Here is a 576,716-nt window from a genome sequence, read left to right on the forward strand (position 1 = left end):
AATTGCTGATTTCACCCTATGATGAAAGATATTAACCAGGAATAGTCAAAATAAACTAGGAAATTGATGACACACACGCAAAACTAAGCACATAAATAGATATGGTGCTATATTCTTCAAAACTGGGGGCCAACCTTTCTCTTTTATGAATATGCAGAATATACTCATGTATGCCAACAGTAATTAGTCAAAAATGAATTTAAAGAGGCATATGGCAAAACGAGAGGAAGTTGAGATATCCCAGATTGCTTAGTCACAAGATGTGGTGGCCACTGTATGTATGCCCACCACCACGCCACGCCATCTTCTCATCCATCAGTCCCTAGAGTTTGTGAAAACAGTCACCCTGTGCGTGGCGCAGTGACTGTTTTCACAAACTCTAGGGACTGTTGGATGAGAAGGTACAGAGCAAAAAAGGTATATGGAACTTAGGTCCAGAAACGTACAGTTTCCATGCTAGAGACCATTTATTCAGTCATATGTTGTTACAGAGATTGCGGTCTAACACACGCTGTACCATGCAGCTACAGTTACAATATGTTTTGAAAATGGTTTCCATGTCCCTCAACGCATCCGTGTATGTGCCATAGCATATTCTGTCTCAGATGTTCACATCACCCAGGCTGATCTGAATAGTGTCAAAGGCAGCTTGTATACGCTGCTCCAGTGTCTCCACGTCTGGAATTGGCTCTGCATGCATGATACTTTTGAGATGGCCCCATAACCAGAAATTGCTTGCGTTGGGATCCAGTGAATGAGCAGGCTATGCAACTGGACCCCCTCGTCTGACTCGTTGACCAGGGCAGACATGATTGAGATGCATCCAGACATTAATGGCGAAGTGGGCTGGACCACCATCATGTAGTAGCCACATAATCCTTCGAATCATCAACGGCACTTCTTCTAGCAGGGTAGGCAAAGTCACCCGCAAGAAACACTGATAGTTCCAGCCTGTTAGGCGATGTGGAGGTAAGACTGGTCCCAAAATACGGTTGCCAATTATACTGGCCCACACATTCCATCTGCACTGATGCTGATGATTCGCTGTCACCATATCATGGGGGTTCTGCATACTATCCCACAGATAAATTTAATGAAGGTTGAAGATACCACTCCACATAAAGATGGATGACAGAAATCCCAGAATCGTGGTTGCCTGGTGAAGAAGCCAGTGACAAAACTGCTACTGATATGGAAAGCCTGTTGCTAGTAAGCCCTGCACAGCTGTAAATGATGGATAGTAACAGTAGCTATTGAGAATGTTCCACACAGTTGTCTGTCTTACCTTCTACTGGCAGGTCAACTGCCTGGTATTGACATAGTGCTCTCCTTTCATCATGTTAATCACATTTTCATTCAGGTCTTGTGTTTGAACATTTCGGGTAGGTCTTTCATGATTTTTCTGCTTCCTGAAACTCCATATTTCAAACAGGAAAACACTGTTTCAAACATTGAATGCTGTGGTTGTTGTCGGCAGGTATAGGTCTCCTGATACAACCTTACTTCCTTCCGCTGGTTGCCATTTGCCTGTCCGTAAGTAAACACCATGTCTGCAGACTCTTGCTGTGTACAGTGCTATACCATGTCAACTACAAGGTGAGTCAGCAAGAGAAGTGAATCAGACACAACATTACCAATGACTATGGCAGGGGAGGGCACTAGGGCATGACGTACAAGCGACAGTACCACCATCGAGGAGGAAACCATGCGTGGCTGCATGGTACAGTGTGTATTGGACCACAGCGTCAGTAACGAGATATGATTGAATAAATAGTCTCTAGCATGGAAACCATGCTTTTCCAAACATAAGTTCATTAGACCTTTTTTCTTCCATATCCTCTCATTAATCAATCCCTAGAGTTTGCAAATGGTGGAAAAAAATAATGCTGTATGTATCTATACTGAACTGTAGTGGTTCCACGTTCTAGGAAGTCTGTAAGATGGCGAGAGAGCAGTGTGCTTATCGCATACGCCATCTGCACAATGTCACAAGGTAGAGGATGACATGGTGGCTGATCGACATTCCTTGGACCTTCGCGGCATGAATGAAGAGCTAGGTAAGCTTAGAAATGAGGTTTTTCCCAGAACTGGCAAGGAAGTGATCATATGGGAAACACTACCTCGAAAAAGAGATATGATGATGATGGAGTGTGTTAAGACTTCAGGGAATAATGCTCACAGTTATAGAGGACAAAAACTGGAGAGGGAGAGAGAGTTTAAAATGCATACCACAAATAGAGTATTTTGGATGTAAGTATTGTTCTGAGTGTGGGTTAAAATTAATAACAATTGGTTGTATGTCACACCAAGAATTAGCCTCCATAGTTCTAGTTTATTAGAGGTCAGTTTTAGTTGAGCTGTAGTAGACAAGGAATGATCAGGGGGAGTGGCTAAGACTCGTATAGTGTTTGTTTCATAGCATAAAAATGCAATATTAATAACTAATGCTGGTAATTTACTATAGAATATGAGAGTGGTATATTTATGCCAGTTTTCATAGCAGCTGTAAATGCTTTAAAAGTTAAAACCGTGGTTCTGCTAAGACTAAACATTTTGCCAAAAATAACTAATACAATTAGAATTGATATTCCTGTCTTTGTGTGACAATTTAATGTGCATTAGTATAGACATGCTTGACCTGTTTCATTTTATTACGATAAATGTTGCATTTGGCAACCTCATGGCGAGTCATCGTATTCATCTATTATCTACATCTTTGGAAAATTTAAAGATAGTCCACACACAGAAATGCTTTTAACATCTGGTTACTAAGTTACATGTATCTCTTACAAATGACCAGTTTTTATGTGCTCACCTTTTTTTAATCTCCTTTGGTGTTTTGTCTTTTCAACTAATTTTTGTCCACGAAGTATCTGCCCAAGTAAATCTCATGCATTTATATTTTGTTGTTCATGAAGGGGTGCAGTGCTTGCTGCCACTATCAAGTGGTAATCATTGAATGTAGTGGTCCAAAATTTGAAAGTGTTGCCATGTGTTCCAAAACTATATTCTAGGGTCTCAAATCCATTAGGGTCAGTATTTTTGTTTCTGTCTTGTTTAATAATGTTTCAAATTGTTTTTACCTTACTCTCAGAGTGTTTTAGTTTCTTTGGTTAGTATATAAGTTTTGCCATTATAATGACAAGAGTTGATGATTTTCCAATAGTCATAGTAATGGAGTTTCAAGTCTTGACAGTAGCTCATCCTCTGAATTAGGTAGAGCTCTGTCTTCCTACCACAAGATACGTTAATCCAACAAATTATCCACTCCTTGTTCTTGCTTCTGTTCAGTTTTGCCCTTATTTGTTTTAGGGGAAAATAAGATGCAAAGTGCTGTAGGAATATCTTTAACAAAGGGTTAAACTTCCTGTCAATACTCTCTACTTTATAATTTTCTCTCCAACATTCTTCGGGTGATAAGTCTTCGTTTTTGATTTTATGATACAATACTTTCTTTCTGTGGTCTGTACCTAAATGATCAGTATATTTTATAGTTGTCATTTGTCTACCATTGGCAGATAAACCATTGGCTGGTGGTTTTACAGCTAAATCACTGAAGATTTTTGTGTCTAAAACCAAATGCTAAATAACTGCTACACTTTGTCCATCCATCCTCATATGGAATATTAGTGTGGAAAATGTGCAAAGCTGGATATCGACTACTCTAGGGCCTCTCGGTAATATCGGAGAGAAACTCAGCATTACAATCTCCACACATAATGATTTTCCAGTTAAGTCAGAATAATCGTGTTAAAACTGTTTATAGCTGCTTTTTGAAACTTAAAATGCTTCGTGCTGGTTGAAGTACATGTTAGTACTTCAGTGTGGTGTTTATCCTGATACACTATTAGGCTTTGCATTCTGAAAGCTCTTCACACAACACGAAGTTCTGACATGCACAAGAAGTGTTTTGAAATTCCATCTTTTCTTTTCGGTGTATTGATATGAGAAGTTAGTCTTTTTTGAGGCTTCTGATATTTTGATGTAAGACACTAATACCGTGGCCTTTGTCAAAGCTGCAGTATTTTGTTGTGCTGGTATCTGTATAAATTGTGGTTACATTTATTCTGCAGCTCTGTCTTTTGCATGAGTTTACTTCCAAACAAGGGCTAGATAACACATTGGGAGCTGTGGGATGGGTTGGATACTGCTTTGGTCAGATTGAATGTGTCTGGCAATAAGCTGTACAAATAGCCTGTTCCCAGTAGCGTTCAGGTGCAAAGCACGGTTTGTATGATGCACCAAGGGAGGGGTTGTGCATCACTCTCAACATTATGGGAACATCCTTCTCTCCCTGAGCAATTTTCAAAGCTCTTCTTCCACAGAGCATTTTAAACAGATCATGCTGCTCAAAGAGTGACACAATCTTCTCACTAGTGTCTACATCTACATATATACTCCACTAGCCACCAAGCAGTATGTGGCGGAGGGCACAGTTCGCGCCAAAGTCATAATTCCCCCCCCCCCCCCCCCCTGTTCCACTCGCGAAGGAAAAAAACGACTGTCTGAACTCCTCAGTACGAGCCCTATATTTCCCTTATCTTTGAATGGTGATCATTGCGCGATTTGAAAGTTTGTGGTAATAATATATGCACTACATCCTCGGCGAAGATAGGATTTCAGAATTTAGTGAGCAGTCCCTTCCGTTTAGCGCGTCATCTATCTGCAAGTGTGCCCCACTTCAAACTTTCTATGAGATTTGTAATGCTCTCGCGATGGCTAAATGTACCAGTCACTAATTGTGCCGCTCTTCTTTGGACCTTCTCAATCTCTTGAATCAGACCCAACTGGTAAGGGTCCCATACAGACGAACAATACTCTAAGACTGGACAAACTAACGTATTGTAATCAATTTCCTTTGCTGAAGGACTGCATCGCTTCAAAATTCTACCAATAAACCGCAATCTAAAGTTCACCTTGCCCGTTATTTGTGTAATCTGATAATTCCATTTGAGATCATTTCGAATAGTCACACCCAGATACTTGACAGATGTTACTGCTTCCAAAGACTGGGCATTCTGACTAGTGTGCCTGATGTCATCCTCAGTTGTGTTATTAAATTTACAATCCAAATGTATTGTAAAATGACCTTTTTTACCAAGATGTTTCCCTAAAGAGCCTAATCAGATGTGACATTGCTGAGCCCTACACTTGTCTTAAAAATTTTAGTTATATGATAATCACTCCCCACATAATTGTGTGCCAATTTTGACATTCCTGTCCTGTGAGTAGTACCTAGCAGTAAGATCTCTTGTTAAGAAGATCTGAAGCACACCTTAGTCTTGTGGACTTACATACACATTGAAAATCCAATGCAGTAGCCCATGTGACAGGGAAGGATCATCATGTACTCTCTCAGTTACAGCCCCCCTGATCATGCAGGCATCATATTGCTGATACTTGAGCTGTAAACTTTCCATACAAGCCATGAAGCAAGTGCTCATCTTTCCTTGGACACTGAGACCCAGGGCAGTGACATCTGTGTCAAGTAACCATTGTCATGGCTGGGTAACACAAGTGGAGAGAGCCTCCAACTGGAGTGGCATGAGAGCAATAGGATGTATCAAACTTACGGAAACAAATGACTGTACGAGAAAGAAACTTCTGAATAAACAGAGGCTACTGTATAATAGGTATAAAACTAAGCATAAGGCTATAGACAGAGATGCTGAATGAAACATGTTTGGCTGCCATTAGTGACAACAGCAGCAGAATGGTGCTGGAAGATCTCTCACAAAACCCAATGAAATGATAGCCGTATGGCGTCAAAATTAATGTCCAGTCATTCACAGATGAAACAGGAACTGAAGTTGAGGACAGCAAAGCAAAAACAGAAATGCTTAGCTCTGTTTTCAAATGTTCCTTTACAATGAAAAACCAGAGGTGTTGCTCTAGCCTAATTCTCATACCGCAGGAAAGATAAGTGAAATAGGTATTAGTGGTGGAGGTGTGGAGAAACAGCAGAAATCATTAAAACAGAACAGAGTCCTAATGTAATTCCTAAGAGGTTCTACATTGAATTCGTGGCCAAGTTAGCCCATCTTCTAGCTGCAATCTTTCATAGATCCTATGAACAAAAACTGTGCCCAGCAACTGGAAGAAAGCCTGCAACAAGAGTAGCAGAAGCGATCCACAAAACTACTGTCCAATAATCTTGACATCCATACAACATATTCACAGTTCAAACATAGTGAGATATGCTATCTTGAACAGCATGACGTACTGAGTTAGGTGGCGCAGTGGTTAGCACGCTGGACTCACATTTGGGAGGACGACGGTTCAAACCCATGTACGACCATCCTCATTATGGTTTTCCGTGATTTCCCTAAATCGCTTCAGGCAAATGACCGAATCGTTCCTTTGAAAGGGCATGGCCAACTTCCTCCCCTATCTTCCCCTAAACTGATCGGACAGATGACCTCACTATTTGGTCCCCTCCCCCAAATCAATCAACCAGCCAACTGAATGACCTCCGAAAACATCGATGTGTGAAATCCAACTCTCACATAAAGTACTGGAAGGCATACGTCCTGGCAGTGAGTCAGGTAGGTGTTCCTCGATTTCCGAAAAACATTCAACCCAGTACCACTTCTACTCTTATTATCTGAAGTATGGAATATCGAGCAAAATCTGTGATTTGAATGAATATTTCTTGAGAGGGAGAACACAGCATATGGTCTTGGAAAAAGAGTCATCACCACTTTTAGAAGTAACTTCGGGAGTGCCCCTGTGAAATGTGTTGGAACAGTATTTATTAATAGTAGCCCCAGACTTTTTACAAACGATGCAACCATCTATAATGAAGTAGGCTACTGCCTGAAAGTAGCAGTACAAATATTCAGTCAGATGTTGATAAGATTTCAAAGTGGTGCAAACATTATTGGAAACTTGCTTTAAATGTTCAGAAATATAAATCTGTGCACTTCTGTAATAATTTAAAAAAAAAGTACTATCCTGCGACTACAATATCAGTGATTCACAGTTGGAATTGGTCAATTCAAACAAATTCCTGGGCATAACACTTTCAATGTGTATGAAATGGAACAACCACATAGGTTAAGTTGTAGGCGAAGCTGGTGGCAGACTTCGGTTTATTGGTAGAATTCTCGGGAAATTCAATCTGTCTGCAAAGGAGATTGGTTACAAATTACACTACAGGCCATCAAAATTGCTACTCCACAAAGATGACGTGCTACAGATGCAAAATTTAACCGACAGGAAGAAGATGCTGCGATCAGCAAATGATTAGCTTTTCAGAGCATTCACAGAAGGTTGGCACCGGTGGCGACACCTACAACGTGCTAACATGAGGAAACTTTCCAACCGATTTTTCATACACAAACAGCAGTTGACCAGCGTTGCCTGGTGAAACGTTGTTTTCATGCCTCGTGTAAGGAGGAGAAATGCGTACCATCACGTTTCCGACTTTGATAAAGGTCGGATTGTAGCCTATAGCGATTGCGGTTTATTGTATTGCGACATTGCTGCTTGCATTGTTCGAGATCCAATGACTGTTAGCAGAATATGGAATCGGTGGGTTCAGGATAATATGGAACACTGTGCTGGATCCCAACAGCCTCGTATCACTAGCAGTCGAGATGAGAGGCATCTTATCCGCATGGCTGTAATGGATCGTGCAACCACGTCTCGATCCCTGAATCAACAGATGGGGATGTTTGCAAGACAACAACCATCTGCACGAACAGTTCGACGACGTTTGCAGCAGCATGGACTATCAGCTTGGAGACCACGGCTGCGGTTACCCTTGACGCTGGATCACAGACAGGAGCGCCTGTGATGGTGTACTCAACGACAAACCTGGGTGCACGAATGGCAAAATGTCATTTTTTGGATGAATCCAGGTGGTGTTTACAGCATCATGATGGTTGCATCTGTGTTTGGCGACATCATCGTGAATGCACATTGGAAGCGTGTATTCGTCATCACCATACTGGCATATCACCCGGCGTGATGGTATGGGGTGCCATTGGTTACACATCTCGGTCACCTCTTGTTTGCATTGACGGCACTTTGAACAGTGGACATTGCATTTTAGATGTGTTACGGCCCATGGCTCTACCCTTCATTCGATCCCTGCGAAACCCTACATTTCAGCAGGATAATGCACGACTGCATGTTGCAGGTCCTCTACGGGCCTTTCTGGATACAGAAAATGTTCGACTGCTGCCCTGGCCAGCACATTCTTCAGATCTCTCACCAATTGAAAATGTCTGGTCAATGGTGGCCGAGCAACTGGCTCGTCACAATACGCCAGTCACTATCCTTGATGAACTGTGGTATCGTGTTGAAGCTGCATGGGCAGCTGTACCTGTACACGCCATCCAAGCTCTGTTTGACTCAATGCCCAGGGGTATCAAGGCCATTATTACAGCCAGAGGTGGCTGTTCTGGGTACTGATTTCTCAGGATCTATGCACCCAAATTTCATGAAAATGTAATCACATGTCAGTTCTAGTATAATATATTTGTCCAATGAATACCGGTTTATCATCTGCATTTCTTCTTGGTGAAGCAATTTTATAGGCCAGTAGTGTATTTGTATGACATATCCTAGAATATATCTCAAGTTTGTGGGACAAGTATCACACAGGATAATAGAGGACAGTACTACAATCCCCACTTATCCCTCTCATAGGATCATGGGGACAAGATTAGATTAATTACAGTCCACATAGAGGCATTCAGAAAACAGCCAGCAGCTTAGGACATGACTCCCCTGCTGAATCACTCCATGAAGCTCACAACATAAGAAAAACATAAAATAGAATTAAGCAACAATGAACCCAATATGAACTCAATAGACTGATGCATGCCAGATCCAGAGAATCTTCCTTTCAACATGAATCCACAGTTTTTGTCTTTGCACATTTCATATACATACGTTCTTGACACATCAGTGTAGAAGCCACATCAGAACTATTCAACCATTTGTTCTCAAACTAAGAAGAAGCCAATAAGCTGCTTCTTGTAACATTACATCCACCTGGATGTGGGATGATCTAGCAAACATAGCAAAATTGTGGACTATATACAACAGAAGAGGATGTAAATTGCATCATTACAGAGATTCTCAACAATACTGTTGACTGCAGCAAGAAGATAACATTCTACAAATTGTCAGAACACCAGGTAAATAATCTGAGGTTTTTTACTCCAGTGGGGGTTTACTGTCTTAAGGCGAATTCCAGGATTCAGTAGTAATAGAATAAGACCACCTTAATTTAAAATTAATCAAATCAAATGAGTACCCATATTTGAAAATAAAAAGTGCCACCACAGCATAACAGCAATTGGCGGCAAAGAGCTCCACCCTCCTGCAGTCCACCATTTTCAGAGGAGGATGATTCAAAAAATAAATGCTTATGCTCTGTTTTGCAGTGTGTAGATGTATAAATACCAGTCAATTGTCATTACTGAGTTATCCATTGTTAAGCCTGAGGCTGTTGATAGCTAACTAGAAGACTGCAATACAGGAAACCAGAGACACAGTGCAGGCGGCTGCCATAGGTGGTGGCGTATAAGCTACATGAGGTAAATAGTAACAAAAGATGCTTGCAAACTGCAAACATATGGGCAGTGCTTCCAGGGTAGGAGTGTCAGTTCAGAGAACCAACTGATAACTTCGTACAGTGTCTTAGGCACTGTTGTAAGGTGTCACAGCAGACGTTGGTCACAGATATGATCGTCTTAGCATATACAGCATGCACGATTGCTGCTCCTTAGAACAGCAATATGAGTGGATTCACACAGGTTAGATCTAGACAGGAAATGAGTAAAAGGGCTAGAGCAGTGGTCCACACTCCCAAGAAAGAAGTCTCTAGCCTTAGGGTTGGGCATAGTGACGCAAAACACTATTCCTGCTGGCTGTAGTAGAAGGGTGATGACTTTCATCTGAACGCTATTGCTATGAAATATGGAGTTTGTTAGTGTAAAACCCTCGAACGCCCCTACCTGTTACAGTAGGAGAAGGGGAAGGACCTTAGTGTGGTTGGTCATAGATATCTTGGAGGTGCAGAGTAACATATGAGAGTAGCTGATGCCTGTAAAGTGGCAATGGATTGGTTGAGTGACTACAGACAGGAAGAAACAGTGCACCACCACAGTCCTTGAAAAAACCCAGAACTTTCATATTTAAGATTGTTCTCAGTCAGGATGCCTACTCCATATTGGTCAAAACCCGTCTCAGGTGGGCTCCAATTCACATCTGTTTTCTAACGTGGAATGCAGCTCTCGAACATCTGTACTTTAAAAAGCTGCTACAGACTGCTGCTTCTGTTACTTCTCAACTCCATATATGCAGGTGCAGACTCCTGTTGTGCCAGCAGTCGAATTATTTGCATTTTCTAATACTTAGACATAGCATTCAGTGTAATGGTTAGTCTGAATGCAATAAAAAAGTGTTATTCAGACCCTTGAGAGCCTTGGGTCTCCTAAAAGTAAGTCCCAAAATCCGCACTTTTCGTAGGTGCTGTGTGGCAGTGTTTGGTGCTGATCCAAGAAATCACCTGCCATCACTGGAAGTTTGTCTTTCTCCATCTGCTACCAGTGGCTCATAAATTGCAAACTAGGGATGGGCTATGATCGCGCTCGAGAAATGCGCGACGTGGAGGCAATTTCTCGAGAATGTCTCTGGTACGCTTGAGGAGTTGACAGTGCTACGCTCTCTGAGAAATTGCGAAAACCTTCAGTACACGAAGCACTGAGCCGCAGTGGTCGTACTCGTCGTACGTACGTGCACGGAAAACGTTGAAATTCTATGATTGATATCAACTTTACTAGTGTTATTAATGTGTACTGAAGTATTAGTATATGTCTCATAAGACAAAAATCATAGAATTGTTGTTAAAACAAAGCACAGAATTCGCATGAAACAGAAGCTTTATTCTTACAAAATAAATTACCTTGTACATTCTGCATGTATGCATGCATGCTTAAACGTAAAAGAGAAGTGCTATAGCCTTTTATATACAGAGACTGCGTACATGCGTTTACGTGCTGAAGAAAGAAAGGAAACAAAAGTTGTGCAGCAGAAGACATTTTTACATCCCATTGCTGCACTGCCGTCGATTTTTGTTTAGAAATATGATTTTATTAACCAATTGGCCTTTTAGTCTGATTCTTTGTTTGTTTATAAGAAGTGCTGTTTTCGAAAATATTCTTTCACTGGGAACAGAAGTTGCAGGTATTGCAAGATATTTTTTTGCCACGACAACTAGACCTACGTAACTGTTTTCATTTGTTTTTCCAGTAGTGTAAAGGATTATCCATGCGTTTGTAGGTACGGTTCTTCCAAATATCGTTGTACCTGCAGGTCTATGATATCACAACCGCTTTTCATTAGATTTTTATTGGAAACCTCTCCATCGAAAGAAGCCCATAAGGAACTACTGGCGTTTTGTACGAAATGGTACTCATGGCTAGTGTCGTCAGCAACCGAATGAGTAGATCGTACGGTCTCTACCACGTTTGTGCACTCTGCTATTAGGCTTGCAATGGCATGTGTTGAATGAATGGGATTCGTAAATGGTAACGTTTTGAATATTGGGTCGAGAACTGTGGCAACGGCATGTACTTTGTCTGTTTCTATTAATCCTAGCCGGGCTATTAGTGAGTTGTGCAGATGCTGTAGCTATTGCGCTGTCGTGGTAGCCCACTTCCCATTGCATAGGTTAGGATTAGCTGTCTGATTATCGGAATAGCTTTCGAAAGAGAGGTATAGTTTTTAGTTGAGATTCACTTATTACCACTTCAAATGGCTCCAGTACACACAAACATTCGCTCAAAATTCGCCATTCGTCAGCTGTGAGGTTCTCTACACCTGAATACAAAGATGATAAACAGGCTGCAATACATTCCTTTTTCTCCACTAGACGTTGTAGCATATAAAACGTGCTGTTCCATCGGGTTTCGGTTTCCTCAATCGATTTTTGAACAGGTTTTTTCATTAGATCCTGGATCTCATGGAGTTTTTCATTAGCATTGCAACTTGTTTTAAAATAGCTAACAATTTTTCTGGCCTTTTCCCGCATTATGCAGAGCTCGCTGTTCAAAGAACTTTTCACACCTAAATTGATGGTGTGTGCTAAACAAGGCACATGTTGCTAATCTATGTTGCCACTGTGAATAAATTGTACTGCTGCCGTCATGTTACTGGCGTTGTCAGTTGTGATGCTTACAACTGTGTTTTCAATGTTCCATTTTGAAATCACGTTATCTAACGCCTCACTCATATTTAGCGCTGTATGCTTTTTCGGGAAACGGGATGTCTCGAGAGTTAAAGCTTTCAGGCACCAATTAGTGTTAATGAAATGACTAATTACAGCAATATATGCCTCACTATTGAGTGAGGTCCAAATATCGGTCGTTAAAGAAACTCAAGTAGAGTCTTCCACGGCCAAGTTTACAGTCTCTTTCTGTTTATGGTAATCGTCCTCAATCATGAGGCGCAACTTTTTTCGATTTGGTATCGAATATTGTGGGTCCAACAGTGAAACAAAATGTCGAAAACCAGTGTCCTCGACGATTGAAAGCGGTTGAAAATCGTCTGTTATCATGGCGACTAGTGCTTCATCCAGCTGTTGCCGTTTACTTCCCTCTATGGAGAGAAACGTAAGATTTAGTTCAGTGCTCCAGCAAGGGGATACGTTATGCTCAACAACTAGTCCAATAAAATTACATATCGTATCGTGCAAAAGCTAGAATAGTATAGGTTTGATTTAGGGGTATGTTGTATGTTATTGGAATACGATTAAAAAATCAATGTTTTTTAAGCGTGGCGGACCGCTTCGGACACTATCCGAATTTTTTTGCACGGAATTCACCTTTTGTACCATACGTACCTGGATATTTTGTCTGCCTCGCACTATTGGAAGAACTAGCCTTTGTACCCACGGACGTCGCTGTTTTATTGCTCGATAAATTGTGCAGTTTAAGATGTCTAATCATGCCCATTGTATTTTTTGATACATTACGGAGATTTTTACGAGAAATGTTGCAGGTAACGAATATCCATCCTCTGTAAAGTATTGCCAGCACCATGACGTTCGTTTTCGAGTGTCCATATTGATTTGAATAACAACTTTAGTCGAATGAAACCTGAGACATACTAGTTACGAGCACAGCGAGCGTGTTTGTCTAGCGGCGGCATTCAATTCATAAAACAACAGCGGCGCGGCGTATGTTGTCGCAGCCAACTGGCGCGCAGCGGCACACGCCGCCGAGCCGTGTCTCGTGAGCTTCTCGAGAATTGCTTGAGAACTAGAGGATCGAGGAATTCTCGGTGCGCTCGAGTCGCCGCGCGTCGCCATCCCATCACTATTGCAAACACCTGAAATCATCTTTAAGTCCTCATACACTTCATGTATCCTATGCCAGGACACGAAACGATACCACTCTGCTTAAATTCTTCATTGTGATTAAGGTATCATATTCTGCATAGATCTTACCATTCAAACTGATGACGAATAATGTGTACTACTAGAACAATGAGGAGTGCATAGAGGTCCAAAGGACGATCGGAAAATGGTGTTTGCATTTGAAGAGACCCTTCTACCCAGAAAGGTTAAAGTCATCGTCTACAAATGCAGTGTCAGACCCTATGTATCTGCAATGATACGTCACCAGTGCAAGCATTTCAGAATGTGCACTGCGTAAGTGAACCAACTTGTCGAAATTATACAAGAGTGCAGCATTAAGACAGACCATGTGAACAACCTTCTGAAGTGTGCCTGGAGCTGTGTTGTTTCTGAGGCCATTTTGGCTGATCTGTGACTGTCATGAGGGACGGACATTCCACTCCACCCATCCTTCTCCTGTGTGTGCAACTTATCCCAACCCCCATAACCATGACAACAGGGGAATGGGATTGTGTATGTGTGCATATACACTGAAGAGCCAAAGAAACTGATACACCTGCCTAATATCGTTAGGGTTCCTACGAGCACACAGAAGTGCCGCAATACGACATGGCACGGACTTGACTAATGCTTGAAGTAGTACTGGAGGGAACTGACACCTTGAATATTGCAGACTGTCCATAAATCCGCAAGAGTAGAAGGGGGTGGAGATCTCTGAACAGCGTGTTGCAAGGCATCCCAGATATGCTCGATAATGTTCTTGTTTGGGGAGCTGCGTGGCCAGTGGAAGTGTTTAAACTCAGAAGAGTGTTCCTGGAGCCGCTCTGCAGCAATTCTGGATGAGTAGGGTGTCGCATTGTCGTGCTGGAATTGCCCAAGTCCGTTGGAATGCACGCTGGACAAGAATGGATACAGGTGATCAGACAAGATGCTTACGTATGTGTCACCTCTCAGAGCTGTATATAGGTGATTCAGGGGGGTCCCATATCATTCCAACTGCACATGCTCCACACCATTAAAGAGCCTCCACGAGCTTGAACAGTCCCCTGCTGACATGCAGGGTCCATGGACTTGTGAGGTTGTATCCATACCTGTACATGTCCATCCGCTCGATACAGTTTGAGATTAGACTTGTTCCAACCAGGCAAAATGTTTCCAGTCATCAACAGCCCCATGCCGGTGTTGCTGGGCCCAGGCGAGGTGTAAAGCTGTGTGTTGTGCAATCATCAAGGGTATGCAAGTGAGCCTTCTGCTCTGAAAGCCCATATCGATGATGTTTCATTGACTGGTTCACACGCTGACACTTATTGATGGCCCGGCATTGAAATCTGCAGCAATTTGCAGAGGGGTTGCACTTCTGCCACGCTGAACAATTCTTTTCAGTTGTCGTTGGTCCCGTTTTTGCAGGATCTTTCTCCGGCCACGGCGATGTTGGAGATTTGATGTTTTACTGGATTCCTGATATTCATGGTACACTCATGAAATGGTAGTACGGGAAAGTGCCCATTTCATCGCTACCTGGGAAACGCTGTGTCCTATCGCTTGTGTGCCGACTATAAAACCATGTTCAGACCTACTTAAATCTTGATAACCTGCCACTGTATCAGCAGTAACCGATCTAACAACTGCGCCAAATGCTTGTTGTCTTACATAGGCGTTGTCGACCGCAGCACCGTATTCTGCCTATTTACATACATCTGCGTTGGAGTACGCATGCCTGTACCAGTTTCTTTGGCACTTCGGTGTATAAGATTTATCTGTGGGATTGTGTGGATATATATAAGGCTCATCTGCAGGGAACCAGCTATTCCATCTAAACTACTAGTTTGAGAGCAGTTTCACGTCTGCTTTCTGCTATAACGTACAGGTTGACCTCCAGTGGCTCAAAACATGTGATTGTCACCTTGGCATCTGATAAAAGTTGTAACTGAAATGAGAATCGTCGGCGGAATATGAAGATACCGTTCACTGAGGTGGAATGGGACCAGTTCTTTAGAAATTTGACCTCCAGTGGTTCCAAACATGTGACTGTAGGCCTGGCACTTCATAAGGAATGTGAGGTCATAACTGAAACAAAGAATCGTCTGTGGAATATAAAGGTGCTGTTCAGTGAATTGGAGTGAGACCAGTTGTTTAGCAAATTAGGGTACGTTGCATCTTTGACCATGGAATAAATTCAGTTTCCTCCAATAGTTAATATCTTTTATCACACATTATCTCTCCTTAGTATGTGAGGTGTTAGTACTCTGAAGATAGCACCAAAAACAGGAAGCTGTACACAGTGCATCGATCTGCAGCTTCCTAGTGTTGTGAACTTACGTAGTTTGTGCCTTGCATTATATGTTACTTGAGGCAGATTGAGTCGTTGGCTGCCACAAGTTCAACGATTTTGTGTAGTATGGGACGAAGCATTACGTTCAGGAGGAGGAATCATTAGACCAGCGCTTGAGAGAGAGAGAGAGAGAGAGAGAGAGGAGAGAGAGAGAGTGAGAGTGAGTGAGTGTGAGTGTATGTGTGTGTGTGTGTGTGTGGTATGTATTAGTCTGTTAGCGCTCCTATAGACTCGAATTCCATACTAGCTGAATTTACAGCATGGAAAAAGCGTTTGGTTTAAAGTGTGGCAAGAAAATTAAAAAAAAAAATTCATACTGTTTGCTGTGTGTTTATTTGCATGAAGTATTTTCAGGAGCTGCAAAATAAGAACGGGGGCTGGTTGTAGACACCTGTCAGTCTAGTCCTGTAGACAGTCTCCTCGCTCAGATGAGGATCTTACCTCTTCAGTTCTAACCAACTCTTGCTCACTCACACAGCACTACATGTTTACTTCATAATCACGTGCGGTGTTTTCATGGCAGAGCTTAAAGCCACCAACAGCGTCCTATATTTTATTAATGGGATCTCCCTCGATGGTATTTTAATCTATAGTGGCACAGTGAGCAGCCTCTGCACTGTTGTGTTGTTTTAGTCTTCTATACACTGTTTTCGCTCTTATCTTAGTCGTTCTACCTGCTCAGTTGTCTTTCTGTGGGTCTGAAGTCACATGTGTTTCCTGGGAAATGAACTGACAATCGTTTGGCTGGAGAAATGAGTACTCATCCAGCATTCACTTTGATGAACTCAGGTGCGGATTTGTGGGTGTAAATAAGACCTCTGCTTACTGAGAGTTACAACCACCTTTGATGGGCTACTGTACTTTTACTAAACAGAGAACTGTCAAGGAGACAATGACTTTATGGCACTCCTCCTCCTGTTCCTCCCAGAAATACTCCACTGTCCCACATCGTTTCTACATCAGTCATACCAGATTGACCCACAGTTTTATCTTACATAACGAGCCACTCCACAAGTTGTCTGTGAAACATTATGGAGAGCAGCTCACATCCTGGTGGAATGCAACCTCCGTGTGGCTCTACATGCTAAGCATGATCTGCAGTGTTATTCTATTGACAGATGAAATAAAAACAACTGAACTGTTTCTTCGTTTCCTCAAAGAAAATGGTTTATATTCTAAGATACAGAGATGTTGGTTGGTTGGTTGGTTTGGGGAAGGAGACCAGACAGCGAGGTCATCGGTCTCATCGGATTAGGGAAGGACGGGGAAGGAAGTCGGCCGTGCCCTTTGAAAGGAACCATCCCGGCATTTGCCTGGAGCGATTTAGGGAAATCACGGAAAACCTAAATCAGGATGGCCGGACGCGGGACTGAACTGTCGTCCTCCCGAATGCGAGTTCAGTGTCTAACCACTACGCCAACTCGCTCGGTACAGAGATGTAAATTGCTATTGGGATGGGGGCAGGGTTGTGGGGGTTGGTATGTCTCACACCACTTGCTGGACCTTCGGGTGGGCCTCTGCACTGTATCAACTCTGCCAGTCACTGTAGTCATCCTTCTTGCTGTTTTAGATCTAATTGCTTTTAGGTGTGGTTAGTAGTTTCTTCTGTCACACCCTCTCTTGCTTTTTAGGAATAGCTTTCTGATGAAGGCAATATCTGAAGGATCCTTTATCCTTTCATCTATACCTTCATCATACTCTGCAAGCCACCTGACAATGAATGGCAGAGGGTGCATCTGGTACCACTAACTGATCGCCTCTTCCCTTTTCCACTCGCTTGTGGTGCCGGTGGAGAATGATTGTTAGTAAGCCTCTCTATTAGTTCTAATGTTTCGAATTTTCTTTTTGTGAGTTGTACGTGGGAGGAAGCAATATGTTATCTGACTCTTCCTGGAGAGTGCTTTCTCGAAGTTTTAGTAGTAAACGTCTCTGTGATGCACAACGCCTCTCTTGTAACATCTGCCACTGGAGTTTGTTGACCATCTTTGTAACTCTCTTGCTCCAACTAAACTCTAAACTATTCCATGACTAAACACGCCGCTCTCTCTCTCTCTCTCTCTCTCTCTCTCTCTCTCTCTCTCTCTCTCTCTCTAACTCACACACTCTACCTACCTACTAGTCCTACCTGGTAAAGGTCCCAAATGGATGAACAATACTCAAGAATTGGTCGAACAAGCGCCTTTTATGCCACTACCTTCGTGGATAAGTTATATTTCCTTAGGATTCTTCCTATAAATATCATTTGCTGTGTGTGATGATTCCACTCAAGATCGCTGTGGATAATTAGTCATAGACGTTTTATGGTAGAAGCTGTTTCCATCAGTTTGTCATCAGTAATGCATTTCTGCAGTAGTAGATTTCTTTTTGTATGTATGCGCATTATGTTACATTGATTGACATTCAGGGTCAATTGCCAGAGCCTGCACCATTCACCAGTCCTATGCAGGTCATTCTGAAAATCGATACTCCCTTCTGGCGAGTCTGTTTTCTTGTAGACAACCGCATCTTCTGCAAACAGCTTTAATGAGCTTCTGATGCTTTCTACTAGATCATTTATATACATGGTAAACAGTATACATGGCAAACAGTAATAGTCTTATCACACTCCCTTGGGGAAATTGTATTTGCATCTGTCGATTTTGTTCCTTAAGGAGCGACGTGTTGAATTCTGTCTGCAAGGAAGTCTTGAATCTAGCCACAAGTATTTGGTAAGGTCGTATTTATTTTTACTAAACGGCAGTGCTGGACAGTGTGAAACGCATACTTTAAGTCAAGGAACATGGCATCAAAATGAGCACTATTGTCTAACGCGCTACATATCTTATAGAGGAATGGAGTTAGCTGACTTTCGCAAGATCACTGTCTGCTGAATTTATGTTGATTTTTATAGAGGAGATTTTTGTTGTTCTCCAAAAACGTCATAATTCTTGGACATAAAATATGTTCCATAATTCTAAAATAGAATGACATGAACGAATAGGCCTATAATTATGTGCATCTGTCTTAAACCCTTCTTGAAAACGGGAATGACCTGTGCTTTTTCCCGTCGCTAGGTAGCTTTCGTTGTTCCTGTGATCTGCCTTAAACTGCTGCTAGAAGGGAAGCAAGTTCTTTCACACAATCTTCATAGAATCCTATTGGTTTCTCATCTGGTCGTGATGCCTCCAATAGTAACCGATTGTAATTGCTTTTCTGTTCAGCCATCGGTTGTCTCAATACCCGCCATTTCGGCTTTCAGTGTCCTCTATACTGGCTGACGGCGAAAGAATAGTTGAACAGGCTTTTAAGCTTCCTCTGAGAGAGATGAGTCTACTCCTTTATTTAATGCGTTCGTTCAAAAGATCGGCGGTTGGACGGTGGTCTCAGGAGCAGCCCCAGTCGTACATGAGAGCCTTGGGGGTATACTGACTGTGTCTGCCAACCTACTGGCCTGATTATTTTTCTGAGCTTATTTTACCATTATCACTCCAGCTGATTTCGTTACGTTCTTAGCCTTCTCACTTCCACTTTCCCAGCTGGAAGGCATTAGTTATTCCATTGCTGGCAGGGGAGACATATGTGTTTTTCTTGCCACAGGTGAGTCCTGTGGGAGATCTCGTCTGCTCTCTGACCTGCATTCTGGCCCAACCTATACGCAGGGTTACTCGTAAATACCTCCTGGGTTTCAGAAGATGACTGTGTCAAAACTGCTAGACATACAGAAAAATGAGATTCACCAGTGGATAGAGCATGTCTCCAAGTTTGGATTCGTAGTGAACGCCATGGCATAGTAGCAGTATTGCGCCAGTAAAGAGTATGTGTAATGTGAATTAAAAACTTGCAGAGCTGCCCTATCCACTGATAGATATCTATTTTCTGCATGTATCGTAGTTTTCATTAGAAGGACGAATGGGAGAAGAGCAACATGGCTTCAGAACAGGCAGGTCCATGGTGGATCTAATTTTTGCTGTAAGACAACTGTAGGAACAGCACTATGAATATGGAATAGATCTATTATTGACCTTCCTGGACATTGAAAAAGCGTAGGATAGTGTAAGTAGAAGCAAGGTGTGGAAAGCCCTGGAGACCAGAGAAGCAGCAAAACAGATTATTTGGAGGGTAAGGGAAATGTACCATGGAAGTGAGAGCTGTGTGAAAGTGGGAGGAGAAAGATCAGCTTGGATTGTACAGAAGAATAGCTTGAGGCAGGAAAGTTCACTTTCACCATTACTCTTCACTGTAGTGATGGATGGTATACTATGTACAGTAGCACAAGTAATTAGTGAAAGGAAGATGAAAGCTATGGTGTTTGCAGATGATTTAATGATTTGGAGGAATAAGGAGGAGGAAGTACAAGAGCAGTTGGACGTATGGGAACGAGAAGTACAAGAATATGGGATGAAATTTAGTATAAGTAAGAGTGAGATGATTATCACACCAAGAAAGAAGGAGAGAGGAACAACTGGAATAACAATTGGTGGAGAACGATTGAGGAGAGTGGAGAGTTTCAAGTACCTAGGAAGCCTGATACAGGAAGACGGAAAAAACAACAGAGAAATAAACGAGCGGGGGAGAAAAGTGGAAGCATTTCGGAAGTGTGTCAGAAGCCTGATATGGAGAAAGGATGTAGCCCAAATCAGTAAAAAGGTTATATACCGATCATACTATGTCCCGATCCTGACATATGCATCAGAAACCTGAGTTATGAAAGCAAGAGAGAAAAACAAAGCAAAAGCTAGTGAGATGAAATTCTTGAGAAACAGTATTGGAGTGACAAAGACAGACAGGTTAAGAAATGATAGGATCAGAGAGTTAAGGAAGGTGGAACCTTTACAGGAGGAGATAGAGAAATCAAGACGGAGATGGTATGGACATGTTAAGAGAATGGAAGGGAAGACAGTACCCAGGAGGATACATGAGATGAAACTGGAAGGAAAGAGACCAAGAGGAAAACCGAGAGACAGATGGCTGAAAGGATTAGAGGAGTGCGCCCAGAAGAAAGGAGAAGTCTGGACCAAGGTGAAAATGGAGAGATGGTGGCAAGACAGAAGACGATGCAGAGGCCTATGTTCCATACAGACCTGGCTGGAGGCTGGAAACTGTCCAAGATAATGATGATGGCAGTTTTCATGTGGTCATGTTCTAAAACCATGGAAGTACTTACGAATAATCTTGTAATTTTACCTCCTTTTAAATTATTTCTCATCTCTTGTATCAATATTGTTTTGAGTGTTTCGATTTTATCACTTCTACGTTGATCAAAATTAGATAAAATTTCCAGGTGAGGTCACTAACTCTGTATGGATTATATCTTGAGCGAGGGGCTGATATAACCCTACTGCTTAGTGCCTTAAAAGATCCCACTCCCGTTACTTCCTCCACAACCAATCAAACAGAAGAAGCTCATTCTCAGATGAACTTGCTGCACTCCTTTAGCAAAAGGCAGACAGGTAAACTTTGCACTTCCGTTTAATGTGAATGCTGCCAACAATAACGAAAACTGTAAACGCATGTACCTGAATGTGAATTAAAAGAAATTTATTACAGTTGTGACTTTGGTAGAAGATAGTACTGTTTTTTACATTTGTGAAATCATGTGGAACAAGATGGTTTGCTTTACTCCCTCCAGACTATGTTTGTTCCCCTGAAGTCGTATTTCGAATCTGAAAACAAATGTTCATTGGTTATCAAATAACTCTTTGAAAAACCTTTATGAGAAACTGTACTCGCTACACAACCAAATATCAACTTCTCACATGGCAATTCAAAGAGTAGAGGCTGAAACAATTACAGTTTTTGAAGTAATTTTTGTGTTAAACGATTAAAAAGGTAATTCAGCTTCCAAAGGTGACGATTGTTCCACAATATCAGCTGATAGGTCAGTATTTAGTAAATTGGGAAATGAGGGTTTATCATCAAGATTACAGAATTTGAACAGATTGTCCATACATTTCATCAGATCACTGCTGAATATTTAAATAAGTGGCTTGACCCTATTGACAGTTTGTGGGACTGCAGTTGGTTAACACTTAAGGCAGGAGTGCTCCAATGGAAGGATATACAAAGACTAAGGATTTCATTCGTAAAATGGCTCCTTCAACTACAACAGACGACACTGGTCTGTATAATTAGTAAGTGCATATTAAAAATGTATATCATCGAAAGTATTTAAAAAATTGAAACTGGGATAAAACATTACCTAGCGATTGTTGTATAGAAATTATTTTACATCGTACAAATAATATGGACAATGTGCCTTATACAAATTTTCTTGAAATATTGGAACTTATTCTTTGTTTTACTAACACCACCACTGAATGAGTGTTTTCTCATGTGTATGGTTTGTGGTCAAATGATCCCTTCAGTGCAGAGTTTCAAAGTCATGTTGATTAATTAGGTGAACTTTAGACTCATTCTGTAAATTTTTACATAATGCTGTGTGGTAAAGAGATCTTAATGAAGAAGATCTGTTCATTAGCAAAATATCAATTAGGAATGACTCCTGCACTAATAATTCTACAGGACTGTTTGGCTGGAGTGCTTTCAGAGCTACTGTATATGTTAAGTTACATATTATTTATGTATTTACTTATTATTGGTTTCAAAACCATCGTATTTATGACGAAACAATTTTACACATTCTCTTTTGACCCTTCTTTCATTGGGAAATATAAAACGTCTGCTTTTCTTGTTTCAAAAATATGGTCATCTTAGGTATGGTATAAAAGGGGCATTAACAGCATCAGCTGTTGATTGATCATTGTGAAGGATGTGGACATGTTACACGCTTATGTGAGACACTGTTTTCAGCACAAGTGGATATAAAAGAAGGAAACTGTTTTAAAAGGTTCCTAAGTGACTCAGCATACCGTTTGTGGTCTGCATCGTCTGGATAAAAATATGTTGTTTGATTCAGACGGATTGGAATTGTTATGGCTTACAACTACATTCACTTATGTCTACATTCACTTCTTAAAGAAAATAAGCTTACATATATATTAGACACAACCGCCAAGGAGCAACATCATACTGCAACAAGGCTGTCAACATATCACTGCCATTTCAGCCCAAATGAGTTAGTGTGGTGAGATGTGAAGATGAGCATAAGGAATAAAGACAAGACTTTTGCAATAAAAGAGGTAGAAAGGCTGTTCTGTGATGGTCTTGTACTGTGGATGCAGCCTCATGGAGGGGAAAGGTTTAACACGTCAAAAAACTTACTCAAGCTGCGTAGACCGTGGAAGCTATCATCAGTGGCCATGAACAGCTAATGATTTGCCTTGTTTCTAAAGGTGGCAGGAGTAAAATCAGGGAGCAAGAGGCTATATGTAATTCATATGAAACCAAATGACAGTTGTAAGAGTAGAAGGGCATGAAAGGGAAGCAATGCCTGAGAAGGTAGTCAGACAGGATTGTAGCCGATGATGATGATGATGATGATGATGGTTGGTTTGTGGGGCGCTCAACTCCACAACCATCAGTGCCTTTCCTATCTCTAATGTTATTCAGTCTGTTTATTCAACATGCAGTAAAGGCAACAAAAGAGAAATTTGGAGTGGGAATTAAAATCCATGGAGAAGAAATAAAAACTTTGAGGTTTGCCGATGACATTGCAATTCTGTCAGAGACAGAAAAGGATCTGGAATAGCAGTTGAATGGAATGGACAGTGTCTTGAAAGGAGGATATAAGATGAACATCAACAAAAGCAAAATGAAGATAATGGAATGTAGTCGAATGAAGTCAGGTGATGCTGAGGGAATTAGATTAGGAAATGAGACACTTAACATGAGTTTTACTGTTTAGGGAGCAAAATAACTGATGATGGTCGAAGTAGAAAGGATGTGAAATGGAGACTAGCAATGGCAAGGAAAGTGTTTCTGAAGAAGAAACATTTGTTAACATTGAATATAGATTTAAGTGTCAGGAAGTCGTTTCCGAAAGTATTTGTATGGAGTGTAGTCTTGTATGCAAGTGAAACATGGATGATAAATAGTTTAGACAAGGAGAGAATAGAAGCTTTCGAAACGTGATGCTACAGAAGAATTCTGAAGATGGGTGAGTAGGTCATGTAAGTAATGAAGAGGTACTGAACAGAATTGGGGAGAAGAGGAAATTGTGGCACAACCTGACTAAAAGAAGGGACTGGTAGGTAGGACACGTTCTGGGGCATCAGGGGATCACCAGTTTAGCACTGGAGGGTATTGTGGAGGATAAAAATAGTAGAGATAGACCAACAGATGAATACACTAAGCAGATACAGAAGAATGTAGGTTGCAGTAGTTGCATTGTACTGTATGGAACCAGGGACCTAGAAATGACAGAGGCTTCATCCCCGCTCTAGTCCGCAGTGGTACACAACCCCACAATAGGCTACAGTAATCCACCCACCACACCTCCGCCCCACACCGAACCCAGGATTATTGTGTGGTTTGACCCCCAGTGCCCCCCCTGCCGTGGGACCATCTCATACCAGACGAGTGTAACCCCAGTGTTTGTGTGGTAGAGTAATTATGGTATACATATATATATGTTTGTGTAGAAGTTGCCGACATAATGTAACAGAGGTGGAATAAGGAGAACCACCTCACATTCACTGAGGCAGATGGAAAACCGCCTTAAAAGCCCTCCACAGACTGGCCAGCACACCGGAGCTGGACACTAACACTAATCCGCTGGGTGGATTCGTGATGGGGACCAGCACGCTTTCCCGCCCGGAAAGCAGTGCATTAGACCGCATGGCTAACCAGGTGGGCTGCAGCAGTTACTCAGAGAGGAAGAAGCTTGCACAGGATAGAGTAGCATGTAGAGCTGCATCAAACCAGTCTCTGGACTGTAGACCACAAGAACAACATGAGAACATCTGTCAAATTTTGCAGTAACACTCCTTTGCCTACTACTGTTCTTGCATTGATTCCAACAGTTTTTTCGGCAGGATTTGATGGCTGTCCATGAATACAAACATACTCTTCCCCCTGCTCGTGTAACTCATGAGTTCTCGATAGTACCCCCTGTGGTTGGCTCTTTTAGTGGCACACCTCGATGCAGATGATTGTCACTAGGCAATGAAGTATTGTCAGTGGTATTTTAAAAATATCAGAACTTTATAAAGCATAGCGAAACACAGAACAGTACAACACAACAATCTAAAGTTTACAGGAATCACATTTCATTCGTAAGTGAAGCCGTTCAAGCAATATTTCCTTTTGTGTACATCTATATACAGAAGAAACAGTTACACTGTTTACTTTTATTGTAGTGGCTTTATTTTGGCCATTTGACTTTAGGTGTGCCCTACTTCACTCAGCAGCCTTTCTTCCTCTTCAAGCCTGTGTTTTCCACTGCCTTCCAAATCGCAAACGTTCCGATATCCAAGCCACACTGTATCAAGTCTCGTCCCAGCACAACCATGCTGATTGTTGGAGCAACATCTCAAACATTAAATTCCTCTCCACGATATTTATTCGTTGTTCACATTTCCTTTAAAAAAGATTCTGGCTAGAACAGCCGGAGACAGCAGTCGTTTTTGAGTGAGTTTTGTTCGTATGATTGCATGAATATGTGTGTATGCTTTGCTTCCTTTCTGAAGAAGGCTATGGCTGAAAACTTACGTGAAAACTCTTTTCTTGCCTGCTGCTCGGTTTGTGAGAAGCAATCTGTCCGTTTCACAGTATAGTTATTCTCTTACGAAGTTTGTTGTAAATAATCGACTGCACTTCATCAGGAGCAACAATGCACACGATTACAGTACCAGAAGAAAAAAGTGACATTCATTACACAACATTAAGGTAGTCTGTAGCACAAACAGGGATCTAAAATGCTTCAACTAAAAGTTTTCATTACTTACCCATTGATATAAAATGCCAGACAGACAGCAAAGTAAAATCTGAAACTAAACGGAAATTATCTCTCTTTGACAGCTCCTCCTATTGCACAGAAGACTATTTATTATTGTAATGTGTAAACGGTGACAGGTAGGAATTACTAACATCTGTCTTTAATTAAAAACAAAAACAGATAAATGATATGAATGAAAGCTTTACAAAAAATAATATTAATGCAAAAGGACTCATTCCACATCATTACAGTTTATCGCACAAAGATACATGGGATGGGAAACTAACAAACTGCTGGTATCTCACAAAGTATGGTATAGCCTTATATACTTCAAAAACCTCAAAATGAAATTCAAAAGTAAAATCAACCAGATGATCAAACTAGACATACATTGCAATTGTGATACATGTATTTTTGGTTACTCCTGAAAAAATCGACGGAGTTACTGGCGGAAAAAGAGCAAACGGGTTATTCTTGGAAACAGGCCTACATGTTGCATTACTAGAAAAATGGCTTACATACTTGTTAAAGCAAAACATCCATTTATGGGCTCTACGTGTTCGAGACTATTCCTTTAATTACTTTTATAGCATTGCACAATGTTGGAATATATTTAAAAAATCATATCACGTTTTTACCCTGTGAATTGCTATTATTGGGCATACATGCCATACATGCATCATAGGTAACATTTGAAAGTGAGAAGATATGTAAACCACAGTGAGACCAATGCACTGACAATCGAATAAAACAAGAACACTATTTTGCATGGAAGTATACCTCTAAACAGTAATGTTTCTTTCACATTTCAATAATTGTCACTTTGTTGATATGTACAAGATACGAGAGCATGCCTTGCTTCTATTCTCAGTGCACACTTTCATGGGATAACGAAGAACACATAGTTACGTTTTTTCCAAACGTGAACACTGTATATGTTGTGCATATGAAAATGTAACGAACAAGAAATAGTGTCAGTAAGCTAACAAGCATTGATTCTGGAGTTCCAGCTTCATTTCTATCCATACAAAGACGGTGAAAGTGACATTACATGGATTACGAAAGCTTGCTTTTCCAGTCACTTCCTTTTCTTCTTGGTTATTGGAGATACATCAACAAAAACAGAGTTCCATTAATGTGGGAAAATGTGTTCTATTACTAGCACAAACACGCATTAAAGAACAGATGAACGTTCGAAATTACCTTCTTGACACTATGTTATTCATGTAACCAATGTAATTGTTAGTATTTAAAACTGCATTTGGGCCACGCGACACAAATAACGAACAAGAAGCAGTCGTAAACAGTAGTCTGCCAATCACAAGGGTGGTTTGAAAAGTTTTCAGAACGGAATAGAAAAAAATTACTTACATCACTGAAACTTTTTTTATTTTTCAATGTAGTCTCAGTCTAATGATTTGGTAGGTTTTGGCTCATTACCTCAGTTTTGGCTCATCTCGGAGTTCTCCTCGATTTTGCCAAAAACTTCGCCATTTAGCCAAAACCTACCAAATCATTCTACTATATTTCCAGAAATTTAGGTCTAAATCCCCCATTTGCAGTTAAAAGAATATATTTTGTACAAAGATCCATGTAAGAAAAATTAATTTTATTTTTTTATTTTTTATAAAAGGTGTATGTAAGAAAACGATTAGTGGATGTAAGAAAATAAATGGCACATGTAAGAAAATGAATAAATTAATTAAGAATCAAGACCATGTTAATCCAAAATAGTGTAAATCATTTGAAAATTTTGGTAGGACTAAGGGGAAAAAATTTAACATTGTGAATTCTATATCATGAAGTTCAATATTTTTATTATTGAGTTTCTTCATCCCCTTATATTTCAATTTCATCTGTCTATCTTCAAAACACTGAACATACCAGTCAGTAATTAATTTATAATATCTACCTGGTAAAAAAAAATTTAAAATTATTATTAAGCTCTATACAAGTTTTTTCTCCATATGTAGTATTTACATATTCACATCCAGTAACATCATATAGAATGTTTACCTCTAGCTCACTTAGATTTTTAAGATTTTTAATCTCTTTTGGCGAATTTATATTGTTGAGCTTCTTGATTGGAGTCTCCATTTATATAGAAAAAAATTTTATTTTGATTTTTTTATAATTTGTAATGTCCATAGGGTAGTGTATCTATGTTATTTTTCAAAACATATCTTTTGTCATGAGGGCGCAATGCTTTCTTGCTTACTTCAACTCTGTAAATTTCATATCTGTCACTTGGAATCAGCTTAATACTTCTATACTGTTCTCTACTGTTAAACAAACAATCTTTGTAAACTTCTAAGCTTATTCTGTTTTTAACAACACATTTCTTAATGCTTTTAGATTGTTCTGTATTTTATCACCAACTTTACAAGCATACATTTTTGCTCTTAAACTGCAGAATTCTTCGATTATTTTCGCATTACATTCATCTTTCATTTTTCCTAAAACTTTCTTGTTTACTTGTAGAATTCCATAAATATTACCTGTTGGATAATCACTTGTAATAAAGTAATCAATCGCGGTTTTCTTTCTTCATAAAATTCTTCAGTCTGTACACTGTAGATACAACCATGTGTATCTTGATAACACAACTCCATATTTTCTCAATATTTCGGTTTCATTACTCTATAGTGAGAATCATACATCAGTTCTTTAGATAAATCAAGTATGCTCATTCTGACATAGACAGGCTTATTAAATGTGATTTTCGTCTTTTTCATATGAATGGCCACAAGATGTTCACAAAAAATAGTTCTTCCTTTAAAGTTTGAGTTTGCTTTAAGATCATCACATTTTTCTCCATCTGAAACTAAGATTGTGTCCACTCTGTTTCTTATGTTTTCCACCATCTTATCAAACAGAATTGTTCATTAATTTGTAGAATTTTTTTTCAAAATGATTTTTGGCTTTAGTTCTCATTTGTTTATTGAAGTCTATATATTTCAACCAATTTTATTGCTTAAATTTTAAAACTCTGTATTTTTGTGAGTTTCATTCCAAGAGACAGACACTGTTTGGGGTTTCTACAATAAACTATGTAATTATGCTTGTCAAGCAGAGTAGTCAACAACTTGCTTTCTTTAGTGTTAAGCACAATTTTCTTTTCAGGTGCAAGTGGTAAATCTTGATGTAAATCATGTAATTCTTTTGGATACTCTACTTCAAAAATATATCAGTTTATAGCAGTATCAGACATATCACTTATTCTTTTACAATAGAAAGAATCTGGTTCACGCTATTCAAATCCTCAATATGCTAATTATTGACTCATACTGTGACCATATAAACTGTTAGCATCTAAACAAGCTAAATAATTTGATACCTTAGTAACATCATAATTACTCAGATATTTGTTGTTTGCCTTTACACATCTCTTGCAAGATTGTGATATTCCTCCTCTTAGTCCTTTTTCAACCATCAGAATCATATCATAATCATTTTGAGTCATTTTCAACATCACAAACCAAGACAAACCAGGAGCTGAAAAATACCAAGAAGGATCTTGTATACAGGTTTTTCTAAAATTTTCAAACATATCACCAAATAACAAAACATCAGTTTTCAGATACAAATAATGATGTTCACCAAGATTTTTCATATTGAATTTTTTCCAAACCAATTTTCCCTGTTTGTAATCTCCATCACTAATTTCACAGTCATTCAGTTTATTATAAAATTCTTCTTTTGCTGGTAACTGTGTCTCTTCAAATTTCTTCCAAGAATCCATGTAATCATATGGAGAGACACCTCTTCTCATCACTAAATTGAATAACTCTTCTGAAGAGAAAAATTTCCTAATGTCCTTCATTTGTCGTCTCTTTAAATTTGAGGAAAGTTCGTCAAGTGAAGTAGCCATAAATTTAAATGTATCAATGAATATCATTTTCAAACTTTCTGTCCTTTTACCAAAACTAATATATCTGTCTTTATTCTTGGGTATTAAATCTATCTCTTTCTTATCATAGCCAAGTTCTTTCACAAACAAATGAGAATCATATCCAGATAAATTATGTAAATAAATTGGTAGAAAGCATGAATGTTTCAAGTTTAAATTACATTTATTGCATCATGGATTTATATATTTTCCAGTCAAATGATCGTGATGTTGAACCTTTTTATTTTTCTGTAAGTAATGACATTTACACAGTGTACGAAGTTTAGATTTGTTGTGTCTTGATTGTTCTTCAGGTGTTAATGGTCTTATTTCTTTAATTTCAGAATAAATTCTTCCAATTTCTTCAGCTTCTTGTTTGATAAATTCTATAAATTTTTTATGGCAGTTTGGACCCCTCTAAACAACAGGATCTTCATAATGCCCATTTATATATTAAATGTAGTAACATAATCCACTTTGTTCATATTGTTGATATTTCATTGTATATGAATTTTCTAGATTTGGTTGACAGTTGTCGAGCTTCAATAGTAACCTTACAAAATCAGCATAAATAAGAAATGGAACTTTTTGTGTATGTTGATAGTTTTTAAAATTAATGTATAGCCCTTTTCCTTGGCATTTCTACTTTTAATGGTTTTTTCGTCGAACAACTTGGTGTTCATCATCTAGTTTTTCTGTACTAGTGAAGTGAAACAAACACATATCACAAATAAACTTTACTCCTTCACATTTATTAATTTGACTCGATACAAGCCTAGATAAATTTATGATATGACAATAGTGTGAATTACTTCCTTCCTTGAAATAAACGAGATTTACATGTTTCTGTTTCTTACATTTCGTAATTTTTAATTGATACACTTGATATGACCTCAGATGTTAAGTCCCATAGTGCTCAGAGCCATTTGAACCATTTTTTGAACTACTTAATCTCTAACAGTTTTCTTGTCTCTTGGTTTCTGAAATAAATTATTGTAAAAGGGGAATAGTTTTTCTTCATTAGTTCTAGTTTTTGGTTTTGTAAACACATCAGTAGAAATTGGTAATATTTTTTTCAATGGTTTAGCTTCAGTTATTTGTTTTGGAAACACATCGGTAGAAAATGGAAATATTTCTTTCAATGGTTTATCTGCTTTAGTTTTGAAAATTTCTTCATCATTGTCAGTGTTATGATAAGGTAATTTTTTCCAAAGATTGGTATTAAGGGGGAACCCACTTTCAGTGTGTGATGTCTAGCAATAAGTGCAATTAGGTCAGCTTTCCTTAATTTACTATACCCTCCTAATTTCTTTCTCTTACAGTAATCACGAAGTAATACAACTGTGAAGTTCTCCATTTGGCCTCTCCAATAGTTGTGAAGTTTAGCAACTCCATTTGGCCCTTCTATTTATAGGAAATAAGAAATATTAGCTTTGTAAAAAAAAGGTCAGATTTCCAAAATTGAACGCATCTGCTTTGTTATTTAAGAGATATTTAAAATTAAGTACAACATTATTTTTCTTTCTTATTCTTCATATATTCTAAAGTACACTTCTTACATTTATTACCATGTTTATCTTTATGTGAAGGATTTATGTAAAAACAATTCAAATTTTTAATCTCTCAACAACCTTTACATTTCTTTGTAGATGAGTCAGTGTCCTGCTTCTCAACATTTTGCGTTGACAGTAATATTTTCGAATGTTCTTCACTTCGAATCCACCATAAACGTTCTATGTGATAATATTTAGCAATATTTTTCCACATATACAAGGAATTCGACTGTCATTGTAATTTTTTTCATGATATTTATTTACATGTGGTCTACACATGTTCTGTGACCACCGTTTGTGTATTTCTGTAATGTAAAATTTTCAATTGACTTCTCAGTGTTACAATATTTGAAGAAATTGGATTTAATCAGACACAGTTTCAAAAGGCAGCTTTCAGCTGTCAGTGACTCAATTTAAATAGAAAATAATTTATTAGATTTGTGGGAAAGATATATTTTTCTAATTTTTCCAATGCATCTTTCAAAATAGCTATTAGTTCAGGATCTAAAGCAGATAGTTTATTACAATCAATACCAAATAAAGATAAATCAGTTGTACCAGGTCTAAGTACATTTTTTGTAAATTCACTGTATTCATAGAATGTGTCATACTTAAAAAATGCAATAATCCATTAACATATCTAAATGACGAATTTATTCCGGTAGGTAAGCCAGGAAATTGTCTAGTTATAATTCCTTGTAATTAAATGTAAAATTATATTCATCTAATTCTACATAGAAAAGTTCATTAAAGAATAAAAATGTTCTACCTGAATAAGTGTTAACTACTCCATTTAGCAAAAAGTTTGTGCATAATCCTGTAGTAGATATTGAGTTTGGATATCCCAGAATTAACTTTAATGTGTGTAGATTCATCACATATACCGTATTGTCAACAAATAAAGTAACTGTGCCACTTCATATTTGATATATGCCATTTATTTTATGGAAACTTTGAGGTAAGAATGTTAACCAACTGGTTATCAATTGCAGCTTATTATCACCTATTGAGATCCAATTCTTATGAAAATACTATAAAACCCCATTTACAAAAGTAAGTGATTGAACTTTTTCATTTGACATAACGACTCAATTCATTCATTTGGTATGGAAGGTTGTGTTGAGGATGGCTTAAGTGCTATACTTGGTTGCATTATTATTTTTTACCATAAAAACTTTGAATAGCATCAATATAATCCTGTATTATGTTAGAGTCGACACAGCTGAATAAGTAATAGCGAGTAAAACACGTTTAGTGCCAGTAACTATATTTGTACTTCCAGGTAAAATACATTGAACACAATAACTAAGGAACACTCAGTTACATACATAAAACTCAGAGCATACAACAGCAACCAGAGAGATCTATTATAATCCACATGATGTACTTTGCCATCATTTCACACGAAATATATTGTTCACACAATTCCGACACCCCCCCTTTGAACATATATTTTGTGGTTGTCCTTCACAAGATAAACCAAATAGTCCCACAGTCTTTTGAAATTTTTTTTGCACAAGGGTTTTGTCTGAAAATCAGCCAACATGTCTTCTGCTTCACAGGTATTCCACAGCGATGTTCTATCACTCTATGTGGTCTGGAATAGAATGGTGCCTTAGATCAATATGTTTTGTTCTAGCACTAGTGACATCATTTTTATCTACGTTAATGGCTCCTTTATTGTCACAGATGATCATTTATGTTCCACTATTAAATTGCGTTCTATTTCACATATTAATGTTCTTAGGCACAATGTTTCCTGTCTGGTGTAAGACAGCGCCATATACTCGGCCTCTAAGGTACTCAGTGCAACAGTTTTTTTGCTTTTGGCAGGACCATGAAATGAGGCCTCCCATTAATTTAAACCAGCAGCCATTAGTGGAGTGCCTATCTCCCAGTTCACTCCCCCAGTCTGCATCGCTGTAGCCTTCTAGTTTTGCATTACCTTCTCTATGGTTGTTTGAAGTACCTCTTAGTTATCGGAATATCCTTTTCACAGCTTTTCCTTTGGGTCTCTGCAATATCTGCTCACTGCATTAGTGGCAAAAGCAATATCAGGTCGTTACATTTGAGACAAATATAACAGACTCCCTACTGCTTATAAATATGGAACATTCTTATCACATTCCACATCTGTCTCATTTATATTTAACTTCACTCCTACTTCCATTGGAGTAGTTAGGGTTTACAATCAATCATGCCAAATTTCTTCAAGATTTTTTCTGTATATGATGATTGATTTATTCTCAGTTCTGGTCTCTCTTCATCCTTAGTAATCTGCATACCTAAATAACGTTTAACTTATCCCAAATCATGCACCTTAAACTTGGTCTGCAGCTTTGTCTTAAAAATTCTCATTTGACTTTCGTTTTCAGCCAGGATAAAGAAGTTGTTCAACCATATTGCCCTTATTACTATCCCTTCTCTTTCACTTTTATAGTATATACTGGGAGCTGCCTTAGATTACTTCATATTAATGTTTATTAGAGTTTTTTGTAGACATCGATTCCAGCACTGTCCACTCTGTTTAAGTCCATAAATACTTTTTTGCAAACACCAAACTTTTTCCCTTTTCGATCTGGTTTTCGTAGCTTCTCTTGGTGGAATGACACATATCTCTTCTTCCAGTTTCCCATTTAAATTTGCTGTTTTTACATCCATACCATGAATTGTTAAATTTCGTTTTGTTGCCAAGGGTAAAATATATATCAATGAGGCATACTTGACTACAGGTGAAAAAGTTTCTTTGTAATCTACCCCTTGTTTTTGTGAATATCCTTTTGTTACAAGTCATGCTTTATGGTGATGAATTTTTGGAACTCTTCAAAGTGAATACTGTCATATTTTCCCATTCAACGGTTTCGTTCTGACATACAGATTGCAGTTCTTTCTCCATTGCTTCTTTGCATTCTTGAGAGTTTGGGGCGCTCATTGCTTCTTCTGCTGTTGCTGGCTCATCATTAAAATACTGGGCTTCATACATTTCAAAATCTGGATGTTCTTTCGGTTTTGGTAAGAAGAAAGCCTTACATTGTACTCTTCATTTTGTTCATCCTAAAACTCATTGTCATCATAAATAGTCTCCATTTACCTTTGACTCTCCTCTTCCTGTTCTTCACTTTCTCTTTCTTCACATAAGGTTTCACTCTTGAACTAGGTACAGTTAACTTAGTAGTCTTGCCCTCTTCAGAGTCATTTCTATTTTAAAAGAATACTACATCCCATTTTCTAACAACCGTTTTATTCAATGGATCCATTAATCTGTAGCCCTTTGAATTCTCACAACAGCCTTCAAAAATATACTTTTCAGCTTTCAGGACCCATTTTCCTCTTAGCTGTTTTGGAATGTGTGCCATTGCATCACACCCAAAAGACCTTATATTGCTTAGGTCAGGTTTCCTTCCTACCCATATCTCATATCTCTGTAGGTGATCTATTGTTCAAATGTAAGGCCATTGATACCGCCTTTGCCCAAAATCTTTTCATAATCCAGCATCAGTTATCATGCTTCTTGCTTTTTCGACAATGGTCCTATTAGCCCTCTCAGCAACCCTATTTTGAGATGGGCTGTACCTTATAGTAGTTTGATGCCTGATTCCCATTTTTGAGAGAAGTGTCTTCAATTTCTGGTTAATATATTCTCTCCTGTTATCAGACCTGATAATCTTAATCTTCTTTCCCACTCATCTTTCGACCATATTACAATATTCCTCAAAAATGTCACTCACTTGGTCTTTGGAACTAAGAAAGTAAACATCAGTATATCTTGAATAATCATCAATAAACATAAGAAAATAACGGCTCCCATCTACGGATTCACACTCCATCAGACCACATACAACTGTATGGATTAACTGTAAGACATCTGTAGATTTCTTTTACTGGTCTTAGAAGGTAGTCTCGCTCGTTTTCCTTTTATGCATATCTCACAAGGGTCCTTGGTTACACTATAACTATGTATTCAATTCACCATATCCCTCATTAAAGAGATAGTCTTTCTATTTAGGTGTCCAAGTGTGTGGTGCCATAAAAACCTGCCACTTGATGTACTGAATGTCTAAGATTTCTATATTTACTGTTAATGGTATCCAATTTTAAAATACCCCTTTCCTAACTTACAGTAATTATAACTGCACAATTTTAGTTGATTACTCCTGCACTGTGCATGTCAAAAAGACTGTATTTCACTTCTTGACAATTTTCCCTACAGACAGTAGGTTAGTCGCAACATTTTTTACATAATGAACATCATGTGCCATAACCATATCGGATTCACCATTTTCATTTACATGCAGGTCTAGTTTCCTAGCCAAATGACGCTGAAGCTTGCTGCCATCAACAGTAGATTTTCCCATATGAGTCTTATCTTTAACATCATAAAGAAGAAATTTGTCTTTAACAATATGCACAAATACACCTGAGTCTAAAATCGATTCCACTTGACGATTACCCACATCTCAAAAAGAATAAAAACGTGCGAGTGCCTTACCTTTATTATTGGTCCATCTCTCAGAGGTGTCATCAACATACCTCTTTTGCTGGATGTCTGACCTTGGGTTTACTTTTTCTCTGCACTGTGATGCAATATGCCCCTTCTTCTGACATCTATAGAACCTCACTGATTTCTTCTTTCTGTTTTTTGAATAAAGAGCACATGAAGTTTCTTTCTCCAGTAATGACAGCCTGAAGTACTCTTTACATCCTGTAGGATTTTCACTCTACACTGTCACCCGTGATCGGTATACCTGAGCCTTCCAGCCCCATAATCATAGGCGCATACCTTTCAGGCAGTCCTGCCAACAGTAGTGTCTCTATCCATTTGTCAGTGATTTCAAACCCAATGTTTCTCAGTCGGTTCGACAGGGCTACTATTTTGTTGATGTATTTGTCTATACTTACATAACAATCCTACTACCCTTGTAAGACCTCCATCCTCAAATGCACTTCATAATTCGTCCCAGACTTCTTTTGCTGTTGCAGCTTTTTCAATGTGAACATAATTCACTGGGTCAACTAGTAATATCAACTTTGATTTTGATATACTATCCTTACCTGAATAATTCTGATCTATGGATTTCATTGTCCCATGCACCACATCTCATAGGTCATCTAAAGTCTAATCGTAAATATGCTTCTACTGCAAAATTCCACGTTACATAGATTTCACAACCCATAAGTCTCTCAATCTGCAGAACTTGGGCTGTGCTCATTTTAATGGTAACTTTGAACTTCCTTGACTAAAAGAATAATACCGAAGAATAATACAAAGGAGCTGAGTTTGTCTTGTAAGGAGAACTCATACTTCATGCAAGTGCACTACTTGGAACTTTTCCAATACTTTCTCACAATTATATTGTATATTTACTTATTCCAAATGCATCGCTGGGCCCATAACCTGTTAGAGTCGACACAGTTGAATAAATAATAGTGAGTAAAACACATATAGAGCCAGTAACTATATTTGCACTTCCAGGGAAAATACATTGAACACAACAACCAAGGAACATTCAATTACACACTTAAAACTCGAAGTACACAATAGCACCAGAGAGAGCTATTATGTTCCACATGATGCACTTTGCCACCGTTTCACACGAAATATATTGTTAACACTATTCCAACATATAAATTCTAAATGTGAACCATTATAGTAAGGATACACAATTGATTCATAAACATCTGAATGATATATACCTAATGAGTGACCAATTTCATGAACTAAAACTTCTAATAAATTTGTCAGATGTATTTTGTCAGTTTCTAAGTACCATAACTCATCTTCATCCATATGTATTTCTATTGGATAATTATTCTTATTTGGAAAAATACATGACCTAACACATTTCGTTTTACACCTAGATACTTTGGGCAACGATAACTATATATTTCATTTTTATATAATCGTCTTTTATTTGAAATTACAATATTGGGGTTATTGTTAATGAGGTGAAATTTAATATTGGTATATTTTTGCCATAAATTAAATGCTTTATCTGTTATTTCTAATACTTTCTTAGTTGCTTCTTTATGGAACCATTTTATATTCGTTTTATTCCATTTATACATACTAGTTCTATAACTACCAAACGTATCTTTTACACCAGATCTAGGGTGATTCATAAAATTTAAAGTATCTCACTTAACTCGCCAGTTATTTCAAGATTGTGTGTTAGTTGAAATAACATTAATGATTCCCAAAATACGTCATCACTCACATGAGTAAGTTATGTATCATAATGAATATTTAAGTAACCAATATCATACAATAATTTGTAGCTTCATCCTTTTCAGCAGATGATGATATTACAAACAACAGTAGTAGAAACTTCCTGGCAGATTAAAACTGTGTGCCCGACCGAGACTCTAACTCGGGACCTTTGCCATTCGCGGGCAAGTGCTCTACCAACTGAGCTACCGAAGCACGACTCACGCCCGGTACTCACAGCTTTACTTCTGCCAGTACCTCGTCTCCTACCTTCCAAACTTTACGGAAGCTCTCCTGCGAACCTTGCAGAACTAGCACTCCTGAAAGAAAGGATATTGCGGAGACATGGCAGATTTTCACTCTGCAGCGGAGTGTGCGCTGATATGAAACTTCCTGGCAGATTAAAACTGTGTGCCCGACCGAGACTCGAACTCGGGACCTTTGCCTTTCGCGGGCAAGTGCTCTACCAACTGAGCTACCGAAGCACGACTCACGCCCGGTACTCACTGCTTTACTTCTTCCAGTACCTCGTCTCCTACCTTCCAAACTTTACAGAAGCTCTCCTGCGAACCTTGCAGAACTAGCACTCCTGAAAGAAAGGATATTGCGGAGACATGGCTTAGCCACAGCCTGGGGGATGTTTCCAGAATGAGATTTTCACTCTGCAGCGGAGTGTGCGCTGATATGTAACTTCCTGGCAGATTAAAACTGTGTGCCCGACCGAGACTCGAACTCGGGACCTTTGCCTTTCACGGGCAAGTGCTCTACCAACTGAGCTACCGAAGCACGACTCACGCCCGGTACTCACAGCTTTACTTCTGCCAGTACCTCGTCTCCTACCTTCCAAAGGCAAAGGTCCCGAGTTCGAGTCTCGGTCGGGCACACAGTTTTAATCTGCTAGGAAGTTTCATATCAGCGCACACTCCGCTGCAGAGTGAAAATCTCATTCTGGAATGCTAAAGTTGTTTACAAATTCTACGTCAGTAGAAACCTACTGGTTCCAACGATATCATTATACCAGAGTAGTTTTCGTCTAGAAATGAATTGCGTTGACGTTTGATCGATCAAGAGCGGGAAAGGTAAATCTTTACGAATATATGACGAGAGGGACACGTGCTTGAGAGAGGACTTCTCTATCAATACAAGTGCTTGAGAGACGACTTTAATTTCAATCTGCTGGATAGTTTTGTTTCTCAAATCAAGAAGTGCGTTATCATACAGTAACACATGTGATGTAGTTGTATTGCTCGATTTTCTTACGCTAAGACCGAAAGGTGTCTCAGTTGTTGGCAACAAATTCCAGATGTGTTGCACACAGCCCTTGGGGCAGAATTCGTAGCCCAAAACACACTTTTGGAGCTATCAGATGTAAAATATTATGTTCATACTACTCTTTGCTCGAGTTTATATCTTTTGGAGGGGCTCAGCCTTTCATTTCTTCTTAGGAAGTTAACGATAAAGGCATCATAACACGTCACCAGTAACAGTACTGCATACGAATGCTCAATGAGCGACCTGATGACGTTCAATAATAATCACTCTGTTGATTTTTGTTGTTTGGAATTAGGGCATGCAGTACTCCTACACCAGACTTCTGAACTTTGCCTGTTGAATGCAAATGTCGCGTGATGGTAAAATGGTAATCTATCACATATATCAGTAGTCGAGACTTCCTTAATGTGGAAAATCATTCATGCCAGAACGATCTTTGTTGAAACAAGAATATCTTTTCCTGGCGTATTTTTCCCAAAAGCAGTCGCTCCACACACAATTCAAATCTTTCTAGCTGCCTCTTCTGCATTCACCCCTCTGTTATACCAAACGTAAACGTTGTGTTGCAGATGTTACACCTATTTCCACTTGCGACTCAATTTTACAATGCTTAACTGTAGTTCATGATTTCCAAGTTTGCGAAATCCATTGCTTAGCTGCCAGATGATAACTAGAACTTCAAATTCGAAAATGACAGTTGAGACACACACTGACAGCGTCGCGACGCGTTCACCTGGGGGGCGCCGGATTTCAGGCGGCGGGTGGCGTCTGGCCGGTGGCCGGTAGCCGCTGCAGCGCGAGGAAACGCTCGAGCGTAAGCTGTTATGATCGCGGCGCAGCCACGAGCTATCCTGCGGAATTGTTTCTGGAATACTTGTTATTGCTGGTGGGTAGAATGTTAAGCGAATTATCTTCGATGTTCAGTCAGACTCATAACTTTAGACCGACTGTGGTAAAAAAAAAAAAAAAAAAAAAAAAAATACAATTGGACGCGAACAGGCGACTATAAGTTCAGAACGCACGACGCTTGCCACTAGACCACGGGCTCACGTAGTCCGAAAACGTCTCGGAAGTAGATAACACTTCCTCCTGACACTTCCGCATCTTACAGTGTTGCCAGATTGTGCAGATTGCCGGACTTAGAGTTGTCAGGGGCGGTCATTTTTATTGGCCACCTTAAGCGAATGACTCGGACTTAGTCTCTGTGGCGGCCGGCCGGCGATCAGTTTTATTGTCTAAGACTGTACATGACAAAAACATCCTTGTGGAATGTCAAACTTGCCAAGGGGGGGAGAGGTGTGGCGTCTGATTTTGTTGCATTGGCAGGAAATGCACCTGCGTGCCCAGGTTTGACAGTCCTGCTTAACATTTTTCCAAACAAAATGCTCGATAACAAGGCATGTGGTGGTGCAGGTGCCAGGGTGGGTGAGGTTATGCAAGGCGTCGAAAGCTTGTTGGCGCAACATGGGAGGGAGCAACAGCTGCAGTGCCGGTAAAAGAGTCGCACCACACTTCATCCGAAATGCCGGGGAACTTGGCTTTGGTGAACACAAGCGATGTCTGAGGATCCGTGAGGAGAGCTTGAGATTCCTCGTCAGAGGCCTGGAGAGCAGCTAGGTTGGATAAATCGATGATGCGTGAGACAGTATTGATCCATGAACAGAAATCAGCAGGGATGTTTTCCGTGCCTTTGAGGTAGCGTACGTCCATAGTAAATTGAGAGACCAGGTTAGAAGTGGTGGAAATGCCCAGGGGGTGGATCCTCGATAGGGTTGCAGAAAGCATCTGCCAGTAGTTTGTGGTCAGTAAGGATGAAGAAAGAATTGCCCTCGATGTCAGGTTGAAAGTGTTTGACAGTTTCATAGACCACCAGAAGTTCTCTATCATAAGGGGAATATGTCTTCTGTGCTGTAGACAGTTTTTTAGAGAAGAAATGAAGGGGTGAAACCGTGTCGCCTTTGTGTTGCTGTAATACTGACCTGACCGTGAGGTCTCTGGCATCCGTAGTGATGAACATTTTGGCAGACGGATTGGGGTGGGCGAGTACGACGGCATGAGCTAATGCTGTCTTTAGAGCCGAAGGCCTCTAGCGTAGGTTCAGTCCAACAGACTGGCGTAAGGCCCAAAGTCTGTTTGCCGGACAGCGAGTCCATCAGTGGGGCCTGCACAGCAGTGGCAGAAGGTAGATGTCTACGGTAGTAATTTATAGTACCCAGGAAACATCGGAGTTCTTTGTACGTAGCTAGGGGTGGCAATGACGTGATAGCCTGCAGGCGGGATTTGGGAGGCTGTATTCCGTCTGTGGAGGTGGTGTAACCCAAAAATGTCACAGAAGACTGATGGAAATGGAATTTATCTTTGCTGACCTCGACACCATTGGAGTTTAAGGCCTGGTGGACCTGGGATAAATGATCTTGGTGGTCCTCAGTCGACTTGCTGAAAATGAGGGTGTCATCCAGGCATGCAAAGCAGAACTAGAACTGTCATAAGATTGAGTCAATGAAACATTGCCACATTTGTGCCGCATTCCTTAAGCTGAATGGCATGAAGTTGTATTGGAACAAACCGAGCTGTGCGATGATAGCAGTCTTTGGAATGTCTTCCAGCGCTACAGGAATCTGGTGACAGGCACGTTTACAGTCAATCACACTGAAGATTGTGGTGCTCGATAACATATGGGTGAAATCGTTTATGTTTGGCACTGGGTAATTGTCCATGATGGTATGAGCATTTAAGCATCTGTAATCACCACACATTCGAAAAGAACCATTGTGTTTGGTGACAAGGTAAATCGGTGAAGACCAATTGCTGTCCGATGGCTGCAGAATGCCTGCCTCCAGAAGTTTGTTAATTTGCTGCCAGGCCGCGCGCACAATTTAATGGGGTTGAGGCATCTAATCTTGAGCCTAATAGGAGGGCCGGCAGTGGTAATTATCTTGTGTGTCGTTCCGTCGGTGGCGGAAGAGACAGAACAGCACAAGAGGCTGAGTAACACCCTGACGTCAAGTTTTGGGATGAGTGGGGTTCGATTAGGCGTAGCCATTAGCGCAAGTGGGAAAAGGCAGCATGAAAGTCACATGCCTATTACATGAGCGTGGCATGCACTTGTTTGGAGAGGTCGGCTGTGAGTGCAGCATGGAGCAGATCGGGGCGTGCAGCGACTGTCTGTTGTTAGCTTTGCCTTGAGTAACCGGAGTGGGCAAGAGAGGCATTGGCATCATACGGGGAGCAGCGATGGCCACTGAATCACGTGGCTGGCGCGCAAGAGAGGGGGAATGTTTACCAGCATGTGGGGCGGCTGCCTGCATGGTGGGTGTGTTCACATCGTGCGCGCGACTGTCATTAGAAGCACTGTTTGAAACATACGGCACTGCACGTAGCGGGCGTGTAGCGGGTGCTTCGGCGTATCTTGGAAGTCCTGCTGTCTCATAGTTGGATAGGCTATCCTGTAACCCGGCACTACACTACTGGCGTGGGCATGTTACTAGTAAACATGTCCCGAACAACGGCCAGTTGCAATGTCCCTGATGAGTAACGTAAGCACGACACATCAGGCACGGTCGGTACCATGGGAACAAACGGATGAGTGGCGCCCTCCGTCTTAACTGCAACACTTCACTGTACACCACTCCCGCCATACTATCCCTCCCCCTCCCTGCCCCAGCCGCCTCCTTACCTCCACCCAGTTGCCACTCCCATCATGCACTGGTGCTCCTGCTCACAGTGTGGTTTCAGCTCTCTGAGACTGCAGACGCGTGTGCGAGTTGCGTTTGCATGTGTGTGTGTGTGTGTGTGTGTGTGTGTGTGTGTGTGTGTGTGTCTACTGCTGACAAAGGCCTTAATGGCTGAAAGCTATAATTGTGTTAATCTCTTTGTCCACCAGTTTGATGGAAATTAACATACATACCAATACTTAAATGGAGAATTAAAGTTTATTTTCAAGGAAACCAACCATAAACCTTCAATATAGGAGTGGTCCACTCATAAACATTACAGATTAACCTTCCTAGCAATAACAAGAAACAATTTACAAAGTCATTTTAAAGAAAATAATCACATAATAATCAAACAAAAACAAATAAGTCAAGGTATACCTTTACTGGGACCTCTTAGGGACTAATAGACACTGTAATTTGGATATGCACCAAATGGCAGAAGGCCAGTTAAAATGTACATGTGTAACCCAAAGGCCTGCTCAACATGGAGCAAGCGAGTGTGCAAATACAAGCACACACACACACACACTACCTGCATGTACATACCTTTAGGCTTAGCGCAGCTTTATTTACAGGTCAAATCCAATAACTCACCCCAGGAAGGGCCATGAGGTCTACAACAAACAGAAGTCATGATCAGTAGTTTAAAATACTCAATGATAACAAGTAATGATATCAAGTACCAGATTAACATTGCAAAATATTAGCTTGGCACTTACAGAAACCTCGGATTGGCACACACAGCCCCAAAGGGGTTGCTGAAAGGCATAAAGGACAGATAACGAAAAATCAGCTCTTTTTATTAATGAACCAGGGCAGCGATCGCAAGCACATCTTCAGTTGTCGCTAGTTTGGAAGCACCTAAGCATAATATTTTTGAATTTATTCAAGAAAGGAATTATGAATGAAGTTCAGCATTTTGGTTTAGAGATAACACGTTCCATAATTTGAAGAGAAAAATGTATTAATTACCAATGATATTTTTGCTCTTCTGTATATATTTCCAGGCACTAAATGTTTACCACCTGAAAAATTATCACACAGCATAAGAAATTACATAACATTTCTAATGAAAATGACATACCATGTACAGAACATTGTCTTTATGTCCCCAACTATTGTGTGAATCATCAAGTTCGTTATCAAGAGATGTGTGAAAGCAGTTTTTGACTGCATCTAGTCTCTACTCAATTGATTTTAAAGGAGTAAGGGAAATTTGACTAAAGTTATCAATAATTATTTCCTTGATTACAAATCACTTTACTTCACTTTCAGCTATTTTTATTTTTGCAATTCTAATAAAAATTAATTGTAATAAATGGCAGCTATCGCAAGCACATCTAAATTGAATCATCTACAATGAACCTCTTTGAATTTATCGGAATAACAATACTATTGTTAATTAAAATAAACAGGTGTTTGTGATAATTAATAAAGAGAATCATCCATGGTTCATAGCCAAAGATGTTGCTGGAATTCTGGAATTTATTAATCCTCAAAAAGCAGTTCATGATCATGTTAGAGAAAACCATCGTAAAATTTGTGGAAAACTAGGGGTGAACAACTCATTCATCCCTTCAAACATGTCGCCAGATACTGTTTTTACCAATGAACCAAGTCTCTATTATCTAATTATGAAGTCCAAAATGAAAGAAACTGAAAAATTTCAAGATTGGGTTCTGATGAAGTTCTTCCTTCCAACAGAAAATATGGTCAATATAAACCAGTATCATCAACCGAAGATTTAAAGGAGCAAATTGAAGATTTACAAATAGATAAAGAAATGGCTGTGTGTTTTCTGAGGAAAAGAAGAGAAGACATTCAAAACTTAAGACAACAAATTAGAGAAATACGACCACATGTAGTCCCACCAACTGAAGAAATTAATTTGAGACATATGTCTGTTCTTTTAAAGTTGTTTAATGTTGAGTGTGAATATGATTACTATGTTATTAGAATGCAAAGAAGAAATTTACAAAGGCAGTTATATAGAATTATAGATAGGCATCCAAACTGTGAAGAATTGTTAAGGCTTGAGTACAATCCGAACTCGATAAATCTGTATCAACAAATGAAATAAAATTTTAGGATTGTCTGTCATCTCAACTATCTCTACATCTACATCTACATCTACATTTATACTCCGCAAGTCACCCAACGGTGTGTGGCGGAGGGCACCTTATGTGCCATGGTCATTACCTCCCTTTTCTGTTCCAGTCGCGTATGGTTCGCGGGAAGAACGACTGTCTGGAAGCCTCGAATCTCTCTAATTTTACATTCGTGATCTCCTCGGGAGGTATAAGTAGGGGGAAGCAATACATTCGATACCTCATCCAGAAATGCAACCTCTCGAAACCTGGCGAGCAAGCTACACCGCGATGCAGAGCGCCTCTCATGCAGAATCTGCCACTTGAGTTTGCTAAACATCTCCGTAACGCTATCACGGTTACCAACTAACCCTGTGACGAAACGCAATCTGGTATGGATCCCACACTGATGAGCAATACTGAAGTATAGGTCGAACGAGTGTTTTGTAAGCCACCTCCTTTGTTGATGGACTACATTTTCTAAGGACTCTCCCAATGAATCTCAACCTGGCACCCGCCTTACCAACAATTAATTTTATATGATCATTCCGCTTCAAATCGTTCCCCACGCATACTCCCAGATATTTTACAGAAGTAACTGCTACCAGTGTTTGTTCTGCTATCATATAATCATACAAGAAAGGATCCTTCATTCTATGTATTTGCAATACATTACATTTGTCTATGTTAAGGGTCAGTTGCCACTCCCTGCACCAAGTGCCTATCCGCTGCAGATCTTCCTGCATTTCGCTACAATTTTCTAATGCTGCAATTTCTCTGTATACTACAGTATAATCCGCGAAAAGCCGCATGGAACTTCCGACACTATCTACTAGATCATTTATATATATTGTGAAAAGCAATTGTCCCCTGTGGCACGCCAGAGGTTACTTTAACGTCTGTAGACGTCTCTCCATTGATAACAACATGCTGTGTTCTGTTTGCTAAAAACTCTTCAATCCAGCCACACAGCTGGTCTGATATTCTGTAGGCTCTTACTTTGTTTATCAGGCGACAGTGCGGAACTGTATCGAACGCCTTCCGGAAGTCAAGAAAAATAGCATCTACCTGGGAGCCTGTATCTAATATTTTCTGGGTCTCATGAACAAATAAAGCGAGTTGGGTCTCACACGATCGCTGTTTCCAGAATACATGTTGATTCCTACAGAGTAGATTCTGGGTTTCCAAAAACGACATGATACTCGAGCAAAAAACATGTTCTAAAATTCTACAACAGATCGACGTCAGAGATATAGGTCTATAGTTTTGCGCATCTGCTCGACGACCCTTCTTGAAGACTGGGACCACCTGTGCTCTTTTCCAATCATTTGGAACCTTCCGTTCCTCTAGAGACTTACGGTACACGGCTGTTAGAAGGGGGGCAAGTCCTTTCGCGTACTCTGTGTAGAATCGAATTGGTATCCCGTCAGGTCCAATGGACTTTCCTCTGTTGAGTGATTCCAGTTGCTTTTCTATTCCTTGGACACTTATTTCGATAGTAGCCATTTTTTTCGTTTGTGTGAACATTTAGAGAAGCAACTGCAGTGCTGTCTTCCTCCGTGAAACAGCTTTGGAAAAAGGTGTTTAGTATTTCAGCTTTACGCGTGTCGTCCTCTGTTTCAATGCCATCATCATCCCGGAGTGTATGGATGTGCTGTTTCGAGCCACTCACTGATTTAACGTAACACCAGAACTTCCTAGGATTTTCTGTCAAGTAGGTACATAGAGTTTTACTTTCGAATTCACTGAACGCTTCACGCATAGCTCTCCTTACGCTAACTTTGACATCATTTAGCTTCTGTTTGTCTGAGGGGTTTTGGCGGCGTTTACACTTGGAGTGACACTCTCTTTGCTTTTGCAGTAGTTTCCTAACTTTGTTGTTGAACCACGGTGGGTTTTTCCCGTCCCTCACAGTTTTACTCAGCACGTGCCTGTCTAAAACGCATTTACGATTGCCTAGAACTTTTTCCATAAACACTCAACATTGTCAGTGTCGGAACAGAAATTTTCGTTTTGATCTGTTAGGTAGTCTGAAATCTGTGTTCTATTACTCTTGCTAAACAGATAAACTATACACAGTAAGAATTGATTAACAATATAAAGAATCTTGGCGTAGTTGCCAGTCTGAGACAGAATTAATGTAAGACATTGTCTTTACTTACCCAACTGTTGTGTAAATCATCAAATCCCAACCATTTAACATACAATTTATCTCCCTTCTTGCTCACAACTTTTTCAGCTAGGTATACATCTGAATATTTTGTTTTTCTGTAGCTCTTGCTCATAAAAATTCCCTTCAATATCTTTCAATTTACATGTGATTAGATTAGAATGAATAACAGATTCAATTTTAAAAACTTCTGTAGCCCAGTTAGCAGTGTATTTTTTTCAAAAAGTCCTTTAAGTTTGATAATTCTCACTTTATCTTCTTTCTTACATTTGGGTTTATATTAGGCACAATAACGCTTATCTCATAGTTCTTTTCATTAACCTCTATTGACTTCATTTTTATAGTTACCTTTATTGGCTTCATTTTTATAGTTGAATGTTACGTGTTATTGCATTCATCAAATAATTTTGAAAGTAAGTCAACCCATGCCTTCAAGACTAAATTTCTTCCACATCTTTTCTTTAAGTGACCTGTTAAATCTTTCAACAATAGATTCTTTTAAATCTGTAAATGTTGTATTTCTTCACCAGTTCTTGAAAATCTTTATTATAGAATTCTTTACCATTATCTGTCTGTAAATTTTTTTGGTTGTCTCGACTTGATATTTTTTCAAAAGCTTCAACAACACTCTTACCAGTTTTATCTTCAGTTGGGGTAGCCCAAGCAAATTTAGAAAATACATCAATAACAGTCAAAAAGTATTAATATCCTTTATTTATTTTTGAAATTGCTTTCAAATTACTTGAATCCATCTCTACTAGATCAGCTTGCCAGAAATTTATAATGAGAGAAATTACGTTTCTTCTTAAAAAAAATTTCATATTGGTTTATGTAATTCATTAATGATTTCTTCATGAATATTAGGAAGTAGCGATATGCTACTCGCTTCACCTACAATTTTTTTAACAAACTTACTCTTTTTAGTTTTACATATTGTGCAAAGACCTTCAATCCTCAGTTGTCCATTTTTAGTGGTGAATCTGGGAGGATTATGATTCTCCATTAATTTTTACACTTCAAACAATAGATGTGATTATGATATTCCATTTATCTAGATTAAAAACTTAATAATGTAATTTATTATAGTTCCATTCTGTCATCATCATTATATTCCAAAAGTAATTCACCAAACATGATTAACTCACCTGAAAGAGGTACAGTTTTAACAGATTCATTGAGAGATATAAATATTTTATCTTTCTTTTTCATTTCAAGTGATTGGTTATTGAATTGTGTTGCATATAAAATTTGCAGTTTATCAACATAGAATCTTTTTATCTCTATTTTAAAATCAGTAGGTGACAGGTCATGACTTACATTGACTCTAAATAAAATAATTCTCTTGAGTTTTGCATCATACCCAAATGTGTATTTCAGTGCTTCTGTACCAGTACTGATATCAAATTTCAGTTTATGTTTGTCACACATTCTTTTCTGAAGATCACTTATTTGACTCAGATATGGTATTAAATCTGCCTTTGAAAAATAATCTGTAAGAGATTTTTCTACTTCCTTTTTGTAGAGAAATTTTTTATAGTGTTACAGTTATCTTGATGAATCTGATTAATTTTTTCATTAAGCTGTGCACCAGTGATGTAATTATTGAACTCTGTTAGAGTACTTGTATAGTCAGGTTTTGCAACATACTCTTTTTCCTAAGTATTGTTTGGTGACTGCATTATAACCATTTACCAGATCTTTTATATCTACCAATCTTCTACCTTTAAAATCAGTATATCCTTTAGCTACTTTAACTATGGTGCAAATTTCTTTATGAAACTGTTTGGTTAAACTTTCTATTTTTGGATCAGTTACACTTTTAATTTTTTTCTTATTCTCCATTTTTATTTTTCCATTGCTCTCCTTATTAGTCTTATTTCCAAAAAGTCTACTTATTAAACTCCAAATATCATTAAATTCATAATGCACTATTATTTTTGCTCAATACATGTTATTCCCTGTTGATCAGGCTTCACCCATAGTTCATTGAATACTCAATTCAAAGAACTGTGGATAATGCCTGACCATCAGGGAGTTACATGCATTGAGCAAAAATAATAGGTCATTGAGAATGGTTAGCTTCTAGCCGAAATCTATATTTGCAATAAAATTTAAAAAGGATGACTGATCACTGCAATCTATAATTTACAAGTGAATATTTTATGTTGATCGTTGTATGCTTTTGTAGAACATTTATGTTTAATGTTTACATTTATGTTTAACATTTACGTTTATGTGTAATGGTTAGATTTATGTTTAACATTAAAGTTGTTATGAAATGTTGCATTTTATTTCTGAACTTACCTTCATTTGGTTTTCTAGTCATACCTATTGTAAAAAAATCCAAACTCATCATTCCAACATTTACTAAGCATTTCTTTAAGATCATCAAACTTAAAATTTCTATCATCTTGTCGAAAAATATTTAAAAAATTGAGATTATCTCTTCGTAATTGTTTCGGTATTTTTGTGTAAATTTGAGCTAAATAAAAACAGTCTATGCCTTTATGTCTTCCTCTAGTAAAATATTCTGTAACTATATCTTGATTTTCAAGAATGAAGTCATCAAATACCACTACAGAATTTTCTTGGCATTCATCTAATGGAATAATTTCATCATTATTTTCAATAAAAGTAGCAATCTTCTCTTTATGATTATCTTCAGTTTTTTCGCACCTCTTTATAAAGTCTTGAAATTTTTGTAGATTTAAACTTTTACAATAGACATAAAAATGATTAATTTTATTTCAAGTACCATCCTGGAGCTAGAATATAATTGTTAATCATTAATATAGCTTTTCCACAACCACTTATTCCTGCACATCAAATAGAGTTAGGCAAGTATTTGCCATGTTTATTTTTTGATTTCTTCTCTGGAATTTTTATTTGTGGTTCCCAATCTGTGATTCATTGAAGTAAATTTTTATGAATATAAATGACTTTCCTATTTAAATTGTGTCGTAAGTCATCCATTCTCAAAAAAAGATTGACTGTACCTATTTGAGACAGCTGTAGTATGTTGCACTAGTTGGTTTCTATTCAACTGTTTTAACTCCAAATATTACATCAGAAAATAATAAACTATATTGTCACAGAGAAACAATAGAAATTCCAACTGGTCAGTATAGTTTGAAGAACTTGGAATAGGTCATTCATTCGAAATAGCTTTGTATTCACATTAAAGCAGATGAAATTTTAAACAAAGTTGCTATTGAGAGTGATGTTAAATTGTATATCGATATAAAAGACAGTAATGGAGGTGTGCTTGGTTTTAGTAACCAAATTATTGAGGCTAATGAAAAGACCATTGCTAATTATGTTCATAAAATTATTCCATTTGAATTAATAAATATAAATTTTAATTTGGCTTATGGGTTGTTTGTAAAGCATACTGATCATTTTCATCGAGAAACTAATATTATTGCATCATTCAAATCTAATGCTGAATTTGATGGACCAATAATTCATGAACCACATTATCCTGTAAATATCCCAATTTTTGATCCTACTCAAAATTTATAAATAGCTGTAACTGATGAAAATGATAATCTGATTGACTTCAATGATGCTTACATAAGTTGTTTTAGAAATGTCTTAATGAACTTTTTCCTTAATAAATCAGCGATAGCTAAAGCATGTTTTGTCTGCATCATGAACAAAATCGGGAGTTATTAGTTTTACTCATTTCCTGTGAATGAGATGACTAAAAATAATATAAATATGCCCAACAAGGATACTGAAATCAACGTAAATATTAGTGATGGATGTCTTCATCCTAATCATGCTCAATTATAAATGAATTTCAGTATTATTGGAAGTAATGGCTCAGATTTTCCAATTTATGATGGAAATCAAATAAACAATTAATCGATAATTATGTGGCAAAGCTTTTTGATTTTATAACCATAAAGAAGGGATATAATGTTATGTCTGAAATAGGGCATCCTTTTATTTCCTCATCAGTTTTACTGCATTTGACATCATCTCTTGCTGATAAAGTAGGTATGGAAGGACATATTCTTAATAATGGAAAAATTAAAAATGTTCAAAAGTGTATGAAATCTTATGGGACTTAACTGCTAAGGTCATCAGTCCCTAAGCTTACACACTACTTGATCTAAATTATCCTAAGGACAAACACAAACACCAATGCCCAAGGGAGGACTCGAACCTCCACTGGGACCGGCCGCACACTCCATGACTTCAGCGCCTTAGACTGCTCGGCTAATCCCACGTGGCGGAAAAATAAACAGCAGCATCCATTTGGAATGCTTGGTTGATTTTTTAAAGATTATAAGGAAATTATGTGGGAAGGAGATTAAACAGTAAGATTTACAAGGTCATCAAAATTTTTTTTTGAATATAGAAGTGTTAACTTCATGCATATATACATTTTTGAAACATTTTAAAAAGGACAGAGAAAGTAAGAAGTGAAAATTTTGAATAGCTCAGCCTAGGCAGTCTTTGAGTGCGTCATGTTAAAATCGATTAATATTTGACTGAGCAATTAGCAAAAAATCTATACTGTCGCTGTAGCAAACTCAATGTTATGTAAGGTCCTGCTCCAAGCTAAAACTGAGTCAGACTGGCCACGACAAGAAACTGCAATGGCTGGCGGCGTGCGACCTGCGACTTGTTATCTGATGGCCGCACCTTCTCGCATAGTGACTAGCTCTTACTCTTCAGTGTGAATGTCACACTCGCTCATCGTGGCACTCAGCCAACTTTCGCTGTGGCAGAAACGCGCAACCTCCTTAGACATTCTATTAGCCTAGTACAACAACTCACTTCTAAGCTACTAAAATTGGGGTTCCAAAAGTTTCGAGAGTGTATGATAGACGGCATTCGTGTGAGTTCCATTACAATTAACAGGGGAACATGTTCGGTTTAAAACGCAAATAGTTCTTTTTTAAAGTTAATTTTTACTATTATACTCACATTTGTGTTTTTCACATGGATTCTCTATTTACAAAATAGTAAAGTGAAAAATATTACCTATTTCCACGAAAATTTGTTCATAAAAGTAGAGCTCTTAGAATGTTCTTTGAAACTTGAATACCGACTAGATTGCCAGCGCTCTTGCTTTGCCCGGCAGGGGCAAAACCTGAATTGCTATAGAATTGGTTCAGCTGGCCGGTACTATTGTAATTTGCTATCATCGTCCACTGCTGCAGCCCATGAAGAAGAAGATGCCAAAATCGGCCATCAGCAGCTCCTCCATCCATTCCAGTGGTAGATGACAAGACGCTGCCAGAAGAAGATAATGGATGGGCGACGAGAAGCAGTCAGTCACTGAACAACAGTGACGTTCAGCAAGAAACACAGAGGGTGAAAAATTGAATTAAAGAGAGTTACATCAAGAAAAACTAACCCCCCCCCCCCCAGGTTTCCTTGCAGTGGAGCCAAAGGTTTTGCACTTTTTGACAATAACTATATTTTTGAAAACTGTTCCTTTTCAAAATCTTGTGGCTGCTACTCAATAATTTTCTTTAACCAAATCATTTTATTTATTTTCTTACGTTCACCTTTTATAAAAAAAATTATTAACTTTATTTTCTTATGTGCACCTATCATTTTTTATGTGCACATTTAAAAAAACCTTAAAATGCGTTGTTCTTACATGCACCTTTGTAAAAAGTATATTCTTTTGAAAGAAATTGGGTGAGTTACACCTGAACTATTTGGAAATTTATTAGAATGATTTAGTAAGTTTTGGCTAATTGGCGAGGTTTTTGGCGAAATCAAGAACTCCAAGAAGAGCCAAAACATACCAAAACATTCCACTAGTCTCCTTGTAGATTAATGCACTTTGTCCAACGATGTTCCAGTGCCTTGATCCCATCTTGGAAATGAGTTTCCTCCAGGCCTGCAAAATAGTTGTCAACTGTGGCTATCAGTTCTTCATTTGAAGTGAATCTTCGTCCAGCAAGAAAAAATTTTCAGTTTTGGGAATAGATGGAAGTCTGATGGAGCCATGTCAGGTGAATAAGGCGAGTGTGGCAACAATTCATACCTTAGTTTGTGTAACTTTGCCATGGTAATGCACATGTTTTTGACCCAGCGTTAAGAGTCGTGGCACCCATCTTGCAGATCACTTTCTCATTTCTAATACTTCAGATTAAATGCGATATACCCTTTCAGATGACATCTTGCAAGCTTGAGCAATTTCACACACTTTCAATCGGTGGTCCTCTATGACCATTATGTGCACTTTCGCATTTATTTCTGGAGTAGTGACACATATTGGCCGACCACTATGCGGATCATCATCTAAGCTCTCCCAACCAAATTTATATTCATTTGTCCACTTCATAACAGCTGAATATGAAGGAGCAGAGTCCCCCAGTGTATTCTGGAAGTCGGCATGAATGTCCTTTGCTCTCATATCTTTCTTTAGAAAGTACTTAATCACTGCTCGAATGTCGATTTTTTTCCATCTTCACAGATCACTACGAAGGAACAACAACAGAGCCAAATCATTGCCACAGCTCTCTTCCAAAAGCACTGATGTGGTACGTGTTTACAGGCAACAGTCCAATGAATATCATGTGAACAACTCGTTGCGCTAACGCTGACCTCTTGTGGTGATTCCGAGAACTTTTCAAACCAACTTCGTCGTTTTGGGCTATTTAAGATGACGACATGCTCTGCCCACTCTGACTTAGAAACGTAGTGCAGCGTAAGCCTATAGAGCTATATCCATCCTTTTTTTATCTCCATGGGTAAAAGGTTTTCCTGTCTTAAGCTACACACAATTTGCAAAAACCGAAAATAACTGATTTTTAAGAGCTGCTGTGGAAGATGGCCATGCAGTCAAACATGTCCATTTGCTAAACTCAGAGAGGCTGTGGGTCTGTGGCCGTCCAAACAAATATACTATTAGCTGCCAATGTAGCGAAAGAGGCAGTTCACAACAGAATCGATAAACACATTATTCAGTTGCCCAGGGAGTTAGTTCACGACGAATGCTACATCAAGGTGTTTTACATGAAAGTAGAACCAATCTGACAATTAGACTATTGAGTAGTCAAAAGTAAATTAACTCTGTAACTGACAAACAATGGAATGAAAAACTATTCTAAGAGTAAGCACGCAAGCGTCATAGAATACAGCGCCTCTGGCGGCTGCAAAGAAGCGGTGTCACACAATATTATGTACCAAAACCACACAGCTTGCACTGCACTGTAATATCACTTCTGTCTGCTACATCCACACCCACCAGGAAAGCAGAGCTGCGTCCAAAAACATGTTAGGGAAATGGACTCGTTGACTGGATTGTGTTGTGCAGCCTGAGGGTTTCTTTGCATCGACAGATGGTGGAGCCAGTGGTTACGAAGCAATTGAAACTGGGTCGGGATTGTGCTATGTTCTTCTTGTCGGAATTTCTTCTTGAAAGAAGTATGCAGGTTTCACCTCGTTCAGTGTGACAGTAGTGGTTTTGCCATTAACGATAATGTCAAGTGTGTGGTCTCCTCATCATACCACTTCATGTGGTCCTGAGTAAGGTGGTTGTAACGGAGGTTTGACGCCATCAGAGCATAGGATTATGTTTGTGCGCTTGTGAATGTCTTGGTGTACATATGTAAGACCAGTGTCATGTGTGGACACTTTCCATAGCTGGAAGCAGGAGATGTGTTCTTTCAATTGAAAAATAAAACCACCATACATGAAGTTGGGTAGCTGCAAACATCACAGATCCACTAACTCCCCTGGTAGGCATAACGGTTTGCCATACACAACTCTGGCAACTGAAGCATCCAAATCTGGCTTGTAAGCGTTTCTCAGACCGAGCAAAACCATTGGCAGGACTGTGTTCCAACTTGCACCATGGCACATCAGTGTTGCTTTCAGTGACTGGTGCCATTGCTGGTGGGTTGATAGCTCGTCGTTCTATGATGCATAGTGCCGAAAAGTTTAGTCAGCTGTGCAAACAGGCGTGACTCTGACTGGCGTCCAAGTTCCATGCGAAGGGCAGCCAAAACATGACACCCAAGTAGGAAAAGTGTTAGAAACTAAAGTCTCTGCCAAGATGTGATCTACTGGTGCAGCTGTCAACCAGCAGGTGAAACTGTGTATCTTTTTTAATAAATAACAATGGTCATTTGAGAAGCTAAAGGCCTCAGTACACCAATATGAACATGTTCAAACCTAGAGGTTGTATTTCGAAAGCTGCCCGTTTGTGTATGCACAAGTCTGTTGACTTTGCTGGATTGGCATTTAATATGTGTCTGTGCCCAGTCTCGGCAGTCTTTCTGGACTCTTGGATAAAACAAAACGAATGGATATTAGTCATGTTGTGATACAAATTCCCAGATGGCACAGGTTATAGATATTATAGAAAGTACACGTCCTTAATTCCCTCAGTGGGTAAGGGTGAGCTTTGCCGCTGGACGCATTGCAGTACAACGTAGAGTCAGTGCTGGGAAACTCTACTCTCTGAAGTTTGAACAATGATTAAGAGACTTCAAACACGTCGTGCAGCTCGTGGTCTGATTGTTGTGCTACTGGGAATTCTGTGGACTCCATCAAATGAGTGATGAAGCCAAAGCAGGAGAGGCAGTTGGCCACTTTATTGTCTATTTCGGAACTGTGGTATGTCTGTGCTGAACTGAGAAATGTAGATGAACTGGTTGTGCTGCTGAGGTGAACAATTCCTGTTATTTTGTCAGAAGGCATATGCGAGTGGGTTTCAGTTGATAAAAACAGTAAATTCTCTGATCTTCAGTTGAGATCGAAAATATTTAATGGGTTCATAGATTGCTAAAAGGTCTCTTCCATAGGCACTCCATTTCTGTTGAAATGGAGACAGTTTGTGCAAGAAGAATGCTAGCAGCTGCCATGCTCTGTCACAAAGTTGTTGCAATGTGGCGATGTGCTAATGGTGTGTTCGGTTCTGGGTGTGAGAGCAATACCGCGTATGCTATATTCTCCTTGAGTTCCTCAAAAGTCGAAATCATTTCATCTGTCCATGAAACTAGTGAGTTTCTCTTGGTCTTTGGGCCAGTGAGTGCCACTGTTAAAGGCATTTGCAAATCAGCTACGAGTGGTACATGTTGGTGGTAAGAATTAACGATACTGAGAAAACAGTACAATTCCTTGAATATCTTTGGCCAGTTCATCTTCAGGATGACTTTAACTATGTCTGACAATGGTAACGAACCCGATAACGTGACCACATAGCCCAAAAAATCAACTTGAGCGTGGTTGAAGACACACTTGGTGGGATTTAGAATGACACTGTACCATCCAGTCTTCTGAACGCTTCAGTAAGATGCTGATGATGTTGCTCTGGAGAGGTGGAAAAGACCAGAATGTCATCAAGATAAGCAAAGCAAAAAATTAGCCCTTGCAGCACGGAGTTGATGAGCCTTTGCCACATTTTCATCACGTTTCGTAGGCCAAATGTCATGAAACAGCTATAATAAGAGCCAAAAGGAGTTCTAATGGCTCTCTTTCATATCTCTGCTTCTGTCACCAGAATCTGCATCTATGCCTTTCCACAGTCTGGAACACTGAATACAGTTACGTCATATAATGCCTAATTATAGTCCCGAAGTAATGGTGCGAGGTAAGGATCGGGGACAGTTCTAGCATTACGCATAGTAATCACGACAAGGGCGCCATGTGTCATTCTTTTTTGCTACCAAGTGCAGTAGAGATAATTGGGGGTTACTCGATGGTTGTATCATACCTTCATGAATCCTCCCCTGGGGATCCAGGAGTTGGAATAGGCCTCAGATATTCCTTCCTGTCGTACGAGGCGACTGAAAGGAGTTTCACACGTTTCTGCCCTTATGTGATGCTCACCTGTAGGGTTTGACCCCCATTCTTCAAAGTTTTCCCGAAGAGCGAGCCAACTGTGGAAGGGCACCTTACAAGGTGCATCATGTTCATCGTGCATTGAGATCTTTAGCCTACTTTCTCGTCGTCGCATTGCAGTCCTGCCCATTCTTCATCTCTTGGGTGAGAACACCTTCCTGGGTGCGTTTTCCACGATGCATTATGCAGTGTCGATTTCTGTGTCGGCGATGGTCGTGCACCTGATATCCAGCACAGTAGCCCATCCGTTGTGGTGGGGCCGCCATGTACCCTGTTCGTTGTAGCCCCCTGACCTCACAGGGATCGCTCTGCTAATGCCTGCGCCGTTAACTCCCCATGTATGCCAAGGGGTAAATGCCCATTCCTCTAGGGCATCGGGACTCCTGGCAATGGCCATTATGCCAGGTGGCCCTTGCTGCGAATGGGTGGCACCCTTGGGGAGGGCCCCTGGTCGGAGTGGGTAGCATCAGAGCAGATGACACGCGATGAAGCGTAGTCCATCATCTCTTGTTGGTGGTGAAACACCAGCAGTCTCTAAGCAATCTCAAGCTCAATTCAATGGACAAAAGGATGACCCCAAATCGTTCCCCTCCTGGCCACACCATGGGAGGAACGTCAGGCTAAGGATGCCAGCGGATCTTATTCGCCCTGATACCTTGTATGTTAGAGCTGATGGGGAATCTTCCATGAGGATGAAGTCTCAGTTTTTTGTTGAGCATTTAGAGGACAAGTTCGGTGAGGTGGAGGGCTTGTCCAAAATGAGATCTGAGTCAGTCTTGATAAGAACAGAATCCTCTGCCCCGTCATGGGAGCTACTTGCTTGTGACAACCTGGGCGATATTTGTGTAACCATCAAGCCCCGTAAGAGCTTAAATATGGTCCAGGGTATCATATTTCACAGAGTCCTTCTTTTGCAGTTCGACGATGAGCTGCGCGCCAATTTAGAGTGGCGAGGTGTACATTTCGACTGGTGTGTCCACCGGGGTCCGAAGGATAATTAGGTTGCCACCAGTGCCTTCATCTTGGCCTTTGAGTATGATACATTGCCTGAGAAGATCAAGGTGATGGTCTACCGGTGTGATGTAAAGCCGTATACCCTTCTCCCGATGCGGTGTCTTAAGTGCTGGAAGTTTGGCCATATGTCTTGCCGCTGTACTTCCAGCATCACATGCCGAGACTGCAGACGCCCATCACATTCCAATACTCCATGTGCCCCGCCTCCCAACTGCGGAGAGCACCATTCACTTTGTTCACCTGACTGCAGGATTCTCCAGAAAGAAAGGAAAATCATGGAGTACAAGACCCTGGACAGACTGACCTACACTGAGGCAAAGAGAAAATTTGAACGCCTGTATCTTGTGCATATGACATAGTCTTACGCCGCTGCTACAACAGTTCTGGCACCATCGGCTCCGTCAACCTGGCTCACCTTTCAGACCCAGAAGACTACACCCACCTCCTTGATGGTGGGAGGTATTTCCATCCCTATTGCTCCTGCACCACCTACTTCGGGAGTAACACCCTGCCAGCCATTGGGAACGTCCGTCCCCACTTCTTAGCTGGAGAAGCGTAAGTCTCCTTTGGCTTCTCTCGCTAGGAAGGGGTCCCTTGGGTCACTCCTGTCCCAAGGTTTCTTCTAGTGGGAAAGAAGAGAACTTCCAGTGACTGATGACCCGAAAAGCAGTTGGTCATAGGGTTTCACGCTCATCCTCAGACACAGAGACTGAGCCAGTGAAGTTTTCCCAGCCAGGGAAACCCAAGGAGCAGAGAGAGAAATCCAAAACGAAATCCGCTAAGACCAAGGAAACTGCAGTGGCACCCACACGACCGCTACCTACAAGCTTTGCAGCTGAGGACGGGGTGGAGATTTCGGCGTCCGCTGAGGACCTAGATCTCGCCAGACCCTCAGACACAATGGATAGAGACTGCTCAGGCAATAAATCGGTGGCAGCATGTGACTCTGAGGCGTAAACTGCCTCATTGAATATTCCATGCCTTCCCAGTCTCACGATGTCATCCTCCAGTGGAACTGTGGTGGTTTTTTCCACCACCTGGCTGAGCTATGGCAACTGTTAAGTTTTACACCTACTATCTGCATTGCCCTCCAGGAAACCTGGTTCCCAGCAATGCGGACGCCTGCCCTCTCCGGCTATAAGAGATATTACAGGAACCGTAGCGATTATAATAGAGAGTCAGGTGGAGTTTGCGTTTATGTCCTAAACTCGGTCTGTAGTGAACATGTGCCCTTTCAAACACCTCTTGAAGCTGTGGCTGTCGAATAAGGACGACAAAGAAAATAACAGTCTGCAATGTATGTCTTCCTCCAGATGGTGCAGTACCCCTGAATGTGTTAGCTGCACTGATTGATCAGCTCCCTAAACCGTTCCTACTTCTGGGAGATTTTAATGCCCATAACCCCTTGTGGGGTGGTACCATGCTTACTGGCCGAGGTAGAGATGCCGAAATTTTACTGTCGCAATTCGACCTCTGCCTCTTAAATACTGGGGCCGCCACACATTTTAGTGTAGCTCATGTAGTTACTCGGCCACTGATCTATCAATTTGCAACCCAGAACTTCTCCCATCTATCCACTGGAGAGCACATGACGACCTGTGTGGTAGTGTCCACTTCCCCATCTTCCTGTCACTGCCCCAGCGTCAGGCACATGGACACGTGTCCAGATGGGCTTTGAACAAGGTGGACTGGGGAACTTTCATCTCTGCTGTCACCCCTGAATCTCCCCCACCTGGTAACATCGATGTGATGGTTGAGCAGGTGACCAGCACAATTGTTTCTGCGGCAGAAAACGCGATCCCTCGCTGTTTAGGGTGCCCGAGGCGTAGGCAGACCCTTGGTGGTCGCCAGAAGTCGCTGAAGCAATTACGGAGCGTCGGCGAGCTCTACAGTGGCATAAGCAGCACCCTTCCCTGGAGCACCTCATAACCTTTAAACGGCTCCATGCCCGTGTTTGCTACCTTATCAAACAATGGTAGAAGAAGTGTTGGGAGAGATACGTCTCCACCATTGGGTGCCACACGTCATCTTCCCAAGTCTGGGCAAAGATCAAACGTCTTTTCCGGTACCAGGCCCCAAAAGCTGTCTCCGGTGTAACCATAAATGGCGAGTTATGTACCGACACAAACACGATTGCCGAGCTCTTTGCTGAGTACTTTGCTCAAGCCTCTGTGTCGGAGAATTACCCACCAGCCTTTCGCACACTCAGACGGCGGCTGGAAGGGAATGCCCTCTCATTCACTACACGCTGCAGTGAATCCTATAAGGCCCCATTTACAAAGTGGGAGCTCCTCAGTGCCCTTGCACATTGCTCCGACACAGCTTCTGGGCCTGATCGCATCCACAGCCAGTATTTCACTGGGTATTTCCCGACATGGCGAATATGCGGCTTGTCGATGACGTCACTGGTTTAACAGCTTCAGGTTCTCGCCGTGATGTGGCAGTGCACATGGCTGAATTGATGCAAGATACCAGCAGCGAGTTCGCCGACTTATTGAAGAGATTCCCAGCACTGACATGACGTCTGGGAGCACTGATGGAGAACCCCCATGACATGGTGCATCACATACAGGCTACACAAGGCCCACCAGTGTCCTAATGACCTTGGCGCTTGGCACCAGATCGACTTACCATAGCAAAAGTGGAATGTCATAGCATGATTCATGAAGGTCGGTTGGTTGGTTGGTTGGTTTAAAGGCAGGAGAAGGGAACAAACTACGAGGTCATCGATCTCTTGTTCCTAATAAAAACAATGCCACAAGTGTGAGAATAAAATGGACGAAACATATAATACAAAACGGCAAGAAAGGAAAAGCCACAAGAACGAAGGGAAGGCAACGAACACTAAAAGGAACAAATGAGGACAAGATAACAGAGAGACGCTGGAAACAGAAGAGAGTAAAACATGAAAGCAGATTACAGTGGCTGGCCAACCACGTGAATAAAAAGGGAAAGCCAGCCACTGTGCAACACATTAAAACCTCCACCCTAAAAGCACTAGGGTGGAGGACACGGAGGGACAAAGAACATGCGCTAAAACCTACATAGAAGCATAAAACCCACTCTCACGGATAAAACGTAAAACTGAAGCTGCATTGTCGCCCACCACCGAAGGCAGGGTGTTGGAAAAGGTAAAAGTCTGTCGCAGAGCGGCTAAAAGTGGGCAGTCCAGCAAGAGGTGGATGACTGTCATTTGGGAGCCAAAGCGAAATACGTTAGCCACATATGGCCAATGCAGAGCCGGCAGAGGACAACTGATTCCCTGCGAGAGGCCTGCATGGAAGACTTCCACACGTTCATAGTCTCTTTAATGACATGCAGATTGTTGTGCGTACTGTTATGCCATTCCGTCTCCCAAAACCGGAAAACCCTGCGGTGTAAGACAGAACGCAGGTCAGCTTCGGAGATGCCTATCTCCAGAAGCGGTTTCTGCGTCACCTGTTTGGCCAGCTTGTCGGCAAGTTCGTTGCCGGGATTCCGACGTGTCCTGGGGTCCACACAAACACCAAGGAACGGCGGGACTGTTTTAGGCCATAGATGGCCTCCTGAATGGACGCTACCAGAGGATGGCGAGGGTAGCACTGGTCGATAGCTTGTAGGTTACTCAATGAGTCAGTACACAAGAGAAATGACTCGCCAGGGCATGAGTGGATGTACTGAAGAGCACGAGATATGGCCGCCAGCTCTGCAGTGAAAACACTGCAGCCAACTGGCAAGGAGTGCTGCTCAATGTGTCCTCCATGAACATATGTGACATATGTGACCATCAGCCATTGAGCCGTCGGTGTAAACCACTTCAGAGCCCCGGAACACTTCAAGAATCGAGAGGAAGTTACAGCGGAGAGCGGCGGGGTTAACAGAGTCCTTAGGGCCATGCAAAAGGTCCAGACGAAGCTGCGGCCGAGGCGTACACCATGGAACGGACCGCAAGTAGAGGTGGTAAAGGGAAGGACTTCAGTTCTGAGAGAAGGGATCGCACGTGAACCGCAATCGTTAGCCGCGATCTGGGCCGCCTATGCGGGCGATGGACTGGCGCGGGCGGGAAAAGGAGACGGTAATTCTGAGGCTCAGGCGAACTATGAATGTGTACTGCATAACTGGCGAGCAGTTGCGCACGTCTGAACTGCAATGAGGGACCCCAGCCTCTACCACTATGCTGGTCATCGGACTCGTCCTAAAAGCTCCTGTCGCTAATCAAACCCCACAGTGGTGCACAGGGTCCAGTAAATGCAATGCTGAAGGCGCTGCCGAACCATAAACCACATTCCCATAGTCAATTCGGGATTGGACAAGGGCTCTGTAGAGCTGCAGCAGCATACAGCGATCTGCACCTCAATTGGTGTTGCTCAGGCAACGGAGGACATTGAGATGCTGCCAGCACTTCTGCTTAAGCTGACGAAGATGAGGGAGCCAAGTCAATTGAGCGTCAAAAACCAGTCCTAGGGATTGATGTCTCCACTACAGTGATTGGATCGTCATTAAGGTAAAGTACGGGTTCTGGATGAACGGTACGACGCCGACAGAAGTGCATGACACACAACTTTGCGGATGAAAACTGGAAGGCGTGGGCTAGAGCCCATGACTGAGCCTTGTGGGTGGCTCCCTGGAGGCGCCGCTCAGCAACAACAGTACTGGAGCAGCAGTACGAAATGCAGAAGTCGTCTGCATCCAGAGCAGGTGAGACGGAGGGCCTGACAGCTGCTGCTAGACCGTTAATGGCCACTAAAAATAGAGAGTCATTCAATACAGAGCCCTGCGGGACTCTGTTCTCCTGGATATGGATGAAACTATGGGAGGCACCAACTTGGACACGGAAAGTACGGAGGGACAGGAAGTTTTGGATAAAAATCGGGATTGGTCTCTGGAGATCCCACTCATACAATGTGGCAAGGATATGTCACCAATTCATGTCATATGATTTACGTAAGTCAAAAAAGACGGCAATCAGGTGTTGCCCTCTGGAAAAGGCTCCGTGTGGATGGCAGACTCGATGGACACAAGACTATCAGTGGCAGAGTGACCCTGGCGGAAGTCGCCCTGACATGGAGTCAACAAGCTACGTACCTCCAGGACCCAACCCAGCTGTCGATATACCATACGTTCCAGCAGCTTACAAAGAAAGTTGGTGAGGCTGATGGGCCGATAGCTATCCACATCAAGCGGGTTTTTACCGGGTTTGAGCACTGGAATGATGGTGCTCTCCCGCCATTGCGATGGAAAGACGCCATCGCACCAGATCCGGTTGCAAATGACGAGAAGAAGTTGTTTGCAGTAAGATGAGAGATGTTTAATCATCTGGCTGTGGATGCGATCAGGCCCAGAAGCTGGGTCGGAGCAATGTGCAAGGGCACTGAGGAGCTCCCACTTTGTAAATAGGGCCTTATAGGATTCACTGCAGCGTGTAGTGAATGAGAGGGCATTCCCTTCCAGCCGCCGTCTGAGTGTGCGAAAGGCTGGTGGGTAATTCTCCGACACAGAGGCTTGAGCAAAGTGCTCTGCAAAGAGCTCGGCAATCGTGTTTGCGTCGGTACGTAACACGCCATTTATGGTTACACCGGAGACAGCTTTTGGGGCCTGGTACCCGAAAAGACGTTTGATCTTTGCGCAGACTTGTGAAGGTGACGTGTGGCACCCAATGGTGGAGACGTATCTCTCCTAACACTTCTTCTACCATTGTTTGATAAGGTAGCAAACACAGGCACGGAGCCACTTAAAGGTTATGAGGTGCTCCAGCGAAGGGTGCTGCTTATGCCACTGTAGAGCTCGCCGACGCTCCGTAATTGCTTCAGCGACTTCTGGCGACCACCAAGGGTCTGCCTACGCCTCGGGCACCCTAAACAGCGAGGGATCGCGTTTTCTGCCGCAGAAACAATTGTGCTAGTCACCTGCTCAACCATCACATCGATGTTACCAGGTGGGGGAGATTCAGTGGTGACAGCAGAGGTGGAAGTTCCCCAGTCCGCCTTGTTCAAAGCCCATCTGGACACGTGTCCATGTGCCTGACGCTGGGGCGGTGACAGGAAGATGGGGAAGTGGACACTACCACACAGGTCGTCATGTGCTCTCCAGTGGATAGATGGGAGAAGTCCTGGGTTGCAAATTGATAGATCAGTGGCCGAGTAACTACATGAGCTACACTGAAATGTGTGGCGGCCCCAGTATTTAAGAGGCAGAGGTCGAATTGCGACAGTAAAATTTCGGCATCTCTACCTCGGCCAGTAAGCATGGTACCACCCCACAAGGGGTTATGGGCATTAAAATCTCCCAGAAGTAGGAACGGTTTAGGGAGCTGATCAATCAGTGCAGCTAACACATTCAGGGGTACTGCACCATCTGGAGGAAGACATACATTGCAGACTGTTATTTCCTGTGTCGTCCTTATTTGACAGCCACAGCTTCAAGAGGGGTTTGAAGGGGCACATGTTCACTACAGACTGAGTTTAGGACATAAACGAAAATTCCATCTGACACTCTATTATAGTCGCTACAGTTCCTGTAATATCCCTTATAGCCGCAGAGGGCAGGCGTCCGCATTGCTGGGAACCAGGTTTCCTGGAGGGCAATGCAGATAGTAGGTGTAAAACTTAACAGTTGCCATAGCTCAGCCAGGTGGTGGAAAAAACCACCACAGTTCCACTGGAGGATGACATCGTGAGACTGGGAAGGCATGGAATATTCAATGAGTCAGTTTACGCCTCAGAGTCACATGCTGCCACCGATTTATTGCCTGAGCAGTCTCTATCCATTGTGTCTGAGGGTCTGGCGAGATCTAGGTCCTCAGCGGACGCCGAAATCTCCACCCCATCCTCAGCTGCAACGCTTGTAGGTAGCGGTCGTGTGGGTGCCACTGCAGTTTCCTTGGTCTTAGCGAATTTCGTTTTGGATTTCTCTCTATGCTCCTTGGGTTTCCCTGGCTGGGAAAACTTCACTGGCTCAGTCTCTGTGACTGAGGATGAGCGTGAAACCCTATGACCAGCTTCCTTTGGACTCATCAGTCACTGGAGGGTGTCTTCTTTCCCACTAGAAGCAACCTTGGGAAAGGAGTGACACAAGGGACCCCTTCCTAGCGAGAGAAGCCAAAGGAGACTTACGCTTCTCTGGCTAAGAAGTGGGGACGGACGTTCCCAATGGCTGGCAGGGTGTTACTCCCGAAGTAGGTGGTGCAGGAGCAATAGGGATGGAAATACCTCCCACCATCAAGGAGGTGGGTGTAGTCTTCTGGGTCTGAAAGGTGAGCCAGGTTGACGGAGCCGATGGTGCCAGAACTGTTGTAGCGGCGGCGTAAGACTATGTCATATGCACAAGATACAGGCGTTCAAATTTTCTCTTTGCCTCAGTGTAGGTCAGTCTGTCCAGGGTCTTGTACTCCATGATTTTCCTTTCTTTCTGGAGAATCCTGCAGTCAGGTGAACAAAGTGAATGGTGCTCTCCGCAGTTGGGAGGCGGGGCACATGGAGTATTGGAATGTGATGGGCGTCTGCAGTCTCGGCATGTGATGCTGGAAGTACAGCGGCAAGACATATGGCCAAACTTCCAGCACTTAAGACACCACATCGGGAGAAGGGTATAAGGCTTTACATCACACCGGTAGACCATCACCTTGATCTTCTCGGGCAACGTATCACCCTCAAAGGCCAAGATGAAGGCACCGGTGGCAACCTAATTATCCTTCGGACCCCGGTGGACACACCAGTCGAAATGTACACCTCGCCACTCTAAATTGGCGCGCAGCTCATCGTCGAACTCCAAAAGAAGGACTCTGTGAAATATGATACCCTGGACCATATTTAAGCTCTTATGGGGCTTGATGGTTACACAAACATTGCCCAGCTTGTCACAAGCAAGTAGCTCCCATGACTGGGCAGAGGATTCTGTTCTTATCAAGACTGACTCACATCTCATTTTGGACAAGCCCTCCACCTCACCGAACTTGTCCTCTAAATGCGCAACAAAAAACTGAGACTTCATTCTCGTGGAAGATTCCCCATCAGCTCTAACATACAAGGTACCAGGTCGAATAAGATCCGCTGGCATACTTAGCCTGACGTTCCTCCCATGGTGTGGCCAGGAGGGGAACGGTTTGGGGTCATCCTTTTGTCCATTGTATTGATCTTGAGATTGCTTAGAGACTGCTGGTGTTTCACCACCAACAAGAGATGATGGACTACGCTTCATCGCGTGTCATCTGTTCTGATGCCACCCACTCTGACCAGGGGACCTCCCCAAGGGCGCCACCCACTCGCAGCAAGGGCCACCTGGACCCCCAGGGGAGGATTCATGAAGGTATGATACAACCATCGAGTAACCCCCAATTATCTCTACTGCACTTAGTAGCAAAAAAGAATGACACATGGCGCCCTTGTCGTGATTACTATGCGTAAGGCTAGAACTGTCCCCAATCCTTACCTCGCACCATTACTTCGGGACTATAATTAGGCATTATATGACGTAACTGTATTCAGTGTTCCAGACTGTGGAAAGGCATAGATGCAGATTCTGGTGACAGAAGCAGAGATATGAAAGAGAGCCATTAGAACTCCTTTTGGCTCTTATTATAGCTGTTTCATGACATTTGGCCTACGAAACGTGATAAAAATGTGGCAAAGGCTCATCAACTCCGTGCTGCAAGGGCTAATCTTTTGCTTTGCTTATCTTGATGACATTCTGGTCTTTTCCACCTCTCCAGAGCAACATCATCAGCATCGTACCGAAGCGTTCAGAAGACTGGATGGTACAGTGTCATTCTAAACCCCGCCAAGTGTGTCTTCAACCAGGCTCAAGTTGATTTTTTGGGCTATGTGGTCACGTTATCGGGTTCGTTACGATTGTCAGACATAGTTATAGTCATCCTGAAGATGAACTGGCCAAAGATATTTAAGGAATTGTACTGTTTTCTCTGTGTCGTTAATTCATACCACCAACATGTACCACTCGTAGCTGATTTGCAAATGCCTTTAACAGTGGCACTCACTGGCCCAAAGACCAAGCGAAACTCACTAGTTTCGTGGACAGATGAAACGATTTCGACTTTTGAAGCACCCAAGCAGAATATAGCATACGCGGTATTGCTCTCACACCCAGAACTGAACACAACGTTAGCACTGGTAGTGGATGTGAGTCAAGTGGCAATCACCGCCACATTGCAACAACTTTGTGACAGAGCATGGCAGCTGCTAGCATTCTTCTTGCACAAACTGTCTCCATTTCAACAGAAATGGAGTGCCTATGGAAGAGACCTTTTAGCAATCTATGAACCCATTAAATATTTTCGATTTCAACTGAAGATCAGAGAATTTACTGTTTTTATCAACTGAAACCCACTCGCATATGCCTTCTGACAAAATAACAGGAATTGTTCACCTCAGCAGCACAACCAGTTCATCTACATTTCTCAGTTCAGCACAGACATACCACAGTTCCGAAATAGACAATATAGTGGCCAACTGCCTCTCCTGCTTTGGCTTCATCACTCATTTGATGGAGTCCACAGAATTCCCAGTAGCACAACAATCAGACCACGAGCTGCACGACGTGTTTGAAGTCTCTTAATCATTGTTCAAACTTCAGAGAGTAGAGTTTCCCAGCACTGACTCTACGTTGTACTGCAATGTGTCCAGCGGCAAAGCTCACCCTTACCCACTGAGGGAATTAAGGACGTGTACTTTCTATAATATCTATAACCTGTGCCATCTGGGAATTTGTATCACAACATGACTAATATCCATTCGTTTTGTTTTATCCAAGAGTCCAGAAAGACTGCCGAGACTGGGCACAGACACATATTAAATGCCAATTCAGCAAAGTCAACAGACTTGTGCATACACAAATGGGCAGCTTTCGAAATACAACCTCTAGATTTGAACATGTTCATATTGGTGTAGTGAGCCCTTTAGCTTCTCAAATAACCATTGTTATTTATTAAAAAAGATACACAGTTTCACCTGCTGGTTGACAGCTGCACCAGTAGATCACATCTTGGCAGAGACTTTAGTTTCTAACACTTTTCCTACTTGGGTGTCATGTTTTGGCTGCCCTTTGCATGGAACTTGGACGCCAGTCAGAGTCACGCCTGTTTGCACAGCTGACTAAACTTTTCGGCACTATGCATCATAGAACGACGAGCTATCAACCCACCAGCAGTGGCACCAGTCACTGAAAGCAACACTGATGTGCCATGATGCAAGTTGGAACACAGTCCTGCCAATGGTTTTGCTCGGTCTGAGAAACGCTTACAAGCCAGATTTGGATGCTTCAGTTGCCAGAGTTGTGTATGGCAAACCGTTATGCCTACCAGGGGAGTTAGTGGATCTGTGATGTTTGCAGCTACCCAACTTCATGTATGGTGGTTTTATTTTTCAATTGAAAGAACACATCTCCTGCTTCCAGCTATGGAAAGTGTCCACACATGACACTGGTCTTACATATGTACACCAAGACATTCACAAGCGCACAAACATAATCCTATGCTCTGATGGCGTCAAACCTCCATTACAACCACCTTACTCAGGACCACATGAAGTGGTATGATGAGGAGACCACACACTTGACATTATCGTTAATGGCAAAACCACTACTGTCACACTGAACGAGGTGAAACCTGCATACTTCTTTCAAGAAGAAATTCCGACAAGAAGAACATAGCACAACCCCGACCCAGTTCCAATTGCTTCATAACCACTGGCTCCGCCATCTGTCGATGCAAAGAAACCCTCAGGCTGCATAACACAATCCAGTCAACGAGTCCATTTCCCTAACATGTTTTTGGATGCAGCTCTGCTTTCCTGGTGGGTGTGGATGTAGCAGACAGAAGTGATATTACAGTGCAGTACAAGCTGTGTGGTTTTGGTACATAATATTGTGTGACACCGCTTCTTTGCAGCCGCCAGAGGCGCTGTATTCTATGACGCTTGCGTGCTTACTCTTAGAATAGTTTTTCATACCATTGTTTGTCAGTTACAGAGTTAATTTACTTTTGACTACTCAATAGTCTAATTGTCAGATTGGTTCTACTTTCATGTAAAACACCTTGATGTAGCATACGTCGTGAACTAACTCCCTGGGCAACTGAATAAAGTGTTTATCGATTCTGTTGTGAACTGCCTCTTTCGCTACATTGGCAGCTAATAGTACATTTGTTTGGACGGCCACAGACCCACAGCCTCTCTGAGTTTAGCAAATGGACATGTTTGACTGTATGGCCATCTTCCACAGCAGCTCTTAAAAATCAGTTATTTTCGGTTTTTGCAAATTGTGGGTAGCTTAAGACAGGAAAACCTTTTACCCTTGGAGATAAAAAAAGGATGGATATAGCTCTATAGGCTTACGCTGCACTACGTTTCTAAGTCAGAGTGGGCAGAGCATGTCGTCATCTTAAATAGCCCAAAACGACGAAGTTGGTTTGAAAAGTTCTCGGAATCACCACAAGAGGTCAGCGTTAGCGCAACGAGTTGTTCACATGATATTCATTGGACTGTTGCCTGTAAACACGTACCACATCAGTGCTTTTGGAAGAGAGCTGTGGCAATGATGTGGCTCTGTTGTTGTTCTTTCGTAGTGATCTATGAAGATGGAAAAAAATCGACATTCGAGCAGTGATTAAGTACTTTCTAAAGAAAGATATGAAAGCAAAGGACATTCATGCTAATTTCCAGAATACACTGGGGGACTCTGCTCCTTCATATTCAACTGTTATCAAGTGGACAAATGAATTTAAATTTGGTTGGGAGAGCTTAGATGATGTTCCGCATAGTAGTCGGCCAATATGTGTCACTACTCCAGAAATAAATGCGAAAGTGCATATAATGGTCATAGAGGACCACCGATTGAAAGTGCGTGAAAATGCTCAAGCTTTGCCAGATGTCATCTGAAAGGGTATATCTCATTTAATCTGAAGTATTAGAAATGAAAAAGTGATGTGCAAGATGGGTGCCACGACTCTTAACGCTGGGTCAAAAACATGTGCATCACCATGGCAAAGTTACACAAACTAAGATATGAATTGTTGCCACACTCGCCTTATTCACCTGACATGGCTCCATCAGACTTCCATCTATTCCCAAAACTGAAAGTTTTTTCTTGCTGGACGAAGATTCACTTCAAATGAAGAACTGATAGCCACAGTTGACAACTATTTTGCTGGCCTGGAGGAAACTCATTTCCAAGATGGGATCAAGGCACTGGAACATCGTTGGACAAAGTGCATTAATCTACAAGGAGACTAGTGGAACGTTTTGGTATGATTTGGCTCTTCTTGGAGTTCTTGATTTCGCCAAAAACCTCGCCAATTAGCCAAAACTTACTAAATCATTCTAATAGATTTCCAAATAGTTCAGGTGTAACTCACCCAATTTCTTTCAAAAGAATATACTTTTTACAAAGGTGCATGTAAGAACAACGCATTTTAAGGTTTTTTTAAATGTGCACATAAAAAATGATAGGTGCACATAAGAAAATAAAGTTAATAATTTTTTTAATAAAAGGTGAACGTAAGAAAATAAATAAAATGATTTGGTTAAAGAAAATTATTGAGTAGCAGCCACAAGATTTTGAAAAGGAACAGTTTTTAAAAATATAGTTATTGTCAAAAAGTGCAAAACCTTTGGCTCCACTGCAAGGAAACCTGGGGGGGGGGGTTAGTTTTTCTTGATGGAACTCTCTTTAATTCAATTTTTCACCCTCTGTGTTTCTTGCTGAACGTCACTGTTGTTCAGTGACTGACTGCTTCTCGTCGCCCATCCATTATCTTCTTCTGGCAGCGTCTTGTCATCTACCACTGGAATGGATGGAGGAGCTGCTGATGGCCGATTTTGGCATCTTCTTCTTCATGGGCTGCAGCAGTGGACGATGATAGCAAATTACAATAGTACCGGCCAGCTGAACCAATTCTATAGCAATTCAGGTTTTGCCCCTGCCGTGCAAAGCAAGAGCGCTGGCAATCTAGTCGGTATTCAAGTTTCAAAGAACATTCTAAGAGCTCTACTTTTATGAACAAATTTTCGTGGAAATAGGTAATATTTTTCACTTTACTATTTTGTAAATAGAGAATCCATGTGAAAAACACAAATGTGAGTATAATAGTAAAAATTAACTTTAAAAAAGAACTATTTGCGTTTTAAACCGAACATGTTCCCCTGTTAATTGTAATGGAACTTACACGAATGCCGTCTATCATACACTCTCGAAACTTTTGGAACCCCAATTTTAGTAGCTTAGAAGTGAGTTGTTGTACTAGGCTAATAGAATGTCTAAGGAGGTTGCGCGTTTCTGCCACAGCGAAAGTTGGCTGAGTGCCACGATGAGCGAGTGTGACATTCACACTGAAGAGTAAGAGCTAGTCACTATGCGAGAAGGTGCGGCCATCAGATAACAAGTCGCAGGTCGCACGCCGCCAGCCATTGCAGTTTCTTGTCGTGGCCAGTCTGACTCAGTTTTAGCTTGAAGCAGGACCTTACATAACATTGAGTTTGCTACAGCGACAGTATAGATTTTTTGCTAATTGCTCAGTCAAATATTAACCGATTTTAACATGACGCACTCAAAGACTGCCTCGGCTGAGCTATTCAAAATTTTCACTTTTTACTTTCTCTGTCCTTTTTAAAATGTTTCAAAAATGTATATAAGCATGAAGTTAACACTTCTATATTTTTAAAAAAAATTTCATTCATTAATGAAGATGTAAAAATTAATAATTAAAAATTTTCAGTAAGTAAGATTCTTCAAGATCAGAAAGAATGAAGCAGTACTGGGCGAAAAGAAAGGCACAGAACACACAGAAGTGATTGATTCAACGTACCCCAAAGTTGGGTGAAACGTAGAAGAAGAAGAAGAAGATTCTTCTTTCCATAATAACTACATATGCTAAAGTGTCTGCAGGAATTTTATCATTAAAAGTTGCACACACTTTCATAGTCGTTTTCTGTGATGTTACAACATTCTTTCTTCAAGTCTTAATGACATAAATTGGATAATTCGTTATGAAATTATATGGAGTAATATCCAGATCTCCTTTTAGTTGTGTAACTCGTTTAAAATCGAGAAATGCATCACATGTGTTGAGAAAACTAATTTCACGATTAATATTCCACATCTCTTGTGGGAAAATTTCGTTTTTCCCAATTTTCAAGTATATACTCTGTAGGTTAACATGATCGAATAATGAAGAGTCGACTAACAGATTATATCTACGATTTGTCTGAAATGTAACAAATACGAAACATAGCATATCAAATTCTACTGAGTTACAGTAACTCATGACACCTAGTTCAAAATTATTCTTACCACTCAATCCAGCAGCTTCTACAGTTTGAAGCTCATAAAAAGATATAGGTGCTTTAGGACTTTTCAGAATATCTTCTCATTATTCTAATTCGAAATCTAGCTCATATTTAAAATTAGTACACGAATTTCCATGGATTCTACAACAATTTTTCCTTCTTTTGGAAGAGTGTCTTTCATTTAAATTCCAGTTTCTTTATAATCAGACCATCAAAGAATAGAATCTCTAGCACTTGATGACCATGTAAAACTTACTGTTTAAACTCCTTCCCACATAATTTCCTTATAATCTTTAAAAAATCAATCAAGCATTCCAAATGGATGCTGCTGTTTATTTTTCCGCCACGCGGGATTAGCTGAGCAGTCTAAGGCGTTGAAGTCACGGAGTGTGTGGCTGGTCCCAGTGGAGGTTCGAGTCCTCCCTTGGGCATTGGTGTATGTGTTTGTCCTTAGGATAATTTAGATCAAGTAGTGTGTAAGCTTAGGGACTGATGACCTTAGCAGTTAAGTACCATAAGATTTCATACACTTTGAACATTTTTTATTTTTCCATTATTAAGAATACGTCCTTCCATACCTAGTTTATCAGCAAGAGATGATGTCAAATGCAGTAAAACTGATGAGGAAATAAAAGGATGCCCTATTTCAGACATAACATTATTTCCCTTCTTTATGGTTATAAAATCAAAAAGCTTTGCCACATAATTATCGATTAATATTTTATTGGATTTTCCATCATAAATTGGAAAATCTGAGCCATCAATTCCAATAATACCGAAATTCATTTATAATTGAACATGATTAGGATGAAGACATCCATCACTAATATTTATGTTGATTTCAGTATCCTTGTTGGGAATATTTATATTATTTTTAGTCATCTCATTCACAGGAAATGAGTAAAACTAATAACTCCCGATTTTGTTCATGTTGCAGACAAAACATGCTTTGGCTCTCGCTGATTTATTAAGGAAAAAGTTTATTAAGACATTTCTAAAATAACTTATATAAGCATCATTGAAGTCAATCTGATTATCATTTTCATCAGTTACAGCTATTTATAAATTTTGAGTAGGATCAAAAATTGGGATATTTACAGGATAATGTGGTTCATGAATTATTGGTCCATCAAATTCAGCATTAGATTTGAATGATGCAGTAATATTAGTTTCTCGATGAAAATGATCAGTATGGTTTACAAACAACCCATGAGTCAAATTAAAATTTATATTTATTAATTCAAATGGAATAATTTTATGTACATAATTAGCAATGGTCTTTTCATTAGCCTCAATAATTTGGTTACTAAAACCAAGCACACCTCCATTACTGTTTTTTATATCGATATACAATTTAACATCACTCTCAATAGCAACTTTGTTTAAAATTTCATCTGCTTTAATGTGAATACAAAGCTATTTCGAATGAATGACCTATTCCAAGTTCTTCAAACTATACTGACCAGTTGGAATTTCTATTGTTTCTCTGTGACAATATAGTTTATTATTTTCTGATGTAATATTTGGAGTTAAAACAGTTGAATAGAAACCAACTAGTGCAACATACTATAGCTGTCTCAAATAGGTACAGTCAATCTTTTTTTGAGAATGGATGACTTACCACACAATTGAAATAGGAAAGTCATTTATATTAATAAAAATTTACTTCAATGAATCACAGATTGGGAACCACAAATAAAAATTCCAGAGAAGAAACCAAAAAATAAACATGGCAAATACTTGCCTAACTCTATTTGATGTGCAGGAATAAGTGGTTGTGGAAAAGCTATATTAATGATTAACAATTATATTCTAGCTCCAGGATGGAACTTGAAATAAAATTAATCATTTTTATGTCTATTGTAAAAGTTTAGATCTACACAAATTTCAAGACTTTATAAAGAGGTGTGAAAAAACTGAAGATAATCATAAAGAGAAGATTGCTACTTTTATTGAAAATAATGATGAAATTATTCCATTAGATGAATGCCAAGAAAATTCTGTAGTGGTATTTGATGACTTCATTCTTGAAAATCAAGATATAGTTACAGAATATTTTACTAGAGGAAGACATAAAGGCATAGACTGTTTTTATTTAGCTCAAACGTACTCAAAAATACCGAAACAATTACGAAGAGATAATCTCAATTTTTTAAATATTTTTCGACAAGATGATAGAAATTTTAAGTTTGATGATCTTAAAGAAATGCTTAGTAAATGTTAGAATGACGAGTTTGGATTTTTTACAATAGGTATGACTACAAAACCAAATGAAGGTAAGTTCAGAAATAAAATACAACATTTCATAACAACTTAAATGTTAAACATAAATCTAACCATTACACTTAAACGTAAATATTAAACATAAATGTAAACATTAAACATAAATGTTCAACAAAAACATACAATGATCAACATAAAATATTCACTTGTAAATTATAGATTGCAGTGATCAGTCATCCTTTTTAAATTTTATTGCAAATATAGATTTCTGCTAGAAGCTAACCCTTCTCAATGACCTATTATTTTTGCTTAATGCATGTAACTCCCTGTTGGTCAGGCATTATCCACAGTTCTTTGAATTGAGTATTCAATGAACTATGGGTGAAGCCTGATCAACAGGCAATAACATGCACTGAGCAAAAATAATAGTGCATTATGAATTTAATGATATTTGGAGTTTAATAAGTAGACTTTTTGGAAATAAGGCTAATAAGGAGAGCAATGGAAAAATAAAAATGGAGAATAAGAAGAAATCAAAAGTGTAACTGATCCAAAAGTAGAAAGTTTAACCAAACAGTTTCATAAAGAACTTTGCACCATAGTTAAAGTAGCTAAAGGATATACTGATTTAAAGGTAGAAGATTGGTAGATATAAAAGATCTGGTAAATGGTTATAATGCAGTCACCAAACAATACTTAGGAAAAAGAGTATGTTGCAAAACCTGACTATACAAGTACTCTAACAGAGTTCAATAATTACGTCACTGCTGCACAGCTTAATGAAAAAATTAATCAGATTCATCAAGATAACTGTAACACTATAAAAAATTTCTCTACAAAAAGGAAGTAGAAAAATCTCTTACAGATTATTTTTCAAAGGCAGATTTAATACCATATCTGAGTCAAATAAGTGATCTTCAGAAAAAATGTGTGACAAACATAAACTGAAATTTGATTTCAGTACTGGTACAGAAATATTGAAATACACATTTGGGTATGATGTAAAAATCAAGAGAATTATTTTATTTGGAGTCAATGTAAGTCATGACCTGTCACCTACTGATATTAAAATAGACATAAAAAGATTCTATGTTGATAAATTGCAAATTTTATATGCAACACAATTCAATAACCAATCACTTGAAATGAAAAAGAAAGATAAAATATTTATAACTCTCAATGAATCTGTTAAAACTGTACGTCTTTCAGGTGAGTTAATCATGTTTAGTGAATCACTTTTGGAATATAATGATGATGACAGAATGGAACTATAATAAATTACATTATTAAGTTTTTAATCTAGATAAATGGAATATCATAATCACATCTATTGTTTGAAGTGTAAAAATTAATAGAGACTCATAATCCTCCCAGTTTCACCACTAAAAATGGACAACTCAGGATTGAAGGTCTTTGCACAATATGTAAAACTAAAAATAGTAAGTTTGTTAAAAAAATTGTAGGTGAAGCGAGTAGTATATCGCTACTTCCTAATATTCATGAAGAAACCATTAATGACTTACATAAACCAATATGAAATTTTTTTTAAGAAGAAACGTAATTTCTCTCAGTATTGATTTGTGGCAAGCTGATCTAGTAGAGATGGATTCAAGTAATTTGAAAGCAATTTCAAAAATAAATAAAGGATATTAATACTTTTTGACTGTTATTGATGTCTTTTCTAAATTTGCTTGGGCTACCCCAACTGAAGATATAACTGGTAAGAGTGTTGTTGAAGCTTTTGAAAAAAATATTCAAGTCGAGACAACCAAAAAAAATTTACAGACAGATAATGGTAAAGAATTCTATAATAAATATTTTCAAGAACTGGTGAAGAAATACAACATTTACAGATTTAAAAGAATCTATTGTTGAAAGATTTAACAGGTCACTAAAAGAAAGGATGTGGAAGAAATTTAGTCTTGAAGGAATGGGTTGACTTAGTTTCAAAATTAGTTGATGAATGCAATAACACGTAACATTCAACTGTAAAAATGAAGCCAATAGAGGTAACTATAAAAATGAAGTCAATAGAGGTTAATGAAAAGAACTATAAGATAGGCGTTATTGTGCCTAATATAAACCCAAATGTAAGAAAGAAGATAAAGTGAGAATTATCAAACTTTAAAGACTTTTTGAAAAAAATACACTGCTAACTGGGCTACAGAAATTTTTAAAATTGAATCTGTTATTCATTCTAATCTAATCACATGTAAATTGAAAGATATTGAAGGGAATTTTTATGAGCAAGAGCTACAGAAAACAAAATATTCAGATGTATACCTAGCTGAAAAAGTTGTGAGCAAGAAGGGAGATAAATTGTATGTTAAATGGTTGGGATTTGATAATTTACACAACAGTTGGGTAAGTAAAGACAATGTCTTACATTAATTCTGTCTCAGACTGGCAACTACGCCAAGATTCTTTATATTGTTAATCAATTCTTACTGTGTATAGTTTATCTGTTTAGCAAGAGTAATAGAAGACAGATTTCAGACTACCTAACAGATCAAAACGAAAATTTCTGTTCCGACACTGACAATGTTGAGTGTTTATGGAAAAAGTTCAAGGCAATCGTAAAATGCGTTTTAGATAATTACGTGCCGAGTAAAACTGTGAGGGACGGGAAAAACCCACCGTGGTTCAACAACAAAGTTAGGAAACTACTGCAAAAGCAAAGAGTGTTGCACTCCAAGTGTAAACGCAGCCAAAACCCCTCAGACAAACAGAAGCTAAATGATGTCAAAGTTAACGTAAGGAGAGCTATGCGTGAAGCGTTCAGTGTATTCGAAAGTAAAATTCTATGTACCTACTTGACAGAAAATCCTAGGAAGTTCTGGTGTTACGTTAAATCAGTGAGTGGCTCGAAACAGCACATCCAGACACTCCGGGATGATGATGGCATTGAAACAGAGGATGACACGCGTAAAGCTGAAATACTAAACACCTTTTTCCAAAGCTGTTTCACGGAGGAAGACCGCACTGCAGTTGCTTCTCTAAATGCTCGCACAAACGAAAAAATGGCTGACATCGAAATAAGTGTCCAAGGAATAGAAAAGCAACTGGAATCACTCAACAGAGGAAAGTCCATTGGACCTGACGGGATACCAATTCGATTCTACACAGAGTACGCGAAAGTACTTGCCCCCCTCCTAACAGCCGTGTACCACAAGTCTCTAGAGGAACGGAAGGTTCCAAATGATTGGAAAAGAGCACAGGTAGTCCCAGTCTTCAAGAAGGGTCGTCGAGCAGATGCACAAAACTATAGACCTATATCTCTGACGTCGATCTGTTGTAGAATTTTAGAACATGTTTCCTGCTCGCGTATCATGTCGTTTTTGGAAACCCAGAATCTACTCTGTAGGAATCAACATGGATTCTGGAAACAGCGATTGTGTGAGACCCAACTCGCTTTATTTGTTCATGAGACCCAGAAAATATTAGATACAGGCTCCCAGGTAGATGCTATTTTCCTTGACTTCCGGAAGGCGTTCAATACAGTTCAGCACTGTCGCCTGGTAAACAAAGTAAGAGGCTATGGAATATCAGTCCAGCTGTGTGGCTGGATTGAAGAGTTTTTAGCAAACAGAACACAGCATGTTGTTATAAATGGGGAGACGTCTACAAACGTTAAAGTAACCTCTGGCGTGCCTCAGGGGACCATTGCTGTTCACAATATATATACATGACCTAGTAGATAGTGTCGGAAGTTCCATGCAGCTTTTCGTGCATGATGCTGTAGTATACAGAGAAGTTGCAGCATTAGAAAATTGTAGCGAAATGCAGGAAGATCTGCAGCGGATAGGCACTTGGTGCAGGGAGTGGCATCTGACCCTTAACATAGACAAATGTAATGTATTGCGAATACATAGAAAGAAGGATCCTTTATTGTATGATTATATGATAGCAGAACAAACACTGGTAGCAGTTACTTCTGTAAAATATCTGGGAGTATGCGTGGGGAAAGATTTGAAGTGGAATGATCATATAAAATTAATTGTTGGTAAGGCGGGTGCCAGGTTGAGATTCATTGGGAGAGTCCTTAGAAAATGTAGTCTATCAACAAAGGAGGTGGCTTACAAAACACTCGTTCGACCTATACTTCAGTATTGCTCATCAGTGTGGGATCCATACCAGATTGCGTTTCGTCACAGGGTTAGTTGGTAACTGTGATTGCGTTACAGAGATGTTTAGCAAACTCAAGTGGCAGACTCTGCAAGAGAAGCGCTCTGCATCGCGATGTAGCTTGCTCTCTAGGTTTCGAGAGGGTGCGTTTCTGGATGAGGTATCTAATATATTGCTTCCTCCTACTTATACCTCCCGAGGAGATCACGAATGTAAAATTAGAGAGATTCGAGCGCGTACGGAGGCTTCCAGACAGTCGTTCTTCCCATGAACCATACGCGACTGGAACAGAAAAGGGAGGTAATGACCATGGCGCATAAAGTGCCCTCCGCCACACACCGTTGGGTGAGTTGCGGAGTATAAATGTAGATGTAGATGTAGAGATAGTTGAGATGACAGACAATCCTCAAATTTTATTTCATTCGTTGATACAGATTTATGGAGTTCGGGTTGTTCTCAAGCCTTAACAATTCTTCACAGTTTGGATGCGTATCTATAATTCTATATAACTGCCTTTGTTAATTTCTTCTTTGCATTCTAATAACATAGTAATCATATTCACAATCAACATCAAACAACTTTAAAAGAACAGACATATGTCTCAAATTAATATCTTCAGTTGGTGGGACTACATAGTGTCGTATTTCTCTAATTTGTTGTCTTAAGTTTTGAATGTCTTCTCTTCTTTTCCTCAGAAAGCACACAGCCATTTCTTTATCTATTTGTAAATCTTCAATTTGCTCCTGTAAATCTTCAGTTGATGAATCTGGTTTATACTGACCGTATTTTCTGTTGGAAGGAAGAACTTCATCAGAACCCAATCTTGAAATTTTTCAGTTTCTTTCATTTTGGACTTCATAATTAGATAATAGAGACCTGGTTCATTGATAAAAACGGTATCTGGCTACTTGTTTGAAGGGATGAATGAGTTGTTCACCCCTAGTTTTCCACAAATTTTACGATGGTTTTCTCTAACATGATCATGAACTGCTTTTTGTGGATTAATAAATTCCAGCAACATCTTTGGCTTTGAACCATGGATGATTCTCTTTATTAATTATCACAAACACCTGTTTATTTTAATTAACAATAGTATTGTTATTCCGATAAATTCAAAGAGGTTCATTGTAGATGATTCAATTAGATGTACTTGCAAGAGCTGCCATGTATTACAATTAATTTTTATTAGAATTGCAAAAATAAAAATAGCTGAAAGTGAAGTAAAGTGATTTGTAATCAAAGAAATAATTGTTGATAACTTTAGTCAAATTTTATTTACTTCTTTAAAATCAATTGAGTAGAGACTTGATACAGTCAAAAACTGCTTTACGCATCTCTTGACAACGAACTTGATGATTCACACAATAGTTGGGGGCATAAAGACAATGTTCTGTACATGGTATATCATTTTCGTTAGAAATTTTATGTAATTTCTTATGCTGTGTGTTAATTTTTGAGGTGGTAAACATTTAGTGCCTGGAAATATATACAGAAAAGCAAAAATATCATTGGTAATTAACACATTTTTCTCTTCAAACAATGGAACCTATTATCTCTAAACCATTAAGCTGAACTTCATTCATAATTCCTTTCTTGAATAAATTCAAAAATATTATGCTTAGGTGCTTCCAAACTAGCGACAACTGAAGATGTGCTTGCGATCGCTGCCCTGGTTCATTAATAAAAAGAGCTGATTTTTCGTTATCTGTCAAGGTGACCAGATTGGTCACCCTTAAATTTTCAGGGTTCTCAAATTGACCACCTTTTCAGAAGTGAATTCTTTCATCCCTGGAAAATTATGGACGGTGCTACGAACTATGTGGTTTTCTAAAGCCAATGGATCATCATGTTTAATTTCTGTAAATGGAATTTCACTTTCTCTGAAGAATTTAACATATTTTTTTTTGTTTAACATTTTCAGGGGTGAAATAATTGATGCTGGAGTATCATAAAAATAATAAAAGTAATCAACAACAGTACCAGGTTTATTTTTTGATTTCATTTCTGGAGGTGGCGAATGACTGACACCTTATTTTCGTTGATAAATATAGTTCTTTTTTCATTATACGTTAGACCCCCCATGGGAGGTGGCCCCCAAAATATCTACATATTTTGTCTTATCTTCAGCATCTACATTACGTCTAATTGCTTTATCAGGGACTTTATAATCTAAAATTTTTACATTGTCTTGTTTCAAACCATGGATTGTTCTTTTCATCCCTAGTGATTAATGCTTGCTTATTATTGTATGCAAACTTGTTGTTGAGTAGATATACATGATCTAAGATTTATGCTCTGGAATTTCTACAATATCCTTAGCTTTAAACTACAGATTATTTTATTAAATCTTCATCAACATGCTTTTGAACTGCATAATCTATTTTCATTTTTTACAAATCTAATAAAAAGTATTTCTAATAAATGGCGAGCCTCAGCAATGTGGAAGTCTGTGAAATGAGAGTTAGAGCAAAAGAGAATAGTGAAATTGCTTGGAAATAGTTATCAAAACATAATGAATTATCTGAAGAATTTATTAGAGAATTTCAAGGTAAAGTAAATTGGAAAAGTATATCATGTAGGCAAAAACTGACTGAAGATCTTATGAAAGAATTGCCAAATGAATTAGACTGGGAAGGTATATCACCTAATCAAGAATTAAGAATTTCAAAATAAAGTAGTCTGGAGAAGTATAGCATATAGACAAGAATGGACTGAAGATTTTATGAGAGAATTTCATGATAAATTACATTTGGATGAAGTATCATCTAACCAAGTACTGTCTGAAGAATTTATTAGAGAATTTCAAGATAAAGTAAATTGGGGAGGTATATCATATGCACAAGAATTGACTGATGATGATATCAAATAACTTGAAGATAAACGTATTTGGGAATTAATTTTACAATATCAAGTAATATCAGATTCACTCTTACAAAAGTTATTTAATCCTTATGAACTATTTGAACAACATGACAATATTGAATGTTCTATATGTTTTAGCAATGAAAATCTTAAATTTGTAAAAACAAAGTGTAATCATATTCCTTTATAAAGAATGTATTGATCCATGCTTTAAGGAAAGAGATAATTGTCCATTGTGTAGATGTGCTATTAAAATAAATATTGGGCAGAGCAATACAACTTAAATTGATTATGATTTAGTATCTGCTTACGATGCTTATGGTGATGATGATGATGTATTTTGAGTGTATATAAATGAAAATACTTCTACTACTGTTGTTTGTAATATCATCATCTGCTTGAAAGGATGAAGCTACAAATTATTGTATGATATTGGTTACTTAAATATTCATTATGATACATAACTTACTCAAGTGAGTGAAGACGTATTCTGAGAATCATTAATGTTATTTCAACTAACACACAATCTTGAAATAACTGGCGAGTTAAGTGAGATACTTTAAATTTTATGAATCGCCCTAGATCTGGTGTAAAAGATACTTTTGGTAGTTATAGAACTAGTATGTATAAATGGAATAAAACGAATATAAAATGGTTCCATAAAGAAGCAACTAAGAAAGTATTAGAAATAACAGATAAAGCATTTAATTTATGGCAAAAATATACCAATATTAAATTTCACCTCATTAACAATAATCCCAATATTGTAATTTCAAATAAAAGACGATTATATAAAAATGAAATATATAGTTATCGTTGCCCAAAGGATCTAGGTGTAATACGAAATGTGTTAGGTCATGCATTTTTTCCAAATAAGAATAATTATCCAATAGAAATACATATGGATGAAGATGAGTTATGGTACTCAGAAACTGACAAAATACATCTGACAAATTTATTAGAAGTTTTAGTTCATGAAATTGGTTACTCATTAGGTATATATCATTCAGATGTTAATGAATCAATTGTGTATCTTTACTATAATGGTTCACATTTAGAATTTATATGTTGGAATAGTGTTAACAATAAATTTCGTGTGAAACGGTGGCAAAGTGCATTGAATGTTCCTTGGTTGTTGTGTTCAATGTATTTTCCCTGGAAGTGCAAATATAGTTACTGGCACTATATGTGTTTTACTCACTATTATTTATTCAACTGTGTCGACTCTAACAGGTTATGGGCCCAGCAATGCATTTGGAATAAGTAAATATATAATATAGTAGTGAGAAAGTATTGGAAAAGTTCCAAGTAGTGCACTTGCATGAAGTATGAGTTCTCCTTACAAGACAAACTCAACTCCTTTGTATTATTCTTTGGTATTATTCTTTTCGGCAAGGAAGTTCAAAGTTACCATTAAAATGAGCACAGCCCAAGTTCCGCAGATTGAGAGACTTATGGGTTGTGAAATCTATGTAATGTGAAATTTTGCAGTAGAAGCATATTTATGTTTAGACTTTAGATGACCTATGAGACGTGGTGCATGGGACAATGAAATCCATAGATCAGAATTATTCAGGTAAGGATAGTATATCAAAATCAAAGTTGATATTACTAGTTGACCCAGTGAATTATGTTCACGTTGAAAAAGCTGCAACAGCAAAAGAAGTCTGGGACAAATTATGAAGTGCATTTGAGGATTGAGGTCTTACAAGGGTAGTAGGATTGTTATGTAAGTGTAGACAAATACATCAACAAAATAATAGCCCTGTCGAACCGACTGAGAAACATTGGGTTTGAGATCACTGACGAATGGATAGGGACACTACTGTTGGCAGAACTGCCTGAAAGGTATGCGCCTATGATTATGGGGCTGGAAAGCTCAGGTATACCGATCACAGGTCACAGTGTTAGAGTGAAAATCCTACAGGATGTAAAGAGTACTTCAGGCTGTCATTACTGGAGAAAGAAACTTCATCTGCTCTTTATTCAAAAAACAGAAAGAAGAAATCAGTGAGGTTCTATAGATGTCAGAAGAAAGGGCATATTGCATCACAGTGCAGAGAAAAAATAAAGCCAAGGTCAGACATGCAGCAAAAGAGGTATGTTGATGACACCTCTGAGAGATGGACCAATAATAAAGGTAAGGCACTCTCATGTTTTTATTCTTTTGACATGTGGGTAATCGTCAAGCGGAATCGATTTTAGACTCAGGTGTATTTGTGCATATACAAGGAATTCGACTTGTCTTTAACAAAAGACAAATCTCTTCTTTATGATGTTAATGATAAGACTCATATGGGAAAATCTACTGTTGATGGCAGCAAGCTTCAGCGTCATTTGGCTAGGAAACTATACCTGCATGTAAATGTAAATGGTGAATCCGATATGGTTATGGCACATGATGTTCATTATGTAAAAAATGCTGCGACAAACCTACTGTCTGTAGGGGAAATTGTCAAGAAGTGAAATACAGTCTTTTTGACATGCACAGTGCAGGAGTAATCATCTTAAATTGTGAAGTTATAACTATTGTAAGTTAGGAAAGGGGTATTTTAAAATTGGATACCAGTAACAGTAAATATAGAAATCTTAGACTTTCAGTACATTAAGTGGCAGGTTTTTATGGCACCACACACTTGGACACCTAAATAGAAAGACTATGTCTTTAATGAGGGATATGGTGAAGGGAATACATAGTTATAGTGTAACCAAGGACCCTTGTGAGATATGCATAAAAGGAAAACAAGCGAGACTACCTTCTAAGACCAGTAAAAGCAATCTACAGATGTGTTACAGTTAATCCATACAGTTGTATGTGGTCTGATGGAGTGTGAATCCGTAGATGGGAGCCGTTATTTTCTTATGTTTATTGATGATTATTCAAGATATACTGATGATTACTTTCTTAGTTCCAAAGACCAAGTGAGTGACATTTTTGAGGAATATTGTAATATGGTCGAAAGACGAGTGGGAAAGAAGATTAAGATTATCAGGTCTGATAATGGGAGAGAATATATTAACCCGAAATTGAAGACACTTCTCTCAAAAATGGGAATCAGGCATCAAACTACTATAAGGTACAGCCCATCTCAAAATGGGGTTGCTGAGAGGGCTAATAGGACCATTGTCGAAAAAGCAAGAAGCATGATAACTGATGCTGGATTATGAAAAGATTTTGGGCAAAGGCGGTATCAATGGCCTTGCATTTGAACAATAGATCACCTACAGAGATATGAGATATGGGTAGGAAGGAAACCTGACCTAAGCAGCATAAGGTCTTTTGGGTGTGATCCAATGGCACACATTCCAAAACAGCTAAGAGGAAAATGGGTCCTGAAAGCTGAAAAGTATATTTCTGTAGGCTGTTGTGAGAATTCAAAGGGCTACAGATTAATGGATCCATTGAATAAAACGATTGTTACAAAATGGGATGTAGTATTCTTTGAAAATAGAAATGACTCTGAAGAGGGCAAGACTACTAAGTTAACTGCACCTAGTTCAAGAGTGAAACCTTATGTGAAGAAAGAGAAAGTGAGGAACAGGAAGTGGAGAGTCAAAGGTAAATGGAGACTATTCATGATGACAATGAGTTTTAGGACGAACAAAATGAAGAGTACAATGTAAGGCTTTCTTCTCGCTTACCAAAACCGAAAGAACATCCAGATTTTGAAATGTATGAAGCCCAGTATTTTAATGATGAGCCAGCAACAGCAGAAGAAGCAATGAGCGCCCCAAACTCGCAAGAATGCAAAGAAGCAATGGAGAGAGAACTGCAGTCTGTATGTCAGAACGAAACCGTTGAATGGGAAAATATGACAGTATTCACTTTGAAGAGTTCCAAAAATTCATCACCATAAAGCATGACTTGTAACAAAAGGATATTCACAAAAACAAGGGGTAGATTACAAAGAAACTTTTTCACCTGTAGTCAAGTATGCCTCATTGATATATATTTTACTCTTGGCAACAAAACGAAATTTAACAATTCATGGTATGGATGTAAAAACAGCAAATTTAAATGGGAAACTGGAAGAAGAGATATGTGTCATTCCACCAAGAGAAGCTACGAAAACCAGATCGAAAAGGGAAAAAGTTTGGTGTTTGCAAAAAAGTATTTATGGACTTAAATAGAGTGGACAGTGCTGGAATCGATGTCTACATAAAACTCTAATAAACATTAATATGAAGTAATCTAAGGCAGATCCCAGTATATACTATAAAAGTGAAAGAGAAGGGATAGTAATAAGGGCAATATGGTTGGACAACTTCTTTATCCTGGCTGAAAACGAAAGTCAAATGAGAATTTTTAAGACAAAGCTGCAGACCAAGTTTAAGGTGCATGATTTGGGATAAGTTAAACGTTATTTAGGTATGCAGATTGCTAAGGATGAAGAGAGACCAGAACTAAGAAAAAATCAATCATCATCTACAGAAAAAATCTTGAAGAAATTAGGCATGATTGATTGTAAGCCCTAACTACTCCAATGGAAGTAGGAGTGAAGTTAAATATAAATGAGACAGATGTGGAATGTGATAAGAATGTTCCATATTTATAAGCAGTAGGGAGTCTGTTATATTTGTCTCAAATGTAACGGCCTGATATTGCTTTTGCCACTAATGCAGTGAGCAGATATTGCAGAGACCCAAAGGAAAAGCTGTGAAAAGGATATTCCGATACCTAAGAGGAACTTCAAACAACCATAGAGAAGGTAATGCAAAACTAGAAGGCTACAGCGATGCAGACTGGGGGAGTGAACTGGGAGATAGGCACTCCACTAATGGCTGCTGGTTTAAGCTAATGGGAGGCCTCATTTCATGGTCCTGCCAAAAGCAAAAAAACTGTTGCACTGAGTACCTTAGAGGCCGAGTATGTGGCGCTGTCTTACACCAGACAGGAAACATTGTGCCTAAGAACATTAATATGTGAAATAGAACGCAGTTTAATAGTGGAACATAAATGATCATCTGTGACAATAAAGGAGCCATTAATGTAGATAAAAATGATGTCACTAGTGCTAGAACAAAACATATTGATCTAAGGCACCATTCTATTCCAGACCACATAGAGTGATAGAACATCGCTGTGGAATACCTGTGAAGCAGGAGACATGTTGGCTGATTTTCTGACAAAACCCTTGTGCAAAAAAAGTTTCAAAAGACTGTGGGACTATTTGGTTTATCTTGTGAAGGACAGCCACAAAATATATGTTCAAAGGGGGGTGTTGGAATTGTGTGAACAATATATTTCGTGTGAAATGATGGCAAAGTACATCATGTGGATTATAATAGATCTCTCTGGTTGCTGTTGTATGCTCTGAGTTTTATGTATGTAACTGAGTGTTCCTTAGTTATTGTGTTCAATGTATTTTACCTGGAAGTACAAATATAGTTACTGGCACTAAACGTGTTTTACTCGCTATTACTTATTCAGCTGTGTCGACTCTAACATAATACAGGATTATATTGATGCTATTCAAAGTTTTTATGGTAAAAAATAATAATGCAACCAAGTATAGCACTTAAGCCATCATCAACACAACCTTCCATACCAAATGAATGAATTGAGTCGTTATGTCAAATGAAAAAGTTCAATCACTTACTTTTGTAAATGGGGTTTTATAGTATTTTCATAAGAATTGGATCTCAATAGGCGATAATAAGCCGCAATTGATAACCAGTTGGTTAAGATTCTTACCTCAAAGTTTCCATAAAATAGATGGCATATATCAAATATGAAGTGGCACAGTTACTTTATTTGTTGACAATACGGTATATGTGATGAATCTACACACATTAAAGTTAATTCTGGGATATCCAAACTCAATATCTACTAAGGGTTATGTACAAACTTTTTGCTAAATGGAGTAGTTAACACTTATTCAGGCAGAACATTTTTATTCTTTAATGAACTTTTCTATGTAGAATTACATGAATATAATTTTACATTTAATTACAAGGAATTATAACTAGACAATTTCCTGGCTTACCTACCGGAATAAATTCGTCATTTAGATATGTTAATGGATTATTGTATTTTTTAAGTATGATACATTCTATGAATACAGTGAATTTACAAAAAATGTACTTAGACCTGGTACAACTGAACTATCTTGATTTGGTATTGATTGTAATAAACTATCTGCTTTAGATCCTGAACTAATAGCTATTTTGAAAGATGCATTGGAAAAATTAGAAAAATATATCTTTCCCACAAATCTAATAAATTATTTTCTATTTAAATTGAGTCACTGACAGCTGAAAGCTGCCTTTTGAAACTGTGTCTGATTAAATACAATTTCTTCAAATATCGTAACACTGAGAAGTCAATTGAAAATTTTACATTACAGAAATACACCAACGGTGGTCACAGAACATGTGTAGACCACATATAAATAAATATCATATAAAAAATTACAATGACAGTCGAATTCCTTGTATATGTGGAAAAATATTGCTAAATATTATTACATAGAACGTTTATGGTGGATTCGAAGTGAAGAACATTCGAAAATATTACTGTCAACGCAAAATGTTGAGAAGCAGGACACTGACTCATCTACAAAGAAATGTAAAGGTTGTTGAGAGATTAAAAATTTGAATTGTTTTTACATAAATCCTTCACATAAAGGTAAACATGGTAATAAATGTAAGAAGTGTACTTTAGAATATATGAAGAATAAGAAAGAAAAATAATGTTGTACTTAATTTTAAATATCTCTTAAATAACAAATCAGATGCGTTAAATTTTGGAAATCTGACCTTTTTTTTACAAAGCTAATATTTCTTATTTCCTATAAATAGAAGGGCCAAATGGAGTTGCTAAACTTTACAACTACTGGAGAGGCCAAATGGAGAACTTCACAGTTGTATTACTTCGTGATTACTGTAAGAGAAAGACATTAGGAGGGTATAGTAAATTAAGGAAAGCTGACCTAATTGCACTTATTGCTAGACATCACACACTGAAAGTGGGTTCCCCCTTAATACCAATCTTTGGAAAAAATTACCTTATCATAACACTGACAATGGTGAAGAAATTTTCAAAACTAAAGCAGATAAACCATTGAAAGAAATATTTCCATTTTCTACTGATGTGTTTCCAAAACAGATAATTGAAGCTAAACCATTGAAAAAAATATTTCCGATTTCTACTGATGTGTTTACAAAACCAAAAACTAGAACTAATGAAGAAAAACTATTCCCCTTTTACACTAATTTATTTCAGAAACCAAGAGACAAGAAAACTGTTAGAGATTAAGTGGTTCAAAAAATGGTTCAAATGGCTCTGAGCACTATGGGACTTAACATCTGAGGTCATATCAAGTGTATCAATTAAAAATTACGAAATGTAAGAAACAGAAACATGTAAATCTCGTTTATTTCAAGGAAGGAAGTAATTCACACTATTGTCATATAATAAATTTATCTAGGCTTGTTTCGAGTCAAATTAATAAATGTGAAGGAGTAAAGTTTATTTGTGATATGTGTTTGTTTCACTTCACTAGTACAGAAAAACTAGATAATGAACACCAAGTTGTTCGACTAAAAAACCATTAAAAGTAGAAATGCCAAGGAAAAGGGCTATACATTAATTTTAAAAACTATCAACATACACAAAAAGTTCCATTTCTTATTTATGCTGATTTTGAAAGTTTACTATTGAACCTCGACAACTGTCAACCAAATCTAGAAAATTCATATACATTGAAATATCAACAATATGAACAAAGTGGATTATGTTACTACATTTAATATATAAATGGGCATTATGAATATCCTGTTGTTTAGAGGGGTCCAAACTGCCATAAAAATTTATAGAATTTATCAAACAAGAAGCTGAAGAAATTGGAAGAATTTATTCTGAAATTAAAGAAATAAGACCATTAACTCCTGAATAACAATTAAGACATAACAAATCTAAACTTTGTACACTGTGTAAATGTCATTACTCACACAAAAATAAAAAGGTTCAACATCACGATCATTTGACTGGAAAATATATAAATCCATGATGCAATAAATGTAATTTAAACTTGAACCATTCATGCTTTCTACCAATTTATTTACATAATTTATCTGGATATGATTCTCATTTGTTTGTGAAAGAACTTGGTTATGATAAGAAAGAGATAGATTTAATAACCAAGAATGAAGACAGATATATTAGTTTTGGTAAAAGGACAGAAAGTTTGAAAATGATATTCATTGATACATTTAAATTTATGGCTTCTTCACTTGACAAACTTTCCTCAAATTTGAAGAGACGACAAATGAAGGACATTAGGAAATTTTTCTCTTTAGAAGAGTTATCCAATTTAGTGATGAGAAGAGGTGTCTCTCCATATGATTGCATGGATTCTTGGAAGAAATTTGAAGAGACACAGTTACCTGCAAAAGAAGAATTTTATAATAAACTGAATGACTGTGAAATTAATGATGGAGATTACAAACAGGGAAAATTGGTTTGGAAAAAATTCAATATGAAAAATCTTGGTGAACATCATTATTTGTATCTGAAAACTGATGTTTTGTTATTTGGTGATATGTTTAAAAATTTTAGAAACACTTGTATACAAGATCCTTCTTGGTATTTTACAGCTCCTGGTTTGTCTTGGTTTGTGATGTTGAAAATGACTCAACATGATTATGATATGATTCTAATGGCTGAAAAAGGACTAAGAGGAGGAATATCACAATCTTGCAAGAGATGTGTAAAGGCAAACAACAAATATCTGAGTAATTATGATGTTACTAAGGTATCAAATTATTTAGCTTGTTTAGATGCTAACAGTTTATATGGTCACAGTATGAGTCAATAATTAGCATATTGAGGATTTGAATAGCGTGAACCAGATTCTTTCTATTGTAAAAGAATAAGTGATATGTCAGATACTGCTAAAAATTGATATATTTTTGAAGTAGAATATCCAAAAGAATTACATGATTTACATCAAGATTTACCACTTGCACCTGAAAATAAAATTGTGCTTAACACTAAAGAAAGCAAGTTGTTGACTACTCTGCTTGACAAGCATAATTACATAGTTTATTGTAGAAACCCCAAACAGTGTCTGTCTCTTGGAATGAAACTCACAAAAATTCAGAGTCTTAAAATTTAAGCAATCTAATTGGTTGAAATATATAGACTTCAATAAACAAATGAGAACTAAAGCCAAAAATCATTTTGAAAAAAAATTCTACAAATTAATGAACAATTCTGTTTGATAAGATGGTGGAAAACATAAGAAACAGAGTGGACATAATCTTAGTTTCAGATGGAGAAAAATGTGATGATCTTAAAGCAAACTCGAACTTTAAAGGAAGAACTATTTTTTGTGAACATCTTGTGGCCATTCATATGAAAAAGACGAAAATCACATTTAATAAGCCTGTCTATGTCAGAATGAGCATACTTGATTTATCTAAGGAACTGATGTATGATTCTCACTATAGAGTAATGAAACCGAAATATTGAGAAAATATGGAGTTGTGTTATCAAGATACACATGGTTGTATCTACAATATACAGACTGAAGAATTTTATGAAGAAAGAAAACCGCGATTGATTACTTTATTACAAGTGATTATCCAACAGGTAATATTTATGGAATTCTACAAGTAAACAAGAAAGTTTTAGGAAAAATGAAAGATGAATGTAATGCGAAAATAATCAAAGAATTCTGCAGTCTAAGAGCAAAAATGTATGCTAATAATGGTGGTGATAAAATACAGAAAAATCTAAAAGCGTTAAGAAATGTGTTGTTAAAAACAGAATAAGCTTATAAGTTTACAAACATTGTTTGTTTAACAGTAGAGAACAGTATAGAAGTATTATGCTGATTACAAGTGACAGATATGAAATTTACAGAGTTGAAGTAAGCAAGAAAGCATTGCGCCCTCATGACAAAATATATGTTTTGAAAAATAACATAGATACACTACCATATGAACATTACAAATTATAAAAAAATCAAAATAAAATTTTTTTCTATATAAATGGAGACCCCAATCAAGAAGCTCTACAATATAAGTTCCCCAAAAGAGATTAAAAATCTTAAAAATCTAAGTGAGCTAGAGGTAAACATTCTATATGATTCTACTGGATGTGAATATGTAAATACTACATATGGAGAAAAAACTTGTATAGAGCTTAGTAATAATTTTAAATTTTTTTTTACCAGATAGATATTATAAATTAATTACTGACTGGTATGTTCAGTTTTTTGAAGATAGACAGATGAAATTGAAATATAAGGGGATGAAGAAACTCAATAATAAAAATATTGAACTTCATGATATAGAATTCACAATGTTAAATTTTTTCCCCTTAGTGCTACCAAAATTTTCAAATGATTTACAATATTTTGGTTTAACATGGTCTTGATTCTTAATTAATTTATTCACTTTCTTACATGTGCCATTTATTTTCATACATCCACTAATCGTTTTCTTACATGCACCTTTTATAAAAAACAAAAAAATAAAATTAATTTTTCTTACATGGATCTTAGTACAAAATATGTTCTTTTAAGTGCAAATGGGGTATTTAGACCTAAACTTCTGGAAATGTAGTAGAATGATTTGGTAGGTTTTGGCTAAATGGCGAAATTTTTGGCAGAATCGAGGAGAACTCCGAGATGAGCCAAAACTGAGGTAATGAGCCAAAACCTACCAAATCATTAGACTGAGACTACATTGAAAAATAAAAAAAGTTTCAGTGATGTAAGTAATTTTTTTCTATTCCGTTCCGAGAACTTTTCAAACCACCCTCGTGATTGGCAGACTACTGTTTACGACTGCTTCCTGTTCGTTATTTGTGTCACATGGCCCAAATGCTGTTTTAAATACTAACAATTACATTGATTACATGAATAACATAGTGTCAAGAAGGTAATTTCGAACGTTCATCTGTTCTTAAATGCGTGTTTGTGCTAGTAATACGACACATTTTGCCACATTAATGGAACTCTGTTTTTGTTGATGTATTTCCAATAATCAAGAAGAAAAGGAAGTGACTGGAAATGAAGCTTTCGTAATCCAAGTAATGCCACTTTCACCATCTTTGTATGGATAGAAATGAAGCCGGAACTCCAGAATCAATGTTTGTTTGCTTACTGACACTATTTCTTGTTCGTTACATTTTCATATGCACAACATATACAGTGTTCACGTTTGGAAAAAATGTAACTATGTGTTCTTCGTTAGCCCATGAAAGTGTGCACTGAGAATAGAAGCAAGGCATGCTCTCGTATCTTGTACATGTCAACGAAGTGACAATTATTGAAATGTGAAAGAAGCATTACTGTTTAGAGGTATACTTCCATGCAAAGTAGTGTTCTTGTTTTATTCGATTGTCAGTGCATTGATCTCACTGTGGTTTACATATCTTCTCACTTTCAAATGTTACCTATGATGCATGTATGGCATGTATGCCCAATAATAGCAATTCAAAGGATAAAAACGCGATATGATTTTTAAAATATATTCCAACATTGTGCAATGCTATAAAAGTAATTAAAGGAATAGTCTCGAACACGTAGAGCCCATAAATGGCTGTTTTGCTTTAACAAGTATGTAAGTCATTTTTCTAGTATTGCAACATGTAGGCCTGTTTCCAAGAATAACCCGTTTGTTCTTTTCCCGCCAGTAACTCCGTCGATTTTTTCAGGAGTAACCAAACATACATGTATCACAATTGCAATGTATGTCTAGTTTGATCATCTGGTTGATTTTACTTTTGAATTTCATTTTGAGGTTTTTGAAGTATATAAGGCTATACCATACTTTGTGAGCTACCAGCAGTTTGCTAGTTTGCTATCCCATGTATCTTTGCACGATAAACTGTAATGATGTGGAATGAGTCCTTTTGCATTAATATTATTTTTTGTAAAGCTTTCATCCATATCATTTATCTGTTTTTGTTTTTAATTAAAGACAGATGTTAGTAATTCCTACCTGTCACTGTTTACACATTACAATAATAAATGGTCTTCTGTGGAATAGGAGGAGCTGTCAAAGAGAAATATATTCCGTTTAGTTTCAGATTTTACTTTGCTGTCTGTCTGGCATTTTATATCAATGGGTAAGTGATCAAAACTTTTAGTTGAAGCATTGTAGATCCCTGTTTGCGCTACTGACAACCTTAATGTTGCGTAATGTATGTCAGTTTTTTCTTCTGGTACTGTAATCGTGTGAATTGTTGCTCCTGCTGAAGTGCAGTCGATTATTTACAACAAACTTCATAAGAGAATAACTATACTGTGAAACGGACAGATTGCTTCTCACAAACCGAGCAGCAGGCAAGAAAAGAGTTTTCACGTAAGTTTTCAGACATAGCCTTCTTCAGAAAGGAAGCAAAGCATACACACATATTCATGCAATCATACAAACAAAACTCACTCAAAAACGACTGCTGTCTCCGGCTGTTCTAACCAGAATCTCTTTTAAAGGAAATGTGAACAACGAATAAATATCGTGGCGAGGAATTTAATGTTTGAGATGTTGCTCCAACAATCAGCATGCTTGTGCTGGAACGAGACTTGATACAGTGTGGCTTGGATATCGGAACGTTTGCGATTTGGAAGGCAGTGGAAAACACAGGCTTGAAGAGGAAGAAAGGCTGCTGAGTAAAGTAGGGCACACCTAAAGTCAAATGGCAAAAATAAAGCCACTACAATAAAAGTAAACAGTGTAACTGTTTCTTCTGTATATAGATGTACACAAAAGAAAATACTGCTTGAACGGCTTCACTTACGAATGAAATGTGATTCCTGTAAACTTTATATTGTTGTGTTGTACTGTTCTTTGTTTCGCTATGCTTTATAAAGTTCTGATATTTTTAAAATACCACTGACAATACTTCATTGCCTAGTGACAATCATCTGCATCGAGGTGTGCCACTAAAAGAGCCAACCACAGGGGGTACTATCGAGAACTCATGAGTTACACGAGCAGGGGGAAGAGTATGTTTGTATTCATGGACAGCCATCAAATCCTGCCGAAAAAACTGTTGGAATCAATGCAAGAACAGTAGTAGGCAAAGGAGTGTTACTGCAAAATTTGACAGATTTTCTCATGTTGTTCTTGTGGTCTACAGTCCAGAGACTGGTTTGATGCAGCTCTACATGCTACTCTATCCTGTGCAAGTTTCTTCCTCTCTGAGTAACTGCTGCAGCCCACCTGGTTAGCCATGCGGTCTAATGCACTGCTTTCCGGGCGGGAACACGTGCTGGTCCCCATCACGAATCCACCCAGCGGATTAGTGTTAGTGTCCAGATCCGGTGTGCTGGCCAGTCTGTGGATGGCTTTTAAGGCGGTTTTCCATCTGCCTCAGTGAATGTGAGGTGGTTCTCCTTATTCCACCTCTATTACATTATGTCGGCAACTTCTACACAAACATATATGTGTATACCATAATTACTCTACCACACAAACATTGGGGTTGCACTCGTCTGGTGTGAGATGGTCCCACGCCAGGGGGGGCACTGGGGGCCGAACCACACAATAATCCTGGGCTCGGTGTGGGGCGGAGGTGTGGTGAGTGGACTACTGCAGCCTATTGTGGGGTTGTGTACTATTGCGGACTACAGCGGGGATGAAGCCTCTGTCATTTCTAGGTCCCCGGTTCCATACAATACAATGCAACTACTGCAACCTACATTCTTCTGTATCTGCTTAGTGTATTCATCTGTTGGTATATCTCTACTATTTTTACCCTCCACAATATCTGGAACGTCAAACCGCATTACCGATGCCTTTATCCAGCAGGTGGATGTGCTCATTCTTGAAGACCGACAAGCTACGATGACAGCCATTGCTCCAGAAGTCGGCTTGAAGGTCGGAAGGGCTATGGACAATCAGTGCTCTCTGTTCACTTGTGCTATTTTTCGATGAATTTCTGTATCCCGGACACCTTCCACTGAAAGGAAAGGCACTACATCTTTTGGCTCCTCTTTTGAAGCCTCCATTTCACGGTTTTCACCACTACTGAGAGCAGTGTGTGATGGACGCGAGCACGTGCTATCTGTGTCATCAGGCGGATGTGCTCCCATGTCCCTTTAGTGCAGGGGTTCTCAAACTTTTCCTCTACATAGCACTTTGAAAATCCTGGTACTCTCATGGAAGACCATGTTTATTTTGAAGGTTAGTAAAATTTTAGAAAATAGAGAGCACTTTCCAGAATGAGATTTTCACTCTGCAGCAGAGTGTGCGCTGATATGAAACTTCCTGGCAGATTAAAACTGCGTGCCGGACAGAGGCTCGAACTCGGGATCTCTGCCTTTCGGGGGCAAGTGCTCTACCAACTGAGCTACCCAAGCACGACTGACGCTGGGTCCTCACAGCTTTACTTCTGCCAGTAGGAAGGTAGGAGACGAGGTGCTGGCAGAAGTAAGGCTGTGAGGACGGGGCATGAGTCGTGCTTGGGTAGCTCAGTTGGAAGCCAGCACGGTAAATCAGCGTGTTCAGTCAGTGGATTAACTGCCCTCTGTAATAAAAAAACTGACTTAATGGAAGTTGGTAGAACACTTGCCCGCGAAAGGCAAAGGTCCCGAGTTCGAGTCTCGGTCCGGCATACAGTTTTAATCTGCCAGGAAGTTTCAGAGAGCACTTGATTTTATTCAGTGATTACTTCAATTATTACTTATAATACAGAAATAATAATTTTAAGAAAAATAATTAGTCTAAAGAAAGAGTCGAAAAAACACCATGTTTTTAATAGTTTTTCCACGGAGCATTTATTCAGTTCCCATGGAACATCGGTTTGGGACACCATACTGTAGTGGCGAGTTTGTGTACTCAGCACTCGTTTAGAGATCACACAGTGGCATTACGATCCCTTCAGCAGTTTTCATTTTGCAGCTTGTTTGTCTTTTTGAATGACCTTTATAGTATGTACTCTCCGCGCTAACGACCGCTGGGGGCGTTTTCGTGGTTGTCACGGGTGACACTCCTCCACTGTTACTTACAACGATTTGTTACAGCTCAGGAATTCAGGCTGTGTTTATCTTAATGTAACAACAGATAAGCTACGGTGTTAACGACCAGGGAAACGTCACCAACAATGAAGAGTGAACCTTTGAGAATGCTAGACACTCGTACTGGCGAAACGTTATAATATCGCTAAACAATCATCGCCTGTCAATCCCAGTACGAAAGGCGACATAGAATACGTCAACAATTGGCCCCGAAAGCCTAAAGAATTTAGTGAACAGAGCAAGATTACGAAGAGAAAATTAAGGCGACAAAAATGCAACTGGTGCTGTTAAATTCAGTTTTGTAAGCATTATGGTATATCAGATGCAAAAGTTTAAAAGTGTAAGTCAACGTTGAGCCCACCAAAAAGAATTAACCACTAGAGTAACAATCACGAAATTAATGAGAGGCACAGTACATAATCCCAAAACCTGCTGTAGAGAGTGTAAATATCATCTCCAATTGCTTGCAACAGGGGCATGGTAATGGTACACATAAAAATGAACGTTAGTCTTGCATATGTACAGTTTCATATGACACTGATGTACTCGAAAGTGTTAAAAAAAAGAAGAAATAATTTCAAGTGCGTATGATTCAGAGATTACAGCTTGAGGTATTTATTGCAAACATGTGTAATCTGTGACTTCATTCTGGTTCGTTTAGCTTTTGGCGAACTAGAATGATGGAATGAACTAGAATGATGTTGTTGTGAACTGAGAATTCTTCCCTGCTGTCGGACATGAAATGACGAATAAATGACTAATGAGACAGCCCCACGATACGAGCCGACAATTAATTGATATCAATAATTAAATGAAACCAAACATGAAGGGCACGAAATTAAGGAGTTAGTGTATGAATGTAAAAGACTGCTTATATTATCAAAACATGAAAGAAAAACATTTATGTCAGTACCATTTACAAGGGATGAATCGTCTCACCATTATTCGTGATTATTTATCGTGTGGTGCTGTCGGCGGCAGGCACTGCGTCGGTACGGCGCATTGCCCCAGAACTGTCCAGCTCCACGACGCGTAATCACAAATAACGGTGAGAAGAGTCGACCCCCCTTCCCCCTCCAGCCCCTTAATAACTGAGTCATGTACCTTCATATTTATAACTTTGTTTTGCTTCGTGTAAACAGCACTGAAATACATTTCTTTCATGTTTTGATTGTATAAGCAATCTTTCACATTCATACATGAAACTTTTAATCCGTGCCCTTCGTGTCTGATTTCATTCAATTATTGATATCAATTAATTGCTGGCTCCTAATGTGGGGCCATCTCATTAGTCATCTACTCATCATTTCATGTCCGATAGCAGAGAGTGGAAATTATCAATTCACTACATATTGTGACGCCCAATGTGCGGCTTCTATCTGACTTCATTCTCACGTGTGTGAGAGCTAAATTTTCAGACACGACACAGGAAGAATTCCAATTCTTTTATTCCCATATGTTAACCTCTGCGTGTGTGATGTCAGGTGCACGGATTATGTGTTTGTGTGTTTTGGATGTGTTGCAAACGAAGGTATAAAGTAGATACAGTGACAGCTAGTGTATATACACTCCTGGAAATGGAAAAAAGAACACATTGACACCGGTGTGTCAGACCCACCACACTTGCTCCGGACACTGCGAGAGGGCTGTACAAGCAATGATCACACGCACGGCACAGCGGACACACCAGGAACCGCGGTGTTGGCCGTCGAATGGCGCTAGCTGCGCAGCATTTGTGCACCGCCGCCGTCAGTGTCAGCCAGCTTGCCGTGGCATACGGAGCTCCATCGCAGTCTTTAACACTGGTAGCATGCCGCGACAGCGTGGACGTGAACCGTATGTGCAGTTGACGGACTTTGAGCGAGGGCGTATAGTGGGCATGCGGGAGGCCGGGTGGACGTACCGCCGAATTGCTCAACACGTGGTGCGTGAGGTCTCCACAGTACATCGATGTTGTCGCCAGTGGTCGGCGAAAGGTGCACGTGCCCGTCGACCTGGGACCGGACCGCAGCGACGCACGGATGCACGCCAAGACCGTAGGATCCTACGCAGTGCCGTAGGGGACCGCACCGCCACTTCCCAGCAAATTAGGGACACTGTTGCTCCTGGCGTATCGGCGAGGACCATTCGCAACCGTCTCCATGAAGCTGGGCTACGGTCCCGCACACCGTTAGGCCGTCTTCCGCTCACGCCCCAACATCGTGCAGCCCGCCTCCAGTGGTGTCGCGACAGGCGTGAATGGAGGGACGAATGGAGACGTGTCGTCTTCAGCGATGAGAGTCGCTTCTGCCTTGGTGCCAATGATGGTCGTATGCGTGTTTGGCGCCGTGCAGGTGAGCGCCACAATCAGGACTGCATACGACCGAGGCACACAGGGCCAACACCCGGCATCATGGTGTGGGGAGCGATCTCCTACACTGGCCGTACACCACTGGTGATCGTCGAGGGGACACTGAATAGTGCACGGTACATCCAAACCGTCATCGAACCCATCGTTCTACCATTCCTAGACCGGCAAGGGAACTTGCTGTTCCAACAGGACAATGCACGTCCGCATGTATCCCGTGCCACCCAACGTGCTCTAGAAGGTGTAAGCCAACTACCCTGGCCAGCAAGATCTCCGGATCTGTCCCCCATTGAGCATGTTTGGGACTCGATGAAGCGTCGTCTCACGCGGTCTGCACGTCCAGCACGAATGCTGGTCCAACTGAGGCGCCAGGTGGAAATGGCATGACAAGCCGTTCCACAGGACTACATCCAGCATCTCTACGATCGTCTCCATGGGAGAATAGCAGCCTGCATTGCTGCGAAAGGTGGATATACACTGTACTAGTGCCGACATTGTGCATCCTCTGTTGCCTGTGTCTATGTGCCTGTGGTTCTGTCAGTGTGATCATGTGATGTATCTGACCCCAGGAATGTGTCAATAAAGTTTCCCCTTCCTGGGACAATGAATTCACGGTGTTCTTATTTCAATTTCCAGGAGTGTAGTTTCCGTTCCCACAGCTTCCCCTGTATTTTGTTATACAGTTTTAGAACGTCTGGTTTGTTATTGTGAATATTCTGTTCCATGATTACATTGTTCTGTTTGCGGATACTAACGTTGCTATTCTCTGTCTGTTTGTTCTGTGGAGTGTCGTTATTCTATGCAACTGAGATCTGGGAGTCTGATAAATACTGAAACAGCCAGGCTAGTTGAGGAATGTTCGGGGCCTAGTGAGTAAACCACAAGGCACGTCTGTGAGGGATACGCAAAGTCAGCGTCCACTGGATCAGATTCTCGCGATATTAGAACACCACGTATCACAGTTAACACTAATGAGGGAGACGAATAAAACACGGTTTGACAGACTGGAGACTGAGCTAAAATTTTAGTTAGGCACGAAATGGAGACGGAACGGCTCCAAGATACGGACGGAGGTCACCAACAGCGTGAACGAGGTGAGGAAAGAGTGTGGAACGAAGATTGGCAGCTTAGAAACGCGGGTAAACGTGAATATAACTGGTATCTCTGTGCGCATAGATGAGAAAAGTAATCATCCGAGGAAACAAACACGAGTGTCAGTCCTGGAGCAAGAAGTGTCTGCATGCGACGAGACAGTGTCTGTAGACCAGGTCACGCAGACGAATTTGCAGGCCGCATTCCCGATGCACAGAGTGGATATACCTCTGCCAAAGTTCTGTCGAATGCGCAGTATGCACTCGAGGGCATACTTAAAGAACATAAGACGCGTATCAGCTTGAGAAAGGAGTGGCAGAATGTAATGCTTTACTCGTTCCACAGCAGACGCTCGACCAAGGAGGGGGCTGCGTTTGACGTCACAATTTGCGAGAACACTAGTTACAATAGATACAAGGATTTTTGCACTTCGTTTCTGGCAAGGTACTGGAACCTGGCTGCACAGGCAGGTGCAAAGATCAGCATGTATCTGGGCAGTATGCACCACATTCACGCCAATCCATGGCAACATACGTTGCTCGCTTTGTCGTTCTGGCGGGATACTTCTTCAACAAAATGACAGATGAGGAATGATGCAGCGCGATGCGCTCACATTTTCCTTCTCACGGAGGGTAGAATGGGTACGGTTGAAACAAAGTAAATAGGTTCAAGAACGCTTAGGGAGAGGTTGTAGGGTGTAATGGGACAACGAAGACGGCGACAGGTCTGAACACGAATTTCATTGTTGCCCCGCTGACTGCACATTGTCGTCACATACAGGAGACACTATTGTATTTTAAGAGCAAAAGTAAATATTTGCTTCTTACTTTTTTGCTAATGTCGTGTATTTTATTTGACTCAAAATAATCTGTGTCCGCCTGTGACTTATGTGGAGTTCGGAATTATGAGTAGTGTTATTATTACTACCAATACTATAAACTGTCTTTTACCAAAGGTGGAGTTGGGGACGGTTGAAACAATTTTTTTGGGTACGGTTGAAACAGTCAATATATTATTTTTGTTTTGTTTTGTACATGCCTAGAGTTCGGGCGAGAAAGATATCCAAAAGGCAGATTGATTTGTCGAGTTATAAAGACGCGTATGAGGAGGTAAAAGCTGGACACTCACTACGAAAAACATGCGTGGAATAATTTACTGTTCTCTGTTGAAATATATACGAAAGTGATATGTGACAGGTGAGGACAATGAAGGTATGGGATATAGAGCATACAACAGAGTTTTCTATGAAGAACGAGAGCTAGAATTATCAAAATATTTGATCCGATGTGCAGATATGTATTTTGGACTATCTAAGCAGAGGTGACAAAATGGGGGGACGAACTTGGCATTAAGTATAATTTATCACGACCTCGAACTTGGGACGACAACGAAATGGCTGGTGAGGAATGGTTTCGGATATTTATGAGACCCTGAAGTGTCTGTACGCGCTGCACAAGCTACAAGCCTATCCAGGGTGACTAGGTTTAATAAAACTAACCTCGATGCTTTCTATGACAATTTGGCTATCGTCATGGACCGCCATAACTTTGAACCCCAATACATATATAACACCGATGCAACAGGCATAAAGACCATTCAAAGACCAGATAAAGCTGTAGCTAGACGTGGTACTCGTCAAGTAGGTTCAGTATCTTCAGCTGAAAGGAGTACTTTAGTTACAGTAACTTTTGCAGCAAATGCCGTTGGCAATGTTATTCCTCCATAATTCCACGAGTGCGTTTCCAAATCCATTTTGTTAGGGATGGGCCAGTAGGGTCTGCTAGAACTGCAAATCCCACTGGTTGGATTCAGGATGAATCGTACATGAATTTCCTGGAACACTTCAAGGAGCACGCAAACGTATCCCCGTCTCATAAAGTGTTACTCATACTCGATAATCACTCCTCACATGTTCATATTTACGCACTGGACTTCTTCAAGAACAATGGCATTGTCTTACTGTCCTTCCCTCTTCACTGCTTTCATGAAATCCAGCCACTTGATCAGCCGGCATATGGCCTTTTAAGGAAGGCTGTCAACTAGACCTGTGATGCATGGATGCGAAGCCGTCCAGGAAAAACAATGTCTACGACTTTCGCAAAACGGGAATTTACCCATATAACCGGCAGCTGTTTACTGATCTTGATTTTGCTTCTGCTATTGTAACGGATAGACCTAATCATGAAAATACAGCTGAGATGGCAGTAGCAGGGACAACGGTTCAACAATTGGCTATCAATAACTCACCTGTTCCAACAATCCAGCAACAAAGCGTTGATGAACGCCAAGAAACTTTGAATAGGGCTACACCATCTAGACTTCGCAGCAGCATTATTATCCAGGAAACTTCACTGAAACAGTCTACAAGTGCACAAGCCATTTTTAATGAAGCTATTGTATTTAGAACAGAAGCAGTACACCCATTACGAAAGGTCACCCAAGGAAAAGGGCGAAAAACTAGAAAGTCTGCAATTTACACTAGAGAAAGAAGAGAAAAGAACATGAAGCAAGATTGAAATGGACCAGGGCTAAGTAAGTTAAGAATATATTGAATAGAAGAAAAGGTAAGAAAATATTTCAAAACGAAAAAAATAATAATCAACAGGAAATGTCATCAGAAGACATATCACAATATTCAGAGAGCAGACCCAGAGAAAAATGGATTCAGTGCACCACTTGTAAACAGTCAGCTCACGAAGAATGCACAGAAGGTGGTCTTAGTTATCTTTGAAACAACTGTGTCTCAGATTGATCTATAAGCTATATGTTTAATTGATTGAAGAAATGTTCGCTTTTAGTTTGTCCTGTAGGCAATATTTATTTGATTGAAGAAATGTTTTATTTTATTATTTGAAAATATCTTTTCGAGTATTAATACCATTACGACATTAATTTTGCCATAGAGTGCCATAATTATGCATGTAACTAGAATGAATGGTAAATAAAACATGTTGCAGTACTGTATTTTGTATTATTTGCATGTGTTTCAACTGACCCCAATCACTGTTTCAACCGCCCCTAATACGGGGACGATTGAAACAAAACGGACTTTTTTTTAAATTTTGAATCTTTGTATAAATTGTACCCCAGGAACAAAAGCCATTTCGCAATTGAAATAAGCTCTTTAATTTGACATATCGTTATTGTCGATTGGTTTGTAAACAACAATAACATGAGCGACAAAAGCCACATAGTTTCAACCGTACGCAATCTACACTACAACGTGCACTCATTGGGAGCTGTCAAGAGAACAATTCCTCAATATCTTAAGGTCCTTGGACGGCATTGAAGAGCAGGAGAACCGAAGGACCGCACATGTTAACACAGTGACGACAGAAAATGGAGCGCCACTAGGGTTTGTGCAACGCAATGACAGGCAGAATTGGCACAATAACGGACGAAGGAGAGAAGAGGGGAGTCAGCAAGATGGCGCAGAAGCGAGAAGACATGAGGTCTCTTCCATAATTTTTCTTTGATTTGTCTAAACAGCAATGAAATAAAAATATTTCTTTCATGTTTTAATCAGCGAGCAACCTGTTCGATTCATATATCAACCTCGTATTGTCTACTAGCGTGCGATAATCTCATGAGTCATCTACTTGTCGTTCATTTCCGACAGCAGAGAGTAAAATTATCAGTTCACTACAGTCTATTTCTGTCACTTAAATTTTCAAAACTTGTCGAACTGATATCTTTATCATGTAAGCATTTGCCAGTCACCTGAGTATTCTAAGGGCATGTACCAAATGTGACAGCAGCACAGCTGAGTCAGACTGTAAACCTCAGCTCGTAATTCTCAAAGTATGTTTGTTTCTTAGGTGGTACACTTTTATCAAAATAATTGCTGCCAATTTTTAATAAATAGTGTGGCACAGAAGAGTTTATACGAACTGTGGAAGATAGGAAAAAATAATGTCGAGTCATTGTTAACTTCAGGCTACTCTTTATTACTGAATACAGTTACATTAAGTCACATTGAAATACTCGTTTATGATCTTTGTATACACATACATGTAAGTTGATGTGTTAATGACAACAAACATGAATTGTCTTAGAGAAACACAGAGTATTAATACTGACATATAGGCCTATGTTTTCAAGCAGGATAGGGTTAGAAAACAATTAACCATACATTGTTGATATCGTTAGTATTATTACACTGAACACTGAGAAGAAATAGATTAGTGTATTACCTATTTATTGAAGGATTTCCATTATCTGGACTTCAGTAGATGATGAAGGAAATATACTCACATTAATCGTTTGAAGAACAGCATATTATGTTTTATACTGAATTTCTGTGGATCTAACACTGAAGTTTGTTATACATATTACACAGTTGCATGATCTTTTTGTTTATGTTACAATCACGAGAAATTTGAGTATCGGCTATTAATTAATTGATATAATGAGATAATCAGGTTTTTCTGTTCTACAGCAGAGGGAGACCATTTAATTAATACACCAGATAATTTGATTAGATACAAACATCAATCAAAATTTTTGTTCACAATATTTTCACCATATTGAAATTATGATTCACATATAGATAGTTATTCTGTAATTACCATAAGTTTACTTACATCTAAGTACAATAACTGTGTGGAGTAAATGTGTGAAAGAAATGTTTTTCATTCATTATACAGTCAGACAGCTTTGATACTGATTCAGCCAGTCAGAGTAACTAAGATTTGCAGTTAGTACTAATGAACTTGACATTTCTTCATTTGTAAATAGCTTACCGAAACTACAATCATCCTAAGTCATGAAATTTTTAACAATAAGGTAAGTATGCTGATTTTGGACTAGTATAATTTGAAAAATTCAACGCTGTAAATCATCATATAAAAAATGAACAATTCTATTGAAGTTGTGTGCAGAAACTGATTACATTCAAGATTTAAAATATGGGATTTTACTTTGTTTGTTCCATGCTGAAAGGATGATTAAGTTAGACGTACTTTACCTACACCAGTTCATACAAAACTGCAAGAATTATTAATTTCTATCAGTCTAAAACTGAAACTTAATATGGTATATTATTTTTCGTGATTTTGGTGCATATTATTTTTATTGTGAATTTAAATAATAAACATTTCTACACATTTCATATTACATATAGACATGTAGGCCTATGTTTTCAAGCAGGATAGATTAAGGAAACAATTAATCCTACATTGTTGATATCATTAGTATTATTACACTGAACACTGAGAAGAAATAGATTAGTGGATTTCTATTTATTGAAGGATTTCCATTATCTGGACTTCAGTAGATGATGAAGGAAATATACTCATTTTAATTGTTTGAAGAACAGCATATTATGTTTTATATTGAATTTCTGTGAATCTAACACTGAAGTTTGTTATACATATTACACAGTTGAATGATCTTTTTGTTTATGTTACAATCATGAGAAATTTGAGTATCAGCTATTAATTAATTGATATAATGAGATAATCAGGTTTTTCTGTTCTACAGCAGAGGGAGACCATTTAATGAATACACCAGATGATTTGATTAGATATAAACATCAATCTAAATTTTCGTTCACAATATTCTCACCATACTGAAATTATGATTCACATATAGATAGTTATTCTTTAATTACCATAAGTTTACTTACATCTAAGTACAATAATTGTGTGGAGTAAATGTGTGAAAGAAATGTTTTGTATTCATTATACAATCAGACAGCTTTGATACTGACTCAGACAGTCAGAGTAACTAAGATCTGCAGTTAGTACTAATGAACATGACATTTCTTCATTTGTGAATAGCTTACTGACACTACAATCATCCTAAGTCATGAAATTAGCTACATTTTTAACAATAAGGTAAGTATGCTGATTTTGGACTAGTATAATTTGAAAAATTCAACACTGTAAATCATCATATAAAAAAGGAACAATTCTATTGAAGTTGTGTGCAGAAACTGATTACATCCACGATTTAAAATATGGGATTTTACTTTGTCTGTTCCATGCTGAAAGGACGATTAAGTTAGACATGATTTACCTACACCAGTTCATACAAAACTGCAAGAAGTATTGATTTCTATCAGTCTAAAACTGAAACTTAATATGGTTTACTATTTTTTGTGATTCTGGTCCATTTTATTTTTACTGTGAATTTAAATAATAGACATTTCTACACATTTCATATTACATAGAGACATTAATTTGGTTTCAAAATAACATTATATTTGCCTACATTATGCTATTTGTGATTTTTGCTGATTATGTTGAAATTGTTTTGAATTCATAATCATGGACCAGTATCGCCGACAAGCTTGTATTAGACTGTGATAAGATACTATACAATATATCAAATCTAAGACAGTAACTTATGTTCACATTTTTGCTTTTTCTGTGGCTTATCTGATGTGCTGTAGATCCATTGTTGTAGTTTAAACTGAAGCATATTTTTAGTGGTTCAGCCAATGATAGAGGTCTTGATGTGGGGGAGAGTGTATGGGTATTACAGGTTACTTTTTTGGTAGGCTTGTCTGAGATCAGCATTTTGATCATAATTTAATGTGCACATTTAAACCTTGTGTTCAATTATGTCAGATGCACTTAAGGTTATTCAAATAAAAAAAGTTGTTACTAGACAGAAACTTTTGAAACTTTTCTTTACTTACTGGAGGAAAAGCTAAGGAACCATTGTTATCTCAGCTTGTTTCAACTGAATGTACAATATCTGCAACATAGACTTGTGTCTACAGTTGTAAATACTTAATACATTCAGCATAAATACAACTTTTCCATTTTTCATCAACTGGAAAAAATACTCATTTTTGGCAGTAACTTCGTGTCTTTACCTAAATCAAACTATTTTTTCGTGATGAATTGTCAAAACCAAAATAAAATATCGATCATATTAATCATCAATTAAACAATTTATGTAATACCAGTTAATGTTTTTAATTGTATAGAATGGTGTACTCACAGGGAGAATGAATTTTCATCCCACATGCTGACACTATTGTTGTTAATTGCCAAACAATATCTTCCTTTTTTGTAAGTGCTTAAATACTAGACACTTCAGCAGTCAACAGGTTTTTCCTTTCAGAAATGAATGCAGTTCAGTGATCACAGTTCAGTTTAAACTACAAAAACCAATATATTATTAATGCAACCATACTGCCACTGAAAGAAAGAATGTAATTTATTACTACTGGTAGAACTTATTCATTTATCCATTTTCTGGTATGACCATATTGTGTACTGCGTGCCATTCTTAAAAAGAATTTATGCACTTGTGACTGATCAAATAAATAATGAACTACATAAAAACAAAAACTCCTAGTTTAAGGTGTTTGCTTTAAAAGGCTTCCTTCTTATTCAGTAGCTGACTGTGGCAAGGTATTAGGTTGTACAGGCATGATGCTCTCTGTGATAGGCATCTTTGTAGCTGGAGGAGAGGTATCAATAGGCTTAGCTAGAGGAGCAACAGGGCTACTTGGCTTTTTCTTGGCACGTAGGATTGCACGGAGAATTAATATTGCCAGAAGAACCATCACACCACAGCAAAAAACGCCTAGGCCAATCCAACGGCAGAGCTCTAAACGATAGTTGAACGCACTTGCTGAGGGATCAAGTACTTCCACGTCATTTTGTGCGTCCAGCACAGCCTGGCGGGGCGGAGTAAGATGGCCCACCATCATGGTAATCGTGCCTATTGTCATCATGTTGATACTATCCATCAAGAAAGCTCGGAACCAAAGCTTTTTGAAATCCCACTTATTTTTCGTAGCGTGATGCACCACAATCATCTTCATCCTGTAAAAAATGCACATTCTTTTGTAGTAAGTTGTAGGTCCCATTAATAATTACTATGATCAACTGTTAGTGATAAAACACAATGAAATGAATCAAAAACTTAATGGAATTATGAAAAAAAATATTTCCTAAAATGTATGCACTTTTATTTCCACTAAAAATTTTTAATCTTAAATTTTTGTTTTGTATGTGTTTCTTCTTTTCATCTTTGATAAATTCCACCATCCTTCATAGATACTCTAGTAGGTCTCGTACTAACAATTAGTTGGGTGTTAGGGTACATGCAGGAGTTATTGAAAGTTACCATCAATTTTATCTGATACAGTTCTTTGGTATTTGGCCAGCTGCGTCTATTACAATAAATACCAGGCGCTAAATCCGAGAAAATGTTCCGCTACATGTGTTATGACAGTATTAAGTGGAAATTGGAATAAGAGAAAACAGAGAGAGAGGCAGAGAGAGTGACAGAATGGTCGAACATTTTTAGAGATGGAATGGTGGAACATTTTTTATAAAAATAAACAAAAATTTTGTGGAATCTAAGAGTCCACCACCTGAAAAACAGAATCTCGTTTGTTGCTAGAATTTCATAGTTCATTTGCATCTCTTTCTGTCTAGACACATTTTCATCTGAAAGCCTGTATAGCTTCGCTTACAGCGAGAGCAGGCACTGCCCACAGAGGAAACAGCTACTGCTGAAATTACGTTTTTCAGGGCAGCCACAAGTCGCACACAGTATTTTTCGCCCGGTTTCGCTCAATTTAAGAAGGGTATCGTCAGAAGCCATAAAAGTTACTGTTCAGACTAGTCGGTTGATTACAATGCTGATGTCAGAGGCTAAGTTAGTGTATAACAGTGTTTATAATGTCTATGGTCATTCATTACAAACACTGCTATACAACCAGCTTAGTTCTCTGACATCGGGGATGTAATCAGCCAATTACTTTGTACTGTAAATCTGACAACGGTCTTGTTAAATTGAGCGAAAGCGGTCAATAAAAAATATTGAGTGCGGCTAGTGGCTGTCCTGAAAAACTGAATTCCCCAGTAATAATTAAGATTTCCTTTTCGTTCAATTCTTTTCCCTCCATTACTCAATGAAAAGGAGTTCATCATCTGTACATCTTTTAGATGTGTATTAGTCTGCTGTCACCTTGAGACATCTAAAGAGCAGCTTTGTATTTAGAGAAAAATCGAATGAGGGAGTTGGGTAATATTGTCATGTATGTCTACCTGCATGCAGATTCATCTGAAGTTCGCAAGCCACCTGATATGCACCACTGTCTCTTCCTCTTTTTTCTGTTCCTGCTCCAGTCGCGAATGTGCGCGAATTTCTCTAATTTTGCCTTCATAGTCTTCTCGCAAGGTATAACTAGAAGAATAAAATAGGTACCCTAACTCTTCTAGGAAAGTATGTTCTCGGAATTTTAACAGTAAACCAAATCCTGATTACAATGTCTATCTTGTAGAGTCTCGCACTTAGAGTTGCAGTCAACTCATCGAAGGAAGCACTTGAGAATTCACGACATCCAGAAACAGACGGCCCCATTATGTGAATATCGATAATTTTTTAGAGGTGCACATGGGGCCTGAAGATGGCATATTGAACCGCCGAAACTGGTAGGCAAAATATAATAAAACAGCTTCCCAATTTGCACGGCTGTTTGGAGAATTTCTTTGTTAAATATTTGACCAGCCGCTGTCCCACATCCACAATGGATCAACAGGGACACTTTCTGACGGTTGTTGTAATCAATCTCTGTATAGCCTCTGCCGTTCCTAGGTTTACTTATATACCGAGGCGACGAAAATCTTAGAATAGCGATACTCACATATACAGATGGCGGTAGCATCGTGTGCACAAGGTATAAAGGGGTGGTGCATTGCAGGAAGTGGTATTTGTACTCAAAAATTTTCTGACGTTGTTGTTACTGCACGACAGGAATTAATAGACTTTAAAGGCGGAGTGAGTTTGAGCTAGACGCATGGGAGATTTCATTTCGGAATTCACTATTCCGAGGTCCACCGTATCAAGAGTGTGCCGAGAATACCATATTTCAGGGTCTACCTCCTCACCACTGACAACGCAGTAGTCGACGGCCTTCACTTAATGACCGAGAGCAGCAGCGTTTGCGTAGAGTTGTCAGGGCTAACAGACAAGCAACACTGCATGAAATAACCGCAGAAATTAATGCAGGACTTACGACGAACGTATCCGTTAGGGCTGTGCGGGGAAAATTGGCGATAATGGGCTATTGCAGGAGATGAACGACGCGAGTGCGTTTGCTAACAGCACGACATAGCTGCAGAGCGTTTCCTGAGTCCATGACCATATCAGTTGGACCTTAGACGACTGCAAAACAGTGGCCTGCTCAGATGAGTCTCGATTTCAGCTGGTAAAAGCTAATGGTAGGATTCGAGTGTGGCACGGACCCCATGACGCCATGGCCCTACGTTGTCAAAAGGCACTGTGCAAGCTGGTGGTGGCTTCATAATGGTGTGGGCCGTGTTTACATGGAATGCACTGAGCCCTCTGCTCCAGCTGAACAATCATTGACCGGAAATGGTTATATTTGGTTACTTGGAGACCATTTGCAGCCATACAGATACTTCATGCTGCCAAAGAACGATGCACCCTGTCACCAGGTCACAGTTGCTCACGACTGTTTTGAAGAACATTCTGGACAATTCTAGTGGATGATCGGGCCACCCAGATCGCCCTCCGTCAGTTCCATCGAACACTTATGCACCATAATCGACAGGTCACTTTGTGCACAAAATCCTGCACCGGAAACACTTTCAAAATTACGGACGGTTGTAGAGGTAGCGTGGCTCAAAATTTCTACAGGGAACTTGTTGAGTTCATGGCACGTCAGGTTACTGCATTACGCCGGGTGAAATGGTGTGCGACACGATATTAATAGATATCCCATGACTTTTGTTACTCAGTGTACGTCGTCATTCTTCTTCAAATCGCTCTGTACGCGTGCGTCTTTGATATTTAGTGGACATGAGTGCTTCTAGTGACTGTTCAACACTGCTGTAATCAAAACACAATAGTTCATTTCTCATATTTGTGTGCAATATGTTTCGTTTGATAATGCTGAGGGTCAACTGCCAATCCTTGCATCAAGAATTGATCCTCTGAAATATGCAGTTCTATGTTAAAACTTTGCAGCACAGATACAAACAAACAAATCTGAGCTAAGTTGGGAAATTCTGCAAAAACTAAAACTTGATTTATGGGCGACAGAATAATCCTAGAAATTAATGTAACATAGTAAATGAGATGTACTTTTTAGCGTGATTCCGATGGTGTACTTATTTCTGTTGAGGGATGTATGTATCAAAATTTGTAATCTTAACTGGTGAGATTGGTACTTGTATAACCAGAGGGGGACATCCAAGCCTATATAAGCGAGTGGCCATCTTGGCTATGGGTCAGTAGTTGGTCAGTCGTTCTGGAGGGTGGGTGGCGAGCAAGCCAGGGTGGCTCATGTGGTCGTTTGAGAATTCTTTTTCGCACTGGTTTATTTCGAGAAAGAGTATTGTTTAATAGTATAAGTGCGCAAGCGTATATTTGGTGAACTGGAAGTGCTACGATTATTTGTGTGAGTGCGATTTGCAAGGTATACATCATCGCAAGTGAACTTGTGGCGATCTGTGATTTCACGTCAAAACTGCTGCAGCAAAGAGGACAGTGGGACTTGTGGTTCTGTTCGAATTGAAAGAGTAATTTTCGTTTATAGCAGCCTACATTACTGCTATTGGGGGCTCGGAGTCAAATTATTATTAAAGTAAATCTGTGAACCATCTCACCAGTGCTAATTTCATTGTGTGAAAGAAAAGGACAACGCCAATAAATAGTAATTGAACTGTGTTGTGAAAAACTTATTTTGCTAGAATAATCGCCTAACTTTTGTTCCCTAGCATAAACTGTACTCATGATTATTAATTCAAAACTTTAACTAATGCGCGGGTATGGAACAGTGTACTAATGCACCATGTGTGTAAATCATCCCCTGAGACTTACACGGGAGCCAAAATTTGCAATAACATTTTTTAACCAACATTTATATATGCACATATGTAACTGTCTTGAAGCAAAAGAAGAAAACTTAATTGTAAGTACAAAGTTTTTTGATTTATCAAAAGCATTTGACACTGTGTGCCACAACACTCTGCCGCAGAAATTAAAAACTGTAGGTGTCTCAGTCTCTGCTGTTAAAATTATTAAGTCATACTTATCTAATAGATCTCAAACTGTTTACTTCAATAACCAATATTCTAGTTTCTTTCCCATTATCCATGGTGTTCCTCAAGGGTCAATCTTGGACCCTTTCTTGTTCGTATTATATATGAATGACCTACCTAGCAATGTAATAGATGGCACTACAAACTGTTACTTGTATGCAGATGATATCAGTTTAAGTGTTACAGTGCCTACAAACAATAACATAAGTAACTCTACCTCACTCAAGGTAAATATACTTTCTGACTGGTGCAATGCCAATAGCCTGTCTATGAACATAAGTAAAATACAGGAATTAAACATTTCTTATAACAATAGAATCACCTTAGAGACAGTTCCTGTAAAGTTTCTTGGCATTGTTTTGAAAAATAATTTAGGCTGGCAGGCATATGTGAATTATTTAACACCAAAAATTTCTAAAGGAATATTTATGCTCAGAAAATTACAAGCAACAGTAGGTGAGAAAATTTTGCTTTCTGTCTATTATAGTTACATTCACTCTCATTTGACGTATGGGACAATCTTGTGGGGGAAATAATTGCTACTCAAAATGCTTATTTACAGCCCAGAAAAAAGCTGTCAGACTGATATGTAAAGTACCACCTAGAACTCACTGTAGAGATTATTTATTAAACTCAGTATTATGACCTTGTCATGTATATACATATTTCAGTGTCTCTTGCATATTAAAAATAATTTGTCTAGTTTTGATCTGAATTCTGATATACATAGTTATAAGACACGACCCTGTAATGATGTAAGAAAAGATTAATGCTCATTTACCAAAACTCTAAACAGCTTCAAACACACATTTGTAAAGCTATTTAATAAACTACCAGAGTCAGTTAAGTCTGGAGCTGAAAAAATTTAAGATATTTGTAAGAACTTTATTAATTCAAAATTGTTTTTATACAATGGAAGATTTCTGCGAGCATAATTTCTAACATAGATTAATTATTTGTGTATTTATTGTCATTCATCTACATCTACATTTATACTCCGCAAGCCACCCGACGGTGTGTGGCGGAGGGCACTTTACGTGCCACTGTCATTACCTCCCTTTCCTGTTCCAGTCGCGTATGGTTCGCGGGAAGAACGACTGCCGGAAAGCCTCCATGCGCACTCTAATCTCTCTAATTTTACATTCGTGATCTCCTCTGGAGATATAAGTGGGGGAAGCAATATATTCGATACTTCAACCAGAAACGCACCCTCTCTAAACCTGGCGAGCAAGCTACACCGCGATGCAGAGCGCCTCTCTTGCAGAGTCTGCCATTTGAGTTTGTTAAACATCTCCGTAACGCTATCACGGTTACCAAATAACCCTGTGATGAAACGCGCCGCTCTTCTTTGGATATTCTCTATCTCCTGTTGTTGTTTGTACGTTTATTGACGTTGCTTATATAATCTTTACATCCCTGTAAATGTTTTGTTTTTGGGCAATACAAATCAATCAATCAACCGCACTTCTTTATTTACCGCCCCATCGCAGTTGGGGGCTCGTCCGGGATACTAGTGTGCTAGGCAACTAGGCCCGAAGGCTGGTGGAACGAGGCAAAGCATGAACATTCCCGGAAACGTGTGTTTCGGTTAATCGAGTGCGCATCTACTATCGCCGTTCGACGACGCCATGCAGCGCGGATCGAGCGACCAGCGGACGTGCAGCGAGCGCCAGCAGAGTGCGGGCGCGGCCGATTCTCAACCGTGCGACGGGCTGCCAGTGGCTGAGTGTTCACCGACCAGCGGATCTGCAACAAGCGGCCATAACTACGATGCGCAACGCAGCCTCTTCAGCAGCCCTGAGACCGACGCAGCCCCTCCAGAAAGATAAGTGGCCACAGCAGGCGCAATTTTTGTTTTTGGTTTCCTTGTTTTCAGTTCCTGTGCTAGCCAGGGCAATGGGGCACAAAATTTAAAAAATCACTTAGTGATTGCGGGTCGTCAGGGAGTGGTAGTGAACCACAAAGTCCTCAGAGACAGGTGGAAATCGGTATCTCTGTAATGTCTAAAGAATTAATTGCTCTTCTCCAAAATATGAGTAGCCAAATAGATTCATTTAAAACAGATATGGATAATAAATTAAGTACTTTAGACACTAATTTTTGGAACTAAATTAAATTCCGAATTAAGTTCTCTGAAGACTAATGTGGGCGAAATAAATAGTCAATTGGGGTCAATGAAACAAGAAATTGTGACCGAATTAGGTAATAGATTAGAAAAAATAGACGAGAGCTGGCATTCCAAGGTTGAAGCGGTTGAGGCTGAGCTGAAGGGTGAAATTGTTTTGGGAAGGCAGATGTGTGATGATAGGGAAGAGGCGACTAGACAATCTTTGGATGAAGTGAATGTGAAAATAGTGGCTAGCAATGATGAGATAAAAGCTGTGCTGAAAAATAAATTAGTCAGTACAGCTGGTGATCTCAGAAAGGAAATGGCAACTGTCACCTCAAAAGCAAATGACAAAATTACCCAGATAGAATTGTATAATGTTTCATGTCATGCTGGTTGTCCAGGAACGCAGGCACCTAGTGGAAAGCCATTTTCAGGCGAAAACAAATATCATACTGTGGTTTTTTTGGCCAATTGCCAGAACTATTTTCTGCCTGGGATGTCAGATGAGACAAAAGTAAAATTTGTAAAGAGAATACTGGGAGGTTCAGCTCAGACATGGGCCAACAATTTTAAGGATCAGTTCATTTCATTTGAAATATGTGAACAAATGTTTCTGGACAAATACTGGAGTAAAAATAATCGGTGTAGGTTGCAAAGTGAGTTTTTAAATGGACTTGTGTACAGAGGAGGCAGACAAACTATGAGGGAACTTTGGCGGAAAGAGTTGAATAAATTAGTACATCTGGATCAGCCTTTAGGTGTGTTAACAGAAATATCTACTTTAAGGAGGAGACTACCAGAGGAGTTACAGAGGGAACTCATACATTGCCCCACTGATTCTGTGGAGAAGTTTTAGATTTTGTTGAGAGGATGGAGCAGGCTATGTGCTATAGGTCTGGCTCAAAGGGAAACAATCCAGGGAATAACCATAGGGATCTGAGGGAGAGAAGAAATATGAATTGGGGTAACAATCATCAAAATGGTCGCAGAAATAGGAATTGAGAAAATAATCAGAGCCATCATGGGGACAGAAATATAAATGAATATTGAAGAAGGAATGGGGGAAGATATAATGAAGGGAGCCACAGTCAAAGGGATTTTAGGGGCAGTGATGTGAGAAATGAACCAAGGCCAATGTTGGGAAATGGATGTGGAAGAGGGGGACAGAACAACTGCACACAACAGGGACAGCATCTTTTAAACTAGGAGTTGTCTCACATGAGGTCCATTTTGGGACAAGACAAGTTGCAAACAATAGGGCCAAGAGATGGAATGATAATAATTATAATCAGACTAGGGGTGGTTATTCTAAAGGAGGGTGTGAAAATAATGATAGAAGTAGGAGAGAGGTAAGAATTTGTTGTATGGAGGCTGTTTGAAATGATGGAAATGAATTGAGGAGCTGGTGCATGGAGCATGGCAAAAGGAGAGCTTTTAAGAGGAAGAATGTTAGGGGTTTAAAGGCCCAAATGGTAGAAATCAATGCTGAGAATGTTTTTCGTATAGAGTTCAGCGATGTGAATTCTGAGAAAGATAGTATTGGTTTGGTGAGAATTATTAACAGGTCAGGGACTAAGGCGCTGTCTGAAGGTATAGATGGATGTTGTGATGACCAAAGTGTGTATGAAAGTAATAGTAAGAAATTTGTTGAGTTGTGTGTAATGGAAGCAGATACAGTGGATGATAACGTTCATTCTGAGAGGGCCAAGGTGCCTGAAACTAATGGTTTTGTAGATGATGGTAATGATTTTGGGGCCATAGTACCTATTGCTGATGTAGTGATAAATGAATATGTACCAGAGAGTGTCTCTGGTGAAATTTATGAGGTTAGCTGTGAGCAGCCAGAGATGTTCTAGTGAAAGAGTTTGTAATGTGTAGGATGGTAATGCAAGTGATGTTTTGGTGGGGAAAGCTGTATCTGAATCCATGAAACATGATGAAACAAATTGTGCTAGTGTTAACATGCATGGGGTTAAACAGCAAACTAAGAATGATGAACAGTGGAGAACTAAGGGGGAATCTGAATTGAACTTAAATGATTGGGTAGCAAGGGCAAAATGGTTGCAAAAATATACTCCAGAAAGTTGGACAGTAGGGAAATATAATTTTGTGAACAGTTTAAAGCAGTTAAATGTTGAAGATGAGGCATATTATGATGTACTCAAGAAAATATTTGATGGGGATAAGGAGTCTGATGGTTTAACAGTGGATTTTATAAATGAAATGGTAGGATGTGCTGTGGAGAGTAACTGCAGGGTTACAGATCGTGGAAAATTAGTGTATGATGAGGGAGATGAAGTTGAAAAATTGAATAATTATGTAGTGTATGAGGATGAGCAGTATGGAGGTATGGAAGAGGCTGAATGGAATACTGGTTGGATGGGGAAGAGTGAATGTGATTTTGATGCAAGTGATTGTGTGGATTTTTCTAAGTATATACGGAAGTTGGGACCAAAGGTATCAGAGAAGGAAAAGTTTAGTTTTGCCAGAAAATTAGGATGGTTGGGCTTAGAAAATAAACAACACAAAGATGCTTTTGAAGTAATATTTGAAGGGAATAAGGAAATAGAATCATTCACTGGGGGCCAGGTATGCACTATGTAAAAGTACTGTGCTAATAAAGTGGAGGAGGATTTTTAGCAGAAGCAGAGCTCAAGCAGAAACATTTTAGGATGGTGCAACCAATAGTTAAAGTTAAGATACTTAAAGTCAGTGAAGAAGCCTTGGTGGACACAGGTAGTACAGTCAGTGGGATAGCAGAGGGTTTCTACAATTATATAAGGAATGACAAAATGGTAGAATTCCTGGTCACAGGGGTTAGAATAAAAAATGCTACTGATAATTACAGCAAGACAGTGAGGAAGGAGGCTGTGTTGAATGTAGAGACTGGTGGAGAATTGTTTAGTCACCCATTCCTGGTGATTCAAAATTTAAGTATATATATGGTTCGGGTTACAGATTTTTTAAATAAGAATGGGGCAAATATTAACTGTGGGGACAAGTATTGGAACTGAATGTTGGGGGATGTATAAAGGAGACAAAATTTGTAAATGCAACAGGTGATGATTTACTGGCAAGCTAGCACATGGCCCAGTGCATATTGGATGAAGTAGGGATTGAGGAGGCAATAAAAAGGAAGGTCTATGAGATAGAGGGTATTGGTGACAGTGAGAGGGAAGAACTGTATAATTTACTGGTAGAGAATAAAGACGTGTTCTCAGAGAGACTTGGGCGACTGGTAAATTTTGAATGTAGTCAGGGTGAAGCCTCATGAGCATATTAAGTTTAGGCCATATCCTATTGCCGTAATAGACAAAGATGCTATTAGGTCAGAAGTAAAATGCATGGAGGCTTGGGGGATGATTGAAAAATGCAGGAGTGAGTACTGTAACCCAATGGTGGTGGTCAAAAAGAGAGACAAGTCAGTTCGACTAGTTCTAGATGATAGTCAATTAAATGAAATTATAATACTAGAAACTGACCACCTTGAAAATATGGACAAACTAGTCCAAGGCTACAAAAACGTAAGGATAATGACCAGTATGGACCTGACAGCTGGGCTCTGGCAAGTTGCTTTGGCAGAATAAAGCAGGAAATACAGTGCTTTCCTGTTTGAAGGTAGAGCTTGCTAATATAGGGTAGTCCCATTCGGCCTCTGCATATCAGCTGCTGTCTCTGTTAGAGCACTGAATTATATACTTGGGGATGAGTTGATGACGAAGCTAAGCATCTATGTGGATGACATTCTTGTGGCTTCTACTAATTGGAGGAATTATTATTTGCTATTGAGAGAGGTGTTAACAACTTTGCAAAAAGGGGGGATGAAACAGAAACTAAAGAAGTGTGACTTTGTAAAAGCAAAAATATAATTTTTGGGCCATGTGCTGTCTTCAGAGGGAATAATACCCATTGGAGATAAGATCAGAGCAATAGCTGAGAGTGCCAGACCCAGGAATTGGAAACAGTTAAAGTCATTCCTCGGCATGGCCAGTTTCTATCGGAAGTTTGCAAATGACTTGAGTTTGAGTTCACCAAATCTGTCATGGTTACTGGAAAAGAATGTGGCATGGCTATGGAATGAGGAATGTAATAGGGATTTCAAAAAGATAAAAGGCAGTTTGTGTAACAGCAAGATATTGTATCATCCTGACCTGTCACTTCCATTCTATCTAGCGACAGATACCTCAGACTATGGCATAGGTGTTGAACTGTCCCAATGACAACTAGTAGATGGGAGGCCTGAGCATTGTAGCATAGCTTTTGCTAGCAGAGTGCTATCTAAGCATGAGTGAGGATATGGGATCTCAGAGAAGGAACTGTTAGCAGTGGTATGGGGTTTCCTGAAATTTAGGGTGTACTTAGAAGGACATGAGACCATAGTCATGACTGACCATAAGGCTCTAAGTTATTTGCAGGATTGAAAGCTGTTGAACCATAGGCTGGCACAGTGGGCGCTCATTCTACAGCAATTCCAATATGAGATTGAGTACATTAGAGGAACTGCCAATGTAGTTGCTTACATGCTCTCGCATTTGCCAAATCAAGGTGAGGAAGAAGTTGAGGAAGAGGGGAGCACAGCCAGATTTGTGAGCATGTATGTGAAGGGAGTGGAAGGAGAAAAGCAGATCCGGGGAATATGTAAAGACATGAGGAGGGTGCAGAACACTGACCCAGTTTTGAAACTGGTGAAAACAAACTTTGGTACAAAGGGACATGAAAAACTGGAGAAGTATTATAAAATATACGAAGTGGTACTGTTTAGAAGGAGAGACGTGGAGTAGGAGTGGCGTTTGTGTTGGCCAGAGGAACATGTTCAATCATTAATAAACTATGCACATCTACGGTATGGCCATTAAGGGGCACAAAAGTGTTTGGGGGTACTGCAGGACTGTGTAATCTTTAATAATATGGAACTAAGAGTCAGGAAACAGTTGAGTGCTTGTGACAGGTGTCACATGTCAAACATAGTATCACTGCCAGCCAAGGGGAAATGCAAAACATCCTTCCCATGGGAGTGGGAGAATTACTGGTAATTGATATTTTTGGCCTGTTACCAGGCAGTAGAGGGGGACAAAAGCATGTGATGCTGGCTGTGGATATGTTCTCCAAATATGTAAAACTATATGGTATGAAGAGGACCACCAGCAAAGTAATGATTTGGAAACTGGAAGTAGATTACTTTAAGAACTTGGGGAAGCCAAAGACGGTGTTGACTGATAATGGATCACAATTTACTTCGAAGTTATGGGAGCACTACATGAAACTAGTAGGTGTGAAACATATGAAGACCTCCGTCTTCCAGCCAGCAGGTAACCCGGCTGCACGCTATGTGCATGGCTTGGTCACTTGTGCTGGACCTATTGTAACCATACGCATACATCATAGGCTGAACATATTGCATCATTTGAAGATCTCATGAACAGTGTCAAAAGCAGTGCTACTGGGTTTCCACTGTGTGAGGTGATGTTGAACAACAGGGCAGCAAACTTGGTAGGTGAAATGGTAGACTTTCCTCCAGAATCTCCCATCACCAAGCAGCATCGGCAAAGGCTGGTTATAGAAAGAATTGCCAGAGTGGCTACACAAAGGAAACACAGGCAAGATAGTCGGTACAAGCCAGTTAAGTACAAGGTAAATGACCTTGTGTTGGTGAAGACGAAGGAACGGTCAAGTGAAATTGATGGGGAAGTAAAGAAACTATTTGAATTGTACCATGGGCCAATTTTGGTAGCAAGTTGCCCACACCCAAATGCATATCGGTTGGAGTACCAAAAATCAAAAAAGCCCCTATGGCTTAGAAATGTAATTGAGCTGCAGTTGTATAAACCACCAGTATGAGAAACATATGGGCATTGGCAGCCTAAGATAGAATTATATGTACATATACTTGAAGAGATCTTAGGTACATTAGCAATACGAATTTCTGGAGAAGTAAAAGTTATGTGCTGTGGTGTCTGAATAACGGTTGGGCTTATATATATATATATATATATATATATATATATATATTGTGCATGGGGGTCCAGCACAAGGTTTTATGTTGTTTGAGAAACTTGGGGGCGTAATTGTTAACTTGAACATATTTTGCACTGGGTTCTGTATGTAGACACACCAAACTTCCTTTGGTGCATGGGGGTCAAGTTAGTGGACTGAATATTAGGGTAAGCAACACAGCAAGGGGATTGTAAAATTAAAGTTAGTTCATTTTGCTGCTTGTAATCTCAGTCTGGGCTAGATGATATGAATATAGGATATTTTAACAAAGTGTATAGGTGAATTTTAATAGAGATTTTTAAAAGTAGATGAAGTTTTTTTTTGTTTTTTTTTTTTGAGGAAACATTGCCAAACCCTGGAATTTAATTCATGGTCTGTAATAATCAAGTAAATTTTTTAATTTTTTATTTTCTGCTGTCAAGCCATGACAACAGTCAGATATTATTTAAAGTCTGTTTGATTCCTGCCACATTATCAGTATCATTTTGATTAGGGAGGCTTTATCGCCAAGCAGTACTGCCTCAATGACGTGGGCATTTCTAATCTAGTATTGAACAGATTGTTGGACACAAGTACCCAGCTGTTGTTCTAGCCTGTTTCTTAGTGATGGTTTGCCCTGAAATTCTGTCTTAGCTGTGTCAGCTCTGGATTGCATGAGGATGGGTCTAGGCATGACCACTCTATGGTAAACGGGGAAAACTTTCGTGTATATGAGATTTTCATTGGGGATTTTGTGTGTTCCCTGGTAGTGCTCCATAAACTGGTAAGTGGGAGGACAGGAAATAGCGCCAGAGTAGGGAGCTGTGACACTACATCTAGTCTGGGGGCATCCCTGGAAGACATTTGAGGCAGTTAGAAGTGATAGTGCTTGTGAAACAAATTGATAAATGATATGTGTTCCTAAGTGAATAGATTGATTGGCAACAATGTGGTGTGCATAATATGCTGCCTAAAATATGGAAGTTAAAAAACTGATAAAAGTTATTGTTATTTTATAAATTTGTTTGTGTTTGTTTTGCTTTGCCAGGCCTGTTGTACTATGCAAACACACATAGAAGACACCAATTTAGAATAATGGTTAACGAAAATTATATTTTTTGGATTGGGGTTATTTACAGATATGTTACAAATTTCTTTTTGTTGGGCGCAAAATACATAGCGAATTTTAGTTAGTTTAGGGTGATTCCACCGCCGACCAGATTGCCAAGTAAACTGTTAACATTCTAAGACTAATTTAACATGAATGGTCGGTCACCCTTTCTGTGGATTTTTTTGTTTTTTTTGTTGGTGCTACTTGCTACCTCATATACTGCATGCATGTGCTAGCAAGTGGGGGTATTGCGACGCTATAAACCCCCGTTACTAGGTGAATATTTCTAGTATGCAATGATTGCTTTGTGGAGAGCGAGCGCGCTACATGGCGCGCGATTCGCGAAAGCGCGTGGCGCGCCCGCGCGAGATTTGCAACGGTCGGTGGGATGGTCTCCGCTGCCGGGCGGCCACGTGGCCCGCAGCTTGGGACATTGTTTGGTTTTTCGCGCATTACGCGGAAACTGTGTAACTTACTGTGAAGAGCGATGCTGCAGTGGATTGTGGTCAGCAATATGCACCTTCTGAAATATCGATCTTCATTTCAAATCACGACACGCAAAAGTTATAGCAACCTCAAAATCGGTTAATATCACGAATACTGAAAGATTAATAAAAATAGTAAATGACAACTTACAGGGGTGAGTGAGCACTCATTAAAAACGTTTCGTCATAGCGGATAGAGTGCCATAGTTATATGTTAAGATTCATAAATAATTAAGCCCGTAAAGAACAATAAACAAAGTTTGAGGGCAAATTGTTTATAAAATTCAATAGAAAATTCATGACGTAAAGAATGGCACTGTATAATACTTTGGGTGGCATCACATGTATTTTAGACTAGATCGGTTATACTATACACTTAACATGCAGTAGTTTTCATTGTTTGCATATTATTATTAACATTTATCGTTCATGATTAATTATATATATATATATATATATATATATATATATATATATATATATGAAGATTTTGAGCAGAGCGCTGTAGGTTACGTCTAAAAACGGTGCTATATTCAGTACTATGTTAAAACTTTGCAGCACAGATGTAAGCAAACAAATTTGCGCTAAGTGGCGAAATTTTGCAAAAACTAAAATTGATTTATGGGCGATAGAATAATCCTAGAAATTAATGTAACATAGTAAATGAGATGTACTTTTTAGCACAGTTCCGATGGTGTACTTATTTTTGTCAAGGGATGTATGTATCAGAATTTGTAACCTTAACTGGTGAGATTGGTACTTGCAGAACCAGGGGGTGGACATCCGAGCCTGTATAAGCGAGCGGCCATCTTGGCTACGGATCAGTAGTTGGTCAGTCGTTTTGGAGGATGGGTGGCACGCAAGTCAGGGTGGCCCATGTCGTCGTTTGAGAATTCTGTTTCGCGCCGGTTTATTTCGACAAAGAGTATTGGTTAATAATACAAGTGTGCAAGCATATATTTGGTGAACTGGAAGTGCTACGATTATTCGTGTGAGTACGATTTACAAGGTATACATCGTCGTAAGTGAACTTGTGCCGTTCTGTGATTTCGCGCCAAAACTGCTAGAACAAAGAGGACAGTGGGATTTGTGGTTCTGTTCGAATTGATAGAGTAATTTTCGTTTATAGCAGCCTACATTACTGCTATTGGGGGCTCGGAGTCAAATTATTATTAAAGTAAAACTGTAAACCATCTCACCAGTGCTAATTTCATTGTGTGAAAGAAAAGGACAACGCCAATATATAGTAATTGATCTGTATTGTGAAAAACTGATTTTGCTACAATAATCGCCTAATTTTTGTTCCCTAGCATAAACTGTACTCATGAATATTAATTGAAAACTATAACTAATGCACGGGTGTGGAACAGTGTGCTAATGCACCAACTGTGGAAATCAGCCCCTGAGACTTATGTGAGAGCCAAAATTTGCAATAACATTTTTAACCAACATTTGTATATGCACATTTGTGAGAACTCTTCAACTGCACATCTTTATTTACTGCCCCACCGCAATGTCAATGGGATGTTGAATACAAATCTCCTCCTCTTCCTCACATGCTACGCAAAAGATGGGAAAAAGTAGTGGCCATAATTGGCCAGTACTTTGAATCGTATATATTTTGTAAGATTATCACAATAAAGCCCCGAAGTTCGAGAAAAAGTGGAGGAAGCAGAGTTGTAGACCAAATATTAATCCTCGGTTTTCTGAAAGAGAAGAATCCTAATCCCTCATGTTCCAGTGTAACGATAAGTGACGGCATGAAGATGAAGAACAAAAGAGCAGAGAAGGCTGTGAGACAACGTCAGCCAATAGCATGCTGACTAGGACCGCTCCACGACGGTAGTGGTCCCTAGCCAAAGAGAATATAAGTGCCACTCCTGCCGGCCTCGGCTGGATAGTATTGGACCAGCACTAGCAGACCAGGACAGTAACAGAAGGACACTAACAGAGAGGACTAGAAGAGCAGTGATAATAACGATAGCAGTGACTTATGAGTGAGTGTGAATAACCAGCATGGACATTGTAATTAGTGAAGAACTTTGATTATTTGCATGTCGTCATTTCCTTGCGACCCAAAGTTAAGCATTGTCAATTTACTTCATTGTAATAAAAATTGAACTGTTGTATAGCTGTCTGAGAAGGCAGAATCCTTTCGGCATCCTATAAGAGACGAGTTGGCAGGACACCACACCTCAGATCTACAGATATTTCTGAATTTTGGTGTTTCCAAAATGTGTCAAAACGATGTGTAGTACAGAGTTCTAAAGGCTTGATTTTTTTAATTGTGTCAGTTAGTTTTACCTACATGTTAATCACTGCAGAAAAGTTGGAAGGAACTCAAAATACATTAGTTGTTTATCTAAAACGCCCCAAGAATAAGAATCCCAACAAAATACGTTGTTCAGTACTGTTTGTTTGCATACTTGCAACCTGGTGATAGTGCTGTCAAAGAACAGTGAGCCTGTGGGGACAAAACTACAAGCTCCATTGTGCTGACGTAAAGTCGTGCGTGCACACCCTGTGACACAGAGGTTGTGAGAAGATCGATAGAGGCCAATGACAGACTCACAGCAAATGTGCCACCAATGCCCTATAGCCTGAGAGTATTTAGAGCGCCACCATGAACTGAAGGGTCAGTCTGTCTCACCGAGTATGTTCCAGTCTGTCATCAGTCATAGCCCAGTCGGAGTCACAGTCACAGCCTCTAGCTCAGAATCAGGCAGCATATAGCGATCAGAATAGTTTTTATTTATTTATTTAATCGTATGGCTAGGGGCCCCCGTCAGGTAGACCGTTCGCCTGGTGCCGGTCTTTCAAGTTGACGCCACTTCGTCGACCTGCAGTCTAAAATGGTTCAAATGGCTCTAAGCACTATGGGACTTAACATCTGAGATCATCAGTCCCCTAGAACTTAGAACTACTCAAACCTAACTAACCTAAGGACATCACATACATCCATGCCCGAGGCAGGATTTGAACCTGCGACCATAGCAGCAGCGTTGTTCCAGACTGAAGCGCCTAGAACCGCTCGGTCACAATGGTCGGCGACCTACAGTCTATGAGGATGATAGGATGATGATGAGGACAGCAAAACACCCAGTCCCTGGGCGGAGAAAATTCCCTGACCCAACCGGGAAACGAACCCGGGCCCAGAGGATTGACAACCCGTCATACTGACCATTCAGCTACGAGGGGCGGACTGGATCAGAATACTGAACATAGCGGACTTTATATTTGACCAGCAGTGAGGCTAACATGGACTATTACAGAGAGCTTGTACAACAACGACTATCTTGAGTTAAGTAAATTTCTATTTTTATGAATAAAGAACCCAGTTAATATATGCATGCAATTTGTGTTACAGAAAGAGGATACCAGCCACCAATCAACAGCCTCTCCTTGCTTCTCTTGGTAGAAGCCTACAAGAGACGACATAAAAGATGACGACGAGTGTAATTCAGAAGAAGATTTTGCTTGCTTCTCTTGTGTTTTAGCCTGCAGAGATGCTCATTGCTAATTTCCTGTTGTGTTCTTACGTGTATTCCCGGAGGGGAGCCACAGAACTAAACAACTTTCTCTTTTCAGAGGCTTTGCTTCCTTTTTTGCTGTAACATATTTGCGTAAACCATGGCTACCTCGCCCCCTCCACCCCTTGCCCCGCGCCTCAGCCACTGTAATGGATCTACCACGAGCTTTTCAGTTTCAGAACCAACAAATTGATGCCTTGCTGACGACGGTGCAACAACTTCTGCCTGCACAAGTCGCGTCCTCCACACAACGGATCGACAGACAAGTCCAACAAGTGCCGCCAACCAGCATACCAACGTTCGGGCTATTTAACGACACAGAAGAGGAATGGCTTGAATACTTGACATAGTTGCTAGCTCATTGTGCAGTTCATTGAGTTCAAGGTGCTGTGAAGCTACAATATTTTCTTTCAATTGCGGGGTCCCCAGTGTTCAGGTTAATACAAAAACTATTCCCAACTGCGTCTCCTGACGAACTCAGTTATGACGAAGTAATCGCTCCATTAACCAAGTACTATGACCAGCAAGTCCAAGTAGCTGCAGCTAGATATAAGTTCTTTCGTTTGCAGAAAAAGCCGGATCAGACGTACCGTCAGTGGTACACAGAATAAACGGTCATGGCTAGGAAGTGTAAATTTAAGAGTAGCTGTGGCAACTTTTACCGTGACTTAACGATTAGAGATGTTTATCTTTCAGTGTCCCAGATAGTAGAATACGAGAACAGATCCTAAAGTACTCTGATCCATCACTTCCTCAAGTACTGCAGATCCTAGAGCAATATGATTGGGATGCCATAGCGGCCGATAAGTTTGACCAGGCATCGATTTGTGGGGTTGAGTCGCCCCTTGCTCGTGACCACCCCAAGCAGCCACAGTACCGAGCACATACACAGCCGCGCGGGCAGTCATGTAGACAGGTAAACGGACCTGTGAACTTAGTGCAGTCTTACCCTAGATGTTTTGCTCGCCATAAAAGACCGGATTGCCCATAATGTAATGCAACGTGTTACACGTGTGGAAAAAAAGCCATGTCCAAGCAGTTTGTTTGCAACGGCATAAAAACGCCACTTTTCCGCACTCTCAGAGAAAACAAGATCGTGCACATGCAGTGAACGTTGTGTTTTCTAAGCGCAAAACAGGTTCTGGCAAAAGTAAGATTAAGGTTGTGTCTCCTTCCCGCCCCAGTGCTGTGCAACGACGCTCTTACAAACTATTTGTCTCATCATGAATTGCTGGCCATCGCGTGAACTTTCAGTTAGACACAGGTGCCTCAGCAACTCCGCTTAATCGTGCGACGTACGAATAGTTAGGCTCACCACGCCTTTCTAAGTCTAGCAAGCGCCTACTGCTTACAACGGACAGGAAATTCCAGTGCTTGGACAGTGTAGTTAGCCTGCCACTTGCAAATCTCACACTAGGACAGTGAGTTTTACTGTGTTGAAATGAAGAGACAGTGAGAACATCTTCAGTTTAGATGCCTTTGATTTGTATGGCCTTGGCATCCAAAATAACGTACTTTCCATATCGGCTTCTGATTTAATTTGACTGGTCGGTCACTCTTTCTGTGTTTTTGTTTTTTGTTGGTGCTACTTGCTACCTAATTTACTGCATGCATGTGCTAGCAAGTGGGGGTATTGCGACGCTATAAACCCCCGTTACTAGGTGAATATTTCTAGTATGCAATGATTGCTTTGTGGAGAGCGAGCGCGCTACATGGCGCGCGATTCGCGAAAGCGCGTGGCGCGCCCGCGCGAGATTTGCAACGGTCGGTGGGATGGTCTCCGCTGCCGGGCGGCCACGTGGCCCGCAGCTTGGGGCATTGCTTGGTTTTTCGCGCATTACGCGGAAACTGTGTAACTTACTGTGAAGAGCGATGCTGCAGTGGATTGTGGTCAGCAATATGCACCTACTGAAAGATCGATCTTCATTTCAAATCACGACACGCAAAAGTTATAGCAACCTCAAAATCGGTTAATATCACGAATACTGAAAGATTAATAAAAATAGTAAATGATAACTTACAGGGATGAGTGAGCACTCATTAAAAACGTTTCGTCATAGCGGATAGAGTGCCATAGTTATATGTTAAGATTCATAAATAATTAAGCCCGTAAAGATCAATAAACAAAGTTTGAGGGCAAATTGTTTATAAAATTCAATAGAAAATTCATGACGTAAAGAATGGCACTGTATAATACTTTGGGTGGCATCACATGTATTTTAGACTAGTTCAGTTATACTATACACTTAACATGCAGTAGTTTTCATTGTTTGCATATTATTATTAACATTTATCGCCTATAATTAATTTTATATATATATATATATATATATATATATATATATATATATATATATATATATATATATATATATATACAAAGATTTTGAGCAGTGCATTGTGTAGAGCGCTGTAGATTACGTCTAAAAACGGTGCTATATTCAGTTCTATGATAAAACTTTGCAGCACAGATGTAAACAAACAAATTTGCGCTATGTGGCGAAATTTTGCAGAAACTAAATCTTGATTTATGGGCGATAGAATAATCCTAGAAATTAATGTAACATAGTAAATGAGATGTACTTTTTAGCGCGGTTCCAATTGTGTAATTATTTCTGTCGAGGGATGTATGTATCAAAATTTGTAACCTTAAGTGGTGAGATTGATACTTGCATAACCAGGGGGTGGACATCCGAGCCTGTATAAGCGAGTGGCCATCTTGGCCACAGGTCAGTCGTTTTGGAGGGTGGATGGCGAGCAAGCCCCACTTGAGGGTGGCCCATGTGGTCGTTTGAGAATTCTTTGCACCAACTTTGGAAATTCCAGTGCTTGGACAGTGCAGTTAGCCTGCCACTTGCAACTCTCACACTAGGACAGTGAGTTTTTCTGTGTTGAAATGGAGAGACAGTGAGAACATCTTCAGTTTAGATGCCTTTGATTTGTTTGGCCTTAGCATCCAAAATAACCTACTTTCCATATCGGCTTCTGATCCAAAAGACAGTGTCGCTAGCTTGCTTAACGAGTTTCCTCAACTATTTTCAGAAGGAATGGGAAAGCCAATACCTTTGCAGCGCATGTTACATTGAAAGACAATTCACAGTCTCAGTTTTTCCGGGCCCACTCCGTTCCAATTGCTTTACGAGACAAAGTAGCCAGTGATCTGAACGAATTGCAAGATAATGGTGTAATTCCTCCCATTCAAGCGAGTCAGTGGGCAAGTCCACTAGTTTTGTTGCCTAAGCCTTCTGGTCGCATTCAAATTGTGTTGACTTCAAGTCTAAGTCAACACAGAGACAGTAGTTGATACCTACCCCTTACCTCGCCCTGAGGAACTCATGGACGGCTTGGTGCAGGAAGCAAATTTTTTAAGATACATTTTCGTGATGCATACTCGCAAATTCTATTGGATGAAGAATCACAGAAAGTGTTTGTTGTAAATACACACTTAGGACTGTTCAATTATTTACGTTTGCCCTTCGGCAGTCCTTCGGCACCCGCCATTTTTCGACGTTACTTGGAACAGCTGACTGCAAAAGTGCCATTTTTTTCAAATTACCTTTACGATACTATCGCCTCTGGTTGTACTCCAGAGGAGCACACTGCCAATTTTCGTACTCTTTTTCTCGTTTTGTCAGAAGCAGGACTCAAGTGTCGTCTCGAAAAGTGTGACTTTTCTTCAAAAATGAACTACAGTACTTAGGTCATGTGGTAACAGTCCAGGTGTGCACCCCCCCTAACCCCCCCCCCCCCTCCAATCTCATTTGCTTGCAAATCGTGACATGTCTGTTCCTCGCAATGTGTCTGAACTGCAGTTAGTACTAGACAAGATGACGTACTACATTCGGTGCATACCGATTGCCGCCCAGATCGCGGCTCCATTGCATCGTTGGCGTCGCAAAAATATGCATTTCGTGTGGAGTAAAAACTGCCAAGCCGCCTTTCAGAAACTCAAAAATGCCTTGCTTTGACATGTTTAGTGAATTTTGACCCTGACGATCTGGCTGTTTTGCAAGTCGACGCTTCTTCCTACGGAATCAGCGCTGTGCTGTCACATAGAATTGGTGCACAAGACAGACATATATCTTTTGCCTCAAAGTTGTTTGCTCAAACTCAGTGCAATTATTTTCAAATGAAAAAGAGGCTCTCTCTATTGCGTATGGTGTGACAAAATCCCATCACTATTTGTATGGTCGCAAGTTCTGTTTAGTGACAGATCACAAGCCTTTGTAATCCTTGTTTCATCCGTCAAAGCCGGTTCCTGCAAACACTGTTAAAAATTGCCACGATGGGCTTCGTTGCTTTCGCAGTATCAGTATTAAATTGTGTACAGACCTACGGCAAAGCATGGCAAGGCAGATGCCCTATCTCGCCTTCCGATAGGCCCAATCTCTGATTTTGATGTATCTGCTGCACCTTGTTGCCAAATCGACGCACAGGACTCTGAATCACTGGACCCTTTTGCCTTGCACTACAGAAAAATTGCACAGGTCACGGAAGCATACCCACATCTCAAGATTTTGTTACATTGCATTCGGACTTCTTGGCCTCGTTCATTGAACAATACCCAGAACTCGGTTGTGTGCCGATATTTTGCACGTCGGCATAGCCTTTCAGTTCAGCGGGGTGTGATTCTAGTTCAAAATGACAGTGGACAATCCTGTGTGTTTATTCCCAAAGTGTTGCAAAAGGATTTGTTGCGGTTGTTCCACCAAGGACATTAGGAAACTGTTCACACTAAACAGTTAGCGCGCCGGCACCGTAGCTGCAGGGCATGGACGCCCACATGGAACAGATGACGCCACAGTGTCGCACATGCGCGAAGAACCAATCAGCTCCGCCACAGACATTCGCAGCTTGGCCTAAGACTCAATCGCCATGGCAACGAGCGTACATAGACTTTGCAGGACCATTTTGGAACACTCATTGGCTCACAGTGGTAGACTCTTTTAGCAAGTTTTCGTGCGCAGTGTCTATGAATTCTACCACATGACGTAGCACCATTTTGTCCTGCATATTTTGCATCAAAGATTTACCAGAAGTACTTGTGTTGGGCAATGGACCACAGTTCACTTCACGTGACTTTGAAAAGTTTTGTGAATGCAGTGGCATGCGTCATCTAACAAGTGCTCCATTTTACCCGCAGTCCAACAGAGAAGCAGAATGCTTCGTACACACTTTCAAGCTAGAGATGTCCAAGCTTCGCACCACTCACACACGAGAACAGGCGCTGCAACTCTTTCTCGCCTCCTATCGCTCCCATCCACGAGACCGACCTTCACCGGCGAAACTTTTGCATGGCTGCCGCCATCGGATGCTACAACACTTGCTGCACCCGCCGCAGCATCCAGCGCCGCCAGAGGACCGCAAGTACTGCTTTTCACTACACGATCTTGTTCTTTTCAGGGTTTAATGCAACTGTGGGAGCTGGGAAAGAGGCACGATCCAGGAACACATCGACTCTTCTATGTATTTGATTGCAGGTCCCGACGATTTGCAGCGCCACCACCAGAACCAAATTCGCGCATGTCATTTGCCTTTGCAGCCGCCTGCTGTTGCCACAAGGCAGCCCAGGAGGAGTGGATGGACGATGCTCCCTCGCCCCCACCGACCCCGCTCGCTGACATCATGGACCTGGACCAGCCATCATCGTCGCCGTCGCTGTCATCGCACCAGGACACACCCTCCAGCCTGAGCACGTGCCCTGGCAGCAGTTTTCTGGAGGATGTTCCCGTTGACTCGCAAGCCAGATGGTGGGGTGCAGTCAGGAGTGTGCCGTTCTTCACATCTCTACGTCCAGCATCCTGCCTCCCTCCCCATTGTCGTTGTCGTTCACAACCTCACTATGTGACAACAGTGCAGCATTTCGGGGGGTGGCGGGGTGGAGGAATGTGCTAGTGTAAGCTGGCACCAGCACACCGTGCAGCATAGAGGTTGCGAGAAGATCGACAGAGGCCAATGACACACTCACAGAAAATGTGCCACCAATGCCCTGTCAGCTGCCAGTATTTAGATTGCAGGTATGAACCAGAGGGCCAGTCTGTCACAGTCTACCGTACCGAGTTAGTTCCAGTCTGTCGTCAGTCACATTCCAGTCAGAGTTGCAGTCACAGCCTCATGCTCAGAATCAGGCAGCACATAGCTACCAGAGTAGTGAACATAATGGACTTTGTAATTCACCAGCAGTAAGGCTAATGTGGACTATTGCAGAGAGCTTGTACCACAACGACTATCTTGGGAGAAGTAACTTCCTATTTTTATGAATAAAGAACCCAGTTAATATATCCGTGCAATCTGTGTTATAGAAAGAGGATACCATCCACCAATCATCAGCCTCTCCTTGCTTCCCTTGGTACAAACCTGCAAGAGACAACAAGACGATATAAAATCCATGGAAGTAGTAGAGCTACCTGTGTGCCACCCCACATTCCATTGTTGCCAAATTTATTGGAGATGGCAGCGATGACGTCATCCAAGATAGCGGATTTTGGTGGGAAGTTTGAATTTTGGCGGGAAGATAGGGCTACCTCCACTAACCTAACTCCCTAGAAAAAAATTCGCTGGAAATTCAAATTCCAACACGATAATGTATCACAGCACGAAAATGGTGGGTAAATAGACCAACTGGGCTATGTCCGCTAACCTAACCCCCTAGAAAATGGCGGAACGTTCAATTCCCAGCAGGATAACGGCGGGAAAACCGGACTTGTCTTTATTATTATTTAAACAATATGATGCAGGTGCGTTTGCCACGAGGTCCAGACTCCAACTGGCTTAGTTCATATTCTCGTCAGCAGAGGGTGCCACCCTTACATCAGATCATCATGCAACTACCGTTATTCAAGACGGCTGAACCCAGTCTGTGTTCTCCATTGGGTCTGGACTCCAACTGACTTAGTTCATATCACTGCCACCAGACAGCGCCACCGCGACGTCAGATCATGACGTAAGTACAGTTATTGAAGATGGCTGCACCCGATGTATCCACCACGAGCTCCAGAGCTCAAGTGGCTTAGTTCATATCGTGACCGCCAGAGGACGTTACCGTGACGTCATGTGGTGACACAAGATCGTCTGCTCTCTCTCTCTCTCTCACGCACGCATTATAGCTGGACATGCGCCGCTCCACTGACCTACATGCTCTCCAAATGTGGATGTGACTGGATTCAGTCGAGTGCAGTGCTATATTACACATCCTGATCAAGGCATTTGGGCTAGGTGGTGGCAGCTGTGCTACAATTACAATCAATTTTAGAACACAGAACGAGATGTTATGTCATGACATCCAAGTCGTGGCAGAAAACGAATTGTTTGGCAATGTACAAAAGCGTGTTAGAAAACAGTGTTTGAAACAGGAGCAGAGGGAGCGCCTCATACGATAATTCGCATAGAGTATAGGTGATGAAAGTTTAAAGTTATCTATGTGGTGTTTGTACATTTAATATGCTCGTCTCCACATAGGCAGCTGCGGTTTGATGTGTCGGACTTGGTGAACCATTAGAAATGCTGGGGTGGCTGCACGCTACGCTATTCTGAGGAAGTATTGTGAAATGGTTTTCTTCGCGCTGGAGGCCCACCGTAGCTATACGTCATTGCGCCCACGATGATGCCTAGGTGACATGTAAATAGGATGAGCTTTTATAGTTTGTAATTTTTCTGTGTTTGGGTGGGTATAGAATGACGAAGATAGCATGTTGGGGTTCTGTAGTACTTGTATTTAGTTTAGGTACGCACCACATTGCGCGCATTTGCACTGAATGCTCAAAACTTGGTTCTGTTGCAGCAACTCAGCTCGATCTGTTTCTAAAAGGGTTGCAGAATGTGTTGGATATGTCTTCCTCTGACTTAAATTGGAACTAGCAGTTGTGGAAAGCTGTAGAAATGGCTGCAACTGGAGGATGTATAGGGTGTGATTAAACGGAGGTTGTAGTTTTACTGTAGCAAACAGATTCGAGGAAGGTGATTTGTTTAGAGATACGAGGGGGCGTGAAATGTGATTGACTTGTGGGTATGAACCTATAAAAGTATCTGTCTGAATGGACGTAATTTCTAATATATAGGGTTAAGGCAAGAGATCTGTGAAGTTAGTGCATATTTTTCTTCTTAGGACCTCAATCAGCAAATCATCTACTACTACTGTCTGTCATCGCCTTAACTCAGCGGATATATCGCGGAACGTCTGATATGGCCTCGAGACAGAATGTGTCGCAAAAAGTAATGAATTATGCAGTTGGGTGCAGTGTGAGGGAGCTGCAAATACCGGTCACATACCGCGTTCCTTAGCTGAATGACTTCCAAAATTCATTGAGTATATCGCGAGCTTGCATCGTTGGCTCTTAATACTCACATTTTTACGGTCAACGTCACAGTATTTGTCTAGAAAACACCACTTCATTCAGAGGTAATGTCGTACCTCGATTCGTAAAGCAATTATAGGTTTTAACATGGATACTTGGGTGCACCTGTAGAACGATGAGCGCTTGTGAGAGTAACATTCAGTAGTTGTTGGGATCGGTATTTTTTTCTTTAACATCTGCTCGATTACGTCTATTACTCGCAGGAAGAACTAAGAGACATGCACACCCATCGTTGATTTTCGGTCAGTATTATTTGGTATCGTATGCATTCAGTTATTGATGATGTAATATTATACTTAGTATTAGTGCTGGGTGTGTGATATGTTCGCATTTGAGCATCAGGTTTATAAAGCATATGTGTTTGTGTAAAGGAAATGACTATGTGCTGCTGTAGGGATGGTATGGATTCAACTTGGAGTACTGTGATAGGAAAGGGAAGAGTGAAGAGTATGTCAAGTCATAAGAATGGTAGTGATATTTCTATTTCGCCCATTGTTGAATGCCGGTCAATTGAGAACACTATTGTAACATTTAATTGTAAGAATAATAATAAAGAAATATGAGACCGGTTTTCTGGAATGTGTCATTGTATGCAAAGTCTGTGATGGTATTAATTCACGTTCCCATGATAATGGTAGCAGTCTTCCAAATGCAGAGGCCTGTTGGGGTGTGGGAATGTATCATAGTTAACTTTACCATCTTCTAGACGACCGAATAGCGAACTAACACTTAGTATGTGCTGGGCGGCTTTAGGGATCAGGTGTAGCTTTGAGAAGATGATGCGTTTGCGGTGGAGCATTATTCTCTCCCATGTAAATTGTTTGGTCGACTGCTTCTGCACATTTGGTGCCTTTATTTAGTTGAGGGAATATCGATTGTGGGATTGTGGTGTGTGTTGGACTCATGTTTGCCTGTTCTCTAGACCTGGGAAAGACCTTAGTTGGCTTGTAAATTATAGGGATGATTTGGAATATGTTACATCACCGACAATGATATTCGAGAGTGCAAATATCGTTTTTCGTCTGTTTGTTTCTAGTTATTGAGCTGTCTAGAGTAGGCTCCACCTAGCTAAAGTTTCGGTTCTTTTAGTAGAGGAGTATGGAGATGTCTGTAGAAATGTGAGCAAGAAAGCGGAAAGAGTAACGCGCTTGTGCTAGGGTGAAACGAGCCTCTCTTTGCACATCAGTTCTGAGAGAGTGACTTCGGTTCGCTGATGTAAAGGGGATGATTTGGTATGGTGAGGGATATGAATTGCATGTTTACGAGATCGAGACAGTACTCAGTGATATATTCCCTGGATGGAGATTGGTTTGACGCTCCAATATTCTTGTAAGTATGGTATGTATTTGATGACTTATAGACAAGTTTCGGATGTTTAGTTTTCGGTTCTATATTGTGATCAGTGTAAAATAGTTTATTACCACTAAGTGTAGCGTCTGTAGAAAGAAAGAACAGGTTGGGGGTGTATAGATTGAGGGAACTGTATGTGCAATTTAGTAATCTTTGCAAAATAACGACAGAAAGCCCCAGAAAGAAAAGGTGGATGGTGCTTCGATACCGACCTCGTTAGTAATTCGACTGTTAAAATCGATAAGAGCGAATGAGAATGCTCGATTGATTGTGGTGGTATACAGGAGCAGTGAGAACATTTTCATATGTTTTGAGCAGGAGGGCTATCACGCTATGTCCGGGAGGAAGGCTGGATTCGGCGATATTTTGGTAAACAGGTTCTGTTAGGGTAAGAATTTCCGTGCATACAAACTGAGGCATCAAGAAAGCAAGCGTTAACTATTACTGGGACACTATACAACTCCCGAGAGGTTGACTTGGCTCTAATTTTTTTACAAAGCGATGTGACATAAGAATGAGATTGGGAAAGTTGTTAGATGAGTTTGTAATTATGCGCGTGCACTTGGCGGCGTTGCGTCGGTCACGCTGGGGGGGAGGGGGGTTACATGCGGTTGTGCGGTTGAGCGCGTGTGTCAACACGCTCTGTGCTATTCTGCCTTCAATGGTAAAGACAAGTGGTGCCTGGAGATGCCTTGAATATGAGACCGGCGTGAACGCACTTTGGAATGCTATGACAGTATAACGATGACTATATAGAAACATGCAACTTTCACTGGTGTTCGGTGGCGGCGGCTGGCGGGTGCGATGGAGCGGGCTAGACCCGAGCTGCGGCTGCCTCACTGCGCGGACCAGCTTCGCTCCCGTCATCGTCGGCGTCTAGGTGAACACTTATTTGGATAGGAATTTCATGGGTGTGGAGTATGAATGCGGCTGTCGCCACCTCATGTTTGCAGAAGCCGAGCAGTGAGCTGTGAGCGGTTTGACAGCTGACGGGCGTGTGACTAGCCAATCCTGTGGACAGGGCGTGGAGGAGGATGCTTTCACGCGTTGATTGCATTATTTTGTGAGCGGCCCTGTAGTCTGCACTATGCGTTGTATGGACAGTTTACGAGTACTGAGCGTGTTTGTAGATATGTGTACTGCATTATTTAGGAGCAGTTTGCTATTGTGTACTGAAATTATGAGTTGGTTGCGTGTCTGTGGGCTGTGTGACATGGCCTCAGGCACATCTGGGTGAGTGTTCTGTGATAGTGTGATAGATATACTCTATTGTTAAATAAGTTATTTCTAAATAAATAGAGTGCTGTCAATCCTTACTCTCTCCAGCAGCCCAGAGCAGACTGAGTCCTTTTGCCACCATTTTCTCTAACCATCTTGGTTTACATCATGAAAAGGACGACAGCGTCCTCTGCTGGTGGTACTATTTGACCTCGTAGAGAACACACTGTTTGCCGCCATCATGGATAACTGTACTTGGGTCATCAGTTGGTGTCACTGTGGCGTCCTCTGATGACGAGGAAATGTACTAAGCCAGTTCGGATCAGGAGCTTGTGGTAAACCCACTACATGGCGCCATCTTAGATTACGGTACTTGCGTCACTACAGCGTCCTCTAGTGGCATTGATATGAACTAAGTCAGTTCGGCTATGGACTCAGTGGAGAATGCACTTGGTGGTGGTGCTGCCTCTAATTCTTTAAATAAAGGCTGGTCTATGATTTCGGCACTTGACAATTAGCAAGCAGAGTCTTTTACATGGATTATTATTTTGACAATTTACGAGTTGTTTGGCTATCTGGACGTAAGTGCTGTGCATTGTTTATGGGTGACTCTCATGTCTATAGGTTGTGCAATGTGTTATTTTTGACGGTTTACAATTAGCAAGAGTGTGTGTAGAGCTTTATACATGAGTTATGTAGGAGTAGTTTACAGGTCTGTATGCTGTGGGATACGTCAGAGCGTGTGTTCTGTGATACATATACTCCATCCCTAAATAAATTTCTCCCAAATAAATAAAGTACATTCCTTCCTCTCTCCATCAGCCTAGTGCGGGCTGAGTCCTTTTACCACCCACCCTAGGAAGAGGTGGCGGTCTGGCGACTTAAGTTAGTGGTGATGGTGAGCTTCGTTTGCAGCAATTTTCTTACATTGGTAGCGAAAACGCAAGTGAGCTTTGTTTACTGGCAGATTTCACTCTTGGTTCTGGATCCTAGGAGGAAGTGGCGGTCGGGTGGATGAGGTTTGTTGCAAGGGTTGTAGTGACGGAAACGCGGTGGGACCCGCGGAGCGGCCTGCAAACAACAACACAACGGCAGAGGATGGACACGACCAACGAAGGACCTGATGACACAACAAGAACAGACAACAGAGTCACGAACCAAACAAGACAACCACATCCACTCGTAAAGCAACAAGAAAGTCAATACGTTGCGAGGCGATATATCCTGAGACGCACGCGAGGTTAGACTGGCAGGTGTTTAAGTACTCGATCGGGGACGCCGCTATTGGCTGCTGCGGGCCAGGAGGCGTGCGCCGCCACAGCTTACGGCGCGATGGTACAGAGACCTCTACGTCCACGACGTCTGGTGGAGATTCAAATTCTGCAGCGCGCGGTACCAGAAGGTTAGTACAAGTATCCTTTCTTCCCCCCACCCCCCCCACCCCCCCCACCCCCCCCCCCCCCCCACCACCAATTTTCTTAGGTTGGTAACGAAAGCGCATGTTAACTTTCTTTATTGCCAGAATTCAAACATGGCGACGGTTCCTAGGACGAGGTGGCGGTCTGGTCCTTGAAAAGTAGTTGAAACTAGGTAGATGAAAGCATAGTAAACACCTTTTTTTACCTATATGAAATTGTAAATTGAATTACTCAATATGATTAAAACTGAAATGCAATTAAGTACTTAGGTAATTGATAGGTTAGATGCAGGATGCAGGATATTTACAGAAGACTATGTCTGGTACATGTATGGAGGTGGCAGCTGAGGGTGTGTGACGTAAGCGGTCAGACACCCTCGGGCCGGTGGCAGGATGCATGTCCGGTTATAATGTGCGCACGTGAGAGTGAGCAGACGATCTTGTGTCATCATGCGACGTCACAGTAGCGTCCTCTGGTGGCCACGATATGAACTAAGCCACTTGAGCTCTGGAGCTCGTGGTGGATACATCGGTTGCAGCCATTTTGAATAACGATACTTGTTTGATGGTCTGACATCAGGAGAGCACCCTATGAACTAAGCCAGTTGGAGTCCAGACCCAGTTGAGAACACAACTGCTTGAAATTGGTTAAACAATAAAGACACGTCCGTTTTTCCCGCCATTATCGTAGGCGTGCCGCATTATCATGTTGGAATTTGAACATTGTGCGATTTTTATTGGGGAGGGGGTTAGTCTAGTGGAGGTAGGCCAAGTGTACAATCTTACATCACGTGGTGGATACACTGGGTGGAGCCATCTTGAATAACAGTACATGCGTCATGTTCTGACGTAAAGGTGGCACTCTCTGGTGTCAGCAATATGTAATAGACTCTGGACCTCATGATGGTGGACACTGTGGGTGCAACCATCTTGAATAAGTGAACTTGCATCATGATCTGACGTCGCGGTGGCGCTGTCATGTGGCAGCGATATGAACTAAGTCAGTTGGAGTTACAGGCCCAGTGGAGAACACAGACTGCGTACAGCCATCAGCGTGATGATCTGATGTAAGGGTGGCACCCTCTGCTGACGAGAATATGAACTAAGACAGTTGGAGTCCAGACCTCTTGGCAACACACCTGCATGATATTGTTTAAATAATAGTAAAAATAAGTCTGGCTTTCTCGCCTTTATCGTGCTGGAATGTGAACTTGCCGCCATTTTCTAGGGGATTAGGTTAGTGGACGCAGCCTGATTGACATATTTTCCCGCCATTTTCCCGGTGTGATGCGCTGTTGTGCTGGAATTTGAATTTCCGGCAAATTTTGTTCTGGTGGGTTAGGTTAGTGGGGGTAGCCCAATTGCCCTATCTTCCTGCCAAAATTTAAACTTCCCGCCAAAATCCGCCACCTTGGATGACGTCATACACTGTTGCCAAGTCTACATGCCCCCATCTTTCATGACGTCATCACAGCCATCTTAAATAAATTTGGCAACAATGGAATGTTGGGTGGCACACAGGTAGCTCTACTACTCATAGAGACAGTGATTCAAACAAACCAAAGCCACATATACTTCTGAGTTACTGTGTTAACTTCTAGAAGATTCTTTTCCTTTCTTTATGTGTATTTGCTATTATGGGTTTCTCGCCAACATCATGACTGATAGCATACGTTTCGTGAATGGTATCTGATCAGTTTGCAGCTGAAACCATTTTGAACTTAAAATTCATTTAATAGTTACATATCTATTCCATACTAATATATAAAGACGAGTCATAGTTTAATGTTGTTGCCAGAAATCTCGAAGCGTTCTTGACTGATTTATTTCAGGTTTTTGCACATTACTCTAATAAATGTTTGGATAGACATAAGCTACAAATTTTCTATTACACACACACACACACACACACACACACACACACACATATATATATATATATATATATATATATATATATATATATATATATATTGTTGACGAATTTACTTCAGGTTATTATACAATAGTCTAATAAATGTTTAGGTAGATGTAAGGTTCAAATCTTTTAATATATCCAGTATTAAATAAATATATAAAATCTAATCTCCTAAATGGAGACAAGTTGTAGTTTAATGTCACCAAAAATCTCGAAAAGTTTTTCATCGCTTTATTTTTAAGTTTTACATTATATTCGAATAAACATTCAGATGGACATAGGCAACACTTATATATATATATATATATATATATATATATATATATATATATATATATATATGCTATAAAAAGAGGGAGTTGACAATATATAATGTATACACTATAAAAAAGAGAAACTTTGTAGGCAAAATTTCGAAAAGTTCTTGACTGATTTGCTTCAGATTTTTATGTGATACTCTAACAAACATTCCGATAGACACAGAATTAACGTATTTTAATGTATCATACTTCTAAATAGAGATATGTTGTAGTTTAATGCTGTTACCAAAGAATCTCCAGAAGTTCTTGACCACTTTGCTTCAAGGTTTTGCACATTACACTAAAAAACTTTCAGACAGGCATAGACTACACATGTTTAATGTATTGTAATGTGAATATCTATAAACTTTTTAAAGGGGATATGTTGCTGGCAAAAAGCTGGAAAAGTTCATGACAAATTTACTTCAGATTTTTAAATTTGGCCGCACACAGACTATACCCTTTTCACAATATGTAATATATAAATCATATAAGAGAGCAACGTTGTTAACAAAAATCTCGAAATTTCCTCCACCGAATAACTTTACACTTTTACACAATTCTCTAATAAACGTTTAAATAGACGTAGACTACATATTCTTTTAATATATGTATATACATAATCAAATGGATGCACGACTGCTTGAGGAATACCAGGCGTCACTAGTTGGGAGACATGCAAGTTACCGAGCTGGCATCCAAATGAAAGACTTGCATGAGGCTGTTAAGCCATGCAACATTATTATTATTTTACATTTTTGGGGTGCATGCATGTATCTTGGTCACAAGTGTCAGTTAGGTCATTCACGTCTCCAAGCAGCGGAAGAGAGAACAAGTAGTGAGTAAAAAAGCTGCAGCTCTTGTTCTAGTTTTGCAGCCGTATGACATCGAGATCTTTCCACATTATTTCGGCTAACAATCATGCAGCCATCTTCAGGGGAGGTTTAAAGCGTGAAATTCAGCTGAAGTTGGCTGAATGGTTGTCAACCATGAAAAAATCTGGACAGCACTTGATTCCTAGAGTGAAACCACGTGGCATACTCGGTACACAGCAAAGATTTCAAACATAGCAATTTTTATCAGCTACTGGTCTTTGTTAATATTTAACGTGACACATTAGACGTGGCTGAATGGTTGTCAACCATGAAAAAATCTGGACAGCACTTGATTCCCAGAGTGAAACGACATGGCATACTCGGTACACAGCAAAGATTTCAAACATAGCAATTTTTATCAGCTACTGGTCTTCGTTAATATTTAACGTGACACATTAGACGTCTCAGAAAGTTCTTCTCTCGTTACACCCTCTTCGCGAACGTGATGGATTTATGAATCATCCCATAAAAAGTCAGATTTCCAGGAAATAACTTTTTTCTTATTAAATTGAATTATTACATCGCAAGTGAACATAACAGTTTTAGCAATGAATTGCAGTTACAAAGTACCTTAAAAATTAATTATTATCAAATTTCTGTAAACGACTTGTGCTTGCTCTGGCTAAATTTAATACAATACTACTAGTAGAAAGGAACGCTACTGTTTCCTTGGTTGCATAAAGTATCTGTTGTTTACCTGCAAATTATAGTTTGATATTTACATGATGACGCCCAAAGTAGTGTAACATGTAAGGTTACTTATCATCAGACTAGGTATAAATCAAATTCTGAATAGCAGTAGTTTTGATTTTCAGTAATTAATGTACTTTTGATAAGTTTTTCGGCATCCGATTGAGTTTTCCCAGAGTAGAATTCCGAGTAGTGAGTGCAAGCCCTATATTCAACAGCATGTCAGCAGCTGTCCTACTTCCTCATCAAGTAGAACATTTGTAAACAGATGCATTTTAAATGTCACATCGAAAAAACAGTCGTCTTTAAAACAGCACTGCTGAAGAAAATGCCTTGAATTCTTTAGCGGTGGATATGCTTGAAAATTGCGAGAATGTGACTGTAAACTCACAGAAACGTTGAGGAGGCAAAACCCTTCCTTGCTATAACGCATGAACAAGTTACTTGTTTTAGATTAATTTAATAGGGTTACTGACTTAATTACAGCCTGATTAATTCCGATAAGTTAAATGACTTACTTACAGCCTACTGGCTTTCGTACATGGAACTTCGGCCAACAATTTTTCGGACTGATGATGGCGGACTTGAGTCGAGGCTGCAACAGACGCTAGGATCGTCCAAGAAGAAGCGAGCCGATGGCTGTGAAATGAAAACCACTGAAGGGGTCGTAATGCCAAAAGGCTCCAAAATCGCTACAGCAGGAACATGGGCGCACACCCACAGGATGATAGAGCGAACACGTGTATGCGTCGAGCGTCCACTGTACTCAGCAGTAATGAAAACATGAGCTTCAAAAGAAGAGAAAAGAGGTATAGTGCGTTTTCTTACAGCGGAAGGAGCGCAGGGAACAGAAATTCGTCAAATAATGGTGAAGGTGGACGAAGAATGTGTCAGGGCGTGACACAACTGATTCAAGGAAGGCTGGATGTTGTTCACTAATGATACACGATCTGGAACGTCACACCGCATTACCGAAGCCTTTGTCCAGCAGGTGGTGTGCCCAATCTGGAAGACCAACGAGCTACGGTGGCAGCCATTGTTCCGGAATTCAGTTTGAGCGTCAGAAGAGCTACGGACAATCAGTGCACTCTGTTCACGTGTGCCATTTTTCGATGACTTTCTGTACCCCGGACACCTTCAGGCACTACACCTTTTAGCTCCTTTCCTGAAGCGTCGATTTCTTACTTTTCAGCAGTACTGTGTGCAGTGAGTAGTCGATTTGAGCACGTTCTCGCTCTGTCATCATGTGTGTGTGCAACCAAATCCCCATAGCACAGTGGCTCCCAAACTTTCCATCTGAGAGAAGACTTTGAGAATTCTGGTACTTTGTTGGAACACTTTTTCTATTTTGAAAATTAATAAAACTTTTAAGAAATAGCCGGCCGGAGTGGCTGCGCGGTTAAAGGCGCTTCAGTCTGGAACCGCACGACCGCTACGGTCGCAGGTTCGAATCCTGCCACGGGCATGGATGTGTGTGATGTCCTTAGGTTAGTTAGGTTTAAGTAGTTCTAAGTTCTAGGGGACTTATGACCACAGCAGTTGAGTCCCATAGTGCTCAGAGCCATTTGAACCATTTTTTAAGAAATGAGGGAAAGTTGTTTTATTCAGGGAGTACTTCAATTTGAAATACACTCCTGGAAATTGAAATAAGAACACCGTGAATTCATTGTCCCAGGAAGGGGAAACTTTATTGACACATTCCTGGGGTCAGATACATCACATGATCACACTGACAGAACCACAGGCACATAGACACAGGCAACAGAGCATGCACAATGTCGGCACTAGTACAGTGTATATCCACCTTTCGCAGCAATGCAGGCTGCTATTCTCCCATGGAGACGATCGTAGAGATGCTGGATGTAGTCCTGTGGAACGGCTTGCCATGCCATTTCCACCTGGCGCCTCAGTTGGACCAGCGTTCGTGCTGGACGTGCAGACCGCGTGAGACGACGCTTCATCCAGTCCCAAACATGCTCAATGGGGGACAGATCCGGAGATCTTGCTGGCCAGGGTAGTTGACTTACACCTTCTAGAGCACGTTGGGTGGCACGGGATACATGCGGACGTGCATTGTCCTGTTGGAACAGCAAGTTCCCTTGCCGGTCTAGGAATGGTAGAACGATGGGTTCGATGACGGTTTGGATGTACCGTGCACTATTCAGTGTCCCCTCGACGATCACCAGTGGTGTACGGCCAGTGTAGGAGATCGCTCCCCACACCATGATGCCGGGTGTTGGCCCTGTGTGCCTCGGTCGTATGCAGTCCTGATTGTGAAGCTCACCTGCACGGCGCCAAACACGCATACGACCATCATTGGCACCAAGGCAGAAGCGACTCTCATCGCTGAAGACGACACGTCTCCATTCGTCCCTCCATTCACGCCTGTCGCGACACCACTGGAGGCGGGCTGCACGATGTTGGGGCGTGAGCGGAAGACGGCCTAACGGTGTGCGGGACCGTAGCCCAGCTTCATGGAGACGGTTGCGAGTGGTCCTCGCCGATATCACAGGAGCAACAGTGTCCCTAATTTGCTGGGAAGTGGCGGTGCGGTCCCCTACGGCACTGCATAGGATCCTACGGTCTTGGCGTGCATCCGTGCGTCGCTGCGGTCCGGTCCCAGGTCGACGGGCACGTGCACCTTCCGCCGACCACTGGCGACAACATCGATGTACTGTGGAGACCTCACGCCCCACGTGTTGAGCAATTCGGCGGTACGTCCACCCGGCCTCCCGCATGCCCACTATACGCCCTCGCTCAAAGTCCGTCAACTGCACATACGGTTCACGTCCACGCTGTCGCGGCATGTTACCAGTGTTAAAGACTGCGATGGAGCTCCGTATGCCACGGCAAACTGGCTGACACTGACGGCGGCGGTGCACAAATGCTGCGCAGCTAGAGCCATTCGACGGCCAACACCGCGGTTCCTGGTGTGTCCGCTGTGCCGTGCGTGTGATCATTGCTTGTACAGCCCTCTCGCAGTGTCCGGAGCAAGTATGGTGGGTCTGACACACCGGTGTCAATGTGTTCTTTTTTCCATTTCCAGGAGTGTATATAACTGTATATGACGGGTATCATCAAACTGTCGAAAAATCCGCCATGTTATTAATAGCTTTTTGCGGAGCACTTATTCATTTCCTGTGGAAAACAAGCGTTCCGCAGAGCATCATTTAAAAAGAAACCTGATCCAGTGGCGAGTATGAGGCCTCAGCACTCTTATATGGACCTCACCTTCTTCCGTTGACAATGGCATTAAGGGCCCTTCAGCACTTTCTCATTTTACAACCTCTTTGTCTTTTTGAGTAGCCTAATATTATTTACTCTCCGAGCTGAAGTCCACTGGGGAAGTTTTCTGGTTGCTATCGGTGACACTTCTCCACTGTTACTTGCAACGGTTCGTTGCAGCATTGGAATTCAGGCTCCGTATATCTTGAGGCTTGCTCCTTTCTTCTGTTGCTTTGTTCATCAATTTCAATGCTTTCCTTGGACAAACGGAGGTTTGCTCAGATTCTTCTCCACAATTTGGACCTGAGACCCGCTGTGAAGAAGTGATTGGTTCAAAAGGCTCTGAGCACTATGGGACTTAACATCTATGGTCATCAGTCCCCTAGAACTTAGAACTACTTAAACCTAACTAACCTAAGGACAGCACACAACACCCAGTCATCACGAAGCAGAGAAAGAAGAAGAGCTTTCATGACGCTTTTTAAGGGAAGTCGTTGAAATTCGGGAATTTGATGATAGTTCTAACAGGATAGAAGAGAGCCTTAAGATAAAGAGATCCAGAATTTCTGTGGGTAGGATAGCAATGTGTGTTCTGGCAGAGAATTTTCTGACATGAGCCCGTTCTTATCTGGGGTTACAGTTGAGACAACTATGCATGTTATACTGAATTTAGCTGAAAGTAGCATCAGCAAGGTCATTCCAGGAATCATAACATCCTGCCCTGTGCCGACATCAAAGAGGGGAGAGGCGAAGAGGGCCCTCCTACCCCTTGCAGTTCTGCGAATTTTGTGTGAAGTACCACCATCCCCATGCGCCTCCATTCTGCAGCTAGATACGACAAAGCACCTGAAATGCCGTAAATTTGGCCAACTGACTTCCAAAAATTCGTTTAAGGACTGGCTCACCAGCCACATTGGTATCTTTGATCTAAAGCAATATATCATTCGCGATGGAATATCAAAACGATAGACAGCATATTTCTCTATAAATAATTAAAACCAATATTTTCTTATAAAATACTAACAACTAATTAGTAATTCGAATTTGTTGAAAATGAGTTTTATCTTAAGCACTATCCCACAAACCCCCAAAACCGCAAATCCATATCCTGTTTGCTTCTGTTACCATCAAATGGCTGCACTGTAGATAATGAGTGATTAGCACCACCAGCAGATGACTGCACTGTAAAATCGAGAAAGTTTGATCTACGTACCACAATTTCGCACAGCTGTCAACAGATTGCACAGTTAAAAAATGCAACAAAGCCATAAATTTAATACTTTCTCACATCTAAGATGTTCAAAAAATGTTCAAGTCTGCAAAAGTCATCAGCAGCACGAAAAATGCGATGTTTACATGGCTTGTTGAGGTTAATATGCGAAAACTACTGTTGGACACAAATCAATTCATATAATTCCACGGTATTGCGAAAACGTCTATAATGTAAAAAAAAAGTTCACATTAATTTCGACATATACACGAAACTGCCAAATTAGTGACCAACGTTCCAAAGTCTCAATGGTATACTTCAACACCTAATAACAGATGACATTTGAAAACGTATAGCTAAAAATTCGATGTCATAAAACTATCCCAGACAGGCTTATAGGTGCAGAAAAATAAAGGTTAGCTGAGCAGGCAAACAGACAGACTGAATATAGCCAATAAGGCCTACTTAGAACACACCCTGAAATAAAATGTTTGCGCATTTTTAAATTGTTCTCAAGCACCATTTTTAGCAAGAACAAAGATAAAATATCGTGTTGTTCTCTGTAAACAGTACAAACAGTGTTACAGATGGTCATTTATAGATTCAAATGGTTCAAATGGCTCTGAGCTCTATGGGACTTAATATCTGAGGTCATCAGTCCCCTAGAACTTAGAACTACTTAAACCTAACTAACCTAAGGACATCACACACATCCATGCCCGAGGCAGGATTCGAACCTGCGACCGGAGCGGTCACGCGGTTCCAGACTGAAGCGCCTAGAACCGCACGGCCACACCAGCCGGCGGTCAGTTATTGCTCTTATTACAAATGACACATGCCTACTGAAGGCTTAGTACAATAACAGCACTTTTGCAGTCATATCATTGGTGGTAAAACACAAAAAAATTGTAAATCAATTATTTCTCACATCTAAGATGTAGAAAAAAATCTAAAATGTCTGTAAAATGCATAGGCTGCACAAAAAGCTTGAAGTTTTACATGTTAGTTGAGGTTATCACATGTAAAAACACTGTAAGATTGAAATCAATTAATGTGCTGTCGCATACATCTGCAATGCAAAAGAAAATGTTAATTAATTTCCACAGATACACATATTTGTCAAATTAGTCCCCCAAAATTCTAGTATACGTGCCCTAATGGCAGATTTCAACACGTAATAGCGTTGATATTTTAGAAGATGGGCCTAATAATTTGTTGTCTTAAAGCTATGCTGAGATGGCTTGCTATTGCACAAAAATACTTATTAGCTAAGCAGGCAAACAGATAGATTCAATGTAACTAATTCGGCCCATTCTTGATGTAAGTCACAACATCACCTCAAAATATATATTCCCGCATGTAAAAAAAGTCGTCAAGCACCGTTTTTGGAGGGAGAAAGATAACACATCATGTTATTCACTAGAGAAAATAACCATGTTATTCATTGCCATTGTTATAGCTCACAATATTACAAAAAATATGCGAAAAGAGGCATGTTCAGGTGGCAGCGGTATCTAAATATGTTAAGCGTGTATTCAATCTGTGCAGTTGCATTCTTAAGAACTATGGATCGTGCAAATAAAAACCCATAACCAACTACACCACCACAAACACACACGAAACACAGACTGTAAAAGACCAGTACTGCTTGTAAACAAACAATCAAAGACGGTAACAGCGAGATATGTGACGTTTCCAAAGACAATGTCAGAGTCGATATCTCAGAAAAACTTATCATGTGCTGCGAGATGTCTCCCATTTGCAACCACAAATTAATTATCACCACATCTAAATTGCCTGTTTAACTCATTAAAATATATGATTATTGTAATTGAAGCTAAATCGCTATGATCGTTCAATTTCATACGCCTTGCAGTCACAAAGACCCACCATAAAGCGTCTAACACCCAACGCAAGACGTTGTATGACCACACTCCATTGCTATAAATTCGGAACAAATGCGGCAACATGAATTAAAGTGATGTTATTCTCTGTAACGTATAGATATCGAGACGCAGATGTGGAGTCGTTTTGTTCTAAAAAATTAGTGAATCGTAAACGGAAATGACGTTAGAAGTTGTACCAACCCATGATAATGCCGCAGTTAAAATATACGCTTGATATCAAGTTCTAAACCACATCACTCATCTTAGGACTTCCAATAAACAAATCTCAAACAAAATGGCTCTAAATATTACGAGGTATGGTACCTCAATATTGCAACGTGACGGCATGAAAGTGCCAATTTGCAAAGACGAAAATATCGACCTCATAATACACGGAAAAACAGAGGTGAAATAATGTGATTGTAGTGGCAACAGCAGTGTGGAATTACCAATAACTGCCAAAGTGACATAATTGACTACCATAACAGAATAGTTGGAAAGAAAGATGCAAGTCATTATGTACATCCCAGTCTTGCACAGAGATGGAACTCACAATACATTCAGCAGCGGTCTCCAGCCTGGTAACACCGTGTTCTTTAGCCGAGGAAGTTTTCTGTAGTCACTTTATAAAAATCAGTTAGCATAGAGTGGATTGAAGTACAATGTGAATACTATTACATGGTATTTAATTCACTTAAGGTGTCTTGCACAGGGCCAAAGCAGAAGATCCATCCTGTTTCCATCTATAAGATTCTATTTTACCCTTTATTTAGATTCTGAATGCAGTAAGGTTCTATCACAATACATACGAGCTGTGAGTAAAGTTCTGGCGGTAACAATATAAGAACCTAGAATGAAATTTTTACTCTACAGCGGAGTGTGCGCTGATATGAAACTTCCTGGCAGATTAAAACTGTGTGCCGGACCGAGACTCGAACTCGGGACCTTTGCCTTTCGCGGGCAAGTGCTCTACCAACTGAGCTACCCAAGCACGACTCACGCCCCGTCCTCACAACTTTAATTCCGCCAGTACCTCGTCTCCTACCTTCCAAACTTTACAGAAGCTCTCCTGCGAACCTGCAGAACTAGCACTCCTGCAAGAAAGGATATTGCGGAGATATGGCTTAGCCACAACCTGGGGTTGTTTCTAGGTTTTCAGGTTCGCAGGAGAGCTTCTGTAAAGTTTGGAAAGTAGGAGACGATGTACTGGCAGAATTAAAGCTGTGAGGACGGGGCGTGAGTCGTGCTTGGGTAGCTCAGTTGGTAGAGCACTTGCCCGCGAAAGGCAAAGGTCCCGAGTTCGAGTCTCGGTCAGGCACACAGTTTTAATCTGCCAGGAAGTTTAATATAAAAACCGTTTGCAGAGTTTAAAACTGATGAAATACCGCCTACAATGGTAATTCAGCAGAGTTTCATAGCTGCCTGCTGTCATTTCCCAATAGCGAATCGCTCTCCATACAGTAGAAAACGTAAGTCCATGAGTGGTGTTCCGCACTTTCTATACTGGAGTAATAAGCCCCTAACCACAGTTAGAGTAACACGTTTATGAAAGAAAAGAAAACCAGAAATGTAGGGACTCAGAATCATATAGGATGTTACTACACTTTCAACTATAAGCGGCGTTCAAAAAGAAACGAGTCGGAGTCTAGAATGCGCAAACCGGTGGCAGGAGGGTAAAATCGTCGCGTGTGTAACGAGGTGTGGTTCCTACCAGAGCGTGGAAGTTCACAGCCCGCCGCTAGAAGGCACATGTACACGTCACGTGACTATACAGAGCTAGCAGAAGCACGCATGAACCGTCCAACACTGCCACTCACATTGCAAACAGTGACATGGGGGGGTCAGAATAAAAGCAAAGAGGTGTTGTTCGTTTTGTGATAGCGGAAGCAGTAGGAAGAACAGACATTCATCGACGAATGTCACAAGTGTACGGTGACTGCTGTATGTTCCTTGCTAGGGTCAAAGCGTGGCATAAGCGCTTCAGGGAAGGACAGGTGTCGTTAGCCGATGATGCAGTACCACACTGCATTACCTATGACGTAGTCCAGCTAGTGGATACTATCATTACCCAGGACTGCCGAGCGACAGTGAAAGCCATAGCCGCCATGGTCGGATTGAGCGTCGGAAGTGTTCACACCATCATGAAGGAACGACTGCACATGAGCAGAGTGTGTGCCCAATGGGTGCCCCACAGTCTTCAACCACATCAGGAAGCATGTCGGATGGCCCAGTGTCTTGTTCATCTGCAGCACTATGCTGGGGAAGGGAATACGTTCTTGGTACGAGTGGTGGCTGGAGATGAGTCATGGTGTCCTCAGTACGAACCAGGATCAAAACGACAAAGTCTCCAGTGGAAGCATCAAGGCTCACCACCACCACCAAATTAAACCAAGGCCATCCACACGAGTGCAGGAAAGGTTATACTGACGTTCTTCTTTGACCAAGATGGCCCCCTTCTGATTCACTTCCTGCAGCACGGGACAAAAGTGAATACCCAGCGTTACTCCCAAACCTTGACCACCCTTCGCCAAGTGGCCATATCAAAACGACCAGGCAATCTCACCTGTGGCGTCATTCTGCTCCACGACAATGCAAAGCCTCATACGGCCAACACAGTCTCGGCACTCCTGCCGGAATTCAAACGGGAGGTTCTCGGACACACTCCATACAGTCCGGACCTCTCTCCCTGTGATTGTGTCATTTTTGGTCCCCTTAAAAAGGGAAGCAGTTGTTGGGAAGGGAGTGAGACAGGGTTGTAGCCTCTCCCCGATGTTATTCAATCGGTATATTGAGCAAGCAGTGAAGGAAACAAAAGAAAAATTTGGAGTAGGTATTAAAATCCATGGAGAAGAAATAAAAACATTGAAGTTCGCCGATGACATTGTAATTCTGTCAGAGACAGCAAATTACTTGGAAGAGCAGTTGAAAGGAATGGACAGTGTCTTGAAAGGAGGATATAAGATGAACATCAACAAAAGCAAAACGAGGATAATGGAATGTAGTCTAATTAAGTCGGGTGATGCTCAGGGAATTAGATTAGGAAATGAGACACTTAAAGTAGTAAAGGAATTTTGCTATTTGGGGAGCAAAATAACTGATGATGGTCGAAGTAGAGAGGATATAAAATGTAGACTGGCAATGGCAAGGAAGGCATTTCTGAAGAAGAGAAATTTGTTAGCATCGAGTATAGATTTAAGTGTCAGGAAGTCGTTTCTGAAAGTATTTGTATGGAGTGTAGCCATGTATGGAAGTGAAACATGGACGATAAATAGTTTGGACAAGAAGAGAATAGAAGCTTTTGAGATGTGATGCTACAGAAGAATGCTGAAGATTAGGTGGGTAGATCACACAACTAATAAGGAGGTACTGAATAGGATTGGGGAGAAGAGAAATTTGTGGCAAAACTTGACTAGAAGAAGGGATCGGTTGGTAGGACATGTTCTGAGGCATCAAGGGATCGCCAATTTAGTATTGGAGGGCAGCGTGGAGGGTAAAAATCGTAGAGGGAGACCAAGAGATGAATACACTAAGCAGATTCAGAAGGCTGTAGGTTGCAGTAGTTACTGGGAGATGAAGAAGCTTGCACAGGATAGAGTAGCATGGAGAGCTGCATCAAACCAGTCTCAGGACTGAAGACCACAACAACAACAACAACAACAAAAAGGCTCTGACGGCAAATGATTCACCTTGGACGGCGACGTCCAGCTGCACGTGCGGAACTGGTTAATATCGCAGCCCCGGGAATTTTATGAGACAGTCATTCACTGCCTGGTGTCACACTGGAACAAGTGTCTCAACAGCCAGGGTCAATACTTCTAACATACAGGTACTGGTTTCTCTACATCTAAATCTACATGACTACTCTGCAATTCACATTTAAGTGCTTGGCAGAGAGTTCATCGAACCACAATCATACTATATCTCTACTATTCCACTCCCGAACAGCGCGCGGGAAAAACGAACACCTAAACCTTTCTGTTCGAGCTCTGATTTCTCTTATTTTATTTTGATGATCATTCCCACCTATGTAGGTTGGGCCCAACAAAATATTTTCGCATTCGGAAGAGAAAGTTGGTGACTGAAATTTCGTAAATAGATCTCGCCGCGACGAAAAACGTCTTTGCTTTAATGACTTCCATCCCAATTCGCGTATCATATCGTGGCTCGTTTCTTTTTGGACGCCCCTTATACCTAGTATCAGCTGCTTTTAAAGGTCATACAAGTACACTACTGGCCATTAAAATTGCTACATCACGAAGATGACGTGCTACAGACGCGGAATTTAACCGACAGGAAGAAGATGCTGTGATATGCAAATGATTAGCTTTTCAGAGCATCCACACAAGGTTGGCGCCGGTGGCGACACCTACAACGTGCTGACACGAAGAAAGTTTCCAACTGATTTCTCATACACAAACAACAGTTGACCGGCGATGCCTGGTGAAACGTTGTTGTGATGCCCCGTGTACGGAAAAGAAATGCGTACCAGCACGTTTCCGACTTTGATAAAGGTCGGATTGTAGCCTATCGCGATCGCGGTTTATCGTATCGCGACACTGCTGCTTGCGTTGGTCGAGATCCAATGACTGTTTGCAGAATATGGAATCGGTGGGTTCAGGAGGGTAATATGGAACGCCGTGCTAGATTCCAACGGCTTTGTATCACTAGCAGTCGAGATGACAGGCATCTTATCAGCATGGCTGTAACGGATCGTGCAGCGATGTCTCGATCCCTGAGTCAACAGATGGGGACGTTTGCAAGACAAGAACCATATGCACGAACAGTTCGACGACGTTTGCAGCAGCATGGACTATCAGCTCGGAGACCACGGCTGCGGTTATCCTTGACGCTGCATCACAGACAGGAGCGCCTGCGATGGTGTACTCAACGACGAACCTGGGTGCGCGAATGGCAAAATGTCATTTTTTCGGATGAATCCAGGTTCTGTTTACAGCATCATGATGGTCGCATCCGTGCTTGGCGACATCACGGTGAATGCCCATTGGAAGTGTGTATTCGTCATCGCGATACTGGCGTATCATCCGGCGTGGTGGTATGGGGTGCAATTGGTTACACGTCTCCGTCACCTCTTGTTCGCATTGACGGCACTTTGAACAGTTGACGTTACATTTCAGATGTGTTACGACCCGTGGCTCTACCCTTCATTCGATCCCTCCGAAATCCTACATTTCAGCAGGATAATGCACGACCGCATGTTGCAGGTCCTGTACGGGCCTTTCTGGATACCGAAAATGTTCGACTGCTGCCCTGGCCAGCACATTCTCCAGATCTCTCACCAACTGAAAACGTCTGGTCAATGGTGGCCGAGCAACTGGCTCGTCACAACACGCCAGTCACTACTCTTGATGAACTGTGGTATCGTGTTGAAACTGTATGGGCAGCTGTACCTGTACACGCCATCCAAGTCTGTAGCTCTGTTTGACTCAATGCCCACACGTATCAAGGCCGTTGTTCTGGGTACTGATTTCTAAGGATCTATGCACCCAAACTGGGTGAAAATGTAATCACATGTCAGTTCTAGTATAATATATTTGTCCAATGAATACCCGTTTATCATCTGCATTTCTTCCTGGTGTAGCAATTTTAACGACCAGTAGCGTACATACCCATATTCCACACACATAGATAATCTAAAATTGAAGAATTTTTAAAATTTTAAGTTTTTGCGAGCACAGAGAATAAGAAAGCATAATACATAATCAAACTTTATTAATTCTTACATATACCAATAAGCTATGTTCCTTCCAGCAGTCTTCTCGGCGAGAATGTTCGGGGATTTTAATTTTACCTATTTCTATTTTATAACACTCCTCATCTTTCTCGTTGTACGCTACGAGTTCTTCTGTTGCACATCCTGGTGGAATTTCCGTGTAGAACTTAATGCTTATAATTTTTGCAAACGAGTGGTCATTAATTCTGCTATGCCGTTGGCTTTAAGGTATGAAATCGGTCGTTCGGTTACTGCACGCACAACATCCAGTGCAGCACATTTAGATACAGTATAACCAGTCCCTGTAATCAGGACCAGATGGGAATGGAGCTTAATAAACGGATTTTTCGTGTGTCGTTCGATGTAGTAAATATGCTCCAATCCATTATTTTCGGCCAGGACTGCAATATATGATCTCTTACCAGTGCTTTTAATGTAAAATGTAGATATTTGCTGTTCCCCACCTATTACTAGATTTCGAAGTAAACTGTGTTTAAAGCGATTTGTAAGCCTTTCCTGCACATCTGCAATAGCTGCCTCTTCTTCCTATTGTAGTTTATATTCTTCCTTCATGGCAGTTATCTTCGCTGTATACTCCACTTTCCCTTTTTCAGCGACGATCTCTTCCATTCACAATTTTCTTTTCGGCACACACAACGCAGTAACTACAGGCAAAGGCATAATTTCTACAATAGGGAACAGTTTAAGTCTGTGAAATATATTTATTCACTCTCTTAGTTCTTATGGGACAATTTCGTTGGTGGGTACCAGTCCTAATTTAGCGATATCTATCGGTATTGTGGAGAACAATATCCTCGATTGAAACAAATATATTTTTCCTCCTTTAACATAGCATTTCTTTGTAATACATATGATGTCTGTGCTGAAGTCAACGTTAAGAATCTCCACGTAGTTTATGGGTAGGTAATTAAAACTATATGCAGGCAGAACATAATTTGTAAGCTTTTTTCTCTCTTGATTGTCAGGAAGGGTTGTTTGCACACCAGTTAATTTTTATGTGTTGTTATTACCCCAGTAGACGAACAGCAGAACGTTGTTAAACGCCACACAGCAGCTGTTCAGCAACTTACTCACTAATTGGCACCACATGGCAGCGGCGGCAGTACTTAATCGAGCATGCAGTACATCAGGGAATGTCGTTCAAGCTGGAACCAGCACGAGCGACATCCAGGGATATTGTGTGGGGCAGATCTATCAGTGCAAAGGCTGGGATAATGATTGGGTGGATCCATCTACACAAAGAAAATTCTTGGATAGTTTTCTGTATGGATCCACCCATACATGACCATCCGATGTGTCGTCCAAAACGTGGATCCACCAGTACTACGTCCAGGAATATTGTTCGGGCTAGATCCATCAAGTGGTACATCACAGAATATTGTTCAGGCTAGAGCCAGCACGTGGTACATCCGTGGATACTGTTTGGTGTGGATCCACTTGTGCAAAGTCCGTAGTAATTCTTGGGATGAATCCATCTATGCAGTAAGCAATAATGTTCAGTATGGATCCACGCATGTATGATCTGGGGTAGCACGTGAAAGGTGGATCTACCTGCTTTATGTCTGTGGCTGCAACAGCCTTCGCCACCGCCGCCGCCGCCACTGCCTCTGATGACAGCTCTGGAATCGGGGAACAGAATGTCAAAGCACTCCTACCTCGGTACTCATCGAGAAAACTACGGATTGCATGGGGACTGTGGTATAAACATTAGTTAAAGACAGTTGCAAGCATCTACAGCCTCACAAACTGCAATTTATCTACTACTGTGTTGATCACATGATCTTTAACTTACGGTTATCTTGCAAATCATTGATTAGCTAGTGACCCGTTTAGATTAACATCTAAATGTATAGCTGCTCTCTATGCCATATTAATTGAGAACACTACAAATTACATGGATATTGTGGTATAAACATATGTTACAGACAGATGCCTACATTTGTATCTCGAGCCTTACGAACTGGAATGTGTCTGCTGCTGCGTTGATCATGTGATCATTAACTTGAAATTCCCTACTCGCTTCTGCCCACCTGCGAGTGACATCGGATGCTTTGCTTCTCTGGCCACTTTACGCCCATGTTGCTGCACGATTGGTTATAACGTGTTGCACCAGCATGCCAGGATAGGGCGTTGCGTTAATACCTATAGTTAGCAGAACACACACTCTAAGAGGTGTGCTGATTGCCAGACACCTAACATCTCACACCTGGTGCCCGACATCTGATGGTCGATGACCTACTCCCTGACGCTCGAAGTCTGCCGTCTGATACCTGAAACCCGACCCCCCCCCCAATTCCTGATGCCTGATGCCTAATGCGCAACATCTGACAGCCCTCAAGAAACTGACACACCTGCACACACAACAGTGCAATCGATCTAGGAGTTTACTGCAGGTACAGTTAAACTGAGCAAGAATGAGCGGAGGATTACTTAATCAGAAGTACCACCATCTTTGATCCTTAGAGTGCAAAAGGAGGCTCAATAGTTGCAACTCAGCAGCTTTCTGTGGTAGTGGAAAGTATCAAAATGCCTTCCCCCAACGTGCCAAACATCCCTCAGCTATTAGAGAGCAGATTGTGACCAAATCACGAACGATTTGGTTTGTGTTTATTACTGGAGAACTTGGATAATCTTGCTACTGATATTTGTAGAATAAATTACACAAAAAATGGCACTCTTCTCAGCAGCAAGAATGTAAGTGTGCTTATACCCATTACAGAAGCGTTTTGTAGTAACATTGCAGATACATGTGATCAAGTGGACTGTCAGGAGCACTTATAAAAGGGGCGGTCTATAATGTTAAAGATGGAAATATGTGGATCATTTAACTATTATCTGCATAGTAAATTATCCAAGTTAGTCAAAGTTAATCACTGAAAGACTTCGTATCAAGGCGAAGCTGCCTTTCTTCCTAACACAGGAACAACTGTGCGACAGCAAGATGAATGTTACAAAAAATCGGAAAGAAAGCACTGCAAATCATTTTGAAGAAATACAAATACGCTGTGTCGATAACAGACGAAGTAGTATTAACTGACGTTAAATCGAATGTTCTAATTAAAGAGCTGCCTGGAATATTACAGCAGTTTTGTGTGGATGACTATTATCTTTTGGATTTGGACGTAACTCAAGATTTAGTCGAAATTTTTAATAAAATGGAGATTGCTTTAAAGGAGACTGGCAGGTAAACAGCAATGTGACAGTTGACAATGATAAAACAGTTAGGATTGACAGTTTAATGTGGATGTCCCTCAGTTGTAAAATAAGGATATATAATAAATATATATGTCGAATCACAAGCCCAGGCGTGAACAAATTTATGAGTAACCACCATATAGATTTTATAACACGTTCAGACAAGCGACTACAAGGAACTTTTATGCCCACTCTGGCTAAATAATATGGTTTTACCAAGGCCGGAGATTGAAATATACAACTGCAGAATGGATCGTGGCTGATTCTGTGCAAGACTGTTCAAGTGTTTTAAGCTAAATGGATCGTGTCCTTGATCCTGTGCAAAACTGTTCATAACAGTATTTGCAATGTGCTCCAATGCACTCCATGACAATCACGTGCATGTGGTGTCAGTTACCGAATAACTTGTTGGGTAGCTGCTGTGTGGTGTTTAACAACGTTCTGCAGTTCGTGTACTGGAGTAATAAGGACCCAGGAACATTAATTGATGTGCAAATATCTCTTTCTGACACTCAAGAGAGAGAAAAGTTTGCAGATTATGTTTTGTATGCGTATAGGTTTGATTATCTGTCTGTAAACTATGTGGAGATTGTTAACACTGACTCCAACAAAGACAACATAAGTATTAAAAAGAACAGCTGTATTAAGGTAAGAGAAACGTATTTGTTTCAATCCAGGACATTGTTATCCACCTATCGATAGATATTGCCAAATTAGGACTGGTACCCACAAATAAAGTTATCCCATAAGACCAAAGAAAATCAGGAAATGTATCACACAGACTTAAACCATTCCCTATTATAGAAATTATGCCTTTACATGTAGTTACTGTGGCGTGTGTACTAAAAACAAAACTAGAAATGGAAGAGATCGTCGCAAAAAAAAGAAACTGGAGTATACAGCGAAGATAACTCCCATTAAGAAAGAATATAAATTACAATTGGGAAAGGGAAAGCCACTGCAAATATGCAGGCAACTGCTTTAAATACTGTTTATGCCGAAATCTTGCAATGACTGGAGAATGTTAAATATTTACATTTATTGTTACCAGCACTGGTATGTGATCGTATGTTGGAGTCCTGGCAGAAAATTATGCATGGAGCATGTTTATCACTTTAAAGGACCCACAAAAAATTTGTTTATGAGGCTCTAATTCCACCTGGATCTGTTTACAAGGGATGATTATTTTGTCTGTAAAAATGCTTGACTGGATATTATGCACCTAATAGCAGAACAATCGTTCACAGAGCTTGAAACCAACGGAATACCAATTAATGAACACTCGTTTCCAAAAATTGTAAGTATAAAGTTCCGTATGAAAATTCCACAAGAATGAGCAACAAAGGGCTGGTACTACACACCCAGGAAGATGTGAAGTGTTATAAAAATAGTGTTTTGCAGGAAATAGCAGGTAAAATCAAAATCTTGGAATGCTCTCGCTTAGAAGAACCGCTGGAAAGAACAGAGCTATTTGTCAAAGCCAGAAAAGAGGTAGATAACAGCAAAACCTTAGATATGTATTGGAATTCCTTCTTTGTATCCAATGAAATTACTGGCTGGAGAAGAAATTAGAAGAGTCCAATGTAGATTTAATTCATAAGTTAAAAATTAACCTCGATGTTATCAAACCGACACCAAATAAAAAGAAAGAGCGAGTTGATTTTTGTGTGTGAATGTACATGAAAGAATTAATAAAGTTTGATAATGTATTATCCTTTCTTATTCGCTGCCCTCGCAGAATCCTAAAAAATCTCCCATTTACGATGATTTATGTATTTTGGATGTGGGTAGTTCTATGAGCTTTGAAAAGCAGCTGAAACTTGGTATCTATATGACTTCGAGCCCCTAATTTTCTGGTTTTCTTTTCTTTCGTATTCGTAACACACTAACCGTGTTTAGGGGCTTATTACTCCAGTATAGAAAATGCGGAACACCACACATAGACTGACATTTTCTTCTGTATGGAGAGAGGTTAGCTAGTGGAAAATGACAGAAGGTAGCTATGGAGCGCTCCTGAGTTACCATTGTAAGTGGTATTCCATCAGTTTTAAACTCTGCAGACGGTTGTTATGCTGTTATCGCGATAACTTTACTTGCAGTTCATATGCGTTGGGATAGAACCTTACTGCATTCAGAATCTAAATAAAGGGTACAACACAATCTTACTCTGAGAACAGAACGAATCATTGGCTTTGGCATTGTGCAAGACTACATACAACAGTATTTACGTTGTTCTCCATTCCACTCTACGCCAATCGCTTTCATAGTATGCAGACATGTGTACATAGAAAACTTTTTACATATTCCCAGGTAAAGCACGTTGTGCTTAGCCTTCAGTATGGTTGTGTCATCCTTAATTATAGCAATACTTGGCAACGAATAGCATCGTTTATATTGTTTCTAGAGAATAACACCGTGATATATCACTGTTCCTCCTAAAAGCGATGCTCCAGAACAATTTGAAAATGCGAAAATATTTTATTTGAGGATCTGTTTTGAGCAGGTCACATTAGCTACATTCAGTCTGTCTATTTGCTTTCTTAGCTAACACTTATTTTACTCCAGCTATGAGACTGATGTGGGTATTTTTCCGACATCGAATTTTTATCTATATTCTCAAAAGTCAACTTTTATTAGGCCTTGAAATCTACTATTGGGGTACATACTTTAGTATTTTGGACACTAATTTGGCGATAATGTTTATATATTGGGAAATGAACTAGCACTTTTTCTACATTACAGACATCTTCTGAGATACTGTGATATCACATTAAATTATTTGTGTCGTACAGCAGTTTTTGTGTATTAATCTCAATGAGCTGTTTAAACATCGCAGTTTTAGAGCTGCTGATGAATTTTACAGACTTTTAGAATGTTTTCAACTTCCTGTATGTGGAAACTATTTAATTTACGAAATTTTAGTATATAGATAGAACTTCCTCGATTTTACAGTACAACCATCTGATGGAGACAAAAGTAGCCACGATGTGAAAGTGGACTTGCTTTTATTTGCGTTTTCAAGGTGTGTGCGTTAGTACTGAAGGTAAAATTCGTTTCCAACAAATTTATATTTCTGATTTGTTATTTATATCCTAAAAGCAAATGTTGGTTTGTCCATCCTTTGTCACTGTTAACGATACCAGACACTGCTTTCCTTGCCCTCTACCCTACACTCCAGAAATCCCACCAATCCCTCCAAATGCGCCTCAATCAGTTTACCTCCTGTTGTAACCAATGGATGCTCAAGATGAACCCCTTCAAAACCCTGGTAATAATTATAGGATGAACCACCGGCACCTTCCGACTCCATAACTTCTACCTTACCATTTACAACCATGTTATCCAGTTGACTAACACACTAAAGTATCTTGGACTAACCCCAGATTGCCAGCTAAAGTGGAAACCACACCTACTGACCATCCAACAGAAAGTCCACAAGGGACTAAAACTACTAACAGGCCAGACTTGGGGATTAGACACCACCATTATTCTCTACACCTGCAAAACCAGGATCTGACCCATCCTCCACTATGCAAATGTTGCATGCATCTCCGCTGCACCAAAGTGCTGTAAGTCCCTCCAAATCTTTGAACGCCTTACACTTCATCTTGCTTTCCACAGCCGTTTACCTTCCCTCACCTGGGTCCTCTATCATTTCATCAAATTCCCACTGCTCCTCAGAAACATCAAATACATCCACTTCTGCTGTACTGATTGCAAGCTACATTCTAATCACTCCATTGTCTCCCCTCTGATCATCAACCTCGGTATGCTGCTGTGCCTTTACCTACACATACCTCCATATCTTATCAGAACACAATTTCAGCCGACTCTCTCTCCTAGACAGTGAGATCTGTCTCAATATCTATTCCTCCTACCAAATTTAGCTCTTCCTCCGCTATCTCTCTCCACATCAGAGCTCCTCTCTCCTTTCCCTCTCCATCCCTTTCCTCTGGCAATCACTGCCATACTCACATGCCACACTACTCCTCACCCTCTGTCTTTCCCCCGACTGTATTTTCCACCATCCACATCATCTCCCACTCTCATCTCCATAACTTTCCTATCTAACAGATCGCTATCTTCCTACTCACACTCCTTCGACCCTATGGAACATACACTGTCCTCAGACAGTACTTGTCACCCTAGTGCAGGTTCCCCAGATTCGATGTTTTTATCAGAAGAATTCACCTTCCTGTGATGTATTGTTGAAGTTTATATACGTCCGTTTTTTAACTCTCCATCTTTGATTTTTAATTTAAAATCAGAAAACCACAATTTTTGTTTGTTTTTCTCACTGTAAGTTTTTTTAATTCGCTTGGTTGAAGAGTGGAGAATTGGACCACTAACAGCCCTCCCTCCACCCATATGGGGTGAGGGGATGAAAAACAATAAAGAAAAATTTACCAGTGTAACTGTCCTTGTACAATTTTTTGGAAGTCAGTAAAGCAGACATAGCTGACGAATTGTTTGCAAGTTCAAATACTTTGTCGTATTTGGCTACAGAGTGGGGGCCCATGCAATGGGGATGCATCACGCAACATTTGCAGAAGAGCAGGTGGGGGTGGAAAGTCCCTCCCATCCCCTCCCCTCCTTGATCTTGCCATGTGGCAGGATGTCATGATTCCTGGAATGACCTTGAAGGTAAGGATGAGCGATGCTGCTGTCAGCGAAATAAAACATGCACAGTTGTCTCACCTGTAATGTGACACCAGAGATGAGAAAGCACTGATGCTGACATCAACACATGCTCTGCCAGAAGAAACGCTGACAACCTACTCCCATGCTGCAGTGAAGAACTGTTACAGGTAACAAAAGAGGAGTTGCAACGGTACCGATCTGGGAAAAGCCACAAGCAATGGCGAGTGAACCTTGAAAATGCTGGGGAAACATCTGAAAATTCATTAAATAATCATTGGTCGACAATCCCAGTACGGAATCAACCAGAGAATGCGTCGACAATTGGCTATGAAAGCTTTAACAATTTAGTAAATTGAGCAAGAGTCAGAAGAGGAAATTAAGATGACATAAATGCAGCTATTTTCAGTCACATCAATTCTATGAGCAGTATGGTAAAGCAGATGCAAGTGTTCAAAAGTTAAAATCATTACTGAGACCACTGAAAACGAAAACAAACATTAGATGTACAATAATGAAATTAATGAGAAGCACAGTATGTGATTCGAAAACCTGCTCTAGAGAGTCTAAATATTAACACCAGCTGTGGGCAACAGAGAAGTGGTGATGCTACACATAAAAATAAACAACAGGCTTGTATGGGTAGAGTTCAATGAGTTATTAGTTTGTTGGAAGTTGTAAAAAAAGAAGAAATAATTTCAAGTGCACATGATTCAGAGTTTACAGCTTGAGGTACCTATTGCAAACATTCATGAAAAGTGCCATCTTTGTGTTCATTCTGGTTCGTTTAGCTTTTGGTGAATTGGAATGATGAAATATGTTCACACATCTGCTTCTGTCACTTGAGTTTTCAAAACTTGTAGATCTGAAATTTTAGTGTGTAGCCATTTCTCACTCACCTGTGTATTCTTAAGTAGGTGCACCGAAAATGACAGCAGCAAAACTGAGTCAAACAGTAAACCTAAGCTCATAATTCATAAAGTATATTTATTTCGTAGATGGTATACTTTTATCAAAAGAAATGCTTGCAAATTTTAATAAACAATGTCACACAGAAGTGTTTATGGGAACTACAGAAGATAGAATATAATAATATAGAGGCACTGTTAACTTCAGGTTAATCTTTATTACTGAATACAGTTATATTCAGTCACATCAAAATAGCTCCATTATGATTTTTGTATATACATATATATGTTGATTTATTAACAACAACAAACATGTATTGTCTTAGTGAAACACACAGTATTAGTATCGACATGTAGGCCTATGTTTTCAAGTTGGACAGATTAAGGAAACAATTACTCCCACATTGTTGATATCATTAGTATTATTATATTGAACATTGAGAGAAAATAGATTAGTAGATTACCTATTTATTGAAGATTCTCTATTCTCTGGCCTTCAGTAGAAGATGAAGAAAATATATTCAGTTTATTTATTTGAAGAACAGCGTATTATGTTTTATATTGAATTTCTGTGAAGTTGACATTGAAATTTGTTACACATATTACTCATTTTAATACATATTTTTATTTGTGTTACAATCATGAGAAATTTGAGTATAAGATAATAATTAATTAAAATACCGAGATAGTCAGGCTCTTCTGCACTACAGAAGAGAGAAGATGTGTAATGAATACACCTGATGACTTAGGTTTGACATAATCTTCAGTCTAAATATTTGCCCACAATATTTTCACTATATTGGAGTTATGGTTCACATATTGATAGCTATTCTGTAATTACCACAATTTTACTTACACTGCAGTACAAAAATTGTGTAGAGTAAATGTGTAAAAGAAATATTTTGCATCTGTTGTACTGTCAGACTTCTCTCATACTGACTCACATAATGAGAGTAACTAAAATCATCACTTAGTACTAATGAAGATTTCATCACTTGTAAATAGGGCACCAGCACTACAATTATTCCAAGTAATGAAATATGTTACTTTTTAAAAATAAGAAAAATATGCTGATTCCAATTAGTATTATTTGAAAAATCCAACAGAGTGTATTATCATACAAAAAAGGAAGAATTCTATTGAACTTGTGTGTTGAGGGTGAGTATATTTGGGATTTCAAATAATGGGATTTTGCTTCCTCTGTTCTTTGCTGAAATGATGATCAAATTAGATATGCTGTACCCATACCAATTCATACAAAAATATAAGGATCATTGGTTTCTATCAGTATTAGCAGATTAAAAATAAACTTCATAGGATTATTATTTTTTTGTGATTTCGTTGCATTTTATTTTTGTTGTGAATATAAATAATAGACAGATGTTTCTACACATTTCATATTACATATAGACATTACTTTGATTTCACAGTAACATTATATTTATCTACATTGTACAATTTGTGATTTTTACAGTCTGTTAGTTTGAAATTGTTTTGAATTAATAATCATGGTCCAGATGTTCAGCAAGACTTTTATTAAATTGTGATCAAATACTAAACAGTACTTCAAATCTAAGAGTAGCTTATGTTCACATTTTTTCTTGTTCTGTGACTTATCTGATGTGCTGTAGATCCACTGTTCTAGTTTAAATTAAAGCATATTGTTAGTGGTTCAGCCTTAGTCAGATGTCATGATGTGGAGAAGGCTGTATGGATATTCCAGTAGGCTTCTCAGAGATCAGCTTTTTGTCATAATTTAATATGTATATTTAAACCCTGTGTTCAGTCAGATAGGATACATTTAAAGTTATCCACATGTATACAAGTTGTTGCCAGATAGAAACTTTTGAATCTTTTCTTTACTTACTGTACTGCAAAAAAACTAAGGAACCATTTTTATCTTAGTTTGTCTCAACTTCATGTACGATAGCTACAACATAGACTTGTGTCTAAAGTTGCAAATAGTTAATATACTCAGCATAAAGACAACTTTTCCATTTGGCCCCTGTTAGAAAAATTACCCGTTTTTTGGAAGAAAATTACTATTTTTATTCAAATGAAGCAATTTTTTTCATGATGAATATTGTTGAAACCAAACTAAAATATCGATCACATTAATAATCTGTTAGACAATTTATGTAACATCAGCTAATATTTTTTATTGTAGCGAATTGAGTATTCACAAAGGGGAATGAATTTTCGTTCCACGAGCTGACACTTTTGTTGTTCATTGCAACGCATTGTATTACCTTTTTGTAAGTACTTAAATACTATCCACTTTAGCAGTTAACGCATTTTTTCTCTCAGAATTGAATGCAGTGCCATGACCATGTTTCAGTTTCAAGTATAAAAAAGAGTGGATTATTAATAACTACACTGCCATTGAATGCAAACATATAATTCATTACTATCGTTAAAACTCATTTACTTACCGATTTTCTAGTATTTCCATACTGTGTACACCATGCCATACTTCAAAAGAATTTGTGCACTTGTGTGTCTGACGAAATAAATAATGAACTATGTAAAATATAAACTCTAAGATTAAGGCATCTGCACTACAAGGCTTCCATCTCGCACAGTAGCTGACTGTGGCCAGATACTGGGTTGTACAGGCTTGATTCTCTCTGTGATAGGTATCTTTGTAGCTGAAGGAGAGGCCTCAAAAGGCTCAACAAGAGGAGCAGCGGGGATTGTTGGTTCTCTCTGGGCGTGTTTGATTGTAGACACAAGTAATGTTATCAGAAGGACCATCCCACCGCAGCAAAACACGCCCAGACCAACCAAACGGCAGAGCTCTAGACGGTGGTTGAACGCGATAGCGGTGCGATCAAGTACTTCCAGGTCGTAGCCTGTCTCCAGCACAACCTGACGGGGTGGTGTCAGGTGGCCCACCAGCATGGCAATCATGCCAATTAAGAGTAAGTTGGCGCCTCCCCAAATACCAGCGCGAAACCAAAGACCTTGGGAGCAACAGGATTTCCTTCTCTTAGCGGGATCCACCATATATTCGAAATCATCTTCATCCTGCAAAACAATGCACATTCATTTGTAATAAGTTGTAGGTGACATTATCATGATCAACTGTTAGTGATATACGAGGGTTATTCCAAAAGTAAGGTCCGATTGATTGCCAAATTGAAACCACAGTGAACATCAGAAATGTTTTACTTGTAACAATTAGCTACACCTTTCAGCTACTTCTCTACGTAGTCGCCGTTCTGACTTAGACTTTTGTCATAGCGTTGTACCAACTTTTCAATAGCCTCATCATAGAAGGCAGCCGCCAGTGCTTTCCGCCAATTCTCCACGCTGGCCTACACCTCGTTGTCTGTGTCAAAATGTTTTTTTCAAAGACAGCGGTTCATGTGACCAGAGATGAAACTCAGGGGGAGACAATTGCGGACTGTATTGTGGGTAATCTAACATTTCCATTTGAAAACGATGCAGGAGCATCTTCATTGCCCCTGCAGAATGCGGCTGAGAATTGTCGTGAAGACGAAACAGCACGACAGTTATGTAATGTTGGCTGCATAGCTTCAGGCGAAATTTCTCACCAGGCCCTCGTACTTGGCGGCAGACACTATTTTCTAGACATCTTTACGCACTCACTGCGAGCTCAGAAATGAGAAGAGCGACGTGATGCTAACTGGGGTTATACTAGAGACACTACCCAACACATCTGTGCAAAGCTTTATCGGATTTTCATAGTCGTTTCCATTTCGCGACCGATCGGACCTTACTTTTGGAATAACCCTCGTAATACAGGGCGACTCAAAAGAACGGGAAATTTTGGAATGGAGATTAATGGACGAGCACAATTACTTCGCATATATTTATTTATATCAAAGTATAGTACAGAGTATGCCATTATTGAATGTCACAAGCATTTTTATTTCTTGAATATCATATCTGATAGATGAGGTCCCCCTCGGCGCACACATTCCTGTAGTCTGATAGAAACGTTATACATGAATCAACCTAACATTTCAGTAGGAATCCTGGAGATTTCCTCTCGTATTCTTGATTCAAGATCTTCGGTGGTAGCAGGTGGACTAGGGTAAACCGCGCTCTTAAGCGTGTCCCACAAGAAAAAAAAAAAATTGGACGCTATCAGGTCAGGCGATCTTCGGGGTCATGCAATGTCATACCGAGCCTTCAAGTGACACGGTTACCAATCAACAGTCACACAGCTCCCATCGATGTCCGTGCCGTATGTGCCATTGCTCCGTCATGTTGCAACCACCTGTTGGCAGGAAAATCTGGCATTTCACGCGAATAAAGTTTTCCATCATCGCAACACAATGAATAGACGTTGCAGTGATTATGCACCCACGTCATCATAAAAAAAGTAGTGGTTTGTAATGCCACTCGATGACATCGTGCACCATGCAGTAACCTCGCTGCAGTGCAATGCACGCTCGTGTAGCTGATGTGGATTTTGCTCAGGACAATAACGAAAATTATGCCTATTGACAAAGCCTGAGCTTCGTCTGAGGTCCGTAGGATGGTAATGAAATTGTTGCCGTCATGCACTTTTCCTATCAAGTGTTCAGCATATTTTATAGGCATCAGCAGATTGCTAGGTTGGCACTGCTGAACGATCTGCAGCTTCTGCATTTTCAGTATTCGTTGAACACTCGAACGACGCAACTGTAGAGACTCTGCGTGACGTCGAACAGAGCGCTGTGGGTTTCTTACGAAAGCACTTCGTACAGCCTCGATACTGTCTCCCGTGCGAGAGGTTCTGGCTCTCCGTTCAAAAAGGTTCTTCAATGCATAACCAGCTGCTTCAAAACTGCGGACCCAGGTATTGATTGTATGCATTGAGGGAAACAGCCATGGCATCCGACGATGAAATGACGCCGAAATTCTCGACGTTTGGCCTCCACGTTTCCATTTTTGTCGTAGGCTTTTACCACAAAGGCATGCTGCACACCGTTCCCTTGCTCCATGTTTACTGTTTACTAAATGGCAAGACAGTGCGAGTAGTAGAATGTATATGTCATTCGCAGCCACCTACCTCGCAGCATTGCCACAAAACTTTCCGAAATTTTCTGTTCTTTTGAGTCACCTTCTACGACAAAATCAAGTAACTACTTAATGAAACTATCAAAAATATATTCTAACTATCTTCAATTTATATCCCCACCGCAAATTTTTAAATTTAATTTTTTATGTTCTCCTACGTTTCATTTTTATAAATTCCACCATCCTTCAGAAAAACACCAGTAGCCTGTATTAACAATTTGTTACATGTTAGGATACACACAGGAGTTATTGAAAGTTACCATAATTTTTATTTGAAACAGTTACTTAGTATCTGGTTAACTGCTTTTGTTGCACTAAATACCAAAAGCACAATCTGTGTAGGCATTGTGCTATATGTGCTGTGAAAATCTTATGTGGAAGTTGTAATAAGGGAAATGATAGATAGATAGATAGATAGATAGATAGAGAGAGAGAGAGAGACTTCTGGTTGACATTTGTCGAATATTTAGAATGAACATTTTAAAAAGATAAATACAAGCTTAAGGAAATTAAGGGTCCACTATCTGAAGAACAGACTCTTGTTTGCTGCTATAATTGCGTAATTTATTTCCCTGTCATTCTATCTAGACAGTGTTTTCATCTAAGAGCTTGAATAACTTCTCTGATGACTTTAGCGAGAGCGAGCATTGCCAGCAGGGGGAACAGAAATTGCTGAAATCAATTTTTTCAGGACAGCAGCAAGTGGCACCAAATATTTTTTATCATCCTGTTTCTCACAGTTTAAAAAGAGCGTCTCACAGTTCCAAACAGTCGGCTGATTACATTTCTGATGTCAGAGATTAAGTTGATTCTATAACAGTGTTTGTAGCGTCTGTGGTCATGCGTACAAACACTGTTATACTAACAGCTTCGTCTCTTACATTGGCGATGTAATCAGCCAGCTACTCTGAACTGCAAATTCCACGTTTCTGACGCGCTCCTGTGAAACTGAGTGAAAACGGCCAGTAAAAAATACTGAGTGCGACTTGTGGCTGTCCTGAAACACTTTAAGATTTCTTTACTATCCAATTCCATTCCCTCTGTTTCACAATGCGAAGAAGTCCTAGATAAAAGAGCTCTGTGTATGAGTCTGTTGTCACGCGGCAACGTCTAAAGAACGGCTTTACATTTAGAGAAAAATCAAGTGAGGGAGTTGAGTGGTACTGTCATACATATGTATCTACATGCATCTACATCTAAACTCAACAAGCCACCTCACATGTTCCACTGTCTCTTCCTCTTTTTCCTTCCCAGCCGCAAATTGATTCCATATTTTTAGATTTCCAGAAGGCTTTCGACACCATTCCTCACAAGTGTCTTCCAACCAAACTGCGTGCCTACGGAGTATCGCCTCAGTTGTGCGACTGGATTCGTGATTTCCTGTCAGAAAGGCCACAGTTCGTAGTAATAGACGGAAGTAATATCCGGCGTTCCCCAAGGAAGTGTTACAGGCCCTCTATTGTTCCTGATCTATATTAACGACATAGGAGACAAACTAAGAAGCCGTCTTAGATTGGTTGCAGATGATGCTGTCATTTACCGTCTTGTGAAGTCATCAGATGATCAACACGACTTGCAAAATGATTTAGATAAGATATCTGTATGGTGCGAAAAGTGGCAATTGACCCTGAATAAGGAAAGGTGTGAAGCTATTCACATGAGTACTAAAAGAAATCAGCTAAATTTCGATTACGCGATAAGCCACACAAATCTGAAGGCTGTAAATTCAACTAAATATTTAGGGATTACAATTACAGATAACCTAAATTGGTACGATCGCATAGATAATATTGTGGGTAGAACAAACCAAAGACTGGGATTCATGGACAGAACACTTAGAAGGTGCAACAGGTCTACTGAAGAGACTGCTTACACCACGCTTGTCCGCCCTATTATGGAGTATTGTTGTGCAGTGTGGGATTCGCATCAGGTGGGACTGACGGATGACATCGAAAGAGTACAAAAAAGGGCAGCTCGTTTTGTATTATCGCGAAATAGGGGAGATAGTGTCAGAGACATGATACGTGAATTGGAGTGGCAATCATTAAAACAAAGGCGTTTTCCGTTGCGACGGGATCTTCTTATGAAATTTCAATCACCAGTTTTCTCCTCCGATTGCGAAAACATTCTGTTGGCGTCCACCTACATAGGGAGAAATGATCGGTCCGCCCCCGGTAGCTGAGTGGTCAGCGTGACGGCATGTCAATCCTAAGGGCCCGGGTTCGATTCCCGGCTGGGACGGAGATTTTCTCCGCTCAGGGACTGGGTGTTGTGTTGTCCTAATCATCATCATTTCATCCCCATCGACGCGCAGGTCGCCGAAGTGGCGTCAACTCGAAAGACCTGCACCAGGCGAACGGTCTACCCGACGGGAGGCCCTAGCCACACGACAATTCATTTCATTTCATCATCACGACAAAGTAAGAGAAATCAGGGCTCGCACAGAAAAACTAAGTGCTCGTTTTTCGCGCGTGCCTTCAAGAGTGGAACGGTTGAGAGACAGCTTGAAGGTGGTTCATTGAACCCTCTGCCAGGCACTTTACTGTGAATAGCAGAGTAATCACGTAGATGGAGAACTACTGTTAGTAAGCAACGAAAGCGTTCGGATCCTTCTAATTTTGTCTTCATGGTCTTTTCGCGAGATATATCTAGAAGAATGTGAAAGGTTCCCTAATTCTTCTAGGAACGTACGTTATTGGAATTTTATTCCTAACTACACAGCCTGTCTCTTAGAGTCTTCCGCTGAAACTGCATGACAGCCTCCGAGACGCTTTCTCTCTTTCTAAACGAACCCATGAAAAAACGTACTTCTGTTTTCAGTAAATTCTCTATTTCCTCTGTCGGTCGCAATTGTTAAGGGTCCCAGACTCAGGCGCAATTCTCAGATACTGGTCAAACGAAGTTTTCGTAAGCTCTGACAGTGATGGGAGGGTTGTTCGAATGAGCCTCAATCAGGCCTCTGCCTTTCCTACGATTAGTTTTATGTTACCGTTCCACTTTAAATAGCTCCATACGCGAGCTCTTTGATATTTAATGCGCGCGTTTACTCCTAGTGATCGTTCAGCAATAGTGTAATCAAATCACAATTACTCGTTCTGCCTATTTATGTCAAGTACGTTACATTTGTTTGTGTTGGTGGTCAACTGCCTTGCACAAAGAGTTAATCTGCAGGAGCTCTTCCTGCATTTCAGTACAGTTTTCTAGCGATGATTTCTCTGTATACAAAAGTATCAACTGTAAACAGTTTCATGGAACCTCTGAAGTTGTCGTCTAGGTAATTCGTGTATATTGTGAACGGCACTGGTACTGTAACACTCCACTGGGGCAAGCATGCTTATATTCTTACCGACATATCAGAAAATTTGTCTCCGTTAAATACGACATGTGTTTTGTCTGACAGAGCGCAGCTGTGTCTAATACCTTCCGGAAGTCAAGGACGACGATATCGACTTGGGTGCAGGTATCTTCTAACTTCTGGATTTCGTTGACGCCTCAAAGGGCTGGCAAGTGAAAATATAAAATAGTGAGATTATCGTGCTAAATGCATTTTGAAGTAAGCTGTCAACGGACCAGAGCTCTTTTGTCAAAATTTTCTTCCCTTAGCCATACAATAACGACTTTAAGGTGTGGATGATCTATGCTCCAATCTCTCCCTTCTGTTAAGTCCACAGCTGCGCGGGATTAGTCGAGCGGTCTGGGGCGCTGCAGTCATGGACTCTGCGGCTGGTCGCGGCGGAGGTTCGAGTCTTCCCTCGGGCATGGCTGTGTGTGTTTGTCCTTAGGATAATTTAGGTTAAATAGTGTGTAACCTTAGGGACTGATGACCTTAGCAGTTAAGTCCCATAAGATTTCACACACTTTTTTTTTTTGTTAAGTCCACAGAAAAACCCTCTAATACTAATCCTCGGTTTTCACAAAGAGAAGAACTCTACTGTTCCTCACATCTGTGGCTGTTTCCGATTTTTGATATTTCTGGCATGAATCATAGTAAATGTATAAATGTAAAGAGTCTAAGACTTGGAATTCTTTATTAACCCTAAATATTGTCTACATACACTACTGGCCATTAAAATTGCTACACCAAGAAGAAAAGCAGATGATAAACGGGTATTCATTGGACAAATATATTATACTAGAACTGACATGTGATTACATTTTCACCCAATCTGGGTGCACAGATCCCAGAAATCAGTACCCAGAACAACCACCACTAGACGTAATAACGGCCTTGATGCGCCTGGGCATTGAGTCAAACAGAGCTTGGATGCCGTGTACAGGTACAGCTGCCATGCAGCTTCAACACGATACCACAGTTCATCAAGAGTAGTGACCGGCGTATTGTGACGAGCCAGTTGCTCGTCCACCATTGACCAGACGTTTTCAATTGGTGAGAGATCTGGAGAAAGTGCTGGCCAGGGCAGCAGTCGAACATTTTCGGTATCCAGAAAGGCCCGTACAGGACCTGCAACATGCGGTCGTGCATTATCCTGCTGAAATGTAGGATTTTGCAGGGATCGAATGAAGGGTAGAGCCACGGGTCGTAACACATCTGAAATGCAACGTCCACTGTTGAAAGTGCCGTCAATGCGAACAAGAGGTGACCGAGACGTGTAACCAATGGCACCCCATACCATCACGCCGGGTGATACTCCAGTATGGCGATGACGAATACACACTTCCAATGGGCATTCACCGTGATGTCGCCAAGCACGGATGCGACCATCATGATGCTGTAAACAGAACGTGGATTCATCCGAAAAAATGACGTTTTGCCATTCGTGCTCCCAGGTTCGTCGTTGAGTACACCATCGCAGGCGCTCCTGTCTGTGATGCAGCGTCAAGGGTAACCGCAGCCACGGTCTCCGAGCTGATAGTCCATGCTGCTGCAAACGTCGTCGAACTGTTGGTGCAGATGGTTTTTGTCTTACAAACGTCCCCATCTGTTGACTCAGGGATCGAGACGTGGCTGCAAGACCCGTTACAGCGATGCGGATAAGATGCCTGTCATCTCGACTGCTAGTGATACGAGGCGGTTGGGATCCAGCACGGCGATCCGTATTACCCTCCTGAACCCACCGATTCCATATTCTGCTAGCAGTCATAGGATCTCGACCAACGCGAGCAGCAATGTCGCGATACGATAAACCGCAATCGCGATAGGCTACAATCCGACCTTTATCAAAGTCGGAAACGTGATGGTACGCATTTCTCCTCCTTTCACGAGGCATCATAACAACGTTTCACCAGGCAACGCCGGTCAACTGCTGTTTGTGTATGAGAAATCGGTTGGAAACTTTCCTCATGTCAGCACGTTGTAGGTGTCGCCACCGGCGCCAACCTTGTGTGAATGCCCTGAAAAGCTAATCATTTGCGTATCACAGCATCTTCTTCCTGTCGGCTAAATTTCGCGTCTGTAGCACGTCATCTTCGTGGTGTAGCAATTTTAATGGCCAGTAGTGTATTAATATCTGTGTATAAGCGGCAAAGTAAGTTCAACTAAAAGTAATTGCTTATCTAAAGGTGACAAACGAACAAGGGTCGAAACTAAATATGTAGTTTAAGACAGTTTGTTTGCGTACTTGCAATCTGATGATTACTCCTTTAACGAACAGTGAGTCTGTGACGGCAAAACTACAAGTTACTCGGAGACAGTGATTCAAACAAACCTAAGCTCCATATATTTGTAAATGACTCAACGTAAATTATTAATGAGAATGCTTTACCCTTCATTACGTATACCTGGTATCATGGGACTTTTGTCAACCTGATCACTGATAGTACGTTTTCTGAACAGCCTCTGATCTGTCAATGGTGAAGAGCATTTGAATTTAAAGTTCATTCAGTAATTGCATATACAATGCCTGTAAAAAAGCAAAGTGCCCAGAAGATAAGGTCGGAGGTCAATGCACCTTCATACACGTACACACCATCACCGGGTTAGTAAATGATTAGCTTTTCAATTCTCTGTGGCAGGTTGAACCGTCACCAGATTGTATTAGTGTCATTCGCATTTAGGGTTGTTAGCTGGCCTGGTAGGATAATAAGGGGCGACGACAGCGTCAGATGTTGAGTGATCACTGTGAAGAACACAGACATATAGCGTAGTCATGTGAGACAGCGTTGTGAGGACTTAACCATGTTTGAAAGGGGTCTGACTGTGGGTGTACACTTGGTCAGATCGTACAACATGCAGAACAGAGAGGCACTGGCCCGAAGGTGCCCCGTATGGGAACGAGAGGGCAGACATATCCGTCATCAAGGTTCCGGCCAACCACGTCTGACCACCACAAGGAGGGGTCGCCTTGCAGTGTTGTGCACCAAGAATATAAGTAACCTTTTCATGTCTATGGCTAATATCTGAGAACAAGTAAAGGACTCCTTGCAACATTTCGTGTCATCCCACGCCACTGGTAGGCGATCAGCAGCAGCCGGAAATTACCGTCCCATGCGTAAGCTGCCGTTAACAGCGCGACACGAACGACTGCGTTTGGAGATGCGCTGTGAGTGTGACCAGGAAGCATGAACTGCTGATGAATGGCGTCGCATTGCGTTCAGCGACCAATCGCGGTTCTGCACTATCCCACACGACGATCGTCAGTGAGTATGGCTGCTGTTATCCAGTGTTTAGCAGAGGCACAGCTGCGTTATTCCTGACGTCATGGCGCGGATAGCCGTCGGGTATGACTTCAGGTCAAGGCTGGTAATGACTGAGAGAGCTCTGATGGCAGAACTGTATGTCACAAACATTGTGCGTTCTCATGTCTCACGTCTACCTGCTCTTTTCCTAAAAGACACACCTGTCAGTCTAGCAGAGGCAAATTTTGTGGAACTGTTCCTGCATTCCCTCGAAGTGTGTTTAGTTTGCACCTAAATGTTTTGTTTTCTCATATCTGCGTCTTGAGTATTAACACGTGTGTTTTGAGTCTAGCTCACTGCCGAAGCAGGTTGGGCCACCTGGTGGTCCGTCATCTGTGCTGCTGGTTTCCCAGATTTGAAACTAGCCGGTTGTCAGTCTGCCGCGACGTTTCATAGAACCTCCGGGCAGTCTGCTTTATGCGATCCCTTACCATGGGGATTCCTGATTCTTCATGCAAGGTCGTGGTCGGGTAGTCTCGCGGTAAGTGCAAGGCGAGTCGCAAAGCTCCCCTTGCACCCCTTGGAGCCGACATATGTGGGCATCGGCTACGTTTTCCCACACTGCGGACGAGTATTCTAGCACTGGTCGGATCAGTGTTGGATGCAGCGTAATTCCACGGTGTTGAGAAAGCGTTGATTCCGTATTTAATACGGGTTAAAGAACCTTAAAAGGGGCATACCCCAGGCCACTCGAATGTGTGAGTTCTGGGTCAGACGCCTACCAAGAGTTACTCCTAGATACTTAGCCCTGCGAGACCAGGGGATGGAGCTTCCCATGATTCGCAACGGCTGAAGATCCATGGACACTCTATGTCGCGTTAATACGACAGCCTGGCTTTTCGCGGCACTGAACTTGATGCGTCACTTCCTAGCCCAGCCTCCAAGGATGTCGGATGCCGACTGTAAACGGCAAACGATGTCGATTCTTTGGGGACGCGTAGCGTGCGGAGTCATCAGCATATAACGCCAGGAATACTATGAGTGCGGTACATCGGCTATACAATACAGGAAGTACAGTATCGTGGTGCAATTTTTCAACAGGGACAAAGCTCGATCACAAGTGGCGCGTGTCTCTGCACGCTGTGTGAGCGATGTTGAGGTTCTCCCGCGGCCAGCAAGATCCCCAAATCTGTCCCTGATAGGACGTGTGTGAGGCGAGCTCGGACGTCAGTATCAAGGATATGAAGGTCCAGTTGCAACAGTTCCGGGCCAGATTGGCTCGGAAGGGGGCACAACGGCCGTAAACACCCCTCGCAACTGAATCAGTGTATGCATCCAGGGTGCTTCGCTTTTCTTGCTAGGCGGTGTACGGAACTATCAGAACGGTATCAGCAGTCTCAGTTGTTTCTATATTTACATCTACATACATACTCCGCAAGCCACCGTACGGCGTGTGGCGGAAGGTACCCTGTACATCTATTAGTCATTTCCTAGCAAACAGCTCGACGGGAAACTGTATCTATGCCTCCGTATGAGCTCTAATTTCTCGTAACTTATTTTGGTGTTCCTTAGGCGAAATGTGTGTTGACGGCAGTAGGATCGTTCTGCTGTCAGCTTCAAATGCCGGTTCTCTAAATTCTGTCAACAGTATTCCTCGAAAACAACGTCGCCTTCCCTCCAGTGATTTCCATTTCCGTCCCCAAACTATTTATGTAACACTTGAGTGTTGTTCGAAACCTTCGGTAAAAAATCTGGAGCTCCCTTCTGTATTACTACGATGTCTTCCTCTAAGCCCAAAAACTCGCGCTGTAGGTGCGGTCTCCTTTACAGACGAACCACACTTTCCTAGATTTCTCCCAATAAAACGAAGAAGACCATTCGTCTTCCCTACCTAAGTTATCACATGCTCGTTCCACCTCATATCGCTTTGCAACGTTACGCCCAGATATTTAAACGACTTTACTGTGTGAAGCAGGACACTAGTAATACTGTATCCGAACATTACAGGTTTGATCTTCCTGCTCATCCGCATTAACTTACATTTTTCCACATTTCGAGCTAGCTGGCATTCATCACGCCAACGAGAAATTTTGTCTGAGTTATCTTGAGTCATCCTACAGTCACTCAGTTCCGTCACCTTCCCGCACACCACAGCATCGTCAACAAACAACAGCATGTTGCTGCCCACACTGTCCGCCTGATCATTTATATATGTAGAAAATAACAGTAGTCTTGTCACACTTCCCTTGGGCGCTCCTGACGATACCCTTGCCTCTGATGAACACTCGCAGTGGAGGACAGTATATTGGGTTCTATTGCATAAGAAGTCTTCGAGTCACCCGTATCTGGAAATCCATCCCTTTTGCTGGTACTTTCGTTAACAGCCGGGAGAGGAGTACCGTGTCAAATGTTTTTAGGAAATCTAAGAATATGGAATCTGCCTGTTGCCCTTCATCCATAGTCCACAGCAAATCTATCAGGTGAGAATGTACCGCTACCCCTTCTGTAAAAGCTAAGAAGAAAAAAAAACCGGCTCCCAGTGGAGCTGTTTGGTTTCAAGAAAGTAAACACCAGAGTAGTTAACTTCTGCGACTACTTGAGGAATTGGTAAGGGTCACTGAGCGTTGAGTGTACTTTATAATAATGCTCCTTGGCGTGTCAAGCTCTTTTCACTCTATAAAGCACGGCGAAATTCTGAATGAGCTCCGTGTTCCGGAAGTACCTTCGCTCATCGTGTTCTGTGTTCTAACTAGTGAGTACAACCCGCTTTGTGAGCTAATAGGATGGACAGTTCACTGAGGCTTTTCCAAGAAGGCGTCCCACACTGTTTGATATTCGAAATGCTGCTATGTAGACTGCCTCCTATTAAGTTCATGCTATTTGATGACAACTGAACCATATACTCAGTAGAACCAAGGAAGGAGGAAGCATATGATCTGCAGCGATCCAGAGATAGTGGCCAAACATGGTGTCCTGAAAGGTATGGATCAAGACTATCAGCTTGACAGATATTCAGTCAAATTTCGATAAAATTTCACAGTGGTGCAAAGATTTGCAACTTGCTGATCAGATAAGCAGCATCATGACAGGTACAGGGTTTAGTGACCATGAGGCTATCGTATCTAGATTGAATTCCGTAATATCCAAGCCCACCAAAAAGAAACCGAAAATACATCTATTTAAAAAAGCAGATAAAAATTCTCTTGACACCTTCCTAAGAGACAGTCTCCAGTCCTTCCAATCTGACGATGCAAGCGTAGACCGGATGTGCTTTAAATTCAAAGAAATAGTATCGACAGCAAGTGAGGGATGTATACCAAACAAACTAATAACAGATGACACTGATCCCATATGGTACACAAAACAGATCATGACGCCATTGTAGAAGCAACGAAAAGAGCATGTCATATTTAAAAGAACGCATAGTCCCCAAGATTGGCGAAGTTTTACAGAAAGTGTAAATTTAGCGCAGACTTCAACGCGAGATGCTTTTAATGGTTTCCGCAACGAAACTCTGCCTCGAAATCTGGCAGAAAAACCAAAGAGATTCTGCTCGTATAAAAAGTACACCAGTGGTAAGACGCAATCAATACCTTCACTGCGTCATAACAGTGGTGATGTTATTAAAGACGGCACCTCTATAGCAGAGTTACTAAACACAACTTTCCGAAATTTCTTCACGAAAGAAGAAAAAGTAATATTCCGGAATTATAATCAATAACAACTGCCAACATGAATAACTTAGAAAAAGATATTCTTAGCACAGCAAAGCAACTAAAACACTTAAGAACGGCAAGGCTTCGGGTACAGATTGTATAGTATTCAGTGCCATACTTACCAGTCAAATACAACCGCTCGCTCGTAGATAGGTCCGTACCCAGAGACTGGAAAGTTTAATAAGTCCCACAAGTACTCAAGAAAGGAAATAGGAGTAATGTCCTTTATTACAGACAAATAACACTAACGTCGATTTGCAGTAGGATTTTGGAACGTATGCTGTGCTCGAACTCTATGAATCACCTCGAAGAAAACGACTTATTGACAAACAGCCAGCACGGATTTAGAAAATATCGTTCTTATGAAACACAACTATCTCTATTCTCACGAAGCAATGAGTGCTATCGAGAGGGGGTGTCAAATTGGTTTCATATTTTTATATTTACAGGAGGCTTTTGACACCATTCCTCATAAAAAACTTTGTGTTCTGCCTTACGGGGGATCTTGTCATGGGGGAAGCCTCGTCAGATAGGACCACCGCATGAGCGTCTAGGGAAGTGATTCCACTGGTGGTTTCCCGTTGCCTTCCACTGATGAGGATGAAATGATAATGAGGCCAACACAACATCCAGTCCCTGGGAGGAGAAAATCTCCGACTCAGCCGGAAATCGAACCCGGGCCCCTTGGCGTGACAGACCGCCGCGCTGACCACTTTTTTTAAATCTCATTTTGTTCTATATTGCTCGTTGAATTTGTTCGTGGCGGACGTCCAATGACACCCGTTCAGGTTGTTCGTTGATCTGTTCACTCAGATTTTTTATTACAGAGGGGAGTTAAACCCTCTGACCGAACACGCTGAGCTACGGTCCCGGCCGGTTGTGTGAGTGGATTCGTGGTTTCCGGTCAGAAAGGTCACAGTCCGCAATAACTGACAGAAAGTCATCGAGTAAAACAGAAGCAATATCTGGCATTCCCCAAAGAAGTGTTACAGGCCCTCTGTTGTTCCTGATCTACATACAGGATTTAGGAGACAATCTGAGCAGTCCTCTTAGATTATTTACAGATGATGCTGTTATTTATCGTCACGCAATGTCATCAGATGATCAAAACGAATTGTAAAATGATTTAGACAAGATATCTGTATGGTGCAAAAAGTGGCAATTGACTCTAAATCTTGAAAAGTTTGAAGTCATCCGCATGAACTCTTTGTAAAAAGAATCCGCTAAATTTCAGTTACACGATAAATAACAAAAACCTGGAAGCTCTGAACTGAGTTAATACTTAGGGTTTACAACTACGAATAACTTAAACTGGAACGATCACATAATGTTGTGGGGAAAGCAATACAAAGACTGCAATTTATTGACAGAACACTTAGAAAATGTAACAGGTTTACTAAAGAATCTGCTTACACTACGCTTGTCCGCCCTCTTCTGAAGAACTGTTGTGCGGTGTGGGATCCACATCAAACAGGATTGACGGAGGACATTGAAAAATTTCAAGGATTTTATCATCGCGAAATGGGGGAGAGAGTGCCATGGATGTAATACACGAATTAAAACAAAGATGTTTTTCGCCGCAGCAGGACCTTATCATGAAATCTGAATCACCAACTTTCTCCTCAGAGTGTGAAAATATTTTATTGGCGCCTACCAACATAGGGAGAAATCATAATTAAATCATAATAAAAGAAGAGAAATCAGACCTCTCACGGAAAGATTTAAATGTTTGTTTTTCCAACGCCCGCTGTTCGAGAGTGGAACGGTAGAGAAGTAGTTTAAAGGTGGTTCGATGAAGCTTCTACCATGCACTTAATTGTGAATTGCAGATGTAGAAATCTACAAAAATGTAAAATTGTATGCTCCTCAAGAGGTAGAAGAGTAGTATTATGTGATTACAATATCAAAGAGTTACGCTTAGTATCGGTCAACTCACAAAAGTACATAAATTTTGCAATCTGGGGGAATATGAAACGAAATGATGGCACAGGCTCAATGGTAGGTAAACCGGCAGACAGACTTCTGTTCGTTGGTGCGATACTGGTAAAATACAACGAGTCTACAAATGACACTACGCATTAAGCTTCCTTGCACCCTTCTTAGAAAATTACTTTAGTATGAGAGGCCCATACCAAATGGGACTAATAAGGGCAGCACCAAAGTTCGCAGCACCACAAGATGACCACATAGGGCGATGAGATAACCAATGTCCCGTGCCCAAAGAACATAACAGTTTCTTTTCAGACACACAAAAACATATAAGAAAATTGCAGTTGATGAAAATAATAATCAGCACTTTATAACGAGGTGCATATGTATAACGTTTGTAGACTCCAAAAACGCGTATGAGTTGATTGACACGGCAACTTGGTTCAACACCTGAAAACAGTATGGAGCTAACGCGAATCAGTGGCAATGACAAATACAATACGAGTTTCAGATGTGGTAGTAATGTGTAAAATATGACTTTTAGTAAGTGAAGATCACTTAGCCGCTCTTACTCAACTCCGTCTCTCATCTCCAACTTGATGACCTCTGGGAAGCTGAGGAGCACTGTGAAAGATGGGGTACCCAGTCTCAGTGCGAAACAGGGTCAGGGCAGACAGGAGCAGGAGAAACGGTCCTCCGAAGAATAGGGCGTTGGGGTATGTATCGCCCGATAACTCATACCCTGAAAAAAGTTTTATTACGAAATCTCAAGAAAATACAGACGGACGGACCCTAAGGCAAAGAAATGGCAAAGTAACAAAGAATATGAGAACTGGATCATGGAATGTACAGACATTATGTAGAATTGGAGCCCTTGGAATCCTGATTGGAATAATGAAGGCAAGAAAGGTGGATATCATGTCCCTGAAAGAGACTCGAGGGAATGTACAAGGTACCTTCCAGGATCAGCGGTGTACTGTGTACTACAGCAGTGTACTATGTACTACACAACAGTGAGCACATATTTGATGTGGGATTTAAAGTCAATCAGCGCATTGAGCAACTAGTGATAGGATTCGAAGCTGTAAGTAGAAGGATATGTTATATGCGAATAAAGGCGCAATTCTTCGACTAGAGTCTCCTAAATGCGAATGCTCCTATTGAGGAGAAGACAGCAGAAGAGAAGGATATCTGCTATGATGAAATGGGGCAAGCTCATCGTTTGTGTCTATAACATTGTATAAAAATGGTGACAGGCTATATGAAGGGCTTATTTCAATAGTGGTACAAGTCCATTACCTCCAGTTTTCTGCCTATAATGCTTCTGAAGTTAATGATCCAAACAAACAGAAAGAAAGGTTCATCTCTAGCAAGAAGCCACATGCTTGAATATTTCTGGTATCTCAACAGTAAACTTTTCAGCGCTCATTTAATTTTAGGACTCTGTATCTCAAAAATGAACTTGTACCATAATTGAAATAAGCCCTTAATATGAATACTAAGGTAGAGAGGAGAGTGTCCTATAACCTACCATTGGTGAATACATCCTCCATAAAGACAGTAATAACAATGGACTCCTGCTGAAAAATTTTGCAGAATCACTTAACATGACAATTTCTAGCACGTGGTTCCAGCATAAGAATACACGTAAAATGGCCTGGGTGTCACCAGACAATACTAGGAACCAAATTGATCATACATTAATAGATACCAGCTATGGCTCTGATGTACTAGGCTGCCGTAGTTTCAGAGGTGCTAATATGAACTCTCATCAGAGCAAAAACTACAGGGAGGATTTCAGATGCACATAAAGTTAAAGGATAAAGACAAAATAAGTGCAATATCTCATAACTTAAGATCACAAGGAAGGCTGAACACCCAGCTATTAATTTGGAAAATAAATTGACAGGAATCCTTCGGAACCATAATCATAACATAAACAGGCACTGGAATAAAATCAGAAATGAAATACAGGCTGCTGCAGGGGAACTGACAGGTACGGAACAACAAACCAGATGGAATGAATAGTATGATGAAGAGTATTAGAAGGCAACAAGAACAAAGAATGAAGCATACAAAAAGTTGCAGGCCAGAAGAACAAGAATGCTAGTAGGTAACTACAGAGAAAAAAGGCGTGCAGAAAAACGGATTCTGAAAGCAAAAAGAGAAGCTTTTTCGGAAGGCAGCTGCAGGATACTGAATCACTGAATAACGCTAGTAAAAGCAAGAAATTCTATGGAAAGGTCAGTAACATTAGAAAGGGATTTCAACCAAAAACTACACAATGTAAAGGAAAATACCGTGAACTAACAGCATAACAGGAATGAGTCTTACATCGTTGGGCAAAGAACTTTGGAATTATTATAGTTAGAGAGTGCAGAAGTATGGGAACTAACTGAAACCCAACCTGTGGAAGAAGAGGAAAATGGGATGCAATCGATGCAAGAGATTCGGCTAGTAATAAAGGAACTAGACGACAATTAGTCACCTGGCAATCATAGCCTGCCATCTGAGATTATTGATTGTGCTCGAGTTAGATGCATGTACACCCTAATCTCAGATACATGGCCGCGAAAAGACATCCCAAACGATTGGAATATGGGAGTAATATGTGCAGTACTAAAAAAAGAAGGCCTCCTGGAATGTAAAAAAATAGAGGAATTATGTTACTGAACAACGAATATAAAATATTCTCCCCCCTTATTGATTGGCAACTCCATGGGGTGTCCTGTGCACCACGACCAGATAATGGATATACTTAGGAGAGACAGCACTGGTCGTATTTTTTTGTTTTATTAACCGCAAAATCGATTTTCGGTCACTTAGTGACCATCCTCAGTGCTGTAATATACAATTTAAATTGGTAGGCACTGGTGTCAACAAGCTTAGACCGATCACATAAACTGAGGCCGCTGTTTACATGCATGTAAACAGCGGCCTCAGTTTATGTGATCGGTCTAAGCTTGTTGACACCAGTGCCTACCAATTTAAATTGTATATTACAGCACTGAGGATGGTCACTAAGTGACCGAAAATCGATTTTGCGGTTAATAAAACAAGAAAAAAAAGACCAATGCTGTCTCTCCTTCTAAGTATATAAAAAAATTCTCCCCCCTGCTTTGTAGCCCTGTATAAACTTTAGCAGAAAAAACAATTAGGAGATAACAGGCGGGCTTTAGACCTGGAAAATCAGCTGCTGACCAAACATCCACCCTGAGGCGGTTACTGAAAAAAAAAACATCAAAGGAATAAATACAGAAATATGTCATACATTTGTTGATTTTAAAGCAGCATATGAAACCATAAAACGAAACAAGCTAACTGAAGCCACGATTGAACTTTATACAACAGTTAATACGCCTCGTAAGTTTTACTATGGGAAAACTGGTATGTAAAGAACAGGTACAAGGAAATTTAATACCAAATTCTGAAACTAACTGTAGGCTGAGGCAAGAGGATGCACTCTCTTATATGCTTTTTAACACAGCACTAGAGAAGGTAATGAGGACAGCTGAAATCAACACTACAAGGACAATATACAATAGAATGATGCAGGTTCTGACCGTGCAGATGATGTGGATATTAGTGCAAGAGCAGAAATAGCTGCTAAAGGAACATATTGGGTACCGCAGCAGCAACGACAGAAATGGGACCGGAAGTGAACATCAATAAAACCAAATATAAGAGAATAATACCACCAGAACTAAACACAATGTTAGCAACTGACCAGGTTCAAATAGAATCTGTTTGCGAATTTGTCTACTTGAAAACACTGTTAACATCACAAAACGATATTAGATGCAATTAAAGCGGCGCACCTACCTAACTAATAAATGCTATTATGGGCTGACCCCACAACTTATGTCCAGAAATTTGTCCAGAAGAACAAAGTGTCAACTGTATAAAACTTTAATACTTCCAGTATTAACATATGGCTCGAAAACGTGGACACTGACACAACAGTGTGAAGAGCTAATAGAATGTTTTGAATGTTTTGAATGCAGGGTGTTACGCGAAATCTATGGAGCGAGTAATGAAAGTAGAGCGTGGCTAGGACGATATAATTTTGAATTGCACAAACTATGTAAATATCTTGAAATCGTGAAGTTCATTAAAACAAAACCAGCTGAAATGGATCGGCCACTGTTTTCGAATGGTACTTAAGAAGCCAACAAAAGCAGCGCTGCTCCAAAACTCATCGGGACGAAGAAGCAGTGTAAGAACAAGACTTCGATACTGGAATGACATATAAGAAGATCTAAAAACTATTGGTGTCAGAGGATGGAGATGCAAGACACTGAACAAGAAAGAACAGAATTATGTCCTAGAGTAGATCAAGGCCCACCAAGGGCTGTTAGAGCCAGAAAAAGGAGAACAAAAACAAAATGCAAAATTAAATTTTTAGATGAAAGTTCCAAGGCTTTTGAGATCAAAATTGGTGTGATACAAGGAGATGGATCGTCCCAAATGGTGTTAAATTGTGTACTAGAAAATGTAATCAGGAAATGGAGGAAAAGAACGGAATAAGGAAGTAAGAAAGTCATATCTGGGAGAAAAGATAGGAGAAATGATTGTTTGTCTTTCGCAGATAATCTTGTCGTCACTAGCTGAATCTATAGAAGATGCAACAAAGAAGAAAGATCTCGTACAAGAGACAGCTTTAAAAACAAGACTGAGTAAACCAAACTAATAATAATAATAATAATAACGATAGCTGCGAGAGAGGTCTGAAAGATCAGCCAATATATTAGCGGTCGTGAAGCTCGGAAGACACCCTACAATTTGTCTATTTTCGAGCACTTTTCTGTTGTCGGGAAGACAATAGGAGTTATGAGGAAATGAAGAAATCGCATTTTTTTAAAAAAGCCAAATAGTTGTTAAGAAATCAACGAACTGTTGTTACCGTCCCAATCAAAACTAATGAAAATCCTTGAACATGTTGGTGGTACTGATACAATTGTTTTAATATCGACATTCTGTTTCCACTTTTTTTGGCATTTTCATTCTAGATATGATAGTTATAAGTCACATTTGTAACGTGTCGCGAATTTTATGCCAATGACTTTATTTGCATATTAGGTCTCAGAAGTATGTAAAGTGTGTTGGCGTTGCGAAATATACAATTAGTGGTCATTATGTCAGTCTAAAGTTCGATACACATCATGGTCTACATCTACATCTACATCTACATGGATACTCTGCAAATCACATTTAAGTGCCTGGCAGAGGGTTCATCGAAACACCTTCACGATTCTCTATTATTACAATCTCGTTTAGCGCGCGGAAAGAACGAACACCTCTATCTTTCTGTACGAGCTCTGATTTCCCTTATTTTATCGTGGTGATCGTTCCGCCCTATGTAGGTCGGTGTCAGTAAAATATTTTTGCATTCGGAGGAGAAAGTTGGTGACTTGAATTTCGTGAGAAGATTACGTCGCAACGAAAAACGCCTTTCTTATAATGATTTCCAGCCCAAATGCTGTATCATTTCTGTGACACTCTCACCCATATTTCGAGATAACAGAAAACGTGCTGCCTTTCTTTGAACTTTTTCGATGTACTCCGTCAGTCCTACCTGGTAAGGATCCCACACCGCGCAGCAGTATTCTGAAAGAGGACGGACAAGCATAGTGTAGGCAGTCTCCTTATTGGTCTGTTACATTTTCTAAGTGTCCTGCCAATAAAACGCAGACTTTGGTAAGCCTTCCCCACAACATTTTCTATGTGTTCTTTCCAATTTAAGTTGTTCGTAATTGTAATACCTAGATATTTAGTTGAATTTACGGCTTTTAGATTAGACTGATTTATCGTGTAACCGAAGTTTAACGAGTTCATTTTGGTACTCATGTGGATGACCTCACACTTTTCGTTATTTGGGGTCAACTGCCACTTTTTGCACCATTCAGTTATTTTTTCGAAATCGTTTTGCAGATCTTCTGATGACTTTATTAGTCGATATAGGACAGCGTCATCTGCAAACAACCGAAGACGGCTGCTCAGATTGTCTCCCAAATCGTTTATATATATAAGGAACAGCAAAGGGCCTATAACACTACCTTGGGGAACGCCTGAAATCACTTCTGTTTTACTCGATGACTTTCCGTCAATTACTACGAACTGTGACCTCTCTGACAGGAAATCGCAAATCCCGTCACATAACTGAGACGATATTCCATAAGCAAGCAATTTTACTACGAGCCGCTTGTGTGGTACAGTTACAAAAGCCTTCCGGAAACCCAGGAATACGGAATCGATCTGAAATCCCTTGTCAATAGCACTTGGCGCTTCATGTGTTAAAGAGCTAGTTGTGTTTCACAGCAACGATGTTTTCTAAACCCATGTTGACTGTGTGTCAATAGACCGTTTCCTTCGAGGTAATTCATTTCGTTTGAACACAATATATGTTCTAAAATCCTGCTGCATATCGATGTTAACGATATGGGCCTGTAATTTAGTGGATTACTCCTACTACCTTTCTTGAATATTGGTGTGACCTGTGCAACTTACCAGTCTTTGGGTACGGATCTTTCTTCGAGCGAACGGTTGTATATGATTGTTAAGTATACATCAGCATACTCCGAAAGGAACGTAACTAGTATACAGTCTGGACCAGAAGACATGCTTTTATTAAGTGATTTGAGTTGCTTCACTACTCGGAGAATATTTACTTCTACGTTACTCATGTTGGCATCTGTTCTCGATTCGAATTCTGGAATATTTACTTCATCTTCTTCTGTGAAGGCATTTCGGAAGGCTGTGTTTAGCAAATCTGCTTTGGCAGCGCTGTCTTCTAAAGTATCTCCATTGTTATCGCGCAGAGAAGGCATTGATTGTTTCTTGCCGCTAACATACTTTACGTACGACCAGAATCTCTTTGGACTTTCTGCCAGGTTTCGAGACAAAGTTTCGTTGTGGAAACCGTTATAGGCGTCTCGCATTGAACTCCGCGCTACGTTTCGAGCTTCTGTAAAGGATCGCCAATCTTGGGGATTTTGCGTCTGTTTAAATTTGGCATGTTTGTTTCGTTGTTTCTGCAACAGTGTTCTCACCTGTTTTGTGTACCAAGGAGGATCAGCTCCGTCGTTTGTTAGTTTATTTGGTATAAACCTCTCAATTGCCACATCTGGTCAGCACTTATATTATTAATTTGGAATGGGTGGAGATGGTCTCTTAGGAAGGCGTCAAGTGAATTTCTATCTGATTTTTTAAATAGGTATATTTTTCGCTTATTTTTCGAGGATTTGGGGATCACAATATTCAGTCTCGCTATGACAACCCTATGTTCACTAATCCCTATACCGGTTTTGATGCTGGTTATTAACTCAGGATTATTTGTTGATAAGAGGTCAAGTGTGTTTTCACAACCGTTTACCATTCGCGTGGGCTCATGAACTAACTGCTCGAAATAATTTTCAGAGAATGCGTTTAGCACGATTTCGGATGATATTTTATGCGTACCTCCGGAATTAAACATGTATTTTCGCCAACATATCGAGGGTAAATTAAAGTCACCACCAACTATTATCGTATGAGTCGGGTACGTGTTTGAAATCAAACTCCAGTTTTCTTTGAACCTTTCAGCAACTGCATCATCTGAACTGGGAGGTCGGTAAAAGTATCCAATTATTATTTTATTCCGATTGCCAACAATGACCTCTGCCCATTCTAACTCACAGGAAGTACCTACTTCAATTTCGCGACAAGTTAAACTACTTCTAACAGCAACAAACACGCCACCGCCAACCGTGTTTAGCCTATCTTTTCGGAACACCATTAGGTTCTTCGCAAAATTTTCGGCTGAGCTTATATCCGGCTTTAGGCAGCTTTCAGTGCCTGTAACGATTTGAGCATCAGTGCTTTCTATTAGCGCTTGGAGCTCTGGTACTTTCCCAACACAGCTACGACAATTTACAACTGTTACACCAATGGTTCCTGTATCTATGTTCTTCCTGTGTTCAGCCTGCACCCTTTGTGACTGAAGCCCATCTTGTGTTTTCCCGAGACCCTCTAACCTAAAAAACCGCCCAGTCCACGCCACACAGCCCCTGCTACCCGTGTAGCCGCCTCCTGCGTATAGTGGACACCTGACCTATTCAGCGGAACCCGAAACCCAACCACCCTTTGGCGCAAGTGGAGGAATCTGCAGCCTACACGGTCACAGAACCGTCTGAGCCTCTGATTCAGACCCTCCACTCGGCTCTGTACCAGAGGTCCGCAATCGGTCCTGTCGACTATACTGCAAATGGTCAGCCCTGCTTTCATCTTGCAATCAAGACTGGCAGCCTTTACCACTTCTGTTAGCCGCTCGAAACCAGAGAGAATCTCTTCTGATCCAAAGCGACACACATCACTGGTATCGACGTGAGCAACCACCTGCACTTGGCTGCACCCTGTGCTCTTCGTGGCATCCGGGAGGACCCTTTCCACATCTGGAATGACTCCACCCGGTATGCAAACGGAGTGCAGATTGGTTTTCTTACCCTCCTTGTTATACAAGTCCCTAATGGGCCCCATAACGCGCCTAACGTTGGAGCTCCCAAGTACCAATAGTCCCACCCTCTGCGATTACCTGGATCTTGCAGGCTGAGTTGTTTCCTCTGAAACAGGATAGGCGACAGCATACGGCTCAGTGACAGAGTCAGCCACAGACAGCACCTGGAACCTGTTTGTCAGACAAACTGGGGAGTCCTTACGTGCGGCCGCCTGGGAAGTCTTTCGCCGCCTGCTTGGCCCGGGGCGACCTCTCACTCGACCTCAGGTGAGGGGTCAGCCTCACTGCAAGCAGTGACTGGGTCGGCCACCGGTGAGGACCGATCGGAGGACTCTGACGCGCTGGACGTCCGTTGGATCCCCATGGCCGGCCCACAACAGTGGTGCCCATCCACTGCAGCCTCCAGCTGTGTAACCGAAGCCATCACAGCCTGAAGCTGAGAGCGAAGTGTCACCAACTCGGCTCGCATCCGCAAACAACACTCGCAGTCCCTGTCCATACCAAAGACTGTGGAAAACTAAACTATGCAGATAAACGGACTATCAGCACATGCTGCGCATCTCTAATGTAGACCCTTACGAAAACGCATGAACTGTGTCTAGTAATACGCAGATATTCAAGAACCTAACTACCGAAGCACTAAGGTGCAACTAAATAATTTGCCCCTGATAAGGAACTTGTAATATATCACAAAATCGGTTTACTTTCTGATGCAAACGAAACGTGAGAACTGTGGCTATTAGATTTTAAATTTACTCGCAGAAACACAAGAAACTAAACTACTAAAGCACACAGATGATATAATAAAATTCGCTCCTGGTTAGGAATTCGTGAATGTCACAAAAGCGGTTTACTTATCTGTTGCTGCGACTGCCGCGGTCGGCTACTCACTGCCTGACTTACTAACGCCAACAAGCGGTCACACTGTGCGGTGATGCTGTGAAAGTTGGGATCTGATACGTTTCAGAAAATCTACGCTGCCATGTTGTCTGTCAGACAGCAACTACCATGCAGTTTAAGTACCTATGTGATTCTGTTTCCCATAAGCGTTTTTTTTTAATTTTTTTTACAGGAAAGGTTTCTACTGTTTCACTATGACATACGTAATGGCGAGAGTAAACAAACATTATTGTTTATGTTATTTGTGTGCTGCTTGCAGTAACCTCTAGAAGCAGAAAACATGCCACAAAACTGTACTGGGTTGCTAATTAGAGGATTAGACCAGAAGAAATTACATGAACTGGAAAATAGTTATGTACCTCTAAGTAAGCTTCGTATGATTGTAGTCCTGACGGATCTGAGTCATAGAACTGATGCAGATAGCTTTTGACACCAAAATAAACTGGACATTTTCTCCCTTGAAGTCCCCCACATCCAGAAGATTCATCTTCCACCTGTGCTTCCTTAGCCCTTGAAATCTGAGCTTGTCCATGTGTATCAAATTTCTGTGGCTGTTCTTGGCCATTTAAATGATTAATTCGAGGTTCATCGGTTGTGGAGTATTTATTTTGAGGAGAAGACGTTAACGTAATATTCGCTCCGTTCACATTCTTTAGATGTTTGTTTGTAAGCTTACTGAAGCATTTCGCATCATTGTCGGGAAAAACATTGCGATTCTCCAGTCTCTGAAGTTTCTCATCTCTTACTTTCTCTTTATTAACCAGTTCCTGGTACCCATCTGGTATCTTTGTTCGTAACGTCTTCCGAGTGGGAGAGGACAAATTTATGTCACTCTTCATCGTGTCCGCTTTTGCTATTTTCCTTATAGTTCCTTCTCCTTGCAAGAGTTTTTCGTGGAGCGAGTCGACATGAAATTTGTCTTCCTGTGTTTTTTCAGATTTGTTCTTGGTCTTTCTCTTTTCCTCTGTTTCTTCAAATATTCTGCCTGCAGATTTGTCTCTCTTGTTTCGCACACTGCTGTCGGAGTGTACTCTCTTTTTCTTCTCAGACGGGCATTTTTCGCTCTCGGATCTCCTCAGGCCGCTAGTGACTGTCGGTTTGTGCATATTTTCTGGCTGATTAGCATTTCGTGCCTCAGGTAATCCTTTAATCGTGCTGTTCTTCTCATCCTTTTTCTTCCTCTCCAAGGTCAACAGTTCGCTGGTGTTACACTCCTCTTCGGTTACATCTTCTTTGGCATCGTCTGAATGAGAGGCTCCTGTAACACTTTGTAGTTTATCTGACTGATTCTGTGGATCACTGAAATATGTCTGTATCGCGTTATTTCGCAAAGTGAGTGCTTCTTTTGTAGACAATTCAGTTTCTCCAGCAGAAGCGTTGCCTCCTATCTCGCCACTAACACAGCTAGATGCTGGGCCTTTATCGGAAGATAGTTTTATTTCGGAGAGAGACGTCCCGGCCATGTTTTGTGTCTTCTTGCCATATTCTGGGTGACTCTGCTCATGAAAGCTTGGACTATGCTCCGGAACGCTGTTCACCTTCGGAGTCTCTTTAGTTTCTGTCGTTTTTGCAGTATTTCCATCATCCTTTTGTTGCTGGTTTGTCTCGCTGATATGTTGTGGCTCTCTCTCGAATTGCGGTCTTGCAGTACTTTCTCTAGCAAGTGGTACGTTGCCATTTCCGTTCGTTTGTAGCGTTGGTTGATCATGTCGATGTTCTGCTGTAAACATTGTCTGACGTACTATTGGTTTAGAACTGTGATCCTCTGATTTACCCGCTTCGGAACTCCCTCCAGAATCGGTCGTCTTTGCTTCCTGTTTGCTGTAATCAGAAGCATCTTCTGAGATCTTAGGAGCGCCGACATCTTCGGGTGGCCTACACTTGGTTTTAGGCACGGCTTCCTTAACATGCTCCTCTTGGAGGCTCTCCGATGATTCTCTGTCCTTCTGACGATATGAACTGGTCTTCGACTTTGGCACTCGCTTTGGAGAGGTTTCTCCCTGTCTCGGCGACGTGATCTTTTTCTTCGTGCCGGGAGAGCCCCGGGAAGAAGGGCTCGCAGTTTTCATCTCTGTTGGAGACCTGGCTTTCCGCTGAGGCGACACTTTCAGCTGTTCCTCCGAGCGTCTGGCATCAGGGCCGGCTCCGCTCGTTCTCTTCGAACCAGATGTCTGCTGGAGTCTCTTGGGCGAGCCACCAGGAGATGGCGTGCTTGCTTTGTCGTCGCGTGGCGACCTGGCGCAGCGCCCTTCATCCCTCCCGGTGGCAGCTTCCTGACAAGCCCCGTGCCTCGCATTCGCTTCTGCCCGCCTCTGCGAGAGGGGAGACTTTGGCTCGGCCGTGACCCTCTTCGGCGACGGCTCCTTCCTAGTGGTCAACCTGGGTGAAGTCTCTCTCTTCCTGCACGGCGACTTGGACGCCGCACGCGTGTCGCTCTGCTCCGCGCTCCTCCCCGGCTTCATCACCGTCTTCGCTGGATCCCTCTGTGTCGGCCTGCTCGCTTTGGTCTTCTCCACCTGCTCTCCGCCACGCTCGGCGGACGGCGTCGGCGCTGCCTCTTTCAGCGGCAGGTCCTTGGGCTTCTGGGCGTTCGCCCGCAGCCGAACCGGAGGTGGCGCTCGACCACCGCCCGGTTTCTGTTCCTTCGCGGAGGATTCTTTCTTGACCGCTACAGCGTCTTCCTTGCGGACAGCCGCTCCACCGGCAGATGGCGCCCCTGCCTCCGCGCTCTTCTGCTTTTTGTCGTCGTCTTCCTCTTCTGCACCATCTGTTCTCTCCTTATCGCTGTCCATCGCAGCTACTGAGCGGCGGTCGTCATCTTCTTCAAACAGCCAAATGCGTCGCAACGCATTCAGACATAGCTGCCTTCGCTCGGAGTCTGAAACATAAAATTACCAAAATAATGTTACTGCCAGGATTTTGCTGCTTAATTCCAACCAGTCAGGGAGATATGTATGTTTGGCACAAGATTCGTCACACAGCATTACATTATGTCAGGCCTCGTGGTCTAGGGGCACATTCCTGCTTCGCGCGTCGGGCCAGTAGGTTCCGCTGGTTATGTCTCTATTGCAGTGCTGCGAGAGCTTCCTTTAATGTCGTAAGAGTCCTTGTGCGCTCTGCATCGTTGTTTCTCCCTCTGCGTCTCATGTTTGTGAATCAATTTTGAGGTGGCGTTGCCTTGCGCCGTGATGTGGTCCATGGCACCCAGGAAAATTCCACGTACAAGTACCATCAGTTTTAGTTTTGACAAGTCCGCCAGGTTCATTGGAAATTCATGATTAGCCTGTAGACACGTTCAAGATAACTTCGGAACATGTTCATACGGCTTACTTCTATTCTGAATCGTATGTGTCTGATGTCAAGTTTCTAGATCCACTTCAGGTGGACAGCCATCTTTTGCGCCACAGACAGCAAGTCCCTTTTACTATTACGATGGTTCTAATAGCTTGGCTATTCTGACAAGCGTGGAGATGGAATATACGAATGCTGGGTGTTTTACCATCCGCCCAAAACTGATAACAGTTTCCTCAAGACCATCCTGCTTCCGGTTGGGAACATACGGAATATACAGCCAGGAATGCTGGTCCACTCAACATCGTTTACACGTGTATAGTGGCGTTCGATCCGTGGACATGGTGGTAAAACGCAGTATCCACTCTCATTTGCAAACGTGTGGATACCGACTATGTGGTGTCACTGTCAGACACCACACTTGCTAGGTGGTAGCCTTTAAATCGGCCGCGGTCCGTTAGTATACGTCAGACCCGCGTGTCGCCACTATCAGTGATTGCAGACCGAGCGCCGCCACACGGCAGGTCTAGAGAGACTTCCTAGCAGTCGCCCTAGTTGTACAACCGACTTTGCTAGCGATGGTTCACTGACAAAATACGCTCTCATTTGCCGAGACGATAGTTAGCATAGCCTTCAGCTACGTCATTTGCTACGACCTAGCAAGGCGCCATTACCAGTTACTATTGATACTGAGTCATGTACAGTCAAGAGCGACGCTCATCATTAATGGATTAAAGTTAAGTATTCCGCCAGCTACGTCCGTTTTTCTAAAGTCTAATTTCCTTGTCCTGTTCCAGACCTCACGCCAGCCTGCGTGAGCTAAAACACATGCCTTTTGGCTTCCTCTAATAATACGGTGTTGGCTCTCCTGCCAACCCACAAGATTGGCGACGAGGCAACACCGCATTCGTAACTATACTGCCCTGATTTACTTGTGAAATGGCTTCGCCACCATCTCCAGATGTACTGTTCGAATTTTATCGCTTACAGAATCAGCAGACGCAGGCCTGACTGGATGCCCTTGGACAGCTCGTCCAGGGTCAGCGTGCAATACAAAACGATGTGGCAGCCGCCGCTCCACCGCTAACGCAGCCACAACACGCAGTTGCAACAACTTTTCGTCCTTTTGATGCTGCAATGGAAAGCTGGACGGAGTGGTCATGCCAATTTGGATTCCATCTCGCCGCCTACAGAATTCAAGGTAACGAGCGGCAGCCTTTTTTATTGTCCTCCATCGGGGTGCACACGTACCGTGTGATAGTCAAATTATTTCCCCGACGCGACGTAGCAACTCTGTCCTACGACACAATTTTGTCTGCATTAGATGCATATTTCAAAGAATCAGTCAATGTAGTTGCCAAACGGTATACCTTCTTTCGTACAAAACGTATGGCAGGTCAGACTAATTGGGAGTGGGTTGCAACCTTGCAAGGCCTTACTAGGGATTGTGCTTTTGAGTGTCAATGTGGACTCCCTTATTCAGATACTATGGTGCGTGATGCAACTGCACAGAACGTTTCTGATGTTCGTATACGGGAACAGATTTTGAAACTAGTCAATCCCTCCCTTCAGCAAGTGATGGACATACTGGATCGGCAGGACACACTTGACTTTGTTCAGGAATCATTCGAAACTTCGCCACCTGTGTGTCAGGTTAACCGGCCCGCCGGGCGAGCTGCACGGAACAGTAAACAATCCTCGCGCCGGACTGCACCGCTGCCGCCAGGCTCTCAGCCACGTGTACTGCGCCAGCAAGTAAATGCAGTGCTAAAATTATGCCCGCGGTGTGCTACTAGAGATTCGCGTGAGAATTGCCTGTCACGCCAAGCTATTTGCTTTTACTGTAATAAAAAAGGACATGTTCAAAGTGTTTGCCAGAAAAAGCTCAGATCGGAAGCTCAAAACCATTCCAGGCCCTTTGCTTCGCACCGGAATCGGAATCGAACCAATGATACTCCGGCTTGCGACACTTCGCCCATGGAAATTCATATAGTTCATGCCACTCCACCCAGTGCCACTCTCTCTAACAGTGACTGTGTTCGTCCCACAAATAGTGTGCGTCGACGTTGCCGGTACTCCCATCAAGTTGCAAGTGATTTTGTACCAGTGTCAGTTCACGTTGCACGAGACAGTCGCTCTTGTCGTCAGCAGGACAATAAACTTTTTGTGGACTTGGACATTAACGGCAAAGTGATACCATTCCAGCTTGATACCGGGGCTGCAGTTTCACTGATCAATCAAGACACTTACAAACTGCTGGGCACACCTCCGTTGCGTGCTGCAACTGTTCAGTTAACTACCTATTCAGCTCACAAGATCCCTGTGTTAGGACAGTGCAGCCTTCTTGCAACATACAAGGGACAAACAAAACTTGTGTCATTTTACGTCCTTCATTCTTCTTTTGCAGTGAACTTGTTTGGTTTCGATTTACTTCAGTTGTTTAACTTGTCTGTAGTAAATCAGGTCCTATCAGTGAACCAGACTGTGCCTTCAGACAGTGTTTCTCGTCTATGTGAAGAATTTGCAGACATTTCTGCACCGGGCCTCGGTTGCGCTAAGAACTATAAAGCACATTTGGAACTGAAAGTTAACGCGCAACCAAAGTTTTTCAGAGTGCGCAATGTTCCCCACGCATTGCATGATGAGGTCGCAAACACATTACACGATTTGGAATCACAAGGTGTAATTGAACGTGTGCAGGCTTCTCTCTGGGCATCACCCTTAGTAATTTTGCCAAAACCTTCCGGAAAATTGAGACTTTGTGTGGACTTCAAGGCAACAGTGAATCCACAACTAGTGACTGCAACATTTCCTTTACCCCGCCCGGAAGATCTTTTTGACAAACTGTGCCCGGGTAAATATTTTTCGAAGTTGGACCTAGCAGATGCGTACTTGCAAATACCGGTGGACGAAGAATCCCAGCGCGTTTTGGTGGTTAACACGCATCTTGGTTTGTATCGATTCAAACGACTGCCATTCGGGTGTGCATCCGCCCCTGCATTGTTTCAGCAATATCTACAAACTGTTTGTGCGTCGGTCCCTACTGCAGCAAACTATCTGGACGATATTGTGATCTCTGGAAAGACGGAACATTTAGCCAATCTCAGAACATTATTTCAGGTCTTGCGACAAAATGGTCTTCGCTTGCGGAAGGACAAATGTGTGTTTTTTGCTCGTGAGTTACCCTATTTGGCACATGTACTCAATGCCCAAGGCAATCATCCCAGTCCAGAGCACCTTCGTGTCATACAAGACTTGCCGCACAATTTGCAGCAGCTACAGAGTGTGCTGGGAAAAATAAATTACTATAACAGTTATATCCCACACGCCTCTTCCATTTCAGCTCCGCTTCATCGCTTACGTCGTAAAGGTGTTCCGTTCGTCTGGACGACGGAATGCGAACGCGCCTTTCTCCAGTTGAAGTCGGCATTGCTTTCCAATGCTTGCCTTACGCCATTCGATCCCCGGAAGCCCCTTTTGTTGATGGTGGATGCATCGGATTTCGGCATCGGTGCTGTGCTTGCGCACAAAGATGGTTCGCACAATCGCCCTATTGCCTTTGCGTCCAAATTGCTCTCGTCTGCGCAAAGAAATTATTCACAGATCGAGAAAGAAGCATTGGCTCTCGTATTTGGTGTTACAAAGTTTCATGACTTCTTGTATGGTCGTCACTTTACCATCATCACAGACCACAAACCTTTGACATCGCTTTTTCATCCGACCGAGCCTGTACCTCCCCGTACAGCGCAGAAATTCATTCGCTGGTCTATTTTCCTCTCGCAGTACCGCTACGATATCCACTACGATATCCACTGCTAAGCATGGAAACGCCGATGCGTTGTCCCATTTGCCTGTTGCTGAGGATAGAGCATTCGATTCCTCCGAACTTGCTTGCATGTTCATTGATTCGGAAACCGATGACGTGTTCGAATCGTTTCCGATTGATTTTTGTCGTGTAGCTCCAGCCACAGCTGCCGACCCTGTCCTTGCTACCGTTCTCCATTTTGTCGCTACGCAATGGCCCTTGTCAAAGTCACGGGTCGGGGATCCGTTGGTTCGCCGATTTTTTGCTCACCGGGAGAGACATTTTGTACGACGTGGTGTTTTGCTGTTGCGATCTGATAATGATCAGTCCAGGGTCGTGGTCCCACGTTCGTTACAGTCCTCTGTCTTACGGCTTCTCCACCAAGGACATTGGGGTATAGTGAGAACGAAACAACTTGCTCGTCAGCACTGAACTTGGTTCGGAATCGATACCGCGATTACGAATATGTGCTCTTCTTGCATGGTGTCTGCCGAACAACAATCAGCACCACCGCGGGAATTCTTTGCATGGCCACAAGCCACTTCCCCTTGGCAACGCTTACACATCGATTTTGCTGGTCTATTCTGGAATGCTCGATGGTTGGTTGTGGCAGATTCATTCAGTAATTCTCCTTTTGTTGTCCGGATGTCTTCCATGACGTCATCTGCCACCATCCAAGCGTTATCTGCTATCTTTTGCATTGAAGGTCTTCCACAGACTATTGTTTCCGACAATGGCCCACAATTCGTGTCCGCAGAATTTCAGTCATTCTGCAAGGCCAATGGTATTCAACATCTGACGTCCGCGCCGTTTTCGCCACAGTCAAATGGTGCCGCTGAACGATTGGTCAGGACTTTCGAGTCACAGATGTTGAAGTTGAAAGAGTCGCATTCTCGGGAGGACGCGTTATTGCTCTTTTTGTCCTCGTGTCGCTTTCAGCCCCGAGATGGTCGCTCGCCGGCTGAGTTGCTCCACGGTCACCCTCATCGAACCTTGATGTCTTTGCTACATCCGCCGCATCAGGTTCCTGTGCAGCGGCAGACACCTGCTTTTGCCCCAGGCGATGTTGTCTACTACCGCAGCTATCGAGGTTCACGGCGTAGGTTCGAAGGGCGCATTATTCGCTGCCTCGGCCGCGCTGTGTATCTGGTTTTGGGTGCCTCTGGTGAGGTGCGTCGGCATCTCAATCAGCTGCGCCTCTGTCGTCGCATGGGATCTGCCGCTGGCCGTCTGCTTTCAGCGACGGTGCCGTCCGGTCAGCGCCCTTGGGACCCATCTACTGGCTCGCCTCAGCCCCAGGTGTTACCGACGCTGCCTTTCATTTTGCCCCATGGCGACGCGACGTGCCGCCGCCGCCGCCGCCTGTTCTCCCGCCGGCGACGCCTGCAGTGGACGCGTCGCTGCAACTGCCGGGCGCCTCCCTGGGTCACGCGCCGCCTATCGCTTCCCGTGACCAGTTGTCCTCCGACATGGAACTTTTGCCCGCTCCGGACCATATGTCATCTTTGCCCGTCGGGTGTCCCGGCGCGATGGAGGTCGACCCTTCGGCCCCTCCTGTCTCTCTGCGGGCGCATACACCGCATGTTGGCGTGCACCCTGGAGCAGGTTTTCAGGCGTTTCCTAGCTCCCCGAGGTCCGAATGGCAGGGTGCGGGTGGCACAGCGTCGCCTGTTGTTAGGCTCCCCACCTCGTCGCATACGTCAACATGGGGTCCTCCCCACGGCGGTCGGAAGCCTTATGCCACAACCGTGCGCCGATTTGCAGGGGAGGAATGTGGTGCCACCGCCCGACACCACACTTGCTAGGTGGTAGCCTTTAAATCGGCCGTGGTCCGTTAGTATACGTCGGACCCGCGTGTCGCCACTATTAGTGATTGCAGACCGAGCGCCGCCACACGGCAGGTCTAGAGAGACTTCCTAGCACTCGCCCCAGTTGTACAACCGACTTTGCTAGCGATGGTTCACTGACAAAATACGCTCTCATTTGCCAAGACGATAGTTAGCATAGCCTTCAGCTACGTCATTTGCTACGACCTAGCAAGGCGCCATTACCAGTTACTACTGATACTGAGTCATGTACAGTCAAGAGCGACGCTCATCATTAATGGATTAAAGTTAAGTATTCCGCCAGCTACGTCCGTTTTTCTAAAGTCTAATTTCCTTGTCCTGTTCCAGACCTCACGTCAGCCTGCGTGAGCAAAAACGCGTGCCTTTCGGCTTCCTCTAATAATACGGTGTTGGCTCTCCTGCCAACCCACAACAGAGTACATATAATTTACACAGGACAAATAGGAAACTATTTTATATGTAATGGGTGTCGACACTTCCGTAAAAGTTGCTCGCGTCCTGTTATGGTCTCAGGATGCGCTTATGAATACCGTAAAAGGCTAACTTTAGCGGATCTCGTTCCCCAAGTGACGGCCATTGTGCTAACCAAGTTCCTGAGGGCAACCCGAATCATTGCTTAGTGGAAAACAGTGAGGAGTCAGACGATTTCTCTTCCCCTCTCCCCTCGCCTAGTTCAGACTGGGTGATAACATGTCAGCTGCTGTTCAAGATCCGAAAGCCTCCAGCAACTCCTCCGATACGTCTCCCGTGATCGAGACTGACTCTTCAGGATTACAGGAGGATGGACCTATTCCAGAGCTCCTTACTATATTGACGATCTTGCCGGGCATCCCTGATTCTGTAAGGTATGTCCACCCTTCTTCTGGGCCCCAGAATGGGGAAAGCTTGCCACATGCCGCTGCTGATCAGACCCAGATGGGCACGAGTATGTCAGTGGAACACGTGGTGACGGTGAAAGACATACCATTAGCTTTCATTTCCGCCGATTCTCAGCAGCCACACTGCCCAAAAATGGAGGATTGTGGTGTGCTGACTTCTTCCTCTGCGCCTGATACTGAATCTCCGCATGCGGAAGTCACGTCCCCTCAAAGCCACAATAAACAGCATTTTCAATCTGAGCGTGCGGCGTCGCGAAAAAAGAACTTTAAAGTCACAAGTAGTCATCTGAATTGTTGTGGCACTAACTGGAAGCTGGCCTATACTCTCCTTACTTTGAATGTGGACAGAATTAGTTCCGATATTAGACTTGTGACGCTGCGACAATTGATTTACGATTCAAGAGCACCCGTGACATTTTTGCAACAAGTGTTATTTGATCATTTTTATATCCAAGGTTTCCTCCCTTATTAAATGCGGCTCCCGAACTATCTATCGGTACTGCGTTATTTTACAGAGAGGGAATATCACTGACCGATTGATAACGGGCGAGAGATAAGCTGCACTTTTTTTTGACCTTGTTTTTAATCTTCTTTATGCCCCATCAGGATCAGGCTATTCCACAACGAGCGCGTTTTGAAAAAGAGGATATAGTTTACTGCGTAAAGCTCGGTAGAAACTCCTGTCAGGTGGAGATTTTAACTGTGTTTTGCATCCTGTGGATCGGACGAGCGCGTTTTTAAAAAGAGGATGTAGTTTACTGCGTAAAACTCGGCAGAAACTTCTGTCAGGCGGTGATTTTACCTGTGTTTTCCGTCCTATGGATGGGACTGTGGCTGTCCCAATCTCATCACGTATACACATTTTGCAGGTACTTCGCGCAGCAGACTTTATCGTTTTTGTCTTTCTGATTCTTTATGTGGGCAACTACTAGCGGCAGACGTCATACCCACTTGTTTAACAGATCACTGTGCCGCAGTTGTAAACTTAAATCATGTGCCGCAACTAGTGAAACTGTATCGTCTCCCATGAATGTTGAACAGAGCTCTCTTAATGGACCCTCCCGTCGAGATTATCGTATGAGAGGTTTGAACCCGTTGCTAGCGTTTCCAGAACCGTTACCCTTTTCTTATGGAATGGCGGTTAGGGCGTGACAAATCACTGCTCCGGAAAGCGTGAATTCGTTATGGCGCCGAGAGGGCGGCGGATCTGCGGCAGACCCAGGAATTTTATTATTCTGTCTTACGACAACATTATGAAGGTGCCTGATAAGCTCCCTCACGGATTATAGATGTCCACCATGTTAAGGCGAAGCTTCTTCAGTTAAAGAACAACAATCCGTGTTACTGAAATGATTTCCCCTGATGCATTCACTCCTATCCTGGATTGCATGTGTAAGTAGGCAGTTTAGGTTTTTATGTTGGTAACGCGACGTAGCGCTCTATATGAAAATCACTGACTGTGCTGTGGGAAGTCTGTGGCTGGTTTGCATTGTTGGAATATTTGCTACTGTAGTGCTGGGCAGTTGGAAGTGAACAGCGCGTAGCGTTGCGCAGTTGGAGGTGAGCCGCCAGCAGTGGTGGATGTGGAGAGAGAGACGGCAGAATTTTAAGAGCGGGCGATCTGGACGTGTGTCCGCCAGAAAGAGTAAATTTGTAATACTGTATATCATGAACTGATATATATATATATATATATATATATATATATATATATATATATATATATATATATATAGGGTGGCGCAGATGGATCGGGTGGTTTTAAAATACTTGTCAAACTGTCAATTGTAAAGGTATTGGATTGAAATAAAGTGCAAAACGTGTAGTTACAATGGAAGTTTATTAACAAAAAAATAGTAATGTTAGTTTTTAAAAATTACATCCATCAAATGCCCTCCTTCTCGAGCGACGCATTCTTGGAGTGGGTCCTTAACGTTCCGCATTGCCCGCTCAAGCACATCACCAGGAATTGATGTGATTTCGGTGTGAATTGCTGCCTTCAACTCCTGAATGGTCCGGGGTTTGTTCATGTAGACCCTTGCTTTTAAATAGCCCCATAAGAAAAAGTCACATACCGTGAGGTCCGGCGAGCGAGGGGGCCAATGGACATCTCCATTACGGGAAATCAAACGGCCAGGGAACAGAGCGCGTACAGCTTGCATTGATATCCTAGCGGTATGTGCAGTTGCCCCGTCTTGTTGGAACCACATATTGCCCATGTCGTAATTGTTCTCTTCAAGTTGTGGGAGAAGAAAATCTTCAATCATGTTCACATAACGCTGCGAATTAACAGTAACCGCCTGCTCCCTGTCATTTTCAAAAAAGTAAGGACCAACTATCCCTACCTTAGAAACCCCACACCAAACCGTCACTTTGTCACTATGGAGAGGCCGTTGGTGTAGATCTCTTGGGTTAGTGTCGGCCCAGTAACGGCAATTTTGCTTGTTTACGTATCCGTTAATGTGAAAGTGAGCCTCGTCAGACATCATGATAATCAGGTTTACATCTTCCAATAACTCCAACATCTGTTGGCTAAACTGAAGCCTTTGAAGATGGTCTGTTGGGAGAATCTTCTGTACCAACAGGATTTTATAGGGGTGGAATTTCAGTTCTTCGTTAAGAATCCTTTGAAGGCTCCGACGTGACATTCCAAGAGCTTGAGCACGACGTCTCGTTGATCGACGTGGGCTCGCAGTGACATCGCGTCTCACACGCTCCACGTTCTCAGGCGTTGTTATTGTTGGCGGTCTAGGCGTCCATTTTGGAGCACATGAACCAGTAGTGCGGAAATTATGCACCCAACTCAATATCGTATCTCGCTTAGGAACACTACCGCGAGGTGGGATGTTGAAACGCCGACGAAAGGCACGCGTCACAGCAACAATTGACTCGTTATTGCGTATGAACTCTTCCACTGCGAAAACACGATGCTCAACGGACCACGTAGCCATCGCGACTGACTGCCAGCCTGCAACTGAAACTTCCCGTCCCCCCCACCACAGGACGAAGTCGCCGAACACCTGGCTCCCCCCCTCCAGACGTACAGTCCACTTCAAAACCACCCGATTCATCTGCGCCACCCTGTATATATATATATATATATATATATATATATATATATATATATATATATATATGATGACTTTTGAACATTATTAAGGTAAATACATTGTTTGTTCTCTAAAAAAAATATTGTGTGTCAGCTTATTGTTGATCACAATAAGTAAAGAGAGAAGTGTCTGAGTACGTTAATTTTTGCTCAGCTGTTTGAAAATCAAATAATGTAGAGGTTTTTCAGCACAGTAATTCATTAATTTTTCTGAGGTGACGTTTCACATGGTACTTCATTATTAAATGATGAGTTTCTAAGTGATTTTACTCAAGATCATATATATTGTCTCGGTGGTATTCCTAACGAATTTTATGTACATTTCGGCCTCTTATAGGAGATACCATTACGTCACTGACAAATGAGGTGATACGGGAGGGTTTGATTCCTGCCCCTTCCAAGATTGGTAAATTTGTTCTAATTCCGAAGATAACCGGACTGATGAATTCCGCCCGATCACATTTCTTAATTTTGAGTATAAAAATGTTGCACGGACTGTTAATAGCCGCTTGTCGACAATGATAGAGAAAATTCTTGCAGTTAAGCAAAGCTGTGTGCCTGGGCGCACGATCCTATCTTCTGTAATCAATTGCCGGAACATCGTCTCGGAGCCTTACCTTTTATTGATTTTAATAAGGCATTTGACGGGACAGTCACAGTTTCTTGATGCAGATGTTGGAGGTGACCAGTGTAAATCATATCATATTATTCAGTCTTTTTACTGGTATTCAAGCGCCTCCCCAGATTACAGTCCGACGGGACTTAATTAGAGAAGCCCCCTCTCCATGTTGTTTTTTTGTTCTTGTCTTTAGAACCTCTGTTTCGCCGTAATGCTGTTCAGTTATCTGGGTGGAAGATATTGGGAGAAACCTTCTCGATGCGAGGGTTTGCGGATGATGTTATGGTATTGCTACGTCATATTAACGATATATCGTTACTCAAGGTCAGATTGGAGTCCTTTTGCTCTCTCTCTGGGGACCGCATTAACGAACGGAAATGCACCGTTACCACTGCGTGATTTTCATCAAGCTGTCATTCCATGGGCAACGGCGGTTGATTGCCGCAAGTCTTAGGGGACTACTGTGGATCGTTGCCTGATGAACATGGGTGCACTTAACTGGCGAAAGGTAACGGATCGCATTCAAGGGGCAATTCGTGAACACGAACCCCGTTTCGTTAGTCTTCTTCACAAAGCATCGGTCTAAGATGCGTACGTTTTTAGTAAAGTACATTATGTTACACAAATATTCCCGCTCCCCGTGATGATAGCACGCAAATTGATATAACTATGCGATCGTTTCCTATGGAAAAGTCATATTTTTCGACTCCGGTACGAACTGGAAGCGAGGTCCCGTCCCCTTGGAGGATTGAGATTTTCAGATATCAAAGTAAATGTTTCCATATTGGTTATATGGCGTAACGCCGTAAAATGCACTCGAGCTACTCATTCCATTACATCTCGCTTATTTACATATCATCGACCGGCCACTCTGACTCCTCCTGCAGACGTTGGCCGGATCAACTCTAAACTGCGGCACATACAAGAATTTTATATTATAAAAAGTCTTCAGGGAGTTTTATCAGTGACACACCTTACCACCAGACACCTGCTGAAATTGCCGCGCCATTGATATCCTGAAAAACATTGTGGTTTCACGCTGGTCTTCTTATCCTCCTGATGGAAGTCGCCTCTTCGTGGTAGACAGTCATTCATAATCTGATCCCGACCATCCAATGCCTCCACAGCACTGGTCTTCGTTCGACTGGCCTTTGCGACATATGTCAAGAAGCAGATACATTACCACTAAGGATCGCCTCTTGCGAAAGAAAACACTGTGCGAGAGTTCATGCCGAAGAAGCGCGACTTCTTGTAGTTAGGCTCAGGCGCTGGTCGGACGTCAACCCTGCAAAAGTTCAAAAAACTCTTCTTGTGATGTTTCCAAGCTACAGATAGAAAGTTCGTATACTGAACAAAGACTTTCTTTATTATACATGTATCAGTCATTGAACATCAACTTACTCCATTAACAAATGTGAGATGTTCTGAGGTCGGAAAAAACATCAATTGTGAAGTAACTGAAACGTTTTACATTGAACCTTTAATCTATTACTGATTATTGAGAAGCCCCTAGGCAAAGAACTTCCCCAGGAGGGTTCCATGGCGTGACGCACGACGTTGCAGACTCCGAAGAAGCACTGTATACGACGCAAACACTTCGTACGGATCCTCCGCGTCGCAGCACGACGGTCCGGGAGTCCCTCAAACGTAGAAGTTCCCACCAAACGAAAACAGCATCACGCTAATATATCAACTAACAAACGCCAGTTATATGTTGGCCGAACCTAGTTCAAAACATCCGCACTTGCTCAATCACACAAGACCACTGAGGGTACAAATGGTATTCAAAGGCTCGTATACGTTAAAAAAAATCGTGTAGCCTCGCATGCCTGTATACCACCCCCATGATTGAGTAAGCGTGGGAAACACTAAACTAAATCATCACAGAAACAAAGATTTGTAACACAGCATCTCTAATTTGTCCGTTCTGCGTACATATAGTTCTTTTCAACTAACCGTTGCGTTATTGATGGCGTTTACATCATAACAGTTTTTTACGAACAATATGTTTAAACTTACATGTAGTAATTATCGAGTATCGATCAAACACCAATTTGTATTACATTTTAGGTTCAGCACAGTTCAATGTTTAAATACTGTTACTTTCATTTTCTTGTGATTCTAAATTATTGTGTGTAAATTAGCCTCTTTATTAGCTTTCTTGAAACATTGATTAATATCCTTTAAAGACCTTTGCCACTAATCAGTTCAATACAGTGTACAACATTATCCAGTGGGTCAACTTACACTCTGTTTCTAGTGTCTGATAAATCCCTTTCGTTATGGTATCTGACCATAACTAAATATTTGTAACTGTGTTCCCAGATGTGAAATTCCAGAGAATAGTTTCTTGTCTTTACAGGAGGGAGGGCCTTGTTTTCACCATCAATTGTATTCTAAGAACTGACTTACATTAAACTGATCAGGAGTTTACTGAAGCCTCCACTGCCTCTTTCAGTAACATTATTTGACTGGAAATTATTCTTTCTCACTGATCAGAATAGGCAATCAAGACCAACTAGTCCACTTGTAACTTATTTCCCATAGAAAATTATAGAACCAATTACACACCCAAAACTTATTTCCCCAAAAAATGTAGTAACTTCTTACCCCCTTAAAAAGTATTGCTTGTTACTAAATAATTAAGTAATGGTCAAGGTTATTAACCTGTGTGTCATTATTACAGTTTCGTTTAAAAGTGCGGTGAAATTTTGAAAGATGATTAGTAGTTTGAAGGCAAACGTCTCATTTGCCCTGGATAACTTTTACAGTGCAACATAACTTAGGAACTCGTGGAACTGTAAGTATTAATAAGCTCAATCATTCCACAACACTACATTAACTACAGCACAGAAAATTTTAATTTTGTTGAGTGACTTTGTACTCTTCACATGAAGCAAAAAAGTAATTCTCTTATACAGTAATCATTATACAAGTAGTACTTATTATGTACCAATGCATTTACTTCCACAACCACATTCAATCACTTTAACCTATACCTTCCTGGCGCACAAATTACTATAGAGACAGCCTCTTGCGTCAAGCACTCGTCTCTACAGTTTAGCCTCATCACCTCCTTCCTTGCTGTTACTTATTTCGACTGCCCACCTCCTGCCCCCCTCCCCCCCCCCCCCCTCCCTGTCCGATTAGGCACCTGGGTCCTCAGACTCTAAAACTCATTATACACTATCACCACCATCCATTCACCAACGTTTGCCTGAGCTTATATTAAAGTTAACAGAGTTTTCAATTCATTTTGTACCTCTTCGTTTTTTGTGTTTGCGTATGTATGTATGTGTGTGTGTGCGTGCGTGTGTGTGTGTGTGTGTGTGTGTGTGTGTGTGTTTGCGTGCATCTGTGTGTTTGTGTGAATGAGTATGTGTATATTTGTCAGTGGGCGTGTCTTCCAGTCCCCCCAACCTCAAGGCAGTGGAACAATGTGGTTCATTTTGAATACAGACATTATTTACAAGCATTTAGTTACAATTTGTTATGAAAGGTCACAAGTCTAGAGTGTCATACACACCTTCCACCTTTTTTTGTAGGTGGGTCGGTCAGTATTGATGCTTTGGCGTGTGGCACTCTTGTGATTGTAAATGGTCCTAGATACAATAGATAATACTTACTAATTAACTTCTCACTCTGAGAACTACATTTATGATTTGTCACTGGAACCAGGTCACCTATCTTACAGGATGTCGGAGTTCCACTCTGATTGAGGTTCTATACTATCTAAATGTTCGAGGTACTCTGAAAGACTATCCACTTTTCCCCAGTCTCTGCCCAGGAGTTTATCCCTTACTCGCCAAGGTAGCCAACTTATAATTGCTCCGAGCAAATGTTCTTCTTTAATAGGGTCATCTACATACTGAGCTTTATGTAACTGGTGCTCCAAAAAGCGTCAGTAGCATTTCCAGTTACTATTATTACACACTTTTGACCCTAATATTTCTAAAAGTAATTTCTTCTGAGCTCCATTGCTCCAATATTTCGATTTAAACTCATGTTCAAAGTGCGGTAGGTTCTAAATTAATCTAATCTGAGCATGCCCAAATTCTGTCTTATTATGCTCATTCCACGTTTCAGCTAGTATTCCTTGGAAAGCTTCCACAAAAACCACCAGGTGATATCACCAGGTGTGGTAAAACTTCTGAAACTTATGGTTCAACCCCCTGCACAACACTGCGGAAAAATCATTATCTGTATTAAACTGTGACTTACCTTATTTAAACCAACATTGCGGCTTTTTCTTTCCTCTTGATGTAAAAAACCAGAATTCAATATGCCGTTACTTGCGTTATTTGTATGCGAGTTAGTGTTGTCTCTTTCGAGTTCGTCGAGATCATTTGGATTCCCGTAGGTAGAGCATTAAAAGGTGGATCTGCTGAAGCTTTTATGCTGTCGTTAGGATTAGTATGCGTACTGTTAGTCGCAAGTCCACTTTTACATTCTAACTTCTGTGTTCTGGAAATAATCAACACTATTGTGTTGATCAGCTCTTTGAGGTTTGTGCATGTGAACTTCAGCTAGGTAATGTAGTATTGATATTAGCGACAGTGTAAAGGTCCCCATTAGGAGACTGGGAGCTATTCATAAAAAAAGTTTGACTCTCTGTTAAGCTGTCTGTCAGACAAAAAGAAGAAGTTATAAATCTGTGGTGATTTCATTGTAAACTCTCTTCTGATAGGTGGCGCAGTGGTTAGCACACTGGACTCGCATTCAGGAGCACGACGGTTCAAAACCGCGTCCGGTCATCCTGGTTTAGGCTTTCTGTGATTTCCCTAAATAACTTACAGCTAAGGCCGGAATGGCTCCAATGGGACCGATAACCACGCTGTTTAGTCCCCTCCCCAAAGACCATCTAACCAACCAACCTGTAATGAATGTTGAATACACAGTAAACGATAGTCCAAGCTACAAAATGATATAAACAATATGACGGAGCCATCGGATAGCTGTTAATTACTGGTGATTCGCAGTAACTGCTGATGAAGGTGGCACGCTTGCATAGAGATGAGCACAGCTTCCCGAGGTCCCGACGGGTTTATACTGCCGCTGGTCATGCTGCCAACTGCCGCTGATATATTCGCTGACTTCGGTGGTGGGTGAACGTAATTGTTGACACCGGGTCTTCTTAGTGCCAGTCACTTTTGTTGTGAAGATACTGACGACTCAGCGGTTGCCAATAAAGTAGAGCAGCATCCACTTATCGCAGTCGGGGCACTCAACATAGATTAGTTATTTACGACGCATTAAAGTGACATCTTATTCAATCTAGTTGATTCACGCAGCAACCCCTTACTGACCGGTGTTGTCAAACTCATATCGCTTGTATTTGATGAAAAAATCTTCACGTTTTAGAGTAACACTTTTTAATTCTTATTAAGACACTTCACGGTCGACAGTCTTCTTCTACTGCGATCACACTGAATTGTGTGTGCAACTTTATACGGCTGCGCATCCTGACGGCTGGTAGCGCCGTACTACGAACGCGCCACCAGAAAAAAATTCATCGTATTCAGAGTGAACTTCTGATATCGTTTAAATGCAGCAAATTTCTCATACATAAATAACGGTCGCCGCCCGCAGGGCTGTCGCCAAACGAGTTATTATCTTCTTTTAGTTGTATTTTAAGTTGAGAATCCGCTACTTTCACGACATCGTAATTTGACTCTTGGTAGGACCGTCTGGCTGGGTCGCCATCTACGAAGGCTTATACCGACGAAGTAAAACGTCTTGCAGATAGACCGTGGCGCTGGTCCGACGAGAACTCTGCAAAATGTCAAAAAACTCTTCTTGCGATGTTTACAAAGTACTGACAGAAAGTCTGTATGCTGAACAACGACTTTCTTTATTATGTATATACCAGCTTTTGAACATCAAATTATCTCGTTAACAAAAGCGAGATGTTCTCAAGTCGGAAACAACATCAGTTGTGAACTAACTGAAACGTTTACATTGAATCTTCCATCTGTTCTTTGATTGTTGAGAAGCCACTTACCAAAGAACTTCTCCAGCATCACGCTAATAGATCAACGGGTACGTTGGCCGAACCTAGAGCAAAATATACTTACTTGCTCAATCATATAAGACTGCTCAGGGTACTAGTACTACCCAGAGGCTCGTATATGTTTTTTTTTTTTTTTTTAAAAAAAGAACGTATGTAGCCTCACAATTGGCCCTGGTTTCGCCAACAACTAGCTTTACTTACCCGATCAGCTGAAGCTGCTTTCTAGGCTGATTTCCCTCGCATGAAGGCTAATACGATCGTATGGCTCCCCGGACACTACGACCACTGCATAGTCGATTGTGACAACGATCACGATCGCCGTGTTCTTCGCCAATATATGGTAAACGCGCGTGCTTTATTTGCGAATATGTTGCTCCTTGTCTGTAATTGTCACGGTATCGGATGCTTTTTGTTTTTTCCTCCTTGTTCTGGAGACTTACCTCATTGCGTTCTTCCTAGAGAAAAAAACCAATTTTCTTTTGAGTTCCGGAACTGTGGAATTTACGTCTTACCAAGTATTATTTTCTGGAAAAGCTAGTACCATGTGATGGAGTCGCGAGAAACAACACATGGTTCAGATTCCACGTTAAACTGTCTCCTTTCCGACCTTGGCTAACTGGGGGTAGGTTAGGGGCACGCAAGTCGGCGAAGTGGCGTACAATTGAGACTTGCACCAGATCATTGAGCCATACGAAATTGTTATTATTATTACGGCATCCGCTGTAACAAATTATAGTGTGTCACATAAACACAACAATGTTGACTGGAATATACTTCTTTAAAATTCTAAAGGTGATGAGAACAAAATACAGGCAGTAAAAGGTTGTCTTCAAGTTGTAGAGAAACGAGAGCGCAGTTAGGAGACTCGAAGGGCGTTAAAAAGAAGCTCTGGTTAAGACGGGAGTGAGAAACTAGTGTAAGCTATCCCCGATATTATGCAGTCTGCTTCAAATGGCTCTAAGCACTATGGGACTTAACATATGAGGTCATTAGTCCCCTAGACTTAGAACTAAACCTAACTAACCCAAGGACATCACACACACCAATGCCCGAGGCAGGATTAGAACCTGCGACCGTAGCAGCAGCGCGGTTCCGGACTGAAATGCCTAGAACCGTTCGGTCACAGCGGCCGGCTATGCAGTCTGAACACCGAGCAACCAGTATTAGAAACCAAGACGAAATTTGGAAAGGGAATCAAAGTTTTTTTCAGTTTATTGCATTTCATAGTAGACATTACTTTAAGCCGCACCCTGGTACGAAGTTACATAGGCTTCACAAAGAACTGATTCTACATAAAGCAAATTTTACAATCAGAGTTTACTAAAATGAGTAAACAAGACAAAACTGTAACACAGGATACACAGTGGTAGAAAGCTACAAAAATCCTTCAGGTAACTTAATAAGAAATGGTAAATCGGTGTTGGTACACATATGGAATATTCCCAGTTGGGTCCATATTAATGACTATATAACTAAATTAACAACAAAATTTTCTTTATATGTCCTCTAAGAATTGTTCAAAAGCTATGGATAGAGAATTGAAGATTTGTGCCGGTCTATAAGTACCATCTAGACAGAATAGGACAGTCTACAAGAACCAGATTTGTGTATTATAGCCACACTTATAGATACACCAGTATTCAGACACGTACGTATAGGAGGTAAATAGCGACATAGTTTTAGACGCTGGGCGTTCCGTACATTACTGAGTAGTAAGTGGGAATATAGTAACTAATTGACTTCCTGGTCCTGCCCTGACATTACCAAGTACCAAACATTAGATTAGCAGCTCAGTGAGCATATCTTGATGTTGGCACTGTTGACAACCTCGTACAGTAGTTTATACGTTGCTTTATTGTTGGATGCTAACAAGGGTTGGAAGCTGCATGGGAACTGATGACCAAGAGTCCGAAGATTACTTGCCAGTGAATTTCTGAGATCCGTGTTCCGAAGACATTGTAAGAATATATGGTTTGGATCGTCTTCCTCTGCGCAATCACATAGAGAGGTGGTGCTTAGGTCGAGTCGATAGAGATGTTTGTTAAACTTCCAACCATTACATTTCAGCCGAGCTATAACTGTCGTCAAGCTCCTTGGTGTATGTGCCTTGTCATACCTTGGTACTTCTGGATTTATGGGAGCTATTAGTGTGTAGTACCCGCCTTTGATTTTAGATGTCCTCGACCGCCAGTCCGCTGGACAAACGCTTTCTGGACGTTGGTATTATATCTGCGATAGGGAGTTATCATATTAAATACTCCACGCAGAGATGCCTCTTGCTCATTTCCAAATATCCCAGAGCGGCCTTTTGTCCATACTATCACTACCTTGCGACAGTTCCCCTGCACCCGAAACTAAACGTCGAGAATTGCAGCAACTATTGGTTTGGCACAACTATTATGGTAGTTTCGAATCAGTTGCAGAGCAGACACACTATCAGAGATTATGGTTATTGATTCTGCTGTGGTCATACGTGCGAGTATCATTTCTTCCAAAATGCCAATCATTTCAGCTGTAGTAATAGTGGAATGTGGCTCCAGCTTGTACAGGCCTTGTCGTTTGCTTCGGGATTCCCAATAAGCACAACCAGCGCCTTCACTACACTTGGACCTATCTGTATACACAATGCACGCATCGTGATAGTGAGTCTCGAAATCATTGCCGTTGTGTTAGCTGGGTCCTCGTTTTGAAACGTTAAACAGGTTCTGGCGTAAATTTGCAGAGTCGAGTGTTGTAATTCCGTATAAGAGGACTTTCCCATACCTGGTGCCTTAATGCCTGCAACTCTATGTAGTCAGCCGCGACTAATTGAAGTTGCTTATTTATCTGCTATCTTCCGCCCGCACAGTAGCATGTTAATTCCCGGAGGTTTTCGTCAAGCCGCAAGAGGAATTTCTTACAGAGGAGTATTCGTCGCAGCTTTAACGATGCTTCATTTGCTTCAAAAAGTAATGCGTTGATTGCGATTGACATGAACGGTCCAGTAACTGTGTTCTAGGCTTTGTACTGCAGACTGCCGCTCTTTTTGAGCGTGCTAATCAGAAGCCCACCATACTCCAGTCGTAGCTCTGATGAGATCACATGCTTTTTCATATCTAGTAACGATATGTTGGATATGATGAGTCCATCTTAGTTTATTGTCGATAATCTGCCCAAGATATTATGTTGTTTACGCACCTGGAAAATTATGTTGTCCCAGTTGCATTTTTTGGGAAAGTTGAATGTTGTGGCGAGTAAATATCAGTACAGTAGATTTGCCATTAGAGATTTCGAGGCCACTCTGTGTGCGGCATTCATGCAGATGTATGTGAGCAGTGTGCATTTTCAGATGGTAGGACTGAAGGGTACTGTCTTTGGAGCATACGCATTCGTCGTCAGCGTAATAGATGGATGTATTGGCAAAGAGGTCACGGTGGTCTGCAGTATAGAGACTGAATAATTAGGGAGCCAGCACTGATCCCTGTGGGAGTGTTCTGCTAATATCGTGGGTCCCAGTGTAGCTCCATGTTGAAAATGATTGTTTTCTTGCTGCTGAGAAAGCTGACAATGTTACACACGAGTGGGTTAGGAATCTGAAGCTCCAGTTTTTTCCCTAAGATTGACAAGACGACGTTGTCATATGCTTTCGTCAAGACAATGAACGCAACAATCATATAATTATTCCGAGAAAAATTCAGCAGTATATTAGTAACTAACCATAGAAGGATTTCAGCTCTCCTTTTTTCTTTTCGAAAACCAAATTCTTTATCCCCTAATATTTTCTTGTTTTCATACCACCATTCTAAGAGTTGCTTAATAATCCTTTTCATTAACTTACATGAACACGGTAGTAAGGTGATAGGGCCGATACGGCTCGGGCTTATCACATCTTGTTCCCGATATGTGGATGGAGACAACAGGACATATTTTCAGCGTGTCGACTTTGATCTTATGTGTCGATACGTTACTATAAATTTTGAGCAGCAGTAATTTCCCTTTGTGTGAGATGTGTCCTATTATTGGGTAGACAGTATAATCCGGGCCAGGTGCAGCACCCTTCCCTTGAGAGAGCGCAATCTGGAGTTCTTCCAGCGAAAACAGTAGTGTAAAGATACTGTTCTCCTCTACATATTCCGTCTCGTCTACCTCGTCCATTACTTCAGGTGGGGCTGTCCTACACAAGAATGATTCTAAGTTCGCCGGATGGTGGAAGTGTGGGCATGTCCAGTGTCACATCAGTTTTCGTCTTCCGTATTACACCCAGCCAAGTTAATGGAGTGACTTTGCAGACCGCAGAGCAGAAATTTTTCCACAACTTTTTTTGCCCTTCTTGGCTGCAGCTTCGCGTTCTTAAGGGCAACAAAGTTTGCATCACTAGAGATATTTTTGTATTTGTTAATGTGTCCGTTCGTTCCCTGAGCACTCTGTCTTATTCTGAATCTCAACAAAAGAGTGACGGCGGGTGAGTAGTCCGCTTATGTCCCGTTTGAGGTACTGAACCTTGCTCTACTTCACTGATACGCCACACCAAGCGATTTACATCCAGCCCAGTTCGCCTAGAAACAAAGAATCACACAGACCAAAATATTAGTCAACACCTATAAACGTGACGCCAGTCTCCATCTACATCAAATGGTTCAAATGTCTCTGAGCACTATGGGACTTAACATCTGAGGTCATCAGTCCCCTAGAACTTAGAACTACTTAAACCTAACCAACCTAAGGACATCACACACATCCATGCCCGAGGCAGGATTCGAACCTACGATCGTAACAGTCGCGCGGTTCCGGACTGAAGCGCCTAGAACCGCTCGGCCAATCGGGCGGCTCCATCTACATCTATCCTCCACAAGCAACCTTACGGTGTATGGCTGAGAGACCTAAGATACCGCTTTCAGTTCTCCCTCTTACTGTTCCATTCGCGAATGGAACGTGGAAAGAATGACTGTAGGTAAACCTCCGTATCAGCTCTAATTTATAAAAAAGAAAGGAAGAAACGCTTACAGCCACAGACTGTGCTTTTATTTCAATCCACGATGCATATCCAGCCCTGGGGGCCCATCTTCAAGTGCTAGATCAGTTTACATAACTTTTTTTGATGTAGGTTACTACTGCTTCTGTTCAGAGTGCATAGGTATTTTACAAGGAGGTATATTGTGACTACAATTTTTACATAACTAAGACAAAAGCGAAAAATTAATTATTGTTTCCTGAAGCGGTTACATAGTTTTTAAGCACGGTATGATTACTCAGATTTACGTTATATATATATATATATATATATATATATATATATATATATATATATATATATATATATATATATATATAGGGTGAGTCACCTAACGTTACCGCTGGATATATTTCGTAAACCACATCAAATACTGACGAACCGATTCCACAGACCGAACGTGAGGAGAGGGGCTAGTGTAATTGTTTAATACAAACCACACAAAAATGCACGGAAGTATGTTTTTTAACACAATCCTACGTTTTTTTAAATGGAACCCCGTTAGTTTTGTTAGCACATCTGAACATATAAACAAATACGTAATCAGTGCCGTTTGTTGCATTGTAAAATGTTAATTACATCCGGAAATATTGTAACCTGAAGTTGACGCTTGAGTACCACTCCTCCACTATTCGATCGTGTGTATCGGAGAGCACCGAATTACGTAGGGATCCAAAGGGAACGGTGATGGACCTTACGTACAGAAGAGAGTGGAACAGCACATTACGTCCACATGCTAACACCTTTTTATTGGTCTTTTTCACTGACGCACATTTACGTTACCATGAGGGGTGAGGTACACGTAAACACGTGGTTTCCGTTTTCAATTACGGAGTGGAATAGAGTGTGTCCCCGACATGTCAGGCCAATATATGTTCAATGTGGTGGCCATCATTTGCTGCACACAATTGCAATCTCTGGCGTAATGAATGTCGTACACGCCGCAGTAATGTCGCCGCAGGCTGCCACAATACGTTGTTTCATATCCTCTGGGGTTGTAGGCACATCACGGAACGCATTCTCCTCTAACGTACCCGACAGAAAGAAGTCCTGAGGTGTAAGATCAGGAGAACGGGCTGGCCAATTTATGCGTCCTCCACGTCCTATGAAGCGCCCGTCGAACATCCTGTCAAGGGTCAGCCTAGTGTTAATTGCGGAATGTGCAGGTGCACCATCATGCTGATACCACATACGTCGACGCGTTTCCAGTGGGACATTTTCGAGCAACGTTGGCAGATCATTCTGTAGAAACGCGATGTATGTTGCAGTGCTCTCCGATACACACGATCGAACAGCGGAGGAGTGGTACTCAAGCGTCAACTTTAGGTTACAATATCTCCGGATGTAATTAACATTTTGCAATGCAACAAACGGCACTGATTACGTATTTGTTTATTTGTTCAGATGTGCTAACAAAACTTACGGGGTTCCATTTAAAAAAAAAAGTAGGTTGGTATTAAAAAACATACTTCCGTGCATTTTTGTATGGTTTGTATTAACCAATTACACTAGCCCCTCTCCTCACGTTCGGTCTGTGGACTCGGTTCGTCAGTATTTGATGTGGTTTACGAAATATATCCAGCGGTAACGTTTGGTGACTCACCCTGTATGTACAACACATACCTTTAATTTCACATCGCCGGCCGGAGTGGCCGAGCGGTTAAAAGCGCTACAGTCTGGAACCGCACGACCGCTACGGTCGCAGGTTCGACTCCTGCCTCGGGCATGGATGTGTGTGATGTCCTTAGGTTAGTTAGGTTTAAGTAGTTCTAATTTCTAGGGGACTTATGACCACAGCAGTTGTGTCCCATAGTGCTCAGAGCCATTTGAACCATTTAGTTTCACATCACATTTGTAAATAAAATTCAAGCAAGTCAAAAAATATCCAAATGTAAAGACGCTACTTCTTCACATATTCAGGAGTGTAGTTATTTCTAAGATGATTCAAAGATGTTACATTATTATTTATATACCTAGATGTCATTTGTAAAACAAATTATTTGTGCAGATATCAGATGTGATCTTACATTGTATAATGGCTCCAACCATTACATTTTGTTTTCTATAGGAAAAACAATATTTTGAAACTGCTGAAAAAACTTAGCGAAACTCTGTTTGTTTAACATATTTTCAGACAATTTTTCACTGTGTAACAGTATTTCTAATTGTTCTAACAGATCACTTTTTCTACTGTTATCTTGACTGTTAGGTACAGTTACGTGGCTGTTATCGGAGTGCCATTCCTTGTATACTTCATGCAGCATGAGAATAAACATGATGTATACCAATACAAACGCGATAACTGCTCAGACGCCGTAATGTGAGTATACTGGTATTGTTACGCTCTTGAAAGTAGGTTGTACTTTTGTATTAGATATCATATTACTAAGTTAGAGTAAATGAAACTTTAAGATATTCTAATGTATTAACAGCCATCAACGTTTCTCTTAATCGTATTTTAGCTGTGTAGATTTTATTTAAAAAATCGTGTGCAGTCGCAGTCTCTGTACTGTTGTGCTCTGATCGTCGTGCTGTTGATACACAGGTTGAAAAAGCCTGTTACTGCTTTCTGCTCTGTAGTAAAACTCGCTCGTGAAACAGAGTCAAAAAGTGGCGAGAAACAGATTGTTCTCAAGGTTTTTCACAAGTTTACAGGAAAAAAAATGAGCTTTGAAGTCTTCCGAGAACAGTATTTTCTACAGTTAAAGCGCTTTCTAAGTGGGGTGGATAGTTCAGTAGGTAGCGTTGTAGAATGGAAATCTCGTGTTTATCGCTCGATGGTTCAGACCTTGCGTTGGTCTTTCCTTTTCTCGTTCCATTTGGAAAACTTACATCTTTTAAATGTAAAATTCATCTACTTTATGCTAATTAACACTTATTTAATCATCATTTTTATGAAAAATGAATGCCTTCTTGTTTCTCATTACAAGTTGCACGCAGAATTCCAGTTTTCATTGAAAAAAAAATTCTCAGTTATAGATATTTTATAAAAGATTGTTAATAAAAGTTTTGCAAATTAAGAAAACACAAAAAATTAAATTTTTAGGACAAAAACTAAAATTCAAATACCATTATTTGGATTATGTCTTGTTTCATACCACAGATGTGGTGTCACATCAGCTACAGTGGTGAGCATCGTAGAAACATGGAAAACGACTTTCACAACATCGAGCACACCGTATAAATGTTGCATTTCTATAGCTGCCACTGTACTGTTGTAGTATACACCCAACAGAACTGATCTGGAGCCAAGTAAAGGGATCTGTCGCGGGAAATACGACATTTAAGCTGTCGGACGTACTGGAGCTAATGCACGAAGCTTTGTCACACGTCGCTGCCAAATGCTGGCGGGATACAGAGCGGTACGTCAAAAGAATAAGAGAAAATGTGGTACACGGGTGGCTTCGTGGATTCTGTTTTTGATCGAGTCCTTATCAACGTAGCAGATGACACTTCCAGTACTGAAATGTATTTCTCGGATTCAGATATGGAGTTCATAGATTATCAGAGGAATGACTTAAGTAATGCCTTCAGTGGCTGCAATTGGCGAAATCCCTGCAGTACGTTTTTGCGCCACACATAACTTGTTCAGAAAAATACCCTGTGTTTAAGTTAGGAATTTTCGTCGCTCTTGTTTGTAATTGCCGTACAATACTTTGCTAGCTATGAACAAGAGCATGTTACGCTTATCGTCTGGTTGCCTAAGAAGCATGCGGTATTACTGGAGTTCTGCAGAATATTATTACATTCTCTTAATAAAGTAAATGACATTCGGAGGTGTATAATTTTTCTCTGCTCATCTCTTTTTACGTGTTCACTGCTCGCATCACTGCATGTTAGTTTACCAGCCTGCTGTCCTAGTTAAATGCGCCAGTAAAGCTGTTGTCCCGTGTTATCGTTCAGTAAACCGTATCCTTATTATCGTACCAGACTGTACTCGAGGCAGCTTGGTTTCTACTCCGCGTGAGACGAAATCCATTGAGGTTCCAGCAAAAGCGGAGGACTACATGGTGCGCCCGCTCGGTTAGCCGCGCGGTCTTAACGCGCTGCTTCCCGAGAGAGAAGGCGTGCCGGTCCTCGGCACGAATCTGCCTGGCGGATTAGTGTCGAGGTCTAGTGAGTCAGCCATCCTGAGGATGGTTTTTAAGGCGGTTTTCCATGAGCCTTGGCGAATACGGGCAGGTTCCGCTCTTTCCGCCTCAGTTACATTATGTCGGCATTTTTTAAAAAGAGATGGGGCCCCTCCACGCCCGCACCAACGTGGTGACCAGACCAAAAGTTCTACTGTCACCTCCGTAAACATGTTAGTTATCTAGTAAGTGGATCACAGGATGCTGGGCTGTGATGTTGTCCGTGCGTCTGGGTAAGGCTACGCATTAACACGGTTCATCAGGTGATAGATAGTGGACGAAACGCGAGTGAGAGTAGCGATTTGAAGAGCAGAGGGAAAAAAGTGCCATGGCTCGTGCCGTGGGAAAAAAACCTCTGCGACAGTGGGATGGGTAGTAAGAGCAGTAGTGGCTTACTAGCTGCGATAGCTCATGCAAGGTTGGATTTGTTAGTATAGGTATCATGCATCATTACCGTGACAAGCGATGGCGATGTGTCCCAGTTGCTGCAGCTGCTACATTCCTTGAACAATCAAGATCATTATACAGTAGTGGGAGATCGGCCATAGATCATCTCACTGTGTGGGGGATGTGTGGAGCTTGTTTGCATGCAGTGTACGGTACGGCTTCCCTGTGTGGTGTCAGTTATTCGACAGTGTATTTCAGCTGGATATCCAGCAATGGCGTCTGATTAACAGGGGCTCGCCTGTGCCGTTATGTTTGCGTATGCTTGGCCATAGATGTTATGTCCTTACAAGTATGTCTTTTGGTCTTTTATGTTTCCATCTATGGTTGTGGTCGTAGTTCCCCAGATTCAGAATAAACGGGTTCTGCGAATGTCTGGAGTTTCTGTATAGTCTTGTGGTGAGTTTGTGGATTACCTCCGTGAGAGTCTCAAGTCGGTATTCCCGGTGAAGGTCCGCGATGCGTGTGTATCGTGGAGCATTGCTTATGATTTTGAGTACTTTGTTTTGTATGAGCTGCAGACGGCGCAGGCGTGTAGGCGCAGCCTACCCCCAGACAGGAGCTGCGTACGTCATCAGGGGTCGGATAAGTGTCATGTACATGGACCTCGACACCCTTCTGTTCAGTGTGCTACGCCTGTTGAGCATAGAATAGAGCTGTTTGAGCCTCGCGCTAGCTCGGTTGGTCATGTGTTGTATGTGGTCCCCCCAGAGTAATTTCCGGTCCAGCCAGACACCGAGGTATTTGACTTTCTCGCGGAAACGTATTGCACGTGCATGTAGAGTTATGGGTCTGTAGTAGCGGTGTTTGCGCAGTTGCTTCGGTCTTCTAGTGAACAGAACGGCTTCGCACTTGTCGACGTTTACTCTAACACGCCATTTCTCCAACCGAGGCTCGGCCACTCTTGAGTGCAGTCTGTAGGCGTGACGTAATGTTTGATGGTTTCCAATCTTGCGCAAGGATGGCTGTGTCATCCGCGTAGATTGCCATCATTGTGTTGTGTGTGGTTGGGAGATCGTTTATGTAGAGGTTAAACAGTAGGGGCCCTAGGATGCTTCCCTGGGGTACTCCCGCGTGTATACCGTGTCGTGTTGATTGTTTTCCCTGCACGTCAGTGTTGAAACTCCTGTCTGTGAGGTATGAGTGTATTAGACGCAGCAGCCCGTCGGGGAATCCCGCGTCGCTGAGTTTGCGGATGAGGCCGTTGTGCCATAGACGATCGAAAGCCTTTTCGTGTGTCCAGGAACACTGCCCCTGTAGCTTTGTTTATGTTGAAGCCGTGTGTTATATGTTCAACGACCCGTAGGAGTTGTTGTGTTATGGAGTGGTGATTCCTGAAGCCGAATTGCTCCGGTCTCAGGATGTCATTTGTTATGCAGTGCCTAGTGATGCGTTTGAGAATCACCGTCTCAACAATCTTACTGAGCGAGCTCAGAAGGCTGATGGGTCGGTAATTTTGTGGGAGGCTGTGGCCTTTCCCCGGCTTCCTGAACATCAGGACCTTGGCCGTCTTCCAAAAGGCGGGGAAGTGTTGGTGTTTTAGTATGGCATTCGTTATGTGTGTTAGGTACTCAGTTGCTTTATCCGCGAACTCCTGGAGGACACGGTTTTGAATGCCATCATGACCAGGGGCTTTCCTAGCAGCGGAATGCATTATAGCCCAGGAGACTTCGGCTGTGCTAGCATGTCGAATGTCGTCGCGCGATGGCTGGGCTAGAATGCGTGTAACCTCTTGGTCAGTAGCCAGTGTGAACACTGGATCTGATGGTACCAGGTTCGGTGTGAATGACGCTGCGAGTGTTCGGGCCATTAGTTCTGCTTTCTCTTCCGCTGAGTATGCAGGTCCGTCAGGCCCTTGAAGCGTTGGGGTGTATATTTTCTCCCTGGTGAATTGTCGGGCTAGTTGCCACACGCCAGGTCGTGCGGTGTCCAGCCCTTCAAGTTTTTGGTTCCACTGTTGTGTTCTATGTGTTTGTATTTTATCGTGTATGATGCCCTGTAGTCTGTTAATGTGCCGTTTGAAGTACGGACGCCTGGTGCGCTGCCATTGTCTCCTGAGGCGATTCCTCATTGAGATTAGGTCCAGGATTTCCTGGGGCAGGGCCGCACTGCGTTGTTGTGAGGTGCGATTAGGTATGGTGCCTGCCATTGCGTCCTGGACGGCGTTAGTGAGGGTTTCTACTGCCTCGTCAATTTGTGCTGTTTCGTTAATTTCGTGTATAGGTGGGATGTGGCTATCAAGTGTCTGCTTGAACAATGTCCAATTCGCACGCCCGTAGTCCAACATCTTGCGTTGTTCCGTGTGCTGCAGTGTTTCCTCAATGTATAGTATTACAGGTTGGTGGTTTGAGGGCAGATCGTTTTCAACGGCAACGTTGAGTGTCGCTGTAATGCCCTTGATGAGGGCCATGTCTATCACGTCTGGCCTGTGTCCCCTCTGATAGGGAATGTGCGTCGGTTCAGTCGGCGCTAGTATAATGTAGTTTCTGCCTAGCGAATGTTCGTACAGTTTTTTGCCGTTGGGATTTCGTATGCGTGAATTCCATTCTGGGTGTTTTGCGTTCAGATATCCAGCGACTATTACTCGCGGTGAAATGTTGAGTAATGTGCTGATATCGCGTGTTGAGATGCCTACAGGGCTGTTGTATACCGATATCAGTGTGGTGTAGGCTCCGTTGAACTTGACTCTCACGGCCGTAGCCTCGATTTTTTCCAGTTCAGGGATCTCTATGTTTGTGTGCTCAATGTCTTTGTGTATGACGATTGCAGTTCCACCTGCCACGGCGTCGCCCGGTCGGTCGGTGCGATAGACACAATAACCAGGAAAGTTTAATTGTTTGTACGGTTTAAGTTTAGTCTCGCTCAGTAGCGCGACAAGGATTCCCTTGCGCTCCATGAACGCGGCAAATTGTGCCCTTTTGTTGTGGATCGAGTCTGCATTCCAGAACAGGATCTGTGATAGTGTATGCGGGTCTGCGTTATGGGCTGGGTGTGGCATATTATTCATGTAAGAGTGTGAAAGAGTGTTGTGATGGCAGTGTGTATGACAGCCCAGTATTGCCCGGGTTCGGCGCTCATGAGCTGGGTGAGGAATGTAGTGACGGCCGTCAGCACCTTGGTAAGGATTTGAACGGTCGTGTGTCGGGGGAATAGTGTTTCCAGTATTCCCCCAGATGGTGTGTTGGTGTTGGGTGTGGCAGACTGAGGTGCTGCTGTGGAGTTAGCGGCCGCTTGTGCGGGTATTGGTGTGTTGTTAGGAGCGGCATTTGTGCTTTGTGACAGAGGTTGTGGCGCCTGTGTTACTTCTGTGGTGAGGGGGATGGTAGTGTGAGTTACAGTCTCGGTGTCTTGTTGACTGTTTTCCTGTGTGTTGCTGTTCTGTTGTTGCTGTGTGGCCTGTTGTGGTGATTTCGTGTTCCCCGCCCTATGTTTGCGTGTACGTCTATTCCTCCTCTGGGCTTGGGGTTCGGCGGGTTCTTGTGTGGGTGTGTTTTCCTGTATATGGTGCGTTTCTTCGCAGCACGTGACGGCAATTGCTGTGCAAGCACTGTCTCCACCTACGCGTACACCATAATTACCACGCAAACATTTGGGGGTACACTCGTCTGATACGAGACGTTCCGGGCGGAATGGTGGGGGGGGGGGGGGGAGGGGACCACCGGGGCTGAACCGCACAATAACCCTGGGTTCGGTGTGGGGCGGCGGTGGGGCGGGTGGACTGCTGTGGCCTGTTGTGGGGTTGTGAACCACTGAGGGCTACGGCGGGACGAAGCCTCTCCGTCGTTTCTAGGTTCGCGGTTCAATACACACAATACATGGCGCAATGTTTACGTCGGGTTTATTCCAATGATGAACACAGTAAAGACTCACTGATGCACCACCATAGGCAACTTAATTCACGGCGTGCTCATCGGCAGGTCCAAACACGATAGCTACTTTTTCCTATTCTGTCATGTCCCCACGTCGAGCCACTTACTGCATTGATTCTGTACAACCGACTGGCGCTAGACTTCACTGCCATCGCTTACGTCAACGTTGGAGCATTACGTCACCGCCTGGCGTCAGTGCTACACCAGCTCTATCCCTCGAAAACAACTGCGGCGTGACTAATATTTTAATAGTAAAAAACTGTGAAATACGGACTAAAATGTCTTCTAGACTGCAGACCATATGTAACAACAGCAACTAATAAATAAATAAGAGATTGCAGTCATGATTCCGTCCATTTCTCGAGCTTTCGCTCGTTCCGCGATTTGGTGGCGTCTCGTGGTACTATCTCCAAGACTGGTCTTATAAATTATTCTGACGATACCGGTAGCAATTGCAGTCAGTTTATCACTTTATATTTCGTTTTTTAGGCTTCTAATTTTTTAATAATTTTCTTTCTTATTTCATCTGAATGATGCCATCTTGTTTTCAAACTGTTTTGTAACGTTTTTACATGCTGATATAATGGTATTTATGTAAAAATTTGAATGATATTTTGCAACCTACTTCGTAAATCATTAGTACCCCATAAACAAGTAAAATATTGTACTGGGTTCAGCCATGTAACTTTTATGGACTATATTTTCGCCTTTCCCTGTCAACTTTACTTAAAATCAGCATAACTGTTTATATATGCATACATACCCGTACTGTATGATAACTGTAACTGCAATTACGAGTATACTCAAATACAAGACGAGTCTGTGCAGTGATAAGATTTAAGTTAATTTCTTTCTGAGTTTCACGAAATTATCAAATTTTAAGCAGAACCACAGCTGATTGTTGCGGCTAGTTCATAGTTTCTCGTGCATCTGTTGTATTCGCGCTGCTCTGGTCAAATGTCACGTGGTTGTTCGTACAGGTTCGATACTGTATAGAACGTAACGGTGTATCGGGATAAATCTCGAACCCGTTCGAACATAAGTATCGTTGTCCAGCACTAACTTCACTGAAGAAAATGCAGAATTTGTAATTGCAGAAAGATATTGCGCCTCGTCACATGTTAAGTATGGAGTATTTACATACCATGATTCTCATTTCTCACGGCCAGAGCTGCATACAGTTTTATTTATAGCTTTTATATCTGATTATTTGTAATACAAGTCTTAAATTACCTTGTTGACATGTGTAGCGATGTTAGCTTATTCATTTGCAAATCTTTAGCACTTGGGAAGACTTTCATTTGATTTATCAGAATATGAAAACATTAAAAAAAGGTGAGTAGTTATATTGTTTGGTTTTGTCAAAAGAGACCTAAGTAATGATATCAAAAATGGTTCAAATGGCTCTGGCCACTATGGGACTTAACATCTGAGGTCATCAGTCCCCTAGAACTCAGAACTACTTAAACCTAACTGACCTAAGGACATCGCACATATCCATGCCAGAGGCAGGATTCGAACCTGCGACCGTAGCGGTAGCGCGGTTCCAGACTGAAGTGTCTAGAGCCGCTCGGTCACAGCGACCGGCGTAATGATATCACCAGCATTTGTCACGTTATGACAAAGTTTTGTTAGGTACCCTTTTTTGCGCCTAGAGAACACTTCTGACCATATCCAGGATTCTAGGCGATAAGCAAGACGAATAATAAGTATTGTGTTATCGTGTGGTGCTGTGCGAATCGACCTCAACAATCTATTTTGAATAAGAGCCACATGTCACGCAACTGTATAAAATTCTATATTTTGTGAATGTCATTTCAGGACATTTCGTTGGTCGGTTTGGACTTAAGCGCAATTGGATGCTGCCGACGTACACGTTTTAGTATCGAATAGTTCAAATGGCACTGAGCACTATGGGACTTAACATCTGAGATCGTCAGTCCCCTAGAACTTAGAACTACTTAAACCTAACTAACCTAAGGATATCACACACATCCATGCCCGAGGCAGGATTCGAACCTGCGACCGTAGCAGTCGCGCGGTTCCAGACTGAAGCGCCTAGAACCTCTCGGTCACACCGGCCGGCGTTTTAGTATCGATTCACTCAAGCCGGTGCCGTGATTATGGTTGGCAGATTAAATTGACAAAATTACCGAACATTATGCCTGGCGAAAAGGTATGCTGTGCTGAGTGTGAACACAATAAAACACCTTTAATTTTTGGTGAAAATCGTTTATGTTGTAAACTAAACTGACAACGAATGCGCCACTCTGCATTTACCATAGCGACACTCAATTTGTTTCTAGCCTCAGGCCTTAAATAATTATTGTGACTGAATACTCTTTCCACCCAGTCATTGCTTCATGGAACCGCCTTATACTTTTGACATGTTCTTTGTGTTAGGGTTTCTTCTGCGTTTAAAAAGGTTTTCCACGAAAACGAGTTTATGGACGTAGAAGCGTGCTTCGTAATAGTTCCAAAGTTTCATTTAGTATACGGATCTCTTCGTATAAACTACTTAAATAGGTGAGATCAGTGGAACAGTTCGGCTAAAGTCCGAACGCCTGGCGCCTGACTGGGTATATTCACACTGACCCGGCGTGTGATCGTGGCGTCGCCGTACGGTTAAGGTCTGATTTCTTGCGGATGATATTTTGCAAACACGATCATGCAACTCGTGGACTATTTGAGTCTTCTGATTTTTCATTTTGTAGATTCGACGTGAAAACGTCTGTTCGCTAACCGGTCGAACGAAATACCGTCAGATTTGAATCGTTAATAACTACGAGATTAAGATTGCGTATACAATGGTTGAGCCCACAACGGATAGATCATATCCCTACCTGTTTGGACTGTGACTTCATCGTGCCAGTGTAGGCGCATGCGGGTGATTGTTACGAATAACTTAGTGTAAAGTTATAAACTGGTGTAGCGTGGAAACGCGTTTAACGAATAAGTTGATTCTGAAGTCATTGTGAAGAGCAATGAAAATATTTGCAGGACTATAACGGAAAATCGGTATTAAGGTGAAAGTCACAAAATAATAAAATATTTCATCTCATCTGACTCGTTGTCCGCAGCTCGTGGTCGTGTGGTAGCGTTCTCGCTTCCCACGCCCGAGTTCCCGGGTTCGATTCCCGTCGGGGTCAGGGATTTTCTCTGCCTCGTGATGACTGGGTGTTGTGTGATGTCCTTAGGTTAGTTAGGTTTAAATAGTTCTAAGTTCTAGGGGACTGATGACCATAGATGTTAAGTCCCATAGTACTCAGAGCCATTTTTTTTGACTCGTAAATACGCTTGGAATTATGGAAACGCTAGTCAGAGGAAAGGTCGAGTCGAAAGGAAGCCAAAAGGCTTAAAAAGACCAGTAACGAGTGAAAGTGAGAGCTACGGCAGCGTCGAAAACTAAATGAAAAAACGGCACAAAGCGATTACTTATCTGACATTCATGTTTACTAAGGGAGGATCGAAAAGTTTCCGTTCGAAGGCCGTACAGTCAAGAATCGGTATGCCAATCAGGCAAAATGGCCGTGAGCACTGAGGTACCATCCCACTGAAGCACCAGGTTGAAGATGCTCGTGTCCCACACTAGAGTCTCCCAGTTTAGGTTGGCCTGCCAGATCGACGGGAATCTTGTGTCGAATCCCGACCATCACGGAACTTGGCGCACCATTCCATAACGGCAGTTTTCGACAGACGTGCTGCCCCACACACATTCTTCACTCTCCGATGGATATCTACCGCTGTTTCTCCTTCGGCAGCCAATAACAGCGTGTTGGTCCTTTTGGATGCATTTGGTAATAACATGCCTTCCGCATATACCGCACGCACATCGGAAAAACAGGAATACGGTACTAATCCCCTGCCTACACGTCGCTGGTTACATACTCGCATCGAATTCGCGCGACGTTGCTTGTACGTTGCAGCAACGCGCTCAAACGAAAAATTTGATCGCCCCTTATATTTATTACTTGATTAATTTGTGCAAGAAGTCATTGGAAAACATGTTCAGTTAAATGGAGAGACTAACTTAGCACTTGCCAATTTGAAAAATAGCCTTTTATAAAGTTAACAATGAAAAAACGTGGGGCGTTTCTTAAAAAGGCACTACTTCATTAAAAAAAATCATAAGAAGCGTGAGTGAGGGTTTAGAGAAGTATGCACTATTGCGCCCACATTTTGCTACGTGAGTGGAAAACTAGCTTGATGTAGGTACTAGAGTAGCTTTAATCTAACGATATCACAAATTTAACAAGGAAAGAGAAAGACTGCAAAAAGGAATTTACCTTCTATACAAAACACCAAAATACTCTCGTAGGACTATACACACGAAAAAATGGATTTCATAAGGCCACATAACAACAAAAACAGGTTTTTATTACATGAAATATTCTTTATCTGGCTTGATTAGTAGTTCTGCCTAACAAGCCACCTATCTTCAGAATATAAAACATTCTTGATTAGTGTTTATCACATTACGGCTTCGCACACCGTTAAAACCTTTCTTAAAATGACAACATTCACACGTAACATAAATAAAAAGAGCTTTTCATCGTTCGCAGCCAGAGTAACTAAACGATGATCATAAAACAAAGGCGTTATGCCATTACAGCTTAATAACTGACAATCAGTATTTACATCATTTCGCCACATTACAGGCAACACATGTGTATACTAGGTATATACCGAATGTTGTGTTTATTGAACGTTGTACTGGACATCAGCCGCCACACTATTCACATTTACCACGTCATATGGCCGAGTGGTTCTAGGCCCAACAGTCTGGAACCGCGCGACCGCTACGGTCGCAGTTTCGAATCCTGCCTCGGGGCATGGATGTGTGTGATGTCCTTAGGTTAGTTAGGTTTAAGTAGTTTTAAGTTCTAGGGGACTGATGACCTCAGAAGTTAGGTCCCATAGTGCTCAGAGCCATTTGAACCATTTTTGAACCACGTCATAGCAAAATACATATGATGATATCTGTTACGAATTGATGTAAAAACTGATTGTTAGTTAATAACAAGTTGTAACGGCATAACGCCTTTGTTTTATAACCATCGTTCAATTATACTGGCCACAAACGATGAAAAGCTGTTTCTAATTATGTCACGTATGAATGTTGTCATTTTAAGAAAGATTTTAACTATGTGTGGAGCTGTAATGGCAGCAACACTAATCAAGAATGTTTTATGATCTGAAGGTGGTTCAAAATGGTTCAAATGGCTCTGAGCACTATGGGACTTAACATCTGAGGTCATCAGTCCCCTGGACTTAGAACTACTTAAACGTAACTAACCTAAGGACATCACAGACACCCATGCCCGAGACAGGATTCGAACCTGCGACCGTAGCAGCTGCTCGGTTCCGGTCTTAAGCGCCTAGAACCGCTCGGCTACAACGGCCGGCTTTGAAGGTGGCTAGATTGTTAACCGAAACTTGTACGCAATCCAAATAAAGAAGAGTTCATGTGCGATCATGACTTCATGGGTTTTCAATACCTAACATAAATAAAAATTTTCAGCAGATCGCATGTCTCCTGGTCATTTGCATTAGTATAAATTTTTTTTGTTACAAATTTATTTTACCGAAAAAACTGGTGCTATTGTTTTAGCTTCGAACTGTGCACACGGGGGAATTGAGACACGCACGTGTGCACGTTTTCATCTTACGTTAGAAATTCTAAGAGCGGGCGGTTTCCAGAATTTCGTTGTCCTCGGAGGACGCTTGTATTATTCAGCGAGCAGTGAGCTTTCCTGCTCCAGGGCGGCAGAAATCTGCTGGCGCTCTACTCTCTTTTGAAAGGCCAGCGGTGGCTCGAGATCGATACGTCCTCAGAGAAACAAAGCGACTGGGGGCTGCACACGTCTCTCGGCGGTCGACGCAGACAACGCCAGTGGCGCCGGCGTCAGCTTCTGTAGCATTGGTCGTCCACCTAGCGGCCGTTCCCCCACACCGCCTGTTCAGCGCAGGGAACTCTAGAGAAAACTAAACTACAGGTGTCCAACATTGAAGCAGACTCGAGAAATAACAATGTATTTTCTGAACAGGATTCAGTGACGCCACATTTTGAGGAAAACATTTTGAGAGAACACTTGGGGACGCGGTAACCTTGATGAAATGTTTGGGGAAGAACAATTTGGTACTGACGAAATTGGGGAAGTATTTTATCTGCCTAGCATTACCACTAATGAAATCTCTGATATTTCAGTTGAACAACCTATGCTTAATTTTCTATGTATCGACTAGCACTCTTTCCAAATCAATAGATACACCTTTCAATTTGTGGGAGACGTTACGCTCACCGCAGTGATACCTTTCCGGCGCTGAAGACCTTGCTGTCGTGCGCCCAAAAAAACCCTCTACTACTACTACCCCCACGATACCTTTCCGTGAATTTACTATGGCGTGCCATGCCCAGTTTCGACTTTCGTGGCCGCATCGAATTCTGAGGAGATGCCATATTGGATTTCGCCAATATAGCTGAAGCTTGTATTTGATTGTTTTGTATTATATGTCCTATGAATATAGGCTCTTCACGGTACATGATGACAGCCAAAACAGTTGCAGGATAAAGATTTATTAAAATTCTTTACCACGGTTTCGGTATATATAAATATACCTTCATCAGAAGTAAAATACCCTGAACAGGAAGACACTTTCATTAGCAAAAACTTAGCATCGGAAATGAGAGAGAGAGAGAGAGAGAGAGAGAGAGAGAGAGAGAGAGAGAGAGAGAGACAAATTACCAGAGTACTACAGGCACAAAAACTTTTAGTCACTTACTAAAATTACATCCTGCAATGGAGATTAGTAAAACAATTGTGTCAAAGGCGTCGTCAATAGTTAAAACATCATTTCCATTCATACAATATTATTATGGACAGAGGGTCGATGCGAGCACAGCTTAGCATCAGCACTTCGCCTATGAACTATCGTGACAAGGGTGTGAAAGCCCTAAGGCAGATAGTTTCGCCGAGAGAGGGCACTTGTGGTATATGCCAGACACTCGCGCACATTAAAATCCATGGAGACATACACATGCGCATCAAAATTGTTAAAAGTTGTGCTAATTCAAACCTTCTGTCTTAATAAATAAAACATATCAGAACCATTTAAAAACATCTCCGTAAAATAGAAAATATGAACCCAATTTACCTGTGTCCTAGTGTCAAGCAGATGAAGCTTGCGCTACGGGACACATCTAACGAGAGAGGGCACTAGTGTTATGAGCGAGAATCTCGCGTAACTTAAACGGTAAAGTACATACTAGCGAAAACAACCAAAATGTTAAAGTAAAACGAAACCATCTGTCGTTGTGAATAAAAACATAACAGTCAATTAACCAGACATACACATCGAAATCCACAAACAGCAAACATTAAAAATACGTTTTAACAATTTGGCCGCCCGGTGTGGCCGTGCGGTTAAAGGCGCTTCAGTCTGGAACCGCGTGACCGCTACGGTCGCAGGTTCGAATCCTGCCTCAGGCATGGATGTGTGTGATGTCCTTAGGTTAGTTGGGTTTAATTAGTTCTAAGTTCTAGGAGACTGATGACCTCAGAAGTTAAGTCGCATAGTGCTCAGAGCCATTTGAACCATTTTGAACAATTTTGATGTGTATGTATCCACGGATTTTAATCTGCGCGAGTGTCTGGCACATACCACAAGTGCCCTCTCTCGGCGGAACTATCTGCCCTAGGGCGTTCACACCCTCGTCACGATAGTTCATAGGCGAAGTACTGATGCTAAGCTGTGTTCGCATCGACCCTCTGTCCATAATCGTGTTGTATAAATGGAGGTGATATTTTAACTACTGACGACGCCTTTGGCACAATTGTTTTATTAATCTCCATTGCAGGACGTAATTTTAGTAAGTGACTAAAAGTTTTTGTGCCTGTAATACTCTGGTAATTTTACGGTTACTTAAGCTATAGTGTTTTTTCTTACTCATAAGTCCCTCCAGATCCTTGAGAGTCATGCACTCCGCCTCGCCTTCCGTATACGTCTCCCGTCCCCCACGCGGATCCTCTATGATCTCATTCCTTTACCCCATCTGCTCCTATTCCTCGAACATATCCGCATCCTCTACACCTCCCGCCGTCTTGAACCCCCTCACCCCCTGGTTGCTCCTCTCCTCTCCGATCCCCGCCCCCTGCCCCGTCTTCACCATTGTGTCCCCCCTACCCTCCATCTCTACACCCTACATCTCCTTTCCCACGGTGGCTTCCATCAACTCCCCCTCCTGGATGATGCCCTCTCTCCCTCCATTTATCCCTCCTATCAACTCTGATCCTCACTCCCCCTCCTTTCCTCTGTCCTTTTCCCGGGCTCCCTCTCCCCCCCTTCCATCCTCTTTCTTCCCCACCTCCCCTCTCTTTGCCCCCTTCTCTCCCCCGCGTCCTTTTACATTTCCCTCCTCTGCCTCCTCTCATTCCCTCTCGCGTCTGCCCTTCTCCCCCTTTATTAGTCCTCTCCCTCCTTGGTTTCCCCCCTTTTGTTTTTTCCTCTCCTCCCTCCTTGTTTTTCCCCCTACTCCAGGTAACCCCCCCCCCCCCCCCCCCATCTGCTTTGGATCGGGAGTGCCATCTTTGTGCCGCCTTTTTCGTGCAGTGTTTTACAGTGTGTTTTTCCAGTGCGTGCTCCGTGTTGTGTCTTTTGGGAAGTGTAGCGAACAGGCATCATACTGTCGCTGGGTGTGCTTTTTATTACTTGCGAACAGAAACCAGACTGTCGCCATGTTTTTTAATTGTGTGTCTACTGTGTTACATGTCTGATTCCTGTGCCTTTTATCTACATTGCCAACCCCCTTTTGCTTTCTGTTTTAACTTTCCGCAATTTTACGCCATTTTACACTTTAAACCGCCGTTTTATCGCCTGTTTTTCCTTGTTTCTTTCTTCTTCCTTTATTTAAAAAAAGTCTGTAGGCTGTAGAGCAAAGAAAAAAAAATAATTCTTTCTCATTTCCGATACTAAGTTTTTGCTAACGAACGTGTCTTCCTGTTCACGGCATTTTACTTCTGATTAAGGTATATTTATATATACCGAAACGGTGGTACAGAATTTTAATAAATCTTTATCCTGCAACTGTTTTGGCTGTCATCATTTACCGTGAAGAATTTCAACAGCTGCTGTTTCAGCCATGTTTAAAATTTTGAAATATTGGCTCTTTCAAATACTGAGCATCTCTCGAAAACGCATTGCTATGGATATGATTTCTTACAATTAAACGTAAGGTAATAATGCATCGGCAGTTAAGAGCGTTCAGGAGGTGTAATTAAAAAACACATGCACGGATTTTGTGTCTTCATAGTAGCGTAATGGATAGAGGTTTCGAGTTTCGAAGTGAGATGTACGTGGTGCGCTAAAATCAACAGAACAATGAAAACCGCACCAAGAAACAGATGTGGTGACCCTAGAGCAATAAAAATTTTTGATATGTGCTATAGTTTCTGATATGTGCTATAGTTTTATGGCCTTGAACACAGAATTCTCTCTGTTACAACTGACATCACTGATAACAAATAATATTTAAAAGAGTATGTAGCTTTACGATATTTGGAGAAAAGTTTCCGAAATGGTATTACTTTAGGACATTTTCTTTTGTTTGCTACGGGGAAACTTCGCAAAACTCAGTCTCAGATGGCTGCAGGAAGTGCGAGTGGCCTTAGAACACACAATTTATTTCGATACCACACTGTCCACAACAGCCGGCCGTGGTGGCCGTGCGGTTCTAGGCGCTCCAGTCTGGAGCCGCACTGCTGCTACGGTCGCAGGTTCGAATCCTGCCTCGGGCATGGGTCTGTGTGATGTCCTTAGGTTAGCTAGGTTTAAGTAGTTCTAAGTTCTAGGTGACTGATGACCACAGCAGTTGAGTCCCACAGTGCTCAGAGCCATTTGAACCATTTTTGTCCACAACATGTACATTGCTCAAATACGTTTTGGACCACCTGGGAAATGTGTAGGGCGGGCAAACATTCAACACGAACAGGGAATGAAAGAATAACGCTTCTGAAAAAAAAGACCTTAGCGTGAAATGAAAGGAAAACAATACAGTATATCTCCATCCACATACATACTTCCTACGACACCATACGATGCATGGCGCAGGGAACCTTGTACCACTGCCAGTCATTCGCTTTGCTGTTTGACTCACAAATGTTTATATACCTCCATGCGAAACCTAATTTCTCTTACCTTGGCTTCACGGTCCTTACGCGAAATGTACCAGTAGGATCGCTGTGCAATCAACCGTGAAAAGAACGTCCTCTTCAAAAATTCAAATGACTCCAAGCACTATGGGACTTAACATCTGAGGTCATCAGTCCCCTAGACTTAGAACTACTTAAACCTAACTAATCTAAGGACATCACACACATCCATGCCCGAGGCAGGATTCGAACCTGCGACCGTAGTGGTTGCGCGGTTCCAGACGTAGCGCCTAGAACCGCTCGGCCACACCGGCCGGCTGAACACCCATAGTCGAGGACAACGTATTGGCTTTTGTTTTCAAATTCGGGAATGGCTCGAAGAATGCTTTCTGGAAATCTATGAAAATGGAATCTGCCTATTGCCCTTCAACCACGATTCGCAGGGTATCGTGTGAGAAAAGGGTAAGCTGAATTTCACATAATCGATGTTTTCTAAATCCGTTATAATTTCTGAGAGGAAGTTTTTCTGCCTCAAGGGAATATATTGTATTCGAACTTAGGATACGCTCCGTTCTTTTATCGGTATTATATACAGGATTTACCTGCACTTCTTTCCAGTCGGTTGGGATTTGCGCTGCTCGAGAGATTCAGGGTAAATGTAAGCTGAATAAGGTGCTACTGCCGAAGAGTACTCTCTATAAAACCGAATTCCATCCGATTCCATGCGCACCTGGCGACGTTTTTGCTTTCAACTCTTTGAGTTGCTTCTCAGCGCCAGGGATGCCCATTGCTATGTCCTCCATACGGGAGTCTGTGCGACGGTCAAACGATTGAATGTCTCCTGGATTCTCGTGCACGAATGATTTTTTAAACGCCGAATTTAAAACTTCAGCTTTCCTTTTGGTGTCTTCTATTACCGCACCAGACTGGTCAACGGGTGTCTGGACAGAAGCCTTCGATCCGTGATTCTACGTAGGCCCAGATTTTTATCGGGTTCTTGGCGAGATCTTTCGCTAAGACATCACGGTGGAAGTTGTTGAATGCTTCGATCTTTTTATAGACGCATGAATTTCTACTAACAGAAGTAAGGACAGTCTGTTCAAAAGTGGACCCCTTTACAAATTTATGATATCAACATCTGTGGCTGGGTAACATTGAGTACCACATTGCTCCAACTATTTCTTTGTAACACCCTTGAATCCCCTTGGCATGCTCTTCACAATGTCGTCGACACGCTGCTTTTCAAGTCTGCCCCAATCTTCGACGATGATTCTGGTGTATGAGGAATGTTCCTGTGACGAAGCACTTCTGATTTCAACTGGAGTAAGGAGTTTGCGGAGGGGAACTGGTGCGCTCGCGCATTATCATCTTCAAAGAGGTACCCACCGCCGAAATGTTGACTGTAGGTGTGGTAAGTAAGCTGGAAGATCCTGTCCCGATACTGTCCAAGCCTCTAATTAACCTTGTAATGAACCGGTCTGCGGGAGAGAATTAGTTCGAGCAGACGTTCTCCAGGAGCGGCGGGTGTGTTTTCAGTCCACTATTATCATTTCCTTTTCTCTCACGCTTCGAGTACATTGGGAAGTAAGCATCAACGTCTCTATCGCTTTATTTTGTAATGTTGCTATTAATTTACTGCGCGTTTAAGCCAACAAGACAATCGACAAAAACGGGCCCCTTATAGGATCAATTTGTTGTCCGTCTCTCTGTCTGTCTGCCCGACTGTTAAAAACCCTTTTTCTCAGGAACGGATACTCATACCATGTTGCACTGTATATTTATAACAAAGTCCGGCGGACCCTTGGCGATGTAAAGAACTGACGCGTCTAAGCCAATGAAATCGGAAGATAAAGCCATTTATGCCCCATATTTTGATACTTTCAAACTCACTAATTAAAACCTATAGGATACTTCCCGTTGACCCAGAAACATGAAATTTGGCAAGAAGCAAAGTTTTCACAGAAAAACCAAAGGAATAATCCGAACATTGCTAAATTGTAATTATATCACGCGAAAAAAAATTTTATCCGACTGTTTGTCCATCCATCCGTCTGTTAAGCCTCCTTTTTGCTCAGGAAAGGATATGCGTAAAAAGTTGAAACTGATCTCACATAGTAAGGTCTACGGTCCCTTGGCGATTTAATAAACGTTAGCTTCTAAGTCAATGCAGTGAAAAGATACGGCCATTTGTGTCACGTATTTTGATACTCGCAAATTCACACATCAAAATCTACAAGGTACATCCCATTCACATAGAATCTTGACTTAGCAGTAAGCAACGTTTCACAGCACAAGTAAAAGGAAAAATCAGAAAATTGTTAAATTGCAGCTATAAACTAAAAACTAAACTCCTCCCGAACAGGCCATGAAGGCCCAACGGACCGCCCGGCCGCCGTGTTATCCTCAGACCAAAGGCGTTACTGGAAGCGGATATGGAGGGGCATGTGGTCAGCACACCGCTCTCCCGTCGTATGTCAAGTTTCTGAGTCCGGAGCCGCTACTTCTCAATTAAGTAGCTCCTCAGTTTGCCTCACAAGGGCTGAGTGGACCCCGCTTGCCAACAGCGCTCGGTAGACAAGATGGTCACCCATCCAAGTGCCAGCCCAGCCCGACAGCGGTTATCTTCGGTGAGTTAACGGGAACCGATATTACCACTGGGGCAAGGCTGTTGGCTAAATTGCAATTATATCATACGGAAAAATTTCTTTTGCAATTTGTTATCGATTTCAAACTTTCTCGAAAGTCTTGGAATCTCCGGGACAGAGATCTTGCCAGTATCAATGTCGATAACTGGCAAAAATCGTCGATATTCTCCATTCACGAGATGGATGAAAAGTCTCTATACATGATGAAATCTGTACGGAACCTTCAGAGGGCGAGTGCTTCCTTCTATTTGAGATATTGCATTTGTGGAGAGAGACGCGTTGCTCTAGTGTCATGTGGTAGAGACAAGTCGAACTACTTGTACAGTATGAGATTTTCACTCTGCAGCAGAGTGTGCGCTGATATAAAACTTCCTGGCAGATTAAAACTGTGTGCCCGACAGAGACTCGAACGCGGGACCTTTGCCTTTCGCGGGCAAGTGCTCTACCAACTGAGTACGGGGCGGGAGTCGTGCTTCGGTAGCTCAGTTGGTAGAGCACTTGCCCGCGAAAGGCAAAGGTCCCGAGTTCGAGTCTCGGTCGGGCACACAGTTTTAATCTACTTGTACAGTGTTTACCTTCAGACGATGTTGCTACACAGCAAGGATCTTATATAAAGTCAACGAAACAAGGAACAGAATATTTAAAAATAATAGAAATTTCACACCTGTTAACTTTCGTCTTAGAGGCGACAGCATCCATAGTTAGTAATGATGCTGAGAATTAGTTTTGAAAAAGATCTCTTTCTTCTAGCCATTCCTCTTTCGCATCTTGTAAATGATACTGAAGGTAATGTGTATCTCGTAAAATGTGCTGTACCTATGTAGCTGAACTTAAAGTCTTTAATTACATGCTTTCTCCTGTAGTGAACATTATTCCTACACCATTTAGGAAATTCTCATGAATTAATTATGCTGATTATCGTTTTTGTGTCACGTAACTGTGAGTAGATAATATTTGTTTAGTCTGGTGGAAGGAGAAATCATTCTAATAAGTCCGTAAGCATGACAACAATTTTGTTGAAATAATTTTAACAGTAAGGCACCTTTAAAGAATGTTCATGTGACAAGCAAGCCCAATAGTTTTTACCGTCTACAGTTCTCTCTAGTACCATGGAAACAACGTCCTGATGCCCAGTGTAACTGAATGATAATCAGTTTTGATATTAATCTCTCGCTATTCTACTTTTGTCTTTCTTCGTCCTACTCTCCATTCATATTCTCTATTCATTAGACCAGGGCTTCCCAACCTTTTCAGCTAGCGGACCCCTTCTTCAGTCGCAAAACCATGGCAGACCACTAGTCAGTCAAGAGCACAGTAACTTTGAATTTCAGAGCGAAACCCATGGTAACTGAAAGCTTCTTAATGCAAGTGCCATGTTCCCAATGACCCCCCTCCCCCCCCCCCCCCCCCCCCGAAGGATCAATAGTGTTTGGTTTAGAGATGAATGAAGACAACTTGAAATTAACGCTCCAATTTGAATTCCCACCGTATCCAGACGCTTACTAGTGGATTTACTCCCTTTGTTCAACACACTGTAGCCTGATTAAAATTACTTGGTAATTGACATTTTACACGTTGGAGCTGCCTTCCTCCAAGAGCAATCAACGTCACGTCCAAACTCTTCGCTGTTGACAAGCTGCCGCTTGTGGTCTGTTCACTTCCACTGTTTGGCTGCTGTTGTGTAAGGAGCATGCGTATTTCGTAACAGTCGTGTGTGTGTGTGTGTGTGTGTGTGTGTGTGTGTGTCTGTGGTTTTTCGTGAAGTACGAAGAAAAGTGTTGAAATGTATGTAAAGTCTATGGGACGTAACTGCTGAGGTCATCAGTCCCTAGTCTTACACACTATTAACCTAAGTTTAACTTCCGCTAAGGACAATACACACACACATGCCCGTGGGAGGACTCGAACCTCCGGCGGGAGCGGCCGCGCTATGCACGGCGACATGGCGCCTGAGAATGTGCGGCCATTCCGCGCGGCTGTGAAGGAAAGAGGCAGACCCATGATTCGGGATACAAACACATCGCGAAAGAAAAGAGGCAAAGGAATTGCCTTTAAAGGACTATTGTGACATCTGTTGTGCAATGTGTGGGAATACATTCACCCAGTTTACATGCGTTTGCAAAATCTCAGTTTCGCTTTTGCTTGGTCAGGTAAACACTTCAAAATCGATTCTGGAAATTTGCTTTTATAAAGCCGTTTTCCAGTTCCACAATCGATTTTCGTGCCCATGTAAACAGCTCGGAAAGTCTAGTTATTTTTACGTTTTTGCGTATCTACTGAACGGCAGCTGTCAGTCCATAGCAGGCAGTTAGCAGGTGGCGTTGCAACAGTGTACTGTCAGTTGGTAGTTGGCAACTGGCAGGCGGCGTGGCAACAGTTACGCCTCAGCTGACAACTTCAACTATTACTTGGACCCTAAATCGTGGCAGTCAGCCTCGACTGTAAACAAATTAGGAAAACAAACAAACAGACTCAATTATTTCTATATAAGAAGACAAAGCATTTCAAAGAACGTAAGACATTTTTCTCGAAGGAAACAATTCTGGCAGAGGAGGTTTACCTTTTACAAGGTGGCACGTGAAAAGTCCTCATTTGTTTACGCTCGCAGCCAGTTGCCACAAAATAGTGTCAGAGTAATAGTAGGTAATTGTAATTGAAGTATAGGCAGGCCATATTTTTAACTGAGAGGAAAAGAAATCAGCTGTACAGATCATTTTAATTTTCCTAACAAAAATATCAATGCCAACAGAAGTCAGTTAATAATTATTTTGTAAATGATAGAAGACAGAAACAAAATTCCTACAGAGTTATAGCTCAGGTACGTTCACTGAGCATCTACAAAGAAAAATGCTTTCTTCTTTAGTATAGATGAGTCTGTAGGAATAATAATGGAATCCTAATGTGATGGTTGAGGGTGCTTCTGCTGACACAATTTTGAAAAGTTGGGTTCAATTCTTGACAACTGTAGACTGATGTCTGGTTCGGCATCTAGACAGCTTCAGTACTTAGTTTTGTGGGCAGCATAGATCGAGAATTCAGATTCACACATGTATGTTGTGGCAAACGGAAGACATACACGTTTTGCATTTTCAACAACGCGGTAGTATTTCTTGTTATCCAAACGGATCCAAAATGTAACTGTCAATGTCAAAACTTGATTTCAAAGTAGGGTCTGTGCCAATTTCTATTAACAACTCATATTCATTTGATGACAGAATGTTCGGCTTTTTGGATACAGTGAATGGGTTGACCACCCATTCGTATTTCTGCAGCTTCTCATCTTCAGCTGTTGGGAAATAATGCTTCAACAATGACATCAAGCTTCGGAGATATTCCAGGATTTGATGAAACAAATTATTCCCAAGGGCCAGTGTTTTGTTCTTCAAAAACTCCTTGAGAAGAGGAAAACACTCGACCACCCTCTCCTCGACTCTCTCTGCCCAAAAATTGATTTTCCTCTTGAATACTAGAACTTCGTCTATAGCAGTGACCTTTGTTTTCGAGTGAAATATTCATTTCGTTCATTTTGGAGAAAATATCTGACAAATAGGCAAGTATACACTGCCAATTTTCGTCATTAATAAGGTCTGCTAATTTGGTGTTATGCTCCAAAAGGAAAACTGAGACTTCCAATCTTAATCCGTGCAACCGAGAGAGTGCAATCCCACGTGAGAGCCACCTTACTTCTGTGTGGAGAAGCAGGGAACGATGAAGGCTTCCCATATCTTCACACAGTATTGTGAAAAGTCTTGACTTCAACGGTCTAGATTTTATGTAGTTAATGATTTGAATGGATTCGTCTAAAACTTTCTTGAACGAAAGAGGCATTTGTTTCGTAGCTAAAGCGTATCTGTGGAGAGCACAATGACTACTGCTGCAGTTCTTGGGGGGCCGGCCGGTGTGGCAGAGCGGTTCTAGGCACTACAGTCTGGAACCGCGCGACCGCTATGGTCGCAGGTTCGAATCATGCCTCGGGCATGGATGTGTGTGATGTCCTTAGGTTAGTTACGTGTAAGTAGTTCTAAGTTCTAGGGGACTGATGACCTCAGAAGTTAAGCCCCATAGTGTAACTCTTCAAGCTTTCCCGGCGAGATCTTGACATATGGAATAATAGGGACTACTGCCTTATGTTTGTGTCACTCTGGCACAATATTTCGGCCACGTAGCTCGTTTCCTTCTTCATGTGCTACCTGAGACTGCCGTATTGGAGGATCTTCTCCAGTATTTATGCCCAGAGGGCGCTGGGTGCTCTTTTTGCTGTCCGCGCCCGCCTGGCGCTGCTTCTAGTGTGTAGTCCCTTGCCCAGTGCTCCCTCGGCCGTCTGCGCCCGACTTGGCCGCCATCTGTGGCAGCTCTCTGAGGCCCGGCCTGTGTCCGCGCCTGCCTGGTGCTGCTCCTCCGGCTTTGACGCTCCCCTAGTGCTCCCACGGACGTCCGCGCCCGGCTCGTCCACCATCTGTGGTCGTGGCAGCTGTCTGGGGCCGGACCCGCGTTTGGCGTTCCGTTCGTGGTCCGCGCCCGCTTGGCGCTACCCCTGAGGTGTTAGCACTTCCCTGGTGCTCCGATGCTCGTCCGCGCCCGCCTCGTCCACCATCTGCAGTTGTGGCAGCTGTCTGAGGCCCATCTCGCGTCGGGCGCTGCGTTCGCGGTCCGCGCCTGCCTGGTGCTGCATGTAATGTGTTGTCTCTTCCCCGGTGCTGCCTCAGACGTCCGCGCCCGACTTAGTCTCCATCTGTGGCAGCTTTCTGAGGCCCGTCCTTTGGCGGGCGTTCCATTCGCGGTCCGCGCCCACCTGGCGCTGCGTCTGAGGTGTTGGCACTTCCCTGGTGCTACAACGGTCGTCCGCGCTCGGCTCGTCTATCATCTGCGGTTGTGGCGGCTGTCATTGGCCTGTCCTGCCCCGGGAGTTGCGTTCGCGGTCCGCGCCCGCCTGGCGCTGCTCCTGTGGTGGTACTACTTCTTGAGGAGTTTCTTGATTCCTTTCGTTGGGCCCTGATAAGCTCCAGAGCCGGACTCCACGATGAGCTGAGCTGGTAACCGCTGTCTCGGTTTATTAGGTTGTCTGTGACCTGGATCTCGATGACCTCCTTTATGACACTGTCCCAAAATCTTGGCATCTGTGTCACAATTTTGGTGTTGTTGTAGTCCATTGAGTGACCGCGCTCCAGACAGTGCTTCGCTATGGCAGGTTTGGTTGCCTGTCCGAGTCTGGTGTGCCTATGGTGTTCTTTGCACCTGACGTCCACCGTCCTGGTTGTCTGGACAATGTATGACTTTCCACACTGGCACGGGATGTTGTAAATGCCTGGCTTACGTAGCCCCAGGTCGTCCTTCACGCTCCCTGGCGTTGTCCCAATTTTGGAGGATGGGCAGAAAATACTCTTTATATCATATTTTGAAAGAATTCTGCTGATCTTTGCAGAAATAGGTCCAGCATATGGCAGGTACGCCACCTTGTTCACCTCATCTGGTTCCTCTTCTGTACCTTGTGGTTGGCTAGTAGCACAAAGTGCCCTTTGGATGTCTGTGCATGAGTATCAATTTCTGCTGAACACCAGCTGTAGATGTTCTATCTCTGTGGCCAGACTTTCTGTATCTGACAGAGCCCGAGCCCTGTGAACTAATGTTTTCAAGACTCCATTCCTCTGTGCTGGGTGGTGGTAGCTACTGGCTTGAAGGTATAAGTCAGTGTTGATGGGCTTACAATACTATGCTCCAGAGTGCCATTTGCCTTCCTCTTGGCTAGGACATCCAAGAATGGGAGCTGTACGTCCTTCACTAGCTCCAAAGTAAATTTTGTACTTGGGTGGTGTGAATTTAGATGTTCCAGAAAGTCATCTAGCTTCTCCCTGCCATGGGGCCAAATGACAAAAGTGTCATCTACATACCTAAGAAAGCACTTGGGTTGGTAAGTGGCTGATGCAAGTGCCTCCTCTTCGTACCTTTCCATGAAAAGGATGGCTACCACTGGTGATAAAGGGCTGCCCATTGCCACTCCTTCCATTTGCTCATAAAATTGACCCCTGTAAAGAAAATATGTCGAGGTCAGTACATGCTTGAACAGGTCGAGCAGGGCACCATCAAACTTCTCTCCATCCAATGATATTGAGTGAATCGGTGAGTGGCGCTCGTGTGAAGAGCGACACCACATCGAAACTGACCATGATGTCAGAGTCCACGGTGTGTAGCTGCCTTTGCCGTTGTAGGAAGTCCTCCGAGTTCCGAATGTGGTGTGCACATTTGCCCACATATGGTGCCAATATCTTCTTCAGGTATTGCGCAGTGAGGTATGTCGCTGCACCAGTGTTAGTGACAATTGGTCGAAGCGGGAGCCCCTCCTTGTGGACCTTGGGGAGTCCATAGAGTCTGGATGGTACAGGCGCTTTGGGATGAAGCTTCTTGATGACCTGTTCAGGTAGACTTGTCTCCTTCAGCAACTTCCAGAACTTCTTATCAGTGGGGTCGCCATCTAGTGGTTTGTAAGCAGTGTCTTCTAGGAGTTGTTGCACCTTCCTATCATACTCCAACTTGTCTAAGATGACTGTGGAGTTACTCTTATCAGCTGGCAGAAGTACAACGCTGTCATCCTCCCATAGCCGCCTGAGTGCCACCCTCTCCTCACTCGAGATGTTGGATTTGGGTGGCTTCGTCCTGTTGAGTGCCCTGCATGTCTCCCTGAAGATCTCTTCAGACACGTTGGAAGGTAGCGTGTTGACGACTTCCTCAACCAAACTGATGAAGGAAGCAACAGGTACGCTTCTGGGAGTCACTGCAAAGTTGAGGCCCTTGCTGAGTGCTTTTGAGGTGGCCTCATCGAGCTGCTTGTCGCTCAAGTTCATCACTGTCCATGTCCCCATCCTGTTGTACCTTCTTGTTAAGGCGCTCAAACTTGGCCTGTTGACATGCTGTTGATTTTATGAGCAAACGGAAGGAGTGGCAATGGGCAGCCCTTTATCACCAGTGGTAGCCAACCTTTTCATGGAAAGGTACGAAGAGGAGGCACTTGCATCAGCCACTTACCAACCCAAGTGCTTTCTTAGGTACGTCGATGACACTTTTGTCATTTGGCCCCATGGCAGGGAGAAGCTAGATGACTTTTTTGAACATCTAAATTCACGCCACCCAAGTATAAAATTTAATATGGAGCTAGAGAAGGATGGACAGCTCCCATTCTTCGATGTCCTAGTCAAGAGGAAGGCAGATGGCACTCTGGGGCAAAGTGTGTATTGTGAGCCCACCAACACTGATTTATACCTTCAAGCCAGTAGCTGCCACCTCCCGGCACAGAAGAATGGAGTCTTGAAAACATTAGTTCACAGGGCTCGGGCTCTGTCAGATACGGAAAGTCTGGCCACAGAGATAGAACATCTACAGCTGATGTTCAGCAGAAATGGATACTCATCCACAGACATCCAAAGGGCACCAAGTGACAACTGCCTCTCTGGTGCCTTTACCTTTCCATCCGCCAAACTGATCGTCAGCTAACAGATCCTGAATTTTCTTACCCATTCTTTAGCATATCATTCTTGCCAGTAGCTTGGATATATGAAATGTTAAGCTGATTGTGCTATAATTTTCGTACCTGTCTGCCCTTGCTGTCTTAGGAGTTGATATATTTCCAAACGTCTGAGAGTACGACGTCGATTTCACAGATTCTATACACCACCTTCAATAGTCGTTCGGTTGCAATATCCCCCAATGGTTTTCGAAATTCCAATGGAATGTTGTGTATCCCTTCTGCTTTATTTGATCTCAAGTCTTCCCCAGGTCTTCCAAATCCTCACTTTAACAATGGCTCCCCCATTTCTTCCTTATCGACTCCAGTCTCTTCTTCTATCGAGTCATCAGGTAAGTCCTTTCCCTCATAGACACTTTCAGTGCATTCTTCCCAACTATCCGCTCTTTCCTCTGTGTTTGGCATTGGAATTCCTTCGGCACTCTTAACATTACCTCCCTTGATTTTAATTTCACCGAAAGTTGTTTTGACTTTTCTATATGCTGAGTCAGTCCTTACCACTATAATTTCTTTTTCGATTTATTCACATTTTTTACGCAGTCATTTCGTCTTGAATGCCCTGACGTCCTATTTATTTCATTCCTAAGTGATTTATATTGCTGTATTCCTGTCTTTCCATGGATATTTTTATACTTCCTCCTTTTGTCGATCAATTGAAATATTTCTTGTGTTACCAAAGGTTTCTTTGTAGTTACCTGCCCTTTACCTATGTCCATCTGCCCGACATCTGTGACTGTCCTTTTTAGAGATGTTCATTCAGCTTCAAACACCCCTCGTCATTCTTCAGTACTTCAGCATAAGACTTCCACCCACACTAGTTCTTCTGGATAATTGTCTTATACTGCAGTTTACTCTTCTTCATTTCTAAATTGTGATCTGAGTCTATATCTGCTCCCTGGTGCGTCTTACAATCCAATATCCGATTTCGGAATCTCGGTCTGACCATGGTGTAATCCAGGTGGAATCTTCCAGCGTTTCCATGTATACCTCCTCCTTTTGTGATTCTTGAACAGAGTATTTGTTATTACCATCTGACATTTACTGCAGAACACACTTAGTCCCTCTCCTTTCTCATTGGTACGTCCTAGACCATATTCTCCCATAACCGTTCACTACAACAGTCCTCCAGTCTTAGACACTGATCTCTCTTTAGATATTGAATTACCCTTCACTTAGACGAAGGTGTAAGTAGATGAATGACGAGCACTAAAGTCAGTTAACGAAGGTTTATTCAGCACTTGCACATTCAAGACAGCGGAGCGAACTGCCTCCGGCCAGAACACATACAGTATATATGCAGTTAAAGAACATTCCAGTACAATTATTCTTGCCATTTCTGCATACTTCTAGAATGTACTCGAACCGAAAATAGAAATTAAAACTTTTCAGTTCACGTGAGTTTTGAACTCACAACCCTCTATGCAAATCTCATATTATAAGCACTACACTACGGCAACGGCCCTGCTTGGTTGCTTCTGCGACATTGCTCCCTGCTTAAAAGAACAGCATCTCGTTGTTACATCCTCCTAGTCCGGGAACGAGTCGTAGGTGCTGCATACTCCGACTCCCGATGACTGATGTTCACCCTGGCGGTGATCTTCTTAGAACTTCCCTTGCCGCTACGTTCTTCGTTGACTTTCCGCTTGTTCCCTGTCACTGGAACTTCGAATTTACCCTGAGTTGCAGGATCCTTATAGGGATCCATTTGAAGAACGTGGACGTATCTCTGATCTTTCGTCGTCTTGCGTGGGGTCGAAATCTTCAACTTCATGATTAACATCAGACAGCCGTATTACAACCAGATAGGATCCAAAGTACCGCCTGAGGAGCTTCTCAGAGAGACCAATTCTCCGAACGGGAGTGAAGATCCAGACGAGATCACCAGGTTGGTAGACAATAGCGCAGTGGCTGCGTTATACCTTTGGCGATCGTTTTCTTGAGCCTGCACCGTGTGGAGTCGAGTCGAGCTATCTGCCGAGCTTCCTCAGCTCTGGTTATCACCAAGCCGATGTAGTCCTCGTCCACGTCATCAGGATGTAACGGAAACACAGTGTCCATCGTCGTCGTCGTCTCACTTCCATGCACCAGGAAAAATGGCGTAAATCCTGTGGTGTCTTGTTTGGCGGTGTTGTAGGCAAACGTCACGAAAGGTAGCATCTCATGCCAGTTGCTCTGCTCAACATTGACGAACACTGATAGCATGTCGGCCAAGATCTTATTAAGGCATTCAGTAAGCCCATTAATTCGCAGATGGTAGGCAGTCGTCATGTGATGAGTAATGTTGCACCGACGTTTTATCTCTGTCACAATATTCGATTGAAAAACTTTCCCTCGAACCGTAATTAATTACCTTGTTGCACCGTGTTTTAATACAATGTCTTCTACGATGAACTTGGCTACTTCGAATGCTTCGGCTGTTTTCACGGCTTTTGTAATGGTGTAGCGTGTCAGATAATCAGTGCAAACAATAATCCATCTATTGCCACTAGCAGACGTTGGAAATCGTCCAAGGATATCAATCCCAACACGCTGGAAAGGCGTTTCGGCAGGTGGAATTGGTATGAGTCGGCCAGGTGGTTTCTGAGGAACTGCCTTTCTCCTCCGTCACTCTCGACAGTGCGACACATAGTGACGGACACTCCTAAATAAACCTGGCCAGAAAAATCTCTTGCGGATCCTATCGTATGTCGTAATAAATCCTAAATGCCTGGCCTCAGGTGTATCGTGGAATATCTGTAGAACATCTAAACGAATGTGTTTAGGAGTCACTGGTAGCCACCTCTTTCCAAACTGATCAAAGTTTTTCTTGCAAAGTAATCCTCTGACCGATAATTTGAGATATCTTGGCGTCCTTCTTCTGCTCAGAAGAGAGATCCTGAAGTGCAGCGAGACAGTCACTATCTTCATCAAAGTCTTGATGGTCTTGCACAGGGTTTCTTGAGAGACAGTCGGTATCTTGGTGTTTTCTTCCACTTTTGTGCACTATGGTAATGTCATACTCTCGAAGACGTAGTGCCCACCTGGCGAGTCATCCTGTTGGATCCAACGAAGTGAATGATTTGTCTGTAACAGCTGTGAATGGCCTTCCATACAGATACTGTCGAAATTTGCACATGGCGCAGATCACAGCAAGACATCCTCTTTCTGTGGTTGAATAGTTTCTCACGGCTTTTGTAAGTGTCCTAGAAGCATAGGCTATAACCTTCTCTTTTCCATCCGAAATCTTCGCCAGAACAGGACCTATCCAGTCTGGAACCGCGAGACCGCTACGGTCGCATGTTCGAATCCTGCCTCGGACATGGATGTGTGTGATGTCCTTAAGTTAGTTAGGTTTAAGTAGTTCTGAGTTCTAGGGGACTGATGACCTCAGAAGTTGAGTCCCATAGTGCTCAGAGCCATTTTTGAACAGCACCGATCCCATACTAACTGGCATCTGTGTGTAATTTTGTAGGTGCTCTCTCATCATACAGACCAAGTACAGGGTCAGTCGTCAGAGCTTTTCGTAGCATATCGAAAGAATCTTGTTGAGCACCACCCCAGATAAATATAGCATTGGCTTTTAACAACTCTTGGAGTGGCCTGGCTTTGATACAAAAGTCTTTGATAAAATGACGGTAATAAGAACACAATCTGAGGAAGCTACTCACATCTCTAATACTTTTAGAAATACGGAACTCCGTTATAGCTCTCACCTTTTGTGGGTCTGGCCGCACACCTTCATTTGGTACAAGGTGCCCAAGTATTTTGATTTCTTTTGCTCCAAAGAGACATGTTCTTGGATTAAATTTCGGTGCAGTTTGTTGGAGACAAACGGCCCTCAGTCTTTTTATGTGTTCATCAAATGTCTCTGAGAACACTATAATGTCATCTAAATAACAAAGACACACCGTCCGCTTCAGGTGCCTTAGAAAATTATCCATCATTCGTCCAAAATTTGTTGGTGCATTACACAAACCAAACGGCATTACCTTCAACTCATACAGGCCCTCAGGAGTGATGAATGCAGTTTTCTCACGATCAGCCCAATCTACTTCGATCTGCCAGTATCTCGAGTACATGTCCATGGTTGAGAAAAACTTAGCCCCCTTCAGACAATCTAGTGTATCATCAATTCGTGGAAGAGGGTAAACGTCCTTTTTAGTTATCTTATTAAGCTTCCTGTAATCAACAAAAAACCGCCAACTGCCATCCTTCTAACCTGACGAGAGCCACTGGTGACGACCATGGGCTCTGCGAAGGCTGAATGATGTCATTCTTCGTCATTTTCTCTACCTCGTCGCGAATTATTCGACGTTCCATTGCTGACACACGGTATGCTCTCTGGCTTATTGGTTGATGGTCTCCAGTGCTAATTCGCTGCTTCACCGTCGATTTGTCTAATTTTCTCTTCACCTGTAGATTGAAGCATTCAGAGAACTCTTGAAGAATGGTAATTAGCTTCTTCTCTTGTTTCTTAGTGAGGTCTGATGATAGTCGAACTAGGAGATCTCGTCTCCTCGCGGTAGCGCTAACTTCGCCCACAGACTCGGCATGGGAGGTTTCTATGACGCTTAGCTGTTCTGCAATGAACGGCTCAGCATTTGGTACGGACATGCATCTTGAACTGCAGTTCTCGGCGACAGTTAACTATCCACAATTCACTGAACCCGTTCTTAAACGAGACGACAGAGGCTGGGATAACCAAGTTATTCTTCAGTGGTATGCTTCTCTTACATTCCACTACAGGATCCATAGGTTGATGCATGGCATGACACATGACAGTCACCTTTCTAGCGCTGACTGCAGGAATGATCACTTCATCCAGCACACACAGTCTCCACACACGCTGATGCGTATCTTCCTGTCCACAGTATCTCATCTCGTCTAGCATGATCTTCGAGCGACCATATTCTATAATTGCTTGCGAAGCTTTCGAAAAGTCCCATCCGAGAATGACGTCATGACTACACTCTTGTAAGATGATGAATTCTAGGGGCTGTGTATGGCCACTTATACCCACACGAATGACACATCTTCCTGTAGGTTTTACATATTTCCCATTAGCCACCTTCAGCAGAGATGTTTTGCTGTCGACGAATACGGTTTTCTGCAACTGGCCACGGTACTTCTCCGACATGACTGAATATGATGCTCCAGAGTCCACAAGAGCTTGGGCTGGTCGGCCATCCATGAGGATATCGACGTAGTTTCGTATCATTTTTGTAGTGATCGACAGCGGAGGATTTTTTCCTTTAGCGGCCGCACCTCCAAGGAAGGTTGTACCTTTAGTTTTCCAGGTTTCGGTGGCTAGATGATCGGCTGGAGCTTCTAAACAGTGATGGAGACCTTGATCGGCGTTTTGGGGAGCGTCCTCTCCCGCGGTTAGCTTGCGGCGATGGTGACCCACATCGTCCTGCACCCTCATCTTTCCTCATCTTCGTCGTCCCGGAGTTGGCGTCAGCTAAGATCGGTCTGCTGTTTTCTGGAGCGGGCGTCATCAAATATTCACCGCCTTTCTCGACAATAGCGCACCACATGTCCCGGTCGTCCACAGTAGAAACATACTGGTTGGTTATCCTGGGTCCTCCAGACGTCAGTCTCCCTTGGTGCCCAAACAGGTTCCTCATGCGGCATTGCAGGAACGTAACTTCGCCTTGGTCTCGACTTTTTTGCCGTTTTAAAGAAAAATGAAGGACGTGAGAATGGGTTCAATGTCTGTTCCACTTCTTCCCTTATGACCTCTTGAAGCGTCTCGGTTTTCTGCTCGCCTTGAAATCCAAGTGTCTTCTGAACTTCCTTTCTCACTATCTGACGAAGAATACTTGTGAAATCAGTTTCTTCCTCCATTACAGACATCGCTACGGCGTTTGGAAGCCGTTCAAACTTCTTGCGTGTCACTCTTTTTTGATGCATTGTCTCGATATACTGGCACAATTTTATGAAGTCGTCTGCTGCCGAAACCTCCTTCAGGAGTAGGGCTTGATACATGTCCTCAGCAACACCCTTCATGAGATGTGCAACCTTATCTTCCACTATTTACACATCTCCAAGATGTCTTGAATGTAGGATGCTGTAGTTTCTCCTGGACGCTGTGTCCTGCACTTTAATTTTTCTTCAGCCTTGCACTTCTGTCGTTGTGCGTCACCGAAATACTTGCGCAGTTCCGCCTGGAATACTTCTCAGCTTGTGAACTTCTATTCGTTGTTCTCAATCATTGCTTGGCAGTGCCCTCCAAGTAGAAAAATACATTAGTCAAACACACGGTGTCATTCCATTTGTTAAATTTGGCTATACGCTCATATACCTTCAGACACTTGTCTCGATCTTGGCCATCGTCACCAGAGAACCCGTTAGGATGTCTCATGTGGTGGCACACAGTTGCTGTCATCGTGACGTCCTCTTCTTCTTCTGTCTCCGATAGACTCCGATCTGTTGAATATGGCTCGAGTCGGGTTTCTCGACACGTAAACGGCGGCTCTGTCGTGGCCTGATGGGAGCCACTGTGTCGTCGATAATGTGCGGTATGACCAGTTCCAATACCCAGCGTCTCCACCAGAATAATGTCACTTAGAGGAAGGTGTAAGTAGATGAATGACGAACACTTAACTTCACTTAACGAAGTTTTATTCAGCACTTGCACATACAAGAGCGCGGAGCGAGCTGCCTCTGGCCAGAACACATACGGTATAGATACAGTTACAGAACATTCCAGTACAATTATTCTTGCTATTTGTGGATACTTCTAGAATGTACTCGAACCGAAAATAAAAATCGAAATCTTTCAGTGCAGGTGAGTTTTGAACTCACGACGCGTCATGTAGTAATCTAGTATCATGACCACTACACTGCGGCGGCGGCGGCGTTACTTTGTGTCTTCTGCGACAATATGCACAGGTACTTGCTTCATCTCTTCGTATTCTGCTTTCGACATTGGCATGTATACCTGAAATATCGTTGTTGACCATGGTTTGCTGTCGAATCTGTTGAGAACGACCCTCTTCACTGAACTGTTCACAGCAGCTCACTCTCTGTCCCACTTTCCTATTCATAACGAAGTTACAGTTACCAAGTTGCGATTCCTTTCAAGTAATAGTGTGCGTTGACGTTCTGACCATTTTACGTTTCCAGCGTTTCCTGTAAGATTCAGGAGGTTAGCAGATATGATTTGGCTTTGTACAGTTCCGCTGCTAAGCCAAAAGGTAACTAATTTTGTTTGGAAATAGTACTCACGGAGAAACAAGACTAGTTCTGCACTGTGATTTTTAAAACAGGTTTCTAAGAAAAGTATAAAGAAAAGCTGCCCCACTCATTCTGATACATGGGTGAGTCGTGAGAGTTTCTCTATTGATGAGAGGCGTTATACATCCAACATGACACCGGCTCGAAACATGACCGATCCATCTCCCTGCTGATTCCGTGTGACTGATTGCCTTGAGACGTGCCTTCGCACTTGACCATCTCCACACACTTCTACGACGGTTATCAGGGCCCGACAAACCCTGCTCTCGTTGTGGAAGAGCACCTAACACCGTCAACCAGGGTCCCAGTGCAGATTTTACCTTGCCAACCTTCTTGGAGCACCTTTGTGCTGCAGGGGTTGTAGTAATGTTCATTACGGACGCCTATAGGTCACATTGATGAAATGGATACTTTTGAGCACTCGATACGTTGCCCTCCTAATTGCCTCCAAACAGGCAGCTGGCAGTTCCGGCGCATTCTCCTGGGAGTCTCTATGAACTGTAATTTATACACTGCCAGCCAAAAAGGTGAAGCATCCAGAAGACATGGTCGGACGTCAATGTAACTTCTTACATGTACACATGAGTCTGAAAGTGGGCTCATCTGGGTCTCCATTTGGTTGGCTGGTCAGAGCGTCTAATTTCGAGATTTCTTGGGCATTCGGATGTGACAGTGGCCCGACATTGGAGTGCAGGGAGCGCTAGAATAGACAATCGTCGTCAAGATTCTTGTGGACCAAGTCTGACCACCCACCACAGCGGAGAATCGCCGCATTGCTCACCAAGCACATTCTAAACTCTTCACATCATCGCCTGCCATCAGGGAGCAAATAATGGACTGCCTGCAACATCCTGCGGAGTCTCACAAAATTGGTTGAACACTAGCGACAGCTGGAATAGAGAATTATCGTCTCATACGTAGGCTGCACTTCAACACAAGCAGTATTGTTTGGAGTGATGCCGTGATCAGAAAGCATGGGCTGCTAACAAATGGAGTCTCATTGTGTTCAGCGAAGAATAACGACCATTGTTGGCGAGTACAGCGGCTACCTGGGGATTCTTTCAGTGTTTTGGAGACGCACCTCTGTGTTACTCCAAGAGTTATGGAGAGGGGAGCCGTCGGGTGTAACTTCATGTTTTGGTTGGTAGTGACTGAAGAAACTGTGACGGCGAAATGATACGTCACGGACATCCTGCGTGCTCATGTGTTACGTCTCATGCGACAGTTTTGTGGTGCCATTCTTCAACAGGACAATGCCAGTCCACATATGGCTCATGAGTCTACGAACTGTGTGCATGATGTTTAGGTACTGAAGTGGTAGAAGGTCCCGAGAGTTGTCCCCGACAGAACAAGTGTGGGACCAACTCGGACTTCATCTTCGTTCTAGAACCACCATCCAGGATATCAAGAACCAGTTACAATAGTTGAGGATCAGCTTGCCTCACTGCCTACTTAGCGCATGCATCAAGGCCAGGGCGGGGGGGAGTTACAAGATCATATTGATAAGTAGACTCATATTTGTAAATCTGACTCGATTTTGTAACCCCTGAAACAACATCACATACTCTCTCACCCGGGAAATTTCGTTTCCTCCTTCCCTTGTAGGTGCATAACTTTTTTGTCTGGCAGTGTAAATAACGGTCATCAGGTCGTATTGTCGACCGCGAGCGACCACTACGGAGCAGATATCTTCAGTGGTTCGTGTGCCTCGATAGCCGTCCCATACATATTGCAAAACATGTAACAAAAGTGGAAACCACTTGCACAACAAAAAATAGTTAACAGGGTATATAGTTTCAGTACTCGTGAAGCATGCTTGATGACGACGTAGCATATCCTCTATCAGGTGGTCGTAGAATACTGTCGCCAGTCCTACTTTTTAGAAAGAGCTTTGAGCAGCTGTTGAAGTCACTAGAGGTGACTGACTGGCCGCAGTTCGTCTTCCAACTGCTATATCTCAGACACTCACAATATGTCTGAGAGCTGGAGGCCACGCTCGCCACTCCATTTGGTGCATATCGTCTCCTGTGCGGAAATCGTCCACTAGTGCAGCTCAGTACGTACTACCTTTCGTGAAAAGAAATCTGAACTAAATATACCACTTTCAAATACTCCTTTTTAAAAGAGTGTCTGAGCCTCAGTAGCCATGATTATTTCTTGTTCCTTCCTTCTTCCTGAATTCTCTTCATACGATCGCTGTGTTCTCTCTTGCTTTCGTCCGACCATATGTTTCATGTTCTCTTTTCCTTGTGTTTTTGTTAACTGTATGCTTTTTAATCATATTCCTGAACTACTGGGTGTTGTGTGATGTCCTTAGGTTAGTTAGGTTTAAGTAGTTCTAAGTTCTAAGGGACTGATGACCATAGATGTTAAGTCCCATAGTGCTCAGAGCCATTTGAACCATTTTTTATTCCTGGACTGTTCTCGATTGATTATGTTATCTTGTGTGATTATTGAATCTTTAATTTTATCTTGTTACAATTATCAGTTTTCTCTTGTTTTTGCCAGTGTTTGATGTCTTAACGATTTCGTGTGAGCCTGTTTTTGTTCATCCTTTGGATATGGCCATAAAATTTCACCCTGCTATTTCTAAACGTGTCCGTAACCGTTTCTATGTATTTGTAGATCTCTATCGACGGCTTCTTTATCAGAGTTCCTTCAAGAAAACCTGACCTTAAGATTTTTCTGAGAATTATCATTTCTTGCTTTTTCCTTCTTGTTTTTGTTTGGCCATGAATCATCGCAGCTTCTGCAGCGTATAAGCTACCTATATTGTAATTCCAGAATGAGATTTTCACTCTGCAGCGGAGTGTGCGCTGATATGAAACTTCCTGGCAGATTAAAACTGTGTGCCCGACCGAGACTCGAACTCGGGACCTTTGCCTTTCGCGGGCAAGCGCTCTACCATCTGAGCTACCGAAGCACGACTCACGCCCGGTACTCACAGCTTTACTTCTGCCAGTATCTCGTCTCCTACCTTCCAAACTTTACAGAAGCTCTCCTGCGAACCTTGTAATTTCTCTGCTTTCCATTGCCAGAGATAGATTCTTTATTGTAATGACTCCACGTGAGCTCATATGATTTTCGCAATTTTGAGATTCCTTCTTGACTGGCTATTGTGTTCATTCCTCATGGTTGGATGACCTAAATATTTAAATTGCACAGATTTTGACACTCCCCGTACTGAGTCCGCAGCTCGTGGCCTAGTGGCTAGCGTTGCTACCTGTGGATCACGTGGTCCCGGGTTCGATTCCCGGCCTGGTTGGGGATTTTCTCTGCCCGGGGACTGGGTGTTTGTGTTGTTCTCATAATTTCATCATCATCATTCGTGATAGTGGCTAGATTGGACTGTGTACGGATTGGGAAGATGTTCGGGCAGTGATGACCGTGCAGTTGAAGGCCCCACAAACCAAACATCATCATCATCTCCGTACTGAGTTATGATGGAGAGATTATATGCAGGCTTCCTTAGAGATTTGTAGACCAGTTTTCCATGAGGTTCGTGAAGCTTCTCCAGGAAAAGTTCGGCTTATACTCTATTGTTCGCAAGAATAGCGAGATAGTTTGCGAAAGCCAGACATTTAATGTTGATTATCTGATCATTTTTAATCCCGAGCTGGAGTCCTTTTATTTCTCTTCACAATTTCTGCGCAGAATTATGTTAATTGGCGCAGCGGGGGGAACGGGGCAGTCCAGCTCCTAGGCGAAGACCGGAGTGAGTTTGAAATGTGCTTCTGAAGTACTTCCATGAATTTAACTTTGAAGGTTGTAACCGCTAATGTCTGTTGGATAAATTTTTTGTTTGCCTGATTATTATGAATTCTTCCCGGCAAGAAATAAATAAATAAAAGTAATCTCTATATAGAAGCAAAACGAGGATAATGGAATGTAGTCGAGTTAACTCGGGTGATGCTGAGGGAATTATATTAGGACATGAGACACTTAAAGTAGTAAAGGAGTTTTGCTATTTGGGGAGCGAAATAACTGATGATGGTCGAAGTAGAGAGGATATAAAATGTAGACTGGCAATGGCAAGGAAAGCGTTTTTGAAGAAGAAAAATTTGTTAAGATCGAGTACAGATTTAAGTGTCAGGAAGTCGTTTCTTAAAGTATTTGTCTGGAGTGTAGCCATGTATGGAAGTGAATCTTGGACGATAAATAGTTTAGACAAGAAGAGAATAGAAGCTTTCGAAATGTGGTGCTACAGAAGAATGCTGAAGATTAGATGGGTAGATCTTATAAGTAATGAGGAGATATTGAATAGAATTGGCGAGAAGAGGAGCTTGTGGCACAACTTGACTAGACGAAGGGATCTTTTGGTAGGACATGTTCGGAGACATCGAGGGATCACCAATTTAGTACTGGAGGGCAGCGTGGAGGGTAAAAATCGTAGAGGGAGACCAAGAGATGAAAACACTTAGCAGATGCAGAAGGATGTAAGTTGCAGTAGGTACTGGGAGATGAAGAAGCTTGCACAGGATAGAGTATCATGGAGAGCTGCATCAAATCAGTCTCAGGACTGAAGACCACAACAACAACAACGACGACAACATATAGAAGTTGCCCAGTAGAGATTATTTTTAGTTTCTTATTAATCGCCGGACTAGTATCGGATGCATACCGATCGTCGGTGGCATCTGCATTACAAAAGACAAAATATCTAGCAAATGAGATAGCAATGCCTCGTATCCATTCACCAATATTCGGTGTCAGTACAATTTTTCTCAAAATGACAATTGCCCGATGACAAGGTCACTTAAATTGCTTGCAATAATTAGCATTTATTGCGATCTGAACTGCATTATAAGTAAAAATTTAAGAGACAACAAAATTAACTTCAAGCACAAACCGAAATCATATTTGCTTAACAACTGCTTCTACTCAACAGAATTTTTAAAAATATGTAAGGTATGTGCCTGGATGTGTTTGACTATAGTTACGTGTAATCACTGCGCGAAAAAAAGAATTAGTGATAGAAAAGACTAATGTAAAAGACTATCGTCAAAATGGCCAGCGAGTTGTCATATTTTTCGCTGTTAACGGGCATTATGAGTATAAACTAACGCGTTCGACATTACAGTGAGAGATCGCATTTATAACCCATTGAACAAGCAAACAATTAACCGTCATCCGGAAATAACTCCTGGAAATGCTGGCTGATAACATCCAGAACTACCGATATCTCGACAAGTAACAGCTATTGTCATTTTAGGGTCTTATCCAGTTAGTGTCTTGAAAATGAGACAGGTTCACACTTGGAATGTCGGACTTCTGACAAATTTGTCCAGCTGCATTCTCGCGTGTTATTGGAGCATGCAACATGGTGGGAGAAGCTCATTGGGTCATATGTTGAACATTATGCTCTGCATAATACAAAGGATACGAAGTCCTAATAAAAAAGGCCAAGAAGTTCTCATTATTATATATGCAACTGATATGTTGACAAACTCATTTTTTAAACCACGAGTCTTTAATACTACAAAACATTATTACTTTGTTCCAAAGTCTACATCGTAACCACGTCACCTCTATGTGAGTCTGTTTCTAAACAATCTGACTATAAATTTACAATGATAGGTTCAAGGCTTATATCCAACATCACTTCCCTGTCAAATTCTTCTCTCTGAAGCTCTTCAGCATGTCGCATAGACTGTACCCGAGCTACAGGTGGTATGTTTGTTGCCTCATGCACAAGCGATTCAGTGTATGTTATCTTGAATATTTTGTTTTTCTCCCACATAACCAAAACCTTTTGAACAAATTAATTCCATGGAGCTACACTGACAGTGACACATGGTTAAACGCAAAACTTTGTGACCCCACTCACGTGCAAGCAAGTCAAGTTTGTACGTTCTGTTACGTGACTTGTATAAATTAACGAGATGCAGGAGATCGGCACGAGTCTGGTTTATACTGTGCTTAATATTTTTATTTTTAAGCTAGGGAAAAATATCCGCTTTTCTGGTGTTTTTACTCAGTGTTTTCTCTGTAGCAGTTGAATTATAACTGGTAATGGCCGACTTCGAAGCAAGGTATGACAAGAATTGTGAATCACGTCATGAAACTGATTGTGTTTATTTCCGAATGGTAGCCACTGCTGTTTTTCTTACACGCAAATACAAGATTATTGTCAGAAATAAAACCAGAAGAAGAGTCATCATGCAGAATAAATCCGAGAATCTGTGCCTATGAGAACTTTAAAACCACCAGAACCATCACTCATTTTCCTCAGATCTTCCTGGAATGATTCTAATTGAACCATGTTTCATGAAGGTAATACACTGTTGAACTACCTCCTTGTCTTGTATCGTGCATATTTGTACGGGATGTAGTTCGTTCTGCACAAATATCGCTTCTTTGAACTAACAACTCTCTTCTTAACATATCTGGAACCTACGTCTTTTAAAATTCTTAACATTGATGAAGCGCTTATCATTGAAGCCAATTTTCTCCTGCATAACTGTAACACGTTTTTGTGGTGTCGCGCATTCATCATTCACATGGAGCACTTTGAAACACAAAAGAAATCGACAGTTGACTGTATAATTCAATTGTCGCGAAGTACGGCAACAGTGCAGTATGTAGGAGCGAGATTCTCGCTCTCTAACTGTAATTCTCGGCTAGCCCCTCCGAAACATAATTAATATTATTGGCTACTCGTAGCTAGTGGAAGGGAATGCGCAGAACGGCTGAAAATTGGGCCTCCTTCCTACATGAAGCTTTTTTTTAGCATATACAACCAATAGATTTATGTGAACTACATAAACAAATGCATAAATGCACTTTATTTCGAATTTTACTATAATAATGGAACATTTAGACATACCGTGAAAGAACAACACAAAATATCTTAACTCGTTGATACATGTATCACCTCTACGTTGCATGCAAACTAATGTAAAATATTTAATAGTAATAGCTCATTTTACAAATGTAAATATTTTGTACCAAATGTTTATTTAGAGGTTAACATGTACAGAAAGAAAATAAACAAATGCAGCTAATGAAGAAAGCATAAAAAGTGCTGAAACTTGTCTGGGTGAAAATAAAACTAAAAAATAGGGTTTTGTATAAGGCGGAATTCCTCTTCAGTTTTTATCATATAGGCACAGATGTAAGAACTGCAGCCCTGACAAGATGATTAAGCGTATACTTGCAATAGCTTGATGGGATCTAGATACCATGTGGGAATGAGCCATCGTTCTAAACCGATAGAGATAAATAAAATATTTAAAAAATGCAGCTATGGTGGGTTATTATTACATCAGTATGCGTTTCATGTTATCATCATGCGTAAATAAAATATCAGTAAATCTCTCCATGTCCACGCAGTAAGCCTCTCTGTGTGCCACGTAAACGAACCTGTTTCTACATCTATGATGATTGCCTTTTGAAAATTTTACAAAACCGACGGAAGAAAATGTTTCTTTGACACAAATCGTTTACTGCTTCTCAAAATATTCGCCTTTAAAATTCATTTGCTTCTGAAGTTAGAATCAAGTCTGGAAACATTTTTATATCCCATCTGGCGCTGGTACCTCATAAGTTTTGCTTTAGAAGGATTGAAGTGATGAAAATAGCTGTCCAGGCATTTGTTGATGGACATAATGGAACAAAAAAAGTGGTTAGACGATAAATCAGGTGAATACGAGTAGTGAGACATTAATTCAATGTTTTTCTCCGTCAGATAATGAACTGTTTGGCGTCCCATGAGACAGCTGAGCTGTGAGGATGAAGCGTGAGCTTTCGGTTGTTTTTCGTTGATGAATTGTAGTAAACAACTTGCTGAATACCATTCAGCATTAATTGTTGTTCGACCCTCTCAAACGACATCTCCAGGGTGTGTCGGTTGGCAGGATTCTGCGTATCGACTAGCGTTTGGTATCGATTAGTACCGAGCGTCTGTTTCCTCAGGAAGAGAGCCGCGAGGCGGCATGGCGGTTAGGGAGGGAGCCGCCGAGTGGCAACAGCGGCAAGCGTGTTTGCCGAGCTGTGCTGTGGGGAGTAACGGTGGACTGGGGAAAGGTGTTGACTTCGCTAAGTGAAATCGTGACGTTGTGCTGCCGCAAGTCGATGGGCTTCGCCGTATGTTCTGATGGTACAGAAGCAAAATTGTGTGAAACCATATGTGGATTTTAGGTAAGTAACATGAACGTGAATTCCTACTAACGTGGCCGGCCAGAGTGGCCGAGCGGTTCTAGGCACTACAGTCTGGATCCACGTGACCTGCTACGGTCGCAGGTTTTTATCCTGCTAAGTTCTAGGGGACTGATGACCTCAGAAGATAAGTCCCATAGTGCTCAGACCCGTTTGAACCATTTGAACCTACTAACGTGGATACTTCTGGTTGCGGACTATAGAAAAGTAATATGAAGGTTAACTGGCACTAACGTGGATACTTTTGGTTGCGTATTTTAGAAAAGTAGTATGAAGATGAATTGGCACTAACATGGAGACTATTGGTTATGGCCTGCGGTTGACATGAATTGCGTTGCTGAGCATCCTATTACCTCTTGGTTTTTAGAACACTGCCCGGCGGGGTTGCTGTAATTAGCACGTGTCGCATCAGTTCTTGTGTATGACTCTTCGATCTGCCCTGCTGAAACAGGAAGCTGGAAGGAAGAAGATCTCAATATTACGAGTGAAGGACTATTGGTTCTTGATTAGTTGGATCCATGGCATATTTGGAAATGTTCTCTCAGAGACACGATTATGGAATTCTAATGGACTCAACGTCTCATCAATTAAAAATACATTGAGTAAACACTCTGTTGTATTTGTGTCTTAAGTATTCGTTAACAGAAGTTTCAGTTACGTAAAATAAGGTTATTGTTGGTTATTTTACGACAGAGTTACCTCTGGCAGTTTATTAATTTTAATTCGGCTGGGGAGGGGGCTTCGGAATTTAAGGTCTGGAGAATTTTACATGTTTTTTTTTGTTTTTGATGTACTGGATCATCTGTTCTCAGATATGCTCTTTCCCTTTATGGGCTGCTGGGTACTATAGAGGAACAGATAATCCTAAGAGTTAGCTTTTGATAAGATTTGCATGTTACGATTTCAGTTTGTGGTTTCAATGAACTAAATGTATGTTACTGTGAACTTTCTTCCTTGTTCATTCTAGAGAACCTTAAAATCCCACGGTAGCTTTTGATAATAATTGCGGGTTATGATTTCAATTAGTGGTTTCAATTAATTAAATGTATTTCACTACGAACCTTCTTCCTGGTTCTTTCAAGAGTACCTTACATTTCCGCTGCACAGCTGTAACCAAATACACCAGCAATTATTATCCTGGAAGCGCTAAGTGGACGAACCGCTTTAGTCGGTTTCAGTTCATGGTAGACGATGCACACAGGTGACCGCTGCTCAGTTTCTGGCTTGCGCAAATATATCTAAGTTTCATCTCCTGTTATGATGTAGTATACAGATTTTGCACTTCCTCGGCCAAATTTTCTCAGTATTTCGTTACAGCAATTGACACAATCCTATTTTTGAGCATGGGGAACAGATCATTTTCATACCTAAATTTTCATGCTAAATCGAATGTACTGCAGTCTTCTGCATGCGTAAAGCTACATTAACATGGGCGATAAAAGTTGCATATTGCTGACTATATACCCTGACAATGTTGCGACAACATGAATTGCTGCCACATGCACTACAACAATGACAGCCAGTGTTGCCCAACAATGTTTGTGGCAATAACTTTATAAGCCAGAAGTTTTTACATTGGGCTACGCTATTGCCGCAAAATGGACGAACGCAACCTAGTGGTAATGAGTGTGCCTCTGCTGCTTTTACATCACAGAAGGAATAAAGTTAGAAAGAACAAAAGCCGGCCGGTGTGGCCGTGCGGTTCTAGGCGCTTCAGTCTGGAACCGCGTGACCGCTACGGTCGCAGGTTCGAATCCTGCCTCGGGCATGGATGTGTGTGATGTCCTTAGGTTAGTTAGGTTTAAGCAGTTTTATTCTTTTGAAGTAAATGAATTTATTGAGAAGCTTCTTTGAATATTCCTAGTTCCGTAAATAAATGACTGCAAGGTGAAGCTGAGTGGGCACTTTAGTGTAATGAATACTTTTCCCTTAATGATGAATTACCCCAAAATGTGATGCCATACGAAAGCAGTGAATAAAAGTAAGTATAGTAAGCTATTTTAGTGATACATTTAACTCCAAAATTTGCAGTAACCCTAATAGCATAAGTAGCTGAACTCAGACATTTTACTAGATTATCAGTGTGCTTCTTCCAATTTCATCTCTCATCAATGCACACAACCAAATGTTTGCAATGTTCTGTTTTAGCTACAGACTTCCGTTCAAACTCTGTATTTATTAATGGCGTTATGTCACTTACTGTACAGCACACTATATACTGTGTTTTACTAAAATTTAATCAGAGACCATATGCAGAAAAGCTCTTAATGTTCTGAAAGACTTTATTTTACAATTTTATCAGCTAATTCTTGTTTGTTGGGTGTGATTACTACAGTTGTCGTTGATATGGATAAAGAACAATAAGGGGCCCAGCACTGAACCTCATGGGACCTCATTCTTGATACCTCATCAGTACAAGGAATCTGCTGACTTTTCTGCATTACATCATTTCAATTTTCTGGACTCTTCCAGTTAAACATGAATTAAACCACTTGTGCACTGTCCTAGTTAATACACAATACTCCAGCTTACCTAGAAGAATTCTGTGATTTACGTAATCAAAAGCCTTTGAGAGATCACAAAAATTCCCAGTGGGTGATTTTTGGCTACTCAGAGCATTTAATATTGATCAGTGGAAGGATATATAGCATTTTCTGTGGAAAAGTCATTATGGAAACCAAACTGACATTTTGTGAGTATTTTTATAAACATGTGAAGCTACTCTTGAATACAGTACATTTTCAAGAATTTTTGATAAAGCTGTCAGAAGTGAGATTGGGCAGTGGTTGTTGGCATCAGATCTCCCTTTTCATACAATGGTTTAGTAATAGCGTATTTCAGTCTATCAGGAAAAATGCCCTGTTTCAGTGAGATATTACACATTTAGATGAGAATTCTGCTTATCTATTTCAGGTGTGGTGGAAGAATTTCAGTTTTATCAGATTTCGTAGGTGTTGCCTCTTCCATGTATTGCTTTGTCTTTCCTAATGAACATCTGGAGCCTATTTTCTCCACGACATTTTAAGACAGATTATTAAAAATATTTTCAACTTCTGACTTTTCGTTAGTAAACTTTTCATTCAATTTGAGGTAATACGGTTTTGATGTGTTCTTAGTTGCCTAGTTTCCCTTTCAACAAAATTCCAAATTGTTCTAATTTTATAATCAGAGATACTAACGTCAGACATAATACACATACTTCAGGACTTCATGAAATAAGTTAGATTTTAAGTTAGCACCAGCATCATGTCAGTGATTAGATTTGCGCTTATCTGACAGGTAGAACGGTCTTCAGGGTGCATTAGTATTGTTCGTATTCACTCTTGTTACCAGGGTTCGTAGGGTATATAAGAAGCGTGAACAGTGTCAAATTATGAGTGTTCTCTGAAAACGTCACGGAGATGCCGCATACTCGTATGAGATAACGTTCTCATCACCTAACAAAGTTCGAAAGAGTCCTCATTGTGGGTCTCCATTTGGGCAGCTGGTGGAATCGTGCAGAATCCAGATCTGTGGGCCATTCAGGTGTGACTGTAGCTGGATTTTGGACCGCACGGGAACGAGTCAGAAGGCATATTCGTCATCAAGATTCCAGTCGTCCACGTTCGATCACCACAACGGACGATCGCCATATTAGGCACCAAGCACAATGTAACCCCTTCACACCTACAATTGCCATCAGAGAAAAAGTAATGGACTATGTGCAACATTTTGTGTCATCCTTCACCAACGGTTGGAGACTAGCAGCAGTCAGACTAGGGAATTACCGTCGCATGAATAGACTGCCACTAACACCATAACACAAACGGCTGCATTTGGAGTGGGCCTGCGACTGGAAAGTATGGCTTGGTGATGAATGGCATTGCATTGTATTCAGCAATGAATCGACATTGCGCAGTAACCAGAATGACAATTGTCGGAGGAGACTGTGGTGGCGACCCAGGGAAAAGTTCCATTCTTCTAATATTTTGGAGAGGGACAGATGTTTTACTCTTTGCTCATGGTGTGAGGAGCCATTGGCTATGGCTGGTAATGACTGACGAAACTCTGACAACACAACATTATGTGACGGACGTCCTGTGTTATCTCTCATTCGACAATATCGTGGTACTACTTTTCAACAGGACAACGCTCGTCTAAACGTGGCACATGTGTCTATGAACAGTATGTGATATTGAGCTTTTCCTAGATCTATCCTCAATTAAACATGTTCCAGACCAACTCGTACAGGAACCCTATCCCTCTGCCAGTATCCAAGATATCAAGGACCAGTTACAACAGAAGAAGATAAAATCGCTTTGTGGCACCCTTCCCAACCGAACCAGCAGATGCATCCAGATGTTAGTGAGAGTGTAAAGTCATTCTGGTAAGTGGGCTAGAGGGGGTGCAAGTAGTTTCACATTGCCAAGTCCTTTTTTAATTTGTGTCGATATTGTGATCACTGAAATAATATCACATGCCCTCTCAACCTGTGAAATTACGTTTCGTTTCCAGTTTCCCTCCTGGGTATTACACTCTTTTTTTGTTAGGCAGTGTGTATTAGGAAGCGGACTGTGACACAACGGCAGTTCGTCAGAGGACGGAAAGAGAGAGTAACCTTTCCGCAACGTCGTACTCACAATGCGATCTTATGCGTCAAGGAAGCCGTGAAGATTTTATTCTATTGGCACCACGCGAAACCGTTAATGGACACGGTTCAAAAGTTACTTAAAGGCGAAGTAGTAGTGCCATTGGTTTTGCAAATCCTCGACCGAAAATCCAGGGTTGCTCGTCGTTTTTCTAAATCTATAAAGGCAATTTCCGGGTTGGTTCCTTAGGGAAGGACACAGTCGATTTAGTTCTCCATCTTTATCCAGTTCGCAATTGTGTTCTCTGGTTACAGAGTTGGGCGTCGAAGGGAACGTTAAAGTATTACCTTCCGTCCTTCAGTAACGCTGACCGGTGGCGTCTTAGGCAAAGTTTGAAACTTCCGTTGCTCGGCAGAACGATGTGTCAGAGCGATAGCTGGTTAATGATGGTCATGAACTACTGGGTCATCAGCCAACTAGGACGACTGCACGAGGCAGCGAAGTTTTAATTTTGCTTATATCCAAATTTTCAATCTAGATTACATTTGTTTTTTCTTATTACGCATCTCAGGAGATTGTCAATATCGGATCAGTAACTTAAAGAATCAAAATAATGTATTACGTGGAACAGCATATGGTGGTACCGAATTTGGTATGCGCTTATACCCGAGACTGTCATGTACTATTTGACGTAACACAGTGTTTTGATTATTTAAGTTACTGATTTGTTGATAGCAGCCTGCCAAAACACGTAATTATAAGAAAGGAAATGCGATTTATATTTAAAATTTTGTTTGTTAGTGTATCATGGTCGCAGACCTCTGCAAAGATTTTCTGTCTTCCTTATTCGAGTTTACAAGACCAACTTTATCGGATTAGGAGAAATGTTCGACACGGAAAAAGTGAAAAGAACGTAACATCGTTCATGACTGAATTAGATTAGAACCAGTCCAAACTTAAAACTGAGATCAGTTACATAATAAGGAAAATCGCATATGAGAAAGCATCAAGTTTCTTAAAGTAATTAAGAAATAATGTAATGGGAGAACTGATACATAGAGTTAATACTGCGAAGAGAACACGAATACTTGTCCGTAGCCAGTAATTTAGGTCTACATTTGGCTTGAAGATAGAAAAAATGTTTCAGGTATATCACTAACTACAAAAATGAAACAATTACATGTGAGTGATAGAAGTAAAGACAAACAAATACGGGGTGCCTTTTTCTTATTATCTTGAATTTACGCTACTTGACCATAGAGCCAGGAGTAGTTATAAAAATACAGAGTTAACATAAAACTTTAAGTTAAAGTAATATGACAGAGAAATCTTAGCGATGTGGATTATACAACATACTAAAGAGAGTGCATTACGCACAAGTCTGCTCTTACGTAAGGATTATCTTATTCAAGACAGTTGAAGTCTACATATTCATGCACAAGTTCTTAATTCAAAAAGTATACAAAGGAACAATGATTTGAGTCCTCATTAAGAAATATAATTTGAGCCCCATATACTTGCAGTACCAAGTTATCTGTATATCAGCTTCTTTTAAGTATTCCGCTATGAAATTGTACTTGCTTACATCGAATCTGTATAGTAAGCAGGTGACACTTATAGGCAGAAGAAAATCCTGTGGAACTGGTTCCCTATGCTCTTGTACTATAATACCAGTATTATAATGTGATTCAGATCGGCTACTTCAGTACGATCCGGGTCACTACCTCTAGAAACTAGAATTGTTATTCGATGTAAATTTGCCGGGTGACGTCCGTGTCCCAGTTTCACACAAATTATGGACGTCAGATGACGTTTAGTGTCACATAGCGGAACCGCGGTCGAGGAAAGATGTCCGGTTATATGACCGCAAGGTGTCTGCTATTATGTCATAGTAAGCAGCTTTTTTGCTTGTAGGTTTGAAAACAGTATGAGAGGCTGGTGTTAGACGGAAATGTCCTTCAGTATTGTTCCTCTTTGCTACGTGGTCGACTACTTGGTTGTGGATCCAGAACACAACTGTTAGTCTGCTTGTCGGATTTGGGATTTTGTAATTTCTGCAAAACGCTTTGGGCGCTCCGTGAGTACCAATATGAGCTTAAACGTCCGTATAACATAATGAATAGCCTCCATTACGACCAGTAACTCCGCTTTATAGTTAGAAGTTCCAGATGGGACCGCTATGATTTGATAGCTGCCATTAGAGTGGCTGAAGTTTTAGAGCCATCCGTGTATGTACAAGCGTGCTGTGGTCACTGTCGTTAATAAATGACTCTAGTTCGTAACTTATGTCCTTCTCGTTTCGTAAATCACGTTTCTAGTATAACAGAGGGGCATTATCAAAAATGTCAAACGAATACCGAAAGCGAGGTAATATCGTGTCCCGTAGGGTTATTGGTGAGAGATTTCGCCATTTCTCGAGGCCACCTATTAGGAGAGGAGTTTGGTCTACGCTTTTCCTGTTAGGTGATTGTGTTAGCCCCCAGAATTTAGTCACTGTCTTTATGAAATTATGATCAGATATCGATAAATGACTCTAGAGAAATGTACCTGGCAACACCTGTCTTCGTATCTTTAGTGGCATTTCTAGAAGCCTCCAATAACAGTGCGCTGGTGGAGAGCTGACTTCATGGCTCCAAGTCCTGGGCGGCCCACCCTATTATGGAGAACATCTAGTTCCTGTAAAGTAGGTTTCGGAGTGTTTCCATATTCTAAGACAGAGAGGATCAAGACTTTATGTAGTGTCAAATGTACTCAGTATGACGAATCAAGTTAGTTTGCAGTCAGAGTACACTCCAAGTAATTTAGCACGTGACGGTAATACAGAGTGTCTGAAAATTCACATCCATGCTATTCACTGAACAATGGAGTACTGAATATCAAAAAAAAATTATTAGAACGGTCTATGTCCTTTGTGTCCCTGTGTGTTCCACGTAGGCAGAAATGAAATTAAAAATCAGCGTTAAAGAATCTCGACTTTGTTCATATTAGAAGAATCAGGTTCGTAGAAATAAGCAACTTCGTAAAAAAAAAAAAAATCTCCTTGCAACTATGGCGGCTATACACAGTAAAAGCAGGAACATCATCTTCGTTAGTCCGAGTACTTCAGAGCGTGTGCTGATGAGACTATGGCCCCGTGCTATCGCTTTGCTGTAAATAGCTGATGGGGCATGCACGAGGTCTGCTTCTACCTGACGCCAGCATAATGCACAGCACGTCACCCTGCATGAAACGCTGACGCGACGTGGGAACTGGCGCCATGGCCGGCCGAAGTGGCCGTGCGGTTAAAGGCGCTGCAGTCTGGAACCGCAAGACCGCTACGGTCGCAGGTTCGAATCCTGCCTCGGGCATGGATGTTTGTGATGTCCTTAGGTTAGTTAGGTTTAACTAGTTCTAAGTTCTAGGGGACTAATGACCTCAGCAGTTGAGTCCCATAGTGCTCAGAGCCATTTGAACCATTTTGAACTGGCGCCATGCGACAGAACGTCGCTGGAGCGCAGCGAGCACACGTGGACGACACCACCCTTTAAAACATAATTAACGACACACCCTTAATATCCGGTAGTCTTCTTTTGAATTCAGTAGCTTCAGGGGACTCCTGTCTACGAGGCAGTGCAGAATGAGCTGAAATTTAGTTTCGTGAATGAAATAGCTTCCATCTCCTAACAAACAACCGAGACCACGCGGGCCAACAACATAGTGCCCATGGCAGAAATATCTGAAGTTCCGTGGAGTATGGTTTACTAGCCCATCAGCCCATCAGCTTGTCTTCTCTCCGGAACCGAGTTATCTTCGGATCCGAAGTCGAATCTAAAAAGGGGACGGGATCTTCAGTAGGACCCCACCTACTGTACAGATGGTGACGTGGAAAATCGACTAAATTTCAGGTCAACGAGGTTTCTAGGGCTAGTGCGAAAAGAAAATTGGACGATGAGTGCTCTAGCCTCCGAAATTACTATTACTGAAGCTCTGTTACAATACTTGTTGTCTACTCTACATATTTTTTTTTAAATATTAGCAAATTTCTTTCTATCTTTCTCCTTTCTGCTCTTCTCTCACTCCTTGTTTTCATTATTGTTATCATAAGTTTTTTCTGTAATATTATGTGGAGGATGGTTCTAATAGATAAATTTGTGATAACTTACAACTAGTTTGTAGAAGGAACAAGTGGAAAGACATGCAGGCTGTCGAAACGATCATTCGTCAGCAGGTAACGAGACCAGTAGTATGTATTAAGCCAGGTTTACACGACGACACTAGGTTGCATGCAACTGCGCTACCGGCTACTGCGCATGCGCGCCTCGCGTTTGCGCAACTCGTCGGTGAAACTAAGCGCTTTCGGCGTGTTCCAACTTTGGCGACACTAGTTGCATGAATTTTGAGGTTACGTTTCTTCGTAGAGTGTAGACAAACTGAAATATGCAGTGAGGAACGGAGAATAATGTTTGCTTTTTGGATATCTATGCTTTGCATAGGTGTTTGTGGGATTTCAGTGATGCTGATTACAAAAATAAGCAATATATTGCTGCTCCTGAGACCTTCACGTGCGATCAGAACACAGAAAGTTTAACAATATCTGAGCTGCAGGGCAACATTTACTGAATTAGAAGCACATATTCAACTGAATTAAGAAAAAACAAGCAAATGTAATTCTAGCTGTGGAAATGCTCTCGTCTACAAGACTAAAATCCCATCGTTCGAATTGGCAGACTCTTTTTTTTAAGGGATATTGTTGACAGGAGGGAAGGCTACACAAATAAAAAAGCTGCATTCTTTATTCAATATTCATCTATTTAAAACGTCGCAGCTGTGCCCCCCATCCACACATGGTTGACTTTTTAAATGTTGCATCTTCTGAGTCCTGTCAATTAAACAGTCTTTGGTTCGCCTTCCTAACAACTTTTCCATGTGTTTTTACCAATTGAAGTTGTTCGTAATTGTAATAAAAAGCTCTTTCATGTTAGAGTTCGTTTAGTATTTTTTATCTGTCTTGTTTTTAGTGCCAATGAACAATTCTGCTTCTTTGAATTCACAAACCCTGACATTTAGTAGAGAGTACTCCCATAGTACAACATGCGCAAATTACCTAGACCAATTAATATTATAAAGTACAAGTCTATTGTGTTGAGTTCTGTATGCTGTCTCGCAGTGTAGTTAATAAAATGTTCCGGGCTATTATGCCATGGTTTTCATAATAGCTCGGAGTAATTTTAACTTTTCCGGCCGTGAAAATTTGCATGTTTCTCATTCTACAAACAATGACAAACACCAAACAGCTTAATCTTTACAACTCCGCGAGTAAACTTTACACCATTGTTATTAAACTTGGATTTCAGTTTCAAGTTTTGCTTCGTTTTCGGAAGTGGCGCTTCGTTACCTTCGCAATACAGCGACGAATCCACAAGAAAAAAATGCTTCACGAGTTGTCAAACTCACGGTAGCAACAAGCAATTGCTTTAATCGATTTCTGACTCGCTACCGATTCATGTAAAGTTCAGTGCAACGACAGTGGTGTAACGGTTGGTGAGCGCAAGTTTGCCAACTTAGCTCTCTTCGAGCTAAGAGTTGAATTTTTAATTTCAGTTGCACTTACAAAACTGCTTCTTAATTTACGCCGTCGGAGTGTGAACAGACTACATCGAGTGAAGTGTTGATCATTTTGGTATAATCGCGACTTTTACGTATCCCGACAAGGTTTAATCGGGAGTTGGGTTTTCAGCCTTAAATCGAGGTACCCGTGTGCATGGAAACTACCAAAGCAACCTCCAAATGGCGATGGCAGAATATAAACGTTAAAGGATAAATCAGTCAAGAATCACCTGTCATCAAGAAACAAGCCGACGATGATCTTTATTAACAAGCAGATTACCATTCCACGCAATCAAGAATCCATGTTTAGCAGCTGTCACCGATGCGAACGATATTCGAAAGCTGTTGAGATGCGCGTCGCGTCTGCTCTGTAATCAATAGCTCCTAGCTGACAGAGATTGTGTTTGGCTATGCGACTGCACGGAGTCTGCCAATAGCTGCCGCGTCGTCTGTTTACTTTGGTCTTTGCCGGGGATGGACTCTTCGATCCTGTGGCGCGGCCGCTCGAGAGAAGCGACGGTTTGAGAGGACTGAAAAATGCCAAAATACCGCGTTCTTGTGGTACCAGATACTCTACATCTAGCTTATTTGTAGATATGGTATAACTTTTTTATTTTTAGTAATGTAGAGGTGCACTCAACGCAAAAAATGAACGCTGTAATACTTATTACGGCCCCTCCAAGTGGAGGTTACACAACCTTTTACAGAGTGTATACGCTGATAAAAAAAATCCTGATTTTTTTCCAGATTTCCTGGTTAAAAACCCACTTTTTTAGGTGAAAATACACGATTTTCCGGGTGAAAATACAGTTTCCCGCGTTAAGCGACGATATATTTTTCCTCGGACCTCTAAAACTTATTAATCCTTTGAATGGTAAAATCGCGATTTTTACGTATCCCGATAAGGTTTAATCGCGAGTTGGGTTTTCAGCCTTAAATGTTTTATACGCCGGCGTTGCACTTCCCAGACCTCCAGCAAAAAATATCGCTTTTTGGAAAGATCTTCAATGCAACATGTGCACTGTTATTTTGGTATTACAGAAGTATAAACACGAATTCCACCAAATAAAGCGCAGTAGTTTCAGAAGACAGAACACCAAAATAACTTCAGTGCGATGCCCATGCTACTATACGGAAACAGAGACCGTTGTAGCGCTCCGTGCTGGACCGGCAGTGAATTTAGAATTCGGGAATGTATGGCGCGATAATATGTAGAACATTTCGTGGGTTACCTGGCTGAATTCCTGTTCACTCGAGCACTTATACTTTTCCATAGAAAAGCCATTTACATATGAAATTGCTCAAGAACTCACCTTGCACTTTTTTGAAGATTAATTAAAATTTTTGCCATCGCTATTGCATAATTTGTACACTATGAAAGAACTAAAATAAATATGAAAACTAACCTTGAAGCTGGGTCTTTTTAGCGTCTGGTTAACCTTCAAGATATATCAAACACAAATGTGCCAGTAAAATTTTAAATAATGCCCTAAATAGTTGGTCTTCTGAGTCCGATATTTTTCTAAGCGGCTGGTCTTCAAAGTGTTAAACTTTGAATGAGAATCTAACTCTCTGTGACTTAAAAAAATTCATCTCACATTCTCACACAGAACATAATTCATCTTGCAAAAATGGAAATTTACTGTGAAAGTAACGCTTCTCAGCCGGCTGCGGTGGCCGTGCGGTTCTAGGCGCTTCAGTCCGGAACCGCGTGACTGCTACGGTCGCAGGTTCGAATCCTGCCTCGGGCATCGATGTGTGTGATGTGCTTAGGTTAGTTAGGTTTAAGTAGTTCTAAGATCTAGGGGACTGATGACCTCAGATGTTAAGTCCCATAATGCTCAGCCATTAGAACCATTTTTTTTTGTGCTAGGGGACTGATAACCTCAGATATTAAGGCCCATAGTGCTCAGAGCCATTTGAACCATTTGAACGCTTCTCAAACCACCATTCCCAATATTTTCCCGCAACCTGTTAATGTAAACTGTTGTGACGTCACGCACATCGAAAGCAGTTTGTTGTTAGAAAGTATTATGTAGTTTTCATCGTAAAGCCTTTGACACATTTTGCTGTCGTCAGACGCTCGCACGTGCGCTGTGCTTTGTTGTAAGTAGCGTATTTTCTTTGCAACTAATGTTTCATTTTTCTGTCATTTATGTTTTATCGCTGCAATATTATTCTGCAGTAGAGGTTTAAAGTAAAAGTCTTCATTAGAGTATCAGTTCGTACCAGTCAAAATTACAGAAATTTAACTGAAACTAAATGAAAAATCCCCTGAATTGAAAAAAAATTCCCGCAATTCTAAAAAATTACCGGGTTTTTCTCGGTTGTCCCGGACTGTATAATTAGCGCATCCAGTGACGCCAATTGTATAGGATGATAACGGTAATCGATCGGTACAGATGGGCCTGCCTGGACCTGTGGACGGAGTTTCCGTTCACAATCTTTTATTATTGTCAGTGGGTAAGTTTGCTAAATATCAGAAAAAAATTTTTGAACCAGTCAGAATTAGATAACCGCGCCTTTGGATTTTAGTCAGACATTCGCCGACTCAGTTACCAAACTATAATTTAACTGAAGTAAAAACTAAACTAAATTCCGTCCGAACAGGCCTCGCGAGGCCCAACGGTACTGAACGACCCCCGTATGATCCTCTGCCGATAGGCGCCACTGGATGCGGATAAGGGGAGGCATGTGGTAGGCACACCGCTCTCCCGGCCGATGCCAGTTTTCGTGACCGGAGTCGCTACTTCTCAGTCAAGTAGCTCCTCAATTTGCCTCACAAGGGCTGAGTGCAGCCCGCATGCCAACAACACTCGGCAGACCGGTCGGTCATCCATCCAAGTGCTAGCCAAGACCGACAGCGCTTAACTTCAGTGAACTGACGGGAACCTGTGTTACCACTGCGGCATTTTACTGAAGTGGTGGTTGCAAAATTAAGCAACAAAGTAGTCTAGCAGTGACTTACAAATGGATTAAGGCAACCATTTGTAAGTATATATACATATATATATATATATATATATATATATATATATATATATATATATATATATATATAGGGTGTTACAAAAAGGTACGGCCAAACTTTCAGGAAACATTCCTCACACACAAAGAAAGAAAATATGTTACGTGGACATGTGTCCGGAAACGCTTACTTTCCGTGATAGAGCTCATGTTATTACTTCTTTTTAAATCACATTAATCATGGAATGGAAACACGTAGCAACAGAACGTACCAGCATGACTTCAAACACTTTGTTACAGGAAATGTTCAAAATGTCCTCCGTTAGCGAGGATACCTGCATCCACCCTCCGTCGCATTGAATCCCTGATGCGCTGATGCAGCCCTGGAGAATGGCGTATTGTATCACAGCCGACCACAATACTAGCACGAAGGGTCTCTACATTTGGTACCGGGGTTGCGTAGACAAGAGCTTTCAAATGCCCCCATAAATGAAAGTCAAGAGGGTTGAGGTCAGGAGAGCGTGGAGGCCATGGAATTGGTCCGCCTCTACCAATCCATCGGTCACCGAATCTGTTGTTGAGAAGAGTACGAACACTTCGACTGAAATGTGCAGGAGCTCCATCGTGCATGAACCACATGTTGTGTCGTACTTGTAAAGGCACATGTTCTAGCAGCACAGGTAGAGTATCCCGTATGAAATCATGATAACGTGCTCCATTGAGCGTAGGTGGAAGAACGTGGGGCCCAATCAAGACATCACCAACAATGCCTGCCCAAACGTTCACAGAAAATCTGTGTTGATGACGTGATTGCACAATTGCGTGCGGATTCTCGTAAGCCCACACATGTTGATTTTGAAAATTTACAATTTGATCACGAGGAAGTACAGTACATACTGACGAAACTAAAATGAGCTCTAACATGGAAATTAAGCGTTTCCGGACACATGTCCACATAACATATTTTCTTTTTTTGTGTGTGAGGAATTTTTCCTGAAAGTTTGGCCGTATCTTTTCGTAACACCCTGTATAAGGCTCACCGGCCATTTGACCATCTTCTTCTGTGCGGATTCACAAACAGTGCCCGAGTTCTTACAGGAATCGGCAAAAAGCCGCGAGTAATGAGTATAATGGGCAGGGGCACTATGAATATAGTGCGGGACAATAAGTTGAGAATGTGGGTCTCACGGAAGGGATGCCAGAGATAAGTCCCTGCAGTCGCACTATCCTCTGTGTCCTCGGTGGCTCAGATGGATAGAGCGTCTGCCATATAAGCAGGAGATCCCGGGTTCGAGTCCACGTCGGGGCACACGTTTTCAACTGTCCTCGTTGACTTATATCAACACCTGTATGCAGCTAGGGGTATTCATTTCATTGTAATTTCAAACTGATACAAATACATGAGTGTAACCATTTGTGCGGTTATTAAAAATCTAATGATTACATAGGTCCAATAGTAAGTATGACAAATGGCTCTGAGCACTATGGGACTTAACGTCTGAGGTCATCAGTCCCCTAGAACTTAGAACTACCTAAACCTAACTAACCTAAGGACATCACACACATCCATGCCCTTGGCAGGATTCGAACCTGCGACCGTAGCAGTCGCGCGGTTCCGGACTGAAGCGCCTAGAACTGCTTGGCCACCGCGGCCGGCAGTACGTATGACAGGTTATAGACTTAGGTTCATTGGTAGGATACTGGAAAAGTGTAGACAATCTACAAAGGAGATTCCTTAAAAAGACTCGTGTGGTTCTTCCTAGAACACTGTTCAAATGTGTGGGGCCCGTACGAAATAGAAATGGCAGGGGATATTGAACTAATACGAAGAGGGACAGCACGAATGGTCACAGGTTGTTTGATCCACGGCACAACCTCATTAACTGAGGAATACTGAAATGTGTGTAAGAAAGGAAGACTATCGTCTGACGGCGGAAAACAATGAGCTATACAGGGTCGTTTCGTGATGATGTTACAGACTTTCAGGGATGAGGGGAAGAGTAAATGTGTCAATTTGAGGTAAGGTACCATAGTCCGGGAACGACCGAGCCTGAAGTTGTAAGCGAAAATCATTTTGATACTGTTTTTGCTACTGTTGTAGTGTAGGTAACTTTCAGAGGTGGTAGCATGAATGAAAACTAGAAAAAAATATCTGGTAAACATGGGCTCTAAATACATGCCTTAAGAGCTAGAAGTAGTTCTTCATCTTCGATACCGTGAAACTCATCTCTTCCACAGCAAGCACTTTGCTTCGCATATTTTGAGAGGTGGTAGTATGAACCAAAACAAGGAAAGAATGTACCGTAAACATGGGCTTATAAGTGGATGCCTTAAGAGCTATGAGCACTAGTCCATCTTCGCTGCTGTGAAACCCATGTCTTCTACTGAACAAGTGTTCATAGCTTTTGGGATATGCATTTTAGAGTCCATGTTAACAGGGCAGTTTTTTCTTGTTCTAGTCCATACGACCTACAGTAAAACTATTGAAAGCAAAGAGCTTGTAGTAGAAGACGTCGACTGTCAGAGGTATCAAAACCATTTTCAGTTACAACCTGTAACTGTTCCCAGACCAGGGTCCTTTACCTCAAACTGATACATTTACTCTTCTCCATCATCTCCATCATCTCTAAAAGTTCGTAACCCTGTGATTCCATCGATGGAATATCTGAAGTGTCTGGTGTGCTATACGCTCTTTGTATATATCCCATAGTAGTTTTAATTCATAACATATGCTATGTTGTTACATTTTTTTCATTGACGATATGACGCTCACAGTAAAAAACAGATGTAATGTGGTAGGGGTTATTTGCGATGTTTTGTATACTGTAGCCGGCCGGTGTGGCCGAGCGATTCTAGGCGCTTAAGTCTGGAACCGCGCTACCGCTACGGTCGCAAGTTCGAATCCTGCCTCGGGCATGGATGTGTGTGATGTCCTTAGATTAGTTAGGTTTAAATAGTTCTAAGTTCTAGGTGACTGATGACCTCAGATGTTAAGTCCCATAGTGCTCAGAGCCATTTGAACCATTTTTTGTATATTGTAAACACTATGTCCTGGTATGTTTCGATCTTTGAGATCAACGTCATCTGACGCCAATTTGAAGTAATACGGTTTTGGAATCTGCTGCCGCCAATCTGGCATGCGACATCTCAAAGTAGCTTCTTCCAAAAATAAGCTTACAGCAGCTGCACAAGAGTGTGTACGTTTTCCTTGTATTGATCATTTACATGAACTTTCCTAAGCGTGTTGTAAGTACTTGCACTCAATGTGTAACTTTCGTTCGTGATGTTACACTGGCCTGTAGTATTTATATATAAGCTTTAGCAATTTTGTGTCGATTTTGGCAATAGTTATGTGATGACTACTCGAAACGTGACATAAATAGAGTATTTACTAATTAAGAAGCTTCCAAGGAATTACTTCATGCAAAATCTAAATAGACACATGCATTTTAAATGGTTGACTTCATCATTCAAATGGAACAACAAAAACTGGTATAGTTCTTTTGAAGAAACGAAGATTAGCGTTTAAGTACCGTCGACTAAGAAACCATTAGAGACATAGCGCTAGCTCCCATTGGAATTCCGTGTTCTTCTTAAGCTCCCTTTATTTACATCGGAACGAATGGGAGCCAACCCAAGCGGATGCGCATTCGAAGACAACTCGCCAGCGTTCACTACCATTCGCATGTATATGTGAAGAAACGTTTACACTAGAGGCAACGGAAGAGAAGACGGACGTGTCCGAAAGAACAGATAACACCTTCATATAGATGAGGCTTACCGACCAATGCTCTTCTTCAGTGCAGATGCACTCACACTGCCCGAACTCTTACATGAATCGGTAGATTGACTGCCTCGAGTAATGAGTATAGTGTGCAGGGGCACTACAAATGTAGTGTGTGGACAGTAAGCTGGGAATGTGGGTCTTACGGGGATCGTGCCAGAGATAAGTCTCTGCAGTCGCACTATTCTGTGTGTCCTTGGTGGCTCTGACGGATAGAGAGTGTGCCATGTAAGCAGGAGATCCCGGATTCGAATTCCGCGCGGGGTACACATTTTCAACTGTCCCAGCTGATATTTATCTACGCTTGTAAGTAGCTAAAGGACTGATTTTCATTGTAATTTCAGCTTTAAGTGTTGTCTTTCTCAACCGCTGTTAGAGACTGAAACGATAGAGAAATAATCTGAAGGCGGTCGATGAAGCCTCTGTCAGGCACTTCAGTGAGCATTGCAGAGTGGTTATGACTCGAAGAATTTTTAAACATTGTCCTGGCCAGTGAATATTCATCAAGGACAAGATTTTCGTCAGAGGTACCTCAGGGAAGTGTGGTAGGACCTTTCTTGATCTCTACATCTGTCCTATAGAATGAGCAGCAGTATGTGGTTGTTTGCTAATGACGCTCTAATGTACGAGAAAGCGTCATCGTTCAGTCACTGTGTGAGGGTATGGGATGAATTAGACAGAATTTATATTTGGTGTGATGAACCGGTGGCTTGCTCTAAACTTGGAAAAATTAAAGGCAGATGAATTACTGAGGTAGTTCTAGGGAAGTGTGTAAACGAGACCGCTTATACAACTCTTATGCAACCCATTCTTAAGTACTGCTGTAATATTTGGGATTCTCACCAGGTCAGATTGAAGGAAAACACCGAAGCATTTCAGAGTCGTGGTGCCGCGTTTGTTACCAGTAGCTTCCACCAACACGCGAGTGTTACGGAAATGCTCCGTGAACTGAAATGGGAATGCCCGGAGATAAGTTCTTATCGCAGAACACTGTTGAAAGTTTAGAGAACTGGCATTTGTGGCAGACTGCAGAACGTACAAGGACCGAGGAAACAAGATCATAGACATCAAGGCATGTAGTCATTCATCCCTCGTTGCATCAACGAATGAAACAGGAAAGGGGATAACGGACGATGTTACAATGATACAATGTCATGCGCCTTACGCTGGTTTGCGGACGATGTATGCAGAATGTTACTGTTACGTCAAAAATGCATTCTGTGTACCTTTAGTGGCAAATATTTGTTACATTGATTACTATGTGACAGAAGAGATCTAGGTATTTCTCACTGAATAGCTAACTTAGCAAAGAGCTACCTATACCACCCCACTCTATTTCTTACAGTATGTGCTGTTACGCTGTGTAACATCGTAAGTATTTGAATGACGTCAGTGAAAGTGCTCTTTCCTATGGTTGTCGCTTGCACACACCCTTCGAAGCACAGTTCCGCTAAGAGAAATTTGTCCATCAGGAGAGAACGGTACATTTCCTATTCGCTCTTACCGCGGATCGGTACAACGCTTAACGCTTGGTGTGTAAATCTCTTGTAGCGACGCTGCCGCGCGCTAATTCAAGCTCGCCGGTGTGTGTGTGTGTGTGTGTGTGTGTGTGTGTGTGTGTGTGTGTGTGTGGTGTGTGCGCGTGTGACAGTGCAGTGCTGTGTGGTCGTAATTACTGTACACGACGTCTGTGTAGTTCCGCGCCCAACCTCTAGAGGCGCTGTGTTTTCTAGCTTTTATATACGTTCTGTTTATTATTATTATTATTATTCTTTGTTTTTTGAGTTATTGGAGTTCCGTGCCTCCTGGCTGGTGTGGACGAGTACTGTTTTCTCTCCTAACTACGGAAGTTTTCCGAGGATTAAGAATCCTTCTGTAGAGGCCGGAAGCAAATTTTTTAACTCCGATCAGTCCATGCATGCCGGGCGTCGTCAGATACGCGCTCGCAATAAAGTTACTGTTGCTGAACTGAAGGTCTTTATTCTTCTGAATCACGTTAAGCAAAGGTCGGACAGCCACCAGTTTAGCTGAACCCGACAAGTGGTGACCCCGACGTGATCCAAGCAGAAACCGACGTGATTAAGAAGGAGCAGGCGTGAGCTACGTAAGTAACGAGCACATAATGACCGAACAGCAGGCCGTCTCCCGGATTGCAGTCCGTTTGCCGCCGTTCTGGCCCGACAACACGGTACTCTGGCTCGCTCAGGCAGAGGAAAGCTTTGGCTGCCCTGCAATAACGGCCGAAGCAACTAAATTTGCGCTGATTGTGAGCCAGCTCGACCAACGTTACGCAGCCGAGGTGCAGGACATAATCACAGCACCGCCCGAGACTGGAGCTTATGCCAGGCTAAAATCAGAGTTTATTCGACGGGTGGCCGCGTCACAAGAGGACCGGATACGTCAGGTTCTGACACAGGAAGAAATTGCGACAGGAAGCCTTCTCAATACCCGAGACATCTACGCAGCAAAGTAGACACCGTTACTGTGCCAGACAGTCTGCTCAGAACGCTGTGGAGCTGTAGGTTGCCGCCGCAAATAAAAATGGTTCAAATGGCTCTGAGCACTATGGGACTCAACTGCTGTGGTCATCAGTCCCCTAGAACTTAGAACTACTTAAACCTAACTAACCTAAGGACATCACACACATCCATGAACGAGGCAGGATTCGAACCTGCGACCGTAGCAGTCGCACAGTTCCAGACTGCGCGCCTAGAACCGCGAGACCACCGCGGCCGGCGCAAATAAAACCCATGATCGCCTCACAAACGGACATGTCGCTGGATGACGTGGCGCAGCTAGCAGACCGGATTCAAAACGCGATAACACCGACCCAGGTCAGCGCAGTCGCGGCGTTGGACAACAGTACAAACAGTACAGCGTCTGTAGCACGGGCCGACCATGATTCACTCGCGGCCAAGGTTGAGCTTTTGTGCGCCCAGGTCAGTGCGCTGCTGGCACGTGACGACGACAACAATAGAAGAAGCCGATACAGACGGCGGCGTTCGAGAAGCAGATCTTCCGGCAGTACTACCACTCCGCAAGGCGAGGTACCGTTGTGCTGGTACCACCGACGATTCGGCAATCAGGCAAGGAAGTGCACATCGCCATGCTCGCACCCAAACACCACCGGCGGTCGACAATAGGCGCAACCGACTGCCAGTTATCCTCCGAGCGCCTGTTCGTTACCGATAGGAGTCCCGGCGTAAAGTTTTTTAAATTGACACTGGGCCGGACCTGAGTACCATACCACGAACAGCCATACATCGTTGCCGGTCGCCAACTGCCTTCCGTCTGACGGCTGCCAACAATTCTTCCATCGCAACATATGGCACACAGAGGATGGAGCTTAATCTCGGCCTACGTCGCCCGTACGAGTGGAATTTTACAGTGGCTGACGTCACGGAGGCGGTCGTCGTGGCTGACCTCCTGGCGCACCGCCACCTGCTGCCGGACGTCGCGAACGCACGCTTGGTAGACAGCGTCACTGGCTTAGCAGGCACGGGTTTCCGTCGCAACACCGCAACGCACATTGCCAAGTTGGTCCATGCTACTGAGGGTGAGTACGCTGAATTACTGCTTAACTATCCGAACTTGACCAGGCCGCCCGGCGCTCTCAGGTTCATACCACATGACACGGTGCATCACATTCAAACGACTGATGGTCCCCCCAGTAGCATGCCGACCTAGGTGTCTCGCCCCGGACCGATTGTCGATAGCGAAGGCGGAATTTGACGCCTAGATTCGCGAGGGCATAATGCGGCCATCTAGGAGCCCGTGGTCCTCCGCATTACATTTTGTTCCGAAGAAGGGTGGAGCTTGGCGCCCATGCGGAGACTACCGTGCGCTTAACGCGCGAACAGTGCCGGACAGATATCCCGTTCCGTTACTGAGGGATTATAATCACGCTTTACATGGTGACACGGTGTTCACAGTTCTGGACTGCGCTAAAGCGTGTACACAGATTCCGGTGACCAATGACGACATTCCAAAGACTGCAATAATAACGCCTTTCGGCTTATTTGAAAGCAAATTTATGACTTTCGGTTTACGCAATGCCGCTCAGATCTGGCAAAGATTTATAGATTCGGTTCTCCAGGGGCTGCCGTTTTGTTTCGCCTACCTGGACGATGTGTTAGTGTTCTCTGCTGACTACGAACAACACCGACAACATCTGCGAGAGATTTTCGAGCGATTGGAGCGTTATGGTGTCGTCTTGAACGTGGACAAGTGTGTTTTTGGGCAGTCAGAGGTGACATTTCTTGGCCATAAGATTTCTGCTGAAGGCTCTCTTCCTCTGTCCGAGAAGGTGGACGCTATCTTGCAGCTACCCCGATCAACTACGATCAAAGAATTACGTCGTTTTTTGGGGATGCTCAATTTTTATCGACGACACCTTCCTCACGCTGCGGAGCTGCAGGAACCTTTGACGGCGGCATTACCAGGCCCTAAAGTAAATAGCAAGTCTCTGATACAGTGGACAGAGGACATGTGTTCTGTGTTCGGGGCAACAAAGAAGAGCAAGGCCGACGCGGCGCTTCTCGCACACCCACGGCTCGACGCCCCATTAGCAATTGTCGTAGACGCGAGCCAGACGGCGATCGGAGCCGCGTTACAACAATGGTCGGACAACGCATGGCAGCCACTGGCGTATTATTCCCACAAGCTTTCGCCTGCACAGAGAAAATGGAGCACATATGACAGTGAGCTGCTGGTGGTATACCAAGCAGTGAAATATTTCCGCCCCCAAGTGGAAGCGCGAACTTTCACGATATATACAGACCACAAGCCACTCACGTTCGCCTCCCGTCGGAATAGTGTCAACTGCTCTACCCGTCAATTTCATCACCTTGGCCCAGTTTACTAACGACATTAGACATATTTCTGGGATCGACAACATTGTTGCGGATTGCCTATCACAGATCAGCAGTGTTTCACCATAGACTTTCCTGCACTGGCACAGGCACAGAGAGACGACGAAGAACTCCTTGCCTATGTTAAAGATACGGCTTCCGCGTTGCAACTGAAACTCGTTGATGTTCCGGGGGAAGATACACAGCTATACTGCGACGTTTCTCGAGGCCGACCTCATCCCTTTCTGACGCCGGCCCTTAGAAGACAAGCCTTTGATACAGTACATGGATTGTGCCATCCAGGGGTACGCCCGACATTCCGCCTAGTATCGCAACGTATCGTGTAGCCGGGCATGCAAAAAGACTGCCGCGAGTGGGTCCGATATTGTCTTCAGTGCCAACGCTGCAAGATTAACCGCCATGCACACGCACCGATCGGCGATTTTCCTGATACCACCACCCGCTTTGCCCACGTTCATTTGGATGTAGTCGGACCACTTCCACCTTCGAACGGACAAAGATATCTGTTTACAATGATCGACAGTTTTACACGTTGGCCGGAGGCAGTGCCGGTGGATAATATCTCAGCAGACACGTTAGCTTCCGCTTTTGCAATGACTTGGTTGGCAAGATTTGGGTGCCCACTACATATTACCACTTACCGCGGACGGCAGTTTGAATCAGACCTGTTCTCACAGCTGGCCAAGTTCTGTGGTTAACCCACCATAAGACTACAAGTTATCACCCAGCAAGCAACGGAATGATCGAACGCTGGCACCGTTGTTTGAAGGCCGCGCTGATGTGCCACGAAGAAACCTGGACAACCGCACTACTAGTGGTCTTGTTAGGCTTACGGACGACTTTCAAACCAGACCTGGGGTCGTCAGCGGCAGAACTGGTTTATAGAGAAACACTGCGCCTTCCCGGTGACTTTGTAGACGCTGATGCCATAGAGACAGTTGCTACTGGCCAGCCGGATTTCTTGCGACGCTTGAGGGACCATGTATCAAAGCTTCGCCCTCCGAAAACCACACGTCACGGCAAGCCGCCCACTTTCGTGCACCAGGACCTGGAACAATATCGTCACGTCATGCTCCGCACTGAGGGCGTTAAACCGCCTCTACAAGCTCCTTGTTCTGGTCCATATGAAGTGCTACGGCGCAGTGCCCACACGATGGATATCCTAGTGAACGGCAAAACCACGACTGTTGCATTGAATCGGGTTAAACCTGCGTATGTTTCTCCTGACACCCCACTACCGGCACCTCGTCGTAGGCATCCACCTACCGCTGTTACAGACACTGACGCCACATCTCCGGCGCCGGCTCTTCAACATCCGCCGCCCAACGCAGCACAACATCCGCCTCCTGACGCTGTTCCTCCTCCTCTGACGAGGACGACCCGTTCTGGACGTCGGGTGCACTTTCCGACGCGGTATCTCGACGCCGACGCTCCACTTCCGCCCGGGGGGCTGATGTAGCGACGCTGCCGCGCGCTAATTCAAGCTCGCCGGTGTGTGTGTGTGTGTGTGTGTGTGTGTGTGTGTGTGTGTGTGTGTGTGTGTGGTGCGTGCACGTGTGTCAGTGTAGCACTGTGCGGTCGTAATTACTGTACACGACGTTTGTGTAGTTCCGCGCCCGGCCTCTAGAGGCGCTGTGTTTTCTAGCTTTTATATACGTTCTGTTTATTATTATTATTCCTTGTTTTTAGAGTTATTGGAGTTCCGTGCCTCCTGGCTGGTGTGGACGGGTACTGTTTTCTCTCCTAACTACGGAAGTTTTCCGTGGATTAAGGATCCTTCTGTAGGCGCCGGAAGCAAAGTTTGTAACTCCGATCAGTCCATGCATGCCGGGCGTCGTCAGATACGCGCTCGCAATAAAGTTATTGTTGCTGAACTGAAGGTCTTTATTCTTCTGAATCACGTTAAGCAAAGGTCGGACAGCCACCAGTTTAGCTGAACCCGACACTCTTTTCCGCTAGTCAGAAACAACGACAATGAGAACTCTTCAAGAAAGAGAATAGTACAGATTCTCCTAGTTTCAATTTGTACTGAGTATCCGAGTAGCTCCCATTCACTCACTCATTGGAGCACAACACGACACAGTGATGTAGCCCATATATCCGGACTCTTATTTCACTTTGACCACGTGTGCTCCAGTAGAGTCCGGTGAAACCAACTGAATCATCAGCCGCAGTTTTTTATTCTGGCGCTTAAACTGAAGACAGCTAACAGAGAACCTAATCATTAAATTCCCAATTTAAAAGTGTGGTGTCACCGCCAGACACCACACTTGCTAGGTGGTAGCCTTTAAATCGGCCGCGGTCCGTTAGTATACGTCGGACCCGCGTGTCGCCACTGTCAGGATTGCAGACCGAGCGCCACCACACGGCAGGTCTAGAGAGACTTACTACCACTCGCCACGGTTGTACAGCCGACTTTGCTAGCGAAACTACACTGACCGATACGCTCTCATTTGCCGAGACGATAGTTAGCATAGCCTTCAGCTACGTCATTTGCTACGACCTGGCAAGGCGCCATAGCAGTTGATAATTAATATTATGAAGCATGTACCGTAACGAGAGATGTTCTACAAATGTGGATTAAAGTTAAGTATTACAGCAACTACGTCCATTTTCTAAGTTCTCATTTCCTTTTAACTGTTCCAGACCTCACGCCAATCTGCGTGAGCTTAACGCGTGCCTTTCGGCTTCCTCTCGTTGTGACTTGGCTGTCTTGCTAAGTCACAACAAAAAGCGTATCCACGTTCGAGAATGCCACTTAATAATTTTTGACCGCCTCATACATCCAAACCGAGATATTAAGGAATAGTAACTGCTGGTACTGCGAAGTAATTAAGACTACTGAAAAAGAACAAGGCACTAGGCCGTGACAGAATTCCTATTACATTTTACATGGCATACGCTATGGAATTAGCACCTTTCTTAGCTCACATTTATCCAGAATCTCTTACGAGTTAACGTCACTGGATAACAGTTAGGTTACTTCGGTTTATTAAAACATATAAAGCACTAGGCTATCTTGTCGAAAACTAACATTTTGAGAACCGTAGTTATAGTGTTAAAAGGTTTATAATTTAAACAGCAGCCAGCCTCAAGCATAGTTTAAAACCTGGCAGCTGTCGCCGAGCGGTTCTAGGCGCTTCGGTCCGGAACCGCGCTGCTGATACGGTCGCAGGTTCGAATCCTGCCTCGGGCATGGATGTGTGTGATGTTCTTAGGTTAGTTAGGTTTAAGTAATTCTAAGTCTAGGGGACTGATGACCTCAGATATTAAGTCCCATAGTGCTTAGAGCCATTTGCACCATGGTTTAAAAACCTTTATTTGAATCAAATCATGGTCGGCTACGGATATCTTACAAATCCATCTTCAGACGGTTTTTACAGGTTTGCCTGCTTCCTTGCTGGAGTCTCTTTTTTTATTCGTTATTGGTTTGCTGCACAAGGATAGACAGAAAGCTTTTTGTTCACAATTCGGTAAACATTGCGAGAGATTTAGTTCTTTTGACCTCTATCAAAACATTCACGAAAAGCTTTTAAAGTTAGTGAAACGTGAAGTAAGGTGGAAACGTACGTGCTGTATGATTCAATGGGACGAAATCAACCTGTTGTTCTTTTTTTTAATTTTAAAATTAACACATTTGTGGATGTGCACTGTTTGAGTTGCTATTCAATTCACTGGAAAACTGTTTACACCACACCATTCTCTATTTAACGGCAGCACACACGATAAACATTTACAAAGCGTGGTTCAGCTTCCTATGAATAGCATAAACCATTTTAAAAGATGTTATAGTGGTAAAGATGTTAGGCTACCGATGCTGTGAAAGAGTACGACGTAGTAAAATATTTCTTTGCCAATGCAAAGAAATTAATTTAAAAATCGAAGAGAAAAGAAAAGTTATTTACAATAATTTCCAACATATGTTCTATTGAATGGTTAGGATTACACCTACAAAGATTATATATAAACAAAAGCAAATACTGCGTAGAGTACATACCCTCAATGAGGTTGTTGTCTGCCATAGCGTTACAGCTAAGTTTGAACATTGAAGCTACAGCTGCATTTTAGATTTACATAGTTATATAGATTCTTTATTCATTGTTCGTTGCAATTATAACAAGTAAGTTGTAATGTTTTAGTACATCAGTCTATTAATATAATTTAAATGTGAATTTTATAATAAATATTTAAGTAATTTACTATGCATTCTTAAAAGATTTTCAGATTAATTTCATTCGACTAACAAAGACCTATTTTACTACGCTCAAACACTCTCGCAGCAACGGTAAACCTAACATCGTTACCACTGTAACATCTTAGAAAATATTGTTTATGTTATTTATGAGAAACTGGTCCATGCTTTGTAAATGTTTATCATGTGTGCTGCCACTAAACAGAGAATGATGTGGTGTAAAAAGTTTTCCAGTGACTTGGACAGCGCTCTCATAGCGCACTTCCATACCAGCTTTTCGTGAATGTTTTGATAGAGGTCAAAAGAAATCAATCTCTCCCAAATTTTACCGATTTGTGAACAAAAAACTTTGTCTGTCATCGTACATCAAACCAATATCAAATACAAAACAAGGTTCAGCAAGACAGCAAAGAAACCTGTAACAACCATCTTTCTTATCAGTCGAGAATATCGAGCAATGTTTTTTTTTTTTTTTTTTTTTGCGAAACGCGAAACCAGTCGTGGTCTGGGTCAAATAAAGTTTTTTTAAACACACTTTTGGCTGGCTGCTATTTAAAATATAACCGTTATATAAAGCAATGACGCACAAAATTAAAATCAGTATCGGGACCGTTCGTCCGTTGCAGGACGCTAGAACTCGTTGGATGCACAGTTCTTTCTGTTTACAATATATATTCTGCAAGTAGTAGACACTATTAAATAGGTGGATTCTGTCTTTCTGCATATACGTAAGACATGGAACATTCCTCCATATTCTTGACTGATAACCAAGAATTAATCCTATGAATATCTCCACTCACGTGCAGTGAATTCTGGTTAATGAAATTCACTACGATTACTGGACGGCAAATCCTCATTATGGATCACAGTAACATTGGGTGTCCTCCAAGGAACAGTAATTGACCGCTAATTTGTTACATATATATAAAAGATTTGTCAACGAGGTCCAGATCTGAAAAGACACTGACAGAGACAAAATCCAAGATAAGGTTTGGTGTGAATCTCAGATCCTTTCGAAACCAAAACGGGAGTAAGACAAAAAGATGGTCTGTCTCCACTAGCTTTCAACTGTGTCTTTAAGAAAGTGATACACGAAAGCTGCAAACAGAAATCAAATATCAGAATTGACCAACCGATCACTTTAGGCAGAGACAAGTTATCTGTAGACGGTCTAGCACTGGCACACTATTTAGCAATCTTAACTCGTGACATTTAATCAGCTCAAAAGCTAACTGACTCTTGAGAAAACCTGCAGAAAAAGAGAACACGAAAGCTGCAAACAGAAATCAAATATCAGAATTGACCAACCGATCACTTTAGGCAGAGACAAGTTATCTGTAGACGGTCTAGCACTGGCACACGATTTAGCAATCTTAACTCGTGACATTTAATCGGCTCAAAAGCTAACTGACTCTTGAGAAAACCTGCAGAAAAAGATGGTCTCCAAATATCTTCTGAAAAGATAGAATGTGACCTGCAAGAAACAAGCGTCATCAAAATTCATGGAGGCGAAATGTAACAAAATTAAGAGTATCACAATTTAAAAATCTCACCGAAACCATTCAGGAAAATGAAATCGAAAGAAAATCAAATTAAATTAGATGCCAAAATACAGACCTGCGTACTGACTTATCCAAAGTATTTGCAATAATAAATGTACCTCTAAGCACACAAAACTAAGACTCTAAAACACAGAATGCCTGTATGTACCAGAAACACCATTTTGAGCAAGAAAACAGTCTTTGGGAACATCGGGAAAAAGGAACGCAAAATATTAAGAAAAATGTTAGGCCCAAAATTTGTCGACAAACAATATCGACTCAGTCATATAGGAAGTCAAACAATATTTAAATATCCATACTAACATTAGAAACGCACGTTGAGATTCTGTGGACACATTAAAATAATGAACCCAGACAGACTTAAATAAACAATTAGTGGAATTCTTGGTAAACAAGGGTAAAACTAAAATGGACGCGATGAAATAGATTGGCGAGGTTTAAAATGAAATGAAATTGGTAGTAATTACACCAGTAGATATCCAAGACCAAGGAATTTTCACGCCCGAAATCGGAACTGCTGAGATGGCCAAAACGAAAATCCAGAGGAAAAGAATGGGACAACATGGTGTAAAGAAACAAAGGAGGCCCACAGGAAGATAATGAAATAACTATGGTCCTAAGGAAGGCAAATTCCGACGTCTAAGTACTTTTCGTATCTCTAATGGGCTTATTCGAAAATTATTGATAAATTTATTAAACAGATTTAGAAGTAGTATCAATTAATCACTGACAATGTGTTGTCTACATTAAAATATAATTGCTGGAAAATCGTAAAAAATACAGAACTATTTAAACAGCATTTCCACTTGCTTCAATGAATGGCAGCTCTCTTTAAATGTGGGTAACATCCATACCAAAGAGAAAGGGTCCGTTAGTATCCGATTATGATTAGTGGTGAGCTAGAGCCCATTACACCATTTAAATATTTAAGGGTAATACCATGAAACGATGTGAAATTAATGAAATGAACATTTAAAAGCAGTAACACGAAGGGAGATTGGAAAACAAATTATTTGAGAGGATTCTGCACGAGTGGTGAATCTGTGAAAGAAACCGTTTAAAATAAGGTATATTGCTAAAATATAGCTATATTTTTCACAACATTGGATTTAAACCTGTATTGAAGAATATTATAAATACAAAATATTGTGTTGTAAATATTTTTTATAAAAACCGTGTACGCAGAAGTACTATCGATTTCAGAGGCAGCCGTGAAAGATACGAATCAGAGGCGAGGTTGTTGGTAGCTCATCGCCGAAAAGACTGTTCGAATTCCTCTTGTGCCAACCTCTTCATCTCAGAATAACAGTTGCACCCAACATCCTCAGTTATTTATTGGTGTATTCCAGTTTCTGCCTTTCCGTACATTTTTTACTGTCTACACTGCCTCTGCTGCTATGAAAGTTATTCCCTGATGTACATATCCTGTGCTTCTTGTCAGTATTTTCCATGTGTTTCGCCTGCGACGGGTCGGGGTCGGTCGTCCGAGTTGTTGTTAATGCTGTCGTTCAGTCCACCTACATCGATAGGATTCTTGCCGATGTCCCTTCTCTCTGTGGTATCAGATACGTGCTAGGCAGCGTAAAGCAGCGTTTATGAAACCACTACCTAATACCTACCACACAGACGCCGCGTAACTCTCGTTGAAAGTCAGTTCCTGAAAGTTCATGATGCAAAAATCGAGCGTTCGGGATGCGGAAAAGCGTTTAAAATTAGATTAACTCTGTTTTTTATTTATATTGAAACACATGAAATGGCTATCAGGTCCGTATTTAATATGGTGAAACGGTATCATTGAAAGTTCACTGCCTGTATAACAAATATTCACTTGAAAAAGCAGCCAGAATTTTAGCAAGTCCGATTCGACTAATTTTCACGTTCTACCAGTCACAGACCCACAACTTTGCGCGAGTTAAACATTCGGTCGTTTCAGTGGTCTTCTTCGTAAGAAGTGGTCGCCAAAATATTCTGTACAGCGCACGAAACACTCCATGCGGATTTGTTACTACGACCAGAAAGTTCACACGCTCATATCTCTCAAACTATTTAACTTAGAAAACACTAAACTTTCATTAAAATGTTCGTAACTCCAGTCGCTTCAGTCACGATATGTTCGAACCGAAATTAGCTCACAATTTTCTCATCTTTCAGAGTATTTTTAAGGAGCGATCTGACATCTTGTTATCCGTAGGCCGACTAGCAAGCGACTCTCTCGAGGTACTCTCCTTTCTGCCCACTCCTCTATTCACGCCGCGGGAACAGCTTAATTCTGATTGGCTGTTGATCTAAACGACCTATCAGAATGTTCCTTCCTGACCATTCTCTCAGCAAATCTTGCCTTATCCAATCACTAATCTGATAGTTCTTAATGTCAGCAAAACTTCAATTTCTTGTATTATGTTTAATCAAGATAAGCAAAGTGCGAATTATTCTTCAAATTGATAAATTAATTTATTCCGCCTCTAACTGCCATTCTGGCTGCTTTTATACAAAAGCATGTTTACGCTGACATACATCACCTCAATCATGGATGCAACAACTTTCCCACGGTTCGTTTGTACATGGTTCTACGTAAAACGAAATATTAAATTTTAACGTATGCCCCACATACTCTCTCTTAACTTTTTTCACGCACTCACACGACAATATATAATCAACTAATAATTTTGACCTATTTTTGTATTACATAATGCAGAGTGACGAAAGTTTTAAAAAGAAAATTCTAATTAATTGATTTTTATGCACTGACAATTTGTAATGGCTTCTAATGATAGCGAAAGTCAATCTGTTATTGTTTCTAACTTGGTTTTAAAAAACAAGCGTAGGTTATAGGACTTTTAGGTAATTTTCTTTATCTCTGGAACTATAATAAATAAAAATCTGTAATTTTGACAGCATCGTTCCATTAATAACAAAAGGCTGTGTACCAAATTTGAACAAAATCGAATAATAACTAATATGGACTATTTAGATTTGTAGAGGGTATGAATCTTCGTATCGACTGAATGTTACGCTATGCAGCTCTCACGGCAGGCAGCGTCAGCTGCGCTGTGAGGAGAGCGAAAAAAGAAACATAGCCACCATCCTGCAGCCACCTTACTCGACGGCTGCGTGCCTTGCTGCAACGGATGTTATCTCGTAATAACTTGCTGTGCTACACGCCCTTTGCCGATTCTGCGGAAAACATCCTCATTTGTTATGTTACCAGTCTACCTAAATTTTATCCTGCTTCTATAGCACCGCATCTCAAATGCTTCAACTCTTTTCCCTGCCGATTTTCCCAAAGTCTATGTTCTCTTCCATACAATCCCGTACTTAAGCAAACATTCCCAGAAGTTTCTTCCTCAAATTAAAATCGATGTTGTTGATAATTGTGGACATCTTTTGGCTAGGTGCCCCCCCCCCTTTACCTGTTCTAATCTTCTATTTATGTCCCCTTTGTTTAATTCGTGGTTTTGCTTCCAAGATCGCACAATACCTTCACTTCATCTGTTTCATCGTCTCCAGTTTTGATGGTAAGTTCATCGCTGATCTCATTTCCAACACTGCACATGGCTTTCATATTTCTTTGATTTACTCTCAATCTGCAAAATGTATTCATTAGACTGTTCATCCCACTGAATAGGACCTGCAACTCTTCCTCACTTTCACTGAAGATAGCAATGTTATCAGCGAATCTTATTACTGTCATCCTCTCACTCCGAATTTTAATACCACTCCTGAACTTTTCCTCAATTTCCATCATTACTTCCTCGATTTATAGATTGAACAGTAAGGGGCAGTAAACTACTTCGCCCTCATCTACCCAAATCCGAGTACTTTGTTCTTTGTCTTTCATTCTTATTGTTCCCCTTAGTTCTTGTACATATTGTGAATCCGTCTTCCCCGTAGTCCTTGCATTTTCTCCTGAGAATTTCGAACATCTTACACATTTTACATTATCGAATGTCTTTTCTGCATCAAAAAGTCCTACGAAGGTGTCATGATTTTTCTTAAATCTTTATTCAGTTGTCAAGTGCGGCGACAGAACTGCCTCGCTGGTGCTTTACTTTTCCTAAAGGCGAAGTGGTCGCCGTCTAACATATCCTCAAGAACACAGACCCGACATATTCTTTAAACGACCTTTCTTGAAGCAGGTAAAATTTTAATTAAGCAATAAGGCAGCAAAAATTGTCACTTCAGTTGCGCCATATTAACATAACAAGAAGAGAAATTGTACTGCAGAGGGCCGGCTCACCCTACTCCGCCTACATTATTACGCGATGTATGAGGCGAAGTACAGTTTCTGCGATACTGACAACGGACGTGATAATTTTGCTGCGCTAATTTAGAAAAAAAGCACTGCGTGTGATTAACGTAACTGTCACAGGCGTGAGCATCTGAAGCGACTATTTACATTCAATACAGCTCGGTAGATGTATCGTTTTTCTGTTTTCAACATCACAGGAGCAGTCTTATTACACATAATCATGACACTGAGTAGTTACGAAATCGTATACATTACAGAATTTCGAAAATTTACGTTATTACTCCCGCCCCCTCCTTTTTTCATCCACTGAGCTACGTGACGATGTGGAAAGACGATGATGAACTCGCGGTTCGACAGTCCATCCATCCATATTTAGTGTAAGAATCATTTGGACTTCCTAAATCGCATAAAACAAATCCTGGGGCGCATCGCAAATTTCTCTACTATATGATACAACTTGTTTGAACTTTCTTTCCAATTTTAGTTATTTATAAAGAAAGCTAAGTTACATATGGAGCGAAAGCAGGCAACGACGATTGATGCCCTTCCCAACGAGACATGTCTTCATTAATCACAAGCCAAGCTGAGTATGTCGTTATAATGATGTGAGCAAGTATTCTTAACAATGAACGTAGATCTTGGGATACACTATAATTCAGTTCCTTACCAGAATAGTTATTTCTTATTCACATTCACTGGCTTTGCTAACTCACAATTAAGCTGCCACTTCCCAATCTGACTTGGACCTCTGGTTACGATACAGATCAGCCTATCATCACGTCGTTGGGGAGGATATATTACTATATGTGGTAGACAGAGGTTACTGTTTTATTAAAGCTGTCAATTCAAACTAATGTAAGAGATAGCTGGATAACTAAAGTAAATACGTACGAACTCGAGAAAACTGCAGTTATGTTGGAGATTCTATCACGCTATTTACTTTCATATTGAGAACTCACAAACAAATCTCACAGACAGTACTAAGTAATGAATCCTCGTTATCTTTTATATTCCAGAACTTTCGAAACCGTGTTTGTTTCGTTACAGTGCTGCCTTTTCGCATTCTACGTGCAAACGTTCACACATTTGTAACATGAATATTGGGTATGTACCTACATTGTTTTCTGAATCACGATTTTGCTTCTAATACCAGAGTGACATACTTTTAATCCTAAAGAACGTTACAGTTCCACATTTGTGGGGAATTATCTAATAGCAAATGTTTCACACAAACAAGTGGTATTGGTGCCTTGCAAAACCGGTCAGCGGTGCTATTAATAGATTTTTTTTTCTTTTTTTCGTTATTTTTACAGGAAGTTCGACAGCAATATCCCTTTAAAGGCATCAAATGTAAGACTACGAGCTCTGCATGCAGTAAACAGAAAATCACGCAGTGGCCATTATACATGAACAATACGTGTCTGGTGTTGTTGTCTTTGCCTGTATTGGGTGCAGTACCAGTTAGCAAAGAACTTAAGGCACTTCGATTATTGCTGTTATTATGAACCTTAACAGCTAATGAAAGCTCTTAGCTGCTGATTTCACAACACCTTGGAAGGTAGTTCTGTCTTGGCTTTTAATTTCCTAGTTTCGCACAAGCAGAAGTTTCAAGCTTTCTCTCATGTTGTCAAAGAAACGTATTCGTGGTCTTCAGAGAGTTCTTCGTCCTAGAAGATGTTCTGCACATTCTTCTCGAGCTCTGTGTGTCCGTTCCAAAGAATACTTCTATTTTTAATTTCGGATATGGTTCCTTGTTCTCGACCTACATTATAGATTTCTTGTGGTTTTGTCTTGAATTCTTCACCTGGTTTTGTCGTAGGCCATATCCTACATCTGTAAGTTAGAACAAGCATGGGAAGAGGGTTATGTACACATATCTTTGCTTTTTATAGTGTGCAGCAGTTCAAAATAACACCTATTTGCTTGTTTACTTACTGTGTATTTCTCCTTTGATGTTACTGTCTGTAGGTATCATAGTTCCAAGGTAAGTGAACAGATTCACTTTTTCATTTTGCCCAGTACCAATTTCACCGCTCGATTGATTCCTTATCGGATGCTATACAGTACTTGCTGTTTAGTTAGCCTACACTTTAACTACATATACTGTCTATATCCCTTTACGTCAAGTGGTTGAATCATAACACATGTTACATCCTTGTACAAGAAGAGTCGCAGAAGTGATATACAAAACCGCTGTTCTGTATCACCGATAAATAGAATATATTGAGTTCAATATTGATAGACTCCATAACAATCATTATGGATTCCGAAATCATCGAACATTGGTCCCGTGAAACTGAATTTACGCATTTTCTTATATGACATCCTGGAAACCACACACCAAGGCATTCATATGATGTTCTTTATTTCAAAAACGCATTTGATTCAGTTCCATAATAACGTTTATTATCTGAATTGCGATTACATGGGGTATCAAATGAAATTTGTGATTGGAATGAGGATTTCTCGATAGGGACTTTGCAGCGTAAGATCTTTGATCTACATATATGTATAAATGTAGAAGGACCTTTAGACGAGCCTCAGGGAAGTCTGTTGACTTCCTTATCGTTTATGTTGTATATTAATGACCTAGCAGACCATATTAATAGAAAGCTCGCATTTCTGCAGATGATACAGTTATTTATAAGGAAGAGCTGTCTAGAAACAGCTGCACGAATATCCATACAGATCTTGACAAAATTTCAAAGTGTTGCAAAGATTAGCTAAATCATTTCGTAAAACACAAAAAATTGTATCCTATGACTACATTAACAACGAGTCACATTTGGAATCAGTCTATTATCATATAAGCTCAAAGTTAAAGCAGCTGCTAGACTTCGTCGCATTTGTAGGGTACCTCGCTAACGGAATTTAAAAATGAGTCTGCTTAAAAAACACTCGTGCGCCCCAGCCTAGTACATTGTTCAAATTTGTGGGAACCATACCAAGCAGGACTAGCAGCGGATATTGAACTTACAAAAAGAACAGTATGACTGCTCTCAATGATAGTGTCAAGAGAAAGTGTCTCGGAAATTCTATAAAGCTTGAACTGGCAAATGTTTCGAGAACTAGAATTAATCTAGATTACATTACCATCTCCACCGCATCGCCCACGCATGGTACGCGAAGACAATGATACACTAATTACAGGGCGAACAGCTGCAGCTAAGTATTCATTCTTTCAGCACTCGATACGCAAATTGAACCGGCAGGAACTTCGTTATGTCGTGCAGTGGGAAGTATCCTTCGGTACCTCGAAGGAGTTCGCAGAGTACTGATGTAGATGTGGAAGCTCTTGCTCAGTCTCACTGAATAGATGCCAAGTCTCAGATATAAAGTTGACATTAGTTCGGTGAGACTGAGCAACAGCATCAGATCCGAAGGTGGCAGCCAGTTGAAATATTTTGTCCAGTTACTGTTGACATCCGGACGCAAATCCAAGACGATTGGCATAAATTATTACGCCGGGAATGTCTGCATAGACACAGTTCCTTCGTAATCTCCGTTGCCCGCAGAAACTTCGATATTTTGTTCCAATATAGTGAATAAGCTGCAATTTCATTCGGGCAACCCACCGTTGAAAATGTGGAGACGTCATCATCTTCAGTCGCAAAGCAGGTTTCATTTCTTGATGTCCTTACCGAAACTCACACTTTTCTTGATACTCTCATCATGAACAGCAGCTGTTGTCCTCGCCGTCCTCGCCGTCCTGGAATTTGCAACGCGTGTGTGCACATTCGCTGATATTGCACCGGCACCGATGTCAGAAGCCTGCGCTGAGACCAAGTGCTAGCCTTTGTTCATTGTTCTGCCGTATCGCGGGAGAAGTGACGTCAGTTTCCTTCCTGTGTGCGTCTCGGTGCGACAGCAGCACAAAGGTTTTCACTCCATCACAGCTCTTAGTAATTCCTACATTACTGAGACAGCGCTTTCTTCGTGTAATAGCATACGCCTCAACCAGCTCTGAAACATAGAACACTGTAGAACAAAAAGGAAAACGCTAAGACGCTGAATGACGCCGTCATCATAAATGTAGTCCAAAAACCTTACTGAAAGCCAGTGGCGGCACGACGCTAATATGACTGGGGATTCACGCGGGAATTCAAAAATGTCCATGCGTATGAATATCATTGCAAAGTTTATAAGAAACACATACAATTTTACTAAAAACTACAAATAAGATAGATTGGACTAAAACATCTTCAGCTACTTCTGCTCGTGACGGAGGAACACACCTGTATTCAATTATTGTACTTGAAGTCCATTATTCTGTCTTTCTTCGACGCAAGTAAGTTAGTAACCTTTTCTATGGAGAGCATTGATTAAACAGTCAGTCTAGACTCGATTTTTGTCTTTGTTGATAATTCTCGACCTCATTCAGAGATGAGAAGCGTCGCTCAGGTCCAGCAGTAGCCCACAAGTATCGTACAGACAACTGTCTAAAAGTTTGCATCTTTCTGAAATTATTGTATGTAGGTCGTTCCCCCACTGTGAATTGAAGAAGATCTTTTCTGCCAATCATGATTCGCAATTCTTGCCGTCTATAGATAACTCCTAGTTCAGTTTTTTGGCCGGCCGGAGTGGCCGTGCGGTTCTAGGCGCTACAGTCTGGAGCCGAGCGACCGCTACGGTCGCAGGTTCGAATCTTGCCTCGGGCATGGATGTGTGTGATGTCCTTAGGTTAGTTAGGCTTAAGTAGTTCTAAGTTCTAGGCGACTGATGACCTCAGAAGTTAAGTCGCATAGTGCTCAGAGCCATTTGAACCTTTTTTTCTTCAGTTTTTGGATGTTCATTCTCTAAACAAGGATTTGCTTCTACTGAACAAGGTATACTTTTCCGTACCTTGCATAGATTTTGGCATGGAAAAGGGGTACTGCAGAACTGAAATACGAATAAAATTCTTTTCTTTATTTGATATACACTCTAAGACAAAAAAGAAAAAAAGACCGGCTATAAACGAATTATCCGAATGGGACAGAAATTGGCAGGTGTGATATGCACGTGCAGACAAACAAATGATTACAATTTTAGAAAAATTGGGTGATTTATTCAAGATAGAGAGCTCCACAAATTGAGCAAGTCAATAACGTGTTGGTCCACCTATAGCCTTTATGCAAGCGGTTATTCGTCTTGACCCTGACTGATAAAGTTGCTGGACGCCCCGACAACCAGAAGTGATGGTTTTTGATTAAATCTGCGGAGCAGTATGTGGTGCACGACGTATTTAGAGCGGTCTGTTCGTCTGGGGAAATTGAGAGGAGGAGACTCAAGAACAGGTGGATGCTTGGGAAGAAACCGTGAGAGTGTGTCGAACGAAATTTATTGTAAGCAAATGCGACAGCGTGGCTACATCTAGAAAGAAAGACAAACCAACTAGGAAAGTAATAATTGGCGGCCAATAATTGAAGAAAGTGAAAAGTGTCAAGTACTTGGGAAGTGTGATAGAGGAAAATGGAAGAAATGAGAATGAGATCAGTGCACTTGTCAGACAGGCAGAAGCATTCCTGAGGAGAGTTGAGAGCGTGGTTTGGAACAACACTGCATCTCAGTGTTGACCTATGCCTCTGAAATATGAGTAACGAAGAAAAGAGATGCAAACTGATTACAGGCATGAGAAATGAAGTTCCCCAGAAGTAGGATAGGAGTAACAAAGATTGATAGGATGAGTAATGAAAGGGTGAGGGAAATAGTTAAAGAGGAACACTTGCAGAGCAGGATAGAAACATTGATGGGTACTTAAAAAGAATGGACAGCAAGAGGATTCCCATGCAGATACATAAAGATGCGAAAGAAAGAGGAAGACAAGGGCTGAAAGATGTGGAGGAGTGTGTTGAAGAAAGAGACGAGGATTAGACGAGAGTGAATGATGTTCGGAAAACAGGACTAAGTGTTTAAGACGATGACGATGATGTTCATGGGAGACTGTGGTTTTACGACTTGTCTGACTTGTGAGGAACACGAAAAAATATTAATTTAAGTACCATAACAGTCACTTACTCTAGCGACGTCAACTTGATGTTTACGAGTAATATGGGATGTACAGTATTTATTCGACAATTTATGTGCGCTGCAGCCGTGGTTCACACAAAATATCGCTTGTGGGAAAGCAGGTGTCCTCTCCTATGATTTCTCCAGGCGGTACCTTCTTAATCCTAAATAAATAAATAAGTAAATAAATACGGCCAATGAAATATCAGTCACCTCGTCATTAACGGAAATAAGCGAAATCCAACAACACAGGGAGTTTACAGTATTTCTAGTTCCTTCTATAGTACGAGTGTCCAACCTTTTAGCTTACCTGAGCTACAATGGAAGAAAATGAGTATTTTTGGGCCGCACATGCAATACTTAACACTAATAATAACCGTTGAGAAAAAAAATAGAAAAAATGAAATGCGCCATATGTCAATGAGAGAAGAGTAATACAGTGTGGCGGGAGTTTCAAATTGAAAATATTCAATTTATCATAACTTTAAGTAAACGGGATTTTACGGATTATTTTATTTTATCACGATCGCGTGATAGATGTTCACTTCTTGGGCCGCATTGATATTTACTTTGCATGCAGACCACAGGTTGGATACGACTGATCTATACAGTTCTCCAGTCTTACACAAAGATAATACTCTATCCAGTGTAGTGGCCGGAGGAGGTGGAAGAGGGTATGAAGGGGAGGGTGCAGAGAAGAGGGCTTTGAAGTCTTTGGACACGTACGGAAAGCAAGTGTCTGATCACCAGCTACTTTATCAGCACTATGTTACACTGGCGCATCATTTATTAAATAGTTTCCTAAGTAACAATCAGCCGCCTGTTGACTGCAAAGGTGATTATTAAACTGTATTATTTAATGAAATAAGATAAATCTGCAGTAACAGTAAAGTTGTCTAAAGTTAAAACTATCTGTTGTTGAACAAAAAATAAGAAAAGACAAGCACACAAAATAAATGGAAATTTGAAATGTAAAAAAGAAGCTCATATCGTTTCCTTCGAAAGATTTTCATTAGCTCAGTTATTAGTACAAAATCAAATATTGTCGAATGTTGTGATGAGTGTTCGCGAAACACAATTGAAATCTCCATGCGGTTATGTGTCGATTCTTAATTATAACGATATTACATTCATCGTTGCGATCCTGGGAATTGTTACTGGAACAACTCAAAATGCTCATTTTACGTTCTTCGCAATGTCGCCAACGGGATACATCTCTGAATAAGAAATTTACCGGAAAATTTAGCTACATTTATTACATCACTGTTCATCAAATTCGGTAAGAACAATGGAATAAATAATTATGGATGCACCAGAAACTGTTCATAAATTCAGTGATTGATGTATTCAGTTACCTTAACTGTTACAACTATACTATACTGTAAATCCGTTTTTCCCGTAGTTCTTGCAATTTCTCCTGAGAATTTCGAACATCTTACACATCTTTTCTACATCAAAAAGTCCTTTGAAGATGTCATGATATTTCTTAAATCTTTCTTCAGTTGTCAAGTGCAGCGACAGAAGAACTTCACTGGCGCTTTACTTTTCCTAAAGCGAAACTAATCGTCGTCTAACAGATCCTCAAGAATACAGGCCCAACATATTCTTTAAAAGTAGGTAAAATTTTATTTAAGCTGTAAAGCAGCAAAAATTGTCACTTCAGTTGCGCCGCCATATTAACAAACAAGAAGAGAAGGTGTACTGCAGAGGGCCTGCTCACCCTAAACCGCCTACGTTATTACGCTAACTACAAGGCGAGGTGCAGTATCTGCGATACTAACAACAAACGTGATAATTTTGCTGCGCTAATTTATAAAAAAAGCGCTGAGTGTGATTAACGTAACTGTCATAGGCGTGTCCATCTGAAACAATTGTTTCATTCAATACAACTCGGTAGATGTATCGTTTTTTCTGTTTTCAATGTCACAGGAGCAGTCGTATTACATACAATCATGCCACTGAGTAGTTACGAAATCGTATACATTACAGAATTTCGAAAATTTACGTTATTACTCCCGCCTCCCTCCTATTTTCATCCACTGTGCTACGTCACGATGTGGAAAGACGATGATGTGTCTCAATGTCTGTGCAGGAATGGCAGCCCATTATTCCCCAAGAGCAGAACCAGGAGAAAGTGGTCATAAACATGATTCTGTGGTCTGGAGCGAGGTCCGACTTGTAACTCCATTCCATCCATTAATATTTCATGTGAGAATCGCATGAAGTAAATTCCGAGTTGCATCGGAAAATGAGATGTGTCCACCCTTCGATTTTTGATGAACTGAACTAAAGTGTGGATACTTTCAAAAATGTGTGTAAATGTCTGTGCACGAATGGCAGCCCTATCTTCCCCAAGAACCGAATCCTGGAAATGTGGTCATAAAGATGATAATGTGGTCTGGAGCGAGGTCTAACTCGTATCTCCAGTCCATCCATCCATATTTAGTGTTAGAATCATTTTGGCTTCATAAATCGCATAAAGTAATTTCCGAGGTGGTTCAAATGTTTCAAATGGCTCTGAGCACTATGGGACTCAACTGCTGAGGTCATTAGTCCCCTAGAACTTAGAACTAGTTAAACCTAACTAACCTAAGGACATCACAAACATCCATGCCCGAGGCAGGATTCGAACCTGCGACCGTAGCGGTCTTGCGGTTCCAGACTGCAGCGCCTTTAACCGCACGGCCACTTCGGCCGGCTTTTCCGAGGTGCATCGGAAAATGAGAAGTGTCCACCCTTCGCCTTTTTGGCGACCTGAACTCCGGTTTGGATACTTTCAACAATGTGACTTTGCAGGAATGGCAGCCCATTCTTCCCCAAGAACGCCGGCCGCGGTGGTCTATCGGTTCTAGGCGCTCAGTCCGGAACCGCGCGACTGCTACGGTCGCAGGTTCGAATCCTGCCTCGGGCATGGATGTGTGTGATGTCCTTAGGTTAGTTAGGTTTAAGTAGTTCTAAGTTCTAGGGGAGTAATGACCACAGACGTTTAGTCCCATAGTGCTCAGAGCCATTTGAATCATTTTCCCAAGAACCGAAACCAGAAAAGGTGCTCATAAACAAGATACTGTGGGCAGGAGCAAAGTCAAACTTGTAGCTCCACTGCATCTATCGATATTTAGTGTAAGAATCATTTGGACATCCTAAATCGCATAAGGTAAATTCCGAGGTGGATCGGAAAATGACATGTGTCCACCCTTCGCCTTTTTGACGATCTGAACTCTGGTGTGATTACTTTCAATAATGTGTCTGAATGTCTGTGCAGGAATGTCAGCCCATTCTTCCCAAAGAACCGAAACCAGAAAAGGTGATCATAAACATGATTCTGTGGGCTGGATCGAGGTGACACTTGCAACTCCAGTCCATCCATAAATATTTAGTGTGAGAATCATATGGACTTCCTAAATAGCATACAGCAAATCCTAAGGTGCACCGGAAAATGAGATGTGTCCACGCTTCGAATTTCTGACGACCTGTACTCTGGCGTGGATACTTTCAATAATGTGTGTGAATGTCTGTGCGGGAATGACAGCCCATTTTTCCAGAAGGGTGGAAACCTGACAAGGTGGTCATAAACATGTTTCTGTGGTCTGGAGCGAGATCAAACGTGTAACTCCCGTCCATCTATTCATTGTTAGTGTAAGAATCATTTGGAATCCCTTAATCGCATAAAGTATATCCTGAGGTGCATGGGGAAATGTGATGTGTCCACCCTTCGCCTTTTTGACGACCTGAACTCTGGTGTGGTTAGTTTCAATAGCGTCTCTGATTTACTGTACGGGAATGGCAGCCCATATTTCCCCAAGAGCAGAAACCAGAGAACGTAGTCATAAACATGATGATGTGGTCTGGAACGAGGTCAAACTTGTAACTACAGTCCATCCATCTATATTCAGTGTAAGAATCATTTGGACTTTCTAAATCGCAGAAAGTAAATCCTCAAGTGCATCGGAAAATGAGATTTGTCCACCCTCCGGCTTTTTGACGACCTGAACTCTGGTGTTTAGACTTTCAATAGTGTCTCTGAATAACTGTACAGGAATGGCAGCCCATTCTACCCCAAGAACCGAAATCAGTAAAGGTGGTCATAAATATGATACTGTGGTCTGGAGCGAGGTCGGACTTGTTACTCAATTCCATCCATCCGTATTTAGTGTGACAGGTAACAGTTATTTGCATATCCTAAATCGCACAAAATAAATTACGTGATGCATCGGAAAATGAGATTTGTCCACTCATCGCCTTTTTGACGACGTGAAGTCAGGTGTGGATACTTTTAATAATGTGTGTGAATGTCTGTGCAGGAATGGCAGTTAATTCTCCCCGAAGAGCGGAAACCAGAGGAGGTGGTCATTAACACGTTTCTGTGATCTGGATCGAGGCCTGACTTGTAACTCCCCTCCATCCATCCACAGTTAGTGGACGAATCATTTGGACTTCCTAAAGAGCATAAAGTAAATCCCATAGGCATCGGAAAATGAGATGTGTCCACCCTTTGCCTTTTTGACGACCTGAATTCCGGTGTGAATACTTTCAATAATGTTTCTGTGCAGGAATGGCAGTCCATTCTTCCTCAAGAACCGAAACCAGAAAAGGCGTTCATAAAGATGATACTGTCTGTGGTCTGGAGCGAAGTTAAACCTCAAACTCCATTCCATCCATCCATATTTAGTGTGATAATCAAATGGACTTCCTAAAACACATAAAGTAAATTCCGAAGTGCATCGAAAAGTGAGATGTGTCCACCGTTTGCCTTTTCGAACAACCTGCACTCTGGTGTGGATACTTTCAATAATATGTGTGAATGACTGTGCAGGAATGGCATCCCATTCATCCCCAAGAACGGAAACCAGAGAAGGTGGTCATAACCACAATTCTGTGGTCTGGAGCGAGTTTAAACATACAGGTTGTTACAAAAACATACGGCCAAACTTTCAGGAAACATACTTCACACACAAAGAAAGAAAATGTGTTATGTGGACATGTGTGCGGAAACGCTTACTTTCCATGTTAGAGCTCATTTTATTACTTCTCTTCAAATCACATTAATTATGGAATGGTAATACACAGCAACAGAACGTACCAGCGTGACTTCAAACACTTCGTTACAGGAAATGTTCAAAATGTCCTCTGTTAGCGAGGATACATGCATCCACCCTCCGTCGCATTGAATCCCTGATGCGCTGATGCAGCCATGGAGAATGGCGTATTTGTGTCACAGCCGACCACAATACGAGCACGAAGAGTCTCTACATTTGGTACCGGGGTTGCATAGACAAGAGATTTCAAATGCCCCCATAAATGAAAGTCAAGAGGGTTGAGGTCAGGAGAGCGTGGAGGCCATGGAATTGGTCCGCCTCTACCAATCCATCGGTCACCGAATCTGTTGTTGAGAAGCGAACGACCACTTTGGCTGAAATGTGCAGGAGCTCCATCGTGCATGAACCACATGTTGTGTCGTACTTGTAAAGGCGCATCTTCTAGCAGCACAGGTACAGTATTCCGTATGAAATCATGATAACGTGCTCCATTGAGCGTAGGTGGAAGAACATGGGGCCCAATCAAGACATCACCAACAATGCCTGCCCAAACGTTCACAGAAAATCTGTGTTGATGACGTGATTGCACAACTGCATGCGGATTCTCGTAAGCCCACACATGTTGATTGTGAAAATTTACAATTTGATCACGTTGGAATCGAGGAAGTGCAATACATACTAATGAAACTAAAATGATCTCTAACATGGAAATTAAGCGTTTCCGGACACATGTCCACATACCATCTTTTCTTTATTTGAGTGTGAGGAATGTTTCCTGAAAGTTTGGCCGTACCTTTTTGTAACACCCTGTATAACGCCATTCCATCAAACCATATTTAGAGTTAGAATCATTTGGACTTGCTAAATCGCATAAAGTAACTTCGGAGGTGCATCGGAAAATGAGATGTGTCCATCCGTCACCGTTTTGACGACCTGGACTCTGGTGTGGAAGCTTTCAATAATGTGTGTGAATGACTGTGCAGTAAAGCCCATTTTCCCCCAAGAATGGAAACCAGAACACGTGGTCACAAACATGAACCTGTGGTCTGTAGCGATGTCAAACTTGTAAATCCAGTCCATCCATCTATGTTTAGTGTAACAATCATTTGGACTTCCAAAATGGAAAAAAGTATATCCCAGGATGCATCGCAAAATGAGATGTGTCCATCCTTCGTCTTGTTGACGAACTGAACTCTGATGTAGCTACTTTCAAGAATGTGTCTGAATGTCTGTGCAGGAACGGCAACAAGTGAATCACGAGGTCCATCGGAAAATGAGATGTGTCCACCCTTTGCCTTTATGGCGACCTGAACTCTGGTGTGGTTATTTTCATAAATGTGTCTGAATGTCTGTGCAGGAACAGCAGCCCATTCTTCCTTAACAAGCAAAACCAGAAAAGGTGGTCATTAACATCATGCTGTTGTCTGGAGCGAGGTCAAACTTGTGTCTCCAGTCCATCCATCCATATTTAGTGTGAGAATCATTTGGACTTCCAAAATTGCATAAAGTAATTTCCGAAGTACATCGGAAAATGTGATGTGTCCACCCTTCGCCTTCTTGAGCATCTGCAACTCAGGTGTGGAAGCTTTCAATAATGTGTGTGATTGACTGTGCAGGAATGGAAGCTAATTTTTCCCCAAGAATGGAAACCAGCGAACGTGGTCATACACAGGATTCTGTCGTCTGGAACGACGTCAAACTTGTAATTCGAGTCCATCCATGCACAGTAAGTGTAATAATCATTTGGACTTCCAAAAATGCATAATGTAATTTCCGAAGTGATCGGAAAATCTGATGTGTCCACCCTTCGCCTTTTTGACGAACAGCAACTCTGTTGTGGAATCTTTCAATATGTGTGTGAATGACTGTGCAGCAATGGCAGCCTATTTTTCCGCAAGAATGGAAACCAGCGAAGGTGGTCATAAAAAGGATTCTGTGGTGTGGAGCGAGGTCAGACTTGTAACTACAGTACATCCATCCATATTTAGTGTGAGAATCATTTGGACTTCCAGAATTGCGTACATTAATTTCCGAAGTGCATCGGAAAATGAGATGTGTCCATCCGTCACCGTTTTGACGACCTGGACTCTGGTGTGGAAGCTTTCAATAATGTGTGTGAATGACTGTGCAGGAATGGCAGCCCATTTTCCCCCAAGAATGGAAGCCAGAAAACGTGGTCACAAACATGAACCTGTGGTCTGTAGCGATGTCAAACTTGTAAATCCAGTCCATCCATCCATGTTTAGTGTAACAAACATTTGGACTTCCAAAATGGAAAAAAGTATATCCCAGGATGCATCGCAAAATGAGATGTGTCCATCCTTCGTCTTGTTGACGAACTGAACTCTGATGTAGCTACTTTCAAGAATGTGTCTGAATGTCTGTGCAGGAATGGCAATAAGTGAATCACGAGGTCCATCGGAAAATGAGATGTGTCCACCCTTTGCCTTTATGGCGACCTGAACTCTGGTGTGGTTATTTTCATAAATGTGTCTGAATGTCTGTGCAGGAACAGCAGCCCATTCTTCCTTAACAAGCAAAACCAGAAAAGGTGGTCATTAACATCATGCTGTTGTCTGGAGCGAGGTCAAACTTGTGTCTCCAGTCCATCCATCCATATTGAGTGTGAGAATCATTTGGACTTCCAAAATTGCATATAGTAATTTCCGAAGTACATCGGAAAATGTGATGTGTCCACCCTTCGCCTTCTTGAGCATCTGCAACTCTGGTGGGGAAACGTTCAATAATGTGTGTGAATAACTGTGCAGGAATGGCAGCCAATTTTTCCCCAAGAATGGAAACCAGAAAACGTGGTCACAAACATGAATCTGTGGTCTGTAGCGAGGTCAAACTTGTAACTCCAGTCCACCCATCCATATTTAGTATAACAATCATTTGGACTTCCTAAATGGAAAAAAGTATATCCCAGGGTGGATCGGAAAATGAGATGTGTCCACCCTTTGTCTTTCTGACGAACTGAACTCTGATGTGGCTACTTTCAAGAATGTGTCTGAATGTCTGTTCTTCCCCAAGAACCGAAACCCCAAAATGTGGTCACAAACACGAATCTGCGGTCTGGGGCGTTTTCAAACTTGTAACTCCATTCCATCCATCTATATTTAGTGTGAGAATTATTTGGACTTCCAAAATTGCATATAGTAATTTCAGAAGTGCATCTGAAAATGTGATGTGTTCATCCTTTGCCTTTTTGACGTCCTGGAACTGTGCTGTGGAAACTTTCAATAAAGTGTGTGAATGACTGTGCAGGAATGGAAGCTAATTTTTCCCCAAGAATGGAAACCAGCGAACGTGGTCATACACAGGATTCTGTCGTCTGGAACGACGTCAAACTTGTAATTCGAGTCCATCCATGCACAGTAAGTGTAATAATCATTTGGACTTCCAAAAATGCATAATGTAATTTCCGAAGTGATCGGAAAATCTGATGTGTCCACCCTTCGCCTTTTTGACGAACAGCAACTCTGTTGTGGAATCTTTCAATATGTGTGTGAATGACTGTGCAGCAATGGCAGCCTATTTTTCCGCAAGAATGGAAACCAGCGAAGGTGGTCATAAAAAGGATTCTGTGGTGTGGAGCGAGGTCAGACTTGTAACTACAGTACATCCATCCATATTTAGTGTGAGAATCATTTGGACTTCCAGAATTGCGTACATTAATTTCCTAAGTGCATCGGAAAATGAGATGTGTCCATCCGTCACCGTTTTGACGACCTGGACTCTGGTGTGGAAGCTTTCAATAATGTGTGTGAATGACTGTGCAGGAATGGCAGCCCATTTTCCCCCAAGAATGGAAACCAGAAAACGTGGTCACAAACATGAACCTGTGGTCTGTAGCGATGTCAAACTTGTAAATCCAGTCCATCCATCCATGTTTAGTGTAACAAACATTTGGACTTCCAAAATGGAAAAAAGTATATCCCAGGATGCATCGCAAAATGAGATGTGTCCATCCTTCGTCTTGTTGACGAACTGAACTCTGATGTAGCTACTTTCAAGAATGTGTCTGAATGTCTGTGCAGGAATGGCAACGAGTGAATCACGAGGTCCATCGGAAAATGAGATGTGTCCACCCTTTGCCTTTATGGCGACCTGAACTCTGGTGTGGTTATTTTCATAAATGTGTCTGAATGTCTGTGCAGGAACAGCAGCCCATTCTTCCTTAACAAGCAAAACCAGAAAAGGTGGTCATTAACATCATGCTGTTGTCTGGAGCGAGGTCAAACTTGTGTCTCCAGTCCATCCATCCATATTGAGTGTGAGAATCATTTGGACTTCCAAAATTGCATATAGTAATTTCCGAAGTACATCGGAAAATGTGATGTGTCCACCCTTCGCCTTCTTGAGCATCTGCAACTCTGGTGGGGAAACGTTCAATAATGTGTGTGAATAACTGTGCAGGAATGGCAGCCCATTTTTCCCCAAGAATGGAAACCAGAAAACGTGGTCACAAACATGAATCTGTGGTCTGTAGCGAGGTCAAACTTGTAACTCCAGTCCACCCATCCATATTTAGTATAACAATCATTTGGACTTCCTAAATGGAAAAAAGTATATCGCAGGGTGGATCGGAAAATGAGATGTGTCCACCCTTTGTCTTTCTGACGAACTGAACTCTGATGTGGCTACTTTCAAGAATGTGTCTGAATGTCTGTTCTTCCCCAAGAACCGAAACCCCAAAATGTGGTCACAAACACGAATCTGCGGTCTGGGGCGTTTTCAAACTTGTAACTCCATTCCATCCATCTATATTTAGTGTGAGAATTATTTGGACTTCCAAAATTGCATATAGTAATTTCAGAAGTGCATCTGAAAATGTGATGTGTTCATCCTTTGCCTTTTTGACGTCCTGGAACTGTGCTGTGGAAACTTTCAATAAAGTGTGTGAATGACTGTGCAGCAATGGCAGCCCATTTATCCCCAAGAATGGAAACCAGTGAAGGTGGTCAGAACAAGAATCTGTGGTGTGGAGCGAGGTGTGATTTGTGCCTCCAGTCCATCCATCCATATTTAGTGTGAGATTCATTTGGACTTCCTAAATTCCATACAGTTATTTCCGAAGTGCATCGGAAAATGTGATGTGTCCATCCTCCTCCTTTTTGACGACGTGCAACTCAGGTGTGGAAGCTTTCAATAATGTGTGTGATTGACTGTGCAGGAATGGAAGCTAATTTTTCCCCAAGAATGGAAACCAGCGAACGTGGTCATACACAGGATTCTGTCGTCTGGAACGACGTCAAACTTGTAATTCGAGTCCATCCATGCATAGTAAGTGTAAGAATCATTTGTACTTCCAAAAATGCATAAAGTAATTTCCGAAGTGATCGGAAAATCTGATGTGTCCACCCTTCGCCTTTTTGACGAACAGCAACTCTGTTGTGGAATCTTTCAATATGTGTGTGAATGACTGTGCAGCAATGGCAGCCTATTTTTCCGCAAGAATGGAAACCAGCGAAGGTGGTCATAAAAAGGATTCTGTGGTGTGGAGCGAGGTCAGACTTGTAACTACAGTACATCCATCCATATTTAGTGTGAGAATCATTTGGACTTCCAGAATTGCATACATTAATTTCCGAAGTGCATCGGAAAATGAGATGTGTCCATCCGTCACCGTTTTGACGACCTGGACTCTGGTGTGGAAGCTTTCAATAATGTGTGTGAATGACTGTGCAGGAATGGCAGCCCATTTTCCCCCAAGAATGGAAACCACAAAACGTGGTCACAAACATGAATCTGTGGTGTGTAGCGAGGTCAAACTTGAAACTCCAGTCCATTCATACATATTTAGTGTAACAATCATTGGGACTTCCTAAATGGCAAAACGTATATCTCAGGGTGCATCGCAAAATGAGATGTGTCCATCCTTCATCTTGTTGACGACCTGAACTCTGATGTAGCTACTTTCAAGAATGTGTCTGGATGTCTGTGCAGGAATGGTAGCCCATTCTTCCACAAGAACCGAAACCAGAGAAGGTGGTCATAAACATGATTGTGTGGTCTGCAGCGAGGTAAAATATGTTACTTTAGTCCATCCATACACGTTTAGTGTGAGAATCAAATGGACTTCCTAAATCGAAACAAGTAAATCCTGAGGTGCATCGGAAGATGAGATGTGCCCACATTTCGCCTCTTTGACGACCTGAACTGTGATGTGCATACTTTCGATAATGTGTCTGAATATCTGTGCAAGAATGGCAGCCCATTCTTCCCCAAGAGCGGAGACCAGAGAAGGCGGTCATAAACGTTATTCTGTGGTTTGGAACGACGTCAACCTTGTACCTCCAGTACACCCATCTATAGTTTGTGTAAGAATCATTTGGACTTCCTAAAGTATATGAAGTAAGTCCTAAGGTGCATCGTAAGATGAGATGTGTCCAACTTTAACCTTTCTAAACTCTGGTGTGGATTTTTTCAATAATCTGTCTGAATGTATGTGTAGCAATGTCAGCCCATTTTTCCCCATGAACCGAAACCAGAAAAGGTGGTCTTAAACATGATGATGTAGTCTGGAGCGACGTCAAACTGGTATCTCCATTCCATCAATCCATATTTAATGTGAGAATCGTTTGGACTTCCAAAACTGCATCAGGTAATTTCCGAAGTGCATCGGAAAATGTGATGTGTCCACCCTCCGACTTTTGGACGACGTGCAACTCTGGTGTGGAAGCTTTCAATTATGTGTGTGAATTACTGTGCATGAATGGCAGACCATTTTTCCCCAAGGTTGGATAGCAGCGAAGGTGGTCATACACAGGATTCTGTGGTCTGCAACGAATTCAAACATGTAACTCCAGTCCATCCATTAATATTTCGTGTGAGAATCATTTGGACTTCCTAAATCGCATAAAGTAAATCACGAGGTGCATCGGAAAATGAGATGTGTCCACCATTTGTCTTTTTGACGACCTGAACTCTGGTGTGGATACTTTCAATAATGTGTGTGAATGACTGTGCACCATTGGCAGCCCATTGGTCCCCAAGAATGGAAACCAGTGAAGGTGGTCAGAAACACGAATCGATGGTGTGGAGCGAGGTGAGATTTGTGCCTCCAGTCCATTCTTCCATATGTAGTGTGCGAATCATTTGGACTTCCAAAATTGCATACAGTTATTTCCGAAGTGCATCGGAAAATGTGATGTGTCCATCCTCCGCCTTTTTGACGACCTCAACTCTGGTGTGGAAGCTTTCAATAATGTGTGTGTATGACTGTGCAGGCATGGCAGCCCATTTTTCCCCAAGAATGGAAACCAGAAAATGTGGTCACAGCCATGAATCTGTGGTGTGTAGCGAGGTCAAACTTGAAACTCCAGTCCATTCATACATATTTAGTGTAACAATTATTGGGACTTGCTAAATGGAAAAACGTATATCTCAGGGTGCATCGGAAAATTAAATGTTCCACCCTTCGTCTTTCTGACGAACTGAACGCTGATGTGACTACTTTCAATAGTGTGTCTGAATGTCTGTGCAGGAATGGCAGCCCATTCTTCCCCAAGAGCGGAGACCAGAGAAGGTAGTCATTAACATGATTCTGTGTTCTAGAACGAGGTCAAACTTGTAACTCGAGTCCATCCATCCATAGATAGTGTAAGAAAAATTTGGATTCCCCAAATCGCATAAAGGTATCCTGAGGTGCATCAGAAAATGAGATGTGTCCATCTTTCAACCTTTTGACGACCTGAACTGTGGTGTGGATATTTTCAATAATGTGTCGGAATGTATGTGCAGAATGGCAGCCCATTCCTCCCCAAGAAACGAAACCAGAAATTGTGTCCATATACATGTTCTGTGGTCTGGACCTATGTCCAACTTGTATCTCAATCATCCATCCATGTTTAGTGTAGGAAACACTTGGGATTCCTAAATGACAAATATTAAATCCTGGGGAGCATCGGAAAATGAGATGTGTCCACCCTTCGCCATTCTGACGAACTGAATTATGATGTGGATACTGTCAATAATGTGTCTGAATGTCTGTGTAGGAATGTCAGCCAATCCTACCCCAATAGCCGAAACCAGAGAAGGTGGTCATAAACATAATTGTGTGGCCTGCAGCGAGGTAAAATATGTTACTTTAGTCCATCCGTACACATTTAGAGTGAGAATCAAATGGACTTCCTAAATCGCAACAACTAAATCCTGAGGTGCATCGGAAGATGAGATGTGTCCAACTTTCACCTTTCTTGACGACCTGAACTCTGGTGTGGATTTTTTCAATAATCTGTCTGAATGTATGTGCAGCAATGGCAGCCCATTTTTCCCCATGAACTGAAACCAGAAAAGGTTGTCTTAAACACGATGATGTAGTCTGGAGCGACGTCAAACTGGTATCTCCATTCCATCAATCCATATTTAATGTGAGAATCGTTTGGACTTCCAAAACTGCATCATGTAATTTCTGAAGTGCATCGGAAAATGTGATGTGTCCACCCTCCGACTTTTGGACGACGTGCAACTCTGGTGTGGAAGCTTTCAATAATGTGTGGAATGACTGTGCAGCAATGGCAGCCCATTTGTTCCCAAGAATGGAAACCAGTGAAGGTGGTCAGAAACACGAATCGGTGGTGTGGAGCGAGGTGTGATTTGTGCCTCGAGTCCACCCATCCATATTTAGAGTGAGAATCATTTGGACTTCCAAAATTGCATAAAGTAATTTCCGAAGTGCATCGGAAAATGTGATGTGTCCACCCTTCGGCTTTGTGAACATCTGCAACGCTGGTGTTGAAACTTTTAATAATGTGAATGACTGTGCAGGTTTGGCAGCCCATTTTTCCCCAAGAATGGACACCTGAAAACGTGGTCACAAACATGAATCTGTGGTCTGTAGCGAGGTCAAACTGGTAACTCCAGTCCATCCACCCATATTTAGTGTAGCAATCATTTGAACTTCTTGAATGGCAAAAAATAAATCCCAGGGTGTATCGGAGAATTATTTGTGTCCACGTTTCGTCTTTCTGAAGAACTGAACTCTGATGTGGATGCTTTCAATAATGTGTCTGAATGTCTGTTCAGGAAGGGCAGCCCATTAGTCCCCAAGACCCGAAACAAGAGAAGGTGGTCATAAACATGATTGTGTGGGCTGGATCGAAGTCAGACTTGTAACGCCAGTCCATCTATCCTTATTCAATGTGAGAAACATCTGAGCGTCCTAAATGGCATAAAATAAATCCTGAGGTGCATTGGAAAATGAGATGTGTCCACCCTACATTTTTTTGACGACCTGAACTGTGGTGTGGATACTTTCAATAATGTGTCGGAATGTACATGCGGAATGGCAGCATATTCCTCCCCAAGAAACGAAAACAGAAATGGTGTCCATATACATAATGCTGTGGTCTGGAGCCATGTCCAAGTTGTATCTCACCCATCCATCTATGTTTAGTGTAGGAAACACGTGGGATTCCTAAATGACAAAAATTAAATCCTGGGGAGCGTCGGAAAATGAGATGTGTCCACCCTTCACCATTTTGATGAACTGAATTCTGATGTGGATACTTTCAATAATGTGTCTGAATATCTGTGCAGCAATGCCAGCCCATTTTTCCCCATGAACCGAAACCAGAAAATGTGGTCTTAAACATGATTCTGTGTTCTGGAACTGAGGTCATATTAAAACTTGAGTGCATCCGTCCGTACTTAGTGTAAAAATCATTTGGAATTCCTAAGTCGCATGAAGTCAATCCTGAGGTGCATCAGAAAATGAAGGTCTATCCTTCACCCTTTTGACGACTTGAACTCTATTGTGGATAAATTCAATAATGTGTCTGAATGTCCGCACAGGAAAGGCAGCCCTTTCTTCCCCAAGAACCGAACCTGAAAAAGTGGTCACAAACAGAATTCTGTGGACTGGAGCGAGGTCAAACTTGTAACGCAAGTCCATCCATCCAAATTTTGCGCAAGAATCATTTGGACTTCCTAAATGGCATAAAATATATCCCGGGGTCGTCGAAAAAGGGAGGTGTCCATCCTTCGCCTTTTTGACGACCTGAACTCTGGTGTGGATACTTTCAATAATGTGTCTGATGTCTGCAGGAATGGTTGCCCATTCTTCTGCAAGAGTGAAAACCACAGAAGTTGGTCAGAAACATGATTCAGTGGTGTGGAGCGAGGTCAGACTTGTAATGCCAATCCATCCACCATTTTTAGTGTAAGAATCACTTGGGCTTCCTAAATGGCATAAAGTATATGCTGGGGTGCATCGAAAATGAGATGTGTCCACAATTCGTCTTTCTGACGGATTGAACTCTGATGTGGCTATTTTCAATAATGTTCCTGAATGTCTGTGCAGGAATGGCAGTCAATTCTTCCTCAAGAGAGGAGACCAGAGAAGGTAGTCATAAACATGATTCTGTGGTCTGGAACGAGGGCAAACTTGTAATTCCAATCCATCCATCCATAGTTAGTGTAAGAATCATTTGGACTTCCTAAATCTCATAAAGATAATCTCAGAAAATGAGATGTGTCCATCCTTCACCTTTTTGACGACCTGAAATATGGTGTGGACACCTTCAATAATGTGTCTGAATGTCTGTGCAGGAATGGCAACCCATTCTTCCTTAACAAGCAAAACCAGAAAAGGTGGTCATCCACATGATGCTGTTGTCTGGAGTGAGGTCAAACTTGTATCTCGATTCCATCCATCTTTACTTAGTATGAGAATCATTTGGACTTCCAAAATTGCATAAAGTAATTTCCGAAGTATATCGGAAAATGTGATGTGTCCACCCTTCGCCTTTTTGAAAATCTGGAACAATGGTGTGGAAAGTTTCAATAATGTGTGTGAATGACTGTGCGGGAATGGCAGCCCATTCTTCCCCAAGAGCGGAGACCAGAGAAGGTAGTCATTAACATGATTATGTGGTCTGGAACGAGGTCAAACTTGTAACCCCAGTCCATTCGTCCATATTTAGTGTGAGACCTATTTGGACTAGCTAAATCGCTTCAAGTGAATCACAAGGTCCATCGGTAAATGAGATGTGTCCACCCTTTGCCTTTTTGACGAGCTGAACTCCGGTGTGGATACTTTCAATAATTTGTCTAATTGTCTGTGCACGAATTGCAGCCCACTCTTCCCCATGAACCGAAACTTGTGAAGGTGGTCTTAAACATTATGCTGGGGTCTGGAGCGAGGTCAAACCTGTATCTCCATTCCATCCATCCATATTTAGTGTGAGAATCATTTGGACTTCCAAAATTCCGTAAAGTAAATTCCGAAGTGCATCGGAAAATGTGATGTGTCCACCCTTCGCCTTTTTGAACATCTGCAACTCTGGTGTGGATACTTTCAATAATGTGTGTGAATGACTGTGCAGGAATGGCAGCCCATTTTTCCCCAAGAATGGAAACCAGAAAACGTGGTCACAAACATGAATATGTGGTCTGTAGCGAGGTCAAACTTGTAACTCCAGTCCATCCATCCATATTTAGGGTAACAATCATTTGGAATTCCTAAATGGAAAAATGTATATCGCAGGGTGCATCGAAAAATGAGATGTATCCACCCTTCGTCGTTCTGACGAGCTGAACTCTGATGTGGCTACTTTCAAGAATGTGTCTGAATGTCAGTGGAGGAATGGCAGCCCATTCCTCCCCAAGAGCGGAGACCAGAGAAGGTGGTCATAAACGTTATTCTTTGGTTTGGGACGACGTCAACCTTGCAACTCTAGTACATCCATCCATAGAATGTGTAAGAATCATTTGAACTTCTTAAACTACATGAAGTAAATCCTGAGGTGCATCGTAAGATGAGATGTGTCCAACTTTCCCCTTTTTTGACGACCTGAACTCTGGTGTAGGTTTTTTCAATAATCTGTCTGACTGTAAGTGCAGCAATGGCAGCCCATTTTTCCCCATGAACCGAAACCAGTAAAGGTGGTCTTAAACATGATGTGGTCTGGAGCGATGTCAAACTTGTATCTCCATTCCGTAAATCCATATTTAATGTGAGAATCATTTGGACTTCCAAAACTGCATCAGGTAATTTCTGAAGTGCATCGGAAAATGTGATGTGTCCACCCTCCGACTTTTGGACGACGTGCAACTCTGGTGTGGAAGCCTTCAATTATGTGTGTGAATTACTGTGCTTGAATGGCAGACAATTTTTCCCCAAGATTGGGTAGCAGCGAAGGTGGTCATACATAGGATTCTGTGGTCTGCAACGAAGTCAAACTTGTAACTCCAGTCCATCCATTTATATTCCGTGTGAGAATCATTTGGACTTAGTAAATCGCATCAAGTAAAGCACGAGATGCATCGGAAATTGAGATGTGTCCACCATTTTTCTTTTTGACGACCTGAACTCTGGTGTGGATACTTTCAATAATGTGTCTGAATGTCAGTACAGGATTGGCAGCCCATTCTTCCCCAAGAACCGAAGCCCCAAAATGTGGTCACAAACACGATTCTGTGGTCTGGAGCGTTTTCAAACTTGTAACTCCATTCCATCCATCCATATTTAGTGTAAGAATCATTTGCACTTCCTAAATGGCAAAACGTTTATCTCAGGGTGCATCGGAGAACTAGATTTGTCCACTCTTCGTCTTTCTTATGAACTGTACTCTGATGTGGCTACTTTCAATAATGTGTCTGAATGTCTGTGCAGGAATGTCAGCCCATTCTTCCCTAAGAACCTAAACCAGAGAAGGTGGTCATAAACATGATTCTGTGGTCTTGAACGAGGTCAAACTTATAACTCGAGATCATACACAACAACGCATAACACCTCAACTACATAATGAAACACAACAGATGACCGGATGTAACGAGACATATAAGAAAAAGGTAGTAGTCCTTGACACAAACCTACTTACGGGTGATCACGATAGTGACGATGAGTGTACAGATAGTGTAGCAAAAAGAAAGGTGACGACAGTGCAATAGGTAGTGTAAACATAAGAAAAAGTAAAGGTGAAAGAAGAAGAGCCGCAGGTAGCAGCTCATCAGCCTCACCACCATTGAAGACGGAACAAGACACCACACCGGTGACATCTGCACTTTGAGATAAATATAGCGGAATCATCCCATATGTAGAAAAAGAGCAGAAGGGAAAAGTCGGCCAAACACCATGGCATGCTGACTACAACAATGTAGAACTAAACTTAAGACTAAGTAGGCTAGAATATAAGGATACTTTCATCGCAGCACAAAGACTGCTAACCAGACTACTTCACCCACTAGGCAGCTATGTATGCTTCCCGACCACTGAACAATCTGACAGAATGACTTTAAAGACCGCAAACATACCTACAGACCCAGCAGAGCTAGAAAAATTAGTCATACTAGCGTGTAGTCGGAGGGGGGAAACATATAACCCACACCAAGTGTACAAGGACCAAGTGAGGGCACATGGCAGAACTGACTTTGACTACTCGCAAACAGGACACAAATTCTACCTTCATGTGAAACACCCATGAAAATAATACAACTTAATGCCAATAGAAGCACACTCGTTAGTGCAGAACTGCCGCGAGTAGCTCTGGACTTGCAGGCGGATATTCTCTGCCTGCAAGAACCTTATGTGACAACCCAGGGAAACTTAACTAACCTACCCTGGGACGCTGTCACAATCTCAGACGAAACTACAAGGCTGCCATAGTTGTCCTCAACAAAACTTTAAATATCACTAAGATTACGCAGCTATGTAACAGTCATCTGGCCACGGCAGAAATAACTAAGGGTCGAGACACATGGGTGGTCTCATCACTATACGCACAGTACAGTGACGACATAGAGCCATACCTACATATGATACAAGACATTGCTGAGTACTCTAGAAATAAGAACCTAATTATATGTGCAGATATCAACGCTAAATCCACACTATGGCACTCGGACAGAACGGACGACAGAGGACGGAAAGTCAACGACGTCATACAGGAGACACAACTACATATTATAAATGAAGACGGACCTACACCTACATACAGAGGTGCAGGCGGATCTGCCACCAAAATCGATATTACTCTGGCGAATGACAGAACATTAGGACGACTGCAAAGATGGACCATACACGACTCTCTGACCACAAGTGATCACAACATAATAGAAATAAGTCTCACAACAAACAATTATCGCACCACACACAATACAACACACTTCAACTTTAAAAGAGCGAATTGGGACAGACTACAACAAATTGTTCAAAATGAGAATATATACAACATACAGGGAAGCGTGGACTACAGAGCACACAAACTGACACAAATCATCCAAACAGCACAAGAAACAGCAATACCTACGCACACACACAGCAAACAACGGGAAACACCATGGTCAGACGAATTAACCAGACTCAAACGTGACATGACAAGGAAACGAAACCAATACCAGAGGACATGGATACAAAGAGACAAACTACTAAGACTAGCTGCATATAGGGAAGCCAAAGAGCTCTTCAAAAAGACATTATTTCAGACCAGGAAACAACATTGGGAGAGCTACTTGACCACACACACACAACAGAATATCTGGGGGGAACAATACAAGATCCTGACAGAAAAAATAAAGACCCCATTGGCATTAAGCACGCTACGGCAGGATGACGGCACAATGACAGTGGGATGGAGAAACACAGCACAATATCTGCTGAACAACCTCCTCCCGGAAGATGCCACAGACTCAGACACACAGGAACAGATCACACTCAGACAAGAACTTCATGAACAGTATAACACCGACGCCGTCACCTGTCCCTTTGCGCACGAGGAAGTTGTGGTAGCGATAAGAGAGCTAAAGAATAAAAAAGCACCTGGACCCGACAGGATCCATGCAGAAGTGCTTAAGAGGCTAGCACCACAGATCACCCCATACTTAACAGAACTACTAAACGACACCTTAAGGCTAGGCCGTGTACCGACAGTCTGGAAAACCTCAAATGCAGTCATCATACGAAAATCATCAGACAGAGACCAATCAGATCCGAAATCCTACAGACCAATATGCCTCATAAACACCATGGCAAAAATCCAAGAGAGGCTACTGTGTGACCGCTTGCAGGCTCACAGAACCCTACTTGGAATGAATCCTCACCAGTTTGGATTTCGGAAAGGGAAAAGCATCGATGATGCAATAAACAGAGCTTTAGAAATTACACAAAACACAGATAAAACATACTCTTTGGCAATCATGATAGACATCGCAGGAGCATTTGACAACCTGTGGTGGCCAGCACTGTTTCTGAGGTTACGCCAGATGGAAGTACCCGCAGCCCTATGCAACAGTCTTCTAGACTACTGCAGAGACAGAATAGTGGAATGGCGCGTGGGCAACCGGAAGGTAATAAGGAAAATTACCAAGGGATGTCCGCAGGGATCGATCTGTGGACCCGTCTTCTGGGACATAATTTTTGAACCTCTCCTGCAACTGCTGCAGGAGGATATGAGGACAGACGGTGCTGTCGCCTATGCAGATGACCTATTGGTGGTTATCTCAGCAAATACAAGAGCCCAGCTAGAGGAGAAGGCGAGTGGCACACTGCAAACAATAACACAATGGTACAACACAAACAAGCTCAAGATAGCGGGCAACAAAACAACATACACACTGCTCAAAGGGCAACTCAGACGCAATCCATCTATTAAAATACAGAACAACAACATAAAGAGAATGACGGTAACCCGCTACTTGGGCGTATACATAGATGAGAAGCTGAACTTCCATGAACATATCAGAATAACAACAAACAAGGCAGAAAAATTACTACATAAACTGGCAAGGATTAATTCAGGACAATACAGACTTCCTCTGTCAGTCACACGAACTTACCACTGCGCACTCTTCGAATCAGTGCTAAGCTTTGCGGCCAGTACATGGGCGCACAGACTCAACCTTGCCACAAACAGAACAGCGGTTAGGCGAGGGCAGAGAAGCGTCCTTCTGCGACTATCGGGAGCCTTCGGCACTACATCAGTTGAAGCACTGTGTGTCGTGCTAGGAATCTTCCCGATAGATATCACAATCAAATATCGGGCCGCTCTGTACTGGTTAAAGATGGGTAGACTAGACCAGGTCAACATATTGACTGGTTCCCCGCTGAACAATAAGCGGGACCTCAAAAAATGGAAAATCGACACATGGCAACAGGAATGGGGCACAAGTGATAAGGGACGGAGAGTCTATACATTTTTTCCGAAGATAACGGAAAGATTAAGAATGAAACATGCCGATCCTAGCCGCGGCATGGTGCATTTCCTGACTGGCCACGGACCTTATCCCACGCACTTAAATCGCGTGAGTCTTAGAGACACATCAACGTGTACATGTGGAGGTATGGGAACCCCCGAACACACAATCCTATTCTGCGGGAAATACAGACAGCACAGGAACACACCTGGGATACAACACCTACAGACAGAGGAACACATATACGATGCGATCAGAACACCTGAACTTTGGGACATATTGAACGCACTAACAGACAAAATTTCTGACGAATGCCACAAAGAGTACAGGAACAGAAGACCACACAGACAATAAACCTATATGCAGCACCCAGACAGACACCATAGTGTGGAAGAACTAAACTAAGTCTCAATATAAAACAACTGACATGCAATAGACTTACATAAGTAGACCTAAAACTGACAATAGATTAATGTATAAAATTAGACATAAACAGTGTCGGCGCATCGTCGCAACTGCCATCAGCTACCACGGCACTCTAAACCTGTATACAAGTAACCAGATAGAACATAAATAGAGATATCAAACGCCATAAATAGAATAGAATAGAACTTCCTAGGCTAAGGTTAGGGGACTGAGGATCAGAGGCTTGAAGATAAATCCCAAGGCGCTCATCCTCAGTCCCCTACGGTTGTGGGACTATCATCTCTTCCTTTCCTATCTTCTTTTCTCCTCTTCAGACTAAACTATTCCTTGTATTTCCTTCTTCCAATTCAAAATTAATTTTTGTAAAAATTTCGTTAAATCGGCTTTGGGAAAGCTGCCAAAGTAAAGAAAGAAATAAGAAAAAAAAAGCACAGACCCGCCTCCACGTGCCGGGACACGGGCAACGGTGCGACCGGATGCGGGAACTGGTGTGAGTTTCATCAACTACATCAGTGTCCGCACACCGGTCGTAGCGGCCAAGTGGTCAAAATAGACCCACCTTAAGCACTTAGGTGGTGGGTCGTAAAATCAGGGCGCCAAGTGAAAAAAAAAAAAAAAAAAAAAAAAAGTCCATCCATCCATAGTTAGTGTAAGAATCACTTGGACTCCTTAAATCGCATAAAGATAATCCTGAGGTGCATCAAAAAATGAGATGTGTCCGTCTTCCACCGCTTTGACGACCTGAACTTTGGTGTGGATACTTTCAATAATGTGTCTGAATATCTGTGCAGGAAGGTCAGCCCATTAGTCCCCAAGACTCGAAACAAGAGAAGGTAATCTTAAACATGATTCTGTGGACTGGATCGAAGTCAGACTTGTAACGGCAGTCCATCTATCCTTATTTAGTGTGAGAATCATTAGAGCGTCCTAAATCACATAAAATAAATCCTGAGGTGCATCGGAAAATGAGATGTATCCACCCTACACCTTTTTGACGACCTGAAGTCTGGTGTGGATACTTTCAACAATGTTTCGGAGTATATGTGCAGAATGGCAGCACATTCCTCACCAAGAAACGAAACCAGTAATGGTGTCCATATACACGATGCTGTGGTCTGGAGCGATGTCCAACTTGTATCTCAACCCATCCATCCATATTTAGTGTACGAAACAATTGGGATTCCTAAATGACGAAAATTAAATGCCGGGGTGCATCGGAAAATGAGGTGTGCCCCCACTTCGTCTTTCTGACGAACTAAACTCTGATGTAGATACTTTCAATAATGTGTCTGAATGTCTCTGCAGGAATGGCAGCCCATTCTTTCCCATGAACCGAAACCAGAAAAGGTGGTCTTAAACATGATGCTGTGGTCTGGAGCGAGGTCAAACTTGTATCTCCATTCCATCAATCCATATTTAGTGTGAGAGTCATTTAGACTTCAAAAATTGCATAAAGTAATTCCGAAGCGCATCGGAAAATGTGATGTGTCCATCTTTCGCCTTTTTGACGACCTGCAACTCTCGTGTGGAAGCTTTCAATAATGTGTGTGAATGACTGTGCAGTAATGGCAGCCCATTTTTCCCCAAGAATGGAAACCAGAAAATGTGGTCACAAACATGATTCTGTGTCTGTATTGAGGTCAAACTTCTAACTCCATTCCATCCATCCATAATTAGTGTAACAATCATTTCAACTTCCTAAATGGCAAAAGTAAATCCCAGGGTGCATCGGAAAATTATTTGTGTCCACCGTTCGTCTTTCTGACGAACTGAACTCTGATGTGGCTACTTTCAATAATGTGTCTGAATGTCTGTGCAGAAATTGCAGCCCATTCTTCCCCAAGAGCAGAAACCAGAGAAGGTGGCCACAAACATGATTCTGTGGTCTGGAGCGAGTTCAGACTTGTAACTCCAGTCCATCCATCCACATTCAGTGTAACAATAACTTGAACTTCATAAATGTTCATAAAGTATATCCCGTTATGCATCGGAAATGAGATGTGTCCACACTCCGTCATTCTGACGAACTGAACTCTGATGTGGATACTTTCAATAATGTGTCTGAATGTCTGTGCAGGAACGGCAGCCAATTCTTCCCGAAAAACGGAAACCACAAAAGGTGATCACAATCATGGTGCTGTGGTCTGGAGCGAGGTCAAACTTGTAACTGCAGTCCACCCAGCAATATTTAATGTAAGAATCATTTGGACCGCCTAAAGCACATAGAGTAAGTCCCGGGGTGCATCGGAAAATGAGTTGTGTTCATCTTTCGCCTTTTTGACGACCTGAACTCTGGTCTGGATACTTTCAATAATGTGTATGAATGTCTGTGCAGGAATGGCAGCCCATTCATCCCCATGAACCGAAACCAGAAAAGGTGGCCATATACATGACGCTGTGTTCTGGAGCGAGGTCAAACTTGTAACTACAGGCCATCCATCCATCTTTAGTGCAGGAAACATTTGGAGTTCCTATATGGCAAAAAGCATATCCCGGGGTGCATCAGAAAATGACATGTGTCCACCCTTCGTCTTTCATACGAACTGAGCTCTGATGTGGATACTTTCTGTAATATGTCTGAATGTCTGTGCGGGAATGGTAGCCCATTCTTCCCCAAAATAGACAAAACCAGAGGAGGAGGTCATAAACATGATTCTGTAGTCGGCAGAGGTGTCAAACATGTTACCTCAGTCTATCCATCCACATTTAGTGTGAGAATCATTTGGACTTCCTAAATCGCATAAAGTAAATCCTGAGGTGCATCGGAAAATGATATGTGGCCACCCTTCACCTTTTTGGCGAACTGAACTCCGGTGTAGATACTTTCAGCAATGTGTCTAAATGTCTGTTCAGAATTGGCAGCCCCCTTATTCAACAAGAACCGAAACCAGAAAAGGTAATCATAAACCTGATGCTGTGTACTGAAGCAAGCCAGACTTGTATCTCCATTCCATCCATCCATATGTAGTGTGAGAATCATTTGGACTTCGTAAATCGCATAAAGTAATTTCCGAGGTGCATCGGAAAAGGAGATGTGTCCACCGTTCGCTTTTTTGACGACCTGAACTCTGGTGTAGATTCTTTCAATAACGTGTCTGAATGCCTGTGCAGGAATGGCGCCCCACTCTTCCCCAAGAGCCGAAACCAGAGAAGGTGGTCATAAAAGTGATTCTGTGGTCTGGAGCGAGGTCAAACTTGTAACTCCAGTCCATCCATCCATATTTAGTGTGAGAATCATTTGACCTCCCTAAATCGCATAAATTAATTTTTAAGGTGCATCAGAAAATGAGATGTGTCCACCCTTCGCCTTTTTGACGAACTGCACCCTAGTGTGGATACTTTCAATAATGTGTCTCAATGTCTGTGCAGGGATGGCAGCCCATTCTTCCCCAAGAGCGGAAACCAGAGAAGGTGGTCATAAACATGAATCTGTGGTCTGGAGCGAGGTCAAACTCGTTACTTTAGTCCATCCATCCACATTCAGTGTGAGAATCATTTGGACTTCATAAATCACATAAAGTAAATCGCGAGGTCCATCAGAAAATGAGATGTGTACGCCCTTTGCCTTTTTGACGACCTGAACTCTGTTGTGGATATTTTCAATATTGTGTCTGAAAGTCTGTGCAGGAATAGCAGCCCATTCTTCCCCATGAACCGAAACCAGAGAAGGTGGTCATAAAGATGATTCATGGGTCAGGAGCAGGCTCAAACTTGTAACTCTTTCCAAAGGTCTTACAGAGGTATCGTCCAAAGATCCTGTTGCTGTAGCCGAAGCCGGAACCTCGCATCGATAGTGTAGAAGTCGACGATGTCTCGTTTCATTCCACAACGGCGACCGGGAGGAGCCACTGCATGGACGCCAATATACAGCCAAGCAGAACAACGGCCACGTTCAGTTTGTGTTCGATTATGACGTCAGCATTGCCTTAGGTGGGGCGCTAGCGTATTTCATATCTTATGCTATACTTTACCTGTAACATTATATCTACGTATTTGAAGTGAAGAGTCTTGTAAATTATCAGTGTCCAGTGTTACTTCAATATTCAGGGACAGCTGTAAATAATCAGAACATTCCTATGGAAACTATTAATAAAAATTAAGTAAATCTTCATATCTGTCTTTTAATAATGTGAACTAATATTTTACATGTTCTAGTTTACACTCGTTCTCCTCTCGCAGCAAGTAAAGAACCCACTGTTGTACTGACGACTGTATTTTCGTCAGGTACAGCAGTTTCACTGTGTTCAGGTCGGGACGCTGGGCAGTTGAACCCACGTCAGGAATGTAACTGTCCTCATATAATTGCCTCACTGATCAAGCTTTATGGCAGGGCCGTTGTCCTACTGATACAAACAGCCACCATCTCTTAAGTATTCCTTCACTGTACGCAGCACATACTGCTGTAAAGTGTGTTCACACCCTTCCGCACTTAGCGTTTCCTCAAGCGCAATATGTCGACCACATTTTAACCACGAGAAACACATCCATACCGTAATACCAACACCTCCTTACTTGGCGCCACACATGATGGCAGGTAATGTCATGCATGCAAATCTAAACCCATCGGATTGCTACAGTATATAGCGTGATTCATCACTCCAGTGTACTCGTTTCCAATCGTCTAATATTCAGCTATTTTGCTCTTTACATCACATCGAACTTTGCTTACGGGAGAAACTCCCTATAGCTGCGCCATCAAATTTAGTGGTAAGAGGGCCCAGCAGGCAGACCATCAAATCAAGCACGAAAGTAGGAAGTAGGTGTACCGAACTGTGAAAAAACGAAAAAACAAATTAGAAACAGTGAGCGGTCCAAGCTCAAGAAGTGCAACAGCGAGAGAAGTCGAAAAGTCACGGCATCGTGGTTAATTGTTCACGGTGTTGGGCTGCAAAGCGGCCGATCTTTATTCCAAGCTCCCTCGTGCCAATTTTTTTCCTCACGAAACTATGAACTGCCCGTCTAGTCATTGACGAGTCCGTTCGTTGTATTCAAATTTATGTGGGTGTCGTGGTGTAGCGTAGGTTTGCAACCACGAGGTGTCCGGTAGGGACCTGTAATGGAAGTTGTTTCTGCAACTACTCTCTTAGCAGCCGATTGGAAGTGGGTTTCGAGTGGGAACACAAACGTTTGATGACAAGGCGACAGAGTCAACCGAATCCTCCACCGGAAAACACGTCTGGCATGTCATACACGGTATTAGTGACAGTACGTGTGTCATATGATAGGAATCTCTCACTCTCACTTAACTTGGTGAGTGATGTATACTTCCTTACTCGATTTAGGTGTTCGTATGAATATGAATGTGATCACTCCCAAAGAAATGGTGAAAACATAATAGCCTGTGACATAAGCTGCAACAAATGAACGCAACAGTTTCACAATCACACAGTTTTCCCTGTGCATTATCAAAACATACGTTTTTAACATTTTTGAAATTGCGTTCCGTTTTGGAAGTTTCAATTCTTGAATTCCTTTTTTATAACATAGTTCACACCCGTTTATTTGTTGTTTTCATTTCTGTGAGATGTCTACGTGGTACCTCGCCTGCTCTCACTATTCATTACATTTACTTGCGACAGGAACGTACCCTTACCACATGACTCATGTTCTATAACCAACGTGTAGTATGACAATTACCAAGACTTCAGAAAGAGAACAAACACTGCAATGACCGCACTGACAGTTCATAATTTTGTGAAAAAAAGGGTACGATGGAGTTTTGAACAGGGTTCTTCTGCTTTGCAGTCCAACACCGTGACCACTTACCCACGATGCGTGGCCCTTCTCCTCCGCTGAATGTTACACTAGTTACACTTAAACCGTCCACTGTTTCTATTTTGCTTTTTTTCTCTATTCAGCACACCTTCTTCCTGTTTTCATGCTTGATCTGTGTTCAGCTTCTGACAGGCTATCCACTGGGCCATCTTACCACTAAATCCGAGGAGGCTACAATGGGGAGTTTCCCTTGTTAGCATGAACTACGGAAATGTGAGGCTTACGAAGAGTTGCTCGACTGTTGTACCCCATTCTATTTAACTGCCTACGCACAGTCATTATGCTAGCAACACAGTCATTATGCTACCAGGATTGCTGATAGCAGATTGGAACTCGCAAGAGATTCCTTCCCCTGACTTCATGCGATGTTTACGATCCCCGTCCCTCAGTACATGAGATACGCCTGGTTTTGATTTAGTTAAACTTGCTCCTTTGCGTTTCCGCTTCACAGTCGTAGCACAAAACTAGCTTTAACTTGGCCGCCTTTAGAAGAGATGGGGTAACTTCCAGTAATAGTCCACGTCCGTCATCACCTGCTACGTTTACAACTTCCGGAAGACGAAAACCGTTTTTTTTTTCAATTTTGAATTTCAATTCCCCGCGAAGGGAAGTGCTGGCAGCAGCTTAGTACGCTGCTCCACAGCCTACAGCCTTTTTAAAAACGTAAGAAGAAAAGAAACAAGAAAAACAGGGCGATAAAACGGTGACTTTAATTGTAAAACGGCGGAAAATTGTGGAAAGTTAAAACATAAAGCAAACGGGTTAGCAATGTTAATAAAATACACAGGAATCAGACAAGTAATATAGTAGACACACAATTAAAAAAACATGGCGACAGTCTGGTTTCTGTTCGCAAGAGATAAAAAATCACACCCAGCGACAGTATGATGGCCGTTCGCAACACTTCCCAAAAGACACACAACATGGAACATTCACTGTAAAACACTCGCTGTAAAATACTGCACGAAAATGTCGGCACAAAGATGACACTCCCTAGCCAAGGGCAGACGGGGGGGGGGGGGGGGGGGGGGACTGGGACGAGGGGGAAAACAAGGAGGGAGGAGAGGAAAAAACCAAAGGGGGGGACCAAAGGAGGGAGAGGACTCATAAGGGGAGGGGGGAGGGGCAAGGCAGACGCGAGAGGGAATGGGAAAAGGCAGAGGAGGGAAATGCAAAAGGATTCGGGGAATGAAGGGGGGCAGAGAGAGGGTAGGTGGGGAAAAAAGAGGATGGAAGGAGGGGGAGAGGGAACCCGGGGAAAGGACAGAGGAAAGGAGGGTGACTGAGGATCAGAGTTGATAGGAGGGATAAATGGAGGGAGAGAGGGCATCATCCGGGAGGTGGAGTTGATGGAAGCCACCTTGGGAAAGGAGATGAAGGGTGTAGAGATGGAGAGTAGGGGGGACACAACAGTGAAGATGTGGCAGGGGGCAGGGATGGGAGAGGAGAGGAGCAACCAGGGGATGAGGGGGATCAAGGCGGCGGGAGGTGTAGAGTATGCAGATATGTTCGAGGAATAAGAGCAGATGGGGGAAAGGAATAAGGTCATAGAGGACTCGTATGGGGGACGGGAGGTGTATACGGAAGGTGAGGCGGAGTGCATGATGCTCAAGGATCTGGAGGGACTTATAGAATTTGGGGGGGGGGGGGCGGATTAAGGATTTGTAGGTGTGTAGGTGTGGAGAATGGTAGAGAGGTGCAACCCCCATGTCCGGCCAGAGAGGAGTTTGAGGAGTCGGAGGCGGTTGTGGGCTTGGGATTGGATGGAGCAGAGATGAGGGATCCAGGTGAGGTGACGGTCAATGGTGAGGCCAAGGTAGGTGAGGGTGGGGGTGAGGCGGACAGGGAGAAATCCAGGAGCTGGAAAGAGCGAGTGGTACGACCTACGATGATTGCCTGGGTCTTGGAAGGATTGATTTTCAGGAGCCACTGGCTACACCAAGTGGCAAAAAGGTCAAGGCGATTCTGGAGAAGCCGTTGGGACCGTTGGAGGGTAGGAGCGAGGGCGAGGAATGCGGTGTCATCGGCATGAAAACGAAAACCGAATTGCGGTAACACTTTTACGCTGTCGTGTTAACATGTTAAGGCCCCAGCAGATTTGCTAGAACAGCCAAATATCGGTTTTTCGATCGTCAGCTGTTTTACGCAAACGGCGTCTGGAGATCAGTTATTCCGGTTTCTTATTTATTTAGTCCTCTCATTGGCTGCGTGTGTTCAGTTAAACATCGGAGGTAGTTAACGTAATGCTCAGACTAATATTTCTACTTCTCCTTTACGACACAAGGTGTCACTCCGTCCATGTTAGCCGAAAGTTTTTAAGAACAAGCCGTGACCCATGCGCGTTTCAAAAACAGTTATGCGTTTGCATGTGAGCGAAATTCGATTCTGAAAAAAGAAATCCGGTAGCCAGAAACGCATTTTCCGAATCGATATTGAACTATTTACACGACCAGTCAGAATCGGTACTGGTAATTCGGTTTACAAAGTCCGATTCTCGGAGGCCTATGTAAACGTAGTGTATAAGCTCTCCCGACCAACCGATTTTGCTGTTACGACTTCTCTACTGACGACACAGTGCTCCCTGCCTCCTTTTACACTAGCGGGTCCATCTGTCGCGACGTCTAGTGGTCAGTAAGCATGCTTATGCGTTCCTTGCTGATATCCTGGCTTGGTATATACACACATGTGACTTATTTACTGCAAATTATCAATGTGTCAATTTGTGTTTATAATAACCACACACTAATACACATTTTTGGACATATCACGAGATTATGATTTTGTGAACAAGATACTGGCATCTGCTAAACCATTACTAGGTAAGTTTCTGTGATACGTTTCTTATACTTTACACAAATGTGTAGCCAAGCGGAAAGGATTTCTAATAAGTCTAATTTTGTAGCCTTCTGAATATGACAAATTAATTTGTCGGAAACGTAAATAGTAATAAAAATTATCTGTGCAACTGCGATTGGATTTTATTTTGAAACATATGCTGCAGTTGCTGCATAATATGAATATGAATATGAATAAAATAATAAACCAACAGGAGTATTTGATAATGGAACATATTCCAAAAGAAGCTTGTCGTGAACTTATGCAATTGCACCGTACTCATTTTAGTGTCTTGTACAGGTTATATTCGCATCGTGCATCTAAAGTTTGTCTCTGTCCAGCTGGCAGCGATGTGTCGCAGTACTTACAGTCTCTATGTCCCTGTACTTACTCATGATATGTTAAGTTACAGCGATTGACGCAATACTTTGTGTCATGTTGTTAATTTAAAGTCCATTAAGGTAGTAAAATATTTTATTAACACCAGACAGCCAGTACATCAGATTATCGTCATTCAGGACATTTGTTGTGGATCCCGTCGCAAATTAACTAGTTTTAAAATATTGTACCAAGCGTGAAGAGTTTGACAGAGCACTGAAAGACCTGAGTCGAAACAAGGCCCCTAGAGTAGACAACATTCCATTAGAACTACTGATGGCCTTGGGAGAGCCAGTCTTGACAAAACTCTACCACCTGGTGAGCAAGATGTATGAGACAGGCGAAATACCCTCAGACTTCAAGAAGAATATAATAATTCCAATCCCAAAGAAAGCAGGTGTTGACAGATGTGAAAATTACCGAACTATCAGTTTAATAAGTCACAGCTGCAAAATACTAACGCGAATTCTTTACAGACAAATGGAAAAACTAGTAGAAACCGATCTCGGGGAAGATCAGTTTGGATTCCGTAGAAATATTGGAACACGTGAGGCAATACTGACCTTACGACTTATCTTAGAAGAAAGATTAAGGAAAGGCAAACCTACGTTTCTAGCATTTGTAGACTTAGAGAAAGCTTTTGACAATGTTGACTGGCATACTCTCTTTCAAATTCTGAAGGTGGCAGGGGTAAAATACAGGGAGCGAAAGGCTATTTACAATTTGTACAGAAACCAGATGGCAGTTATTAGAGTCGAGGGGCACGAACGGGAAGCAGTGGTTGGGAAGGGAGTGAGACAGGGTTGTAGCCTCTCCCCGATGTTATTCAATCTGTATATTGAGCAAGCAGTAAAGGAAACAAAAGAAAAGTTCGTATAGGCATTAAAATCCATGGAGAAGAAATAAAAACTTTAAGGTTCGCCGATGACATTGTAATTCTATCAGAGACAGCAAATGACTTGGAAGAACAGTTGAACGGAATGGACAGTGTCTTGAAAGGAGGATATAAGATGAACATCAACAAAAGCAAAACGAGGATGATGGAATGTAGTCGAATTAAATCGGGTGATGCTGAGGGAATTAGATTAGGAAATGAGCCACTTAAAGTAGTAAAGGAGTTTTGCTATTTGGGGAGCAAAATAACTGATGATGGTCGAAGTAGAGAAGATATAAAATGTAGACTGGCAATGGCAAGGAAAGCGTTTCTGAAGAAGAGAAATTTGTTAACATCGAGTATAGATTTAAGTGTCAGGAAGTCGTTTGTGAAAGTATTTGTATGGAGTGTAGCCATGTATGGAAGTGAAACATGGACGATAAATAGTTTGGACAAGAAGAGAATAGAAGCTTTTGAAATGTGGTGCTACAGAAGAATGCTCAAGATTAGATGTGTAGACTACATAACTAATGATGAAGTATTGAATAGAATTGCGGAGAAGAGGAGTATGTGGCACAATTTGACAAAAAGAAGGGACCGGTTGGTAGGACATGTTCTGAGGCATCAAGGGATCACCAATTTAGCATTGGAGGGCAGCGTGGAGGGTAAAAATCGTAGAGGGAGACCAAGAGATGACTACACTAAGCAGATTCAGAAGGATGTAGGTTGCAGTAAGTACTGGGAGATGAAGAAGCTTGCACAGGATAGGGTAGCATGGAGAACTGCATCAAACAGTCTCAGGACTGAAGACCACAACAACAACAACCAAGCGTACGGACGAGAGCTAAGTGTTCGTGGACAGAATGGTTATGATTGGGAATAAAGAAGAGCTTGTACGTGATGGTTTCTGATAGTCTGAAGAAGTGGCTGCGCTGACTGATTTGACTAATGATCAGTTAACACAGAAGCTAAATACAGAAGATAATCTTCCGACCTGCGCTGCAGAACTATAGTTGAGCGATTGGAAGAAATGCAGCCAACCGGGCGACAGGTTTTGTTTTCTGTTTACCTTATGTGCCATGAATCAAATGGTTCAAATGGCTCTGAGCACTATGCGAGTTAACTTCTGAGGTCATCAGTCACCTAGAACTTAGAACTAATTAAACCTAACTAAGTCACCTAGAACTTAGAACTAATTAAACCTAACTAACCTAAGGATATCACACACATCCATGCCCGAGGCAGGATTCGAACCTGCGACCGTAGCGGTCGCTCGGCTCCAGACTGTAGCGCCTAGAACCGCACGGCCACTCCGGCCAGCTGCTGTCAATCATCGACAATGGAGTCAATGCCCACTATAGGTGAATAACCGGGCAATATTTAGATTGTAGGCGAACCCACAACATTTAAATGCCAATAATGTCATGGGTTAAAAGTGCAGTGTTCTAAACTTCATTCTGCATTTGTGTGTTTCGTTTTACCTAGTATGTCGTGAAATCATGCATGTAACGGTCTAGTTACATACAGTTTTTTAATTCCCCCCCCCCCCCACTAAAGTATTAAATTAATATTCATAAAGGCAGATAAACGGCGGGAAACTTTCGACAGGTGGGGAAAGTACATTTAGTTAATAATGTTATGAAAATCAGTTGAATGCGCACTTTAAAGAACATTCGAAGCGGGAAACTGCATCGTGATACGGGGAATTGAGTTTCCGGGAAACTAATGTGTATGTGGCGGAGGAGATGCACTATATAATCCCTCTACCGATTTTGTAAAAATTTGAAGCAATTAAGAGTTGACTGTAAAGTAGTCAGACATCGCGTTGTATTATTCCTGGATTAACGCGTTTATAGAACTGCGTCAGGCCGGGGTGTTGCAGTTATTATTCATGTTTTTAAAAGCTATTACAAAAGCTTAATATTGAGAGGCGCAGAGCCTCTAATTATATTGGGAGGATGCATTATGTTATTAAGTCAATGAAAAATAGTTTACTTTACAAAATGGAGTGACAGGAGAGTGTATTTGATTTATTTCCAAATAATTTTGCTCAGTCTGCAGTTTTTTAATCGTGCGCCCAGCTACCAGCATTTATTCCGCGGATTAGCGTGTTTTGTTCAACTGTTTAGTTAGTATCGCTGGTACAGATGGAACACTTTTAGTGCAGTCAGACGCTAAATCTAGGGATCCAGTAACGGTTTTTATGCTGCACTTGCGACCAATTGTACATGGGAACTACAAAAAGAAGCACTAAAACCCGCCATGAGGAACATAAGACCATTGTCGCCTGCGCAAGGCGGATTAATCAGCAGTAGCAGATCATGCAGTAGGGCTGGAAAACCAGCAAATTCGTTTCTCTGGTAGTGCAGTTTTAGCAAGATCTAATAATTACTAACAGGTGCGGCTCGAGGTTTCCATAGTAGGGAAAGCTACGACATTTGTTAATCGGAACTAATCTAGACCTCAGACTACGTTCAGATTAGTCTGTCACCACAAACAAGGTTTCAAGTGGGAGGAGAACAGTATCACCTTCTGCCCAGACGTTTACATAATAAGCTACTAAATAACATCAAAAATTAACTCCAAGATAAAATCCATAAGTAGCTTGTACCCCAACGTCACATTTGCCGACAGTTTACCACAACAGATCGTACTACAAGACGTATCTTGGAGAGATATTTGATGTAGTGAATGTTAGCTTCGCTGCATGTTTGCTGTTCATGGTCTTTCCATTTCTAAACTTCAGATGTTCAATGTTTTGTGCGCTCAAACCGTGGCGTTTGAGTTCACGTGACGAAACAGTGATATACTTATGACGTCACGGATCCTGTGCTGCGATTGGCTGACATGAGAAAACCTAACAACCGCCATGGTAATTTACACGCCGCATTTACAGAAATATGCATTTTAAGTGATGTAGTGCACACAACTACTTAGCTGTTAAATTTCATGTATAATCTTTTTGTTCTTGCCTCATGTTTACGTCACATATGGGAGCACCAAGTTCCTTCACTTTCATCCTAACTACATGTTTCAAAACTCTGTCTGATAAATTTCTCACCGACTTCATAGTGTGTTGTGGTTGAACGCATGGTATGCTGCCATTATTCGCAAGAAAGTAAAGCTCACTAAACGCATGCATAATAAACGCGCAAAATAAATTTGCTAATAACGCACGTTACCTGCAGTCTGCAAGCAAGGAAACTTAAAAAGAACGAGACACATTTCGCGCACAGGATAATTTCGCGCACTTTTTCCTCCAATCGTTCATTAGACTCTCGCTAGGTGGTGATACCCTACTCTATTGCACTCTGGCGATATATTTGCAAACTTATTCGAACGGTGGATAGAATAGCCAATCATAAAAACTGTCTAAAACTCTATCAGAACAATAATATTATACGTCGATTAAAGACATATCAAAGCATAATAGAGATATAAGGGGAAAGGGATTCGATAGCGAAGTTTCAGCAACTCTTGTTCGTTCCCTTGTGATGTAAATAGTGATACCTGAAAACTGTGTGCAAATTGGTAGGACACCCTTAGGATAAAACACTAGAGCCTTCGGGACGCCAATAAGAGCTGTACTGCAAGGAAGACACGCACCCAAACATCTGCTGCTCGAGTTAAACGACATGTCAAGGCGAAACCTTAAGACAAGCTACCAGCAGTTCAAAAAACATCGCTTGACATTACATATCAACAGTCCCGTAAACTTTGAACGGCGTTATTTAAATTCGTGTGGGAAATATGCCAAATGCGTTCTGATAATTTATATTCTGTAATATTTTACTTAGAAATTTACTTCAATATATAATTTGGGGCGGCTCCGCCTCAAACTTTAATTACGAACTGCGCCTGATTACTACGCTAGAATGTGCAGAGAGGCCATAGAAATTCAAAACTAAAAACAATTGGAACAGAAAAGAAGAAAGACTTAGTGCTAAACAAAACAAACAGCGCCAACCCTTCCCCACTACAGAATCGATAGCAAATATTGTTCCGACTCCTCGTTCTTATCACTAGATAACTAAACTCTCGTAAAATTTATGACTGCAATAGGGTATAAAGTAGGACATCCTGTACTTAATTTTTCATGAAGACGTTCCCTGTAGCGTTCAAAATCGTCAGACGGGTTTCCCGTAGTAAGTCTGGCAACAGCTGGACAAAACCTCATAGCATTACTCCTCTTCCTAACTCGCTTTCTTTTGAAGTTCCCTGGCTATTTTTCCAATTCGTCCAGAATTGGATTAGTAAAGACAGCCATTTAAAAATTGTTTACGAGTGCACTTATGAATAGCTTAGACGGTTCAAATGGCTCTGAGAACTATGGAGCTTAACATCTTAGGTCATCAGTCCCCTAGAACGTAGAACTACTTAAAGCTAACCAACCTAAGGACATCACACATATCCATGCGCGAGGCAGGATTCGAACCTGCGACCGCAGCAGTTGCGCTGTTCCGGACTGAAGCGCCTAGAACCGCTCGGCCACGCGGCCGGATAGCTTAGACGTCTGACAAAGAACGTATGCACAGACGTAATATGAAAGAAACTTTTGCTACAACATTAGCTGTCGAAGTGAAAGCTTCACATTTGCAATACAAAGCAAAGTTCCTGAATCATACCGCAAATGTTTTTTCGAAACAAGCGATCCAAGCAATCGTATTACGTTGGAATGGACTTATCTTGTGATGTGGTCAGACGTAAAGTAAGCCGTTAATTGTTGAAGTCACGCATGAAATCGTAATTGCGACCAAGTTTCGGCACCAGAATATTACGGACAGACAACATCGTGATTCCAGTACAACAGTGATTTATTTCACACGAAGGAATGTACATCATGGAATACACAACAGATCAAGTCATGGATAATCAACATGCCAGAGAGTCTATAATTACAAATATCAACCCGCAATTTCCTTGCGGCGAGATCTATTTACGAAATTTCAGTCACAAACTTTCTCTTCCGAATGCGAAAATATTTTGTTGACACTCACCTACGTAGGGAGAAATGATCATCACAATAAAAAAAGAGAAATCAGAGCTCGAACGGAAACGATTAGGTGTTCCTTTTTCCCACGCGCCATTCGAGTGTGGAATGGTAGAGAAGTAGTATGAAAATAGTTTATGAACACTCTGCCACGCACATAGGTGTGAATTGCAGAGTAACCATGCAAATGTAGATGTAGATCTCATAATGGTAATGAACTAATGCATAACTTATAAATTATGACTTCCTTAGAATAAAATGTGGAGTAGTAAACTGTACGGTGTTTAGTATCAATGTAATATTACCCCCCACCTTAAGTGTTCTAGGATTACGGGTCGCACACGCGAGCGATAACGTAGATCGCATGTGCGTAAGCAAATCGCTGATCGCATGGAAATCTCTGGAAAACTGATGAATCGCATGTGATGTGTGGTAATATGGACGCCTGGCTGTGACTCCTATTTACACATTGACCAATAAAAATCCCTATGCCAAGAAGTAGTTGTGCGTCATAAACGAAAGTTGGTAGGCGTGTTTATACATCTGAAAGATAACTATTCTAATTTTGCGTCAGTTGCGTAAGAGTGGTGCTAGTATCGCCGCTATGAGGATGCGAATAAAGTTTGCTTTAAGTACACTCTGTAGCGGTCGTGAGTGTTAGTTGCGTTACGGATTGCATGTAGTGAGTTGATATTAGTCAAGAATGCCTTTAAGGCGACAAAGACGCCATTATCAACACCTCACTGAGTTTGAACGATGTCGTGTAATAGGGCTACGAGAAGTTGGATGTTTCTTCTGTATACTGCAGAACTGCTTAGTAGGAATGTAGGCATTGTACATGAGTGCTCGCAGCGGTGGTCACGGGGATGTAGGGTCGCAAGAAGACCGCGTTCCGGCCTTCACCTGGCAATGTAGAGAGGGAAGACCATCGTCTTCGGCGTATGGCTTTGGCGCATCGTACGGTACCTGCAGCACTAATTTGAGTTGAACAGAAAAGGGGGGGTAATGACAGTGGCACGTAAAGTGCCCTCCGCCACACACCGTTGGGTGGCTTGCGGAGTGTAAATGTAGATGTAGATGTAGAGTTGACACCACAGTGACACGACGAGCGGTTACAAATCGGTTACTTCCAGAACAGCTCCGAGCCAGACGCCACTTATCGCAAAACTAACGCCATTTGCTACTTCACCTGTGTCAAGTGAGAGCTCATTGTGCGGCAGGGTGGAGGTCTGTTTTATTTTGTGATGAAAGCTGGTTCTGCCTCGGTGCCAGTGATGGCCGTGTGGTGGTCAGAAAGGGGCCAGTTGAGGGCCTGCAACCATCCTCTGTGCGTGCTAGACACACTGGGCCTACACCTGGAGTTATCGTCTGGAGTGCGATATCGTATGACAGCGGAAGCACACTTGTGGTTATTTCACGCCTCCTGACTGCAAATCTGTACGTCGCTCTGATGATTCAACTCGTTGAGCTGCCATTCATGAACAGCATTCAAGGGGATATTTTCCAACAGGATAACGCTCGCCCACATGCCGCTGTTGTAACTCAACGTGCTCTACAGACTATGGACGTGTCGCCTTGACCTGCTCGATCACCAGATCTGTGTCCAGTCGCGCACATATGGGACATTATCGAACGACAACTCTAGTCTCATCCACAACCTGCATTAACCATACCTGTATTGACCGACCAAGTGCAGAAGGCATGGAACTCCATGCCACAAACTTATATCTGGCACCTGTACAACACAATGCAAGCACGTTTGCATGCTTCTATTCAACATTCTGGCGGTTAAACCGGTTGTTAATGCACCAGGATTTTACATTTGCGATGGCCTATCTTACGCTTACATTAACCTGTGAACTTGCAATGTTAATCACTTAAATATGTTTCCTACACAAATGTATTCCCGAAATTTCATTATTCTACATTAACTGTCTTTTGGTGTTGTGATTTTTTTTCCATCGCTACAGTTATTTAGCGTGATTGCGTAGTTACGTTTCGTTTCGCTTTATCCATGTTGAGTAAGGATATTTATGTTAGAATTTCTAGGTATTCAGGGAACACGAGCCACTCTTAGAAGCTCGAGGCCACAGCTGCCATTTAGAAGTAATACAAAACAAAACCCTTCGATTTTGAAGTGACTAGCGTTTTGAAGCATGTGATGTAGCAGTAGAATTGATGGAAAGTTCGTGATAATAGTTACGATACACTGTACACCCTCGGATGATTTTGAGTTATTTATAAAATTATTACCAGTACATGCGTTATTAAAGTTTCTAGCTTCCATACAGAGTCCTACCGCAATAATAGATGGACTTAGAAATTTAAATGCTCAGGGGAAACATATTGTAGAGCTATATTCAAATCCCTTGCCATTTCATATGATATAAACCTCCCTCATACAATTCATAACACAAGTTTTTGTAATCAGCAGTGCTGCTATTGACCACATATCTATAAACACTTTGAGTTTGCTAAACACATTGCGCAAGTACTTGCAGTTAAACTATAAGAGTAATAAATGAAAAGAGAGTTGTGTTAGAACATTGGAAAGATGTACACAATCCCCTTGGCGTAATTGAAAAATATAATATAGTCTGCAAAATAACAGAGTTCTCAAGAAAAGCGTGTCAAAACAAGTTTAATAAATTACAATTCCCGTTTTGTTATTTTAATTTAATTTATTTTTCGCAGGAATTCATGGGGATGTGGGGATCAACTGTCAGTCATGCTGAACATGGCAGTTCATTTCCCATAGCACAACATTTCGAGACGGGAGCGTTCATAATACTAGTTGCAATTGCTTGACAAATACCTCGTGTGTAGCGTGGTCGAGGAGAGCGACCGACTGCAGGGATCGCTTACGACGGATCGCAGCGACCTCTTCGCAGATCGCACGTGAGTGAGCACATCGCAGCGATCGGTGGCTAATCGCTGGTCGCATGGAAATCGCTGGCAAAACGATGGATCGCATTTCATTCGTGTTTGCAATACGGCTGATGGCTGGCCAGCAGCGGACTGTGACAATTTCTCTATTAGTTACTAAGCGTGTCTGTGCAGGTTTGTTACGCCTCGTTTTGCCCACGTTGAGTAAGAACTTTACCTGTGATCAGTTTTGCAAAACTAATTACAGATCCCAGAACTCAAACTAATACACAATACAGAAAAATCTGTCTCTGAAAGACATAAGGTGACCCTGATTGAATTTAAAAAAAATCAAAGTATTTAGTCCTTACCTCTATTCTTCGCAAATCTGGATGACGCGTTGCAGTACTGCTCTGCCTTGCGCGCCGCTATGCTAAAGCTGCAAATTACTATATCTACACAGACACCCCCGTGTTAGTTGCAAATCGAAATATTTTCGGAACACACTTAGTTACTTTTCTACTTTTGAAACAAATCATGATCAATTAAAAATTGTAAGAGAAAGGTAAGTGAAAAATGGCGCTACAATAATAAGAGTGACTTCAAAAGCCGCGCGGGATTATCCGAGCGGTCAAAGGCGCTGCAGTCATGGACTGCGCGGCTGATCCCGGCGGAGGTTCGAGTCCTCCCTTGGGCATGGGTGTGTGTGTTTTAGGTTAAGTAGTGTGTAAGCTTAGGGACTGATGACCTTAGCAGTTAAGTCCCATAAGATTTCACACACATTTGAACATTTTTTTGTGTCTTCAAAAAAATTTACCGTACAATTTCTCTTCACGTAAATAAAAGATTCCATTATACATCCTTCTTCTCAGATCAGTTGCCATTACATAATCATCTTAATTATACACATCGATAAATTGAGGCTTCACATTTGAAACATAGCATTACAACCGCTTCCTCATTTTAACACAGCTAACCACTATCTGCCACTGTGCTTCGCGCACACCAAAGATAATAACCTAACTTCTGCGATACAGCTTTACAACATCGCTGCTCGCTCACAATCTATTCAGATACCAAAATACATGACACCTATCAAAATTAGCAACTGTGCATGACTTCTCGGAAGAGGTCGGACTAAATGTTGATGTAAGCTGTGAACCTCTCATGGAAGCGTTTTTGAGCTTGTTCCCACACAAAATGATGGAAGATTGATAACTGCATGTTTGAGTGGTTCCAAAGCAAAACCACCTTCACAAAGCAATCTGTTGTTTACTTTTTGACAATTTATTGTTGTACTGATTGCTTACGTTGGCAATACCGTTTCACTGCGTGAAAATTTTATATTTTTTTCGTATTGTTGGGACTCTAAAGGGTTAAAAGAGGTCGCTGTCCTTTCGCTGATAATTGTTTGTTTGTAACTTTTAATACTGGACGGTCGTGATAACTGAAGGATACAGTAGCTAAAATTCAGCTACCATAAATAATTTTAGGCGTCATTTGGGAGAGCGTCAGTGTTGCATCACGTCTGTGGAAGACGACCGGTAGTCTGCTGCGCTGATCGCAGCCGTCTGTCTGGCGAACGCAGAATGGGGCGAAACGGACTGGTGCACCATCGACCGGTCTGTATGTGCTATCGGCAAATCCCCCCGCTGCTACCGCCACCAACACCAGCACCATCACACCAGCCAGAGCTTTGAAGCGGTCCCTCACTACTGCGGCAGCTGGTGGATTCGCACCCCCCCCCCCCCCCCCCCCCTCCCACTGCTGCGTGGCTCCGCCTTTCGCTCAGAACTGACAGCAAGGTTCAGTTCCCGATTAGGCACGTAGCAACATTTAGAAAATGCTACGTGCCCTGCACATTACGGCGCCCCGCGCCTTGGTGTAAAAAATTTGTTAACTTAGGTACGAAAGTTCGCGTCATGCATGAAGGCGGCCCAATTTTCAGCCGTTCTGCGCATCCCCCTCCATTAGCCACTGGCAGCCAATAATATTCATTCTCTTTCCGAGCGGCCAGCAGAGAGTTGCAGCTAGAGAGCGAGAATCTCACTCCTACGAGTACATGTTCCACTGTTGCCGTACTTCGCGACAATCGAATTATTCATTCAACTGTCAACTTTTTTTATTTCCTTTTTTTCCCTTGCAGCAGTATAGCTGTGAATGTGTGTCTGTAAATGTGTAAGTGCGATTAAAAAAAGCTAGGCGACGACAATAAACGTGAAGTGCTTCACAAGCAGGCAAGAGGGATTATTTGCTTTAAAAAACGTGAATTTGAAAGCAGGTCTCCCTCTGTTGACATCTGAAAAGACAAGAACCGACTCCAGAACCATGTGGTGTAAACGAAAGTGTCAGAGCTTTAGGAACTGTAGAAAAAGTTGGTTTCGTGTCGCCTGGAAAGCATAGAAATCGCAGGGAACCTGTAGCATAAATGGATAGTTATAACACCGATGTTTTAAAGTGTTCCATATGAATCATGAATGCCTGACATCACAAAAACGAGTTACAGTTATGCAGGCTTCAATGGCAAGCGCTTCGCCAATGTAAAGAATTTTAAGACGTTGGTTCCAGATATATTAAGAAGAGAGTTTTTAGTTCAAAGAAGTGGCATAGTTGCAGCACGTACTGTATCCCATATAAAGATTCACGATTCAAGAGAAGGAGGTAGTTCAACAGCGTATTACCTTGATGAAACATGGGTCAGTCAGAATCATTCCAGGAAGATCTGCTGGAAAATGAGTGATGGTACTGGCGGTTTTAAAGTACGCATAGGAATAGGTTCTTGGATAATTATTCTGTATGCTGACTCTTCTGGTTTTGTTTCTGAGCATAAACTTGTATTTACGTGTAAGAAAAAAGCAGTGACTACCATTCGGAAATGAACGCTGCCAGTTTTGTGACGTGATTCACAATTCCTGTCATACCTTGCTTCGAAGTCGGTCACTGCCAGTTATAATTCAACTGTTACAGACAAAACACCAAGTGCAAACACCAGAAGAGCGGATATTTTTCCCAGGATTAAAAATAAAAACATTAAGCACAATACACAGACTCGTGCCGATCTCCTGCAGGTCGTTAATTTATACGAGTCACGTGCCAGGACGTAAAAACTTGACTTCCTTGCACGTGAATGGGGTCACACAGTTTTGCGTTGAACCATGTGTCAGTGTAGCCCCATGGAATTAATTTGTTCAAAGGGTTAAGGCTATGTGGGAGAACAAAACAACATTCAAGATAACACACTAAATCGCTTGTGCGTAAGGCAACAGACAACATTCCACCTGTAGTGTGGGCACAGTCTGTGCGGCATGCTGATAAGATGCAGAAAAAAAACTTGACAAAGAACCTATCATCGTAAATTTACAATTAGATTGTTCGGAAGCAGACTCAAATAGAAGTGGCGATGGTATTACAATGCAGACTTTGGAACAAAGTACTAATATTTCTTAGTTTTAAAGACTCGTGGCTTAAAAAATGTTTGTGATCATATCAGTTGCATACGTAATAATGAGAACTTCCTAGCCTTTTTGATTAGGACTTCGTATCTTTTTAATAATGCAGACTATAATGTTCAACGTATTGCCCAAGAAATTATGCTTCTCTCACCATGTTGTATGCTCTAATAACACGCGAGAATGCGGCTGGATAGATTCATCAGAAGTGCGATATTTTCACATATAAACCTCTGTAATATTCAAGGCACGAACTGGATGAGGCCCTAAAATGATAGTAACTGTTACTTGTCGTGATATCGGTGGTTTTAGATGTTATCGGTCAACATTCCCTAGAGTTATTCGCAGATGGTGGTTAACTGTTTGCTTGTTCAATGGATTATAAATGCAGTCTGTCACTGTAATGTCGAACGCCTTAGTTTACACTCATAATGCCCATTAACAGCGAAAAATATGACAACTTCCTTACCAATTTTACGGTAGTCTCGTACATTAGTTTTGTCTACCACTAATTCATTTTTATACCCAGTGATTACACTTAACTCGAGTCAAACAGGGGCGACCGGAGTGGCCGAGCGGTTCTAGGCTCTTCAGTCTGGAGCCGCGCGACCGCTACGATCGCAGGTTCGAATCCTGCCTCGGGCATGGATGTGTGTGATGTCCTTAGGTTAGTTAGGTTTAAGTAGTTCTAAGTTCTAGGGGACTGATGACCACAGATGTTAAGTCCCATAGCGCTCAGAGCCATTTTGAACCCTGGAAGATATGATCTCCGAACGTGTCTCCAATGGAGCACGTGTGGGATGTTATGGGACGAGAAGTGACTCGTGCGACACGTCAACCAACTCCTCTTACCGAACTACGTGAACGGGTCGAGCAGGGGTGGAATAACTTATCCCAGGACAGTATTCGCCATCTGTACGATCGGCTGGATGACAGTCAGCGTCTATATTGCCGCCTTTGGACGCTACATCCTTAATATGGGTGTTTCAGCATGGGTCCATACCTCGTGCCTCAGAACCGATTGTGCTACTGATCAGTTAATGTAAACTATGGTGTCACCGCCAGACACCACACTTGCTAGGTGGTAGCCTTTAAATCGGCCGCGGTCCGTTAGTATACGTCGGACCCGCGTGTCGCCACTATCAGTGATTGCAGACCGAGCGCCGCCACACGGCAGATCTAGTCTAGAGAGGCTCCCTAGCACTCGCCCAGTTGTACAGCCGACTTTGCTAGCGATGGTTCACTGTCTACATACGCTCTCATTTGCCGAGACGCCGGTTTAGCATAGCCTTCAGCTACGTCATTTGCTACGACCTAGCAAGACGCCATATTCAGTTACTACTGATATTAATATTGTGACTCACGTACCATCAAGAGCGACGTTCATCATTAATGGATTAAAGTATCAAACTCATTACGTCCGCTTTCTGAATTCTAATTCCTTGTCATGTTCCAGACCTCACGTCAGTATAGTTCTTCCCTTCTCACGCCAGCCTGCGTGAGCTAAAACGAGTGCATTTCGGCCTCCTCTAGTAACACGGTGTTGGCTCTTCTGCCAACACAACATAAACATTTCATGTAATCCAAACGCTCTGTTGCACCAAGAAATCTTGAGCGATCTGGAAACCTCTAAAAGGGGTACTAATTTTTTTCCTGGCAGTGTAGGTATCAATTATCAACGTTTGACCTGATAGTGAAATGTTATCGTTGTAGTTCATTTATTTCCGAATACAGTAGTAATGACTACCGCTTGAAACGAAACCCTAGAACGCATGCATGCGATTGGTGCTTCGCTACAGTCGCCTGATAATAACTTAACACGAAAAAAATGGTTCAAATGACTCTGAGCTCTATGGGACTTAACATCTGTGGTCATCAGTCCCCTAGAACTTAGAACTACTTAAACTTAACTAACGTAAGAACATCACACACATCCATGCCCGAGGCAGGATTCGAACCTGCGACCGTAGCGGTCACGCAGTTCCATACTGAAGCGCCTAGAACCGCACGGCCACGCCGGCCGGCCAACTTAACACGAGATACACCCTTTGTATATCGTTATGAGGATACGTCAAGCAATGCGGTTCTCATTTTCAGCTACTGGACAAATAAGCCAAAGTGATGACCAGACTAGAAGATAGAATATTTCGCTTGGTTGCGTATCATTATCATAAATGTACGACGCAATACAAAGCTCAGATGGCGAAGATTGTATGAATTGTAAAGTTGAAGGTATGTAACTTTTCTCTCTCTGTGGATCTGCCAATTGTTTTTCGTTACATCTTTTGGAAAATTATTACCTCGTCAGTTGGGTTTTGTCCTTGCAGATTCGAAGATGGTAACAAAGTCTTACCGAAACCGCTCTTCTGAATTAATGCTTTATAGTGATGCTGCTGTTTGCAGTTTTTCAGGACTTCGTTATTCTACAGGTCTCCCCCATTCTGGAAATGTTAGGAATATATAATGAAGTAAGTAAATGGACATCGTCTTTTATTACAGAAGATTCTTGTCAGCATTTTATTCTCAATTTTGTCTGGTAGATTTTATTAACGGGTTGAAATGATGATCCAAGTGCTAAAAACATACAAAAGCAAGAATCACTAGCAAAATACCAAAATATAAATGAAACAGTGTTACAGTGACGTTTGGTCAGAGGATTACGAATTGAAATTGCATTTTCTCTAGCCAAAGTATTACGACAACTGTCGTATATTTATCGACCTTTTAATTAATTAACAGTAACAAATAAACCGTCTTATAAATAAAACTAACTATTAAAATAGAGGTTCTTTTGTAGCAACCTCACCCGTTGGTTATTAATATTCACTATCAATAAATTCTGACGTTGTTCGTCTTTGGTTGTGTGGAGGGCTTGGTGTTTACAGTGTGTGTAACATTCCTGTAAGCAACCTGAAGAAATTCCAGAGAGCTTGGTGTGAGACCAAGGAGCGCACTTCTTACTCCAACCCTCCCCCCCCCCCCCCCCTCCTTCCCGTGAAGGTATTTACAATTGCGAAAACCTGCGAGATCTCTGAAAGCCCACAAGCTAGTGTGAACACCACAGTGGTGCACTTGGAATGTTCTCACGGGAGGTGACATGCCTTTGCCTTTCTTCGACGATTGAAGTGATTTCTCCTAACCAATTTATAGAGAGCTTCTCTTTAATGTTAACTCCTAAATGTGGTGCAACTTCTAATTCTTTAGATTAACAAGTCATTGCCAGAGGTAAAAGTAACAAGAAACTGAAAATATTTCATTACCATCAGGGAACAGAACCCTCTCCTTCGAAGGTTCTCACTGAGCCACACTTTGTATCTGAAACAAAATGTGAAGTCTATGACTTGCTTAACATGTACTGCAGTAAATCTGGGACCCACCTTTCTTTTTACGCACAAGTAAGATTACCGTGGTTTTTTTCTCTATTTATCTACAGCTACATCTATATATATGTCTACATCATACTCTGAAAGCAACCTAATGGTGTGTGGCAAAGGGTACTTTCGGTACTACTGTTCCATTCCAGAATATTAAGAGGGTTGGAACTTAAATAGTGGCTACTATTTATTCACAACCTAGGTTTACATTTGAGCAGTTTAATGAATGTCCCCCATACGACGAGAGTTTTTACTCCTTGTCTTTGTGCTTGCCAAACCCTATTTCGCCAGGAAGGTCGCCAGATTCCTCCCCAAATGAGAACGTTTGAAACATCATGAGCAGGACCCTCTCATCAACTCGATATTTTGACGATGACGTGTTATTGAATTGCCCAGTTTGTGAAGCTCTTTCTCTTGAATAGAGCATCATTTTTTAAAACTGTAATCATTTGTTTGTAAATGAACATCGCATCTGCCGTCTTGCGACCCATTCGGATACTTTCTTCGTGGTGCATAGTTTTTTTTTCCTAGAGTGTATTTACGCCTAGTAGATGTGCGTGTATTTTTCATTTAGAGTAATGGGGGAGTGGGGGGGGGGAGGAGGAGGAGGGAGGCTTGTAACTTATTTAAATTTTTAAATTAAGAGATGGAGAAACTATCACAGTCAAAATATGTGAGGTTAGTCCGCCTGTAAGAATCAGTATGTGTCGCCACGAACTAATTTGCGGAGTTACTGGACATGCAGTAGAGTGCCTCACACAGATAACGCTCATTAACAACGCACACACATATAAAACATAGCAGTAACGAAAAACATCTTTCACAAGGAAATGAGAAAGTAGTGCGACTAACAGAGGGAATTCTACTACTGGTGATAATCGGATGAAGAAAAAAGCTGCTCCGACTGTGAATAAATCTTCTCACATGAGTAGCATGGGAAATTGAAAGGACTTACAGAGAATACTAATCAGTCTAAAACAAGAAGCTTTGCTATTGGGCCTATTATCCGCGTAACTTTGTTCTCGAAGCTAGTAACTAAGTTGTTTATAAAGTGATTATCGAGATCCGAAACTTTGCTGTAACGCTATATTGTGATTGCATCCCTGCATAGACTTCGTCAGTTGAATTATCCTGCACGGAACAGGGTAATAAAAGCCAATATCCTACCTTTCGGTTACGCTGTAGCACATTATGCCTCTATTGTGCTGATCTGCACTGTTTTTGGAATAATTTTGCAATCAAACCTAAAACACGGTATTTTTAAAACTGACATTACTTTTTATTACTAGCAGTTTTCAGTTCACATTACAGTTTAGTTTATTTGTTTAGCCATCTGGGGAAATACTGATCACTGTTACATTTAAATTTATGAAACCAATCTGTAATTGCTCACAAATTGTTTGAAATTCTGGCTTCTTGATCTTAGTCGTGATGCTCTTGAATCTGACAGATCTTTGATTTCAGTTCATTGGCATAACCACCTGGGGTACTACGTTGTTTGAAATCCTGATGTTTGTCTGATTTGTGTATTTGCACTGCAAAGTCGAGCAGCAAGACAAGAATGACTGCAAGAATTTCTATATGAATGCTGGAAACGTTTGCATAAACATTTTCGTCAATCATAGTTCAAAACTGTGATGTACTATCGAACTTGAGATATTTTCAGGAGTCATACAAGCTTCCAGTGTGATTTGTATCTCGATTATTACTGATGCGTCAGTGGAAAAATTCCCAGTAGTTTCTGCACTGTTTTCAATTTCAGTCCCATATTACAAGATTGTAAACATTTAACCCCTATAGCACTGTAAGAGTTAAAACTTTGTCACGAACAAAAAATTACGATTTTCGCTAAGAAATTACCACCTGTCTATTACTGCAACAAAACATGAAACAATCGATTAACTACCCTCTCTATAGCAGTAAAGGATGAGCAATATGACAGAAATTCTGTAAACAAACTGTAAAATGGTATGTGTATCATTAAACGCTATAGTAGCGCCTAATAATATTCTCATTCAGTTTAACGCTTCAGATTTAAACGGTCGTTAGGATTCATGAGTGGCATAATAACCTCTTATAAGGGAAATGGCAGCCAGGTATAAAGGGATTGTTCACTCTTACGAATATATTTGGTGACGTCTGATACTTCAAAAAGACAAAAGAAAACGGCTATACAATCTACAAAAATATTTAGAAGTAAAATTAAAAAGCAAAATACGTAAAATCTAAATTTCGTATGACCAGCAAAGATTTCTAGTACTTTCGATAGTGCTCTCTTATTCATCAACAATTTAATCGAAGAAATCAGCAACACACAATCGAAGAAACGTGAAAATATTACCGTTGACGATTGGCGGGTTATTATTATGCTGCAAGCCACGTAATTCTTCGTAGAGAAATAGAGGCAATGAGTGAATTTTTCTGTAAACTTCTGAAATCACGAATTGACTTAGATTGAAAGATCTTCCCTCATCACGGGAAGTCAAACTCTGATCTTCCTACTGATATGAAATCGAGATATCATTTGGAGAAACTATGTCAGAATGCTACATACGTCTTCAAAAATTTAAAGAAAATTAATATCTTCTTCATTTACGTGACCATAGTGTCCGTAGTTGCTTTATAATTCATGAGGGTATTTTTGTTCTGTCGCTCCAACTACAAAAATGCGTGACTTTTTTCACCAGACACATTTCGCTTTATTGAAGTAAAGCATCATCAGTGGCCTACAATTAAGTTATTTACATTTTTATTTGCTTTTAGAACGAAAAGCAGTTTCTGTGGCAAAATTATTGGAGAGAATTTGACAAAGAGTGCAACACAAGGACGTCTTGAGAGTTACTAGTCGACAGTGCAACGTGAGCATCTCTTAAGAACTGTTAGTCAGAAAAGGTAACAGTATCAGCCTTTTGCACAAACCCGAGAGGGATTCACAGATTCTGTGCATCTAAAGGTACAACATGCCCAATCAGGTGAAGAATGAATTTCAGTTACCTAAAATTTTTAACCATAATTGGTAAAGTATGGATGATGGCAAACAATCGAAATTCAGAAGAGTGTACACCCGAAACTTTGCTTTCTCTATGTACAAAACGAAATTTGTAGTAGATATCACGGTAGGGTGCCATATTTAGATGTAAAAAGAAAAATACTGTCACTAAAGGGGACTATAAACTCTTATTAATGTTGTTGCGGTCTTCAGTCCGTAGAAGTAGCGCCAAGTCTTTTAATTTAAAATCAACTTTTTTTAAAATGAGTTATTTTTATTTGTAAAATTTTCGTTGCCTTGAACTATTGCGTTTGTATAAAAAAATAGGAAAAGTCGTCAGTGCTGTTTTAATAACAATACCAACAGAAACGAGCAACAAACACAAGGCATGAGAATTTGTAATGCATTGATGACACTATAATGTATGTGTTAAGACGTGCTGTCGCCTATTGGTTGGTATGCGCATACGTGCGGCGTCCAAGTTATGCCCCTACATGTTGTGTTATCAGTGGTCTTAGCTGAACATGGGACCACTGTGAATGCTGCACCCTACATTAAAACTCTGGTTAAGTTGCGTCGTGCCCTTCGTGACAAGCGCCACAATATTAATACTGAGTGTGTCAGGCTTCCTCATGAGAATGCTCGACCCCATGCTGCTGCTATTGTTCGTGAGAAAATAGCCATACCTGGATGGGAGGTACTCCAGCATCCACCATACAGTCCGAACCTTGCATTGTTGGACTTTCATCTGTTTGGACCCACGAAAAAATTCCTGGCCAGCCAACGCTTTGCGAAAGATGCGGAAGTGAAATCAGCAATCCGCAGATGGCTGTACTTCAAGCAAACGGTCTTGTACGAACAGGGCATATTGAAACTGTTACCACGATTGGAGAAATTGTAAGTAGGCTGTTTAGGTTGTTATGTTCGTAACGCCAGGCAGCGCTCTGTATGAAAATCACTGACTGTGCTTGTTGCAGTCTGTGGCTGGTTGGACTCATTGTTAGAATATTCGCTTGTGTGGTGTTGGGCAGTTGGATGTGAACAGCACGTAGCGCTGGGCAGTTGGAGGTGAGCCGCCAGCAGTGGTGGACGTGGAGAGAGAGATGTCAGAGTTTGGAGAGGTTGCTATAAGCGGACGATCTGGACGTGTGTCCGCCAGGAAAAGGAAATTTGTAAAGATAGATATCATGAATTGATATATATATATATATATATATATATATATATATATATATATATATGATCACTTTTGAACACTATTAAGGTAAATACATTGTTTGTTCTCGATCAAAATCTTTCATTTGCTAACTATGCCTATTTGTAGTTAGCGCCTTAAGTAGTTAGAATCTTTTATTTAGCTCGCAGTAATGGCGTTCGCTCGCTGTATTGCAGTAGTTCGAGTAACGAAAATTTTTGTGACGTAAAGTGATTCATGAAAGGTATAGGTTAATGTTAGGGCCATTCTTTTTTAGGGATTATTGAAAGTCAGACTGCGTTGCGCTAAAAAATATTGTGTGTCAGTTTTAGTGATGATCAGAATAAATAAAGAGAGAACTGTCTGAGTACGTTCAGTTTTATCCATCTGTCTTTGTATCAAATAACGTATAAATTTACCAGCACAGTCATTCATAATTTTTCTAAGGGGACGTCACAAAAAATTCAAGTGGCTCTGAGCACTATGGGACTTAACTTCTGAGGTCATCAGTCCCCTAGAACTTGGAATTACTTAAACCTAACTAACCTAAGGACATCACACACATCCATACCCGAGGCAGGATTCGAACCTGCGACCGTAGCGGTCGCGCAGTTCCAGACTGTAGCGGCTAGAACCGCTCGGCCACTCCGGCCGGCCGTTACAAAATGTGTTGAGAATGTTGGTGTCTATGTAGAAAAGTAGGTGAAAGATGTATGTTCGTTCGTGATTTTTTTCTTACCTATTAAACGTTTTGGTAATAAAATTATCGTTGTCCCTTTCCTATCTTTCGTCGTATAAGATTATCTCTCTTAATAAGTAGTTTATGACAGCAGTTTAAATTTTGTAATTCGTTCATTAATTACGCGAAATATTGAAAATCAAATACATTTTTCCTCTGGAAGGCGAGAGATAGGCAACTGGCAAATGGTGTTGGCTTCCGGAATAGCCGTTTAGTAATACAAATTCCTATAGAAATATAACAATTTCTCACGCAAGATACGAATCCAGAAGTCGGTTACTTCTCTGCAGTCTAGGCTGAACAGAGTCTGCAGTACCTCGCTAGCGAAACGAGAGCTCCACTCAAACGAACTCCCGCTGGCAACATTTTCTCTATGGAGAATGTTCGTGCTGTCAAGAGCACGTAATTCATCAACAAACCCGGGCAGTGGTTCGTCGAATCGGTTCTCCTCGCAGTTTGCACGACCGGTAGACGAAAAAAAGATGATTACTGTCCATGCCACCACTCCTCGTGCAGATATGCGAAAACAGTTCGGGGAGCAGAGAGCCGAGAATCGAGAGGCGGATGAACTCGATGGGGCAGAAACGATGTGCTCCCTTCATTCCAGCTGCCCAGCCGAGCGTAGAGATGCGCGGCATTCCCTCGCTACTTGTCACATTTATTGACGCGCACCGCAGTTGCAGCTTTTCCGTACGCTGATCGCCGTCCGTTGATCGACCAGTAGCCTTGTTGAAAGCCAGCGCAGATTCAAACTCAGCTTACAGGTAAAAATTGCTGCGCAGGTAGAATAATTGTTTGTAATCCTTTGTGTGATTTCGTATCTCTGTAGTCTTACCTTGGTGGTTTATTTTCGAGTCGTAAGTAGAAATATGTGCTCTCGAAATATGGGGGTAAGTCAATTATTATCCGCAAGGTAGTTAAAAATATTTTATTGTAATCAAATAGGAAACTTACAAGAACATCATTTTTTTTTCAAAAAGAGATGGAATCCTAAGGCAGACTTACTGTTGGAGCTAGACAATTTTCTCGTCTTATTTTTTTCCGCATCCCTTGACAAGCTGACTGTCATTTATTTTTCGACATAGTCTCCTTGAGTTTCAACAAACTTGGTCCAGCGTTGTACAAGCTTCCTGATGCCCTCACAAAAGAAGGTCCTCGGTCGAACTGCGAGCGAGAAATCCATCGCTTCTTTCACTGCTCAGTCCGAGGGAATCAATACTTCAAATTTGAGTTTCTGGAGCAGTATGCGGACGGGCATTATCGTGCAACAGCACAACATCTTTTGACAGCAATCCTCGGCGTTTGCTTCGAATTGCAGGCTTTAGCCTGTCAGTAAGCGTCTCACTGTTACGTACACTGTTTATTGTTGTGCCTCTTTCCCCATAATGTTCCAGTACTGGACCTTGTGTGTCGCAAAAAACCGTAAACATCAGTTTTCCTGCGGACGGGTGGGTCTTGAACTTTTTATTGCACGGCGAATTTGGATGTTTCCATTCCATACTCTGTCGTTCACTCTCCGGCTCATGATGGTGTATCCATGTTTCGTCACCATTACTGATCCTGTCTAAGAAGTTGTTTCCCTTCTAAGGATCCAAATGTGTTTTGCAGATGTCCAAGCGCGTTTGTTTGTGCAACTGTGTGAGTTGTTTTGGGACCCAGCTTGCCCAAACTTTATGAAACCCAAGTCTGTTGTGGATGATTTCGTAGGCAGAACCGTGACTAATTTGCAGACGATGTGCCACTTCGTCAATAGTTAATCGTCTGTCTAAGAGAATCATTTCACGTGAACGCTCAATGATTTCTTCATTTGTGGCGGTAAACGGTCGTCCGGCTCCTTCATCGCGTGTAACACTTGTGTGACCATTTCGGAATTTTCCAATCCATTCGTAGACACTCCTCTGAGGCAAAACACTATTCCCGTACTGTGCCGAAAGTCTTCAATGAATTTCGGCCCCTTATACGCCTTCCGACCACAGAGCACGGATCACTGAACGCTGCTCTTCTTTGGCGCAAGTAGACAGCGGAGCAGCCATGATTAACAGCACGGCAGCGATAACGAAACTAACCTAGCAGCTTGAAAACTGCAAAGGTATAACAACAAATAAACAAAGCAGTACTACCAAAATAATCAAAAATCTAACTAAATTGCGGATAATAATTGACTTACCCTCGTATTAATAACAAACTACACCGTGATGCACACACATCCGTCGTAGCGTCCATCACTGCAGTTTTATGACAATTACCGTGACGCTTTCGCGCTTACTAAATAAATCTGTGGCGAAACGCGATGATGGTTCAAATGGCTGTGAGCACTATGGGACTTAACTTCTCAGGTCATCAGTCCCCTAGAACTTAGAACTACTTAAACCGAACTAACCTACGGACACCACACACATCCATTCCCGAGCAGGATTCGAACCTGCGACCGTAGCGGTCGCGCGGTTCCAAACTATAGCGCCTAGAACCGCTTGGCCACTCCGGCCGGCCAAACGCGATGGTACTCTACCTGATTAAAAGTGTACGGACAGCCCTACGTAAAGCAGTATTGACCACGATACGTCACGGGAGACTAACCTACCGGTGTTGTATTGTGTTGTGAGTAGAGAAACAGAAATAACAGAACGAGTCGGTCAGAAGTGGTCAATGGCTTCGAACACGGACCAGTCATTGGATGTCACTTAAATTGCAAGTCCATTAGGGAGATTTCAAGCCTTCTAAAGCTGCCCAAATCGGCTGTTGGTGATGCGATTGGAAAGTCGACACGCGAAGGAGTAACGAAGACCAAGCAAGGCTCACGTACTGATGGACGGGGCCGTCGACCGTTGGGGAGGATGGCTGCAAAGAATCACATGAAATCAGCTGAAGGAACCACTCGTGAGTTCCGAAGTGCTAACAGCAGTCTATCTAGCTCAGTGACTGTGCATAAGAGTGGGGGTAAAATGGTCTAGTAGCTCCTCATGAGCCACACTTTTCCTGTAGTCAGTGTTAAGCAACACCTGAAGAGGTGTAAAGAGCGACGCTATTGGTTCGCGGATGACTGGAAACGAGTGATCTGGAGTGAGGAGACACGCTATATCACGTGTCAGTCAGAGAGAAGGGCCAGGTTTGGTGAATGCCTTGAGAAAGTCACCGGTCATCGTGTGTAGTGGCAACAGTGAAGTGTGCAGAAGTTTGTGTTATGGCATGGGAGTGTTTTTCGTGTTTACGGTGTGGTTACTGTATTACACTTACGACAATGGCGAATTCGGAAGGATATGAACACACTTTACAGAACTGTATACAGTGTACAGTAGAGGAACGGTTCGAATACGATGATGGTTTGTACCAGTTTGGCATTGTGGCTTGTCATAAATTAGCATCGACGAGGCAACAGTCTGTGGACAATAACGTTCTCGAAATGGACTGGCGTGCCCAGATTCCTGGCCTGGATCCAACTATACACCTTTGGAATACGTCATGAAGCCGACTTCGCTCCAGACAGTATAACGTCCCCTTAGAAAAATTATGAATGACTGTGCTGATAAACTTCTATGTTATTTGATTTTCAAACAGCTGATTGGTTGGTTGGTTTGTAGGTGTTAAAGGGACCAGACTGCGTCGGTCATCGGTCCCTTTTTCCAAAAAACTAAAATCACCCACAGAGAATAAAAAACGAACAACAGAAAAGACGGCAGACGACACAGGACAAGAGAGACTCAGACAGACAAAACAAATTAAAATCAGACAGAGTGTGACAATGGTTGCCCAGAGAAAAAAAGGAAAAGCCAACCACCGAGAAACATATTAAAATCTCAGTCTAAAACCGTAGGCCAAAGGCCAGAATCAACATAAAAGAACATAACAAGCACTCAGATTAAATGATAAAAAACCCCTGCCCGAATAAAACGCAAAACTAAGCCTACCATGGCAGTGTCTTCAGTTAAAAGGGCAGGGAGCGTATCAGGCAGCGCAAATGTCTGCCTGACCACAGTTAAAAGGGTGCAGGCCAACAAAATGTGGGCCACTGACAAAGCTGCCCCGCAGCAACATTGAAGAGGGTCCTTCCGACGCAGTAAATAACTGACGCAGTGAATAACTGTGTGTCAGCCGGGAGTGGCCAATGCGGAGCCAACAAAGGACAACTGAGTCTCTGCGATTGGCTTGCATGGATGACCGCCACACAGTCGTCGTCTCCTTGATAGCATGGAGTTTATTGGGTGCGGTCAGATTGCATCATTCAGCGTCCCATGGCGCAAAAACTTTGCGGCGTAAGAAAGCTCGCAAATCAGTCTCCGGGAGGCCAACGTCCAGAGATGGTTTACTGGTGGCCTCTTTCGCCAGGCGGTCAACATTTTCATTGCCGGGTATCCCAACATGGCCTGGGGTCCACACAAAGACCACAGAGCGGCTGCAACGGGCAAGAGTATTCAGGAACTCCTGGAGAGCTATCACCAGACGAGAACGAGAGAAACACTGATCGAGAGCTCATAAACCACTCAGGGAATCGCTACAGATAACTAAGGACTCACCTGAGCAAGAGCGGATATACTCTAGGGCACGAAAGATGGCGACCAGCTCAGCAGTGAAAACGCTGCAGCCAGCCGGCAAGGAACGTTGTTCGTAGTGGTCCCCTAGCATTAGAGCATAACCAACACGACCAGCAACCATCGACCCGTCAGTGTAAACAACGCCAGACCCCTGATACGTGGCTAGGATGGAATAAAAGCGGCGGCGGAAGGCCTCTGGAGGGACTGAGTCCTTCGGGCCCTGTGCCAATTCGAGCCAAAGGCAAGGGCGGGGCACACACTACAGGGGTGTATGCAGAGGAGCCCGGAAAGGAGTTGGATAAGGGGAAACCCCAAGCCAGCAGAGGAGCTCTCTGACGTAGACCGCAATCGTACAACCCGACTGGGGCCGACGATCTGGGAGACGGATGACCAACAGCAGGAACAGAAGACGATAATTGGGATGCCCGGGCAAGCTACGAACATCCATAGCATAAGCGGCCAGTAAACGTTGGCGCCATAACCGCAGTGGAGGGACACCTGCCTCCACAAGTATGCTGTCCACAGGGCTGGTCTGGGAAGCAAAAGTGGCAAGACGGGTCCCGCTGTGAAGGACTGGGTCCAGCACCCGCAATGCAGAAGGGGATGCTGAACCATAAGCCAGGCTCCCATAATCCAGACGGGACTGGATTAGCGCTTGGTAGAGGCGTAAGAGGGTAGAGCGGTCGGCGCCCCAGCTAGTGTGGCTCAAGCATCGCAGAGCATTAAGATGCCGGCAACACATCTGCTTAAGCTGCCGAATATATGGGAGCCAAGTCAACTGGGCATCAAAAACGACACCCAAAGAGCGATGTGTGTCCACACAGCAAGAAGTTCACCGGCAAGATAAAGCTGTGGCTCAGGGTGAACTGTTCGTCGCCGGCAGAAATGCATAACGCAGGTCTCGGCAGCCGAAAACTGGAAGCCATGCGCTACAGCCCAAGACTGCGTCTTGCGGATAGCGCCCTGCAGCTGACGTTCAGCAGCTGCAATGCCAACGGAGCTGTAGTAGAGGCAGAAGTCGTCAGCATACAAGGATGCTGAGACATACGTTCCCACCGCCGCAGCGAGCCCGTTAATTGCAATTAAAAACAGGCAGACACTTAAAACAGACGCCTGTGGTACCCCGTTCTCCTGAACTCGCGAGGAACTATGGGAGGCCGCGACTTGCACGCGGAAGGTACGATGCGACAGAAAATTGCGTATGAAAATCGGCCTTGGACCCCAAAGACCCCAACATGAAGTGTAGAGGGGATGTGATCGCGCCACGTCGTATCGTATGCCTTCTGCATGTCAAAAAAGACAGTGATGAGGTGCTGACGGCGGGCAAAGGCCGTACGGATGGCAGACTCCAGGCTCACCAGATTGTCGGCGGCAGAGCGGCCTTCAAAGAGCCCATCCTGAGACGGAGCCAGGAGGCCCCGAGACTCGAGTACCCTACTGAATTGCTGGCAACTTGCAAAGAACGTTGGTGAGGCTAATGGGGTGGTAGCTGTCCACCTCCAAAGGGTTCTTGCGAGGTTTCAAAACGGGGGTGACAATGCTTTCCCGCCATTGCAACAGAAACTCACCCTCGACCCAGAGACGGTTGTAAAGGTCGAGGAGGCGTCGCTGGCAGTCCACTGAAAGGTGTTTCAGCATCTGACAGTGGATGCTATCCGGCCCAGGAGCGGTATCAGGGCAAGCGGCTAGGGCACTGTGAAATTCCCCCTCGCTGAATGGAACATTGTAGGATTCAGGATGGTGGGTGCGAAATGAAAGGCTCCAACGTTCCATCCGCTCTTTAATGGAGCGGAAGGCCAGTGGGTAATTCACAGATGTGGAACTGAGAGCAAAATGCTCTGCCAAGCGGTTGGCAATTACGTCGGAGTCACTACAAACTGCTCCATTCAGTGAGAGTACAGGGACACTGACAGGGGTCCGTTAGCCGTAGAGGCATCAAATTTTGGCCCAGACCTCTGATGGAGAGACATGGAGGCCAATGGTGGAAACAAAGTTCCCAGCACTCCTGCTTGCGTTGGCAGATAAGGCGGCGGGCCCGCACACACAGCCGTTTGAAGGCGATGAGGTGTTCTATGGTAGGATGTCGCTTGTGACGTTGGAGCGCTCGCCGGCGATCTTTAATCGCCTCTGCGATCTTGGGCGACCAGCATGGCACAGTCCTCCGCCGAGGAGACCCAGAAGAACGGGGAATGGCAGATTCTGCGGCAGTAACGATGGCGGTGGTGACTGAGTGAACCACCGCATTAGTGGCTTCATGAGAGACAGCTTAAAGAGCAGCAGTGGAGGAGAACAAGTCCCAGTCAGCCCTATTCATAGCCCACCTGCAAGGGTGCCCAGAAGACAGACGCTGTGGCAGTGACAGAAAGATCAGAAAGTGGTCACTACCACACAGGTCATCATGCACACTCCATTGAACATACGGTAAGAGGTTAGGGCTGCAGATCGAAAGGTTGGTGTTGGAGTACGTGCCATGTGCCACACTGAAATGTCTGAAGGCACCATCGTTTAAAAGGGAGAGGTGGAGCTGTGCCACCTCGACCTGTTGCCACTGACCCACCCCACAGAGGGTTATGGGCGTTGAAGTCGCCCGGTAACGGGAAAGGTGGCGGCAATTGGGCTATCAGCGCCGTCAGGACATGCTGTGCGACATCATCATCCAGTGGAAGGTAGAGACTGCAGACAGTAACAGCCTGTGGCATCCACACCCAAACAGCGACAGCCTCTAAAGGTGTTTGTAGAGGGACAGACTCGCTGTGAAGAGAGTGAAGGACATAGATGCAGATGGCACCAGACACCCTTTCATAAGCTGCCCGGTTCTTATAATAACCCCAATAGCCATGGAGGGCGAGGGTTTGCATTACCAGAAACCAAGTTTCTTGGAGAGCAATGCAGAAGAAAGGTTGAAGGCTGATAAGTTCTCGAAGCTCGGCTATATGGTGGAAGAAACCGCTGCAGTTCCACTGGAGGATGATACTGTCCATGGCTGAGAAAGGCGGGAAGGGACTTGGGAGGCAGATTACGCCTCCTGGTCCCCTGCTGCCACCGATTGACTATCTGTGCAACAGCTATCCATCGCTTCTGAGGGACTGGCGAGATCCAGGTACTCAGCAGACGCCAGAATCTCCTCATCTTCAGACGCAGAGTTGGAAGGATGCGGTGGGACGGGTGCCACCGCAATGTCAGGATTCTGTGCTTTTGGTGGTTCTGGTTGGGAGGGCCTCACTGGGCCAGTCTCAAGGACTGGCGACGACCGTGACGCCCTACGACCAGCGACCGGTGGTTGGTTTAGAAACTTGCTGGTGTCTGCTTTGGCACAGGGAAAAACCTGGGATGCGAGGGCCCCAAGGGACCCCTTCCTGGCGAGAGAAGCTGAAGAAGATTCACGCTTCTCTGGCTGGGAAGGGGGAAGTAATGTCCCTGATGGTTGGGGTGGTGTTACTCCTGAAGCCCCCCCTGCGGGTCCGGGGATTAGAATAGGCCCGCGGTATTCCTGCCTGTCGTAAGAGGCGACTAAAAGGAGTCCCTCCCCCCCACGGGGGTAGTTAGCGCCTGCGTCCGGAGACGGACGGTTCCACGACCTATCATCGTGGTCCTTTTGGTTTTTTCACTTCTCGTTTCTTCCTTCCTTTTGTTGGTTCCTTTCTTTGCTCTTCTCCACCTCACTGTCTTCCTTACTCTTTCCCTTGCCTTCTCCTTGCCTTCTCATTGCCTTTTTCTCCTTGCCTTCTCATTGCCTTCTTCTCCTTGCCTTCTCATTGCCTTCTTCCCCTTGCTTTCTCATTGCCTTCTTCTCCTTGCCTTCTCTGGTCTCCGCCTCGGCGTTTGAGACAGTCTGTCCTCTTTCTCCCTCTCTCTCTTCTATTTCCTCTTCTTCCTTCCTCCCTGTGCGTGCCTGAAGGCCGACCCACGCGTTCGCACGCGTAGCCGGTGACGGGGTAACGTGTAAGTCCCCGCCCTGGGTAGACATGTAAGGCACGCGCGTACCCCCTGGTAAAGGCCAGGCCCGGGGAGGGGTGATTGCCTGAGCTGATACCTTCTGACCATGCCGATTGGTCCCTCCGTCTGTTTCTCGGGAGGTGTGACCTGAGGTGTAAACATTCACCTAAGGCGGGAGTGCCCTCTGAGAGGGTCCCCACAAGGAAGGAGCGCGCCATCAGAGACGCTGGCAATCATGGGGGATTCCTCCGCAATGGATTCTACTCCATCTCTTTCGACTTCGACCCAAAAACGGAAACGTGACCAGCCAACAGTGACAAAAGTACTACCGCCTGCCCCACAGTTCCTCGTAGTTTCTCGATCTGAGGATGGAAAGGATTTTTCCTCTGTCAACCCTTTCGTTATTCAGAAGGGCGTAGATGCCATAGCCGGATCTGTCAAATCCTGTACCAGGTTGCGTAACGGCACCTTATTACTAGAAACTGAGAGTGCCTTTCAGGCACAAAAACTGCTTCGGGCCACCCTCCTGTACACGTTCCCTGTCCGGGTGGAGGCCCACCGAACTTTGAATTCGTCTCGTGGTGTGGTCTATACTGGCTCCCTCGACGGATTGACTGACGAGGAGCTTCAATCATTCCTCGCTGAGCAGGGCGTGACGGCTGTCCATAGGGTCATGAAAAAGGTCAACAATGACCTTGTACCGACCCGGACAATTTTCTTGACCTTCGATAGTGTTAAGCTGCCATCGCGCATCAAGGCGGGCTACGAGGTTATTTCTGTTCGCCCCTATATCCCGACACCTACGCGCTGCTACCAGTGTCAGCGTTTCAATCACACTCGACAGTCTTGTTCCAATGCGGCTAAATGTGTCACCTGTGGCAGGGATGCCCATGAGGGTGACTGTCCACCTCCGTCTCCTCGTTGTGTGAACTGTCAGGGTGACCATGCCGCATCCTCCCGCGACTGTCCTGTCTATAAGGAAGAACGCTGTATCCAGGAAATTCGGGTCAAAGAGAAAGTGTCCACCTCGGCTGCTCGCAAGCTATTGGCTAGTAGGAAGCCCACGCTGCTCCCAGCGGGGAAATACAGTACTGTCCTCGCCTCTCCTCGGACTACCCGGGAGGTAGCAACCCAGACATGCGATCTGACCTTCAGCACCACGGTCGTCCGTTCGGCCAGTGCTAAGATCGCTCGGTCGACGTCTCCTCTTCCTCCCATCACCCCACAGACACGAGCACCTTCCTCAGCTTCTGCTAAGACGAAGACACCGAAGTCAGATGCACGGGCCTTCAAGAAGGAACCATCCCGTGTAGACTTCCTCCGTACCTCGACCTCCCAGCCTTCGACCGGTACTTCCACTACACGTCCTTCCAAAAAGGCGCATAGGAAGCACAGTTCTCCTTCCCCGCCACGGCGCATTTCTTCTCTTGCGCCACCCAGCGGCTGCCGCCCCAGGCCGTCATCCGTTTCGCCTGGCCGCACCGCTGGTCGCCGTACATCTGGCCGTTCACTGGCGGAGGAAGCTCCCCCTCCCGGCCATCCTCCCGAGATGGCCGATGACCCTATAGACCCAATGGACGATGACTGTCCGCCTACTGATAGCGGCGGCAGTGCTCGCTCGAAGCCAGGCCCTAAGCGGCCTTCGAGGTGACCACTTCTCTCATCTTTCTTTTCTTACGATGGCACTTATTCACTGGAATATTCGCAGCATTCGCTCCAACCGAGAGGACTTGAAGTTGCTGCTCCGCTTGCACCGTCCGCTTGTCGTAGCCCTCCAGGAAACGAAGCTACGCCCATGCGATCAAATTGCCTTGGCACACTACACCTCTGTGCGTTTTGACCTACCCCCTGTGGTAGGTATCCCAGCTCATGGAGGGGTTATGTTGCTGGTCCGGGATGATATTTACTACGATCCCATCACGTTGCACACCGGCCTGCAGGCAGTTGCCATCCGCATTACTCTCCCCACTTTTACGTTTTCCTTTTGTACCGTTTACACTCCATCGTCATCTGCCGTTACCAGGGCAGACGTGATGCAACTTATTGCTCAGCTACCTGCACCATTTTTGTTAACTGGAGACTTCAATGCCCACCATCCCCTTTGGGGCTCTCCAGCATCCTGCCCGAGGGGCTCCTTGTTAGCAGACCTTTTCAACCAGCTCGATCTTGTCTGCCTCAATACTGGCGCCCCTACTTTTCTTTCGGACACATCTCACACCTATTCCCATTTAGACCTCTCTATATGTACTCCCCAACTTGCACGCCGGTTTGAGTGGTATGCACTTTCTGATACATATTCGAGCGACCACTTCCCGTGTGCTATCCATCTCCTGCAGCATACCCCCTCTCCGTGCTTCTCTAATTGGACCATCTCCAAGGCAGACTGGGGGCTCTTCTCTTCCAGGGCGACCTTTCAGGATCAAACCTTTACAAGCTGCGATCGTCAGGTCGCACACCTCACGGAAGTCATTCTCGCTGCTGCTGAATATTCCATCCGTCACCCTCCTTCTTCTCCACGACGCGTACCGGTCCCCTGGTGGACCGCAGCATGTAGAGACGCTTTACGTGCTCGTCGACGTGCTTTACGCACCTTTAAACGCCACCCTACAGTGGCGAATTGTATCAATTATAAACGATTACGTGCTCAGTGTCGTCGTATTATCAAAGAAAGCAAGAAAGCCAGCTGGGCTGCTTTCACAAGCACCTTCAACAGTTTTACTCCTTCTTCTGTTGTCTGGGGTAGCCTGCGCCGGCTATCTGGCACTAAGGTCCACTCACCAGTTTCTGGCTTGAAGGTCGCGAATGACGTCCTTGTGGCCCCTGAGGCTGTCTCCAATGCCTTCGGCCGCTTTTTCGCAGAGGTTTCGAGCTCCGCTCATTACCACCCTGCCTTCCTCCCCCGCAAACAGGCAGAGGAGGCTAGGCCACCTAACTTCCGCTCCTCGAATTGTGAAAGTTATAATGCCCCATTCACCATGCGGGAACTCGAAAACGCACTTGGCCGATCACGGTCCTCTGCTCCAGGGCCAGATTCTATTCATATTCAGATGCTGAAGAACCTTTCTCCTGCGGGTAAAGGTTTTCTTCTTCGTACATACAATCGCATCTGGATTGAGGGACATGTTCCCGCATGCTGGCGCGAGTCTATTGTTGTCCCGATTCCTAAGCCGGGGAAGGACAAGCACTTGCCTTCCAGTTATCGACCTATCTCGCTTACCAGCTGTGTCTGTAAAGTGATGGAGCGAATGGTTAACTCTCGATTGGTTTGGCTGCTCGAGTCTCGACGCCTACTTACCAATGTACAATGTGGATTTCGTAGGCGCCGCTCTGCTGTTGACCATCTGGTTACCTTGTCGACCTTCATTATGAATAACTTCTTGCGGAAGCGCCCGACCGCGGCTGTGTTCTTTGATTTGGAGAAGGCTTACGACACCTGTTGGAAGGCGGGCATTCTCCGCACCATGCATACATGGGGCCTTCGCGGTCGCCTCCCTCTTTTTATTCGTTCCTTTTTAATGGATCGACAGTTCAGGGTACGTGTGGGTTCTGTCCTGTCCGACACCTTTCGCCAGGAGAATGGGGTGCCACAGGGCTCAGTTTTGAGCGTCGCTCTCTTCGCCATCGCGATCAATCCAATAATGGATTGCCTCCCAGCTGATGTATCAGGCTCCCTTTTCGTGGACGATTTTACCATCTATTGCAGCGCGCAGTGTACACGTGTCCTGGAGCACTGTCTTCAGCGTTCACTTGACCGTCTTTACTCCTGGAGTGTCGCCAATGGCTTCCGTTTTTCTGCCGAGAAGACGGTCTGTATTAACTTCTGGCGATACAAAGAGTTTCTCCCACCGTCCTTAAGACTCGGTCCCGTTGCTCTCCCAATTGTGGAGACAACCAAATTTTTAGGCCTTACATTTGACAGGAAACTTAGCTGGTCTCCACATGTGTCATATTTGGCCGCCCGTTGTACCCGTTCTTTAAATGTCCTCCGTGTTCTCAGTGGTCTGTCGTGGGGAGCGGATCGAACCGTCCTACTTCGTCTATATCGGTCGATCGTCCGCTCCAAGCTGGATTATGGGAGCTTCGTATACTCCTCTGCACGGCCATCCATCTTACGCCGCCTCAACTCCATACAACATCGGGGTTTACGACTTGCGATCGGAGCATTTTATACCAGTCCCGTAGAGAGTCTTCATGCTGACGCTGGCGAATTGCCACTCACCTACCGGCGCGATATACTGCTTTGTCGGTATGCCTGTCGGCTACTGTCAATGCCCGACCATCCGTCTTATCGTTCCTTTTTTGACGACTCTCTTGACCGTCAATACGGGTTGTATGTCTCTGCCCTGCTACCCCCTGGAGTTCGCTTTCGTCGCCTCCTTCAACACCTTACTTTTTCCCTCCCTGCAACCTTTCGAGTGGGCGAGAGCCGCACGCCACCTTGGCTCCAGGCTCAGGTCCGCGTTCACCTTGACCTCAGCTCGCTCCCAAAAGAGGTCACCCCCGGTTCGGTCTACCACTCCCGTTTTTTGGAACTTCGTTCGAAGTTCATCGACATGACTTTCATTTATACAGATGGCTCTAAGACCAATGACGGGGTCGGGTGTTCCTTTATTGTCGAGGCACAAAGTTTCAAATACCGGCTCCATGGCCATTGTTCGGTCTTCACAGCTGAGCTCTTTGCCCTCTACCAGGCTGTTCTTTACATCTGCCGCCACCGACATTCTGCTTATGTCATCTGCTCAGATTCCCTGAGCGCCATCCAGAGCCTCAGTGATCCGTACCCGGTTCACCCTTTCGTACACCGGATCCAACGCTCTCTTCAGCAGCTGGTGGACGTCGGTTCTCCAGTTAGCTTTATGTGGGTTCCGGGCCATGTCGGTATCCCTGGGAACGAAGCTGCAGATGCCGCGGCCAAGGCTGCGGTCCTCCAGCCTCGAACAGCTTCTTGTTGCGTCCCTTCGTCCGATTTTAGCAGGGTGATTTGTCGGCGCATCTTATCTCTGTGGCATGCCGATTGGGCTGCACTTACCGACAACAAGCTTCGGGCCTTAAAACCTCTTCCCGTGGCTTGGACGTCCTCCTCACGCCCTTCTCGGCGGGAGGAGGTCGTTTTAGCCCGGTTAAGAATTGGACACTGCCGGTTCAGCCATCGCCATCTGCTGACGGCTGCGCCGGCGCTGTTCTGCCCATGTGGGCACTTGCTGACGGTTAGACACATTTTAATGTCCTGTCCAGATCTTAACACACTGCGCCTCGATCTTAACCTGCCAAATACTTTCGATGCCATTTTAGCGGATGACCCACGAGCAGCTGCTCGTGTTCTTCGTTTTATCAATTTGACACACCTCGCTAAGGACATTTGATGATGCTGTTTTTTAATCCTATGCCTGTCAGTCTGTCTTTTATCGTGTTTTCCCTTTTAGTTGTTGTGGTCAACTTGTGCCTCGCGGTGCATTCTTAGAGTAGTCAGGGCGCTAATGACCATTGAAGTTGTGCGCCCTAAAACCACAAAAAAAAAAAAAAAAAAAAAAACTCCTGAAGTAGATGGAGCAGGAGCAACAGGGAGTGGAGTGCCCCCCACAACCAAGGGGGCCAGTGAATTCTGACATAGCTGTGAGCCAACTGTATGGGACGACATGGTAGAGGATCAAACTGGTGTTGCAGCAGTGGCATAGGTTGATGGCATTGGCACAGGATGTAGCCGCTCATATTTCCGCCTTGCCTCGGTGTAGGTCAGGTGGGCCAGGGTCATATATTCCATGATCTTCCTTTCTTTCTGGAATATCCTACAGTCCAACGAGCAGGGGGAATGGTGTTCTCCACAGTTAACACAGATAGGAGGCGGGGCACATGGAGTATTGGGATGCGAAGGACGTCTACAATCGCGACACGTGATGCTGGAAGTACAGCAGGATGACATGTGCCCCAACTTCCAGCATTTAAAACACCACATCGGAGGAGGAATATATGGCTTCACATCACAATGGTAAACCATCACCTTAACCTCTTTGGGTAAGACATCACCCTCGAAGGCCAAGATGAAGTCACCAGTGGCTACCTGATGATCCCTTGGACCCTGATGGACACGCTGGACGAAGTGAACACCTCGTCGTTCTAGGTTGGCGCGAAGTTCATCGTCGGACTGGAGAAGAAGATCTCTGTGGAAGATAATACTCTGGACCATGTTTAGACTCTTATGAGGCGTGCTGTGAACTGAAACATCCCCCAACTTGTCACAAGCGAGAAACCTCCGTGACTGGGCAGAGGATGCTGTTTTGATGAGAACTGAACCAGAGCGCATTTGGACAAGCCCTCCACCTCCCAGAACTTGTCCTCTAAATGCTCCACAAAAAACTGGGGCTTGCTCGACATAAATGAGTCACCATCAACTCGTGTACAGACGAGGTACCGGGGTGAATAATCTCCACTGCCTTCTTTAGCCATACGTTCCTCCCATGGAGTGGCCAGGGAGGGAAATGATCTCGGATCATATTTCTTCCCATTGAGGTTAGACCTCGATCGCTTAGAGACTGCTGGTGGAGGCCCACCAGCGAGAGATGGTGTACCACGCTTCATTGCGGGTCATCCACCCTGATGCCACCCACTCCAACCAGGGGCTCTCCCCACGGGCGCCACCCAGCCACAGCAAAGACCACCTGGCAGGATGGCCTTTGCTGGGAGGTCTGATGCCCCAGAGGGATAGGCATCTACTCCTCGGTATATGTGGGGAGGTAGCAGCTCAGGCATCAGCAGTGCGATCCCTGTGTAGTCAGGGGGCTACCACCAAGAGGATACATGACGACTCCACCACAACGGACTGGCTACCGTGCTGGTTGTCGGGTGTCGAATATCCATGTATATAGGGAGCAAAGATGGAAGTGCACAATGGAGGGAATGTATGCTACCCGGAATACACTGCAGCCGATGTAACCGGAAGCTCAGTGTAAGTCCAGATCGATGACAATAACGAATACGCCAGATGTTAGGACAAGATGGATATAGAATGCACCATGTAAAGCGTCCTTCCCCAAATGGTACGTACTAACCCCTTAGCGGACCATCACATTAAAGGCCGAAACAGTTGAGACTCCTTTTAGTCGCCTCGTACGACAGGCAGGAATACCGCGGGCCTATTCTTACCCCCGAACCCGCAGGGGGGCAAACAGCTGAGCAAAACTCAACGTACTCAAAATATTTTCTCTTTACTTATTCTGATCATCACTAAACTGACACACAATGTTTTTAGCGCAACGCAATCTGACTTTCAGTAATCCCTACAAAAGAATGGCCCTGACTAACAATAACTTATACCTTTCATGAATCACTTACGTCACAAAAATCTTCGTTACTCGAACTACTGCAATACAGCGAGCGCCAATACTGCCAGCTAAATAAAAGATTCTAACTACTGTGGCACTAACTACTGATAGTCATAGTTAGCAAATGAAAGATTTTGATAGAGAACAAACAATTTATTTAGCTTAATAATGTTCAAAAGTCATCATATATCTATCAATTCATGACAACCATCTTAACAAATTTCCTTTTTCTAGCGGACACACGTCCAAAACGTCCGCCTATACCAACCTCTCAAAACTGTGGCATCTCTCTCACCAAATCCACCACTGCCGGCGGCTCACCTCCAACTGCACAACGCTGGGTGCTGTTCACATCCAACCGCCCAACACTACACAAGCGAATACTCCAACAATGAGTCCAACCAGCCAAAGACTGCACACAGCACAGTCAGTGATTTTCATACAGAGCGCTACTTGGCGTTACCAACATAAAAACCTAAACAGACTACTTACAACAGCAGCGTCCAACATGACTACTATCTCTGGTTTCGGTTCTTGAGGAAGAATGCGCTGCCGTCTCCCGCAGATATTCGTACACCTCAAGGAAAGTGTTCCGGCAGAGTTCAAATCATCATAAGGGCGAACGGTGGACACACCGCATTTCAACGTCCATATATAGACGTCCGGTTTCTTTTGGATCTTCTCTTTTCGACTATCAATCCTGTGTGGTACTCTGATGCGTGATATTAAGGTATATGAAGGTTTTGTAAGCCACCTATATCGTACGTAGGCTCCATTTCCGTAGGATTCTTTCATTGAAACTCAGCATGACATCTGCCTTCCCTCCAATTGGTTTTGCGATGTCGTTCTATTTTAAATAGCTCCTAAGCGTACTGACGGATATTTGATGAATGCAGCTGATTCCAGTAACTTTTCTGCAATTTTATAAAATCATTGGCTTCCTGGTTATTTATGTGTAATACGTTGCAATTTTATATGCAGAACAACAAGCTGCCAAGCCCTGCACAAGCTGTCGATCCTATGTAGATTTTTGTCCCAATGTGAATGTCTTATACGTTAGCTCTTAATATTTTTTCATACTGCTCTCAGTATTGCGTAACTAGTTTGGTTGAAACTTTTTCCTTATGTAATTGCCACGCGCCTGTCGTACATCCTTGCCACCGTTGTTACAGTGACTCCACCAATCGTTTGCGTGAAGCCATCTCAAGATAAGATTCCAGGTATCTACAGCGTATTCATAGGTGAAGATTCTCTTGTGATGTGTTCTTGAGGAGCATCAGTTTCATTTGGATTGTTGTTGTCATACGGAGGGAACAGATCGATTCAGAGGCATACTTTTAGGGTTGTAATCAAAGCAGTGTTTATGACTTTGTTATGGAGGTGCTGAGGTAACTTATATCGCAATTGTCCGAGAAAAGAGTACATTCTGCTTGAAATCATCGAGTTGGAAAAGCAGTACTCGACATAGATCGTTAAACAAATTTGCTGTCGTCAAGTATATGTATTTCTTTTAAAGCACCATACGAACGAAATGAGAAAGATCCGCATGCTTACGGAGGTAAAGTTAATTTTCCCTCTCTCCTTTAGCGAACCGCGCTGGGATTACGACAAGCAATGCAGTTCACAAAGGCTTCCTGGGTACACAGGCATATGCGAGGAGGACTAGATTAACCCTCTATTACGAACTGCCACTGCTAATCTACGGCGACCAGACTAAAGCGCCGTAGAAAAATAGCGTTTCTAGTTGAAGGACTTCCAATTTCCCTCCTGAGTAACTCTGAAAGAGGGACAGTACACAAAAAGACAGTGGCGCTGCAGGCGTCTACCAGTATTTCGTTCAACAACCCAAGCTAATAAAAGCCATGTCGTCAGTGTTGCGGTACAGAGGGCTCTATAGGAAAAGTAATTAAAATCTCGTTGCTGAAGCAAGAGCGGCGCTGCGTTAGTTGGTGTCGCAAGAGCTTCGCAACCGTTCGGCAGAACATCTGTTCCGCGTTTTAAGGCACTGATATTGTTGGACGGAGTGAGATACCCGCAAGACGTTAATTATCGAAGCGAAATTAAAATCTGTAATGGAAATGGGTCCAGACACTGTTAAATTTGCTCAATTTTCAAAATTTCGAAATAGTAGCCGCCATTAGTGAGACAGAATGTTGATACGGATTCGTCGTATCGAAGACACATTATTAGCAGAAAATAGTTATTTAGAAAAACAGTGAACGGATATCCTGTCGATGAAGCTCGATTGTGCCCAGGTTGCACAAGGTGTTTCAGGACGAACTGTAAATATTCTAATAGGTGGTAGACTAATTCGAATAAAACAAGCCGGCCAGAGTGGACGAGCGGTTCCAGGCGCTACAGTCTGGAACCACGCGACCGCTACGGTCGCAGGTTCGAATCCTGCGTCGGGCATGGATGTATGTGATGTCCTTAGGTTAGTTAGGTTTAAGTAGTTCTAAGTTCTAGGGGACTGATGACCTCAGCAGTTAAGTCCCATAGTGCTCAGAGCCATTTTTTTGAATAAAACAAGCCACATAGCGTGTGTCTAGATTTTATTAATTACAGGACGTATTGCAATTATTTAAAAGGTGGTAGTACAGACTAATTCGAATAAAACATTCTGTATAACACGTGTCTAATTTTTATTATTTACCAAGATACTGCTGTTAGGATGTTACCCAAACAGCTACTTAACAGAACGAATCAAGCGTGGCAAATGATTGAAATTGGAAGTTGGTTTTCACAAATTCCACTTCTGACTTCAATGCTCTTTCGAATTCTCTTAACAATAGGACGTGTAACTCTTCCGAGGTCATTTCTTTTATGAGGGTAGCACTACTGATAATATGAAAGGTAATTTCGTCCCTTGTCTTTACTTTTTCTTTGTAGACTTCGCGCTTAAACAATCCCCATAGCAAAAATCTAAGGTCTGGAGATGCTGGTAACCAAGAGATGTGATCATTTCTGCAGGGGAATGTTATGTTTAGGTCATGTGTCACCTGATGACTAGAATGTGCGGGGGTCTCTTCATGCTGCAAGAACATAGCCGCTGATTGTCTATCGTACCACATCACAACACACATTTGCAGATGAGCGTTCTTTCAAAACGTTTGTTCACTAAGGCGCGTGGATTTTCGTCGGATCGACCATGTGAGTTAAAAGTGTTACTGGTACCGTCACGAACGTTGTGTGCTGATGTCGTGGTGTACGGCAAGCTGTTGAAGTCGAGTGACTGTAGGACTTGACTTGGACTAAATTTTTAGTTGGTGTGATGAATGGCAGCTAAGTCTAAATGTGGGAAAATGTAAGTTAATGCGGATGAGTGCAAAAAACAAACACAGCATCCCGACACTTCGCCAGAAGGTGATAGGTACGAAACTCATTGAAAGGTTGCGACAAAACGACGCCACGATTCGGCTGATAACCCGAGTAGAATTCATCAAAAAACAAACCCGTAATGTTCAGATAGAGCATTAGTAGTACACTGCTGGACACAATCACGTCGTTTAAATGTCTGGGCGTAACGTTGCAAAGCGATATGAAATGGAACAAGGGTGTGAGGACTGTGGTAGGGAAGGCGAATGGTCGACTTCGGTTTATTGGGAGAATTTTAGGAAAGAGTGGTTCATCTTTAAATGCGGCCGCATAAGGGTCGCTGGTGCGACCTATAGTTGGATACTCCTCGAGCGTTTGGGATCCGTACCAGATCAGATCGAAAGAAGACGTCGAAGCAATTCAGAGGCGGGCTGCCAGATTTGTTACTGCTAGTTTCGAACAACACCTTAGTGTTACGGAGATGCTTTGGCAACTGAAACGGAAATCCCTGGAGGGAAGTCGACGTTCTTTTCGAAGAACGCTATGGAGAAAGTTCAGAGCTGACTGCCGAATGATTTCACTATCGCCTACATACACTGCACTTAAGGACCACGAAGATATGATACGAAAATTTAGGCCTCATCCGGAGGGATATAGACAGCCGTTTTTCCCGCGCTCTCTTTGCGAGTAGAACAGGGAAGGAAAAGACTGTTAATGGTACAGGGTCCCCTCCGCCACACACCATGCGATGGCTTGCGGAGAATCTACGTAGAAGTAGATGTAGAATGAAAATAGCATCTGTGAACAGTATTAATAGAATACTGAGCGATTCTCAGTTAGCCATAGACGAAATTCCAAAGATGCCGTGCGTATGTTATGTCCGCCATATTTTTGTATTTGGGACCAATACGTGCTTATTGATGTGATACGTTTGTAACCTTTTCTGAATAAAAATGTTTACTTGAATGTTTTGAACAAAACCTGGAATGGTTCCGTATCTTTAAACTTCGTGTATCCTTGTTGTCTTCCTGTACAACGCCATTGGTGTAATTACGGCAACGCTATCTGATTAAATGAGTCGCCAAAATTATGTGAAATTGTAATACTATTCTTGAACAGACCTTTTCCAAAATAATCAGAAAACCTAAAAGTTTGTACTAATGAAACTGTCCTATGAAATTCTATATTGTGCCCTACGTGACTTGCAGTTTCAACAGTCAAGAGTAACAGAATGAAAGCGTTACATTAAATTATAAAACGAGTTTTGAAGAAATAAATATCCCAAAATGTTTCTAAGAAAAAGCCGTGTGACTTTACGTAAAGAAACTAAGGAAAACTCTGATTATTAAATAAAACACACGCAGATGTAACACGGTTCTGTAATAATGGAATTGTCTGCTAAGAAGTGACATCTTAACACACTTTACCTAATCTGAACCTGATAATAATTTTGAAAAGCAAATCCTAGCTGTGAACGACCTTATTATATTCTGACTTTTGCGTTAAACTGGCTCTTACTGTAATTTTCGTGACTTACCTGAGTACAGCGCTGCAGCAAACCAGCTAAATAAGAAAGCAAACATTGCGAAGTGCAATGTGAGGACGTGTGATTATTCTAAGTAGATTAAGCTTTGACTGTAGCCACTGTGTTTTGCAGTGTGCAATGCTGGGACATACGTAACCAGAACACGAACTTTGGCGAGGAGACTGTGGCACAATTTAGACTTATTCTCTGCCTACAACAATCATCTTTACAAAAACATGACTCTGCCCTGAAATTAATTGTTAAAATGGTAAATGATTGATAAATATGTAATTTCTCAAGTGGAAGTCACGCGAACTGATAACTTTACTTATCCACCTCTGAGCAATGAAACTAACCCAAACCGATAAAGAAGAATTCCACTAAAATTTCCCGTTTTCCAGACACATCATAAATTACGTGCAAGCAAGCAGTTATGCAACAACAGTACCTGGAAATTCCATTTCCAAAATTCAGCATCCTCTGTATCTTTATCTCTGCGCTCTGCGAGGATTTCCAGATCGCTCATTAGCATGACCATCACCCTACTCGCTAACTATAAAAAAGTACGATTAAAATTACTTGATAGCTGTCACTTTACGCGTTGGAGCTGGTTTCATCCAATCAGAGCTCTCAACTTTACGCCCGAAGCGTACGCCGTTGGCATACTACCACAACAATTGCTCAGGTCACTTTCAGTTCCTTGTTCGGCTTCTTTCTTGATGAGTCTGGATCTCGAATCCTAGCTCTGTACCTCTCATATTTCAACACAGACGATAGTCACACACACACACACACACACACACACACACAATGATACTAACGAAATACATGCGTTTTATACACAGCACCAAGCTGATCCTTTCGCAAAAGGCGCGATTCAGTGTCACATGTACAGAAATTGGCTTACATTAGATAAGCTTTGCACGACATAGCGTGAAGGCGAATTTTTGAAGGCTCCAGTCATCGTTGCGATTGGGTCACCAGAGTTTTAAACAGAAGGCCGTAAAGCAGTGTACTATAATAGCGCAGTGATTATCCTAGGTTCGAATCTCGTCGACTGCGATGAATTTTTTTTATTTTTAAATCTAATCAGGGGAGTATTATTTTTTCAACTGTCTGAAATGCAGTTTTTTTATTTCTCATACTTTTCGTCACCGTATGGACTTTTTTATTTGACCCGCCAGGTTAGCGGAGAGCACTAATACACTGCTTCCTGGACTCGGGTAGGCGCGCCGGTCCCGGATCGAATCCGCCCGGCGGCTTAACGACGGAGGCCGATGTGCCGGCCAGACTGGATGTGGTTTTCAGGCGGTTTTCCACATCCCACTAAGTGAATACCAGGCTGGTCCCCACGTTCCGCCTCAGTTCCACGGCTCGCAGACATCTGAACACATTCGCATTATTCCATGGATTACACTAGTCGCAGACAGTTGGGGTACACTCATTCTGTCTCGGGGGGGCATGGGGTGGCGGCAGGAAGGGCATCCAGCCACCCCTTAAATTAACCTTGCCAATTCCGATTAACCATGCCGACTCTGCGTCACTGCGGGACAAAGGCACAAGCAAAAGAAAGGAAAGAAGAAAGAAATTGACTTTCTTATTTGCTCTTGTTTTTCTTCGTATCGTTCTTTTTTCTGTAGGAATCTGCCTATGCCGCCTATAATTGGCAACTAAGTGTCGAACAGGACTGCTCATCGGCTGCTAACACAGCAACTCACTAACCAGCGTGAGGATAGTTTCTGATAACCAATGACAGAGAGAAATTACGCTTTGCTTTTGCGAGCTGAAAATGAAAATTTTCTGTTTTGAGTTTGCTCATAGAGGTTGGCTTTAAACGCCGTGAACAAATCGACCGTGATTTTAGTCTTGCCACAGATTGTTCACCGCCGTTTTCTCGGATGCACTGCACATCTCGGGGCTGTGGTTATGTTACGACATGAATTGAAATGTTGGGCTACAAAACACGTCGTCGCTGCAATTCAGTCACTTAAAAGCAGCTGCCGACACAGCATCTCGCATTTTGGTCGTAACTCGCGACGGCCTCTTTCAATATTGCTCCGCGTTAGAAGTTAATAGCATTTGTGAAGTGACTCGCTGTGTTTTTGCGTGTAGCCTGTAACGGAGCGGTAGACGGCACCCATGCGGTAACACTTTAGCTGCAGGTGACAGACATCAACAATCGAGTAATACTGATAGGACTATAGCTTCTCTTAGAATCCTACAGCAACCAAAAAATACATTTCTTGAACTAAGAACTTCTGTGGCGTATCATATCGACTATCTAAAACCTTTGTTCGAAAAATATTCAGTACACAGACATGAAATATGACACCCTGAATGAAAATACAGCTTATATCACTTTCCTTGAGTACCAAAAGTAAGCTAGGAACCTTACACCGGTCCAAGGCGCTGCACTGATGGACTGAGCGGCTGGTCCCGGCGGAGGTTCGAGTCCTCCCTCGGGCATGGGTGTGTGTGTTTGTCCTTAGGATAATTTAGGTTAAGTAGTGTGTAAGCTTAGGAACTGATGACCTTAGCAGTTAAGTCCCGTAAGATTTCACACACATTTGAACATTTTTGAACCTTACACCAGTGGTTCCCAGCCTGGTGGTGATTACCCCCTGAGGTGTAAATTGAAATTTTTTGCGGAGTAGAAACTAAACGTTTCGATTCTGTTTCAGTCACGAAAGTAAATTATTTTCAAAAGTTCATTACTATAATCACAATTCTGTAAGATCAAATGTCGATTATATGGGTCATCAATAATTACTTTCTCTCAGTAAGTAGCATTAATGAGGTGGGAGTTACAGGTTCCTCACTTAGTCTATCCACTACACACATATGTTGTGCTTTGTCCGTACATTACTCATGATAAAACTGAGACATATACGTTGCGAATGCTAAGTACCCCAACGAAATGTCTTCTGCAAGTTGTAAATATTACCTACAGTAGTCCAGAAATTGCTTTCTCTCTTCGAGACAGATAAATGAATTAACTGACAGCATGACACAGCAGTAAGTAACATAAGGGCTACTACAGTGCTGCACACAGTATTATTGTTATTATTATTACTATTACTATTTCTATTACTATTACTATTAGTGGTTGTGGTCAGACACACAGCATTAACAGCCTGAAGTCTTCCGACTCATTCCAGTTCAGAAGTAAGGAGTGCAGCAATCAAGTGATTTACGAACAGTATTTATAGTGCACACATTTTAACCTGGTTGACTTTAAATGGTGTTTCAGCGTGCAGGTCAAGCAAGTGCCGCAATGGAGAGGAGTAATGCTGGGGAAGAAAGTCTTGTTACAAGTGTCTACCCTCGTTGTGGATAGTTAATTCTCTTACATGAGAAGAAGTTGTGGGTAGCACTTGCAATACACTACGAATTCCTTTGTCATTCGTATACACACACACACACACACACACACACACACACACACACACACACACACAAACTTTCATTTATCTTTCATCATTTTAAAAATACAAATGTTACAAGAAAAATCTTTCAGTCTACAGTTTAGTTAGGTGCTGAAGTAGGTGATAAGGAGGGGGAGAGGAGGGGAAACAGACGACCGGGGGTGGGGAGGGGTGGCACTAGCTAATGTCTGATTGGACTCAGGGGTACTGGTCTAAGACAGGTTGGGAACCATTGCCTTACACAGTCTACCAACTGCACGTCTTCCACTTCATCATCACTGATCATTTGCACGTCCAGATGAAATATGACTGCGAGGCACTGCACCAGTCTCAAGCAGTTTAGTGCGGACCTGAATGAACAGTCCTGAATCTGGTACTCTGCGGTTAGGAAATCGTCTATCATATTCTGTACTTGCAGCGGCAGCGTTTCATTACGAAATTCGTGCACCAGTGCCACTTGGCAGACTCAACATTCGCAAATAAGGCAGCATGTTTAAACGGTACAGTGTAATTGACCAACAAATCAAAGTCTCAACTGCAATTCAAAAATTCGGTTATATAACCTGAGCACAACTTCCTAACTTGCACTTCAAAACAAAAATTGCAATCGATAAATAAACGGATGGGATCTGGAGCACCAACACGTGAAATTAAAACTTATCTTTGTAACCAGCTCTATCTCTGTAACAAATAAAAATTGTGCCCTAATTATATGGAATGTTTTATGCAAATTAGTATACACTACCACCCTCTGAAATACAGAGCATATAAATGGAAGAAGCGTCACGCAACTTCAGACGCCGACTTCGCAGAAGCAGTGGGGGATGTGCAATAAAATTTAACAATATCAATGTGATCGATACGTTGTGGAACCAAAGCACCTTGTAATTCTGGGAAGCAAAGGAATTCCAGATGGAGCAAAACATTGTCGAAACGCCGCAGGGAATTCTAAGGAGCAAGCGGTGCTTCAATATATCTGTTGCGGTACGCTAGCACTGCTAAAGCTGCACAGGCAAGGAAACCCATAGAAACAAATGCTCCATTTCAGACGTCTATCGCCACATACAAAATTCTGTCACAGCTCAACAGTAACCGGCATTGCTGATAATAAAAAATATGCCTTTGGATCGAAACATTATACATTACTTTTAAATCAAAGGGCAACGCGAAGGAGTCAGAACGCTGCTGGATAAGGATTTTCAAAATAACGTTTTACGTAAATGTAAATGTTTTTGATAATACAAAGCCCTTTAGGAAGCTATAACCTGCTACTACTAGACAGCTATACAGTTCTTGTCAGGCATGCTCGTTCATGTTAATGAAATGCAATAGATCCTAGACAGACTCGCATTTATATTCATAGTAATGAGTAATAAACAATTCTATAGAAAGTGGCATGGTAACTCAAATTACTGGGAACTGTGTGTCATGTCGTGCACAATTGTTTTTCGATCTTAAACTGGGGCGGATGGTAAATACGAAGCAGTCTCTAACATTCTGACAAGCGAATGCAAAAATGCTTTGATCAGATTCACGAACGAATACAGACGTGTATAGGTCCAAATAGACTCACTACTGAAGACGAACCAACAGCCCATCAGTTACCACTGAACTGATGAATTTTGATGAAACGTGTCTCAGGGTAAGGACGCAGTACGAGGCCGAACAAGACCGCCGCACCACAATATGCAAACTAATTCTTTAACAATGTGAACACGATATTCCTTATTCCTCAGCTATTGCATAAACGAAAACATTTATAATGAATTTATCCATTACGAACTAAATTGGCTCTGTACTAATACTTCCCTCACTGTTAGGGAGTGCTTTTTATAGACTGACATTTACATTTTTCTGAAGGTTAACATTAACATTAAACGCTGTTACTCATCTATAGCTGCAAATCTGTTTTCTTCTTATTTATGCTAATATATAATTGTAAATCTGTTTTCTTTTTAATTATGCTACCTTAATTACATATAAGATTTTCTTAAAAATTATCAGGTGACAAGTTTTCAACAACAGGAGGCAATTTCCTTTACCTTTCGAAAGTCTGTTTTCTGGATAACAAACATTTAATTATGGTCCTTCTCTGTCGGTGTTGTTTACATGATCACCGTCTTCAGTGATTAAGCGTCAAACTGTTTTCACTATAGATAGTTTTCGAACTGTGTGTAAAGTTGGGTGATAATCAACACGAGTATTTTCCAGTGCGCTGTAAACTACTCGCTAACATGATGTGAACCTTATAGTTTCTTATAATACAGAGCAAAAATGTTATTTATAATGAATTCTAATAAAGTCATCCACACAATACTTATAGTGCAATGTTTGGAACGAAGGCAACTGCATGAATTACAGAAAACTGCAATAACGACCTTTCGCCTATAATTAGCAAGCAACCATTTACGTAGCTGTGAAGACGCAGTAATATGAGTAAGGGAAATTTTTCTCTTTTAAGAAGCGTTTTCAAATTTACTCTTAGAAGTGGTATTACGTTGATGCCGAAATATAACAAAAATAGCGATGTCCAATACAGATAAATTAAAGGTCGAAATTCGACAGCTAATTAAATCATATTTTTCCATAGCAGAGACTAAAGTAAGCGAACTAGAAAACTGTATTCTTATTTCAAGAAGTTCCTAAGCTTTTGTGCATGTGTTTTATGTTTCTGAAGGCACTTAGCACACGAACAATAATTACATGAGTTACACTGAGGCAATTTCGGATAGCCCAATTGATGTACCACTGATTTACCCAAAAGAGTAGTAATTGGAACTTTGATGTACCGTAAAAGCTACTGGTGTACTCCGAACATCAGTAAATTTCAACCGTATTAACTTTGTTTCCAGAATCGATCTGTTTATGTCGAAGACCTCGCGACGAGAAAGACCATCGGGGTCTTTTGGGGAACACGCCCCCCACCGTTCAGTAATAGATCTAGCCTAGCGCCGTTTGAGGCGAGATGCCACAAGGGGAACCGGGTCTGCGGCTTCATGAACGCAAGAAGGATGGAGCATTCACGCAGCGCAATCTCAGACAGTATTAGAAACACAACAGAAGAAACTGGAAAATGTTCACAAGCGCGTATTTCCATTTCCGAAGGTATTTTAATACAGTCCGTTTTAGGGTTCAACCTCTACCGTATAGATTATAAATTCGCAGAGCAAAAATGAGCATGTCAACCTTACAAAATTCCGCATTGTTGCGAGCAAACGCTTCTGCTGCTAGTTGTTATATAACTAATGATTTATTGCACCAAGGAAAACTTCTTAGGGCGTTGATTCTCATATTCAGTTTCACGAGGATTTGCATTTGATCGATAATATGTGTCTTCTCCTGAGAAATATTATCCTTTTTTCTTCGTCTCGGTGTGATTAAAAGTCGGGAAACAGCCTAAGTACAGTGTGATGTTTAAAGCTTTCCCGGAGTAGCGGTTGTTCCATAAAAACACGGGAGAACTGCCGAATATCAGTAACGTCCTGCTACGATATTTCGGCGCAGAGTCTTCTGTCCATCTTCAGGTGAGTACTACTGTAGTAGTACTGGCGAGTACTCGGTGAGCTCTGCTATTTAAAGCCATACTGAAGTGACACTGCGCCTGCACTGCTCAGCGAGCGCGTTCATAACAATGAATTTTACAATCAATCTGACGGTGTCGCCATGGGGAGTCCTTTGTCTCCCCTGGTGGCCAATCTTTTTATGGAAGATTTTGAGAAGAGAGCACTTGACTCTGCCACTTTTGAACCGACAGTATTTTGGCGATACGTTGACGATACTTTTATAGTGTGGCCTCATGGTCTGGACCGTCTCCAAGAATTTTTACGTCACATAAACTCCATACATGAAAACATAAAGTTCACTATGGAGATAGAGAAAGACGGTTGTCTACCATTTTCAGGCGTCTTGGTGCGACGGAAGAGTGATGGCACACTTGGTCACTCGGTGTACAGAAAGCCCACTCATACAGACCTGTATCTACAAGCCACTAGTTGCCACCATCCAGCACAAACAATGGTCGTTCTCAAAAACTTGATCCACCGTGCCCATAGCATCTCTGACGCCGACAGTCTTCAAGCGGAACTGGAACACCTGCAAAAAGTATTTCTGAAGAATGACTTTACAACTAGGTAAATGAACAGAGTGATGCTGACCTACAAACGACGGAACAAGGAAGAGGAAGAGGCCTTCAGGTCGACTGCTTATCTACTATTTATTGGGAATATTTCTTCACAGATAGGCAGAATATTGAGAAAGTATCAAGTGGGAGTCATCTTTCGCCCTCCTTCCAAAATTTCATCACTGGTGGGATCCGTTAAAGACGACCTGGACCTGCGTAAATCAGATGTTTACAAAATTCCGTGTGAATGCGGCAAATCATATATAGGGCAAACAACACGAACTGTGCAGGAACGCATTGTGGAACACCAACGGCATACTCGCCTTCTCCAACCCACGAAGTCCGCAGTCGCCGAACATTGTATATCCACAGACCATTCCACGAATTACAACGACACAAAAATTTTGGCCCATACATCAAACTTTTGGAGCTCGATTATCAATGAATCTGTGGAAATAAGATTGCCTGACAACGAGACTCTCATCAATCGAGATAGCGGTTATCAGCTAAACTCTGCTTGGAATCCTGTTACAGAGAAACTTCGTAGTCGACGTAGTTATTTGCATAAAGATGAAAATCGACCTGATATCGATACACCAAGCTTTCACCGTGGAGGGCGCGAGGCGCAGCGCACGAAGTAGTTATGAACGCGCACGCTGAGCAAAGCATGCACAATGTCACCTCAGTATGGCTTTAAATAGCAGAGCTCTGCGCGAACTCGCCCGCGCCGATCATCGCCATTGGTTTTTTGTGTGTGCCGCCGTTTTTGTGCTTCAGTGTCTTTCGCCGCCCACGCTCCTTCGTTCACGTGTGTCGTCTCAATCATCAGTTTTCATGTACAGTGCTGACAGTTTTTTGTTTTTCTATGCGTGTGAACGGCTTCGTGCTTTATAATTACTGTGTCTACTGTTCTTTTGTCCACCGTTATGTTATGTTACTGTGTCTTCATTGTTTCTCTTTGTACTGCCTGTGGCTGAAGAGCGGCATAATGTTGCCGCTGCCAGCCCACCTTCCAGTACTACTACAGTGGTACTCACCTGAAGATGGCCAGAAGACTCTGCTCCGAAATATCGAAGCAGGACGTTACTGATATCCGACAGTTCTCCCGTGTTTTTATGGAACAGCCTAAGTACAGTGTTTAAAAGTTATGTAAGTTTGTATTAGCATTTGTAACTCTATTTAGTAACAGCACTGAAGGAACTTGCTTCTCGAACACCAGACTATTACAGAAAAGTGGATACTACATAAAATACCGTAATACACAGAGATCACGTTCGTGTAATTTGTGTCACTCGAACCTATGTCGAAGTTGATCATCCAATGTACTTATATTTAAGATGGAATGATGCAGTCGTTATTTTTACAATATCACCTGCGAAGCGCTGAAAAACTAGTGAACTGCAGTTTACGACTTTTGTTGAGTACACGGATACATTCACGTACTTTGTCCTGGTGGTAGAACTGGAATCGAGTACTCTCAGTGTAGTGAGTGCTTTTAAAAGATACTTGAACGAGAACTAGCGGCTCCAAAGTTCGGGAAGCTGACGTTAGCGGAGAGACATTATTGTCATCGGAACAAAGCAATAATTCGCTTGAACAAGCTAGGGAAACGAATCCATCGTTATTCCTTCACTGCATCTTCACGTGGTGCACTTGGAACGATTGAGTGAAATTAAGAGAAAAACAAATCAAAATGATTGCTCCATGAGATAATCTTCGTTGGTGGATAAACGGCATTATATAGGTGCTTTCCACCAAACTGGATTCGTACCAGCTACCCTCGAAGAAAACGCCGCCGCTACATCCCGACTTACAAAATTACGCAACGCAGGCAGGTCTTAGAGCCACTGGTTGCAAATACCAGTTTCATTCTACCAAACATTTGAAATTTCATTGAGCGCAGGCAATCATTTTCAGTTTCCTTTTAATAACACATTAATGTAATAAATGAAAAGTCAGGGTATTTTCATTAGTTTGGAAACATATAGGACGACCCGTCCTTTCAGAAAATCCTCCCGAATTAGAATGTGCCCAAGATTTTTTTTTTTGGTCATCAGTCTACTGACTGGTTTGATGCGGCCCGCCACGAATTCCTTTCCTGTGCTAACCTCTTCATCTTAGAGTAGCACTTGCAACCTACGTCCTCAATTATTTGCTTGACGTATTCCAATCTCTGTCTTCCTTTACAGTTCTTGCCCTCTACAGCTCCCTCTGGTACCATGGAAGTCATTCCCTCATGTCTTAGCAGATGTCCTATCATCCTGTCCCTTTTCCTTATCAGAGTTTTCCACATATTCCTTTCCTCTCCGATTCTGCGTAGAACCTCCTCATTCCTTACCTTATCAGTCCACCTAATTTTCAACATTCGTCTATAGCACCACATCTCAATTGCTTCGATTCTCTTCTGTTCCGATTTTCCCACAGTCCATGTTTCACTACCATACAATGCTGTACTCCAGACGTACATCCTCAGAAATTTCTTCCTCAAATTAAGGCCGGTATTTGATATTAGTAGACTTCTCATGGCCAGAAATGCCTTTTTTGCCATAGCGACTCTGCTTTTGATGTCCTCCTTGCTCCGTCCGTCATTGGTTATTTTACTGCCTAGGTAGCAGAATTCTTTAACTTCATTGACTTCGTGACCATCAATCCTGGTGTTAAGTTTCTCGCTGTTCTCATTTCTACTACTTCTAATTACCTTCGTCTTTTTCCGATTTCCTCTCAAACCATACTGTGTACTCATTAGACTGTTCATTCCGTTCAGCAGATAATTTAATTCTTCTTCACTTTCACTCAGGATAGCAATGTCATCAGCGAATCGTATCATTGATATCCTTTCACCTTGTATTTTAATTCCACTCCTGAACCTTTCTTTTATTTCCATCATTGCTTCCTCGATGTACAGATTGAAGAGTAGGGGCGAAAGGCTACAGCCTTGTCTTACACCCTTCTTAATACGAGCACTTCGTTCTTGATCGTCCACTCTTATTATTCCCTCTTGGTTGTTGCACATATTGTACACGACCCGTCTCTCCCTATAGCTTACAACACTAACTAATAAAAGCATCTCGCACTGAGGCTCGCATTAAGTTTCGAGCATCTGTGAACCGCCGCCACTCTTTGATATTTTACATCCCTTTTCATCTGGCACACCTTTTTCGTTACTTCTACGTCCAAATACTGAAAAGAATTTTTCGAAAATATGAGTCAAAGCGTTTACTAGCTTATAGCTCTGCGAGTGGAAGAAAAACGCCATAATATCTTATGAAAGGTGTTATTACCACGAAAATCGGGAAGAGGTTTATGAGCTGAGAAGTGGATTCTATACTTCGCAACACATCTAAACCTTACGCGGTTCAAGAGCACTACGAGATTTCCAGAGACGTCGAAAGGCTTTACGTCGGAGTAGCTCCCTGTCCCTCTTAAGACTCTTACGAACCCAGAGCTCCGTTCAACTGGGGTAAATCGGATCACCACCGGTAGGCTTACGTTCTGTTGACCCAAAAATATGGAACGGTCTTCTGAGATAAAAGTATCTTTGCAGAAACAGAAGTGCATCTTCACACAGCCAAGATCGCTCTTGCACGGACTCTATTGTGACGACAGGTTTCAGAAAACTACGTTTCCATCTTCAGATCTTCTGCACTACATTTCACTGAATCTTGGCCCAATACGTCTTATATCGTATCATATCACAGAACGATATTTCATGGACATAAAAACAACAGTATACCAGAAAGTCAAGCATAAAATAACTATTCTGCTAATGTACAAACATGAGCTTGTATAATCAATGTAATGTGTACGTTGTTTATGTAATAGTTATTTTATACTTTACTTGCTGATATACTGTTGTTCTCATGTTTATGTAATATCGTTCTGTGATATGCTACGATATAAGATGTGTTTGGTCAAGATTCAGTGAAATGTAGCGCAAAAGACGTGATGATGGCAACGTAGTTTGCTGAAACAGGTTTTCACAATGAAGGCTATACAAGAAAGATGATGGCTGTTTCTGCATTAATCTAGATCGCCTCTTAGCTCGACAATGTCAAGCATGTATGAAAAGTATCTTTCTTTTAGGTGCATAGTATCTAGAAATTGATTCTTCGGCTCTTTCTCAACACTCGGTTATTTTTCATTAAAATCCTTCTGGATGCACTGCGCTATTTTGTCGATTTCACATCTAAAAAAGTGCCTGTTTCGAGCTGAAGTTGTTTTGAAGCCAAGACGAGAAATTATCTTCGCTAAAGATACTCTCTTAAATGTATTTGGATGGAGGAAGGAAGAAGTTGACGGGTATGGTGAAGGAGATACAGACGAAACCTGGGGAAGGGGAGGAGGGGGTGGGGAGCGGCGAGGGAATAGAACTAATGATCACCCAAGCTACCGAAAAACTGCTCTGTATTTCGATATGCAAAAGTACCATATCGTTTATAAGAGAACTCTTAACGAAACGAACCGGGAGTATCTCCATTTACATGACTGCTCCACATGTTACTCTTAATTGCTTGGCAGAGTGTTCATCGACTCACCTTCCGACTGTCTCAATCGTTCCACTGTCTATAGCTCGCGGGAAACAGGAACACTTAAATGTTTCCATATCAACTCTGATTTCTCTCATTTTATCACAACAATCATTCTCCCTATGCAGACGAGCGTCAACAAAATATTTTCGCATTTGGAAGAAAGATATAGTGATTGAAATGTAGCGAAAAGATCTCGCCGCCAGGGAAAATACCTTTCTGTTAGCGATTGCCACCCCAACTCGCATATTATCTACGTCTATGTGCATACTTTAGAAGCCACTGCATAGTGCGCGGGTCGGAGGGCATCCTATACTACTACTGTTTTAGTCATTTCCTTTCCTATTCCACTCGCAAATAGAGCGAGGGAAAAACGACTGACCATATGCCTCCGTAAAAGCCCTAACCGCTCTAACTTCGCCGCGCTGGGTAGCCGCCTGGTGTAGGACGCCTTGCCATGGTTAGCGCTGCTCCTACATCTACATTAATACTCCGCAAGCCACCTAACGGTGTGTGGTGGAGGGCACTTTACATGCCACTGCCATTACCTCCCTTTCCTGTTCCAGTCGCGTATGGTTCGCGGGAAGAACGACTGCCGGAAAGCCTCCGTGCGCGCTCGAATCTCTCTAATTTTACATTCGTGATCTCCGCGGGAGGTATAAGTACGGGGAAGCAATATATTTGTCACTTCATCCAGAAACACAACCTCTCGAAACGTGGACAGCAAGCTACACCGCGATGCAGAACGCCTCTCTTGCAGAGTCTGCTACTTGAGTTTGCTAAACATCTCCGTAACGCTATCACGCTTACCAAATAACCCTGTGACGAAACACGCCGCTCTTCTTTGGATATCTCTATCTCCTCCGTCAACCAGACCTGGTACGGATCCCACACTGATGAGCAATACTCAAGTATAGGTCGAACGAGGGTTTTGTAAGCCACCTCCTTTGTTGATGGATTACATTTTCTAAGGACTCTCCCAACGAATCTCAACCTGGCACCTGCCTTCCCAACAATTAATTTTATATGATCATTCCACTTCAAATCGTTCTACACGCATACTCCCAGATATTTTACAGAAGTAACTGCTCTCAGTGTTTGTTCTGCTATCATATAATCATACAATAAAGGATCCTTCTTTCCATGTATTCGCAATACATTACATTTGTCTATGTTAAGGGTCAGTTGCCACTCCCTGCACCAAGTGCCTATCCGCTGCAGATCTTCCTGCATTTCGCTGCAATTTTCTAATGCTGCAACTTCTCTGTATAGTACAGCATCATCCGCAAAAAGCCGCATGGCACTTCCGATACTATCTACTAGGTCATTTATATATATTGTGAAAAGCAATGGTCCCATAACACTCCCCTGTGGCACGCCAGAGGTTACTTTAACGTCTGTAGACGTCTCTCCATTGAGAACAACAAGTTAGTTTAAGTTAGATTAAGTAGTGTGTAAGCCTAGGGACCGATGACCTCAGCAGTTTGGTCCCATAGAAAATTACCACCACCACCTCTCTAATCTTACCTTCAAGGTCGAAATGTACGGTGGCGGCAACAGAGTTGTTCTGCAATGAGCCTCAAATACCGGCTCTCTAGATCCACAGCACAGTTGATGCCGTGTTCCTTGTTTTCAGTAAGGCGTCTGACACCATCCCGCATTGCCGTTTAATGAAAAAAATACTAGCTTACGGAGTATCGGAGCAGACTTCCGATTGGATTCGACTTTGTTGCAGATAGAACACAACACGTCGCTCTTAACGGAACAAAATCGACAGATGTAAAGATAATACCCGGATTACCTCAGGGAAGTCTGATAGGGCCGTTGCTATTTATAATATGTATAAATGATCTAGTAGAAAGCGTCGGACGCTCTATAAGGCTATTCGCAGTTGTCTATACCAAAGTAGCAACGCCAGAAGAATTTGCAGGTCGACCTGCAGAGAACTGATGATTGGTGCAGGCTCTGGCAGTTGACCCTGAACGTAAATAAAGGTAACATACTGGGCATACATAGGAAAAGAAATCCACTACTGTACAGCTACACTATTGATTACAAACAGCTGGAGACAGCGTCTGCCGTAAAACATCTAGACGTGACTATCCAGAGCGGTCTTAAGTGAAATGACCACATAAGAGGCAGTGGGAAAGGAAGATATGAGACTCAAATTCATAGGAAGAATCTTAAGGAAATGTAACTCAGCCACGAAGGAGGTGGTTTATAAAGCGCTTGTTCGCCCAATTCTTGAGTATTGTTCATCTTTCTGGGATCCCTATCACCCAGAACTGATAGAGGAGATAGAGAAGATCCACCGAAGAGCGGCGCGTTTCGTCACGGGATCGTTTAGCTGGCGAGAGAGCGTTACGGAAATGCGAAACAAACCTCACTGGCGGACGTTAGAAGAGAGGCGTTGTGCATCACGGAGAGATTGACTATTGAAATTTCGGGACAGCACTTTTCAGGAGAAGTCAGACAACATATTACTTCCCCCCCACATACATCTCGCGTATTGACCACGAGGAGAAAATTCGAGAAATTGGAGCCAATACAGAGGCTCACCTATAATCATTCTTTCACGCACTATTCGCGAACGGACCAGGGTTGGAGGGATCAGATAGTGGTACCGAAAGTACCCTCTGTCCACATCATTAGGTGGCTTGCGGAGTATGTTGTAGATATAGATGTACATATTCGAACTGAGAATATGTTCAAGGATTCTGCAGCAAATCACTGTTAAAGATATTGGTTTGTGATTTTGCAGTTCCGTTCTTTTACCCTTCTTACATACAGGAGTCACCTGCAATTTTTTCAGTTGGTTGGGACGTTGCGCTGAGCGAAAGATTCGCGATAAATGCAAGCTAAGCAAGAAGCTAATTCTGTAGAGTACTGTTTGCAAAACCGAACTGGGATACAATCAAGACGTGATGACTTATTTGATTTCAATTCTTTCAGTCGTTTCTGTCTGTGAGCGATGCCTATTACTACGTTCTCCTACGGGCGTTTGTGCGATGGTCAAACGACGGTATTTTCGTACGACCCTCCTGCGGGATCGATTTCTTAAATGTGAAATTCAAAACTGCGGCTTTACTTTTGCTATGTTCTACTGCCACTCCAGACTGGTCAACCAGTGACTATTTAGCGATGTACAACACGAGCTGCCCTTATATGAACTTTTTCGATATCCTCTGTCAGTCCTATCTATTAAGTATTCCATACCGTACAACACTACTTCAGAAGAATTAAAAGTGCATCTACCGTCAAATGACAGAATGGCTGAACACTTGTGTGTGTATAGTGTATACAGCCACTTACAAGTGAACGCGGCCAACACCTGGAAGAAGAGCTCAGAAGCTTACGCTGCAGAATAGCAGAGAATGAATTCCGGCTCTAGGGAAGGGCTGTACGGGAAGCTGCCGTGACAAGATGTCCCAAGCGGCCACGAGACCTCATTTTCTGGAGGATCAACAGGAGATCTGTTGCGGACCTGTTGCTTGATCCTCTCGCTTATCGTAACAGGAAGAATTCACAAGAATAAAGCACAGGTGGAAGAGCAGGTGAGAATTACGTACATGATTCCGGAGAAAATATTATCACACGCTATGAAGAAGCGAAGATACTTTTCTACGAGGTTAAGGTTTAAGATCTCTGATCTGAACACAAGAGGTATAACCATAGGTGCATAAATAATGTACTTGTTCTCCAGCAGTCGACAGAAACGTGGAGAGAATACCTTCTAGAAACTAAAATTGTATTTGAAGCAGTGGAAAAAGTTCTAGATTTTATGTTCAGTGCCACGCTATAAATAATAAATGCAAGTGGGATACTAATGATCTTAACTCGATTATAAAACGCTAATACTGTGAGACTAGATTAAATATACAAAACGAAACGACTTACATTAAAACAAACAGAACATTAACCAAGCACCGTCGGAGGTTCGAGTCCTCCTTTGGGCAACGGTGTGTGTGTTGTCCTTAGCGTAAATTAGTTTATGTTAGATTAATTAGTGCGTAAGCTTAGGGACCGATGACCTCAGCAGTTTGATCCCATAAGACATTAACACAAATTTCCAATTTTCCATTAAACAAGGGTACAGTTTATGATGGACACACTTTAATTTATATGTCAGGAATGAAAAAGACAAATATCTTTGGGTGTGAGGATTATTAAGAACTGTTTCATGAACGTTCTACAACTTGGCTACAACTTATTCCTCCTAGAACAATAGTTGTTCGATGTGAGCAGCCGCGAATTCCTCTGTCAGCACTCAAAGATGCAGTCTATCACGAAGTCCCAACTACGCCATACGATATCTGCGTCGAATCACCAGTCCACTGTAATTACATCTGTTCATCGTTCTATCGAACGATTGCAAATGTTCCCTTCAGGCCATGGTCAACAATTTGGACACATAATCAAATAAAGGATAATGTTAATATTTTGGAAGACAAAATTTATGTTATGTGATTTGGGTGGTTACCAAATCATTGTTAGTAAACCGTTTATTTCCTCTACGTGTGTACGAAATTGCATTGTAATGTCAAATAAGTGGACAGCGTGTATTGCACGTAGCTGGTAACACTGACGTTACGCACTTACGTTCAGCGTGAAACGACGTTTCCTTAAAAAGAATATTTATTTTGCGGTGTACAGGTGATCACCAAAGTACTTTTAATAACATGTTTAGTTCAACCAATATATTCCATATGATATAATTTAGAACAGTGTAGTAGAGACAGTTGTCCGACAGCATGTATTTAACATCTAATCAGCGCACAAGAAAAGATAGGTCAAATATTTCTTCTAATATTTACATATGTAATACCTTAGTTGGTTTTAGCAGCGTATAAGATCTCTTTATTTTTGAAGTAGAACAGTTGATTTCTCTGCTTCAGCTTACGTAAATGTGGGTGGATACAGAAACGTGAAATAATTTTTCATATAGAACATTCGTAGGTGAACCTCCATCTAGGTCGTAAGTTGGTTCAAGGGGAAATAAAGCTTTATTCTCGTAGCGCAGGCCTACCTTACAGTATATAACTACACACAGCCAGGTCCGAGACGCCTGCTTGGCAGTATCTGCACCGCAAAGGCCGTTTCCGGCCACTGTGCTATCACATTCTAGGATATTGCTCGAATTTTTTACGAGATGTTTCAACGTCAACATTGACAAACTACATATCACTGTAATTGCCTTCTACTGCTACTGAAAACGGTTAATAAGTATACGGTTCTATTTTTAAAAAGTACTTACGTAATTATCTCAGTTAATATCAGAGCTGAAAACATTAACCAAACAAAAACATACGCAACCCTCGACGCTCTAACATCTGCCGAAAACCGCGTTTCGATATGTTAACCGTTCACGAAATAAAATGGGTGTTAGGGCGTCTTAAGTGATTCCTCCTTTATATTACGTGTAAATTCAAGGTGGAGATGGGGAGAAAGGAAAGGGAAGGGAAGGGAAGGGAAGGGATTACTGATAGCAGGTGCATCGGGCACTGCGGAATCAGTGGCTACGAGTGAAAATGTGTACTGGGCCAGGATTCAAAAAATGGTTCAAATGGCTCTGAGCTCTACGGGACTTAACTTCTGAGGTCATCAGTCCCCTAGAACTTATAACTACTTAAACCTAACTAACCTAAGGACATCACACACATCCATGCCCCAGGCAGAATTCGAACCTGCGACCGTAGCGGTCGCGCGGTTCCAGACTGTAGCGCCTAGAACCGCTCGGCCACCCTGGCCAGCGGACCAGGATTCAAACCCGGGATAGCCTGCTTACTAGGCAGATGCGTTAACCACTGAGCCATCCGGGACACAGCGTTCCGCAACCGCGCGGACTACCTCGGCATGCCTCACGGCCGACCCCCATTCCCACCGAGCGCCATCTGTCCGCAGCCCCTATCCATTTCCTTCATGTTCGCTACTCTGAGACTCCCGCAAGAGGTAGGTCGTGATTATGCAACCGCACTGTGTAGGTGGATCCAGAGCCCATCTACGCGAATCAATTATATGAATGTGTAGTGTGTGTTCTTTCGGACATGTCCGAAAGAACAGACACTATGCATTCATATTATCACCCTGTATAAGTTTAATCTCTGTATGCAAAAGTAAATGTCCGGACTGACTGATTGATACATCACTGCCTACCCCAAAACGATAAGGAGAGAAACTCGAAATTTGGAGAGAATATTGATCTTATGCTGCAGGCATCGCTTACGAAGGGAGTTTTGAAAGTCCACCCCATGGGGTGGGCGAAATAGGCAATGAAAAGTTTTTTGAAAATATGTCGCTATTAAGGCAATTTCGAAGTTGGAACTATGAAAATCAGGATTTGGTTTCTAAGTAAGAAATAAGAAAAATACATGTTTCAGTATTTTTTGGAAATTCAACCCCCAGGGATGAAATAGTGGGTGAAAGTTTTCCTTAATAAATCATTATTAAAGAATTGGCTACGCGGGATTAACCGAGCGGTCTGCGGTGCTGCAGTCATGGACTGTGTGGCTGGTCCCGGCGGAGGTTCGAGTCCTCCCTCGGGCATGGGTGTGTGTGTTTGTGCTTACGACTGCGTAGGTAGTGTGTAAGCTTAGGGACTGATGACCTTGGCAGTTAAGTCTCATAAGATTCCACACACATTTTTTTAAAAGAATTACTATAACATTTTTAAAGCTACATCTGTGAAAAGTGGTCTTTGATCTCTTGGTTGGAAGTAAACAAAAAATTTTTGTTTCGGTGTTCTTGGGAAATAAACCACTAAGGGGGTGAAATAGAGCAGAAAGTTTATATGGAAATATTTCATTTTAAAATCATTTTTGAAGGTAAATCCGTGGAAATTTGTGTTTGGTTACTAGGTTAAAAATAAAAAAAATAGGTGTTTCATTGTTTTTGGAAATTCAGCCCCTGGGGGGGGGGGGGGGGGTGATATAAGAAATGAAAAGTTCTATGAAAATATTTCATTACGATAGCATTTTAAAATCTAAATCTATGAAAATTTGTATTTCGATTCTCGCTTAGAAATTAAAAAAAAAAAACTGTGGTTCAATATTTTTGGAACTTGTACCTCTAAGGGTGTGAAATGGGGGATACAAATTTTTCTGAAAATATTTCGTTGTTTTAAGACATTTTTAACGCTAAATCTGTGATTTGGTATCTGATTTATCGTTTCGATAGAAAGAAATATGTGTTTGGAGATAAAGGTTTCTGTGGAAATATCACAAGAACTCAAAAGGCAAGTGAAACAAAAACCTCTGATTTAAATTACATTTTGCTCAGAACTACATTCGGAAAAGACCATGCCACTATGGCCTTAATTTGGGTGAAATCTATAGAAGCTGTTGTAGTTCGTGAACTAAATCAAAGAAAGATATTTAACAATCACCTCGACAAATCTTCTTTGTCAGAAATTGCATAAAAAAGCTGTTCTTTTAATACATTAATTTTGTTTGTGAAATTATTTTTGTTCCAATTACGACGCAAGCGCCAGCGAAGCAGCAGGTGCTAAGCTAGCTGTTTAATAAATGAATGATGATTCTGAATGATCGGAGTGACTAATTATCACTGCCTGTCGTCATGCTTTCTGCAAAGGCAACTCGTTCGACGCAGGCATGAATCCGCACGTCACTGCTGCCTGGTTCAACAGCAGCGTTATGCTCGACATTTCTTACGGAATGCCTCGTTTGCTTTACGAGCCTCTGCGGTCGTTAGGTCCCGACGTCAAAAGCGGTTTCCAAGGAATGGCGGAGTCGTTACCTCTTCACAATGTTGTGCCCGTTGCATCGCTGCTTCCCTTTGCACGAGCGCGATTTGTCGGGGCAAGCGTATAACGTATTCTCGGAACCGCGATGGCGGGGGAAGATAAGGCGAACCGTCACAATGTTTGCGGAAAGCTTCAGGTACCGCACTGCCTGAAAGCGACCGAAATACATCGCTGCAGGCTGCCACACGAAGGGCAGAGTTTCTGAAAGCATCCGTCGCGTCGTTCTCCATCGTCACTTCACAGAACGAGCGTTGATATTTGGTTGTGAGACGTACATATCAAAAGTCAAAATAGGCACGCTCAAATCTTGATATCTTTCGCTCCATGAGAAAAGGAAAGGGATTTAGTGGAGACAAATATACCTAGTTTATTAACATTCTGCTGTATTACGTTTCGCGATAAATTTGTCAACTTAATAAGGGCCACCGTGACTTACAAATGTTGTGTCAACATTTTTAATCTGAAGATGCATAACAAAAAAAGTGAGAAAGGATATCTGACAACACATTCTCGCACTGTAAAATGTCCGAACATGAAGAGAGCACGTCCTGCAGAGATCAGGAGGTGAAGTGCTTGCTACTTCATTGCCTGCATTTGCCGAGATATTGTCATAGGGTCGCGTACTTTGTGAATGAGTTTTCTAGTGGACCAAACACTCTTCCAAAACTTGACAACATTAAATCGTGACGAAGATTCTGGAAAATGGCGATGCATTAAAAAAGAAAAGCTGGTATTTAGTTTTACGAAAGTTCATGAGCTGGGTGACTGTAGTACCTTGTGGCCGAATATTTGAGTTACACACTTCCAGTAATGACTGACAGTTGAAACGTTTTGTTTATGTTCATCACAGCGCTGAACGTATAATCTGCAACACCGTGAAGGTATTAATTACTATTACGAAAACTGACACCGCACATTAGTAACGAAGCTTCAAGTCAATATTTAAAATATAACACAATACAATAAAATTACTGCCACGTAATGTGTATTTTATGAAGCTATAACGAATTTTAATACGAGCTTCGGCGAATCATTCACTAAATGAGAGCGGCTGTTTATACATATTAACAGATGGACGTACGCGATCGTCAATAAGCACTAATTTTAACAGCTTTGTTCATCTACGGTACGCAGCAAGTGTAACGTTCTTAACGATAAGTCGTTTGCTTGCTTAGACTGTTCTTTCACTTTCAATTAAACGCTTTGTTTCGTCAATGAAATCCTCTCGTGTTATCAGCCGAGTCTTGTCCTCGTGTAGGCACAAAGTTTAGAACAGTTTCCTACCCTTCATCTTCAGGCGAAGATGACGAGTACGAAACTCGTCCTAATGTTGCGATAATACGACACCACTGCGGAGCTGATAAACGGAAAAGATTTCATACTACTTTACAATAAAAATTGTTATGCTTATAGCTTATTTTGGGAAAGCAACATACGATGGGGTCCCTAACATGAATGTCGCACAGCGGTTATAGGTGCGACCACAACAATTACAGATATGCAGTCAGTATAAATATGGAAAAAGTGAAATTGTTATGCGAGGTTTTGGCACCGTACCAGCTATACAAAGCATGCTGTAAGCATAAGAATTGCTGATCTGATGTAGCACAAGCATGCGAAATTAGCTAACTGAGTTTGAAAGTGAAAGAACGATCGCCGGCCACGGTGGCCGAGCGGTTCTAGGCGCTACAGTCCGGAACCGCGCGACTGCTACGGTGGCAGGTTCAAATCCTGCCTCGGGCATGGATATGTGTGATGTCCTTAGGTTAGTTAGGTTTAAGTAGTTCTAAGTTCTAGGGGATTGATGACCTCAGATGTTAAGTCCCATAGTGCTCAGAACCATTTTTGAAAGAACGATCTAAACATGAATATGACTTCCTTCAAGGGAAGAATTTCAATTCAAGGCTGAGACATTTGTAGAACATGTGTCCGTAACATGTGAGTATTTATTCCCTCCCGCCGGAGGTTCGAGTGCTCCCTCGGGCATGGGTGTGTGTGTTGTTCTTAGCATAAGTTAGTTTAAGCTAGTTTAAGTAGTGTGTAAGTCTAGGGACCGTTGACCTCAGCAGTCTGATCCCTTAGCAATTCACACACATTTGAACGTTTTGAACATTTGAATATTTATTCGAAAGGAAGCAGAGGGCTGATTACTGATCTTTATACGTCAATATACGTTCGAGAATTCATTTTGTTTAGATCGATGGCTTCGTGCGTCTTAGACAACGATTCGAAAGGTCCGGAGATCAGTACTCGCATTTTATTGTCACTTAGCGTGTCGTTGACGACTGGCTCTGATTTGACAACGTGAAAAAATTACAAGTTGCGTCGTGGTTCACACTAAACTGTAGGTCTACGCACGACTAGCTGGGTAAGTCAGTTCAAAGATCGCGGAAAGAAATGGACGCCTCCAACAGGATTATGCTTAGGAACGAACAGTGAGACTTACCTTTTTAACATGTATTTCAATCCTCGGTGGGATGAAATCAATTGTCCTCGAGTGAGAAACATACAAATACACAGACTGAAAATCGCACCAGGAAATAGAATAATTGGACTGGAAAAATAAAAATATCTTCATTACACATGTACCGAGAACTTCCCACCTTCCAAGGCACTCGCGGTGGCATTTTCCATGCATGATGTTGGGCACAGAAGGCAATGATGAATGTGGCTTGTGGTTTTCTCTTATGCACAGTCAGTCTGTCTTATCAACGCTGAACCTCCACTCCCTCATACTTTTCGTGACTTTTATCGTTCTGGATGTTAATTCAATTTGCATCTTTCATTCTGTCCAGAGGATAGCTACTCGGTTGCTACGGTCCATCTGCAAAGATGAGTTCTGTTAAGATTTACGCCTCTCCTAATGATCAACTGCTTTTCTGCGTACTGACAGTGGCGCTATTGCAGCTCGTCTGCTGGACAGGTGCGAGGCAACCTGTAATCGGCCAAAATGTCTACAGAGCCCTGTGTACATTTGTCTGGTACACGACTGTTTGTACCAAATTGGAAAGGTGTTTTCCGTGGAAGAGAGACACATAGTGCCATCGTAGATGCACGGATTGTTGGGGGTGTGAGCCCAGTTTTGACTTTGCTAGCTTACACATCTAACTGTTTCATGTGGAGATTTCCATTCTGGTGTTCTTACAATGGCTTTTGAATGTAAGAAATCTGTCAACCGTTACTCAGAGGTATTTTGCAGCGTGACGATGCTATAATCGGGTTCTTGACCAAACAATGTATAGCTCACGATGAGCTACCCTTTTTCCTAATGGAATGTACAGAATTTTTTCTTAGAAGGGTCTGGTCAATCATGATTATAGTATCCTGGTAGAATTCTGAGAGTAGTTACCAGAAAAGCTGTTGCTCTGTGCAGCATGGGATAGGTCATCGGCGAACAGGAAGCGTCTTGTATTTGGAGCCAACGGTTGTTCTTGAGTGTAGACCAGTAATCACCCCCACCCCTACTATTTAAAGATTCGAACTCCCAAGTATAAAACATCTTCAGACACTGGACAAGGGTAGTATGGAGAACTGGCTCTCCGTCTTAAGAAACGGTAGAGCTTCACATGTTTCATTGTTTATAACTTCGTATTTCCTGAACTATGTGTCGTACAATGATAAAATTTTGTAGTCTTTTAGTGGTATGTGTTGCGCATAGGGCTAGTAGTAGAGAAGTAATAAATTGAAACATCATGCCTAATCCTGAAGTTTTACGGCATGAACAGTGAAAACGTAATAATCGATAAATTTTTTGCTTTTCACCATTTTGTGTGTGTGTGTGTGTGTGTGTGTGTGTGGAGGGGGGGGGGGGAGGGACCCGTGGGTGGGGGGGGGGTTCAGCAAGAGGTAGTTTGAAATTATGTAATTATGTATAAAGTTTGTCGGGAATCGGTGAGTGCTTTCATTTTCAAATGCAGGATGAATGTACGTAGTCATTTCTTTCGCGCTCCGTGACTTATGCTGTCTCAAGAAATAAACACAGTGCATAACTGTAATACTTGCCCTACGGTGTTAAACCTTTGACATTAGGTTATGCCTCTTAATGAGTAGATTACGACAGCATTTAAAAATTTTAAATTCAGTTCAATAATTATATGAAACACTGAAATTCAATTTTAGTTGCCCCTTCAAGCCATTAGAAACTAGTGAGCAAACTTCTATAGCACCGCGTCATAATTCTTCGATTCCGTCTTTTCCGGCGTTCCCATAGTCCACGGTTCACTATCGTACAATGCTGTGTTCTCAGTGTACATTCTCAGAAATTTCTTCCTCAGATTAAGGCCGATGTTTGATACTAGCACGTGCTAGTCTGCTTTTTATATCCTCTTCGATGAATTCCGTAACTCCATCTACTTCGTGGTCCCCGGTTCTGATGTCGAGTTCATTGCTAATCCCATTTCTGTTACTCCACATTACTCTCCTCTTTCTTCTGATTGCTCTCAATCCATATTCTGTACTCATTAGACTGTTCATTAAATTAAACGGGTAATTCTCCTTCACTTTCACCGGGAACTGCAATGTCATCAGTGAGTTTTATTCTTGATGTTCTTTGACCCTGAGTTTTGATCCTGCTCTTGAACCTTTCTTCTGTTTCTGTAAGTGCTTCGATACGTAGACTGAACAGTGCTACATTTCTAATTGCGCGTAATTTGGAGGAAATACGCGTTACTGTTTGGTAACGCGACTGATGAACGATCACTGGAAACAGTCATATCCATTAAAAACCTTTAAATATGCGTCAGGACCTTGTAGATTTCTGACGATTCCATTATTCGGCCGAACTGATTTAGCGGAATCACGGAAATACGTAAATCTGGATGGCTGGATGGGAAGCGACACAGTTCAGTGTTATATGAACATGTTATCTGTTCTTTCGGACGTGTCGCAAAGGACAGATACCATCTTCATATAGTTAAAGGTAACCGGCCATTGACGTTCTTCTTCCGTGCTGGATGCACACACATTGCCCGAACTCTTACGGGACTCGGTAAGATTGTCTGCCGCGAGTAATGAGTGTAATGGGCAGGGGCACTACGAATGTAGTGTGTGGACATTAAGTTGGGAATGTGGGTCTCACGGCGAGCGTGCAAGGGATAAATCTCTGCAGTCGCACTATCCTTTGTGCCCTCGGTGGCTCAGATGGATAGAGCGTCTGCTATGTAAGAAGGAGATCCCGGGTTCGAATCCTGGTCGGTGCACACATTTTCAAGTGTCCCCGTTGATGTATATCAACGCCTGTCGACAGCTTAGGGTCTTGATTTAATTATCATTCGGATTAGTGTTTGTGATATACTGAATCTGCAGCATTTTATAACGTAATAATGCATATTAATCACGGGGCAGTAACAAAAGTAAAATAGGCCTTGTGGCCACCATAACAAACGTGCGATGTTCATCGGGAGCCAGAGCTAAAAATGCCCTCTACCTCATCTCTGTACACGTCAATCCAGCGGATTCGAACCTCTTGTGTGTATGTGCCTGGTCGCCCAGACAGCACGCTGGACGTGCGAGAGTTGTAGTAACAGATCGAGGTCGTTCTCTCTGGGTGAAACTGCCGTTCAGAAGCACCTGCTCCCAGGACACAAACCAGCGTTATCGCAGTGCTGGCGTACGGTCACAATAGCGAGCCGCGTTCAAAGGAGAACGCCAAAGTAAACAGTAGACAGAGGGGAGATAGGTTCTGCACAACAGCAGACAGGCTCAGCTGTTGTGCAGTTACCAAGAAAACTGTGGGAAGGCGAGCTGACAGAACGCTACGCTAAAGGACTGCAACAGTTGGGCACTCCACGAATGACAAGAGTTCCTCGAGACATATTAGCGGTGCACTTGCCAAAGAACGAAGGAAAAGCAGAAGTGTGCGAGCAAAGAGGAAAGAAGACAGCACTCGTTACCGGTGGAGAAATCGGCCATTTCCAGAAGTGACAAATGTGTTCCAGGTACAACAATGTAATTAGTTGAGGCTCCCAGGTCTATTACGAGCCAGAAGTTACACACGGACTTCAAATTCGACATATACATTTCATTCAAATATATCGTCAACGATCCAGCATATTAGGACATGTTTTATAAGACAGATCTGAAGATGGTCATTGCTGACCGAAACCGGTAGTACGTTGACCTGCAAGTTTGTGACCACAGACGTGAAATATAAGAAATTTATTATTGATCAAGGAATAGTATGAACTTGATGGTCTTAACAGTGTGGTGTGCCGACCAGTGTCTGGATGGTTTTGAGGCGGTTTTCCATCTGCCTCGGCGAATGCGGGCTGGTTTCCCTTATTCCGCCTCAGTCACGCTATGTCGGTGATTGTTGCGCAAACACTGTCTCCACGTACGGGTCCACCATAGTTACTCTACCACGCAAACATTGGGGTTACACTCATCTGGGGTGAGACGGTCCCTGGGGGGTCCACCGGGGGCCGAACCGCACAGTAACTCTGGGTCCGGCGTGGGGTAGCTGTGGGGTGAGTGGACTGTTGTAGCCTGTTGTGAGGTTGTGAACCACTGAGGGCTACGGCAGGGACGAAGCCTCTCCGTCGTTTCTAAGTCCCCAGTTCCATCCAATACAATACAATATAATGAACTTGATGGTTCAGAGCGGTGTTACGAAGCTGACGGTTAAAGTTGTACAATACGAAGGAGGCATGGAATATTTATTTTACACAACGAATAAAATTATCTTCTCACAAATAAAAACCATTCAGATGCCATTTCTAGAAGGGAGACGCGCTGCGTAATCTTCCCTCATACTAGTACGCGGAGAGCGGAAAAGAGATGGCATCACTGCTCGGAACTGCTGATGAGTTGCATATCCGTGCTAGTAGTACGCTTCATGCCAGTTTGACGTTTGTTGTACGCCACTTTAATTTTGTTGCAATTTTAATTGCCAGTTTTGGTTTACGAATCCTACTGAGGAATCCGCAATACTCGTTTTATACGATGAAGGAGACGTGAACTGTCTATATTTTTATGAACCAGATACGGAACACAACAAACATATATATCCGAGTAGCGTCTGTGACAGAGGTTGTCCTTCGAACATCGACGGTAGCCTAGGTGTCAACCCGAAAGATTGGAGTTGTATTAAATGTGAAGTTCAGCCACTTAACTGTGTGCCATCTGCCTATCTGGAGGTACTATGTACAAGACAAGTAGATATTTTCTGTGGTAACTATATGCCTTTTTATTTACCATACAGTTGCTTTATTCGATGTTTTTTGTTTGTGTCCTGTTTGAATGATTTCTTGCTATCTTCCTTTTTTTGTGAACGGCAGTTACTGAAAAGAATAGCAGAATGATCATTAAGAATAATAATAATCAGATGTGATGGACGGCCGTATGATGATAGACAAATGCCAATAAAGGAAAAAAAATTCATCTGTTGTGCCTCTCCAATCGTAGTTGCCAACCATGGCCTGCTGTTATGACATAATGATAATGATGATAGTAATAATAATAATAATAATAAAATAGATGTTCAGTGACAGATATGACCATCTGCAGCTATTCCGCAGGGAATTAAAAGCATAACAAATGCGATATACGGCTATTCTGAAGTCGATTGTGAACACTAATTTTCCATTTTTTTAAAAATTTAGCACAGCTTGTTGTTTCTGCATTAAGTACGCTGCATTCTAACCGGAATTAATGACGTACTCAGTATTCTTACAAGTTAATAGCGAATTAGACGAATCGACTATGTAATTTAGAACAGAAACAAGTGTAACAGCATTCAAGATTGTTCAGAGCGGCGAATCGAACAGTGATCGCTATTTTCAAAATCAAGAAAATGACAAAAAAAAACTCACTGTATAACACAGACACAAGAAGACCTCACACTTCCCCAACAGAATCGAAATATACGACTAGACGGACAGTGACGATGGTCACTGGGGCGTTTTGTCTCTTTCACATCAATGTATTTTTCAGGGGAAAACCTTCCAGGTCGCCCAGTAATGTTCTCGAACTTTTACAAATATTCTAAAATGTTAATGAATGTTCTCGAAACAGCTCGTATCGCATTGGTCCACACTCTGGCAAAATTGCCTTAACCGATGAATTATACAAAGTAATAAATACAAAGGAATAATTCACCAAAAAATGTTTATTCGCTTATAGAGAGAAATTACATAGCAAAGAATGGTTGTGTGAGCGAACAGATTAAGAACAAAAAGCTCAGCAAATACAGAATATGAGAACAGGGGAAGAAAAAATAATTAATTCCATTGGTACAGCAGTGAACCGCGACGAAAGCGTAAACGTCCCAGCAGAATTCCTAAATTCGCATAATGTTCCCGATATGTCCTCGCAACAAGCTTCTGAATAACATCATAGAGGGGGAAATAATAACCAGAAAAGGAAAAGACAGGTCAGTATTCATACCATAAACTACTCTTTTCAACTATATTACTTACCCTCTAACTGCAAGAGGCACCAATTTCAGGTAAGATTAGTGTAGAGTATAACAATCTCTAAAGCGCAATGGAAAACATTCCATTGTTTCAGAATGAATTTAAAAGCATCATGTTACCCGCACGGACAACTAAATGTAGCCTGCATAGGTGTTACACTACAAAGCAAACACCAAATGTAATTCATAAGAATATACTTTGAACGGATTAAATGCTATACAAATGACGCTACTGATTGCATTTCTTTCCAATTCAGAAGCCAAATGGAAGAAAGGATCGAGGGAAGCGGGTCCTTTTCAGTTAGTTATACAAAATGTCTCCAAATAGCGTACATTATAATGACAGCAGTTTGAAGACTTGTTATGTACCTTTCCAAACAATAATTTCTGATAATTGGCTATTTTGCATGCAGTAGGGTCCATAGCCACCAAATATTTCCTGAATGATGACATTCTGCCGAAGTGGCTATCACTGGCTGAAATAAAATATTCCTTTATCTTGTATCTTATTCGGATTCAGAATACAGAGATATTTCGATGTTATCATTCACAAAATTTTATACTATGTCTTGTACTTCACGGACAAGAAATAGGTTTATGTAAAGTACAAAAATTACTTTGCAGTACTGAAAACCGTAATTACTATATGAACAGCAAACAAATTCATACTGTAATACTAAAATGAAATCCTTCAGCATTGATAGACCGTTCCTTCTTCAGCTACGTTTTAATTCTTTGACATAGCTGATTCGCACCGCGCCACTACATTTTCCTCCGAAATGCGCCGTTGTTGATCAGAACACACACTCGTTTCTTGCATTTCACTTTTCATTTAGGCTAAAAAGACGCTGAACGTTTATTCTTCACGTCACTGCTCACTTCCCTATTTTATCCATGTGTACCCAGCAGAAAGATATCAACACCTTCTCGTACACGTAGGCGCGATTGCGAGTCAGGACTTGTAGAGATAAGGAATCTCCTGCTAAAGACACGATAACGTGTGGCGGGAATATAAGATAACGAGTAGTAAATCATAGTGCCGGTTATACAAACTGCACAGGCTACAAAACTGCGTCGTAATAGCGACCGTAGACGTTGCTTGTAGCTGCTTCGCCTCTGCACTTCATGACCAGTATTTAAAATTTCAGTACTTAATAATGGAGTCTCTTGAAATGTTTTAATTAAATAAAGTTAGACACGATGAAATCCATAGAAGATCACATTTACTGTGACTGCATTTAGATGAAGTCAAACGGATAACAAAGCTGACTATTCCAAAGGATATGCTTCTCATTGGACAGCTCTGAATAATCGCAGTTTAATTTTTCTAGAATTATAATTTAAAAAATGCCTCTTCAGAGTTGAACACATCTGTACGAGAAATTTGTTAATTATAGCTGAACGCACACTGTTTGCATTGAATTGTGTCGCGAAGTGCAATATTTTAGTCCTTTCAATTTTGGATGAAGTTTTAACACGAACTTAGCTTATAATGCTAGAAAAGATGCAATTGAAGTAGAATTGATACTTAGCTTATAATGCGAGAAAAGATGCATTTGAAATAGAATTGATACTCGATGAAAATGTAATTGCGCATAAACTGAGACTCTTATTAATAAATACAGAAAAATACATACGGATTTACTGCATTGGAATTACTGTTAATAGAAAACTCTATGAGAATATATAAGATATACATTTTACTTCAGGATAGATATTCACAGAAATACGCAACTATCATACTATATATGAGTAATCAGTGATATGCACCATATATTGTAGATGTATATAGCTGAATTTGTTGTAGGTTTTAACCAAAAGTTTTGCTGGTTTTAGAGGATGTAACACTGTGAGAAGTGTCAGTTTTGTTTCCTCAGTACATGTATAAAGGCGATCCTCTGGATTCCAAAGTTTACATTGCTTTCAAGTAGACATTCCACGTTGGCTGAAGTGGTTGTGAGGAGGCGTGGAGGCCAGATTTCGAAATGCTAATGCTGTAACTTGGAATAGATTAGGGAAGGTAAAATCCGGCTACGCATGTACGTGCGCTAGTATCGCAGAAGGTGGGATGTCGCCTTTAGGGAACATTCTCCGTATTGGTTTATACATTTCGTAGCTTGAACTCTTGACTGTTACGATACTGTTGTTTCAAATACCCAGAAATTGTATGAACTCACGGAAGAAACTCATCACTCTTTCGACATTTTCCTTTCAAAACTGTCTTAAGTTCTGGCTAAAGAGTTAATTTCATGACTGTAAGAAGTTTTGTCTAAGGAATTAATTTTGAGAACTTTGTGCTACGTATTCACATTACAGTTACAATGATCACTGATGCGGTGTCGTTCACACTTTTCTAATCTGGCCAGTTAATATACAGCTAAAGCAAGACGGTTTGTAAATTATCCGTTATTAAGCCCCTGCATTCCATTTGTTACTTAAAAGTTTAAAAAAACAACAATTCGGCCTCACACTGCAGCTCGCGAAATCCGATAATTAACTTGCGATCTGCTGGCACTTGGCACACTTACATTGCACTCTGCAAATTGTATTTAAGTAAAGGCAAAAGCTGTGTGGTTTCTTTCAGCGTATTCCTAAGAAATACTATTGCATTGCAACTGCCTGATTATCCGTTGTGAGGAAGTCAAGCCAAAAGGCTTATTAGGATCGGGATTAAACATTGTTTTATGCACGTAGTAGCGAACATTGATTGTCTATTCAGATTGCATTCAGTGAAACAGTGGCTAGTTTTATGTACATTTTGATATTTTTTAGTTTAGTGGTTGTGTAAGTGTTTTGTATTGAAGATTCAAATACTGAGATAATGTATTAAGTTTTTACAGCAACATAGTGGTCACATGTAATAGATCAGATGCGCATTGTTCATATGGTACAAAATTATTCACGTAGATACTTTAAACGTTAAAGCTTCACATGCAGTACAATTAATGGTTACTTACCGCTACTAATGAGCAAACTGTTACATTTAGCCAGTCACACAGGTTAAAGAGTTAAAGCATAAAAGTTACACTAAGTTTCACTGGAATAGATCTTAAGAAAAGATTAATACAATTTGGAGAGTTACACTAGCAACTATTTCCAGAGCTGGAAAGTTACACTGAATGAGTGAGGTATAAAAGTTACGTACTGAACGTTTTGGCGACATCCAAAGGTGGTACTTCTGCACTTTGGTTGCAGTGTTTCAATCACATAAGGTAATCTTCTGGCTCAGTGTGATTTATCATAATAGCAAGTAAAGTAATTCACATAGCAGCTTTTGGTGTCGATATGACATTTCATAGAAATAAAAATTTGTGGGCACCACCTAAAGAAAAAGAGAACCTACAAGGAAGACATCAGGCTACTGTCTACCTCTATCATTGCCAAATCCAGAATAACGTGCAGACCCCACGAAGATACTGGATAAAGACCAGGAAAAAGGAGGAGAAATTGCACCCACGTATCAAAATTTTTGAGCAGAGTCTAGTGTGATTTCATGTATCGCTTGTGTAAATAGAGACAGTGTTGATATGGTATTTACGTCTAACTGCGAGAGGCCAGAGTTCAGAGAAATGTCGCCAAGTTACTCAAACACCGTTTTCCCTTGCTGTGATGGGCAACCGCGCTTCGTAACCTCTGCAACTGTTACAAACTTACCACGTTTTCGACAGAGACGTGATAAAATCCCATCCACAAGTACGCGTGGCACGGTCTTCATCGCACAACCTCGGAATCGGTGTTCACAAAGTCGACTGTTTGAAGTCCAGTCACAGTTCGTTTTCAGTCTTACCAACCATTGTGGACAAACAGGGAGTATCATGACGGATACAGGGATTAGCGACCACAAGGCAATTGCTGCTAGGCTGAATGCCATATCAACTACAACTATCAAAAAGAAACGCAAAGTACATCTATTTAAAAAAGCTGATAAAACTGCTCGTAACGACTTTTTAAGAGAAAGTCTCCATTCCTTCCGATCTGATCATGTAAGCGTAGCAAAGATGTGGAATGATTTCAAAAGATAGTATCGAACGCAATTGAGAGATTATGCCACATAAATAAATAAGTGATGGTACTGATCCCCCATGGTACACAAAACGGGTCAGATCGCTGTTGCAGAAGCAACGAAAAAAGCATGCCAAATTTAAAAGAACGCAAAATCCCCAAGATTGGTAAAGTTTTGCAGAAGTTCGAAATATAGCGCGTACTTCAGTGCGAGATGCTTTCAATAGTTTCCACAACGAAACTCTATTCGAAATCTGGCAGAAAACCCAAAGAGATTCTTGTCCAATATAAAGCACACCAGTGGCAAGACGCAATCAATACCTTCACTGCGCGATAACAACGGTCAAGTCACTACAAATGACAGTGCCACTAAAGCAGAGTTATCAAACACGGTTTTTCGAAACTCCTTCATCAAAGGAGACGATGTAAATATTCCTGAATTCCAATCAAGAACAACTGCCAAGATGAGAAACATAGAAGTAGATATCCTTGGTGTAGCAAAGCAGCTTAAATCACTTAATAACGGTCGCAGGTTGGAATCCTGCCTCGGACATGGATGTGTGTGATGTCCTTAGGTTGGTTAGGTTTAAGTAGTTATAAGTTATAGGAGACTGATGCCCTCAGATGTTAAGTCCCTTAGTGCTCAGAGCCATTTTTTTCACTTAATAAATGCAAGGCCTCCGGTCCAGATTGTATACCGGTCAGGTTCCTTTCAGAGTATGCTGATACAATAGTTCCATATTTTGTAATTATGAACAACCGCTCACTTATAGAAAGATCCGTACCTAAAGACTGGAAAATTGCTGAAGTCACACAAGTACCCAAAAAGGAAAGTAGGAGTAATCCGTCGAATTACAGGCCCGTATCGCTAACTTGGATATGCAGTAGGATTTGGAACATTACGAATTACCTAGAAGAAAACGATTTTCTGACACATGGTGCGCACGGATTCAGAAAATATCGTTCTTGTGAAACACAACTAGCACTCATGAAGTAATGAGTGCTATCGACAGGGGACGTCAGATTGATTCCATATTTTTAGATTTCCAGAAGGCTTTCGACACCTTTCCTCACAAGCGTCTTCTAACCAAACTGCATGTCTATGGAACATCGCCTCAGCTGTGGGCCTGGATTCTTGATTTTCTGTCAGAAAGCCCACAGTTCGCAGTAATAGACGAAAGTCATTGAGTAAAACAGAAGTAATATACGGCGTTTCCAGGGAAGTGTTATAGGCCCGCTATTGTTCTTGATCTATATTAACGACGTAGGAGACAATCTGAGTAGCCCACTTACACTACTGACCACGAAGAATCTACAACGGCCAAAGGAATAAGTGGTAGTTCGGAATACATCAACGTCTTAAAATACACTATTGGCCATTAAAATTGCTACACCACGAAGATGACGTGCTACAGACGTGAAATTTAACCGACAGGAAGGAGATGCTGTGATATGCAAATGATTAGCTTTTCAGAGCGTTCACACAAGGTTGGCGCCGGTGGCGACACTTACAGCGTTCTGACATGAGGAAAGTTTCTAACCGATTTCTCATACATAAACAGCAGTTAACCGGCGTTGCCTGGTGAAACGTTGTTGTGATGCCTCGTGTAAGGAGGAGAAATGCGTACCATCACGTTTCCGACTTCGATAAAGGTCGGATTGTAGCCTATCGCAATTGCGGTTGAAAGGTCTCTGTTGCCAGAATGAGATTTTCACTCTGCAGCGGAGTGTTCGCTGATATGAAACTTCCTGGCAGATTAAAACTGTGTGCCCGACCGAGACTCGAACTCGGGACCTTTGCCTTTCGCGGGCAAGTGCTCTACCAACTTGCCCGCGAAAGGCAAAGGTCCCGAGTTCGAGTCTCGGACGGGCACACAGTTTTAATCTGCCAGGAAGTTTCAGGTCTCTGTTGGATTCCTTTCTTGTTAATTTCTTAAATCTGTTGTCATTTACGGCATAAATTTCTCTTCTAAATTTACTGTGGTGTTTCTGACTATCTGGGAGGAGACTGAGCAGTGGAACGTGTTACTTTTACACATAAACAAGAACGACTGTCACACTACTACACTTTAAAACACAGTTTATATGTAATTATGTAATTCATGTCACACAGTCTCATACGGAACCTACTTCCGCTTTCTTTTATATACTGTATATGATAAGATACCGTCATCCCCCTTCCCTTCTGTGTGAGAGGATGAATGAGCAAATGTATTTCTAGTTGCATGCTTGATGGTAGCAGACAAGCCTGTCTGCTAGAGAACAGTAGGACCAACGTCGGAACAGGTAGCTACGCTTTCTAGAAGCAAAGAGGTTTCTATTCTTAGTATGGTCCTGTCCGTCCCTTGTCATGTTGGTATAGGGAACTGCCTCTCTGGTCACTCCCGTTTGTATTTGTGAAGCACGCTCGGTAGAAGCCCAGGTCAGTCTGTCCGTGGCGAGCGTCTGAAGTGGCAAGATCTCCGGCTAAGAGCGTGTCTGCTAAGTCCGTAGGACAATGGATTTCTTAAGTTCAGCCTAACTGAAAATTTAATCACCTTTATTTCAGGTTTGGATCTAAAATATCTAATGTTATCTTAAATTTCAACGCAGTGTATTTCGAGTGTGAAGTTCAGAATATCTTCCAGTAGTTACTTTGTCACTACTTTGTGAGTAAAGTGGAACCACGTGTTGATCAGTAACTGTAACTAAGATCATCAATCTTAAATGCGAATGTGCGTGAGATTATAACGTCTCGTCTTGACAATATTTTTCAATATAGCAACTTTTCTTTATGTTCAACCCACGTGGGGTGTCCTTTGTGAGACCAGTACCAAGTGCTTATACAATTGTTTGACCCATCAGGTTAATAGTAAGACGATAGTAACCAGTTCGAGGTTTTTCTTTTGTAAATTGCTTTTCGATCTAAATTATTTTAATTATCAAAATTATTGTGGAGTTACACTCTTTGTGTAAACCAAGTTGAACACGTGAAGCATGTGGTGTAATCATCAAAGTCGCCCTCAGCTATTCGTTTCGGGAAGATTTCACAGAGAGTTAGTATGAATTTAGTATACCAGTGTGTGGTAATTACATGACGGACACGATTGCGCTACGAACGTAACATCTTTGGGTAAAATTGAATCAGTTGGTTGTGGTTAATTTCCTCTTGCATACTACGGTCGCAGGTTCGAATGCTGCCTCGGGTATGGATGTGTGTGATGTCCTTAGGTTAGTTAGGTTTAAGTAGTTCTAAGTTCTAGGGGACTGATGACCTCCACTGTTAAGTCCCATAGTGCTCAGAGCCTCTTGCATATGTTTCAACGTTCTTCGTGTGTTATTTTATGAGTGCAGTGTTGTATGCAGTCTCCCAAACTTGGCTCCATATTTGATGTGTTCTGTAAGATTACAAACTCACATTTTCACAGTCCAAAATAAGGCACCAGCTTAGTTATGACTCAAGTTTAATATGCTGAAATTTCAATGATCAATGTTAAAATAAATTTCCAAATATAAACTGATTTATTTCTTTTTATTTAAATTATATATATATATATATATATATATATAACGGGTTGTCGTATAACTATTAAAAGATTATAATTAATGTTAGTCTGGTTGGGAATTTGGTAAGCTAGACTGGATACCTGGTGAAACAGTTGCTCAGTAATGCAAGGTTAACTTCCCCAGACAGCTCACAGCATTTAACCCACTTTATGGTCTTGAACATCAGCACCGCTTTCAGAACAAATTAAAGCAACAACATTACACGGTTTATCGTATCGGGATATTGCTGCTCGTGTTGGTCGAGATCGAATGACTGTTAGCAGAATATGGAATCGGTGGGTTTAGGAGGATAATACGGAACGCCGTTCTGGATCCCAACGGCCTCATATCACTAGCAGTTGAGATGACAGGCATCTTATCCGCATGGCTGTAATGGATCGTGCAGCCATGTCTCCATCCCTGAGTCAAGAGATGGGGACGTTTGCAAGACAACAACCATCTGTACGCACAGTTCGACGACGTTTGCAGCAGCATGGAGTATCAGCTCGGAGATCATGGCTGCGGTTACCCTTGACGCTGCATCACAAACAGGAATGCCTGCGATGGTGTACTCAACGACAAACCTGGGTGTACGAATGGCAAAACGTCAATTTTCGGATGAATCCAGGTTCTGTTTACAGCATCATGATGGTCGCATCCGTGTTTGGCGACATCGCAGCGAACGCACATTGGAAGCGTGTATTCGTCATCGCCATACTGGCTTATCACCTGGCGTGATGGTATGGGGTGCCATTGGTTACACGTCTCGGTCACCTCTTGTTCACATTGACGGCACTTTGAACAGTGGACGTTACATTTCAGATGTGTTACGACCCGTGGCTGTACCCTTCATTCGAAACCCTGCGAAACCCTACATTTCAGTAGGATAATTGCAGGTCCTGTACGAGCCTTTCTGAATACAGAACATGTTCGACTGCTGCCCTGGCCAGCACATTCTCCAGATCTCTCACCACTTGAAAACGTCTGGTCAATGGTGGCCTAGCAACTGGCTCGTCACAATACGCCAGTCACTACTCTTGATGAACTGTGGTATCCTGTGTAAGCTGCATGTGCAGCTGAACCTGTACACGCCATCCAAGCTCTGTTTGACTCAATGCCCAGGCGTATCAAGGTCGTTATTACGGCCAGAGGTGGTTGCTCTGGGTACTAATTTCTCAGGATCTATGCACCCAAATTGCGTGAAAATACAATCACATGTCAGTGCTAGTATAGTATATTTGTCCAATGAATACCTGTTTGTCATCTGCATTTCTTCTTGGTGCAGCAATTTTAATGGCCAGTAGTGTAGAGTGTTTTCAGATGATGCTGTCATTTGCCGCCTTGTCATCAATGACCAAAACGAATTGCAAAATGATTTAGGTAAGATATCTGTATGGTGCGAAAAGTGGCATTTGACCCTGAATAAAGAAAAGTGTGAAGTTGTTCACATGGACACTAAAAGAAATCCGCTTAGGGATTACAATTACAAATAACCTAAACTGAAACAATCAGATAGTTAATGTTGTGGGTAGAGAAAACCAAAGACTGCAGTTCACTGGCAGAACACTGAGAAGGTGCAACAGGTCTGCTTATACCACACTTGTCTGCCCTATCCTGGAGTGTTGCTGTGCGGTGTGGGATCCGCATCAGTTGTGACTGACGGATGACATCGAAAAAGTACAAAGAAAGGCAGCTCGTTTTGTATTATCGCGAAATAGTGGGGATAGCGTCACAGACATGATACGTGGAGTGGCAATCATGAAATCAAAGACGTTTTTCGTTGCGACGGGATCGTCTTACGAAATTTCGACCACCAGTTTTCTCCTCCAATTGCGAAAAAATTCTGTTGGCTCGCACCTACATTGGGAGAAAAGATCATTACGATAAAATAAGAGAAATCACGCCTTGCACAGAAAAATTTAAGTGCTCGTTTTTCCCGCGCGCCGTTCGAGAGTGGAACGGTAGAGAGACAGCCGGCTTTTGTGGCCGAACGGTTCTAGGCGCTTAAGTCTGGAACCGCGGGACCGCTACGGTCGCAGGTTCGGATCCTGCCTCGGGCATGGATGTGTGTGATGTCCTTAGGTTAGTTAGGTTTAAGTAGTTCTAAGTTCTAGGGGACTGATGACCTCAGATAGTGCCCATAGTGCTCAGAGCCATTTGAACCATTTTTGGTAGAGAGACAGCATGAAGGTGGTTCATTGAACCCTCTGCCCGGCACTTCATTGTGAATAGCAGAGTAATGGCGTGGATGTACATGTAGATGTGGTCGAATGATGTATTCTGAGGTGGCGTCTGTTGACATCTGTGCCATGCTTTACTGTATATGGTTTGAATTCACAGACGCTGTGGTGGCTCTCCAGAAGAATAAATCCACTCTACTTACACAAAGACGATACATTTTTCAGTGAGATACTCAGATCAAAGCTATAAGTAGGAAACTAAAAGATTACTGCTCCCATCTAATCAACAATTGCGGTTGAAAGACACTGTTGTTGGAGCATATATGCCAGGAGGCATAGTCCAGCGTCTACTGCGTCACGGAGAGAATGTATCATTGTGGGAGGTGAAAAACTTTTCCTCAGTGCACTAGTCCGTCTCTCATAGCCTCGTTTCCGACGTTCAGTTAAACCGTAAACAAATGAAGAAGTGAACAAACTGAAAAAGCCAGCGATGACTAATAAAACTGTTCTAAAGGAATTTGCGATTGATGATGGAACATTGTACGTTTTCTGGATGACAATGTTTTTCTAGATAGTCAGGACCATGGTGAACATATCGCCTAACATATATTTTTGCATAAGGAAACAGGGAAAAGACAGTGGCTACCTAAGGAACGTAGCAAGCCTGAAACTTAGCGTACTGTCAGTAACGAGATTTTGTAGGATCTGAGCTGTAGGACAATAACAGTCTAGTAAAGATTAGTCAAGAAAACTGTCGCTTACTTTAAGGAGGAACCACACGGGGAGTCGCCCTGTGTTATTCAGGCAAATCGTTACTTTCGAATACCAGTGAAAGGCGTTAAACTAAAATACTTCTCTCGCTGATTACGGAAAGATTTACGTACGTGGCCGGCTATTCGCAATAGGTCAGGACATGAATAGAAACTAAGATTGTTTGTAGTCAGGTAATGGCATCATGGGAGGCAATACCATAAAACAGCGTAACACTATATTGATAATAAGGGAAACAATTAACATCTTATGTATCCTTCGTTGTTCTTGTCGTCTTCAGTCCAGAGATTGGTTTGATGCAGCGCTCCATGCTACTCACCCTCCACGCTGCCCTCCAGTACTAAATTGGTGACCCCTTGATGCCTCAGAACGTGTCCTACCAACCGATTCCTTCTTCTAGTCAAGTTGTGCCACAAATTTCTCTTCTCCCCAATTCTATTCAGTACCTCCTCATTAGTCACGTGATCTACCCATCTAATCTTCAGTATTCTTCTGTAGCACCACATTTCGAAAGCTTCTTCTTGTCTAAACTATTTATCGTTCATGTTTCACTTCCATACATGGTTACATTCCATACAAACTGTATCCTTCATTCTCCCTTAAATGAATGTTGAATTTCCTCCTACAATGCCTCGTTGTGTTTGTGTATTATGGTATGTAGTGGGCTATTCATAACAGTCGGAATATATCTTGTGGACACGGAACAAGGAAACATCGAGTTAAAATGTTGGTGCTTTTGTTAACATTCATTTTTTGATTGGTTTAAAACGAGGCATTTAGAGCGAAACTTTACTCTGTTGCAGACAGTGTGTCGTAAGGGAATATTAAACTTTTCTTTCAATAATGCTACTGTTTCAGGCATACAGTATGTACCCAATCTCGCCGTGAGTATATATAAAATTTCTAATAACAACAAAAGGACTTTTACCGGAAATGGCTACTTGCACGAGACAGCATCCTTGCAATAACATTCCCGAAAGCGCACAACTTTGAACGTCATTGTATGTCTTTTTTTTTTTTTTTCGAAAACACTTTCTTTGTTCCGAATCGCCCAAAGTACCGGAGATAAAGAGCACAAAGAGATATTTCAGGAACTACGAGATTAACTTACAGTCGGAGAAGTTTACCGCCGTGAATATTCACGGCTACTTTTCAGATGAGATTTTTCTTTTAGTTATACACGATTGATGAGACTCCGTGGATAAAATCAATCGTTTCTTTTTATTTTTCGACAAACGTGCTCTTAAACAGAATAGCCAAAAGACCTGAGGATGAAAATGATAGAAAACGTTGTGGTTTAGCTGAGTATTTTGAGATAAAGAACCAATGGTCGAAAATTGCTATTTTAGAAGGTAAGTATCTTGAATGAGCAATAGATGTCAACCACGTTTGTAAACTGTTTATCTCTCGTAATAGACAGCTGTCTGCAGCATCGACGTTGGTGGCTCAGATATGAAATACAATATAAGGTCGTGTGTAATGTGTTAAAGAAGTGTGCGGTAACATGAACCTCGACTTCGCCTACATACGATGTCAAACAAAAATTCTACCAAAATAGTGTCAAAATAATTTCACATGTTGTTATATTGTTTATCATGTTATCTTAATGTTCGTATTGCGCCTGTGTTTAAGAAGGAAGATGGGAATCTTTGCATTATCTTACATCACTTTGTTACTGTAAACTATGCATAAAAATTGTCAAAAATGGTGTTATTGGAACAGCTTACATTTCGATAGTATCATCTACAATCCTTGTAAACAGAATACGGAAAAAATACTCCAACTGGTTTACGGCATAAGTCCTCATCTTTATGTTTTATAATATTCTATATTAGCATTACTGTTTTCATAGTTTTGACACTTGTATCGAGAAGTTCTCTCTTGACTACTGTGTTTAAGAAGTGTGCGGGAGGATGAACTCGGACTGAACCTGTATTTATGTTAGATACGATGTCAGACTAAAGTGTAACGAAAATAGTATCACGTGTAGTTACGTTGTTAATCATTTTATCTTCATGTTTCTTGTAGCTGTGTGCGTGTAAGAAGCAAACTGGGAATGTGTAAATTATGTTATTTCATTATACTGTGGCATACTACGTATAACAGCTGTTACAAAAATGGTATTACTGGAACAGCTTATGTTTCTATTGATGAATACAGAACAAAGTGAGAAAAAAATCCTTGTTTCCTTGCCTGCGTAACATTCATGTTAATATCTTACGTTAGATAACATAGACCACATATAGAGCGTATCTGTCCACATGGGTTTATTTTTGACTTGTTTACCACGAGGCATAGCTGCGCACAGTTCAGTGCTCCCAGACACTAGTAAACGGCGTGGCTGTGTGCTAATGGATAATTAAAGTTTGTTAGTTCTAAATTGTAGGTATACTCTTTCTTTCTGATATCCCTTATTCTTTTCTTTTTTAACTTTAAGGGATCCTATACGTTCCATGGACGGTTTACTGGGTTCAGGCGGCTAAAAACATGAGCTAACTCCTTCCATCCCAACATTCGTACCAATAGGATTACCAATAAAAATAGTAATACAGTAGGATTGTTCAAGTTCTCATTAGCATCATTGATTCAAGATCCAGATTGAGTATTTTGTTCCACGGCTCTAGGACTAATAGGACAGAAGAAAATTAATTCTGACGTTAAAAATTGGTCCTATTCACTTATTTTTTTCGGAACCTTTTGTACTGAACCGAGTGACATTCGTACAGCTCTCAAGACTGGTAATGTGGCAAAATACTTGTTGCATGACGGTTTCAGCTACTGCATACTTACCTTTTCTTCTGTACTTACAAGGTATTTTTAATTTACTTTATTGTATAGCATCCCAACCAATGACTACCCACGAAATAATACTATTGCAATCCAAAACATCTGTAGTTAACGAGTTAAACGTTGTAAATGCTCTTTTGGATCTGTTTTTAGCCTGATTTTATTCTGGCGAATATAACCAATAGTTACTTTTTTATACTTTGTGCTGTAATTATGTTTTTTATTGCATGTATGTGATTACTTGTGAATGACTACATAGCCTAAAAGTTGTAGCACACAAAATGAAAATAAAATGGAAATGAAAAACAGCCTATGCAGGAAACTTATTTCTTTCAGGTCAAATGTTCAGGTTAATAAATACTAAAGGAAAAACGAGTGAAAGCGGAAATAAGTTTCATCAAACGTCATGCAATGGCTGACTTAATATCATCTACCATCAAATCATAGCGTCATTCCTAAGGTTTTCCCATAATAATAAAATTCTTATCGACGATTATGCAAATTTGATTAAATAATAGTAAATTTCTAATCCATCTGATCCGGAAAGGACTGAAAATCCATAATGATTTCCATAATGAAGAAGGAGAAGTGAATGTACTATTTTCGTGTATCTGGTGCAATACACAATCTTCAAGCATTCAACGAGCGTTGAGGACTAAAACAGATGCTCTGCCTGTTTCGCCAATTAGTTACGTAATCTTATATTAACAAAGATGCGAACAAAAGAACAGACTGATACTGCTTTTATTTCGTTTCAGTTACACCCTTACTTTATTCTTAACAGAGTAGAGTGCAACTGCATTCGAAGGCAGACAGGACAAGAGCTGTTTTTTGTGCTTCCGCCCCACACGCTGCAGTTTACACAGATTATCCAGTGAAAAATGGAGCCGAAAAAGTTAAATGGAATAAGTTTTATTCTTATTTATTTTCTCTTTGTGCTTAATACTGTGGAAAGCGACGCGCAGAATTTATGGACTAAGTTCTCGCTAAGTATAAATTCTATCGGGTCTCAGAGGAGCGGAAAGAGTAGAATAAAATACACTGCTGATCCTCTTAAACGGCCCGAATTAGCTTTTCTTTTTTCTATGGAAGTAAATAAAAACACCCGCAGGTATTGCGGAGCTGATGCGGGTTTTAATTTTCACTGATATTTATGGATTGTGCCGGAGTGGGATAAAACTAGATAGAAAATTTCATTAAATTTATATGTTCTCTCTTGTCGCTTCACTTAACATGTAAAATACGCTGAAAATTCTTTGCCTGATGTTCACAGCGATTTTCGTTCCATATTCATTTACCCTTTACAAATTCTTCGTAGTTCGTATATGTCGCGCTCTTTACAATACCAGCGACTTTCAAAATCATTTACAGGTTCTTCGACTGTCGTATATGCAGCATAAAGGTGACAATAAGCCGCGAAGAGAACATACAGGGGAGTTTCGTACCCCAATAGTACCTATAAAAAAATGATAGCGTCTGCTGTTTTCATCATAGAACACGTATAACAATAATGAACCTGCTTTCCTAAAACTTACCGGAAGATATTACAATACCGTTGTAGCAGGAGCACTCTCTTTCTAATTGACTATTGTAACACCAGGTGTTTTCTGTCCTTGCACTCTGTTTCCGCTTACATTTACCTTGATGCGTTCCATGGGATAACAGGATTCAAAGCGTTGTTGGAACACATATTAGAAAGTGTAAAATTTTTTAACTGGTCTGTCTATGAACTTCTTCCCAACGTCCGTTTCATAAGTTCCCTTTAAACATTGCTGCTGAGAAATTTTCACAGGTAGTCATAAGACAGTCTAAATGCACATTCTGCAAGCGGTGACGTCACGTATCATTTGCGTTGTCGGAGTAAGTTTGTTGTTTTAAATGTTTTTGTGATTGTTGTCGATTGAAAATAAAAGTACAGTAGGCAGAAGTTCCGTCGTTGGTTGTGATTTATGCGCTGCAGAATAGTACCACCCTTTTACTAAATATTAATGGTTTCTAAGTTACTAATCCTTTGAAAAAATTAATCAAGAAAATAATAAAATTTATACATACAGGAAAATGACAACATTCGAGCAAATAATCCCTTCCACTCCTGACAGATGGCGTTATTTGTTAAAGTCACAAAATGGCCCCTACTTTCGTATATCTCGAACTCTGCTATGAGCTGAAATTTACGAACATTCGAATAAAATTTATGCTGTGTCTTCATGCCCTAAAAGTGAGTGTATTTAAAGGAATGTTGCTGTCTTTACGTAATTGTGTCATTACAAGATATCATGCGAGCGCCCCGTTATTGATCAGTAGGAATGGTTTGTTTTTTCTGCACTGGGAATAAGCTCGCATAAGGACGAAATTTTGATCACAATATCCCGCAGGCATGGGAATACCGTGGTATTAGTTTCATAGAATCCAGCCATTGTGTTCATGGTATAACACTTTCCATTTCTGTCATTGTAAACATAGACTGGATGAGTGAAGAGACACTTTAAAACCTTCTTCATGAACAGCACTTGGTCAGGGGGAGGGGGCGAGGGGGGGAGTTGAATGTAAGCATACGGCGAATTGGTTACTATTAAGGGTGTCTTATGCCTTTATTTCATTATACGCTGCGGAGACGTTTGATACATTAGCCGGAACATCAAACCAGTGACTAGGGTTCGCTAAAACCTATCCTTCTATTTCCAGCAGAATTCCAGTTCTGAAAATTTCAACTACCACTGCGCTTCGAAGGGCGTAAAGCCGCCGGCACACGGGCCGTGCTGTCGAACGTTAACGTTCAGCGTGCCAAGTTGAACGTGCTGCTGGAAGCTCGGGAACGATGCGACTCGTGCACACGGTACGTGGGCCCCGACGTCGTATACGCGATCGCAACGCACGCCAGCGGCAGTTGAGGGACGTTTCTAGTTCGTAATTCACACTGTTTACTCAACGGGCCAGCGTAAAAACCTACGTTTCTAGCATTTGTAGACTTAGAGAAAACTTTTGACAATGTTGACTGGAATACTCTCTTTCAAATTCTGAAGGTGGCAGGGGTAAAATACAGGTAGCGAAAGGCTATTTACAATTTGTACAGAAACCAGATGGCAGTAATAAGAGTCGAGGGGCATGAAAGGGGAAGCAGTGATTGGTAAGGGAGTAAGTCAGGGTTGTAGCCTCTCCCCGATTCTATTCAATCTTTATATTGAGCAAGCAGTGAAGGAAACAAAAGAAAAATTCGGAGAAGGTATTAAAATCCATGGAGAAGAAATAAAAACTTTGAGGTTCGCCGATGACATCGTAATTCTGTCAGAGACAGCAAAGGACTTGGAAGAGCAGTTGAACGGAATGGATAGTGTCTTGAAAGAAGGATATAAGATGAACATCAACAAAAGCAAAACGGGGATAATGGAATGTAGTCGAATTAAGTAGGGAGGTGCTGAGGGTATTAGATTACGAAATGAGACACTTAAAGTAGTAAAGGAGTTTTGCTATTTGGGGAGCAAAATAACTGATGATGGTCGAAGTAGAGAGGATATAAAATGTAGACTGGCAATGGCAAGGAAAGCGTTTCTGAAGAAGAGAAATTTGTTAACATCGAGTATAGATTTAAGTGTCAGGAAGTCATTTCTGAAAGTATTTGTATGGAGTGTAGCCATGTATGGAAATGAAACATGGACGATAAATAGTTTGGAGGTATTGGAGGTATTGAATAGGATTGGGGAGAAGAGAAGTTTGTGGCACAACTTGACCAGAAGAAGGGATCGGTTGGTAGGACATGTTCTGAGGCATCAAGGGATCACCAATTTAGTATTGGAGGGCAGCGTGGAGGCTAAAAATCGTAGAGGGAGACCAAGAGATGACTACACTGAGCAGAATCAGAAGGATGTAGGTTGCAGTAGGTACTGGGAGATGAAGAAGCTTGCACAGGATAGGGTAGCATGGAGAGCTGCATCAAACCAGTCTCAGGACTGAAGACCACAACAACAATGTGTATCCACAGGACATTTGGCCTGTAATGGAAAAAACGTCACAAGGATCTTGCGCAGGTCGCACCAGTGTTTAAGAAGGATAGTAGGAGTAAACCATCGAACTACAGACCTATATCATTGACGTCGGTCTGCAGTAGGGTTTTGGAGCATATACTGTATTTAAACGCTATGAATCACCTCGAAAGGAACGATCTATTGATACGTAATCAGCACGGTGTCAGAAAACATCGTTCTTGTGCAACGCAGCTCGCTCTTTATTCGCACGAAGTAATGGCCGCTGTCGACAGGGGATCTCAAGTTGATTCCGTATTTCTGGATTTCCGGAAGGCTTTTGACACCGTTCCTCACAAGCGACTTCTAATCGAGCTGCGGGCCTATGGGGTATCGTCTCAGTTGTGCGACTGGATTCGTGATTTCCTGTCAGGAAGGTCGCAATTCGTAGTAATAGACGGCAAATCATCGAGTAAAACTGAAGTGATATCAGGTGTTCCCCAGGGAAGCGTCCTGGGACCTCTGCTGTTCCTGATCTATATAAATGACCTGGGTGACAATCTGAGCAGTTCTCTTAGGTTGTTCGCAGATGATGCTGTAATTTACCGTCTAGTAAGGTCATCCGAAGACCAGTATCAGTTGCATAGCGATTTAGAAAAGATTTCTGTATGGTGTGGTAGGTGGCAGTTGACGCTAAACAACGAAAAGTGTGAGGTGATCCACACGAGTTCCAAAAGAAATCCGTTGGAATTCGATTACTCGATAAATAGTACAATTCTCAAGGCTGTCAATTCAACTAAGTACCTGGGTGTTAAAATTACGAACAACTTCAGTTGGAAAGACCACATAGATAATATTGTGGGGAAGGCGAGCCAAAGGTTGCGTTTCATTGGCAGGACACTTAGAAGATGCAACAAGTCCACTAAAGAGACAGCTTACACTACACTCGTTCATCCTCTGTTAGAATATTGCTGTGCGATGTGGGATCCTTACCAGATGGGATTGACGGAGGACATCGAAAGGGTGCAAAAAAGGGCAGCTCGTTTTGTATTATCACGTAACAGGGGAGAGAGTGTGGCAGATATGATACGCGAGTTGGAATGGAAGTCATTAAAGCAAAGACGTTTTTCGTCGCGACGAGATCTATTTACGAAATTTCAGTCACCAACTTTCTCTTCCGAACGCGAAAATATTTTGTTGAGCCCAACCTACATAGGTGGGAATGATCACCAAAATAAAATATGAGAAATCAGAGCTCGAACAGAAAGGTTTAAGGTGTTCGTTTTTCCCACGCGCTGTTCCGGAGTGGAATGGTAGAGAGATAGTATGATTGTGGTTCGATGAACCCTCTGCCAAGCACTTAAATGTGAATTGCAGAGTAATCATGTAGATGTAGATCAATAAGGACACAGGCTTATAAAACTTCCATTACAAACAGTGCAGTACAAATTTGGAATACTTCTCCGCAAAAGAATAACAAATAATGTTTATTATTTCATCGTTCCCACATTTTAGTAAAACCCCAAGGTCAATCTTACTTGATCACTGTCCCTACCCAGTAGCAGAATCTTTGCAACATATGAATTACGAAGCGTAAAAGGAGCAAAATATCTTTATACAAGTAGCGCAAGCTGTCTAGTAGATTAAGCCAATCGAACAGTCACCCCTCAAAAAAAGGTGAACTTATGTTTACATAACATCAAATATTATAGTGTATACTTATATTAAACTAATAATAAAGTATCAGAACCTAATAAAATCGCGAATGTTATGGAAAAAAATCTGGAAGTGTCTAGCCCCGACAGTCATTTCATTACAAGTCGGTGATTCTGCTCATTACGCTTTTTTTCTTTGTGATCTCATTTTGTTCGTCTTCGTTCGTTGCATCTGCTCGGGGCGGATGTCACAAGACATCCGTTTCAATTCGTCGTTGATCCATTAATTCAGTTTTTTATTATAGAGGGCAGCTGACCCTCTGACGAACACGCTGAGTTACCGTGCGGGCTATTTTGGCTAAACCAACAACAAATCCTTGGCTCCAATGATAGTATCTTATTCCACGCTGGAAACCTTAGTCGCAGATAATTACTGATTGAAATTTAATTATAAGAAATTGTACGAAGAACAATGCATTTTGGGTGGGTCTTCAGTGTGCCGGTGCCTTCAAATAGCCTACTCTCATAATACGCAAATTACAATAACTCTTTTGCCACGAATATGATGTTTCTCATTATTTTATTGGAACGGATCATACAGTTAACAACGGGTTTTCCAGTGATTCTCAATTTGCTGGTGCTCAGAAACGGCATATATACATATAGGCTTGAAATGAATGCCAATATGATGCCTCTCAACTCCGTACTGAAGGGAGACGGCGTGCGTGTGACGTAGGTGGCGTTGTGCCATTTCATTGGTCAACGCTCAGACGCACGCTCAGAATATCTGACATGCCACATATTGCTCTGCACGTTCGGAAAGACTCCCGAGCGTGCTATTCCACGCTATGACGTCAGAAACTCGGCACGCTCAACGCTCAACTTTCCGATGCACGGCCCGTGTGCCGACGGCTTAACTTTACGTCGATCGCCACCACTAACGATATCCGCTACCGAGGTGGGTGCGCCAAGTGGCACATGAGCGGCAAAACACCGAACGGAGTCTAGTATTATAGGGAGCCTTAAGTTACCACTACGGAGAAGATCATATTGGCAATTCGCTTGGCAGTGGCTGGTCGTTATTGCCGTAGCTGACTCATAACATGACGTTTTAATAGGTCGTAAACAGGAAGATGTGCGCCGGGCAGAACAAGTGAGCATCACTGCGTGCCCTAAAGGCGACGGCTATGATCGCCGCCGGTGGACGCTTCGTCGCAGACACAGACTTCGACTGCTTGGAATTTAGGCCGACGTCTGGGGCTCACTGCAAAGGCATAAATCCCTCTTTACGAGCGCCGCGGAAGGCATGGCACAGATGCAGCGGCACACAGTCGAGACGTAAAGGGTTGGCTGTAGCTTTAGTCGCAGCACAGGAAGCGCTCCAGGCAGAGTAAGTTTCAATACGTGCGATATTACGGATTCGCTGTCCCCTGATGGGAAGCAGCGTTTGCTATAAAAGGCTATTCTTGACTCATAGAATAAAAATATCTGTGGAATAACCATTCAGTGCACAGAACAAATATTCTGTTGTCAACACTATTGCTACCCTGGTCATATGGCCTCACGACGGTGTAGGTTTGTCCATAAGCTTAGGCGATAAAAGTCATAGGCAACGATATGCACATATATACGTACAGGAGGTATAAAAGGGCAGCGCATTGGTAGAGCTGGTGATTCGAGCGAAAAAGTTTCCGACATGATGATGGTCACACGACGGGAATTACCAGACTTTGAAAGCGGAATAGTAGTTGGAACTAGATGCATAGGACTTTCCATTTCAGAAATCGTTAGTGAATTCAATATTCCGAGATCCACAGTGTCAAGCGTATGTCGAGAATACCAAATGTCAGGCATTACCTCTCACGACGGACAATACAGTTCGAGACAGAGAGCAGCGGCTTTTGTGTAGAGTTATCAGTGCTAATATACAAGCTACAGTGCGTGCAATAACCGCAGAAATTAGTGTGGGGCGTACGACGAAAGTATCCGTTAGGACAATGTGGCGACAGTTGGCGTTGTTGTTGTTGTTGTTGTTGTGGTCTTCAGTACAGAGACTGGTTTGGTGCAGCTCTCCATGCTACTCTATCCTGTGCAAGCTTCTTCATCTCCCAGTACCTACTGCAATCTACATCCTTCTGAATCTGCTAAGTGTATTCATCTCTTGGTCTCCCTCTACGATTTTTACCGTCCACGCTGCCCTCCAATGCTAAATTCGTGATCCCTTGCCTCAGAACATGCCCTACCAACCGATCCCTTCTTCTAGTCAAGTTGTGCCGCAAATTTCTCTCTTCTCCAATTCTCTTCAATACCTCCTCATTTGTTATGTGATCTACCCATCTAATCTTCAGCATTCTTCTGTAGCACCACATTTCGAAAGCTTCCATTCTCTTCTTGTGTAAACTATTTATCGTCCACGTTTCACTTCCATACATGGCTACACTCCATACAAATACTTTCAGAAACGACTTCCTGACACTTAAATCTATACTCGATGTTAACAAATTTCTCTTCTTCAGAAACGCTTTCCTTGCCATTGCCAGTCTATATTTTATATCCTTTATACTTCGACCATCATCAGTTATTTTGCTCCCCAAATAGCAAAACTCGTTTACTACTTTAAGCGTCTCATTTCCTAGTCTCATTCCCGCAGCATCACCCGATTTAATTCGACTACATTCCATCATCCTCGTTTTGCTTTTGTTGATGTTCACCTTATATCTTCCTTTCAAGACACTGTCCATTCCGTTCAGCTGCTCTTCCAGGTCCTTCGATGTCTCTGACAGAATTACAACGTCATCGGCGAACCTCAAAGTTTTTATTTCTTCTCCATGGATTTTAATTGCAACTTCGAATTTTTCTTTTGTTTCCTTTACTGCTTGCTCAATATACAGATTGAATAACATCGGGGAGAGGCTACAACCCTGTCTCACTCCCTTCCCAACCACTGCTTCCCTTTCATGCTCCTGGACTCTGATAACTGCCATCTAGTTTCTGTACAATTTGTAAATAGCCTTTCGCTCCCTGTATTTTACCCCTGCCACCTTCAGAATTTGAAAGAGAGTATTCCAGTCAACATTGTTAAAAGCTTTCTCTAAGTCTACATATGCTAGAAACATAGGTTTGCCTTTCCGTAATCTATTTTCTAAGATAAGCCGTAGGGTCAGTATTGGGCTATTTCAGCAGACGACGGACACGAGTGCTTTTGCTAAAAACGTGACATCGCCTGTAGCGCCTCTCCTGGGCTCATGACCATATTGATTAGACCCTAGACGAAGAAAACCGGGGCGTGGTCAGATGAGTACTGATTTCACTTGGTAAGAGCTGATGGTAGGGTTCTAGTGTGTCGCAGCTATGAACCCAAGTTGCCAACAAAGCACTGCGCAAGCTGTTGGTGGCTCCGTAGTGGTGTAGGCTGTGTTTACGTGGAATGGACTGGGTCCTCTGGATGTTTGGCTACTTGGAGCCCATTTGCAGCCATTCATGGGATTCATGTCCCCAAACAACCACGGAATTTTTATGGATGACAGTGCGCCATGTCCGTGGGTCAGAATTGTTCATGATTGGTTTGAAGAACATTCTGGACAACTCGAGCGAATGGTTTGACGACCCAGACTGCTCGACATGGATCCTGTGGAACATTTACGGGACGTATTCGGGAGGTCGGTTAGTGCACAAAATCCTGCACCGGCGACACTTTCGCAATTATGGACGGATTTAGAGGAAATATGGCTCAATGTTTCTGCAGGGGAATTCCAACGACTTGTTGAGTCCATCCACGTCGAGTTGCTGCACTACGCCGAGCTAAAGGAAGTCCCATACGAAATGACGAGGTGTCCCATGACTGTTGTCATGGTATAGAGTCTGAATGTCAGTACATAGCTAGTACGTACAGACACTCTTCGATCGTGGTGTGGATTTGCTGTATACGTTCGTAGACGTCATATAACGTGAAGAGTGTGAAGGCGAGTTATTCGAGCTATATGAGCAACACCAGGTTAAGTCGAGATTGGTTTGCCAGAATGGAATGCTGGTTAGAGAGCAACTACTCAGTTGAAAATCTGTTAGGTAACGTCGCACTCGTAAAGGTTTGCGTTTTCCAAGATGGACCTTACTATAATAGCGGCCGGTCGCCCCTGTATTGTGTCTTCACGCTCAGTTGTCACGACGTCCGTCTAACTAATTCCTACGTTTAAGAAGGACCAACATACCTGTGTGGGCCTTCCATCCAGGGCTTGAGTTCCGCCTGCCGTTTCATCTCCACCGGCGTTCCAACGTCTACTACTGTAGACAATCATTCATTACGCCGTTCTGTTAATAAAGACACTCTGCCACCTTTCATGCACTGTTGTTGTTGTTTGTCTTCAGTCCTGAGACTGGTTTGATGCAGCTCTCCATACTACTCTACCCTGTGCAAGCTTCTTCATCTCCCAGAACTTACTGCAACCTACATCCTTCTGAATCTGCTTAGTGTATTCATCTCTCGGTCTCCCTCTACGATTTTTACCCTCCACGCTGCCCTCCAATGCTAAATTTGTGATCCCTTGATGCCTCAGAACATGTCCTACCAACCGGTCCCTTCTTCTTGTCAGGTTGTGACACAAACTCCTCTTCTCCCCAATTCTATTCAATACCTCCTCATTAGTTATGTGATCTACCCATCATGCAATAAGCGTTAACAATTATTTACAAGGCGTACGTGACAATGTCAGTCTCCTTTATGTATTCACATACACGATGTACAGCCTATCAAATGATAGCTGATTGTGTTTGTAGATCACGGCAAAGTATGTGGATGGGTGCTTGTAAGTTGGGAAATTATAGCCACCTTACAATTTGAGTCGTGGAACAAACTGGATTCTTATCTTTGAAGAGAAAAATGAAGTTGCATTTCCATTTTCTTTGCGACAAATGTTACAGTTCAAATGTATCTCCTTTGGTTTCTGGGAGAGCCACCGCCGTTTTTATGTTTTACACAAAACTTTTATAGTATTTCTGAGTCCTTTCTAGTAGAATTTTCTTTGGTGGATATTGCCAAACGACTTGTCAGTGTCTTTGAAACAGTCCCGAAAAATACCGAATTTGTACCACATTAGCGATTATACCACCTGCTTGTACATTACTTTTTCCCTACTTTTTCACAAAGAAACACAAATGCAGAGCCCTGTATTGTCATCTGCTGAGGCATAGGCCAACGTAACAGCATTATGGAAAATGGCCACTATGACACACATAAAGGAAATACATGGCATCTCACGTACTGATGTTTTATGCTTGTTAATCCAAAGGTGAAGATAATAAGCTGAAGCTAAAATCCACTAAAGCAGCAGACTTTAGAGTAAAATGATTACACTGTATGCGTGTTGACCTTGTTATGTTTGTCTCATTTCTGTTTCCCATTATTTTATTCATTTTCAATCTGTTGATTTCTTATTGGCGTATTTGCAAAGTGAAATCTACAGCTTTCGCCTGAGAATGTCGATGTTGTAATGAAAATAAACAATTCGGGTGTTCTGTGCCAAATTTTTGCGGAAAATATATTTAAGATACGTGCTGAAGTTTTATCCAATACACTGTTTCATATCTTCTGGATCACGACCTTGCATCCCGGAAGGTTTACCAGAAGATATGTCATCCGGTCGTGAAAGCTTTCATACTATGAACACTGTTTCATATTTTGCAATTTTCATTTTATTTCACAAATATTCATTTCACACTGCTGTCAGCACATATTTAATTTCTTATTTCCTTGCAACTTCCTGTAATCTAAAGATTTGTTGCTGAATACACACAGGCAACCATAGTTTTTCATTTCTATTGTGCAAACATCCTTTGAGACAAACGTAAACATTGCAGTAAGTTTTTGCTTTAGAATTAAACACAATGGTTTTTCTCACTGGGTATTCGGAACCCACAAAAGAAACTGATGTTTTTCAAATAGTGGACTTCAACAACCCATTCCATGTGTGAACAGCAAGACGGAATTCACCATTAGAAATAACTGCTGCAGGGAGAGAAAGACAATCCTACCTACTCTGCATTGGTACAATAAATGATTTAAAGCATATATTCAAAATGCAACCAAAATAGCAGAATACATCAAATTACTGATACGACCAACACAAACATAGTGCGTGCGTGAATTCAAAATAAGTGCTGTTCATTCCATATGTACAAATAATAGTAATTCCCCATTATTAGGAATAAACAAGTGGTACAACTGGAGCAGTTACGAGTAATATTAAAGTTTCGAACTCAGCAGAATGTATAAAGAAGCAGCGTTATTCCCAGATCAGGTGACAGTCCCAGTTTAATGTGAACAGCATGCAAAAAACGTAATGCTCCCTCCGGAAATATTTCTACTCTATGTCTTGACTCAGAGATGTTATGGTCACGGGGGACGTTCACATGGAGGTAAAAAAAAAAAGGGAGTTGTCATTATGTCGCAAACTTGAATCCGATGTTCGCCATCTTAAGTAGCCCAAAACATTAGGTTCACCGCATTCATACCTCCATGGTTCACCACGTTGATAATTCCTTGTGACGTCTCTTAGACGTGCCCGTGCCCAGTTTCGACCATAATGGGTGCTTTGATTATGTGGAGACGTAGTTGTTTCGTCAAAAATGTCAGACTGTGTTGTTTACGGCTGTACTAATCAATCCGATCATAATCTAAAGTTTAGAGGAATCACATTTCATTCGCACTGATTACTCTTAGATTACTCTTAGCGTAAATGTTGGGAAGCATACAATCGAAATGAGAGAAGCACGAAATTTATCAGAACTGGTTTGCTATTGATTCACATTTGATGAGTGTGCATTGGCTTTCTTTCACTGGTCTGTTTGTGGGCAGACCACTGCGGTGGCCTGTATTTTGTTCGAGGGATCGTAAAACGCACACGCCGCAGCCTCGATGATCGATCCGCGTCTACTCGCTTGCTGTTCACATGTCCCTCGTGCGGCAGCTGTTTAGTGATAGCGTACTGCCCACACATTGCGGTTTGTCGAGCAAACATAAGCCAGTCATATTTATGTGATTCTCTACCATTCGCTGATTGCAGAGTAAAGACCCTTTTGACAATATTTCCGAGGAGATTTAAAAAAATGAAACGGTATTTCAAATTTCATCACTAAGCACATAAATTCTAAAATGCTTTAGTCTTGCTTCAAAATTACTGTATTGCTAGATTAAAATCTAATTTAACGTTTGTAATAGATAATTTTCCTGTACTTCAATATTCATGGGGCCTGCAAGCTGAAGTTAGTTACACATGATTCTAATTTTTGAAAAAAGTTATAAGATTTCTACATCTGTCATTACCTGTGGGAGTAACTGAATGATGTTTTCACGCATAAGCTTTGTATTAGTTTCAATTAATTTAAATGAAATGATAAGTTATAAAGCTGTTGTGGTGTATTCAGCTTACGTCTTTAAATATTCACTGGCTGTGTCAATTGTCAAAGACGTTTAGTAAGTTCATTATATACTCAGTATTTATTAAAATGTTTTTACAAATATCTAGAACTTAAGGAAGCGGTTTGGTAGAATCATCAGTTAGCAAGATTCACTACCATAAACAAATCATTTCTAATGCTGCTATGAACTGCATAAAACCACTCTTCATAAAATAGTATTGACCGTCAAAATAATAATCCTTGCATGCTTATTTATGAATTCGAGACCATTACTATAACATTAAATTCCCCATAGACGTGAAAATGGCATTGACTACCGAACAATTCATCAGTTATTATACGAGCGACAAAAACTGTTGAATGAAAATGTTTCGTACTGACAGTGGTGTTGGCTCCTTTGTTGACTAATATCAAGTTTTACAAAAAGAATATTAGTAACATAGTTTTCGCGTAGCACTTCTCCATTACTGTACTATGTGATTTATAAACTGTCCTATAAAGAAGCGCATTTTTCAGCACAAAGTTCGCCATGAATGAATTCAATGTTTATTGAAGTATTGTGGGTGCTCACTTACGCGTCAGCGATATGTAACATTATGGCCGAAAGCTTTAAAAGGCGGTGCCGGCAAATTCCTCCCGCAGCCTGCGAGGCACGAACCGAATTTTGTTACGCCGTTCGGTGTAGGACTTATAGAATCGCTGCATTCGAGTTTCACTAAAAGGAGTCGTGCTTTTATTGTCACGATCGTTTCCACACCTCCATCTCACTCTTATCGCCTGTCGATTTACAGTCCATATCAATAATACGCTAAATCGATCGAATTCTTGTTGGACGCTGGTGGTTTGAACAAAGCTTAGCAGACATACAACGGAAACTTTCTTATGCGGTGCACTATGTGGAAAGCAGCAGCGTCCTGATGCTTTCCCGTGACGTCACTCTGACGTGATCATGCCTAGTTTTGACCATTGGGAATAACTATCGACTTTTGTGGTCGTATCCCAAATAACATCTGATGCTTTGATAGTGTGGATACGTAGTTGTTTCATAAAAAATGACGTTTCACTTTGTTGATATGCGTAGATACGATAGCATGACTTGCTTCTTTCCTCATTGCACACGTTTGTGGGCTAACAAAAAACTCGTAGATACGTTTTTGCAAACGTGGACATTAAAAATTTTGTGCCTATCAGCTGAAAGATGAAACTGTAACGAACAAGGAGTACCTGTAAGCAAACAAGCACTGGTTTCGGAGTTCCAGCTTTATTTGTTATCAATACAAATACAGTAAAAATGGAATTGCATGGATTACGAAAGCATCATTTTCACATCACAACCTTCTCTCCTCGGTTATCCTAAATAACAACAAATAAAAGTCGCAGTAACGGAGCTAAATGTACCCTATTATTAGAGCAAACATGCACTCAAGAACAGAACAATGTTCGAAATTGCCTTCCTGACACTATGTTATTCATGTAGGTACTGTAATCGTTAATATTTAAAGTGCTGTTGCTTGCACACAACAGAAATAATGAATGAGAATCATTCGTAAACAGTAGTCTGGCATGTTTCGGGCTATTTAAGGTGGCGACAGGACCCACCCATTCTGGGTTCAGAACAACGTACTGCATAAGTCAAACGTGCCAAGATTACAGTGCCGTCTGAGATAGTGGTTGTTGTGGTAGACAGACATATCTTTGTGCTCTACGCTAGATGATATATTATTGCTCTCATGAAGATTTAATCGTTGTTTATTTAAACTAGGTGGCTGTATAAAAATTTAACTTACTAATTACAAATACGACGAATCATGAAGTAAACAAAACTCTGTAGCCCTAAAGTTTTATCACTAGCATAGAGCAGAGCATGACCGGATGTTTCCTACCAGCAAGAAAGCGACGACAACGAGGCAAGAGGTAAAATATTTAATTTATTTCCATGGAAGTCCGATAGCTTTCATGCAGAATAGGAATCAAGAGCCCCTAACAACAACGAGAACGGAAACTTCTGGTAATATTATTTGAGAAATAATAACTCCAACATAAAGTTATAATAATTTAAGTTTCGTTGAGAAAAAAATAAGCAGTTAAATATCACTTTAAATGCGAACATTTTGACAGTGCCACAAGTTCCTCCAAAAAATCGTAAAACAACACAAACACAAATGTCCTAGTAACAAATGTAAAGCCACCTGATGATGGAGGTTTAAACCTTTGAAACGCTTCGTGGGAATAAATAAACAGTGACTCGTAACGGTAAACTTGTTGTTTCATTTAAAGTTAAACATCAGACCAGTCCAACGTAACACTGGGAAGTTTTTAAACTTAACACGAGCTGCAGTTTCTGCCACCATGTATATTTCAGACGAATTACCTCACGACAACGGTTCAGACGTGAAAGATGGTATCTGCTACGGACGTGCTGAAACCATATTTCGTCCGAGTTACTGAGGGGTACGTCAAATCGTAAAGTACGCCGTTAGGACACTATGACGGTCTAAAGCGAATGCCAGAATTATAAGCTTCAGGCTGGAACAAGTGCATAAACTCAATGGAGAGGTTGACATATATACGTGGCCCGCATAGCTTCGAACGTATTGATCTTTACGTTAGAACTGCCTCACAGGAATCAACCAGGGTCGTTTTTGCTTTTTACTTTAGGTGTAAGCAGCCGCTGTCTGCAGTATCTGTGATATGACTGTAATACAATACGGAATAATTAATATTACTTTCTGAACAGGAAATAAATAAATAAATAAATATATATATATATATATATATATATATATATATATATATATATATATATATATATATACAGGGTGTTTCAAAAATGACCGGTATATTTGAAACGGCAATAAAAACTAAACGAGCAGCGATAGAAATACACCGTTTGTTGCAATATGCTTGGGACAACAGTACATTTTCAGGCAGACAAACTTTCGAAATTACAGTAGTTACAATTTTCAACAACAGATGGCGCTGCGGTCTGGGAAACTCTATAGTACGATATTTTCCACATATCCACCATGCGTAGCAATAATATGGCGTAGTCTCTGAATGAAATTACCCGAAACCTTTGACAACGTGTCTGGCGGAATGGCTTCACATGCAGATGAGATGTACTGCTTCAGCTGTTCAATTGTTTCTGGATTCTGGCGGTACACCTGGTCTTTCAAGTGTCCCCACAGAAAGAAGTCACAGGGGTTCATGTCGGGCGAATAGGGAGGCCAATCCACGCCGCCTCCTGTATGTTTCGGATAGCCCAAAGCAATCACACGATCATCGAAATATTCATTCAGGAAATTAAAGACGTCGGCCGTGCGATGTGGCTGGGCACCATCTTGCATAAACCACGAGGTGTTCGCTGTGTCGTCTAAGGCAGTTTGTACCGCCACAAATTCACGAAGAATGTCCAGATAGCGTGATGCAGTAATCGTTTCGGATCTGAAAAATGGGCCAATGATTCCTTTGGAAGAAATGGCGACCCAGACCAGTACTTTTTGAGGATGCAGGGACGATGGGATTGCAACATGGGGCTTTTCGGTTCCCCATATGCGCCAGTTCTGTTTATTGACGAAGCCGTCCAGGTAAAAATAAGCTTCGTCAGTAAACCAAATGCTGCCCACATGCATATCGCCGTCATCAATCCTGTGCACTATATCGTTAGCGAATGTCTCTCGTGCAGCAATGGTAGCGGCGCTGAGGGGTTGCCGCGTTTGAATTTTGTATGGATAGAGGTGTAAACTCTGGCGCATGAGACGATACGTGGACGTTGGCGTCATTTGGACCGCAGCTGCAACACGGCGAACGGAAACCCGAGGTCGCTGTTGGATCACCTGCTGCACTAGCTGCGCGTTGCCCTCTGTGGTTGCCTTACGCGGTCGCCCTACCTTTCCAGCACGTTCATCCGTCACGTTCCCAGTCCGTTGAAATTTTTCAAACAGATCCTTTATTGTATCGCTTTTCGGTCCTTTGGTTACATTAAACCTCCGTTGAAAACTTCGTCTTGTTGCAACAACACTGTGTTCTAGGCGGTGGAATTCCAACACCAGAAAAATCCTCTGTTCTAAGGAATAAACCATGTTGTCTACAGCATACTTGCACGTTGTGAACAGCACACGCTTACAGCAGAAAGACGACGTACAGAATGGCGCACCCACAGACTGCGTTGTCTTCTATATCTTTCACATCACTTGCTGCGCCATCTGTTGTTGAAAATTGTAACTACTGTAATTTCGAAAGCTTGTCCGCCTGAAAATGTACTGTTGTCCCAAGCATATTGCAACAAACGGTGTATTTCTATCGCTGCTCGTTTAGTTTTTATTGCCGTTTCAAATATACCAGTCATTTTTGAAACACCCTGTATATATATATATATATATATATATATATATATATATATATATATATATATATATATATATATATACTCAACTAACTCTGCCACCTCAAATATCTCTGGAGCAACAACAGATATTCAAAAACGGTTTTCATCAGCATGAACGTACGGCAGGGGCATACGAAACCAAATACTATGCGAAATTTTAAAACGTAAACAAATATTATTTTCAACTCAAACTTGTGTATTTTTAAATAGACACTCCGTGTTATTTTGTAGGCAATCAATAGCATAAAAAATCACAAAAATAATAGCATTGATTGCATCACAAAATGTCAATTATAGCCCGAGAAATTGCGAAGCGAAGTTGATGCTTGAAATAAATGAAGCGCACAGCTAGCGCACGTCCTGAGACTCAAGCGTGCACCTCACGCTGCCTGTGTCAGGGGCTCACACAATGGGAAGGTATACACAATCCACAAAAATAAACAAGTTACACGTCCAACGCAAAGTTACGTTTTTCAAATTGTAAATGTATGTTTATTCTAGCGAAATGACAACTAGAACTACAATTAGAGATAACACACTTGAATTCACTTTGCTAAACACATTTACTAGTGCCCTGTCGCCATCAGAAACTGTATGGTTGTGCATTACATCCAGCATAGAAAATACACCCACATCTTGACTAATGAAACTGTGTGCCGTCAACGTTTGTTCGAAGTGCCCCCCCCCCCCCCCCCGTTTGCCTCGATACACGTTTTCAGACGGGTAACGACAGAGTGTTGCACAGATTGTGGAGTTTCTACAGATATTGCCGCACACGCCGCAATTATACGATGTTACATATCCTCTACTGTCGTTGGGGGTTCTTGATGCACTCTGCCTCTCACTGCGCCGCAGAGAAAGAAATCCAGTGGCGTCAAGTCGGGGACCGTGCTGGCCATCGCACAGTACCTCCTCGCCCCATCCACCATTTGTAAGTGTCGGATCTAGAACGTCTCTGGTAAATTTTGAATTGTGTGCGGGACATCCATCATGTTGGAATCACATTGATAGACGAGTTTCCAATCTTAGATCCTCCATGAGGAGCGCTAGTGTGTGTTGAAGAAATGATGCATATCACTATCCATTCAACGTTCCACGGTAAAAATAGGTACCTACAGTACAGTTAGCAATGATACCGCACCAAACATTGACACTCCACTCTCGTTGATGAGCGTCTTGGCTAATCCAGAGGGGATTTTGCACGGACCAGTAGTCCATGTTCCGCAGATTCACAATACCATGATTTGTAAATGAAGCCTCGTCCGAAAACAACGTATTGCTTAGGAATACTGGATTACCTTGAAACTGCTGAAGTGCAAAACGACAGAATTCAATGTTGGATTCAAAGTCATTCCCCTACAGTTCTTGGTGCAGTGAGATATGGTACGGATGAAACCGATGCCTATGCGAGATTCTGCACATGCTTCTGTGGCTTATTCCTACACCTCGTGCAATTTCTCGTACACCCACCCGAGGGTTGTGCGCTACAGCAGCCAGAACAGTAGTTTTGTTTCCATTGCCAGTCGCTGGCGTTGTACTTCGACGTTTTGTGGGAGCCCAGCTTCCTGTTTCCGTGAGTGTCTTGCAGATGTTGCCAATGGTTCGACGTGACGGTAACGGCCGATTTGGGTAGCGTTCAGCATACAGTGTCACAGATGCGGTTGCATTTCTGTGACATTAGCAATATATCAAAATAATATCTAGTTTTTCCTCATTACTGAAGGCTGGTATATCGACTAGATGACGGCAAATGTAACTAGCCACAAGAAAACAGGTCTTAATGTGGCAACGTACGTGAGTTACGTTACAGTATGAGAGCAGTTCAGCAGACCAGATTAGGAGACGCTTGTACACTGAAGGTAGAGCGTGCCGTGGTGATACCGGTATGTTTACGGCAGGATACAGGCGCCAGTGCAGGCAACCCCTGCTCTGAGCAAAGTACTACATGCGATGCCTTATGTGAGAAACTGTGACGCCGTTGCTGTCCTTTACAAGTCACATATTTCAGAACTTTTGAGGTTTAGAAATCTGAAACCAAGTGTGTTATCACTAATTGTACCACTAGTTGTCATTTCGCAACAATAAATATTATTCGCAGGACATCCATCATTCTGATACCGCATTATTTGACACGTTATAAGAGGTGGACCAGTACTGCTCAAGAAGGGGCTAAATTATCCCCCTTTAGGAGTGCCATCAATGAAATATGGGCCAATGATGGGTTGTCATACGTACCACACCATACATTAACACTTCACTGTCGCAGTATGTCAATCACGTCACGATTACCGGCAGTGTGAGGTTCACGCTTGAGTCTCAGGACGTGCGCTTCATTTATTTCAAGCGTCAACTTCGCTTCGCAATTTCTTGGGATGTAATTGACGTATTATGATGCAACCAACGCCATTATTTTTGTGATTTTTCATGCTATTGATTACCTACGAAATAATACGGGGTGTCAATTTAAAAACACACAAGTTTGTGTTGAAAATTGCATTTGTTTACATTTTAAAATTTCGCATAGTAGTTGGTTTTCTGAACCCCTGCCGTACGTTCATGCTGGTCAAAACCGTTTCTGAATATCTATTGTTGTTCCAGAGTTATTTGAGATGAGGTGGTGGAGGTAGGTGAGACCCCTGTATATCATATTAATAGAGTAATCTATTCCTAATACAAACCCTAGTCATATTCTTTGTAAATAAACAAATGTAAATGTCGTGAGACCATGGCATCCCGTCTGGTAGGCCGTTCACCGGGTGCAAGTCTTTCGATTTGACGCCACTTCGGCGACTTGCCCGTCGATAGGATGAAATGATGATGATTAGGACAACACAAAACCCAGTCCCTGAGCGGAGAAAATCTCCGACCCAGCCGGGAACCGAACCCGGGCCCTTAGGATAGACATTCTGTCGCACTGACCACTCGGCTACCGAAGGGGCGGATATGTTCTTTGTAATATTGGTGCATTTATTGTGCATCTCTTGTCCAACACAGAGTCCAAAGTGGCTGGAAAAAAGCGCATTTGACTCCAGTACATAAGAAGGGTAGAAGAAAGGACCAGCAAAAATTACAGACCAATATCCCTAGCTTCGGTTAGCTGCAGAATCCTTCAACGTATTCTCAGTTCGAACGTAATACTTTCTTAAGACTGGGAAGCTAATGCTCACGAATCAGCATAGTTTTAGAAAGCATCGCTCTTGCGAAACTCAGCTTGCCCTTTTCTCACATGATATACTGTGAACAACGTATGAAGGGCAACTGGCAGAGTACACATTTCTAGAGTTCCGGAAAGCATTTGTCACGGTGACCCATTATTGGCTATTAACGAAGGTACGAGCTTATGAAATAATTCGCAGATATGTGAGTGGCACGTAGACTATCTAAATAGTAGAACCCAGTATGTTGTCCTCGATGGCAGGTGTTCATCAGAGAGAAGGGTATCGTGAGGAGTGCCCCAGGGAACTGAGATAGGACCGTTGTTGCTCTCTATATACATAAATGATTTGGCGGACAGGGTGGTCAGCAATCTGGAGTCGTTTGATGATGATGCCATAGTGTACGGTGAGGTGTCGAAGTTGAGTGACTGCAGGAAGATACAAGACAACTTAAACAAAATTTCCGGTCGATGTGATGAACAGCAGCTACTTCTAAATGTAGAAAAATGTAAGTTAGTGCGGATGAGTAGGAAGAACAAACGTGTAATGTTCGGACAAAGTATTACTAGTGTCCTGCTTGACACAGGGTAGTCGTTTAAATATTTGGGCGAAACTTTGCAAAGCGAGAGGAAATTAAACGGACATGTGAGGACGGTGGGAGGGAAGGCAAATGGTCGACTTCGGTTTTTTCGAAGAATTTTAGGAAAGAGTGGTTCGCCTGTAAAGGAGACCGCATACAGGACGCTGGTGTGACCTATTCTTGAGTATTGCTCGAGTGTTTGTGATCCGTACCAGCTGGGATTGAAGGAAGACATCGAAGCAATTCAGAGACGGGCTGCTAGATTTGTTACCGGTAGGTTCGAACAACACGTAAGTGTTACGGAGATGCTTCGGGAACTCAAATGCGAACACTTGGACGGAGGGCTACATTCTTTTCGAGAGACACTATTGAACCGACACGTGAAGCTGACTGTCAAACGATTTCACTGCCGCCAACATACATTGCGGATAAGGGCAACGAAGATAAGAGACGAGAAATTTGGGCTCGTAGGGAGGCACATAGAGAGTCGTTTTTCCCTAGCTCTATTTGCGGGTGGAACAGGAAAGGAAATGATTAGTAGTGACACAGGATACTCTCCGCCACGCACCATATATTGGCTGGCGGAGTATCTATGTGGATGTAGATGTAAATGTATGGGTATTAAGCGGTGGTCTGTGGCACGTTTCTGTGCCTAGCGTTTCATATCTAACAACGGGAGAGATCCTCAGAGACTACAAAGACGTGATTAGTTAAACTTCAAATGTAAAACTGTTTAGCAAGCTGAAACTATGGAACTGTTTATTGATACCGCGCAATGATGGTGTTGTAATGTCATCCGACCGCTGACTAAATTCGAGGACTCGCGCCACCGTTTGCGCCCTCGTCCGAATTCCATTCTCCAAGACTAAAGTTTTGTCAAGGCCCAATTATTACTGTCCTAGGAGCAATTCCAACGAAAACGAAAAACAACTTTAACAGCAAAGAGGACTGAAACTAGACAAGTGTGGTCCTAGTGCTGAACAAAGCAAAGAGCGTCAACATCTTCCGCTGAACAAACTCCACAGCACACATCGGCGCTACACAGCGATCTTAGGCAGCGATTGGAAGACGCCACAACTCGACCGTTGGGTGTTTGCCTAACAGTAGTTCAGCGGTTTCGGCATGCTAAATAAGTTTTCTATTGAAAATGGACTACATCTTGATAGTTTCTGAGGATGTCTCCCACAGTGGGAGGTGAAACGTTCGGCACTTAGACCCTGGCCCATAAAACCAATACCACCGAAGATATAAATCTCGGAATTGAAAGTCTGCGTGGTATGAACAAACCAAAGTTTTTCATAAGTTGTCAAAATAGTCAGTGACTGGGACAATCGCTGAAATAGATTAAAATCGCAGTTTTATGTGGAAACGATAGCTCAGTGAGGTTTGAAATTTAAACGAAAATAACAGATTCGTTTATGTATCCTCGTCACATATTCATCCGCGAACGGAATGCAGAGCTTCCATGCCTTCGCTACCGTCAGCAGTATTACTCGGTGTATGCAGCACAAGCAGGAAATTTACAGAAATAGCCGTGCCTGTCTCTTGGTGGTGTGCATATCTCGTGGAAGCTAAGCTATGTGCACTAGTGTGACTGCTCATAATGAATGTTTGAAGGGGTGTTGAAGAAGTCAGTCACGATGTATAGGGTGGGCTAAAAGTCACGAAGGGGTTTTGACTGTGAATAACTTTTTTATTTGTTCTGTTCTCCTTTCAGTTATTTCAGATTCTGGCAGAGGAAGGACGGGAGAGTGGCCGTCTTTGGTCTTTTAATTATGTGAAATATCAGTGGAAATTAATGATAAAATAAAAAAAAGTCATTCACACTTGTAACTTCATCGTGACTTTTGGCCCAGCCTGTGCATACTAGCACATAAGTTGCTGAATAAATGTTCATTTATAGTAATTCACGAGGTAGAGATGTTAAAGGCCAATGTGTGAGGAATAGCTGCATATGGTATCCGAAAAATACTTGAGATGGAAAGATGTTAAAGAACGTTGTGCAGCATGAAAAGGACAGTCATGGACATCACAAGTGCTCAAACAAGCTGTCGCCAGTTCTATTCATGCAACGCACTCTCGGAAAAATGAGCGTCACGTAGTTTTGAAGGCGTGTTGAAGAAATATATATACTAACAAGTAAGTTGCTACAAAAGTGTTAGTTCATATTAATGCAGGAGTTAAACAAGTTAAATGGCGCTCAATGAGACGTCTAACTTAGTTTCGCACTAGTGAACTACACAGGAATGCATTTCTGTGCATCCGTTTGTGTGCCTGCTACACTCTACAGGCTATTTGCACCTTCAGCAATATGAACTAACTTTATCTTCAACTCTAACACTTCCGTCTGAACAGCAGATCAGAATTATTTCTTCTCAGCAAAGCAAAATACTTTCTAACTAACACAGTCATCTTCTCGAAAGCTTCCCGTCCCACTCACCACCTCTCGCTCATGTCTACAGAGTCCTCGAGAAGAGGGTGTTTCGGTAGCTTTTTGAAGATGTGCTGCAATATCACAGTAGGCTTTCTCTTCTTTTAAGTCTACTATCACTCTCATTGTAGACATCTCTGTCATTAGCCCTTCTCTTTCTCGTGATATTGAATAAGGCTTATGTCTGAATGTCTGCTATTACTATTATCATTTCCACTGGTAACTATAATTATTCACACAGTAGTACCTCAAATGTATCCATAACTGCGCCACAAGCAGGCACTGCAGCGATGATTACTGTGGAATGGTAATGACTATGCCTGTACAGCAACAATAAACCTAGCCTTTGTCATGTACCTAGGAAATGTATGTGAGCAGATACAGATCGTAAAATACGACGCAATTTGTCGGCTATTTCTCGGAAGGCAGACAAAAAAATCTACTGCACTGTTTAACAGCTAGCAAAGTTTCTTTTACGATCGCGGGAAACAGCAGGACCTGTGATAGTCGTGTCTGTTATTGAACCAGCGCCATAATGGGATGTATGACCTAGTTTCCTCTGGGACCCCTCTCCACTTCTTCTGCACGGTTTCCTTTACGAGTGTTTTTCCAGCTCCACCCCCCGCCCCCTCCGATCCCACCATTCCCCCCCCCCCCCCCCCCCCCCGGCACATCCCGTCTTGCCCCGTCTAGAGCATGAAATAACCACTAAAAGCAGTGTAACAGTGCAGAGAGTACTACGTAAACGGGCACTCATAATTAAAATGGAAAAAAGTACGCACTAAGTAAATAATGCGGTGCCAGCACGGTGAGTATTGCACGGCAACTACAAACAGTAAACCCCTCAAACACATAGGCCAATAGCGTTCTCCTATCGATTCCTGCTGTTGTGTGCATCTCACGATGAGCGCTAAACAGTTTGCATTTAATTTTAGTGTTGGAGCATTACGGCATTTATTCTGTTGCGTTAGTCGTTTTCTGTGATTTCCACGGATAGGATCCCCAAAGGTGTGAAAAAAAGCCAAGGATGTTCGTTTTACTGGAGTGAAACACAATGAAATGACTTCAGTTATGAAATAATATCGTATTACAATATGAGACTTCTGACTGGTTTCACGTTCGTTCAGTTACGTGTAAAACAGGTGACAGCCTCCGGTACATTGGTGTGACGCTGGGAAAATGAAATCAATCTGCAAAGGAAGTTTCTTACAGTACATTCGTGCGGCCAATCCTACTTCATTTATCAAGTGCGTGGAATTCAAACAAATAGGACTAACAGGGGATATTGAATGGCAGCTTAATAGGCCACAGGTTTTTTAAAAGAAGTACGTGTTTCTTGCACTGGATACGCAGATGTACACAGTACATCAAGAAACATTGTCCAAAATCGAATCATAACCTCAACCATTATCACACAAAACAAACTTGCATCATTGTACCGATTTTCCTACATATTCACAATCTATTTACCAAATAAGTTCACTCTGTAAGACACTAACTTCGAATAATTAAATCAACAATAACCCACCTTGGTTCATTATGGCAAATAAATGCACGAACAAGAACAAGAAGCAACACAACGAACGTAAACAATGCACTTGTATTTCTTTTCCTTGGAGCCAAAACCTCAAAGTCGAAGTAGTACACGTATTTGGACGTCAGAGTGCAGCTCTGAGCGGAGTGTCACGTATATTACTTTCCCCCACAACAGACTTAATATTCTAGAACATATATGTGTACTTACCTCATTTTCTTAAAAAATGTCACTTATATCACTTTGCTTCTGACCCCCTCAACTGTGGTACATGTTTAATGTATTAAACCCTAACACAAGATTATAGCTCTTATGTGCAAATTGTGACAGCATTTTAAAAGTTTCTATTCGGTCAGTAACTACATGAAATACTGAAAACCAAATTTTTGTTACATATGGAAGTGGCTAGGTAGACAACCTCCAACTGGCAATGTGCACCACGAACCATGAACCAAGTTTACCGTTTAGTAATATAAATATGATCAGAGATCTAAATGTTCATTTGCCACTCACTTGGCAAATCGCAGTATTCTCTAATCCGCAAATAACAAGTTGACCTACAAAAAATATTACGTGACTCTGGACGGGAGATGACTTTATAAACTCATCCTTTGTTCAGAGTCAAGTAATACTTTTTGTAGGTCAATATTTTTTTGTCTATTAGCTGTACTTAAAAATCACGATAGATTTCGTTATTTTTGCAGATTGTAAAGAGAGATGGCTCTAGACAAGAAGTACCACACCGCACAAAGAGAATAATAGATCATAAACAAATGTAGAATGCATTGCTATCACGAAATAACGTTGAGTAGGTAATGTCATCAATATAATGTCTTTATTCGCCCTATTTCTCGCTTATCATTGTACCAGGAGCGAATACTACCTTATCTAATTACTATGTGTGCTTTTAGCATGGAGTAAATCTTTAATGATAATATATATTGAACCGCTTTTATGTGGTCCTAATTGAAAGCTGTGTTTAGAACTTTGAGCAAACATCTACATCCGTTTGATCGGGCATTAATGAACAGTAATCGCCATGTAACCAAATTGCGATTTCTGTACTTTAATTTTGTATAATTATCTTTATATAATTATCTGTCCGTGTTTGTCAGCCTGCTATTACAGTTTAACCACCGCCACCGAAAGCCGTTATTAAATGTTTCAACGGCTTTTGATGAATATGGGAACGACGTCAGTAATTTGCGAAAACGGTTGCTTCTGATTTTTATCGTTGTTGGTTAATGGAGATGAATGTCGTTTTGCGGCAGTAGCCTTTTTATGGTGAGCGTATATTATCGAGAGTTACTTGCTTTGTCATTCCCTTACATTGATACAACCGGGAAATGCGTCTTACACTATAGATTTCGTTCAACTTTGTATAATTATATTTTACAGCGGTTTGGCAGAATAATGAAACTGAAATATGGAAAGTAGTTCTTTGAGACTAAATTTTTCTCTCATGTTATAAACGACTGAGGATTCCCGACAGTATAAATAAGACTATTATCTGTAATATTTTACACTGAAGCGCCAAAGAAACTGGTACGGACATGGCAGAACACGGCGCTGCGGTCGGCAACGCCTATGTAGGACAACAAGTGTCTGGCTCAGTTGTTAGAGCGGTTACTGCTGCTGCAATGGCAGGTTATCTAGACTTAAGTGAATTTGAACGTGGTGCTATAGTGGGCGCACAAGCGATGGGACGCAGCATCTCCGAGGTAGCAATGAAGTGGGGATTTTCCCATACGACCAAATCACGAATGTACCGTAAATATCAGGAATCCGGTAAAACATAATATCTCCGACACTGTTGCGGCCGGAAAAAGATCCTGCGAGAATGGGACCGACGACGACTGAAGAGACTCGTTCAACTTGACAGAATTGCAACCCTTCCTCAAATTCCTGCAGATTTCAGTGCTGGGCCGTCAGAAAGTGTCAGCGTGCGAACCATTTAACGGAACATCATAGATATGGCTTTTCGGAGCCGAAGGGCCATTCGTGTAGTCTTGGTGACTGCACGATACAAAGCCTTACACCTCGCTTGGGCCCGTCAACAGTGATATTGTACTGTTGATGACTGGAAACATGTTGCGTGGTCGGACGAGTCTCTTATCAGATTGTATCAATCGGATGGACGTGTACGGGTACAGAAGCAACCTCGTGAATCTATGGACCCTACATGTCAGCAGGGAACTGTTCAAGCTGGTGGAGGCTCTATAATGGTGTGGGGCGTGTGCAGTTGGAGTGATATGGGGCCCCTGATACGTCTAGATATGACTCTGACAGGTTACACGAACGTAAGCATCCTGTCTGATCACCTGCATCCATTCATGTCCATTGTGCATTCCGGCGGACTTGGGCAGTTCCAACAGGACAATGCGACACCCGACACGCCCAGAATTGGTGCAGATTGGCGCAGGTACACTCTTCTGAGTTTCAACACATCCGCTGGCCATCAAACCCTGCAGACATGAACATTATTGAGCACTGCCTTGCAACGTGTTATTGAGAAGAGATTTCTAGCCCCTCATACTTTCACGGATTTATGGACAGCCCTGCAGGATCCATGGTGTCGATTCCATCCAGCACTGCTTCAGACATTAGTCGAGTCCATGGCACGTCCTGTTGCGGCACTTCTGCGTGCTCGTGGGGGCGCTACAAGATATTAGGAACGTTTACCAGTTTGATTGGCTTTTCAGTGTATGAGTATGTTTTAGCCTATATTTCGTAATGAGTATGTCTCCTTCTTATGTTTAATATGTTTTTAGGGTCCCGTAGCTCCGTCGGTGGAAATGGAGCTCTTGCAGGTTACGTCTGTTAATACCCCTTTTTCTCAGGGACGGATGGAGGAATAAAGTTGAAATTTATTTCAAATAGTACGATCTACGGTTTCTCGGCGATGTTAACTATGTAAGCTCCTAAGTCAATTCAGTGAAGAGATACGGTCATTTAAATCGCATATTTTGATACTCGCGAACTCACCCATCAAATCCTGTACAGTATGATACTTCCCGATAATCTAGTATCATGAAATTTGGCAGGAAGCAAATTTCACGGTACAAATGAAGGAAAAGTCCGGTAATAGTTTATTTGTAATTATATCACATAAAAATTATTTTTTTGACATTGGTTATCCGTCCAACTTTCCGTTTTTTAAGACCCCTTTTTCTCAAGAACGAGTAAAGGTATCAAGGTGAAACATATGTTAAATAGTAAGGTCTACGATCTCTTGGCGGTGTAAAAAAAAGGTAGGCTTCTGAATCAATGCAGTCTAAAGATACAGCCATATATGTCACATGTTTTGATGCTCACAAACTCATCAAAACTTGTAGATGAACTATCTATATAGATAATCAAGTTTATACAGAACCATCACACCGCGAGCTCTACTCGCAGTTGTCCTACTTTTTATACGACGAAAGCAATGAGATAGTTCTCTGCAATACAGTCAAAATTTTAAAAAAAATCTCAAGGAAATAACGCGTGTGGCTAAGCCATGTCTCCGGAATATCCTTTCTTTCAGGAGTGGTAGTTCTGCAAGGTTCGCAGAAGAGGTTCTGTAAAGTTTGGAAGGTAGGAGTCGAGGTACTGGCGGAAGTAAAGCTCTGAGGACAGGACGTGAGTCGTGCTTGACTAGCTTAGTTGGTAAATTACTTGCCCGCGAAAGGCAAAGGTCCCGAGTTCGAGTCTCGGTCCGGCACACCGTTTTAATCTGCCAGGAAGTTTCATATCAGCGCACACTCCGCTGCAGTGTGGATATTCTCATTCTGGATCCAAGATCTGTTTACAGCATCATGATGGTCGCATCCGTGTTTGGCGACATCGCGGTGAACGCAGATTGGAAGCGTGTAATCGTCATCGCCATACTGGCGTTATCACCCAACGTGATGGTATGGGGTGCCATTGGTTACACGTCTCGGTCACCTCTTGTTCGCATTGACGGCACTTTGAACAGTGGACGTTACATTTCAGATGTGTTACGACCCGTGGCTCTACCCTTCATTCGATCCCTGCGAAACCCTACATTTAAGCAGGATAATGCACGACCACATGTTGCAGGCCCTGTACGGGCCTTTCTGGATACAGAAAATGTTCGACTGCTGCCCTGGCTAGCACATTCTCGAGATCTCTCACCAACTGAAAACGTTTGGTCAATGGTGGCCGACCAACTGGCTCGTCGCAATATGCCAGTCACTAATCTTGATGAACTGTCGTATCGTGTTGAAGCTACATGGGCATCTGTACCTGTACACGCCAACCAAGCTCTGTTTGACCCAATGCCCAGGCGTATCATGGCCGTTATTAAGGCCCGTGTATTTAAAGCAACCCTGATTTGCATCCTCATCGATCCAGGCAAATGGCGGGATGGTTCCTGTAAGAAGCGCGCGAACGATTTCCTTTCCCGGCCTTTTACAGTCCGAGCTTGTACTCCTTCTCTAATAACCTGACTAATAACCTAACTGATGTGGGACGTCGATTTCTGCCCAGTATTCACCTAGTCGGGTGCGGGAAACCGCCTAAAAACCACATCCAGACTGGGCAGCACACTGGTCCTCGTCGTTAATCCATCTGGCGGATTCGATTCGTTGCCTGTGCGCCTCCTCAGATCCCGGAAGCGGTGTGCTAACGCGCAGCTATACGGGCGGTCATTCTGCATTTAATAGTAATTATAAAAGAAAACTAATACTAATTTATACAATTATGAACTATATCTTCCTGTTGCTGCTTACTTATTCCAACTGAAATAATAGACTGACGAACTATGGTTGAGAAATATTAATTACTGGTTTACACACCCGGGAATTCATTTTGCCAATTTTCTACTAGAAAAGAAAGCAAAAAATTTAAACTTCTTGACAAAATGAAAAAAAAATCATTTCCGTGTATTCATGAAAACGCCTCTGGAATTATGAAACGGTCGTGAAGAGATCCCGGATAGTTTTTGTCCACTGGGCACAGCTGCTTCGCGTGTCTACGACGCGATTTTGTAAACGTATCTGTGGCAACGTCTCTTCGTAGCTCTACAGATGGTTATTGTTTTCGCCTACAACGTTTGCGCTTCTCAGTCGAAAGCTGTCAAAAGCGCCGCCAGGTATCAGGGATTTCCTTAAAGTTAACTCCACTGTAGGAGTGTCTTAGCAGTAAAGAATAAACGTATTAGAACTTCAAGCATGATGATGCATTTTTCACGCATCTCAATGTTCATGACAGCGTATCTCCTGAACTATGAGTCGTACACAGATATATTTGTATAGGTACATTCAGCGGCATATATGGATACTGTCTGAGGAATATGTTGCGAATAGAATTAGTAGCATAGGAGTAATAAATGTGAGCGTCACGCATGAAACTGCAGTTTTTTACGCATCTCAGTATTTCTAACGTCGTATCTCCTGAACGGTGTATTGTACCATGATATATTTTTGTAGGTGATTTAAGCGGCATACGCGGATACTGTCTGGACCATTTTTTACTCCCACAGCGATTGTTGCCTGACAGTACAGATATGTGCAACAAGCTTGATTAAAATGAGTCCAGTGGTTTACGAGGAGATGTGTAACAGACCCACCGCGCGCTCATACATTTTTATAGTATGTATGGATTACACTGAAGCGCCGAAGAAATTGGTATAGGGATGCGTATTCCAATACAGAGAGTGTAAGGAGGCAGAATACGGCGATGCGGTCGGCAACGCCTTTATAAGGCAACAAGTGTCTGGCCCAGTTGTTAGATCGATTACTGCTTCTACAGTGGCAGGTAATCGCCTGGGCCCGTCGACAGCATCATTAGACTGTTGGTGACTGGAAACATGTTGCCTGGTCGGGCGAGTCTCGTCTCAAGATGTATCGACGTATGTGGGTATGGAGGCAACCTCATGAGTCCATGGACCCTGCATGTCAGCAGGGGACTTTTCAGGCTGATGGAGGCTCTGTAATGGTGTGGGGCGTGTGCAGTTGGAGTGATACGGGACCCCTGACACGTCTAGACACCACTATGACGGGTGACACGCACGTAAGAATCCTGCCTGATCATCTGCATCCATTCATATCCATTGTGCATTCCGACGGACATGGTCAATTCCAGCGGGACAGCCGGCCGGAGTGGCCGTGCGGTTTTAGGCGCTACAGTCTGGGACCGAGCGACCGCTACGGTCGCAGGTTCGAATCCTACCTCGGGCATGGATGTGTGTGATGTCCTTAGGTTAGTTAGGTTTAATTACTTCTAAGTTCTAGGTGACTGATGACCTCAGAAGTTAAGTCGCATAGTGCTCAGAGCCATTTGAACCAAGCCCAGCGGGACAATGTGACACCCCACACACCTAGAATTGCTACAGAGTGGCTCCAGGACCGCTCTTCTGAGTTTAAACACTTCCGCTGGCCACCACACTCCCCAGATATGAACATTATTGAGCATATCTGGGATGCCCTGCAACATGCTGTTCAGAAGAGATCTCCACCCCTCGTACTCTTAAGGATTTATGGACAGGCCTGCGGGATTCATGCTGTCAGTTCCCTCCAGCAGTACTTCAGACATTATTCGAGTCCATGCCACGTCGTGCTGCGGCACTTCTGCGTGCTCGCGGGCGTTCTACACGATGTTATGCAGATGTACCAATTTCTTTGGCTCTTCACTGTATACAACCAAGTGGCTCTGAGCACTATGCGACTTAACTTCTGAGGTCATCAGTCGCCTAGAACTTAGGACTAATTAAACCTAACTAACCTAAGGGCATCACACACATCCATGTCCGAGGCAGGATTCGAACCTGCGACCGTAGCGGTCGCTCGGCTCCAGACTGCAGCGCCTAGAACCGCACGGCCACTCCGGCCGGCCTACAACCAAGTGACTGACACGAATACATTAATTACTGACGAACTGAACTAATATTCTTTCTGTATACGTTCGTATCATTCGCTTAATTCATCAGTAAACATGTATCGCGAACAACAATTCTGAAAATGTATCAAATATGACCAAACGAATATGGTATCGATCTCTGCATATTAACTTTGTCCATTACTAAATGCCTCACAAGTTGGAGTTTATCACATGTCGATATTGAAGCTATATTAAACGGGCGAAATAAGGGTGAAGGGCGCAGCAGGGCTCGGAGTCGCTGCCCAATCCGTCCCCCTCCCCCCTCCTCCCCCCCCCCCCCCACCATTGCCCAGCCGTGGACCAATTTCGCTGCGAGTGGCACACGCGCCCGCCTACCGATCTGCCAGCGGAGTGCCGGGAGTGTGTGTAATACGTTTTAAGCCCGGAAATGGGCGGCGCCGGGTCGATGCGGGAGTGGACTCGTTTATCACTGTGCACACAGCGGGGCGCTCGGACCGGCGCCGTCCCGCGCGTCGAGCGCCGGATTAGTCGCGCCGGGAACCTGTTTTGCCTCGCGGAGCGCACCTCGCCGCTCCGTTATCCGGCGGCCTGCATTTCCAGCTAATCAGCCAATTGCCTCTGTGAAGGCCCGTAATCGGCACTGGTTGCTGCACCCCCGTGTACGAGGCTACTGGTTGCTTACAATATACACTGACTGGCAAAACAAGTGACGCACGCAGAAGGCACGGTCAGATGTCAGTATAACTTCGTATATGCACAGACCACCGGCAAGTATGCAAAATGTCCAGACACTCTGTGACCAAAATGGTACTGAAACAGAGGATGACAGACTAAAGGCAGAAATACTAAATGTCTTTTTCCAAAGCTGTTTCACAGAGGAATACTGCACTGTAATTCTTTCTCTAGATTGTCACAGAATGGTAGCTATCGAAATAGATGACAGAGGGATAGAAAAACAATTAAAATCGCTCAAAAGAGGAAAGGCCGCTGGACCTGATGGGATACCAGATCGATTTTTCACAGAGTACGCGAAGGAACTTGCCCCCCTTCTTGCAGCGGTGTACCGTAGGTCTCTAGAAGAGCGTAGCGTTCCGAAGATTGGAAAAGGGCACAGGTTATCCCCGTTTTCAAGAAGGGACGTCGAACAGATGTGTAGATGATATCTCTAACGTCTATCAGTTGTAGAATTTTGGAACACGTATTATGTTCGAGTATAATGACTTTTCTGGAGACTAGAAATCTACTCTGTAGGATACAGTTACACACAGTCGTTTAATGAACAAGGTAAGAGAATATGGACTATCAGACCAATTGTGTGATTGGGTTGAAGAGTTCCTAGACAACAGAACGCAACATGGCATTCTCAATGGAGAGAAGTCTCCCGAAGTAAGAGTGATTTCAGGTGTGCCACTGGGGAGTGTCGTAGGACCGTTGTTATTCACAATTCGGAAGTTCACTGAGGCTTCTTGCGGATGATGCTGTAGTATATCGAGGGGTTGTAACAATGGAAAATTGGACTGAAATGTTGGAGGATCTGCAACGAATTGACGCATGGTGCAGGGAATGGCAATTGAATCTCTATGAAGACAAGTGTAATGTGCTGCGAATACATAGAAAGAAAGATCCTATATCATTTAGCTACAATATAGCAGGTCAGCAACTGGAAGCAGTTGATTCCATAAATTACCTGGGAGTAGGCATTAGGAGTGATTTAAAATGGAATGACCATATAAAATTAATCGTCGGTAAAGCAGATGCCAGACTGAGATTCATTGGAAGAATCCTAAGGAAATGCAATCCGAAAACAAAGGAAGTAGGTTACAGTACACTTATTCGCCCACTGCTTGAATAGTGCTCACCGGTGTGGGATCCGTACCAGATTGGGTTGATAGAAGAGATAGAGAAGATCCAACGGAGAGCAGCGCGCTTCGTTACAGGATCATTTAGTAATCGCGAAAGCGTTTCGGAGATGATAGATAAACTCCAGTGGAAGGCACTGCAAGAGAGACGGTCAGTAGCTCTGTACGGGCTTTTGTTGAAGTTTCGAGAACAGACCTTCAACGAGGAGTCAAGCAGTACGTTCCTCCCTCCTACGTATATCTCGCGAAGAGACCATGAGGATAAAATCAGAGAGATTAGAGCCCACACAGAGGCATACCGACAATCTTTCCTTCCACGAGCAATACGAGACTGGAATAGAAGGGAGAACCGATATGGGTACTCAAGGTACCCTCCGCCACACACCGTCAGGTGGCTTACGGAGTTTGGATGTAGATGTAGAGTAGATGTAGAATGATAAGGGGACCTGGATGTCGTGAGGGCTAAAAATGGAAAGGTTTTTATTTAACAAAATCCTGTGATTCTTTCTTACTAAAAAAATATGCTTTATGGATAGTACCTTGTAATTATGGTCTTTCAATACTTTTCTAAAGCAAGTGCGGCGCTTGAAAGCCTAGATGACAGACTACTGCCAAACGCAAGACCTTGCCTACAATGACTCGTTATTTAATTCTGGAGCCGCTGTTTCAATAGCCACACGTTTGTCCCATCTCATTGAAGAATAAATCAACTGTACTGTGAGCAGGTCTTTATTGCAGTCGGTCTTTCTGTCGATACGAGTAGATTACTTGAGATTACTTAAATTGCTCGCGTGCATTCGCGTTGCAAACTTGTTGTGACTGCGTGTGTCAGTCACTTTACATTGTAAAATGCCAAAGACGAAGAAGTTTAATTAGGGTCGTACTTTAAGTTAATCAACGTTCGTGTGTTGTTGGAAATCGTAAAAAAATGAAGAAAATGTTACGCCGTAGCGAAATGAGGTTCGGCATAAAACTTCCACAGACAGTGCAAGTTGAAACAACGTACCGGAAATGAACCAGATGTTGGCGTTGTAAATAGTGAACATAACGATTACGTTTTAATTAGTTAGTGCAAGCTTTTAGAATTGCTTTTGCCTGGTGCTAAATGTAAATATTGTAAGAGTGAAAAATCGCTTACATGAGGACATAATTAAGAGCAAAATTGTAGTGCAGTGTAGTGTGTAAAGTAACGAAATGTACAATGGCATCGCCTGTAACATGCACAAAATACAGTGAATATCCACTTTGCTTGTTCCGTGAGGTTGCATTGTGAAGAGAAGAAAAGAGACCCAGACATTCTGTGTCATGATGGATCTCCCACTGCCACATGTCAAATTTGAGAAGTATTAGAAACGATTGCATAAAACCCTAACACAAGTCAGTGTAGCATCGATGCAGAGAGCAGCAAACGAAACTGTAGCTCAAAGTATTGTCAATGTATTGATACTACTGCTGCTTCGACAATTCCTGGCAAAAGACAGGCCATACATCGCTGAATGGAGTTGTCACAGTTACCTCTGTTGATACAGGCAAGGTGCTGGACTATGAATGTTTGACAAAACACAGAAAAGGTTGTGCTAATAAGATAAATGAATACAAATTCGATAATAACTTTGAAGGTTTCCGTGGTGGTATGGACGGCAAGGGGGTCGTCTCTATTTGCAGTAGGTCAGCTGCTAGACGTAGTGTGCGATACACTCACATACTTGTTAAAGTTCTGGTCAACTACTTCCTAGCACCGCAAGGGAGAGTGGTGGTGCATCAAGCTTACTGTAAACCGTTCACATATGTGCCTGACATAAGTGAAGAAGTGATGGACTCCCTGCAATATTCTGTGTCATCCCGCATCACTGATCGCAGACTAGCAGAGCCGGTCTAGACAATTACCGTCCCATGGATAGGCTGCCGCTGACACCACAACACAAACGGCTGCCTTTGGAGGGGTTACGTAACTAGGAAGCATGGAATGTTGACGAATGGCGTCGCAATGTGCTCAGTGTTGAAATGAGGTCCTGCGCTATCCTGGATGACCATCGTCGGCAAATATGATGACGATCTGGGGAGAGGTCCCATACTTCCAGTGTTTTAGAGTGCCACAGTGGTGTTACTCCTACCGTCGTGGTGTGGGGAGCCATCGAGTGTGAGTTCAGGCCACGACTGGTAGTGACTGAGGGAACGCTGACGGCATAACGGGTACGGCATCCCCATGTGTTAACTGTCATGCAACAATGACGTGGTGTCATCTTAAGCAAGACAATGCTCTTCCACACATGGTACGTGTCTCTATGGACTGTCTGCACCGTGTTGAAGTACTTTCGCGGCCATCAAGATCCAAAGATTTGTCCCCAAAGCAATACGTTTGGGACCAGCTGGGACATCAACTCCGCTCCACTTGCAGTATCCAGGATATCAAGGACCAGTTGCAAACTGTGGGCCAGCTTATCTCAGGAGAGGATTCTACGGTTTTGTGACACCTCGCCCAGTCGAATCATTGCGTGCTTCTCAGAAAGTGGGGGTGCAACGTCATACTGATACGTACACTTTCATGGCGCGACGTTTCATTTCGTTTCCTCCTCTCTTTCTGTGTGCTACACATTTTTTATCATGCATTGTACATAATAATCTCGTATTTTTGTAGATGAGGCAGTTGTCTATACTGCAGTAGTATGTGCAAAACCTACACCTACACCTCTAGGCCAGTGGTCGAGAAACCGCGGTACGCGAACCACATGCGGCTCTTCGGCCCCTTGAGTGTGGCTCTTCCACGAAACACCACATGCGGTTTAAAACCCTTGATCATCACCAATACGAAGATTTTTAGTTGGAATGGAGAGCGAGTACGCAGATTTTCCGCTGCATAACAAGATACGTTGGCTGTCAAGAGTAAGAGTTATGTAACATTCCGCTATCTTATATACCATTTATCGCCGAGAAGGGATTCATTACTGAGAAGTAATGAACGATCCCTGGATCTAATTATTTTATTTCAGGGTAGGCTTTATGCCTAATCTACGTCAGCTTAAATCGTTAACTAGTGGGGAAAGGAAACAGTTCTTTTTCAATGTTATGAGCAGTTATTTCACTCGAAAACAAACTGTCAGTTTTGTTGTAGATTTTGAAAGAGAAACTTTAATTCACTTTCGTAGCCTACTGAAACGTCCAGAAAAAATAATTCTATTACTGACATTTGCTACTTCGAAAGAACACATTTAAACGTGAGGGAAGCTTTTCGCAACACTTTTCAGTGATTCAGAATTATCAAAAACAACAACTGCTACTCTTAACGTTACTGCAACAGAATTAAATCTTTTGTCCCTTTAATATTGACATTGGCAACTCTGAAAAGTAACTGCTGTATTTTTTTTAAAGAAAAAATAATTGTAGAGCTCTAAATCTGAACGTGTTTTTGCTTACACAGAAATATTGGAGACAAACAAATATGAACTTACTTGTTAGTTCACACGCGGTTTGCTTTGAAAGACCAAGAAAAGGAAGATACACTCCTGGAAATTGAAATAAGAACACCGTGAATTCATTGTCCCAGGAAGGGGAAACTTTATTGACACATTCCTGGGGTCAGATACATCACATGATCACACTGAGAGAACCACAGGCACATAGACACAGGCAACAGAGCATGCACAATGTCGGCACTAGTACAGTGTATATCCACCTTTCGCAGCAATGCAGGCCGCTATTCTCCTATGGAGACGATCGTAGAGATGCTGGATGTAGTCCTGTGGAACGGCTTGCCATGCCATTTCCACCTGGCGCCTCAGTTGGACCAGCGTTCGTGCTGGACGTGCAGACCGCGTGAGACGACGCTTCATCCAGTCCCAAAACATGCTCAATGGGGGACAGATCCGGAGATCTTGCTGGCCAGGGTAGTTGACTTACACCTTCTAGAGCACGTTGGGTGGCACGGGATACATGCGGACGTGCATTGTCCTGTTGGAACAGCAAGTTCCCTTGCCGGTCTAGGAATGGTAGAACGATGGGTTCGATGACGGTTTGGATGTACCGTGCACTATTCAGTGTCCCCTCGACGATCACCAGTGGTGTACGGCCAGTGTAGGAGATCGCTCCCCACACCATGATGCCGGGTGTTGTCCCTGTGTGCCTCGGTCGTATGCAGTCCTGATTGTGGCGCTCACCTGCACGGCGCCAAACACGCATACGACCATCATTGGCACCAAGGCAGAAGCGACTCTCATCGCTGAAGACGACACGTCTCCATTCGTCCCTCCATTCACGCCTGTCGCGACACCACTGGAGGCGGGCTGCACGATGTTGGGGCGTGAGCGGAAGACGGCCTAACGGTGTGCGGGACCGTAGCCCAGCTTCATGGAGACGGTTGCGAATGGTCCTCGCCGATACCCTAGGAGCAACAGTGTCCCTAATTTGCTGGGAAGTGGCGGTGCGGTCCCCTACGGCACTGCGTAGGATCCTACGGTCTTGGCGTGCATCCGTTCGTCGCTGCGGTCCGGTCCCAGGTCGACGGGCACGTGCACCTTCCGCCGACCACTGGCGACAACATCGATGTACTGTGGAGACCTCACGCCCCACGTGTTGAGCAATTCGGCGGTACGTCCACCCGGCCTCCCGCATGCCCACTATACGCCCTCGCTCAAAGTCCGTCAACTGCACATACGGTTCACGTCCACGCTGTCGCGGCATGCTACCAGTGTTAAAGACTGCGATGGAGCTCCGTATGCCACGGCAAACTGGCTGACACTGGCGGCGGCGGTGCACAAATGCTGCGCAGCTAGCGCCATTCGACGGCCAACACCGCGGTTCCTGGTGTGTCCGCTGTGCCGTGCGTGTGATCATTGCTTGTACAGCCCTCTCGCAGTGTCCGGAGCAAGTATGGTGGGTCTGACACACCGGTGTCAATGTGTTCTTTTTTCCATTTCCAGGAGTGTATATTATTTTAGCACCTAGTATAGTATTCCTGAGTTACACAATCACCTGAAAAAGTAGCTTTTGCCGTTCATTCCTTAATCGCGTTCGCAATATGACACTAATAGGAACGGTAAGACTAGTATCCCCCCGAGCGAGTACAAGTACCGCAGCAGGACGTGACATGGATTAAAATAATGTCTGAAGTAGCGCTGGAGGGAACTGACGCTATGAATCCTGCAGGGCTCTTCTGAACAGCAAGTTGCAAGACATCCCAGATATACTCAATAATATTCATGTCTCAGGAGTTTGGTGGCCAACGGATGTGTTGAAACTCAGAAGTGTTCCCAGAGCCAGTCTGTAGCAATTCTGGACATATGGGGTTCGCATTGTCCTGTTGGAATTGCCCGAGTCCTTCGGAATGTACAATGGACATGGATGGATGCAGGTGATCAGACATGATGCTTACGTACGTGTCAACTGTCACAGTGGTATCAGACATATCAGGTTCCCATATCACTCCAACTGCACACGTCTCACACCATTACATAGTTTCCACTAGCTTGAACAGTCCCCTGCTGACATGCAAGATCCACGCATTGTCTCCATAGCGGTGCACGTCCATCAGCTCGATACAATTTGAAACGAGATTCGTCCGACCTGGCAACATGTTTCCAGTCATCAGCAGTCCAGCGTCGGTGTTGACGGACCAAGGCGAGATATCACGCAGTCATCAATGCTACATGAGTGGGTCTTCTGCTTCGAAAGTCCATATCGATATGATGTTTTGTTGAATGGATTGCACGGTGACATTTGTTGATGGCCCAGCACTGAAATCTGCAGAAATTTGGGGAAGGGTTGCGCTTCTGTCACGTTGAACGATTCTCTTCAATCGATGGTGGTCCCGTTCTTGCAGGATCTTTTTCCAGTCGCAGCGATGTTGGAGGTTTGATGTTTTATCTGATTACTGATATTCACGTTGCACACGTGAAACGGTCGTACGGGAAAGTCCCCACTTCATCGCTACCTCGGAGATGCTGTGTCCCACCGCTCGTGCGCCGACTATAACACCACGTTCCAACTCACTTAAATCTTGATGACCTGCCATTGTAGCAGCAGTGACCAATCTAACAACTGCGCCAGACACTTATGTTATATACGTGTTGCCGACCGCAGCGCCGTATTCTGCCTGTTTACATATCTGTGTATTCGAAGACGCATGCCTGTACCATTTTTTTTGGCGTTTCAGTGTATTTACGTCCAGTTTACAGCTAGATGCGTTAACGTTTATCCTATAACTTGTCATAATTCCTTCTTTCAGATTTATATTGATGTCAAGAGCAATTTTAAAGACGCTGATATACCGATGCAATTAGGTCTCCGATTCGAAATCTGATTTTCATTAACGTATTTTTTTATCATTCAATTAATATGTTAGTGTTTTATTTGACTCTACGTCCCATAGAGCTAGAGCCATTGTGTCTGTCAGAGATGGCAGACCTGTGTACTAAGTTGCACACCATATATACACCCAAGTCATCTACAGATTTAATCATGTGTTTCAATAAAATCGTTCTACATATTAGGCCGCGTCGTTAGGAAACACTAAAGGAACTAAAATGTCGACGTTTCGACCATCTTTGCAGCGGTTCTCTTCAGAGTGATTACTCCTGTACTCTTCACACCAAAACCCAACAATTAGTCGCCCTGACTAGGACCACTGTAAAGACGATCGATACAAAGTAATTTTAGTTCTTCATTATGAAGCAGCCCTATAGCCAAAATGATTTTCATCAAAATGAGACTGGCTGTGGAAGCCGTGGAAGCCTAGGCACAACAAAAGGACTCTCACAATTACAGCTTTCGACCACTACGGCTTTCGTCAACAATAGACACACATACACACTCCCTAACGACCGTAGTCTCAGGCAACTGTGGTTTCGGTTGCCTGTGGCTGCAGTCGTGTGTGTGAGTTGCGTTTGGGTGAGTGTGTGTGCGTGTGTGTACGTGTGTCTATTGTTCACGAAAGCTGTACCGCCCGAAAGCTGTAATTGTGAGAGTCCTTTTGTTGTGCCTATCGGCGACTCAGCATCTCCGCTATATGGTGAGTAGCAACTTTCCTTCTCATAATATCGTTATATATCTTAGTCACGTGTTCGTCCTACTATTCCGTAAACACACAGTCGCAGCCAAAGCTGTAGAAAGAGTCTTGGTAGGTGGAATTATGTTACGTGGCAGTTCAGTGCACTGAGGGTGATTGAAATTACGAATAAGACGAATACATATTGCTGCAAAATAAACTGTCGGTTAACACAGGAGATGATACAGTGTATGATCCTGTCACTAGAAATGAATGCCACATGCCACTAATGTCTTCATTCTATGTAAGTTGTTTATTCATATATTCCGACGTGTTAATAAACTGTCAAAAGCTTGGAATATTCCAACAGCGGCGCTGTCTCGTAAGCTCGAAAATGAAATTTCCTATGAGAGGAGAAGAGACATGTTCACGACACATGACAGAATTGTTCATGGAAACAGTTTTAAAAGAGCGCTTTTGCACGTAGCCTCGGAGTCTGGAATTCTAGTTCATCTGCGCTGTCACAGCTGGTTTTCATGTTGTGTGAAATGTGGTAATGCCTGGGAAGATCACTGTGTGGCGAAACCGGAAATTCGCATGAAAAGCTCTGGAGTTCCCAGTTGTCTCTCCTGGCCGCACACGAATTTGGCTTACACACACACACTTAGTATCTATCATTAAATATGCTGATCCGTTTTATCCGCTGGAACATACAATATCTGACGAAAAACGTCCGAACAGCTATTAGTGGTCATTAACATGGGGTGCGTCTGCCCTTTTCCTTTATGACGGCTTCAGCTCTGGTGGGGACACTTTCAGTGAGTTTTTCAAGTGTCTGTGGAGGAATGGTGGCCCATTCTTCTTCAAGAGCCGAAACCAGAGGTGGTTACGTTGGACGCTGGAGTCTGAAAAGACGTCAAAGTTCTAACTCGGTTTCAATACCACTAAGGGTATCTTCTCCAGAAGGATTACTGAACTCGGTCACTGGGTGCTCTTATAACAAGCTGTAATAATTTTTACTGTTTTTCATGGAGGACTTTATCCATAATTTCTGCTGTTTGACTTGAGCGTCTTAGCTCATAATGTATGCTTATAATTTTAACGTAATCTAAGTTATGTGACTTTATTCCCTCTGAAGAAGATATACTTAGCGGTATTTAACACTGGTCAAGGTTTATTACAATAAACTTTATGCAACCGTTTGGCTGTATACATCACATATTGAAAGTTTATTTATGGTTGCTACTGTCAGACAAGTTTAAAATTATCATCCTATAGGCGTTTCTTTGGGTTCAGGCCAGGAATCTGAGCAGGCCAGTCCATTTCAGGAGTGTTACTGACCGTAAACTGCTGCCTCGCAGGTGCTGGTTTATGAAAGGGTGCATTGTCATGCTAGTACAAACAGTTATCGTCTTCGAACTGTTCCTCTACTGTATGCAGCATACAGTGTTAAAAATGTGTTCATATCGCCGGCCGGTGTGGCCGCGCGGCTCTAGGCGCTTCAGTCTGAAACTGCGTGACCGCTACAGTCGCAGGTTCGAATCCTGCCAGGGGCATGGATGTGTGTGATGTCCTTAGGTTAGTTACGTTTAAGTAGTTCTAAGTTCTAGGGGACTGATGACCTCAGATGTTTTGTCCCATAGTGCTCAGAGCCATTTGAACCATTTTGTGTTCATATCCTTCCGCGTTTTCTTAAGTGCAATACAAAGATAGCACCCGAACCACGGACGACACTCCCAAATTGTAACACCACCTCCTCTGTAAATCATTGTTGGCACCACACAATGATGACAGGTAACATTTTCCAGGTATTCTCCAATGCCAAACCGTTCCATCGGATTGCCACAGAATATAGTGTGATTCATCAATCCAAATCACTCATTTCCAGTCCATTACTTTCCAATGGCGTCGCTCTTTACCCCACCTCAAGCAACAGTTAACATTGACTGCCCAAGTGTGTTGCTTATGAGGAGCTGCTCGACCATTGTATCCAATTCATTTTAACTCCCTCGACCAATGTACCCCATTATTTTTAACTCCCTCGACCATTGTACCCAGTTCGTCTTAACTCGCTCGACCATTGTACCCCATTATTTTTAACTCCCTCGACCATTGTACCCAATTCTTTTTAACGGTACCCTGAGAAATCAGCGATGCTTTAGAAAACGGACGCCTTATTGCATTTACAGAGATATCTGTTACTACGCTGACTAGTAGTTTTTGGGATAGTATTATAAACGAAGCGATCGAGTTAAAAATTTCTGACAACACCCACAATAAAGACGGCGGCCTGCAGCTAAGAGCAGTTTGGAACTCGACGGTCAGAAAGTTGAAGAGGGCGCGGCAAGCGCGCAATGAAAACATTACCATATATGGCACTGGGCGAGCACCAGTGACGTCACTGAAGACAGCGAGGCTATATAAGGACGGCAGCAGCAACCATTCGACAGTCACCACTTGACAATGGCTACGGAGAACTCGGCCGAAAGTTGTGGATTTTAAACCCTGGACGCTGCTAGAAGCCCGAGAAAATTTTATCAGTTGCTCTACATTGTTCCTACTTCACTATGTCCCTCACCCTTTCCTTCCTCATCCTATCTCTCCTTCTTGCTCCTATCCTGCTTCTGAAGAACATCATTTCGTATGCCTGTAATCTGATCATATCTTTTCTTTATTGCCTGAGTTTCAGATGCACAGGTCTAACTGAGATGATATTACTACTTTTTTTTTTTTTTTTTTTTTTTTTTTTTTTTTTTTTTGTGGAACGTCTTTGTTCCAAACCAGGTTCCTAACACTTAGCAGGAATGCTTCTGCCTATCTGCCACTGTCACTGATCTCTTTCTCATTACTTCGAAGTTCCTCTATCAGATTTCCTAAGTACTTGACACTTTCCACTTTCGTCAAATGTTCACCACCCCCCCCCCCCCCCCCATTCCTTATTCCGCTAGTTGGTCTATCTTTCCAGCTGTCTATCTCTCCAGCTGTTCCTGAATCGCCTCTTCCTTGATTCTCTAGGTCATCAATTCATCCGTGAACACCATTGCTTTCATCTTGCCTTCCCCAGCTTTTTCTGCCGCCATAGTCATTATCTCATCGAAGACCACAATGAATAGATGGGGTGACAATTAACAGCCCTGTTTCACTCCACTTGCTGGCTGGAACCAATCCGTCCTTTCATTTCCCACTATCATACAACACAGGCTTCCACAGAACATCTCCTCCACTCTGCTTGTTGTCTCTTTCCCCACTCCCGTCTCTTGTAGTGCTTTCCAGAAATGGCTCTGAGCACTATGGGACTCAACTGCTGAGGTCATTAGTCCCCTAGAACTTAGAACTAGTTAAACCTAACTAACCTAAGGACATCACAAACATCCATGCCCGAGGCAGGATTCGAACCTGCGACCGTAGCGGTCTTGCGGTTCCAGACTGCAGCGCCTTTAACCGCACGGCCACTTCGGCCGGCGCTTTCCAGAACTTTCTTGTACAGATGCTATCGAATTTCTTTACTAAGTAGAGAAAGGCTATAAAAAACATCTTCCCCGAATTCATAATAGTTCTCCTGGAGCTGCGGCATTGAAAATATGAGGACAACGGTCGACCTCCCAGGTCTGAAGTCATGCTATTTGTCTCACAATTTGATCTCGACTCTTGTTAGATTCCTGTTTTCCAGCGTGTTTTCATATACCTCGGAACTGTGGGGTATCAGTGTGGCTCCCTGTGTTTTCAACAATTCTTCCTATTCCCTACGAGCTGGAATGGCAGAAGGAAATCAACTGTGTCCTTTCCAAAGAAACCGTTCAGGCATTTGCTTTGAGCTATTTAGCAAGCAGAGACATTAGACCTTTAATGAAATTGCATTCTAAAACGATCCCGTCTGGAATGAAGCGTACGCAGTACATGAACGTCAGAAGACGTAGTTTGGATGTGAGATCAGTCTTAACTGACAGCGACAAGCAAGAATAAAATGACGATTCACCAAGTGGATAATCGGAACTGACACAAAAGAAAAAGGATTAGGTAATACTCTCAGCTTTATGTGACTCTCATGCACTGCCATACTTCTGTAGAGCTTTCGCTTCGCTTTTACGAGGATGCTTCAAAATGGAAATTGCACATTATGGCACCCCAAGAAACTTTTATTGAATATTGAAATGCAGTTCAAAGTGATACAGATACAAGACACCATTTTTCAATATAGTCACTAAGTCTCTGCAAACAGCAGTCTGAGCACTCTACCAAAAGCTCAGTTCCTCGACGATAAAAATGCGGTCGTTGATCACGGTTCGAGAAGCGGTGTGTGAACGTACTCATTGGCGGAAAGTAAGCGATGGATGAGAGAGAGAGAGAGAGAGAGAGAGAGAGAGAGGGATATAAGAGAGTGAGAGAGAGAGAGAGAGAGAGAGATGGCACCTTTCGAGTTCATGTTCGTAGGCTTCACCTCATGGATTAGCCGTTCGGTGACTATGATGGTATCGCAGAAGAAAACACAAGTCATATTCAAACTGCGGAGTATGTAGGAGAATTCTTCTTCAGAAACTGTTGAGGAATTACGTTTAGCAAGCATTCTCGATCAATACCCTCTTCCACATTAACAACACTCGAGATTATGGCTTGATTGCAGAGTATATGTGGCGTAGATAACTCAACACTTGCTCTATTTCACATTTGCGTAATAAATTCAAGTCGACCTTTCTCCAAAGCCAAATGATAAATAAAGATGAAAAGTGACGTGAAAGTTTTCTGGGTTCAAAATGGTTCAAATGGCTCTGAGCACTATGGGACTTAACTTCTGAGGTCATCAGTCCCCTAGAACTTAGAACTACTTAAACCTAACTAACCTAAGGACATCACACACATCCATGCCCGAGGCAGGATTCGAACCTGCGACCGTAGCGGTCGCGCGGTTCCAGAGTGTAGCGCCTAGAACCGCTCGGCCACCCCGGCCGGCTTTCTGGGTATATTACCGCCTCATATAGTCAAGAAAACTATTACTAATGATACCAACGTATCGGGTACGGCTACAGTGGCCTTCTGTGTGTGAACCATTACTAAGGATGGTAGAAGACAGGAGAGCATGGAGAGTACCGTGTGAAATATTGCCGTTTGACAGAACGTTATTGATACCAGAAGCATGCCTACTAACATTTTTCTTTGTTCTTGCTTTTAGCAATTTCTCGCCGTCAGCAGTCCTTGCTCTCATAGAATTTTTTTTTTCTACTTGAGATTCGTTGGGTTCAAATAGCTCTTTTTTCAAGTTCTGCCTTTTATTCTCCTGTGTCTTCAGTTTTCTACATTGCGTTTCCATCTGCTATTGTCTTAAAGTTGACTGGCGTATCAGTCAGAATGACAGTGCAAAATAACGCGTAGACGTGCGCCAATAGAACTATGTAAACGTCCCCCATTGCAGTGTTTTGAATTAGCCTCGAATCTACAATAGTAACTTTCAGATTATGGAAATGTACCTTGTAAAGCAGAATAATCTCCTGTAAACGAACATATATTTAGCTCTTCTCAGTTACAAAAAGTATTCTCCCGAGAGCATCGATATTTGAGTAACGATATTCACTCAGCTTTCACAAAAACACAAATATGTTTGCGATATTACAGTGCCTGTGTAGAAGAAGAACGATGTCATGATCCGTCGAACATGCGTGCACGTTCGAAAGAGCAGGAACTGCGGCGACTATAGCCATTATGAAATACATGAAATGTATTCGCAGTTGCGAATACGAACAATCATCAGCTGTATAAGGGAGGGACGACAGTAAAAATTTGTGCCGTTTTACGCGAGCGGTCGCCTTAACCGCTTTGGCTATCCGTGCACGACTCACTAGGTTCAAACTTTCGTTCGTCTTCGTTCCTGCGTAACAACCTGTACTCGTACACACATTTTGTAAGTCCCGTAAAGGGAGGGCATTTTGACTGAAAGTCGCTGCCTGGTATCTGCTGATAAATGCTATACACAGTGGTCCATTGATAATGACCGGGTCAAATATCTCACGAAATAAGCATCAAACGAAAAAACTACAAAGAACGAAACTCGTCTGGCTTGAAGGGGGAAACCAGATAGCGCTATGGTTGGCCCGCTAGATGGCGCTGACATGGGTCAAATGGATATCAACTGCGTTTTTTTTAAAAATACGAACCCCCATTTTTTATTACATATTCCTGTAGTACGTAAAGAAATATGAATGTTTTAGTTGGACCACTTCTTTCGCTTTGTGATAGATGGCGCTGTAATAGTCACAGACGTATAAGTACCTGGTATCACGTAACATTCCGCCAGTGCGGACGATATTTGCTTAGTGATACATTACCCCTGTTAAAATTGACCTTTTACCAATTGCGGAAAAGGTCGATATCGTGTTGATGTATGGCTATTGTGAACAAAATGCCCAACGGGCGTGTGCTGTGTATGTTGCTCGGCATCCTGGACGACATCATCCAAGTGTCCGGACCGTTCGCCGGATAGTTACGTTATTTAAGGAAACAGGAAGTGTTCAGCCATATGTGAAACGTCAGCCACGACCTGCAACAGATGATGATGCCCAAGTAGGTGTTTAAGCTGCTGTCGCGGCTAATCCGCACATCAGTAGCAGACAAATTGCACGAGAATCTGGAATCTCAAAAATGTCGGTGTTGAGAACGCTACATCAATATCGATTGCACCCTTACCATATTTCTATGCACCAGGAATTGCATGGCGACGACTTTGAACGTCGTGTACGGTTCTGCCACTGGGCACAAGAGAAATTACGGGACGATGACAGATTTTTTGCACTCGTTCTATTTAGCGACGAAGCGTCATTGACCAACAGCGGTAATGTAAACCGGCATAATATGCACTATTGGGCAACGGAAAATCGACGATGGCTGCGACAAGTGGAACATCATGTATGGTGTTAATGTATGGTGCGACATTATGGGAGGAATGATAATTGGGCCCCATTTTATCGATGGCAATCTAAGTGGTGCAATGTATGCTGATTTCCTACTAATGTTCTACCGATGTTACTACAAGATGTTTCACTGCATGACAGAATGTTGACATACTTCCAACATGATGGATGTCCGGCACATAACTCGAGTGCGGTTGAAGCGGTATTGAATAGCGTATTTCATGACAGGTGGATTGGTCGTCGAAGCACCATACCATGTCCCGCACGTTCACCGGATCTGACGTCCACGGATTTCTTTCTGTGGGGAAAGTTGAAGGATATTTGCTATCGTGATCCACCTACAACGCCTGACAACATGCGTCAACGTGTTGTCAATGTATGTGCGAAAATTACGGAAGGCGAACTAGTCGCTGTTGGCAGGAATGTCGTTACACGTATACCAAATGCATTGAGGTTGACGGGCATCATTTTGAGCATTTATTGTATTAATGTGGTATTTACAGGTAATCACGCTGTAGCAGCATGCGTTCTCAGAAATGTTAAGTTCAGAAAGGTACATGTATCACAGTGGAACAACCGAAATATGTTCAAACGTACCTACGTTCTATATTTTAATTTAGAAAGTCTACCTGTTACCAACCGCTCGTCTAAAATTGTGATCCATATGTCCGTGACTATTACAGCGCGATCTATCACAAAGCGAAAAAAGTGGTCCAACTAAAACATTCATATCTGTTTATGTACTACACGAATATGTAATCAAAAATGGGGGTTTCTATTTTAAAAAAACGCAGTTGATATCCGTTTGACCTATGGCACCTCTTTCTAGCGGGCCAAACATAGCGCCATCTGGTTTCCCCCTTCAAGCTAGAGAAGTTTCGTTCTTTGGAGTTTTTTCGTTTGACGCTTATTTCGTGAGATATTTGGCCCGGTCACGATCAATGGACCACCCTGTGTAGCAGCCTGTATTGTTACGTAGAACTAGACAATGTTCTTTTGAACATGCATGCAGTACAGGAATTACGTAATATGTGTACGAGTACAGTTTGTTACTCAGGAACGACGACATATGGAGTCGTGCTCGAATAGCGAAAGTGATTAAGGCGGCCGCGCGCATAAAGCAAGAAACCAGAGTTCGAATCCCGGTCCGGCACAAATTTTCTTTGTCGCCGTTAACGCATACAGCTGATGGTTGTTTGTACGCTGAATCTGAGACGTTGACTTAGCTGACGCCGTGAAGTTTGTTTAGTCCTCAGTAGATGGCAGTACTAGTCTTCCAGTGTCGGTAGCACTCTAGCAGGAATGTTTCCCGAGAGGGCTACTCTGCGTAAACGAGCCCCATGAGCAAACGAGACCCGGTCTGCCCTAGAGATACGCCAGCGATGTTGTGAGAGTCGGCGTATAAATAAGCTCGCTGGCTCGTCGGCGTTCAGGCGAGCTGACGCATGCGCAGCGACGGCAGGGCAGAGAACCCGGAAGAGGCGGGAAGGCGGAGCCCGTTGTTATGCTTGTGCTGGGGGCGGCACCAGCTGCTGCAAAACAAACTGGGCCTCCGGCCCGCCGGGACCCACCCCACCCCACACCACCGGCGCACAAACAACCCCTGCTGCTCGTGTTGTTGTTCTGCTGGCTGTCGGGAGGAAAGTCGTTTATCCTAGGTGCCACACACTGCCATCAGAAAAAAACAACATTTTTTAAAGGGTCTTTCGACTTGTTTTATGCTGACCTCCATCTTTTCCTATCTCGTGATAATTTTATTCATAGATCTTAAGATGGACAATCCAATCTACATCATCCACACCAGCTGTGATTTGGGTTGCTTATCTTAAGGTGCATAACATATTTTCGGGGCCAGTTTTATTTTCCTCACCACGTATGTTCACCTGATTTTTTTAACATTCTTCAAGAACAACAAACATCAAATGCTTTAAGTTATTTTTTTTTTTTTTTTGGGTAGCCATTGGTCCACGTTTCACTTTTTAACGAGCTTATTTGACATCTATTATTGTATAGTACATCTACTACTACTAATCGTTTACAGTTCTGTAAGATATTAAAAAGTGTTATGTATTTTTTAACGTTGCGTATCTTGGATTATAACGACTTTGTGTGTACAGATGCAATGTAATGTATAAAGTAAAATCAATAAAGTTATTTATTAGGTAATGTTATTACAATATAGGTATGTCAAAAAAATGTTCAAATGTGTGTGAAATCTTATGGGACTTAACTCCTAAGGTCATCAGTCCCCAAGCTTGCACACTACTTAACCTAAATTATCCTAAGGACAAACACACACACCAATACCCGAGGGAGGACGCGAACCTCCGCCGAGATCAGCCGCACAGTCCATGACTGCAGCGTCTCAGACCGCTCGGCTAATCCCGCGCGGCTCTAAGTATGTTACTTCGTTGTAATTTTAGAAGTATCAGACCGTTAGGAATATTAATAGCTGTGAATAGTGTTACGAAAAACCAGGTCAGGAGCGATGGTCAGCGATGTGGAGTGGCAACTATCATTCCGCTTACAAGCGGCTGCCAAAAGCGGATTTCGTAAACCGATTTCCCAGTACTGCTTTTGGTTGGTCATGTAAACACTCCAAAATCGATTCTGGAAATCCGCTTCTTGCTGCCAGTTTTCCACTTCTACAATTGATTTTCGCTACCAAGTAAACGCACAAGCGCTTTTGAAACGTGCTTGGGGCTTCAGGTTAGACTTGTTTTAAAAAGTTCCGGCTAATATAGATGCAGTGACTTTAAGCATTGTAAAGGAGAAACAGAAATATTACACAGCGAGTGAAGGTGTCTACTTTTAATATTTAATTGATGAGAAATAGCGATTGTGCTGACTAAATGAGAAAGTATAACATCTGGCTTCCAGACGCCATATTTGGTTGGGCTAGTAAATTCGCTTCAGGCCTTAACATGTAAACACGACATCGAAAACCGGTTTCCGAAATTCGGTCTTTGTGTTCCGGAAAATGTGACGCATGTAAACGTATTGTATGACTGGAGATGAATACCACGAGTAGAGCCGGCCGCGGTGGTCTCGCGGTTCTAGGCGCTCAGTCCGGAATCGCGCGACTGCTACGGTCGCAGGTTCGAATCCTGCCTCGGGGTTGGATGTGTGTGATGTCCTTCGGTTAGTTAGGTTTAAGTAGTTCTAAGTTCTAGGGGACTGATGACCTAAGATGTTAAGTCCCATAGTGCTCAGAGCCATTTTTGAACCACGAGTAGAACGGAGTGTTGTCGTTAGCACCAATAAACTGTGTATTGTGTGGTCAGGTGTGCTCAGGGCCGTATCGGAATTTATGCGAGGACTAGGCTTCTGCACAGTTTAATTTTGGTGATGTGCAAATAAACAGGCGGGTTGCACATCAGGATTGATATTCGATATGTTCTCAGTATTAAATTAACCATAATAATTCTGTCACATTCCGTTTACAGAAACAGGAGAAGTTTATTATGGTATATTTTGACGGATCGGCAACGGAACGTCGGCACCGGAGATTCTACAGCAAACGTCTCAGATAGGAAGCTACGTCGTGCACATCTCTGCAATCATACTGTCGACTGTCAACTGACATTTCATAGTTGCAGAGCGACAATACGAGCTCCCATCGACAAATATTACTTAAGTGCGTCACGTACATTCAAGTCAGTTTTCGATTTACCTTCCAACAGTTCTCTTCCAGTAACGCCACAAATTAAAACTATGTTCTACGTTGTAAAAGGCTATTTCGAGCGCCAGAAAAAAAAATGGTTCTAATGGTTCTGAGCACTGTGGGACTTAACTTCTGAGGTCATCAGTCCCCTAGAACGTAGAACTACTTAAACCTAACTAAGCTAAGAACATCACACACAGCCATACCAGAGGCAGGATTCGAGCCTGCAACCGTATCGGTCGCGCGGTTCCAGACTGTAGCGCCCAGAGCCGCTCGGCCACCCCGGCCGGCGGCCCCGTGCCAGAGATTTACGTACTTGCCTCATAACAAAGTGCGTCAACGGTTTATGCTGAGAACACTAGTCTCCTATTACTTTGTTAATTAGTGGAAATTCCAAAGCCATAGTTCAAGTAAAGGTATTTTGAAGACGCTAGGGATAAAGATTGAACGATTTTGATTTACTGAAGCCGTGAGCTCATGTTATTAATGCGGGGTCCTACCCACTCGTCTCTTGTAGGGTGCCTAAAGGATACTGCTTTCTCGGGTAGCTATACAACAATTGAAGCAAATCACATTAATGATTTTTATTACAATAAAGTAGTCTGAGAATACTTTGGTTTACAATGTCGTGTCGCGAGCTATTGGCGACATGTAAATAATCAATAACTTTCTCTATATACACTCTTGGAAATTGAAATAAGAACACCGTGAATTCATTGTCCCAGGAAGGGGAAACTTTATTGACACATTCCTGGGGTCAGATACATCACATGATCAGACTGACAGAACCACAGGCACATAGACACAGGCAACAGAGCATGCACAATGTCGGCACTAGTACAGTGTATATCCACCTTTCGCAGCAATGCAGGCTGCTATTCTCCCATGGAGACGATCGTAGAGATGCTGGATGTAGTCCTGTGGAACGGCTTGCCATGCCATTTCCACCTGGCGCCTCAGTTGGACCAGCGTTCGTGCTGGACGTGCAGACCGCGTGAGACGACGCTTCATCCAGTCCCAAACATGCTCAATGGGGGACAGATCCGGAGATCTTGCTGGCCAGGGTAGTTGACTTACACCTTCTAGAGCACGTTGGGTGGCACGGGATACATGCGGACGTGCATTGTCTTGTTGGAACAGCAAGTTCCCTTGCCGGTCTAGGAATGGTAGAACGATGGGTTCGATGACGGTTTGGATGTACCGTGCACAATTCAGTGTCCCCTCGACGATCACCAGTGGTGTACGGCCAGTGTAGGAGATCGCTCCCCACACCATGATGCCGGGTGTTGGCCCTGTGTGCCTCGGTCGTATGCAGTCCTGATTGTGGCGCTCACCTGCACGGCGCCAAACACGCATACGATCATCATCGGCACCAAGGCAGAAGCGACTCACATCGCTGAAGACGACACGTCTCCATTCGTCCCTCCATTCACGCCTGTCGCGACACCACTGGAGGCGGGCTGCGCGATGTTGGGGCGTGAGCGGAAGACGGCCTAACGGTGTGCGGGACCGTAGCCCAGCTTCATGGAGACAGTTGCAAATGGTCCTCGCCGATACCCCAGGAGCAACGGTGTCCCTAATTTGCTGGGAAGTGGCGGTGCGGTCCCCTACGGCACTGCGTAGGATCCTACGGTCTTGGCGTGCATCCGTGCGTCGCTGCTGTCCGGTCTCAGGTCGACGGGCACGTGCACCTTCCGCCGACCACTGGCGACAACATCGATGTACTGTGGAGACCTCACGCCCCACGTGTTGAGCAATTCGGCGGTACGTCCACCCGGCCTCCCGCATGCCCACTATACGCTCTCGCTCAAAGTCCGTCAACTGCACATACGGTTCACGTCCACGCTGTCGCGGCATGCTACCAGTGTTAAAGACTGCGATGGAGCTCCGTATGCCACGGCAAACTGGCTGACACTGACGGCGGCGGTGCACAAATGCTGCGCAGCTAGCGCCATTCGACGGCCAACACCGCGGTTCCTGGTGTGTCCGCTGTGCCGTGCGTGTGATCATTGCTTGTACAGCCCTCTCGCAGTGTCCGGAGCAAGTATGGTGGGTCTGACACACCGGTGTCAATGTGTTCTTTTTTCCATTTCCAGGAGTGTAGAATGTCCACGCAAGTAATGGATAGGGATAACGTGTTAACAGCTGTTCTAGTGCGAGTCTATTAGTGTCCGTCTTCTACGGCCCGGCCGAAGTTGGCATGGGCGGCGCTTACATTCTCTCCTGATAGAGGCCACTCCTATCGTGGTGCGCTCCTAGTCAGCGCACTATTGGGTGACGTCGTCTCACAGCCTTCTCTTCTATTGCGTTCTTCATCTTCGTCTCGTCATTTCAATGAAATCACTACGCTTAGCTGCATACAGACGTTGATATACGTCAACGGGGACAGTCGAATATGTGTGCTCCGACCGCGTCTCGAACCCGGGATCTCCTGCTTACATGGCACACGCTCTATCCATCTGAGCCACCGAGGACGCAGTTGATGGTGCGACTGCAGGGACTTACCTCTGGCACGCTTCCCGTGATACCCACGTTCCCAACTTATTGTCCCGCACTATGTTCATAGTTCTACTGCCCGTTATACTCATTACTCGCGGCTTTTTGCCGATTCCCGAGAGTTCGGGCACTGTTTGTGCATCCGCACAGAATAAGATGGTCAAATAGCCGGTGAGCCTTATATATATGATATATGCTCTTTCGTACCGTCATTTTCGTTACGCCGGAACAATTAAACCTGGTGCTCGTGAAGCAATAGAGGCACTTATAATCAGTTACGACGTGAAGTCGAAACTGCTTGCAGCTGCTAAATTTCAAGCCAGGTCATCACTCATTCTTTAGTGTTGACATTAATTTTATTCCAGTCAAGTGTTATGTACTTGTTCATTGATTGCACTGCTTAATAATTTAAGTTTCCCACAAAGACGTTCTGAATGCTAACAGATCCAAGTTGCTAACAGTAATAAGCAAATATGCGTCAAATTTGCAAGCTTGGTGAAAGAATGTTGTGCACTGCCTGCCCACATATCCACCTTCATTAGCAAACAGTAACCCAAGTTACTTATTGTTATAGCAGCACTCGCTAAATAATATTTGTATATATTTTATCTGTTAATGTGTCTTACTCGTATGTATTTCTTTTGCATTTGATTGAAGTGTGCTTGTATTCCGTATCTGCGATCTCAATCAGTCGTTCTTAGATATAAACACTGTCTACCAGATTATATCAGAGACATATTAGTTATGATAGAAACAGTCTGCTGAGTGGTTGGATTAAATTGACATGTGAGTGGCGATTTAATCACAACAGACTGCTGTTTACCGAATGGGTCAGATCGTTTACGTATGCAGAAAACAAAAACGGTCCTATCTCACTTCCGTGGGGCACTCCTGATGATACCTTCGTCTGTGACTAACGCTAGCCGTCCAGGGATCGTACTTCGAGTTCTATTAGTTAACAAGTCTTCGAGCCGCTCACATTCTTGGAAACCTCTTCTGTATGCTGGGACCATCGTTAATAGTCTGCTGTGTGGCACTTCCCCAACTGCTTTCTGAAATGTATGAATGTGGAATCTGCATGTTGCCCTCCATTCGTGGATCGCAGCACATTGTATGAGAAAAGGGCAAGCCGAGTTCCGCACGAACGATGCTTTCTAAATCTTTACCTCTTTGTGGACAGCTTTTCCGTCTCAAGAAACTGTTATGTATTCGAACTTAGATTATGCACAAAATTTCTGAAGCAGACCGATGTTACAGACGTGTTAAAATTGAACAGCTACAGCCGGAACTTTAATAGTGGCAACGTTTTATTTACAGTTCGTACAAAATACATACTTGATTCAGAGTAGTTACCGGCATTGTGTATAACTCGTTGCCAGCGATGTGGAAGTCGTAGGATACTCTTAGCAGTGCCAGTTGTGTTGACAGTTCGAGCGGCGCGGTCTATTGCCCGATGAATTTGTAGCACTTCTGAAGCGAATGCCGTGAAATGTTTCCTTCAGTATAGAAATCGAGTTGAACTCACGAGGGCTTAAGTCAGGGGAGTTCACGCTGTAAAACTGAAATGAGATTCCACCCGGACTTGCCGAATTATTTGTTTTTAACTTCAAATGGGTCAAATGGCTTCTGAGCACTATGGGACTTAACTTCTGAGGTCATCAGTCCCCTAGAACGTAGAACTACTGAAACCTAACTAACCTAAGGACATCACACACATCATTGCCCGAGGCAGGATTCGAACCTGCTACCGTAGCGGTCGCGCGGATCCTGACTGTAGCGCCTAGAACCGCTCGGCCACTCCGGCCGGCTGTTTTTAACACTAACAGTTGCCTTCCAACGCTAGGTATCCCTCTTCCTACGTCCTCCACATGGGAGTGTGTGCGACTGTCAAACGGTGGAACGTCAGTAAGATCCTCCTGCGCGAATTATTTTTTTAAGCAAAATTTAATACTCCAGCTTTTCTTTAACTATCTTCTATTACCACACCAAACTGGCCAACGACTGGCTGGATCGAAATCCGCGACGCGCTTTGTGGTCGTACGTACGACCAGAATTTTCTCGGCTCGTGTGCATTCATCGGTACTACACCAACATGGGACCCGTCTTCAAAAAATACAACTATACGAATCACACGGCTCCATTTCCGTTGGCTGAGCAAGAGAGTAAAATAATATGTGTTCCCTGGCCACGACAAGCCCTCAGTTTAATACTTCACCACAGTCGATGTATTCTGCACAGAAAAACTGTCCAGTGCCCATCACGTTTTTCCAGCAACTTTCAATGTACTGGAACCCTCTTTTTACGAAAAATCACATAAATCATTCCATTCGATGTCATTCAGTATTTGTATTTATTGATCCCTACGAGAATTCATATATTTTTCGACGTACTTCATACGTTTTTCGACGTCATAATTGCCTCATATGGTGCATGAGAACAGAAGATCCACGTCACAGTACCAATTTATGAATATCTTTGGAAGCAACCAAACTTCATAGTGATGACTCCACCATCGCTTCCCGCGTCAAGTCTGTAATTCTGCGGTGGTGGTAAGTGGCTAGGTAGGGGGTGGTAAGGGGGGGGGGAGGGGGAGGGCGAAGTGTCGTCGGATAGGGAGGAGGGAAATAACGACACTGCGATCCAACAGACAAATGTCACCTCACTAAGTTTGGTATACTTTAAGATCAACTAAGCAAAATTCACGATTTGAAAAGCTAAGAGCAGTTTTGTTTGGGGAGGACTATATTGGCCCAGCGTGTCAATATCAGTATAAAGCAAACAATATTTACTATTAACAATAGTAAAGATATTCTACAAAATCGTTACTTTACACGTAAACAATTTATCCCAAATGTGCCAGTTAAGTAATAAACTTCTAAATTACGTTAATATCTTCAACGTAAAGAAAGTAGTCGACTCAAGCTGATGTTTGTAGGTGGAAGGTTCCAATTCGTCTGGCATCAAATACTGTCGTCGACGATAAATTACGCCATCGATTTGCTAATTTACATATATCTTTCGTTGATCATACCAGAACATCCGAACTGTTTGTAAAGAAGTTGCAATCCAGCATACATACGTTCATTCCTCGTTCACCAAGACAGAATCTAATACAGAGCCACCAACTGAATTTCGTTATGAAGCATACGGACATTGCAGTAGAACCGATTTTAGCAGCAGATATGATGTCTGCCCAGTGATCGTATCTTTTTAGCCAATATAGTAGTGGAATTACAGCGAATATCAGTAAGTAAGATTGACAGTTAGACTATTACTTAACATTTAAAAGAAGTTATTACAAACTTCAGCTTCGGAGCAAGTGGAGAATCACTTTCGAGGCAAGCCATCTGGAGTTAACACTCTGTTTACGGAGAACATCAAATGTCACAAAAGATGTGATGGTGTAGCTGTAAATTTTGTGTATTGAAACTTAAACTGTAGTGCTTCTAAAAAATGTCGTATTTTGTACATTCTGAAAATAAGCTATCGTCAGTTTCAAGATATCATTGTGACTGAGCTCCATAACTTCCTTCGATACGAGCGAAATGTATGATTATGCTAAGTATTTGGTTCGTGGAGGTCTGACGTTAATTCCTCCGGTGAATCAGACAATAATTAAAAAATACTCAAAATAAAAGCCACAAAAAACCTAACCAGAGAATCTAGTGTTATAGGAAGCGCACATAAAACAAGAATTGATAAAATTTTAATAAATAATGGAGAACAACGTAAGTCTCTGGTATGATTATTATTTGTAAACTATGTATCTACGTACTAGTAAATGTAGAGGTTTTCATATAATCAAAAGACAGTGTTTTACATATTTTACTTTACGCAGAGATTGGCTTAATACTACAAGAAAATCTGCTCTTCACTACTTGAAAAATGTATGAAACAATGTTAACTTGAGATTTACTGTAATAGATTTTCGCAGCAAACAACTCGTCCACACCAAAAACGCAGTCTTTAGCATGATTTCGGGGTAGTTAATATCCTTCATTTATTCTAGATAACGAAAACCTACATTTTAATAAATATCAAGGTACAGAATCAGTTGATTAGGAAATAGCACAAACCATTGAGAAAAATTTCATTTAACAGTAACTGATGTTGAGTTTGTTTGGTGGAGACGAAAATAGCTTCAGGCAACACAAGTTAAGAAACAAATTTTGTGAGAACTATCAGAAGTTACTCAAGAACAATTTACGGTACGAATCAGCGTAGAAAGAACCTAGGAGTAAGATTAAGTCAATGGAGAATAATTTAGTTGTTACAAAGGAATGTGTTAACAAATTTAGAGAATTGAAAATAAAAAAAAACGTTGCAAATTAGTATTAACTTATGCCGCCAGCACAAGAGATATACACTAACCTTAGGCTAGCTGGTCACACCATTTAGGAAGTGTGAATTTTTAGATTACATTCAGCTTATTGCCAATACACGGTCAAACATCCGATACATGAATAAGTCAAGAACTATAAATTGACAATAAGACCTTAGAAATTTCACAGCTCCATCTGTTAACGATGTAGAGAGGGCGATATTGCCAAAGTCGGAAAGCGCATATAGCGTAGTCAATCTGTAGAAACGACGGGAAGCCTGGCAATGCGGTGGCCAGTGTGCTGTGTGAAAAATTGGGAAATGTCTCTGAGGGCGAGAGACAGAGTTGCTGACAGAGTTGATCGAGGGACAGAAATTCCCCGGAGACATCAAGGAAACATTGGGCCGTGGCCGAGGGAGCTGTCCTCGTGCTATCGTCGCTTAGTTGTAGCCCATAACTCACGCGGGCAATAAATTTGCCGTTGCCAGTCTGACACGTGTACGGCATACACTTCTTTTTGTTTTAGACACAATAAAGTATGCGATAACAGTAATAACCATTTCAGCTATACATTGACCATCTTCAGGTTCTACAGTAGGAAAAGAAGTCAGGTTGTACATTAAATCTGTAAAATATGTTCCTAGCCCTACTTATAAATAGTAAAAAGTAAAAATGTTAACGTATGAAATTCATACCTATACCTCATAGTTTTCGGCACTTGTTGTCGTCATACATCTAGTGGATTCTGTTCCGACAGGCTGGCACTTTTATCTGATTTTTTAAAATAATTTCAAATACCTTATTACATTTATTTACTGCTACAACTAAGTTCTGAAAATTAGTCATTCATAGTACATCAGTGAAGAGCGCCTATCGTAAAAGAAATAAAAACAAATGCGTAAGCGTTTTGTTTTCAATAAAAAGGAAGCAGGAACGACGTACTTATTAATACAAACTGCCGACGACCGTGGAAATGTGAAGAAAATTATCTGGGGTTGGGGGGAGGGGAAAGAATCTAAAATTGCCATTTTTTAATACAAATGAGTTGGTCAATTTCGAGCCGTGTCATGCCGCAACAACCAAATTTTACAGGTTTTGAAGATAACCCTACAGTGTGATATGGATTCTTTCTTTCCCTTTATGTTGTGCTTTATTTTTCCTTCGTTTACGCTTTGTTCGCTTGACACATTGGAATATTTATTTTAGAATGAGTTTTGTCACCACATTTCTTTGTGCACCATTGTTTCTGTTTACATCTTGGAGCTTCTATTGATGGAACTGTTCTTTTCATTTATCCTGATGCTGATTGTTTGCACGTTTACTAGTTATTCAATTTATTTTCCATGAACCTAATAATGTGAAGGAAGCTGTGGTTTTTTATTAAATTGTAAATCGATGTACTGGGAATATTTGAAAGTGCCATGTCAAGCGAGATATTTAGAGCTGTAGAAACATATCGAGGGGTCGACAGAGAAATACACCAACAAAGTGTCTGAAGCGAAAACAAAGTGATTGTCTTGGCGTGTAAGTCGTGTACTGCGTTATTGGCTGATGTTAAGTAACTGTTTGATGGATGATACGCTTTGTGATATAGGTGTGTACCGTGGATAATGAACTTCTGCTCTACACATAATGTTAAACATACGAGGTGTGGCTAGAAGAAAACCGGACTAGTACTGGTGAAACAATGAAACGAATGCAATAAGGCAAGTCGCGTGGCCTGTCACGTGACTCTCGCTCCGCGTACTGCTCGAGTTTTATCTGCCTCCTGCACTCAGTCTGCCCGTGGCGTCTGTTTTAAGTAGTTGACGTTTTGTCTGTGCGTCGGAAAATGTTGAGTGTACAGAAAGAACAGCGTGTTAACATCAAATTTTGTTTCAAACTAGGAAAATCTGCAAGTGAAACGTTTGTAATGTTACAACAAGTGTACGGCGATGATTGTTTATCGCGAACACAAGTGTTTGAGTGGTTTAAACGATTTAAAGATGGCCGCGAAGACACCAGTGATGACACTCGCACTGGCAGACCATTGTCAGCAAAAACTGATGCAAACATTGAAAAAATCGGTAAACTTGTTCGACAAAATCGCCGTTTAACAGTCAGAGCAGTGTCTGAGTTAAAAGGAGTTGACAAGGAAAGTGTTAGGCAGATTCTTCATGAAAGTTTCAACATGAACAAAGTGTGTTCAAAAATGGTTCCAAAGTGTCTCACAATTGAACAGAAGGAACGCCGAAGAATGATTTGTTCTGACATCCTGGAAAACATTGAAAGTGATCCCACCTTCTTATAAAATGTTATTACTTGCGATGAATCGTGGTTTTTTACTTACGATCCCGAAACTAAACGCCAATCGATGCATTGGAAAACACCTGGTTCTCCACGACAAAAAAAGCACGAATGTCAAAATCGAAATTCAAGGCAATGATGATTGTTTTTTTTGACATCAAAGGGATTGTGCACATTGATTGGGTACCAGAGGGACAAACAGTGAATCAGCATTACTACATTAGCGTCCTGGCTACCCTACGTGAGCGAGTACGGAGAAAACGGAACGATTTGTGGAGAAAAAAGTCATGGATCCTTCACCAAGACAATGCCCCAGCTCACAGTGCGTTGTCAGTGCAGACGTTTTTGGCAAAACACAACATTCCCATCTTAGATCATCCACCCTACTCACCTGATTTGGCCCCCTGTGACTTTTTTATTTTCCCTAAAGTCAAGTCAGCTTTGAAAGGAACTAGATTTGAGACTGTTGAAGCAGTAAAAGAAAAAGCGACGGAAGTAATGTATGGACTTACCGAAAATGATCTGCAGCATTGCTATGAATAGTGGAAAATTCGTATGGAGCGGTGTAGAGACCGAGGAGGAGAGTACATTGAAGGAGATAACATGAAATTGTAAATAATTGTAAATAAATGTTTTTTCCAGCATCAGTCCGGTTTTTTTCTAGCCGCACCTCGTATGACATACAGATTGCGGAGCCCAGTGTATGTTGTACGTGTACGTTTTTGATTGTAGGTAGCGCGGACAGTCTAGTGCAGTGGTTCCCAACCTGTGAGCAATTACCCCCTGAAGGGTAAAACGAAATTTTCTACTGGGTAAAAGCAAAACGATTCTATTCCGTTTCAGTAATGAAACTAAATTATTTTCAAGATATCATTACTACTATCCCAATTTTGTAAGACTCTAATATTGACTATATAAGTTATCAGTAATTACTTTTTCTCAGTGAGTAGCATTAATGCAGTGGAGGCTACAGGTTCCTCACATAGTCCGCCCTACACACGTATGCTGTGCTTTGTGCCGTGCATCTGTGAAGACAAAAGTCGGACATCTTAAATAGAAATTGTATAGATTACCTACAGTAGTCCAGAAATTGCTTCATTACTCGCTTCGAAGAAGATAAATAAATTAATTGACAGCACCAACAGCAGTAACTACATAACGGCTACTATAGTACTGTACACAGTTTTATCACGAGGGTGGTTTGAAAAGTTCTCGGAATCACCACGAGACGTCAGCACTAGCGCAACGAGTTGTTCACGTGATATTCCCTGGACTTGCCTGTAAACACGTGCCACGTCACTGCTCTTGGAAGAGAGCTGTGGCTGCGGCGCGCTCTGTTGTTGTTCCCGCGTAGTGATTTGCGAAATCGGAAAAAATCAAGATTCGACCAGTAATTAAGTACTTTGGAAGCAAAGGACATTCATGCCGATTTCCAGAATACACTAAGGCACTCTGCTCCTTCATATTCAACTGTTGCCAAGTGGACAAATGAATTTAAATTTGGTCGGGAGAGCCCAGATGATGTTCCGGGTAGTGGTGAGCCAAGATGTGTCACCACTCCAGAAATCATTGCAAAAGTGCACAAAATGGTCATGGCGGATCGCCGATTGAAATTGAGTGAAACTGCTCACGTTTGCCAGATGTCATCTGAAAGGGTATATCACATTTTAACTGAAGAATTAGAAATGAAAAAATTATCTGCAAGATAGGTGCCGCGACCCCACTGGATCAAATACGCATGAGAATGGACATATCGGGACAATGTTTGGTCTGTTTTAGGAGAAACGAACAAGATTTTTTGCTCGCGTTTGTGACCACAGATGAAACTTGGGTGCACTACTATACCCCATAGATAAAACAACAGTCAAAGCAGCGGAAACAAGATGACTCTCCGCCACCAAAGAAAGCAAAGACAATTCCTTCGCCGGGAAAGGTCATGGCATCAGTGTTCTGGGATGCGAAGGGGATTCTGTAGGTAGATTATCTCCCAACTGGGCTAACAATTACTAGAGAATACTATGATAACGTCCTCGACGAATTGCAACAGAAGATTCGCTATAAAAGGCCAGGCTTAGCAAGGAAGAAAGTCATCGTCCATCAACACAATGCGCACCCGCTCACATGTGCCGTCGCCATGGCAAAATTACACGATCTAAGGTATGAATTGTCGCCACACCCGCCTTATTCACCTAATATGGCTCCGTCAGACTTCCATCTTTCCCCAAAACTGAAAATTTTTCGTGATGGACGAAGACTCCCTTCAAACAAAGAATTGATAGCCGGTGTTGACAACTATTTTGCAGGCCTGGAGGAAACTCATTTTCGAGATGGAATCCTGGCACTGGAACATCGTTGGACCAAATGCATTGATCTACAAGGAGACTACATTGAAAAATAAAAAAAGTTTCAGTGATGTAAGTACTTTTTTTTTATTCCGTTCCGAGTATTTTTCAAACCACTCTCGTATTATTATTATTATTATTATTATTATTAGCGTGGTTAGACAAGAAGCATCAACATCCTGAAGTCGTCTAGTTTCTGGCAGTTCAGAAGTAAGGTTCAAAATGGCTCTGAGCACTATGGGACTCAACTGCTGTGGTCATCAGTCCCCTAGAACTTAGAACTACTTAAACCTAACTAACCTAAGGACATCACACACATCCATGCCCGAGGCAGGATTTGAACCTGCGACCGTAGCAGTCGCACGGTTCCGGACTGCGCGCCTAGAACCGCGAGACCACCGCGGCCGGCCAGTAGTAAGGAGTGCAGCACTGAAGTGATTTACGTACAGTGAGTATAATGGACACATCTGAACTTGTTTGATTTTGAGTGGGGTTGCTGTGTGCAGGTCAAGCAAGTGCCACAGTGGCGAGGAGTAATGCATGGAAAGCGTGTTTTGTAACCAGTGTGTACACTTACTGTGGACAGTTAGATTTCTTTTCTGAAGCACTTGCGATGCACCACGAATTTCTTCGTCATTCATTGCAACACACACACACACACACACACACACACACACACGCAAACTAAATATCATTCATTTTTCATCATTAAAAAAGAATAGTTCCAAGGAAAGTTTTCCACTCTACAGTTTAGTTATGTGCTAAAGTTGGTGATAATATGGGGGAAGGGGGGAGGGCGAGGGTCCTAGCTGGTGTCTGATTGCATTCACTGGTAGTGATCTAAGAAAGGTTGGGTGCCACTTGGCTGGTGCAGACCGCGGACTGTCATATTAAACTGGAAGTTCATTAGTGAATTTCCCCGTCGTGAACTGACATTCAACTCATTAATCTTGTTGTGTGTGTGTGTGTGTGTGTGTGTGTGTGTGTGTAGGGAGGGGGGTGGGGGTGCCGATCGCTGCGCATTTGATGCTAGTGTGAGGTGACTATTGTGCACAGTACGCAGTATTTGGCGAGTAGCACGACTGTTAAATCAACTTAGAAACTTATTAATGTATTTTCGTATTGTGGACTGATGTACTGTGAAATCTTCCCCGAACGAACGGAAAATAAAAGGCTAACGAATATGATGACTCCCGGATAAGCCACGTGTAAATTGAATAAATGTGTCTTACCTACGTTACTGCATGTAGATATATAAACTGGAAGGATTCTACAAATACGGCGCTTTCCTGTTGCATCCACCACGGACGGCTACGATCAAGAGGGTCAGCAAGACGACGATCAGTACTGGATTGCTCGCTCAAGAATTATGGACATACAACGCAGACGTCGACGACTCGATGACAGCAGCAGCTAAGTGGAGACTGTCTTTGAAAAATGGTAAAAAGCTGAACTCTCGCGGAATATTATTATAAATAATGTTGCAAAGAATTTAGAATGTTCGTTTCACACTGTCATGGATTTTCGTGTAACTGGAAATATCACTTCGATAAGCAGTCTTCAGTAACTTTCAGAATTATAATTAAAATTTGTTTCGTTCATTAAACCACTTTTTATTATAGACGTTATGATGTTGCAAACCCTTTAATTTGCGACACTGCCCTCACATTTCAAATAGTTGCTATTATTCTCAATAAAATTCTTCTGGATACGGGCTGCATAGTCAGTATTTAAAATTCTCCGACGTTTCAGTTACTGTTGCAAATATTGCCTCCTTCAGAGTTGACAGTGACAACGGCCGCGGAAACAGACGCATATAGCTGCTATTTCGTCAGTAACACTAACATTATTTAGTCTTCATTTTTCATTTGCTTTTATTCGCTAGTGCATATTTATCTGTGTTGTTTGCGAGTGTTATTGTCGGCATTTGATTGTTGCCTTGTTTTAAAGCAAATTATCATATTAATTATCGTCGTATGCTGAGCAAATAGGTGTGTTGTGCAATTTCCGCCAGTACGTTAGCACACAGCAGCCAACCACGAATAGCCACCGTGTTTAGTGAAGTACTTTGGTAGGAGGGGAAATTTTTTATTTTGGTAGATGTGTGAATATCCGGAATGTTATAGTTTTCTGAGCCTTGCTTCCGTGTGTGGGCGTTATGTTCAGTTAATACAGGAAAATTCTTGGTTTTGTTACTAACTTCAGTACGCGAGATATTAGGTGGTACGTATCAGGTACCCCTCCACTTTTATTAGAGGTCACTATTAACAAAATGTTCCGGACTGCTATGTCGTGGTCAGATGGATTTCACATTAGAACCCTACGAGTCTTCCACATCTGCGGGGGACATTTTCAAGGGGAAACGTAGCTTCTTTGAGGGTCCGATTCACATCCTGGCTCGCTACTGAAAGCAGCAAAATTTCGTTTTTGCGAGTTTCCGCGCAGTGGAGTGACGTCACATGCTTTGAATGCTCAGCGCAAATGGTCGCTGTTGGTTGCCACAGTTGCTAAGTCCGCCTCCGTAACGCAGCTGTAGCGTTACCGCCTACCACGCAAGTGGGTCCGGGTTTGATTCCCTTCAGGGGGTGGGTGTTGTGTGCCCTTCATCATCATTGACACGCAAGTCGCCGAAGTGGCGTCAACGAAGAAGACTTGCACTACGGCGGCCGAACCCCGAAGGGGAAATCCCGGCCAATAAATGCCATTACTGCTGCTGCCACCTGACGTGGAAGACTCGTACACATCTTGGTCAGCACTGAGTTCCAAATCTTATTTAGTTTCGATCCCTCCTCCTTCCTATTGAAATTTCTGTGGTGTTTTATAATGTGTATGGCCTCTCTGTATAGCCTTTCATGATATCCGCATGTGGCTGCCAGCATTTGAATCCTATCAAAATTAAAGTGGTGGTCTGCTGGCAGCAAAGCACATTCCGCAACATCTGATCTGTCAGCCTCTCACCTTCCACAGTTTGCCTTGTGCCGTTCTAGTCGTTTTCTGAACGTTCTTTATATAGTAAATCACGTAAACCTCCCCACAACTACACGGAATTCTATGAATTCCTGCTTTTTTCAGCGGTTTGCCACCATCCTTTACCAATTTTAGATAATTCTGTACCTTCTGGACGGGTTTGTAAATTACCAGAATGTTCCGCTTTGTCTAGATTTTTGCTATGCAGTCCTTAACTGAAGTGAGGAAGACTTCCACAGGCGTTTGTGCACTGCTATGATTTTTGCTCGCCGGCCTTGACGCTCTTTTCACATCAGCGGACGAATAACCAGTCTTGAGCAAAGCATTGGTAAGGTGTTTCAATTCCCCGTCAAGCATCTCGGATTTTCAAATGTTCTCCGCTGTATCCACCAATGTTTTTACGGTGCTTCGCTGTTATGGGTGGTGGTTCGAATCCGATGTAGGTAATGGCCTGTGCTCGCAGGTTTTCGGTAACCTGTGTCACCAAATCTACCTCCTGCTCCTTGGTAAACTGAATCTTCTTCCTCTCTGCCATGCCTCCACAAAAAAAACTTATCATATACGTAGCAGAAACAAATTTTCCTGTTTTTTTTTTTTTTCAGTTTCCAGTGACTGCTCCTCGAAGTTATTAGATGAACATTGTCATTTCTAGTTAGATTAATATTTGAGCGGGTTCTACTTCGTCACAAGCTGACAGAAAGAACTAACTTTGTCCAAGAGAATTGATGGTGTACGAGAACCCCGCAACTAATAAAAACTCCTTCCGCCAGATTCTATAGTGAGGAGAGACAAGGAATTCACTCACCCGCCCCCTCCCCTCCCCTCACCCTTAAGCACACCCAACCCGAAGGCTGAGGTCTCTTCACTTGCAGTTGTGAGGTAGGGAGAAATTTAGCTAATAGGTCATATGCTCAGAATAGACAACGGGGCCCGGACCATTGATGCGAATACCTCGCAACCAGATGTGGAAAAGCGACCAGTCGTGGATAATATGCAGGAGGAAATGAGAATACACCCATGAAATTTTGGAGAATGATTTGTTCAAAGATATTTTCTTTTTGTTGTAAGTGACCTGTGATCTCCGGCGACTCGTTGCAGAGTAATATTGTAATTATCAATTTTTCAGTTAGTTACCTAAGTTACCTTCGTTTTTGTGAAAATACTTTCGCAACAGTGAGAACGTTAATAACGTGCGATCACCAAAAGGTACAACACAAAATACTGAGTAAACCAACAGTCCTAAGACAAAACACGTACGGTACGCTTTTATCACTATGGTGTTGTTGCTGTTGCTGTGTGAGCAAGCTCATCATAGCGTTATTTCGAAGCTCTTACGTTGTTGCATTTAGTGAACCTGAACATGATGTGCATTCGGCCATCACTACATCAATAAGCCTATCCACAAAGCTGTGAATCACTGTTAACGTACAACAAACGCTGCTGGGAAAAGAAATCCTAGACAGCGTCGAGAGGTACTGAATGCAAGTCTGAGGGTGTAGAATAAAACGGGCATTAGTGTCGCCAACAGCATATACCGCGAGAAAATAGAACGAACAGGTTTGTTTCCAAGCAAGACACACAGCGCCTACTGTCGACATTTGCACGGTTGCGTCGAAATTTTAAGTTCAGTACAGGTACAAATATAAATGGAGATAAAGAATCAAGCGAAATGAAAATACTGTATAATGAGCCACTGGAGACTACCAGTCCCTTGTAGCATAATGAAGATATCCCCGAACAACCTCCGAAATTCTGTCGGGGGATTTAATCTATTGTCAAAAAGTCTGTCATTCCTACTTTCCTTTTATTAAAAATGAAGAAGCACTTTTTACATATCGTTTTATTACTTCTATTACTTGCGCTCTTCACTGATACGCAACGAACATTTAATTGTTCACACTTGCAGCAAATAAACATAGTAAATTATTTGAATATGAGGCACAAAAGCTAGGCTAGTAGTATGAAAGCTAATGAGTTTTTCAAATCTGTTTCCGTGTAACTGTTTTATGCCTCTTTGTATAATCAGGTTCTGCTTTGTCGCATAGAGAACGGGCACGTCTGTGGCAAAGAGTATGGAAAGGGAGATACCATTTGATTATGCTTATAAAATTCCACCCTTTTGTTCTTAGGTTTGGTATGACAACGCAAGTCGCGACGGATTTATTCGCCAGATAACGACTATGGCGTATAGGCGTGAATCTTACGTGTTTTGATTTTTCTGTATGTACTTACAAGTAGAACTGACAAAAAGAAAATTACTGTTATTAAGATTCTAATGTAGACTTTTTCTTCTTTTGTTTTCGTAGAATCTGAAACGGTCAATATATGGTAGAAAACGGTTGCGACTGGTAACGCGTTATGTGACTGTATCTAAAATAAAAACAAGTGTGTGATATGTCAAGCATTCCTGCCTGTAGACAGAGTGCCGTTTCTTTCTCGAAAAGTGTGTCAAGTGTAATGCTCTATCATGACATCTTCCTGAGGTTGGGTTGGTGGTTCTTAGTTCTAATGACTCTAAAACAAATTATATTATAAAGACATTACTTACTGGAGGTACAGGGGGCTGTTTATTGCCCCGATGTGGATCAGTACGCAATCACGCCAATGACCACCATAACGTTTAGCAGAGACTATTGTGCCTACGTCGTCCTAGGACCGCTGTTAACATCAGCTGCTTTGGTTTAGCACGTTCGTATTCCACGCCGCTAAACTTAAACCATATTTACACATACACTCCGCAAACTATTTTACGCTGCAAATATTATTCGCACAATAACACTCGCATATAGCTTTAGCGACAGATGCCTATCTGTACGTTTCCTTAGGCAGCCTGACAGGTCTGATGTTATTTCTCTGTTCTGTATTTGAGATGTTTGGTTGTTGACGTTGAATTGCTACGGAGGTCATTCTCAAATAGCTACCTCCATTCGTTAGACCGTAGTCAACTGCTATGGGCTATGGTCAGGTTGACTCTCTACTATACATAGAGCAACATTCTAGAATAGGTCGACCTAGGAAGACATTTCCGTAATAGATGCACTTGACTTTCTCAGGATTTCTTCTATTACTCTATCTTTCATGCACGTTCCGTATTACTTTCCTCACATAATCGTACAGTTTAATGTCGCTTTGTAATATTTCTTCAGTGTATTTAAAGAATGTGGAAGTATATTACTGATATAATCGGAGATATCAGTTGTTTTTTATGATCTTTATACAGCTTTATCCCCAAGCAGTAAAATGCAGTGTAACATTCAATTCATCAAATGGAAGTCCAACAATATACATTTGAGGAACTTTCGATGACATTACGGCCACTTAACTTTTTGAGGTGCTATAAACTTTTATGCGATTTGTAACAGAGTACACTGTAGGATCTTTATTTTGAAATCGCATATCAGTTCGGCGTATCACAGTGCTCAAAAGATTCACTGTGTGTGGGCAAGTACATATGATAGAGTACTCTATATCCATTTAGCAATGCTGTGGGCAGGAGTTGTAATGTTATTGACATGAGAAGCACATTTGTAACATCAGTGATATCATTTTCAGGTGTGGGCGTCGTATAACGTACTTCGCAACAATGTATTTTCACTGAACACAACTGTAATTCAACATGACGTGTATGTAGCATTTGACAATTCATGCTGTTGTACGTCCCACCATTTACATACCCCTTATTTCAAAGGTATAGCGTTCTCGCCACAGTAGATGTTAAAAAAATTGCTGTCCCATGTACTTCTGTCATACGCATTATCTTACGAGTTGTGTGTGATGGGGTGATTGCGAAATGCCGTACAACACACAGGTGACTCTGGTCCGTTTAGCCAACGAATCTTGTGGTACGATTGTCGATGAGAGATACAGGGCGGTCTGAGAGATTCCCCCAATCGTTTTGTTTTTCTTGGCGGTTGTCAACCGACCTTGTATTCCTGCAGAATGCAGCACCAACAGTGCACAAATGGGAGCGGTGATGATCATTTCCGATGAACCGTTTATCCTCACACTACCATCAAATGTTGTTGGACAAATTGTGCACCATACTAATGCTTTTACACCACACTGAGGTACTTGATGTAACTGGCGATGATTTTCAGAACGTCAATTAGATTGTTCCACGAATTTGTGTTCAACAACCACAATGTTCATAATAACTTTTTCTTAATCAATTTGGTATTGTTGTTTTATTACAACCTTGCTTTTAATACTTACCGAGTTATTTGCTTACTTTATTAGCAACTGGCGAACCTGGTAGTGCTTTGCAATAGCTAAATATGTATAGTAACTGGATATACCTCTTAATCTCCTCCTGCTCGTAGCATTGTCCTTCTCTCTCTCTCTCCTGCCACCCCTCCCTGTCAGTCATCTCGTCCACCCTGTCTCTCTGCATCTCCCCCTTCCACCCTGGTATGTCCATCTTCTCCACCCCTCCCCCAAACTCTGTCAATCTCATCTTCTCCTCATTACACCTCTCTCTGGCGGGGAACGTTGTTTATTTTTACTGGCAATGAAACCTTGATCTCGAAATTAAGCCACTTAACATGAATGGGTAATATGGTTGGTATCGTTGGTATAGAAGAGGATATGAGAGAGATCTCTCTAGCTGCTGCATCTGCGAGTATGAGACCTTCAATGAGAGCATTCCGCATAGTTCTTATCTGCGAATAGGTAGAATTACAAAGTTTTGGAAGTTTTGGAGGATTCAGATTCCGCTGCAGTATTCTAATCATAAGTCGGTAAATCATAAATAAGCCTTTCTCACTTCTGTTAAAACAGATTGCGAGGAAGGGAAAAACAGCACTTTCTTATGTGTACAACATTTGTTTAAAATTATGTATTACGAAAATAATATACACTGGAAAACAATTTATCTAATAGTGCAAATGCAATGCTAGTGTAGCTATAACCGACTGCGAGAAAGAAAACGGAACCACACATTTTCACAGCACGGAACAACACAGCATTTTATTTCTGGCAGTCGGTTTTAGCAAGTAATCTGTGCACTGATGTTTAAAAAAATATTGTCCATGGCCATCCGAATGTTTATTGAAGTAAATCGGTCAGAACTATTCAATATTTTTGTTACCAACGTTTACGCTTTATATATAATATACGAGGGTTATTCCAAAAGTAAGGTCCGATTGATTGCCAAATTGAAACCACAGTGAACATCAGAAATGTTTTACTTGTAACAATTAGCTACACCTTTCAGCTACTTCTCTACGTAGTCGCCGTTCTGACTTAGACTTTTGTCATAGCGTTGTACCAACTTTTCAATAGCCTCATCGTAGAAGGCAGCCGCCAGTGCTTTCCGCCAATTCTCCACGCTGGCCTACACCTCGTTGTCTGTGTCAAAATGTTGTCTTCAAAGACAGCGGTTCATGTGACCAGAGATGAAACTCAGGGGGAGACAATTGCGGACTGTATTGTGGGTAATCTAACATTTCCATTTGAAAACGATGCAGGAGCATCTTCATTGCCCCTGCAGAATGCGGCTGAGAATTGTCGTGAAGACGAAACAGCACGACAGTTATGTAATGTTGGCTGCATAGCTTCAGGCGAAATTTCTCACCAGGCCCTCGTACTTGGCGGCAGACACTATTTTCTAGACATCTTTACGCACTCACTGCGAGCTCAGAAATGAGAAGAGCGACGTGATGCTAACTGGGGTTATACTAGAGACACTACCCAACACATCTGTGCAAAGCTTTATCGGATTTTCATAGTCGTTTCCATTTCGCGACCGATCGGACCTTACTTTTGGAATAACCCTCGTACATTCGAAAAATATATAGACTATTGCCTCTCTATATTTATTAGAACGTCGTGTAAAAATTGGGAGTAAATCGGTCAAGAACTTTTCGAGATTTTTGCTAACAACGTTTCTTCTTGTATCTCATTTATATATATGTTGGAAAAATATACAGCCTTTGTCCATCCAAATTTTTATTAGAGCATCGTGTAAAAGTTGGAAGTAAACCAGTCAAGAACTTTTCGAGACTTTTGGACGCAGTGTTTGAAATTTGTCTCAACTGTGCTTACGACCTTCCTCTGCAATGTGGAAAAATAGTGACCCGTCAATATCGGTCTTGATGACGCTTCAAACAGCATGGTGTCAACACAAAGAGAAAAAAAGCAGAGCTCAGAAGTTCTTGTGACGTGTAATCTGGTTTAGTGATGTCACACTGACATCAAATTTCACCACAATTCTGCCCAGTGCCACTGTGGGCGTGTCAAACGATAGGGAGGTAGTCATAGTCAGTCTTTTCACTTTTCACGCATTCTTTTGACGCCTCTGCGATGAAGATCAGAATGCGACGCCCAGTGTTGAAGTCACGTGGTTTTCCTATGGGTTACAGCGGAAAACATTTCAGGCATACCGCTGCTCATAATCGAAACGAAGAAGGGGGTGTCATAAAGAGGTCAATGAAACCACTTCTTTCCTTGGGACGTTGATTCCCACACATTCTGTCGTCGAGAACGACAGCTTGCAGTGCAGTGAGCAACACAAAGACGATTTTGACAAAATTTGGCACTGTTAACACCTTATGGTCGGTTCGACCCATGCGCCAGACACCACAGGCTAGCAGTTCCATTGGACGTGGTATCACCCATTTGGAGTGCACTGCAACGGCACTTTTTGCTCTGGTGTGTGGTGTGGAACCACTAGGAACCGTTCAAAACCCTTCGACTAAATTTGAACGTGAACTGAATCAGCAGAGGGTCCTTAGGCTTTCTCAGTGTATCTCTTTCATGCCCTCCTGTGGTGTGATCACAGAGCGGTGGAAAACTGACACATTTATGAATAAAATGGAAAAGGGTCGCTCTAAGAAACCCAAGTTCTGTAACATTCTAGGCAGCATCCACGCACATTTAATGAGAATTTTAAAAATGTTCCTTTATAGACAAAACTTGCAAAGTAGCCCGAGTCACCTGCTGGTAGGCAACCACATGACTCACCTCTGACGCCAGTGATCTGCCTGCAAGCGTACAGCAATATTTCGCAGGTTTTTTCTGCAAAGGCGCATTCTGAAAATATTCAATAAATTAGGATGGGTGCCATCGAAGATTTTGCCAAACTGAGGGTTCTCAGGGAGACGCTTTGCCATTCTATTTACACATGTGTCAATGACAGACCTCTCCATGATCACGTCATGGGAGGGCAAGAAAGAGAAACACTGAAAAAGCATAAGGACCCTTTGCTGCTTCAGATCAATTCCAAATTTGCTCGATTGCTTTTGAACGTTCCCTAGTGGTTCCACCCTGTACACCAGAGCAATAATTGCAGTCATGCTGCTCTCCCAAGGAGGGAGAGCAACTTCAATCGGGTTGCAGCCCCATGACGTCCATAGAGATGTGTTGAATCACCCAGGAGATAGTCAACAACGTCTTCCCATCGTACATCGCTCTGTAAACTGTCGTTTTCGAACACGTAATGAGTGGGAATCAACGTCACAAGGGAAGGTGTGGTTCCAATGAGGCCATTTATGCCACATCTTGAGGCTTTTTCGTTTCGATGCTGAGTGGTGGTGTGTCTGAAATGCTTTCTTCGGCCACCCGTGAGAAAGCTGAGTGATTTCAACGCTGGAAGTCGCGGTTCTGACTTCCATCGTGGAGGCGTCAAAATAAGGGGTAAAAAGTGGTAGGAGGGGGTGTGACATGGTGTAATTGACCATAACTGTCGTGAAATTTGATGCTAGTGTGACCTCATTAACTCAGTTTATACGTCACATGAACTTCTGAGCTCTGGTCTTTGTTTTGCCGTTTGAAGTGTCGTCGAGCTCGAGGGCGACAACGCAGGGCGCCGCGGTTTTGCACCATTGCAGAGAAATGTTGTAGGCATCTATGAGCCAAATTTCAAACTTATGCTTCAGAACCGTAGACAGTTGCAGGGTTTCGAAAAAGTTATCCTTTAAATCTGGGTAGGTTTCGAACCAGTGTAGTCTCATCATGAGATGGAAGTGTCACAGGAACATATCGTACACCAAGTGTAGCTATACGCTGTCGTCATGGTGCTGGCGAAAATGGCGGCAGTTTACTTACCGATAGTGAAACGTTTATGAAATGGAGAGGTTGTTACTTTTTGGGTACTTACAGTGTACTGAATCGAGTTATCCATAGCGAATCCGTTTTCCAGGTAATACATGTATATTTATATGTAGTACCTGATAATACAAATCATGGAACGGATTTTTTATGAATATCATGATGCAGTGTACTCTAAGTACCCAAAACATAACAATCTTTCCGTTTCATAAACGTTTCATAACTGAACATACGTCGTTTCCGCCAGTATCGTCACCACAATGTCCCACCAAACTGGGTCTATGATGTGATGTTCCTGTAACACCTCGGTCTGATGATGGTGTCCACTGCTTCGAAAGTACATCACATCAAAAATAAAAAAAAAATCGACTGCTTGCATATTTATGCCCAAATAAATCGCCAATAGAATTCTCAGTTGCAGTTCGTCATCCATAATGGGTATCCTGAAAAACATAATTTTACTTGACTGAAGATTACTATGCATGTAGTGTATCTCCGTCACTGATAAAATGCGTGTTGCTAATGACTACATCACTCAAATGCTAAGGATTTAGGTGCAAATAAAACAAGATTTTTAATAAAAAACAAACTTGTATCTCTTTTTGAAGAAACCAGCTGAAGCATGTCTGCTAACAAATGTGTGCTTATTTTTTGATCGTTCGTTGTCTGACAACGTATTGATTCAGAAAGTTGTATATTGTACTACTTAAACGGTACAAGAGGGTTTCGGTAGATTGAGAATTGAGCTTTCTCCTTGGTGAATACTCAGTTATGAAAGGCAGTCTCGTGATTGCCTGTCGCTACATGTCTATAACAATCGAATCGGATCAAACCGTACATGTAACCATTCGCTTGTTACGGGGCATCTCCTAATGAAAGATTTCTTCGGGCAAATCTCTCATAATGATGCATACAAATGCAGCCAAGCAATTATCGGGTGCAAACACTTCTAGAGGAGAACAACACACACACACACACACACACACACACACATACACACACACACACACACACACACACACACACACACACACACACACACACATAAACTCACACATAGACAGAGGCAAAGAAGAAGTATAGTTTTGTCACTGACAATATAATGAATCTCTGAACTGACTGAGAACTGCAAGCTGCATATTTATTAATTTTAAATTAGTCACGAAGTGTGCTCGAATAGCTTTAATTTTCGGTTGGGCAGATATTTATTGACTGTAAATAGGTGGGCGGCAATGTTTACGTAACACCGAATTTCAAAAAGACGGTACGACGCGGAAATTGTGAGTTTTTTCACACAAAAAAATACAACGTTTTAATGCTGCTATCAGCTTTCAGCAAAAAAGAAAATGACACTTTAGAGGGGAGCATTTCAGTTGTAATAGGTATGCTAGCCGCCATCCGCACACAAGCTGAATGACGTAAAACCCGCTTTCACCTCATTGGTTTCGTGAACGGTGCAAAATATCGGAATGAGATTTTCATCAAATAGTTATATTAGAAAGAGAGCGCGCGGCTTTGTTGGACGTTTAATATTCTTACCTCTTGTTTCAGTCTAGATACTTATAGAAATATTTTTTTAATGCAACGGTAGAACTTTTAAAGACATTTGAAAAAAAGAACGAATACAAAGCTATAATATTTGTTAACGAGGGCGTTGAAACACTCCGCAAAGAGATACTCGTGAAATATGTCAAAACTGAAGGCCAATGTGCCGTAGTCGGCTGTTGCGGTGGAAATACCACCAAATGGGGCGGCAGTATTTCTTCTTGAGACAAGCAGATAGGCCCACTAAGATTAAAGATAATTTTTTGGACCTTCTTCAAACGACATAGTTACAGATGTAGCCAATATTTTTGTAAATAGAAATATGTACTAACTTCTTGTGTATCAGCAGGCGTTTGGAAGGCTATTTCTGATATGTTTGTTGTACTGAAGAGCGGTTGTGAAGTCAAGAGAACAGTCGAAAGATTTGAAACAAAGACAATGGGAGCCCTTGTTGGCTGTGTTTCCATCACAACAGTCGACTAGGGTCTTACAGATTTTCAACTTTGGCACATTTCAGGGATATTCTTGCAAAAAATTTCGACGCCAACTTTAACTGGCGTTATACCACCGCATTCGTCTTTCCAAGAGCTTTAGAATGCCGTCAATAAGTTCCATTAAAAAATACTTGCTTCAAAATCTCTCTAAGAGGATTGAGCACGCAACAAAATTATATATCCTCTAATTTTTATAATTTGCCAAAAACCTCGAGTAGTTATCTTGAACCGTTCGCGAAATGTAAGCGGTGTTACGTCTTACGAAAAATATTTTCCGGCGAGTTGCGAGTAAATAATGCAGTGGGTTTTTGAGTGCGAAATATAGCTTGTTTTGTAAACACAAAAAATAGCAGTTTACGGTAAAAACTTGTGTGTTTCGAATTACCCAAGTTTTCCGGTTATCTGTGCAGTCACGGGTCCGCAATCGCTCGGATAAGCGGAAGCTTGCGTATATAGAATAATCACGAGCAAACGTAGGAGACGGCGCGAAATGCTGGCTCGCCCCCCACCAAGTATGCAGCCCGCAACGCATCGCGCCGGCCGCCAGCAGCAGCGGCGGCGGCGGCGGCGGCCGCGCGCTCACCTGCTCTGGAGGGCGTCCTCTGCAGTCGACGTGGTGGGCTGCCTGTCTGCGTATCACATCGCTACTGGCCGAGCGGGCGTCGGCGTCGGCGCCACGGCGCCTGCGCGCACACACCCTGCCTGCCGGCCGCGCCACCTGCCGCGGCGCTGGAGCGCAGGGGCTGCAGATCGGCTATGTTCCCAATCAGTCTGCTTCGGAGAACACTCGCTAGCACGGAGCGTCCATTCGTAGAAGCGTAAACGAGTGCCTGTAGCATTTATTGCTACTGTAGTTCACTCGACAGATAAAAGCTGTAATTAAGAAACTATAGTCTGATTAAAATTACTTGATAGTTGCCACATCACACGTTGGAGCTGGTTTCCTCCAGTCGGCGCGTTGAACGTAACGCCCGAACAATTCCCCGTTGTCAAGCTGCCACAACAGTTCAAAAAAATGTTCAAATATGTGTGAAATATTATGGAACTTAACTGCTAAGGTCATCAGTCCCTAAGCTTACACACTACTTAACCTAAATTATCCTAAGGACAAACACACATACCCATGACCGAGGAAGGACTCGAACCTCCGCCGGGACCAGCCGCACAGTCTATGACTGCAGCAACCTAGCCGCGCTGGATTAGCCGAGCGGTCTGAGGCGCTGCAGTCATGGACTGTGCGGCTGGTCCCGGCGGAGGCTCGAGTCCTCCCTCGGGCATGGGTGTGAGTGTTTGTCATTAGGATAATTTAGGTTAAGTAGTGTGTAAGCTTAGGGACTGATGACCTTAGCAGTTAAGTTCCATAAGATTTCACACATATTTGAACCCTTTTTTTTTGGAGCACCCTAGACAGCTCGGCTAATCCCGCGCGGTGCCACAACAGTTGGTCAGTTCGCTTTCAGTTTCTTGTCCGGTATTCTTTCTTGACGTGTTTGGGTCCCGAATCATGTGTCGGGGCTTCTATTTCGTATTTCATCATACATGACAACCACACCACAGATAACACACACACACATAACGATGCAAACGAGATACGCAAGTTTTATACACAGCAGTAACTAAACACTACTGGGTACTCTCTCACAAAATGCGATTTAGCGTCACATGTGCGGTTATCATAATCACAAAACTGGTTTACGTTAGATGAGTTTCGCACGACAATACGTGAAAACGAATTTTTGAAGGCTGCAATTCATCATTACCACTGGGTGACACAGTCAAAAATTTAAGAGCTACAGTTGGCATTGTACTTTAGCGCAATGGTTGGCACAATAACTTGCAATGTTGAAGGTCGTAGTTCGGATGCCATGATATTTGTTTCCATATCCAATCAAAAGATGTTCATTATCATTTTTATTCAATTAATTGTTTGTAATTTTCATCATTGCATTGGCATCTTTTATTTGCTCTTGTTTTTCAATCTATCAATCTTTTTTCGTCTGGAATGTGTCTATGTTGTCTATAACCTGAAACCGAGTGCCAACGAGGTGTTCATCGGTTAGTAAGGCAGCTGCTCATGTAGTCAGTGAGAAGCTAGTTCCAGGTAACCATTGACAGCAAGAAGTTAGGTTAGCTTTCTGCGCTGAAACAGAACTTTTTCTGTCATCGTTTGCTCGTAGAAATTAGTTTTAATAACCGTGAATAAAGCGATCATGATGTTAGTTCTGACGCAGAGGGTTTACCACCGCTTTCTTGAATGTATTGCACATCATGAGGTTGTGGTTAGCTTAGGTCAGGAGTTTAAATTCAGGGCCACGAAAGGCGTTGTCCGTCGCAGTTGAATCATTGGTCTCTTAAACTCAGTTGTCGACAGAGCATCTCGCATTTCCGAGATATCTTGAGCGGCCACTTCCAACATTCCTCCGCGTTACACATTAACAGCATTTGTGAAATCAGTTGCTGTGTTTGTGTGTTACCTGTAACCGAGCGACAGCCGGCGGCCGATGAGGCAACACCGTAGGAACAAGTGACGCATGTCAACTATCAAGTAATTTATACATTTTATAGTAACGCTACACATTCTTTAATCGATAAAATTGTAAAAGTCACAATTCGTTGAGATAAGAGCACAGGTCTCTCTGAACTACAGACATCCTTGGGAGACCCAGCGAGCACAGAACTATAGTACGTGGCGAACAAGATGTATGAGACAGGCGAAACGCCCTCAGATTTCAAAATGAAACTATTGTGCATCTGCAAAGTATCTTCGCATCGGCGGGCTTCACGTTTCTCGCCTTGCGGCATGCGTATGATTGGCAGCACCTCGCCTGCACCTTTTGGTTGGTTGGTTGATTTGTAGGAGGAGACCAAACAGCGAGGTCATCGGTCCGATAGGATTAGGAAAGGATGGGGAAGGAAGTCGGCCGTGCTCTTTCAAAGGAACCTTTCCGGCCTTTTCCTGAAATGATTTAGGGAACTCACGGAAAACCTAATCAGGATGGCCTGACGCGGGTTTGAACCGTCGTCCTCCCGAAAGCGAGTCCACTGTGCTGACCACTGCACCCCTCGCTCGGTCCTGCACCTTTGCTGTGGACCTGCAGTGGCAGGATGGGTATACTAGTGTTGCGTATGTGTTGCAGCTGTTAGCTGTGCCATAGTCAAGTTTTACATCTTCATCTACATCTATATGGATACTCTGCAAATCACATTTAAGTTCCTGGCAGAGGGTTCATCGAACCACCTTCATAATTCTCTATTATTGCAATTTCGTATAGCGCGCAGAAAGAATGAACACGAGCTCTGATTAGCCTTATTTTATCGTGGTGATCGTTTCTCCCTATGTAGGTTGGTGTCAACAAAATATTTTCGCATTCGGAGGAGAAATTTGGTGATTGGAATTTCGTGTGAGGATTCCGTCGCAACGAAAAACATCTTTCTTTTAATGATTTCCAGCCCAAATACTGTATCATTTCTGTGACACTCTCTCCCCTATTTCGCGATAATACAAAACGTGCTGCCTTTCTTTGAACTTTCTCAGTGTACTCCGTCAGTCCTATTTGGTAAGGATCCCACACCGCGCAGCAGTATTCTAAAAGAGGACGGACAAGCGTAATGTAGGTAGTCTCCTTAGTAGATCTGTTACATTTTCTAAGTGTCCTGCGAATAACACCCAGTCTTTCGTTGGCCTTCCCCACAACATTTTCTATGTGTTCCTTCCACTTAAAGTTGTTCGTAATTGTAATTCCTAGGTATTTAGTTGAATTTACGGCCTTTTAGGTTTGACTGATTTATCGTGTAACCGAAGTTTAACGGGTTCCTTTTAGCACTCATGTAAATGACCTCACACTTTTCATTATTTAGGGTCAATTGCCAATTTTCGCACCATACATATGTCTTTTCTAAATCGTTTTGAATTTGTTTTGATCTTCTGATGACTTTACTAGTCGAGAAACGACAGCTTCATCTGCAAACAACCTAAGACGGCTACTCAGATTATCTCCCAAATCGTTTATATAGATAAGGAACACCAAAGGGTCTACAACACTACCTTGGGGAACGCCCATAGTACTCAGAGCCATTTGTACCATATCGTGGAATATTCCCGCTTCACCCCCAGCAGTTTCATGAAGTTCTGATAGGTGGCGGCACTATACGTAGCCTTCAAAATGGCGTCTGTAACAGAGGTGAGTTCCAAGCAGAGAACTGTCATTGATTCTTTTTGGCGGAAAATCAGAGCATCGCAGATATTCATAGGCACTTGGAGAATGTCTGTGGAGACCTGGTAGCGAAGAAAGGCTTGGTGAGTCTTTGGGTGAGGCGTCTGTATCACAGCAACAAGATCGTGCAGACCTGTCCATTCTTCCGCGTGCCGACCAGCCGCACACAGCTGTGACTCCTGCAGTGTTGGAACGTGTGGACACTCTCACTTGAGGTCATCGACAGGCCACAATCAAACACTTTGCTCTACAACTGGAGGTCTCTGTTGGCAGTACTGATTATTCTGCGTCAGTTGGGGTGCTTAAAGGTGTGTGTCGCTGGGTTCCTTGCTGCCTACGCGCCTTCGGACTTACATCTGTCTAGTCCAATGACGAAAGCAGTACATGGATAAATGGCAACTTATTGATGCAGCAAGACGTTGGCCAGTTATTGATGCATTAAGACATTTGATCCGACGTCGACCAGAAGAGTGGTACCATACGGCTGTACAGACTCTCCCAGTAAGGTGGTATGAGGTCGTCGTATTGAACGGAGAGTAGTTGAAAAATAGGGTTTTGTAGCCAAAAGAGTGTGGAAAAATATGGTGTACTGGAATCCCGAGTAAAACCAACTTTGCTTCAGAAAAAATATCTATCATTACTTATTGCATGCCTGTCGTAATAATAATAAATTAGAAATAAATTAGCGTATGCTGATATCTTGGCATGAGCTGTGTTAGGTATAGATGTATTACCTATTTGTGACACTTGAAAATTTGTACCAGATTGGTACTAGAACCCAGATTTCCCGCTTATCACGAGCAGCCGACTTAACTACTTCGGCTATCCGTGCACGCCTCCGTATTCATAGGTAGTACATCTATACCTAACACAACAAATGTCAAGATATTCAAATTCACCGAATTTATTTCAAATTAATTTCGGACGGTTGTCAATCGCCACTAATGTCTGCTGATCCAGACATGCAAGTAAATAATAATAATAATCATAATAATAATAACAATTAATGGTATCGAGGGCAACGACACCATTAACTGTCAGGATGGTCGTTTCTGTCCCAGATGGCATGTGCGATGTTTGCGTGGTAGCAGCACCACGGCGGCAGTGGAATCAGATGAGTTCAATTAGCAGCTACATTCTTTATTCTACAAATCACTTGGTATGAGGGACAACTGCAACTGTGACGATACATTTCAAGTGATGAAAACCGCAACAGCTACATCATAATGATGTCTTAATCAAGCTTAGATTCATGGCGTTATAGTCACATGTTTATTTTGCAAGGAGCTGATCCAAGTGTTGGCGACGAGGGCTCGTTGGCTTGTGTGGTCTCCCAGGCAGCAGTTGCTACCTCAGCATAGCACACAGTTGTCAGTGTTCGGAAGGCGGCGGCATACGCTGAACGGCCAGCCGCTACAGGCAATCAGTCAAGCGTATTGGCGCCTTGGAGTCGAGGCCAGGACCGCTTGGAGACGTCCAGTGGGCAGCTGAGTAGACCATGGAACAAGTACTCCTTTGGTAACACTGGCTCGGGGCCCAGATCCATCAAATACGGCAGTGTCTCGTAGACTAGAAGCTAATTGATGATGCCAGTAGACGTTGCTGAATCTGTTTGGCCGTATGGAACTGATGGCTGGTACGTGTGTGGCCCCTCCTGTTTGGGAAAGTATTTCATTTTCTAAATTTTACTAGAACTCGACAGATAGTATGAGTAATCCACTGTCTTACGTAGCACTTCAGAATATGATGGCGGCGATATGGCGAAGTAGCGAATCATGGGAGTGAGGAGAAGTACGTGAGGTCTGAGAGCGTATCTTGTCTGCCAGTCAGTGCGTAGGAAAACCACAAGTGTTTTCTTTATTAAATATTAGTTACTAAAGTCCACCTTTGACCCAGCAGACACTAGGAGAAGCCTAGGTGTCATCAGAGGTTTAATACAATAACATCTCTGTGCGGTAAACAAGCTAATTCAGTATACAAATGAATAATGTTAAATTACTGAAGATGTACAAAGAGTATTTCGATGTAACCAACAGATTTCTTCCGCGCGCTAATCTCGCCAGTCGGCGATACAGTTTATTAGGAGCCTATTGTTGTCTGACAGTTGATCTTACCATGCTCTCGAAATTGTTACTGTTTTACGATGTTTGCTAATAAACGCATCCTAATGACATCCCGGGGCTTGTTACAAGTATATAAGTATCTGCTTCGCCACTTAAAATCACAGGTAGCCTGCTTGCATGCTCTGAAGAATACTATGCGCTACAGAACTGCTTCAAGAAACAACATCTACGACAGATTCATAGAAAACAGGTAGGACGAAATGTTACGTGCCAGTCTTTAAGATAATCCACGAAAGGCTTAGCTTAACTAGCGCAGTCTCGAATGGGAAGGCATGACCAGTCACACACTGAAGTGACAAAGGTCATGGGATAGGTCATGGGATACCTCCTAATATCGTGGCGGACGTCCTTTTGCCCGACGTAGTGCAGCGACTAGATGTAGCGTGGACTCAGCAACAAGTCTTTGGAGGTAAGATGCAGAAATACTGAGCCGTGCTGTCTCTATAGCCGTCCATAATTGCGAGAGTGTTGCCGGTGCAGGATTTTGTGCACGAACTTACCTCTCGATTATGTACCATAAGTGTTCGATAGGATTCATGTCGGGCGATCTCGATGGCCAAACATACGTTAGTTCTTCATACCAACCACGAAAAATTTTGGCCTGGTGACCTGGCGCATAGTCATCCATAAAAATTCCATCGTTGTTCTGGAACATGAAATCCATGTATAGCTGCAAATGGTCTCCATCTAGTCGAGCACAACCATTTCCAGTCAACGATCGGTTCAGTTGGCTCAGAGGACCCAGTCTATCCCATGTACATACTGCCCACACCATCATGGGGCCCCCGTCAGCTCACACACTACCTTCTTGACAGCTTGGGTCCATGGCTCTGTGGGATCTGCACCACACTCGAACCCTACCATCAGATCTTAGCAACTGAAATCGGGACTCATCTGACCAGGCTACAGAACTAACCGATGTGGTCACGAGCCCAGCAGAGGCGCTGCATTCTATGTCCTGCAATTAGCAAAGGCACCCGCGTCGGTCCTTAGCTGTCACAGCCCATTAACGCCAAATTTCGTCGCACTGGCCTAACGGCTACGGTCGTCGAATAACCGACATTGGTTTCTAAGGTTATTTCACGCAGTGTTGCTTGTCTGTTAGCACTGACAACTCTACGCAGTTTCCGCTTCTCTCGGTCGTCAAGTGAAGACCGTCGGCCCCTGCGTTGTCCGTGGTGAGAGATAACGCCTGAAATTTGATATTCTCGGCACACTCTTGACGCTGTTTATCTCGGAATATTGAATTCCCTAACTATTTGCCACAAGGGATGCCCCGTGCGTCTAGCTCCAACCAACATTTCGGATTGAAGTTCTGTTAATTCACCTTTTCACAAGAATCACCTGAGGACAAATGGCAGCTATTCCAATGCATTGCCCATTTATACCTTGTGCACGCGATGGTACCGCCTTTTGTATATGTGGATATCGCTATTCTATAATTTTTGTCACCTCGTTGTACTCTACGTCACCTGTTGCACTTTCTGCGGAATCGTGGCTGTACTGAGAAGCTTTTGTGTCGGTTTAGTACAGCGAGAGGATTTTGCACGTGGAGTATGTCACGGCATCGGCAACAGCAGTCTGCTGCTAGGATTTGGCTTGTATTTATAGCTGCTCTCTTTGCCTCTAGTTTTTTTTGTTTTTTGTATTTTTTTTTTTTGTTTATTGAATTGTGTTGCATTCGTTACACATTAGGCGCTCTTACTAAAGCGTTGATTGAACATCTTCATCATTTTAGAAACCGATAATTCGATGATCATCAATATAAAGTACATTGTCAAATGGTTCAAATGGCTCTGAGCACTATGGGACTTAACATCTGAGGTCATCAGTCCCCTAGACTTAGAACTACTTAAACCTAACTAACGTAAGGACATCACACACATCCATGCCCGAGGCAGGATTGGAACCTGCGACCGTAGCAGCAGCGCGGTTCCAGAATGAAGCGCCTTGAACCGCTCGGCCACACGGCCGGCCAGAGCAGTTCTTCTGATCTCCTTGTTAAGAGACTGATTTCCATTTCTTTCTCTCTCTCTCTCTCTCTGTCTCTTTTCTTTCCTCTCGAAATAGACACGTAACATACAAATATTTCCTGTCGATTGACTCGTACGCCAATCAGTGGACAGAGCGAACAACGTTAGACGTTTACATTCGTAACATCTGCAGAACTGCTTCAGATATTACACTGCCTATAAAATATTAACTCACTGTAACCATAAGAAACAAAAAAATATCACTGGGCACGATGAAGAATTTGACAGGACAGGAAGCTGCCTGAGGTACAGTGCAGATAGCAGGTGTTGTAGCGGTAGGATTGACGGTTAGGGAACCACAGGTGATTGCTGCGGCTACAGGCCTCGTGGGATCGGCGGAATTCGTATCGTGCTTTCCGCGCTAGGCTCACCTCATTACTTTCTTCGTAGCAGCCAATTCTAAAGCCATTTTGCAGTGTATTTCGTCGTCTCGGGTAGTTTACGGGCCGCTATGGCTGAACTTTCGGCAGGCCGCTGCGGTTCGTCGCTTGAGCGGAGCTGAGTGGCCGACGTGAAGCGACGCGTCCGCCCGCCGCGAGTGTAAACACGTCGCACCGCGTTCTGCCGCTCGACTGCGCGCCGAGGCACGTCACAGGCGCCCCCTGGCGAGCTGGGCGCCGGCCGCAGGCGCCGGGTCAGGTCGGGGTCGATCGCCTTCGTGGCTGAGCCGCTGAGCCGCCGAGGCACGAGAAGAAGGACGGAGGCGCCTCCCAGTCCGCGACTCCGTGCAACAGTACTCACTAGTAAACCTACCCAAGGGACATAGGATACAATTCGATTTTGACCGGCTTTGATTACATTGCAATGCAGAGAAACACAAGAGACATGTTTATATATTTAACAGCCGTACTGGTCCGTATATATATGACGGTCGTTCAATAAGTAATGCCCCACATACCACACCTTTTTTTCTCAGAACATATTCGTTGTTAAGAGTCAGAATTTGGTGACAATACATATCATCATGTCTTGTCCATGTCCTACTTTTCTTCGTAGTCTCCATCATGTTCAATGGTCGTACGCCAACGTTCGTTGTGGAAGAGCATGTATTCCCTGCTGCTAAAAGCTCTTCATCTACATCTACATTTATACTCCGCAAGCCACCCAACGGTGTGTGGCGGAGGGCACTTTACGTGCCACTGTCGTTACCTCCCTCTTCTGTTCCAGTCGCTTAAGGTTCGCGGGAAGAACGACTGCCGGAAAGCCTCCGTGCATTCTCGAATCTCTCTAATTTTACATTCGTGATCTCCTCGGGAGTATAAGTAGGGGAAGCAATATATTCGATACCTCATCCAGAAACGCACCCTCTCGAAATCTGGACAGCAAACTACACCGCGATGCAGAGCGCCTCTCTTGCAGAATCTGCCACTTGAGTTTGCTAAACATCTCCGTAAGGCTAGCACGCTTACCAAATAACCCTGTGACGAAACGCGCCGCTCTTCTTTGGATCTCCTCTATCTCCTCTGACAACCTGACCTGGTACGGATCCCACACTGATGAGCAATACTCAAGTTTAGGTCGAACGAATGTTGTATAAGCCACCTCCTTTGTTGATGGATTACATTTTCTAAGGACTCTCCCAATGAATCTCAACCTGTGCACTCGCCTTACCAACAATTAAATTTATATGATCATTCCACTTCAAGTCGTTCTATACGCATACTCCCAGATATTTTACAGAAGTAACTGCTACCAGTGTTTGTTCTGCTATCATATAATCATACAATAAAAGATCCTTCTTTCTATATATTCGCAATACATTACATTTGTGTAATGTTAAGGGTCAGTTGCCACTCCTTGCACCAAGTGCCTATCCGCTGCAGATCTTCCTGCATTTCGCTACAATTTTCTAATGCTGCAACTTCTCTGTATACTACAGCATCATTTATGTATATTGTGAAAAGCAATGGTCCCATAACACTCCCCTGTGGCACGCCAGAGGCTACTTTAACGTCTTTAGACGTCTCTCCATTGAGAACAACATGGTGTGTTCTGTTTGCTAAAAACTCTTCAATCCAGCTACACAGCTGGTCTGATATTCCGTAGGCTCTTACTTGGTCTATCAGGCGACAGTGCGGAACTGTTTCGAACGACTTCCGGAAGTCAAGGAAAATAGCATCTACCTGGGAGCCTGTATCTGATATTTTCTGGGTTTCATGAACAAATAAAGCGAGTTGGGTCTCATACGATCGCTGTTTCCGGAATCCATGTTGATTCCTACAGAGTAGATTCTGGATTTCCAGAAATGACATGATACGCGAACAAAAAACATGTTCTACAATTCTACAAAAGCTCGATGTCAGAGATGTTGTTGTTGTTGTGGTCTTCAGTCCTGAGACTGGTTTGATGCAGCTCTCCATGTTACTCAATCCTGTGCAAGCTGCTTCATCTCCCAGTACCTACTGCAACCTACATCCTTCTGAATCTGCTTAGTGTATTCATCTCTTAGTCTCCCTCTACAATTTTTACTCTCCACGCTGCCCTCCAATACTAAACTGGTGATCCCTTGATGCCTCAGACATGTCCTACCAACCGATCCCTTCTTCTAGTTAAGTTGTGCCACAAACTTCTCTTCTCCCCAATCCTATTCAATACCTCCTCATTACTTATGTGATCTACCCATATCATCTTCAGCATTCTTCTGTAGCACCACATTTCGAAAGCTTCTATTCTCTTCTTGTCTAAACTATTTATCGTCCATGTTTCACTTCCATAAATGGCTACACTCCACACAAATACTTTCAGAAACGACTTCCTGACACTTAAATCAATACTCGATGTTAACAAATTTCTCTTCTTCAGAAACGCTTTCCTTGCCATTGGCAGTCTACATTTGATATCCTCTCTACTTTGACCATCATCAGTTATTTTGCTCCCCAAATAGCAAAACTCCTTTACTACTTTAAGTGTCTCATTTCCTAATCTAATTCCCTCAGCATCACCAGACTTAATTCGACTACATTCCATTATCCTCGTTTTGCTTTTGTTGATGTTCATCTTATACCCTCCTTTCATGACACTGTCCATTCCGTTCAACTGCTCTTCCAAGTCCTTTGCTGTCTCTGACAGAATTACAATGTCATCGGCGACCCTCAAAGTTTTTATTTCTTCTCCATGGATTTTAATACCTACTCCGAACTTTTCTTTTGTTATAGGCCTATAATTTTGCGCATCTGCTCGACGACCCTTCTTGAAAACTGTAACTACCTGTGCTCTTTACCAATAATTTGGAACCTTCCGTTCTTCTAGAGGCTTGCGGTACACAGTTGTTAGAAGGGAGGCAAGTTCTTTCGCGTACTCTGTGTAGAATCGAACTGGTATCCCGTCAAGTCCAGTGGACTTTCCTCTGTTGAGTGATTTCAGTTGCTTTTCTATTCCTTGGACACTTATTTCGATGTCAGCCATTTTTTCGTTCGTACGAGGATTTAGAGAAGGAACTGCGGTGCGGTCATCCTCTGTGAAACAGCTTTGGAAGAAGGTGTTTAGTATTTCAGCTTTACGGGTGCCATCCTCTGTTTCAATGCCATTATCATCCCAGAGTGTCTGGATATGCTGTTTCGATCCACTTACTGATTTAACATAAGATCAGAACTTCCTAGGATTTTGTGTCGGTACATAGAATTTTACTGTCGAATTCACTGAACGCTTCACGCATAGCCCTCCTTACGCTAACTTGACATCGTTTAGCTTCTGTTTGTCTGAGAGGTTATGGCTGCGCTTAAATTTGCAGTGAAGCTCTCATTGCTTTCGCAGTAGTTTCCTAACTTTGTTGTTGAACAACGGTGGGTTTTTCCCGTCCCTAACAGTTTTACTCGGCACGTACCTGTCTAAAACGCATTTTACGATTGCCTTGAACTTTTTCCATAAGCACTGACTGAACATTGTCAGTGTCGGAACAGAAATTTTCGTTTTGATCTGTTAGATAGTCTTAAATCTGCCTCCTATTACTCTTGCTAAACAGATAAACCTTCCTCCCTTTTTTTATATTGCTTTTTACTTTCATATTCAGGGATGCTGCAACTGCCTTATGATCACTGATTCCCTGTTCTGCGCTTACAGAGTCGAAAAGTTCGGGTCTGTTTGTTATCAGTTGGCATAGCCATGTTTTCACTGCATGACTGACACTCTCGTCATCTTGAAAGTTTGTTTCCTGTAGAGAATCTTTAAGTGACCCAAAGAGTTGGAAGTCTCAGTTCAGATGAAACAGTCTTTCTTTGAATCTTGTGGTTCGCTGTGAGCTTTTGTGGAACCTATCGTGAGCACTTCTTCGAATATCCGAGAGCTTCGATCATTGTAGAGGCACTTCCAACGCTGACTGACAACTGTAGAGCTAATTGTCGAGTTGTGATGCGCCGGTCGGCACCAATAATGGCATCCGCACGATTCAGCACGTCCGGAGCAGTGACTGTGGCAGGACGTCCCGAGCGTGGCTGATCATGGGGCTCTGTTTCTTCTTTTCCTGAGGCTGTAGCTTTCTTTACCCATTGCCCAACTGTACTCCAATCAACTCCAGCATCGCCATACACTGCATACAAACGTTTAAGGATGTTCACCACGGTTTCTTTTTCTGCACACAAGAATTCGATAACAGCACGCTGCTTGTGGCGTGAGTCGTATGTAGACACCATTTTGACGCTGTACTACTGCTCTGGTATCTGGCAGAACGGTCAGAAACTTCACCGGCACACAGAACAAACATCAAATATGAAGCACCAACACGGACCTTTGTCTATGTATATTAATGGCTATTTTGAAAAGAGTGGGACATTACGTATTGAACGACCTTTCATCAACATAAAGCACATTGTCGATATACTTGTTCTTGTGTAGTCTAATGCCATGTCTTACTTTAGAGTTCTATTCTTTGAGATTGCTTCCTACAGCCGCCACCGCGAACGTTTACGCCGCTGCCAATGATATGCGATCGTCCCACTCTCCGAAACGTGCCATTATTTGCATCTGCCTCTCGGTAGATAGTGTGGCTGCACTGCTTTCAAAGATATCTTTTGGCTTGCTCGAAGGTATCGATAGATGTCTCTGTTGTCAAGGTATCATCGTGACTGCGGCATCCATTCTAGCAGATGAATTAAAGCAGAAGCTATTTATTTGTTCGACTGGTTCATTCACTGCAAATTTGGAAAATATTGCTCTCTTTTTGTTCTTTCAAAATAACAATCTGCCCAATTTATTTACACAGCGGTATATAAAATGAAAAGTACTCAAGAAGCTCCTCCAACCCAATATAAGTGTGGCTTGTGGTGTGAAGTATTTTCTAATTTGCGCGAAAAATTACATCTCTGTGCCAGGAGTGTAAACTTCTTCCTTTTCTCTTGAAAGTAACTGAAACACAAGCAAAAATGTGCCTTCACCATTACCAGGACATGTTTCGAAGGTATATATATGTGTTTAATTTAAAGACGTTCTTGTTTGGAAAAGAAGTGTCTTAAAATAACTAGCTTGTAGCCGGCCGAAGTGGCCGTGCGGTTAAAGGCGCTGCAGTCTGGAACCGCAAGACCGCTACGGTCGCAGGTTCGAATCCTGCCTCGGGCATGGATGTTTGTGATGACCTTAGGTTAGTTAGGTTTAACTAGTTCTAAGTTCTAGGGGACTAATGACCTCAGCAGTTGAGTCCCATAGTGCTCAGAGCCATTTGAACCATTTTTTGAACTAGCTTGTAAATTTTCTGTTACACTTTAAGACGCCTGACAGTGAGAATAAAGCCACATTTTAATTCTTTCTCAAGTGTCAGTCTTTTTTAAATTTTTTGTTCTGACGATGAGCGGTGGTTTGCTTCCACCAGATAATCGACGTGTTTTGAATATTCCTTCGCATTTCCGTGTTTCAGGCTTAATTTATACATTACTGACAGTTAAAAGTCCCACAAGATCTCAGAACTGTGAAGGTGAACAATAAAATTTTAGGTTCGGGCAGGACTCGAACCAAAATTTCCGAGATCGCAATTTAATCTCTTCGTCCACTACTGGCGATGTTCCCCACTACACCAAGTGAGGAACGGCGTAAGAACACTAAGTCCTGTATCATACGTCTCTCCGGAGCTCCAGCGGCGTGTCTACATAAGTTCAGTCATCGACGCACAGAGCCCCGTTTTGTGTCTTTGCCATTTCATAACGTCAACAGAATTTCATAGCGGTCAGGGTTCGTCATCTAGGGAGTAATTATTTTATGGAAAACTGACTGAATTGTAAACCTTTGTAACTGTATCTATATCAACATTCAAATTTACTGTAAGAACAGACGCCGCCACTTGTAGTGTCTAGGAATCCAGCGTACTCGGTTCGCTAGACAAACAATCAAACAAGTCGTATTAATGAGTTTTATTACAATAAGAAAATTACAATACTTTGGCAATAACACAGATATGTCGCAAGCAAAGGGTTTCATACGAAATAATCAGTCTTTGCAGTGACTGCTGATCTCTAACTGACAACAGTCTTTCCTCAACTGCTATCGAAGTCACTAATCTTGAAGGTTATGTCCTATTCACATAGGGGCCGCTACTGTAGCGTTGTCGTCCTGGAGGGAGGTCCAATCAGTGTGCGATTGGCTGATTTCTTCTTGCAGCCTATTCTGCTTTGTCGTTCCTGACTGGCATGCTGGCGCTTGACTTTATGCCATAACACAACTACAGCAAACAAAGCTATGCGTTACTTTTACTGTTTGCTATTAGATGTAGAATAAATCAGTATTTGAATTCTCTGTCCATGAACCGCATGTGTTCCTCGCTCCTGTGTCCACTGAAGATCCACTAAGCGTGCAAAGGTAGTTACAACACAGATAAAAAACTTCAAAGAAAAGCTCGGGAGTTTTTAATGCACTTTACAACGGGGAACCAAGATGTGCTGGAAAAGTCTTTTTAAGTCCCCTTCTATCGGCATTTGACTAACAGCATAACGTATAGTATCTTAAATACCAAATTCAGTCATATATGATGAAGTGGTATTACAAAGACGTATTTGTCAGAAATACGCTAGAAATATCTTATATTGCTGTTTCCCATCCTAGTATCGGTCCACTTCAGCACCAATTATCATGTTGGGTTAGTTAATAAGTCTTTCTTAGATAAATATACAGGGTGAACATCAATAAAACCAACAGACTGCAGGGACGGATTCCTGGCTGGGCATGGGAAAAGTGCAGACAAGTGACGGAATGTGCGCACGCCATATTTGGAGGACCGGGTTCTGCAGGACATCGAGACAAACTATAGTGCAAGCTCCAAACCTGGTGTATGCACAGTCCGCCGCCCCCCTGCACGTTCGTCTGTCTGAAAGGAGCCATGACCACACAAACGCCCAAGAGGGGCTTGAAATATTGTGTGATGTGGTTGGTGTCTGTGAGGGTACTTGTTTTGGTATAGCCATGCTGCCTCTCGACTGTTTCCATCTGCTTGGCCGCACATAAACACTATCTCGACTTGTTCCCGACATGAATACCGGACCATTCCGCTGTTTACAGTACGCTCTGTCAGACAGCCAGCAACTCAGAGGGAACACACGCCAAGTGGTCAGAGGTACTGTCATTCCTTGGCGGCATCTACCGTGTCACTCATGTATTTTCTGACACATATTCTTAGGGCCTTTTTACCTCCATCCCTGCAGTTTGTCAGCTTTATTAACGTTCACCCTACACATTGTTTAAAAAAAGTGTCAAACACTTTGAGAGGCGGTAGTACCCACCTTAACAAGAAAAAATGTCGAACAAGCATGGGCTCTAAAGTTCACACCTGAAGAGCTATGAGAACTTGTTAATCTTCGACACTATGAAACGCATCTTTTCTACTGCAACCTCTTAGCTCCCATACTGTGGGAGAAGACAGTGCGGACCACAACAGTAAAAAAGTCTAGTAAACATTGGCTCTAAAAGTAAACATTGGGTCTAAAATGCATATCTTAAGAACCATGAGCACTCGCTCATGTTTGCTGCAGTGAAACAAGTCTCAACTACTAAACAAGCGCTCATAGCTCTTGAGGTATGTATTTTAGAGCAGATGTTTAGTGGACATTTGTTTCTTGTTTTGGTCCATACTACCACTTCCCAAAATGTGGAATCCAAAGAACTTGCAGGAGAAGAGAATATTGATCATCACTTCTGAAACACCCTGTACAATGCCCTTCGCTTCTACTTCCGGTAAAGTGACATCGGTGCTCATAAAGAATTGGTTTCATCAGGTTTACATACATAATACGAATGAAAAATATGCCTTGAGCTTAGATTTAAGGACAGGACGAAACAGAAAACTATTTAACGCCATTGATGAGCATGGAAAACAGGTGAATACATAAAGGTTCCCGCTGGAACGATGGGTATGATTCAGCCAATAGACGTATATACATATCGACCGTGGAAAAATTTCTTGACACATTTTTCAGACGTAATAAGATTATATAATTACGATGTTAACTGGCATTTAAGATACAGTATTTTAAAAATTCAATCCTTCATTCATAATCAGTTTTCTTCTCTCTGATTCTTCAATCTTTTTAAATATGTATGGCACAAGAGTGGGTTCGTTGAACAAAAACAATCTAAATGTGAGACACCTGTTCGCTTTTGCTTTAAAAACTGTGATCCTGTTTGTGACTCCTGTCATGAAACGTAAGTTGTTCGATGTACTTTGTGCACAAAATCAAAGTGTGTTGTGTATTTTTGACCTGAAAAATTGATTTCTTCATTATTGTACAGATTTACTGTTATGTTACAAAAACACTGTACAAACTGTTTCAAATATAACATAATTCAGTCTGAAAAGACTACAACTTAGAAAAAAAATATATACACCAAATGAAAAAAAAAACCACAAATATAACACAAGATATTTTATAGATCATAAAATTGAAAGAAAATATCTATATAGAACAATGTATGTAGAATATACATTGAGGATATATTTATACGGGAAAGATTTATTAAACAACCCAACATGACAAATGAAACTGAAGTGGACACATATCGGGCGTACATACAGTGATATAAAGATATTTATAGCTTATTTCTGACTCATGCGCTTTTGGAATACCACTTTGTCACATGTCACTGAATTTGATATTAACGATGCTATACGTTTTGCTGTTAGTCAAAAATCGAAATGAAAAGCAAAATAATGGGGGAAAGGGATTTCAAAAAAAAAAGGAATTAGTCTACAAATCTGGGTTTACCGTTGCCATATGCATTAAATACTACAGTACTTTTATTTGAAGTTTTTTTTTTAAATATCTGTTACCGTTTGAACGGTATTCATTCACAAATATCAAACTCAATCTTTCTCAAGGGAGTTTTCAGTCCCTTAACGGCCGTAGGGGCAAGTTTAATAACTAGGTCTCTTATTTTTCTCTGCACTAAAACGTACTCGAAACCAATTAAAATCGAAGTATATTCCTTTGGTAGGTATACTTTATCAGTAAACAGAACGCACATTTATTTCCATTTGGTGTTCCGTGGACCACGCACTATTCCGTTCACAAGCCTCTGTTGTTTCCTTATTCTGCTCCTTCGCTTCATCAGTCGGCGTCTTTATCCCCTCCGCACTTCTCCATTCATCTTCTCTTCCCACACTGGAATCCTTACTTTTCAAGAGTTTCTTGACAGTAGCTATTTTTCCTGCATGATGTTGTTTTTTTCACACAGCATGGCAAAAAAAGTGAAGTAACTAAAAGAGGACGAGAGAATGATATGAGGCTTCATGGGCTGAGACGATATACACTCAAGATAAAAACCAAAGAGCGAGAGACACGCCAGGAAGGAATTATCCGAATAGGGCGGAAAACGGTAGCTGTGATATACATGTAAGGACAAACAACAAATAATTCAAGAGTAAGAGCTGCACAAATTGAGCAGGCCGATAACGTGTTGATCCACGTCTGGTCCTTACGCAAGCAGTTATTCTTTTGGTACTGATTGATAAAGTTGCTGGATGTCCTGCTGAGGGTTATCATGCCAAATTCTGTCAAATTCGCAAGTTAAATTGTCAAAATCCCCTGCTTGCTGGAGGGCCCTGCCCATATTGCTCCAAACGTTCTCAACTGGGGAGAGATCCAGCGACCTTGCTGGCTAAGGTAGGGATTGCCAAATACAAAGACAAGCATGGATGTGTGATGTCCTTTGGTTAGTTAGGTTTAAGTAGTTCTAAGTTCTAGGGGATTGATGACCTCAGAAGTTAAGTCCCATAGTGCTCAGAGCCATTTCAACCATTAATACAAGTAGTTGCTTTCTTAGTAGGTAGAGAATTTCGAGACCATCATTGTTAGTTCTATAAATAGTTATACTGGTGTAACTGAACTTTGGTAACGTAGACGTATAGTTTTTCTCAGTAACTGTAAAATATTACCATGAGTGAGAAGTGTGGCCTCTGTCGTAGGTTTGTGAGTAGCCTGTTACGGTCTGGGTTTTGTTCAAAGTATTTTCATTGGGCGGAATGTAGTGGGGAAGCCAGTGGTCTGGGAATGCAGAATCTGTAATAGAAATAAGTTGATAGAGGAGCAGGGGCGTAAGATCTGTGCCCTTCAGGTGCAGTTACAAGGCGCAAAGGAGAAACTAGATAGATTCAGGAGGGTGAAGGGTGTTGCGGAATGGGAACTGGCAGTTGGCAAGAAGGTAGCTAGGAAAAGGAGGCGTTCAGACAGTTTTACTTTGCGTATACGCAATAGATTTGACCAACTGTCAGAGTTGAGTGGAGAGGAGCCTCGTGTGGCTTGGATGTAGGGAACATGCAGCAGTCCTCAGCAATTAGGAGGCATAGGTTAGTCGGAAAGTCTGCCAGAAAGAAAAGGGTTCTGCTGCTAGGTAGTTCTCACGGTAGAGGTGTGGGCCAGCAGTTGCAGGAAGTGTTGGGGAATGAATACCAGGTCACCAGCATTGTGAAGCCTAGTGCAGGGTTGGCTAAAGTGACTGACAGCACAGGGGAGTTATGTAGGAATTTTACGAAGGGGGATCAGGTAGTGATAGTGGATGGAGCAGGGAACGGTCTCGACAGGGACGGGGAATATGATGTAGGTGGTGACCTGGTAAAGATAGCTATTCAAACTGGTGCCACGAATGTGCATTTCGTGCAACTGTTTCAGTATCATGATCGGCCTCACCTTAATGCGGCTGTTAAGCGCGTTAACATGGGGCTAGGGAGGGCGCTGATGGCAGAGGGCATGGGTCACATCTCAGTGGTGCCAGTTGGGTCTATCAGTAGATCGGGTTTCACTAGGCATGGCCTGCACCTCAGTATGTATGGGAATGGGAGGCTGGATAAACTTACAGGTGACAGTGTAGTAGGTGGTGGTGGTGGGGTCACTCATGGAAAAATTCCTGTAGTATTTGGTGTTAGAGCTGCACCTTTTTTAGACTGAAGTCAGCTGATAGGTATACCTGTTTAAAGGAAGTCCCTCTAACTAACTTCCGAGGAAGTAATGTTTCCAAGCAGAGACGGAATTAGCATATTTCATCAAAATATAAGAGGTATTAGACATAAAGTTAGTGAACTGCTTATGGATGTTGACTCTGAGATTATTGGTATTTAAGAGCTCCACTTAAAGAATTTGACAATTCAGAGGCTTCCTTTACCAGGATACAGATTAGCTAGCTGTGTCTCAAGGAGTTCCTTGTTGGGTGGGGGAGTGGCTATGTACGTAAAAAACGGTATTCCATTTGTGTCCATAGGCGTATCACGACGCTGCATTGAACAGATATTTGAATGTTGTGCAGGGCAGTTGAATTTAATGAAACTAAACTTGTAATTATTGTTGTTTATATGTCCCCTAACTCCGACTTCAGAGCATTTCTGCTCAAGATAGAGACGGTTCTTGATTCACTTCGTAGGAAGTACCAGAAATTACTTATATGTTGTGACTTCAATATTACTTTTGTATGTGATGGTGCAAGAAAAAGGATGTTGGTAGATCTCCTAAATTCATATGATCTGATGCTGACTGTTTTTTCCAACTAGGGTGCAGGGGAACAATAGCACAGCCATAGACAATATTTTTATTCATTCTTCATTACTAGATGGGCATTCTGTTAGTGAAAGCGTGAATGGCCTTTCAGACCATGATGCACAAATATTAACACTAAAAGGCTTTTGTACTCAAACTAATGACATATTTAATTGAAAACTATGTCGGAAAGTTAATCCAACAACAATAGAGAGTTTTTAAAACATGTCAAGGAACAAGACTGGTAGGATGTTATTAGTGCCGATAACAATGATGAAAATACAAAGCTTTCCTTAACACATTTTTCATGTTCTCTGAGAGCTGGTTTCCATTAGAACGTTCTAAAAGGGGTACTAGCAGTTATAGGCAGCCCAGGTGGCTGAGTAGTGGGATAAGGATATCTTGTAGAACGAAGCGGGAATTATATCAAAATGTTAGAAGTAGTCACAATCAAGCTTCAGTAGCCCATTAAAAACAGTACTGCAAGGTACTTAAAATGTTATTAGGAAGGCAAAGAGTATGTGGTATGCAAATAGAACAGTTATTTCACAGGATAAAATTAAAACCATATGGCCAGTTGTGAAGGAAGTGTCTGGTCAGCAGAACAAGGCCGATGATATAAAGTTAGTTCACAGTAAATTATTTCTGTTACTGATAAATCAGATATATGTACCGTATTTAATAATCGTTTTCTGAGCATTGCTGGTGAATTAAATAAAAATTTAGTTTCTACAGGAAATCATATATCTTTCTTGGCAAATGCCTTTCTGAGATTGATGTCTGAAATTCTCCTCTGTGATACAGACAAAAAGGAGATTGAGCCAATAATTAGATCACTGAAGACTAAGGACTCTCATGGTTAGGATGGAGTGTCTAGCAGAATATTGAAGTACTGTACTCAGTAGTAAAGGCGCTTTATAAAAAGGGAGAAAGGGATAATGTAGGTAAATTTAGACCTATTTCTATGCCATCAGTGTTTGCAAAAGTTACTGAAAAGGCTGTACATGTAAGAATAATCGATAATTTTATATCACACGATTTGCTATCAGATGTAAAGTTCGGCTTTAGAAGTCGTTTAACAACTGAAAATGCTATATTATCTTTTCTCTGTGAGGTACTGGATGCGCTAAACAGAAGGTTTCGAACGATTGGCATATTTTTTGATTTAACTAAGACATTTTATTGTGTTGATCACAAAATATTGCTGCAGAAGTTGGACTATTACGGAATACAGGGAGTAGCTCACAACTGGTTCACCTGTTAGTTTAGCAACAGGCAGCAGAAGGTCATTAATCACGATGTTGATAATGGCTGTGATGTGGGGTACTGTCAAATTATGGGCTGCCACAGGGATCATTGTTGGGGTCACTCCTGTTCCTTATTTATATAAATGATATGCCCCCTAGTCCCCCCCCCCCCCCCATGAACCATGGACCTTGCCGTTGGTGGGGAGGCTTGCGTGCCTCAGCGATACAGATAGCCGTACCCTAGGTGCAACCACAACGGAGGGGTATCTGTTGAGAGGCCAGACAAACGTGTGGTTCCTGAAGAGGGGCAGCAGCCTTTTCAGTAGTTGCAAGGGCAACAGTCTGGATGATTGACTGATCTGGCCTTGTAACAATAACCAAAACGGCCTTGCTGTGCTGGTACTGTGAACGGCTGAAAGCAAGGGGAAACTACAGCCGTAATTTTTCCCGAGGGCATGCAGCTTTACTGTATGATTAAATGATGATGGTGTCCTCTTGGGTAAAATATTCCGGAGGTAAAATAGTCCCCCATTCGGATCTCAGGGCGGGGACTACTCAAGAGGATGTCGTTATCAGGAGAATGAAAACTGGCGTTCTACGGATCGGAGCGTGGAATGTCAGATCCCTTAATCGGGCGGGTAGGTTAGAAAATTTAAAAAGGGAAATGGATAGGTTGAAGTTAGATATAGTGGGAATTAGTGAAGTTCGGTGGCAGGAGGAACAAGACTTCTGGTCAGGTGACTACAGGGTTATAAACACAAAATCAAATAGGGGTAATGCAGGAGTTGGTTTAATAATGAATAGGAAAACAGGAATGCGGGTAAGCTACTACAAACAGCATAGCGAACGCATTATTGTGGCCAAGATAGATACGAAGCCCACACCTACTACAGTAGTACAAGTTTATATGCCAACTAGCTCTGCAGATGACGAAGAAATTGAAGAAATGTATGATGAAATAAAAGAAATTATTCAGATTGTGAAGGGAGACGAAAATTTAATAGTCATGGGTGACTGGAATTCGAGTGTAGGAAAAGGGAGAGAAGGAAACATAGTAGGTGAATATGGATTGGGGCTAAGAAATGAAAGAGGAAGCCGCCTGGTAGAATTTTGCACAGTGCACAACGTAATCATAACTAACACTTGGTTTAAGAATCATGAAAGAAAGTTGTATACATGGAAGAACCCTGGAGATACTAAAAGGTATCAGATAGATTATATAATGGTAAGACAGAGATTTAGGAACCAGGTTTTAAATTGTAAGACATTTCCAGGGGCAGATGTGGACTCTGACCACAATCTATTGGTTATGACCTGTAGATTAAAACTGAAGAACCTGCAAAAAGGTGGGAATTTAAGGAGATGGGACCTGGATAAACTGAAAGAACCAGACGTTGTAAAGAGTTTCAGGGAGAGCATAAGGGAACAATTGACAGGAATGGGGGAAAGAAATACAGTAGAAGAAGAATGGGTAGCTTTGAGGGACGAAGTAGCGAAGGCAGCAGAGGATCAAGTAGGTAAAAAGACGAGGGCTAGTAGAAATCCTTGGGTAAGAGAAGAAATATTGAATTTAATTAATGAAAGGAGAAAATACAAAAATGCAGTAAATGAAGCAGGCAAAAAGGAATACAAACGTCTCAAGAATGAGATCGACAGGAAGTGCAAAATGGCTAAGCAGGGATGGCTAGAGGACAAATGTAAGGATGTAGAGGCCTATCTCACTAGGGGTAAGATAGATACTGCCTAGAGGAAAATTAAAGAGACCTTTGGAGATAAGAGAACGACTTGTATGAATATCAAGAGCTCAGATGGAAACCCAGTTCTAAGCAAAAAAGGGAAAGCAGAAAGGTGGAAGGAGTATATAGAGGGTCTATACAAGGGCGATGTACTTGAGGTCAATATTATGGAAATGGAAGAGGATGTAGATGAAGATGAAATGGGAGATACGATACTGCGTGAAGAGTTTGACAGAGCACTGAAAGACCTGAGTCGAAAAAAGGCCCCCGGAGTAGACAACATTCCATTGGAACTACTGACGGCCTTGGGAGAGCCAGTCCTGACAAAACTCTACCATCTGGTGAGCAAGATGTATGGAACAGGCGAAATACCCTCAGACTTCAAGAAGAATATAATAATTCCAATCCCAAAGAAAGCAGGTGTTGACAGATGTGAAAATTACCGAACTATCAGTTTAATAAGTCACAGCTGCAAAATACTAACGCGAATTCTTTACAGACGAATGGAAAAACTAGTGGAAGCCAACCTCGGGGAAGATAGGTTTGGATTCCGTAGAAACACTGGAACACGTGAGGCAATACTGACCTTACGACTTATCTTAGAAGAAAGATTAAGGAAAGGCAAACCTACGTTTCTAGCATTTGTAGACTTAGAGAAAGCTTTTGACAATGTTGACTGGAATACTCTCTTTCAAATTCCAAAGGTGGCAGGGGTAAAATACAGGGAGCGAAAGGCTATTTACAATTTGTGCAGAAACCAGATGGCAGTTATAATAGTCGAGGGACATGAAAGGGAAGCAGTGGTTGGGAAGGGAGTAAGACAGGGTTGTAGCCTCTCCCCGATGCTGTTCAATCTGTATATTGAGCAAACAGTAAAGGAAACAAAAGAAAAATTCGGAGTAGGTATTAAAATTCATGGAGAAGAAATAAAAACTTTGAGGTTCGCCGATGACATTGTAATTCTGTCAGAGACAGCAAAGGACTTGGAAGAGCAGTTGAATGGAATTGACAGTGTCTTGAAAGGAGGATGTAAGATGAACATCAACAAAAGCAAAACAAGGATAATGGAATGTAGTCTAATTAAGTCGGGTGATGCTGAGGGAATTAGATTAGGAAATGAGGCACTTAAAGTAGTAAAGGAGTTTTGCTATTTGGGGAGCAAAATAACTGATGATGGTCGAAGTAGAGAGGATATAAAATGTAGGCTGGCAATGCCAAGGAAAGCTTTTCTGAAGAAGAGAAATTTGTTAACATCGAGTATTGATTTAAGTGTCAGGAAGTCATTTCTGAAAGTATTCGTATGGAGTGTAGCCATGTATGGAAGTGAAACATGGACGATAAATAGTTTGGACAAGAAGAGAATAGAAGCTTTCGCAATGTGGTGCTACAGAAGAATGCTGAAGATTAGATGGGTAGATCACATAACTAATGAGGAAGTATTGAATAGGATTGGGCAGAAGAGAAGTTTGTGGCACAACTTGACCAGAAGAAGGGATCGGTTGGTAGGACATGTTCTGAGGCATCAAGGGATCACCAATTTAGTATTGGAGGGCAGCGTGGAGGGTAAAAATCGTAGAGGGAGACCAAGAGATGAATACACTAAGCAGATTCAGAAGGATGTAGGTTGCAGTAGGTACTGGGAGATGAAAAAGCTTGCACAGGATAGAGTAGCATGGAGAGCTGCATCAAACCATTCTCAGGACTGAAGACCACAACAACAACAACAACAACAACAACATGCCCCCTAGTATTATGGGTAACTCTAAAATATTTCTGTTTGTTGATGACACTAGCTTGGTAGTAAAGGATGTTGTGTGCAACATTGGCTCGGTTTCAAATAGTGCAGTACATGACCTAAGTTCAAGGCTTGTAGAAAATAAACTAACGCTAAATCACTGTAAGACTCAGGTTTTACAAATACACAATTCAACAAAACCTGACGTTTTAATTTCACAGAACGTGCATATGATTAGTGAAACTGAGCAAATTTCTAGGTATTCATATAGATAGTACGCTGTCGTGGAAAGCTCAAGTTCAGGATCTTGTTCAAAAACTTAATACTGCCATTTTTACTATTCGAACGGTATCAGAAGAGTGAGCGTTCGACACGAAAATTAGTCTACTTTGCTTATTTTCATTCGCTTATGTCGTATGGTATTACATTTTGGGGTAACTCTTCCCATTTTAAAAGGATATTTTTGGCTCAGAAACGGGCGTTCGGGCAATAAGTGGTTTAAGTTCACGAACCTCTTGTCGACCCCTGTTCACGAATTTGGGTATTTTGACATTGGCCTTTCTATATATATACATTCCTCACTGTCATGTTTTGTTAATAATATTAGCTTATTCCCAAGAATAAGCAGCTTTCACTCGGTTAATACTCGGCAGAAATCAAACGTGCATTTGGATCGGACTTCCTTAACTCTTGTGCAAAAAGGTGTGCAGTATACTGCTTCATCCATTTTCAATAAGCTACCACTCGATTCAAAAATCTTTGCGGTAATCTACTTGCTTTCAAATCGAAACTTAAGAGTTTCCTCATAGGTCACTCCTATTCTGTCGAGGAGTTCCTTGAAAAATTAAGCTGATTCTTATTGTATTGTTGATTGCGTTTACTTAAACTTATGGACTGCCTTTTGCGGGTTCATAAAGATTTAGTTTTATCTGTTGTTACTTTTATGTTTGAATTTCATGTACTGGCACGTTCCATGGACTTGGAAATTCGCTCCTCAATTTGGTCCTACGGAACGTGACGTGTAAATAAATACATGTTGACATCTCTAACATCTAGATTGAACGACGGTTAACACTTCGTCCCAGAGTGTTTCTTGCACAGCTCGTTAAGGCAACAGTCCATTAACTGCTGGGACATTTTCGGTCCTTTCCTGGTTTGAGGAGACGTACCAAAATGGCCTTTCTCCACGAGTTGGAAAAGTGGCCAGCCTGCCATATCAATTAAAACATTCGAGGAGGACTTCCTTTGACGCTGCTTGCAAATGTCGAAGCATGCAGTACAGGATTTGGCCGTGACGTAGTGCAGTATCGCGAGCTCCAGACATTGCTGAATCCATCAAATTTAGGGCAAGTAACCGCGCAAAGAAAGTTTCTTGCACTGATATTTCGGCCGCGTATCGTCCGGCCATTCTCAGAATGAGTCGCAAGAGTCTTGAGTCTTGCAACTCACTCAGAAGACAGCCGGACGATACGCGGCCGAAATATCAATGGAAGAAATTTTATTTGCACGGCAGCATGCCCGAAATTTAATGGACTATTCATTACACCGCGAAATGTTGAAAATGCACATTGCTGTATCCAGCTCCCACTCGGAGAAAGCCAGTTTTAAGACTCAGAATTTTAGATCTGTAGTCCAAAAGGCCCGTCTCCACAGTCGACTGTAGCGGCGGAACGCCGGAGCCTGTGTGGCATTGGCAGTAGTAATTGGAAAATGCTCCTTCATCGTCTGAGCGACGTCACTGGGCATTGTTTGGAGACATCACTGTTTGAGCACTGCTGCTCTTAGTAAACGACTGTGTTTACCGGGAATCCTCCATACTTTTTTGGAACAAGTGGAACGGTTGATAGAGATCAAAAACGCTTGGCATGGCCTTTTCTTGCTCTCCTTAAGCAAGTGACGATGCTTGGCTCTCACTACCTGAAAGGCTGCGAGGTTGTCTGCAGCTGGGCGGAATTTAAACCGCCGTAGAGCAACACACGTGACCCACATTGCTGAGTGGCACTCATCGGCCCACCAAGCTACAGTTTGCCTCCTACCATGACCTTAGGACTTCAGGATAGATAGACAGCAGCGTAGTGGGTCACTCGTGTGATGTGGTCCGCCCATTCCTGGACGCTGCTTCGGTGTTTGAACACAGCCAGGTGGCTGAATAGCGTCCAGTTAACTCTGCTGACCATCCATTTTGGTGTCTTCCTTTCAAGTAGTTCTCCATCTGATAAGTGGTTACACAGTGACAAGTGGTCAGTGGAATGAAGGTCATCAGTTGCTTCCCACTGAGCAGAGTCTGTAAGGGCTGGAGAGTAAAAAGAGAGAGCGATCGGGCAACAGTCGCGAAATGTGGAAGATTGCCTGTTTTGAGGATGTATATATCCTGCAAGGGATTATGACGTTCTCCAGAATTCGACTCCTAGGGCAAGTCGAGGTTGAGTCCTATACTACATTATGTGCAGTGAAGTCAGCCAGTAGGAGAAATGGGCGGCGGAGTTTTTCTTTAGGGCCTGTGAAAGCCTTAGAGTCTAATGTATCTTATGAAGGTAAATACAGAGAGAAAATGGTAATCTTCTCGCCCATAAGAACTTCAACAGCTACTACTTGTAGGTTAGTAACCAAAGAGAGAGAGAGGAGTGATGTGCATTATTAACAAACGTAGCAGCCCCTCCCTCGGCTCGTTTCACTGTATTTTGCACGTCCACGATACCTACTGGAGCCCACTCATCTTTCAATTCCCGTTTGGGAATACGTATAAGATCTCTAAACGACGCAACACCTTTGCTGTAGTTCATTGTACAGCTCCGTTTCGATGACATATTCCGCAAGGTATTTAGCTTTCCAAAGGTTCTTTGCTTGTTGGGAACTACAAGTTTCAACCAACAGTGTTCCATTTCGCAATGGCTTGACAAATTTTAAAATTCCAGCAATGCCGTCTAAAGCTTTTTGGATGTAGTAAGGTGAAATTTTCTCAGAGCTGTTCTTTTTCCATTCACATGTGAATAGCAGCATTCGTTCTCTCACTGTATACCCTAGAACTATGAAAAATCCCAGAGTCTGGAGAACCGGCTACAGAAGACCTCTTACGAGACTCGGTGCTGGTACCTACCGGCGGTCCACCCGTTCCGCTTGAGAGTGGAGGGGTAAATCTCGAGGGTTTCATATCGCCCCAGAGCAGCTAGGGAAAAAAAGGAGTCCACGAAGACAGAGCCCTGTGGGTCTAGGTCAACCTCATAAAACTGATCTGCGGCAATTTGCCCAGTGGTTGGCCTCTAACGACAGCAGTGGTCACCAGTCACGCGAGACAAACAAAGTATGTTACACTGTGCGCTACAACGTCTGTTGCAGAAGCTCCGATCATTAAAAGAATGCCAACAGTTGGCAAGCCTGCAACCCTGCTATTAGATAAAGCATCAGATTTCTATTGTCAGGCATGGAAAACATTTTTACATGAATATGGCATTAAAAGGTTACTAATATCATGTTTCCATCCTGAGGGAAATCTCACTAGATGTATCTTTCGAGAATTTAATCGTTTCATCATAACCTATGCACTGAATAGTCAAACAAAGCGGATAGAATATTTAGAGCTTTTGAGGAAGTAGTGAACAACCTGCCACTGTATAACAGACATTTCACGCCAGTTAAACTTATAGATAGGGCGAAAGCGGAAATGAATGGATAGTGGTCATGTTATGAATATGTAAGAAATATATCTCTATTGACTGAAGAAATTCTGCAAGATTAATACTCTCAGTACTTGGACATCCTTTAGCAGAAGAAGAAAATTTAAGTCAGTAAATTTTAGATGAAATTAGTCCTTACTTACTGATTTCATCTGCGAATGAAGGTCAATCGCCAGACCTGCTCTAGCTAGGCTACTCAAATATTTACTGCTTTATGTACGTATGTAAATAGTAGTTATAAGAGTAAAGCCACAAGCCACTGTAGCATTAGTTTGGATACTGCTTCGACAGCACTCTGAAACACAGAGCCTACGTGCTATGGTGATCCATGAAGAAATACATTAACTTGTGAAGAAATGAGAAGATTCTGATTGCTAGGTTGGAATGAGATCAAACTGTCCCATGGGAGGGGGGGGGGGGGTGTAACTGATTTGTGGTGAGGGAAGAAAATGAAGACAGGGTTGCGTTTGTATAAGCTGACTCTTCACAGTGGGAACACTCTATTGTGGTATTTTCAGAACTAAGTAATTAGCCAAATAGTTTGTAACTATACATATTTTTCCAGAATTTCTGGAACCACCAAGGGAACAGTTTAGCACAAGTCTCTTGTAAATATTAATATGTCATGTCACTATAAGGTAACTGTAAGAAACTGACTCAGTGCTGTTCAAAGCTTTGTAAAAATTAGTCTTAAAATTGCAAGTCAGCTTTGAATGAGTATAGCTTTCCTCGATACTCGCGAGTTGTAAGTGTCTGTTCTGCTCAGCTTTGAGCAGAAGTTTCTTGTGCTTTCACTTTGCCTTTCAAAGTCTTACATGTGGGTTTAGTTTAACATTCTATACAAAGGTTGAATTTTGTCCTATCAATGGACACTGTCTTAGCCTACAAAATATGAGTCTTACGTAAAGTGGGAGTACATGAAGTCAAGCTAGAGCTCTGATAGAAAAGATGTCTATTGACAGTGCCCCTATTTCTTCTGTAATATATTGGCAATACTGCTTACAAATGGATGCACACATTTGTAAACATGTTACCCGATTATGTTTTACCATGAATGCATGAATGTGGGGGAGATACAAAAGCATGGACTGTAAATAGCAGATTACTCAACTGTGACATTGTGAACAAATGAAAGCACAAGGGTTGGAAGATCTTTTCAGGGCTCATACATCTATAATGTACACAGACTGAAGCGACGAATGAAAATTTGTACCAATACCAGGATGCGAAGCCAGGTCTGCGGCTCACTCGGCAGATGCGCTAACCACTACGCCACCCTGGCATAGTGGTTTTGCACAACTGCACAAACTAGCTTAACATACCTCCCTCCTCAACCCAAACTCCCACTGACGCCTCAGTCTACTTGGTATTTTCCCTAAATTGAAACAGCATTGCAGAAACTGACCAACTGTATTGGAATAGCACCTCAACATCGAATGTAACGGGGGATCCTGCCTGAAACCCCGGAACTGGTACTTTAACCATATGAAACTCTGTGGTTTCAGAGATCTTTTCAAGTCTCAAACATCTGTAATGTATATAAGCAGATTGAAGCTAGGAATGGAAATTTGTTTCAAAGCTGGGATTAGAACCCGGGTCTCTTGCTCACTAGGCAGATGCGTTAACCGCTGCACCACCCCGCCATTTGTCACTTCAGTCTGAGACTTGAAAAGGTCTCTGGATCCATATTGTTTTATTTGATTAAAGCACGTATACTAGGGACTTATAGATTGCACACTTGTCCAAGGCATTGCCTGTATCTTCAGGCGAGACATACTCAGTTAATGCTGTTACTGTTCCCGTGTCGATAGTTCGCGTCACCTGCTGTAAAGATACCACAGTGGCTTTGGCATCTGCGGTTCTTTCGTGTTAAACATGATTAAAAAGTTCCTCGTTAGCTTTCACTATGGTTGCTTGTGTTGTACAGAAGCAACCGATTTACGTCGAGAGACACGTTATTAATTTTTTGCGATTCCGGCGAATGTCACCCACAGTGTGGTGCGTTGTGGGTACCTCTGTCGCCGTTAGGTCGTGTCGTTATGGACGGGCTATTGCTTATTGTAACTGACACTTCGTCAAGGATATTATGTGGACTTTGATTCTGTGCCGTTTCGTTGTCTGACTGGTGACAGGGTACATCATCGAGGTCCCTGAGTACCGCGTAATAAACGTCAAGGATCTGCTGGTGCCATGCAGCTGTGTCCTTGCCAAACAACATAAGCGTCTTTCGTAGTGTCGGTTTGGGGCAAAGGAGCCACAGCGCCAAAGTCGAGTGGTATCGGGAGTGACGTTGTTCATGGTTGGCCCACGGGTCCTGGAGATGAGTTACATTGATGTTCCAAAAGCCGTTATTACGCCAGGCTGGCTGCGGGTGAAGATGCATCCTGCAGACATAGACACTGTGATCAGAAATGGTCAAAGGCCATCGTTCAGAGGCTACCACTCAAGACCTTGTGACACACATAAGCGATCTTTCCGGCTCGCCGAATGACTGGTAAGCTGCCTGTGTCGAGACCTGATATCGTGGAACTTATCCCACGTGTCACACAAATGACGATCGTGAATCACCATACCCGGTTCCGGAAAAGTCGTGTAATGCGAGATTTGGTCCTTGGGACGCAGTTAAAATCGCCCTAAAGACGCTGTGTTCATACCATGCTAGGAAAAGGGGAGACAACGTCCGTGAAGTAGAACCTGGCCTGGTCACGACTTTTGGTGTTGCTGAATGGTGCAGGAATATTAATGAATCGGGTGTTGAGTGCTCTGATCGCTAATCCTCAAGAGGAGTGGATATGCGTGATGTCACTGGTTTCAATACCTTCATGCACTAAAACCGCCACGCTGGCGTCTGTGGGACCACCAGGCATCACATACCTTCCTGCATAACCTGAGAAGCCCGGGACTGCATTCATTCACACTTTCATCATGGCCCGGTCTCTGAAGTAGAACACCCTACTCCTCGTGGCTGGCTAAAAACAACATAAGAATTAGCATTGACATTCCAATAGGAGAAGTGATGAACGACAATCCCTATGTAATGACACACCTGGAACAGCTGACTGGTATAGTATGCGATAAGGTTACAGGGGTGCGTGGAGAATCATATCTCTGACTTACATGCACATTATCAGCAGTCAGCCCTCTGCACTTTCTCGACATGTAACCTATTTGACCGGCCGGTGTTGCCGTGCGGTTCTAGGCGCTTCAGTCTGGAACCGCGTGACCGCTACGGTCGCAGGTTCGAATCCTGCCTCGGGCATGGATGTGTGTGATGTCCTTAGGTTAGTTAGGTTTAAGTAGTTCTAAGTTCTAGGGGACTGATGACCACAGATGTTAAGTCCCATAGTGCTCAGAGCCATTTGAACCATTTTTTTTGTAACCTATCTGATTTTACCTGCAGTGCAGCCACTCGTGCGTTGTTCACCAACCTGCGAATTCTGTTCCTCAAGAAAATCGTAAGAGTAATGTGGGGAAGTGAAGGTTTGCCAGTACTAAAAAGAAGTAACTAAGTTGTGGTAAAAATGGCGTATATTCTTGAGGCGCGTTGTCCTCTACAAAAACTTCTTACAATGTTTTTACAAACGCCACCACTTCTGTACTGTGTGACTCAGAATCACTATGATGGAGGTTGTGTGTCTATGCCCCTCCATGTGAGACACTTAGGCCACTGGTGCAACCATCCATCACAATTGCACTCTCACAAATGTAATGGTCTTTCTCTAGTGCGGGTCTTCCCCACGGATCTTTTCCAAAGGAATAATATGGAGCTGCCTAGTCATGCCCCACTAACGTCCTAAAGTTCCTATTAGCAGCAGTCGTAGGTTATTGTCGGTCGTTGCTTGATCGTGAACGAGAAGTACAGCAGTAGGAGCAAGTGCAGCAGCTGACTTAACTTGCCTGGCGACATCTGTATAGTTGAGCAGAGCAAGCTTTGTTAAGTGAACTACTTTCGTCTATGCTTCTGTCAGCGTCACAGTTTAAATCAAACTTTTAATTCACTGTCATACCCACAAGTGACCGCACATGCTGTGGCTCTGTTTGAGCGAAATGCAGAGCTTATGTATGACATTTGGGCTAGCAGAGCAGACACCCATCTGTCCCATTCGCCACCAGATCTCCAAGTTCTGAACAATGGCGTTTTTCTCATCCTTCTCTTCCCTCTTTCTGTGCCGCTGTGACACCAGCCACTACATTTTTGGTAAAAATGAAGCTGCTTAAGTTAAACACGCCCTTAGATTTGATTACATTAGATTAATTATTCATTCCATAGACCCACAAAAGAGGGGATCCTCCTGGGTGTGGAACATGTCAGATAAACACATTACAAAAATGTAATTAGAAAAACTTGGGTTTCATTAATTTTAATGATCCTCAGTCAATAAAGAGTAAAATTATGTACATGAATTACAATTAAACTTCTAATATTTACAGGTTTAATACTTACATCTGCTTTCATTAAATCCATCATTCACACGGTTGCTAGTTACTTGGCTATTACAACCAAGTATTGTCAAAAATCAAAGTACATTATTCCTTTCAGTGATCCTCAGTTAAGAACAGTCAAATTATGTACAAGATTTAAAATTAAACTTCCACTATTTACAGATTTAAGACTTAAATCTGCTTTCCACACATCCATCATTCACACAGTAGGTAGTTACTTGGCTGTTACAACCAAGTATTGTCAAAAGTTAAAGTATAATAAATTTCCATTAAAATGGTCTACTGCACTTGTGGATGGAATAGAAGGAGTTGGCCACCAAAAGTTCTTTTAAATTATGTTTAAATTGTGCCTTGTCTGAAGCTAAACTCTTATTGACTCTCTAGCACCGTAATTACGGAATTATGCTTCTATCTAATTTTTGGCGCTGTTCCCTGTCTTACTTGCCACTGAAATCACTATTTTTCTCTTTCCTGGAGGGCGCTGGCAGCACCAATCACCCTTCTCCAGTGTGGAAGAAAAGCCGTCTGTAGATACTGCGTTTTCGATTTTGTTCGCCTCCATCGTGGCAGTGTTTCTCCGCGCCGACGCCCAGCTTGGCTCACACTGGAAGTCTTCCGCACTGCAACCCCAAGATCCAGGCCACCTTGCCTCACGCATGATATAAAACTGAATTCTGATTCACTCCTCTTAATTAAACTCGCTGTAATCTACTTTTCATTGCTTGTACAGCTACTGCATTTGCTTCTACCATTATCGATTACTCTTATTTACGGACATAAGAGATTAAAAGTCACACTAAGCTGGAAAGTGGGCATTCATGTTAATTGCGCTGCCATGTTTCACACTTCTTGCAGGAATGTGACTCATATTATCTCTTTCAACAGTTGGATGTTGGCAGGGGAGCTAACGATGTTGTTAAACATCGTGGCCAAATGGTAAGTCTGGCAGTACAATGGTTGGGCAGGGCTACCCATGGTGATGGTGGAGAGAAGAGGACATCGCGAGTGACATCACACCCCTACTACTGTGGCCTCCCTGGTGTTGTTCAGAATTGATGGCCTGGCAGCAACTCAGCAAGCCATGGATCGGGGCCCTGCCCAGTCTCGACGTGTTTGGCCCATGATGTGGGATCAGAAGTGTGATGATGCTTGGCTTGTGGGGCGCTCAACTGCGCGGTTATCAGCGCCCATCAAATTCCCAACCTTTGCTCAATCCAATCTCGCCACTTTCATGGATGATGATGGAATAATGAGGACAACACAAACACCCAGTCATCTCGAGGCAGGTGAATATCCCTGGCCTCTCATCAGAAGTATGCTCAGGTTCCATAAGGTCATAGTGGATAACAGGAAGGGACCGAATGGCTTCACAGTCTGCACTGGAACCTTCCTGCTGATCACCATTCGCCACAAAGGACTGCTAAATCCACGAAGTCGATCCCGCCATCCATTCTGCAGGGGTGGAGTCGGTATTGGGGAATTCGAGGGTGCCGGCTGGTGTGGCCGAGCGGCTCTAGGCGCTACAGTCTGGAACCGCCCGACCGCTACGGTCGCAGGTTCGAATCCTGCCTCGGGCATGGATGTGTGTGATGTCCTTAGGTTTAAGTAGTTCTAAGTTCTAGGGGACTGATGACCCCTGCAGTTGAGTCCCATAGTGCTCAGAGCCATTTGAACCATTTAATTCGAGGGTAGTTCGAATATGCATATAGCCGCCTGCAGTCCCAGTGCGGGAAGGTCAACCTCGACGTTACCAACATTTCCTTCTGTATGGCAGTAGTGGAACCGTGCTTCATCTCTCAAAGAACCTTGTCACAAGTAGCGTCGATAATTAGCTTCACTTAAATCTTACTACTTGCGATCCAAAAGTGCATGCTGATGGTCTCAGAATCTGAGATCTTGGCCTCCTCCTTTAAAACGAGGTCGACATCGAGTACTTTTAGTCTAACATAGCCATTCCGAAACGGGAATTTCGATGTTGATTATCTACATTGATTCACCATGAACTCGTAGCGCTATGGAGTCACATTAGTGTCGGCCACAGGAAATAAACAAGGCGAGCATGCTCACACAGCAGGCGGAAACACAACGCACATCCTCCCCGCTCGGCTGATAAATCCAGACTGTCCACTTGCCATCAGAACCGACATATACGAAATGTGTTCAAAATGAAACCTAACTTTTGCTGCAATATCTTTATTGTTTATTGTACAGCACTGTAAGCACTGTCCCCTCCGAAATAGTCCCCTCTACTGCCGATACACCGTTGACATCGTTCCTTACACTTTTGGAAAGCTTCCTGGAACGCATTTTCTGTGAATGCATGGAGGTCTTTTGTCGCATTGTCCTGAATCTCCTCTTTAGTTTGGGAACGACGTCCTTTCAACTGGGTTTTAAGTTTGTCAAACAGAAAAAAGACCTATTGGGGATAGGTTCAAACAATACAGTGGATTCTGCACAAAGAGACTCTGATGTTTTGCTGGAAAGTTGCAGGGAGGTGCTGACTCGTGAATCGGAGCGTTGTCATGGTGCAACATCCAAGGCCTCTTCTTGCACTCGGCATCCCTCCTACACTCTAGAATTCGTCAGCAACTTCTCGAGCAATTAAAGGACGATTTTCTCGAGTCACAGCACGAACTCTCTACATGGTCATCAGCTGTTGATGTGGAAGGTCGTATAAGCTTGGGATCGTCGCCGACCGACGTTCGACGGCCGCGGTGGCCGTGCGGTTCTAGGCGCTCCAGTCTGGAGCCGCGCTGCTGCCACGGTCGCAGGTTCAAATCCTGCCTCGGGCATGGGTGTGTGTGACGTCCTTAGGTTAGTTACGTTTAAGTAGTTCTAAGTTCTAGGGGACTGATGACCTCAGCAGTTGAGTCCCATAGTGCTCAGAGCCATTTGAACCATTTGAACCGACGTTTTGTCCTGTTGGGATAGCTTAAAGCACTCACAGCATTGTCAGCGACTCATACAGTCCTCCCTGTCTGCTTGACTAAACATACACACACACACAGAATTATAGACATTGGCTGCGAGTGAGCATTGATTGAAATCAATGGAGAAAGTTGAACAACTGTGCCAGACTAGGTTTCGAACCCGAGTCTCATGCTTAATAAGCAGGTGCTCTGACCACTAAGCCATCTGGACACAGTGGTTGTAGCAAATACATGGGCTACCTTAGCATAACTCCTGTCGGACCCAAATTCTCAAATTATCCACACACTATAAATGTAGTGTCCCTTGCCCATTATGTGGTCAGAGATTCTGCCTAGTAAGCGCAAGACCCGTCTTCGAATCCTGGTCTGGCACAAATTTTCAACTTTCCCCATACCCACTTGCAGTCAAGGTCTGTAGTTCCTTTGTGTCTTTATTCATGACGGCTGCTGAATGAAAATTGGTATCCTTCCGGACGAGTCCGAAATAGTCAGAGCGAGTTTGCATGTATCAAAATATGTGACATAAACGGCCGTATGCTGCGAGTGACTTACAAGCTTGAATTTTCTACAACACCAAGAGACCGTAAACCTTAGTACCTGATATAAATTTCTACTTGGTTCCTGCACACGTTTCTCAGAAAAAAGAGTTCTTAACAGTCTGACAGACAGAGAGACAGACAGACAGATGTACAACAAAATGATCCTACAAGGGTTCCGTTTTACCGATTGCGGTACACAGCGATAAAAATGAAGAAATGTGATGAATCATGTCAGTAACGTACGGAGGCAGTTTTTAAGGTCGTCGCATGATCTGCAATATTCGTGATCACCTGCTGAGTAAGCAAGTTTTCGCCTTTTTGGAAAGACCAGATAACCAAGCGAGTGAGCGTGGGACCCCTACTGGCGACCACATGAACTGCTAACTAACAACTGGCCTTAAGGAAAGTTTTCCGTTCACGTGGATGAGTTAAAACTGACTCCAAATATGTATTGTCGTTCATGTAGAAGGCGTGCTCTTGACAAATTAGATGAACTATAAAACACCTGATGTCATTCAAGAGAATGTGAGGAAGACAATAAATTGTTTGAGGGAAAGGAAGGCTCCAGGAAAGGATCAAATAACGTCAGAGTGATCAGGGAGGGAGATGAAGACTTCGTTAAAGAGTTGGTGAGACTTATCATAATGATATGGAAGAAGACAGAGATACCAATAGAATAACTGTCATTGTACCAAACCACAAGAAGAAAATCAAAAGAGACTGTAATAGAGAGATCTCACTGCTCGATACGAGCTAGAAGACCTTATAGTGAATTTAACGAATCAGTATTTGTCACACTTATATATTTTTCATAGGCATATGGTAGTATTATAAAGTGAGCCTATCCAACATCCTTATAGAATGTGGTGTACCTGAGACGTTAATAAACCTGGTAAACGCATGTACAACAGAGGCGAAAGCTAAAGTAAGATATCAAGGAGGAATACCGAAGGAAGTGAAGGTAAAACTGGGGTGCCTGAAGATAATACATATCATCCATATTATTTAACTTATCCTTGAAGAGGTTGCACGCGAGATGAAAAGAGCGGGAAAGGGCATCAATCTGAACGGGAACTGCAGATGACAGATGATGTGACAGCTATTTCAGGGTCAAGAGATGAAATGATAAATGCAGTGGAGGATCTGGACAGTAATGCAGGGAAGGTGAGTTTAAGAATCCGCCCATAAAAGATGGAAGTGTTGGAAGTGAGCAGAATATGAACCACTACGTTTTTAGGGATTTGAAAGTGTGGGGGGAGGGGGGTTGAAACTGAAGATAGTTCAGATTTTTAAATACTTCGGATCATACTTCAACCGGAGGAATGAAGTTCAGCTAGAAGTAAATACTTCCAGACCTAAATCAAGAATAATCTCATCGAAAGTTGAGGGCATACAACTGAGCAATATCCCTCGATGCTGTTATAAAGCACAGAAACAATAACTACCAGCAAGAGCAACATCATGGGAAAGACTTTTGGGCTAGTGAAGGGAGAACAAGGGTGGAGGAGACTTATGATGAATCAGCCGAATATCGTACACTACTGGCCATTAAAATTGCTACACCACATAGATGACATGCTACAGACGCGAAATTTAACCGACAGGAAGAAGATGCTGTTATACGCAAATGATTAGCTTTTCAGAGCATTCACACAAGGTTGTCGCCGGTGGCGACGCCTACAACGTGCTGACATGAGGAACGTTTCCAACCGATTTCTCATACACAAACAGCAGTTGACCGGCGTTGCCTGGTGAAAAGTTGTAGTGATGCCTTGTGTAAGGAGGAGAAATGCGTACCATCACGTATCCGACTTCGATAAAGATCGGATTGTAGCCTATCGTGAGTGTGGTTTATCGTATCGCGATATTGCTGCTCGCGTTGGTCGAGAGCCAATGACTGGTAGCCGAAAATGGAATCGGTGTTTCCGGGTGGCTAATACGAAACGCCGTGCTGAATCCCAACGGCCTCGTATCACTAGCAGTCGCGATGACAAGCATCTTATCCGCATGGCTGTAACGGATCGTGCAGCCACGCCCCGATCCCTGAGTCAAGAGATGGAGACGTTTGCAAGACAACAACCATTTGCATGAACAGTTCGACGACGTCTGCAGCAGCATGGTCTATCAGCTCAGAGACCATGGCTGCGGTTACACTTGACACTGCATCACAGACAGGAGCGCCTGCGATGGTGTACTCAACGACGAACCTGGGTGCACGAATGTCAAAACATCATTTTTTCGGATGAATTTGGGTTCTGTTTACAGCATTATGATGGTCGCATCCGTGTTTTGCGACATCGCGGTGAACGCACATTGGAAGCGTATATTTGTCATCGCCATACTGGAGTATCACCTGACGTGATGGTATGGGGTGCCATTGGTTACACGTCTCAGTCACCTCTTGTTCGCATTGACGGCACTTTGAACAGAGGACGCTACATTTCAGATGTATTACGACCCATGGCTCTACCCTTCATTCGATCCCCGCGAAACCCTACATTGCAGCAGGATAATGCACGGCCGCATGTTGGAGGTCCTGTACGGGCCTTTCTGGATATAGAAAATGTTCGACTGATGCCCTGGCCAGCACATTCTCCAGATCTCTCACCAATTGAAAATGTCTGGTGAATGGTAGCCGAGCAACTGGCTAGTCACAATACGCCAGCCACTACTCTTGATGAACTGTGGTATCGTGTTGAAGCTGCATGGGCAGCTGTACCTGTACACGCCAACCAAGCTCTGTTTGACTCAATGTCCAGGCGTATCAAGGCCGTTATTACGGCCAGAGGTGGTTGTTCTGGGCACTGATTTCTCAGGATATATGAGCCCAAATTTCGTGAAATTGTAATCACTTGTTAGTTCTAGTATAATATATTTGTCCAATGAACACCCGTTTATCATCTGCATTTCTTCTTGGTGTAGCAATTTTAATGGCCAGTAGTGTACAATAAACAAAGGTTAAGCGGCTACAATGCGCTTGACTTGTTGCGACGATGACAGATGATGATGTTCCGAAAGTAGTTGTGACTGGAAGGCCAGAGGGACAGCGCTTCTGTGGAAGACCAAGAACACGATCGGAGGATGGGCTACGGGAAGCTGGATGGACGGGATAGGATCAGGAAAGGCGCATGATCTGGAAGGCCCAGATCGCCAGTTAAGTAACTTCTCGCATTTTTTCAAAAAAAAAAAAAAAAAAAGAGCATGATGTTCGAACGAGTGATGGAGAGGATCCGTACCGGCAACCACACGAATCACTAACTGAGACCTGGCGCCACAGTGGAACTTTTAGTTCCGATTTGTAAGCTAAAATTTACCCCAAAATTTCTATGTAGAACACAAGGTCTTGTGAAATCGGATGTATCATTTTGAGAAGCCCTGTGCTGTGGCAGGCAGGCTGTTCCCAGCCGTGGCCGGCAAAACCGCAGTTCCAAATCGAGCGCGGTCGGCCGGTCCCAGCGCTGCTGAATTATAAAACAAAGACTACCGCGTCTGTGCGGGTGGACGTCCCGCAGCGCAAACTTGGTGGCGCCGCTCCTCCCGAGTTGTGCCAGCAAAACTTACGCGACAGTTCCGGGATGGCACGTGGCTCCCAGTCTCCTGGCCGCGAATCCCTTAACACAGCGCCCGCGCTGGCTTCGTGTCCTCAACTTCTGCTCCCAATTAGCATACACGTGACACTCGCCAGCCCCGCATAATCTGCCGTTAATTAGCAGCGCCTGCTAAAGACAGGTCACCCGCTCCCCTACACCTGGTAAATGCTCCTTAACAGGGCTTCCGTCTCGCTCTGCTGATTACGATAAAGTAGTACACTCACAGCGCCCCTTAGCTGGTTTTAAGAACAACGTCGACACGTCGTTATGGACTAATGCTATTCGTTGCGCTGTTCACTACTCAGTGGGCTGAGAGATCTAGGAATATGCGACAGCACGCTTAGGGGTCGGGAAGAAAAAAATGGTTCAAATGGCTCTGAGCACTATGGGACTTAATTTCTGAGCTCATCAGTCCCCTAGAACTTAGAACTATTTAAACCTAACTAGCCTAAGGACATCACACACATCCATGCCTGAGGCAGGATTCGAACCTGTGACCGTAGCGGTCGCGCGGTTCCAGACTGTATCGCCTAGAACCGCTCAGCCACTCCGGCCGGCAACAAGTAACACGTCCAAAGCAAAGTTACGTTTTTCAATGTATGTTTATTTTAGCGAAATGACAACTAGAGCAACAGTTACAGATAACACACTTGAATTCACTTTGCTAAACACATTTACTAGTGCCCTGTCGCCCTCAGAAACTGTATGGTTGTGCATTACATCCAGCATAAAAAATACACCCATATCTTGAACAGCCGGGATGAAAAGATTACGGCGCTGGTAACCTCGCCGTTCAGCGCCCATAAGCTCAAAACACACACACACACACACACACACACACGCACACACACACAGAAAAGGTTAGAGTAATAACAGAATGAATAAGCATTTTAGCTTCCATTCTTTCCGTATTCCACACCCGAATACGGAGTCCTCGCAATCATCAGACTTACGGAGAAATAGGCCGGCCCGTGTGGCCGTGCTGTTCTAGGCGCTTCAGTCTGGAACCGCGTGACCGCTACGGTCGCAGGTTCGAATCCTGCCTCGGGCATGGGTGTGTGATGTCCTTAGGTTAGTTAGGTTTAAGTAGTTCTAAGTTCTAGGGGACTGATGACCACAGATTCTGACAGGTGACACGTATGTCAGCGTCCAGTTCGAGCACCTGCACCCATTCATGTCCATTGTGTGTTCCGACGGACTTAGGCAATTTCAGCAGGACAATGCGACTCCCCATATGTCCAGAATTGCGACATAGTGGCTCCAGGAACACTCTTCGGAGTTTATACGCTTTCGCTGGCCACCAAACTTCCCAGATATGAACAGTATTGAGCATATCTGGGATGCCCTGCAACGTGTTGTTCAGAAGATATCTCTAACCCCTCGTACTCTTGCGGATTTATGGACAGCTCTGCAGGATTCATGGTGTCAATTTCCTCCGGCAGTAATTCAAAGTCAAGTCCATGCCATGTAGCCGCGTGGTGTAGGTGTAGCAGCGTGGTCTCAGGTGGCTTACCACGGTTCGCGCGGCTAGACCCGTCGGAGGTTCGAGTCCTCCCTCGGGTGTGGGTGTGTGTGTTTTCCTTCGCGTAGCTAGTTTAGGTTATATTAAGTAGTATGTAAGCCTAGGGACCGATGACCTCAGCAGTTTGGTCCCATAGGAACTTACCACAAATTTTCAATTTCCATGGTACATAGTGTTGCGGCACTCCTGCGAGCTCCCGGGGGCCCTACATGCTATCAGGCAGGTGTACCAGTTTCTTTGGCTCTTCAGCGTATATTATCTGTCTTTGCTGTGGCTTACTCTTATTTTTCTGGGTTAGAGCATTATGCTGTATTTTACGGTGTCGAAAGCTCTTTCTGGCTAGACAGTCCAGTGAACGTGTCTTGATTTTTCTTAAATCTTGCTTCCATTACCAATTGCAACATGTGAACTGCCTCTCAGTTGGACATTCGTTACCGTAAGCCAGACTAATCGTCATCTAAGAGATGGTCAAATGGTTCAAATGGCTCTGAGCACTATGGGACTTAACATCTTAGGTCATCAGTCCCCTAGAACTTAGAACTACTTAAACTTAACTAACCTAAGGACATCACACACACATCCATGCCTGACGCAGGATTCGAACCTGCGACCGTAGCGGTCGCGCGGTTCCAGACTGAAGCGCCTAGAACCGCTCGGCCACTTCGGCCGGCTGTTGTCTGAGGCATATTCTTTGTCAAAAAATGACTCTGAGCACTATGGGACTCAACTGCTGAGGTCATTAGTCCCCTATAACTTAGAACTAGTTAAACCTAACTAACCTAAGGACATCACAAACATCCATGCCCGAGGCAGGATTCGAACCTGCGACCGTAGCGGTCTTGCGGTTCCAGACTGCAGCGCCATTAACCGCACGGTCACTTCGGCCGGCTGTTGTCTGAGGCATATTCTTTCTCATAGATGGTTTTGAGGAAGGAGGAAGGAAGGATAGTGGTTGTAATGCCTTTCCGAACTCAGCTATCATGTAAGCATGCATTACAAAAATGTTTCTTAGTTTTTTGGGTGTCTCCGTTTTCATTTTTTAAAATCAGTATGTTGTAGGTAATTTTGGCGAGCTGAATCTATGGATCCATGGGTGAGAGTGATGAGATAGCACAATGAGTGGAGGACATGGAGAGGGAGGTGAGTCGCCATGGGGAGATGCAGGAGGTCATTCCCAGTGACCTGAGGGATATACCATGGAGCCAGAGCATTACAGGTAATTTATATGCACACTCACGTTACTAGCATACAATCAATGTTTATAATGATGTTCTTGCAGCAGCAGCAGCAGCAAGCAATGTCTGGAATGTTGTATTTAATTTTTTTCCATTCTTCTTCTTCTTCCAACAGCCGCCTTACCACAATACTCTGAAGCATAGGTACTGAGGACTGTGAAGAAATAGCCATCTAGACGACATACTGCGTGACACGCACAGCTACGTAGGAGCACACTGATCGCTGGACGGGAAGCCACAGCAGCCGCGGCCGTCCGTGCTGTGGGTCACTGCTGGACCAGCTCCACCCTGGTGTCCATGGGAAAATGGTTCAGGATTGTGGCAACAATTGGGGCAATTCACCATCTCCTCTTCCCTCACGTTCTCGCCCAAACCGCAAGGTGCGTGCACCTCCCTGCTCCTCGTCGCAACCAGCAGCATCAGCATAATCGTTATCATTATTATAATTATCGTAATAGTAGTAATCCTGTGCTAGTGGCAGTTCCCTTCCCCATTCTTTTACTAAAGGACATCAGATTAGTAAAACCACAGCGCAGTTAGGATACTCGATTATTGCAGACGCCTTTGAGGAACGAGACTTGTTCTCTAGGACCGAGAAACCAGCGGGACGGTAACGTGACCCTGTAGGATTTCTACAAACATGCCTTCATATTCTGGAGATGGAGCTCCTCAAGGTTGTTAATGATCTGTGGCATCCTGCCATTAAATGCACCACAGAGCTCTGCATTGAATTGTCGCGCACACTGAAACAGGCTCCTTGGTACTGAGGAGATAAGGCTTCACTCTCTTTGCGAAGAAAATGGCGTGATTTTGCGGAGCACATCAATATCCGAGTGGTTTTGTGAGTCCACTTTGAGTGCCTTATTGGACCGGGTTTTCCAAGATGGAAGTCACAGGGTTAGCTAAAGCATTTAGCCTGATATTGCACCTTGAGATCCATACGCATGTCTGTGATCCGTCGGCGTGCATTAATGTCATAAATAAAACCGACCAGGCATGTTTTGTATGGTCAAACATGGCTTTCGAGAAAAGTTACAGAAAAGATGTGCACTGCTCTCCTCGATGTGGCACAGGTATTGACGTTCATAAATGTTATAAATTTGATGGTTTCGAGTTCCCTGTCAAGATCCAGGGCAAATCTAAATTAGAGGCCCAGAATACCAGAATATCAGTTCGTGTTTATGGTCTGGAGAAACCCAAGGTAGATAAACAGAATAAGCAGGATAAACATACAGTCGGCAGATCCCACCATTTCTCAAAATTTGTCAATAAGCGTAACATGCATGTGAACACGCTGGTATTCTCCAATGGAACCAGACATCATTGTTTGAATCAGGGACATTTCGCTTATGGTGCCTAAGCGCCTTTTCCTCAGATAAGTTATCAGCAAAGAATCTAGCAGAATGCGCTTACAAAGACCTGGTATGTTTTATTATGCTTACTGACGAAAAGAAATCCGCAAAGTTTAAAAATACTCACCATCAGAAGTGATGCACATTTGTGGTGTATGCCGACTGTGAATGCCTCCTCGCTCCTGTGACAGACTGTGAAGGCGACTCTACAGCCTCACATATCGCCTTCCTTGAAAACAGATGCCATATGTGGCAGCATACCAAGTTGCATCATCATATGATTCTAGTCTTAACCGATACCAATGTTACGTGAGGGTTAATATTGCTGTTTGGTTTCTCACTCTGCTTTAAAAAGCTTTCATAAGATGTTGATAAGCATTACAGCGACAACATTACTGTGACCAAATCGAAGGAGAACGAAGATTTGTACAATAAAGCGGTTGAATGTCATATTTGTGTGCTGTTGTTAGATGGAAAATCGGAAACTCCTCTTTGGGACCACTGACATCTTAAAGGAAGTTTCGTGGCGCTGCCCACAACACGTGCAACATCAGTTACTCTGACGAGGACACAATGACACAAAGTCCCCAATGGATCCCTCGTTTTCTGGAGCGTATCGTCCCAAGACAACCCAGATTCTGAGTAGTGAAATTTAAGCGGGTATGACGCTCACTTTCTTGTTGAGCACTTGGCTAATTTTGGTAGGCTAATTTCGGTATGGTGAAGGATCAGGTCAGTGTCTTGTCTGAGAGTGTTGAGAAATACATTTCATTCTCCAAAAGAATGGTGCCAAGAATTACACTTCACTTCCTCAACTTACATCATTAGAGCTGCATTCCCTGATGAGGAAAAGTTTCAACTTGTGACTAGGAAGAAGGTTTTTCCATATAAATATCCGGATAGTATGGCAAAATTCAAGGAAACCAGGCTACATGTCATAATTGCGTTCTCCAGAAACCTTACAGCCATATCAGATACAGAGTATGAGCATGCTGTCAATTTGTGAAGGAATTCAACATCCCTGCTTTAGGGGAGTATGCACTGCTTTATATGGACACAGGTGTATGCTTGCTCGTAAATGTTTTCGAGAAACTCTGTAGTCTACGCGTGATCACATATTCATTGGATACCACATTTTACTACTCAGAATCTGGGTTGTCTTGGGACGCTACGCTCAAGAAAACGAAGGGTAGCATCGAAGAATTGACCGGTGCTGACGTGCTGCTTTTGTTTGAGCGAGGGATCCATTGGGGATTTTGTGTCAGTGTGTCCATGAACACAAGGCAAATAATCCACGTATGGTGAGGGGTTCAATGCAGCCCTTGATTCTAGTTACTGCATGTACTTGGACGTCAGTGACCTGTACTGCACGCCACACAATAATCACAGGCGATTGCAGAGTTCCGATAGGTGCCTGAAGAGGAATGCAAGGGATTAGGTGGAAAAAACGAGTATATGGCAGTTGATTCTGATGTGGGGCATGTCGTGGTGGCAGAACGGTCAAAACTTATTAGTTTTCATGATGCATAGAGTGATTTGTCACTACGTATGGAACAACTAGTTTCATGAGGAGGCTCCGTACCCCAGTTGATGACAAAGCTGGGGAATAAGTGGAAATACATTATTCACAATCATAATCTCCAGAAGTGTCTCACATTGAAGATGAGGCTGGTTAGAATTACCTGGGCTATCTCTTTAAAGCAGTCTCTAGCTGAAGGAGTATATTAATCTGCATACGACACTGAGGGCTTCCATCATGTGTGACAACGAGAAAGATTTTTTAACTTAATGAATAATTCAATTTTCGGTAAAACGACAAAGAATATGAGGGAAGATCATGAAATTTTTATGAAAATGAGGTGGGCGTTGAGGCATAAGAAAATGCATCGCCAGATCAAATATATTGAATGAGAACTTCATTGCGGTGGAGATGGTAAAGGTAACAGTAGAGTTCACAAAACCTGTCTACGAGGGAATGTGCATACAAGACCTATCCAAACTCCACGTACGAGGACTGGAACTTTAATAGTGGCAACTATTTAATTACAGCTCATACATAATAGATACGTGTTTCGAAGTTTTACTGACCTTCAAAGCAGTCACCAGCATTGTGTATAACCCATTGCCAGCGATGTGGAAGTCGTAGGATACTCTTAGCAGTGCCATTTGTGACGACAGTTCGAGCGGCGCGCTTTATTGCCCGACGAATCTGTAGCAGTTCTGAAGCGAATACGGTGAAGTGTTTCCTTCAGTTTAGAAATCGAGTTGAACTTACGAGGGCTTAAGTCAGGGGAGTGCAGTAGGTGGTATAGCACTTAGTAGCCCCATCACTCAAACAAATCAGTAAGAGCTTGCACTGTACGTGCTTGAGCATGGTTCTGCAAAATGATGGTGAGGTACTGCAGAAAATGTCATCACTTCTGTCTCTATGCTGTTAATTTTTGGAACACAGCCTACGAACAGCTAAGAGACAGAAGTAATGACAATTTCTGTAGGAACTGACCATCATTTTGCAGGACAATGCTCAAGTACGTACAGTGCATGCTTTACTGATTTGTTTGACTGATGGGGCTACTAAGTGCTATACCACCTACTGCACTCCCCTGACTTAAGCCCTCGTAAGTTCAACTCGATTTCTAAACTGAAGGAAACACTTCACGGTATTCGCTTCAGAACTGCTACAAATTCGTCGGGCAATAGACCACGCCGCTCATCATCATAGAACCCCTGAGCGTTTGCAGTGATGTTCACACCTTAAGATGTCATTGTGAAATGCTCTGGGTATGGCTCAGGACATGTTCATTTATACTGGTCATTGCACAAAATTGGTTAGTGATCATTAGTTAATCACACAGTCGTGCAGAACTAGAGCATATACTGGAGTGTGCTACTGGGAAATTTGCCGAAGATTCAAATTCAGTTCGTACATTTACAGGTCCAGATTCAATTATCTGGTTATATTTTGAGCTATTTACGATGACTGGCGCCAGCTACTTGAATTTCCGTGGGCTGAGTAGACATCCTTCCTGTTCATAGTATGAAGTACAGAACCTCACATACATTTCATATGTTAGACTGTATACATTTTCACAGAATTCAGAATTCAGGTAGACGCTGAAGCTGTAAAATTTGGTGGTATCATTTTCTATATTCTCTCTTCTATTGGTCTGAAACGCAAGTATTATGAACCTGTGGGTCTCCAAAAAAGCAGAGGTTTTAATAGACGACGTTTGTCTGCTTGCAGTTGGTAACACAGGGTACTCGAAAAGCTCCATTGAACTGAAAGGTAATGGTAGAAATACACCAGCATTCAGAACTTTTAAAAGCTTCAAACGCTGCTCATCCGATACAGTGATATGTGGTATTTTCCATATCATTTTATTGAAGATGATCTTATTCTCCTCTTGAGATCCTTGAATGTATAAGTAGTTGTAAGTTCCACTCTGTACCAGAATTAGTTCCTGTTTAGCATTCAGAACAATTCGCCACATATCTTCAAAGTATCTTATAAGTAGTTTTAGAGGTATACATGCAGAAAATCTATTGTACTCTTCCACTTATTTACCAGCGGGCTCATCTATGAACCATCCAGCATTTTCCAAATCGTTCAGATTTAAGGGAGAGGCAGCGACATGCATTTTAAGAGTTGGTGCTATGCCTACATTGTGCATACAGTCAATAGTGACCCAGTTACGTTCACATCATTTGTCATGAAACAGGAACCCTAGAGCATTATGTGTCATGTTCAGTGCCATTGTGGCAGTACCACCACTTTTCACGAATGATCTGTAAAGGTATATGAAATTCTTGAATGGAAGGTTAAAACGTCTTGATGTTTGATTACAATCCTAATTTCATCGTTCTTGTTAAGTGTGGTTGATGCATAAGTTTATGCGGGGAGTATTCCTGGCTTATAAGACACTCGTCATATTCCTATGAGCTAGTTATATCGAACGATGTCACTGTAAGATTTCAGATCTACTGATTTAAGTAGTTCACCCGTGTTATCACCTTGCTGTTCTGTTGTGAAGTGCCATAGTGTGCGTTGTTCACATTGGTTTTATACCTCCTGCCCATTCTGTCTTCACTGACAATACGAGGACACTGGGAAGCTGCTTAGTCGCAGCTGGTTGGAGGTCAGCACACTTCCAGTCCTCCAGAAAGGCCGGGTCTTCGTTCTCTCTGAGAGATTACGGTGTGTCCACTGCAGGCCCTGGCCAGTTGAAGCTCACTGACGCCTCTGGGTCTCTATACATTCGATGTCATCGCTGGTTCCGCTTTAGATGTGTCCATACAATGATTTTCTCACCACGCAAGTCGACGAGTTGGTTATCTTGGTCCACAATACGCAGTTCCAGATAGTCCAATCCCGGAACTGTTCGTGGGAGGGGTAAATACAGGGCTATTACAAATGATTGAAGCTATTTCATAAATTCACTGTAGCTCCATTCATTGACATATGGTCACGACACACTACAGATATGTAGAAAAAGTCATAAAGTTTTGTTCGGCTAAAGCCGCACTTCAGGTTTCTGCCGCCAGAGCGCTCGAGAGCGCAGTGAGACAAAATGGCGACAGGAGCCGAGAAAGCGTATGTCGTGCTTGAAATGCACTCACATCAGTCAGTCATAACAGTGCAACGACACTTCAGGACGAAGTTCAACAAAGATCCACCAAATGCTAACTCCATTCGGCGATGGTATGCGCAGATTAAAGCTTCTGGATGCCTCTGTCAGGGGAAATCAACGGGTCGGCCTGCAGTGAGCGAAGAAACGGTTGAACGCGAGCGGGCAAGTTTCACGCGTAGCCCGCGGAAGTCGACGAATAAAGCAAGCAGGGAGCTAAACGTACCACAGCAGACGGTTTGGAAAATCTTACGGAAAAGGCTAAAGCAGAAGCCCTACCGTTTACAATTGCTACAAGCCCTGACACCCGATGACAAAGTCAAACGCTTTGAACTTTCGGCGTGGTTGCAACAGCTCCTGGAAGAGGATGCGTTCAGTGCGAAACTTGTTTTCAGTGATGAAGCAACATTTTTTCTTAATGGTGAAGTGAACAGACACAACGTGCGAATCTGGGCGGTAGAGAATCCTCACGCATTCGTTCAGCAAATTCGCAATTCACCAAAAGTTAACGTGTTTTGTGCAATCTCACGGTTTAAAGTTTACGGCCAGTTTTTCTTCTGCGAGAAAAAACGTTACAGGACACGTGTATCTGAACATTCTGGAAAATTGGCTCATGCCACAACTGGAGACCGACAGCGCCGACTTCATCTTTCAACAGGATGGTGCTCCACCGCATTTCCATCATGACGTTCGGCATTTCTTAAACAGGAGATTGGAAAACCGACGGATCGGTCGTGGTAGAGATCATGATCAGCAATTCATGTCACGGCCTCCACGCTCTCCCGACTTAACCCCATGCGATTTCTTTCTGTGGGGTTACGTGAAAGATTCAGTGTTTTAAACCTCCTCTACCAAGAAACGTGCCAGAACTGCGAGCTCGCATCAACGATGCTTTCGAACTCATTCATGGGGACATGCTGCGCCGAGTGTGGGAGGAACTTGATTATCGGCTTGATGTCTGCCGAATCACTAAAGGGGCACATATCGAACATTTGTGAATGCCTAAAAAAACTTTTTGAGGTTTTGTATGTGTGTGCAAAGCATTGTGAAAATATCTCAAATAATAAAGTTATTGTAGAGCTGTGAAATCGCTTCAATCATTTGTAATAACCCTGTAGTGTTAGTACAGGTCTCAACGACCTTATACCCTGTTCCAACTGATGGGATGAATCCGTAAAGTGTATCAATCAACGTATTGTTGAGATAAGAGTTTATTACAATGTTATGCTCGACAAGGATTGTACTGACAGGAAGTACATCCACTGACTGGTCGGATCTGTAAAATTTATTAGGGTCCTTCTTCAAGACCTGTCCTTTTGTAAAAACCAATAGCCGTCCTATTGAAGCTTTCTGGTTGAAGTCAGTCGTTCCATCCGGTGTCTTTACTTCAGATTTAAGTGTATTGATGTTTGCCCATAGCACAATCCCTTTCTCCAGACAGTTTTAAAATGTCTTTTAAATCGCCAGTATCGTATGCACCAGACAATATTTCCAGAATTTCTATTTCACCATTGACTTCCAAATGAAGTTTATTGTTACCATCGCTGACTTTCGGAATGTCGTTGTGTGTCTCCAGCTCGATAAGCACAACACTTGTCTCCCAATCGCCTAAATCAATCGCTGGGAAGTAATTCGCACGTAATGCTTACGATCATTCCTCAAAAGTCGAGTACACGACATTGCATCTGAACATCAACTGAGGAGCGGATGTTTAATGCCTCTCCTTATATATCCTTCTTCATAAACGTTAGGTTGAACATGATGCAGAGATGCCCACAGAAGTAAATATTAAAGTATTAAATGAGTCGAAACAGTATACTTTATTTATGTTTTTCTTATCGTACGTCACCCAGTGGCTTCACGGTCCCCCAGAAACAACTAAATTTATAGTTACACATTATCCAGATTTCCACATTGTCTTCAATAATGTATTTCACATGAACACACCACAGAATCTTGGAATTCTGAATATTTTCCTAACAAAATTGAGCAGGTCTGTATGTGTAAGTGGTTTATCAGAGAGGATAATTAATGGGCTCTTTTTTTATATAAGAAGAGGCCTAGTCCTTTCTTGTATGGTTTCAGGTATAGTCCTTTTTCGATGGCTGCAGCTTCCATCACGCGATTATGTCTTCTTGCCTTCTCTGTTGCTCCTGGGAGTTCTTGACTGTTCTGGGCAATACTGCAGCACCACCAGTCAGCGAATCCATCGCCGAGGGACCTGCGAGCGCTGGAATCAGGAAGGGGATAATTCCGCCTGATGTCTTGTGTATCGGCAGAATCTGGGGAGCTCTAACTGGTTCTTTACGCTTCAGGGCGCTTTTAGCTGCATACACCGCTATCAGCTTACAGTTTTATAAACACCACTGCCTAGGCTTCTTCTTCTTCTTCTTCTTCTTCTTCTGCTTCCTCATCAGCATTGTCTTCTTCTTCTGCACATGACGTGCAACGTTCATAACTCGCTTGAAAGTCACACCCAATCCCAGCTTAATTTTACCATGCTTGGTTTTATCAATTAAAAATGCGGCAATACACTGCCCATAGCAGTATCCTATCTCGCACGTATTGCCTTGGCTTTATCAACTAAAATTCTATCTGCAGCGTGGTGTCCTGGGAGATCTCTATGTTTTGCATATGCAGAATCGTGTTCGAAAATGCCTTGTCGGTCAGTCTCCTTATCACCAATAGCCACACGTTTTTGAAGCTTTGTACCAGGTCTGCAGTAGTTATACCCCAGAATGTGTAATTCAGATCTAAGTTTGCCGAGAATACCACCGTCTCATATAATGTGTCTTCAATCTTACATGTTTGCTGCTGTGCTGGTTGTGATCCATGCACCCCATTATATAGCAAATCGTCAGTATCAATCCAGCTGTTTTGTGTTGCAGGAAAAACCAAGCCATTTAACTAATGCTCTATTCCCTCGACCTCTTATGACACACACTATGAGAAACGTGTGTGGTTATGAACTCTTCGGAATTTCCTCTGTGTAAAAGCATCCTAAACTTTCAGTGCCACTGTTTTATGTTGCAAGAAAAACCAAGCCATTTAACTAATGCTCTATTCCCTCGACCTCTTATGACACACACTATGAGAAACGTGTGTGCTTATGAGCTCTTCTGCATTTCCTCTGTGTAAAAGCATCCTAAACTTTCAGTGCGACTGCTATCCTTTAAGATTTAAGTTCTGGGATTTGTGCTCTGCACTCTGGAAACTGTAAATATCTCACTCGACAAATTTTGGAGGTATGACTTCTCAGATGCTGTCTTGTGTTTTGAGATATGTACCAAACCACTCAGATAAAATTTCTGATTGTGTGGATCCAGAATTTTAATATGATAGTATACTGTATCCATGAGTCCATTATCATGAATATTGTGCTATGTTCGAATGAGCAGTATTACCAGCAGCAGCTGTCCGCCCCGATAGCTGAGTGTTCAGCGTGACGGGTAGCCGTCCTATGGGCACGGGTTCGATTCCCGGCTGGATCGGGGATTTTCTCCGCTCAGGGACTGGGTGTTGTGCTGTCTTCATCATCATTTCATCACCATCCGGCGTTCAGGTCGCCCAATGTGGCATCGAATGTAATAAGACCTGCACCAAGGGGACCGGACCTGCCCCGGCCAATGACGCCAAACGCTCATTTCCATTTACCAGCAGCAGCTGATACCATGAGCAGTCGCAGTCGATCTGTTAGCTCATGGGGTAAGTCTTAGTATGCATACTGCAGGGATTGACTGCTGACTCTTTTATGCTAGATGGCAATAACATCACCAATGCCATGTCGAGCATCTAATATAGTTTTTATAATGGTTCTGTATTTTGCACTGCGCCAGTTTCCCACTTTCCTATGTACACCAGTCAGTTATAGTATTTCATCATACATATCCAGATCTTTGTCTTAATAATTTACGGTTTTTGTGAACTTTAGGAAAATGAGTTCGTTAGACCAGTTGTTCTTTGAAATTCTCTGTCACTTATCTGTACTGTTTCTTTTTTTTAAACTTACAGGCAGTGCGCCCTACATGTATGATTTCACCACTGACACGGAGTTTGTTGTGTATGCCATCATTGCTGTGACAGTTAACAAAATCAGCAATGCCGTCATCATTGTCTAATTTAGTTGAGAGTTCATTCAGAGATTCAGTATTTAGTTTAACCTTAGCAATCGTAACTTCTCCCGAACAGCCTTCCACGCAGTGATGCCCTTGTGCTTAGTTGACATCTTGTTATGTACTAAGGAAACTCCTTCAGACAGTGCACCTTATACACATTCTGTCCAATTCTTCAGACTTTACAGTTCAATCGTGTAACTCGTTTCAGTTCCATCATCCTTTACAGCTAAGTCATCCATTTTCTTTTTCAGAATGATCTGGATGTACAGCTCTAGTTCCTTAACTCTAGTTTCTAAGTCGTTAATCAGTCTCAGAAGGGTTTGGGCATACGTCTCTAGGTCCTTAACTTTATGTTTGAGAGGTTGAAATTTTCCGTCTATGTATAGCCACATTACCTGTCTGTGCACATCTATCCTCTCAGGCTGAGTCCTTGACATAAATGCGAACTTGTCTGTGGGGTGATGTAAACTATCATATTCATCACTTTTTTCATATTTATACATAGAGAAATTCCTCGAAGTTCCAGCTATACCTACTGTCATTCAGTTTTCTTGATTTATCTACAACGATAAACTCTAACTGTGTGTGTATCCAGCAATCTGTACATATCTACAAAATCATTGAATGATACATCGCTTCCTGCAAGTGGTTCGTAAATGTATTTTAAATTCATATTGTATTGTTTAAAAGCTATAATGAGATTACCTGCACCAATTGTTTTAGCATTCTGCAATATGTTTGTCTGAAATGAAATACATCAACACTCGTATGATGACCAAAAGAGAGATATTGTAAATTCTGATCCTGAGTTTCCATAGTAACATCGTCAAATCTGGACATGGTGTCTGGCTACACTAATTCTGGTGGAGGGATTTGACTGCTTTGACCGAAAGTCCTGTGTGTTACATCATCAACACCCTGCAGTATCTTTTGCACTGCGTGGTACTTAGGCTGCAAAAGCTATTTTGAAAATACACATACATGCTCAAAACAGACTCCGTCTGGGTGTGTTAGGAGGACCAGTCACTTACAACAACGTTCCGATGCTTCACATACCGTGCCATGATCCATGATACTGACAACAGCATGTTTTGGTGTACAATGGTTTTAATAGAAAATATATGTCATCAACTAAACTACAGGGCATATCTATAACTCAAAGGTTTCACCTCTCATTCAGTTTAACAATGACTGAAGATGTTGACTGTGGTGACAAGTAGATTCAGACAGCTTGGTGCTGCTGTGATGTTGTAGACACTGCAGTAAAAATACTGGTAGCAATAACATTTTTATGAGAGGTATGAACAAAATAAAAACACAGTTTACGATAGTATAGATATTTTTCTTGAACAGTCACGCACAAGATGCACTACATCAAAAAAAGAACTAATTATTCTTTTATCTTCAGCCCTGTATGATGATGATGATGAGGTCCCACACTCCGAGGAGTGTAGGGGCGATGCGGGAGACGCGCACTGCTGGAGTAGGCAAGGTCCTAATGGAGGTGGTTTTCAATTGCCTTCCCCCGACCGTAATGGGCATGAATGATGATGATGAAGACGACACAACAACACCCAGTCACCTCGAGGCAGGAAAATTCCCTGACCCTGCCGGGAATCGAACCCAGGCCTCCGTGCGTGAGAAGCAAGAACGCTACTCCAAGACCACGAGCTGCGGACGGCCCTGGACAGGATTTAGCAAATGAAGTTTTCTTGTGTGCACACAATTCAGCGTATTCTTCTGTCAAACTGATGGGTGTACCATTAGTTCCTTCTTTTGACACCGTATTGGTGCAGTGTTCAAAATCGTCTGCATGCACACTATACTTATGGAGATAGTTCACAATGTATTTGCGTCCGCAGCTTGTGGTCTAGTGGCTAGCGTTGCTACCTCATAATCATGGGGTCCCGGGTTCGATTCGCGGCCTGATTGGGGATTGTCTCAGCCCGGGAACTGGGTGTTTATGTTGTCATCATCATTTGTGACAGTGACTCCATCGCATTGTGAAAAAAATGGGCTGCGTAAAAATTGGGACTTTGTACAGGCGTTGGTGACCGGGCAGTTGAGCGCCCCATAGACAAAAAAATCATCATCATCATCACAACGTACTTATACACAGTTTGAACATATGGTAGCCCTTAGTTCAGTATTTCCAACATAAAGGATTGGGCCATATGTAGGCCAAACAAATTTGTATGGTGGAATGTTGCAGATAAAGGGATTGGCCTCTACGTCTCACCATAAGTGCCACACCATCATGAAATGGTATTACGGACATCATCAGACGGCCGGCCGGTGTGGCCGTGCGGTTAAAGGCGCTTCAGTCTGGAACCGCGTGACCGCTACGGTCGTAGGTTCGAATCCTGCCGCGGGCATGGATGTGTGTGATGTCCTTAGGTTAGTTAGGTTTAATTAGTTCTAAGTTCTAGGCGACTGATGACCTCAGAAGTTAAGTCGCATAGTGCTCAGAGCCATTTTTGAACATCATCAGACCAGTGCAGCAAATTTCCAGTGTGGATGAGACGATCATTACTAGTAGGTCATCTGTTAATTGTTGTAGGGTTCTGCACGACACAGTTCATCCTATTCCAACTCCATAAGTTTCTCTTTTACACTCCTTCATGCATTTTCACACCAGTCACTGACCACTGGTATTTCAGTACTAATATTTAAGCACTTTGACCCACTAGCTATTAAATTATAAGTCGATGTGAAAAGCAGTAGCGCACTGGGAGGAACTGACAGCTTCTCATACACCACATCAACACTCTGTCTCTGCAGTAACACTGGAATTTAATGGGATGGTGCATATGTCAGAAACCACTATTTACCGATATTGTGTGGTGTCAGGCTACAGCACAATTCTTCTGGGCACTGGCTGGGTGTCTTCACTACACACATCAATGACCAGGATGACAACAGTAAATCATTGTCCTGCTCTAATATGCTGGTGAGCTGCACTACAGAATCCCATGGCCTTGCTGCTGTTGCTGGCTCTGACAGGCTGGAGCTTGCTGCAGGTACTGTCAAGCCTATGGCTGCTGCTGGTCCCAACAAGCTGGAGGTTGCTGCCAGTCTGTACATGGTAGAGGCTGCTGAACAAAGAAGAAGAAGAAGAAGAAGAAGAAGAAGAAGAAGGAGAAACGTAAGAATCCCCAGATGAAGATATGGAGTAGAACAAAGACACAGAGCTGAAGAAAGACATGGAACTAGACAACATGTACTTACTTTTACGCTTCTTCAGCAAGGTGGAGGTGGATGAGGATCTCGATTGCTATTAGCATTTTGTGGTTCTTCCACTGACTGACTATAACAGAGACCATACCCACCTTATATCTCACGAATCATGATCATGTGACTGCATGTAGCATTCCTGCATTCCTATTGGCCACTGCTCTTGTCTTCTGCAATCGGACTGACCGGCCATTTCAAAAAACAAACAGCTCCAGCAGAGCCAGTAGTCTATGAGGTGTGAAATGCATCTTCAGCCTATTATTTGCTGAAAAGTATTCAGCCCACACTCATCCATTATCACTTCCTTCTTCCATTCCTCATGTAGGAGACTACAGACGCAATCCTCAGCTGCATGCTTACAAGTTCAACACCGACACCTCCTCAACTGAACACATTATCACGTCATCTTCTCAGGAGGAGACTACATACGGTGACACTACAGTAACATAGTTCAGAACTGAGCTAAAATATCCAGCAAAATGCATCCTATACCACAACATGTCTCATTTTTTTCATCATCCTCACATGAGCACTCTTTAATGAGATCTTTCCTGTCTGACAAGTGAACTCTGAGCGATTTAGGGGTGGGAGCCAATTGGAAAGCTGTTGCCACCTGGCGATGATATGTGCAATTAGAGCCGTAGTAGCAGCCCGACCTCCATTGTGTGCAAATGCACACGCCTGGTGCCCGGTAGCGCCCAGACATTAGACACATGCGTGGGTGACCCAAAACAGTAGCTAATATATCGCACTTGATTTAATTTCTCAGTCCCTATAGCTATTACATCATAAGGGTGGGAGGTGCAGACGTGGCCCCCCAGGGGGTCATAAATCAGTCCCAGGAGGTTGTAAACCACTTAGCAAAAAAAAAAAAAAAAAAAAAAAAGGCAGCTTAAGGCTAGCAGGAGAGATGTTTTAATTGATTAATTTAATTAATTAGCATGTCAGTCTGATATCAAAATTGTGGCAGAACTGGCTTTACTCCAATACTGGCGAGCACTATCATCAAGAAGTCTGACACTGTCAGCATTAATATTGTGGTGTTTGTCACAAAGGCCAAGACACAACTTAAAGAAAGTTTTAATGTAGGCAGTAGCATTCACAGTGATCCCATGTTCAGCAAAGTCCACCAATAACACATCATGGATATCCCAAAACACTGTCACAAGCACTTTCCTATCAGACTGAGTCACTTTGATTTTTTTTGTACTGCAGAACCAACATGTTTCCACTCCATAGAGGCCTTCTAGGTTTCGGGCGTGTAGTGGTACACCCACGACTGACCAACAGTGAAGATTCCTTTGAGAAAGTGATGCCCATCTGTGCCATAACGCTTTAAGTGATCCAAGCTTGTCATCATTCGCTAGCCCTTGTGGTTGTCTGTCAGGATCTAGGGCGTCGGCCGCGCGGGCTAGTTGCGCGGTCTAGGACGCCTTGTCACGGTCCGTGCGGCTCCCCCCGTTGGAGGTTCGAGGCCTCCCTCTGGCATGGGTGTGTGTTTTGTCCATAGCGTAAGTTAGTTTAAGTTAGATTACGTAGTGCGTAGGCTTAGGGACCGATGACCTCAGCAGTTTGGTCCCATAAGAACTTACCACAAAGTTCCAGTTTTCTTGGGCGTCCAGCGAGCACTAAGTTTACGAAATTTCAATGTGTCATGAGCGACGTCGTACGCCGCACCACAGGAAACGTTGAACTGCCGCGACAAGGTTCGCAGTTGCACACAACAAACATTCAGAATTGCCGCCTCAGTTCTCCAAGGTTGCAGCTGTTACCGGCCGCCCAGAGCATGACGAATCACTAAGGTTCACACGACCCTCTTGGAAGACTGCACACCACCAGGAGACATTGTTAGGATCCATACACACTACGCATGTCTCTGTGAATTTCACTCGTTTTTTTTTGTCCTTCGGCCCACTACACTTGGCTGCTCTTCACAAGTTGATGACAGTAACATGCCTGCCATGTTAGTTCCGTAATTCAGGCTTCTCTCGTTAGAGCTGCACATGAACAAAATACCTTCTGTAGCACAAATTTCAAACTACATCATCGTGAGGTTTCAACATTCCAGCTGCAATACCAAGGGCGAAAAAAATTTCTGCGTTACTTTCTGATCCTCCCTTTTACACGCATCAAAAAAAATATTTTCGTCACCCTGGTTCCCAGAACTCCTGAAGGTAGACGTTGACTGGTATTGTATTACAGACACAGTCCCTTTGACTGTTCAGAGATGTCACTAAAACCGCCCAAAGATGTAAGCAACCATGCATGAGCAGCACCTATTAGATGGAGGGGGTCCGACATCCGATCAGTTCCAGTCATTCCACCAGGAAGGAGGTGCACGGCTCGTGTTGTCTGTAGTTCAACCATGAGTAGACGGTCAATGCCGCAGGTCTATCGCGTCCGCATTGTTACTTTGTGCCAGGAAGGGCTCTCAACAAGGGAAGTGTCCAGTCGTCTCGGAGCGATGTTGTTCGGACATGGAGGAAATATAGAGAGACAGGAACTGTCGATGACATACCTCGCTCAGGCCGCCCAACGACTACTACTGCAGTAGATGACCGCTGCCTAGGGATTATGGCTCGGAGGAACCCTGACAGCAACGCCACCATGTTGAATAATGCTTTTCGTGCACGCACAGGACGTCTTGTTACGAATCAAACTGTGCGCAGTACGCTGCATGATGATTAACTTCGCTCCCGACGTCCATGGCGAGGTCCATCTTTGCAACCACGACACCATGCAGCGCGGCACAGATGGGCCCAGAAACATGCCGAATGGACCGCTCAGGATTAACATCACGTTTTCTTCACCAATAAGTATCGCATGTGCCTTCAACCAGACAATGGTCGGAGACGTGTTTGGAGGCAACCCGGTCAGGCTGAACGCCTTAGACACGCTGTCCAGCGAGTGCAGCAAGGTGGAGGTTACCTGCTGTTTTGGGTGGCACTGTGTGGTGCCGACGTACGCCGCATGTGGTCATGGAAGGCGCCGTACGATACGTGAATGCCATCCTCCAACCGATAGTGGAACCATATCGGCAGCATATTGGCGAGGCATTCGTCTTCATGGACGACAGTTCACACCCCCTGACTTCTTTCAGGATAACGACATCGCTCGACTAGAGTGACCAGCATGTTCTCCAGACATGAACCCTATCGAACATGCCTGGGATAGATTGAACAGGGCTGTTTATGGACGACGTGAGCCACCAACCACTCTGAGGGATCTACGCCGAATCGTCCTTGAGGAGTGGGACAATCTAGATCAACAGTGCCTTGATGAACTTGAGGATAGTATGCCAAGTCAAATAAAGGCATGCACCAAAGCAAGAGGACGTGCTACTGGGTATTAGAGGTACCGGTGTGTACAGCAATCTGGACCACCACCTCTGAAGGTCTCGCTGAATGGTGGCAAATATGCAATGTGTGGTTTTCATGAGCAATGAAAAGGGCAGAAATGATGTTTATGTTGAACTCTATTCCAATTTTCTGTACAGGTTCCGGAACTCTCGGAAGTGAGGTGATACAAAACTTTTTTTGATGCGTGTGTATTGGGGAGAAGAGCCGTCGTATCGCACTTACCTGATACAACCCTGATGATACCCCTGTGTCTGATGAAACTCGTCGGCCAGGACAACGTTTTCGATGCTACTACTTAAGAAGTCTCCAGCCTCTCACATAGGGGAACTCGTTCTGTACTCTCGGACCTTCCGTTAAGTCTGCAGCGCGGCACCGTGTCAAAAGTCTTTCGGAAATTTAGAATATATAATGTGTCTGCTGCCATTCCTCCATGGTTTGCAGGACGTCGCTTGAGAAAAGGTTCACTTCACAGCCCCGGGAATTTTATGAGACAGCTTTTCACCGCCTTGTGTCACAGTGGACAAGCGTCTCAACAGGGTCAATACTTCTAATATACAGCTACCGGTTTCTGTAATTATGCCTCCGGCTCGTTTCTTTTTGAACGCCCCTTATAATACTCTACTTAAGATAAACATTGTATTCTCTGTAAACTTCATTTCACTGCAAGGGAGGGAATGGCTGCCCTATGCTGTGCGGAATTGTCTTCACATAGGTAGAAAAACAATTCAGGAACCCATATGAAAAAGACTGTTTAACGTACTCTATATAATGCAGTTTCTTCTCAGGGTTGGGAAGAATTTTTCGACGAACGGTACCGATCTGTAGACTGACTTTATGAAACTTTTATAAAATGGCATAAATAAGTAGTGATTTATCGTAGTTACGCCTTTTAGATACTGGGCGAGTGCAGCATAGTTACTCGTCTATTAAGTGTGCCATCATTAGTGAAGTTTGTACTGCTGTTAGTTAGCGTGACTTTCATAACTGCACTTCACAAGCGTTCGGTCGTTTGCAGTTTTCCTTAATCAGTTTCTCTTTTACAGCTGTTCGTTTGTTGGCTGTGCAAAGGGGAAGCGTAGCCAAGTTTCCAAGAAGTTCCCCCCAGAACAGTCTTAATGCAGTCAGCTACTTTACCGAGTACTCAAAGATCATATCGTCAGTTTCGAAGGGAAACACTGGAGTTTACGCAAGGAATGAAAGAGTCATCGAAATCTCGATAGCGAGGCACAACGTGAGAAATGCAAATTTAATGTCGTAGCCTCTGCGGTGATCATAGAGCCGTCTGTTAGTAGCGTTTCTTTTCCCAGGATCATAGAGCCGTCTGTTAGTAGCGTTTCTTTTCCCAGGGCTGGCGAGGTTATAAACTGAACGCAACGACAGCCTGGTTTGCCTTTTATGTGGCTTCCTAAGGAGAAGTACCCATTCGGAGCATGCTATTACTGCTGGTAGAATACTGCGGTTGGACAGATCCAGCCTAAACAATATGCCAGCAGAAGTGTGTAAAGTGCCCAAATATTATTAAATGTCCAATCGTGGGGTATGCATAAAGCAGCGTTCACTATGATCTGAAAGATAGCACTCACCTTCTGTAACGATACAGAATTTGGGCTGTACCGTGATTGCTAAAAAGTGGTGTATAATATGTTATATCGGAATCTCACTCATTTTTGTAATAACTATTTAACATAAAATTACTAAGTGCTTTTGTTTTGTGTTTTCTTTCTTGCATGAACAAAGCAGAGTTCAGGCGGCTGTTGCTTATCGCGACAAGGAAATTTCACGTCACCCGATTGAATCTTGATTGATTGACTGATTGAGTGGGGCTATGGAACTAAACAGCGAGGTCATCAGTCCCCCAGATTGAATCTTTACAAGGTCGACGCCCGCTTACAGCATAACAAAGCCCGAAGCTGTTCCAGATGTCCTGTGGCTGTTACTGTGAATAATTAAACGGAAATGAATTTTAAAAAGGTGTAATTTTCATGCTAATCATGTTATCATTTATATTCTGGCCACTGTACAGCACATGTATAGTTAGTTATTTCTTTACAATACTTAACGTTTTTGAAAATGTGGCATAGTAATGTAATTTTTGGTATTGAAATGATTTCAAGATCAAATGCACTAACTGAGTTGTGCATATTTCACTATTCATACACAGATAAGTTCATTTTCATTATGAGTCTTTATGAAAGATAATCAGCTGAATAATCATTGAAATAAATATTTAAATGTAAAACAATACGAAAAGCAAGAAACAATACTTTTGGTTTTAAATAAGTATAATTAAACTGAGAAATGTGAATTTTAAAAATAGAGTAACCTTCTATTAGAAAGTGAATGAAAACTATTTAATTTCACTTAACCCATGAACCATGGACCTTGCCATTGGTGGGGAGGCTTACGTGCCTCAGCGATACAGATGGCCGTACCGTAGGTGCAACCACAACAAATGGGTATCTGTTGAGAGGCCATACAAACGTGTGGTTCCTGAAGAGGGGCAGGAGCCTTTTCAGTAGTTGCAAGGGCAACAGTCTGGATGATTGACTGACCTGGCCTTGCAACATTAACCAAAACAGCCTTGCTGTGCTGGTACTGCGAACGGCTGAAAGCAAGGGGAAACTATGGCCGTAATTTTTCCCGAGGGCATGCAGCTTTACTGTATGGATAAATGATGATGGCATCCTATTGGGTAAAATAATCCGGAGGTAAAATAGTCCCCCATTTGGATCTCCGGGTGGGGACTACTCAGGAGGACGTCGTTATCAGGAAAAAGAAAACTGGCATTCTACGGATCGGAGCGTGGAATGTCAGATCCCTTAATCGGGCAGGTAGGTTAGAAAATTTAAAAATGGAAATGGATAGGTTAAAGTTAGATATAGTGGGAATTAGTAAAGTTCGGTGGCACGAGGAACAAGACTTTTGGTCAGGTGAATACAGGATTATAAACACAAAATCAAATAGGGGTAATGCAGGAGTAGGTTTAATGATGAATAGGAAAATAGGAATGCGGGTAAGCTACTACAAACAGCATAGTGAACGCATTATTGCAGCCAAGATAGACACAAAGCCCACGCCTACTACAGTAGTACAAGTTTATATGCCAACTAGCTCTGCAGATGATGAAGAAACTGAAGAAATGTATGATGAGATAAAAGAAATTATTCAGGTAGTGAAGGGAGACGAAAATTTAATAGTCATGGGTGACTGGAATTCGAGAGTAGGAAAAGGGAGAGAGGGAAACATAGTAGGTGAATATGGATTGGGGCTAAGAAATGAAAGAGGAAGCCGCCTGGTAGAGTTTTGCACAAAGCATAACCTAATGATAGCTAACACTTGGTTCAAGAATCATGAAAGAAGGTTGTATATATGGAAGAATCCTGGAGATACTAGAAGGTATCAGATAGATTATATAATGGTAAGACAGAGATTTAGGAACCAGGTTATAAATTGTAAGACATTTCCAAGGGCAGATGTGGACTCTGACCACAATCTATTGGTTGTGAACTGTAGATTAAAACTGAAGAAACTGCAAAAAGGTGGGAATTTAAGGAGGTTGTACAGAGTTTCAGGGAGAGCATAAGGGAACAATTGACAGGAATGGGGGAAAGAAGTACAGTAGAAGAAGAATGGGTAGCTCTGAGGGATGAAGTGTGAAGGCGGCAGAGGATCAAGTAGGTAAAAAGACGAGGGCTATTAGAAATCCTTGGGTAACAGAAGAAATATTGAAGTTAATTGATGAAAGGAGGAAATATAAAAATGCAGTAAATGAAGCAGGCAAAAAGGAATACAGACGTCTCAAAAATGAGATCGACAGGAAGTGCAAAATGGCTAAGCAGGGATGGCTAGAGTACAAATGTAAGGATGTAGAGGCTTATCTCACTAGGGGTAAGATAGATACTGCCTACAGGAAAATTAGAGAGACCTTTGGAGAAAAGAGAACCACTTGTATGAATAGCAAGAGCTCAGATGGAAACCCAGTTCTAAGCAAAGAAGGGAAAGCACAAAGGTGGAAGGAGTATATATAGGGTCTATACAAGGGCGATGTACTTGAGGACCATATTATGGAAATAGAAGAGGATGTAGATGAAGATGAAATGGGAGATACGATACTGCGTGATGAGTTTGACAGAGCACTGAAAGACCTGAGTCGAAGCAAGTCCCCGGGAGTAGGCAACATTCCATTAGAACTACTGACGGCCTTGGGAGAGCCAGTCCTGACAAAACTCTACCATCTGGTGAGCAAGATGTATGAGACAGGCGAAATACCCTCAGATTTCAAGAAGAATATAATAATTCCAATCCCAAAGAAAGCAGGTGTTGACAGATGTGGAAATTACCGAACTATCAGTTTAATAAGTCACAACTGCAAAATACTAACCCGAAATCTTTACAGACGAATGGAAAAACTGGTAGAAGCCGACCTCAGGGAAGATCAATTAGGATTCCGTAGAAATGTTGGAACACGTGAGGCAGTACTGACCTTACGACTTATCTTAGAAGAAAGATTAAGGAAAGGCAAACCTACGTTTCTAGCTTTTGTGGACTTGGAGAAAGCTTTTGACAATGTTGACTGGAATACTCTCTTTCAAATTTTAAAGATGGCAGGGGTAAAATACAGGGAGCGAAAGGTTATTTGCAATTTGTACAGAAACCAGATGGCAGTTATATGAGTCGAGCGGCATGAAAGGGAAGCAGTGGTTGGGAACGGAGTAAGACAGGGTTGTAGCCTCTCTCCGATGTTATTCAATCTGTATATTGAGCAAGCAGTAAAGGAAACAAAAGAAAAATTCGGAGTAGGTATTAAAATCCATGGAGAAGAAATAAAAACTTTGAGGTTCGCCGATGACACTGTAATTCTGTCAGAGACAGCAAAGAACTTGGAAGAGCAGTTGAACGGAATGGACAGTGTCTTGAAAGGAGGGTATAAGATGAACATCAACAAAGCAAAACGAGGATAATGGAATGTAGTCGAATTAAATCGGGTGATGCTGAGGGAATTAGATTAGGAAATGAGACACTTAAAGTAGTAAAGGAGTTTTGCTATTTGGGGAGCAAAATAACTGATGATGGTTGTAGTAGAGAAGATATAAAATGTAGACTGCCAATGACAAGGAAAGCGTTTCTGAAGAAGAGAAATTTGTTAACATCGAGTATAGATTTAAGTGTCGGGAAGTCGTTTTTGAAAGTATTTGTATGGAGTGTAGCCATGTATGGAAGTGAAACATGGAAGATAAATAGTTTGGACAAGAAGTGAATAGAAGCTTTCGAAATGTGGTGCTACAGAAGAATGCTGAAGATTAGATGGGTAGATCATATAACTAATGATGAAGTATTGAATAGAATTGGGGAGAAGAGGAGTATGTGGCACAACTTGACAAAAAGAAGGGACCGGTTAGTAGGACATGTTCTGAGGCATCAAGGGATGACCAATTTAGTATTGGAAGGCAGCGTGGAGGGTAAAAATCGTAGAGGGAGACCAAGAGATGAATACACTACGCAGATTCAGAAGGAAGTGAGTTGCAGTAGGTACTGGGAGATGAACAAGCTTGCACAGGATGGGGCAGCATGGAGAGCTGCATCAAACCAGTCTCAGGACTGAAGACCACAACAACAACACAACAACTACAAAGATAAGTAGGTAATACGTTAAATTCGAAAAATTTTAAGTTTACCTTGGAACGACGGAGAAGAATCCAGAGATCCGGAGTATTTAGGTGAGCGTTCATGAAGGCATTGTGCGCCATATTAAACATTATCGCTGGTTGTCTAAGCAACACAGCAATCAACAACTATACTGCTACCACTTTTATCCAACAATTTTAACAAGAAGTTATCATTCTTTCACGCCGCTATTCTACATCAAATAAAACGAAGCAAAAAAAAGTGATGTTTACGTGGCAACACACAGTCGAAACAAAGGTTTGAAAATATAAGTCGTAACGAAACATCACTACTAACAATAAGAGTGATATCACTTCACATCTTACAGCCTCAGAAAAAAATCGATTATTAACGGAAGGCTGCCCGTCAACTTGTTCGCAAATCGAGGTATTTTTGTTGCAGATGTGAGCTTAATTTTTGGATATGTGAGTCATCTTATGTGGAAATACTCCATATATTTGAGTGAATTACCAATTCCCCTCTTAGCGGCAGTCCTTTTGTGATACGAAATTAAATTATATCATTATAGTGTGTGAACACTCAAGGAAATTAGTACAAGAAGTCGCACTCAGCAATGAGAACATAGTGAAACATAATCGCTTTAAAACAGAGAATGACAGAAAAAATGGAAATACTAAACTTCTTCTCCAAAATTGTTTCGCAGATCGCACTGTAGTTCCTCCTTTAAATCGTCACAGGAACGACAAACTGGCAGATATCGAAAAAAGTGATCAAGACGTAGAAAAGCAACTGAATTCGCTCAACAGAGGAAGGGCCATTGGCTCTAACGGTATACCAATTCAAATCTGCACACAGTATGCAAAGAACTTGCCTCTCTTCTAGTAGGAGTGTACCATAGGTCTCTGGAGGAGTGAAGCGTTCCTAATGATTTGAAAAAAGCACAGGGATTTGTCATTTTGTAATAGGATAGCCGAAAAGACGCACAAAACTAAAGACCTATATTTCTGATGTCGGCCTGTTGTAAAATTTTGGAACTTGTTTTATGCACGCGTATTGTGACATTTCCAGAGACCGAAAATCTACTTTGTAGGCATCAACATCGGTTTCAGAAACAAAGATCGTTTGCAACCCGGCTCGATACGAGCGTACGGAATATCAGACCAGTTGTATGATTGGATAAAAGAGTTTGTAGCAAACAGATCACCTCAAACCATTCTCACTGGGAAAAAGTATTCAGACGTAAAAGCCGGCCGAAGTGGCCGTGCGGTTAAAGGCGCTGCAGTCTGGAACCGCAAGACCGCTACGGTCGCAGGTTCGAATCCTGCCTCGGGCATGGATGTTTGTGATGTCCTTAGGTTAGTTAGGTTTAACTAGTTCTAAGTTCTAGGGGACTAATGACCTCAGCAGTTGAGTCCCATAGTGCTCAGAGCCATTTGAACCATTTTTAAGACGCAAAAGTAAATTCAGGCGTGCCTCAAGGGAGTGTTGTAACACTATTACTTTTCACAATTTATACACCGAAGTGCCAAAGAAATTGGTACAGGCACGAGTATTCAAATACAGAGATATATGTAAATAGGAAGAATACAGCACTGCGGTCTGCAACGCCTATACAAGACACCAAGTGTCTGGAGCAGTTGTTAGATCGGTTAGTGCTGCTACAATGGCAGGTCATCATGGTTTAAGTGAGTTTGAATGTGGTGTTCTAGTCAGCACACGAGCGATGGGACACAGCATCTCCGAGGTAGCGATGAAGTGGGGATTTTCCCGTACGACCATTTCACGAGTGTACCGTGAATATCAGGAATCCGGTAAAACCTCAAATCTCTGACACCGCTCCGGACGGAAAAAGATCCGGCAAGAACGGGACCAATGACGACTAAAGAGAACCATCCAACGTGACAGAAGTGCAACCCTTCCGCAAATTGCTGCAGATTTCAATGCTGAGCTATCAACAGGTGTCAGCTTGCTAATCATTCATCGGCACATTATCGATTTGGGCTTTCGGAGCCGAAGGCCCGTTCGTATACCTTTGACGACTGCATGACACAAAGCTTTACGCCTCGCCTGGGCCCGTCAACACCGACATTGGACTGTTGATGACAGGAAACGTGTTGCCTGGTCGGACGAGAGTCGTTCAAAATTGTATCGAGCGGATGGACGTGTACGGGTATGGGGACAACCTTATGAATCCATGGACCCTGCATGTCAGCAGGTGCTGTTGAAGCTGGTGGAGGCTCTGTAATGGTGTGGGGCGTGTGCAGTTGGAGAGATATGGGACCCCTGATACGTCTAGATACCACTCTGACAGGTGACCGCTACGTAAGCATCCTGTCTGATCATCTGCATCCATTCATGTCCATTGTGGATTCCGACGAACTTGGGTAATTCCAACAAGACAATGCGACACTCCACACGTCCAGAATTGCTGCAGAGTGGCTCAGTGGCTCCAGGAACAGTCTTCTAAGTTTAAACACTTATGTTGGCCACAAAACTCTCCAGCAATGAACATTATTTAGCTTATGCGGGATGCCTTGCAACGTGCGGTTCAGAAGAGATCCCCTCCCCCTCGTACTCTTTTGGATTTGTGGACAGACCTGCAGGATTCATGGTGTCATTTGCCTCCAGCACTACTTCAGACATTGGTCGAGTTCACACCACGTCTTGTTGCGGCACTTCTGCGCACCCATGAGGGCCCTACACGATATTAGGCAGATATGCCAGTTTCTTTGGCTCTTCAGTGTATAAATGACCTTGTAGATAACGTCAGAAGTTCCATGAGGTTGCTCGCGGTTGATGCTGTTTTATATAGCGAAGTCGCAATGCCAGAAAACTGTAACGAAACAGGAAACGCGAAGAGCTTCGATGCTTGGTGCAGGGAGTGGCAATTAATCCTCACACAAACAAACGTAGTGTATTGCGCCTAAACAGGCGGAAAGACCCATTATTGTATAATTGTAGGATTGCAGAACAACCAGTGGTAGGAGTTACTGCCATAAAAATGTACGAGTAAGCGTACAGAGCGATTTGAAATAGGACGTCCACAAACTGTAAAATTAGTCGAGGGAAGGCAGACGCCAAACTGAGGTTCATTGGAAGAATCCTTAGGAAATGTAATCCATCAACAAAGGAAGTAGCTTACAAAACACTCGTTCAACCTGTACTTGAATATTAGCCATCAGTCTGCGATCTGCACGAGACAGGACTGACAGGGAATTAGAGTAGATTCAAAGAAGAGCAGCACGTTTTGTTACAGGTTCATGTCATAAGTGCGAAAGCGTCACGATAATGGCCAGTCAAGTCCAATGACAGACGCTGGAAGAGGGGCGGTTTGGATCACTGTGTGATCTACTGTTAAAATTCCGAGAGTGTAAAATTCCTAGAAGAGTCAACCAGTATATTTCTTCCTCCTACGTATACCTCGCGAAAAGACCATGAAAGTAAAATGAGAGAGATTCGAGCTCACATACAGAGGCTTATCAGCAATGGTTCTTACTGCGAACCACAAGCGACTGGAGCAGGAAAAGGGGAAGTTACAGTGGTTCATTAAGTACCCTCCACTACACACTGTACGGTATCCGTACGGAGTATACATGTACATGTAGAACTATATTCAGCACTAAGATTTATTTTTTGTAACATTTCATTACCTAATCTGGAGGGTTGGTTGGGCTTCATGAGGTGCAATCTGTTACAGCCTTATCCCAGGAAACTGGATGTGGGACAGTGGGTTTTGAATTATGCATATTTATGAGGAGATTATTAGTTCAACCATTTGCCACACAATCAAGGAATATTCGGGAGAGGAAATGAAGGATTGGCGGGTGTCTTTGCAAGAGCTCGTAATAGAATAAGGTAAATCGATGATTTACGTGACATGTGTGGCATGATCTATGTAACGTGTGTGCACTGTGCCTTACCGCAGTTGGAGGTGAAATGGCAGTACGCCTCCATCAGAGCCGTATTAGTAAAGTTACATACGCTGATGATGATCACTATCCACCGCGAGATTTAGTGCCACCCGATGACATATCGGGCACGTGACCCAGTAAGGAATGCATATAAGCGGAGCAAAGACGAATGTGGACTTAGTCTAGGGACGACACGGGCCGACAATGTGAAAATCAACTGACATAAGTGGCTTCATCAAAGTGCAGCCTGGAAGCATTACCGAAACGATGAAGCTGGTCTGCTCTTCATGTACTACTGTCGTGATCATCTATAGGAAGTGGTTGACGGGCTGTACAACCACGAGTAGGCGACAGTGCGTTTTGCACGTCCACGCCACATGACAGAATGAACAGGTCGAAGGCTTACCCGCTTTGTAAAACGGGATAGTTGGCGATTTGTAGCAGATCTGATGACAGAGTATAACGCTGGTGCAAGAAGAAGTGTTTCGGAGCGCATTCGGAGCACTCTGTTCAGCGAACGTTGTTGAACATGCTCAGCTGTGAACGATCCCTACTAGCTCCCATGTTGTTCCAGTGACATCATCAAATACGACTGAAGTGGGCGTAGCGTCAATGGAAAAGTAGCCTGGTTGGATGACCCACGTTTCTTGTAGTACCAGTTCGATGGTAGTGCCCAGGTACGCCGTCATCTAGACGAATGGATGCTCGAAACATGCATCGCGCCCTGGAAGCAGGTCAAGGAGGCAGTATTCAAATTGGTCCATGGGACCTGTGATACTAATCGAAGAGACTGTGACGGCTGTTGACTACATGAACATTACTGGGATCACGTGCATCCTATCACGCTTGATGTCTAACCCGGAGACGCAAATCAGGGTAAATGTACATGTCACAAGGCCAAAATCTTTAACTCACGTTGATGTTTTATCAACCAACTTCATCTCTTCTGAATATAGGATGCTAATGGGTACTAACTTCGTGCCCTCAAACCACCGATCCGTAATTTACGGAAATTTTCTGGCCCAGGCGTAGACATCGGATACCATATACCTTCGTAAAGTTACCAAAGACTTACCAAATCCAAGCTATGCTGAAACGATGCTGTATTCCTTTCTAAGAAAGAACCAAATCGCTATTAAGCAAGTGGTTTGGACTCATCTGTCTCTTAATGAAAAATAAAAACAGCCAACCGGTTGCACAAACTTTATTGCATTGACCTGGTTTCCATACCGACTAGAGGTGTCTTCATCAGAATAAGTTACAGTTATATGCGTTCTCACTGCGTGGTGAGATAATAAAACCATATGAGCTGAAGTGCAGAAGCCAAATAAGCAAACGTTATCTTGTAAAGTCAGTATTAAAACCGCAAAAACAGCAAATAACTAGACCTGACATCAGATTGAAAATTTAAGGATAATTTTACCAATAGATGGCACTGTAAGCGTCTTAAAGTAAATGGGGTCTGCTACATATGACAGATGAATCGCAAAACGACGCCTATGGTTTGAGTTGCACGTTACAGCACCCGTACTGTTCAATATGCATGACTGCACACGTTCGGCAGGCGACAGTTGTGTCACTGTTAGTTGGGTAACCCCATCCGGCGGAAACGTCGTACTACATCACATGGGAAAAACTGGTTTTCAATTGAGCCGAAAACCGCATAAAAAGCAAAATAGCATCGGTTTTTAATTTTACTGAGTCTAAAACCAGTAGAAAAACGAAAATGACATCGGTTTCTAACAGCAGTGGGACAGGCGAAAGACATGTTCAGTATTTTGTCCAATGTTTTCTGCCACAACTTTAAATCCGAGAAACAGCGTTTTCGGAGTGTCTCGGGGGGTCACGTTCAGAATGCGTTGCGGAATGCGTGTCTTCAGTCCAGCTATGTTCGCGGCTGGAGAACTGAACACTTCACCTTTTAGTTAACCCCACAGCTTCTAACAACCCTACCACAACAAAGGTAAAAAATTAATTATGATTGTAGTGTTGCTCACGCTGCTAAATATTGCATTTTCGGGCAACAACAAAGTTATATTATGTGGCAGGTGTCATTAGAGCACAGTTAATAAAGTCATTTCTTGAAATAATGGATAAACTAGGCTCTCATCTTTTCGTGTTTCCCACGCTGGTCTCGTGAACTCATGGCTCAATCGTCGAAAATCTATGTAGTGATGATTCCAAGCTCGGATGCAAAGAGGTCTAGGTGTTATTCTGCGATATTCAAAAGTTTTATAGATGTGTTTCATAAACCAATCTTGAAGTTAAACTTTTGCACGTTAGGACAATGGTGATGTAAAAATGTATTCAGCACTCCGAATTTAAGTTACACTTCTTTTTTATTACTTTTGTTGCAATATCACATAACTCGTTCCAAAACATCACTTCACAATATAAAACATACTTGAAAATATCTTCCTAACTGTTAAAGTTCACATTTCATAAACTGACTACAATTTGCGTCTTCTTAACATGTCGACCAAAACTTGACTCTCTAATAACCACTTACGCGCCCAAAAATCAGAGTTACAAGTACGTCAAAGATCATAGTGACAAAAGAAAGACTACACATAAGAATAATATCATTGCAATATATACATATCGATGTATCGAAGTACCTCTACATTAATGAAATCAAACCTGAATGTTGTCACAGAAATATGTTAACTATTTTACAGAAACACAGTAGAATATTGCTGGTATCAAGAGGTTGAGGTTAGGTGCCGTAATGATTACGTAATTCAAGTACCATTACAAGCTACAAGCTGCACCATTTCATATCAGGTGATCTGGAAGGCCAGGCTGTAGGGAAATGATGACTGATAATTCTAGCATTTGCGAAATGCCTCTGCAGCAGCCGCTTTATTTGCTGTGCAATGTGTGGAAGAGTGCCATCTTGCATTGGAATTTTCCTACCGATACATCCACTTTGTTGATGGGTTGGAATGAGGTTGTTGCAAAGAAGACTCTCATACCATTTACCAGTGGCGATACAGATAACAGAACTCGCAGGGCTCATGACCTCGAAAAAAAAAAATGTCAATCCGCACCTCACAGGCACCTTCTCAGAATGATGTGGTACAGGTAGATTTGCGTGCGGATTTTCCGTTGTCCACATTCTGCAGTTCTGCGTATTGAGATGTCCTTGGAGATGAAAATGGGCTTTGGCTGTGCACAGAATGTTCCATGGCCATTCATTGCCCATTTCCGTATGAGCAAGAAATTCCAAAGCAAATTTGTCTTGCTGGCAAGTCAGCAGGAATCAATTGAACATGAATGATTCCGTGTGGGTAGCAGTGCAGGATGTTTCGTAGGATTTCATGCACCGTCTTCTTAGACATGTCCGACGTTCGGGATGTCGGATCAACTGCCTTTCTCCCTCTGTCACACTGCACTACAAAAGAACCTGTCTTTTTGAATTCTGTAATCATTTTCTCCAGACCCTATAGTAGACATCAGGACAATGGCGTTTTTCATACACTACAGTGTCCGGAACTTCTGCAGAGCTACTGGCGCCCAGTCACTGTTCTTATAAAAGAGTTTTAATAGCAGCGCGATCCTTCATGCAGATATATTCGGCATCTCCGACTCAAACCGATGAACAACCACGTACCGCGCATTTCTTGGTGTGCATATTTTGCTGATATGATGGTAAAATTTTCGTTAATTTTTTTGTTTTATGACATCTCCCCTGCGTCACTAATATGCTGTTCAAATCTGACGTTATTTTGAGAGCGGTTCTCTTTCTACACCGTTTTTAAACTGCGACTTTAATTATGGACACCCTGTACTTCACGAAAATCTCTCATTTACATATTATAAGAGAGAGGTTTGATTCTCTTTTTCGATCCAAACTGATCCATGAGCTAAACTAAATAGAACATGGAGGATACATTTGTTTACATCAGCTGCTGATTTGATGTGCCAAAGAACATGAATGTATACGGATGTGGCACACTACCTCAGCTACTGAAAAGGTACTTCTTCGTAGTATAGATCATTTTAACGCTATACATGTTTCCATGTTGGGCCAAGTGAGCAAAAGAAAGGTGATTTATTTAGCGTGATGAGCCTGAGAGAATCCATGTGTTCTCGGTATCGTACTTTGAATGAAACATCAGTTTGGCCAGTGTAAAATTTGAGGCACACAGAACAATTTAGTTTATAAAGCCCAGATTTGTGTTGTACGAAACTGCTCATAACCTAAATGTAAACAACGAAGTGCTTCACAAGTACACCTGGTATTTATAAACACAATTCTTATGCGTGCCCCAAATTTTTCATTGGCTCAACTGGTAGGATTTTTAATGTATGATGCCGAGAACAAATGGATGCTCTTAGGCTTTTAAGGGGACATCCTCCTCTAGCAATATTTTTCCTCAACAGTAGTAGTCAATACAAGTAATATTTTTCGAATTTTGGACAGGTCAATATTATTTCAGCTGTTTTTCTGAAAAATTTCATTTCATTTCCTAGCTGGCCGGGGTGGCCGAGCGGTTCTAGGCGCTACAATCTGGAACCGCGCGACCGCTACGGTCGCAGGTTCGAATCCTGCCTCGGGCATGGATGTGTGTGATGTCCTTATAGTGCTCAGAGCCCTTTCAACCATTTTTTTTTAAAGTTTATACACAATATGTTATATTTCAAGCTAAACTTTATGAAAAGGAATTACTTTATTTTCGCTGTTGCAATCGATATGAACTAGCTCTGAATGTACAGTTAAAATTGTTTTTTTAGAAACATTTCAAATTACGAAATATTTAGCATTCTTAAAATTTCTATTATTAAGTACTGTTTGTTATGTTTATTTCTGGATTCATTTATAAACTAATAATATAAACTAATAGAAATTCATTTGTCAAGAAAAACTGTAAAATCTTTGGAATACTGTTATTACCACTGTGCGGCAGTAGTGGTAAGCATGCCTCTGATGTGATCGGACGTATTTTTGTATTTTGGACCAACAATGTAATTTCGGCTTCGTTAATGTGAAAATTCAAAAGACAGTGTTGATATAGTAAAATGTGACACTATAAATAATCGTAAAAACAAAAATTCTGCAACGACATTCTTCAAAACTACTTAGATGAGTTGAAGGATGAGAACCTAAAATGTGAGAATTGCAGCTTCGAGAATCAGACCCATAGACGTGAAGAACTGGAGCCAACTGTGTGAGGAAAAGTAAGTAAAAAGTTTATTGTAAATCTTACTCCTCTCGAATCTTCTGAAAAGACTTTACCATAGTGGACTGTAGCAACAACAAGGAAAGAGCGGTAGATTACGGGCTCAACAACCTAAATAAATCAAATTTCACTACTTACTTGGCCCAGCAGTCTAAAAGTTGATAACTATGTAATTACAAACAAATCAACAAACTGTTATATTTTAGGACACAAACGTAAAAGTTGCCAAGACACTAACACCACAGTCTAACAATGGACTCGCGCCCGAAACTACACTGTGCAACAGATTTTTAAAGGCTAATTTTTTCGAAACGCCCACCGACTGCGAAGCTGAAGTTTGAAATTTGGCTCAAATGTGCGTACAACCTTCCTCTTTAATGGTGTAAAAGCGTGGCACCCTGCGACGTCACCCCTCTGGGTCGGCGACGCTTCTAACAGCAAGGTGTCGACCGTGCGAAGAAAAAGGCCAGAGCGCAGAATGTGACGTGTAAGGTGGTTTAATGACGTCACATTGGCACCAAAATCCAACACATTTCCGTTCAATGCCACCGTGGCGTGATCATGAGACGTGTGATATTGACACAAGCGTAAGTAAAACAGCAAACGTGTCCTCTAAGGTAGCTCCAGTTCGGCAAAACCCTCGCTGGCACTCACCCACATTTCATCCCTTCTTTTGACGCCTCTGCGATGGTGGATATAACCGCAGCGCACAACGTTTAAATCACGCCGTTCGCTTATGAGTGGCCGAGGTAAACGTTCCAAACCCACCGCCGCCCACAATCGGCACAAAAAGGCAGCAGTGATTGCATAAAGGGCACCAGTCAACCCATTCTTTTTCCTGCGGCACTGGTGCCCACACATTTCGCGGTCGAAAACGACAGGTCCCTCTGCGATCAGCAACAGAAAGACATTTTCCCCACCTTTGACTCTTCTGACACCCTCAGACGTTTCAACTCTTCTCTGAGGACACTGTGGGGCTGCATCCACATGGAACGTGATTACATCCATTTTGGGCTCAGCACGACGACAATTTTTGCTGTCATTTACAGGATGGAGCCACTAGGGACCGTTCAAAACCATTCGACGAGATCTGAATGTGATCCGAAGCAGCAATGGGTCCTTATGCTTTTTCAGCCCTCCTATTATTTGTCCTACCGTGGCGTGATCATGAGAAGTGTGATATTGACACAAGCGTAAGTAAAACAGCAAAAGTGTCCTCTAAGTTTGCTCCAGTTCGGCAAACCCCTCGCTGGCACTCACCCACCTTTACTGAGAATTTTAAAAATTTCCTTGACGGACAGAGCCCGTGAAGAATTCTTAGGCCCTTGCAGACTAGCAACGCTCTTCGATTCCAGAAAGCCTACTACCAGGCACCAATGTCAGCAATGCAGTAGCAAAAGAGCAGCAGTGTAGCCTGCCTGCAGGCACCTGGGGCCCTCGTCAGAGTTTTTGTCTGCACAGGTACATTTTGAAGGTGCTCAACAAAGGTAGACGTGAGACACAGAGCGTTTTGCTGAACTGGTGGTCTTAGAAGGACTATTTTCTGTTGTAGTCACACATGTGTGAATGTCACACTCCTGTGTGATCGTACCACAGGAGGACACAGGAGGAATGAAACAAAAGCACCTTTTGATGCCTTGGATCAAGTTAGAATTTCGTCGAATAATGTGGAGTGGTCCCTAGTGGTTCCAGTCTGTACACGAGAGCAAATATGGCGATCGCTCTGTGCTCGAATAGTGTTAGAGCACCTAAAATGGGCATGCAGCCCCACAGTGTCCTCATAGGAAGGTTGAAACATCCGAGGGTTGTGAAGAACGTCTTTCTGTTGCACATCACTCCTGGAAATTTCGTTTTCGAACACCTGTCAAAGCCTTAGGGAAAGGTGTGGTTTCATTGAGATCCTTTGATACCACTGAGGCCTTCTCGTGCCGATTCTGAGCGGCGGTGGGTCTGGAATGTTTTCCTCGGCCACTCATAAAAAAACTCCATGATTTCGACATTGTGCGTCGCGGTTCTAACTTCCATCACAGAGGCGTCAAAAGAAAGTGTGAAATGTTGGTGAGAGGGGCTGTGACAACCTTCCCATCGTGTAAGGCGTCCACGGTGGTGCTGCACAGAATTGTGGTGAAGTTTGGTGCCATACATGGGACATGAACTTCTATGTCTGGCCTTTTTTCGCATGTGTCAACACCTTTCTGCCGAGCCTGAGGGTGATGTCACAGGACGCCACGCGTTTGCAGTCTCACAGAGGAACGTCTTCCGCACCTTTGAGCAAAATTTCGAAGTGTTGCAATGGGTGCGAATTAAGGGGTTCAAAAATGTGACCCTTTAATTCAGTTGCGCAGTGTTATAACATGTGCGAGACTGCTGGTTCTGTTTTATCTTCCTACCACAGTTGCGGAAGGACGCCCTGTGGGTGTTTTAGGAATTTGGTCTTGAACGTAAGACCTGCAAGGTAGAAAGATACTGTCTCACACATGCAGAGTTCAGAAAAGTGCACCAGTATGGACAGTGATGTAATCACAGAGTGATCTCAAAGTCAGTTCCACTACACTCCCTGTAAAGGAAACATTATCGCTTTCCACTATACTCCCTGTAAAGGAAACATTATCGCTAACAGAAATTAGTGTACTGGTTAAGGCGTAAATATATGTCACAAAAAAATTAAAATCTTAGATTTTCGTTATTAAGGTTTATTTTTACTCTACGTGTGACCTCATGACACAGCAATGGTAGCAAAATTACGTACAGGATGCTAAAATATTGAGACTGTGTTTTCACCACTGTGAAGCGAAATTCCTAACTATTATAAGGTTCGTTATGGTAAGATGGTTCATGGCGATGTCTGGGGGTCGATAAAAATACAAACAAATTAAATATACTTGGGGCCTGAGATATCAATTTCTGTACAATCTACAATGATAATACCGAAAACTGAATGGGGGTCGGTAAGGAACAATCAAAAAGAAGTACACAAAAGAATTCATAACTCTACAGTGGCTGAGCAGCCCTTTACGTTAGATTGGACATTTCGCGTTTCTGCTTCAGTTAGGTCCGACAATCGTAAATATGTTTAACTACAGGTCTTTGTTGAAAATACAAATAAAAGGAGAGATGGAGACGACCGCAGTTCTGTCAGTTGAAGATCACTTACTGCCATTGCTCGACCGCATGTGTGTTTACCTTCCATTGGCAGTGATATTGGCGGCTGTCGGCGCGACCTGTGAACCTGAGAATCTATTCTAAATCTCTCTCGACTGTTAAACACCAGTCGGAGACATTTCCTACGTCTTTGGTGAAGCCGAGACTCCTACTTATTCTCTAGCTAAATTAACTGGCATGGTACACGCTACTTCGCTAGAATAGCGCGTACGTCGTTGCCCTCAAATCGCTTGCGAGCATTAATTGTCAGTGCGATTCTCTATACTAGGAGACTTTGCAGTTTAACGCCTCATGAGTTAAGATGAACCTGTGAACAAGTCTTCACATAATGACTCTCGCAATCGTCTCAGCGCAGAGCGAGTTGCCTTGCTCAAACACTCGACCATTTTCTACAAGAGAACAGCCAGTTACCCTGTCCACAATTTGCCTATATCAAAGCTGGTCGCCACGCATTTTCTTTCTGGCCAATCAGAGCGTTTGTACTTATTATAACGCCACCCACTGTAGTTTTTGTAGCCTATCACAGGCGCCGTTTCTTTTGTAGGGCAGAGTTTAACTTCTGCTAAGTAGTACTGAGACAAACAGCTTCTTCTTTCATGCGAGTTTTAATGCAGTTTGCTACAATGAGACACCAACGTTTTGAGTTGGGTTTCTCGAGACGTTTTATTTGGGGTCTCCCACCGTGTTCCTGTAGAAAAGCTTTCCTAAGGGTCGTCGTTAAAAGCTGGGGCAAGGGCTGCTTTCGCCGGTGGCCTACGCAGTGGCGGCGGCGTCTGATGGTGTCCGCTATGTATCCTGTGGCGAGAGTTTTTTAGCCGCGTGGAATGGCGTGCTGTCGTAAAATTCTCCTTTCCATCAGAACTGCGTCTCGTAGCTCGGGTCGGGGAAATTGCTTGCATACAATTACTAGTGTGAGTGTTAATGGTTTATATTCATGAAACGTTGGCTTATTTATTACATCAGCATAATAAAATTCGTTCAGTTTCACATAACTATGCCGTGTGACATATCGAGTTAACCGGAATTGCTTCAGGAATTCAATGTAAGGTGTGTTATTTGTTTGACACCTTACAGTGCAGTAACAGAACAATAAAATCATTTCTAAAATTGATAGGTACTCTCTAACACCAGTTATCACACGAAGAACTACCAGCACTATTGCAGAGAGTTACCCTTGCAAATGACAATGAATGTGGTTTATGCATGAAGGGGCACATCCCATTTTCTACTACTCGTGCAGCAGCACTTCATTGCAATCTTTTATGGACATTAGACCAGACCTGAATGCATTGGACATTTTGCTATCCAAACATTTAAAGGCATTGGCGTATGTCCAACCCTTTAAAAAGGGAGTGTGTGACCAATGCATGTGATGCAAGCCCAATGGAACCACATGTACTTGAAAAAGTGCGTGATTCACTGCGGGGAAGTGCTCACGAATATGTCAGGAGTGGGTGATAACTGTATGCAGCACTTCCTATAGTGGCTACATCTACATAAAGGAAAAATGGAAGTGAGAGAACAGGTTGACCTATATCTCAATAGGTATCGGTTGCCAGACATATCATTATGGTGACTTTCCTTTTGGTTTAGACCAATACTGCCTGCTGTAGGAATACGTCACACTTTCTTTAATAACTCTGTGTAAAATAGATTTCACAGGACGCTGGATATATTAAATGAGTAGATGTGAGAAGTTTTTTCAAGATAGGAATTGCTGATAATACCAAACCACAGGAAAGAAAAACAACTAATTATTTTAAGAGTCTTTTTTATTTCACTACACAGATGACTTATGATGTGAATTCAGACTGCATGGTGGGTGCAAAATATAATGACGATCGCAAGTGTTTTATGTATTATTGAAAGAGGCGAGTGCTGTGGCAGTAAGTTGTACAGAGTGTTTCGCTGATAATGTTTCAAACATTCAGGAATGACGGAGAGAGGCAAGTTACCGGCTTGAGACAGGAAACCGAGGACCAAAAACGAGTGGAAAGCTGATAGGAAAATAAGAAAATTTCTAATTTAAAATTCTCAGAAATAGTTCAATGTGGAGCCCTACATCTTGTGTTGCATAGGTCGGTCGTACTTTGCTGTGAAGAAACCTTTGATGCCGATGATTCTCAGCAAGACGTGCAAAGTGAGCCAGGGCTCCACTGTACTGGAACCACAAACGCGCTCGAAGGGCAAATTGAATATCTTCCTAAGTGTGGGGAGCACTTCTATCACAAACACAGCCCTCAATAGTACATTTAAGGCCCTAAGGAAGCAGATATGGGCAAATCAGAAAATCACTGACTATACCAGACTACACGTTCACTGGGCGTCTTTGTTGGCTGCTCTTCACATACTGTTGCCTGGGGATTCTCAGCGTCCACAAGTAACTATAGCGTCTACTGAGCATTCAGTCTCTGATGAAACAGGTTTACCAAAGGAAAGTTTATAGCAGTCCCATCCGTACTAGAAATTTTAAAAGAGATGCTTGTTCCTGCCGTGACACATTATAGTGTCGGACATGCTAACGTATCAAGATGTAGTTCGTGAATGGTTACATGTGGAGGGCTGCATTGTTCTATACGTTACGGAGAGATCTAGCAATTTTCACCTGATTCTTCCTTTCCTCGTCAGAAGGATGTTTTCTTACCTGTTCCCTTCCAAACTTGTCTCGATATCCCCATTTCAATTCCTGTCCGTCAGTTAGCAGCTTCTAACATGCGATCTTATGGGAATACTACGACAATGCTACAATAAAGTTTCAAAAATCTGGGATGCCCCCTCATTTATTAATTGACAGAAAAATGAGGAAAACGTGATATCTAACGAATCCTATCTGAGAGCCGCTCTAGAAGTATTCTTTGCAGAAACAGTCGCGGAGTCTGTAATATATCCCATGCAATAAAAAAGGAAAAAATGTAATTGACTTGAAATAATGTTGCATTCTTCCGAAAGTTAATTGTTCGGAAGTAGGATACATCACAGTGACCACAGCAGGTGCAGAAGATGGAAAGATATAGCATAATAACTTCAGTTCTTAATTTATGTCTGTACTGCTGATCAAGTGAAATTTTTCTATTACGTAATTTCGTAGCCGTCAGATTCAGACTTGTTGGAGAGCCGACAAGCTTGGTGACGGCGGACCTTGCTGATATGAAGTATAATGCGAAAAAATGTTTTGGATTACACACCAAATACATTGACCATACTTCAAGACAAGAACTTTAGGCTGCAAAGTTTGATTTTTTATAGAATGCAAATCTGCACACACGCGCGGACGGCACGCAAAACAACACGTCAGCAAAGCAATCGCTTTCTAATGTGACTAAAAGCTGGAACTTTAAAAGACGCGTTTCAGGAATATATCATTAGTAAAAGATGGTTGTGTCATTTCCGAGAATGAAAACATATATGAAGTCAGATACTATTATTATTGTTGCAATTTTGTTGCGGGCAAGAAAATGGCCTGCTTACCTTATGCAAGACGGTGAGAGAAGACATGAAAATCAGGAGTTGATACGTGCCTCAGTTATTTTAAAAGCTGACGATCGAAAATGCATCACAGATGTCAAATGGCGGCAGAGGTAGTTTATACATTTAGATCCTTGGGTTAAGGGTACCTAAATAATTTATTATAGGTCTAATTATAACTTATTGAGCACCATGATGTTCACAGTGAGCACAAAATAACTGTTTCCACACTATCTTGACGGCAGCACTTGCATATAAACGTTTCCCGACGCAAAGCAGAACATTAACTCACTTCTACGTAGACGTAATAATCCCACACAGCGCACGGGTCTTGCCTATCGGAAAGCTAGTCACAGACTGATGCTGGGATATTCAAACTCTGTCGCACCTACCAGCTGAGGGCGCTCTCATGATTGGTCAGTCTAGTCCACCAACTACTTCTGACACTAAACTAACTCTTTAATTAATTTTCGAACATGAATTCTGAATGATTGAAATTTCCTTTTGAAATCTGCCAATCTGGATAAGATCTTCAGTATTGATTGAAAAAAGTAAAGAGATTTAAACATGAAATATAGATATTAAAAACTGTTCGTCTTGGCGCCAACTCTAGCACGGTATTACTGCTCTCTCTGTGGACGCAACAGCACGACGCGGAATATACTCACACTGTTCTTAAACTCTCTGGCCATATGTTTAACTAGTGGAGTGGGTAGTCTCTCGTTCCCGCCTGCCCTCAAAGTTACAACAGAGTAAGCCTTAACATCCTGTAAGATAAGAAGTCCAAAGTGAGGCGTAAAGTCGATACGCTAGCACGTGAGGATAGACCAAGCAATGCTGTAGCACCCACTGAATAAACACGATGCGAGATCCTAAGCCGGCAGCAGTTAAAACTTTCTGCTTCTGTCAAAACTAGGGGCGTACCTGCTGTCCCTATAATACTTTCCTCCTACCATGGAATATTATAAACTACATACATAATAACACACCGATTTATTACACCGTACGAAGAACGAGTCGTAGATTCTTGTACTCGTATTTCACTGACAGACAACGAAACGCTTCACTGGTCACGATCACACAAATAAAACACTTGCACTGAAGGCAACTGACATGCACACTGCTGTTGTCGAGTCAGCTAGAAAGACTTGTATAGAATTGTTAGCCACACAAATAAAAAACATATAAATAAACAGTAAGTTTATGACTAATGGTCGAAAAGTTATCGTTCTATTTCATGGACAAACAAGAGTGAGCCTAATGAATGTTTTATCAGTTCAATGTTTCACACAAAAAAATAGAGTAGTTCACTTGAATACATCATCAAGAACGCATGAAATGTAATTGCATCTCTGGATACGGACAACCATCAGCTGCATAATGGAATTACGACAATGAAAATTTGTGCCAGGCCGGAACTCGAACACAGGTTTCCGGTCGCTTACCATAGGCTATCCGTGCAAGACTCATGTCTAGACTCAAACTTCCGTATGTCGTCAACCACATGTCTACTACCTGTGCTCGTACATCCATTACGTATACGCCAGTACAGAGGAGGTATGTTAATTGAAAGTCGCTTACCCGGTGGCGGTGGATAAATACGATACTGCAGTGCCTGTGATGTTCAGAAGTACGTCGCAGTACTCCTTCGAACACGGATGCATGTCGGAAGGAACACTGAATCGCACCGAGCGAGGTGGCGCAGTGGTTAGACACTGGACTCGCATTCGGGAGGACGACGGTTCAATCCCGCGTCCGGCCATCCTGATTTAGGTTTTCAATGATTTCCCTAAATCGCTCCAGGCAAATGCCGGGATGGTTCCTTTCAAAGGGCACGGCCGACTTCCTTCCCCGTCCTTCCCTAATCCGATGAGACCGATGACCTCGCTGTCTGGCCTCCTTCCCCCAACCAACCAACCAAACAACCATTGCATCGCAATCGGAGCAACACAGGCACTGCAACATCGAGTCAAAAAGAATGGTCCCATGAAGGCTGAAGCTTTCACTGATTTATGAAATAGTAGGCTATGACCGCTTCTCTATTGCACGGGAAAACAAACATTCTATTGATGAAGTAACAATAATGTATTTCATAGAAGCCATTGTCTTGATAAGATTTCAAAGTGATGCCAATACTGGCAATTAGCTTTGAATGTTCTGTCATATAAAACTGTGCACTTTACTAAGCGAAAAAAAATTTTGTGTCCTGTGGGTACAGTATCAACAGGTGACAGTTGGAATCGATCAATTCTTGTAAATCAGTTATTTTACTAGCTTAGAACCCGGCGTTACCCAGTTATGTATTTATTCTATTAGACCATCTCCACCTCCCCCTCTAAATCCTCCACAGATCTGTCCAACCAGCTTCTCCATCCCCTCTCTCTGTCCACCTACTCAACCCTCCACTGTCAATCTCCTTCTACATCTCTTTCTCTCTCTCCATTTCATCCTTCACCTAATCTCTGTCAATCTTCTTCTCCCTGCTCTGTCCAGTAGCTCCTTCTTCTCTGTCCACCTCCTGGCCCCCTCTAACTCCACCCCCTCCTCCCCGTCCCTTTCGTTCCCTCTCCTCTTCCCTCTTCTCTCTGCCATCTCCTCCTCCCCCTTTTTCCTGTTCTTCTCCTCCCTTTTCCCTTCCGTGCCATCTCCTCCTCTTTCCTTTCTATGTCCATCTCCTCCTCGAAATCCGGGCTACAGGTTCAGGTTAGGAAAGGATCAAACATCGACACGTGGAAGGCAAGGGAGACCCATCAGATAGTTCGTCGTTTTCACCAAATTGACATTTATTTAAGAAAAACATACTGATAAATTAAATTCCAGATTAATAAGAGCACGAAAACCATCAGAATTATAGTGACATTTAAAGTGACAGACTACTGAAATTTACCAATATAAGCAAAAGGAAAGAGTTTTCAATAAACACAGAGTATTTAAGTTTATGGACGGTAAGAACGAAATAAAAATCGTTCAGTAAAGGGATTCTACATTTACCAAATACAGAGAACATCAAATTTTATGGGGAACAGTTACTAGAGAATTTGAACACTTCTTTTATGAAGAGTAATTTACTAAAGTTCATGAGTTAATCCCGCTAAACTCCACAGCCTACAACCCTGGCGGCAGTCGCTCAATCCGAGCATAGCTACTAGGAATGAGACAACTACTCAACTTTTGCTAGGTATGACAGACGACCCGGCAAAGTGCTACCGCGGCAATAACTTAGACCTCAGGCGTTGTGCAGGATGCCGCCAAGGTAGCGGCCCAGAATTCACGGCTGCAAACACAAAGGTAGACTCGCGTGTTTTACAATCAACTGTGAACCTAAATCACAAGCGAGTCAGCACCCTCAAACAATAACTGAATACAGACTTTCAGTTAAACCCCCTGAGACACGTACCACATCATTACGAAGTATCGTATTCATGATCTACGGAACAAGTACTAATCTAATCTAATCTCTAATCTAATCGACATGAATAAGTATTGCTAAAACGCCTTAAAAACACTAATTAAGGTGAGCTTAAGCAAGGTAGAAAATTACACTCAGTAGTAGCCCTACGTAATTCAATTATGATTAAAACACATCAACGTAGGTTAGAATAAATACACTTGACTAATCACAATTAAATTTCAAATTCATACCCAGTACCCCCTCCCCCCATGAACCATGGACCTTGCCGTTGGTGGGGAGGCTTGCGTGCCTCAGCGATACAGATAGCCGTACCGTAGGTGGAACCACAACGGAGGGGTATCTGTTGAGAAGCCAGACAAACGCGTAGTTCCTGTAGAGGGGCAGCAGCCTTTCCAGTAGTTGCAGGGGCAACAGTCTGGATGATTGACTGATCTGGCCTTATAACACTAACCAAAACGGCCTTGCTGTGCTGGTACTGCAAACGGCTGTAAGCAAGGGGAAACTGCAGCCGTAATTTTTCCGAGGGCATGCAGCTTTACTGTATGGTTTAATGATGATGGCGTCCTCTTGGGTAAAATATTCCGGAGGTAAAATAGTCCCCCATTCGGATCTCCGGGTGGGGACTACTCAAGAGGAGGTCGTTATCAGGAGAAAGAAAACTGGCATTCTACGGATCGGAAGGTGGCATGTCAGATCCCTTAATTGGGCAGGTAGGTTAGAAAATTTAGGTTAAAGTTAGATACAGTGGGAATTAGTGAAGTTCGGTGGCAGGAGGAACAAGACTTCTGGTCAGGTGATTACAGGGTTATAAATACAAAATCAAATAAGGGTAGTGCAGGAGTAGGTTTAATAATGAATAAAAAAATAGGAGTGCGGGTTAGCTACTACAAACAGCATAGTGAACGCATTATTGTGGCCAAGATAGACAAAAGCCCATGCCTACTACAGTAGTACAAGTTTATATGCCAACTAGCTCTGCAGATGATGAAGAAATTGATAAAATGTATGACGAGATAAAAGAAATTATTCAGGTAGTGAAGGGAGACGAAAATTTAATAGTCATGGGTGACTGGAATTCGTCAGTAGGAAAAGGGAGAGAAGGAAACATAGTAGGTGAATATGGATTGGGGGGAAGAAATGAAAGAGGAAGCCGCCTTGTAGAATTTTGCACAGAGCATAACTTAATCATAGCTAACACTTGGTTCAAGAATCATAAAAGAAGGTTGTATACCTGGAAGAATCCTGGAGATACTAAAAGGTATCAGATAGATTACATAATGGTAAGACAGAGATTTAGGAACCAGGTTTTAAATTGTAAGACATTTCCAGGGGCAGATGTGGATTCTGACCACAATCTATTGGTTATGAACTGCAGATTGAAACTGAAGAAACTGCAAAAAGGCGGGAATTTAAGGAGATGGGACTTGGATAAACTGGAAGAACCAGAGGTTGTAGAGAGTTTCAGGGAGAGCATAAGGGAACAATCCACAGGAAAGGGGAAAGAAATACAGTAGAAGAAGAATGGGTAGCTCTGAGGGATGAAGTAGTGAAGGCGGCAGAGGATCAAGTAGGTAAGAAGACGAGGGCTAATAGAAATCTTCTGGCAACAGAAGAAATATTGAATTTAATTGATGAAAGGAAAAAATATAAAAATGCAGTAAATGAAGCAGGCAAAAAGGAATACAAACGTCTCAAAAATGAGATTGACAGGAAGTGCAAAATGGCTAAGCAGGGATGGCTAGAGTACAAATGTAAGGATGTAGAGGCTTATCTCACTAGGAGTAAGATAGATACTGCCTACAGGAAAATTAAAGAGGCCTTTGGAGAGAAGAGAACCACTTGTATGAATATCAAGAGCTCAGATGGCAACCCAGTTCTAAGCAAAGAAAGGAAGGCAGAAAGGTGGAAGGAGTATATAGACGGTCTATACAAGGGAGGACAATATTATGGAAATGGAAGAGGATGTAGATGAAGATGAAAGGGGAGATAAGATACTGCGTGAAGAGTTTGACAGAGCACTGAAAGACCTGAGTCGAAACAAGGCCCCGGGAGTAGACAACATTCCATTGGAACTACTGATGGCCTTGGGAGAGCCAGTCATGACAAAACTCTGCCATCTGGTGAGCAAGATGTATGAGACAGGCGAAATACCCACAGACTTCAAGAAGAATATAATAATTCCAATCCCAAAGAAAGCAGGTGTTGACAGATGTGAAAATTACAGAACTATCAGTTTAATAAGTCACAGCTGCAAAATACTGACGCGAATTCTTTACGGACGAATGGAAAAACTGGTAGAAGCGGACCTCGGGGAGGATCAGTTTGGATTCCGTAGAAATGTTGGAACACGTGAGGCAATCCTAACCTTACGACTTATCTTAGAAAGATTAAGAAAAGGCAAACCTACGTTTCTAGCATTTCTAGACTTAGAGAAAGCTTTTGACAACGTTAACTGGAATACTCTCTTTCAAATTCTGAAGGTGGCAGGGGTAAAATACAGGGAGCGAAAGGCTATTTACAATTTGTACAAAAACCAGATGGCAGTTATAAGAGTCGAGGGACATGAAAGGGAATCAGTGGTTGGGAAGGGAGTGAGACAGGATTTGGGAGAAGAGAAGTTTGTGGCACAACTTGACTAGAAGAAGGGATCGGTTGGTAGGACATGTTTTGAGGCATCAAGGGATCACAAATTTAGCATTGGAGGGCAGCGTGGAGGGTAAAAATCGTAGAGGGACACCAAGAGATCAATACACTAAGCAGATTCAGAAGAATGTAGGTTGTAGTAGGTACTGGGAGATGAAGAAGCTTGCACAGGATAGAGTAGCATGGAGAGCTGCATCAAACCAGTCTCAGGACTGAAGACCACAACAACAACAACCGTCTATAATGAAGTGTCACATAATAACACTGTCACATACATTGATATTATAGTTTGTTGTGTAAACGTCTCTCTCGTACTTACTATGTCACGATATTACTTCAGTTTTGCATATCTTTTGACCTATCGCGTCAGTTTATAAATGTTATTCATCACAACACATGGATTTCTGGGTTCATGCTGCCAAATCATTTAGGTATATTATATATAGTCAATGTATTTAGAATTTAAACACAGCAAATGTAAGGGTCTTTTGCATAAATCTACATCTACATCTACATCTACATCGACACTCCGCAAGCCACCTGACGGTGTGTGGCGGAGGGTACCTTGAGTACCTCTATCGGTTCTCCCTTCTATTCCAGTCTCGTAATGTTCGTGGAAAGAAGGATTGTCGGTATGCCTCTGTGTGGGCTATAATCTCTCCGATTTTATCCTCATGGTCTCTTCGCGAGATATACGTAGGAGGGAGCAATATACTGCTTGACTCCTCGGTGAAGGTATGTTCTCGAAACTTCAACAAAAGCCCGTACCGAGCTACTGAGCGTCTCTCCTGCAGAGTCTTCCACTGGAGTTTATCTGTCATCTCCGTAACGCTTTCGCGATTACTAAATGATCCTGTAACGAAGCGCGCTGCTCTCCGTTGGATCTTCTCTATCTCTTCTATCAACCCTATCTGGTAAGGATCCCACACTGCTGAGCAGTATTCAAGCAGTGGGCGAACAAGCGTACTGTAACCTACTTCCTTTGTTTTCGGATTGCATTTCCTTAGGATTCTTCCAATGAATCTTCCAATGAATCTGCTTTACCGACGATAAACTTTATATGATCATTCCATTTTATATGACCCCTAATGCGTACTCCCAGATAATTTATGGAATTAACTGCTTCCAGTTGCTGACCTGCTATATTGTAGCTAAATGATACGGGATCTTTCTTTCTATGTATTCGCAGCACCTTACACTTGTCTAAATTGAGATTCAATTGCCATTCCCTGCACCATGCGTCAATTCGCTGCAGATCCTCCTGCATTTCAGTACAATTTTCCATTGTTACAACCTCTCGATATACCACAGCATCATCCACAAAAAGCCTCAGTGAACTTCCGATGTCATCGACAAGGTCATTTATGTATATTGTGAATAGCAACGGTCCCACGACACTCCCCTGCGGCACACCCGAAATCACTCTCACTTCGGAAGACTTCTCTCCATTGAGAATGACATGCTGCGTTCTGTTACCTAGGAACTCTTCAATCCAATCACACAATTGGGCTGTACACTGTGTATGAATTTGTTCCATCGTGTTCATACAAATGTTTCTCGTGATATTTTATTTGGATAGTTTTGGAAAATGTTTATTTACACATCGACAATGACATATTCGTCGAGCGGCGTGAAGTAATTGTTGCACGGCGCTCGGCGCGTCGCGTCGTGTCGGCCCCCGCTGAGGTCGATGCCCGCGGTGTTGACAGCCACGGCGCGGAGAAGCGTGGCGCAGTCGCAGCTGCTTCGTGCCGCCACGGCCACTGTGTGGTTGAAGTTACCGCAGACGCGTGTTGCATTCCAGACTTCCAGCGTGCCCGCTTCTTGAGGTACTCCATCACACATGGAACAAATTCACACACAGTGTACTATTCTCGCTGATATAAGTTTTAGGTGTGGGTGAAAATGCACACTGTTAGCGGTAGTTATGCTCATTAGGCCTTCACTTATCAGGTTTGCACAATGTCGTTTGGGTATGATAACATGTTTCACTGGGCACACAATATCCCTACACCATGTCGCGACTCTGTCGTCCGTCATACGCAAGTATATATCACACTATAAATATATCTCGGCAGTCAATGCGCTTCCACAGTGTCCCTTGACATACAAAGACCTTTTTTTTCGGATCACAGGCACTGTAAATGTTGCTGTTAGACACTAATTTGTTTCAACGTCTCTTTACGGATCACTGTTTGTGTCTTGTGGATTACTTATTTTCCTATGAACACTGCAACGACACAGTTTTCCTTTGTTTGCATTAATAATCTCGCGCCGTATTGCTGTAGTCTTAACAGTCACTATCTGTCTCTGCTACACAATACTTCGTTCGTTCTCATAGGTCTTTGGTTACAATGTCCATTATGCCATGTTTGTAACAGTACAATTGTAACTTAGTTATTCGTTTATATCTAAAGATGTGTGACATTTGCATACATGGTTACAAATGGTTCAAATGGCTCTGAGCACTATGCGACTTAACTGCTGAGGTCATCAGTCCCCTAGAACTGAGAACTACTTAAACCTAACTAATCTAAGGACATCACACACATCCACGCCCGAGGCAGGATTCGAACCTGCGACCGTAGCGGTCGCGCGGTTCCAGGCTGTAGCGCCTAGAACCGCTCGACCACTCCGGCCGGCATACATGGTTACATTTCCAGTATTTTTCCTTTCCCAATGTGCCCGGTTATCACCAATTTTATTCTTAAGAAGACTTTACTTGTGCATCCCAGCCGGATTCAGGCGTTTTGTTCAATAACTTATATATATATATATATATATATATATATATATATATATATATATATATATATATATACAACACCACATTTAATTTACAGGTTCCTACATGACTACAGTGTAGTTTCTGTAGGGGAAGGTTGGTTTCATAAGTTTTGGCTAGCTATTCTTACGTGTGCAATTCACACGTGCGTCAAGTGGAGCTTTAATTATTCGTAACTTTATGTTACCTCAGTTGGGTTTATTGACACTGAATTTGTATCGAGTGGTGTACTCAGACCACGACTGGTTACATTATTTACTTTCATAATTTAACTACAAAACATAATTGTCTCAGGGTTTCCTAACACTAATATCATTCTGGGTTCAATGAAAATCTTATATCTTACATCTAGAAACACATAATTGAAAAACGGTTCCAACAAATGCTTTAGCTTTTTACACATATTAAATGTTGTCCATCACATAAATTATTTACTAGTGAATTGTTTATTTCGACTGTCCTCCTCAACATCTTTACACAACAGATTATTGCACCTTGACATCAGCTTAGCTTTGTGCAATCATTTAGAGCATGCCAATTTTATCATCATTCAAAGAAGAAAAACACAAATAATCGTAGAAAAAGGGATACACAAACATATCCTTATAGCTAAATATTTCTACACTCTAGTATATTATCTATACACATTATATATTACTACTGGTCATTCAGTGTACGAATAATTTTACATCCTTTCGAGGGTACAGCCCTGGCACTCTGATTATTTTAAAATGTCCAGCATATACTAACTGCCACTTGCTGTTTTTTTTCGACTACCTCTCTCTTGGACCAAGGAATGGAATACGACGCACGACAGTATGTTTCATGTGGTTTCACTTCGATATTGTAGTGATACCCTTTTACGATTCCAGGTCGGTCAGAAAACACTTCCGTGTAGTCCGATAAGAACTGTACTAAATCTCGTTGCTGTGCTAAGTTTAAATTCCCTGATCGTGTCACTTTATCCATAAGTGCATCTCCAGTTGCACTGACTTGACCACTTTGTACATCCGGATAATAGAGATCCCTTTCTAATGAGTGATTATCTAAATGTAGTATCCATCGATTCCCACATTTGACATTAATCTGATTACGGCTGGGCACAAGTACCTCCTCAGATTTCAGCATGGGCAATTCCACTCTTCTACCTGAATTCATCAAACTTACTTTTCCCAGAGGAAGGTCAATAATTGCGTCCCTTTCTCTTAAGAAATCTACACCCAAGATGCAGGCTATTAAGAACGAGCACGCTATGGCTTCGCTTCCTATATAATTTCCACCCGCACTTGGTGTTTGGTTATCTGTCCCTGAACAGTAATGGCTTCAGTGATTCTACGATTATTCACGGGAAAAGTCGGCATATTCCTTTCTCTTCCTAGCACCTTGAATAACTCCATGCTCATAACGCTGACAGTGGCACCTGTATCCACTATAGCCTTCACTTCAGTGTCATTGATTTTTACCTCTAGTATCGCCTGTACCTTTTCATTATGTTCTCTTAAACATGTGTGTGCTTCAGTCAATAGCTCCTGCCCCATCTGTATTCCGTCATTGTACCTTAGCTTACAGATTTCAGGTATGTCGCATTGTGTCGAATTACTCTCGCTCCATTTCTCGGCCGACGATGGAGAGCGTATCTCGGCCGCACTTAGTTTGTTGGATTGCTGGTTGTCGACGTGCAAGGTCGTTCCGTGTCATTGACCTCCACTAGATGTACAGTTTGGTGCGCCGGACGCCACGGTAGCGCAATTTGGCGCATTTTGTGTTATTGGCGTGCTATTATCGTCTCGCTCGCCGTTTTGCCGCTCCGGGCTAGGCTAGCGATTCTGTTGCCAGGTTCGGTTTCCGTCACTGTAATTATTGTAATTCCATGGACCTCTGGAATTTTTCCATCGGCTATTTCCTGGATGCCCAGCTTATTACCGGGCATCGGACCTCCGTTTCCTATCGTTATTGAACGGTGGACCATTGCCGTTTCGGTTCCTCCCATTATTCCCGTTGTGCACAAATTCTTGCCGTTTATTGTTTCCTCCACCGTTTCCACAATTAGTGTTTGGCGTATTATTATTTCGGTCATTTCTGTATCCGGATCCGTTATTTCTCGCCTGATCAGATGCTGCCCTTTACGTCTTCCTGAATAAGATCAACGGAGTCAAGAACATACATAAAATGATCCAAGTCATTTTCTGGCACATGTATGAGTTTTTCTTTTACATGGATTGGTAAGTGCGACTTTAAGAGTCTTATTAGATCTCTTGCTGAAATTTGTTCATCCCAGTAGCGGGTTTTATTTATACGTTTAACGAAAAATTGCCTTAAATTTCCTAGGCGTGGGGAATATGACTCCGGATTGTAAACTTCTTCACGCAATCGCTCTTGTATGCATGCTGACCAGTATTTAGCCAAAAATGCATTCTCAAATTGATCGTAGGTTGTGCAGTTGTCAGCTGCTTCTGTTGCCCACAACACGGCATCCCCTTGTATATATGACATCACGTACTGTATTTTTTGAGCATGGCTCCACACACTGGGAAGGATGTTCCTAAATCCCTTTATAAACATGACGGGGTGGACAGATTTTTTGTCTGTGGTAAAAATCTGAAACTGTCTATTCTTTATGAGACTTTCTTCGATCACCATTTTCGAATGATACTTATTTGCTTCACCCGCGTCAGTCGCCTGCTCCATCTCGCAGTCATATCATTTCGCTTCAGTATTTAAATCCTCGTCATTGATAGTCCTGACTAACGTTTGAGCATTTCCGTATGGTTCAGTACTTGTCGAAGTCACCGACGTCCGACCGTTCGTTTTCGAATACGTCCATACGTCTGCTCATATTCCACTGCCAATGTGGAATATCATTGTGCAGCAATTGATTGAGGTTCTGTAATTCCTTATTCGACTTTAAGTCATTTCCTTCTAGTGGTGCTTGTACCTTTTCATCAGTTTATTGTCAGTGTCAGTATCTTTCGTCTCTAAGCACGTGTCAAATTCCTTTACAGTTTTATTGTCTTGTTCACACAGTTTTTGTTCTATGACTTGTGTAGTGTCTATTGCTAGTTTCTCCATTCGGTTGGCCAGTACACCTATATCATAAACTATGCTGGTGCTGGCCGCCTGTAGGTTATTAACCTTTTCGATCAGTTCTTGTACGGCTTTCGGAGTTGCTTCATAATTCTGCTTTAAGCCAGCTATCTCGCTTTGCATAACTTCTAGCGACTGCATTAGTTGCAGGTCTTACTCTTGTTTCCGATCACGTTCTGCCTGCTTTTGGATAAACTCGGCTATTTCTTGTTCACGTTCAGCCTGCTTAGCGTCACGCTCTGCCTGTTGTTGGCAAACCTAACCTGAAAGTTGAGCATGCGTTCTAACATGGCTTGTACCGACTGCCCCCTTGACACCTCACCACTCTCTGGTTCATGTTCTGTTTG

The 576,716-nt window shown here is 42.4% G+C and overlaps 1 protein-coding gene and 1 non-coding gene across 2 annotated transcripts; both read right to left on the reverse strand.

Annotated features, from left to right (window-relative positions):
- Nucleotides 1–37,880: 37,880 nt before the first annotated feature.
- Nucleotides 37,881–37,955, reverse strand: Trnas-uga (transfer RNA serine (anticodon UGA)). The gene has a single exon. It is a non-coding gene; the product is annotated as a tRNA-Ser (tRNA).
- Nucleotides 37,956–161,572: 123,617 nt separating this feature from the next.
- Nucleotides 161,573–484,089, reverse strand: LOC126474041 (nucleolar protein dao-5-like). The gene is made up of 3 exons (XM_050101453.1): nucleotides 484,041–484,089; nucleotides 188,328–190,846; nucleotides 161,573–164,352 (listed from the first exon to the last, which is right to left on the reverse strand). Exons 2-3 carry the CDS (start codon nucleotides 190,758–190,760, stop codon nucleotides 163,870–163,872), a joined length of 2,916 nt encoding a protein of 971 aa, XP_049957410.1. The 5' UTR covers nucleotides 190,761–190,846; nucleotides 484,041–484,089; the 3' UTR covers nucleotides 161,573–163,869.
- Between the last annotated feature and the right edge of the window lie 92,627 nt (nucleotides 484,090–576,716).

This window comes from Schistocerca serialis, chromosome 4 (genome assembly GCF_023864345.2).
Source record: "Schistocerca serialis cubense isolate TAMUIC-IGC-003099 chromosome 4, iqSchSeri2.2, whole genome shotgun sequence".
Lineage (NCBI taxonomy): Eukaryota > Metazoa > Arthropoda > Insecta > Orthoptera > Acrididae > Schistocerca > Schistocerca serialis.

What these genes read in the sequence shown, in the direction of transcription:
- LOC126474041 (XM_050101453.1), bottom strand. Translation starts at nt 190,760, where the DNA reads ATGGACAGCGATAAGGAGAGAACAGATGGTGCAGAAGAGGAAGACGAC. An exon ending in CATACGAAGCTTACTTAGAG is followed by an intron (nt 164,353 to 188,327) that starts GTACATAACTAT and finishes ATTGTTTTGCAG; the next exon opens with GATGAAGATGATTTCGAATA.